We start from the raw sequence: 572,080 nt of genomic DNA, 5'->3' as shown, positions 1-572,080 counted from the left end.
AAATGAAACCTCTTGATTCAAATATGGAAAGAATATTTATTAACCAGAAAACCAACAGTAGGGTTTTCTATTTGTGGAAGACATTTCAAAGCTTTTTCTTTTTTTCTTTTTTATGAAGTACTATTATAGAAGTTCTCAAAGAGTAGAACTTACTGTAATACAAATGAAGGTAATGTATTTTCTCATTTATTATTAACACAGTTCTCTGCATTCCCCTATTGGAAATCTATATTTGTTCATATTCTAAAAGTAGATTTCATCAAGCAGATGTTTTTTCGTAGCAACAATAATGTCACCCCTTTCCTGAGAGTGATTTCAAGTATCCTTGGAAAACTACTTCATTATTTCTTAAATTACTAAACCTTTCTAAATCACAGAGAAAATGTTGTACAAAAAGTTTTAAAATCCCTTTTGTACAAACACAGGCTCAATCATGCTTTTCTGCTTCCATTTTCATTTAAAAGATGCACCAGTCATTCTATTTTAAGAGATCACATTGAGCCAGACACTGAACCAAGAACACATTTCCAAACAATATAATTTTTTTGCTCAAAAACATGTTTGCCCTCTGATGTCATCAAAAGTAGGTAATACTTCAGTATTAGCTATTTGCAAAGTCCTACAGAAAACATACTTAAAAACAAGGGAAAGTGCAATCCTAATTATGTTTGACCCAGTGACCAAAGATCCAGAGCCTGAAAAATGTTCTGCAGAACAGCTGAACGTAAAAGTTTGAAATATTTTATTGAAGCAGACCCATATTTTAGATGTACCCTTGCATTTATTTCTTGTGCAGTTGTTGCTTTCTTGTCAATATTACCTTGGGTTTTGTCAACACTCTGCCCAAACAATCCTTTGATGTAAATAGTTTGGTCAGTCCAATAATCCCATGAGTCAGAGCAACTTTCTGATCCTGCTGACAGATTGTACTGAAATGACCAGCTGCGCGTGAGAGCAGGATGCCAGGTAACTAAGCTCCAGTCTTTACTTAAGACTATGAGGATGTGAGGTCTTAAAAGCAAGCATCTGGGTGGGAGATACTTCCCTTTTTTCTTTCAACTAAGTATGGTATTTTGCCTAAATAAGACAGTGGGAGAGAAGAACATTCATGCTTTTCTTCCCAAGCAAATCCAAGCCCCTCCTATGTAAAGTTGGATAGGTGCTGAGAAGAGGATAATAGTGGTGTGCTAGAAACTGGCTGATGCTGACTCACAATAGTTGGCCATTAAATTCTGTAAGCCGGTTTTTAAAACACAACCATCATTAAATATTAAATTACAGAACAAACCTTGAATAAACCGTATTAAAAATGATGCTCAAAGCTTAATGCAGCCTAATTATTTTACTATATTATACTATTTGTGTCTGCTGCTGAGGTTATTTATGCCAATTGTATCTGTCCAGTGGAAACACAATATTTACAATGTGCTAACTGGGCCTCACTTCCTGACTCCACATTCAGTAACACCACATAGGTAGCTTGAAATTGACCATGGTGGGTGTTATACCCCAGGAACTGCCAAATGCTACCAGCCCATACTTTGAATTCCTGGAAAACCACTTGTTAAACATTTACCAGCATAAAACTGGATGCCACCATCACTTTTTCTCCAGGAAATAATCAATAATTGGAAGCAATATTAAATTATTAAAATAATACTAAATGTAGTCACCTTCAGACGGCTACAGTTTTGTCTTGGTTTATGCCCTCTTTAAACACTCCTGTTAGACTATAAGTAATATTTGCTGTTTATGTTTATTCATATTTAAAACAGTCATAACAATTCATTTAAAAATGTATCTCTTGGGGACTCCCCTGATGGCCCAGTTGCCCTACTCCACTGGACTCTATGCTTCCAATTCTCAGCACAGATTGGATCCTTGGTCAAGGAACTAAGATCCCACATGCCCCGCTGTGTGGCCAAAAAGTGAAGTTTAAAAAAATAAATAGATAAAAATGTATCTCTCTATGATGTTCTACAAAGGAAATCTTAGCAATGCAGCTTTCGTGTAAGCAATAACAACTTCAGGCAAAATTCAGGGAAATGTTAGCCTAATTAGAAAATCACTAAAAATGCTCTTCAGTATCAGTTTTTAAGTTTAAAATTTTAGCATTTGCTAAAAGCTGGAAAAGCAGTAACGTACTCCCAGGCCCAGATTCTAGTAAATATAGCTCAATTGGAAACCAAACTGTTAGATTAAACAAATTAAACTCTGGCAGTATGCTAAATCACACAAATGTTTAGGTGTTTGATTTCCAAACAGGATGGTCTATCAGTGGTTTAGTTCAACATAGAGGCCATCTTTTATAATCTTTTGAGAAATAAATCAACTTTCATCACAGGTTTAAGGAACTGGTCTGAGAAAAACTGTGATCAGCAGTTGCAGAGTGAAGCAAATATATTGAACACAAGGCATCTCTAATAGCTGGAGGCTTTTCAGATTATGTGCTACTGAAGAGAATAATTTGCTGAGAGTTATATAGTAGATTGACAATTTTAGGTAAATTCACAGAATCCACATTCATTTAGCCCAGCTGCAATCTGCAAGAGTTTTGCTTTTTTCCCTCCATATTTATGTTTCATTACTTTATAAAGAAACTACCAATGTATTAGATTTTTTGTTTCTTTGAAAGAAATTTAAGTTACAACTTTCCAAACAGATGTCATCTCTAGCAAAAACTTCAAGAACAGAAAAATACAGTTAATGTTTTAGGTAAAATATGGTGGGCCAATTAGCTATAAAGTTAAGGTATGGAAATTTGGGTTTTTTTCTTTCTGAGTTATAGTGCATATTAAATACTCTTTAATTTTATTTCTAAGCATGTAAGAGGAAATCTTGGAGAAGGAAATGGCAACCCACTCCAGTATTCTTGCCTGGAGAATCCCAGGGATGGCGGAGCCTGGTGGACTGCCGTCTATGGGGTCGCACAGAGTCGGACACGACTGAAGCGACTTAGCAGCAGCAGCAGCAGCAGCAAGAGGAAATCTAAAGCATTTCTGATGTCAAAGAAACAAATCATATCTGGCCATTAGTATCAAGGAGGTAGGAAAACATTGTAAGGTAGTATTAACTTAAAATATGTACATGCCATTGGCTCTCCTGAGCATTAACTTTTATAGATTGCATGAATAGTCAGATTTTTAAATTTAAAAAGGAAAACATGACTCACAGTTAAGTATAGTACCCAGAGAGACTAACATTAAAGGAGAGAAGACTAATACAAGTGTTGTTGCCTGATAAATCATATGTTCCTTATCTTTCATGCTGTGATCAGTTGCTCAGTCGTGTCCAACTTTTTGCAATCCCATTGGCTGTAGCCCACCAGGTTTCTCTGTCCATGGGATTTCCCAGGTAAGAATACTTGAGTGGGTTGCCATTTCCTCCTCCAGGGGATACCTGACCTAGGGATGTCTCCTGCAACTCCAGCATTGGCAGGTGGATTCTTTACCACTAAGCCACTTATCTTTTAGTCTTTAAGATGTTGCACTTTCTTACTCATGGTATGAAACATTCACAATCATCCTAAATTATCAGAATACTCTAAGGTCATACAAGGGCACAGCTCAACAGTACATCTTTAATGATGACTTGGGGCAATTTTATTGACTGGCAGGCAGTATTGACTCAAATATTAGCAAGATTGCTATATTATCTATATATTAGTAGCTCTTATGATGCTTTTATATCACTATAAATATTAAAAGCCATTTCATGTCAGAGAGCTTTCAAATTTTAAAAGGCAGATGCCACATTTCTATAACTGTATAGACACTCCCATTTCACCTCACATGTGCAATCCTTTGTACACATACACTCTTTTGGATATTTTATTATTTTATTTAACCTAATATGTGATTTTCAGATTCTTGTGGTACTTAGCTGAAACATTTGCATTTGTTTTCTTTTAATGTTAAATAAATATTCCAGATCAACCAATAATGTGTAGTCCTAGGAAATGAGGCACAAATAGGTTAGATCACTTTATATTGTCATTTGAAGAAATATCATTTTATTTTATTGTTCTGTGCAAACCATATTCATTGTACATTGTGTGTATATTTTTTTAATAAATGTGATTTTTATTTTTTATGTTTCTGTCTTTTTCATTTCAAATATCAAATTATACATTTTTTTCATTTTTTGTCAATGTAGAAATCTCTAAAACTTGATTAAAATAACAGAAGCGTAGCCTAAATAGTATTTCAAAGAAAATAGACTAATTTTCTGATGAAGTGTAATTGCAGTGCAAATTTTACATTGATACTAGGTTAGTAACTATTAATAGCAGAATGCATCTTTCAGGGCTGCCATTCTATGGGACTAAAATCAACTATAATTTTAAAAGATGCAAGAACCAGATGCTTCATCTTTGGGCAAATCACTGATCTTTGTAATCCTGATTATATTAGTCATTTGAGCACATAAGATAACTTATCCTTATTGGCTCTTTGGATCTGATCAATTATAATTCATTATAACAGTTGATAGTAGAAGGTAAATCCCAAAGAGTTTTAATTCCATGTTATAACAACAACAACAAAAAGAAATTAAACAGTGAGACTGTTGACTACATGTAAAGAAAGAAAGGAGTTTTACCATCTGGAGAATTCAAGAGTATATCTGATCCTGTAGCAAGAAACTCTTAGCAATGTCATCATCATCAGTACATGTTCATACTAATGTGTCTTTCTACATCTGATCAGGAATAATACTAGAGGTAGCTCCATGGTAAAACAATTCATAGCAAATTATAGCAAAATGCTACCTGCCATAAAACCAGTAGAGTAGTGTGAGTGAAGTAAGAATACTCTTCTGTCTTGAACAACCACGCAAAGGTTCCTTGAGTGTTGTAAATGACATACGCACACAAAGTCAGAGTACAAGGGACTCAGAAAATATGTTCCAGAGCTACCGAGAGGGAAGTTGGGAGGGTAGGTGGATATAGTTGGAGCGTGTTCAGCCAGCACCCATAAAATCCAAAGTAGCCACGTGGTCATGCTTCTGTGGCTCGCTATGACAACAAAAACTGAGTTCTCTGTTCTCTCAACGATCCTGATGAGTAAGAGTGACCCAAGAAGAGATTTTTAAATAAATTTTAACTGAGAAGTTAAAATGAGAGAGGAAAGCACACTGGGGTAGAATATGAAGAATCTGACACTGAGCTACCAAAAGCTCCCTTCTTTCCTAAGTCCTATGACTTTATTGCCTTAGCCCTTCATTTCAGAATTAAACAATAGCAGTGAGGCTGACGATCTGCTTCTTGCCTAGAGTGATAACTTCTCAATTTTCAAACAGATAGATCATAAGCCACCACATTCTTGGTGATAATTCACCTTTGAATTTACGTGATCTGTTTCCTCTGCTAGCTTCCTGCATTGAAGGATTGCCCAAAGGTCTGCAGTCAGTATTGTTCTTTTCTCTTTCAAAATGTGCTCCTTTGAGGTCTTCAATTGTTATTTCTAAGGAGAAAATTCTAGGACAGGGCTAAGGAATGTGGGCTTTTGAGTCTGAACACCTGGATGCAAATCTGATTCCCCTACTTTGTTAAATGCAGACATATAATGCAGACATATGTCAAGTTACTTAACGTTTCCCTGTCCTCACATTCTTATCTGTAAAATGAGAGTTGTAGTGTTAACTGACTAGGGTTCTTGGCCTCCTTAATCAATATATCGATCAGAGGCCAGACAAATTCAGGCAAGGCTTTACTGGGGCCCCTACTGCAACAAGGGGAAGCTGGAGCAAACAACATGTTCTCCTGCTTGCTTGTTCCTCAGGGAAGTTGAACTTGTTTCTTATATAGTGTGAGGATAGGGGTGTGTCCAGGGGGCTGGCTAGAGGGGTGGCTTAGGTGTTTTGCACCTCCCTGTGGTGGTGTTGAGGGCAGGGGTCATGCGCAATACCCTGCTTTTGATCCAGACTCTTGAAAATAGTAATAGGGTATTTTGGAATCTTTGTATATTTGTCCAGAATTTGTCCTAACTCTGCATGCAAAGTTATTTTTAGTCCCATACAGTTTCTTTGTATTTTGTTGCTCATGGAGAGGTGTGTCCAGGTCCAAGCATTGCACCACTGCAGCAAAGGGTCCCAGATCCCAGACCTGTCTCAACAGTATGGCTTAACACAGTATTTCTCAATGAAAAGTGAGTGAGAACACATATGTTTAGCCTATGCCCCATGCTCGCTGTGCTGGGTCTTCTCTGTTGGCCCTCAGCCTCCATTTGCACTGTGGTTTAGGCCCCTGAAATCCCACTTCCTGGAACATAAGGGCCAGAAGACTAAAAACTACATTTCTGGAAGGAAGATGGCAAGGGATGGGAAGTGTTGACCTCTTGTGAACCTAAGTGTGCACACAGACACATCTAAGTGGAGAGTAAGCACAGTTGGACTCCCACATCTGCTGTCAATTCTGCAACTTGCCAATGGCAATGACTGTAACGTCAGCATGGTGACGCCATAGCAACAGCATTTTCCTAACTTGTGGGCTGGTGTGGTTCCTGAAGGCTGGATCAAAGGGGCTTGATATCAGGAACCTGATAAGAATCCACTTCTGACATGAAGTTCCTCTAACCTTTCCAATGATAATATAAACATCACATTCCCCATATTACATATATTGTATTATTTTCTGCTAAAGATGACAGGATTCCATCTCAAGCATTGAACTCTGGTTGATGCCCTCAGCCTATAGAACTTATTCAATACATTTTTCTTTGTAGTAGTTGTTGCTCATTAACTTACTTATCTTTGATTTTTCAGGTGGAACTCAGCACCACCTTTTCCAAGTATCTGCTGCCTATTTCTGTATGTATATGTTTTATGATATATTTAATATCATTGCCATCTTCCCAATTTACACACAGCCCTCCCTGGATTCTTGTCTCTGCTAACAGAATCTGTATCCTTGTTACACAGGTTGACAAACTTGAATCAGCTTTCAGTCTCCTATCTCTGTTGACATATAATATTCCATTTGTCACTAAGGTCTGTCCATGTTACCACCATATCTCTCAAATCTTCTACTTCTCCCTTTCATAGCCACAGCTATTTTCTTCACATGCATTCTTCATCAACCTTCATGACTATAGTTCTGTTGGTATTCAGTGAAATCCACAATTTGGAATGTCTTTCTTATCTTCCCTTCCAAGGCTTATTTTCTATATCCTGTAGTTTATTCTCCATACATATATACACTAGGAGTTTGTGTGTCTTTCACACACACACACACACACACACACTCAGACACCCAGATTTTCTCCCGGGTTTTCTCTGAGGCTATTCCCTTTCTTCTCACCATTTCCAAAGCTATTGCTCAAAGTGGAATTTCCTATGTCTTGTATTCTAAAGCAATTTTCTCATATAACTCTAAATGGAATTAGTCTCCACCATTCAAATTCTTCTGTAATATACCATGTGCCATCCATTCATTCATTGGTACATTAATTTTTTCCATCTTTTCATTCATTCAAAAGATCCTTTGCAGGAACTTCCCTGGTAATCCAGTGGTGAGGACTTCACATTCCAATGTAGGGAGTGCAGATTTGATCCCTGGTGAGAGATCTAAGATCCCACATGCCTCATAGCCAAAAACATAAAACATAAAACAGAAGCAATATTATAACAAATTCAGTACAAGACTTTTTAAAAATGGCCCACATCAAAGAATTTTCAAACAAACAAAAGATACTTTGAGTGTCTGTGTAGCTGACAGACAAGGTGGATACCAGGTGTTTAGGGGTAGACAAGAGACATGGGACTAAAATTCATGAAGTTCACAGTCCAGGCTAGTGATGTAGGTAGACAAAAATAAAGCCAAACAATGACAATAAATGATTATGAGTAATCTGTATGATATGAAGTAAATGATCTAGGAGTTTTGACAGAGAATAACGGTGTAGGTGATTTATAAAAGGTGGTCAAGCTATAAAGGAGGAGAATTATCCAACCAAAGGAAGATAGGGACAAACAGTGTGGTAAAACCAGTGCCAGAACCACAGAGTATGGGGCGTGGAGAAAGCAAGATTAAAATTATGGAAAAAGGATTTAAGTTCTATTTTGTGTGCGGTTAGAAGAAATTACAAGGTTCCAAGCAAGAGATCAAAGTGACTTCAGTTTATGTTTTTAAAGGCTGACTCCTGGTGCTTGTGGAGGCTGGATTATAGGAAATCAAAACTGAAGGTGTGAGGTCACTGGAAGGATATTACAATACAATGAGTGGTGGTGTTGGACTGGGATGAGACAGTAAAAATTAGAAGTAGAGAGAGTGACTCATGTAATATTTAGGAAGTAAGAGTAGCTAGTCTTGTTGATGGTCGGGCAGTGGGGGAGAGTAGAGGGACCAAGTAATTAAGGTGAGTTTAATTTCTGACTTGAGTCACTGAAAAGTGGTGGTAATACTGAGATGAAAAAAAAAAAAAAAGGAGAACAAGAGTAGGTCTGAGGGGAAGCCAGTTGTTTGGCTTTGAACACGGCAAGTTCAGCTGCCTAACTCCTCCAATCCAAGCCGAAATTCAAATATGGAATTCATGGCAGTGGATCCAGGGAGAGTCTAAAGTGGGAATAGAAGAGCAGGGTAAGCTGTCATCGTGAGTAAATGAATAGAAACACTCAGAATAGTAGTCGGCACTTGCTGGCTGAAAGTGACAAAAAAATTTCACTAGCTTAAACGAAAAGGCAATTTCTTGACTCAAACTGAAAAAGAACAGGAGTTGAATTATAGGCACATCTGCTGTAGGATGTTTAAATCTTTAAGCGATGATTTGCATTATCTCAATCTCTCTCTCTTGCTCTCTCTACCCCCTCCCATCATGGAATTTTTTTTTTTTTTTTGGCTATTCTTTCAGAGGAGCCTGGTAGGCTGCAGTCCATGGGATCGTGAAGAGTTGGACGCGACTTCACTTTCACTTTTCACTTTCATGCATTGGAGAAGGAAATGGCAACCCACTCCAGTGTTCTTGCCTGGAGAATCCCAGGGACGGGGGAGCCTGGTGGGCTGCCGTCTATGGGGTCGCACAGAGTCAGACACGACTGAAGCGACTTAGCAGCAGCAGCAGTTCCTATGTCTTAGTGCAATTTTCCAGAAAGTCTCTGCCAGTACAGTATTTTCAGCATATATCTCACAAGAAGAAAGAAATCCTTTCTCTCTCAACAATAATATCAGTCCCCAAAAGCACTCTCTTCAGTCAGTGTGTCCTGGGTGGAGACTCTGAGGAACCCTTTGTGCCCCTCTCCACCTCTGTGGCAGGTGAAATGGACACATCTCCATCCCTTTATATGATATTTGTTGCTATTGTTTAGTCGCTAAGTCGTGTCTGACTCTGAGACTCCATGAACTGTAACCTGCCATGCTCCTCTGTCCGTGGGATTTCCCAAGCGAGAATACTGGAGTGTAGTGCCATTTCCTTCTCCAAGGGATCTTCCCAACCCAGGGATTGAGCATGACTCGCCTGCATTGCAGGTGAATTCTTTACCATCTGAGTCACCTAAGCAGCCCTTATATAGCACTGGAAAAGATCACTTCCCAAGAGGAAAAGCCAGAGGGGAAATGGACCTCCATTTCAACCGGGGAGTAAGTATAGTAAGAAAAAAGCCTAAGGCCAAGCCTTCAGGAACTTTAACATTAAAAGTTTGGGTTATAGTCAAAGCAGCCTGCTTTTGATAAGAATTACTTTACTGTAAAATTGTATTTTATCTTGGAGATCGATTCTAAAGTCACTAGTAAGATAAAAATGAAAAGCAATTTCACTGAAATAAATATAACTGAAGAAACAACTATAGCACCACAGTGAGAGACAAGAGGTCCAATGAGGTCTGGATTTGCCATTAACCCCGAGTGAATCAGTTCATTGTTATTTTCCATTTCCCCGCATGTTAACTGAAGATAGCATAACTCTATGCCTTTCACTTGTTAGCATCATGAACAAGGCGAGAATTCACTTGAAAGGAAGGTGAATGCATCACCTCTGGAATATTTTTTATTTCAGGGGTCCCTGACTTATGTCTAAAGAAAAGCACTCGGACTTGAATTGATTTGCCTTTAAAGAGAAAGAAAATGGAGGGCTAAACATCCTTTCACTTTTGTTTCATGTTTTTCAGTGAGCAATATCCTCTAGGAAAATATCTGTGGTCTCTCATTACACATTGTACAAATTGTTATTCATACACTGACAATACACATACAATTCGTACACTGTTTCGACTGGTGTGGGGATATCCATAGGTTAGCCTCTCTCTTCTTTTCTGATATTCATGTACCTACAGGTGTGACATTTTCTTTCGGAAATTGAAACAGGAAGGAGTATTCTCCAATTCATTTCATGAGGCCAGTATTATCCTGATATCAAAACCAGACTACAACATGACAAAGAAAATCAACTGCAGACCAGCATCTTTCATAAAGTGATGGAAAGTTTCTAAACAAAATTTTAGCAAATCAAGTGCAACGAGTGGTAAATAACCTAGTTTGATATTTGAAAATGAATCAGTATAATTCATCATATTAACAAACTTAGAGAAGAAAAGCTATATGATCATCTCATATATCATTTGACAGAATGCAAAATTCATTCCTAAAAAACAAAACTGTCGGAAAACTATCAGTACAAGGGAAAACTCTTCAACTGATAGACAGCATCTATACAAAATCTACAGTGAATACTTTACTTGATGGTAAAAGGCTGCATTCTTTCCCTCTGAGATCAGGAATAAGACAAGCACGTTTGCTCTCACTACTTCTGAAAATTTTTCTAAAGTTTTGAGCAGATCATCAAAGCAAGGAAAATAAACAAAAGGCACCCAGTTACGAAAGAAGGTGTTAAACCATCTTTATTTGCAAGCAACATGATCAATTATGTAGAAAAATCCAGTGGAATCTACACTGAAAACTAGAAGTAAAAGTGAATTTAACACGGTTACAGAACACAAAGTACAAAAATTAATTGTATTCTTAACAATCAATGTAAATGCAATAAAATTACCATTTACAAAGATATAAAGATTTTTTTCAATAAATGGTGTTGGAACAATTGGATGTTCATACAAAAAGACTTTCATGAATACCTTAAACTTTATACAACAATTCACTCAAAATGTAAATATAAAACATAATATTATAAAACTTCTAGATAAAACATAGGGGAAAATATTTGTGACTTTGGGTTAGGCAAAGAATTCTTATGTATTATATCATAAGAACAAATTGTAAAAAAGAATTGAAAAATTGAATTTTATTGATTAGAAACTTCTGCTCTGCATTTTACATTGTTAAAAGGAAAAGTCTAGTCACAGACTTGGGGAAAATATATATATATACATCATACATCAAACAAAGAATGTGTACTTAAAAAGTTATTTAGTAACTTAATACTCAACAATAGGTGGAAAAAACTACTCAATTTAAAAAATTACGAGCAAAATGTTTGAATAAACACCTTACTAAAGGAGATATATGATGGCTAAAATGACACAGAAAGATGCTTAACATTATTAATCACTAGGGAAATGCAAATTAAAACCACCATAAGATGCTCAAATATGTGGAACAACTGAAATTCTCTCATGTGGCTGCTGCTGGGAACACACAATCATTTAGCCTCTTTGAAAAACAGTTTGACAGTTTCCTATACGGTTAACATAGTATGAAAGTGAAAGTTGCTCAGTTGTGTCTGACTCTTTGCAACCCCATGGACTATAGCCTGCTAGGCTTCTCTATCCATGGAATTCTCCAGGCAAGAACACTGGAGTGAGTTGCCATTCCCTCCTCCAGGGGATCTTCCCAACCCAGGGATCAAACCCAGATCTCCTGCATTGCAGGCAGATTCTTTACTATCTGAACCACCAGGGAAGGTTAACATAAGTTTACTACATAATTCAACCATCTCATTCTTAGGCATTTACTCAAGAGAAATAAAAGTGCCTGTTCATAGAAACCTGTACACGTTTATGGGAAATTGATTATGGTCATAACCTAAAAACAAATCAGATGTCTTTCAGTCACTGAATGGATAGAAAAAAGCTGATACCTTCATACATTATATTGCTACTCAACAGCATAGAAGAACATACTACTTCCCTGTACAGTAATACTGATAAATCTTAAATTCATTGTGCTAATTAAAAAAGATTCAGATCCAAAAGACCACATACTGTATGCTTCAAGGCATTCTGGTGAGAAGAGGTTAGTGATTGCCAAGAACTGTATGTGAGAAGAGGGTCTGACTGCAAAAAGATAACATGAGGACATTTTTGGAGGTGATTGAACTATACTACAACTTGATTGTGGTAATATACAGAGAACTCTATGCATTTGTCGAAATCCATAATTGATATAAAATGAAGAAAACATTATAATTTTTTTAATAATTTATAGCATTAAAGAGAAATGAACTATCAAGAAAATACTTGGAATAATGTGTCTTACTAAGTGAAAGAAGCCAATCTGAAAAGAGTATATACTGTAAGATTCCAGCTATATGATATTCTGGAAAAGGCAAAATTATAGTAAAAAGATAAGTGGCTGTCAGGAGTTAGGGAGGAAGATGAGAGCACAGGTTTGGGGGTTAATGAAACTATGCTTGATAATCCAGTAATGGTGGACACATGCCACTGTACATTTGTCACAATCCAAGAAACTACAACACCCAGGGTGAACTCTAATGTAAAGCATGATCTTGGGTGATCATGATGTGTCAATGCAGGTTCATCGGGTGGATCACTGTGAAGAAGAATGTCTGTAACAGGAGAGGGTGTGCAGTCGGCGGGCAGGAGGTATCTGAGAAATCTCTATATCCGCCCCTCAACGTTGCTGGGAACCGAAAACCGCTCTGAAATAGAAAGTCTATTGAAAAGTAAAAAGAATTGTAAAACTAGAGCAATGTCTCAAACATCATTCTCAGAGAGAGGAGAAAGGATACAGTAGTAACTTTTTACATAGACGTAGTAATTTTATATTCAGATCTGGTTAACTACTCTTTAAAGGAAGAAAGCTTCTAATTGAGTTTAACTTCATAGATCATGAACTCCAGATGGGCATGCTGATTAGACTAAAATCTAGATTTTCACCATCTATCTTTTCGCCTTTAAATGCCATTTGAGTTTCTGTGTGGACAACAGTGAGTACTAAATGCTGACTTAGGGGCAGAGAGAAACTTGCATTTCAATCAAGGGCAGGTCACTGACAACTGTGTATGTATCCACTGTTAACTCTGGATGCTTTAAAACTGAGACTCTGAGGGATTTGGCATTAAACTAAAACAACTCTGAGGCTATGAAAGAAATATTCCTTGTCAAAATTGCTTAGATCATAGCTGCTGAAGAAACTGCAACTTTGCCCAGATGCAAAAAGCCCTTAGGCTAAAACTGAACATATAATGAATTGGTGAAGTCCTATATTTTCCTGGATTTGTAACTCATAAGGACAAGATGATTGGAATTTTCACTTTAATATTCTTTAGATTCTGACATCTTAGTATTGTAAGTTACAATAGGATTTCATTTGTAGATTTTAAATCTCCCTGGAATTTAGTAATGGAAATAAATGTGGACATATTTATTTGTTGTCATTTTATATTGGCTCACTTTTACATTGTTATTTATTCTTATCAAATAATCTTACGGAATTTTGTGCAATATGGATGGATATATCTTGGGAAGCAAAATTGAGAGTGAAATATAGAGAGCTTGGAGTTATTTAATATTCCATGCTGGCTCATTTAAAAACCCTCTGGTGGCAATAAAGTCATCCCAGAAGTATTCACAAAACTGTGGTTGAACAAATAAATAAATTGTAGATGATGAAATCTGTGTTTCTCCCTGAGAAGATAGTTACAAATAAGGAAAGAGGAAGGATAAAATAAACCCTGTAGTAGTAGACTGGAATCAGAGCCATCAGTATAAATTTATGTTTAATGTGTATATATATATATATATATATATATATATATATCTTTATAAGCATATATACATACACATAACCCCTGGTGGTTCAGTGATAAGAAGAAAATGCCTGAAATGCAGGAGATGCACGTTCAATCCCTAGGTCAGGAAGATTCCCTGGAGAAGGAAATGGCAACCCACTCCAATATTCTTGCCTGGGAAATCCCATGGATAAAGGAGCCTTGCAGGCTACAGTCTGTGGGTTCACAAGAGTCAGACATGACTTAATGACTAAACCACTACCACCACCACCACAGACACACGTACACATAAGCATACATGCACGTACATATATACACACACAGAGATAGATGGATATAAAAATACAGATTTGTGTATGTACCTGGAAAAGTATGCATATATACATTTCTTTACTCTATGTCCTAAGACAACCTAGAAGTCATACACCAGTAACAATGAACACACCTAGATATTGGTTTCTAAATTTCACTTTCTAATAAAAGGAAGCAAGTTTACTTGAATAAATGGTTTATTCCAGGATGGGGGCAGAGAAAGTGCAGATGAATCTGGACCATCTTGAGGTGCCAGAAAGTAAAGACAAACACCAATTAAAACAAAAGAACAAAAATCAAAACAAAACACAGTGGGAAGATATCAGGAGAACACAAAAGTCAACCTGAACAAGTCAGCCCACAGTTGGAAAAATTAGAAATACAAAGTAAATAATGATAGTATTAAACTATGAGCCTCAGAATAAAGTAAGCATAAGATAAAAATAAATGATTGCATCAATAAAGAAATGAAGGAAAAGAAGCAACTTAGCCTAACGAAAAAATGCCAATTGATGGATATAGGAGAAAAGACTGCAGAAAGTCACCATTAGCAATTACTCTCATGGTGGTGGTGGTGGTGGTTTAGTCGCTAAGCCGTCTCTGACTCTTGCGACCCCTTTGGACTGTAGCCCTCCAGGCTCCTCCGTCTATGGGATTTCCCAGGCAAGAATACTGAAGTAGGTTGCCATTTCCTTCAGGGGATCTTCCCCACTCAGGGATCAAATCCAAGTCTCCTGCATTGCAGGTGGATTCTTTACCAACTGAGCCACCAGGGAAGCCCAATTACTCTCATGGTCATTAGCGATAAAATATATCAGTATCATTTACAAACTGTTGTATGGGTATGTCACCGCTGTGGTTCTCCTCAAACCTATAAACTCAGTCCGATATAGAAAAACTATCAGATAATCACAAAATACCTAACCAGTACTTTTCAGATTGCCAAGTTCATGAGTTACAAAGAAACACAGAGAGCTGCGATAGAAGAGGTGACTAGACATGACACTGGATGCAGTGTGGGACCCTGGGTTGGGTCCTGGAACAGAAACTGGGAAATGTAAATAAAGTCTCTATTTCGGTGAATAGTGTTGTACCAATGTTTGTGTAAGATGTTAGTTTTAGGAAGGGTCAGGTGGAGGTTGTATGGGAACTCTGTACGACCTTAACAACTCTTCTGTAAGTCTAAAATTACCTCCGAATTTAGAAAAAAATCAGTACTTCGTTCTCTGACATCTGACTCAGTGTCTACCTCCTAATTTGTTCAGAACATGGACAGGAAATGGAGATACATATTAATTCCCTAAAATCTCCCTGAAAAATAACTTTTGTTCAAATTCTTAGTTTAAATATGATAATAGATAATAGATGAAGTGATTTTTTTTTCTAGCACAAACTTTATCACTCATCTTTTTTAAAACTGTCAGACCATCTAAGAAGATTTGTATGAGAATTTTATTTGAATTATTTCTCTGTTCGTAGATCTTTTTAGTAAATATATTTTCTAAATATTTTAGGAATAGACTGATTCAAGAGATCTGATACAAATACCTGAGAGAAAATTAATAATTTATGTATGATTTTAAAATTCTTAATGGAAAATATGGCTTATGAGAAAAACTTACCTTTCTCATAAAAAATAAGAAAATATTTTTGAGCCATTTCTTAAAATTATTTTCCCTAGAATATTCTTCTGAGGGAGAAAGCTGCAAGGATATTAAACACTTTGCTCTCTACCTGAGGGATGACAGTAGAAATTAGATTTTAACTTTGTATGTTTAAGAAAAACATACATTTGGTTTTTGTCTTTATATTGATTCTACACCAGTATCCTTTTTAGCATGGATTTTTTTTCCATTTAAAGTATATGAGCACTCAATGTTTACAAATGAGAGAACTGTAAAAAGCTTTTCTGTATAAATTAATTCAAATTTCCCCCATGTTGCATATATAATAGTTGAAAATCTTTAGATCAGCTTAGACCAAATGCTAAAAATGTTCTGGACAAGGGGGGAAAAGCACTTAGACAAAGCAAGTGAACACATTATCTGACTCTTAATACCTTAGAACCTAAAACCAATAAGAGACCACCAAAAAACTTTTTTAATATACTAAGATGTATAATGAATTCTCAAAAAGAGAAAAGAAGAAACCTGCCTGGAATATGCAATTGATTTTGCTCACAGATGCTGTACTAGAAAATAGATTCAAAGACGATGGAGTAAATCATCAAGAAAGCTAAAAAGCACCTGCTGCTCTTGCATTAAATCCAGTCATTAAGATTAGCAAAGAGAAGTTACTCACTTATATAATACAATTTTAACTACCTAGAAAGCTCCACATAGACTTCAATGCAAGTTTTAATACATTTTAGGCATTCAATAACTTCTTAATGAGTTGAATTGACCTTTGATCAGAGAAGGCTGCACTGGTGCTAAGGTGTCAAGTAAAATATATTTCTTCTTAAACAAGTTAAAGGCAACAAAAATATATTAAAAAACAAAATTCAATTGTGTCAGTTTTAAAGATCTTATTAGCTTTGTCCCATGATACATGAATAGGGCAGCATCCAACCCAATAGATAGAAAGAAGATTTGAGGAGCTGTACAAAATGAAAGACAGGAATGAGATCAAGGAAGTTATTCTAGGCAAAAAGTAGAGTGGTCATTGCAAGGTTACTTTCTCTTAAAAGGTAGCAGGAATCTATCAGGCAAATGATCTCACTAGAGCTGATCATACAGTTCCTGATTGATGGATGGATGTAAGATTTCATTTCTGGGTTAACCAAAACTGTGATTAAGTTAAATCTCGATGTTAGTGATGTGAGGCATAGCATAAGTGACTTCATTGGAAACGGTTGTATTGTTTTTTTTAACACTGCTACACCTTTTTCTGCTGAGGACTGCTTATTGTACTGAATCTCTCTGAAAAATTATTTTCAGTATAGGGATTGATAAAATATTTTTTCCTAGTTTTCCAGAGGTTTTGCTCTGTTTGTTTTGTCTTGGACAGAGAGTCATCTGGCCTAAAATGATGTGTGTATTGTTTTATCTGAAAACAATCGTACCAAAAATGAAATTCACTCTTGCTCTAACTCCTGTTTGTTCTGAGTGTAATTTTGAAATAAACACATTAGCAAAGTGACTCCCACATATGAAAGTAGTAAAACTATGAAATAGGTTAATTCTCCTATTGGTTTACTAGTGTTATTGTGTCAGAAATGATTCTGTCTCTTTTGCTTAGTTTCCTCCATTTTTAAATGGGATTGGTACAGTTGATCCAAAACACACAGAAAGGAGTGATTTGTTTTCTTGAAATAATACAGCTATTTAAAAGATCTAGAGTCCTTGAACATTGGGTATCTTTTATGAATAGGATATTTTGAGTTGCTTTGTGAATTCTTTCTGCATACTATTTTAAATGTACTTTCTTTTCTTTAAAGTCTTTATAGAATTTGTTACATACTACTTCTGTTTTATGTTTTTGTTTTTTGGCCTTGAGGCATGTGAAATCTTATCTCCCCAACCAGGGATCAAATCTACCCTCCCTGCATTGGAAGGTGAAATCTTAACCACTGAACCCCCAGGGCAGTCCTTGCATGGTATTTGTGATAGATGTGATCTATAACAATTTGAGCAACTAAAATTGCTTTTTAAAAATTTTTTTAGTCTTCTAGTAAAGAATAATAAAATACGTCCTCTGATTTTAGTTCTGTAAGATAACTACAAATGTCCGTAAGATGTCTGTTCCCAAATGAAAGAAATCTATTGCATATTGAACTTGTACTAACTAGGAATTGTATTTTTATATCTGCCAGCAATTGTATTTTTATATCTGCTAGCATCCTTCTTCCCTTTTAACCACCTTTTGTGCATGACCAAATCATAGTTCTAAAGTCATCTGTTATTTCTACCTTTGTTTTACAGATTTACCATTTTGATAAGTGGGACCATCAGGTAAGTAAATGACCCTCTCAGAGAAGATGAACTATAATCAATTTAGAAATCATCTTTTATTTGTCTGACTGGACAAGACACTTGTCCTGGTCCCTTCTGTAAGGAAAGGAGGTGTAATCATTATTTTTATTTTGCAAAGTAGAAAACCAAAAACTCTGAGTGGAATTTTTCACATACCTAAAGAACTCACATCCCTGAACTCAGCCCACTGGGAGTTGCATGTTACAACTTTCATGAGGTGAGTAGATGTTTCACTGTCACAGATATCAGAGTGAGAAGATGGAAACACACCACTTTCTTAATATCAATGCTTCCTTCAGGACGTTGTACCTGAAACATTCTTCTCAGACTAGTGGAAACTTGGCAATCACCTTGGAATAAGCTTAGTTACACAAAATAGCCCGTGAATTGATTCAGTTGAGTTCAACAAGTATTAAGCATTTCCTCTGTGCTAGGCATTGTGGCAGGGGATTGGATCGAATAAGCAAGGTTGCACAGAAAAGACGGACAAGAAAGCTACAATTTTTAAATTACAAAAAGTGATTTAAGAGTACAAGGAAAGGGTATTTTGCTGGTCCTGAACAGGAAGAAAGAATAAAGGAAAACTTGCTGGAGGATACGCAACCTGAATCCTGAAATATATGCAGGGTTAGCTAGGAGAACAGACTAAAACATTTTATACCAAATCACACAGGAAAGCTTTGGAGTGAAAAACTGATTTGATTACTAGAAACTCCATGTTATAAATCTAGCAGTGGCTACAACAAAATGATTTACAAGAACAGTAAACAACAAACAAGTTTAATCTAGAAGATGAGATAAGAGATACTGTATCTCTTTTACCAAGAAGAATATGACAACCATGACCTGTCTTTGGGCATGCCCCAATCTACCATGTTCTTTAAAGTCTGTCTCATCATATGCTCATTTATGCTTAGTTTTGAATTTCAGATAAAATGCTGATTTTTAAAAATGAAAACAACTTATTTATTTTCATTTATTCATGAGAATTCTAAATGGACAGCAGCGAGATGGACTCATACAGTTAAAAATGTGTGTGTGTGTGTACATGTGTGTATTCACACATTCCAAACAATACAACTCCATTTGCATTAAACTTATTAAGTCAAATCAGTTTTACAGACATATAGGCTGGAGCTTTTGTGCTCAATTCCTCTTGATCTTCCACCTGGTAAATTTCATTTCCCACTGTGCTTCCCTGCAATTTATTTTTAACAATGTGTTTGTTTGGACATCATTAACAAAGAAAATAGCATCCTCAGAGCCATAGGTGCAGAAAAGCATTTCAGACATTTCACTGAGAAAACAATCAAATTCACATACTCAGGTCTTTTGTCACATGGTGAAATAAAGTTGGAAATACATTTTACTCATGAAGTCTAGGAATAGTTAATTATTAAATAGATTTCAAGGATGTGCCAATCCACGGGCTACACAGGGACAAGGAGAAATCCATATCCTATTTCTTACTCCCCCAAAATATAAACCTTAGAGGGCGAGAATCAATTCTTATTTGTTGAGCATCTGTTACATGCTGGCTCAGTGATAGGCAGTTTGGTATACTTGACGTCATTTAATTTTCAGAACCAACACTGTAAGGTGAACAAATGAAGCTTAGAAAAGTGCAGAAGTCTGTTGCCAATCACATAGTTAGAATGCAAACCAGAGTTTCGGACTACAAGCCAATACATGTTGCATTCTATCTGACTCTCTGAGGCTTTCAAATTACACCCTATGGAGGGTTAGCGACCACAATGTGATTTAGCAGTGACCACATGAAGAAAAATTTGTGAAAATCCAAATTTATGATAGAAAAATTAGGAGATATTTGTTTTTAAAGGAATTTGAATAGGGAATCTGGATATTTGTTTATTGTAAACACATATAGGTCACCTACTACAAGCCAGGCATTGTGCTACTTGCTTTATGGTGATGAACTCATTCAATCCTCAAAACAATCGTATGAGGTAGATATTGTTACTATACTAGTGAGAGAAAAATATGAAAGTTGCCCCCAAGTCTGAGTTCAGAACTTGTTTTGTTCCCAACTATTGCAGCCTCCTCCCAAACTTCTTACATATTGGTAGTCACAAAGTCACGAACAACATTGTGAGTGAGATTGCCCTTTACAGACGATGTATGTGAGTGAAGAACTAACAAGCTACAGATATTTTTCATTTAACTTCTCTGTGCCCATCAATTGAGATTCATTGCTAAAAGCTGCTTAACTCGCTATGACCTGATACATTTTCCTGGGCACTGTACCACCAAGAAAATATCTGCCTTAGGAAGTCATTTGAATTTAGAGCTTTGAAAATAAAAATAATAAAAATGTATATTATTCCAAATAATGAATGGGCCCTAATTAGTTCTTTTGTCAAATGTTACCCAGATCAGAAATTTTAGGTAGGAATCCCACTTGTAAGACAGTGGTTTAAGTATACACTAACTAAATATTATTTTCTATAAAGTGAAATTTCATCTGCTTTATGCCTTGTGATAGTAAAACCGCTCACATTGTTTCTCTCCATGGAGCTCAGACTACACATCTCAATACCAGGTCTATCTATTAATCTAAATTTCCCACCACAAGAGTCAATGGTGCTTTTCTTCATTTCTCCACTACCATGAGGTAAGAAATGAAGAGGGTAATTTTTCTAGATTTAATGACCACATAATGTCTTAGAAAGTCAAGTTCAAGGATTGTTGAGAGAGAACATATCTGCCAATTTTTATGCGATATTGCCACCAACCTTGAACACTTTGAATGAGTAGCTCCTAAACCTAGGATATTTATTCACATTTATATGTATTTTGGTCTTTGGTTCTGGATTGAGCCCTTGCTTTAAGGGAATAAGCGCTTGTTGGAACATTTGGAGGCCTGGTTCCGTAAGTTGTATAGATGGAAGTGTCTTCAAGCCTATTAAACTTGCAATCTTTCCAGAGACCAAGTGCATCCAAAAACAAGTTTAGAAATGATATAAGAGCACCCCGCCTGACCTCTGGCTTTACATTTTGCTAGTAGAAAGGTGATGATGGTGACGGAAAAACAATTGATCCAGGTAGTGGGAGAAATGATGTTCAGATGCTACACAGAGATGAATAACATTTGTCTTGAAGCCCTTGATAAATATTAGCAATTTCTAATAGTTAGAGGTAGGTGAGAAAACACATCTTTCTTTCCCCTGCATCATTAAGATAAAAGCAAGTCTCAGACTGACTTTTGTCACACATAGAGTTGCTGGCAGGTATGAAATAAGGGCATGAGCCCTTCTGCATGCTTAAAGAGTCCCTTGTGTGTCCTGACAAAACTTGTCATGGGAAAGTTTTGTTCTTGTTTCGTCTCTAAGTCATGTCCAACCCTTTGTGAGTGATCCCATAGTCTATAACCTGCCAGGCTCCTCTTTCGATTTCCCAGGCAAGAATACTGGAGTGGGTTGCCATTTCTTTCTCCAGGGGATCTTCCCAACGCATGGATTGAATCGCATCTCCTGCACTGGCATGTGGATTCTTTACCACTGGGATACCAGGGAAAGTTTATCTCAAGGCAAATCTGACCCTATTCCAGCTAACCATGTTAATCTGTGTCACAAGGCCAAAAATTTGTTAGCTAAACACAGGACCATTAAGGAGTGAGGTCAAGATAGTCAATGATGTGGGTCAGGGATGAAGGACTAGATTCTTGTATCTTAGCCACACACCTTCCTCTGCGGTGGTTCAGCATATCCACAAATCTTCAAAACCACTCACCTCACCAAAGAAACATAATCTCTAACATCTGTTCCACAAATTAAGAAGATTGTGATATCGAACATTCATAAATAGAGCTGAACATTTGTGTTGGCCACATCTGGAATACGTTCTTTTGATGAAATACTAGCTAATTTTTCCTAGAGTGAGTACTGGTTAGAGCACTTGACTATACCTAGGGTATAGATTTAAGCTAATGTTACTATGATGGGAAAATATATTTTGGAGTGTAATTCAATGTCAAAGATCTGGGGAGTTTTTCATTTAAAATTCCATATAACCTGTTTATAAGCTCTTTCTCATTATATTTCAAATATGGTCTTAGGTATTAATTTATATAATGCTAATAACTTAGGGCTTCCCAGGTGGTGCTAGTGGTAAAGAATCTGCCTGCCAATGCTGAAGACACAAGAGATGCAGGTTCAATCCATGGATCAGGAAGATCTCCTGGAGACGGGCATGGCAACCCACTTCAGTATTCTTGCCTGGAGAATTCCATTGACAGAGGAGCCTGGTAGGCTATGGTCCATAGAGTTCCAAAGAGTCAGACATGATTGAAGCAACTTAGCATGCACAATAATGTAAAACTCGAAGTAAACAATATTGACATTTTTTAAGGGTTAAAATAGAGTAGAGTCTAGCCTGTTTGTTCACTATAAGTTCATCTAATTGCTTAAGGAAATAAGACCGTGGTATAGAGAAAATAACATAACTTTGAATCAGACAGACAGATCAAATCCCAGTTTTCTACTTTCCCACTATGTGAATCTTGCCAAAGCAAGGTCTCGAATTCTTCGTCTGTTAAACAGAGATAATTTCTATGTCATGGAGTAATCGTGAGGATTAAATGGAACAAGAAGCAACGTGTTCTTGGACATAAGGGATAGATATTAAATAGGAATTATTATATGTACGATCAGGATGACTTTGAAAATAAAAACAAAATGAGTTGCCAGTAATCTCACTTTAAATAAGTGGCAAATTTACAATTTACAATTCAAAAGGCTTAACCTCCAACACCGTTCTTCAAGTGTGGCGCATTAGTGAACTGGGTTTGTAAAGGGCAGCAGGGTAGAAAAGCTATTTAATCTCTTACTGTAGACTAGCCATGTTTTTGGCTTTCTTTTTTCTTTTTCTTTTTGCCCTTGTTAGAAAAATGTTATTGTTTAATAGCATTTCACCTACGGGGACTACATTCATAGTTATAGTACAGCATAAAATGAGAGATTATAGTTAATATCGAAAATAAATTTTTGTCTTGGTTGTGGTCTGTGGTTTTATTTAGCCTATTCTGTTCCATTTTGCTGGGTGCAGAAAATGAAATGTAGGCCTATACCCAAAGTTCTTAGGCTCCATTCCTTCTCTTAATAAACAGATCGATACCACATTCCTCTGCTCCATGAGCATAAGAACCACCTCTCTGAGAATCCTTTCTTGAAGACAGATCTTCAATACACTTGGAGTGAAAGAGAATAAAACTGTTGGGCCATTGATTTTCCAGCATGGTTTAAAAGGCCATGTCTAACAACAGTTTGCTTTAAAAGGCAATAATAATCTCGTGAGGAAACTCAGGACCTAATCTGTTAACACCATTTTTAACATTTTAAAACTACACATGGCACATTAGCCTGAGGAGGAATATGTTGACTTGGGGCCTTAGTTTTAACTCCATTTGGGAGTGAGAGCTACCCAGCATGCTTTAGTACAAAGCAGTTATGAAGGTCATTGCAGAAGCAAATACAATGATTTCTAATACCCACTTTGCAAGTTTCCAAAACAATCTTTCACCTGAACAGGATGAGTAGCTCCTGGGTTATAGACTGATTGCAAATATTTTGAATGTGATATTTCTTTTTCTTTATAAAAAAGTATAGCTGAAGTGATTACATAATTGAATTTAACGGCAGAATAGCATTTTTCTGTGTGAATATTATTAGAAAATAATGAAAAATAAGCAACAGTAATGCTTTCTGTATCCATTCCCAGGGGGCTAAAAGAAGTTCATCATTTTATGAAATGATCCAAGGTAGTCAGGTATTTTTAAAAATTACTCCTTATACAAAAGTTACTCCTAAGGATAAAAGAACACACGGGGGTTAAGACTCCTAAATTCATCCTCTAAACTCTGATAGATCCAGCTGTGAATTGCTCATAATGATATGCACTCTCAGAGAAGACCTTAAAGATGTTCTAATACAGACGATAGTTTGCTGCTTAATTTTCTCTGTAGCATCGTTTGCAAATTTTCCTCCAGCCTTCTCTGCAACATCTGTAGTCAGTGGTACCATGGTACTTGATGAGGTACCAACACGCCCCTGAAGAATTACATGAGGTCTTGCAAAGAGCACTAGGCCTAGAATCTGGGGCATTATACTAATGTTGGCTGGTTCTCACTGTCTTTGGTGACCTTTGAACTTAGTTTTTCTTATCTGTAAAATTGAGGAGCTAAGTTAAAATAGGTACTGAAGAAACTTTTTACTTCAGTTTAAATGGTTCTGCAATGTCAGTATAATCAAAACCTCAGTGATCTAAGTTTTCCAAAAGCAAAAATGAAAGCACTGCCATATCCTGCCCAGACTTTGACAGTGAGAGTTTTCCAAACTCTCTCATTGTCTAGCTTCTGTCTCCACCCCCTGTAATTCCCAGAAACCAAAAATTAGAATTATTTGGAGGTAAGTATACACAATAAGTAACTGAATACCACATTGCATTGCAGCAGAAAACTTATTTTCTGGTTGACCAGCCATGAGTGTTTCTAAGATTAAACATTGGGCTAAGGGACTGACAAATTGGTGTTTAATTTTTGTTTTTTTTTTAATAAAGTAATTTTCCCTTTGTGCAAGCCAGAGATATTCACAAAGAGGTTATGTGTGTTAGTCTCTCAGTCATGTCTGACTCTTTGCAATCCCATGGACTATAGGGTGCCAGGCTCTTCTGTCCATGGGATTCTCCAGGCAAGAATACTGGAGTGGATTGCCGTTCCCTATTTGCAATTTTTTCATGTTCCCCATCAACCTCATCGTTTCAGGTGATCATCCTTAGCTGGATCAGTAAATTCATTTGGGGTTGCAAAATGACAGTTATGTAATCCTGTTAATTTCTTCTACCTTATTAACTGGGCTTCTTCTGTGTTACTTCTTTCCCATGTCAAATACAAGCTGTATCCCTTGACATCCAGCCTATTGCTTTGTTTGCTTTTAAAATAGCACCATATAGCCTAAAGGTGTTGACTTTTGATCTATAGTGATTCCCAGATTTCTTTGTTGTACATGCTGCTGCTGCTAAGTCGCTTCAGTCGTGTCCGACTCTGTGCGACCCCATAGACGGCAGCCCACCAGGCTCTGCCGTCCCTAGGATTCTCCAGGCAAGAATACTGGAGTGGGTTGCCATTTCCTTCTCCAGTGCATGAAAGGGAAAAGTGAAAGTGAAGTCGCTCAGTCGTGTCCAACTCTTAGCGACCCCATGGACCGTAGCCTACCAGGCTCCTCCATCCATGGGATTTTCCAGGCAAGAGTACTGGAGTGGGGTGATATACTTGAATAATCACACCAGGATGTTTTGAGTTGCATTGATTAACCTGCAGCCTAGTTTAATCAATGCTCATGTTACGACAGATGTCAATTCCAACTCACTGATCGTTTTTATTAAGGAGCAATTATTGGGCTCACTATGGGGAACTTCACCCTTGTCCTCAGCACCTTAAGAGGGGTTGCTATTTAGTATGTGAGATAATTTATTTCCTAAAGTATATGCATGTGACTTATTTATAATAACAGCATCTTTAAAGTCAGAAACGCCTCTCCCCTGCTAATCTCTCAGGATTTGTGGGTTGGACATTCTTTTTTGAGCCACAGATTTCTGTGTTTGTTTTTTAGCCAACCAGCACACATTTGAAAATGTAAGTTTCCTACTTAGATTTTTTATTTCAATAGAAATGTCTTATACAGTAATGGACTTTAAAGACAGACTTCAGGACATATGTTAATGTAGAATTTTAAAGTCAATTTTATCATCTCTGTAATTCATTTGATTTGTCAACTAATCAAATAAAAAATAAGTTAAATAGTTTTACAGTGCATAGCTGATTTTATTAATTTCCAGCTAAATTTGTATCGTGACAGTGGCTTTCTTAGGCAGGCCTAATTATTTTCAATTATGTAAAAGGTTTAAAACACCAAAGCATTCAAAGGACCTTCTGTGTAGAGTGACTCTCACTTTTCTTGGCTTCCTGTGAACATAGGTGGTTTTTATTTCCACTGAAGTAGTTAATAGGGTTAACCAGAGTTAATAGGAAATGTTTAAGCATGACAAATGTTGACTTTTTGACAAATTGTCTCTCAATTTAAACTGCTTAAATTATATAATCATACAAAAGCAACCTTGACCTTTTCAATAATATAGATTTGCTTCTTTTCTTTTCAAATTATGCTTAATCATTATCATGAAAATATTTCAACAAAAACCACCTCTTCTACTAATTTGCTCTAACATATTGCTTAGAAGGCAAAATAATAAACCATAGAGACAAATTTAGGGTTGAAGACTGAATTGCTGTAGAGACTAAGAAACTATGTAGTTCTCTTTGATAGAAAATGCTCTCTTCCCTGAAGTCCACCATGGATTTAAATTGTAATTAGTGTTCCCATTTTTGTACAATTTCTAAAACAAGATGGCATGCTTTACCCGATAAGCTGACTTCCTTATTGGAAACAATTTAAATTTCCCACCTAAGTTAACAAGCATTTAAATCAAAAAAGTTGAGAAGGCAGCCTGTCACAATTTATGGACAATCAAAAGAAAAAGAGAGAGAGAAAGAAGGAGATTAATAAACAAATAATAATAATTTTGAAAATGCCTTCAGCATTGACATCGTTATAACTTATTTTGAAGACCAAGAGAATAGACTTTGGCAGAAATGATATCATATGCAAGCATTTCCATATTTCTAATTTAATGAAAGTAACAAAATGATGAAAATATAGTCCATCCTTACCACAATTTAAACAGTCTTTTTTTTTTCCTCAATGTTATGGCTATTCTCAGTTCCCATTGGCTAGAAGAAACAGATAATATGTTGGGATTCATAGTAAGCACTATGCAAGACTATAAGAACTGTAAAAATATAACTGTAGGGTAGATTATACTCAGGAATTTTGAAATATTCGAGGTGAAAATAAATTTCTTCAATAAACAACTGTGTTCATCTAAACTTCAATGATTGCAAATAACTAAGGGCAATTGTGATGAAGGTAAACTCATTGGCATTTGATAGAAAGTAGATGGCTTTGGAGTTAGCCAGATGTGGATTGAAATCCTAAAATACATGCCTACTATTTCAAGCAAGTTACTTATCTTTGTCTCAGCTTTGCATCAATAGCCATTATTCCACCCATCTCAGTCAATCATCTGAAAACTAACTGAACTGATATTTATAGAAGAAATGAAGGAAGTAACTATGTATATGTTGGCATAAATAGTTCAATTAAGGAAATACAAAGACTTAAATAAAGTTTTGGCTTTGGAATTAGAAAATGTGATAAAATTCTAAGAATACTGGAAGAAAAAAAAAAAAGCAGAAAAATATGTAGTTACCTTGATATAAAACAAAAGGTGACTAGTTCTCAGCTTTTTTTTTTTTTTGCTGCAATGAATGAGAGATGGAATTTTCCATTTCTGCCTTCTTTGTGCCCATACTAAAGTATGAAAGTGTTAGTCGCTCAGTTGTGTCTGACTCTATGACCACATGGACTGTAGCACATCAGGCTCCTCTGTCCACGTAATTCTCCAGGAAAGAATACTGGAGTGGGTAGCCATTCCCTTCTCCAGAGGATCTTTCTGACCCAGGGATAGAATCTGGGTTTCCTGCATTGCAGGCAGATTCTTTACCATCTGAGCCACCAGGAAATCTCCTCCTAACACCTGAGTAAATAAATTGAATTGATTTGTCTTTGCAAGAAAGGGCTGAGTTGTGGCAGACATAGACTCTTCTTAGATCAATCTTACCGAAAAATATCTGTACTCTGCCAAGTTTGCAAACATCTCCCAACATTACATCTGAAGAATACTGATGTTTGTACAACAAAAGAAACCAAAAAATATTTACTATTACATTTTCTTATAAAACTCGCTTGCATCCAATGTTTTGTTTCTTTGCATCATAATAAATGAGACTAAAGTTTTCTTCATTTTACGCTCTATGCTTACGACAGAAATATACTTTGTAAAAATTGTCAGTGCTATATATGGCAAGCTTATATATGAATACCTTTGGGATCAAAGTCAGGAAAGAAAGAGCTGGACTTTCTAATCTTTATCTTATGAAAATTTTAAAAAAGTATTTTGGCAAGTAACCAATGAATTCAATATATAAACACTTTGTCTTTCAACATTTCATAATGTAAAAATCCTAATCTAATTTTTTCTACTTTAGAAAAGAATCTTATTAGAGAAAACTTAAGTTCATTTCTTTATGTTTTATATGGTAAAGATAGTATTCTCAGGATTCATAAATTAATTTTATTCTGCCTTAAGATATTTGATTCCCTTAGGGCCATCACTTTATATGTCCACAATTTTGTTTCTTTATCGTATTATGGATTAATTAGAGATGTATTGACAATACATTCCTTTGAATTTCCTTCTCTGTGTTTCTTTGGCCTCCCTCTAGAGTGGCCTATTGGCTTGCCCCAACTGATAAAGTCCTTTCTGCTGTCTTGCTTGGTGACTCTCAACAGTTACCAAGTGACAATAGGAACAACAAATTTTTTCTTTCTATTATCTCTAATTAATGTGCCCCACAATCTGAAAAACAGTGGGTATCTTGTTTAATAATGAGTTCTAGGGTCTTACTAATTGGTCTAAATTTCTATTGCTGGGCTTCCCTGGTGGTTCAGACGGTAAGCGTCTGCCTGTAATGTGGGAGACCTGGGTTCGACCCCTGGGTTGGGAAAATCCCCTGGAGAAGGAAATGGCAACCCACTCCAGTACTCTCTTTCAACAAAGATGAATTAAGCAACTGATTTGATACTGAAATTAAAAACACTATAAATGAGGCCTACATTATGTCCTAGAAAGTACCACCAAAATATTCTTTATTTTAATGCTGTTTTATAGGCTTAAAAGTTTGCTATCTTATGAGCCCAGGTCCACATTGCTTCTCATTATTTAGCAGGCACCAGGTCATGTGACATAGCTACTTGATCTTTGGGTTATTATTTTGATGAATTCTGAATTTTCACAGATCCAGTTTCCCTTCCTTCCTTCTTTCTTCCCTTCTTCCCTTCTCTCCTTCCACCTTTTCCCCCTTCCTTGATTTTCCATGTAGTTCCTCAGATTAAGCAAATTTATCCATGCCTTCTTCAGAAAGCCCCAGATTGGGGCTATTTTCTGCCTTAGAACAAAAATGGTTAGATACAGAAATGTATCAGAAGACACAATATACTGACCAACTGACCTTTAGTCCAGACTATGCTGCAACTTTTACTGCAAATGTCTGGATTATTATCATTTCTGAATCAATTACATGGTTTTATAACTCTTACTTTGCTATCAAGCTCCAAACCAGAATTTTTTCATTCAGCAGGGAAAATAATAATCATATCTCTACTACTAGTAGATTATTAACATGATTCTTACTCAATGGTTTCAATAAAAGACCCCTGGCTGCAGGAAACAAGATTTAAGATAAATTCTAGTAGTTTCCCACAGCTGCTGTAACACATTGCCACAAACTTGCTTAAAATAAGACACATTTATTATCTTACAGTATCAGAATTGGAGGTCAGATACTTCAAAATAAATATCATTGGGTTAAAATCAAGGTGTTCATGGAACTGCGTTCCTTCTAGAGGCTCTAAGGCAATGTAGTAAGTTGAAAGATATCTCCAAAAAGAGATGTCCACATCCCAAAGGCTGTCTATCATGTTCACTAGTATGTTAGCCACCAGTCATGTGAACCTATTGAGCATTTGAAATATGGATAGTTCAAATTGAGGTGCACTGCTAGTGTGAAATACATATCAGATATCAAAGATTTGGTATGAAAAAAAGAGTGTAAACAATCTTATTAATAACCTTAGTATTAGTTACATGTTGAAATGGTAATATTTTGAAAAGATCAAGTTAAGATATATTATCAAAATTCATTTCACCTATTTCTCTTTACTTGTTTTAATGTGGCTACTAGAGCATTTAAAATTATACAGGTAGTTTGTTTTTTATTTCTATTGGACAGTTCTAGTTTATATGCTTGGTATAGTTCTTAGAAGAGGAAGGACTAAGTACATAGCAACAGCAAGGAACATTCACGTACTTCTGCTCTAATTTCCTGTACTGTTCCTAATTTTTCCAAATGAATTAGGTAATGGAGGTAGGACTGCTAGCATTGGGACAATGACTTTCTCTTCAGAATCTCAGCGTTACTGATTTGAAACTCAAAAAACACAACCAATAAATGAACAAATGAGGTGAATGGATGACCAGTTGAATGAATTTTTTGAATGACTATTGAGCAGCACCTACATCATACATGTAAACAATTGTTTTTATTACTGATGATCAATTCTTCTAGTATGTTTTGAGGATATATACATTCCACCATCTTGTGAATATAAAATTAGAGAAAAAGATCATTTTATTCAGTGAAGACACCACTCTAGCCTAGTGCAAAATGTTCTAACCTTACAGTATCAAAAATGACATATATCCTAAATTATTCTCTAAGATTGAACTTGTCATTTACAACTTTTTTCTTACTAGTTTATAAGCAACTCAACTGAAATAATACTATTTTTCAGCAACTTTGGATGAAAGCAAAATTCCCCACACCCTCTCACATTTAGTGGATACGTTTATCAAATAATTGTATGTGTGAAAAAGGAAAGTCTGTATGAGAAACAGCATAGCCTAATATTCATTGATTTAACAAATATTTATGAGAGTATTCCCTGTACCAACCACTATGCTAGTTCAGTTTTATGCATAATTTTGTCCAACGTTTAGAATATTCTAATAAATCTTAAAATTGTGTCCAATGTTCTAAAGAATATTCTAATAAATCTTACCATCATTTCCACATTTTACTAATGAGAAAACTTGCAGAATTTAACTAACTTGTCCATGGTGGCATATCCAGCAGGTATGATAGAAATTGTCAAAAGAAAACTTGGAGAATATTAGTTGATATGAATATTTTATTGAACAAGAAACAAACTGTTTGCAAACAGGGAAACATCAAAACCCAAACTGCCATACTCTCAGCAATTATAGCTCGGTTTATAAAGCATGAATGAGGAAGTGCATTGTTTTCCGTTGTGACTGCTTGCTAGAAACTTACATTCCTTTTAGTGTAGTAGTGCTGTATATGCTTGTTTGTAGCTGATTGGCTAGAAAGCCACAGGGGAAAAAGTTTGAGTTTTGTTTGAAAACAGAGTCAGCATTTCAGGGAAATCAGGGCAATTTACGTTTAGGTTACGTGGCTGTAGGGGTTGGCTGCTCAAACTGTGTCTTCATTTGGCGTTTTCTTTAATACCACAATTCAGTCTTCATGCTAAGACCGAATTCTACTACAAAAATTTTTTGAAACATACATTTAACGCTTTCCATAGTGTGAATACTTGTTTGATTACTATTTCCAAGAAAGCAAAGTTATATTTAAATACCACACGTATACTCTGACCACTGCGTATCTTAGCAAATGATTTCATCAGCAGCTGCAGAAGATGCTGTCAGCAGTGAGGAACAGCAGGAGGGGAGGTGAAAGTCCACCCCTCTGAAAGATGGCTCTAATTTTTGCCATCTCAGTTGCCCTTCTCCACTTTTTGTTTGTTTGTTTTTATTACAGTCCCTAGAATTTCCTTTGGAAACCATACACATTATGTTTGAACTTAAGATGTATGAATTTCTGCTTCAAGCCACTGAGTTGTGACAGATGAGAAAAATATGTGACAGAAAAAGAACCCAGCTAGAAAATGAGAATGACTCAGTATAATCCAGGCTCTGCCACTAACTGACTGTAAGATCTTGGGAAACTGACCTAATTATCTAGGTGTTTATGCCCATAAAATAAAGAGCTGGTTTCTACCTGACCTCTGGGAGAAATCCAGTTATTGCTTCTATGACCTTGCCTGTGAGAAGGTCTGAAAATTCAACCTTCAAGGAACTATTGAGAGTTTATTTCTCTAAGACTCAAAATGATTGAGAATCCAAATGGAACCAGTACCTCATTTTTAAATTTTTAATTGAATAACAAATAATCAATATTTATTTGATTGCTAGCAATTTAAATTGATAGGACCTAGAAAAGAGAAGCTTACATGAGGTTGGTACAAAAGTAATTGTGGTTTTTACATTGTTGAAATTTACCATTTAATACTGGAATACATTCTAAATAAATGTGGTCATGTAATACATCATCTTAATGTGCATTTCTTTATGCTTTTTTGCTAATGACTTCTTGCTGTTCGTTTTTAATTCATTTTAGACTATGGAAATGTTAGACAAATATCAAATTCAAGCGATTTTCTTATTTGAGTTCAAAATGGGTCATAAAGCAGAGGAGACAACTCGTAACATCAATAACACATTTGACCCAGGAACTGCTAACAAATGTACAGTGCAGTGGTGGTTCAAGAAGTTTTGCAAAGGAGACGAGAGCCTTGAAGATGGGGAGCTTAATGACCAGCCATTGGAAGTTGATAATGACCAATTGAGAGCCATCATCAAAACTGATCCTCTTATTACTACATGTCATTTGGCATTTGAAGCAAATTGGAAAGGTGAAAAAGTTCGATAAGTGGGTGCCTCATGAGTGAAAGTGAAATTGTTAGTCACTCACCCCCGAGTCTGACTCTTTGCAACCCCATGGACTGTAACCCATCAGCCTTCTCTCTCCATGGGATTTTCTAGGCAAGAATACTGAAGTGGGTTGTCATTCCCTTCTCCAGGTGATCTTCCTGACCCAGGGATCGAACCTAGGTCTCCTGCATTGTGGGCAGATTCTTTACTGTCTGAGCCACCAGGGAAGCCCAGGTACATCATGGGCTGATCACGAATCAAAAAGATCTCCGTTTTGAAGTGTCATCTTCTCTTATTCTATGCAACAACACTAAACCATTTCTCAAGCAGATTGTGATGTGTGACAAAAAGTGGATTTATATGACAAACAGCGGCAACCAGCTTGGAGGTTAGATCAAGAAGAAGCTCCAAAGCACTTCCGAAAGTCAAATTTGCAACAATAAAAGGTCATGGCCACTGTTTGGTGGTCTGCTGTTGGTCTGATCCACTACAGCTTTCTGAATCCTAGTGAAACAGTTATATCTGAGAAGTATGCTCAGCAAATCTCTGAGATGTGCTGAAAACTGCAATGCCTGTAGCCGGTATTGGTAAACAGAAAGGGCCCAATTCTTCTCCACCACAAAGCCTGACTGCATGTTGCACAATGCTTCAAAAGTTGAATGAATTCGGCTACGAAGTTTTGCCTCATCCACCATATCCACCTGACCTCTCACCAACCAACACCACTTCTTCAAGGATCTCGACGACTTTTCACAGAACAAATGTTCCCACAGCCAGTAGATGCAGAAAATGCTTTCTAAGAGTTCATCCAACCCCAAAACGTGGATTTTTATGCTATAGGAATAAACAAACTTATTTCTCATTGGCAAAAATGTGTTGATTGTAATGATTCCTATTGTGATTGGTAAAGACATGTTTAAGCCTAGTTATAAAGACCCTGATGCTGGAAAAGATTGAAGGAAGGAGGAGAAGGGGACAACAGAGGAAGAGATAGTTGGATGACATCACTGACTCAATGGACATGAGTTTGAGCAAGCTCCAGGAGATGGTGAAAGACAGGAAATCCTGGTGTGCTGAAGTCCATGGGGTCGCAAAGAGTTGGACACTACTGAGTGACTGAATAACAACTATAATGATTTAAAATTCATGATCTGAAACCATAATTATGTTTACACCAAACTAATAGAATATCAAAGAATCAATTCAAGTGAATTTGCCGGAGTCGAAGAACTGAAGTCTCCAGATTTAAACCACCTTCTGTATGCCAAACAAATGCATTAAGAAGTCCCTCTCTAGACAAGTATTGTGTGAATTTGGTACCAAAGTAATAAAGACAAGGTCCTAATAATTTCCAGAGAGAAAAAGATATGTCATCTACACGGGAGTGATCAAATTGGCACCATCCTTCTTATCAATAACACTGATGCTGGACAGCAGTGGAGCAAAGCTTTCAGAGATCTGAAAGAAGCAGATGTAGAATGAAAATTCTATATCTAGACAAATTGTCAGTCAAATGTTTGGAATAAGCACATTTTTAGACACACAAGTTTTCAGAAATATCGTACCACACACTCTTTGCTCTAGCAAAACAACTTGGTAATCCAAGAAAGGTAAAGATAAATACCAGGAAAAATCTCTTTCCCAAAAAGAACTCTCAGGATGACCACCTGGAAGCTATCCTACAAAGTGACTTGTCTAGATGACAGGTGAGGGACAGAGTGTCCCAGGGAAGGTCAGTAAAAAACAAGCAAACACTCCATAGAATGTGATAAGCTAAACAATTTACATATAATATTTGCATAAAAAGAAATAGTGAGTGGAAAAGGAAATTAGAAACTCTTGATAAATGAAAAACTTGCATGAGAATAAACTATTTGATTTTCAAGTAAACTACATTTACATAGCTTATTGATTTAATTAAATACAATGATTTAACTATACTAGAAGTTTGGTGGATTACTCTTACAAAAGAGTAAATAAATAATTTTTAAAATTAAGCAATTGAAAAATAGCTGTCCAAGACAGTATTCAGGGTATGGGGGGAAAAAAAGAATCAGCTAGAATCAAAAATTACAAACTTCAAGTTGTAAAATAAATAAGTCCTGCATATAATGTATAACATGGTGACTATAGTTAATAATACTGTATTGTATATTTTAAAGCTGCTAGGAGAATAGACCTTTAAAGCTTTTTATCATAAGAAAGCAAAAAATTGTAACTATGTGAGGTAACAGATGTTAACTAGACTTACTGTGGTAATTGTTTCACAATATGTATGAACATCCAATCATTACATCATACAACTAAAACAAATATAATATTATATATGAATTATATCTCAATAAAAAATAAATAAAAGGATTACCTGAAAGAATTAAACATGGTTCCCTGTAGATAGCCAAAGTGGAGATTGAGGAGAAGCCTGCATAAAGCTTTACTATATTATTTAGTGTTTCCACCAGGTTCATGGGGTACTATGATTTAAAATATCTTGATTTTTCATTGATTTTTCACTTTATAATTGATGATATTAGGAAATTTTTTTAAAGAACTTTTAATGTATGAACACAGAATACATAATTCTTTCTATAGTATGATCTCAATTTATAAACAGACTGGTTCCAAATAGGAAAAGGAGTACGTCAAGGCTGTATACTGTCACCCTGCTTATTTAACTTATATGCAGAGTACATCATGAGAAACGCTGGGCTGGAAGAAACACAACCTGGAATCAAGATTGTCAGGAGAAATATCAATAACTTCAGAAACACAGATGATACTGTCCTTATAGCAGCAAGAAAAGAACTAAAAGAGCCTCTTGAGGAAAGTGAAAGAGGGGAGTGAAAAAGCTGGCTTAAAACTCAACATTCAAAAAACAAAGATCATGACATCCGGTCCCATCACTTCGTGGCAAATAGATGGGGAAACAATAGAAACAGTGACAGACTTTATTTTCTTGGGCTCCAAAATCACTGCAGATGGTGAGTGCAGCCATGAAATTAAAAGACACTTGCTCCTTAGAAGAAAAGCTATGACTAACCTAGACAGCATATTAAAAAGCAGAGACGTTACTTTGCCAACAAAGGTCCGTCTAGTCAAGGCTAGGGTTTTTCCAGTGGTCATGTATGGATGTGAGAGTTGGACTATAAAGAAAGCTGAGTGCTGAAGAATTGATGCTTTTAAACTGTGGTGTTGGAGAAGACTCTTGAGAGTCCCTTGAACTACAAGGAGATCAAACCAGTCAATCCTGAAGAAAATCAGTCCTGAATACTCATTGGAAGGACCGATGCTGAAGCTGAAGCTCCAAAACACTTTGGCCACCTGATGGGAAGAACTGACTCACTGGAAAAGACCTTGATGCTGGGAAAGATTGAAGGCAGGAGGAGAAGGGGACAACAGAGGATAAGATGGTTGGATGGCATTACTGACTCCATGGACATGAGTTTGAGCAAGCTCCAAGAGTTGATGATGGACAGGGAAGCCTGGCATGCTGCAGTCCAGGGGGTCACAAAGAGTCAGACACAACTGAGCCACTGAACTGAACTGAAATGTATTTTAACTAAATTGAGTATTACATGGGCTTCTCTGGTGACTAAATCAGTAAAGAATCCCCCTGCACTGTAGGAGACTGCCTTGCAACGTGGGATCCCCATGTTCAATCCCTGGATCGGGAAGATCCTCTGAAGAAGAAAATGGCAATCTGTTCCAGTATTCTTACCTGGAGAATCCAAGGACAGAGGAGCCTGGTGGGCTACAGTCAACTTAATGAATTTCACTAAATAAAATAAATACTGGACATAGAAAAACATATATATCAGGTGTTTATTCTATTTTACTAAATTAAGATCATACCATGAGAAATATGTGTTCTGTGGCATATATAATACATATATAAGTTTAAACCCAATATTTAGTGACTGAGAACATTGAGAAAAGAGATAATTTGTAAAGCAAATTTCCTATGAAATGAACTTCTAATGGGACCTTAGGCAGGGAATTTTGACATTCCTGGTGGGGAGATTTTATACCAGGCCAGGTCAACTTTTTACCTTGCAAAATCTGCTTTGCTGACAGAAGCTGAGAGTCCTGAAGCATTCGTCATTAGGGTATTTTGGGCTTTGCCAGGTGGCTGCAACTTGTTGTGGCTCTGACCCTAAAAGACTTTCTGTGGAGATAGGGCCAAAGGCACAGGCCTTCAGCCAGCACAGATGGCCTCAGAGTGCAAACTGCTGCAGCTTGACCTTAAACTTGTAATGCAAGGCGAGGACCTCAGCAAAGCTATGCCTTTGGCAAGTGATAAGACCTCAGGCGGCAGAAGGCAATAGTTGATCACAATGCAGACACAGTCTGGCCTGCCATCGCTGGCCAGGCTAACATAGATTGTTACCTGCGTGTACAAGGCTGGGCAGCAAAATTACATGTGAGCCACAGAACACTAGGGAGGTTCTAGTTTGAAATCGTTGAAATGTCATATGACTGAGGCTTAAACGGCAGGAGGTGGTGCTCCATTCTGCCTTCGCAGTACAGGCTGAGACTCTGGAGCACTTGACCTTCAATTGTGTGCCTGGTCCAAACCCTCAGTATAGAAAATGAAAATAGAAAACGATGTTTGGGTGAGTTTCAAAACAATGATTGTCACTAAGCATGTAGGTATCACGGTAGCCAGGGGATTTACGGGATGGAAGAGAAGGAGATTGTCTGGACATTAGAGGAACACCGGGCTGGGGCATCTGCCCCCACAGGGACCTCAGGGCACCTGCCTCAAGCAGCTCGATAGCAGCTTCAGTTGAGAAATTCTAGGGTGTTTTGTCAGCTGAAACAAAAGTGGCTCTAAGATGAAATCCTTTTCTAAGGGCAGGGTATTTTTTAGGCTAAATTAATTCTATTCCAGGAGGCAAAGGTTACTCAATAAATGTTTGCTGAGTGAACAAATGATTCACATTTGTTATTAAAAAAGAGGCAAAAGAAATGTGCTGCTATATACACAGGCACTAAATACAATCACAGAATAGCGAGGATTCAGTACTAACGATAAAGCTCATCCTCAGGACTGACATGTATAAAGGGAAAAGGAAGTTAAGAGGGTTCGAATAGGTTGTGTGAGGAAAAAAGAAAGGATTCTCAAATAATACCTTGTGGGGAGTGCTGTTGCCATTTCAAACAAAGATGGCAGCAGCATCTCAAGACCACCCTCCTGAGGAGACATTATGCGGACTGTCCCCCATCCCACATATGGTAAATTCAGAGTGACAGAATTAATCATTTGCTGGGAGGTTCCTACCAATTGCATTCACAGGCTGTGATTCTAAAAAAGAGGACTGGCAAAGCAGCCAAGCTCAAACCAAGGTGGTCACCATCTACCATCTGTCTTTCTTCCTCAGATACCAGTGGGATGGTGTTTGACAACATACATACTGGGTTTAGGGAACAGAATTATTACCATGGATCACTGCTGTAGGAGTGAGGGTTCTGCTCATACTCTAAATTTGGTGGATGTGGGATCAGAGTTACTTTTTGAGTATTTTAAAGAGTCCTATTAGAGTGCAAACTACCCCATAATTGCACTCATCTCACACACTAGCAAAGTAATGCTCAAATCTCCAAGCCAGGCTTCAACAATACATGAACTAAGAACTTTCAGTTCTTCAAGGTGGATTTAGAAAAGACAGAGGAAACCAGAGATCAAATTGTCAACATCCATTGGACCATAGAAAAAACAAGAGAATTCTGGAAAAACATCTATGCCTACTTCATTAACTATGTTACACCCTTTGACTGTGTGGATCACAACAAACTATGGAAAACTCTTCAAGAGATGAGAATACCAGACCACCTTACCTGCCTCCTGAGAAATCAGTATGCAGGTCAAGAAGCAAGTTAGAACCGGCATGAAACAACAGACTGGTTCAAAACTGGTAAATGAGAGCATCAAGACTGTATATTGTCACTCTGCTTATTTAACTTGTGTGCAGAGTACATCAAGCAAAATGCTGGGCTAGATGAAGCATAACCTGGAATCAAGATTGCTGGGAGAAATATCAATAACCTCAGGTATGCAGATGACACCACCCTTATGGCAGAAAGTGAAGAGGAAGTAAAGAGCTTCACGATGAATGTGACAGAGGAGAGTGAAAAAAGCTGGCTTTAAACTCAGCATTCAAAAAATGAAGATCATGGCATCTGATCCCATCTGCTGCTGCTGCTAAGTCGCTTCAGTCATGTCCGACTCTGTGCGACCTCATAGATGGCAGCCCACCAGGCTCTGCCATCCCTGGGATTCTCCAGGCAAGAACACTGGAGTGGGTTGCCATTTCCTTCTCCAGTGCATGAAAGGGAAAAGTACAAGTGAAGTCGCTCAGTTGTGTCCGACTCTTAGCGACCCCATGGACTGCAGCCTACCAGACTCCTCCGTCCATGGGATTTTCCAGGTGAGAGTACTGGAGTGGGGTGCCGTCCATCACTTCATGGCAAATAGATGGGGAAACAATGGAAACAGTGACAGACTTTATTTTCTTGGGCTCCAAAATCACTGCAGATGGTGATTGCAGTCAAGAAATTAAAAGACACTTACTCCTTGCAAGAAAAGCTATGACCAATCTAGACAGGGTATTAAAAAACAGAGACATTACTTTGCCAACAAAGGTCTATCTAGTCAAAGCTATGGTTTTTTCAGTAGTTATATATGGATGTAAGAGTTGGACTATAAAGAAAGCTGAGCACTGAAGAATTGATGCTTTTGAATTGTGGTGTTGGAGAAGACTCTTGAGAGTCCCTTGGGCTACAAGGAGATCAAACCAGTCAATCCTAAAAGAAGTCAGTCCTGAATATTCATTGGAAGGACTGATGCTGAAACTGAAACTCCAATATTTTGACCACCTGATGCAAAGAAGTGACTCATTAGAAAAGACCCTGATGCTGGGAAAGATTGAAGGCAGGAGGAGAAGGGGACAACAGAGGATGAGATGGTTTGATGGCATTACAGACTCAGTGGACATGAGCTTGAGCAAGCTCCGGGAACTGGTGATTGACAGGGAAACTTAGCGTGCAGTAGTCCTTGGGGACAAAAAGAGTCAGACACGACTGAGCGACTGAACTGGACTGAGCTGTACTGAACTGATTAGAGCGCAAGAGCTTTCCAGTTGGTGCTAGTGGTAAGGAACCTGCCTGCCAATGCAAGAGACGTAAGAGATGTAGGGTAGATCCCTGGGTCAGGAAGATCCCCTGGAGGAGGGCATGGTAACTCATTCCAATATTCTTGCCTGGAGAATCCCACTGACCTAGGAGCCTTTCAGACTATGGGCCATAGAATCGCACAGAGTGAGGCATGACAGAAGCTACTTAGCACACACACACATTAGAGTGAAATTGATTTGTCTTGGCAGTGAACTAAAAATTTCTGAGGCCTTAAAGGATTCATATCCATCCCAGGCTGGAGTTGCTGAAAGAAAAACACCCAACTGTATACATTCCTATCCATTTGTGGTGAACTTCTCTGACTTAACTGAGCAGAATTACAAATTGGAAAGGAGGACTTTGGGACTTTATTTTTTTAAGTCAAGGGAATTTGATTTTGAGCCTTATTTCCCCTGGATTTAACATGCAAGAGTATTTAATCTTTGAGCTTTAATTTCTTCATAGAAATTTAATATTCACAGGGGGCTTAGAGGTAAAATTAAGGCATCTTTATTGTTGAAATTTTATGAATAGGAGGTCTTTATGTATTTTGTGATTAGAGTATCGTAGTGTTGCCATATAATCTCATTGCAAAACTTCTGATAACCTGTGTAGGCCAATATAGGTAAACATAATTTGGCTTGAGGATTAGATTAATAATGGCTAATTACTTGAGAATGTGTTTTGTACTAGATTGAATCGCTGCATCACATATATTTGTAATTACATTTTTGTTACAGAATATATACATAGTCATTACTTTATATTCCATAGTAATTACATACATCTGTACATTTGTAAGTACTAAATTTAGCTCATCCTTTTCTCCTTTTTGGGAACAAGCCTACTTACAAGAAACTTAAATTTTACTCTGCTCCCCCAGGGCCAAGGCAACTACTAATGGAATCTGGTCTCCCCAGGTCCAGAACTGCCTGTGGTTGAGTGGGTAAGTATATAATTTTGGACTTCAGTTAGCCGGCCGTTTGGTTTCTCACACAACTATGTTCTCAAAGTCAACAAAAGAGTCCGAGATACAGTTCTTTGGTGCTAACTCAAAACTGACCAAAGGAACTCTGTTCGTTTCCAAGTCAAGCCATTCAATATCACAGTAATCCAAGTCTATGTCCCAACCAGTAAGTCAAAAGAGGCTGAAGTTGAATGGTTCTATGAACACCTACAAGACCTTCTAGAACTAACACCCATAAAAGATGTCCTTTTCATCATAGGGGACTGGAATGCAAAAGGAGAAAGTTAACAGATACCTGAAGTAATGGGCGAATTTGGCCTTGGAGTACAGAATGAGACAGGGGAAAGGCTAAGAGAGTTTCGCCAAGAGAACGCACTGGTCATACCAAACATCCTTTTCCAAGAACACAAGAAAAGACTCTACACATGGACATCACCAGATGGTCAATAAAAATCAGACTGATTATATTCTTTGCAGCCAAAGATGGAGAAGCTCTATACAATCAGCAAAAATAAGACCAGGAGCTGACTGTGGCTCAGATCATGAACTCCTTATTGCCAAATTCAGACTTAAATTGAAGAAAGTAGGGAAAACCACTAGACCATTCAGATATTACCTAAATCAAATCCCTTATGACTAGTGGAAGTGACAAATAGATTCAAGGGATTAGATCTGATAGGCAGAATGCTTGAAGAATTATGGACAGAAGTTTGTGATATTGTACAGGAGGCAGTGATCAAGACCATCCCCTAGAAAAAGAAATGCAAAATGGTTGTCTGAGGAGGCCTTACAAATAGCTGAGAAAAGAAGAGAAGTTAAGGCAAAGGAGAAAAAAGAGATATACCCATTTGAATGCAGAGTTCCAAAGAATAGCAAGGAGAGAAAAGAAAGCCTTTTTCAGTGATCAACGCAAAGAAATAGAGGAAAGCAATGGAATGGGAAAAACTAGAAATTTCTTCAAGAAAATTAGAGAAACCAAGGGAACATTTCATGCAAAGATGGGCACAATAAAAAACAGAAATTGTAGGGACCTCACAGAAGCAGAAGATATTAGGAAGAGGTGACAAGAATACATAGAACAACTATACAAAAGAGATTTTAATGACCCAGATAACCACAATGGTGTCATCACTCACCTAGAGCCAGACATCCTAGAATGTGAATTCAGTAGGAAGCATCACTACGAACAAAGCTAGTGAAGGTGATAAAATTCCAGTTGAGCTATTTCAAATCCTAAAAGATGATGCTGTGAAAGCACTGCACTAAATATGTCAGAAAATTTGGAAAACTCGGGAGTGGCCACAGGACTGGAAAAGGTCAGTTTTCATTCCAATCCCAAAGAAAGGCAATGCTAAAGAATGTTCAAGTTCTGTTCAGTTCAGTTGCTCAGTCATGTCTGACTCTTTGCAACCTCATGAACCACAGCACGCCAGGCCTCCCTGTCCATCACCAACTCCCAAAGTTTACCCAAACTCATGCCCATTGAGTTGGTGATGCCATCCAACCATCTCATCCTCTGTCGTCCCCTTCTCCCTCTGCCCTCCATCTTTCCCAGCATCAAGGTCTTTTCAAATGAGTCAGCTTTTCGCATGAGGTGGCCAAAATATTGGAGTTTCAGCTTCAACATCAGTCCTTCCAATGAACATCCAGTACTGATCTTCTTTAGGATGGACTGGTTGGATCTCCTTGCAGTCCAAGGGACTCTCAAGCATCTTTTCCAACACCACAGTTCAAAAGCATCAATTCTTCGGTGCTCAGATTTCTTTATAGTCCAACTTTCACATCCATACATGACTACTGGAAAAACCATAGCCTTGATTAGATGGACCTTTGTTGACAAAATAATATCTCTGCTTTTTAATATGCTGTCTAGGTGGGTCATAACTTTCCTTCCAAGAAGTAAGAGTCTTTTAATTTCATGGCTGTAATCACCATCTGCAGTGATTTTGGAGCCAAAAAAAAAAAAAAAGTCAGACACTGTTTCCACTGTTTCCCCATCTATTTGCCATGAAGTGATGGGACTGGATGAAAACCAGCTTGAACATCTGGAATGTTCAAACTACCGTACAATTGCACTCATCTCACATGCTAGCAAAGTAATGCTGAAAATTCTCCAAGCCAGGCTTCAACAGTGCGTGAACTGTGAACTTCAAGATATTTAACCTGGATTTAGAAAAGGCAGAGGAACCAGAGATCAAATTGCTATCATCTGTTGGATCATAGAAAAAACAAGAGAATACCAGAAAAACATCTACCTCTGCTTTATTGATTACACCAAAGCCTTTGACTGTGTGGATCACAACAAACTGGAAAATTCTTCCAGAGATGGGATACAGTCCACGTGACCTGCCTCCTGAGAAATCTGTATGCAGTCAAGAAGCAACAGTTAGAACTGGACATGGAACAACAGACTGGTTCAAAACTGGGAAAGGAGTACCTCAAGGCTGTATACTGTCACCCTGCTTATTTAACTTATACGCAGAGTACATCATGTGAAATGCACAGCTGGATGAAGCACAAGCTGAAATCAAGATTGCTGGGAGAAATATCAATACCTTCTGATATGCAGATGACACCATCCTTATGGCAGAAAGCAAAGAAGAACTAAAGAGACTCTTCATGAAAGTGAAAGAGGGGAGTGAAAAAGCTGGCTTAAAACTTAACATTCAAAAAACAAAGATCATGGCATCCGGTTTCACCACTTCATGAAAAACAGATGGGGAAGCAATGGAAACAGTGACAGACTTTATTTTTTGGGGCTCCAAGATCACTGCAGATGTTGACTGCAGCCATGAAATTAAAAGATGCTTGCTCCTTGGAAGAAAATCTGTGACCAACCTAGACAGCATATTAAAAACCAGAGACATTACTTTGTCAACAGAGGTCAATCTTGTCAAAGCTATGGTTTTTTTCAGTAGTCATGTATGGATGTGAGAGTTGGACTCTAAAGAAAGCTGAGAGCCAAAGAATTGATGCTTTTGAACTGTGGTGTTGGAGAAGCCTCTTGAGAGTCCCTTGGACTGCAACGAGATCAAACCAATCAACCCTAAAGGAAATCAGTTCTGAATGTCCATTGGAAGGACTGATGCTGAGGTTGAAGCTCCAACATTTTGGCCCCCTGGTGCCAAGAACTGACTCCTTGAAAAAGACCTTAATGCTGGGAAAGATTGAAGGCAGGAGGACAAGGGGACAACAGAGGATGAGATGGTTGGATGGGATCACTGACTAGTTGGACATGAGTTTGAGCAAGCTCTGGCAGGTGGTGATGGACAGGGAAGCCTGGCATGCTGCAGTCCACGGGGTCACAAGAGTCAGACACAACTGAGCGGCTGAACTGAACTGATGTTCTCCAACTTAATTTTTACCAGCATTAGAATTACTACAGACTTCCCCTTCTATTCTTTATTTCTCAACTGATTAAGAACCTGGTCAGGAAAGAGGGCTGCTATTATTCTGTTCCTCTCAGATACCTCAGTAGTGTGTGTGAATATACAATGCATCAATATTTAGTACAAATATAAATGAAAGAGTATATATGTATACATAATACACAAAGAAGATGTGTTCAAATATACGATATGCACACATATATAAACATATATCATATACTCATGTATAATGTATATATACCTGAATATATGACTTGTAAACATGCATATAAAAATGCACACTCACACACATATATGTACACATATTCATACCTAAAAATAAAATAAACCTGCTTTTTCTGGATTGTGGGATTACTATTAATATTTTATTTCTCTTCTTTACACCTTCTATAGTTCTAGTTTTTTTCTGTATATATTCATTAATCAGAAAAAGTTACAATGTTTAAATGACTAAGTTGTCACCATAACTTGTGTTGGTTCTTCCTCCTTTCCTCAGAAGTTATCCTGTTCTTTCAAAATGTCTTTATGAAAAGAATAAGAACTTATTTCAATGTATTTTAATTGACTTATACATTTTGCTCTTTGGCCATCTTGATTACAGTGGGACTTCCTTAAGAAGACGAGTCATATCGTCTTAATTCAATGCATGTAACAGTATGCATTTTCTCCTGTGCATGTAACAGTACGCCTTGCAACAGTGAATACTCATTAAATACTTACTGAAATCTGATTCTACCACAATCTCCAGGCAATTGGATTGTACTCCAATGAAACAGTTGCTGAAAACTGGAGAAAAACAATGCTCCCAGACATATACAGAGAGATAATTCCACACAGTGGTCATGCAATAGTTCAGTGAGGTTGTTAGGGAAGGCTTAAAAATAAAACCATAGTCCACTTAGCGGCAGATTTAGATCAGGCTCTGAAGTGCTGTGTCTGATAAAGGTAAAAGGGAGCATATTTGAAATTAAGCCCAGGCAGAGCGATTGTGGAAACATAGTGAGATGTGCTCAATGTTGCCTGGGAGGCCATAACAACTTCTCTTGCCAGATCAACAAATCCTGTTATCCTGTCTCTTGAGAGACTGGATGATTGAGTAACAGGCTGCAGATGTGAAATCTTTAAGTTGGCTTCTGTTTGAGGAGACTGTCAGGCACCCATTAATGTGATTAGCTGAGGCGATCTCCCTAGGACCCTCAGAGCCACCAACGCCAGCCCTGGGAGCGCGCTGAACTCACTCAGAACCTGAAAATGCCTGACGCCTGGCTCTCTGTCCCCTCTCCACCCCCCACCTCTGGCTTCTTATGTTATTGACCTCATGTGCAGCCCGAGAGTCCAGTTTAAAAACTCCCCAGGTGATTCTAAGATGCAGCCAGGAGTGAGAATCAATACTTGAGAGCCTCTTGGAAATCATACTGCATTTTTTTTCTCTACCTACAAATTGTCCCAAATAGACACATCTCCTTCCTGCAGACTCCAGTGAAATCACATGAGTTGGTTCCTGGTTGGCTTGGAATCGCAAAGGTAACTTTTTCACCTTAATGGCTTCATTTCCAGCTTAATGGTGCTGTCAAGATTCTTCCTCTCAAGAAAAACATGGTTATTTTGCAGAGTCTTAACCTGTTCTATGGAGGTGAAAGAGTTAGGGATAAACAGTATTAAAAGTTAGGAAGAAAAAAAATGTTAATGCTTTTAAGTTGGTTTTTCCTGCCCCACGTGAGATGGTTTCCCAGGTTCTTATCTGTTGCAGCTGGATTTTAGAATCCCTTGACTGAGAAAAAGCATATAAAAGTATTGTGTGTGTGTGTGTGTGCTCACTCAGTTGTAGTGACTCTTTGTGACCCCATGGATGACAGCCCACCAGGTTCCTCCGTCCAAGGGATTTCCCGGGCCAGCATACTAGAGCGGGTTGCCATTTCCTATTCCATGGGATCTTCCTGACCCAGGGTTCGAACCCATGTCTCTTGTGTCTTCTGCATCAGCAGGTGGATTCTTTAGCACTGCACCACCTAGGAAGCCCCCAAAAGGTATTATACATTTTAAAACTATAAACAGATATAAATGTATTTTTTAACCAAGTAGGGAGCTACCTTGTGCATGCATGGCTGATTCCAGTTATTCAGTATGCAAAAAATGTTTAGTATCTGTGAGAATTCATGGACTTTTTACAAAAACTCTGTGTCTCCTCCAGGGTTTGTTGCCCAGACTAGGGTGTCTATTCAATGGTGTCTTCACATGGGAGATTTGGCCATTTCACCACTTCTAAAACATTTGTCACCATGTAATCTGGCCTGTGGTGGTACCAAGGTCTAGAAGGTCATTCACATCCCTGTTCCCAGATGACAGAGCTATTCAAGCATCACAACTCAGTCTTTTTTAATACCACTGAAGAAACTTTCACTGATCAGTTTTTATGCTTAGCCTGGGAGCAGTAAAAGTTACACTCAAGCTGTAAGTAGTTGGTCCTTAACTCTTCGTTCTAACTTCAAACAGTGTCTGTAATGTTACATTTCCTGTTCACCATAAGGGAATGTGAGAACTATCAGAGCAGTCATTTATGTGATGAAATATAACTATATTGTTGAGTAAAATACAGCTATGGGAAGTTAAATAAACCTATGGCTTGAAAGAAGTGTGCTTGTTAATGTGAAGAGCCTATCAAATCTATGATATGCATGAAAATTAAGGGCAAAATTGCCACAGGAAAGGTTTGAAAGCAGAGACAACACCTTTCCTTTAAATGCATATTAATCGTGGGCATATGTAAAATGGAAAGGGTCCCCATTCAATCTTTAAGGCTATGGATAACCTTGCAAATCTCTTATCATCCTTATCTTTCTTCCTCCATGAGGATGATGTTCCTTTTTTTTAAATTAGAGTATAGTTGCTTTACAGTGTTGTGTTAGTTTCTGTTGTACAACAACATGAATCAGTTGTATGTACACATATATCCCCTCCCTACTGTTGGGTAATGTTTAATTTGTATTTGGATCAGTGGTCAAAGACACAAAATTTTAATTTTCACATAATTTTTGAAGCCTACAATCGAGGAAATAAATATATACCGAATCTCAATTTCTTAAATGATTCTAGTAAATCATCCCTACACATACAGTTCTAGCAACCACCTAGTTAAATTTTACATTCTCATTAGCCCAAGGAAAATCTAATTTTCCAAGCAAAATTGTTCTTACTATCTTATCTTCAACTCACTTATGACCCCATCAAGATATATTCTCTGTCTAGCCTAAATGGAACCTTGAATTCTTTTTATTTTTCCCACTCACTCAGACTTTTTGAAGTTGTGTTTCTGATGTGGAGATTAAGTGCACTGGAGTTATAAAACTGATCTAAGATGATAAGAACTTTGTATTATTCAGAAGCAGCTGTAACTTATTTTCATTTATTATACCTTGTTTGCACTTGATGATGGGCAATGAAGAAATAAAAATTATGAGCACCAGATCTTGGGTGTTTCATTGGATAAAGTTACAAATAAAATCAGAGGCACAAGTTTCAAAGGTATTTAATTAGAAAATTTCAACAAAGAAATTGTCGCAAGCTATTTTGAGAGTGTAAAGCACTGACATAGCCATTATTCTGCTTTAAAGGGAAATAGAGACAATGAGGAAGCATTTACATACTTCATGTCATTTCAGTTATATATATACTCATTTAACTCAGTTTTGGTCAAATCTGTTTACTGATAGAAGAAATCTTTTTCCTCCCTCCTAGTTTATCTTTCCATGTGGAGGGAAGAAATTGGTGCAACTCTTGGTCTCTCTTTTACTGACCTCACCCCAGATGACATAAGTGACTTATCTGTAATTTAGGGAAAACAAATGCATTTTATTCTTGGAAACAAACCTACCTGCAAGTTAGTTTCTGTTTCTGTGCTGTGACTCTTACCCAGGAATTCCCCTCCAGGTGGAGATAGTTGCCTGGGTCCGGTCACCTGTAAAAGGGTAGGTAACTCTATTTAGACTTGTGTTAGTAGCTCAGTCGTGTCCAACAGTTTGTGAGCCTATGGAGTAACAGCCCACAAGTCTCCTCTGTCCATGGAATTTTCCAGGCAAGAATACTGGAGTGGGTTACCATTTCCTTCTCCAGGGGACCCAGTGATCAAAACCAGGTCTCCTGCATTGCAGGCAGATTCTTAACCATCTGAGCCACCAGGGAGGTCCTATTTAGCTCTTGAGTGTCATGAAATTTATTTGGCTCCTGCACAACCTCCATGTTAGCCTTTATGAATAATGAAGGTGATATCCTGACTTCCATTTACTGCTTTATTTTTCTTCCAGTTTATTCTGAACTCAGGTAGAGAGAAGGAATAAAAGTACACTAAAGTGAAAGTAAAGTCACTCAGTCATGTCCGATTCTTTGCGACCCCGTGGACTGTAGCCTTTCAGGCTCCTCCATCCATGGGGTTCTCCAGGCAAGAATACTGGAGTGAGTTGCCATTTCCTTCTCCAGGGGATCCTCCCTCCCAACCCAGGGATAGAACCCGAGTCTCCCGCATTGCAGGCAGATGCTTTACCCTCTTGAACCAAGTAGCATATACTGAAAAGGGTAAAGAACTACATTATGTTTGCAAGTTTGTATTTGTATTTTAAAATAACCATTGTCCTGTATTCCAGTTATTTACTTCTGTGTAACAAACCACCTCAAAACTCAGTGAATTAAAACAGTTTGTATTGTTCATCATGATTCTTTGCATTGACTGGGCTCAGTTAGGCAGGTCTAACCTTGCATTTCTCATAAGGTTGCAGAAAGGTGGCAGGGACTGGATTCAGTTAGTGTCTCGGGCTGGATGTCCACAATGACTCATAGGTCTGGTACCTCAGCTGAGATGAAAGATCATCTGTCTTTCTCCATGTGGCTCTCATACATGGCCAGATAGGCCTTCTTCACATAAGAAGAAAAGACGGTCTCCTGGTAGTTAGATTTCTTGCTTTGTGATTGGCCTCCCCAAACACGTATTTCAAGGCAGATGTTGTAAGGATTCTTATGACTTAGACTTGGAAGCATCATTTCTGCAGCATTCTATAGTTTATGGGGTCAGTCTACATTCAGTGCATATGGAGTAGCAAGGGCAATAGTTCCAGGGGCCTTGGTACATGGACAGGGGGACGTAGTTATGAGTTGTAATGTTGGGAACATAAGCGTTTGTTATAAGGAACTATTTATTAGGGTGTTTATTAGGGAGAATTGTGTTTGTTCACTTCAATTTTGTAATTGCTTGCCTTAGGAAGCTGGAAATCTCTAATCACTAATCTTATGGTGATTAATGCTGATTACTTAATGTATCAGATGGCTCAGACGGTAAAGAATCTGCCTGCAATGCAGGAGACACAGGTGATGCAGGTTTGATCCCTGGGTTGGGAAGATCCCCTGGAGAAGGGCATGGCAATCCACTCCAGTCTTTTTGCCTGGAGAATCCCATGGACAGAGGAGCCTGGCAGGTACAGTACATGGGGTAGAGTCAGACACGACTGAGTGACTAACGCATCTTTGCAATTAATGTATTATTAATTTCATTCAAGGTATCATAATTTATTCCATACATTTAAAAGAGTTTAGGTTTTCTTCCATTTTGAAAACTATATGAAAGATATGTATGTTATTTTTTAGCTATAGTAAATAATTCTGCCAGCTCAATTTTACAATTTTTTTAAATTTATTTTTGGCTGTGCCATATCTTTGTTGCTGCGCAGACTTTTCTCTAGTTGGGATGAGTGGGGGCTACTTTCTAGTTGTGGTGAGTGGGCTTCTTGTTCCTGTGGCTTCACTTGCTGTGGAGCACAGAGAACAAATCAGTTTCTCTGGAAGGACTGAGAAATAAGGTGGGGCCCCAAAGAGGAACTGAGGTTTAGGGCCTGTAAGCAGGGGCAAGGCAGGAACCATGCTATTAACACTGGAATTTATCGCAGGAATATGTATGTCAGTTTCCTATAAGGCAGTTATAGCCACTGTAATCTATAAAGCACTAAATATTAGTGGTTTTTCATTATGGGATTTTATTTTCCACTTAAGTTTTAAATGCATATTTCTGATTGATGGATGTCTTCCCCTCAAGCAATGATTCAGAAATAGATACTCTTTCCATCGTAAGACTCTTGTCAGTTTTATCATGAAGATTTCAAGGTTGTCATGCCCATCTGCACACAGCAGTCAAGGAAAGAAGAACTGAATGTAGGGATCATGAGTAAGAGAACTTCTTGGGCCAGGGATGAAAGTTGTTTTTTTTTTTTTTCAGGGGGAGGGGTGGGGAGGCCTCCATGCCATACATACTCAGTCATGTCTGACTCTTGGTGACCCCATGAACTGTAGCCCATCAGCCTTCTCTTTCCATGGGATTTCCCAGGCAAGAATATTGGAGTGAATTTCCATTTCCTTCTCCAGGGGATCTTCCCCACCCAGGGGTCGAATGCAGGTCTCTTATATCTCCTGCATCAGTAGTTAGGTTCTTTACCAAGTGAGCCACCAGGGAAGCCCTGGTGGGATGGAAAGGACATGCATATCTCCAATCACACTTGCCTCGGTGGCATGAAAGCCACCTGGGAAAGGGAACACCAGCCAGAGATAATGGAGAATGAGACCTACCTGTGTGGGTCCAGGAGGAAGAAAAAGGGGCTTTGCTGAGGGGTTAGTCAGTCTTTGCCACACTCAGGAACTAGAATTAGAGAAACAATAAGAAACAATACGGACCCTAAAGAGCTTTTGACATTGATATTCATATGTTTCCTCTTTCTCTGCAGTCAAGGAGAGTCTCAGAATCTTGGGAAGGACTAAATTAACACAGAGGCTTAGTGATCCAGGTGGCTTCCCAGATGGTGCAGCAGTAAAGAACCTGCATGCCAATGTAGGAGAAGCAAGAGATGCTGGTCCCATCCCTGGGTCAGGAAGATCCCCTGGAACTGGAAATGGCAACCCACTCCAGTATTCTTGCCTGGAAAATCCCATGGACAGGGGAGCCTAGCGGTCGGCAGTCCATGGGGTCACAAAGACACACAACTGAGCCTGCACACACTTGTAGCTTAACAAGACAAAAGAATGACAGAGAGATGCTGCATTTACAAAATAATTTTGACCAACTCTAATTCTACTAATTAAGGGGATATGATTGGCAGATGACCTAGAGAGCTCAGAGAGGGATCAAATAAGCATTGCTGAAGTACATAATAGAGAACATGGCTGAGAGATATTGTCAACAATAATGAAAGAAATAGCTACTCATAGACACAATGTCATCACATATGAAAATTGAAATTTGGTAAGTGCTCAAGGAAACAACCCTGTCTATGGGATTTTCCTGGCAAGAATACTGGAGTGAGTTGCCATGCCCACCTCTGGGGATTTCCCCATCCAGGGATTGAACCTGCGTCTGCTGCATCTCCTGCAACTCAGGAGACCTCGGTTTGACCTCTGGGTCAAGAAGATCCTCTGAGATCCCCTGGAGAAGGAAATGGCTACCTACTCCAATATTATTGCCTAGAGAATTCTGTGGACAGAGGAGCCTGACAAGCTACAGTCTATGGGGTCATAAAGAGTCAGACATGACTGACTGTGACTAACACACAAGCATTTCTCTATATAACTTTTCCCATTTTGTACTTTTTAATATATACACATTTTATTTATTTTTTTTCTGTTTTTTTAAAAAATTGTTTTAATTGAAATATAGTTGATTTACAGTATCATGTTAGTTTTGGGTGTACAACACAGTGATTCAGTTACATATGTATAATCTTTTTCAGGTTCTTTTCCCTTATAGGTTACTACAAAATAAAGCATATATGCATTTTAATTTTTGTCTTAAACTTACTTCATTTCTTGGCTTTAAGACGTTGAAATATTTCTACAGTCACTCACCATTTGCTTTGGAAAAATAAGCTTCTCATAACTTGGAGTGACCTCTGTATACAAAAAGCACAATGGGACCCCAGGCAGAGGGACAACAGGGGCATCAAGATTCCTACAGCCAGAGCGAGCAGTATTTTCATTTCAGAGCAAGGTGTGAACTGGCTTCTGCAATGCTGTGAATCTCAGAATGAAGTAACAAGATAGAGGAGGACATGTTCCTTGTGAGACATCCAGAATGCCGGCTGGTTATTTTCTTAACCAGTATTCATCTAATCTGTTTGCTAAGCATTGTGGCTTTGCAGCTACCCAAGAGGGAGGAAATGGTTGTTTAATTGCCCAGAAGAATTTCCTAGAGATGCTTCAGTAGTAATAGTCTTTCTCTACCCATGATCCATGAATAACAAAACAATTGAAAAGGAAAGTCAAACTGGAAATATGACAATGGCATCTCTAGTCAAAATAAAGCACAGCATTGAAATAATTATTTGAATAAATCACACCTCTCTCACTCCAAATACCCATAATTTCCATAGCTCAGTTTGAAGCTTTCTAGTACTTGAGAATAAAGCTTAATTTAATGATTTCTTTACTTCATTATTTGTGAGCATATTCAGCCAAAGGGATAGAATGTCAAGAAACATTCTTCTTACTCTACTCAACTATCTCCCACCTCAGCTTGTGTATCATTTTCCTCAGAGGTGTTGGGGAAAGGAAAATTTCTCCCTATGCTGTTTTTTTTGTTTTTTTGTTTTGGTTGATATAATAGTTACTTTGACATAAGAAGGGCATCCCTTATAGCTCAGTTGGTAAAGAATCCACCTGCAATGCAGGAGACCCTGGTTCAATCCCTGGGTTGAAAAGATCCCCTGGAGAAGGGAAAGGCTACTCACTCCAGTATTCTGGCCTGGAGAATTCCATGGGACACAACTGAGCAAATTTCACTTTCACTTGATATAAGAAAGGTTAACAGGAGAAAATAAAATTTAATTTTTTATGTAATGGAGGTCTCATAGATATAGGACCTAAGCAGTGACCAAGGCAGGCGGCTTTTACATTTTTTAGATGGAGAAACAATAGATTTGTAAGGAATTGACAAGACAAGGAAACTTCAGCTTGGGTGCTTAATTAGTGAAGAATCTAAGCAGAGTTTGTTTGCTCAAATTTCTTGGCCCTGAATTTGTGTCTCTAGCAATAAGAATGTCTCTGTATGTCCTGTGATGGAAGGGTGTTTTTCATGTGGGAAATTTATGTCCTGCTTTCTGGGGACAAAGTAGAGTCAGGGTGTTCTTCTTGCACTATTTCTTAAGCAACTTTAGTTCAAAATAATCAATATATGGGGCTTCCCCGCTAGTTCAGCAGCAAAGAATCTGCCTTCAGTGCAGGAGCCCCACAGGAGACAAGGGTCGATCCCTAGGTCAGGATGATCCCTGGAGGAGGGCATGACAACCCACTCCAGTATTCTTGCCTGGAAAATCCCCATGGATAGAGGAGCCTGGCAGGCTACAGTCCATGGGGTTGCTAAGAGCTGGACACGACTGAAGTGACTGAGCATGCACGCAATCAATATATGACTTTGGTGCATTTGAGGTCAACCTATCCTGAACTCTAACAGAAGTCCTAGATTGAGTCAAATTGCTCAGGTTCACTCTCTTTATCCTTAGCTATCACTTTGCTTATGGACCAGTCACTCCATTTCTCTGAATCTCACCTATAAATTGAATAAGATGGGATAGTTCAGACTTTCAACTATAGTTATGAATCTATTACAATTCTATCCCCTCCTAAGAGAAAACTCCTAAGTGTAAGCTTCAGTGCAGCATCCAGGATGTAATTCTCCTTTTTTTTTTTTTTTAAATAATTCTCCATTTTAAAACCCAGCTTTTTGATGCTAAATTCCCATAGACTGAGTCTGACCAAGATCTACATAAAAATCTGTTTTCTTTTGAATTATCATTTTATGGGAATGGTAGGATTTTCTAAAATCTGTTACCTGCTTTGTCATAGAAAAAACAAATACTTCCCTCTGTTTAGAGCTAGCTTTCTGGGTAAGGACATCCCTGGTGCCTCAGATGGTAAAGAATTCACCTGCCAATGCAGGAGATATTAGAGACTCAGGTTTGATCCCTGGGTCAGGAAGATCTCTTGGAGAAGGAAATGGCAACCCACTCCAGTATTCTTGCCAGGGAAGTCCCATGGACAAAGGAGCCTGGCAGGCTACAGTCCATGGTGTTGCAAAGAGTCTGGGTAAAGCAAACAAACAATCAAGTTTCACCATAATTCAGCTAGTGTTGATTCCTATATATTTTTTCATGATTAAGTAAAATTATTGGCATCAGAACACTTTGAGAGCTTTAAAAAGTAGCATAAAAAATTCACATTCATTGACTGTCAGCATTCTATAATGTAGACCAAGTCAACTGGTAAGTATGACTGAAAAGTGTGCTTTCTTTTCCCATTACATTTTCAAGCAAAATCTTCAGCCACTTTTTCACCAATCTTTTCTACCATTTCTAGAAATGTAAATCCAGTCTTTTCCCCAAAGAAAGTCATAATTGGTCTCTTTGAGAATATTCTTAAGAGTAATGGCCAGAAGAATCAGGCTTATCTAACTAGACTGAAGTAATTGAGGTATGGGAGAAATGAATTGAAACAAGAGGAAATGAATTTTCAGAGCATGTAGAAAAGTTTTCGTATATTCCAGAATGAAATGTACTATTTTACCAAGGCATTATGTGCCTTTTGATAATGATAGTAACCCACAAAATGAACATATCTCCTATCACTTTTCTTGTGATCTATAATGAAGAAGGTGAGCTTCTTTATGATAAATGCATATTTAACAGTAAGTGCCAACAGTATTATCTCTTGTATTGTGTGCTAATGAGGTCACCTTGCAGATGGTCCACAGTCAGATGGTCTATTGGTCTATTACATGTATCAGTGCAAAATTGGCTTCTTGGTAGAGAAAGTTAAACTAAGAGAATTTTTTTCTGCAATTTCAAAGGTGAAGAAGTGATGATGGTAATAGCAGCTTCATTTAATAAAATTATGTTTAAAGCACTGAAACTTCAGCTTCTTCAGGAAGTAATAGCTCCTGAGTTCCCAGCACTGTAGTAGATGTTTTATATATATTATTTCTAATCCTCACAAAAATATTCAAGCTATAAACGACTCCCCTTTTATAGTTGCTGGAACTGGCACTTGGAATGTTTAAATTTCTTCAATGACTAATAGTTAGTAAATGATTGAACCAGAATTTATATCCAGAGCTGTCAAACTCCAAAATCTTTCAGTCTCTTGACCTGTGCTGCCCATGATGGTCACTACCAGCTGTTTGTGGCTTCTGAGTACTTGAAATGTGACATATCTGAAGGGAGATTTTGAAGACTTAAAACTAAAAAAATGTAAGATATTTCATTAATAGTGCTATGGTCAGAATGTACCCCCAACATTCATATGTTGCCATCTTAAGGACCAATGTGATGTTATTTGGAGGGTGGAGTCCTCATGAATGGGATTAGTGCCCTTATTAAAGACTCTATGGAGCTTCCTCACACCTTCCACCATGTGAGAATACAAAAGCCTAGGAGAAAGCCCTCACTTAACCATGCTGGCAACCTGACATCCGACTTCAGCCTCCAGAATGGTTAGAAGTACATTTTTATTGTTTATAAGCCACCAGTATGTGGTATTTTGTTATAACTGCCTGGACAGACAAAGAGGAACAGTTTTTATATTGATTTCCTGTTTAACTAATAATATTTTAGATATTTGGGTTAAATAAAAAAAGTTATTGAAATTGATTTCATCTTTTGTTAATGTATTACCAGAAAATGTTAAATTGTGTAATGGTTTCTATAGCCCACATTCTAATATTTCCATGGGCAGCATTGCTTTATACAACATTACCTTTTATAAAGATCCATAATACAGGTCATGTTTTCATCATTACAATCTCAAAAGTTTTGGCCAAAACCAAAATTAGTGCTTAGAAACCTTTATTGAAATTAGAACTTTCTCCCTAATAATATCTATTAATAAGATTTCTAATTAACTCAAGGAATTCAAATTAGTTTAGTAAATCTAGTCATTACTTTTTAAATTATCTCAAGGCAAGGATCTAGAACTATTACTCATTAAAGTTAATTTCTGAATAATCTGATTCACATTGGTAAATTAAAGGCCGTTAAAAAATAAGATATATCTGTTCCTCAAGGACTTCCTTTAAAGAAAAATACAGAAAAGAAAAGAAAAAACTGGTCTAGTGGATAGGAAAATTGTCCAAATTTCAAGTCAATGAACCTGTAGCAAATATATTGTTGGTTTTGAGCCCAGTGTTATTCTTCTTAAAATAGTATCCATTAAAAATTTCAGCCCCAAATATAAGATGAGTCGTCTTGACTGGAGTAGGAATTATCTGAAAAATGTTCATAATTGAAGCAGGGTCATAGAAACCCTCCCTGAAATTTTTTATCTTCCCACATTCCCCTGACACTGTAAGAAACATTTCTCACAAGCTGTGTTTCTTAATCAGACTTGTTGGCCCTGAACAGTAAGTTCCATCCTCCTCACCCTGAGCTGCTGCCTGATCTGTGAACTTGGACTTCAAACATCAGAGCTATAGCCATGGTTTACATATACATAGCTCCTCTGCTTACAGGTTCCTGGAATTCATTTGGAATTATATTTTGAGAGCCCACACTGTACCTGGGACTGTTGTAGGAGCTTGACATGTGTCAGTAAGATATAAAATAGTCTTCCTATCCTCCTGAAATTTTAAGAGTTATATTGTAAGAGCTTCCTGGTCTGGATTGTAAATGCCATGAAAGATTCCAAAGTCTCACGACCATTGGAAGAGGAATCAGATTTATAAAATAAAAGCAAATTCTTTTCAATCAGCTGGATTTGTATCTGTCCAATAAGCCAAATTAAGCCCTTCTGTATGTATTATGTGTATATATACTAGGTCACTTTGGTTGTGTTTGACTCTTTGCACTCCATGGACTGTAGCCCACCAGGCTCCTCTGTCCATGGGAATCTCCAGGCAAAAATACTGGAGTGGGTTGCCATGCCTTCCTCCAGGGAATCGTCCCGACCCAGGGATCAAACCCACCTCCTGCACTGGAAGGTGCCACCTGGGAAACCCATATGTATTATAATAGGTGTTGAGTGATGTATGTTGAGAAAAAGTCACAGAAAGATTTGAGTTTATTTGAAATGCATTTTTCTTTTTGTTCTCATTCTGTGGAATTACGTGCAAGCTTCTATAAGAGATAAAGTTGCAATCAGTATTAGATTTTTCAAGTAACAGGCATCATGACATCAGTGATCTTAGGAAAGAGAATGAAAAGACCAGAGAGAAGCATATGGCCTGAAACACTATCCGTGCCCTTTAACCTCCCCTTCATTAGACCCATCCTGAAATTATGGGTAACATGTACATCGTTGCCTGACGATGTGAAAAATGAAAAGGAACACATTGTGCTTACAGAGTAAATATGCCTAGTTTAGTGATGCAACTGAATGAGTTACATTCACAATTTCTGGTCAGGTCTGCCCGCTCATTGGCCAGCTGCATAACCTCCCTATAGTGGCTTGTGACTCAGAGACCCTCTGAGCTCTCACAGGCGTAATAAAGGTGCTGACGTGATCTCCAGCATCCTGTGTACATACTATTTACGTATTGTACGTACTATTTATGTGCATAAATAGTAAAGAAATATTTCTCAAGTTTGACAATAAAATATTTTATCAGTCTCACTCTCTTCTTCAGTAAAATTCTACACTAGAGAAGCAAACATTTTAATGTTGTGTAGAAAAATATAGAACTGAAAATAAAATAAAATACTTCTTTATTTAAAGTAAAAGGAAGCTAGCTTTGGAACAAGAGTTCTCTTGGTCCTATTTTGCACAGCAGCTAAATGTACACTTCTTTTTGTAGGGCCCTTTTCATAAGTGTCACATAAGAGCCCAGGGAAAACATATTTTTGAATTTTAATTAATTTTAATTATTATATACATATATGATAAATGTATGGCAAGAGAGACAGCATGCTCAAGTTTTATGGAAAAATGTTAAAGGTATGAAGATAATACTTTTCTGACTCTGTTCAGTCCTTCTGAAGTCTTTATTCTTTATTTGTGTGAGGATAACTTTGTACCAATTCCCTGGTGAAAAAGACATCTCGGAACTGAAGAAAGAAGGGAGGTGTGTTTGCTTTTCTAAGATGTTAATGCGGTCCCTAAGAAGTCACCTGTCAGAGGAGACAGTGATTCACTTGGACATTTGTCATTTTAATCTGGGATTTTATCTTCATTTTGATAATTCCTCACGTCACTGCCATTGTTGGGTTCTTTTACAAAGTTGCTTCATGGACATTTATATGTGCCACACATTGCTGTACCTTTAAGGAAAAGGTCTTTTTGCTACCTTCATTTACTTGCTAACTTTACATTTTCTTTGAAAAATAATTTTACTATTCTTATTTTTAACTCATTGATTTGATTTGTTTTGTATTTGACTGTTACACATATATTTGAAATAAATTTATGTCACATTTTAGTTGAAGCAGAAAAATTAGAGCTACTTACGAATCCTAGCACAACGCCCCTGTCACTTTGGCGGCCTGTCATCGGTTACTGATATAAATGTCTGGTGGATGCAGATAAGGATGATATGAAATGCCAGGTGGAAGATTCACCAGCCCCACATAGGTAGCTATGGTAAACAGCAATTGATGCTAGGGAGAGTTACTTAGCTTTGTTTAAAAGCATATTTATTATCTTTTCTAATGATGAAAAGACACATGATCTAAGGAAATAATTTGGAGAATACAAAAACTTAGTGCTAAACTGTTTTGTGAAAATTATGAACAAATTATCATTGCCAACAGTATTACAATAAAAACACTTTCACAGACTTTCCTCCAGCATTGGGAACTCTTCCTTTTAATTGCAAATTTAATACAGTTTTATGCTTTTAAATGTGCACATCTTTGATTACTTGTGAGCTTAAATGTTATTTAATAGGTTTACTTCTTCCTTTGAGAATTTCTAGCTCAGCCTTTTCTGATTTTGGAAGGGATTATTATCAGTTGGCATGAGTTCTTTACTTCCATTTTTTAATGGAGATAATATTTAAAAGTCAAATTGTTTTCATTTTCAGAGATCCATTTTTTTTTAATCATACCCCACAGCTCCCAGTTAAATATATCTGGAGGATGTAGAACCAAGTGTTTATCCCATGGACTTTGGAGAGTATTCCTACCTTTGTCCTTTGTATGAGAGCTAATCCAGGAGGCTTGTTGACATAGGATAGGAGACTATGACAAAGAGAATGAAAGAATCTTCCTTCCTGGAGAGAAATATGAGGAAAAGAAGGGGGAAAACAGTAAAGAAGGTAATTCAAAGAGGTCTACCCCTCACTCCAAACCCTCAGTGATTCACTTTCCAAGAGAGAAATGATTTTATCTTTAGAAATGCTCAGATAGTCAGCACATGTAGTCAGCCCAGATAGGTGTTCATATGATAGAGACAGAAAGAGATCGTAAGCCCCTTATACCTACCTACAAGAACTCCAATCTTCACAAGTCATTTTCTCTTCTGTGTTCTTTTCCAACTCCACCTTCTATGGTCTCACAGCATCAGAAGCGATGGAGTCCTCAGAGCGGCCCTGACTCCCCAGCACCCTTCAGTCTCCCCTGGAAAATGCTGGGGCTGTTTCTTTCTGGGATCAGTGCCTGCTGGTCCCATTAGCAGTTTGAGCTTCACGCACTGGCACCCTTCACAGGAGTCCTTGATTTTGGCCATGCGCCTCCAATTTCCAAATCTGCCCACTGTGGCCTCTTCAACCAGATCCAAGTAATTCTCTGTCCCCTCAGGCACATGGGCACCCCTGGTCCCTTGCTTGACATGCTCAGGCTGGCAGAAACCAGAAGTGCTTCCTGAGGCTCTTTCTCACTGTGACATGGTCGTTCTGAGCCATTATTTCACTATCATGATGGAAGCAGCCAAGTATCACTCTCCTCCTGGCCTGTTGCAGTTACAAACCCCCTACTGGTATAGGCAAGGCTCTCTCCGGGGAGCCTACCCCTTAACTTTTTGAATGTTTTGAAATTAGCTCTCTGGCTTAGATGGTAAAGAATCTGCCTGCAACTTGGAGACTTGGGTTTGATCTCTGGGTCGCAAAGAGCCTCTGGAGAAGGGAGTGACAACCCACTCCAGTATTCTTGCCTGAAGAACCCCACGGACAGAGGAGCCTGGTGGGCTACAGTCTAAAGGGTCACAAAGAGATGGGCATGACTGAAGAGACTTAGCATGCATGCATGCACTCCAAGAAGTAGACTCACAAGGTTTGGGACCCCACCCTTATGGTCTCATTTATCCTTAATGACCTCTTAATATGCCTTTCTCCAAATATAGTAACACTGGGGATTAGGGTGTCAATATATGTCTTGGGGAGACAAAATTGAGTTCATAACACCCCATACTTCCTATAAATCAATTGTGATCTCTCTCCAGCAAACGCTGCTTTATTAAATAGCAACTGTTTTCCTTAATGGTGGAAAACAGGGATAAAATGTGAGTTAAAGAATAATTTTAATGTAAAACACTAGTTATCCACTTTGGGGGGGGTGACCTGGTCAATTTTTTTTAAAAGGCAAGGAGAGCAGAAGTTTATAGATGCTATATATACGTCAATAAACAAAAATAATGAAGTAAAATGTTTAAAAATTGGTGTTTGAATCAAAATTGCTGTTATCTAGTATTTTGTTTATTTTTGTAGTAAAATTAGATCGTCCTTTCAAAAATTCCTTTTAGTTTATCTTGTTGAATTCTGCCTCTTGTTGAGTGATTTTTGAGATTGCCTTGGTTCTCATGTAACTGTTATTGAAGACTATAATTTAGTCATTTGCAGATAGATTCTAAATTCTCTGTTGCCTTTTCCTTTTTATTTCTTTTTTTAAAAACTTTTTACTTTTTCTTGGAATATAGCTGATTAACAGTGTTGTGATAGTTTCAGGTGCACAGCAAAATGACTCAGTCTTACATATATGTGTACCCATTGGCCCTCAAACTACGAAGCCATAGTCAACAAAACAGTATGATACTGGCAAAAAAACAGAAATATTGATCAATGGAACAGGGTAGAAAGCCCAGAGATAAACCCACACACCTATGGTCAATTTATCTACGACCAAGGAGGCAAGATTATAAAATAGTAGAAAAAAAGTCTCTTTCCTTCTTTCTTTCTTTTAAATGTTATTTCCTTCTAGCCTTCTTCTTGTTGTAAAACCCAGTTTTAGTTACATAAATACATGCATCTAATTTTCTTATAAAAACCCAAATAATTACAGATCAGACTAAAATTCTCATTGAATTCCTACACAGAGTTTGGTTCTGGCTTCCTTTCCCCAAAGAAACTCACAGTGTTGTATTTTCTGAAATATATTGTTCTCTGATTCATCTAAAGGAAGCGGTAGTTATGTTTCTCCCTCTGTTTATTGCCTATACTTACTTATTTACTTATTCAACCATCATTTCCTGAGCACTGACTCCTATACCTGGACACCTCATACAGTAAAGTGAGATACTTGTTTGTAGATGAGGGGATTTTATATTATGGATTCCTGATTCTAATCCCTAACTCCTAGCTTCAGACAGAAAAGAATGTTTAGTGTAAACAACCATCTTAAGAATTTTAGCAGTACCCTTGGTATTGAAACTGTAAATATTTTTCTCTTAGATACAATTCTGTTTAAAAAATAAATAGAAAAAGAGAGAGAAAGCAAGCAAGAAAGCCAAATTGTGATTACCATATATTGGTTGCAAAACTCCAAAGGACAAACAGTTGTAAGAGCTATTTTAATCATATAAGCAAGGAAATGGAAGCTGGTTAAATGAAGTCATTAAGGCAAATGCCCACTCAAAGCAGACACAGTGAGCCCTGTAATAACTCCACTAAATGTTATCTCTGAAGAAAGTTGCATTCATTGTGTTTAATTTACCTCAATGCTTGTAAGAATAAATTCCCTTGTACTGAGTTTATGGAATGTGGAAAGTAAATAGTCCTTGGAGAGCATATTGGAGGTTGTTATACGATACACATATCATCTTAAACTAAACCTTTAGCATCTGTTTCAGGCTCCAATACAAATGATGAAACTGACAATAATTTACACTTACTCCATAAAAAGGAAAGGTGGTGATTAAGGACATTGTGTGATCTTTATTCAATACAAACTACATCTGCTGTGTTTTCCCTTCTACCTGGCTGTCTGGAAAACAGGTCGCTGTCCTTCCATAAAGGGGAAGGGGGCTCTCGTGCCCTTTGAGACACCTAACTCAACTTCTATGCTTTCCTGCTGCATCCTAAACCAGATCATTTTCTTTTTTCACCAGAGACCATATAGAATCTCTAATAGAAACAGTTTATGATTAATAAAGTTTGAAATGTAGCTCTTGCCATAACCCACACGTGAGAGATTTCAACCTTTTGAGGAAAGATGATCAAAGCCATTCTGTATGTTTCTCAATGTGTCTGCTCACCCCCACCATATGCTGTTCTCCAAATCCAGGGTTTTGCCATTTTTAGGTCAGTTTGAATAACAGTAGTGGCTGAAACCTTTGCTGTACCTTAGAATCATCTGGAGAGTGAAAAAAACTAATACCAGTGCCTACACTGCTGAGATTCTGATATAATTTTCTAGAATGCGGTGGGAATAGCAGGTCTTTTCAGAGTAGTTAAGCTTGAAAACCACTGCATGTATAGCAACTCCCTGACTTCATTCGTGTTGCTCATTTGAGATATTTCAAGATATTAATCATTCCACTAACATACTACAGTCTAATTTCAGCCCACTATTATCCTCCCCCTTCTTTGCACTCACTATTACTGTCTAAGTTATGTCTGTAGCAACAGTTGCCTTAATTTATCTGCTGATTGCCTGCACTAGACCTAGTCACCTGGATAGCATACATTTAGCTGATTTATTGATTGTATAGCATTTACTATTTACAAACGGTTTGGTAAAATTAAATTGTAATAAGATGTCAATTTCAGCTTTAGCTAGAGTTTTGGTTTACAAAACATATAATACTACAGATCTTAGGTAAATACAGTCAAAATTTTGGTTAAGAAGAAGCATATAAATTACTTTGCAAAGATCCCAATGGCTGGAAAGGAAGCCAAAGAAAGGAAAGAATGATGGCTCACTGATGAGTTGGTTCAATGAACCAGCCTATCAGTTGGTTCATTAAGTCTTCTGAAAATGTCTTCAGTATAAATCATCGCCTTGTGCCTTGATAATGACGAAGAGTCCAATGACACAGAATAGATGCTCACATTTTATTTCTAAAATGTACCCATTAAACGGATATTTATTGGTTGTCTTTTATATATAAGACCTGTTTCTAGCTTCTTGCTGTGCATGCATGAATAAGATATTTCCCAGGTGCTCAAAATTTGTCAGGAAATATGTGTGCATGTGTGTAAGTCTAGCAGGCATTCTAAAGTTGAATCAAAGATCTAACATAATAAGTATGTTGGGAGTAGTAACAGTTTGAAGAGGTTTCAAAAAGCATATGTAATATTATATCCCATTATATTTGTAAACTTTTATTAAGTTAAATAAACTCTTTATGACATTGATAGATTATAAGTATTAAAAGGCCAAGAAAGATTGTTGCAAGATAAGTCATAATTAACCCCATAAGTCAATGGGATTAAACACAGATAGAAATCAGAGTAGAAATAGAATGCATTATTTGGATTATACACAGAAGGGTCAAGGCAAGACAATGTTACAAACTCACCTCATCAATTTTGCCCATCAGTGAAGTTTGCTTCTTTGAGTAAATATCTAGTAGCTCTTGGCTGATTAGGGTTAAGCAGAGCCTATAACTTTCCCCACCCTTTATTACACTACCAGGTGGTATATTAGGATGAAAACAAATCTTAGACTACTGTTAACTATGGCATTTATTGACAAGTAAGGGGACGACAGAGGATGAGATGGTTGGATGGCATCACCAATTCAATGGACAGGAGTTTGAGCAAACTCCAAGAGATAAAGGACAGGGAAGCCTGGAATACTGCAGTTTATGGAGTTACAAAGAGTTGGACATGACTGAGCATCTGAACAACAACAACAAAGCACAAAAGAGTAATACATTTTATTCCTAGGACTTAAGCATTGGATGAAAGTTCCACTCTGAAGGAAGAAACATATCTCTTCTGTTAGTAGCACTTAATCAGCCCCTGAAAGGTAGACGGTCATAAGACCAACTGGGCGCTAGAACTTCAACGCTGCACCAATGTGCCAAATTTCTTATTTTATACTACTTTCATCCAAGTACAGTGTGGCCTTTAGAAACTGCCTTAATTCACCACCTCTCTTGAGATGCATTGATTTCATGGAAAAGAATTGTACTATCCTTTATGTGGCTTCCCTGGTGGCTCAGCAGTAAAGAATCTGCCTGCCAATGCAGGAGCCACAGGTTGGATCCCTGGGTCAGGAAGATCCCCTGGAGGAGGGCGTGGCAATCCACTCCAGGATTCTTGCCTCGAGAATCCCATGGACAGAAGAACCTAGCAGCTACAGTCCATGGGATCGCTAAAGAGTCAGACATGACTGAGCGACTGAACAGCAATGATCTTTCGTGCTGATTTACAAACTCTCTGGTATAGGTTCAAACAACAATATATGAAGTGCTAAATGTCTACCTCTGTTGTGTCCATTATTTATTAGGACACTTTAAGATGCTAACTAACCACCCCTATGGTATAGATTAAAGACAAACATATACATCTGTTAACCAAAATTTTAGAAATCAAGACCTGATAAAACTAAAAAAAAGATGTTTATCTGGGGTTTGTTGAGACTGCAACTCAGGAAACACAGATTCAAGAAACACCTGAATTGTGTTCCACCACACTAAAAAGGGAAGAAGACCAAAACTTAAGTAGACCAAAACTACCAAGTTAGTCACATGAGTTAATTATCAAGAATTATAATTGGATCTGGCAAGAAGTGAAGATGCTTGTTAAGTAAAAAGTGGTAGAGGTCTGAATTGGTTGCATAGTTACAGGAGGAGATCTTGAGACCATCAGGTTGCATGCATCCAGCATGTGTTGTTTTGAATATGTGTGAGTATCCTTGGGCTTCCCAGATGGCACTAATGGTAAAGAGCCTGCCTGCCAATGCAGGAGACATAAGTGATGCAGGTTCTATCTATGGGTGGGGAAGATCCCCTAGAGAAGGGCATGGCAACCCACTCCAGTATTCTTGCCTGGAGAATCCCATGGACAGAGGAGCCTGGTGAGCTACAATCACTGGGCTGCAAAGAGTCAGACAAAACTGAAGAGACATAGCACAGAATAGCACACACATTTATGTACTACATCTTGGAAAGAAACTGTGCCATTTGTAGAGACATGGATGGACATAGAGACTGTCTTACAGAATGAAGTCAGAAAGAGAAGAACAAATATCATATATTAACACATATATGTGGAATATAGAAAAATGGTATAGATGAACTTATTTACAAAGCATAAATAGAAACACAGACCTAGAGAACAAATGTATGGACATCAAAGGGAAGGGGAAAAGTGCTATGGGTTGGGAGATTGAGAATGACCTAATTTGCTTCAACAAATTCAAAAAATTTCCTTGTTGTTAGACTACTAATTTTCACAACAGAATGTCAAGCCTATCCTGGAATTTGAGGGTCACCAAACAACACTCAGGGCTTCCCTGGTGGCTCAGTGGTAAAGAACCCACCTGCCAATGCAGGAGACTGGGGCTCAATCCCTGGGTTGGGAATATCTCCTGGAGAAAGATGGCAATCCACTCCAGCATTCTTGCTGGGAAATCACATGGTCAGAGGAACTTGGAGGACTATAGTCCATGGAGCCTCAAGGAGTTTGACATGACTGAGCAACTAAATAACAAACAACACTCAGCAATATCCCACAAGGGTTGTACTCCAGATATTTTTCTGAGTACAACCTGGAATTTACAGCTGTTTAACACTTACCTAAGGGTCAGTGAAGGGCAATAATAGTTACAGCTGCTAGATTAGAATTTAATACATTTGTTTAACTTGACCCACTCCTAGTAAATTTTGTAGCTCTTTCCTCTAGGAACTTTAAAATATATCCTTTGATTAAGCCAACGGAGCAAACACTGGATCCCTTCAAGGTGTTTATAGAACTGTGCTTCCTGTCAGGCGTAATACCACTGATCAACACATAAGAACGTAACAAACAGCCCTAGGAAACCTATTGCTGTATTTATCTTATGGATATTTTTCATTGTTTTGCAAGGGAACTACTTGCTAAGGCCCTGTAAGGACAAATTCCCTCTGGTCTCAATATCAAGATGAGTCATAGTTCCCCTTATTAACTAGATATATTTTTCCCTTCCAGAAAACTGTGAGTTACTTAGCCAGTAATGTACATCCTTTTGCCTTTGCTGCTAGACCATTTAGAACCAAATTTGGGGCCCACTCATGGCAACTGTAGAGAGTTTCACTGGGTATATCTCAAATGGATGTTACTTTCACTCTTGGCTTTAGCTTATTTTTCCTACTTACATTTTTCTCCATAACGATTCCACATCTGTCATTTCTATGGTAGTAGTACATGTACTTTATGCATGCATGCTCAGCCACTAAGTCAAGTCTGACTCTTTGCAACCCCATGGACTGTAGCCCACCAGGGTCCTCTGTCCACTGGATTTCCCAGGCAAGAATACTGGAGTGAGTTGCCATTTCCTCCTCCAGGGGATCTTCCCGACCCAGAGATCGAACTTGCGTGTCTCCTGTGTCTCCTGCATTGGCAGGTGGATTCTTTTACCACTGAGCCACCTGGGAAGCCCTATTTACTTTATAATTGCTTTTAAATACTTTCTGGAAAAATATCAGGCAAATATATATATAAATATATGTACTATTGCTAATTAAGGGTCTGAAATTATTCTTTAAGGCATTGGGGCAGTATCGACTATATTTTTGGTGGACGTTGATGTTCTTAAGTTTGCACTATAGAATGAGTGCTCTGGCACAATAGGAAGAATGGACAGAGAGAGGTGGGGTTAGTAATTTTATAAAATATATAGTTTAAGATCTTGCATCAGCATTTCCTTGGTGTTTGCACTTTTGGGGGATAAAATACAGGACTCTGCTCTTGTAGTGACATTTTTCCCCATTTCAGTTTGAGAACCACTGGAAGAGTCTTATAGATTCATCAAGAGATCGTTTCACGATGCCATGCAAACAACAGATGATGGGAATCTAAATAAAGGAAGTAACTGTGAATTTGGAAAAACATCATTTTTGAGAGATGTTGAGTTCTAAACTAATTGTTTCCCCAAATTCCTAGCCGAGTCCCTTGTCGTTCAGTCACTAAGTTGTATCTGACTCTTTGCAACCCCATGGACTGCAGCACACCAGGCTTCCCTGTCCTTCACTATCTCCCAGTGTTTGCTCAAATTTATGTCACTGAATTGAGTCGGTGATGCTATCCAACCACCTCATCCTCTGCCACCCTTCTCTTCGCTTGCCTTCAATCTTTCCCAGCATTAGGCTCTTTTCCAATGAGTCATCTCCTTCCATCAGGTGGGCAAACTATTGGAGCTTCAGCTTCAGTATCAATCCTTCCAATGTATATTCAAGGTTGATTTCCTTTAGGATTGACGGGTTTGATCTCCTTGTTGTCCAAGGGACTCACAAGAATCTTCTCCAGCACCACAAGAGGTAAATATTTAGGTCTACAGATCTTGGTCACTCAGTTGTGTTCAAGTCTCTGAGATCCCTTAGACTGTAGCCCACCAGACTCCTGCAGGGCAGCTTGAAATTGTAATGGTGCATCTAAATAACAAACATGCTATCAGAAAGAAAATAATTCAACCCCAAAGTTACCCCTTTCCCCTTTGTTCCCATAGAATCCACTCACTGCCGGGTTTGGTCCTGTCTTTTATCTGAATTCTGTCAGAAGCAGTGGGCTAAGGAAAGCTGCTAAAATGAGCAAAATGAAACTCTCAGAACAAGCACTGAAGCCCAGAAGGTTTTCGTTTCTACCAGAAACAATTCACTGTTATCAGAGTAGAACTCAACTAAGTTTTTGCCTTGAAGCTATAGAGGATGCCTAAGGCAGTGGGTGAGCTGACTGTGTTGAACAGTCTCAGATTTTCGGTGAGATAAAGGCTAGCCACAGAAGGGGGAAATACAGACAGGTTTCTGAAAGATCCTGCCCATTTTAATCCTAAAAGATTCTTTTATAGGAATGACTCGAGTGATTGCTCTTCAAAACCAGTGAGAAAGTTAAGAAATCATTCTTACTCCTGCCCGGCCCACAGGGAGGTCCCTGCAGGATTTTCTTGCTAAGTAACAGGCTTTATCAGTCATGACATTTTCCTTCTTCCCTAGATGTTCTTTCACAACAAGAGATGACCAAGTCTGAATTATAGATACAGCAAGCTTCTGACACCCCTTCCCTTTTCCCCTCTTATTTTATATATATGCTGCCTACTCACCATGTTTGTGATGAAATAAGCCTCATTCTTGCACTTCTGTAGATTAAGTGAATGTTTGAATGGCATAAAGGATATAAATTTCTCTTTACTGTAAAAATCTTTAAGGCTCTGTTGGGAGGACTTCCCTGATGGTCGGGTGGCTAAGACTCTCTGCTCCCAAAGCAGGGGCCTGGGTTCAATCCCTGGTCAGGGAACTAGATCCCACATGCCACAACTAAGACCCAGCGCAGCTAACGATTAATAAATAAATGAATAGTTTTTAAAAACCTCATTGAAAAAACTGTCTGATGAAGAAGGAATCAAATTTTTTTTCTACTTAACCTTTGAGAACAATGATTTCTTTCTTCAGATGCCAAATTTTTAAGCTGTTTTCACTTATAAAGGGGTTCTCATTGACTAAAGGTTTTCTCTGTACATACATAACTGACCAAAAATATCTTTGAAGAATGTCATGTGCAATAGTATCACGTCAATAGGAAACACAAATTCTCTGTCACAAAGATGTATAAAACTGCATCTTACCTCCTGAGTAATGGAACAGTTCTCAGAGCTTCTGGGACCATTTCCTAGGTTATAATTCTCAATTGACTCAAATAAAAATCTCTTTTCTTTCTTCAAAAAACAAAAACAAATGAACTGTTTCAGGGACTCTCAGAGAAAGAAAATAGAGAGGGGATTAGGAGGGTGTTGGAAGAAGAACTGGTAAAACAAAAGTATTGGTAAAACAAACTATTTTCTTATGAATTGGAGGAAAAATTTGTAAAACAAAAGTACTGGTGTCTTATGAGGACTTGAAAAAACTTTAGGACTAGAACAACCATGTGTCCATCCATTTGTTTTTCTCTATACTTTCTTAAGGAAAAATATCCAGTTTGAAGATTATGAAAATTAAAAGCAGAGATGGAAAATAAGTGAAGTCTCTTAGTTTGCATTTTCTGTTGACTAAATCCAGTGTTAGAGGCTGCAGGGGTATGCATCCTCAAAACTGCCCAGGTGGAGCTAAATGACACCCTACAATCAGTGTCCAGTAAGTCAGGAAGGGCAGCATTCAAAGGACTAATTTCTGTACCCTCAACCCTGAATATTCATTGGAAGGACTGATGCTGAAGCTGAAGCTCCAGTACTTTGGCCATCTGACGCCAATAGCCAACTCACTGGAAAAGACAGTGATGCTGGGAAAGATTGAAGGCAAAAGGAGATGGGCAGCAGAAGATGAGATGGTTAGTTAACACCACTGAGTCAATGGACAGGACTTTGAGCAAACTCCGGGAGATAATGGAGGACAGAGAAGCCTGGCGTGCTGCAGTCCCTGGGCTCACAAAGTGTCGGACAGGACTTAGTGACCGAACAAGAACATCTGGCTCAGGAGACTTGAAGATAGGTTGAGGAGCCAAACCCCTAAGTGGCTGTTAGAGGGTAAATCACCAGTAGCACAGTGACAGAAAGCCATCTCCTGCTCATAGGCTGATGCTCTTCTAGTCCCTTCAGTAAATGGCTGCACCACCTAACAGAGTACTGCATTTATTTTTTCCAAGAAATAAACCTAAAATTGCCTGCTAATTACTTTCAACCTTTTCAGAATAAACAATAATTAGCCAAATAGTAAAGAGCTATTCCTTTGACAAAGAGAATTCTAGTTGATTTCCCAAATGGATGACTTCCTAGGTGGAGAGGCCAGTTAACTTTAATTCCAGAATCTGGGAACACAGTTCTACTAGTGGCTAGAATTCTTATCTCAGACTCTGTTCTTGTTCTCACAGGGATCCCTGAATTCTTGCAGTCTGTATGATTGGCATTTAATAAATAAACTAATTTGTGAAATGGTTAACATTTTCTGTCTTGTTGGCTTGAGTTGGTAATTCCCAACCTGGGGTGTATAAAAGGAGACATGGAGGATCTCTAAATGATTTTCAGTAACAAGACTCCTGTCTAACATTTTGGAGCACTTGCCGTGCACCATGCCGTATGTTTGTTGCTTTGCGTGCACTTTTCACTGATTGGAAAAGAAACTGTAGAAATGTGATGGTTTGTCTCTAATCTAATCAAACTTTCAGTTACATCCTGATCACCTGGAGGGGTTTTGAAAACACAAACTTTGGAATTTCTAACTCAGTAGGTCTCCAGTGGAGCCTGAAAATATGCATTGCTAAAAAATTCCGGGTGATGCTGATGATGCTTGTCTGGGGACCACTCTTTGAGGATGACTGAACTTACATGGGGTTATCCAAATTACATGCCCAGAACAAGCTCACATAAGCCAGCAATGGGAGGAGATGATTCTAATACAAGGTTGTGCCCTGAAGAGCTTTAAAAAAATAAAAAACCTTTGTATTCATCTAAATTGAAAGGACCTTGTGTGTGCACATACTAAGTTGCTTCAGTCGTGTCTGACTCTTTGCGACCCTGTGGACTGTAGCCTGCCAGGCTCCTCTGTCCATGGGATTCTCCAGGCAAGAATACTGGAGTGGGTTGCTATGCCCTTCTCCAGGGGATCTTCCCCACCCAGATATGGAACTCGAATACCTCTTTGGTAGGTGGGTTCATAAAGACCTTAAGGTTAACTAAAATACAGAGTCTCTTTCCTCTGTGTGGGAAAGAAGAGACTATTTCCATCAATAACATGTTAGGTGCAGCTAACCAAAGACCCTTTGATGAATTACATTTGAGAAATGCATGGATGCTAAGTTGCTTCAATCGTGTCTGACTCTTTGGGACAGCAAGAACAATAGCCCACTAGGCTCCTCTGTCCATGGAATTTTCCAGGCAAGAATACTGGAAAGGGTTGCCATTCCCTTCTCCAGGAGATCTTCTCAACCCAGTGACCGAACCCATGTCTCTTATGTCTCCTGCACTGGCAGGCGGGTTCTTTACCACTAGTGCCACTGGGGGAGCCCCTTTGAGAAATGAGCTTTTATTTAATATATGTCTGGAAAAAAAAAAAAAAATCCAAACCTGAGGTCCAAGAAAAAGGGGGAAAAAAATAGAGAAACTTAGGTAGTGATAATGTTCGAAATTTGTGCTTGGAGGCAGTTTGGGACCTGTTGCTCTACAAGAATCCTTTTGAGCTGAAAATTTACATATTTCCCAAGCTGACATGTTAGGCAATAAATTATTTCATAAGGAGGAGGTTAGCATTGCCTAGAGACACTCTAAGATATGAGATTCATTAAAATTTAATTTTAATTTTTTTCCGTTGATTATCTTGAGTTTTGTTTTACTTTGGAGCTGACTAGATCTTGGGTTCAAATCTAAAACTCTGGTGACTTATAAATATCTCTTCGTTGGAAGAGGTGAGCCAAAAAGTATCTGCATATCAAAGTCAAAAGAATATTTCTGCAAGACACAAACCTGCCAGTTCAGGGCACTTCAACTCTATATGTGTGTCAGGATAAAGACAGAAACTGCATACAAAAATGGAAAAAGACATGCTTGGCTGGAGGGGAGAGGTGTTATTTTTCATTTGCTCCTCTTCCCAGCAGGTGGGATGTGAGGTTTTAATTTCAAATCGTTTGACTGTCTTAAGGCACAGTTCTGAGGAAGGGAAACACGGACATCCAAATGTCATTGGAGTGCCTAATAATACCCACTTCAGAGCTGTGTGGTCTTCTCTGCTTTCAGAGCCACCCTGTGAGATGGTTATCATATTCCCTTTGCACAAATAGGAAACTGAAGCTCTGGAGGCTGGTGACTGCCAGATAGCACCCTGTTAAATGTGGCAGAGGAGTAATTTGAGGGTAAATCTAAGTGACTATAGATCCATGCTCCTGCTTTGATAGCCCATGGACAGAATCTATCAGAAACTCCATCCATTACCCCTGGAGAGGAAGGGTTGAAATGTATAAGCAGTGCAGTGCCTCCAGACAGCTACTGCAACCCACCCTACTATACCTTTGCACCTGTTCTAACTTCCTGCTCTGGTCTACATGGAGTCTGTGAATTCTTCAGGAAACACAGGCTTTTGACCAAACTCTACTGACTTCTCTGGCTTTTGCCTTTGCAAAAATTCAATAAAATATTCTTGCTTAAATACCACCAAAACAAAATTAAACATATAAATGGTTTAAAAAGGAATTCTTAAAGTAGATGTGAGAAAGTGAAAGAGAATGCTTTTAATAAGTAGGAACCACAAAGTACAAAGCTGGCTTAGTAGAACAGTGAAATTGGAGAGAAGTGAGGAGATAGAGCAGGAAGGAGAATGGGAAAGTTAAAGTGTCCTGTGTGGAATTATTAGTTTGTCTTTTTATGTCACACTAGATAAACTTCTATGAATATCAGAAAAGATGCAACATTTGATGGTATGGAAAGAATGAACAAGAAGGACAAAAGAGATAAATAAATTGATGGAATCATTAGAAATAAGGGAAAAAGAAAATAATTAAAATGAAATAAATATATACAAGTAAGGTGAAATAAATAAAATCAAGTAAATTCAATTCAGTTCAGTTCAGTTCAGTCGCTCAGTCGTGTCTGACTCTTTCCGGCCCCATGAGCTGCAACATGCCAGGCCTCTCTGTCCAACACCAACTCCTGGAGCCTACCCAAACCCATGTCCATTGAGTCTGTGATGCCATCCAACTATCTCATCCTCTGTCATCCCCTTCTCCTCCCACCTTCAATCTTTCCCAGCATCAGGGTCTTTTCCAATGAGTCAGGTCTTCACATCAGGTGGCCAAAGTATTGGACTTTCAGCTTCAACTTCAGACCTTCCAATGAACACCCAGGACCGATCTCCTCTAGGATGGACTGGTTGGATCTCCTTGCAGTCCAAGGGACTCTCAAGAGTCTTCTCCAACACCACAGTTCAAAAGCATCAATACTTCGCCACTCAGCTTTCTTTATAGTCCAACTCTCACATCCATACATGACTACTGGAAAAACCATAGCCTTGACTAGATGGACCTTTGTTGGCGAAGTAATGTCTCTGCTTTTTAATATGCTGTCTAGGTTGGTCATAACCTTCCTTCCAAGAAGTAAGCGTCTTTTAATTTCATGGCTGCAATCACCATCTGCAGTGATTTTGGAGCCCAAAAAAATAGTCTGTCACTGTTTCCACTGTTTGCCCATCTATTTGCCATGAAATGATGGTACCAGATGCCATGATATTAGTTTTCTGCATGTTGAGCTTTAAGCCAACTTTTTCACTCTCCTCTTTCACTTTCATCAAGAGGCTCTTTAGTTCTTCTTCACTTTCTGCCATAAGAGTAGTGTCATCTGCATATCTGAGGTTATTGATATTTCTCCCAGAAATCTTGATTCCAGTTTGTGCTTCATTCAGCCCAGCTTTTCTCATGATGTACTCTGCATATAAGTTGAATAAGCAGGGTCACAATATATAGCCTTGACGTACTCCTTTTCCTATCTGGAACCTGTCTGTTGTTCATGTCCAGTTCTAACTGTTGCTTCCTGACCTGCATTCATGTTTTTCAAGAGGCAGGTCAGGTGGTCTGGTATTCCCATCTCTTTCAGAATTTTCCACAGTTTATTGTGATCCACACAGTGAAAGGCTTTGGCATAGTCAAGAAAGCAGAAATCGATGTTTTTCTGGAACTCTCTTGCTTTTTCGGTGATCCAGCGGATGTTGGCAATTTGATTTCTGGTTCCTCTGCCTTTTCTAAAACCAGGTTGAACATCTGGAAGTTCATGGTTCACATACTGCTGAAGCCTGGCTTGGAGAATTTTGAGCATTACTTTACTAGCGTGTGAGATGAGTGCAATTGTGCAGTAGTTTGAGCTTTCTTTGACATTGCCTTTCTTTGGGATTGGAATGAAAACTGACGTTAAAGTTTCCTTAATGGGACAGACTGTAATATTTATACTTTTTTAAAAAATTATGCTGTTTATAGAAGGCAGAGTAGTATATCTGAGTTGAAATTAGAGATGTTAAAAGAAAGATTATTCAAATGTAGCTGAAACCACCAAAAAAAAGCAGAAGTGGCTGTATTAATATCATACAGGAGAGAGTTCAAGATTGCATTCACTTACCAGAATGTAAACTGCAGAAATGCTGGAAATTATGTAACTATGAAAAGCAATGTTCATTTTAAAAAGCATAAATCTGAATTAATCCTATAGAAATATAAAATTAAAGCTATTTAAAAAAACAAAGGGGACTTACTATAGCAGATGTTAATATATTTGTTTTAAAATAGAGCATATTTTGTAAATAAGGAATAATACTCAACTCTCAAATTTGCTAGCAATTTATGGAACTTTAGCTTGAGTTAACAGTATTTTGTGTATGTTCACTGAATGTCTAAAGATTTTATTTACTAACTTAAAAACAATAAACTTTAAATTTTAAAAAGTGTAGATCTTACAAATCAATTTTCTAATCCTGAAGATATAAAGTTTAGGGGGGAACTATTATTATACAAAAATTTGAAAATTAACCTTGAGATAGTGGTTGAAGCAAAGAAGCATTTAAACCTAAAAGGACAAATTGTCAAAAAAATAAAAGGAAGAATGGTTATTACAAAAATCTAGTAGACACATAAAAAGTTCTTCTCAGAGAAAAATACATAACATTACATGTAACTTGCATTGCTAAAGATGAAAGATTTAATATTAAAATAAAACTGGTACTTGCATCAGTCAAGATTTTAAGTGGGAATCATAAAAATTCACAGAATCTACTCTAGAAAATGGAAAATAAATCTATAAAAGCATTATGATTGTTAATTTTTATTTATTTCTTTATTAGCTGTACTGGGTCTTCATTTCTGCCTGGGCTTTTCTCTAATTGCAGCGAGCCAGGGCTACTGTCTAGCTTCAGTGCACAGGCTTTTCATTGCAGTGGCTTCTCTCATTGCAGAGCACAAGCTCCAGGGCCCGGGGGCTTCAGTAGTTGTGGCTCAAGGGCTCAGTAGTTGTGGGTCCTGGGCTGTAGAGCACAAGCTCAATAGTTGTGGCCCAAGGGCTTAGTTGCTCCTCAGCATGTGGTATCTTCGCGGATCAGGGATCAAACCTGTGTCTCCTGCATTGACAAGCAGATTCTTTACCACTGAGCCTCCAGGGAAGTCCTATGATGGTTAGTTTTATGTGTCAGCTTCACTGGGCCATGGGGTACCCAGATATCAGGTCAAACATTATTCTGGATATTTTGCTAAAGGTGTTCTTGGATGAGATTAACATTTAAATCAGTAGACTGGCTCAGGCAGATTGCCCTTTCCAATGTGAGTGAGCCTCATCCAATCAGCTGAAGGCCAGAATAGACTAAAAGGCTGGCTTTCCCAAGAGTGAGAATCCTTTTCTGCCTGACTGCCTTTGAACTGGAACACCAGTTTATTTCCTGCTTTCAGACTCCAACTGATACACTGGCCCTTTCTGGGTCTTGAGCCTGCTTGAATAACATCATTGAGGCTGGAATTACATCATTGACTCTTTTGGTTCTTGGACCTTTGCACTCAGATTAGAACAAAACCACTGGCTCTCCTGGGTCTCCAGCTTTCTGACTCATCTTACAGATATTGAAACTTGCCACCTTCTATAATCACATGAACTGATTCTTTATCATGAAACTCTTTGTATGTGGAGAACCCAGACTAATATTATTAGCCAGACTAATACTATTTCTAGGATAGCTTTGAGAATCTCTAGGAGGTCCAGAGAATCAGGTTTGGAAGACACAAAATCTCATCCTCAAATTACAGTAGTGGGCTCTTCCAGCAAAACCCTATTCCCTCTGTTAGGGGTGGTGATGGCTGAGTCACTTGGTCATGTCTGACTTGTGAACCCATGGACTATAGCCTGCCAGCCTTCTCTGTTCTCAGTCCATGAGATTTCTCAGGCAAGAATACTGGAGTGGGTTGCCATTTCCTTATCCAGGGGATCTTCCCCACCCAGGGATTGAACTGGGGTCTCCTGCGGTTCCTGCATGGCAGGTGGATTCCCTACCAACTGAGCCACCAGGGACTAGAAACTCCCAAGTTTAAGCCCAAACTCTTCCACATCTGCCTATGTCACTGCTCTATTGGAAAGCTGATGACTCTACTGTAATATTGCACAGGTGCTGTCTTGACCCAGTATTGAAGTTGTGGTTAAAAACTCTCAGTTCCCCTTTGTGGGCAGTTTATTAAGCTCCCAACTCCACTGCTTCCCTTCTTGGGCTTCCATCCTTTGGGACCACTAGGCACAATTTACCAATTGCCTCTGGACCAGGTAGCATCACTTCTATGCCCCAGAGCCTGTGTATTATTCGACTTAGTTGATCCCCAGGAAGTCCAGGAAACCAGGCTATTCTCTTCCCATTCTCTAATAAGTCTGCTCCTGCAGTTCCAGCACGCAGTTACTCTGTCCCCTTGTGTGGCAGCCTTTTCCCATTTAGCACTGTGAATAGCAGAGTGTTCTGCTTTTCATCTCTCCCAGGGTCATTGTCTTTTATCCTGCCATCAAAAGGACCTTTAAATCTTATAAAACAACTGTTCAGGTCATCCTCACCAGGAAGGAGTCCATGACATGGGTGCTTTTAGCATCAGTATCTGCTAATTGAATTCTCATTTAGGTAATTCTAGGAGGTAATGTCTAGCTCATCTGATTGCTCCCTTGCAGCAAGAGAGGCTGGATATGTTACAATTTTAACTCTAATTTGTCTTCTAATTCAGAAACTTCTCAAATATGGCAATGGTGCTAGGCAGATACATAGGTGATAAATACCTATCTGGATATCAACCTGAAATATTTTCATTAGGTAATAAGCAACACAGTAATGCAAAAAAGGAAGGAGGAAATGCAAATGATAAAACCTGAGATTACAAAGATAGCAAAAGCAGAAGTGTGTACATGCTAAGTTGATTCAATCCTGTCTGACTCTTTGCAACCCTATGAACTGTAGCCCACTAGGCTCCTCTGTCTTTCCAGGAAAGAATACTGGAGCAGATTGCCACTTCCTACTCCAGGGGATCTTTCCAGCCCAGAGATCGAACCCATGTCTCTTCCATCCCCTGCATTGGAAAGAGGATTCTTTACCCTTACTGTCACCTGAGAAGTTCCTTTATGTAACATATCTGCAGAAATTCTGGTGGCATGGACTTGGCATTTTAAAAGAGAAAAATGCTGAGTTGACCAAAAAGTTCATTCAGATTTTTCCTTAAGAGCATATGGGAAAACCCAACCAAACATTTTGGCTAATCCAGTACTTTTCAGAACCAGCCTAACATGAAACAGCACTGTAAAAACAGTGGAGAAGAAAACAGCTGCTTAACATTATTCTTTCCAGGTGTTTTATTTGCATAATTTTACTTATCTATCACAACCATTTTATATACAGTAATACTATTGTCCTAATTTTACAGATCAGAAAACAGGCTGAAATTGGTCAAGTAACTTATCCAAAGTCATGTAGCCAATATAACAGAGTAAATATTCAAACTCATTTCTGTGTGGCATCAAGCCACTTTTACTTTACCAAAGTTTGAATTATTTTGATAAGAAGAGGCTGTCTTTTAGTTTCATCTATAACTATATTCAGATGTTTCCACTGTCAGGGTTTTTTACAGCTTGCTGGGAAAGTTTGCAGTGGAGCCCTGAAATTTCACTTCCTGGGACTTGGACTGTGTTTTGTTTTAGAATGCTTCTACAATAAATGATTCAAGTGAAAAGCAGTTAAGAGACCAAGTTGAGATACAGCCTTAATTCAAAACAAATTGCTGAGGTCAGTGCAATCATATGAAAATGATTTTCTTCTTTTTGTTCGCACAGACAGCATGGATGGCTTGCCCTAAATCTTTCACTAAATTTATGTACCTTTAAGTAGCTTCCATAAATCTGATGGTCTTAAGATACGTATTAGTTGGAATCCTAGCAGGAATCCTGGCATAACAAATGAAGTGTTAAAAAGATCCAGAGTTTAAAAAGTTGGACAAAGGATCTGAATAGATATTTCTCCCCAAAAAAAACAGAGTCAATGATGTCCATGAAAAAATGCTCAGTATTATTACCCATCAGGAAAATGTAAACCAAAAAACATCATTGCTTTCTAATATCCTATTCCATATATTCATTTATAACATTTATTGTTTAGTATTTTCTTTGGGGAAGGGAATTTAATTTGTTTACTTATATGGCTCGAGTGCCTAGAACAGTGCACAAACAGAAGACATTCCAAGCATTTTTTTTGACAAATGAAGTTTAAAAAGACTGTAATTTTGTGCTGTGCTCAGTTGCATCTGACTCTTTGAGCCCTGCCTGACTGTTGGCCACCAGGCTCCTCTGTCTATGGAATTCTCCAGGCAAGAATATTGGAGCAGTTTTCCATTTTCTACTCCAGAGGATCTTCCCAACCCAGGGATTGAACTAGCATCTCTTGCGTCTCCTGCATTGTCAGGCGGATTCTTTACCACAGCACCACTTGGGAAGTCCAAAGTTAGGTGAGTTCAGTCTCTCGGTCGTGTCTGACTCTTTGTGACCCCATGGACTACAGCACACCAGCCTCCCTGTCCTTCACCAACTCCCGGAGCTTGCTCAAACTCAGGTCCATTGAGTTGGTGATGCCATCCAACCATCTCATCCTCTGTCATCCCTTTCTCCTTCTGCCTTCAATCTTTCCCAGCATCAGGGGCTTTTCCAATGAGTCAGTTCTTCACATCAGGTGACCAAAGTATTGGAGTTTCAGCTTCAGCACTAGTTCTTCCAATGAATATTCAGGACTGATTTCCTTTAGGATTGACTGGTTGGATCTCCTTGCAGTCCAAGTGTCTCTCAAGAGTCTTCTCCAACACCACAGTTCAAAACATCAATTCTTTGGCACTCAGCTTTCTTTATAGTCCAAATTTCACATCCCTACATGACTACTGGAGAAACCATATCTTTGACTAGATGGACCTTTGTTGGCAAAGTAACGTCTCTGCTTTTTAATATGCTGTCTATGTTGGTCATAGCTTTTCTTCCAAGGAGCAAGCGTCTTTTAATTTCATGGCTGCAATCACCATCTGCAGTGATTTTGGAGCCCCCCAAAATAAAGTTTCTCATTGTTTCCATTGTTTCCCCATCTATTTGCCATGAAATGATGGGACCGATGCCGTGATATTAGTTTTCTGCATGTTGAGCTTTAAGCCAACTTTTTCACTCTCCTCTTTCACTTTCATCAAGAGGCTCTTTAGTTCTTCTTCACTTTCTGCCATAAGAGTAGTGTCATCTGCATATCTGAGGTTATTGATATTTCTCCCGGCAATCTTGATTCCAGCCTGTGCTCCATCCAGCCCAGCGTTTCTCATGATGTACACTGCAGATAAGTTAAATAAGCAGGGTGACAATATATAGCCTTGACGTACTCCTTTCCCAGTTTTGAACCAGTCTGTTGTTCCATGTTCAGTTCTAACTGTTGCTTCTTGACCTGCATACAGATTTCTCAGGAGGTAGGTAAAGTGGTTTGGTATTCCCATCTCTTGAAGAGTTTTCCACAGTTTGTTGTGATCCACACAGTCAAAGGCTTTGGGGTAGTCAATAAAGCAGAAGTAGATGGTTTTCTGAAACTCTCTTGCCTTTTCAATGATTCACTGTTAGTCCAATTTTAATCTTACACATTCTTGTTTTGTAATTATATTTAGCTGCCTTTTATTCGTGCAAAACCATGGTTTCTGTTGTCAAGAGCAAGTATTGTGCCGTTTTTTTTTACCTGCTTCTCTAACATGCCTGTGTGTGCTAAGTCGCTTCAGTTCAGTTCAGTCACTCAGTCGTGTCCGACTCTTTGCGACCCCATGAATTGCAGCACGCCAGGCCTCTCTGTCCATCACCAACTCCCGGAGTCTAGCCAAACCCATGTCCATCGAGTCAGTGATGCCATCCAACCATCTCATCCTCTGTCGTCCCCTACTCCTCCTGCCCCCAATAAGTCGCTTCAGTCATGTCCAACTCTTTGTGACCCCATGGACCTTGTGAACCCAGGAAGCTATGGTCTGTAGCCTGCCAGGTTCTTCTGTTCACAGAATTCTCCAGGCAAGAATACTGGAGTGGGTTGTCATGCCATTCAGGGATTGAACCTGTGTGTCTTAAGTCTCCTGCATTGGCATATGGGTTCTTTACCACTAGCCTCATCTCTAATATGTTTCCTAACAATTGACGTATAGTAGATGTATCAGTTATCTATGCTTGTGTAACAAGTTATCCCCAAACTTAGTACCTTAAAGCAATCCCCACTTATTACTCCTCATGGGTCTTGGATCTTCTGAGTATTTATGCTTCTCTTAATTAGGCCCACTTACTTGCCTCCAAGTAGCTATAAGATGGGTAGCACCATACTGATCTTGACTGGGCTCCATTCATCTCTGGGGCCAGGGCTTAGATACCTGGCTGGCTGACTGGTCCATGTGGTCTCTCATAACCCAGCATCCTGGATTCAAGGGTAGGGGAAATGGGTTCCATCTCCTGGCAGGAGTTGCTGCAAAACCACAGTACACAGAGGCTTAGTACAAGGGAGGAAAATAATTGCAACATTTTTCTAAATAATCTATCACATTAGGCAAGCAAAAGATTGTCACTGGAAATAATAGTAACCTTAGCTAACAGTGCAGGATTGCTCTCCTCTGAGTCTTATGCTACTTGTTTTATAAGCATCAGTTTATTGCATTCTCTAAAAGTCTCTTGGAGGTGGATGTTATTATTAATAGTATCTCCACATTTCAGGTGAAAAAAACAAGGTTTAGAGAAGCTAAGAGATAAAGGTGTACTGAAAACCTGCCTGCCAGTGTAGGAGACATAAGAGACATGGGTTCAGTCCCTGGGTAGGGAAGATCCCTTGGATAAGGGAATGGCAACCCACTCCAGTATTCTTGCCTGGAGAATCCCACAGCAGAAGAGCCTGCTGGGTGACAGTCCATGGAGTTGCGAAGAGTCAGACATGACTGAAGAGACTTAGCGTGCATGCACAAATGAATAACATCTTCTGTTGGGGTGATTCCCCAAAGACAGTATATGCATATGATTTAAACATCTGTAGACCTTGGAACTAGGCAGAACAATGTGTCCTAAACTTGTTCAAACATAAAAGCACCCTGGGGGCACAAGTTCAAGAAACAGAACCTCAGCTGTACCCCAGATGTCCTGATTGAGAAGTTCTAGGGGAACTCCAGGAGTCCCTACTTTTAACTAGAACTTGGGTGACTCAGAGTGATTAGCAAGTTTGGGAACCACGGAGCCAGAACATTTTCTAAAATAAATAACCCCAGACTGTCAGGAGAAGAAAAGAATATTTCCTCTCTAATTTCTTAGTGTATGCAAAGAACAATTAATCCCTGGTTCTTTATCACCATTCTTCCTGGGTGAGAGTACATCATTTTATTTATGTATATATACATATGGTAGTGGTGGTGACTTAGTTACTAGTCGAGTCTGACTCTTGTGATCCCATGGACTGTAGACCTCCAGGCTCCTCTGTCTATGGAGTTTTCCAGGCAAGAATACTGGAGTGGGTTGCATTTCCTTCTCCAGGGGAGCTTTCTGACCCAGGAAGTGAACCCTCATCTCATGCATTGACAAGAGGATTCTTCACTCCTGAGCCACAAGGGAAGCCCATATATACATTTCAGTTCAGTTGAGTTCAGTCGCTCAGTTGTGTCCGACTCTTTGCGACTCCATGAATGCAGCACGCCAGGCCTCCCTGTCCATCACCAACTCCCGGAGTCTACCCAAACCCATGTCCATCGAGTTAGTGATGCCATCCAACCATCTCATCCTCTGTCGTCCCCTTCTCCTCCCGCCCCCAATCCTACCCAGCATTAGGGTCTTTTCCAATGAGTCAACCCTTCGCATGAGATGGCCAAAGTATTGGAGTTTCAGCTTCAACATTAGACCTTCCAATGAACACCCAGGATTGATCTCTTTTAAGATGGATTGATTGGATCTCCTTGCAGTCCAAGGGACTCTCAAGAGTCTTCTCCAACACCACAGTTCAAAAGCATCAATTCTTCGGCGCTCAGCTTTCTTCACCGTCCAACTCTCACATCCATACATGACCACTGGAAAAACCATAGCCTTGACTAGATGGACTTTTGTTGGCAAAGTAATGTCTCTGCTTTTAAATATGCTATCTAGGTTGGCCATAACCTTCCTTCCAAGGAGTAAGCGTCTTTTAATTTCATGGCTGCAGTCACCATCAGCAGTGATTCTGGAGCCCAAAAAAATAAAGTCTGACACTGTTTCTGCTGTTTCCCCATCTATTTCCCATGAAGTGATGGGACCAGGTGCCATGATATTAGTTTTCTGAATGTTGAGCTTTAAGCCAACTTTTTCACTCTCCTCTTTCACCTTCATCAAGAGGCTCTTTAGTTCTTCTTCACTTTCTGCCATAATGGTGGTGTCATCCGCATATCTGAGGTTATTGATATTTTTCCCAGCAATCTTGATTCCAGCTTGTGTGTCTTCCAGCCCAGCATTTCTCATGATGTAGTCTGCATATAAGTTAAATAAGCAGGGTGACAATATACAGCCTTGACATACTCCTTTTCCTATTTGGAACCAGTCTGTTGTTCCGTGTCCAGTTCTAACTGTTGCTTCCTGACCTGTATACAGGTTTCTCAAGAGACAGATCAGATGGTCTGGTATTCCCATCTCTTTCAGAATTTTCCACAGTTTATTGTGATCCACACAGTGAAAGGCTTTGGCATAGTCAAAAAAGCAGAAATCGATGTTTTTCTGGTACTCTCTTGCTTTTTCGATGATCCAGCGGATATTGGCAATTTGATCTCTGGTTCCTCTGCCTTTTCTAAAACCAGCTTGAACATCTGGAAGTTCACGGTTCACGTATTGCTGAAGCCTGGCTTGGAGAATTTTGAACATTACTTTACTAGCATGTGAGATGAGTGCAATTGTGCGGTAGTTTGAGCATTCTTTGGCATTGCCTTTCTTTGGGATTGGAACGAAAACTGACCTTTTCCAGTCCTGTGGCCACTGCTGAGTTTTCCAAATTTGCTGGCCTATTGAGTGCAGCACTTTCACAGCATCACCTTTGAGGATTTGAAATAGCTCAACTGGAATTCCATCACCTCGACTAGCTTTGTTCGTAGTGATGCTTTCTAAGGCCCACTTGACTTCACATTCCAGGATGTCTGGCTCTAGGTGAGTGATCACACCATCGTGATTATCTGGCTCAGCAGCAGTGGTGCCTAGCCTTTGGAGGGCCTGTGCTTAATGGCTTCCGATTTCTCCAAATTTCATTTTTCTCTGCAAAAATGAGATGGTGCATGGGCAAATTAAACCCTTAGGGGAGTGATTTCCACAGGAGTTCCATGGGTACCATGTGGGCAGGTGCCTCTGACCTCCCATAACTTCACTCTTTGTCACAGGGTGAAATGGCAGCAGACCCTGGAAGCAGAGGATAGAGCTAACCTTGAGGAAAAAGGGAAAAATGGAATCAATTTTCCTGAATAACAGAAAGATTGAGAGAAAAGCTCTTTTCTTCTTTTTGGTCATTGTCTCCTTGTATATGATATGTTTTCTTTATAATCACATTCTAGGTAAAATAGCACCTCTGTTTTCATTAATCACAACTCTTCTCTTTATCACCTTTTTCCTTTTCCATTTTCTTTGGTTGACTCTAGTACTCACTTTCTAAATTCTAAAATACATCTTAGATGTATTGATTCAAAATATTGATTGATTGAAAATATTTGATTCAAAATATTTGATTCAAAATATTTCTTCATTTCTAATAAATAGTTAAGGCCATACATCCCTCTCAAAGGATCACTTTGACCACAACCCATAGGTTCTGCTGTATAAGCTTCAATTCACTAGCCCTTGGAAAATTTGGAAGGGAACGTGCTGGAAAGTGACTATGTAAAAGTAGTTCTTTTTTTTAAATCTGAAGCTCATGGCACAAGTCTTCTCATCTGGCATGAATTTACATTTGATGACAGCTCAACTGGAGCTTTGAGTAGCAGCCGGTGCTGGGATGGGCACTGTTTGTCCCTAGGCAATTAGGCAATGTCAGGGGACAAACAAAAGCAGAACTCCAACAGTTCCTTTAAATTGTATCCTCCTGCTGCCTCACCTGGCGCATTCTTTACCCAGGTAAAAACTGGGAAAACTGGTCAACCACCTGTAAAAGAATGAAACTAGAACACTTGCTAACACCATACACAAAAATAAACTCAAAATGGATTAAAGATCTACATGTAAGACCAGAAACTATAAAACTCCTAGAGGAAAACATAGGCAAAACACTCTGATGTAAAGCATAGCAGGATCCTCTATGACCCACCTCCCAGAGTAATGGAAATAAAAGCAAAAATAAACAAATGGGACCTAATTAAAATTCAAAGCTTCTGCACAATGAAGGAAACTATAATCAAGGTGAAAAGACAGCCTTCAGAATGGGAGAAAATAATAGTAAATGAAGCAACTGACAAAGAATTAATCTCAAAAATACACAAGCAACTCCTGCAGCTCAATTCCAGAAAAATAAGCGACCCAATCAAAAAATGGGCCAAAGAACTAAACAGACATTTCTCCAAAGAAGACATACAGATGGCTAACAATCACATGAAAAGATGCTTAACATCACTCATTATCAGAGAAATACAAATCAACACCACAATGGGGTACCATCTCACACTGGTCAGAATGGCTGCTATCCAAAAATCTTCAAACAATAAATGCTGGAGAGCATGTGGAGAAAAGGGAACCCTCTTACACTGTTGGTGGGAATGCAAACTAGTACAGCCACTATGGAGAACAGTGTGGAGATTCCTTAAAAAACTGGGAATAGAGCTGCCATATGACCCAGCAAACCCACTGCTGGGCATACACACCGAGGAAACCAGAATTGAAAGAGACACGTGTACCCCAATGTTCATTGCAGCACTGTTTACAATAGCCAGGACATGGAAGCAACCTAGATGTCCATCAGCAGACGAATGGATAAGAAAGCTGTGGTACGTATACACAATGGACTATTCAGTTCAGTTCAGTTCAGTCGCTCAGTCGTATCCGACTCTTTGCGACCCCATGAATTGCAGCACGCCAGGCCTCCCTGTCCATCACCAACTCCCGGAGTCTACCCAAACCCATGTCCATCGAGTTAGTGATGCCATCCAACCATCTCATCCTCTGTCGTCCCCTTCTCCTCCCGCCCCCAATCCTACCCAGCATTAGGGTCTTTTCCAATGAGTCAACCCTTCGCATGAGGTGGCCAAAGTATTGGAGTTTCAGCTTCAACATCAGTCCTTCCAATGAACACCCAGGACTGATCTCCTTTAGGATGGATTGATTGGATCTCCTTGCAGTCCAAGGGACTCTCAAGAGTCTTCTCCAACACCACAGTTCAAAAGCATCAATTCTTCAGCGCTCAGCTTTCTTCGCCGTCCAACTCTCACATCCATATATGACCACTGGAAAAACCATAGCCTTGACTAGACGGACCTTTGTTGGCAAAGTAATGTCTCTGCTTTTAAATATGCAATGGACTATTACTCAGCCATTAAAAAGAATACATTTGAATCAGTTCTAATGAGGTGGATAAAACTGGAGCCTATTATACAGAGCGAAATAAGTCAGAAAGAAAAACACCAATACAGTATACTAACGCATATATATGGAATTTAGAAAGATGGTAACGATAGCCCTACATGTGAGACAGCAAAAGAGACACAGATGTGAAGAACAGAATTTTGGCTCTGTGAGAGAAGGCGAGGGTGGGATGATTTGAGAGAATAGCACTGAAACATGTATATTATCATATGTGAAATAGATCGCCAGTCCAGGTTCAGTGCATGAGACAGGGTGCTCAGGGCTGGTGCACTGGGATGACCCTGAGGGATGGGATGGGGAGGGAGGTGGGAGGGGGGTTCAGGATGGGAAACAGATGTACACCCATGGCTGATTCATGTCAATGTATGGCAAAAACCACCACAATATTGTAAAGTAATTAGCCTCCAATTATAATAAATTAAAAATAAAACACATCCCTCCACAAGGCTTCAAAACAATCCCTGTCACACCAGGAGGTTTTAAATTATTTTCTACATTTTTTTTCTTTGCCCCCCAACCCTGCCCCACATATTTGTTCAGGGATTGACCTTGCAGGAGAAAGCAAGCAGTCTTGCTGGTTAAACATTTTAATAGGAACATGGACTTTGGAAGAGATCTAAAAAATGGAATGTTGCACCATAGTTTTTAAAGTAAGCTTTTAATTTTGATATGATTGTGTATTTACCTGCAGTCATTAAGAAATAATACAGAGAGACCCCAAGGACCCTTTGTCCAGTTTCCCTTTATGCAAACATCCTGCAAACTACAGAACAATATCACAACCAGGAAATTGACATTAATACAATTAAGATCATTACAGTAGAGACATTTGCATCCCCACAAATATCCCTCAAATTGCAAGTTTGTGATGAAATGAATCTTCATGACTTTTGTTCTGTTTTTAACTAAATTATTTGATTTTTCACTGTTCTGTTGTTATATTCTAGATATTAATATCTTATTCTAGATACTAGCCTTTTGTTGGACATGTAATTTCCAAATATTTTCTACCAATCTGTGACTTGTCTTTTTATTAAAAAAATTCTTTGCGTAATAGTCATATACTAAAATGATCACTAAAACTCAGGAACAACTCTCTTTTTCCCTTTTCATCATAGAGACTTGAGCACCTATTTGTACAAAATATTCCACTGACTTTTAGAGATGGGTTTTCAAGATTAAAATTGGTGAAGCTGCAGAGGTTTCATATTAGGGGTCATAGATGATTTCAACACTTCAGTGATGAAATAAAAATTTACTCTTGGGAGGCCTTTTGTTTACATTGGAAGGAACCACACTGATAAAATATTTTCTTGGGAAAACTCTGTGCTGGCAAAATAACAAAAAAGACTGAGCATTAAAGATATTTAAAAGCTGTGAGCCAAACAAAACAACACAAACATTATGCTTCAAACTCAGTTGTTGAATATGATCTGCCTGGGACATGTCAGAATTGATTATTGAGGTCAATTTTAATATTTTTATGTCTTGGCCTAGGGCCAGATAAAGCTGTTTAGGGCTTTGGACAAAGAGCTATTCAAAAAGAGGCTTCATTGTTGTTGCTGTTATTTTCCTAGTTTTCAGTTGTGTGAGACATGACTTCCCTAATGGTTAGGAATCCATCTGCCAATTCAGGGGACACAGGTTTGATCCCTGGTCTGGTAGGATTCCACACGCCATGGGGCAGCTAAACCTGGGCCTGTAACTACTGAGCACACGTGCCACAACTACTGTAGTCCTTACTCCTAAAGCCTGCGTGTGTTCTGCACAAGGATAGACACTGCAATGAGAAGCCTGTGCATTGCAACTAGAATAGCCCTCACTCGCTGCACCTAGAGAAAGCCCCGTGCAGAGTAACAAAGATCCAGCACAGCCAAAAAAAAAAAAAAAAAAAAAAGATGAGTGAGACATAGAAACTATCAACAAGTTAAGGACTGAGAAAAAAGACTCATAGAAAGAAATACTCTAGGAACAAGTATAGGTATAAGATTACAGAAATATTACTGCCTCATACAGTTTTAAATTTTCCACGTAATCAGTCCATTATTATTATTATGCTCAGTTGCTTGGGCATGTCTGAGTCTTTGCAATCCCGTGGACTGTAGCCCACCAGGCTCCTCTGTCCATGGGATTCTCCAGGCAAGAATACTGGAGTGGGTCAACATTTCCAACTCCAGGGGATATTCCTGACCCAGAGAGCAAACTCCAGTCTCTTGCATCCCCTGCATTGTCATGCAGATTCTTTACCACTGAGCTATTAAGCCTTTAATACAGTTTCATTAAATACTCCAGCTGACATGAGTGATGTTTGGGGGAAATTAACGTGAGAGTTACTCCCCCAGTGAAGTAAAACTTTGCAGAAAGAAAATGACTGCCCAGAGTTTAGGTCTGGCTTCCTCAGGGTGATCACCAGAGAAGCTTACAGAAAGAGCCAGAACCAGAGAACCATGTAAAGAAGAGTTTATGTTATCCGTCTTGGCACACAGGTTGTCATTCTGTCCCTGGAATGGAGGGAGGGAAAGTCTCCTAAAAGAACAAGAAGGCTATTCAAGTTATACCTCCTTTTCTTTATAAGCTGATCTTAGCGTTTTAGCCATTTGGACCATATCTCACTTCTATTAACCACTCATATCAGCTCCCAGAAAACTACAAGCCTTTTTCAAAGGTCGCAGCATTGACATAACTGTTCTTTTCCCTATTGAATATTTAAGAGTGAAAAAAGAATTCTAATTGCAAATTACAAGCTCTTTTTAAAGATTAAAACTTTTCAACTTTTGAGATTAAAAAAACAAACAAAACATTGTTTGTCCCCGATTTTAGTTTTCTGCTCTACTCTTAACTTTGGGATTTCTGCCAAATGTTTCCTTCTTGTTATCTTTCTGTTAATCAGAACCTGGAATTGTGATTGTGCTACTCTTGGAAACATGCTGGCTTGATGATATGTATAAGAATTATGAGAAAAGTAGCCTCTACTCATTATCAACATAAGGGTTTCTTAAGAAATATTCAGTGCTCTTCTGTGAAATAAGTAAGGTAAGGCTAGTCCTTAAATAGGTATAGAAATTAACAAGAGTAATATCAATCTCCTGTAGCTAGCTCAATGTAATATAATGAACTCTTCATTTCACAAGCATGATTCTCTATCATCTGGTACAATGAATGGCAAAGAGTTCTTTTTTTTATTTTATTACACTTCAGTTTGTTGAGATGTTATGAAATAGTCAGGGTTCTAAATACTAGATGTGCGTTCATGCATGCTAAGTCATTCAGTCGTGCCCAACACTTTGCCACCCATGGACTGTGGCCTGCCAGGCTCCTACAGACTGTGGTCTGCCAGGCTCTTCTGTCCATGAGATTTTACAGGCAAGAATACTGGAAGGGATTGCCATACCCTCCTCCAGGGGATCTTCTTGACCCAGGGATAGAACCCGATTCTCCCTCATCTCCTGCATTACAGGCAGATTCTTTACCACTGAGCCACCACGAAAGCCCAAATATTAGATTAGCTATTAAATTTTATCAAGTTTCTTCCACAATGCATTAGTACTTGGCCTTGCTTTTTGTCAAACCTATTCATTAATCCTTCCTTCCTTCTGGGCCATCCAATTTGATCCTACCTGGCAACCCACTCCAGTACTCTTGCCTGGAAAATTCCATGGATGGAGGAGCCTGGTAGGCTGCAGTCCATGGGGTCACTAGGAGTCGGACACAACTGAGTGACTTCCCTTTCACTTTTCATTTTTGTGCATTGGAGAAGGAAGTGGCAACCCACTCCAGTGTTTTTGCCTGGAGAATCCCAGGGATGGGGGAGCCTGGTGGGCTGCCATCTATGGGGTCGCACAGAGTTGGACACGACTGAAGTGACTTAGCAGAAGCAGCAGCATCATGTACTCACTGAAGGTTAATTTCCTTTTTTGGAATCAGATGGTAGCATGGCATATGTGTTGCAGATTACAGTATCCATTATGAATAGTACATAGTAACTATCTCCATTAATTCATAGAAAGTTTTATAACGCTACAATTCTTAGCCTATGAAAGAACCCTTTTCCATTATACTTCTTACCTCAAAGAAGCACTAGTGTGTTCCACTGGTTTAATTAAAATGAATACAATATAATATATTCCCTCTGAAAAATATCTTGTAGGTATGTCCAGTCATGTCCAACTCTTTGCATCCCCATGGACTGTAGCCTGTCGGGCTTCTCTGTCCACGGGATTTTCCCAGCAAGAATATGGGAGTGGGTTTCCTCCTTCAGGATTAAACCTGCATCTCCTGTGTCTCCTGAGTTTACAGGCTGATTCTTTACCACTGAGCCACCTGGGAAGCCCAAAAAATATATTACCTGTTATTTTATTCTGTATAGCACAATCTTTTCATAATTATAGTTAATTCAGTAGGATGAGTCAAATGATCTTTTGTTATAAGTTCTCAATGTTAGAATTAAGATTACATAAATAAAGTTTATTTCTGATTCAAATATGTTTCCCAGTTATAACCATGTATACTCTGCAGGATACTGTATACAATTGCTTATTATAGAGTTTTTATCACTTTGATAAGTCAAACTAACTAAAATTTCAAAACAGAGCGAAAGGATGGCTGTGTTCCTTTGCAATGTCATGTCAGAGTGGTGCCTAACATATATCTAAGAATTATATCATTTTATAAGGATGCATCTTTGTTTGAGTCACTGATTAAGGCCCATATTTTGTAAAATTATACATTAATCTCTGTCTGGAAGAGATATAAATGATTTTTATCAATTAGAAAAAATAACTATAAAGGTTATGGTTCTATTACGCTGTAGAAAGTTGAAAGTGAAAGTCGCTCAGTCGTGTCTGACTTTTTTGTGACCCCATGGACTGTACAGTCCATGGAATTCTCCAGGCCAGAACACTGGAGTGGGTAGCTTTTCCCTTCTCCAGGGGATCTTCCCAACCCAGGGATCAAACCCAGGTCTCCCTCATTGCAGGCGGATTCTTTACCAGCTGAGTCACAAGGGAAGCCCTTTACCCTGTAGGGCATTAACCAATTTTGTTTTGCTCTTAGAACAAATATTTCAGCCTAGTTTTTTCTATGAATTATATGAACTAGTTCTTTAAGTGACCACTGAGGCAAACCTATCCATGTCTTAGACTGCTCCTCCAGAGTGAACCAGAAGTGGCGACAGAGACTCACTTTTGTTGTCTGATTTCTCCTGTTTTCCTCTGTGCTCTTTTCTTGTTTCTGGTTCATGGATATCTTTGGCTATGGTTCCGGTTGACAGAAAGTCAGTAATTCATTCCCTGTAAGTGATAACAATACACAAGAATCCAGTTTTGTGATGTTAACTGAAGTATTGAACATCTATTCTTTAAGAGTGAGAAACTACACAAAGTCTGGTTTGTAGTCCTCTGTGTCTATGTTTCCAGGGTCCCCCAGTCACCCACATGTTCAGTGATTCACTAGGATTCCAGGGACCCTGAGAGTCTTAATTGTATTCATGGCTCTGTTTTATTACGATGAAGTGATGCAGAGCAGAACCAGCGAGTAAAAAAAATGCACTCCATGGGGTCTAGAGGGCTCCCGGCACAACTTTCAAAGCTTTTCCTGGACACAGGACAAGCTTCTAACTTCAGCTATGAGCTGAGGCAGTGGGCCTGAAGTCTTTCTGGTTAGAGAAGTCTGCATAATAGACAGAGCTGAGAGTTTTCATTGAAAGCTGGTCATGCCTAGCCTCTCTACTTGCAGTACCAGCCACAATTAACAAAACCCCAGACACCCAGAAGGATTTTTACAAACAACCTAGGCAGACTTATACAGCAGAGTTCAGGCCCCAAGCATGCAAAACAACCTTGTGCTCCGTCGCTCAGTTTTGTCTGACTCCTTGTGAACCTGTGGACTATAGCCCGCCAGGCTCCTCTGTCCATGGGATTTTTCAGGCAAGAATACTGGAGTGGGTTGCCATTTCCTCCAGGGGATTTTGTCGACCCAGGGATTGAAACTGCATCTTCTCTGTCTCCTGAATTACAAGTGAATTCTTTACTCGCTGAACCATTGAGAAAGCCCAATTAGGAGGGTTTTCTTTTAGGGAAAAAATTCATATGTTGAAGCTCTAACTCCCACTGTAATTGTGTTTGGAAATAAAGCTTTGGGAGGTAATTAGAGTTAGATTAAGTCATAAGGGTGGGATCATTATGATGGAATTAGTGCCCTTACAGGAAGAGACAGTAGAGGGTTTGCTCTCCTCTGCCAGGTGGGGACACAGGAAGAAGGTGGTCATTGGCAAGCTAGGAAGAGAGCTCCCACCAGAACCTAACTCTGCTGAAGCCCTGAACTTGGACTTCCAGTCTCCAGAACTGTGGGAAACAAATGTCTTCTGTTTAAACCACCCAGCCTATGGTTTTTGTTATAACAGCTTAAGCTAAGACATCATCTCTGTGTCCATCTGACAATAATCAAGAAAATCCTTTCCCTTTTATTTCATGAGTTTGAAATATTGTCTCATTTTCAAAGTGTATTAATAAGCAGGATATACGCTGTGCTGTGGTAAATCCCTTCAACTGTGTCTGACTCTATAACCCTACGAACTGTGGCCCACCAGGCTCCTTTCTGTCCATGGGGATTCTCCAGGCAAGAATACTGGAGTGGGTTGCAATTTCCACCTCCAGGGGATCTTCCCAACCCAGTGATCAAACCTGTGTCTCTTATGTCTCCTACATTGTCAGGCAGGATCTTTACCACTAGCACTACCTGGAAAGCCCAAGCAGGATTATAAATGATATTAAAAATCTCTGGTTCTGATTGGATCACAGAAACAAATAAGGTATAATATCATTTGTTTTTATTTTTTAAATGCTACCTTATTTCAGTTTTGAGGCCCTGGCTAGAAGCCAGTCAGTTCCCACTCTTTGAGCAGCTGATTGTCTGCACAGCGACCACTTCCCTCGTGGGACTTGCAAACTCCAGGTCACTATACATCTCTCCTGATCACTCTGGGGCCAGGTGAAAACTAGGGACTAGAAAACTAGGGACAACTTCTATGTACTAAAGGCTGTCAAAATTATTCACATTAGCCAACCCACAAGGAGTCTGTGAAACCTATGCAACCCTACCGAGCTTGCTATATTCTTCCCCATATAGCACCAGCCTGCTGGCACATGTCCCCAGGAACAACCTCCTGTGTGGCCCTGCCTGGCAGTTCTCTTTTGTTTGGAATTATAAGTAACAAAGTACTCTATTTTTCATCTGAGTGTCATTGTGTTGTGCTGTCAAAAGAAAACATAAAGTTTATATGAATATTTTAAAGTACAAGAGTTCCCAAGAAAAAAGTATATGCTCTTATTGGGTCCTTCCTCTCCACCAGAGACTAAATCCTGATTCTCGTAGGCATCCTGTGCATGTAATTTATTAACTTTTTTCTGATGCATTCTACAGTGGTACTAGCTAAACACGGTCCTTGAGAGAACTGAGAAAATAGTTGTTCAAATAATCTTCTGTGTCCTGTGGTTCAAATGAGGAATCCCAGGCTTCTAAAGGGAAAAAATAAAACTTATCTCAGAAAAAAAAAACTTTACTTGAATATTTTATATAAAACTTTAAGTTCATATGCTCAAAATGAACCCTTGGGAAAATGAGATTGGTTGGATATTTGGGGGTTTAGAAACAGTTGTATGTATTTTTCTTGTATTTTGTCAGAGTAAAGTATAAGAAAAAAAGTTTTTTAGGTTTTGGTTTGTTTTCTCATGAAGAGACTGCTATTACGAATGTACTAAAATTTATACTGGTTTATTGCCCTGATTAACTAATATTCTTCCATATTAATTTTAAAAATATAAAATCATGTGTCAAATTATAATTTTAGCCAACTTTTAAATATAAATAATGATTGTTTATCCAATGCAAAGATATATTGTACCACACAAAGAATATAGCCAACATTTCTAATAACTATAAATGGAATATAACCTCTAAAAATTGTGAATCACTATGTTGTACACTAGAAACCAATTTAATAGGTTTAACTTATTAAACTAAGTTTAAATAACTTAGTTTTTTAAAAAGGGAAAATAAATAAATAAACACACGAAAAACAAAATTATTGTCAGTTTTTTTTTTTGGTCAACATAAACAGAATTTCCAAGAGCCTAGTTAAATTTAAGACTTTGACTAATATCAGAATTAGTTAACAGAACTTTTATTTGTAGGCATAGATTATAAGTAACAGAACACTAAAAATTTTATCATCAAGGGTAAGTTTTATTCTTAAATATTATAATGTCTATACCTTTGAGATGTTTTAGTTAACATCTTTATTCTTGCCACTATAAAAGTATAAAAGAATGTGATTTTAGAGATTGTATATGTGCGTTCACAAACTTCTCTGGTCTGCCAAAATGCTTATATAAGCAGTCCCCAATTACCTACCTCTCATATTTTGCTGTGAAGCAGAGCTTGGTACTTCGGTTTAAAGTGGTAATTAACAAGTATGGATGAGACTCTATGCAGAAAATTAACAGAAAATAAATACAACTTGTGTATACAAGGCAATGGAATGTGTTTTTATATTTTTAAAAGGAACTAGAGAATAGTTTTATCTTAAAATAAAGTGTCAGGTCATTTTAGAATACAAAAGAAAATAGTGGATGACAAAATTCAAATGACTATATCAAGTTAAGGAAAGTGAATTTTCTTTGACTTGGATCATAATACCCAAAAGAATGTGTCTAAAAAAGAAACAATGCAATGCGTCAAAGCAGTTTCAATGGATTTGTTCACAAGTGGAAAAGGCTTGTGAGTTCTTTACTGTCAAAGATTATATTAATGCAATGTCAGAATCTGGATTTTCTCTCTGCTAAAATTGATCTCAAAGTATTCAGCTCCTCTTAATAAGAAATAATAAAAAGATTACTCTTTATGTTCTGTGTAATTTTTTAGACAGCAGAGACTCTGTATGTCATCAGAATAATTTTTTGGTTTGTTCTGCTGTCTTTATAATGCCCTTGATTATTGAAAAAAAAAAAAAATCCAAAGAACAAGAGTTAGTTCTGAAAGAGGGAAGGGATCTTACAATTAGGTTACCTGTTGCTATATGATTTAAAATATTTTTTGACATTGTATTTGCTAGGTAATCAGGTTATAATCATTTTTTTAGGCACTTCTGTTCCTCTCTTAATTCAGTGTCTAATCTCCTCTGATGATTTATTTTTGCCCTTCTAAAATAAATTCCTAGATTCAGAAAAATTGTTTTCGGATGTCTTTAATATGTAAATAATGTGTGGAGTTTTTCAGAGGTCCTGGGTATCTACAGATTCTTCTTTCATCTTATTAAAGAAGGAATACCAGTAATAATTAGGTTGTTTGATGTTCTCACCATTTCCTAATTAGCGAAACATTATTATAAATAGAGCTGCTTGAGAAGAGATGTCAAATCCAGAGAAACTATACATTCCCTAAGTTAGCTTTGTACAGGAAACTATTATTAATACAAATATGTGTCAAGGGTTATCCACATTCCAGAGAGAATTGGAAGGCTCCAGGATTGAGGCAAGGCCCTTCTTGTTCACAGTATGTCTGACTCACAGGCGAAACCTGGATGAAATCCATCCTTAAGATATCACTTATGTATTGTGACCCAACAGAGACTGTTACTCCCATTGAATCTCATGGGATTCTACTTTAATAAACTAGGGCTTCAGTTGTGGCGCTGGTGGTAAAGAATCTGCCTGCCAATGCAAGGGACACAAGAGGCAGTTTGATCCCTGGGTAGATAAGATCCCCTGGAGTAGAAAATGGCAGCCCACTCCAGTGCTTTTGCCTGGACAACCCCATGGACAAAGGAGCTCGACGGGCTACTATCCATGGGATCACAGAGTCAGACACAGCCGAGCACATGCACGTGTGTATACGTGCACACACACACACACATCTAATAAATTAATCAACGTTATTTAGCCTTGTCATCAACAGATGATTTATACTTTTCTCTCATGTTTGTCCAAAGTCTCATTATAAGCTACGGTCTAGAAATGTGGTCTTCAAAAAATAAGCATGTTTTTAGTGCCTCAGAGAAAGACGGTACCAGTGACATTTCGAGGGAAAGGCTTTTGAGCAAAAGCTTCTAAGCCAACATCATTTAGACAGGTGACAGATTCATTCAAGATTTCAAGAGCTCTTTTTCATCAAGAAGCATACATTATGAAAGCAGGCTGCTGATAAAGATCCAATGGGAAAAGTTGATTAGGACTGAATGAACTGATGAGGAAAATTTAATTGTGGTTATTCATTTTAAAAAAATATGTTATATATATAGTATTATATATCTAATATTTTGTATATGTTATATTTTATATATAATATTGTTCAATGTACTGTTTTCTGATGGCTATGTGAGCAACCATTTCTATTTAATGTTTTTGCAAATTGAAATGGTATTTTTTTTTAAATGTTCTCTTTTTCTCACTAACCTTTCAGTGGACAGGAGCAGGTACTGAATCTCTATTGTTCATGGCAATATAATTATTTACATAGATCTATTGGGGCTTCCCTTGTAGCTCAGTCAATAAAGAATCTGCCTGTCTTACAGGAGACCTGGGTTTGATTCCTCAGTCAGCAAGAACCCCTGGAGAAGGAAATGGCAACCCACTCCAGTATTCTTGCCTGGAGAATCCCATGGACAGAGGAGGCTGGTAGGTTCCCAGTCCATGGGATCGCAAGAATCGGACACAACTTAGTGACTAAACCACCACCATTGAGGTTCTGTTCTCTCTTTTTTTAACCAAAGTATAGTTAAGCAAATCAGTTGTACAATCAAAGACACAACTAGAATGTCACGTTTCAGGCTAAATTTTATTTGTCCACACATTAAAAGACCCACAATTAAGTAAAAAGTGTCACAGCTTATATGTGACCAATGTCTGTATAACACTTCCAGGGACTAAAAAATAGGGTCTTTGCCTTACAGATATTAAGGAAGGTCATTTCCTATTAGTTCAGGAACCTCAATAGATTTTTTTAATTGCAGTATAATTGCTTTACTGTGTTGTGTTAAGTTTTTGCTGTACAACAATGTTAATCAGCTATACGTACACATATATACACATATCTCCTTCCTCCTGAGCCTCCCTCCAACCTCACATCCCACCCTTCCAGGTCATCGTAGAACACTGAGCCCTCAGCAGATTTTGAAAACCACAAGGAGAAAGGAATTAACCAACATTACATGTATTGCAAGCAAGATTTGGTGGAGATTAACCTTTTCTTTTTTGTGTCATATACTGAAAAAGAAGGGTAAATAACGGAAGCTTTTAAAAGTTCGTTCTTATATTCTACATGAAATCTCCATACAGTTGAATTCTGTGAGGTTAGTAGTTTTTGTATAACTTTGTATAACTCTAGATTAGAAGACCATTTAGAAAGAACAAGGGAAGTCTCTTTCTAAATCTGTATAGATGAAATATGAGACCAAGCTTTCATGATAAACAATGTAACTTCTGATGGTTATTTAGGATCATAAGGAAACTTTGTTTAAAAAAAACCAAAAACTACCCTTATATTTGTAAATAACAGAAAAGCATGCCTTTTCTATATCACACTGGAAATTGTCTAACAGACTTAACCCAAAATTCCTTCTCTATATGATATGCTTATGGAGAAGGAAATGGCAACCAATTCCAGTATTCTTGCCTGGAAAATCCCATGAACAGAGGAGCCTGGCAGGTTACAGTCCATGGGGTTGCAAGAGTCAGGCACGACTGAGCAACTAAACTACCACCACCACGGTGTACTTAAGTTGATTCACTACATAACTCAAAATCAGTCCTGTGCAATTATATGTTTAACAAGATTTTAGTCGGAAATTGTGTCTATGGTCAGAGAGCTTCTGTTAGGGATGCAAATGACTGCTAACTGTTAGAAAAGTTTACTATTTTATTGTCCTGTAAGACATTAACCAGTTTTGTGTCTAACTTCAATTTCAACATACCATTCTTAGTTGACCATATAAATATTTTTGATGCTTTTGCCTTTTAATTGGGGTATAATTGTTTTACAATGTCATGTTAGTTTCTGCTATACAACGAAGTGTATCAGCTATATGTTCACATACATCCCCTCCCTCTTGGGCCTGTCTCTCACAACCCCATTCTATCCCCCTAAGTCATCACAGAGCACCATGGGTCAACCATAGTCCAAAAATAAATGGAAAATTCCAGAGATAAACAGTTCCTAAATTTTAAACTGTTTACCATCTCAATTATCAGATCAACTATCAAACATATCCTGAACTTCCTGTGCTTTATAACAAGTTTTCACTAGCAATTTTATACTTTTTGATGTAGCTTAATTGTTCAAGGGGTTCTCTCAGTAATGACTTAAGTATATATGACGTGTTCTTACTATATTTTTAGGTGATTCATGATTTGAACTTTTTAAAAATTATACTTTGAGTAACATATTAGTTTGCAAATGCAACAATGCAGACATAGTTATTAGTTCCTAAATATATTTGTAATTTAAGTAAGATGTCATCTAGTATACAGGAAACAGCCCTTGATTGTTTTTAAATTTTTTCTATCTATGTAGATATCTTTATTGAAGTTGCCAAATGTATCACTCACCAATATATTTGGAATCTGTGCAATACTTGATTAAAGACAGATACTTACTGCTAATTTAATGCTCTAAATATCATCTCTCTGGTTTATTACTAACATCACTAACATAAAAAAACTCTACAACATTTATTTATCATATTCTTCCAATGAAGGATTATTCTCTACAAATTCTTTCTTTTGTGTAGAGTCTTTAAAAAGACTTGGGGCTATTTTTGTCTCTGTTCTTTTTTACATTCTCTGGTTTACCTTTCTAGATGTTATCTGTTTTTAAAAATTCAGTTCAAAACTCTGGGTCTATGAAACCAATCCTGAATCTTTTTAATGAAGTTACTTCCTATATAGCTCTAATCATTATACCTCTCTATGATCGGTTAGCAGTTCTATTGACATTTTTTCTTCATGTGTTTTCCCTAGTTAATGTTGAGTATCAAGAGGGTAACTGTGTTTAATAACAGAGCAAAATTTGACCTATTTCACAAAACCTACTAAATTGAGTCAACCACTGCCTTTTCAAAGTATTCTATAATAATGAAAGCCTCCTCAATTATATTGTTAACCATATCCTACCTTATGATAGCTATTAGATTTTTCTCTTTCCCTAATTTTTAAATCACATAGAGTCATTTAGCTTCCCCCCTTTTTCTTTTCAAATAAACTTTAAGTTCATTAAAGGCAAAATATGGGACTTGCCATTTGATTTTTGTATGCCAAGACCTAATCACATTGCTTTTCATAATAGCAAATACTTAGTAAATGTTAGTTAATTTGATTTTGTCTCTTGAACACTGCTAATTTTGATTTTTGCCAAATTTAAGTAGAACATAACTTAATAAATTGCTCATAAATATTTTTATGGAACATGTACATTGTCCTGACTATAAAGATGTTTTCTCTGTGTTTTATATTTATGTTTTCTAACTTTAAAACTTTTCATTTTGTATCGAGTTATAACCGATTAACAATATTGTGGTAATTTCAGGTGAACAGTGAAGGGACTCAGCCATACATATACATGTATCCATTCTTCCCCAAACTCCCCTCCCAGTGTTTTTCTCTGTGACTGTTTTATTTATTGCTTTTTAAAATTAATTTTTATTGGAGTATAGTTGACTTACAATGTTATGTATGTTTCTGCTGTACAGAAAAGTGAATCAGTTATACAAACACATATATCCACTCTTTCTCATATTCTTTTCCCATATAGGTTATCACAGAGTATTGAGTAGCATTCTCTGTGCTATATAGTAGATTCTTATTAGTTATCTATTTTATATATAATAGTGTTCTCAGTGTTTTTTAAAAGTATGCAAAGATGTCAATATAACGCTTTGCTGGCTATAATCTCAACTTTCAAACACAACTCAATCTGGGAAAAATTTAAAATGCTTCTTCAAGTCAATCTCAGTAGATTAATTTTCCTCCATGCCCCATGTTAATATTAGACTCTGCTTCATCCCAAAGAATATAAACAGAACTCTTTGAACAACATATGTCAACAGTGTGAATTCTAGTAGTTACAGTTTTGTCTTGTTTTCCCAGTCAGCAATTTCATATATACTTCATCTCTTCTCTCAGCATGTTCCTAGCTGGTGGATGACTATTAATTAATATTTATCACTTACAATGGTTGTTTATTTTCCCACTTACAATATTTTGTAGCCTACCTTCTGACACTTTTTAAATAATTTTGAGTTAGTAAATAGTAACCAGTCATGGAGTTTCAAATTTAAAACCTGTTTAAAATAGTTTCTAATTAGTCTTTCATCCTTACTATTCTACCAAAGCTGTTTTTAGCAAAGTCACCAATTTCCTACCATGTGCTAAATCCAATGATTAATTTGTCATCTTTGTCAAACTTGACCAAGGAGCAGCATTTGCTGTAGGCAATCACTTCTCCTCTTCACTTCTGGCAGACTTTAGCTTTTTGTCCTACCTCCCTGGCTCACACTTCATCATCATCTCTCTGATCTCTGAATGTATTAATGCCCCTAGGGAACTGGCTATTTTCTACTTACCATTTAGGTAATTTCACCTCATTTAATATCACAGTTTTAAATGTCATCCATGGACCAAAAATTCTGTTCCTCTCCCTGAACTGCTTTCATCCACGTGTAGGTATCTTCAGTTTAAAATGTCCAAAACTACCCTTGAGATTTTCCTTCTAATTGCATCCCCCTTACAGTCTTTCCCATCTCTGTTATTGGCAATGTTACACTTCCAGTTGCAATAGTTTCCCTTTTCTGTGGTTTCATTTTTTGTGATTTCAGTTACCATGGTCAACCACAGTCCAAAAGTAAATGGAAAATTCCATAAATAAACAATTCATAAATTTTAAACTGTGCACCATTCTGAGTAGCATGATAAAACCTCCTGCCCTCTTACTCTGCCCCTCCTGGAACATGAGTCACCCCATATTCAGAGAATTAATCACTTAGTCACCATCTCAACTTCCCTGGTGGCTCAGACAGTAAAGAATCTGCCTGAAATGCAGGAGACTTGGGTTCAATTCCTGGGTCAGGAAGATCCCCTAGAGAACGGAATGGCAACCCACTCCAGTATTTTTGCCTGGAGAATTGCATGGACAGAGGAGCCTGGTGGGCTACAGCCCATGGGGTCACATAGAGTCGGACATGACTGAGGCACTAATACTTTCAGGTGCCATCTTGATTATCAGACCAACTGTCAAAGTGTTAGTGTCACAGTGCTTCTGTTCAGGTGACCCTCAGTTTACTTAGTAATGCCCCACAGCGCATGAGTAGTGATGCCGGCAATTCAGACAATCCCAAGAGAAGCTATGTGCTTCCTTAAGTGAAAAAGAGAGAAAGTTCTCAGTTGAACAAGGAAAGGAAAAAAAAACTGTATGCTGAGACTACTGAGATCTACGATAAGAAGCCTTCTATCCGTGCAACTGTGAAGGACAAAGAAATCTGTGCTGGTCTTGCTGTTGCACCTCATACTGCCAATGTAACAGTCACAATGCTTGGTAAGTGCTTAGTTAAGATGAAAAAGGCATTACATTTGTACAATGACATTTTGAGATAGAGAGAGCCATAGTCACACAACTTTTATTACCATATATTGTTCTATTTTGATATTTATTGTTATTAATCTCTTTACTGTGCCTAATCTGTAAATTAAACTTTCTCGTAGGTATGTACATCTAGGAAAAAAACACTGCATACATAGAGTTTGTTAGCCTCATCCCTTCACTGAACCGTAAGCCCCTAAATGTAAGGCTATTACCCAGCGTACGGAGTGGATCGAGATGTGTTTATAGGATTGTGTGCTCAATCACTCAGTCATGCCGGATTCTTTGCAACCCCATGGACTGTAGCCCACCAGGCTCCTCTGTCCATGGAATTCTTCCAGGCAAGAATACTGGAGTAGGTTGCTACTTCTTACTCGAGGGAATCTTCCTGACCCAGGGATTTAACCTGTGTTGCTTGGATCTCCTGCACTGGCAAGTGGATTCTTTACTACTGTGTCACCTGGGAAGCCCTGTTTATGGATCACCTAGTTCAGTTCAGTTCAGTTCAGTTGCTCAGTCGTGTCCGACTCTTTGCGACCCCATGAATTGCAGCATGCCAGGCCTCCCTGTCGATAACCAACTCCCGGAGTTTACCCAAATTCATGTCCATCGAGTCAGTGATGCCATCCAACCATCTCATCCTCTGTCGTCCCCTTCTCCTTCTGCCCTCAATCCTTCCCAGCATTAGGGTCTTTTCCAATGAGTCAACTCTTCGCATGAGGTGACCAAAGTATTGGAGTTTCAGCTTCAACATCAGTCCTTCCAATGAACACCCAGGACTGATCCCCTTTAGGATGGACTGGTTAGATCTTCTTGCAGTCCAAGGGACTCTCAAGAGTCTTCTCCAACACCACAGTTCAAAAGCATCAATTCTTCGGGGCTCAGCTAAAAAAAAAAATCACATAGGACCAAATGACAGCAAGCTTTGATATAAATGTATCTGTGTTTTCAAAACTGATATGGTGACATTTGGAAATGGTAAGAAACCATCAAAAATTATGGCATATTTGTATGTGACATTATGTTTAACCTAAACTGTGTTTATCTTATTTCTATTATATATGCTTCAATTTGCAAAAGATTTGTAACAGTGGTTTCAATTTGGTAGTTGACAGGTATTTGAATAAATCTTAAATTGTGGAAAGAACTATGAGTCCATCCTCTAAATTGTCATCTGGTCATGCAGGAAGTATACAATCAGCAGGACGTCTATTTCAATTTCAAATGATCTCTGTGGAAAATTATCTTTATAATGGCCCTCACTTCAATGTCATTACATTTTCAGAAATTTCTCTTTCAGATACTAAATTGAAATCTCCAATAGTTTGTTAATATTCATTTCATCTTGCCCTGGACTCATTGAGGAACAACAATTAATCATCATTCTCATTTTAAGAGAGTTAATGACTACCAATAGATGTATTTTTGCTGTTGTTCTTCTTAAAGCTAGTATATATACACATAGAATGGCTACCCATTCCTGTACTCCTCCCTGGAGAATTCCATGGATAGAGGAGCCTGTTGGGCTACAGTCCATGGGGTCACAAAGAATCAGACATGACTGAGCAACTAACAATTTCACATACACACACATATACATTAATACATACATATCCAGTTGTACTTATATTTTGTGCTTAAATCCTCAAAATAAGCAACTGCTCTGCAAAAATATTTCTCCTCCAAGCATCAAATATTGCTCTAACATTTAGAAAAGGCATTAAAACAAAAAGAAAATGCTCAGTGATTCCTCAGAATATTAGACCTCATCATTAATGGATATAAGGATTTGTCTTCCTTTCAGATCTCTGAAACCTTTGCTCCATGACTCTCCAGCATCAGTGTTACTGATAAGAAGTGAGGTGAAGTGGAAGTCACTCAATCGTGTCCAACTTTTTGTGACCCCATGGACTATACAGTCCATGGGTAGCCTATCCCTTCTCCAGTGGGTCTTCCTGGCCCAGGAATTGAACCAGCATCTCCTGCATTGCAGGCAGATTCTTTACCAACTGGCTGTTTTCCTAGTTGTGACAGTAATTATAATTGTCTGTAAAATGACCCCAATTAGGATCGCCGGAACATAAAACTCAATAGACTTTTTCTCAACATTTCCTTTGTTGGCTGAAATCGTAGAATCTTAGAATTGGAAGACACCTTAAAGTTACCTAATTCAATGTGTGAGTGTTTGTATTGGATGGTTTAAGTGATTCTGTCAGCTTGTGCCAAGCTGATACAAAGGAAAGTGACAACTGGAAAGAGATGTCACACAAATAGCTTGTCTTTGGAGAACAGCTATCATGCCCTGGATAAAAGATGTCCTTTTAAGCTTTGTCCCTGTCTGAGAGCAGAGAGAGAAAATTCAAGCAAAAATTCACATCGCTTTGAATCACTGTCAGAAGGGTACTTTTGTCCCTTCACACTTTAACCCAATTTGAAGCTTATTTGAGGTGCACTCAGTTTTCTGCTTCCTCCTGGATATAACAGATCCCAAAGCAAAATCAGGGGGGAAAAAACCCCAACAAACGAACCAGAAACAAAAAACCGTAGTTGCAATTGCACAGAGGAACAAAGGAGATCCAACATTTCAAATAACCCCGTGTCTGCCCATGCCTTACAGGCTTATACACAGCTCTTGGCAATCAAAAGTGCTAACAAAAGCCCAAGGAGTTTAGGGACACCCTCCCACTTTCAGACACCAGGGAATGTTACACCTTTAACACTCATATGTTCACTTTCGTGTTTCACAATGAATTTAACGATGGTGATGGATTATCTCTGCCAGGCAAAGTTCTAAGTATTCTTCAGTATTAACTCACTAGTCCTCCCAACACTCATAAGAGAGCAGTGTTATTGTTAATTCCCATTTTTCAGATGAGGGAATTTAAACAGGGGGAGATTTGAAATTTGATAAGACCAGAAGCCAAAGCCTTTGACTGTGTGGATCACAACAAACTGTGGAAAATCCTAAAAGAGATGGGAATACCAGACCACCTGACCTGTCTCTTGAGAAAACTGTATGCAGGTCAGGAAGCAGCAGTTAGAACTGGACATGGAACAACAGACAGGTTCCAAATAGGAAAAGGAGTACGTCAAGGCTGTATATCGTCACTCTGCTTATTTAACTTATATGCAGAATACATCATGAGAAACGCTGGGCTGGAGGAAGCACAAGCTGGAATCAAGATTGCTGGGAGGAATATCAATAACCTCAGTTATGCAGATGACACCACCCTTATGGCAGAAAGTGAAGAAGAACTAAAGAGCCTCTTAATGAAAGTGAAAGAGGAGAGTGAAAAAGTTGATTTAAAGCCCAAAATTCAGAAAACTAAGATCGTGGCATCCGGTCCCATCACTTCATGGCAGATAAATGTGGAAACGGTGGAAACAGTGGCTTACTTTATTTTTGGTGGCTCCAAGATCACTGCAGATGGTGACTGCAGCCATGAAATTAAAAGATGCTTATTCCTTGGAAGGAAAGTTATGACCAACCTAGACAGCATATTAACAATAAGAGACATTACTTTGCCAACAAAGGTCCATCTAGTCAAGGCTATGGTTTTTCCAGTGGTCATGTATGGATGGGAGAGCGGGAGTATAAAGAAAGCTGAGCGCCAAAGAAGTGATGCTTTTGAACTGTGGTGTTGGAGAAGACTCTTGAGAGTCCCTTGGACTGCAAGGAGATCCAACCAGTCCATCCTAAAGGAGATCAGTCCTGGATGTTCATTGGAAGTACTGATGTTGAAGCTGAAAGTCCAATACTTTGGCCACCTGATGTGAAGAACTGACTCATTGGAAAAGACCCTGATGAAGGTGGGAGGAGAAGGGGACAACAGAGGATGAGATGGCTGGATGGCATCACCGACTCGATGGACATGGGTTTGGGTGGACTCAGGGAGTTGGTGATAGACAGGGAGGCCTGGCGTGCTGCGGTTCATGGGATCACAAAGAGTCGGATACGACTGAGCGACTGAACTGAACTGAGCTGAAGACCAGAAGATTCAGATGAATATTTACATAACTTTTTCCAACACGTGAGCGAACAGAATTCCTCTTTTTTGAACTTATAACACAGAAATACTATTCATTTGATTCACTGGCTACTTATTTCTCTCTTTTAATTCTTTAAACCTGTGTTTCGTAAATAGTGGGGTTGTTCTATGGATCAGAGGTTGTGACTGGAGTCTCTTCTGTTTCTAAGTAGATGTTACCCCAAAGCTAATTTTCTTTTTAAAATAAGCTTTCTTTTAAAAATTTCTGATCCATTGATCCATTTTTGTCTGCCAATAATAAACTGTTTTGATTACTTTGAAATCATGGAGTATCATACTTCAAACTTTGTCCTTCTTTCTCAAGATTGCTTTGGCTATTTGGGGTCTTTTGTGTTCCTATAAAAATTTTAGAATTACTTGCTCTAGCTCTGTGAAAAATACCATTAGTATTTTGATAGCATTTGCACTGAATCTGTACACTGCATTGGGTAATTCATTTTAACAGTATTAATCCTTCAGTGCGTAATCACTGTAAGTCTTTCCATTGGTTTGTGTCATCTTCAGTTGCTTTCATCAGTGCCTTCTAGTTTTCAGAGTACGAGTCTTTTACTTCCTTGCTTAGATTTATTCCTAGGTATATGTTTTTCTTTTTAATGCACATGTAAAGAGGATTTTTTTCTTAATTTATATTTCTAATAGATCATTATTAATGTATGAAACACAGCAGATTTCTGTATTCTGTGACTTTACTGAATTCCTGGCTGAGTGCTAATGCTATTTTGGTGGAGTCCACAAGGTTTTCTATATAGAATATCAAGTCTTCTGCAATCAGTGACAATTTCACTTCTTCCTTTTCAATCTGAATTACTTGTATTTATTTATTTATTTATTTTTGTCTTTGGCTAGGACATTCAGTACTATGTTGAATAAAAGTGGTAAAAGTAGATATTTTTGTTTTATTCCTAATATTAGAGGGAATGCTTTCAGCTTTTCACCATAGAGTATGGTGCTGGCTGTGACTTGGTCATATATGCTTTATTATCCTGATATGTTCTCTTTATACCCACTTTGTTGAGAGTTTTTATCATAAATTAATGTTGAATTTTATCAAATGTTTTTCTGCATCTATTGAGATAACTATATAATTTTTATTCCTTTCTATTCTTTATATTCATGTATATGGTGTATTACATTGATAAATTTGCAGATACTGAACAATCCTTGCAGCCCTGGAGTCAACCCCACTTGATCATAGTGTATAGTCTTTTAAATTTATTGTTGAATCCAGTTCACTAGCATTTTGTTAGAGATTACTGCGTCTAATTTCCTTGACGTTATTAGTCTGAAACTTTCTTTTTTGTGCGATACAATTTGTCTGATTTGGTGTCAGGATGAGACTTTATGGATGCTGGCTTTGTGGAATCACTTTGAATATTTTTGAAATAGCTTGAGAAGGATAGGTGTTAACTCTTGAAATGTTTGGTAGAATTCATCTGTGAAACTTTCTGGTACTGTATTTTCATTTGTTGGGAAATTTTTGTTACTTAATTAAGTTGATTACTGGAAAACCATCTGTTCATAGTTTCTGCTTGTTCCTGATTCAGTCTTGAAAAACCATATATCTCTAGTAATTTACCCATTTCTTCTAGTTTGTACGTTTTATTGATAATACGATTACTCATATTAATTTCTTATGACCCTTTGTATTTCTGTGGCATCACATGTAACTGCTCTTCTTTAATTTCTCATTTGATCTATTTGAGCTCTCTCTCTCTGAATCTGGTTAAAGGTTTATCAATTTCATTCTTTCAGAGAACCATCCCTCAGCTTCATGGATCACTTCTATTGTTTTTTTGGTCTCTGTTTTATTTATTTCCACTCTGATCTTTAATATTTCTTTACTCTACAAACTCTAGGCATTGTTTTTCTCTTTCTGGTTTCATTAGCTGTATGTTTTTTCTTGTTTCCTAGCTCAGGCTTGTATCACTATTGAATTCCCTCTTTGCATTGCTTTTGCTCTGTCCCATAGCTTCTGGATCACTGTGTTTCTGTCTTCATTGTTCCCAGGTATTTTTTCGGGTTTTGTTTTTGATTAGTCAGTGACCCATTTGTTGTTTAGTATCTTGTTGTTTAGCCTCTATGTGTTTTTTGCTTTCTTCCCTTATAGTTGATTATGCATGAAATAAAATCTTGAAATTATCTTTGATTCCTTTCTGATCCTCAATGTCTACATCCGATTTGACAAATATTAGATTCCTCTAGTAATTGTGTTTCCTGTCATGTAGGGAAATTATCTCCTTCCCAACTTTACTTTCATTAGGTTTTACCTTGACTTTTACAGTTGCCTTCTCACTCTCCAGTGATTCCAATTTAAAATTAATCTTTCTAAATGCAACTCTGATCATTTTATTACCTGTAATTAATTTTCTCAAAAATCATCCCCAAATGTCTTTTGGATACTAAAGTAAATGCACCTTCCTCTGCTTTGAACTTAGTGTTTTCAGTGTGAAGAAGCCCCTCTTTCCCAACTTTTTTTCCTTCAGTTCATGAATTCATATGGTTCATCCAAAGTGAGCTGTAGTGAGTTCCACCTCATAGTTCCCAGCCTCCGTGCTCTTTCTAGTCTATTTCTGAAAGTCTCTTTTGACTTTACAAATCTTCCTTTTCCCTCAGCTTTCATCTTACATTTTCCATTGACTATCCATCCTCTTTCCTTCATCTCCAAATTGATGAGAATTTCTGTTTCTTTGAACTCCTATGAAATTAGTTATAACTCTAAAGCTATAATTTCCTCTCTTGCTTTAGATATATGTTTCACCCTATGTTTCATTTTTGCGTTCCTCAGCCACTATCTGCATGTACTTGAGAACAGAAGCTGGCTAATATTCATTGTTATATCACTTTAAGTTCTCAGCACACTTTCTGACACTGAATATTTATTTATGTGGGTGTATTTGAGTGGAATATATGCACATTTCATCTCTATTTTCTAGTTAAGTTACATAGAATGTTCATTTGGAGTGGCAAATAGAGAGATAGTTTTAAATATCATATGATATCACTTATATGTGGAATCTTAAAGAAAAAAGATACAAATGAATTTATTTACAAAACTGAAATAGACCCACAGACATAGAAGGAAAACTTATGGTTATCAAGCTTATGGCAAACTTACAGACAAAACTGGATGAAGCACAAGCTGGAATCAAGATTGCCAGGAGAAATATCAACAACTTCAGATACACAGATGACACCACCCTTATGGCAGAAAGTGAAGAGGAACTGAAGAGCCTCTTCATGAAAGTGAAAGGAGAGTGAGAAAGCTGGCTTAAAACAGATCATAGCATCCAGTCCCATCACTGCATGGCAAATAGATGGGGAAACAATGCAAACAGTGACAGAGTTTCTTTTCTTGGGCTCCAAAATCACTGCAGATGGTGACTGCAGCCATGAAACTAAAAGACGCTTGCTCCTTCAAAGAAAAACTATGACCAGCTAGACAGCATATTAAAAAGCAGAGACATTACTTTGCCAACAAAGGTCAGTCTAGTCAAAGCTATGGTTTCTCTAGTAGTCATTTATGGATGAGAGAGTTGGACTATAAAAAAAGCTGAGAGCCGAAGAATTGATGCTTTTGAACTGTGGTGTTGGAGAAGACTCTTGAGAGTCCCTTGGACTGCAAGGAGATCCAACCAGTCCATCCTAAACAAAATCAGTCCTCAATATTCATTGGAAGGACTGATGTTGAAGCTGAAACTCCAATACTTTGGCCACCTGATGCAAAGAACTGACTCATTTGAAAAGACCCTGATGCTGGGAAAGATTGAAGGCAGAAGGAGAAGGGGATGACAGAGGATGAGATGATTGCGTGGCATCACTGATTTGATGGTCATTGAGTTTGAGCAAGCTCTGGGAGCTGGTGATGGACAGGAAAGCCTGGCATGCTACAGTCCATGGGATCGCAAATAGTCAGACGTGACTGAGCGACTGAACAGACAGAACTGACAGAACTGATGGTTATCAAAAGAGAAAGAGAAGGAGGGATAAAGTAGGAGTTTGGGATTACCATATACACAGTACTATATATAAAATAAACCCACAAGGACTTACTGTATAGCACAGGGAATTGTAGTCAATATTTTGTAATAACCTATGCAGGAAAGGAATATAAAATATATATATCTGAATCAACTAACACATTTTAAATCAACTATGTTTCAATTTTAAAAAGTTAAAGACAAAAATGAAAATTTATAGACCAACAACACCATTCATATGTTTTTATGCACAGTTTAAAATGTTGCTTTAATTAAATTATGATCCCACTATATCTAAAAAAAGAAAGGCAGTCTTTAAACTTTAAATGTTTGTTCTAGTTTTAATTCAGAAATAGAGTTTGACAGTTTCATAATGAATTAAACAACAAGTCTGATTTTGAGGACTCTCTAATAAAAGCAAGTAATGGCTGGATATTAAAATTTCTAAGGTCTCAGAGGTTAGCAAATCCATATGTTGAGGAATGCCCAATGGTAGGTCTTAATACTATAGCTTCAAAATGGATAATTACATATAACGAGGCTGCTGAAATTGTTTGTTTGCTTCAAAATTAAATGCCAGCTCTGGCTCAAATTCATTAAGAAGCATTTTCTCTTGGGTGTTTCATTATGAGAAAGGGTCTTGGTGCCAATAAACTTCTCATGTGATTGATGCTGAAATGCAGGGCTCTGATGGCCTTGGGAACCGTTATTGCCAAGCCTACACTTTAATATCTTGGAAAATCACTGATGCCTGAAATGTAACTTCAAAGTGAAAAAACAAACAAGTGAAAGAGTAGTGTATTCCAAGGTGACACTCCAGGGGCTAATTGTGGCCTTAAGGAAAGCAAAGTATCTTCTAACCTTCTGCCAAAATTTAGTGTATGTCTCCGTCAGATATTTGGACTTTTCAACTGAAAGGTCTAAGAGTTATCTTCAGTTTGAAAGTTTTTGTTATTAAAAAAATGTGAATGGGACTTCCTTGGCAGTCCAGTAGTTAAGATTTCATCTTCCAATGCAGTGGCTGTGGGTTCAATCCCTGGCTTGGGAGCTAAGATCCTACAGGCCATGCAGCCAAAAAAACCCAAAATATAAAATAGAAACAATATTGTGGCAAATTAAATAAAAGACTTTAAAAGTGGTCCATATTAAAAAAACTATTTGAAAATGTAAATATTTGTAAAATATTTGTAAAAAAAATTTGTAAATGTAAATGCTAGGATTTTGGTTTTACTTTTTTAGTAATTAACATTCATAGTGATTCTCAGGCCCCTGGATTACAATTTCTTTCTTAACATATTAGCGATATAAAAAAAATTCCTATTTTTTTTTGAATCTTTTTGTAATCATTCATCTGTGAACACTAGTCTGAAAGGAGAGACTTCTTTGGTTCCATTAAATAAACTTAAAAAAAGAAAAAAACAACAACACAGTTTTTCAATCATTTTATTAAATTTCTAAGCTCCCTTACATTCTTTTTTTTTTTTACTTCATTCCTTGTTTCACCCTTTCTCATTGTATATATTCATGCCACTGGCCATTAATCAAAAAATATATTTTTGTGTCAGGCACATACAAAGATGAATTAGGTCCTCAGCCCATAAGGAAATTACAGTCTACAAGAAGGAAAGAGACACTTGGAGAAATAAATGCAGTAGTATATTATGGGTTCTCTGATCCAAGTAAACATTTGAGTACAAAGGCGATTCAAAGAATTATTGAACAGTTTGACCTGGATTAAAATGAAAAAGCCTTTAGAGAGAATGTAACACACGAGTTGAGTCTTCAGTGCTGAGCACATGCTTCCTAAGCAGACAGATAGGGTTGAGGAAGCAATGTCAACAATAGCCTGGCAATCCAACATGGTCCTTCAAGGCACCATACATCATTCCATACAGTCAAGAAGACTGTAGCAAGGATAAGTCTGTGTTACTCAATGTCTGATCCCTCTTAAGAGCAAACTGGCATTTTCTCTTTGGTTTCAGGTACCTTCAGCTCTTCTCTTTCATATTCCCATGATGGTGCTTGGGAAGGTATACTCTGATGGTTTAGTCGCTAAGTCATGTCTGACTCTTGCAACCCATGGACTATAGCCTGCCAGGCTCCTCTGTCAATGGGATTCTCCAAGCAGGAATACTGGAGTGGGTTGCCATTCCATTCTCCAGGGGCTCTTCCAGACCCAAGAACTGAACTCAGGTCTCCTGCATTGCAGATTCTTTACTGACTGAGCTATGAAGGAACTCTGACCTTCAATAAACACAGCTTATCCACAGCACTTTTCCCTTTACTATTTAACTCTTACTTGCTCTAGTTAAATTATCTACAGCTTGTCCTCTTTTGAAAAGTTTCTATATAAGATGCATCTTTATAAGATGCATGAAATTTCAGAAGAAATTTTAAAATCCATACTCTGGACCACAATGTTCTTGGGTACCAATGACCCCAAGCACACAAAGTATTGTCAGTATGTTAGAGACAGGAAGAAGAGCAAGCACCGGTGTTGATCACTGTTACCTCCGGTGTAAATGACATGAAGTTTATATCTACCTACTAATCTGTTACTACCTTCCCAAAAAATGGCTAGATGGGCTTTGACCAATTTGGCCTGATCTGAAATACAGAACACAAGTTGTCCTGACATCACTCATAGAGTGGAAGAATAATAAAGAAATAGGCTTTCCTTTTCTCATGAAAATAGAGTGAGGGTTGATGTAGTTATTAATCAAGAGAAAAATGCCATGCTGTTAAAATAAAACATACAGGGGAAAGAAACAGTCTTCAAATCACAAGTGATGAGAGGAGATGCTTTGAATCCCACACCATGATTTTTCAACCAAACTATTTGTCATGTGGGAAACTCTAATTAACTGCTCTAGAGTGAGTTGAGTAGAAATGTATTTAGTTATTTATTTATGCTTTCTTGGCCATCTGTCTATCAAAAGCTATATCTCTCCCAAACAATGAGGGATAGGTCAGAATTTCTATCATTTATTTAAAAACTAATCACAATGTTTTAGGCATAGAATGCAGGTTCTATACTTACATATTGGTTTTTCATTTGAGTATTCCTATAGCCTTGTGCATTAGATAGTGTCATAAGCAATATGGCCTAAGTTACATCATATGGAGTGGATTGTCATGCTCTCCTCCAGGTTATCTTCCCAACCCTGGGATCAAACCCACATCTCTTGTAACTCCTGCATTGGCAGGCGGGCCCTTTACCACTAGCATCACCTGGGAAGCCCAAGCAGATTTGGTATCTGGCTCCAAATTTGATTCTAGTTAGTGAGCTGGATAATTCTGTTCAAAAGAGGGTTAAAACTTAATGTTGCTTACATGTAGCAGAGATAATCCACTCTGAATCTGGGGGAGTCAACCTTCTGAAAACAAAACTCTGATTCTGGCACTGAGTTAGCAAGATGTCCAAGATTTGCATTTATACACACAAGAGCCTTTGCTTCAATCCATTGATATTTCTGTGCCTATGAAATCAAGATTCTCATGAGTGCATAAAAAAAATTTTTTTAGACTATTCTTAGGATAAATACCATTTTCTCACTTTTGCCCCTCATTTGCTGTATAACTAACTTAATCTAAGATCCCCCCACTCATCCTAGGAATTTAACTTTCACCAAAATTTTAAGTAATATTGGTGGCCATCTGAAGAATTTATGAAGGATTTTGACACCATCTGATACAACCACCTAAAGCTTATAATTCTTCATATCAGACAACACACAAAAAAATTTCCTAGAAGTGTTATAGCTTCTGGTATTTAATATTTTCTCAGATAAAATATTTTTATTTATATTTTTCAGAAAATTCAACTTGCTCTTCTCCAGAAAAATAGTTAAGTCAAAACCCCAAGTCATTTTGTGTAGCACTCCAGAAACTAATGAGTTACTGAGAAAATAATTGTTTCATATGATAACTCTACAAATAAAAGCTGCCACAATATCTAATTTGAGTGGAGTGCAGTACACTATTATGGAATAACTAAATATAGAATCAATAGTGATGCCTTATATCCAAGTTTACATTGGAAGAATCAAAAAATCATAATATTGTATTTGAATTGTTTTAGAGGTTATCCTAAGTGATAACAAAAGATAACAAGATACATCTTAAGACTTTAAAGTCTAGGTGAAAAGGGTAGTGATCATCCTTTTTAAAAGATTTTTATCTGAGTATAGTTGCTTTATAATATTGTATTAGTTTCTTCTGTACAGCAAAAATAAATCAGTCATACTTATACATACACACATATATCCCCTGTTTTTGTGATTTCCCTCCCACCTAGGTCACCACAGAGCAGTGATTAGAGTTCCCTGAGCAGGTTCTCTTTAGTTGTCTATTTTCTACATATACGCTACAACCTTCATAGTAGTGTGTGTCAATCCCTATCTCCCAGTTCATCTCCCCCTCCCCCTCCACCTTGGTGTCCATAAGTTAGTTCTCTTTATCTCTGTCTCAATTTCTGCTTTGCAAATAGTTTCATCTGTAGCATTTTTCTAAATTCCACATATATGGGTTAATATGCAATATTTGTTCTTCTCTTTCTGACTTCACTCTGTATGAAAGCATCCTTTTGATGACACCTTGTGTGGTGAGGAATCCCCAAGATCACCCTGTTTTGATGATTCACCAGGAGAACTCATAGGTCTCAGGACTCAGCAAGCAGTTGTATTCATGGTTGTAATTTAGATGCGTGAGTACTAAGTCGTTTCAGTCTTGTCTGCCTCTTTGTGACTCTATGGACTGTAGCCCACCAGGCTCCTCTGTCCATGCTGTTCTCTGGGCAAGAATACTGGAATGGGTTGTCATGCCCTCCTCCAGGAGATCTGGATCCCACTGGTCAAACCTGCATCTCTTATGTCTCCTGCATTGACAGACAGGTTCTTTACCACTAGGGCCACCTGGGAAGCCCCTGTGATTACAATGAAGGGACACAAAGCCAAATCAGCAAAGGATAAGGTACATGGGACAACGTCTGGAGGAAAGCGGATGTAAGCTTCCAGGGGATTTCTCCTAGGAAACTCACATATGATTTAGAAGCGTGTGTGAAACGTTGTCTACCAATGAAACTCATTAGAGACTCAGTGCCCAAGGCTTTCACTGAGGGTTGGTCACATAGCACCCTCTGTCTGCTGCTAAGTCGCGTCAGTCGTGTCCGACTCTGTGTGATCCCATAGACAGCAGCCCACCAGGCTCCCCCGTCCCTGGGATTCTCCAGGCAAGGGTACTGGAGTGGGTTGCCATTTCCTTCTCCAGGGCATGAAAGTGAAAAGTGAAAGTGGAGTCGCTCAGTCGTGTCCGACTCAGTGATCCCATGGGCTGCAGCCTGCCAGGCCCCTCCATCCATGGGATTTTCCAGGCAAGAGTACTGGAGTGGGGTGCCATTGCCTTCTCCATCACATTAGCACATGCCAAAATTTCAGACTCCCAGATGCACAGAAGGTGTCCAGTATAATCCACATTATTTATACAAACACTTCTGGCACCGTTTGGGAAAGGGCGGGAAATCCTTCCGAATTCCAAAGTCTCAGATGTCAGCCCAGGGCCAACCTTTCAAGTCTGTCCAACTTGCCATCCTGTCTAAGGACAGTAGCAGTCTCAAACCTGCCGTGTTCACTGTTCCTGAACATGTTGCTTGCTTGAAAGTTTATACCTCTTCTGGCCCCTGGGACTCATCCACTGGCCCAAGCAGAATCTAGACAGAGAAACTGAAATTGGTAGGGAAAGAAGGGAGGAGATAAGCAGGCTCCTCAAAGGAACACCTGGAGGTGATCATTCCTGAGATGGTTCCGCGAGGAGAGGCTTGAGCCTCCAGTCAGCTACTGCCACCTCACAAGGTTTTTACATCTAGAGCAAAGGTAATGATAAGCCCTGAAAAGTGAGGGGTGCTGGCCTGTCTCAAGTGCATCTGAGCTTGAAAATAATAATTAATTATAAAAGATTCAGATCAGCGTGCTAATGTCATTTGGCATGAAATTACCCTTCTCTTGATCAGAACCTGAATGATAGTCATTTTTTCAGTTCTCAGGAGAAACACTAGGTACCTCTTGGTTCGCTGCCTGGCTTCACTGTTCCTGGGCAGCTCAAGCTCTAATATCAGCAAGGATAAATTCCAATTGGCCGACCTCAGACTCTCGGCTCAGAGATAATAGGAACTAATTTAGTTCTTCATGATGATATGATAATACTCCTTCTCTGGGGTATGAAATGGAAATCAGTTCCCGTGTGAAATACAGAGGGAGAAAACCATGGAACCAGAAAATAAGTTTGGCTCTTTGAGGCTAAATTTTGCTCTTTTTCTATAAACCCTAACACTGTATTTGCATGAGGCTGGGAGAAGAAGTCAGCAGGAAAAGGTAAAGGCAAAAGAATGCCCGCAATTACCACTGTGACAGTTCTCCTTTTTTCCCTGGGGGCCAGTGCAGAGGAAGAGGAAAACGGATGACAATTTGCTAATTGTTCTGAAGTGTTTCAGACGAGTCTGATTTTATGCTAAAGAACACAATTAAATTCTCAGAAATCCTCTCTCCAGCACAGGAGCTTCTCCCTGGGGAGCCTAGGAATAAAGGAGAAAGGATTTAAGTGTGAGTTTCTGCAAATTGTTCTTATAATCTCCATTCCTACCTTATAGGCTTTGACAAAAAAGCAGAGGATAATTTGGGGGAAAATGAAAACATGCATCAGTAGATAGTTTGTCAAGTACTTTATAGAGACTTTAACCTTGCTCTTTTGAATAAGATTCTGATTTACAAGCAATATTCCTTGCTTTCTTTGTCTTTCATCTCAAGCAATAAAAAATAAACACAATATTTTATAAAGATCTAACACAATTTCAAAGTTTTGTATGCTCATCTGTTCATCCAATCTAAAACATTAAAAGAGTGTTTGTTCATTAAACTATGTTAGAGGAATTGTATGTTGACATTATTTTTTTAAAGATGGAATTCCTGCAAAGGGTTGTTATCCATATGACTATGTAGGTGCTTCGCATTTCATAGCTGCAGTTATTTTTCTTCTGATGCTGATGCCATTGTCGATGCTTCCCTTAGACTTACTTTTATGGTGTCAACAACATCTCTCCTTCAAAAGAAATATTTCATAGCTGGTGATGGCACTAGGTACCCTTGATGTGTACCATCCTTCCACTGAAAACTCTAAGAAAGCTATTTTCACCGGTCTTAATTTTTAAAAAGACATAATAAAACACTGTTTTCAATTAGAATCAAGATTTATATTTATTCCTTTTATAACTGTTCCTGTCAATGGCAAAAACAAAGCCTGAAGTGAGGAGGAGCATGGATGCAGGTTATTTCAGGTTAATCTGTGGCATTGAAACCGGTGTATGAAACTAAGCAATTTAGACAGCACTTGTTTTAGAACAGCTAAACAAAGAATATTGAAAAATCAACAGAGACAGCTGGGTGATGGTGCAAACTAAAGTATTATGTACAGACTTTGACCAGACACAAACCAAGCCTGCTTCAGACTGTTACAGAAAGGGAGACCCTTCCAGGGCCCAAGAGTGGGCTCTTGTCTAATATTTGGAAATGAATCGTCTGAGGAGACACACATGCTGACAAAGCAAGAGACTTTATGGGGAAGGGGCTCCTGGGTGGAGAGCAGCAGGGCAGAGGAACTCAGGAGAAATGCTCTGCCACGTGGCTAAGAGTACAGGTTTTATGGTGACGGGGTTAGTTTCCAGGTTGTCTCTGGCCAATTATCCTGACTCAGGATCCTTCCTGGTGGTGCTCAGCCAAGATGGATTTCAGTGAGGAGGATTCTGGGAGGTTGGTAGGACATATGGACTGGCATCTTCTTTTGACCTTTCCTGAATTCTTCCAGTTGGTGATGGCTTGTTAGTACTCTGTTCCTCACTAGGATCTTCAGTCATAAAATTACTCATGCAAATGGTTACTATGGTGCCTGGCCAGGGTGGGCGGTTTTAGTCAGTGTTCCCCCTAACAAGATTATAGCTATAGCATCTAAATCTTCAGGTTCAAAATATTTCTGAGGTGCCAGCTCTCTAAATGTTCTTTTACCAGCCATGCATCCTACTGGGGATCTGAAGATGAGATTTCATTTCATACTTTGTCCAAATGTCTGCCCAATCTAGGATTCTCAAACCTACTTTCTTGCTCTGTATTGGCAGATTATTACATTTTTCTCCTCTTAGAAATGTAAGTCCAGAAGATAGTGACAGGTTTAGGCTTAGTATAAGGTAGAAAAAGTTCTTATGTCAGCAAGGGTTCTTGAGAAAATTGAATTGTGTTCCTTAATTTAAAATGAAAAGTGGTTCCTCTTGTACTGATCAATGCAATCTAGCCTGAAAATTGTTATTAGTTTTAATTATGTCATTTTACTTATGAAAGATCAAGAATGTAATCCGATAGTAATTCAATGACTTCTTCCTCCAACCCCTGAGCAATTATCCCTTTTCCATCTGGGTTTTAGAAAGAAAAAAGCCAGTGAGAATCTATCTTTAATCCTAACCCACCATACAGTATTTCCACAGGAGGAACTCATCAAATGAAGGCCTATTTCAAATAGATGGAAACGGGGGAAGGACCTAGAGTAAGGGTTGCCCTCAGAACTACTATATAATTTATGGGACTCAGTGCAAAATGAAAACACAGAGCATCTTGCTCCAAATTGCCAAGAATTTTAAGTCAGAGATAGCAGAGCCCTAAACCAAGTGTGGGTCTCTCCTGAGGGTGGGTCTTCACGTGTCTGCATTGACTGCACATCCCTGAAGGTGGCCCTGTTTATACGGCATCTGGACACATATCTGAAACTAATCTTCCTGCAGCTTAGGGTCTGCCATGGGGTGTGGCTCTGTGTGGAAAATTCCCTTTTCCTCTACTGGAGATCTCTTTCTCAGGGTCTTCTAAGACTCCTTCTGTAACCTGGTTGATGTTAAATAAAAAAACCACTTAACCAAACATTTGTCAGCTACAAATTGGCACTTGCTGAAAGCATTTGCCGGCAACTGAACAAGGACATTTGCCATCTGCCTCTGAGGAGATTGAACGCTGTGCCTTCTGCACCTGCTGACTTTCAACACCCCCAGAGGGGGATTCAGAGTGGAGAGTGAGGCACTCTGTGCTCCAGGGAAATTGGTGGAACAGATCTTTAGATAGTTGGATATTTTCAGGAACTGCTTTCATGATTCCAATCCTTTCATCTCTTCATATCTAGAAAAATCACTAAATCCCTTCATGGTGACATCAGCTCCTTGTGACTGGCAGAAAACCTTTATAAAGTAGGCACTTGATTGTACTGTACTCCCCTTTCTCAAAAATCTTGTATATTGACCTTCCCTCACTGGTTCTTTGGAGCAGTCTCTCAGAGCTGTCTGAGGTGCTGTCTCCCAGGATGCAGTCCTCTTTTTGCCCAAAATAAAACTCAACTTGCAACTCTTACATTGTGCATCTTTTAGTTGACACACTGAAAGTGCGTTTGTATGTTTCAAGCCTCCTCTAAAACAAAATCCAAATCTTCCTCCTTTTCCCATTGTAGGAGCCTCTCCACTTTCTATGTAATTCACAGATGTGAGTGGACAAAAAGGGAAAGGGGCAGAGGACAGAGCAAGATAATTGAAGATCTCAGACCCTAACTTCTCCAGTAGGCAATTCCAGCCCCCACACTCCCCTGTACTCCTAGACATGCCACACAAGAAGCCTTGACACAAATTTGGCATCTCTATAGCAAACTTACTGGTGAGACACAACAAGCCAATCTGTTTGGATGCAATGACTAAGGCAAATATTGCATTGATTCTGTCTTGTAGGTATCTTCAGGACAAAGAACTGTGCTTCTACCTAGCCTTTCCACTCCCTCCCGTCAAGGATATAAATCCTTTCCTACTCCCTCTTTTTTGCTTAATTATTCAGTCAAGTCTTAATTTGTTAAGAATTATTCACATAATCACATGTAAATTTTAAGTGCCTCTAACTGTGGTGACCAGGAGCCAAATTCACTTCTCAGACAACCCAATTGAATTCAGTGTTCAGCCCACATCCCTGGATCAGCTTGAACCTCAGCATGTTTCAGAATAACCCCACACTGAGTCATAAATGAGTAATTCAGTATTGCCAACTCCTCTTCCTTTCAAAAATCCAATCAAATCAGGTCACATAAATTCAAGTTGACACATTGATAAAGATTTTTGGGAAAAAGTATTGAGAAGGGCAGTGGGAGCTTTTCTCAGCTCAGGTTAAAGCAGCTTCATCTCATAAGAATAGTGGCAATCAAATTTGTTCTCGCCTTTCTTAAAAATGTAATTAGAATGCAGAAAGAAGTATATGAAAAGGGATGGGGATTATTTATAAAAGTTTTGGAATAAATCTTTCTGGGTCAGGAGATTTGCCCAGTGGCAAGAACTTAATACATAAGCATAACTCTTTAGAGAGTTGCTGCTCCAGGAAATTTTTTTTTCCCCCAACCAAGGGGAACTTGAGGAAATGAAAAATTTCAAAGAAATGTTAGAAGTGGATGGGCGAAACCCAATTTGATCTCCACTGTAATGGTATTATTCCATTTTGCATTAAAGAATAATATCCATAATGTGAAGATTATGCCAAGTATTCTACAAAAGCCTGCAAACCTTGAGGCAGTCATTGCAGACTTGCTTCCAATTGTGCTTGGAACGACACTCACAGATATGCTGAGAAGTGCAGTGTCAGCAGAGCTCTGGGGCTGGCAGTTTGGAAAAGTAGATAGCTGTGTCCCACCTCAAAAATAGAGAAACCACTTATGTATGTGAGAAAAAATGTGGTTTAGAAGTTGAAGACCTTGTCTACAAAAGGGTGTGGGTATAAGGAAAGTATGAAATGAACATTAATTTAGCTTCTTTGATTGAAAAAAAATGTATATTTCATATGTATATGTATATATATACACGTATATATTGTTCAGCATAGTATATAGAGAGAGAGTATGTATATATATAGAAAGAGAGAGAGAGAAGTCATATAGAGAGTTACTGAAAAAGTAAATAGACTCAGACATAGAAAACAAACTTAAGGTTACTAAAGGGGAGGGTGTGGGATAAATTAGTTCAGGATTAACATATGCACATCGTTGTATATAAGATAAATAACTAACAAGGACCTGCTATATAGCACAGAGAACTATATTCAGTATCTTGTAATAACCTATAATGGAAAAGAATATGGAAAAGACTATATACTGTGTGTATATCTTTATACATACATGTATAAATATCATCGAATCACTTTACTGTACAACTGAAACAAATACAATATTGCAATTCAACTATACTTTGGTAAAAAATTTTTTTAAAAAAAGAGTTACTGAAAATGTGTCAATGTCTCGCAGAGCATTCATATATAAAACCCAAATTTGACTTTTGTACCATTTCAAGCTGTTCCTATCCTTATACCCTTGCTTCCATCCACAGAGAAAGGTCAGAGACCTAACCAGAAATAGCAGTTAGGTTTCATCTCACAGCACATCCAACCTTTTGTCTGTGTCACGAGATCAGTAGGAGTGGTTACACTGACTGATTAGTGATGTCTATCATGGCATACAGGGAAAGATTTACTATAAATTTTTCATCTCTCTTCTGGACTTAACCAAGTTTGGGGAAAGAGAAAAGGGTGGATTTACAGTTTAATGATGATCAGGGGTGATGGAAGTACTGTGGTTGTTCTGGAGGTACATGATTTCCCTTCAAGAATGATCCAGTGGTCACACACCTTTGGGATCCACTGAAGTGCTCACACACACTCAGGCCATGAGCTACCTGGCTTCTCCCAGCTAATGAATGAGCACAGCTGGGGTGCTAAATGCAAATAGTTTCTACTTGACATGGGGGTCTTCTAAGCAACCTCTGCCCTGGGGTTCCTCACCACCCGGGTCTAGACTTTCTGCTAGATGCACTGCAGATTCTTCTTACCCAATCCTTCTTCATTTCCTTGCTCCTTTGACAGTATCATACCCGAACATCATCCAAGGGCTCTCTCTGCCTTCTGTTCTCGCCCTCTCTTTCTCCCCTACCTCTTTCACAGGCATTTTCCTAGTCAACATCTTGTACTTCTAATACTGTCTATGGCATTCTATTCTCAGAAAACAAGAAATGACGCAGTTAGGATAGAAATTAACCCTACACTTGGCCAAGTTGCTCAATAAAGTATAATTTATTCTCTTCCTCCTTTCCCCATTTCAATAGAACTTAAGTATTATTGATATCAATTGATGTATAGTTTAACATAGAAGCTCCTCTATATCAAACTTTCATGGAAACAAACAAAGATACATGTTCAAGGAACAGTGAATCATCAGTGTTCACCACTGATAATCCAATGATGTGGAATGACTTTGGGCTTGAGGACCATGGATTTCTGGACGCTTTACCCAACCTGACTGTTTGTGAGTGGTGAAGCTTCTCCAATAATTAGACTGAGTCCAGAAAAAGGAAATGGGATATATCCTTCACACCCAGTTGGTCCATGACGTTAAACTTTGAATTTTACCTGCATTTATTATGACAGAAACTATTTTCATATCTCTTATTGTTGGCTTAGAGGGCCTTAGTTTTGAATCTGATAAAGCATCTTCTTTTTTTTAGCAGGGTTTATATCTGAATATGGACTTCCCAGGTAGTTCAGCTAGTAAAGAATCCACCTGCAGTGCAGGAGACCCCTGTTCGATTCCTGGATTGGGAAGTTCCCCTGGAGAAGGGATACTCCAGTATTCTTGGGCTTTCCTGGTGTTTCAGACAGTAAAGAATCCATCTGCAATGCAGGAGACCTGAGTTTTATCCCTGGGTAGGGAAGATCCTCTGGAGGAGAGCAAGGCAACCCACTCTAGTATTCTTGGCTGGAGAATCCCCATGGACAGAATAGCCTGGCGGGCTACACTCCATGGGGTCTCAGAGTTGGACATGACTGAGTAACTAAGCACAGCACATCATACCTGAATATATATTGTGTGCATACAGACTCAGTCATGTCTGACTCTCTTCAACACCATGGACTGTAGCCCGCCAGGCTCCTCTGTGCATGGAATTTTCCAGGCTAGAATATTAGAGTGGGTTTCCATGCCCTCCTCCCAACCCAGGGATTGAACCCTTGTCTCCTGCATCTCCTGCACTGATAGGTGTGTTCCTTACCAGCTCAGCTACTGATGAAGCCTGAATATATATTATATAAACCTAGTTCTTGTAACCACTAAATATCAAGACATAGCGCTGACAAGACTAATCAACTCCAAATAGACAATTTAGCAATAAATAGCTCAGTGGACAGCACAGAGGCTGTGCTTTATTTTCCAAGCCCACATTTCACCAGTCATGGCCTTTTTGGGTTGGTTACAGACTTTTCCATAAGATGTTATGGCAAAATCCAAACAAACTTTTTGGCCAACCCAATATATTAGGCTGGCTGAAAATGGAAGAGAACTTCCTACTTAAATTATTAACATTTTCCCCACTGTGATATGCCTTCTTGTGGTTGGCCTGTAGTCAGCTTCATTCCCACCCTTCCTTCAGGAACCTTCAGGCTTTGCCAGTCACTCCAACAGTATAACCTTATGTGATCTGTTCTGACGACACCACCAGCTCTGTTTCTATATATATAAATGTACCTGTGAAATGACAAAGTCAAACCCATTATGTTCAGTCAGTTCAGATAACTGTGTTCAGGAAAAGCTCTTTTGCAGAACACATTGATTTTATAAAGGGACATTTGCCATGTATCCGCTTTAAATAGCAAAGACTTTTCACTGTATCTGATATAGGATATATATTGTAATTTAAATATTCATGAGTATTATGGATTCCTTTTCTTTACACTCTGTCCCTCAGTGTTTACAGTCTTGTAAAAACCTCAAGCAAGGAAACTGAAGGAGAGGCACTCTGAGAAAAAATGTAGCAAACAGTATCAAAAGAAAAAGCTTAGTCTCTTCTAAACTTGAACAGATTACATCAGATCTGCTAAAGAAAAAATACGTCTAACTTAGACATATGTGTTGTAGACAAAGGAATAACTTCACCATCTAGTGGGACACAGCTTAATGATCCATTTCTTAGGTAACAGCAGGATGTTTTCTTGTTATGATTTTAAAGCCTGTTCTTTCTTTTCCTAGTGAATGATTTTTTTTTTCATTCCTTCCCTATAATTTCAGTTCACTGCAGATGCTTCTGAAATGCTTTGCTTAGGATTGAATTTCAATCTACTTCTGGTGAATCCATCTCAGAGATCAGAAGAAAAATGAACACTATAAGCTTGGTTTCAGATCATATTTTTGGACTCATCACTAATGTAAAAATACTGGTTAAAAATATACTGGTTAGTGATTAAAAGGATCCAAACAGATTCCTGGGTAAGAGTTGATTTTGTTTGGCAATTAAAGTACAGACAATAGTTTCTATAGGGAAAAAAAAAAAAAAAAACTTGGGTAGTTCTGTTCTCTATGTACAATGCACTTCTAGAATTTTGATTTATCTTTCTATATTCATTTGATGAGGTCTCCATTTAGGGGTACATACATCATTTTTCAGGTCACATAATTTTTGAGCATTTTTACTTAATTTGACTGTGGCAATTTAATTTTTAAGCTGGTTGGGTTCAATTGTGAAAATCTATAGTTATTATTTAGTTCAATTTATTAGCAGAAGTTTAATTTTACATACATCCCCAGGATATCTATAATTACAAAAGTGAAAGAGAAAATCGCTCAGTCGTGTCCTACTCTTTGCAACCTAATGGACTATACAGTCCATGAAATTCTCTAGGCCAGAATACTGGAGTGGGTAGACTTTCCCTTCTCCAGGATATTTTTCCAACCCAGGGATCAAACCCAGGTCTCCCGCATGGCAGGTGGATTCTTTACCAGCTGAGCCACAAGGGAAGCCCAAGGGTATTGAAATGGGTAGCCTATCCCTTCTGCAGCAGATCTTCCCAACCCAGAAATTGAACCCAGGTTTCCTGTATTGCAGGCAGATTCTTTACCAACTGAGCTATCAGGGAAGCCCATATAATTACAAAGGATATCAGCAAATTAAATAAGTCTGAGATGCAGTCGTTAAAGTTTTGGGTTTGAAATATATGGAAATATATGATCATCTATTAAACCAATAATTAAAGCTACCTAAGGCTGTATATTGTCACCCTGCTTATTTAACTTATATGCAGAGTACATCATGAGAAACGCTGGGTTGGCAGAAACACAAGTTGGAATCAAGATTGCCGGGAGAAATATCAATAACCTCAGATATGCGGATGACACCACCCTATGGCAGAAAGTGAAGAAGAACTAAAGAGCCTCTTGATGAAGGTGAAAGAGGAGAGTGAAAAAGTTGGCTTAAAGCTCCATGTTCAGAAAACTAAGATCATGGCATCTGGTCCCATCACTTCATGGGAAATAGATGGGGAAACAGCGGAAACAGTGTCAGACTTTATTTTCTGGGGCTCCAGAATCACTGCTGATGGTGACTGCAGCCATGAAATTAAAAGATGCTTACTCCTTGGAAGGAAGGTTATGGCCAACCTAGATAGCATATTTAAAAGCAGGGACATTACTTTGCCAACAAAAGTCCGTCTAGTCAAGGCTATGGTTTTTCCAGTGGTCATGTATGGTTGTGAGAGTTGGACGGTGAAGAAAGCTGAGCACCGAAGAATTGATGCTTTTGAACTGTGGTGTTGGAGAAGACTCTTGAGAGTCCCTTGGACTGCAAGGAGATCCAATCAATCCATCCTAAAAGAGATCAATCCTGGGTGTTCATTGGAAGGTCTGATGTTGAAGCTGAAACTCCAATACTTTGGGCACCTCATGCGAAGGGTAGACTCATTAGAAAAGACCCTAATGCTGGGTAGGATTGGGGGTGGGAGGAGAAGGGGATGACAGAGGATGAGATGGTTGGATGGCATCACCGACTTGATGGACATGGGTTTGGGTAGACTCCGGAAGTTGGTTATGGACAGAGAGGCCTGGCGTGCTGGAATTCATGGGGTTGCAAAGAGTCGGACATGACTGAGCGACTGAACTGAACTGAAGGCAATGGCACCCCACTCCAGTACTTTTGCCTGGAAAATCCCGTGGATGGAGGAGCCTGGTAGGCTGCAGTCCATGGGGTTGCTAGGAGTTGGACACGACTGAGTGACTTCACTTTCACTTTTCACTTTCATACATTGGAGGAGGAAATGGCAACCCACTCCAGTGTTCTTGCCTGGAGAATCCCAGGGACAGAGGAGCCTGGTGGGCTGCCGTCTATGGGGTCGCACAGGGTCGGACAGGACTGAAGCGACTTAGCAGCAGCAAAGACATAAAGTGTCTATTTCAGCCGTCAACATCATGGCCAATCTTTTCTTTGTCTAAAGGGGTGAATGATAAAATTAATGCTTTGATATGACTCTTTTGTTGTTAGAGTCATATAGACCTATTAGGTTCCCTGCACAAAGGAGAATGACTCTAACATTGAAAAGCTGCTTTTTCCCTTTACAGAGCATTGAAACTGCAGTTCTCAAAAGCAAACTCCACATCCACCTTCTTTACTGGGTTGCAACTTGTACAAGGTTTTAGCTTCTCATTCCTGGCGCTCTGCTCTGGGTTCATAGCCAGTTTCATCCATCTGCCAGCTGTGTGATCTTGAGTAAGCTAATTTCCTTCTCTAGGTTAAGATTCCCAATCCATAAATGGCATTAAAATGATGGTCTCAGATATAGCAATAGTGATTATTAAAATAAAAAAAAACCTACCTAGAGTGTTTGGTAGAGTCAATAATAAGAATTTTTTAATGATATTTTGTTTACAGTAATTTGAGGTATTGCCCTAGAGAAACAACCCAACATATAGAAAAGTTTTATGTACAAAGCTATTCAGTAGTGATACTGTTGTTGTAGGTCACTCTGACTCTCTGCGACCCCATGGACTGTAGCCCACTAGGCTCCTCTGTCCAGGGGATTTTTCAGACAAGAATACTGAAATGAGTTGTCATTTCCTCCTCCAGAGGATCTTCCTGACCCAGGGATGGAACCTGTGTCTCCTGCTTCTCCTTCATTGGCAGGTGGATTCTTCACTGCTGAGCCACTTGGGAAGCCCTAACAGAAGTGAAAAAACCCATAGCAGTGTGCAATGCTAGAGAATTGGTACAGATTAGTAAATACAGGTAATTTTATGCAATCATGGAAAATGATAGCCATAAGTTAAAACATTAAGACCCAAGTACAAAATTAAATTTATTGTATGATCAAAATATTTGAGTATGAATATCCAGAAAAAATAATACCAAAATTACATCATTGATTCTCTTAAGATGGTAGATGATAGCTGAATCAGAGGTATTGTTTTCTCTCTTTTTCAGAATATCTACAATTTGGTTATACTGTTTTTATAAATAAAAATTTTACCCACTACCTCATCATCATTATTTGAGGCCTGGAACTCTGGGGTGGTGAAAAGAGAAAGTTCTCAGAATTGAGAGAGTAGCATTGACATATATTCACTACCATGTGAAAAACAGATAGCTAGCTGGAAGCTTCTGTATAGCAAGGAAGCTCAGCTCAATGCTCTGTGATGACCTGGAGAAGTGGGTAGAAGGGAGGTCCAAGAGGGAAGGGATATACATAAACTTATAGCTGATTTACTTTACTGTATAGCAGAAACTAACACATGGTAAAGCATTATCCTCCAATTAAAACTAAATGTTAAAAAAAAAGAAAAGAGAAAGTTCCCTGAACTGGTTTTACAGCACTGGAATTTATTGTCATGGAGGCAGCTTCAGTTTCAGAGGTGGCCTTAATTGAGAAGGTGAGGGTGAGGTTCAGTTTTAATCCTTAAACAGGCAGACCGCGTCAAAAGAGTTCTTCTATATTATTTCTAATTTTGATAAAAAACAAAACAAAACAAATCAAGTTTCTATCAGCTTGCTGCATCACCATTAACCATTACAAAAGCACAAGAAATCTTGAGTACTAAGAAGTCAGTGAAGTGAATGTCGCTCAGTCCTATCTGACTCTTTGCAACCCCGTGTACTGTTCAGTCCATGGAATTCTCCAGGCCAGAATACTGGAGTGGGTAGCCGTTCTCTTCTCCGAGGGGTCTTCCCAAATCAGGGATCGAACCCAGGTCTCCTGCATTGCAGGCGGTTTCTTTACCAGCTGAGCCACCAGAAAGTGAAAGTGAAGTCGTTCAGTCATGTCCAACTCTTTGCAACCCCATGAACTGTAGCATACCAGGCTCCTCCGACCATGGGATTTTCCAGACAAGAGTACTGGAGTGGGTTGCCATTTTCTTCTGGGTGGATTATAAATCTTTGAGTAGCAGTATTTCAAATTGGTACCCTGGAATTAGTTTATTTTACACATGTATCTTAAAAAATCTTCAACTACTCAGCAATTCTACCCCTCAGCTCCACCCAGTCTTTTATCTCTTCCACCTCATGATCTGCAATTATTAGCCCCAAGTAGCTAGTTTTTCCCCTTTGCTTTTACTTCTGATGAACTCATTCTTAACTATTAGCATTCCTTCTTTCCGGGTCAATTTATCCCTTGACCTTTTAAGTACACACTTGCCCTCTACTCTCTGGAACCCCTATATTACTGGAAATCATTTATTTGGAAAAGATTAAGGAAATTCTTTTCTCTTTAACTTCTAATAATTTTTGAAATGAACATTTTCCCCATGCTCACATCTGAAGTTTAAAAAATATTAAGGGAGATGACTGTTTCTCCCACCTGCTATTTCCAGTTGCTTGTTCTGCTTCTTTCGACTCACAATTTCTCTCTTTAACTTCAAAATACCCGTATCACTATTAAGGATTCTCCTTATGCAAAAGCCAGAAATAGGACAGTCAGTCCTTCTCAATATTTTGTGTTTATTTCATTCTTCTTCTTAGAATTTTTGGCAGCAAACTTAAAAGTTAGTATGAAATCCAAAAAAATGTAAAAGGAAACATACGTATTACAAAGCAAAACCACCACAGTACCACAGCATTTCTAATCTTTACAAAAGCATTCACTCCTAAAGGCCCATTTACTGGATCACTCTTCAGTTCAGTTCAGTTCAGTCACTCAGTTGTGTTTGACTCTTTGAGAACCCATGAACCTCAGCACGCCGGGCCTGCCTGTTCATCACCAACTCCCAGAGTCCACCCAAATTCATGTCCACTGAGTCAGTGATGCCACCCAACCATCCCATCCTCTGTCATGCCCTTCTCCTTCCGCCCTCAATCTTTCCCAGCATCAGGGTCTTTTCAAATGAGTCAGCTCTTTGCATCAGATGGCCAAAGTATTGGAGTTTCAGCTTCAGCATCAGTCCTTCCAATGAATGTCCAGGATTTATCTTCTTTAGGATGGACTGGTTGGATCTCCTTGCAGTCCAAGGGACTCTCTAGAGTCTTCTCCAACACCACAGTTCAAAAGCATCAATTCTTCGGTGCTCAGCTTTCTTTATGGTCCAATTCTCACATCCATACATGACTACTGGAAAAACCATAGCCTTGACTAGATGGACCTTTGTTGACAAAGTAATGTCTCTGTTTTTTAATATGTTGTCAAGGTTGGTCATAACTTTCCTTCTAAGGAGTAAGCGTCTTTTAATTTCTTGGCCTCAATCACCATCTGCAGTGATTTTGGAGCCCAAAAAAATAAAGTCAGCCACTGTTTCCCCATCTAGTTGCCATAAAGTAATGGGACTGGATGCGATGATCTTAGTTTTCTGAATGTTGAACTTTAAGCCAACTTTCTCACTCTCCTCTTTCACTTTCATTAAGAGGCTCTTTAGTTCTTCTTCACTTTCTGCCATAAGGGTGGTGTCATCTGCATATCTGAGGTTATTGATATTTTTCCCAGCAATCTTGATTCCAACTTGTGCTTCTTCCACCCCAGCATTTCTCATGATGTACTCTGCATATAAGTTAAATAAGCAGGGTAACAATACACAGCCTTGATGTACTCCTTTTCCTATTTGGAAACAGTCTGTTGTTCCATGTCCAGTTCTAACTGTTGCTTCCTGACCTGCATACAGGTTTCTCAAGAGGCGGGTCAGGTGGTCTGGTATTCCCATCTCTTTCAGAAGTTTCCACAGTTTATTGTGATCCACACAGTCAAAGGCTTTGGCATAGTCAATAAAGCAGAAATAGATGTTTTTCTGGAATTCTCTTGCTTTTTCGATGATCCAGCAGTTCAGTTCAGTCGCTCAGTTGTGTCCGACTCTTTGTGACCCCATGAATTGCAGCACGCCAGGCCTTTCTGTCCATCACCAACTCCCGGAGTCCACCCAAACCCATGTCCATCGAGTCGGTGATGCCATCCAACCATCTCATCCTCTGTTGTCCCCTTCTCCTCCCGCCCCCAATCCTACCCAGCATTAGGGTCTTTTCCAATGAGTCAACCCTTCGCATGAGGTGCCCAAAGTATTGGAGTTTCAGCTTCAACATAAGACCTTCCAATGAACACTCAGGATTGATCTCTTTTAGGATGGATTGATTGGATCTCCTTGCAGTCCAAGGGACTCTCAAGAGTCTTCTCCAACACCACAGTTCAAAAGCATCAATTCTTCGGTGCTCAGCTTTCTTCACCGTCCAACTCTCACATCCATACATGATCACTGGAAAAACCATAGCCTTGACTAGATGGACTTTTGTTGGCAAAGTAATGTCTCTGCTTTTAAATATGCTATCTAGGTTGACCATAACCTTCCTTCCAAGGAGTAAGCATCTTTTAATTTCATGGCTGCAGTCACCATCAGCAGTGATTCTGGAGCCCCCAAAAATAAAGTCTGACACTGTTTCCACTGTTTCCCCATCTATTTCCCATGAAGTGATGGGACCAGATGCCATGATCTTAATTTGCTGAACGTTGAGCCTTAAGTCAACTTTTTCACTCTCCTCTTTCACCTTCATCAAGAGGCTCTTTAGTTCTTCTTCACTTTCTGCCATAATGGTGGTGTCATCTGCATATCTGAGGTTACTGATATTTCTCCCGGCAATCTTGACTCCAGCTTGTGTTTCTTCCAGCCCAGCGTTTCTCATGATGTGCTCTGCATATAAGTTAAATAAGCAGGGTGACAATATACAGGCTTGACAGACTCCTTTTCCTATTTGGAACCAGTCTGTTGTTCCATGTCCAGTTCTAATTGTTGCTTCCTGACCTGCATACAGGTTTCTCAAGAGACGGGTCAGGTGGTCTGGTCTTCCCATCGCTTTCAGAAGTTTCCACAGTTTATTGTGATCCACACAGTCAAAGGCTTTGGCATAGTTAATAAAGCAGAAATGGATGTTTTTCTGTTTAACTCTCTTGCTTTTTCGATGATCCAGCGGATATTGGCAATTTGATCTCTGGTTCCTCTGCCTTTTCTAAAACCAGCTTGAACATCTGGAAGTTCATGGTTCACGTATTGCTGAAGCTTGGCTTGGAGAATTTTGAGCATTACTTTACTAGCATGTGAGATGAGTGCAATTGTGCAGTAGTTTGAGCATTCTTTGGCATTGCCTTTCTTTGGGATTGGAACGAAATCCCAAATGCCTTTTCCAGTCCTGTGGCCACTGCTGAGTTTTCCAAATTTGCTGGCCTATTGAGTGCAGCACTTTCACAGCATCACCTTTGAGGATTTGAAATAGCTCAACTGGAATTCCATCACCTCCACTAGCTTTGTTCATAGTGATGCTTTCTAAGGCCCACTTGACTTCACATTCCAGGATGTCTGGCTCTAGGTGAGTGATCACACCTTCGTGATTATCTGGGTCATGCAGATCTTTTTTGTACAGTTCTTCTGTGTATTCTTGCCACCTCTTCTTAACATCTTCTGCTTCTGTTAGATGATCCAGCAGATGTTGACAATTTGATCTCTGGTTCATCTGCCTTTTCTAAAACCAGCTTGGACATCTGGAAGTTCACGATTCATGTACTGTTGAAGCCTGGCTTTGAGAACTTTGAGCATTACTTTACTAGCATGTGAAGTAGTTTGATTATTCTTTGGTGCTGCCTTTCTTTGGGATTGGAATGAAAACTGACCTTTTCCAGTCCTGTGGCCACTGCTGAGTTTTCCAAATTTGCTGACATATTGAGTGCAGCACTTTCACAGCTTCATCTTTTAGGATTTGAAATAGCTCAACTGGAATTCCATCACCTCTAGTTTTGTTTGTAATGATGCTTCCAAAGGCCCACTTGACTTCACATTCCAGAATGTATGGCTCTAGATGAGTGATCATACCATCATGATTATCTGGGTCATGAAGATCTTTTTTGTACAGTTCTTCAGTGTATTCTTGCCACCTCTTCTTAATATCTTCTGCTTCTGTCAGGTCCATAGAATTTCTGTCCTTTATTGAACCCATCTTTGCATGAAATAGTCCCTTGGTATCTCTAATTTTCTTGAAGAGACCTCTAGTCTTTCCCATTCTATTGTTTTCCTCTGTTTCTTTGCACTGATCACTGAGGAAGGCTTTCTTATGTCTCCTTGCTATTCTTTGGACCTCTGCATTCAAATGGGTATATCTTTCCTTTTCTCCCTTGCTGTTCACTTTTCTTCTTTTCAGTTATTTGTAAGACCTCCTCAGACAGCCATTTTGCTTTTTTGCATTTCTTTTTTTGGGGGATGGTCTTGATCCCTGTTTCCTGTACAATGTCATGAACCTTCATGCATAGTTCATCCAGCACTCTGTCTATCAGATATAGTCCCTGAAATCTATTTCTCACTTCCACTGTATAATCATTAGGGATTTGATTTAGGTCATACCTGAATGGTCTAGAGGTTTTCCCCAGTTTCTTCAATTTCAGTCTGAGTTTGGCAGTAGGAGTTTATGATCTGAGCCACAGTCAGCTCCTGGTCGTGTTTTTGCTGACTGTATAGAGCTTCTCCATCCTTGGCTGCAAAGAATATAATCAATCTGATTTCGGTATTGACCATCTGGTGATGTCCATGTGTAGAGTCTTCTCTTGTGTTACTGGAAGAGGGTGTTTGCTATAACCAGTACATTCTCTTGGAATAACTCTATGAGCCTTTGCCCTGCTTCATTCTGTACTCCAAGGCCAAATTCTCCTGTTACTCCAGGTGTTTCTTGACTTCCTATCTTCACATTCCAGTCCCCTATAATGAAAAGAACATCTTTTTTTGGATGTTAGTTCTAAAAGGTCTTGTAGATCTTCATAGATCACTCTTCAGGACTGCATTATTGTTAGAATAGAAGGGTTTAGAAGGCTGAGTTTTCTTCCTTCTTATAAAATAAAAAGACAAAGCTGTAAGATTTTCCAGAAAATGAATCTTTCATTGGTGACCATCTAATGTCACATTGGGGCTTTTCCAAGCTTTTTTTTTTTTTGCAGTAGATTTCAAGGACAGAGCTGCTCCAAGTTCTATGTCACCCACATTTGGATATAGATTCATTTCAGCACAGCTTTTACCTATCAATCAAAATATGGAGCTATTTGGGGATGACATTAGCCAGATGGAAGAATAGAAGGGCCCATATCCTTCCACAGAGACATTGATTCAGTAACCATACACAGACAAATTCCCTTTGTGAGAAATCCAAAAAACAGGTAAGAGGCACTTGCCTCCCAGGTGAGTATGAAACAAGCTACATCAATTCCAGCAGGAAAGCCCGTGGCCGCCACTTGCTACAATCCTTCCCACAAGTTCAGCACAGCAAAGTTGAGAAAAAACTCCGAGCTCTTGGTTTCTCCATGGGGAAAGAGACTGAAGACTAATATACACATCCAAATGCAGAGTTTTCCGGGGGATGCCCAAGGAACTGGTTGCTGTCTTGCCTGAATCTAATTGCTGAAAGGAAAGAGTGTCAGAGGAGGCTAAGAACAAAGTGTCAGAGGAGGCTAAGAACAAAGATTTGGACTAACATGTACTCAGCCACCATAGCTCCTGCCCCTGGTTCACTATGGAATAGCAGGAGGAAATAAAGCAACTCCCAGCTCTCCCTGGAGACAGAAAGAGTTAGAAGACATGTCCAATGTTTAGACTTTTCCACGGACTGCCCAAGGGACTAATTTCTATCTCTCTCAATTCAAAGAACTGATGGAACCTGTCATACTCTAGAAGGCTGGAGATCGCTAAGAACAAAACAGAGCTGGACAGCTTGTAGCAACTCCAGAAGACCTGCATTAAAGGTAAGTGTATAGACAAATACAAGTTATTATACTGCTGTACCTATAATAGTACTATAGATAGACACCAGAGGGATCAAGAGAGTATGAGCTCCTGAAAGAGAAATCAGCAAACCCTTCTAATTGGAAATTTACATGCACAAGTCCAGAGAAACATCCATTACCATTGCAGCATTATTCATATTAGCCAAGATATGAAAATAGCCTAAATACTTATAGACAAATGAATGGACAAATAAAAAGTTGCATAGACAAACATTGGAATATTATTCAGCCTTTAAGAAAAGAGAAATCTTGTCATATAATACAACCTGGTGAAACTTGAGGACATTTTACCAAATGAACTAAGACCGTCACAAACAGCCAAATACTGCATGATTCCAATTATATGAGATATCTATAATAGTCAAATTCATAGAAGAAGAAAGCAGAATGGTGGTTGCCAGTGGCTAAGGGGAGAGGGAAATGGAGAGTTATTATTCAGTGGTGCTGTGGACTGAATTTTATCCCCCTCAAATACATATGGTGAAGCCCTAATCTCCTATGTGACTATATTGGCAATAGGGCTCAATCCCATGGACAGATGGGATCATGCAAAAAGTTGGACACGACTGAAGTGACTTAGCATGAAAGGTTAAATGAGGTCATTAGAGTAGAGTCCTAATCTGGTGGGATTGGTGCCTTATAAGAAGAGAGTCAGAGAGATCTCTGACTCTAGCTCTTCCCTCCCTGACCCCACCCAGGAGAAGTCATGTGAGCACATGGCAAGATGGCAGCCACCTATGAGCCAGGAATGAAGTCCTCAGCAGAAACCCACAGAAGTTGCTCCTTGGTCTTGAACTCCACAACTATGAAAAAATTAATGTCTGCCATTTAATTTTAGCCAATCATTCTAATAGATTTTTGTTACAGAAGCTTGAGCTGATAATACAAAGAGGGGTAGTTTCAGTTATTCAAAACAAACAAGTTTTAGAAATCTGTTGTACCAAAATGTGCAGATGGTCAGCAATATTATATAGTATACTTAAATTCTGTTAATAAGGAAGAGCTTATGTTATGTGTTTTTTTACCCAATTTTTAAAATGTAGTTGAATTTCTATAAAGTCTGATGTTGCCCTAACATGTTCCTTTTCTTTAAGCCAGTGGTCCCTAGCCTTTTTGACACCAGGGATCAATTTCATGGAAGACAATTTTTCTATGGACCAGAGGTAGGGGGAATGGTTTGGGGATGATTCAAGCACTTTACATTTATTGTGAACTTTATTTCTAATTTAATGCCACTGCTGATCTGACAGGAGGTACCAGTGCATAGCCTGGAGGTTGGGGACCCCTGCTTTAAGCCCTTGTCCTTTTCCTACACACAACCATTTAAACCTTTTTACCCCCTTCCAATCCAACTGTCCCCTACATTTTACCATTATTACCTATATTTTATTGTATTGTTTTGTATCATTTTTTTTTTACTTTTAAAAATTAATTAGAAAAAGTAATGGGCTTCCTTGATGGCTCAGCTGGTAAAGAATCCACTTGCAATGCAGGAGATCCGGTTTCATTCCCTGGGTTGGGAAGATCCCCTAGAGGAGGAGAAACACATAGCATAAAATCCAAAAGATGCATAAGAATATACTGTAAAAGCTGTCTTCTGCCTCTGTCCTCTTTCAGTCACCAACTCTCTTCTCAGAGACTGCCCCTTTTCTTAAATTCTTCTTCCAGAAGGGCTCTGGGCATAGACAAACATAAATATATATTTTTTCAGAAAAGTAATAGCATATTAAACACTGTTTTTTTTTAATTTGTATTGGAGTAGGGTTGCTTTACAATGTTGTATTAGTTTCTGCTGTAGAGCAAAGTGAATTAGCTTTTTGTGTATGTGTGCTGAGTACTCAGTTGCTTCAGTCGTGTCTGACTTGTGCTCCCCTATCCAACCAGTCCATCCTAAAGGAGATCAGTCCTGGGTGTTCATTGGAAGGACTGATATTGAAGCTGAAACTCCAATACTTTGGTCACCTCATGCGATGAGTTGACTCATTGGAAAAGACCCTGATGCTGGGAAGGATTGGGGGCAGGAGGAGAAGGGGACAACAGAGGATGAAATGGTTGGATGGCATCACCGACTCGATGGACATGGGTTTGGGTAAACTCTGGGAGTTGGTGATGGACAGGGAGGCCTGGTGTGCTGCGATTCATGGGGTCACAAAGAGTCGGACATGACTGAGCAACTGAACTGAACTGAACTGATTGACTGTAACCCTCCAGGCTTCTCTGTCCATGAGATTCTCCAGACAAGACTACTGGAGTGGGTGGCCATGCCCTCCTCCATGAGATCTTCCTAGCCTAGGGATTGAACCCGAGTCTCTTATGTCTCTTACATTAGCAGGGAGGTTCTTTACCTCTAGCGCCACCTGGGAAGCCTGCTATGTTTATATATCCCCTCTTTTTTATATCCTTCCCATTTAGGTCACCACAAAGCATTGAGTGGAATTCCCTGTGCTATGCACTAGGTTCTCATTAGTTATCTATTTTATGTATAGTATCAATAGTGAATACATGTCAATCTTCATCTCCCAATTCATCTCACCCCTCCCCCTCAGTGTCCATACACTTGTTCTCTATATCTGAAAATACAGTGTTTTACACCATCTTTTTTCACTTAAAACTTTGCCTCAGAGATTATTTTATATAAGTATATATAGATCTGAAACTGAAAGTGTTAGTTGCTCAGTTGTGTTCGACTCTTTGCAATTCCGTGGACTTGTAGCTGGGCTCCTCTGTCCGTGGAATTCTCCAGGCAAAAATACTGGAGTGGTTAGCCATTCCTTTCTCCAGGGGTTAGAACCCACGTCGTTTGCACTTGCAGGCAAATTCTTTACTGTCTGAGCCACCAGGGAAGCCCATATATAGGTCTACCTCAATTTTTAAAAAAGCAACAATAAAAGACCTCATTTTTTTTTGTTTTTAATAGACCAAGGTATGTCTACAACAGTGGTTATGAGACTAAACTCTGAGTTCAAATCCCAGCTCTACCATTTACTATCTGCGTACCCCTGGGCAAGTTACTTACTTCTCTGTGTCCCAGTTCCCTCATCTGTAAAAGGAGGATAATAGCCATCTGAGCTCTCAGTTTTATTGAGAGGAAATAAAAGAAACAACACAAATAAAACACTTAAAATAGTATCTGATACTTGGTAAGCAGTCAACTTTTTTTTTTATTATTTATCCAGTTCCCTATAAAAAGACATTAGGTTACTTCCAATATTTTGGTATTACAAAGAATTCTATAATAAATATCCCCATATAAACTCATTCTGCACTTATACAAGAATATCTGCAGGAAAATTTCTGAAAGTAGAAATCTCCAGGTCAAATGGAATATTCATTTATATATTCCTGCCTATTGCCAAGCCATCCTGCACTCAGACTAATTTATTCTCTACTCCTAGTATGTGCTTTTTCCCTCGTTCCACTGCCAATGTGACGGTTAAAAAATGACATTGCAGCATAATTCTAACTTCAATTACCTTTTTATGGTAAGCATTTTTTCATATGTTTCAGAGCCTTTTGCATTTCCGTTTCTCTTTTTTTAGGATCAATTCATTCCTATAATTGCCCCATTTTTTTATTCCTTTCCTTCGTTTAACTGTCACATTTTTCTAAAATGTAAGTGGCCAGCACAGATCTCTGACTCACTCCCCTTTCCACTGAAATTGCAACCTCTGCCTCTGCTTTGCTCTAAAGCCTCTGCCTGGAAGTCACCAGTGACCTCCTAATTGCTCCATTTAATTGCATCTTCTCAGTCAGAATTCTTTCTGCAGTTTCAACTGCACTTGTCCATAACCCTTCCTGGGACATTCAGGAGATTTCTGGACCACACACCTCTACTGCTTCTCAGAGTCCTCCACCTGCTTCCAGCTCGTTGAGGGTGACCATGTTGGGTCAGCTGCCAGTTAAGTTAAGAGCCACCATATAATTTACCATCCAATCCAGGATACTTTTGAGACTAAAAGAGGCGCTTTTATAATCATTCCAGGGCAACAGTTAAAAACAGAAGAATCTGTTTATAACTGGGACCTACGCTGACTCTACTCAGGCCTCTTAGAGCTTCCCACTCGGTGGCGCTAGTGGTAAAGAACCCACCTGCCAAGGCAGGAGACCTAAGAGATGTGGGTTCAGTGAAGATCCCCTGGAGGAGGGCATGGCTACCACTCCAGTATTCTTGCCTGGAGAATCTCTTGGACAGAGAAGCCTGGCAGGCTACAGTCCATGGGGTGGCAAGAAGTCGAACACAACTGAAGCTACTTTAGCACACAGGCACACACTCAAGCCTCTTAACCATCTTTCTGTCAACTGTTTTCTTCCTTCTCCAGTATCCAGAGCTTTCCTTTAAAGCTTTGGTGACTGAGCTTTGCCAGGTATTTCTGGGAAGTGCATTCTTCTAAGATGAGGTGAGGAGTAGCTTAATTTATCACAGTATCCTGCTTCCCTGCTGTACCTCCAATCAAGCATTGAATCTCCTAGGGTTTTAAGAATTGTTCTACTAAGAACTTTGGGGTCTCAGAGAAGGTATATTATCAGAGAATGGAGAGCATATCCATATCTGAAACAGATACCCAGTAGCTAAGTGAACAAGTTGCGATGAAGCATGTGGGTAGGGAAGATGAGCTGAGCTCTTAAACGTGGATGCTCAAGGGCCCTCTAGAAGCTCAAAGTGGTCACATCTTTTCAACAAATGATATATTTTATTTTAAGCCATTGGAATTTCCTGATATCATGATTGCTCATTTGTGAAAACCACTACAGCTGCTTTAAATTTTCTTGACCCAATGCTCTGGAAGGGATTCCCTCTCTGCCCAGACAAAGAGACACTGCTGAAACGGGTGGCAGAAGGTGAACCTCTGATGGGCACGCAGCACCGTGGGCATGAACTCCTCCTTCTGCTGGGGGACAGCCCATCCATCCCCCATCCCTCCATCCCCCGTGAGCCATGCAGCTGCTTGGGAGGTTTCACGCAGGCTGGACTGGAGCTGCGCCAGTCAGTCTCGGCCTCATCTCTGTCTACATCCATATATAAGTCTGGCTTATGGGGATAGCCTTGTATTCTTTGCGTAGCTCATAAAAGGGATTTTTGTGGCTAAAGGCAAGAAAGATGTGATATAAAGGCCATGTTTACGGACCAGGAATCCACAGGTGGATAGAGACTCTCCTTTATAAATAAATTTTATGTGGGGGCAGTATAGGGCCTCTGGCTACAAGCCAGTTTCCTCACCCTAATAAAATCTCTCATAGATACCTACCTAAGGGCAGGAGAAATCAGAAGAAATACATGGAGACAGAGGAAATAAACCTTCAAATGCAAAGTTGATTATCTCAAGATATAAGGCCATGTCTTTCTATCGTTTGGTGTAAATAAAAATTCTCATTTACTTATATGTAATGAGACTATTCCCGACATCAGTCATGTGGAGTTGTCAGCAGATCAGGAAAAAGGGGTCTGGAAATTGTAACAGAGAATAACAAGTGAAAGTGAAAGTTTCTCAGTTGTGTCCAGCTCTTTGCGACCCCATGGACAATACAATCCATGAAATTCTCCAGGCCAGAATACTGGAGCAAGTAGCCTTTCCCTTCTCCAGGGATCTTCCCAACCCAAGGATCAAACCCAGGTCTCCTGCATTGCAGGCAGATTCTTTACCAGCTGAGTCACAAGGGAAGCCCGAATCTGACCCCATATTGGATATATTCTTTCAGCTCTAACCCTTGCGCTCTGTTGCCTGTGCTTAGTCATCCAAGCTTTGCTGAACTGCCTTATATACCTTCCACCTTTGCTCATTTTAATCTGTATCCTTTCACTGTAACAAACCATAACCATGAGTATAACAACATCTGAGTTCTGTGAGTCCATCTGGCAAATCACTGAACCTGAGGGTTGTCTGAGACCCCCAGCACAATATTTCTTAGTGGCTTATTTAGAATTAGGGAGAAACCTAAGAGCACCCAGGTTACGCAAAGTGTGGTAAAGGGACAAGTAAAACAGTACAGTAATTAGCATTGTATTGACACTTTATACTTTACAGCGAGTTCTCCTTTAATCCTCCCAAAACTCTGTGAAGTGTGTATTATGCTTAGTTTTGTTTTGTTTTTTAGATAAAAGACTGTTTGTTGTTGTTGTTGTTGAGTTGCTAAGTCATGTCCAACTCTTTTCGACCCAATAGACTGTAGCCCACCAGGCTTCTCTGTCCATGGAATTTTTTAGGCAAGAATATTGGAGTGGGTTGCCATTTCCTTCTCCAAGGGGTCTTCCTGACCCAGGGATCAAACCCACGTCTCCTATGTCTCCTGCATTGGCAGGCTGGTTCTTTTCCACTAGCAATAAAAGCCCAATAAAAGACTGGGCTCAGAAGGTAAAGAATCCACCTGCAATGCATGAGACCTGGGTTCAATCCTGGTTTGGGAAGATCCCCTGGAGGAGAGTATGGCAACCTACTCCAGTATTCTTGCCTGGAGAACCCCATGGACAGAGGAGTCTGGTGGGCTACAGTCCATGGGGTCACAAAGAGTCGGACACGAGCGACTAAGCACACACAGTTAGTAGTTACTGTATAGATAAGTACCTAAAAACTTACTGGATTAAAGCAACAAACAAGTATTATCTCACAATTTCTGAGGCTCTGGAATCCCACAGTGGCTTAGTTGGATATTTCTGACTCACGATATTCGAGGGTTTGCACTATATTATAAAGCCTTGATTGGAATCCCAGGCTCTACTTCTGAGAAGACTCGTCCTAATGGCTATTGCCTGGAACCCTCAGATCCTTGCTGGCTATAGTCTGGAAGCCTGAAGTTTCTTGCATGTAGGCTTCTCCATAGAATTGCCTGAGCATCCTCAAGACGAGGAAGCAGGTTTCTCCAAAGACACATGCTACCTATGGCAGGAGCCACCATCTTTATAACCTAATCTCCAAAGTGATCTAACATTGTTACGGCCAAACATCATTGGTCACACAGCTGAAACCTGGTCCAGTGAGGAAGGGGATTATACAGAGCTCACTGAGGGTCATCTTGGAGCTGACTACCACAGGAACTGAGACGTTAGCATGTAAGCGTAAGATCTCATTGTGACAGGCAAAGGAAGAACCTGAACTCGTGTCTCTCGACTCTAAATCCTTGGAAGTTACCCCACAATTGACCTATAAACATTCCCTTTGGTTTTAAGAGAAGTAGATGAAAAACTACTCTAATTCTTACAGAAAGTGAAAGTCACTCAGTTGTGTCCGACTCTGTGACCCCGTGGACTATACAGTCTATGGAATTCTCCAGGCCAGAATTCTGGAGTGAGCAGCTGTTCCCTTCTCCAGGGGATCTTCCCAACTCAGGAATAGAACTAGGGTCTCCTGCATTGCAGGCAGATTCTTCACCAACTGAGCTACCAGCATTTTATAGATTAGAATGTTGTTTTAGTGCCTAAGTCATATCAGGCTCTTTCTGACCCCATGGACTTTAGCCCACCAGGCTCCTCTGTCCAAGGGATTCTTCAGGAAAGAATACTGGAGTGGGTTGCAATTTCCTTCTCCAGGGCATCTTCCCCACCCAGGGATCGAACCCATGTTTCCTGCTTGGTAGGCAGATTCTTTACTTCTGAGCCACTTGGGAAGCCCATAGATCAGAATAAACGTTCAGAAAACTTACCTTTCCTTTTCCATATTCTATTATTCAAAATTGCCTCTGTATCATGCTACAGGAGCAAAATATAAAATAAGCCACCCATTTTGTTCCTTCATTTTTCTACTTGCTATTTTTTACCTAGTCTGAAATATCAATGATTGTATTACTGGCAAAGAATAATGCTGCTGATAAAATTATGAAGCAATGATTTAATACACGTACTGCACAAGCCATGGATTAGTCACACTAGCCTCTCATTGCCCTGAAATTTCTTCCATCTCTTCTGAGACACTTGTCAATTTCTTCTACTTTCAGTTACAATGCTTAGAATATAATGAAACAATCCTTTATTTTTTCTTAATTTTTAAATTTTATACTAGAGTATAATTGATTTACAAGGTTGTGTAATTTCAGGTGTACAGTAAAGTGACTCAGTCATACATGTACATATATCTATTCTTTTTCAAACTCTTTTCCCATGTAGGTTATTACAGAGTATTGAGCAGAGTCCTCTGTGCTATATAGTAGCATCTTGTTGGTTATCTATTTTAAATATAATAGTGTGTGTATGTCAGTCCCAAACTCCCAATTTATTCCCTCCCTCATCTTTCAATCCTTTTGCACATATCTCATTAGAAAAACATAATATAGCTTCATTACTTATCAATATTTTATCTCTTAAGTCCTTGGTTTTTGCTCTGCTTAAAAAAAATGTAAAATTTTAGTTATTCCACCAGTAACGAATATTTGTGTCACTAAGAGCAAATTTATTCCCTGCTGTACTATTTCTGTGTCTTTTTGCTTCCATACCAACTTTACATTCAATACCAGTTAAACTTCATCGGCAGTAGGATACAATGTACATATCAGTAAATCAATGAAAGTGATGACAAAAAAGAACAGTTATCACCAAGTTGTCCACATCCACCTGGTGGAAATAATGCTAAGATACCCTTGACCCTATGATGACAGTTGATTTCTAATATGTTGACATACAAAAGCTGTCTTAGAATCAACGAAATTCTATTTTTCTCCAAGTTTTACTCTAACAATGATAGCTGGAACACAGCTGTTAATTTCAGGTTGCAATTCAATTTAATTGAAGGCAAATCAGGCTTCTTTTACCCCACTATCATATCCTCAAGCAAAGCTTTATGTTATGTTTCACATGTCTCAAAGATAAGTGAGAAATCAATTCAACATACCACATCTGATGTTTAAAAGAGAATTGGAGAGTCAGCCATCAAAGTAGTTTATTTCAGCATGCAGTGGACCTCCACTGACATAGCCTGACACATATTATTTGGATAAAATGAAAAACACAAACAATTGTCTTTGCAAAACAAGGGCTTGTGAATCTCTTCTAACCAGTGGTTTCAATAAATGAGAGAAACGCTCAGAAGGTCAGGAATGGTTTCTGAGAACTAATGGAGTGAGATGGATTGAGAGGCAAATGCCATGTGTAGTTATGTCACCCTGACAGAGTCACAGCACTTAGGAGACATCTTTCATTTACTCTACAAGCATTTGTTTGCAGTTCAGCTGTGTACATTTTAGACACGAGTTGTGTTAGTTTTTTATTTGCTGTCATAACTAATTACCATGAGGTAACTGGCTTAAAAATAGTACAAATTTCTATCTTAGAATTCTTAGAGGTCAGAATTCTGACACAGATGTCACTAGGCTTGTCAGCAGGGCTGTGTTCCTTTCGGGGGATCTGAGGAGCAAATGGATCTCCTTGCCTCTTCCAGTTCCTTGAAGTCTCCCATATTCCCTGCTCACAGCTTCATTTCTCCGTCTTTGAAACCAGCAGTGTTGCATCTGTTTGTGACTGTGAGACATGACTCATAGTCATGTCTGTCTCTGAATCCATTCATCTCCCTTTTCCACTATTAAGGACTCTTGTGATTACACTGGGTCCATCATATAATCCAGGACTTGTTTTAAGGTCCTATTTAAAGATAAGCTGATCAGCAACCTTAATTTCCCTTTTCAGTGTAACCTGACGTGCTCACGGGGCTTCCCCAGTGGCTTAGAAGTAAAGAAGCTGCCTGCCACGCAGGAGACGCAGGATTCTCGGGTTTGATCCCTAGGTCAGGAAGATCCCCTGGAGGAGGAAATGGCAACCCACTCCAATATTCTTGAGGGGAAAATCCTATGGACACAGAAGCCTAATGGGCTACAGTCGATGAGGTCACAAAGAGTTGGACTGGACTGAGCACGTACAACATGTTCACAGGTTAGGGGTTCCACATGGGTATCTCTGAGGGGCCATTATTCTGCCTAACATGCTACTTTTGCTCTTAAGATTGTCTATGATTTAACTGACAAAATCATCTCAAAATTTTCAAATCTATCTTTGCATGCTAGAGATTTTAGGCTCATTTATTTTGCAACGTATATTTTTAGCACTCACTACCATTTTCCTGAAAGACCACCAGGCTGTCTTAAAATAGGGCAGTTTCTTTCCTGTTATTGACTTTCTGAGGAAATAAATCACTTTTCTGAATCATAGCTTCCTGTGCTTAACATGTGAATAGTTGTACATTTCCTATTTATCTGGTGGAATTGTGATGGGATGAGCAAATATATGTAACATATTATATTGTCATTGTTATACAAATATAAGGCAGCCTATCTATTAGTAATAATGTTGGTTGTAATCATTTAAATTTTCTAATTGAACCACTAGTGTCTTATCACAGAGCTTCAAGGTACTACAGGGAGTTGAAGGCTCATGAGAAAACACCTGTGCTTTCAAAGAAAGAACTATTGTATAAGCACAGTATTTCCTTTACCAGCTGAATGTTTTTAGGGAGCCCTAAAACTCCTGGGATCCCCAGGGTGCTTCATCTTCAGAGGCTCTGGTTTGAAGTAGACTGTGTGTCAGTTATGACTGGCTACATCTTCCGCTTTCTGCAGGTGGTACTTCCGTCCCCTCACCCCTTTCCATACCTACAATTGTACCGCGAAAGGAGACCTGCTTGTTTAAGCAAGAAGATGCACACAGGTGGGCCAGGGCCCAGGTCGACAATTTAAGGGCACACTTTCATTTTCGATGCAATTAGCTATCTAATTGAGCATCCAAATTTAGCAGTGCATTTGCATGTGCAATTAATTATGATTTAAAAGCACCCTGAGTTAATGGTTTCTTTTCCATTATCTACAAATGTAATTACTGAAGGGTGGATTGAGTTTGGAAATCATTTGGGAAACTGTTTTTGCACCACTGAAGCCCAAGGCTGTAAGTGGTAACAGTGAAAATCAGAATACCACACCCAGAGGCTTAAGGCTGAAAAGGGAGTTATTTGGTGGGTGAGTGGGTGGGGTGGGGGCTGCAGGACAGGACCAGACTGCTGATTTTGTTGTATGGTAATCTTTTTCTCGCTTACAGGAATCAGCTCAAATTAGAGTTACCATATGATTTCACTCAGAACAATGATAAAGACTGGCTTTTCAAAAGTAGATTTTTAGAGGGAAAACACGTTAAAAACAAAGAAAACCTAAATGGAGACAATATCTAAGTCTTTTTTCATAAACCACAAAATTAATTTCTAGTTCAGCATAGGAACATTGGTATAGTTTTCTTGATTAAAGGAAGTATAAATATAACCTGAAAAAAAGAGATAAAATTCAAATTAAGAGCCAATAAAAATTAATAAAGAACAGATTGAAAGCCTACTCAATGGGGAGAATATAAACATTTTGAATAAGCAGATTGTGCACTTTCCACCGGTTGAACAATCAAAAAACTCTACTCTTGTTTCCTGAAGAAAAACACTAAGTGTTATTTAACCTGGGATTTCTGTAAATGTAACGATTGCAAGTTTGCAGTGAAAGAAGTTCAAGAATCGTTGCAGGCTCTGAGCTCTTATATTTCCGTCCCCAAGGAGCACATAGACCCTGAGGATGGAGTGACACTTGCTTGGGTTTGTCACCATAGGACTAATTAAGAGGGAGATTAGGGTTTTCATTGTTTTAAATAAGTTGTTTCACATAAATGAATTAGCTTTGTGTTTGAAATTATTAATTTAAAAATTAAATTTTAAGATGATTGTTTAAAATAAATGTTTTAATTACTTAAAATGAGATATACATATTAATACACACATATAATATTTTTTTAAAGAAGCAAAACAGTATAAACAATAAGTAAAAGTTTTCCTTCTCCCTCAAACTCCTGGTTCTTCTCCTCAGAGGTGATCACAGTTAACAGTTTTCATGTATTAGTCTAAAAAGTAGATATACTATCACTTAAAAATGTATACAATTTTTTGTATCACACTATAATTTACCTCTGTTTTGCTCCCTGCTTTTTTCATATTAAAAGTGCTTTGATTTTCTTGCATGTCAAGACATTCAAATCTATCTCATTCCTTCTTATGGCTACTTTAGAAAGCTAATGAACAGGAGTATGATGATAGATTTGACCATTCTCTTATAATGAATATCTGGGCAGTTCTAGTTTTGTCTTTTATATATAATAATGCAAAGAATGTTGATGTAATCACCTTGGTATATTTTGGTGTGAATATACACAAAAAAATTTAGAAATGAAATTACTGTGTCATATGTGAGTTTTAAATTCTGAGAGATCTTGGCAAACACACTTTTAGAATAACAATATTCAGCACCACCAATAGTGTCTGAGAATGCTAATTATTCCGACACTATTCTAATTTATTATCAATATTTTAAAACCTTCCCAAAGCTAATGAAGAAAAGAATATTGTGTTTCAATTTGCATTTTTTTCATAATTACTACTGATGAAGTACAAGCTGGAATCAAGACTATAGGGAGAAATATCAATAACCTCAGATACGCAGATGACACCACCCTTACTGCTGCTGCTGCTGCTGCTAAGTCGCTTCAGTCGTGTCCAAGTCTGTGCCACCCCACAGATGGAAGCCCATCAGGCTCCGCCATCCCTGGGATTCTCCAGGCAAGAATACTGGAGTGGGTTGCCATTTCCTTCTCCAATGCATGAAAGTGAAAAGTGAAAGTGAAGTCGCTCAGTCGTGTCCGACTCCTAGCGACCCCATGTACTGCAGCCTACCAGGCTCCTCCGTCCATGGGATTTTCCAGGCAAGAGTACTGGAGTGGGGTGCCATTGCCTTCTCCACACCACCCTTACAGCAGAAAGCAAAGAGAAACTAAAGAGCCTCTTGATGAGAGTGAAAAGAGAAGAGTGAAAAAGCTGGCTTAAAACTCAACATTCAAAAAACTAAGATCATGGTACCCAGTCCTATCACTTCACGGCAAATAGATGGGGAAACAATGGAAACAGTGACAGACTTTATTTTCTTGGGCTCCAAAATTACTCCAGATGGTAACTGCAGCCATGAAATTAAAAGACACTTGCTCCTTGGAAAATAAGCTATGACAAACCTAGACAGCAGAGACATTACTTTGCCGACAAGTGTCCGTGTAGTTAAAACTGTGGTTTTTCCAGTAGTCATGTATGGATGTGAGAGGTGGACCATATTTTTGAACTGCAGTGTTGGAGAAGACTCTTTCGAGTCCCTTGGAATGCAAGGAGATCCAACCAGTCAATGCTGAAGGAAATCAGTCCTGAATACTAACTGGAAGGACTGATGCTGAAGCTGAATCTCCAATACTTTGGCCACCTGTTGCGAAGAGCCGACTCATTTGAAAAGACCCTGATGCTGGAAAGATTGAAGGCAGGAGGAGAAGGGATGACAGAGGACAAGATGGTTGGATGGCATCACTGACTCAATGGACATGAGTTTGAGCAAGCTCCGGGAGATGGTGAAGCACAGGGAAGACTAGCTGCAGTCCATGGGGTCGCAAAGTGTCAGACACGACTGAGCGACTGAACAGCAACTGATGGTAAATATTTTTTTTCATGTGCTTACATTGGCAGTGAGGTATTTGTGTGTGTGAGTGAATGGCTTATTTGTATTTCTCTTCCTTTTTTAAAAAAATTATTTTTCTTCTTGATTTGTAAATTCTGGTATTCTGGAGCTTAATCTATTGTCCGTTCTGTATACTACAAATATTTTCCATTCAATTTTTGTCAGTTGATTCTTGCTCATAAAATCTTGTGTTCTGAAATACTTAGATATCTCTAACTTTCTGCGGCTCATTATTCTTAAAAATTATTTGGAGAAGTGATTTGAGGTCTAGGAAAAGAAAGCTGTGTCTGGAGAAGATTTACAAATGTTTTACAAGGTTTCCTAAAGGTTTTACTAGTCAGGACAGTTTTACACCAGTTTCAAGGCCTGAGTTTCTCATTGTCACCAGACTATGACCATTGGCTTACTTAAGAAGTCCATCTTGTTATTTATTATGGAGGAAGTCTATGCTAAAATATACATTATACTCCCCATCTTGTGCATGCCATGGATTTTTATGTCTATTTTGCCTCTTTAAATTTTATGGACCTAAACACAAATTTTAAATCTTTAGAAATGGTAAACATTCATAAATCAAAATAACTTCTGGCCTCCGCCTTTATTTCTGGAATCCTTGCTTTGTTTTCCCTTTTGCTTTTTCTGATAATTTCTCACTAGGTGTCAATTATTTTATACTTTTCAAGAAAATCCATAAAGTAATTTAGTCAACATTTTTAGCTATAAGCAGTATGAGGTTTTCTGAGTAATGATTTTCCAGTACCTTAACTGAAAGTCCTCTGCTTTTATCATTAGCAATTCTGCCAATCATCTTGGAAGAGGGTGGTGCTTTTTCTGCTCCTTTTCTAGGGTTTTAAGACTAAAAATAGTTGTACTTATCTCAAGGTTTTGTTTCCTAGTGAATGCATTTAGGTGTAGGATTCTTTCTCTGAGTGCTGCTTCGGCTGCATCCAGGTAAGAGACATGGGTTTGACCCCTGGGTAGGGAAGATCCCCTGGAGGAGAGCACGGCACCCCACTCCAGTATTCTTGTCTGAAAATCCCATAGAGGAGCTACAGTCCATAGGGTCTCAAAGAATCAGACATGACTGAAGCAATTTAGCACGCACTTACCAGTTTTGATATGCAGTTAATTTTAAATACTTGGTATGATCTATAATGACGTATACATGTCATTATATGTTTGTCCAAACCCACAGAATGTGCAATAACAAGATGAATCCTAGGGTAAATTATGAATTCCTTTGTGATTATGAAGTATCAGTGCAAGTTCATCAGTTGTAACAAATGTACTACTCTGGTGCTGCTGTTGCTAAGTCACTTCAGTCGTGTCTGACTCTGTGTGACTCCATGGACGGCAGCTCACCAGGCTCCTCCGTTCCTGGGATTCTCCAGGCAAGAATACTGGAGTGGGTTGCCATTTTCTTCTCCAATGCATGAAAGTGAAAAGTGAAAGTGAAGTCACTCAGTCGTGTCCGACTCCTAGCGACCCCATGGACTGCAGCCTACCAGGCTCCTCTGTCCATGGAATTTTCCAGGCAAGAGTACTGGAGTGGGGTGCCATTGCCTTCTCCACTACTCTCGTGGGATATATTAATAATAGAGAAGGTTATACATTTCTGGAGAGAGAAGGTATATGGGAAATCTCCATAGTTTCCTCTGATTTTTTGCTGGGACCATATAACCTCTCTCATAAAACATTTTGTAAAGCGAACAAACAAATACTATCCAGGGTCCACAGAACTGAGAGGTGGATCAGATATTTAGAGTCTTTTTGCCCCAAGGGCATTTGTTTTAGACAGTTACTTGAGTCTAGAGCAAGTATCTGCAAACTTTTTATGTAAAGGCCCGGGTAGTAAATATTTTAGACTTAGAGAGCAACATACAGTCTGTGGCATATTCTTTTTGTTTTCCTTTTTTATAACCCTTTAAAAATATTTAAAAATTTTGGAAATAGTGCTAATGATTTCACAACACTGTGAACATAATCAATGCCAATGAACTGCATGCCTAAATGGTTGGTTAAATGTGGAACAACTTTATAGAAGAGAAGTCACCTTGCCTGCTCTTTCTCCTCCTGCCATCTTGAAGCAGCTAGCAGGAAAATCTCAGAAGCCAAGTGCCGAGGATGGTAGAGCAGTAAAAGGGAAGATGCCTGACTGGGTTATCACTAGGAGGTGAGCTACCTGGCAATCAGGATTATTTGTTATGGATTTGACAGGAGAAATAATTTTCTATCATTTAGGGGAAATTATAAATTTAATATGTGTACTATTATAACTATATGGTATAATTATAACTGCACATACTATAATTTCAATTATATATATGTGTATATATATATATGTATATATGTGTGTATATATATATGTATAATGTGTGTACATGCATACAGATAAATGAGAGCTAAGGCTTCCCTTGTGGCTCAGATGGTACAGAGTCTTCTGACAATGCAGGAGACCTGGGTTCAATCCCTGGGTTCGGAAGATCCCCTGGAGGAGGACATGGCAACCTACTCCAGTATTCCTGCCTGGAAAATCCCATGGACAGAGAAGCCTGGTAGGCGATAGTCCATGGGGTTGCATAGAGTTGGACACAACTGAGCAACTAACACACACACACATACACACACAAAACAAATGGAAAGCCAAAGTCTCCATTTCAAGAGACTTAGTTTTGTCCTTGTTAAGACAAGTCTTCCCCAGTGGCTCAGCGGTAAACAATTCTCCTGCAATGCAGAAGACGCAGAAGACCAGGTTCACCCAGGTTCAATCCCTGGGTCAGGAAGACCCCCTGGAGGAGGGCATGACAACCCACTCCTGTATTTTTGCCTGGAGAATTCCATGACAGAAGAGCCTGGTGGACTACAATCCATGGGGTCACAAAGAGTCAGACATGACTGAAATGACTGAGCACATGAGCAATCTTGTCCTCGTCAAATTAGTGCCTAAACAGAAAGGTTTTGTTTGCAATGTTGATGTTTATATCTTTAAGTTTTGTTTCCTGGAATGAGTTATTTAGCCTTTCTGAGCATAATATTTAGAAGATTATAATGTCAACTTCTTAATGCTGTTTAAAGATTGTAGAAAAATGCCTCTTAAATTTTCATTTCAGTTCAGTCGCTCAGTTGTGTCCCACTCTTTGTGACCCCATGGACTGCAGCACACCAGGCTTCCCTGTGCATCGCCAACTCCAGAAGTTTACTCAGACTCATGTCCAACAAGTCGGTGATGCCATCCAACCATCTCATCCTCTGTCATCCCCTTCTCCTCCTGCCTTCTATCTTTCCCAGCATCAGGGTCTTTTCAAAAGAGTCAGTTCTTTGCATGAGGTGGCCAAAGTATTGAAGTTTCAGCTTTAACATCAGTCCTTCCAATGAATATTGAGGACTGACTTCTTTTAGGATTGACTGGTTGGATCTTGTTGCAGTCCAAGGGACTCTCAAGAGTCTTGTCCAACACCACAGTTCAAAAGCATCAGTTCTTTGGCACTCGGCTTTCTTTATAGTCCAACTCTCACATCTATACATGACTACTGGAAATGTAGCTTTCCAGTAGCTTTGACTAGAGAGACCTTTGTTGGCAAAGTAATGTCTCTGCTTTTTAGTATGCTGTCTAGGTTGGTCATAGCTTTTCTTCCAAGGAGAAAGTGTCTTTTAATTTCATGGCTGCAGTCACCATCTGCAGTGATTTTGGAGCCAAAAAAAATAAAGTCTCTCACTGTTTCCATTGTTTCCCCATCTACTTGCCATGAAGTGATGGGACTAGATGCCATGATCTTAGTTTTCTGAGTACTGAGTCCATGAAATTCTCCAGGCTATAAAGTCCATGGAATTCTCCAGGCCAGAATACTGAAGTAGGTAGCCTTTCCCTTCTCCAAGGGATCTTCCCAAGCCAGGGATTGAGCCCAGTCTCCCACATTGCAGCTGATCCACAAGAGAAACCCAAGAATACTGGAGTAGCCTAACCATTCTCTAGAGGATCTGCCTGACCCAGGGATTGAACCGGGTTCTCTTGCATTGCAGGCAGATTCTTTACCAACTGAGCTACGAGGGAAGCCCAAGAGTTTATTTTTGTTTTGTTTTCTATTTTTTGGCTATGTGACATGTAGGATCTTAGTTTCCCAACCAGGAATTGAACCTGTGCCTCCTGCAGTGTCTTAACCACTGGACCACCAGGGAAGTCCCTCTTAAATTTTACCTGGCACAAAATAGTCCCTCCATGGGTGTTCTCTCTCTTTCACAGCTTTGCATGCTATTATAATGTCACCCAAGACCAAAAATATTACAGCAAAATAAGGAGAGAAACATTTCTTCATTGATGATGTCCTGGTGTAGTTTAATATAGAATCAATACTTTTCCAAAATTAGAGGTGAATCAAAAATCTGTCTTTTTTTGTTCATTGCACTTCACCATCTCACCTAAATTAGGGTAAAACTTTAATTTTCTAAAACAAATGAACTGTAAACCTACAATTGGAAAAAATATCCATACCTTAATAAATACATTTCGTTAGAATATTCTTTCATTTCCTACTTACTCTCCAGGGCCTCTTAGAATACAGCCAAATTGGAATCTTTAATTTTAAGTAGCCATTTGGAATTGCTTAATCAATGCTAACTTACAATAGAATACATTGACAAACCTGATTCTCATAACTACATTCCAAATGAACTCCTAAGTATGTATCATGGAATCTTCCCTTTTATTTCTCTAGATAATATCAACTAAACTGGTTAGAAACAGATCTAAGTGCCTCAAGTACACACACACACTTTTTAATGAGGAGGGAGAATTAATTTCTAACACAATATTTACACTAGAGGTTTCCAAGCTCTTTAGAAACTCTTGTGAGCTTCATAAAGCCCTGGAATGAGGACCGCAAGGGTATAAATATGACAATATTATGGTGCCATGAATCTAAAGAATTATACATAGTTTTAAAAAGCTTTAAATGATTTTATACTGAAGAGATCTGAAGAATGGTCTTACTAAGCAACAGTGAAAAAAACTATATAGTTTGATGACAGTTTCTACCTCTTGTTAGGTTTATGGCCTCTACATAGTGTTATCTAGCAAGTGTTGAGAGGTACTGTCTTAGATGGGTAAGCTCCCATAGGGATGTTCACCTGAATGAAGAACTCCGTGATTTCCGCTCACAAATAAAACCTTTCGTTTAATACTATTTTCAATTAGGCCAGGCATGATTGTTAGAGCCTGCTTATTCATAATTAGGGAGCTGAAGTATTCAATTTATGTCCCTAGGCTTGAGAAAAACCACATAAATTAATAAATCTCTTAATTTATAATCAAAATCTTTTTAAGGCATAGGTATCTTACACATTTCCTTGATTCTTTACAGCTGTCTTAATACTGAATTCCTTTTAAGTAGTCTTTTTACATTTTTTCATAGACTATTCTTTAGAAAAAGAAAATGTGACTCAGGCCAAGATTAAAGGCTTTATTTATTCAGATGATAAGGATCAAGGAATACATGAAGATGGGTAACTCCCTGAGTGAAAGCAGGTAGGAGTTTTAGAAGGTGAGGACAAGACTGGGACACGATGTGTCCCTGTAGTTTGGCTCTGGTGTCAGTTTTGTCTTAACTGCTGCGAAACTTGGAGCCTTTCTAGGTTTTGTGCTTCTGCTCAGGACTGTTTGTGGAATTCCATCCCTGTACCTAACGGTATTTTCCCAAAACTGTTTTGGTCGTTTTTTTTTCTTTCAGTTTTGTTGATTGAGCAAAATATGAGAGGGAATGTATGGAGGTAACGAAAAACAAGAAAGAAAAAAGAGAGAAAGGAAAAACTGAGAACTTTCCATTATGTCTGTTTTAATCCTTGTATATAATACAGAAGAGGAACATGCCTCATTCTACATGTGTCTTTGTTCGTTCTTTCCCTTGTTTTTCTTATCTACAGAAACAGGAAAATATCTTTACCATATAGCATGTCTACTCTGTGAAAAATTAGATTAAATTTTCCAGTTACATTATCACAATTTCCTATTTTATCCTTCCTACAGACTAGCCATCATTTGGGTTGTTTCTGAAGTTTCTTTTCTATTTTCTACTTAGTGTTTCTGCCCTCGGATAAGGCAATGGCACCCCACTCCAGTCCTCTTGCCTGGAAAATCCCATGGACGGAGGAGCCTGGTAGGCTGCAGTCCATGGGGTCGCGAAGAGTCGGACACGACTGAGCGACTTCACTTTCACTTTTCACTTTCATGCATTGGAGAAGGAAATGGCAACCCACTCCAGTGTCCTTGCCTGGAGAATCCCAGGGATGGTGGAGCCTGGTGGGCTGCCGTCAATGGGGTCGCACAGAGTCGGACATGACTGAGGTGACTTAGCAGTAGCAGTTTCTGCCCTGGTTTTTATACCATGCTTAGCTTGACATATTAGTTCTTCCCATAAGAACATTGCTAGTACTTGGAAACTTTCATAGTCTTCCTTTTGACCTAGAATGCTTCCTAACATCCTTTGGAATTTAAAAATATCAGGATAAAAATATAGAGCTTGACTTTAAAATGGACATCTGAAGAGATACGTCGTTTTAAACAGAAACACTGCATTTCTTTTAGTAATACTCGCAGAATTTACATTGTTAGAGTATCACAAAATTCCCTTGAAGCTTTAAACAATGATTGGGCTATCTATATTTAGCAGCTAAGAAATATATATTTTTAGGGACTTCCCTGGTGGTCCAGTGGTTAAGACGCCACGTTTCCAGTGCAGGGTGCACTGGTTCAACCCTGGTCAAGGAGCTGAGCTCCCACGTGCTATATAGTGAGGCCCTCCCCTACTCCCCTACCCCGTTTTTTTTTTTAAACATAGCCTATTTTTTATATAAATGAAGCATTCATGGCTTTGTAGGAGTTCAAATACACAAAAGCTATCTTGGAGCTACTGATTAGCATATTGTCCTTCTTTATTTCAACCTCCTTTCTAGCAAAATATGACTTAAACACATGGGCCCAAATGTGAATGAAAATCAAGAATTATGAGCATTATTTATTTCTTGGGATTTATAATTTATTGAAATTTTCTGTACCTTTGAAAAACAAAAATCTCTGAGAGACGATGCTTTGACAATTTTTAAGTTTCTTATACTAACAGAGATGCACACATCAGCATTAAGGATTGATTTATGATTGTTTTTACTGTAAACAATAAAAGTACCTTATTATAACATTAGATATAAATCATTTTACTCTCCACTCTAGAGCACACGTGTCTGACTATCAAGCAGATGGACTTAGCATTTAGCCAAAGTCCAACAACTAACTATTCAGTCAATCAATTCCCTCTTGATGGTTAACCTGCCCGAGAAGGCTGTAAAATATTCATTTCACTCCCTTAAAGTCATTCACAAGAAACTGATGGTTTATATATCCTGTTTCAAGGGGGTGCCTAGGCATTTACCCACCTGTAGTGAAAAGAGAAGCAGGCTTTTGGTAATTGATATTTAAACCTCAGATGCATGAAGAAAATATTTGTTAGCCCACATTCTGCATCAGACACATGCCATGAAAGCCCATTATCTGCAGGGTTCTGTCCTATTCTTTCCATGGTTTATAGCTTGAACATCTTGTGCTGCCATACACTGAATTCTCATAAACAGAGCTGAACCATGTTGGTATTGCCATCAAGACTGGCATGGATGACCAAGAAATTGCAGGTGGTTGATGAGTGGGTAGAATAGGGGGGTATATACTTTCAGGAAAAATGAAACTATCTGCTATAAGTCAGTTCGTAAGGATTTGTGAGAGTTAAATAGTATTTTGTGATCATTTCCATTTTAGCCAACATTTTCCATACTCTAACTTAGAATTGCATGTTCTGACTAAATATGTTCCTGAGGTGCAATTGTTTGGAGTTCATTATTTTAAATTATGAATACTTAAGGAGGGAATAAATTATTCTGTTTCATTATAGGGCACCAATTATGTGACTGCTGCTGCTGCTGCTTCTAAGTTGCTTTAGTCGTGTCTGACTCTGTGCAAACCCATAAACGGCAGCCCACCAGTCTCCTCTGTCCTGGGATTCTCCAGGCAAGAATACTGGAGTGGGTTGCCATTTCCTTCTCCAATGCATGCATGCATGCTAAGTCGCTTCAGTCATGTCCGACTCTGTGCTACCCTACGGACAGCAGCCCTCTAGGCTCCTCTGTCCACAGAATTCTCCAAGCAAGAACACTGGGTTGCCATTTCCTTCTCCCGATTATGTGACTACTGACATGAAAATAAACTGCTTCTCAATGCTTAGAACTAGAACACACGAAATAATGCCATCAATGAGATTCATGTCTAGAATTTCAAAGATAGGGGATATGAACTAGAAGCCCTAAAGCTTTATTTTGATTTTAGTGACCAATGAAGGATTTAGACCATTGGGTTGGAACTGACTTAAAGGTCTCAATGATATGCCAATAGTATCAAGCAGCAGATGAACACCTTAGTCATCCTTAATCACTAAAAGAAGGATGGAAGGAAGAACAGACAAAAGGAGAAAGGGAAAGAAGGAGGGAGGAGGGGAGAAGAAGGGAGGGAAGAAGAAAGAGAGGAAGCAGGGAAAGGGGAAAGGAAGGAAGGAAGGAAGAGAAGGAGGGAAGGGGGAAAGGAGGGAGGGAGAGAGGTCAACATGTACAAATCAGCTCTATTCTCTAACCTAAGGGTTTAATATTGAGTCTGCATAAATTCACGGAGGATAAACTTCTGTAAGTTTACATCTATGAAGGAAAACGTATTCTTTCACTTCTCTGCACTTTCCTAAGTAGAAACAGTGTAGTTGATCATGCAACTCCTCAAATTCAGTTCCATGAACATGATGCCACCCATTCAGTTGTCCTTAGGGCACACACAGAACCTCTGGAATTTAAGAATCATCCCAGTTACAAAGCACTTACTCTCTGTTCTTGCATTTCTGTCCCCAAATCCAAATACAATTTAGTTCAGAGATACAATCAAATGGCCTCATTCACATCAGTTCAGTTCAGTTCAGTTGCTCATTCATGTCCGACTCTTTGCGACCCCATGAAACGTAGCACGCCAGGCCTCCCTGTCCATCACCAGCTCCCTGAGTCCACCCAAACCCATGGGCATCGAGTTGATGATGCCATCCAACCATCTCATCCTCTGTCATCCCCTTCTCCTCCTGCCCTCAATCTTTCCCAGCATCAGGGTCTTTTCAAATGAGTCAGCTCTTCGCATCAGGTGACCAAAGTATTGGAGTTTCAGCTTCAACATCAGTACTTCCAATGAACATCCAGGACTGATCTCCTTTAGGATGAACTGGTTGGATCTCCTTGCAGTCCAAGGGACTCTCAAGAGTCTTCTCCAACACCACAGTTCAAAAGCATCAATTCTTTGGCACTCAGCTTTTTTTATAGTCCAACTCTCACATCCATACATAAACCACTGGAAAAACCATAGCCTTGACTAATTCACATCAGACTGATACTGAAAGATTCAAATGAGAAGGTATATTCATTCTGGACTGTGTATATGTGTGTGTGTGGGGGGGTGGCTAAAATTTGGTAGTAAACTGGGCTTAGTCTTCAGAGAAATAAAGTGTGTACTGAACATGATTAATAAAATATTGTCTAAAGGAGCTTAATATTAAGCTGAAGAGATCATCTGGGCTTCAGGGGTCAATGAGGAATTAAGAATTTTAGAAATTTGGGGGTGGGGATGAATACTCCTGCTCCAAAATTCCATTTTGCTTGGAAGTTAACAACCTAAAACTGTTGCACATTTCAAGCTGCTTACTGAGTCTGAAAGCCTTGTGATTCAGATTAATCCCATGGTAACAGCCTCCACCTCCCATTGTTTTCTTTATTAGGAAGCAAAGATTCCCATATGTTTCCGTGTAAGACAGAATGACTCAGGCGTTCTATATTTAATGCACCCTTGGATGGCTGCTTTAGATTTTATATGCTGGTACAAGAGCACAGCAATCAACTGTGACACCGTCTGTTGATGAAATGTACAGAATGGCCCGGGAGACACAGTTTTATGTTCTAGTTGAAAATATGCAGAAAATCAGAATCTATTCAATGCTAGTATTTGCCAATATTTCTCAGATGGACTCTTGGTTCTGGCATTAAATCTAACCAAAAAGTAGCAGTGATGAGATTGATTTGCCAACAGAAGCATTACTTTGCCAACAAAGATCTGTCTAGTCAAAGTGATGGTTTTTCCAGTAGTCATGTATGGATGTGAGAGGTGGACTATAAAGAAAGCAGAGTGTCGAAGAATTGATGCTTTTGAATTGTGGTATTGGACAAGACTCCTGAGAGTCGCTTGGACTGCAAGGAGATCCATCCATCCATCCTAAAGGAAATCAGTCCTGAATATTCATTGGAAGGGCTGATGCTGAGGCTGAAACTCCAATACTTTGGCCACCTGATGGGAAGAACTGATTCATTGGAAAAGACCCTGATGCCAGGAAAGATTTAAGGCAGGAGGAGAAGGGGATGACAGAGGATGAGATGGTTGACTGGCATCACCAACTCGATGGACATGAGTTTGAGTAAACTCTGGGAGTTGATGGACAGGGAAGGCTGGCGTGCTGCAGTCCATGGGGTCGCAAAGAGTTGAACACTACTGAGTGACTGAACTGAACTGAACTGACCAGTGTAGAGGTCAAATGCAAGATGCTTATCCCCAACATGCTTCAACAGCTATAAACATACAGGAACTCATGGTTGGCACAGAAAGGAAGAACTATTAACAAAACTTCCAATTTCTTAAGATGAGGTCTGCCAAAGTTACCCATCACCATATTCATTTCCTTATGGTTTGTGCCTCCAATATATGTAGGGGTCCTTTGAGATATGAAGCTTGCACAGGCCTCCTGATATTAACCCAGGGAGTTGAAGTGGACAAATGCAGTTACCCATCTCCATTTTCATACATGGATTTTTAAAAATGTGCATCATTAGTGAGTTTTAACACAGTTCGCTAGGTCAAATAGTTTGATTCTTGTGAAAAATTTGAGAATAATTCTCCATTTCGTATCTTTAAGAACCCATGGTCACCAAGTCCTATGGACTCTGTCCTCTAAATATTTCTTACTTTGGTCTCTTCTTTGACTAATATCTTAATGAAGTCTCAGTAGCGCTGCCTGCTTTATGGACCTAAAACTGGAGCTCCTAAATGTTTTCAATGGTATCAAATTACCATCTTTTGTGGTTAAATTTTTTTTAATTGAAGTATAGTTGATTTACAAAGTCGTGGTAGTTTCAGATATACAGTAAAGTGATATCTACATATGTATAAATTCTTTTTCAGGTTCTTTTCTCATAGATTATTACAAAATTATTCATATTCTTTTGAGAATAGATTTTTAAAACATAGTAATCAAGTATAATCTGGAACTATATTTGAATAAAGAATATGACTAAGCCACTTTTTAAAATCTGTAGTGAGTATTTTTCATGTGATTTTTACCATTCGACTTCAAGGTTTTAATCAAAAAGCATATCATTTAAATGAGGATCTAGATCCAAGGACTTACAAGGACAACACTAAATTAGATAAATGAGATTGATATGTTTGTTAGCAAATTAGTCTCAGCCCTATATTAGTATTTGCAAAGCAGCTCTGGGTAGGGCTATGTCCTCTGTGTCTTAGTAAATATATGTTGACTAAATGTTTTAGAATAAACCGTTGTTTAAGGCATCCCGGCAAAATAGAAAGGAAGTCCCCTGGTTTAAAAACTTTTACCACCTTTGAAACACTGTAAAATCATGCTCTGTGTGACAATGAATCCATCAGTCAGGTTTCTTGCAACGCTCAGACGCTTGCCCACTCTACAGTTGCTTTACACCTGCTAGTGAATGATCTTCACACACTAAGTATACTTAGTTCAATTTAAAGTTGGGCGCATATCTGTGAACATGAATTATTTAAATCCCTAAAGTCTTTGGGGGAAAAAGACATTTTAAAACTTTTAAAAATAATAATTTAAATCCAGCCACATTAACTCCACAGAGGGGGAAATGTATCAGGTCCTGCCTCTTGGATCAAAAATATGACTGAAAAAAAAATTTTTAATATATTTTTGTTGAATATAATTTGCATCGAGGAAAATACCAAAATGTTAATTGTGTCTGTCAAGGTTTTGACAAATGCATACTAATGTGTGCAAGGCACGGAACTCTTTCATCACCACAGAAATTTTCCTCTGTCCCTTCCTGGTTAAAACCCTGCTGAAGAAATAGCATAATCTGTTTTGCCTGCTCTAGGGCATTATGTAAATAGAATCTTACAATAAGGACTTTGTTGGGACTCTCTTCTTTCACTCAGCATAGTTTTGGTGAATTTTAGAGGAGCAAATCTCAAGATTCACCCATGTTGTTGGATGTTTCGGCCATTTGTTCCTTTTTATTACTGAGTAGTAGTTAACTGTATGACAATACCACATTTTGTTACTCTGCTTTTTTGTTGCTGTACTGCTCCATATCTGGTTTGGGGTTATTGCAAATAAAAGTTATTGTACCTAGGAATGCAGTTGCTGAGTTGAGAAGTATGATAAGTATATGCTTAACTTCATAAAAAGTTGCCAAACTGTTTTCCAGAAGTTTTATACTATTTAAAACACCTAGCACTATATTATTTAACACAATGGACTCAGCCATAAAAAAAGAATGAAATAATGCCATTTGCAGTAAGATGAATGGGTCTAGAGATGATAATGCTCAGTGAAGTAAGTCAGACAGAAAAAGACAAATGTATGATATCACTTATACATGGAATCTTTAAAAATGATACAAATGAATTTATTGACAAAACAGATATAGACTCACAGGCATGGAAAAAAACTTATGGTTATCAAAGGGGGAAAGCGAAGAGGGATAAACTAGGAATTTGGGATTAATAGATAGACACTGCGGCTGCTGCTGCTGCTACTGCTAAGTTGATTCAGTCGTGTCCGACTTTGTGCAGCCCCACAGACGGCAGCCCACCAGGCTCCTCTGTCCCTGGGATTCTCCAGGCAAGAACACTGGAGTGGGTTGCCATTTCCTTCTCCAATGAGATACACACTACTATGTATAAAATAAAAGAAAGGACCTACTATATAGCACAGGGAACTATATTCAATATCTTGCAATAAACTATAATGTAAAAGAAACTGAAATATATATATATAACTGAATTATTCTATTGTATATCTGAAACTAACACAAAGTTGTAAATCAACTATATTTTATTAAAAATTTAAAGAAAAAGTCCTTTTAAGATGACATTTCTTCTTGATCTTGTATGGGACCACAACGACCCACTAATTTGTACTTACAGATTTGGAGTGTGCAAATTGTCACTAACATGTCACTTAATGTACAGCCCTCTGTCTGAAAAAATCTATATAACTGTGCTTTGAATTCTAATGGACTTAACTGTTCTCAGAGCTTCCTGAGAATCTGTTGCCTGGTTATGATTCTCAATTTGGCTTGAATACAATTTTTCATTTCTTTCTTAGATCAACCGATTAATTTTTCATTGACAGCTTTTTATATATTCTGGCAGGAAAAAAAAATCTTTTTATAACCACATCCTGCATCTTGCACACTCAAGGCCCCTGAAGTAGAAACAAAAATGAAACAACATGATTAACTGAGAGCCCCCAAGCTCAAAAGCTCAAAAGCTAGAACCATAGGGAAACCACAGAAACAGTTTGCTGACAGCCCACTGAGCTTGCTCAGGTGTATTGAGAGACTTAGAGTGACCATAGTGGACTTTAGATGTCATAGGCTGAAAGCTCACAGCATGCAACACAACACACACAAATTTCTGAATCTGTACATGTGATCAATAAAAAGTACGATGGACAGTCTCACCTGCACAAAGAACTCCTGAAATTTAGAATTACTTTCCACCAATCCCTCCCAAGCCTCCTCTCCCTCCTACTCTCTCCTTCCACAATTAATACTGCACTCAGAAAGATGATGGGGAGATATCTGAGCATTGCTGTCTGTCTCCTTGCTTGGCTGGAGAAACAGCAGTATAGCCATTTCCCTTCCTGCAAAAGACTCTTGCCTCTGTATTTATTCTTTCTGTTGTGCAAAGACAAGGTGTCCACTTGCTGAGTTACTCTTTGTCATGTATTTTTGTTGCGAATACTTTCTGAAGCCTGAGTCTTGCGTGTTTGTTTTCTTAATGGGGAATTTTTATGGCCAGAAGATTTAATTTAGTTTTTTTTAAAGTCTTTATTGAATTTGTTACAATATCGTTTCTGCTTCTTATGTTTTGATTTTTTAGCGGTGAGCTACATGGGATCTTAACTCCCTGACCAGGGATCTCGAACCCAAACCCCACTCCCTGCAGTAGAAGGCGAAGTCTTAACCACTGGAATGCCAGTGAGGTCCCAAGATTTAGTTTTGATGATGTGTGGTTTGTCAATATTTTTCTTGGAAGGGTAATGCTTTCTGAGTATTAACCCCAAATTTCAATATCGCTATACTGGTGTGAGCAGAAGTGTGTGGTTGAACGGGTTAAGTGAAAGTACACAATTTTCATTTACCAGAGAAAAGAGTCAAACAACAATCTAGGGTTAAAACTTCTGTTCTATTTAGAAATAAAACATAATGTAGCATTTAGAAATATGAAGAGAAACATGAAAATGTTAAAATTAATTGATAGTGAATGTCACCTTGGAATAGGACTCAGACACAAGCATATGTGGCTGCTTTTGTTGTAATCATGAATCTTTGTATATTATTTGGCTTGTGAAAAATTATGTACACAGATTATTTGTATCAAAAAAGAGACAAACTTAATAGAATAGAACCCTCTTTTGTGTGGGTCTCATAGAAAGATCTGTAATGCAACTTTTCTTCTTGATAATTTTTATGCTGAAACATAATTTCTCAATTTTGAATATTAGTGAGATTTTAATCCTTTTATTTTTAAGTAAGGAGAGGAAAACCATTTGTAGGGGGAAAAAATCACACAAATAGGTTGAACTGTGCTTTATTTTGTAAAAGCAACTCTTAAGGTTAGATCATCATGACAGGCCCCTCTTTCTAATATCTTGTACAGGTAACAACACCATTAAGGCAACAACTAGAAAAGAAAAGAGGTCACAATGATAGCTGAAAAAGCATACTTACAAGCAGGAACCTCAATCCTTTTTGCAAGACTTCCTGAGGAAAGAAATTAAATGGGTTGGAAATAATGAGAAAAGAAAGAAGGTGGGATAGTATATGATCTAGTTAGAAACTTTTCAGCATCTTCTGGTACTACCAACCTGCTACAAAGCACCATCCCTCATCTCAAGAGTTTAACGGAGAGTTTAACCTCAGAGGAAAACTCTTTTAGAGTTATTGTGTTGCTTCTGTAGGTGCAGACCCAAACCTCGGTGATACCAACATCAACGAGCTCACAAGAGGATGCCAGTTTAAAGTTTTGCAAGGAGACTTGTGTCTGCCATGGGACCAGACTCATGCATCCTCAGGCCAGCATCTTCTCTCTCTTTAGGCGAGATAGCAGGAAGCCAGCTTTTATTCAGAGATTTGCTAGCAAGTCAGAGCAAAGGGAGTAAATAAAATCTAGTGAAGTTCAGGATCTGAGAAGTTGGTACATGTGTCACAGAAAAAGGAATATAGCCATCTCTGGAAATGAATAATTCAAACCTCAGTCAAGGAAGACTTTATGTAGGGAGCAAATACATGAGCCTCTCCAACACCTATTTGCTCCTGGATTCTTCTTCATCTTTTCTCCATTTATGACCAAACCTTCTTATCATGAGCACACTCCTTTTTCAGTTATAGTAGCTCTATCCATTCAGTTATATTCTATTCATTGCTTTTTTTGTTTGTTTTTAAGCCTTTGAAAAACTCTGAATTCACCATTCTCTGCAGGGTAAAACTTTTCCCTTATATTTTCTTCCAAATCTAATGTTTAAAGTCATTTTTCCACATATAGATTTGTTAATTTCACTAATACTAGCAGAATGTTCTTGGTCTGCTCAAATAACAAGAATAACGGATAGATGAAGAATAAAGAAAAGAGAGAGTCAAGAAACAGTTGTCAGTATATATGTGGAAGAATAATCATTTAATAAAAAGCAATTGGTTAATTTGAGAGGGGATAATTAACAGAGACTCCATCCATCTTACTTTGAGTTATTTCAAAATTGTTTCAAAAAACTAGAATATAACCAGAAACCTACCTGTAGTAAAGTTACTTTACTTGAATTAGAGCTGAGGAAATCCTTTCCAAGCAAGATACAATGACTTGAACCATGTATAAAATATTTGCTCTATTTGACCACAACTATATTGACATAAAAAATGTCCTGTCAAAAACAGGACAAATGTACTTGATAATATGCTCAATATGCTCTGAGTTCTTTTTATGCTTACAGCCCTTTTGAAGGAAGTAGGCACAGATTTTTAAATTTCAGTGCTCATCCACTCTCTACTCTAGGTTTCACTAATGAGAGAGGATGCACAAAAGAAATGATAAAAAAAAGTAAAGTTGTTGGTCTAGTTAATATTTTCCAGTGATTTATACCAACATGCCTTCATCCCCATCACACAAACACTGACACACTTGAACAAGCTGACAGTATGGCTTAGACAGGAGTATTAGGTGTGACATTTTATTTCTTGACCTCTAACCTTTGAACCCGAGTCTACTTACCCACCAGTCACAAGAACCTGGAACCAAGACAAAGAATTGCGGTTTCAGCTCACCCACCTACTCAGTCACAATCAGAACAAAGAGAACAAGAGTGTGACTGGTTCAAAAACCATCTAGACAGATGGCCAGGCCCAGACTTAAACGCAAGGTGCTGGAAGAATGAGACAAGCCAGAGTTTTCCATTTGCACATCCAAGCTACTAGTGGAGAGAGCCTTCTGATCAATCAGCTACTAGTGGAAAGAGCCTTCTGATCAATCAGCCATTCTCCCTCTTAAGAGACAGTGGAGAATGAAGTGGAGAAGGGTCAGCTGTATTTCCTCCAACATTTCCCTAAATGAGGAAGCTGGGGCATACTCAGTCTTTCTTATGGGAATGGGCAGAACCGGGAAAAGAGGAGGGTCCCATTCAACAATATTGCTTCTTTAAACTCATGCATTTAAAAAAAAAATCTTAAAAGAATCATTAAATGTATGCAAAAAGATTTGCCTCAAAGATACTCATTGAAGAGAATTTGTAGCAACGAGAGAATATAACGTTACTAATATCCAACAGTAAAATTTTTTAAAAACAGTAGAATATTTTTAAAAGGGCTTTAAGCAAGAAAATATGTTACATTAATACAATAGATTGCTTTATGGCCATTAAAATAAGTTTACAACAAATTAGGTAGCAATAATTCATAAAATATTATAGATAATATAATTTTATTTTTATATTTAAGAAGTATACATACACAAGAATGGAACCTTCTAAAAATAGTTGTTCATAGTGATCATCTCTAAGTGGTAGTAGTATGTGTGATTTTAATTTTTCTTCACTAAAATCTGAATTGTCTAACCGTCCCATAACAAATATATAGAACTTAACACAATATAAGAAAACATTAATGAAAGAACAGGTGATTGGGTCAATTACAATGAAAGGTGCAATTGTGTTCCTCAATTCCTGGAGGAACAAGGGAAATATTTGACTTATGCAGGAGCCACTTCCAAACAATTCAATAATTGATTCAAAAAGCTTGGTTTGGACCATCTATTAGGAATTGCTATGGGCATCTCACTTATGTGTGTCTTTTCTTAGGTAAATATTGTCTGGTTTTACCTTTTCCTTTTTGACCTTACGTTATTCACTCTCACCTTCAAATGAACCCTATTGGAGATCTACAGATTCATTCATCTATCCAACTAGTCACACATACTTGCAAGTGGAAAGAATGCATAATTTACTAGTGCCCTGGGGATGCAAAAAAGAGAAAGACTTCTCCCGAGAGACACTTGCTGCAAACTTCATGCTTATTTTGGGAAACAAATCATACTTGCTTAGAATAACTTGATTACACTCTCAAGATAATATGATAATGTGGCACAATGCATAGGTTTTTACTGAGCACCATGAAGAGTGAGATAGATTTAGATGTCCTAGAGTATTATAGTAAAATATTCTTGGAGGAGAAGTGGCTTACCCTGAGCATGCAGAGTACATAGAATTTGGATTTGCATAAAGGAAGGACTTAGTGATTCCATGATGGTGCAACTGATGAAGTTAGGAGAGGGCAAAAGTTTAGGGAAATAGAGGGGAAAGTTTTTGGAAAATTAAAGTGGGTCCATTGGATCAAAAGTTGCAGAATTCAAATTGAGGAATTTCTATTTTATTGAAAAATTAAGAAAAAATTTGAACTGGCCCCATCATTCAAGTTTCCATAGTTGTCCCACAACTGTTCTATGGAACCCATTTTTGGGGGACTCTAGAGGGGTTCAAGGCTGCTGCTTTTCTATTTTACCACTTCTAGGTAATATCAATGTCAACCAGTGAGACCACTATACAATATGAACACTAAACAATCTCCAACCACACAGAAACACCCTATAAATCCAAGACATAGCAGGGCTAGACTCAAAGATGTTTGTTCTAGACCACTGTGTTAAGGAGGATTTAAAGTTCTGAGTCATCAAGTATGTATTGTGTGTGTATGGCTGGGGGTTGGGAGGATGTCTTTTTGACTCTCCTTTTCTCTAGAGATTCTCCTCTTCTCATGAAGCTGGTAATGTAAGCCTCCTTAACAATTCTTGGCCTAGATAGCCAAGCTAACTCTTCTCTAACTAAGGATCAAGGAAATGTTCCATCCTTTATTTGATTTTTCTGATAGTTTCTTTCACTCTCTCAGCCTTGGTAGTGAGCACTGAGATTCAGGGGATGGGCTTACAGTGTCAGGCTTACTATGTAAGTGAGACCATAGTTCCATCATCCAGCATAGCACACAAAACTTCCATAGTGGGACTTGGAGGTGGCAAACCCCAATCCAGTGATAGCTGCTAATATAAGTTACTGTCTGCCTTTTTTTGTACTTTCTTTCTCAGATACTTCTCTGAAAGGGTTGGCACCAGCAGTCAGGATTTGAGCTCTGAGTCCAGGGTTTCTATTGATGACCCTTCAGTATAAAATATGTGTCCAATGTATATATCCTGGGTGTTCATTGGAAGGACTGATGTTGAAGCTGAAACTCCAATACTTTGGCCACCTCATGCGAAGAGTTGACTCATTGGAAAAGACCCTGATGCTGGGTAGGATTGGGGGCAGGAGGAGAAGGGGACGACAGAGGATGAGATGGTTGGATGGCATCACCGACTCGATGGACATGGGTTTGGGTAGACTCCGGGAGTTGGTGATGGACAGAGAGGCCTGGCGTGCTGCAATTCATGGGGTCGCAAAGAGTCGGACACGACTGAGCGACTGAACTGAACTGAATGTATATAAACAGCTCATACAACTCAACATCAAGAAACCAAACAACTCGATCAAAAAATGGGCAGAAAAATGTAATAGCTATTTTTCCAAAGAGGAAATGCAGATGTGCCATGGGCACATGAAAAAATGCTCAATATTGCTAATTATCCAGAGAAATGCAAATCAAAACCACAATGAGATATCACTTCACATCTGTCAGAATGGCTGTCATCAAAAAGAATACAAATAACAAATGCTGGCAAGGATGTGGAGAAAAAGCAACCCTCATACAACTGTTGGTAGAAATGTAAACTGGTGTAGCCACCATGGAAAACAGTATTGAGGTTTTTCAAAAAACTAAAAATAGAATTACTGTATGATCCAGCAATTCTACTCCTTGGCATATATCCTAAAAAAACCAAAAACACTAAGTTGAAAAGATATATGCACCCCAATGTTCACAGCAGCACAATTTACAGTAGTTAGGACATGCAAGCAATCTAGGTGTCCATCAAGAGATGAATGAGTAGGAAGATGTTGTACATATATACAATGGAATACTACTTGGCCATAAAAAAGAATGAAATGTTGCCATTTGCAGCCACATGGATGGACTTGGAGGGTAGTATGTTAAGTGAAATAAGTCAGAGAAAGACAAGTACTATACGATCTCAGTTACATGTGGAATCTAAAAAGTACAATGAACTAGTGAATTACAGCAAAAAAAGAATCAGACATAGATACAGAGAATAAACTACTGGTTACTACTGGGGAGAAAAAGGGGGAGGGGCAATGGAGGGAAAGGGGTTATTACAAGATTATATGAAATCATGAGTGTGAAGCTTCTGAAAATTGTAAAGCGTTAGAGAATTAAAAGAATTTTACATTCAATAGAAAAATCAGTAAAATAAAAGTGTCATGACCTTTCAGTGGTTGTATAATCAAATGGCTGCAGAGAGTAGGGAGTTACACAGATGTGAAAACCAGGAATGTGATGGGGTCTATGACTGCAGAGAGCCTATCCTATTGATGTTGGATTAAGTTGAGTGTTTTATAGAACCACAAGTGGCCTCAAAAAGTCAACAGCATTTTTTGGAAACGTCTGAAATGTCAAGGACACAAAAGAATTTAAGCTACTCTCAAAGACTACCAGAAAAGCCATAGGTCTTGCACTCGTGATCACTTTTCCCAGAATATAGCAGCTGGGTGCTGGAAAAGCCATCCAAATTCCCTGGCAGATTGTTTAGGATCAGCCTCTCTGTGGACCCTGCCTTCCTTTTCAAACACCAATCATCATTTGGGTTTGATTAATTTTCCTGTGTGTGATTGCTGGTCATTAAAACCAAATCATCTGGAGTAATGATTTTGTCCTTAAGTTATTTGGGGAACAGCTGTACAGAAAAGGGCAAATTATTAGTCCTTGGGGAAAACAATGGTGAGGAAAAAAAGAAAAATAATTTTCTATTTGTTCTATCAGAGAACAATCTGTGCAGCTCTTTTAAGGTCAAAAGATCAGAAAAATTTTACTCCAGTATGAGCTTAGAATGACAGATGTATACACGGAAAAGGATGCTTGCCTTTTTCCACTCTTCCGTAAGAGTAAGAGAGCCTGAAACAATAATAGGAACAGAGGGAAAGTATCCAAGAGAAAGTGATGAGGGCAAAGAGATGACAGATAAAAAAACCCCTGAGGTCAGGGTAAAGGACATTTGAATGTCCTTCTTCACCAAGCTTTTTGGTCAGCGTCTACTCATCCTTTACATTTTTGATGTTACCTTCTTCAGGAGATGCTTTACCCTCCATCAGGGTCCTTTCAAGACACCTGAGTTCCTGGGACTTCCCTAGTGGTCCATGGTTTAAGACTCTCTGCTTCCAGTGCAAGGGGTGTGGGTTTGATTCCTGACCAGGGAACTAAGATTCCAGATTCCACGGGATGTGCCCAAAATTCTTCAAAAATGAAAAAAAAAAATCTTTTGAGTTCCTCTAACATTTCCAAGAATAAATCAATCTTACAGCGCACTTCCATTTAGGACTCTACTGAATTAGAGATAGGCGGAAGTATGACTCTGCGTCCTTTTTCCCCATCTTGTCCTCTTTGAAGTCTGGGGAGTTTTGAAAGATGGAAAACTCAGAGTTATGACACTCAAAGTTCTATAGCATACATGATAGAGAGGAAGGGAAAATGCTGTTGTGATTTTGTATTTGCAAAGTATGTCTAATAGTAGGGTACCTATCAGATGGTAAATTTGCCATGGGAATTCACTGGCCATGAAATAAATTCTATTAGCCATTCTAGCAATGATTTCCATAAACTTCAATTATTTCTAGAATCAAAGAATATACTGCTGCCCAATTTATGGCTAAGACGAATTGCTGGGTTTGTTCTTGTTCTCAGAGGGCATAGTCGGCAATTTATATCCTTGCTTTATCAAGGTGATAATTGAATTAGTGAAAAAAACAATATGATACTTGTGTAAGGGTTTTCATTTTTAGAGATTTGTTCCTCAAATTGTTTCTTTGAGGTCCTATCGACAAATTTTACTGTTATATTCTCTTTTCTCTAATTACCAAGATCCGACTATATGCATGGCCACATGTGTTCTAAGTCACTTCAGTCGTGTCCGACTCTTGGCAACCCCATGGACTGTAGCCCACCAGGGTCCTCTGTCCATGAGATTTCCCAGGCAAGAATACTGGAGTGGGTTGCCTTGCCCTCCTCCAGGGGATCTTCCCAACCCAGGGATCCAACCCGCATCTCTTAGGTCTCCTGCCTTGGCAGGCAGGTTCTTTACTACTTACACCACCTCAGAAACTCATACATGGCCATACATATACACACATATATGACCAGTGCAGTATTAAAGAAGGTAGTACAGATTTCTTTAATTATATCTAGGCAGTCAATTATTTTGAAAATTCCTCCCATTGGATCACACTACTCACTGAAAATAGCCAAAGTCCCTTGGGAACATCAAAACACCCCACACCACAGAACTAACACCCAGGAACTGCATAATAAGTCATATCCTCTCTTTTTAGACAGAGACTCAAATTAAACAACAGTGCTAGAAACCACAGCTTTTTCCCAGATGAATACCCAGAACCTCCTTCAGAAAGGAGGAAGAGAACACGCTGACTCATGTCACAGAAAAAAGACCCGACCTTTCTGTGTGGGGTGGGATCCATCAAGTTAATGGCTATGGCTTCAAGGGAGGTCTCAGAGGCAACATGCATTGTCATTTATGTACTTGCTAGCTGAGGGGTCCCTGTGGAAAGGGCATTCATTCTGTAGCTAATGTAAATTACAGTGCTTGTCTTTGTATTTCAGTGATTTGAAGTGACATTCTATTAAAGGTGTTCTTGACATAAACAGGATTAGGTGTTAATGGAAGAATTAAACAAGAATTATGCTTGGCTGGTAACCTTGAGCCTAATAGTCTTCAAGAATAATACAACAGTCTTTCTTTTTCTCCATTTTTTTAAGCTGTGATTTCTTTTTTCACGAGTGGCAACTTAAAGAGTTGAAAAATTATGGATCAGGATCTCTGTTTTCTACCCCATTTGTTTACTACTACCCTCTCAGAGACTTTATCAATGGTAAGAATTTGATAGTAAATTTCATGTTAATCATGACTTTGTTACTTAGCTAATAAAAAAGTAGTGACCAAATTATCCTGCTCTTGTAGCTTAAAGATGAGAGCATGAAATCATTTATTAGCAAGGGCAGTGAACTGAACTACAAAAAAGAATAACCTTGACCGAAAGCATTTAATGCCCCAGCTTCACCTGACTCATGGGAGCTGTGATGCAGTGTGTCTTAGATGTATTTGGTTATTGACAATCTGAGATGGACAAAAAAATAAGATGGGTAACCAAGGCTGTACATTAAATCAGTAATTAATATAAATAGTATAAGCAATTGCATTCAGTAGCAGTGAGACAGGTGAAATCTAACAAGTAGAATAGCTTGAAAATGAGTCGGGAGAAAAGATAAGAATTTGAGAATGTTGCAGTGTTTGTTATAATAGGTGACAATTATCTAATATAACTGGTGCAAATAGCATCAAAGTAGAAATAGCAGTAAGAGAAGTGGTCACACTGGCTTAAAGGCAGCATTCCCCAGGCAACCAGTTGCTAAGCCAAAACCACAACAAATAAACATTTGCTTTGGCATTTTATTGTTGAAATTTGATAGGCAGAAAAAACTAGAATTCTAATTTTGCTTGAGACCAGGGGGTATTGAAATAGAATGCTTTCAAGGAGATTCTGGTCATATGTAATACTGTACTTATTTTCAACCCGAGGTTATCCTCAGATTTGTTGATTATATAACTCCTAAGTAATTGCCTCCCTAGAGTAAAAAGAAACTATAAAGTACTCAGGGGAAGAGGGATGGAAGAAAGTTATTTCCTATCTATTCTGTACCAAGAACTAGAGTCAGCATCTAATTTAATTAACAACCATTCTGGTAGTCAAATAATATCGTTATTGCTTTTCAGAAACAATGAAAGAATCCCAAAGCAGCTAGCTAGGCAGCTTGCCAGGGCTCCAGTGACTGAGGCCACACCTGGTTCCATGTTTCTCTAGGTGGCGGCCATTCAGTAATGGTGATGGCATTCTGGAAAAGCTCAGAGGCAAGAACTCTGATGTCAAACCCTTGTTTCTCAAGGGACCACCCGTGAACCAACAGAATTGCATCTCCTGGGAGCTAATGAGTCAGAATTTGCATTTTAACAAGATCCTGAGATGTACATTAAAGTATGAAGGCAAGTTTTACAAGATATAAAACTGCCTGACCCTTTGACTTGATAGGGAGAAAAAGGGATTCTTAGAAGGGCAGCTTGAAAACTTTGATTCATGGAACACTCTATGAACCTGATGAAAGCTAAGGACCTGCTCTTAAAAACAAAATATGTACATGGATACACACTTAGATTTGGGCTTTCTTGGCAGTTAAGAGGCAAAGAATCTGTCTGCAATGCAGGAGACTTGGGTTCAATCCCTAGGTTGGGAAAACCGCCTGGAGAAGGAAACTGCAACCCACTCCAGTATTCTTGCCTAGGAAATACCATGGGCAGAAGAGCCTGGCGAGCTATAGTCCCTGGGGTCGAAAAGAGTTGGACACAATTTAGCAACTAAACTACATTACCGCACTTAGATTTATTTCCTGAGTGTTAGAAACCTCTGAAAACACACTCATGGGCAACCCAATTATCTGTAGTCTATCTCAAGACGCTTTTGAGAGGCAGTTAAGATAATGGAGAAATCAAAGCCATATAAGGAATACAAAAAGTGAAAAACCAAGACAAAAGAAAAAGTCTACTCTTTCAATCATCAACACTATATACAAACTGAACCACTTACATCGTCCTAGAAATTGGCAGAACATTTTCTTTAACTCATTTTAATGTGGACACAATGGATTTTCCTAGATATTTTGTCTCCACTTATTTCTCTCATTACTCACTTCTTCTCAATGAATTTTATCCATAATTATTTGGAGTTTCAGTCCCAGGGTCAAGATCTTTCATATTGATAAACATTTTTTTCTACAGTGATGTTCAGATACCACATTCTTAGACTTTTGGATATAATTTCAATTATGTTTTCAAAAATTAAATTCCAATTACCTTATAAATATCTAGCTAGTTATAAAGCTGGATATTTTGGCTATTGTCTTAACAATGGAATTCTGCAGCAAAAACAAATACTTTTCTTATTTTGAATATGCTGTCAAAGTGCTCAACCCCTTTCACCAATTTTTAAATATTTCTAAAGCCATAAAGTCATCGAATGTTGACTCCCTCCTTTGCCCTTTTGCCTTTTCCTTGGACTTCAAAAAAAGTTAGTTTTTATTCTGAAGAAATTCATTTCCCTCCTAACCAGAATAACTCTCAAGGAATTTGAAGCCCGTTCTGGATAGATAAAGACATAACAATAGATTATAATCTATCCTCTCTTCTTTAATAAAGTTTTGATCTTGCCCAAGGCCTTCCCTAGTGCCTTTGTCTAGACTTATTTGTCCTTTACGGGTGCTTCTCTTCCCTATAAAAAAATATTCTTGTTGGTCTTGAATTTTGCTAATGTTTCTTTTCTCTTCCTTACCATCAGTGCCCCTGGAAAAGGATTCACTGTCAATGTAATTTCATGGTTGGTTATGGATCCTTCACATAAATTTCTTTACAAAACTCAGAATAACTATGAATCAGTTGCTACTTTCACACACAAAAAAATACTATAAATAATTATAAGTACCTCTAAATGTCTGGAGAAAAAAAATCTACAGCTATTAAGTTGATTTAAATCTACATAACTGTTTAGAATTTGATTCTTTATTAACAATCTCATAAAATCACATTTTATGTAAATGCTGACCTTAAAATACAAAAGAGCCAGTTATTTTTCCAGCAAAATACAGGTTTATTTAGGAATTGTGGTGGTAGTGGTTTAGTCACTAAGTCATGTCTGATTCTTTCGACCTCATGGACTGTAGCCTACCAGACTCCTCTGTCCATGGCATTCTCCAGGCCAGAATACTGGAGTGGGTTGTCATTTCCGTCTCCAGGGGATCTGCCCAACACAGAAATTGAACCAGGGTCTCCTGCATTGCAGGCAGATCTTTTACCAACTGAGCTACGAGAGAAGCCCTTATTTGGGAATAGAGTAATTATGATTTGGGCCAAGCCAAGTATAGCGAACCATAGGTAAGACTAGGGAGCAGAAGGCAAGTAGTTGCTTTTATAGTGGCAAAGGAGGAAGCTGGGAGAGGCTGTTTCAAACAGTTCAGTGATCATCATTTTTCATTGGCTAAGTGTGGCAGTTTCTCATTAGCAGGCCCGTTGATGGGCAAGGAGAAATTCTTTCTTTATCCTGCAGAGACTCATAAAGTAAGCTTCCTCCTGTTTGGGATCTGAATGAGTGACCCCTCATCAGGGATCCCTGACTCCATTTATTTTTTATTTTGTAAATTTTTTTGGTTGTGCAGTGAGGCACGTGTGATCTTAGTTCCCCAACAAAGAATTGAACCCATGTCCCTGCTGTGGAAGTACAGCGTTAACCACTGGACTGCCAGGGAAGTCCCTCCCCGACTCCATTAAAATGATGTTTCCTTTATTTATTTTCACATAATTAACTACTATGCTAATTAACTAATATGCTTCACACAACTAACTAATAATTAAATTTTAATAAAACAAAAGTTTGCAAAAGATACAACTAATGAATCAAACCACAGATGGGACATTTTCTTTTCTTCGTTTTTTTAAAAAATGTTAAATGGAATAATTAACAACTCAAAAATAGGATATTTCAAAGTTAAAGATATTGGTCACATTTAGTAAACTATTTCATGAATGAACTTGGTGAACTATTATGCTGCATGGCTTGCTCTCTTTTTCAGTTTTAAGTGTTAAACACAAATCAAAATTGAGGTAAAATTTTTCTTCTTAATCTTTGCAATCACTATGTTATCACTGTCTATTTCAAACTATTTAAAAAATATGCAAGAGCAGAGTGGTGAAAACATCAACTGTATGAACAAGCCTGAACTCTTTGGAAGTCACGGTCAACTGAATCCACTGGGGTTGATGGCCAGCCATGTAACTGAGGTCTCCAAGCTAACTTCCATGTGAAATACAAGGCTTATTAAGAGCTAAGAGGTAAAGTTAAGCTAATTTTCAGGTTTTGTTGTTGTTGTTTAGTCGCTTAGTCATATCCAACTCTTTGCAACCTCATGGACTGTAGCCCACCAGGCTCCTCTGTCCATAGAATTCTCCAGGCAAGATTACTGGAGTAGGTAGCCATTCACTTCTCTAGGGAATCTTTCTAACCCAGGGATCAAACCCAGGTCTCTTGCATTGCAGGTAAATTCTTTACCATCTGAGCCACAAGGCAAGCCCAATTTGCAGGTTTCATGTATACTGTTACAATTATAACCTAAGCAAGTCTTTGGGCTTTCCTGGTAGCTCAGCTGGTGAAGAATCCACCTGTAATGCAGGAGACCCCGGTTTGATTCCTGGGTAGGGAAGATCCCCTGGAGAAGAGATAGGCTACCTTTCCAATATTCTTAGGCTTCTCTGGTGGCTCAGATGGTAAAGAATCCGCCTTCAGTGTGGGAGACCGGGGTTCGATTCCTGGGTTGGGAAGATCCTCTGGATGAGGGCATGGCAACCCACTCTAGTATTCTTGCCTGGAGAATCCCCATGGACTGAGGAGTCTGGCGGACTCCAATCCATGGGATCACAAAGAGTTGGACAAGACTGAGCGACTAAGTACAGAACAGCACACACAATTCTTTAAGACTTAGATTTCCCCAATTATTTTTCAGGGAAGGGCATCACTGACTCCATGGACATGAGTTTGAGCAAACTCTGAGAGATAGTGAAGGACGGGGAAGCCTGGCGTGCTGCAGTCCATGGGGTCACATATAGTCAGACAAGACTGAACAACAACAACAATTCTTCCACTGGCATTCCTTAGAATCACTGGCTCATCGTGATCCTAAAGGCAGACAGACTTTCAGTCAGTTTTATTATTGTTTTTAGTTCTCTAAAGACAATGTTCCCACTTCAAGTCTACGCCTGGAACTTCTATACCTGGCCCTTGGTATAACACTGCTTGCAAATATTCATTCTCTTGAACAGTTTATGTTTGTTGTTGAAGACAAAATAAAGGTGACTAAGAAATGAAATGAATCCTTAGACAAGTTGGCTTTATTGAGAAAAAAACTGGCTTTATGGCCTCCTGGAAAGGCATACTCCTTCAAACAGGAAAATTCCAAAGTCCAATCAGGTGCCTTGGAGAATTATGATCTCATTGTGGTGATAAAGTGTTATACTTTGTCTTACTTTTCCTGGCTCAGAGTTCAGAAGACCTTTCTGAGGGAGTCAAGTTTTCTCTGCTTTGTAAAACTACGCACTCTTAACCAAAGGAAAAATCCCTTCTACTATGGCCATATCAAATGCCATTCAGGTGAGAAATTAAGAAATAGCATCATTGTGGTCATTTAGATGAAGCGTGTGGCTTCTGTTAACTTTCTGTTTCCAGGGAGAGCAGCTTTAGCTATCCACACTCTTAACCTGAGAAACCCTGAAAAATCAGGGCCCAGCGACCAGCAAAGACAAGAACCACTTAAGAGCACTGCTTTATGCCTGCAATTTGAATTCAGTGCCTCTTCTATAGAACGCATGTTATTTTTCTTATTATACTGTAATGTGGATAAGAGGTCTGTGGTTTTTCATCCTTTAATAAACTCTGGGACACTAAGAGCTTACATTATATTGAAGACTGGATTTCTTTTCAGATAAGATGTTTAAAGCAATGCTATTAATAATGCTGTGTATAACAGCTGCCTCTATTTATTCATAAATAGAGCATAAACATCTTACTTGTCAAAAGGAGAGGATTTTCTTTTACTATAAAAAGATAATTAATTCAGGCTGAATAAACTTAATGGCACATTTGCCATCTGGGCAAAGCAAACAAAACACCAGAATAGAATTGTGTGAAGAAAAAATAATCAAAATATGGAATAAAAATACATGCTTAAACTCTGTTTTGATTTCCTTAACAACAAATAATTTTCCACCCCAAGTATTATGCTCATGCCTCTTTGAAAAGAAATATAAAAGACAATAAGGCATAGAAAAATACAGAGCTGAATGTGGACAATAATTTCAGGTTGATTTCTTTCCTTCTTTTTGGTCTTTAATATATTACAAACATATGAAAAATCTCTCATAGGTTCTGCCTCTCTTCACCTATAGCTATGAGGGACAAAATCTCTTATCAAATAAGATAGTAAGATAAAAGTGCTTTGTGAATGTTTAAGCACCATTATGGATGTGAGAGTTGGACTATAAAGAAAGCTGAGTGCCGAAGAATTGATGCTTTTGAACTATGGTGTTGGAGAAGACTCTTGAGAGTCTCTTGAACTGCAAGGAGATCCAACCAGTCCATCCTAAAGGAGATCAGTCCTGAATATTCATTGGAAGGACTGATGTTGAAGCTGAAACTCCAATACTTTGGCCACCTGATGAGAAGAGCTGACTCATTTGAAAAGACCCTGGTGCTGGGAAAGATTGAAGGTGGGAGGAGAAGGGGATGACAGAGGATGAGATGGTTGGATGGCATCACCGACTCAATGGACGTGTGTTTGAGTAAGCTCCGGGAGTTGGTGATGGACAGGGAGGCCTGGTGTGCTGTGGTCCATGGGGTCGCAAAGAGTCGGACACGACTGAGCAACTGAACTGAACTAAACTGAAAGCACCACGAAAGTGTAAGAGGATCATATTATTTCCAGCAGCATCCGGGTGTCCTTAAGGGAACAGAATCCATAGACCACTCGGGTGAGGGGTTTTTGACTTTATTAAATCAACTCAGAAAACTGAACCTGGCTGATGACCATGATCTTTAAAACCCTTGAAAAGATGATACTTGTCATGTGGAACCATCACCGTACTGACATTCTTGGCTTACTTTAGGCGCTTAGCTATCGCTAAGATTCAGAGATGTTGCTTCTTTCATATCATCTCCTTTAAAAAAAATCAGCTTTTGTCTCTTCCAAGACACTGTACAGCCTGATCCCACAAGTCCCTTATTGTGTTGGTGAAATTGTGTGTTCAGAGATTCCTCTCTTTCCACCTGGTCCTGCTGGTTTTGCCTCTTTCCTTTTCTCATTTTAACTGTGCCCTATTGAGCGCTCTCTTTATATCCTGGTGCCTTCCTCTACCCTATTTTTCTTAATGAGAATGAATGGCCTCCAGTCCCTCAAATAGTTTTCATTAAAACATGATGTAGAAAGTCCTTCTTTAGAGAAGCCTTCCAAGTGTTCATATTTGGACCACACATCAATACTGACTGTCCTGGGATCCCAGTGCTAGACTTAGTGCTAATCCTCATGACACTGGCCTCCCAGCTCAGAGGTACTGCAAACAGCTTTGTTGTTTTTGGCAGTGAACAAACAGTTACTTGCTAAAGTTGATTTCTATCAGGTGTTGCGAAGAATTCGTTAAATGACTGCAGTCATGAGGCCCATGTAAGATGATGATATTAGAAATAATTTTATTATGCTGGAATTTAGCGGTAAGGCGATTTTGACTCTGACTCTTCTTTCAAAGGCAGAAACAATGCCTCGTATATTTTTCACATGTGTCAGAATAAGAATCACCCTTTTTGGAGTATAATGAAAAACTCAATCAGAGCCTATGAGACCAGTTGATACCTATCTTATCAGCTTCTTTCAGTGCTTTCTCTGACCCTAAGCCATCTGGCCTTCTTTCTGCTCTTTGAACATGCCATCATCCTTCCTGAATGAAGGTTTGTCAGACTGTTTCTCTGATTGATTCTTTATAATTCATAGCAGAGCTCAGATATCACTGTTTCAAAGAAGCTATCTGACATCTTAGAAAAGCTAACTGCTTTTCTCTTCATATGCCCAACTGGTGCCCTTCCTAGAACTCAAAATACCTGAATAAACAGTTGAGTGATTAATTTGATAATATGACTTTCCTGTTGGAATGTAAACTCTATGAGAATAGAGATAACGGCTGTCTTATTCACAGATGTAACTGCAGGACCCAGCATAAAGTTCACACACAGCAGGTTTTCAATAAATGGAGTTACAACATGATTGATGGAATGAACTCCTTAATGATAACGATGATGAGGACAAACTACCTGGAGACTGACACTGGATTCTCTGATGATCACTTTCTGGGAGTGTTGATACAATTTGTAAAAATTAAAGCTACAAGTTGTAAAAATTAAAGGTACAATTTTCAAATCTGCTCTGTGTAACAATTTTCTTTTTAATTTCTCCAACAGTTAACTTACTTTGAAATCTAGGATTAAAGTAAAATATAGGACAAAATTGTGACTCCTTATTAATGATTCATTAATTTTTCTTCTATGTTGCATCAGAGAGATTATACAATTAGAGGAATTTTCAATAAAACTAAAGTTTACCTTGCATAATAAATTCCTCAGAGAAGATGAAATTTAGTCATCAGATATTCAGAAGCATTGAACCAAATCTCTATGGAAATGGGATTTCTTCTGGGCAAAATATTTATACATGACATGCATATGTTAATCGTGACTCACATATGAATACAGAGAGCTTACACTAAGCCTGATACAATGCAGATGAAGGGGAAAATGCATTTTCAGTATATTTGTGTGGGTGGGAAGAGGAGAGGGATCAATCACATGCCTTGATTTTTCTATCGTATGTCAGTTTGAATATAGGAGCCATTGACTTTGATGGACAGAAACAGTTACACATCAAAACATAAAAGTCTTTCTCATAACATAACAATAGCAACAGCAGCAAAATAAAATACTCACACAGATTCTCTGTTCTAAGATAAAGAATAAGAGCTTATAAAACTAAACTTGTGACCGGGCTTTAAAATCTCTGGGCTCACAAATTATGTATTGGTTCTATTTGTATTCCTTGTCCTCTGCCTTCTAGTCCTTTTTGCTTATTGCCAGGAAGAGTGTACAAATAATATTCTCTCATGTATCTTTTTCTTTATCTGAAATTAAGAAAAGGCAAGAATGTAATTTATCAATATGACTTTGGGCTGTAAACCTGATTTTTCTTAGACTTGCCTTTACTATTTGAGATCTTAGGTCTATGAATTTGTGTTTTCTTTATTTTATGTAACATAAGACAAATACCTTCGGCATTTAAGGCAGGCAAAACATAAACATTGCATTCCCATCTAGGCAAATAACATTGGGGTGGTTAATTAAGGAGAACGGCTCAAGAAAGGAAATTTTTGAAACACAAATGAAAGACTGATTTGGTAAGAATACTAGCATGAAAAATAAAATTTAGATTGTTTTACGTGATTGCTTTCTCTCTTAAGTTAGCTAAGAATGTTTCGAGAAGTTGCACATATATGGTTTGAGTTTCTTAACATTAACCGAAGTGATCCGTATTAAGTAACTAATGTGGGAGGAATTCTAATCTTGAGTGCTGGAAAATGCCAAATTTTAAACCCACTCTGTGCTTATATAACTAGAATAGATTACTGGTCACTGTAAATTGCTATTGGTAATGTGACCACCATTATGGTTTTCCTTCCTCCATCCCAACAAGCAGTGAAGGGAGGCTAACTTTGTGTAAGGACTGGACTGGAAACTTGCCGTTCAAGATGGCACATTTTTCTATTTTCCATCAATAAAAAGGCCAGGGAAAAAAACAAAACCTTAAAAATGTTTCATTTATTGAGAGTAGACTGGAGCAGGCCCTCCCCTTTCATTCAGGCCAGGGAGCTGAGCTACAGCTCCACCCACCGTGGAGAGTGTCCTCTGATCCCGCCCAACCAGAAGGGCTGGACACAACTGGTTGTGCAGACCAGTGGCACTTGAGCCAAGAGGCAGGTGGACAGAGCTGACTTTGCCAAATAAAGCTGGTGCCCCTACTCTGTGGAGAAACCTGGGGGTGTGGGTTAGCTTGAGTTAAGACAACAGAAAAGAGCTTTACTGACTTTAGTGCTGCTTCTCCCACTGCATCCTGGCAAGGATTCTAATTCATGGCTCCACTTATTGCCGAATACAGCCTTCAGCTTTCCTACCAAGAAGCCCTAACCAGAGCACACAGGGAAGTGCAGAGCCCATTCAACAGCCTATGGACAGTGGCACTTGAACAGAGAGCACAGCCCTTGGCTTCCCAGGTCTGCAGAGCAAAACTAGGGGCCTCACCTGATTAGGGAATTCAGTGCACACTTTGGCCTGATTTCGGTCCTCAAACAATGAGCTCTGCAGGCCCTGGGTCCCATTCTGCTGCCAGGGTAGGGAAACTAATGTATAACCTCATGTACTACTGACAATAGTACCCATTCTGGACCATCTAGAAGTCTGACCAGAGAATGTAGGCAACTGCAGAGCCCATTCTACAGCCTAAACTTGGTAGGAAACCAAGTGAGTAGTCCTGTCCAACTGTTCTCAGCCAGCGGCCTGTCCCATCAGGCCCCATACTCAAAGTTGCCTTTCTCCAAAATAGACCATAAAAGCAGCTCCTACCTGCTTAAGGACATTAGCAGACACATCCAGAAACCCAATCCGAGCTGATTGTTGAAGAACTATCTCTGCCAAAGCAACCTGTGCAATCTGGAAAAGGAGCCGGATTGCTCAATGCACAGATACTAAATTAAAGAATCAAAGACCATGAAAAATCAGGTAAATATGACACTTCCAAAGGAAACTATTAAAGCTTCAATAAACCCTAAAGAAATGAAGATCTATGAATTATCAAAGAATTCAGAATAATCCTCTTATGGAAGTTTAGAGACAGGCAAATAAATGAAATTAGGAAAACGGTGCAGGAATACAACATTTCTTGTTTAGACAAGGAAATAGTAGCCTTCAAAACATAAACCGAAATCCTAAGTTGAAAAATGCAAAAACTAAGCTGAAGAATTCAATTGAGTTTCAAAAGTAGACTCAACCATGCAGAAAAAAGAATCACAACCCAGAGGATAGGACATTTGCTATTCTCCAGTCAGAGAAGCAAAAATAGAAAAGAATGAGAAAGCATGAAGAAATCTTACAGAAATTATGGGATATCATGAAAAGAAACAATATTTGCATTATGGAAATTCCAGAATGAGATGAGAAAGAGAAAAGAATAGAAAATATATTTAAAGCAATAATGGGTGAAAATTTCCTGAACCTGGGAAGAGAAATGGGCATCCAAATATATGAGGTGCAAAAGATCCCAAATAGGTTGAGCCTGAAGAGGGCTGCACCAAGATAAACTGTAATTAAATTGTCAAAAGTCAAAGACAAAGAAAGAATTTCAATAGAAGCAGAAGAGAAGTTATATACAAGAGAACTCCCATAAGACTAGAAGATTTCTCAACAGAAACTTTCAGGCCAGGAGAGGATGGAATGACACATTCAAAATATTTAAAGTAAATATCTGTCAACCAAGATTTCTACACCTGGCAAAGCTGTCCTTCAGATACAAAGGAAGAATAACTAATTTCCCAAACAAACAAAAGCTGAGGGACCTGCTCTATAAGAAATACTAAAAGGAGTTTTTTGAGTGGAAGAAGAAGAATGTTAATTAACATCATAGAAATATAAAAATGTAGTACAGGTCTCACGGATAACAGTAAATACATAGGCATAGTGAAATTTTGTAATATGGTAATAGTGGTGCATAATTCATTTACAACTCTGGTTTAAATGTTAAAAAGAAGCCAACATAGTAAAAATAACCATAATTACAATCATCTGTTATTAGTTATATAATAGAAAAACCATACAAATTGTAACAACAATATCTAAAATACTCAAGGGAGAGGAAAATTGTAAAGTTTATGAGTTTTTGAAGCTAGGTTGTCATTGGTTTAAAATAGAATATTGTAAGTTTAACAGATATAAGCCACATAGTAATAACAAGAGAAAGTCCTGTAGTAATTACAAAAAGAACAAGATAAAGAAGTCAAAGCATTCTGATACCAAAACATACACATACACAGATAGAAAGATAAGAAACAAGGAAATATGAATCTACAATGCAATCAGTAAATTATGAACAAAATGGCAATATTAAGTCCTTACCAATCAATAATTACCTTAAACATAAACAGGTCAAATTTTCTAATTAAAGGACACAGAATGACTGAAAGGATCTTTTTTTTTAAGATGCAAAAATATGCTGCCTACCAAAAACTCACTTTAAAGTTACACATAAATTGACAGTGAAAAGATGGAAAAATACATTTCAAGCAAATAGTAGTAAAAACAAAAAACAGGGCAGAAACCAACACAATATTGTAAAACAATTATCCTCCAATTAAAAATAAATATTTTTTTTTAAAAAGCAGGCATAGCTATAATTGAAAGACAAAATGGACTTTAAAATCAAAAGTTTCTTAAGACAAAAAAGGGAACACAACATACCAGAACTTGTGGGATGTGGTAAAAGCAGTTCTAAGAAGGAAGTCCAGGGCAATAAACACCTACACTAAGAAGCAAGAATGATTCCAAATAAAAACCTGATTCTATGTCCTAAGGACTTAGAAAAAGAAGAAGCTAAGTCCAAAGTTCACCATCTAGTGATGTCCATGTGTAGAGTCTTCTCTTGTGTTGTTGGAAGAGGGTGTTTGCTATGATCAGTGTATTCTCTTGGCAAAACTCTATTAGTCTTTGTCCTGCTTCATTCTGTACTCCAAGGCCAAATTTGTCTGTTACTCCAGATATCTCCTGACTTCCTACTTTTGCATTCCAGTCCCCCATAAAGAAAAGGACATCTTTTTTGGGGTGTTAGTTCTAGAAGGTCTTGTCAGTTCAGTTCAATTCAGTTCATTCGCTCAGTAGTGTCCAATTCTTTGCGACCCCATGAACCGCAGCACGCCAGGCCTCCCTTTCCAACACTAACTCCCTAAGTCCACCCAAACCCACGTCCATCGAGTCGGTGATGCCATCCAGCCATCTCATCCTCAGTTGTCCCCTTCTCCTCCTGCCCTCAATCTTTCCCAGCATCAGGGTCTTTTCAAATGAGTCAGCTCTTTGCATCAGGTGGCCAAAGTATTGGAGTTTCAGCTTCAGCATCAGTCCTTCCAATGAACAACCAGGACTGATCTCCTTTAGGATGGATGGGTTGGATCTCCTTGCAGTCCAAGGGACTCTCAAGAGTCTTCTCCAACACCACAGTTCAAAAGCATCAATTCTCCGGTGCTCAGCTTTCTTTATAGTCCAACTCTCACATCCATACATGACCACTGGAAAAACCATAGCCTTGACTAGACGGACTTTTGTTGGCAAAGTAATGTCTCTGCTTTTTAATATGATATCTAGGTTGATCATAACTTTCCTTCCAAGGAGTAAGTGTCTTTTAATTTCATGGCTGCAGTCACCATCTGCAGTGATATTGGAGCCCAGAAAAATAAAGTCAGCCACAGTTTCCACTGTTTCCCCATCTATCTGCCATGAAGTGATGGGACCGGATGCCATGATCTTAGTTTTCTGAATGTTGAGGTTTAAGCCAACTTTTTCACTCTCCTCTTTCACTTTCATCAAGAGGCTCTTTAGTTCTTCTTCACTTTCTGCCATAAGGGTGGTGTCATCTGCATATCTGAGGTTATTGATATTTCTCCTGGCAATTTGGATTCTATCTTGTGCTTCCTCCAGCCCAGTGATTCTCATGATGTACTCTGCATATAAGTTAAATAAGCAGGGTGACAATATACAGCCTGACGTACTCCTTTTCCTATTTGGAACCAGTCTGTTGTTCCATGTTCAGTTCTAACTGTTGCTTCCTGACCTGCATAGAGGTTTCTCAAGAGGCAGGTCAGGTGGTCAGGTATTCCCATCTCTTTCAGAATTTTCCAGTTTATTGTGATCCACACAGTCAAAGGCTTTGGCATAGTCAATGAAGCAGAAATAGATGGTTTTCTGGTACTCTCTTGCTTTTTCAATGACCCATCAGATGTTGGCAATTTGATCTCTGGTTCCTCTGCCTTTTCTAAAACTGGCTTGAACATCTGGAAGTACACGGTTCACGTACTGGTGAAGCCTGGCTTGGAGAATTTTAAGCATTACTTGACTAGCGTATGAGATGAGTGCAATTGTGTGGTGGTTTGAGCATTCTTTGGCATTGCCTTTCTTTGGGATTGGAATGAAAACTGACCTTTTCCAGTCCTGTCGCCACTGCTGAGTTTTCCAAATTTGCTGGCATATTGAGTGCAGCACTTTCACAGCATCATCTTTTAGGATTTGAAATAGCTCAATTGGAACTCCATCACCTTCACTAGCTTTGTTCATAGTGATGCTTCCTAAGGCCCACTTGACTTCACATTCCAGGATTTCTGGCTCTAGGGGAGTGATCACACCATTGTGATTGTCTGGGTCATGATGAACTTTTTTGTACAATCTTTTGTGTATTCTTGCCACATCTTCTTAATATCTTCTGCTTCTGTTAGGTCCATATCACTTCTGTCTTTTATTGAGCCCATCTTTGCATGAAATGTTCCCTTGATAGCTCTAATTTTCTTGCAGAGATCTCTAGTCTTTCCCATTCTATTGTTTTCCTCTATTTTTTTGCACTGATCACTGAGGAAGGCTCTCTTATCTCTCCTTGCTATTCTTTGGAACTCTGCATTCAAATGGGTGTAGCTTTCCTTTCCTCTTTGATTTTTGCTTCTCTTCTTCTCACAGCTATTTATAAGGCCTCCTCAGACAGCCATTTTGCTCTTTTGCATTTCTTTTTCTTGGAGATGGTCTTGATTCTTGTCTCCAGTACAATGTCATGAACCTCCATCCATAGTTCATCAGGTATTCTGCCTATCAGATCTAGTCCTTTAAATCTATTTCTCACTTCTACTGTATAGTCATAAGGGATTTGATTTAGGTCATACCTGAATGGTCAAGTGGTTTTCTCCACTTTCTTCAATTTCAGTCTGAATTTGGCAGTAAGGAGTTCAAGATCTGATCCACAGTCAGCTCCCGGTCTCGTTTTTGCTGACTGTATAGAGCTTCTCCACCTTTGGCTGCAAAAAATATAATCAATCTGATCTCAGTGTTGACCATCTGGTGATGTCCATGTGTAGAGTCTTCTCTTGTGTTGTTGGAAGAGGGTGTTTGCTATGACCAGTGCATTCTCTTGGCAAAACTCTATTAGGCTTTGCCCTGCTTCATTCTGTACTCCAAGGCCAAATTTGCCTGTTATTCCAGGTGTTTCTTGACTTCCTACTTTTGCATTCCAGTCCCCTATAATGAAAAGGACATCTTTTTTGGTTGTTAGTTCTAGAAGGTCTTGTAGGTCTTCATAAAACTGTTCAACTTCAGCTTCTTCAGTGTTACTGGTCGGGGCATAGACTTGAATTACCATGATATTGAGTGGTTTGCCTTGAAAACGAACAGAGATCATTCTGTCATTTTTGAGATTGCATCCAAGTACTGTATTTCAGACTCTTTTGTTGACTATGAGGGCTACTGCATTTCTTCTAAGGGATTCTTGCCCACAGTAGTAGATATAATGGTCATCTGAGTTAAATTCACCCATTCTAGTTAATTTTAGTTCACTGATTCCTAAAATGTCGATGTTCAGTCTTCCCATCTCCTGCTTGGCCATTTCCAATTTGCCTTGATTCATGGACCTGACATTCCAGGTTCCTGTGCAATATTGTTCTTTACAGCATCAGACTTTATTTCCTTCCCAGTCACATCCACAGCTGGGTGTTGTTTTTGCTTTGGCTCTGTCTCTTCATTCTTTCTGGAGTTGTTTCTCTACTGATCTTCAGTAGCATATTGGGCACTTACTGGCCTGGGAAGTTCAGCTTTCAGTGTCCTATCTTTTTGCCTCTTCATACTGTTCATGGGGTTCTCAAGGCAAGAATACTGAAGTGGTTTGCCATTTCCTTTTACAGTGGACCACGTGTTGTCAGAACCCTCCACCATGACCCGTCCATCTTGGGTGGCCCTACACAGCATGGCTCATAGTTTCATTGAGATAGACAAGGCTGTGGTTCATGTGATCAGACTGGTTGGTTTTCTGTGATTATGATTTTCACTCTGTCTGTCCTCTGATGGAGAAGGGTAAGAGGCTTATGGAAGCTTCCTGATGGAAGAGACTGGCTGAAGAGGAAATTGGGTCTTCTTCTGATGGGCAGGGCCTTGTTCAGTAAATCTTTAATCCAATTTTCCATTGATGGGTGTGGCTGTGTTCTCTCCCTGTTATTTACCTGGGGCCAAACTACCATGGAAGTAATGAAGATAATGGTGACCTCCTTCAAAAGGTCCCATGCACTGCTACACTCAGTGCCTCCAGCGCTGGAGCAGGCCACTGCTGACCAATGCCTCCGCCAGAGACTCCTGGACACTTACGGGCAAGTCTGGGTCAGTCTCTTGTGGCGTCGTTGCTCCTTTCTACTGGGTCCTGGTGCATACAAGATTCATTATATTCTCTGCAGCCAAAGATGAAGACGTTCTATACAGTTAGCAAAACAAGACCAGGAGCTGACTGTGGCACAGACCATGAACTTGTTATTACAAAATTCACACTTAAATTGAAGAAAGCAGGGAAAACCACTAGACCATTCAGGTATGACCTAAATCAAATCCCTTTTGATTATACAGTGGAAGTGAGAAATAGAGTCAAGGGATTAGATTTGATAGAGTGCCTGAAGAACTATGGACAGAGGTTCACGATATTGTACAGGAGGAAAGGATCAAGACCATCCCCAAGGAAAAGAAATGTAAAAAGGCAAAATGGTTGTCTGAGGCCTTACAAATAGCTGTGAATAGAAAAGAAGTGAAAGGCAAAGGAAAAAAGTAAAGATAAACCCAATTGAATGCAGAGTTCCAAAAAATAGCAAGGAGAGATAAGAAAGCCTTCCTCAGCAATCAATGCAAATAAATAGAGGAGATCAATGGAATGGGAAAGTCTAGAGATCTCTTCAAGAAAATTAAGAGATATCAAGGGAATATTTCATGCAAAAATGGTCACAATAAAGGTCGGAAATGATATGGACCTAAAAGAAGCAGAAGATATTAAGAAGAGGTGGTAAGAATACACAGAAGAACTATACAAAAAAGATCTTCACAACCCACATAATCAGGATGGTGTGATCACCAACCTAGAGCCAGACATTCTAGAATGTGAAGTCAAGTGGGCCTTAGGAAACATCACTATGAACAAAGCTAGTGGAGGTGATGGAATTCCAGTTGAATATTTCAAATCCTAAAAGACAATGCTGTGAAAGTGCTACACTCAATATGCCAGCAAATTTGGAAAACTCAGCAGTGGCCACAGGACTGGAAAAGTTCAGTTTTCATTCCAATCCCAAAGAAAGGCAATACCAAAGAGTATTCAAACTACTGCACAATTGCACTCCTGTCACACACTAGTAAAGTAATGCTTAAAATTCTCCAAGCCAGGCTTCAACAGTACGTGAGTCGTGAACTTCCAGATGTTCAAGGTGCATTTAGAAAAGGCAGAGGAACCACAGAGAGATCAAATTGCCAAAATATGTTGGATCACGGAAAAAGCAAGAGAGTTCTAAAATCATCTACTTCTACTTAATTGACTACGCCAAAGCCTTTGATTGTGTGGACCACAGCAAACTCTAAAATTTTTAAAGATGGGAATACCAGCCCACCTGACCTGCCTCCTGAGAAATCTGTATGCAGGTCAGGAAGCAACAGTTAGAACTGGACATGGAGCAACAGACTGGTTCAAAATCGGGAAAGGAGTAGGTCAAGGCTGTATGTTGTCACCCTGCTTATTTAACTTATATGCAGAGTACATCATGAGAAATGCTGGGCTGGAAGAAGCACAAGCTGGAATCAAGATTGCCGGGAGAAATATCAATAACCTCAGATATGCAGATGACACCACCCTTATGGCAGAAAGTGAAGAAGAACTAAAGAGCCTCTTGATGAAAGTGAAAGAGGAGCGTTAAAAAGTTGGCTTAAAATTCGACATTCAGAAAACTAAGATCATGGGATCTGGTCCCATCACTTCAAGGCAAATAGATGGGGAAGCAATAGAAATAGTGACAGACTTTATTTTTTGGGGCTCCAAAATCACTGCCGATGGTAACTGCAGATGTGAAATTAAAAGACACTTGCTCCTTGGAAGAAAAGCTCTGACCAACCTTGACAGCATATTCAAAAGCAGAGACATTACTTTGCCAACAAAAGTCTGTCTAGTCAAAGCGATGGTTTTTCCAGTAATCAGGTATGGATGTGAGAGTTGGACTATAAAAGAAAGCTGAGAAGCATTGATGTTTTTGAACTGTGCTGATGGAGAAGACTCTTGAGAATCCCTTGGACAGCAAGAAGATCCAACCAGTCCATTCTAAAAGAAATCAGTCCTGAATATTCATTGGAAGGACTGATGCTGAAGCTGAAACTCCAATACTTTGGTTAGTTGATGGGAAGAATGAACTGACTCATTTGAAAAGACCCTGATGCTGGGAAAGATTGAAGTTGGGAGTCGAAGGGGACGACAGAGGATGAGATGGTTGGATGGCATCACCGACTCAATCAACATGAGTTTGAGTAAACTCCGGGAGTTGGTGATGGACAGGGAGGCCTGGCATGCTAAAGTCCATGGGGGTCACAAAGAGTTGTACACGACTGAGCGACTGAACTGAACTGAACTGAATTGAAAACCAGAAAAGGACACTCATCAGTGTTATTCACTCAGTCATGTCCAGCTCTTTGTGACCTCAGGGACTGTAGCTCACCAGGCTCCTCCGTCCATGGAATTTCCCAGGCAAGAATACTGAAGTGGGTTGCCATTTCTTTCCCAGGGGATCTTCCCAACCCAGGGATCGATCCCAGGTGTCCTGCGTTGCAGGCAGATTATTTAGTGTCTGAGACACTATGGAAACCCCAGAAATGTACACTACTATATAAGAAAACAACAGACCAATATCCATGATGAGTATAGGTACAAACATTCTCAATAAAATACTGTTAAATAGAATTCAGTATCACATTTAAAGGCTCATATAACACAATCAAGTGAAATTTTTCCCTGAGATGAAAGAATGATTTAACATACACATACACAAATCAATCAATGTGATATAGCACATTAATAGAATGAAAGAAAAGAACCATATGGTAATTTTAATAAATGCAGGAAATTGGTTTCAAAATTTAACATTCATTCATTCATGATTAAAAAAAAAAACTCTTAACAAATTATGCATAGAAGGAACATAATAAAGGCTATATGTGACAAGTCCCCAGTTAACATCAGTGGTAATACTCAATGGTAAAAGGTTGAAAGCTTTTCCTCTAAAATCAGGAATAAGACAGGGTGCCCACATTGCCACTCTTATTCAACAGAGAACTAGAAGCCCTCACTAGAGCAATCAGACAAGAAAGAAAAATCTATCAGAATTGTAAAAGTGAAGTTGCTCAGTTGTGTCCAACTCTTTGTGACCCTATGGACTGTAGCCTACCAGGCTCTTCCATCCACAGGTTTTTCCAAGCAAGAATACTGAAGTGGGTTGTCATTTTCTTCTCCAGGGGATCTTCCTGACCTAGGTATTGAATTCGGGTCTCCTACATTGCAGGAAGACTCTTTACCATCTGAGCCATGGGGAAGCCCCTCAGAATTGTAAAGGAAGAAGTAAAACTGTCTATGTTTGAAGATGACATGATTCTATATATACAGAAAATCCCAAAAACTCAACCATAAAAGTTGTTAGATCTAATCAATGAATTCAGTAAAGTTCCAGGATACAAAATTAAAATACAAAAATAGCACTCTTGTGCTTTAAGAAGTTCTTCATTCTCAGAAGTAAATAATTAATGGCTAAGAGAAATAAAACTATAATCTTTAGTTTGGTGGAAACAGAAAAGCACATTTGGAAAACATTTACTGGAATTCAAAGAGGATGGATAAAAATCAATTTTGCCTGTTGTGTAGATAGCTGTTTCATTTTTCAATTGCCAACTTGAGCATAAATTGGTACTGAAATTAGAAGTTTGACATATCATTAATCAGAGAAATAAATACGACACATCTTGATGAAGTCTGGTATAAGAAACAAAAATTCAAATAAAAAATCATCCTATATGTGTCATTTTTTTGTGGGAGCTTAATATAACTTAGTAAATCATATAATAAATTTCTACAAAGGACACAAGCTCACACATCCTTATTTTTAATGGAAATTTTTTGAAGAGAAAACATTAGTTTAATGTCACTAACATGTATTCCCATACCACTGGTAACACTTCTCATGATTCTGTGTTGTTGTTTATTGACTAAGTCATGTTCTGCTCTTTTGAGACCCTGTGAACTCTAGCCTTGCCAGGCTCCTCTATCTATGGGATTTTCCAGGCAAGACTATTGGAGTGGGTAGCCATTTCCTTCTCCAGGAGATCTTTCCAATCCAGGGATCAAATTCGTGTCTCCTGCTTGGTAAGTGGATTCCTTACCACTGAGCCATCTGGGAACCCCACTTTTCATAATATTCACATCTAAATTTAACTTAATCTTAATTTTAGGATAGCAGTTTACATCTGAATTGTAAAATTTTCCTTTTATGCATGTAGAAAACTTTTATTAAACTGTTTAGGGAACTAGAACCACTCCAGTTAATTAAGCTATACTACATCCACTGAAATTTTAATATATCAATAAAGGATTTGTTGTTAATAGTTCGATGACTAAGTCGTGTCCGGCTCTTTGTGACCCCATGAACTGTAGCACGCCAGGCTTCCCTGTCCTTCACTGTCTCCTGGAGTTTGCTCAAACTCATGGCCAATGAGTTGGTGACACCATCCAACTGTCTCATCCTCCGTTGCCCCCTTCTCCTCCTGCCCTCAATCTTTCCTGACATTAGAGTCTTTGCAATGAGTTGGCTCTTTGCATCAGGTGGCCAAAGTATTGGAGCTTCAGCTTCAGCATCATTCCTTTCAGTGAATATTCAGGGTTGATTTCCTATAGGATTGACTGGTTTGATCTTGCTGTCCAAGGGACTCTCAAGAGTCTTTCACAGTGCCACAGTTTGAAAGCACCAATTCTTTGGCACTCAGCTTTCTTTATGGCCCAGCTCTCACATCTGTACATGACTACTGGAAAAATCATAGCTTTGACTATATGGACCTTTGTTGGTAAAGTGATGTCTCTGTTTTTTAATACACTGTCTAGGTTTGTCATAGCTTTTCTTCCAAGGAGCAAGTGTCTTTTGATTTCATGGCTGCAGTCACTGTCTACAGTGATTTTGGAGCCCAAGGAAATAAAATATATCACTGTTTCCACTTATCCCCCATCTACTTGCCATGAAGTGATCGGACCAGATGCCATGATCTTGGTTTTTTGAATGCTGAATTTTAAGCCAACTTTTTCACTCTCCTCTTTTACTCTCACCAAGAGGGTCTTTAGTTCCTCTTCACTTTCTGCAATTAGACTGGTATTATGTGCGTATCTGAGGCTGTTGATATTTCTCCTTACAATCTTTTTTTTTAATTTTAAATTTATTTTTTAATTGAAGGATAATTACTTTACAGAATTGTATTGTTTGCCAAATATCACCATGAATCAACCATATCAGTCTCCTGGTAATCTTGATTCCAGCTTGTGATTCATCCAACCCAGAATTTTGCATTATGTACACTGCAAATGAGTTACATAAGCAGAGTGACAATATATAGCTTTGACATAGTCTTTTCCCAATTTTGAACCAGTTTGTCGTTCCATATTTGATTCTAACTGTTGCTTCTCGACCAGCATATAGGTTTCTCAGGAGGCAGGGAAGGTGGTCTTGTGTTCCCATCTCTTTAGGAATCTTCCACAGTTGGTTGTGATCCACACAGTGAAAGGTTTTACCGTGGTCAATGAAGCAGATGTATATGTTTTTTCTGGAATTCCCTTGCTTTTTCTATGATCCAACTGATGTTGGCAATTTCCTCTGCCTTTTCTAAATCCAGGTTGTACGTCTAGAAGTTCTCAGTTCATGTACTGCTGAAGCCTAGCTTGAGGGATTTTGAGTATTACCTTGCAAGGATGTGAAATGAGTATAATTGTAAGGTAGTTTGAACATTCTTTGGCAGTGCTCTTCTTTGAGATTGGAATGAAAACTGACCTTTTCCAGTCCTCAGGCCATTTCTAAGTTTTCCAAATTTGCTGGCATTTTAGAATTTTAAATAGCTCAGCTGGAATTCCATCACCTTCACTATGTTGTAAAGAACAATATTGCATAGGAACCTGGAATGTTAGGTCCATGAATCAAGGTAAATTGGACATGGTCAAGCAGGATGTGGCAAGAGTGAACATTGCCATTTTAGGTATCAGTGAACTAAAATGGACAGAAATGGGCAAATTCAATTCAGATGATTGTATATCTATATATCTACTACTGTGAGCAAGAATCCCTTAGAAGAAATGGAGTAGCCCTTATAGTCAATAAAGATTCTGAAATGCAATACTTGGGTGTGGTCTCAAAAATGACAGAATGATAGACTATGAAAAAAATCAGTAGTATTTCTGCACACTAACAACAGATTTTCTGAAAAATAAAGAAATCAATCTCATTCACAATAGAAGCAAAATACTTAGTGATAAATTTAACTGAAGAAGTGAAAGTACTCTGTAAACTATAAGACACTGCTGAAAGAAACTGAAGAAAAAACAAATTAATGGAAAGTTATCTTATATTCATGAACTAGAATAGTTTTAAAATGGCAATACTACCAAAAGCTATCTATAGACTCAATACAATCCTTATCAAGTTTCCAATGGCCTTTTTTTTTTTAACAGAAATAGAAAAAGCACTCCTAAAATTTATATGGAATCACAGAATTTCCCATATAGTCAAAGAAATTCAGAGAAAGAACAAAGCAAAAGGCATCACACTTCCTGATTTCAAGTTGTACTATAAAACTATAGAAATCAAAATAAAAGAATACTGGCATAAAAACAATAGGCCAAAGAAACAGAATTGAGAACCCAGAAATAAAACCAGGCATACATAGTCAACTAATATCTGATAAGGGAGCCGAGAATACTCAATGGAGAAAAGAGGCTCTTTTCAGTAAATGGTGTTGGGATAGCTGGATATTCACGTGTAAAAGAACAAAACTGGACCCCTATCTTAACCACTCACAAAAACTAAATAGAATGTATTTAAAACCTCTATGTAAGATATGAAATAATAAAACTTTCAGAAGGAAACATACTAACAAAAGCTACCTTACATGGGTCCTGGTAATGATTCTTTGGATACGACACCTAATGGACAAGCAACAAAAAATTAAAAAATAAAAAGTTGGGACTATGTCAAAGTAAAAAGCATCTGCACACCAAAAGAAACTATCAAGAAACTGAAAAAGTGACCTATAACTGGGGAAAATATTTGCAAACTATATATCTGATAGAGTGTTCATATCCAAAATACATAAAGAACTCATCCAACTCAATAAAAAACAAACACAATTAATAAATGGGAAAAGGACCTGAATTCACATTTCTCCAAAGAAGATGTACAAAACCAACAGAGATGTTGTATAAAACCAACAAGGATGTGTACAAAACCAACAAAGATGCTCAAATCACTAATCATCAGGGACACCAATTAAAACCATAAGAAATTATATACACACCTATTAGAATGATTTCTATAAAAAAGACAACAAATATCAAGTGTTGGGAAGGATGTAGTGAAAAGGGAAACCTATGCACTGTTAGTGGGATTCTAAGCTGGTGCAACCACTATGGAGAAGAGTATGGAGGTTTCTCAAAACGTAAAAAATAGAAGAACTGCCATATGATCCAGCAACTCTACTTCTAGAAACATATCTAAAGGAAACAAAAAGACTAACTTGAAAATATATATGTGCCCCTATGTTCATACTAGCATTATTTACAATAACCAAGATATGGAAATGACCTAAGGTATGGATGGAGAAAGAGAGAGGAATATTACTTAGCCATAAAAATGAGGAAATTCCACCATTTCTGACAACGTGAGTAGAACCTGAAGACATTATGCTTTGTGAAATAAGCCACACAGAGAAAGACAAATACTGTATAATCTCACTTATTTGAGAAATCTTAAAAGCAAAACAAAATTTTTAAAAAAGAGAGAGATCAGACTCATGGTTACCAGAGGCAGAGTGCAAGGAGGGGAAATAGGAGGAAAGTGGTCAAAAGATACAAACTTCCAGTTACAAGATGAATAATTACTAGGGATGTAATGGACAATATAGTTACGATAGCTGACATTGCTATATGTTATACAGGACAGTTGTTGAGAGTAAATCCTGTAAGCTCTCATCTCAGGGAGAAAAATTTTTCCCTGTTTTTTCCTTTCTTTCTCTTTATTGTATCTATAGGAGAAGGTAATGTTAGCTAAACCTATCATGTTAATCATTTTACAATACATGTAAATCAAAATTCCAGCTTAAACTTCTATAGTGATGTATGCCAATTTATTTCTCAATAAAACTGTTAAAAAAAGAAACCAAAACAAACAAAAACACAAACAAAAACCTTCCAGGTGGTTTTGATGTCATCGGGCACGCTTCAAAAATATTGCCCTAGGTAATATATTTAAAGTAGCTAACAATTGCAATTACCTTTTTGATAGTCATATCAAACTGTCAACTTACACTGAGTTATTAGTGCATAAAAACCTTAAAATCTTTTTTGCTGAATCCAGCTGCATCCTCTTTATTCTTTACTCTTGCAATTCATTATTGTGGCCCAAGTACAGAACTCTTTGTATATCCTTATTAATTTTCATCTTGTTATACTGGTACTCCCTTCTAGCCCGAGGGAATTGTAAATCTTCATTGCATATTCCACAGATTTGATAAACACACCTTCTGTCTTTATCCAAGTCACAGACCAAAATGTACCACAAGACCCAAAATAAAAATCTTAAAACTTGTATGGAGATACAAAAGACCCAAAATAAAACAGTGGAGGCATGATCATGGCTCTGTTTGACAAAATGTCATCATTCCATCTAGAATACTTTCATCTCAGAGAAATACACTATCATGTTTTAGACATTAATATTCACTTCTACAAAGACTCAACAAAAAACAGAATTGCTATAATAATGTATTGGGTTTAATGAACATGGTAAAATTTTCTTAACATATTAAACAATTTGATCTTTAATGAATATCCAAACATCTGTATTTCAACTTTTAAAATTTTTGCTTAATATCTTTGACACAATAAATAAAACAATTTCCCTGTCAAAAAAATTCCTTTTCAGATGGAACAACAAAAAAAATGCCACAAGCTCAATGGCTGCCAAATATTATTTGTCTGGAATGAGGTCAAGGGACAGACTGAGAGCCAATACATGGCTCTTTGAAGGTCAAATGGAATACAGATTTCTCCAAAACTATCTTGAAAGAAAATATTAAGCATACATTGACTGAAAGAATGAGATACATGAGCATAGATGGGGCACTGGACTACTAAAGAATGATTCAATAGAGGAATGGTTTGCACTATGACATGGAAAGAAATCAAATTCTTAAGATAAATTCCTACTCTTTGATCTCTCAGTAAAGTCTGCCAGAAGTGAACTAGGGGAAAGAAATCCGTGATGAGACGAGCATGTTTCATTTCAGTCAGTTCCATTTCAAGAGAGTTTGAAAATTTTAGACAGTATATTAAAAAATAATATAAACAATTATTTCATGGCACATCATGTTAGCTCTCATCAGCAGTTTTTTATTATACAAACATGACAAAAACAATGTAGAAAAGTAAAATACTTGTACATGGGGGAAGAATGAAATATAAACATTGTTGCAACCATTAGCTTTTGATACACAATTTCACCTATCAGTAAAGGTTTATTATAGATGGACTGATGCATATTCTATGCAAGGCACTTGCAAACTCTCTCATAATAAGAGCTTTACTGGTGGCTCAGTGGTAAAGAATCAACCTGCAGTGCAGCAGATGCAGGTTCAATCCCTGGGTCAGGAAGATCCCCTGGAGAAGGAATTGGCAGCCCACTACAGAATTCTTGCCTGGAAAATCCCCTAGACAGAGGAAACTGGCAGGCTATAGTCTGTTGTTGTTCAGTCGCTAAGTCACATCTGACTTTTTGCAACCCCATGAATTGCAGCACGCCAGGCTTCCTTGTCCCTCACCATCTCCTGAAGTTTGCTCAAATTCATGTCCATTGAGTTGGTGATGGTATCTGACCATCTCGTCCCCCGCTGCCTCTTCTCTTGCCTTCAGTCCTTCCCAGCGTCAATGTCTTTTCCAATGAGTTAGCTCTTCGCATCGGGTGGCCAAAGTATTGGAGCTTCAGCTTCAGCATCAGTCCTTCCAATGAATATTCAGGGTTGATTTCCTGTAGGATTGACTGGTTTGATCTCCTTGCTGTCGAAAGCACTCTCAAGAGTCTTCTCTATCACAACAGTACGAAAGCATCAATTTTTTTGGCACTCAGCCTTCTTTATGGTCCAACTCTCACATCCATACATGACTACTGGAAAAACCATAGCTTTGACTCTATGGATTTTTATTGGCAAAGTGATATCTCTGCTTTTTAATATGCTGTCTAGGTTTGTCATAGCTTTTCTTCCAAGGAGCAAGTGTCTTTTAATTTCATGGCTGCAGTCACTGTCTGCAGTGATTTTGGAGTCCAAGAATATAAAATCTGTCACTGCTTCTACTTTTTCCCGTTCTATTTGCCGTGAAGTGATGGGACTAGATGCCATGATCTAGAGCTAAAGACTATGGGGTTGCAAAAAATGTTGGACACGACTTCGCAACTAAACAACAACAATAGCAAGAAGAAGGGCTTTATAGATCAATAATGAAATTATTGGTTTCCACCTAGTTCCTCCTTTCTCGTTGGTAGTCAATTCTCCCTTCAAGTGTTACACCTAAAGAAGAAGTAAATGAAGGCTGGTAGTCAATTTCCACGTTGGTTGGGGCATCCTCTATGCCTATAGCCATAGTACCAAGTGGTACAAGTTGTTTAATAATTTGACTGTCACCCTTGAACCAAACACCCTCTATTTTCTTATAAGATGTAAAATATCAGTGCAATTTCGAAGGATAAAATATGTACACAATTTTATTCAACATTTTACATTATGCTACAAATATGTACAATTTCAATAATAAATTAAAAATAAATGAACAAAATAAATCCATCCTTGGCAGACAACATGGTCTCAGTGCCGTGTCTCAACTTTTTCCTTTATGAATCCATCCCAACCAAGATCCTGAGCATCCTCCTGCCGGAGAATTTGCTTTGGCAGCACATTTGAAATGCTGTGTTTTGTTGCCTCTAAGCCATGGAAAGATGTTTGTTAATAATAGAAATGCGGAAAAGGATCAGCTGCAATCAAGAAGTGTTGATGAACATTTGCACAATATGTACAAAACTCTTCAAAAATTCTTTGATACTTTTTTCCTCCAGTTCCTCACATTCTTTGCATCCCAATTCTGTTTTATTCTGCAAATAAAAAGAAAGGATTCGATTGGAAAATCTAAAATATGCCTTTCCTGTGAATATCATATCATTTGAACCACATGGTGAGGTGTCCAGACATAAAATCTTTGGCAGATTAATTACCATATTAGGAAGAACTAAGGGAAAAGAGAACTGGGAGATTTGATAAGGACTGATTTTTTCCTAGAGTGAATTAAGGACAACGAAAAATATAACTGAAAAAAAAGATCTATTGAACCACAGACTTCTTGCTTAGAGGCCTTTGGTAGTTTCTAGTCATCTACCCTAGCATGAAGTCCTTGCCCCCCTGAATGGCATGCAGGCTCTCCTTGAGCTGTTCCTTACCTATTTCTTTCACTTTTTCTGCAGCTCAAATATTCAGCCCTAGGAACACTGGGCTCATGCCTTTTGGTCCCATACATACATCAAGCTATTAGGTGTCTTGCTTTTCTCTCTTCCTTCCACACTTCTATTTTAGCTACAACCACTCACATTTAAGATCACTCAGGTGCTGTCTCCACTGGGAACGCTTTTCTGAACCTGGGAGCTCCCAAGGCTGGACTAAACGTCCCATCTCTTCATTCTCAGAACTCCATATTTAGGCTCTCTCTCGTATCACGCCATGTGTTAGGCTGATATTAAGGAGCTTTATGCTTCTCAGACCACTGTTTGCTCTAGGCTCTTCCACGAAGTCAAGGCTATGTATTGTTGCTTCGCATAGGGTCTGGCACATGATATTCACCCAATTATTATTGGTTAAATTGAACTATTCCAATGAATACCATAAATTATTGTACTTTAAACACAGTTTCTATAAATGTAGCAATCCAAAAAACAAACTTTCCAGGGATCATCTGAGCTGTGAAAGCTGTTTCAGAAAAAATCAAAATGAGATCTTCCATTCATTAAGCATTTAAAATTCAAATTCACCAACGTTTATCAAGCACATACCCTCTGCCAGGTGCTGTCATATTCCATATAATGCTGTCCTATTTGATTCTGAAAATAATCATGTCAGATAGGAAGGCAGAGATATTAAATGACTCGTTTAGTTGACATAATCAGTGAAATTCTCCACGTTCAGGTCTTCTGACTGTACATTTGGGCTACACTATGTCATGATGAGGGTGACTATAAAAATGCACATTAAGGAGCTCCCCATTGACATTGCTATGAATTATCTGTTGCATGGCTCAGCCTTTCCACCAATAACAGAGAGATAACACATCACAAGAGTATTTTAAACATTAATATATTCATTTCAGAAATAGATCAGAATTCTAGTACATGTCAAGCATTGTTCTAGGAGTTGGGATACAGCACTAAAGACAAACAAAAAAACAGAAACAAAAAACCTGCCCCCTCTGAAGCTGAAATTCTAGTAGGAAAAACCAGACAATATCCAGCAAGGAAAATATGTAGTATTTAAGATGGTGCGACATATAGAGAAGGGGGTGAGGCATGCTGAGGTGGGGGCGGGACTGCAGTTGTGAAGAAGCGACATTGCTGTGAGAAGGTGACATTGAAATAAAGACCTAAAGCAGCTTGGTGCTTTAGGGACAATCAACGGTGTCCAGCCACACTAGCTCAGGGTCTTTGCTCTTTCAGCTGCCTCTGACTGAATGTACTTCCCCATGGCATCCTTGAAGCTCATTCTCTCTCATGCTTCTGCCAATTGTCAGCTTTGTAAGTACACCTTTTCTAGACTCTCAGTCCCCTTACCTGCCTCTTTTGTGGCCACTACAGTTAATAAACATCTGACCTACTATTCAATGCTTACTGATTACTACGTGCTTCCTCCCTCTGTAAGAGCAGGAACCATATGTGTGTTTTAACTTCTGTTATCCTGAGGGCCTACAATGGGTCCCAAAGAGTATTTGTTAAATGAACAAATTATGATGATGGCTTTGTTTATGAAACTTTTTCTGTCCACTCCTTTGGCCGCTAGTGTTTTGCCACGCTAGCCATAATCTTCTGTGCTTCACGGCCTTGCACAACTGATGCTCCAGCCTAGCATAGGGGTCCCTGGCATTTGCTCTCCAGGAGCCCTATACTGCTCTTGCTACCTAGGAGTATACCTTATACTCCAAGTATTCAGATTCTTATTATTATCTTTTTGCAACATTTATCCTTTGAGTAGATAAGAAGGCAGACTCTGGAGAGAAACCGCTCGGGGATTCCTGGCTCCTCATTTTACTAACTGCATGAATTGGAGAGAGAGATGCAAGCTCCCAGAGCCCCAATTTCTTAAACCTCAAAACAGAAACAATGATAACCGTATCTCACAGATTGACTGTGAGAATTCAATGAGTTACCATCCAACTCTGGAAGAACAGTATCTGGCACAGAGTAATAATCCAAGTTATTACTCTATGGATGCTCAACAATTGGGCTTCCCTGGTGGCTCAGACATAAAGAATCTGCCTGCAGTGCAGGAGATCCAGGTTCGCTCCCTGGGTTGGGAAGATCCCCTGGAGAAGGAAATGGCAATCCACTCCAGTATTCTTGCCTGGAGAATTCCATGGACGGAGGAGCCTGGTGGGTTATAGTCCACAGGATCGCAAACAGTTGGACAGGACGGAGTGACTAACACACACACACACACACACACACACACACACACACACACGCTCAACAATTATGTAACTATACCTGGTGATCAACACCTTGAGGTCAGTGACCTGTTTGTCTAGTTCGCCTTTGTCATTTCAACACATTTCAGCACAACCCTGTGTGCATGAAGCACACGCTGTGGAGCATGCAGTAAATGTTTGTTGAATGAATAAATCAATGGAAAGTTTAGGATTGTGTGCACATGAGTGATGGTGCAGCTTCTGGCAGCCATTCTGCTGGAATTAACTCCTTTTCCCAAGTGCTCCCTCCAAAGGTCTCCTTGTCCATTCCCATCCAGCTAATGATTTCCCCCAGTCAATCCAAGAGCATCTGATGTAACTCTGGACAACTCCTGGATAACTCACCTCAATGGAAGATAAATTGCTGTTTGCAAGCATGGTAAGATTTTCTATTATTTCATAAATGGTGGTATTGTTGGACTCGTGTAAAATAACACGTAACTCCAGGAGAAAGCACTGTATCGCTGTTACTTTGCAATTGGGCTAAAACAGAATTACAAAGAATCATTTTTGAAAACAATATTTTCCCATTATTTCAGTTTCACACAGATGCAATTCTGATTTTGTAAAAAGTCAATCCAACTATTTTATAAAGAAACACAATACTCCTAAGACATTTTACATAGGAAGCAGCTTGACTTATTTTCCTCTTTTGGCTTTGAAATCAAAACCAAAAAAAACTGAGAACAAAACAGTCAGGAAAGATGGGGATACTGTGCAGAAGAAAGAACATAAAACTAGAAAACGTAGAAATAATACATCACTTTTTCCCACTAAGCACTTTTCCTCTGTATAAAGGGGTAAAAATATTGACCTGGAACTCTCAAAACATGAATGCAGATGGTGCATATAGAATAATTTTTTAGAATCAGACTGTACTGTTAACATTTTAAATATTGGTAGCTGCTAATCATACTATTCCTGCAAGTTCCAGTGGCAGACATGATTCCAAGAAATTTCTTAGAAAAATCAAAGCAGGAGTTTGGCCTATGCACAGGCTGGCCAAATCAGAAAGGTACTTTTCAGGTCCCATAAAAATACATTTCCCAAATGATTACTTTAACAAAAACCTAAACTTCAAACCGAAGTATTTAATGAGCGTGTGGGGCTCTGACAGAGACTGTCTGATTTCTTGTTGTCAGTGCCGTGCACAGCGCCTGGAACTCTGCGGACACTCGCAGGTGCTTCCTGAATGAATGAAGGAGGGCGGGAAAGAAAGGGGGAGAGGACACAGCTACCTGGCTGGCACTGCAGATACTCCTTATCCTCCCACAGCAGCTGCTCGGCATTGAAAGGGTAAATACTGTCACCATGTCAATAAAAGAAATAACAACTAAAATATAAATAAGAAAACTGAGGTTCAGAAGTATTTAGTGTCTTCCAAGGCAACAAAGCTAGGAAGTGGCTGAGTCAGGGTTTAAATCTAAGTTTCGGTCTCAGCTTCTGGCTAGCTACAACAACCCCAGGAGCGGCAAGGTTCTCTTCTTACAAAAACAGCCATCTCAGGATTCTGAGTGTTGGCAGTTAATTAACTGCTTTCTACTCTGAAGAAAATGCAAAAAATGGAAAACATGTTGAAGCCAAAAGAGGAGACTCTTTCTAGTACAGCAGCACTATATCCAAGTGATTGATAGAAACCTGTTTTTCCCCCCTAGTTCCTAGCTGCGGCTTCTTTCCAATGCTTAAAAAGTCTCGGTAGGGTAAACCTTCTATTTCAGAGAAGTTCTAATTAAGGAATAATAGAAGACTCACTGTTGTGAATACACACAACACAGAGTTTGTTTTCCACGAAGAGAAGATGTCAGGGATTTGTGTCTTGGTTTTAGGAGCCAATTCAGAGAGAATGGACCAGCAACTCAACTGAAATTCTATATGCCTTAAGCAATGTCAGCATATTAATGAAGCAATTTAAGATCATTTTGGAATTCTGATGGATTTTATGGGTTGTGTTTGTTTCTTTTGTCACATAAAGAATAACCAGTCAGAATCCTTTTCTGACAACTGTAGAGATTCAGGCAAAATGTAGAACAGGACTATACTTAAACAATTTGTACAAAATATGATTAAAAGTGATAGCACTGGATAAAATTGATATGTTGGATATTTTTAAATTGACTAACTTGATTCGTGCATTAATTGCATTATATTTTACTTGCATCACAGAAATATACACTATGTTTTGTTTGACATTGATAGAAAAAGGCTTTTTTATGTCTTGATTTGACAAAGATGCTACAATGTAAATAGCATCTATGTAGCTCTTTCTCCCTCAAGTGCTATAATCTCAACAATTGCATATAAAATTCATTGATCATATGAACACGCCAAACATTAGATTTTAAAACTATACATGTTTCAGTAAATTTATAAAAATATATTTCCAAGCCTTTGAACACTGGAAAAGACAGCAATGTTGAAAACAAAATATACTCACATGAGCATCACTTTCAGTATATAAAGTGGCATCCATATGTATAGACTGAAAAGAAACAAAATGAAGCAATATGAGAAACTATTCCCTGCGTTAGATATAATGGGAACAACCTACTGAAAACATTAAATTAAACTTCCTAAATTAAAGTCTTTACTCTGAGATAATTTTATTCATGTGAAGTTATAGGAAAACTACTGCAAGATCCTGTGTGCCCCTTCACCACTTCCCCCAGTGATGATGCTGTGCATCAGCAGTTCAGTTCAGTCACTCAGTCGTGTCCGACTTTTTGCAACCCCATGGGCTGCAGCACGCCAGGCTTCCCTGTCTATAACCAACTCCCAGAGCTTGCTCAAACTCATGTCCATCAAGTCAGTGATGCCATCCAACCATCTCATCCTCTGTCATCCCCTTCTCCTCCTGCCTTCAAACTTTCCCAGCATCAGGGTCTTTTCAAATGAGTCAGTTCTTCCCATCAGGTGGCCGAAGTATTGGAGTTTCAGCTTCAGCATCAGTGAACATTCAGGACTGATTTGTTTAGGATGGACTGGTTGGATCTCCCTGCAGTCCAAGGGACTCTCAAGAGTCTTGTCCAACACCACAGTTCAAATGCATCAATTCTTCAGTGCACAGTTTTCTTTATAATCCAACTCTCACATCCATACATGACTACTGGAAAAACCAAGCTTTGACTAGACGGACTTCTGTTGGCAAAGTAATGTCTGCTTTTTAATATGCTGTCTAGGTTGGTCATAGTTTTTCTTCCAAGGAACAACTGTCTTTTGATTTCATGGCTGCAGTCACCATCTGCAGTGATTTTGGAGCCCCCAAAAATAAAGTCTGTCACTGTTTCCATTATTTCCCGACCTATTTGCCATGAAGTGATGGGACCAGATGCCATGATCTTACTTTTCTGAACTCGATTTTTAAGCCAACTTTTTCACTCTCCTCTTTTACTTTCATCAAGAGGCTCTTTAGTTCTTCACTTTCTGCCATAAGGGTGGTGTCATCTGCATACTTGAGGTTACTGACATTTCCCCAGCAATCCTGATTCCAGCTTGTGCTTCATCCAGCCTGGCATTCCACGTGATTTACTCTGCATATATATTAAATAAGCAGGGTGACAATATACAGCCTTGATGTACTCCTTTCCCGATTTGGAACCGGTTGTTCCATGTGCAGTTCTAACTGGTGCTTCCTGACCTGCATACAGATTTCTCAGGAGTTAGGTAAGGTGGTCTGGTTTTCCCATCTGTTGAAGAATTTCCCATAGTTTGTTGTGATCCACACAGTCAAAGGCTTGGGCGTAGTCAATAAAGCAGAAATAGATGTTTTTCTGGAACTCTCTTGCTTCTTCAATGATCCAGTGGACGTTGGCAATTTGATCTCTGGTTCCTCTGCCTTTTCTAAAACCAGCTTGAACATCTGGAAGTTCACAGTACACATACTGCTGAAGCCTGGCTTGGAGAATTTTGAGCATTACTTTACTAGAGTGTGAGATGAGTGCAATTGTGGGATAGTTTGAACATTCTTTGACATTACCTTTCTTTGGGATTGGAATGAAAACTGACCTTTGACCTGTGGCCCCTGCTGAGTATTCCAAATTTGCTGGCTTACTGAGTGCAGCCCTTTCACAGCATCATCTTATAGGATTTGAAATAGCTCAACTGGAATTCCATCACCTCCACTAGCTTTGTTCATAGCGATGCTTCCTAAGGCCCACTTGACTTCACATTCCAGGATGTCTGGCTCTAGGTGAGTGATCACACCATCGTGGTTATCTGGGTCATGAAGATCTTTTTTGTATAGTTCTTCTGTGTATTCTTGCCCCTCTTCTTAATATCTTCTGCTTCTGTTAGGCCCATACCCTTTCTGTCCTTTACTGTGCACATCTTTGCATGAAATGTTCCCTTGGTATCTCTAATTTTCTTGAAGACATCTCTAGTCTTTCCCATTCTACTGTTTTCCTCTATTTCTTTGCAATGACCACTGAGGAGGGCTTTCTTATCTCTCCCTGCTATTCTTTGGAACTCTGCATTCAAATGGATATATCTTTCCTTTTCTCCTTTGCTTTTTGCTTCTCTTCTTTTCACAGCTACTTTTAAGGCCTCCTCAGACAGCCATTTTTTTCCTTTTTGCATTTCTTTTTCTCGGGGATGGTCTTGATCCCTGTCTCCTGTACAGTGTCACGAACCTCGGTCCATAGTTCTTCAGGCATTCTGTCTATCAGATCTAATTCCTTGAATCTATTTGTCACTTCCACTGTAAAGTTGTAAGGGATTTGGTTTAGGTCATACCTGAATGGTCTAGTGGTTTTCCCTACTTTCTTCAATTTCAGTCTGTATTTGGCAATAAGGAGTTCATAAGTTGAACCACAGTCACCTCCTGGTCTTGTTTTTCCTGACTGTATAGAGCTTCTCCATCTTTGGCTGCAAAGAATATAATCAATCTGATTTCGGTGTTGACCATCTGGTGATGTCCATGTGTAGTCTTCTCTTGTGTTCTTGGAAGAGGCTATTTGCTATGACCAGTGAGTTCTCTTGGCAAAACTCTGTTAGCTTTTGCTCTGCTTCATTCTGTACTCCAAGGCCAAATTTGCCTGTTACCCCAGGTATCTCTTGACTTCCTACTTTTGCATTTCAGTCCCCTATAATGAAAAGGACATCTTTTTTGGGTGCTAGTTCTAGAAGGTCTTGTAGGTCTTCATAGAACCGTTCAACTTTAGCTTCTTCAGCATTACTGGTGAGGACATAGACTTGGATTACTGTAATACTGAATGGTTTGCCTTGGAAACGAACAGAGATCATTCTGTCATTTTTGAGACTGCATCCAAGTACTGCAGTACTTGGAATCTTTTGTTGACTATGAGGGCTACTTTATTTCTTCTAAGGGGCTCTTGCCCACAGTAGTAGATATAATGGTTATCTGAGTTAAATTCACCCATTCCAGTTCATTTTAGTTCACTGATTCCTAAAATGTCAATGTTCACTCTTGCCATCTCCTGTTTGACCATTTCCAATTTGCCTTGATTCATGGACCTAACATACCAGGTTTCTATGCATATTGTTCTTTACAGCACTGGACTTTACTCTCATCACCAGTCACATCCACAACTGGGTATTGTTTTTGCTTTGGCTCCGTGTCTTCATTCTTTCTGGAGTTATTTCTCCACTGATTTCCAGTAACATATTGGGCACCTACCAACCTGGGGAGTTCACCTTTCAGTGTCCTATCTTTTTGCCTTTTCATACCATTCATGGGGTTCTCAAAGCAAGAACAGTGAAGTGGTTTGCCATTTCCTTCTCCAGTGGACCACATTTTGCCTTGCATAACAGTACAATATCATAATGAGGAGACTGACATGGATACATCCACCCACTTTGTTCAGATTTCACCAGTTTTTGTGTATATGTGTATAGTTCTTTACAATTTTATCAGATGTGCAAATTCATGTAACCACTACCATATTTAAGATACAGAACAATCCATTACCATAAAAAAACTTCTGTTACTCTTTTGTAGCTAAAATCACCTTCCTCCTGAAACATTCATATTTCCCCCACCATCCTTCTATATCGTGTCAACCAATTATCTGCTCTTCATTCCTATGATATCATTTCAAGAATATTATATAAATGGAATCATTCAGTAGGTAACCTTTTGAAACTGGCTTATTGAAAAAGCTAATAGACTTTATTTTTTAAGAGGTTGTAGGTTTGCAGGACATGACCAGAACAGTTCCCATATGGCCCCTGGCCCCTTCCCAAGTTTCCCCTATTATTAATATCTTATATTAGGATGGTGCATCTATTACACCTGATGAGTCAATATTCATACATTTTCAACAAAAGTCCATAGATTACATTAAGGTTCACTGTTGGTATTGTACACCTATGGTTATTGAAAATATGTAATGACATGCATTGATCATTATAGTTACATACAAAATAATTCCACTGCCCTAAAAATCACCTGTGCTCCACTCTTTCATCTGTCCTTTTTTCCTAACCACTGGTAATCACTGATGATTTTATTGTATCCAACCTTTTCCAGAATGTCATATTGTTGGAATCATATAGAGTATGTAGCCTATTTTGATTGGCTTCTTCCACTTAGCAAATGGGTTTTAAGGATCTTGTTTACCTTTTCATGGCTAAGTAGCTCATTTCTTTTTATCCACTGAGTAACATTCCATTGTATGGATGAACTACAGTTTGTTTGCCCCATTGACTTTTTTTACACAGTTGTGTGTGGATCTCCACTGAAACCAGCTGATTTGGAGATTCTTTTTGGGGAGCTTGTATATGGTGAATTCAAAGTATTTAGTAGTTATAGGAGAGTTCACATTATCTATTTCATCTTAACTACATTTTGATAGGTTGTGGTTTGTGAAAAAATTGTCCTTTTCCTCTAAATTATCAAATTTATGAGAATCAAGTTGTTCATGGTTTTTCTTTAGTATCTTTTTAATGTTTGTAGGTTCTGTAGTAAGAGCCCAATTTCAGTCCTGATACTAATGGTATCTGTCATCTCTTATCTTTGTCAGGATTTCTAAAGGTTTATCAATTTTATTGATTTTTTTCCACAAGTAATGAACTTTATATTTAGTTGATTTTTCTCTATTGCTTTCCTAACTTGAATTTCATTACTTTTTGTTTTTGTCTTTCTTACTTCCTTACTGTAATCTCACCTTAACTGAGTATATTTGCAAAGACTTCTGAGGTCTAGGTGAATGTGAATTTAGGGGTGGACACTATCCAATCTATTACAACATGACATATTCTTTCCTCTTTCTTAATTTCAATCTACCCTTTTGAAGTCAATTTCTTGTAGACAGCACAAAGTCAGTTTGTATTTTGTCATCAATTTGGCTGATCATGTCTTTTTGTCAGTATTCTTTTTCTCCTCTCCTTCTACAGTGATAATGCCAGGAAGGCTGGATCTTTTATTGTCCCCCAAATCCCTGAGGCTTTATTTACTTTTTCAATCTGTTTTCTTTCTATTCTGCCCTTGAGTTGACTGTCTTTCCTCTGTCATATTCATTTTGTTAATGAGCCTCGTCAGTCTGTTTTATATCTCAGCTATTGCATTTTTTAGTTCTGTAATTTCCATTTGATGTGTTTTTACATATTGTATTTCTTCGCTAAGACTTTCTGGGTTGTTTTTTGTTTTATTTTCAGTTATTTCAAGGATATCCACAGTTACTTGCTGGCACATCTTCACAATGGCTGCTTTGAAATTGTTGTCAAATCATTCCAACATCTAATCCATCTCAGTTTCAGAGTCTGTTTCAGACTCTCTTCTCATTCAAGTTGTGATTTTCCTGCTTTTTGGTTAGAAAACTGATTTTTCAATATATCTGGTATTTAGGATATTACATAAGGAGACCGTGGTCCTAGTTAAGTCTTGTAGTTTAGCATGCAGCCACTCTGTGTAGGCTTAGCACAGAGGTGCTGACCTATGTTTGTATGCTGTGATTCCAATGATGGTTTAGTTTTCAGAATCTTTGTGGTGCAAATTTGGAAGGTTTGGTACACCTGCTGCCCGAGATGCTCACTGGTCCCTCTTGTGTTGCCCACACAATAATACAGCCCCTATTTCTCTCCTCTACAAGTTCTGCCAGAACAACCAGGGTCTCCAGAGGGGTTTTCTAGCCCATGGAACAGAGAGTCCTTCTCTGGGTCAGCCTATTTCCCCTACAAGGGTCACCAAGTCACCTGGTTTTTCTACTAACAAGCCTCTCCAGTCTGTTTTATATCTGGAGGATATATCTGTTATATATATGACAGGAAAAGGGAGTCTCACTGGCCTGTGGTCACAGAGAGTTCTTTATGCTAGGCCACTCGTAAATTGAGGTTTAAAGGTAATTGCTATCTGAAAATTCTAAATAAAAGATTTCATCGGAGGTTCTATGAGGCATACCAATTCTACAGAAACAGTATTAAGTGAGATTTCATTAAGACTGACAGCAAAACACAGGGAGTAACAGACTCCATAGCAATTACACGAAATATTTTATGGAAAAATGAGTACTTACTTGAATAAGATGTTCAATTGTTTTCAAATCATTTATTACATACTGCCAGTTTGCTTCTGTTTTGGGAAGACCTGCACTGATACAACTGAAAGCAAAACCAAAGGGCAGAGCGTTTGAATGAATGTAATACTCTCTTGATGAATACTACAGGCAAAAGAGCAATCAAGACCTTTTTATTCCAACAAGTGAAAAAATGAGTGCTATCTTTGCCTTTGTGCATTCCACAGCCTTGTAGACGAATATAAACACTGAACATACAGTACAATTTTGGTGCTTTAACTCTAGCTTGATGACAAACCAGGATTACAGAAAAATCTAATTCGGAGGGATAACTTATAGATAAGCTGGTGCAATTTATCACATCGAAATAAAAACATTGCTTGATGTGTGGCAGTGCCCAGAAAATGTTTTTGAATGAATTATTACTTTCCTTTAAGCAGAGGTCCCATCAGACTTTTAAGTCTAATAAATGGGTAAAATTATCAAATAAGCACTCATCTTTCTCATGTAAGGATTTTGACAGTAAATATATGCCCCTTACATGCATCTTATAACAGCTTTCTCCATAAACATTATGAACTTGGGCCTAGTCACAAAACTAGATCATACAGCTTATATAATTGTGTAAAATAGAAATTTAATATAAGGATAAAAGATACATACACTGACCAAGTAACTGCAGAATAATTCTTAGGGTTTCAGGAAAAATAGTTGCTCCCTGATGGATCCAGGACAGAAGCACGCAAGCCACAACTATTCTTTTTTTGAGAGGAGGAGTTACCTGCACAAACCTATGGTTCCCTATAAATGAAGGCATTAGCAGAATAAAACTGAACTGCGAGTCAGACTGCAAAACTACAAGTTGGGTGAGTGCAGTGTATTAGTTGCATCTAACAGAGAAGGAAAAAGTTAACAGGCATGGGAAAATATGAATGTTTATTCGGAGAAAAATCAAAAGGCCTAAATGAAGAAATAAATGTTTCAAACTGAACCAAGATAGGGCTTAAAGGATAGGAGGAGTCAATGCCAGGGGTAGATAAAACAAAAAAGTAACATGGGTAAGCCCTCAATATCTATTCTCTTACTGGTGTCAAAATCACACAGGATGTTAATAAAGAGTTTCCTTCCAAGTTTAGTCAGATACCAAGAAGTCCAATTTATTTGCAGGATGTAATACTCATTTGGAATTTTATAAGAATATAGAAATTCTCTGTAGGATGTTTACGAAACCTCCTCTGAATCTCCATAATCTGCTATCATACCCCACATACTGAGAACCTAAAGATTTAAGCAAACTGAACATGAAGCAATTTAACAGAGAAGATATTAAAGAACAATGATCCTTGTTATTAACATGATGATTCTATGCTGAAAGATAAAATTACCCCAAAATGAAGACATGAATGCCAGCCTCTGTTAAAAAATGACTGTTCAGAAGTAAACACAAGTAGCATTGGATGGAAGTACTTCTCAAATATGGTTTCTGAAAAATAAAATCATAGACAAAGTGGTTAAACTTCTCAGTGAAAAAATGAGATTCAAAATGATACCTTATCATATTTTTAGGTTCCAAAATGTAAATATATCAAAACTTCAGAATTCCTTATTGGAATTAAGGAAATTAGAATGTATCTTTTTTGCTTTCTTTCCTACCTTCAACTCTGTCTCCTACATGCAAAGTTCTTTAATACCTATTTCTCCAGACACATTTCAATGATAATAATGCATAGAAAATATGTATATTTACTAATTTACCTATATGGTAATATAACTTGTTTCTATTATCCTTAACTTCCTTCTCATCCTTATTTCCTTTTTTCTTCTTTTTTCCTTATGTTCTTGTTAATTGTCCAACATATTTCATGTTAGTTATATGAATTATTAATATAGGTATGCTAGTTATATACTAATTTCACATAACAATATGAAAATAAATTACATATTAATATCATTTGGAGACAAACTGAATAGAAATGGAACCAACCGAAGACACCCTATGCTGTCTTAAGAGCCAATATATAATACATTTTCTGGGTGACTTAGGAAGATTACTTATCTCAGAACTTCCTGGAGTTTTGATATTTCTGCCTGCCTCTTTCACGTGGTCAAAATCTTTATAGTTTCCGAGAGCAATGCTTTTTCTATTTTTTGGCCATGCAGCATCATGGGATCTCAGTTCCCTAGCCAGGGATTGAACCCCCCCTGCATTGGAAGGCAGAGTCTTAACCACTGAACTGCCAGGGAAGTCCCAAAAGATCAGTGTTGACTTAACTGCTAAGAATCTGTGCTCCATGTTATTCACACTGAAAGAATGAATAACAGCTAGACCTTGTTTTCAGAGACTACACAACTTATTGATTAGACATTTAAAGAACAAAACAGAGTGAGATAAGTGAAAAACAACATGAAGAGCACATCACGGTGTTAATGGACTTTAAAAACCTAGTTTGTTTATTTTCAAAATAAGAATAACCCATATGTCAACAGACATCTGTGACATCCCAAAATCTTCAGAGAAGAGCCATATAAATTATTACGAAGTATCTGAGACACACAAGTGACCTTTTAAGAAAAGTCCATGTACTATCTTCATCTAATTTTTCTTACCAAAATTCTCATTACTCAATGCCAGAGTAAATCCTTCAGTATTGAAGAAGAGCTGGCTATGGCAATGGGTTTCCAGCAGCCATCCATCCAGAATACTTCCTAGAATACGACCCAGAGCAAAGACGATCCATTAAAAACACAAGTGGACTAGTAGGGGGAAAGAAGGGAAGAGCATTAACAGTTATTGAGCACCTACTTTTTCACAGTCACTCCATTAGTCACTTAGAAATGTGTATCTCATTTAATCATCAGAACAATCCTATGACAGAGGGTTAGCAACTTTTGGGTGAGCTGCCCAGGCACCACAGGAAGTGCAAGACAGCCATGATTTGAGACCAGGTTTGTCTGATTACAAAGCCCAAGTCCTTTCCAGTACATTAGGTTCTTGAATTGATTGAATTCCAAAGACATATTAATAAAAAGCTGAAGCAGCCAAATACCTTAATGCATACAAACTACTGACTATTAATATAACTTACAACCAAAGTAGCTACTTCTATAGACATCTATTCAATGTCTTCAGTCTTTATATCACTGTTAATTGAAACATCACCTGAGAATTTCATAAGTAACAAAATCCTCTTTTCTTTAGTTCAAAGTGATGAAGTATATGAAGATTACACATTCCCATATCCAATTCCACTTTATTAAAAAAATTTAAAACCAAAATATATAAAATTTAAATAACTATTTTGGCCATCATTCTAAAATGGTATGTATTTCTTGATTTCCCCTTTAAAAACCAAAATCTTCCATGTCTCTCAACATAAGTATTCACTGCAATTAAGTTTTGTAGACTGAAATAATTATTTTATTTTCAGATGTTTTTGAAATCTAAAAATGATTACTATATGATGTATAACTCTTTAAAAGAAAAACTAGAATTTAACTAGGTATTAAACAAGATAGTGTAAGTGTATATCCAATAAAAATGCCATCTATTCCACAACAAAATATTAAGTCTAATCTTCCTATTACACATAATCTAAACCACCCATTAATCAGTTTAATTAAAGCAACCTCTATTACTCTCAAGTTAATCATTCTCTGTCTATGTTATCTCACTGCTCCAAATTATTTGTAAAACTTTAAAATTATCTTCCCCATTTCACTCAAACTCTCTTAAATTCCCTACTTCCTTTTTAGTTGTAGGATCCCCCACTCCACGTTGTTCAACAAACAGGATTTACTGAACTGGGACCAAGCAGTACAAAGGGTGATACAATTGTTAATGAGGCCTCATGAAGCCGCTTGAGTAAGCCATGAGTATTTCAATCCTGGGCTTTTGCATCAGTGAGGCACACAGGCAGGATGTTAAAATCTTACCAATGGGACTTTCACTGTCCTGCCCAACCACCAGCAGCTGGTGTAAGTCATGGACAACTAACAGCTTTAATCAGAATGCACCATGCCAAGTCTGATAGAATAAGTAGGAAACGACCTCAAAGACTTCTAACAAATAATGATAATAAAAACCAGTGTTAACTGAGGATATTTTTACAGCTTTGTTAATTTGGAAAAAGAACTGACACAGTTTTCTAGTTGACAGAAAGACAGATTTTCATAACAGCTTTGGAAGTTTCAACATTCCATACTTCTGTGGATCAATAACTTTACTAAGAATGTGAGTGTGTGTAATCCATGAGTAAAGAAGACCCAAAAAGGTAAAATACTCTGTAACTTTCTCTTTGAGTAAGACTCAGTGTTAACATTTAATATAATTATTACTAGAGTAAGAACTGTTTACCAAGTGCTTTTAAGTCTACAAAATTATTTCACATACATTATCATATTCAATCCTGACAGTATCTTTATATGAGAGATATTACTCTTATTTTACAGTGAAGAAATTGAGGTTCTGAGAGGTCAAGTGACTTCCTTCAGGTAAATGTCATACATGTGGCTATCAAAATTGTACCTCACAATCCAGGTTGCACAGGTAGAAGAGAGATGCAAGAAATAATAAACTCTGGTTGAGAAGTGGAGGTCCTTACTATAAAAAGCATCTGATCCATGCCATGTGAATCATAAAAAGTCATTGCTCTCTGATAGTTTATAAACAGGTGTTTCATTTGTGGTTGCCAAGGGGGAAGGAGGTGGGAGAGGGATGGACGGGGAGTTTGGAAATAATAGATGCAAAATAGTATACACAGAATGGGTAAACAACAAGGCCCTACTGTATAGCACAGGGAACTATAGTCAATATCTTCAGGTAAACCATAATGGAAAAGAATATAAAAAAGAACATATGTGTTTATTTATATACGTGTGTGTGAGTGTGTGTGTGTGTGTGTGTGAGTGTGTGTGTGTGTAACTGAATCACTTTGCTGTACAGCAGAAATTAACAAGATGTTGTAAATTAACTATACTTCAATAAAAAAAAGCAAAAAACAAATGTGTTTCAAACTGTTCTGACGTGAAATGGAACTCGAGTCCTTTCACAAACATCATCTCATTTGACCCCCACAAAGTACCTGTTAGATACAAGTGGCTGAAACCAGGTTAATTACTTTCTGAGAATACAAGTGGAGTGATGAAATACATTGTCCACTTCCTTATAATGTCATATTTTTGGAGAACTATGGAAGCAGTGTTTAAGCCTGGCACACAGTTTGCATATGGTCATGAAAGGCCCTAACAATCAGCATCTTTGATGTGTCCTTCATTCACCTGTGTGCCTAGATCCAGGAATAAAAAAGACTATATCCAAGCCCTACTCTCAAAGAGCTATCAGAGTTTAAGCTGATTTTTTTGGACTCCTGTGACTGGGTCTCACTGCAGGGTACTCCCTGAACTTATGGCAGCAAGACTATCTGATGCCATTGCCTAAGAGTTAGACAGCGTGAAAAGCGGACAATCCACACAACGGGGTGGCCCCAGTAGCTTTAATTCTGGAGTGACTTGTGAAAACAATTGTAAACATTCTGCGTGCTAAGTTGCTTCAGTTGTGTCTGACTCTTAGTGACCCTACAGGCTATAGCTCGCCAGGCTCCTCTGTCCATGGGATTCTCCAGGTAAGAATACTGGAGTGGGTTGCCATCCCTCCAGAGGGTCTTCCCAACCCAGGGACTGAACCCATGTTTCTGAAGTCTCCTGCTTTCCCAAGTGGTTTCTCTACCCCTAGCGCCACCTGGGAAGCCCCTATTCTATACCAACAGTAGTTTTTCCCAGGGAGGAAAAACAATCTAGCATACCGCTGTTTTCTTTTGCTTTATTCTGTTTAATTATTTACCTGCCTAGTCACACATTTAAAATAAACTTAAATAGACTCTGCAGGAAAAGAAGGGTTATAAGTATTGGTTTATTTGGTACACATATTCAACTAGTCACTCAAAAAAACTAAAACCAAGGGCAGACCAAGGTTGAATGCTTATGTGGAATATAAAAAATGTAAGACTACATGGCTGTCCTTAATCCATTTAGTATGCATTTATTAAGTACTTACTACCTGCTGGACGTTTCGGTATGACCTAGGCATTCCTGTTCACAAAGCAAATCAGTGAACACAGAAGAACCTTGGTTTCAGGAAGAAAGATGGACTATATATACTATACATAAGTAAATGGATTATATATTTCGTTAAAGAGTGGTTAAATGATACAGGAAAAAGAAAACAGGTAAGAAGGACAAGTTTGCAACTTTAAGAAGGGTGATGTTCTAGAAGTCAAGTGAGAAAAGTACGTTCAGGAACAGGAAATGAAGACCATGTCAGATGTGCTGACAGGTCAAGGAAGACACAGACTGAGTGCTTACCCATGTGCTTAGCAACATGCAGGTCATGGATGACGTGGAAAAGATCACTTAGAGGGGAGTAACGGAGCCAGAAGCCTGCATGAGATGGGCAGCGGAGAAAGGGATAGGACTGTAAATTGCTAGTGCAGACAATGTTTTGAAGAACATTGCTCCAAAAGGTGATAATAGATGGGAGAAAGTGAGGGAAATAAGAGCACATTTGTATGCTGAGGTAAAAACTGATTATGGAAGAGAGGGGAACAATTGCCAGAGGGATACTCTTCAATAAGGCTTCCCTGGTGGCTCAAATGGTAAAGAATCTGCCTGCAATGCAGGAGACCCGGGTTCAATTCCTGGGTCGGGAAGATCCCCTGGAGGAGGGAATGGGTACCCACTCCAGTATTCTTGCCTGGAGAATTCCATGGACAGAGGAGCCTGGGAGGCTACAGTACATGGAGTCCCAAAGACTTGGATACAACTGAGTGATTAACACACACACAAGAGAGGGGAACGATTGTCAGAGTTATATTCTTGAATAGGCAAGTGAGGATATCTGGGATATTGTGATTTATAATATGTATTTGGTCTTCATTCTCATTTTTGGCCCACAGCTCCTAAAAGCTTAGGAATTTCTAGTGATGAGGGTGATAAGGAGAGTGATGAGATCTTTTATTATGATAATGAGGTGACTTTTGGACTCCACCCAAGGATGTGGGCTGGTTGCAAGAAGAACCAACTATGTGATTAGAGGGTTGAAACTTTCAGTCTTATTTCTGCCCCCTCCTCAGGAGAGGAGAGAGGAACTGGAGGTTGAGTTCAATCACCAAAGATCAGCAATTTAATCAGTCATGTCTATGTAATGAAACATACATAAAGAACCAAAAGTGTGGGTCTGGAGAGCTTCAGGGTTTGGGAGCCACAGGGAGATGCTAGGAGAGGGCATAGAGCTCCGTGCCCTTGCTTCACAGCTTGTCCTGTGCAGCTCTTCCATCTACCTATTCCTGAGTTATATTCATTTATTAAAAACCAATAAACTGGGGTGTTGGGAACCTCTGATTTATAGCCAGTTGGTTAGAAGCATGGATAACAACTTAGACTTTCAACAGGCAACTGAAAGCACATGATGGAAGGCTGGGAGGGGGCCAGTCTGGACGACTGAACCATCAACCTGTGGGATCTGACTCCTAATTTGGGTAAAAAGTATCTGAATCGAGTTGAATTCTTGGACATAACCCTACTGGTGACTGAGGATTGCCTGTTAGTCGTAGGGCAAATCCACCCTCCTCACGTTGAAACTGAGTGCTCAGAACATCGAAAGAGTATTTTATACACAAAGGGGTCCAAAACTGGTCACCTTTTCAATGTGATCTTGAGAAGGAAGGCTGAGTAGCAGGAAACCTAGATGTACAGGCTGAGAGGCAGGTAGATGTGGTGGTGAAAGTTCTTGACATTGCTTTGAATTTCTGTTAACTAGGACTAAAGTCATCAGCAGACAGCCTGGGAAGAAGGTGTTATGGGTTGAGGATAGGAGAATACGTGAAATAGCTATCAAGGTATAGAGGACAGTGAATAGATGTTAAGTATTTTACAAGAGCCTAGCCTAATGAAAGTTCATGGTCATGAATGGCCAGAAAGGAAGATTAGTCAGCATGCTTGTGTTTCCGACAGCCACATTACCACGTAGAAAGAATAGCTAGGCTTGGAGTAGGTAGAGATACGGATTTAGTCATGGCTGCATATGTCAAGCAAGTACAACCAAGAGAAAGGCAAGGGATTTTAGAGTATACATAAGGGAGTATAAGGGACATGTGTCTACGTAATATAGCTTTTTTTATCGTAATTATGGAGCTTCATAAAGGAAGGGTTAATGGAATCATGGGGCTTCCCTGATGGCTCAGTGGTGAAGAATCTGCTTGCCAAGCAGGAGATGTGGGTTTGATCCCTGGGTGGGGACAATCCCCTGGAGAAGAAAATGGCAACCCACTCCAGCATTCTTGCCCAGGAAATCCCATGGACAGAGGAGCCTAGCGGGTTACAGTCCACGGGGTCACAAAGAGTTGGACAAGACTTCGGAACTAAACACTTCAGTTGAATCATATCTTGAAGAACAGATAGATTTTAGATATGAGCAAAAGGAAACAACACTTTAGGTGGAGAAAAGAGCCTGACAAGGACTTGTGTACTCAGAGAAAAGTGAGTCATTTGGTAACGGTGTGAAAGTAATGGTAGGAAACTGTAAACAAAACTGTCACCATTGTATGAAGCAGGAGTCAGTAAACATTCTCTGTAAGGGGTCAGATAGTAAACGTCACACTTTCTAAATCTTGTAGTCTCTGTTTCAGCTAAGGCTGACATAATGTGAAAACAGCCATAGACAATGCATGAATGAATGGATGTATCCAATACAACTTTACTTATCAAAATAGACTGTTGATAGATTTGACCCACAGGCCAGCCTCTGACACTTACGGATTTCATAATCGGTCCCAATTTCAGTGAAGTTGAGAAAGTGATATCTTTAACATCTTAAATTGTCCTGTCATGAAGCGTACTTTTTTTCAGTAACTTCTTTCAAGCTGTTTTCAATTGACACCAATATTATGAAATTTTCAAATAAGAAATTTCTTAAACACACAATCTGTGTTCAATATTAAGGCTAAAAAAAATCCAGTGTGAACTATGTTACCGTGAGTTACTACTGTGACTTTTAAAAATTACTTCCATTTAGAAACAAGATTTGGTGCACTGGGATGACCCTGAGGGGTGGGATGGGGAGGGAGGTGGGAGGGAGGGTCAGGATGGGGAACACATGTACACCCATGGCTGATTCGTGTGAATATATGGCAAAAACCACCACAATACTATAAAGTAATTAGCCTCCAATTAAAGTAAATAAATAAAAATAAAAACAAGATTTGAAGTTGGCATTTAATTTTCATGACTCCACACAATATGTTATTAAGGCCTATGAATCACAACAGTTTACCAAAACAACAAAAATAAATGATTAAGTAAGATTTCTTTAGTATTTAAAAAATGCTATTTCATATAAGACCTATAAAATAATATATATTTTAAATAAAACAACATGAAGTTCTTGGAATACTTAAGACAAATTGCTTAACTATACTGAAATGCTTCTAAACAAATCACAGCCATTTAAATATCACACTGCCAAGGACAAAGGTAGTTATAAAGATTGGACATCTTAGTTACCATGACAACTCAAAAGGCCTTAACTAATGGTATTACAGAAAATGAATGTAGAAACACCTAAGGTAGTTTATCATCAAAGACAACAATGACGCACATGTGTGTGTATGCATGTTAGTTGTTCAGTCGTGTCTGACTCCTCGCAACCCCATGGGCTGTAGCCCACCAGGCTCCGCTGCCCATGGAATTCTCCAGGCAAGAATACTGGAGTGGGTAGTCATTTCCTTCTCCAGACAATAAAGCGTATATGTAGCTAAAGGGCATATACAAGTGATGCTCTTACCACTCTTTGATAATAGTTCTACATAGCAATATGTTCATGCGTGTTTTTTTTATCATTTGGTATAAGTGTTGTTGAAAAACGTTTTGGGTAAATGTTTTTAAGAAAGGCTAACTCTAGGGTGGGTATAAGTAGACGCTTCTGCAGAGCAGCACAACTGTAATACTTGTCCAGAAATGGTCCATACGAGCTATTCCTCTAGCTTAGTTTCCAAAAGCACCTTGTTCCAAAAACTGGTGAAGATGAAACCATAGTACAGGAGGACATTAGTATTTGAGAAAGAGGATAAAGAACATTCTTCCTACCAGACCTCAGAATATTTAAAATCCACTGAATGTCTGTGAAATAACAATGTGAAAATACATTCTAGGAAAAAAAAAAAAAAGTCATCCAAGAAAAAGGAAAATATGGGATATAAGAAATTATGGAGCACAACACATGTAATATTCACACTTGGGTATAATATATAACAGCCACACTTTTTAAAAGTTTTTTTTATAAATCTCATTCATTCACTTAATTTTGCAAAAATGTGAGATTCTTACAGTTAGAAACCTTGTTTATCTTGTTCATTACTATACTCCAAAACAAAAAAGCATACTAGGTACATAACGAGCACATATTACATGTTTGTTGGATTTTATTTTTCACTTCTTTACAATTACACTGCCCCTATAACACACACACACACACACACACACACACACACACACACACACACACACACTCTTCAAACTATCAGACTCTTACCTGCACTTGCTTCCCTATCCAGCAGGTGTCCCAGTCGGCCACTGTAATACTATCCTAAAGAGAACGTAAATCTTCCTCCACTTTCTCCACATTTCACCTTTCTGATACTTTTATTTTGCCAGTGTCCAATTCCAAGCTACATAATATTGTTGGAAAAAATGTTCCCTTACAGTTTTTTTTTTTTAATGGCTGAGTAATAGTCCATTGTGTATATGTGTATATGTACCACAGCTTCCTTATCCATTCGTCTTAGAGTTTTTGAGATTCAATCTTTAATGGGCCTTCTCTACATCTTGCTAATGATTTCTGCTTCTTTCTGACATTCCCCACTATACTTTTAAAATCAATTTTATTGATATAATTTCAAGGTGATAAAACACACCCATTTTAGGTATATGATATGCAGAGTTTTGACAACTGTATACACCCATGAAATTGCTCTGACAACAATAGAAAACATAGCTCTAATCATCAAAGTTTATCCCCTGCCCCTTTACAGTCATACCAGTCCCAACCTCAACACCAGGCAACTCCTGACCTAATATGTACTTTTCCAGATAGCAGTGTGGAAGGAAAATCACAGATAAATTCCATGTGGTAAATATTGTGAGAAAAGAGGAAAACTCATGCTAAGATTACTTTATTTGGTGAACAGGCAACACATTCATGATGATTAATTGCAGAAATCAAAAGTTCAACACAGAAAAAAAAATTCCTGGATATATCGTAATTTTCAAGCTTAAAAATAAAATAAAGTAAAATGAGGCAAAGAAAACCTAAGCAAACTAACAGAAGGTAATGGTAAGCATAAAAGGAGAAACTTAAACAAAGAAATCACAATAAGAAGTTCACATATAAAAAGTAATGTAGCAGTAGTAAATCTAAATATACAAGTACATTCACCCAGACATGAAAAGATGTGATTAAAAACTACATTTGATTACTAAAAGACACTTGGATTGGGTTTTAAAATAGGCAGAAAGATAACAGATAATGTTTTTTTAATATGGTATTTGTAAAAAATGAAACAAAAATAAAATGCTACAAAAAGCTTGAAAATGACAGTACAAGAAAAGATATGCTAAGCAAATATGAGTATAGTAATAGTAATACCATAAAATTAGAATTCAAGGCAGAAATTCAATTAGAATTCTAAGCAATACAAAGATAATGGATATGGATGAAAGTTACAATCCGTAAGAGGATATAATAACCATGAAGCTTTATGCTTCTAAGAATATAGTTTCAAATATATAACAATGTAGCTTCAAATTATATAAAGGAAAATCTAATAGAAAAACAAGGAGTTATTTAAAAATCTTAAACTCTGCTCAGAAATTTAAACATTAAAATGAGTAGGGCTGTGGTTTGGCTATGCGAGTTAGCTAATTCTCACAACACCACCACCACCATCACCTTGCAGGATTTGCCAATTTCTGTTATGTAAGTACCTCACTATACTGATTTCAAGTCACAGTGTTTTAACAACTGGTTCACAAAATTTCTGCATATTCAACCATTGGCTCTCACAAGCCAATTAGAGCTGGCTCTAGTACACCACTGCCTGTGGTAAATTTTAAAACACAATGAACAATGTTTTACGTAGTGTATATGTATATTAGATTAACTATAGATAGATGAAACATTCTACCTCATAGACATAGCACATAGAAAATAAACACATAGGACATTCCTAAGAGGTTGTTTATGACATATGCCTAAAGCATCAATGTGCGAAACCTAATGTCTCAAAAAACATTACACAAAAATCTGAAATCAGATTCTATAATGCCACATGCAATAGTCACAAATCAATAATATCAATAATATTGGATGATTGAGTTGAATACTATTGAATTAAAATATCAATACTGTTGAATTAAAAATCAATAAAAAATAGAAAATAAAAAATTATACACTTGAAAATGTAAATTACCCTTTTAAATAGAGCTGGTATAAAAGAAAATCAATTTGAAAATTACATGTCATTAAAAAAACATTATGGCAAAAGCATAACATAGAATTTTATAGAATCTCACAGAAAATAATTAGATTGAAATACTTTACTATTTATTAATCTCAAGAATCTATAAAATAATTTTAAAAGGAGAATTAAGTGTTACTAAAGATAAGAAGAGTGATAAAGTAGAAAAAGGTAATTAGTATAACTAGAAGATGCATCTTTGAAAAACAAATCTGATCAAAACTAAAAAGCAAAATGTCAGATTATATATATATGTATTAAAATACAAAAAGGCCATCGGTAGTATAATTTTTGTAAATTATATGTTAAGGCAAATCTATTTGAACACTGACTTTCCAAGAAAATTATCAAAATGGACTCATGAAAATAAGGAAAATCTAATTAAAGATTAGTCAAAATATATGTAATAAAAGGGGCTTCCTGGTGGCTCAGATGGTAAGGAATCTACCTGCAATGCAGGAGACCCGGGTTCTCTCTGGGTTGGAGAGATCCCCTTGAGGAGGAAATGGCAACCCACTCCAGTGTTCTTGCCTGCAGAATCCAATTGACAGAGGAGCCTGGCGGGCTACAGTCAACAGGATTGCAGAGTTGGACACTACTGAGCGACTAACACAGACATGTAATAAAAGACTCTGAATTCTTTATGAAGGTTTTTACCAAAAATTCAGGAAATTTACAAATCCTTATGGTAATTATAGTATTATTCTAATTCATGGGCACTAAAATCTAACATCAAAACTATGTAATGATAACCCAGGAAAGAAAATCATATAGCAACCTTTTATAGGAACACAGATACTAATTTCCAAAATATTAAATTTTACTAAGTAGAATGTTAATAGAATAAAATTAGATAAGTTTGTTCTTGCAAAGATGGTCAGCGTCAGGAAGTTTACTTGTGTGCATGTAGGAGTGCTAAGTTGCTTCAGTCATGTCTGACTTTTTGCACCCCTGTGGACTGTTGCCAGCCTGGCTCCTCTCTGTGGGATTCTCCAGGCAAGAACACTTGAATGGGTTGCCATGCCCTCCTCCAGTGTATCCTCCCGACCCAGGGATTGAACCTGCGTCTCTTATGTCTCCTGCGTTGGCAGATGGGTTCTTGACCACAGGTTCTTTCCCAGGGCACCATTGTGTATTCACTACATTAACAGATAAAAAGAAAAAAGTCATATGGTTGCCTTTGTAGATGGAAAAAATAATTTGACAAAATTCAGCACAAAATCTTTAAAATATCAAAATAAGGTCCAACTGAAAAATAGTGTCTAATACAAACCTGTAAGATTCCTAGCTGGGGTCATTTTCACAAAGTACAGGCACTGAATGAGGAGACACACACTCAGGGCTGCTGGTCAGCACTGACGTGGTCACAACTATATGGGTTTGAATCCTCTCATTTACTCTCCAGGTGACTTCAAGACATGCATATGCCTTAGTTCTTTTTTTTTTCCCTCCAAATCGTCAAAATGGAGATGATCATAGAACATATCTCTTATGATCATTGTGAAGATTACTGTGAAAATTAAAATTTATATTGTGCACAAGGCATGGTAAGGACTCACAACATCATCTATGAATATTACGTTGGCATCTCATCAACAACCTTTGAGAAAAATATGGCAGGCACCATTATTATCAGCCTCACTTCACAAAGGGAGGGAGTAAAATTCAGAGAAGTTAAATAATTTGCCCAACATTACACATGGTAAGCAGAAGCATAATTGGAGTTTATTCCCGGTTCCTTCATTCACTCACACATTCATCGAAAATATATTAAGCCCCTACTATGTGTCAGTCATTATTCTAAGGACATAGCACTGAAAAAAGAAAAAAAAAAAAAAAAACCCAGGAAGTCAGGAAACAGTTAAAGGAGCAATTATAAAGTATGACTGACAAAACACAATTGCCAAGGAGGCTCTATTTTTAATTCTTTTGACCTTGCTGAATGGCATGTGGGATTTTAATTCCCAGACCAGGGATTGAACCTATCCCCCTACCCCCGTGCAGTGGGAGCATGCAGTCTTAACCACTGGACCACCAAGGAAGTCCCAAAGAGGCTCTAATTCAGCCAGAAATTCAGGAGGTGAGGTGAGATGAGAGTAGGGCACAGTGGCAAGAGGTATGGACTTGAGCTTTCATTGGAAAATCCTTTTGAAACATATTGAGCACAAGAAGGATGTAAACTGGTTTAGATTTTTAAAGCTACACTCTGGCTACCATGTTGAGAAAGACCTTGCTTGGGCAAGCACAGGCTTGGGGAAACAATTAGAATACTGCTACAGTAATCCAAGATAACAGTAATGGAGAGAGAGAATGTATATTTTGAAGATATAGGATTATCTGCTGAATTGGATGTTAGGTATAAAAGAAAGAGAAGTGTCAAGAACGACGTCGAAGGTTTGGGCTGAAATGGCAAGAACCAGTCTACTGTTTATTAAACTGAGGGAGACGAGGAGAGATGATCTAAGAGAAAAGTCAGGAGTTCAGTTTTGAAAAGATTAAGTTTCACAACTGTTAAGTATCCAATTTTATCAACATGTTAGGAAGAGAGCGACAGCTGGATTTCAGGACAAAGACCACAAAAAGAATAATGGGAATGTTGATAACATACTAAATAAGCAATAAAGTGTGTGTTAGTCGCTCAGTCGTGTCTGACTTTTTGCGACTCCAAGGACTGTAGCCTGCCCGGCTACTCTGCCCATGGGATCTCCCAGGCAAGAATACTGGAGCGGGTTGCCATTCCCTTCTTCAGGGGATCTTCCCAACCCAGGGATAGAACCCAGGCCTCCTGCATTGCAGGCAGATTCTTTAAATAAGTAAATACAAAGGGAACCAGACAGCTGCTGTTTTCACTCTCCAGTTCTGTTCACCAGACATTTATTGAGCATTCTCTGTGTGCTTGGCACTAGGGTTATAAAGGTGAATAACCATAGTCCCTGTCTGTGAAGAAATTACAGAAAGCAAACATCCTTTCCTTGTTGTTGTTTAGTCACTAAGTCATGTCTGACTCTTTCACAACCCCATGAACTGTAGCCCATCAGGCTCCTCTGTCCATGGGATTCTCCAGGCAAGAATACTGAAGTGGGTTGCCATTTCCTTCTCCAGGGGATCTTCCTGACCCAGGTGACAAAATCATGTCTTTTGCATTGGCAAGCAGATTCTTTACCACTGAGTCACTAGGGAAGCCCAATACTGTAAATGCTAAACCAGTTTGGATATCACAGGTCTGTAGGTAGAGAAAGCATCCTAGTGAAGATGACAAAAATTGATTACCTTAAAGGGTGATTAAAGTTAGCCAAAGTTAGCCAAAATAATGGGGGAAGGCATGGAGGCAAGAAATACTATGAAGCATTCAGGTAAACTCCAAGCACTTCAATTTTACCAGCACATCAAGTTGGAGAAAGGGAGTAAAAGTGGTATAATTGAAAGTCGCCCAGTCGACATTTTGAGTCCCCACAGACTACACAGTCCATGGAATTCTCCAGGCCAGAATACTGGAGTGGGTAGCCTTTCCCTTCTCCAGGGGATCTTCCCAACCCAGGGATCGAACCCAGGTCTCCCTATTGCAGGTGGATTCTTAACCAGCTGAGCCACAAAGGAAGCCCAAAAGTGGTATGAAAGTGGTATGATCAATGATAAATGAGTTGTCATGGAAAACTTTGCTTGATAGAATTTGCTGTTCACTGTGTTCAGAAGTGCAAGGCACAATCAAAATTTTCATTTGATTTAGATATCTTGACCACCCTGAAGAGAATATATTTAAAGGAAGCAAGACTGAAGGTAGCAAAACAAACCAAACATTATTACAGTACATAGTTTATGTACTACAGTACACAGTTCATATTTGAAGAAGTAGTAATAGGAATTCCAAAGTAGTAACAGTGTTACTTATTGGAGTAACATTTCCCAGTAAAACTGGCAGGTCACATTGACTGTCTGGTATGCAGAGGGAAAAAGCAGAAAGAGGCTAGAATGACTCACAGGTTTTGGGTTTGGAACGTCAGAGTAGTGGGGCTATTAGTTGAGACTGGACATAAGACAGGGTTGGCTGGAGGGGAAGATGATTCACTCAGTGTTGAAGTTTGGGTGGGTGGCGGGATAGCAAAGATAATGGTTTGGCAGACAGATGAATATGCAAATTAGAATCTTAAGACATGGGAGGGCTGAAGATACAATGCATGGGCTTAAAACCATGAGTTCAGATCAAGCTAGGAGAGCATATAGAGAGAAAACTGCAGTGAGAAATGGGAAGAATAATCTTTAAACTTTCTTCAGATAATAGCTTTGGTGAAAGGCTTCTAATTGCTTGGGGTTATTGGTCACAGCTAACATGATCATGGGACAATGGAAACAGTGACAGATTTTATTTACCCGGGCTCCAGAATCACTGCAGATGGTGACTGTAGCCATGAAATTAAAAGACACTTTCTCCTTGGAAGAAAACCTATGACCAACCTAGACAGACTATTAAAAAAAAAAAGCAGAGACATTACTTTGCAAACAAAGATCCATATAGTCAAGGCTATGGTTTTTCCAGTAGTCATGTATGGATGTGAGAGTTGGACCACAAAGAAGGTTGAGTGCTAAAGAACTGATGACTCTTGAGAGTCCCTTGGCCTGCAAGGAGATTCAACAAGTCAATCCTACAGGAAATCAATCCTGAATATTCATTGGAAGAACTGATGCTGAAGCTGAAACTCCAATACTTTGGCCACCTGATGCGAAGAGCCGACTCATTAGAAAAGACCCTGATGCTGGGAAAGATGGAAGGCAGGAGGAGAAGGGGAGGAGAAGTGGATGGCATCACTGACTCAATGGACATGAATTTGAGCAAGCTCCGGGAGGTGGTGATGGACAGGGAAGCCTGACGTGCTGCGGTCCATGGGGTCGCAAAGAGTCGGACATGACTGAGCAACTACACAACAACCACAACATGATCCTGGGCTTCCCCGGTGGCTCAGTGGTAAAGAATTCACCTGCTAATGCAGGAGATGCATGTCCAGTCTCTGGGTAGAGAAGATCCCCTAGAGGAGGGAATGGCAACCCACTCCAGTATTCTTACCTGAGAAATTCCATGGACAGAGGAGGCTTGCAGGCTAGTCCATGAGGTCACAATAGAGTTGGACCCAACTTAGCAACCGAACAACAAAAACATGATCATACAGCTAGCAATTACAGCTCTCCTGTGGACTCAGCACAGTTTCTTTGAATGCACAAAGCACATTTTTTCAATTCAAACATTTCTGAAATAGAATTCCATCTTATAAATGATCTCTAATCTCATCTCTAGAAAAGCTGATAGTAAAAAGATGGTGCTTCTTAAAGAAAATGACGGCATCTCAAGGCAAGTTCTCTGGGAAGGAGATTCTGAAACAGATTTATGTGCAGGATGTATATTGAGAAGTGTCTTTGGGATCACTCCCTATGGGGCAGGGAAGGAGAAATAAAGCCCAGTAAGGCCCAGTCTCTCTCTGGGCTCTGTGGAGCACTGAAGCTGGGATGGCCCTTGATATTGTTGAACTTGGAGAAAACAGGGCTTTTGTAACACTTCCCTCTCTGCAAAGAACACTGGGTGCACAATGCCCTGGGAGTGGCTGTGACCTGGGCAGAGAGGTTCTCCCAGAGAGGACTATCCAGCAAGTGGCACTTCCCCACCATCGGGACAGCAAAATCATCAATCCTTAAGGAAAACAAGCCACAGCATGGCATCCACCGCAGATGATTCTTAAGAACGAAGGAAATATAGCACTTTTATCTCCATGTGATTTGATCTTAATATGATCATGAAGTTCTAAACATAAATATTCCTTGGAACAAGCCATTTTAAAATCTGTTTTAGTAAAAGGTTAGGTCATCTGGAATCCCACCCTGACTGGCATAAAGTGGATAAAGAGAATTAAACTCTGGAAAATTTAAAGTAATATATAAGATCTTAAAAAGACATTCACTGCCAAGTTACCAGAGACTGGCTGAAACATTATTTGGGACAAAAGACTAAATAATAATGGTTAAGTTCTAACTTCCTGAGCACTCAGAATGAGGTAGATTTATCATGTAATTAGTAGCTCGGAAGTTCCAATGCTTCTGTCTTACACGGCAAGGAAGGAACAGCCCCAGCCCTGTAGTGGAGGCATGGAGGGTGACCCCAGCCTTGTGTCACATCCTACCTCTTAGTTGTCATCTCAGGTTAACAGCAGGTCCTATCAGCAGGCAGGCTGCCAGCACTCCCCTCAATCTACCTTGACTCCAATGACAACCTACCCCCAGCCGAACTCATGGGGAATCCAAACCTTATCCATGACTCTCAAGGACCTGAATACCAACCCTGGTGCCTTGATTTCTCAGGGCTTTCGGCTACTTTATATAGATATTCTATTAGTGTATATGCATGCTAAGTTCCTTCAGTCATGTCTGACTCTCTGCTACCCTAAGGACTGTAGTCTGCCAGGCTGCTCTGTCCTTGGGATTCTCCAGGTAAGAATATTGAAGTGTATTGCCATGCCCTCCTCCAGGGGATCTTCCAGATCCAGGAATCAAACCCATGTCTCTTATGTCTCCTGCACTGGCAGGCGAGTTCTTTACCACTAGTGCCACCTAGGAAACCCAGATACTCTATTTAGATATGTGCTAATGAAGCAACAGTTAGAACTGGACATGGAACAACAGATTGGTTCCAAATTGGGAAAGGAGTACATTAAGGCTGTATATTGTCACCCTGCTTATTTAACTTATATGCAGAGTACATCATGAGAAACGCTGGGCTGGATGAAGCATAAGCTGGAATCAAGATTGTCAGGAGAAATATCAATAACCTCAGATATGCAGACGACACCACCCTTATGGCAGAAAGCGAAGAACTAAAGAGCCTCTTGATGAAAGTGAAAGAGCAGAGTGAAAAAGCTGGCTTAAAACTCAACAATCAGAAAACTAAGATCACGGCATCTGGTCTCATCACTTCATGGCAGATAGATGGGAAAACAGTGGAAACAGTGACAGACTTTATTATTTTGGGAGACTCCAATATCACTGCAGATGGTGACTGCAGCCATGAAATTAAAAGACACTTGCTCCTTGGAAGGAAGGTTATGACCAACCTAGATAGCATATTTAAAAGTAGAGACATTACTTTGCCAACAAAGCTCCGTCTAGTCAAAGGGATGGTTTTTCCAGAGTCATGTATGGATGTGAGAGCTGGACTATAAAGAAAGCTGAGCACTGAAGAACTGATGCTTTTGAACTGTAGTGTTGGAGATGACTCTTGAGAATCCCTTGGACTGCAAGGAGATCCAACCAGTCCATCCTAAAGATCAGTCCTGAATATTCATTGGAAGGACTGATGCTGAAGCTGAAACTCCAATACTTTGGCCACCTGATGTGAAGAACTGACTCACTGGAAAAGACCCTGATGCTAGGAAGGCGGGAGGAGAAGGAGATGACAGACAATGAGATGGTTGGATGGCATCACCGACTCAATGGACATGACTCTGAGTAAGCTCCAGGAGTTGGTGACAGACAGGGAGGACTGGTGTGCTACAGTCCATGGGGTCACAAAGAGTCAGACACAACTGAGTGACTGAACTGAACTAATGAGTTTTTCCCCTCTTCTCACAGTTGAACCTGCCCACAAGGGTGGGGATGCGGAGTCAAGAGGAGCAGTGAGGATGTGGCCAGGCTGGACCCACTGGAGAGGCACTGGCCGTCTGAGATCAGGCCAAGTGAAACCCAAAAACTGAACTTCACTGAGCCTTACCTCCAAACAAGAGGGACTGCCTGAGCACGAAGCCCTGGAGGAGGTTAAAAATGCACTACTTCTGGTAATGCATTCTGAAGGTAAAGGAATACTTCTGAAACCATCGACCAAAAAAAATTTTGTTTCAATCTACTCTGCCAGAGGAAAGAATAACTTTTCCTTCTATTATCTCTATAGAAAACATTAAGAATCATTATCACATGAAAGAGGAAATCTGAGTGTATGCAGATAAAAACCTAGCTTAGAGTATTGTTGTTCTTCCAAGGCTTCTGTTCTTTAGTTGGGTGCTTGTTTTATACAAATTGAAAACATGAACTCTTTAATCTTTTTTTTTTTAAATGATCAATGACACCTTTAATATCTAAAAGCTATGCACTCTCTCCTCAGAAAAATGCATATAAACACACATCCAAAAACTTGGATGAAATCATCTGAAGCTAAAACATTAAATCCTCTAGAGGCTTCAGAATACCTTTCTTCTAGATTGTTGGCTTTGCAAAGTGACTTTTTTTAAATGCATATACATAATACATACATAAAACACATTCGTTTATCTCCTACAGTGCCTAACATTGCAGTTAACATGATGGAAGTTTAATAAATGTCCACTGATTTCAATTACCCAAGAACTAAATAGCCAACAGAAGACACAGAACCATCCTTGTAATTCTTTGCCTGGTCGTGTCTTACACTATTTCATGATTTCCTTTTTTAAAAAAGACATAATTATTGTTATTGTGGGTTCAGGTTTAGAGTGGAAGTAAAATAAACATTAAACTACAAACTCAGTATAACTACTTGGATATAACTACACATGCAATAAAAATTCACGTTTAGGTGAGGAGAGTACCCATAACACAGGCAGTACTCAATAAGTATTTGTGGATTGTGAATACATGAATAAATGAATAATAAATAAGACAGGATAAACGCTGCTGCAAATGGAGGTTTTTGGATGGGAGGGAGGCAATTGAGGTTAGCACTGGAAAGTGAATACAATTTGAATAGGAAGAAGAAGGCTATTCCAGTTAATATAGACCCAGCATAAATTATACCATCCAAGGATGAGAAAACTTAAGAGGAGTCACCAACTGGAAAGTAATGAAGGAAGTCAAAGGAAATACATCTGAATAGGTGAACTGGAGTGAGACTGCATGCGACCCTCCAAGTCAAGGTGAAGAATCAGATATTTGTTCTGGACAACAAAATACAACTTCAGATTCTTAGACAGTGAAGTTACCTAACAATTATACTTTACACGAATTAGTCAGTAATTAAATCCATAACTGAAGAGAAAAAAAATCATTCATCATTTTTTAACATCAGCTAGTATGATACTCAACCAAGCATTTACTCATTGGACAAACTATTACCTTAATCTGAATGATAGCTCTTCTACTTTAAAAAAATTAGCTTCCATTTCCTGGTCATCAACAATCATCCTTTTCTCCAGGAAAAGAGAGACTGTTGATTATTTAAGAGTGAAATTTGTAGTTGATGGCATGCTGAACCCACATGTTAATTATTAGACAGGTAAATAGAGGACTGGGTTGTAACTAGTTGAGATCCCAGCATAAAAATTTCCAGCCTCCCCAGCACATATGCCCAATAGGAACTTCCATCTGGGTTGTGACTGTTGTCTCCTGTAATATACGTAATACATTATACATACATCATTAGATTTATCAAGTATTCATGGTGTTTCTGCATTTTGACTGGTCTACTAAAGCCGGCCTTCATTCAATCTCTCTACAAATCCCTTCAGAGTACATTTGGTTACAGCCCTCTTTAGAACTCTTAACTATCGATAAAAGTGAAAAGTAAACAATGTTTTTTCTTTCCCAGAAAATTTGTATCACCCCCTCTCCAGCCAAAAACTTTATTCTTCCCCTTCAGCACCACCTTCTCCACTGGCAAACAATTATTATTTCAATGACTGAAAGTGGAAGTAAACTTGAGAATGCTATCCTAATAAATAGATAGGATAAAAGTGATCCATAAGTTGTTAAATAATTTATACCAGGTTCCTACACTTTATCTATGACATCACGGTGTCTCTCACTATTCCTTAAATGTCCAGGGAACTTCCCAGTGTTGGCTTGCCATTGTGTGTCTATCTATGTGCATTGTGTGTGTGTGTGTGTGTGTGTGTGTGTGTGTGTATGCATGCCATGTGCACACACAGATATCTTTCCCATTTCATAGACTCTGATAAAAGTCTCCACTTCTATAAAGCTTATATATTTTTTGATGTGACTGTTTATTATGTAAGTGTGCTGTAGCTATGGGGAGCTATATAGCACTGACTTTCTGATGGAAAATTCTAGCTAGTACCTTATACCTTAAATGGTTTTGATCAAAAGTTTGATGGGGGAAAACTTGTTATTAGAGAAAATCAAAATTTTTGTGGAATTCAATTACAATATTTTCCAAGGTTAGACTGAGAGAAAATTCAGATTTCACTGAGTCAAGTTCACTTAGTTGTTAACATTTCTTATGGATCTGAATTGAAGAAGAAAGTATAGAGAAGGAGAACAAAGCTGGATATTATTGTTGTAGTCACCTATATAGAAAGATAATAGTTGAACCTGTCTTTATTGTTAACATTAATAAGTGTTCAGAAAAAACTCACAGTGGACTTCCTGGTTAGCCCAGTGGATAAGAACCCACCTGCCAATGCAGGGGGCACAGGTACAATCCCTGGTTCAGGAGGATTCTATATGCCATGGAGCAAATAAGCCCCTGTGCCACAATTACTGAGCCTGTGCTCTAGAGCCCACAAGCCGCAACTACCGAGCCCAAGTGCCCAGAGACCGTGTTATCCACAACAAGAGAAGCCACGGCAGTGAGAAGCCCACGCACCTAAATGAAGAGTAGCCTCTGATCACCACAACGACAGAAAGCCCACAGAAAGCAAAGAAGACCCAGCACAGCCAAAACATAAAACTAAAGAAATAAATAGAGAAAAAAGAAAACACTCACAGTATGTCACAAACTATCCCTGAAGGAAGAAAGTACATTAAAAGAACAAAGTATTAACATTAATAATCTCTGTAGTAGAACATACCATTCGAATATAGCTAACGTATCTAACGCTGAGTCGTAATAAAAAAAAAATGTGGGGACTTCCCTGGTGGTCTGGTGGTTCAGATTCTGTGCTTCCACTTCAGGGTGCATTGGTTCTATCCCTGGTTGGGGAACAAAGATCCTGCATTCTGGAGGCATGTCCCAAAAAAATTAAGAGGAGTTCGGAACAAAAATTCAGAAAGCAGCGGTGGAAAAAATTGTTTAAAAAAATTTCTCTGTATAGAGAAATTAGTCTTGCGCATAAATTAATTCAACATGAGCTGTAAATTTGTGAATCCTATTGAAATACACAATCTGTATGATGCCAAGAGAAAATAGTAATTCTTGGCCTCAGAAACAATAAAATGAATCACTTAATGTCAGGGAGTTTCATACAACCAATGGAGATTAAGCTCTGCACTAATGATCTCTTATCAAGCAACTAATGACTTAACTTGAGCTCCTGAAGAGTCTGGATTATTATCTGAAAAGAAAGAAAGCCCCATAACAGGGTAAAAGCCCATGCAGAGTAATTGCCCTTGAAAAAAAAAAAGCTTTCTCAGTTTCCAACAGAAATACATAAAACATAAATTATACAGGAATGAAAAATATGTTAAAAATCTTGTTTTTTCACTTTGATTCCTTCGGGCACCCATTATCATGCTTGAACGGAATATTTACATCAAATAAACACCATTAGCAGAAAAGATGATGAAAGAAAATTCTTTCCCCACTTAAAGCATTTGAACGTCTGGGCTACCATGGGTCATTAAGGCACAAGGAAATAGACCCTCTAGGCTGCCACTTACCCTTTGATTTTTTTTTAAAGGAAAATGTGAAGAAATACCTGTATTGTTAGATTCCATTGGGATGCTGGGCAACCTGTTTCCAGGCAAAGAAAAGATTACTATGACTTCTATTAACCCTTTAAAAAAAAGTCTTCTTCTTTTTACTCGGGTTAATTAGACATGCCGACTCTTAAAACAGAAGAAGGAAAGGCACCGTGTTTAACAGTGCATCTCCTGCAAGAGTTCTGAGCAAGAATCAAGTGGTGTTCTGGGGAAAGAAGGAAAATGTACAGTGAGAGAAACAGGCATTATCTCAGGTTTGGCTTAATTAAGGTAAAACAAGACCACTTAGAGTCACAGAATTATTGGGAGGGTGTTAAGGCTGAGCTGAGTACCAGAAATGTCAGCCAGTATGGATACATAGCCAGGTGACATAACCACAAAGGGTAAGTGGAGAAAGAGAAATTTTAATAACGAAAAACTGGCATTAAAGTATGCTCATTTCAATGGAAAAAAATAAAATAAAATAACCTCTCCAAGATGTTTAAATTAATGTTCAGCGAGGATTCCCTGGTCTGAAGCACTTCTTAGGAGTTACTCCTAGAGTAATAAAAGAGGTGAATTACTGAACATAAATGATGTTCAATCCTTGACAGTGCAAATAGCCAAGGAAAGCACTCCAAAAGCTTGATTCTAATGTACAGCAAGGATGAGCTGAACAAGCCTATTGAGCCCCCAAAGAAAGGCTGGTGGGACAGATGTTCTGTCAGAAGAAGGTGGTCAGGTGAAGGATGTGTCCAAATACACTGGGCAAACACAGCGCTGACTTATGAACTTTTTAATAACACAGAGAGCAGAACTCATAAAGACAATTTCCAATCAACTTTTATGAGATTTCCTTTATAGCCAAGTTGTAAAGCCATCTCCATGCAGGAAGCTTTACTTTCCATCAAGTATTTGACAGAAACAGAACCATCTGACAAGTCTCTGATACTCAAAGAAGAAAAAAATAAAAGCAGTGATACAACATTCATTCAGTAGAGTGAAGCACATAAAACACAGGAGATAGCTCACTCTGGACATGATATTGGTGGCATTAGGCTTCCTGCCTCTAACGATTGTAGTCACAGCTCCCTCTAGCTATAATAAAATATTGTTATCCAGCTAGAAAATCACACATTGGCTTCCAAAGCACATGGACTCACTAGTTTTCCTATCAGAATCCTACAGCTTTATGAAGCCACGTGCTGACAGAATGGCAGAGTAAAAAGAAAATAAAACCAGAAGAAAAACAGATAAACAGCTGTTTCGCCTTGCACGAAGGCATCACTGCAAACTTATAGTAGTAAAGGTTCTTGCATTGGGAAAAGTCTTTTGTTCCCTACATACTGAACGGCAGCATGAATGGTTTTGTTCTGTTTGGGCTGCTATTTTCCAAACTTTATTACGAGAAAAATCATTCCCTAGATACATGTTGCTCATAATATTCTCCCCTCTAGGGAGAGAAGTTATAGCTCAGACCCCATTTCTAATTTAACCGTTCACTTAATTTTCTTTAACAGTTTAAAACATCCTGTGGATGCTATCAATTTTGGGGGCGAGCCCATCAGAATGACATTAGTATTTCATACAACATATTTCACAAAGAAAGGCAAAAACAACTTTGCTAAGACAATGTGTGATAACTATTCTGGCTCTGGTCTGCTATTATGATGCCTGTGTCTCAATATTTTGGTAATTTATCCTAGATAGCAGGAATATGAATGTCTCATCAAAGTAAGACTAATCATGCCTAGCTTGTGACCAAATAATCAAATAATCAGTATAAAAGATATGTCTGGTGAAATGGAGAAAAGGCAAGAAAAAAGAAAAGAAAGAGAAAATGAAACACTTGAGAAGAGTGGAGCATGCAAAACTGGAAGCTGAGAAAGAGTTTCATTGTGTGAAGAAAGAAAAACAATCCTATAACTTGATTAAGTATGGCAGGCCCCATGCACACTCCAATCAATTTTATTATTATAATAGTCACACACCCACCTCCTACAGAAATGGATATAAAAATAAACAAATGGGACCTAATTAAATTAAAAAAAAATAGTCACACACATTCATCTGTAAATTTTCTTCGTATGTTTTGTTGAGATCCAACAAACTCTAGGTAGTCAAACCAAAATAAATTAAAAATCTCTAGCAACTTGGAAACTAGCCAAAGTAGGTTGTTCATTTTATAGTTGGGACAATGAGGTTCAGAGATGTCTACTGACTTGTCCCAAATTACTTAATTATTGAGTAAATAATAATTATTAAAATAATAATTATTATGGAAATCCAGAATGCACAGTTTCACACATAAACTACACTGTTCCTAATACAACTGAGCTGGTTCCCACAACTGTGAGGCTGGGTCCAACCTCTAAATCATACGGGAAAAATAGATTCTCTTATTGTCTTAATGGGGAGAAAAAACAAGATTCAAAAGCAATCAACAAAGAAATCAACAGTACTCTCAGAAAAAGTTACACTCAACAGCCTAAGTAGTATATATCACATGTTCAATATAACACTATGTGCTGTGTATGTGTGTGTGTGCACCAGATCAAATATTCTACTCCATGTGGTCTCTGGTTAATGGTAGCTTGGTATCATTAAGAGTGGGAATTTTCTTCATCGACTTTATATTTTTTTGCAGTTCCCTTAGCACACTCCTAAAGGAATTATAGTTATTCAATTACCTCTGAAAAGAATATGAATAAAAAAGAAAAACTACAATTGCACTCTGATTTCCAAAAGAAACTGAAATGAGGTTGAGTCAGTTAATCAAGTCTTTAAAGTTCATTTATAAGATAAGCAGAGGGGAGACAGTGTGCAAGCAGAAACCACAGCTTGAAATACAATAGGGTGGATTAAACTGATGTTCAGTGCAAATCTCGGAAATATGCAGAGCATAACAAAACCTAATTTGTGTTACTCTTGACCATCTGGATATACTATTTTATAGGACCAGTGCTCATGTAAAGCTTGTGCTGACACCTTCTAATGTAGTACTTTTCATAGCAGTATGTAGACCCAACACAGTCTGGCTATGTAGGAATAATGTTGGTTCCCATAATGCCCGTGTATAAAATCAGGCCCTCTGATGAATGTGCTATGGGGACAAAGTTCTGTAGTTCAACTAAATCCGGGCTTGCACTCCAACTCAGTCAATTACTATTTTGAGGAACAGGGCATGGCAAGCAAAATTATACACCTCACCCTGCCCCCCTACCAAATCCTACCTTAAAATGTGCATATGATGAGGTATTACCCCTGTTATATGGAGATGTTATGTGATGTTATATGGCACAGTTGACCTTAACAGGGAGATGATATGAGGGGAGGTGGGCAAGGAGGACAACTAATTTAATCACATGAGCTCAGAACTTTTTCTGGATGGTGGCACAAAGGGAAGCCAGAGAGACTCAAGTCATGAGAAGGACTACACATGCCTTTGCTGGTCTCACGATGAAGGGAGTCATGTAAGAAGGAATACTGGTGGCTTCTAGGACTAGTATGTAGCCCCGGCTGACAGCCAGCAAGGAGACAAGGACCTCACTCGTACAACCACAGGAACTGAATTATGCTCACAGTGAATTACGCTGAGTTATGCTTGGCAATGGATGTTTTTGGAGTTTCAAATCCTCCACATAAAAGCCCAGCCTGGAAAACACCTTGATTTCTACCTTGTGAGACCCTGAGTAAAATACCCAGTCAAGCTTGTCTGGACTTCTGATCCACATAACTGTGGTATAATTAATGGATGTTATTTTAAGCCACTAAGTTTGTAACAATTTGTTACCCAGCATAGAAAACTACTACATAGGGTGATTTACTTACCTCCCAAAGCTTGTAAAAAACAAAGATGACAATATAAATCATAAGAAGTTGTAATGAGGAGTAAAGAGATGATGCATACAATAAACCTAGAAAAGTAATTAGCATGCAATAAGAATATAAGAAGCAATTACTGTACTTTTCAATATTTTATTTTATGAAACTTCAAAGATATCTGTCACATTTTGGAAGTCAACCATTCTGAAATCCCCCGCAAAATTGTTTGGCTATTATTTCTGCCAAGGTTCCCAATACCTTAAACAGACTTAACTTTAATTACTTTGTGTAATTAAAATGAAATGTCATGTGAGATGGCACATTAAATTAATCAGATGATTCACAAAGTACATTTGAAAATCATTTTGGCTAATTTGTATTTTCATTTTATACATGCTCCAATTCAATTGAGCATAAAAAAAATAATAATTTTTTTTAAAAAGATATCTTTAAACAAGATTAGAATCCTGATAAATAAAGTCACAAGTGCTCTAAGTTCTGGTTCACTATTACAATAAAGAACAACTGAAGAATTACCTGAAACCTGTGTAAGGCTAATATCCACTTTAGCAAAACTCTCTCAATTTTAAGACCCAAACAGAAAAGATTAAGTGCCTTGTGAATGCTCAATTTGCTTACATGGCTTGACTAGTCAAAATAATGCATAGTTATGAAAGTGGAAATGTGGCTTGAGAAAAAAGAGCAGAAAATTAATTATGTTGGAATATTAGGAATAGGATAAGAAATGAGAGTACTCTGAAGGAAGATAAACCATGTAATAAAGTTAGAAAGAAACTAGAATATTTTGAAAGAGGATAAACCATATAATAAGATTAAAAAGAAAGTGAATCTATGAGACTGCTGTTAGGATGACAGCAAAATATTATATATATATGACACAAATGGACATGAGTTAAGGAAAAGACATTACACAGTGACAAAGGGTCAATCCAACAAGAAGATAAAACATTTGTAAATATTTGTGCACCAACATAGGAGCAACTAAATATATAAAGCAAATATTAATATACCTAAGGGGAGAAAAGGAAAAAAATACAGTAATAGCAAAGGAATTAACATCCCAATGATATCGATGGATAGATCATCCAGACAAAAAATCAGTAAGGAAACCCTTGATTTAAACTACATACAAAACATTCTATCCAAAGGTAGCAGAATATTTAAAAGTCTGTTCATCTTCAAGAAAAATAAAAGACATTCCCTATCAAGAGAGACTATAATCAATATATATAATTTGTTTTCACTGCCAATAGGAACATATATATCAATAATTACTTTAAGTGTAAATGGATTAAATGCTCCAACCAAAAGACACACACTACCTGAATGGATACAAAAATAAGACTTATATATATACTGTCTGCAAGAGACCCACTTCAGACCTAGAGACACATACAAACTGAAAGTGAGAGGATGGAAAGAGATACTCCATACAAATGAAAATCAAGAGAAAGCTGAAGTAGCAATTCTCATATTAGACAAAATATACCTTAAAATAAAGAATATTATAAGAGATAAGGAAGGATATTACATAATGATCAAGGGATCAGTAGAAGAAGAAGACATAGCAATTGTAAACATTTATGAACCAAACATACAAGCACCTCAATACATAAGGCAAACTCTAACAGACATAAAAGGGGAAATAGACAGTAACACAGTAATAGTAGGGAACTTTAACACCCCACTTATACCAATGGGCAGATCATCAAAACAGACAATAAAGAAACACAAGCCTTAAATGACATATTACACCTAATTAGATCTAATTGATATCTTCAGGACATTCCATCCAAACACAGAAAAACACATTTTCTTCTCAGGTGCACACAGAACATTCTCTAGGATAGAGCACATCTTGGGTCACAGATCAAGTCTTGGTAAATTTAAGAAAAACTGAAGTAAAATCAAGCATCTTTTCTGACCACAACACTATGAGACTAGATATCAATTATAGGGAAAAAAAAAATATATATATATATATAAAATACAAACACATTGAGATTAAACAATGCATTTCTAATTAGCCAACAGGTTACTGAAAAAATAAGATGGGAAATAAAAAAATTTCTAGAATCAAATGATAATGAAAACACAATGATTCAAAACATACGGGATGCAGCAAAATCAGTTCTATGAAGGAAGTTTATAGCAATACAATCCAACCTCAAGAAACAAGAAAAACATCAGATAGATAATCTAACCTTACACCTAAAGCAACTGGAAAAAAGAAGAACAAAAGAACTCCAAAGTTAGTAGAAGGAAAGAAATCATAAAGGTAAGAGCAGAAATAACTGAAAAAGAAATGAAAGAAACAATAGCAAAGATCAATAAAACTAAAAGCTGGGTCCTTGAGAAGACAAACAAAATTGACAAACCACTAGCCTGACTCAAAAAAAAAAAAAAACCCAAAGGGAGAAGACTCTAATCAACAAAATTAGGAATGAAAAAGGAGAGATTACAAAAGACAATGCAGAAATACACAGGATCATAAGAGGGGTAGGATGGGATGGGAGGTGGGAGGGAGGTTCAACAGAGAGGGAAATATGCACGCTTATGGCTGATTCATGTTGATGTATGGCAGAAACCAACACAACATTGCAAAGCAATTATTCCTCAATCAAAAATTTTAAAAAGTAAGGAGACTAAACAGCTAGAAATGACGTTAAAACAGAAATGACATTAAAACGACTCGGCTCTGCTCAGTTGCCCAGTCACGTCTGACTCTTTGTGATCCTTCAGGCTATAGCCCACTAGATTCCTCTGTCCAAGGGGTTTTTCAGGCAAGACTAAAAGAGTGGGTTACCATTCCCATCTCCAGGTAGTCTTCCCAACACAGGGATCAAACCCTGTCTCCTTCATTGCAGGAAGATTCTTTTACCCACTGAGTCATTGGGGAAGCCATTAAAACTACTACATTGAAAAATAAAACAAAATTACTCCCCATCTCCACTCTATCATCTCTAAGCCTTGAAATAAAAGGAAAATTGACTTAAAATATATTTATCTTTTTGTTATGAAGGAATAAAAATGACAGCTAGTAATAGGTAGGATTTATTTCTATTGTTAAACCACTGAAGATCAACTAATGGGATGTAAAATTCAAATTAGTAGATTTTACTCATATACAGATAGAACCTTTACTCATAATGAATGCATAAGTCAGAAGAAGCTGCAATATTTCTTTTATCTTATTTCATATAATTATTTACTAGTAATGATTACCAAAATAAAAAAATACAACTGTCAGTCTCTGTATATAGAAAGATTTTATCAAGGGTGAAATGAAAACTCACCATATTGCAAAGACGGCCACAACAATCCCTTCATCCCTATGCCTTTGTGCAATGTGATGTCACTTCTCCTTCCATAGAGGGATGGACTCTCTTTTCTGTCCCATTAACCTGGGCTGGCCCTATCTCTATAACTTGCTCAGACTGAGAATATTGGCAAAAATAAAAAGGAATTTCCAGGACTAGGTTGTAGGAAGCCATGCCTCTCTGTTTTCTCCATCTTTGAATGCTTCCACTGTCATGAAAGAAAATCCAGCTAGACTGCTAGATGAAATAAACATATAAAGAGAAAAACTCAGATCATAGCCAGCCCCAAGGGCCTAGACATGTGAGTGAGGAATCTTGAATAAGTCCAGACAAGACCAACAGAGAAACTGACCAATCAACAAGAAGAATTGTAAGAAATAATAAAGCACTGTGGCTTTAAGTCTACCAATTTTGGATAATTTGTTACCTAGCAATAGATAACTGATTCTCCATATACAAATTTCTAAATTATAAGATTTAGAAAATATGAGTTAGTAATCTCTAGCCAATAAATCTCAGCCTATAAGGTTAAGTCATCTAACTTTCTATAGCACTTTTCAGTACTTTTCACAACCTAATTTTTCCCCTAACCATAACCTTATGAGCTAGTTATTATTGATATCCAGACTTAAAGAAGAGAAAACAAAGGCTGATTAGTTTACTTAGCTAAAATTATGCCCACAAAACTGAATATCCTCACTAATCTGTGATCTTCTTTAGGTGGGGGATGTCTTACACATCTTTGAATCTTAAGCACACGCAAGATGACAAATATGAAGAAGGAAATTTTTAAAAGGTTGGATGGATGGATGGTTGGGTGGATGGAGGGATAAATGGATGGATGAATCAACCTGTTACTTCCTCTACTCTTATAAATATTTTTAAAAATTTATATACATGGAGCCACCTCCAGGCACAGCCCATCCAAAGTCTTTCTTTGCTAGGTGTTTTGGCTATTTTTCACTTGAGTTAGTAATAGATAGTTTATATTCCTGATGGTCTCCTTGTAAGTAAAACCTAATATATCAATGTTTTTCTCAAAACTTAGCACCTAAAACTAAACACAATATTGAATTTACCTAAAACTACTTTCTGTAATCTGAATTCTGCATCTATAAGAAAGCAATACTCTTTGTAAATTTCAAAAGTTTATCTGAAATAAGGTATCATGTTAAAGAAAACAAAATAATGTCTTGGTTCTAATGGGATGAGATTGAATCTCTCTAGAAATCTGTTGTAAGAAGCAAAATGCCTTGGTTAAACTTAAAATCAATAAAATCCAGTCAGGAAAATATAATTATTCTCTTGGGATCTACTTGAATTGAGGGAATAAATGGACTCATTAATTTTAGCTAGTTTAAGAGGCTTCTTTAAATTGTGCCATTGATTTTGGTTAATTTAGACGAATTAAAGAACTCAAGTTGTTTTATTAAATGCTTTTTATAATACATTTATTTTGGTCAGTTTTAAAAGATTATAACACCCTTTAATCCCATGGTTAAAACATAAATAATCCCCAATCCTTGATACCAAGTGCAGCTAGCTGCAATTATGTGCTGTTTTGTTCTATCATTTACCATGATGCTCTTACAAACCAAACGTAAGCCAAACTTTACATTAATTTCCTTAGAATTATGAACTTAAGAATTTTCAGAAACTATTATGTTAAATTCTAACCAATTTTTTTTTAAAGTCTATATTAATTTTGGGCTTCCCAGGTGGCACTAGGGGTAAAGAACCAGCCTGCCAATGCAGGAGACGTAAGACATGTGGGTTTGATCTCTGGATTGGGAAAATCTCCTGGAGGAGGGCATGGCAACTCACTTCAGTAATGACTTTTCAAAACATATATATGCTAAAGATTAGGAAATCTAGATTTCTAGCCCGGACATGTCTGCCATCGTTCTGTTCTCTGACAATAAATTATAGCAGGGGTTTGCAAAATATGGCTTTTGGGGAAAATCAGGTTGAAGCTTCTGTTCTACATTTTAAAATTAGTAAAAGAAGAAATTTAAAAAAGAAGAATATGTAACAGACACAATAGTTGTCCCACAACAGTTAAAATATTTACTATTTGACCCTTCACACAAAAACGTTTGATCACTATCAATGGTATTTCCACCCAAATAGGCTATCACTTTCTCAAACTTCATTAATCTAAAAGCGAAGTTTTTCTGCCGAGACAACACCCTCTGCTAACTTTTCATTCAACTTGCTTAAACCATGACCCCTGGCTCAGAAACAACTATTGCCAGAGCCTGTCTCTGAGCCGTAATAACAATTTCTATGCTTTTGTGTGTCACCACTGCTATTTTCAACAACTTAGTCTAAACTTGCATCACCTTAAGGCTGAATTCCCATAACTATAATCTCTGTTTCACTCTTTAATTCTACTGTCTGTGCTTCTAATGGGTTAATTCAAAACAATAACTTTATTATCATCATAAATCACTTAAACTGTTATCAAGTTTTCCATTGCTTACTATTGTATGTATAAATTATATGGCATCGTTCTAGTTTATCGTTGCCGAGGGGCAGGGATAGGTCGGGAGCTTGGGATCGTCATGTACACGCTGCTATATTTAAAATAAATAACCAACAAAGGACCTATTGTACAGCACATGGATCTCTGCTCAATGTTCTGTGGCAGCCTGGATGGGAAGTGGGTTTGTGGGGAGAATGGATACCTGTATATGTATGGTTGAGTCCCTTTACCATTCACTTGAAACTATTACAACATTGTTAACTGGCTATACACCAATATAAAATAAAAAGCTAAAAAAAGAAAAAGGAAAATAAACCCCAGGTAAAAGTATCTATTTAGGAGTCGAGATCTTATAGGACAGAGATACAGTATAGGAAGAGTTTACAAAGAAGCCTGAATGATTTAAAGAGTTTCTTTAATAAAAGGAAAAGTTTCTTTAAAAATAATAAATAAATTATATGGCAGTTTCAAAGTCCTACATAATCAGCCACCCGCATTTCCAACTTTACTTTTCAATTAAATGGTGGCCAATAAGAAGTTGCAGGGGGTGTAGCTCAGTGGTATATTGCATGTTTTGCATGTACGAGGCCCCAGGTTCAATCCCTACCTCCTCCATCTGTGCATTTTGGGCTTCTCTTATGGTTCAGTGGTCAAGAATATGCCTGTAATGCAGGCGACACAGGAGATGGGGTTCAATCACTGGTTGGGAAGATCCCCTGGAGGAGGAAATGGCAACCCATTCCAGTATTCTTGTCTGAAAAATCCCATGGACAGAGGAGCCTGATGGGTTACAGTACAATGGGTCACAAAGAGACGGACAAGACTGAGCAACTTAGCACGCACAAACAAGAAGTTACTTACCTCCCTTCTATTCTACATATGCTCTCCATCTTCAAATATATAAAAGAAGGATTTTTAAACTATTATTTAAAATCATAATAAAATAATTACTAACAAATATCAAGTACTGACTACTTAGTTACCGTTCTAAGCTATTACATTTACATAGTATGAATCAATTTTTTTTGTTACAACAACTTTGTAAGGAAAGGATTGTTATTATCATCATTCTAAAGATAAGAAATCTGAGGAACAGGGATGCCTGGTCCAAAGTTACACAGCTAGTAAGCGCCAGCACCAGGGCAGAAAAGCAGGAAGGCTGGCTTACTTCCTTGCACCATGCCCTTCTCAGAACTAAACTAATGTCACCTCCTGTTTGGAAAATTCCTACCACTTGGCTTTCCTGAGGCTCCTTGAAAATGAAAGTGGGTCTAAATAGAGTTTCTTTTACGGTAGAAGTAGAAAGAGACAGGTAGAAAATTCTCAAGATCAGAAGATCCAAGTGAATGTTTCAGCCAGGAGGGAGAGAAAGCTAAAACAGGTAGGAGATGACAGATGAGAGATAAACTCTCCACTGAGGGATCAGCACCCCGGGTGGAGTGGGTTGAGAGTACATTTGGTGGCAAGGCTTAGTCCTGGCCCATGCTTTGGAATTCCTGATGGATATCAACAAAAAAGGATACCCCCACTAAACAGGCAGCCAAATGTGATAGGAAAATAAAGGTGAGGATTAACTAGGCAGAGAGAGGGACTGAATTAACACACCCAAGCCTCCTCCCTGGAAGGGATCCAGAAGTTTCTGCCAAAATCCACAAAAGAATGGTGAGGATGGCTAAGGAGAGAGCCATACTTGCATGTGAGAGGCAGTGGTGAGGTGAGATAAAGGAAGGTAAGCCAATTAAAGCAGAGATAGTTTAAAAGCATGGCCTGAATAGGTAGACGGAGGCTCAGAGGATCTGCAGGATCTGTCTTTCAAAAGGGCCTCCACTGGACTTCCCTGGTGTCGAGTGGTAGAGAATCCACCGGTCAAGGCAGGGGACATGGGTTCAATTGCTGGACCGGGAAGATCCCACATGCTGTGGAGCAACTAAGCCCCTGAGCCACAATGACTGAGCCAGCACACTACAGCCGGTGCTCCACAGCAAGAGAAGCCACCACAGCTTGAGAGTAGCCCCTGCTCACTGCGACTAGCTCTCGCCCAAGACCCAGGGTAGCCAAAAGTAAATGAACAAACAAACACATTTTCTAAAATGTTTTAAATTAAAAAAAGGACCCTTCATTCCAAAGAAAATAACTTCTTAACAAGGATGTGCTTGTATTTGCTGGCATATGTAGTGCTAAGTATTATCTCTATCACAAAATCAATAATTTAACAAGTTTTAATAAAACCACAAAGTGTTTTAACGACAATTATACAATATGTATAAATAAAAGGTATACCTCCTTTCTGTACATTTTAATGTACAAATTATAGTTCTGTAACGTAAGTTTACTACTACTCACAGTAGACAAATCTCAACTGCCTCATAAAAAATGTTAAGATTTCAGGTGAGGTTTCCACAGAATATTAGAATAATCACCTATATAAGAAAATCAGAATTAAGATAAGATAGAAGATAAAATGGGGCTTCCAGGCGGCACTAGTTAGTGGTAAAGAACCTGCCTGCCAATGCAGGAGACATAAGAGACGCAAGTTCCATCCCTGGGTCAGGAGGATCCCCTGGAGAAGGGGACGGCAACCCACTCCAGTATTCTTGTCGGAAGAAACCCATGGAGAGAGGAGCCTGGCGGGCTACAGTCCACAGGGTAGTAAAGAGTCAGGTAGGACTGAAGCACACATGCAGAAGATGAATAAGTAAGCTTACTAATAGATAGTATTAGTATTGGTATCTATTAGTAATAGATTGGCAGTGAGGTTCATGCTTATATATATGGTGACTAGCCCTCCATATATATGGGCAGATGACTAACCAGTCAGAGTATTTTGACAACTTTTTGAATATTATGCACATTAGGACACCAAGACAAAAATAAACACACTTTACCTTATCACCTACTTATGAGAACTTAAACATCTCAAAACTTAGTATCTAACTCAACTCCACCCTTCCTTCCTGAATAAACAGAGCCTTGAAAAGCAGAAGACAGACTTATTTCTTAATCTTGCTGACTAGAAGAAGCAAATGGATTTTTTTTTGAAGGTGAGTGACTTACTAAGAATGGTGTTCTGAAAAAAATAGGGTGTGATTTAAACCACAGGTGCTCCAACACCTGCTATGTCCATTTTACAAAAGACAAAGCTGAGAGCAGCAGTAGCTAGCCTGCGTTTGATGGAGTGCTCCTAAGTGCTAGGGCAGGGCTTCAAATTCTAATAGTGTGCCACAATGCATTTCACAAAATTCAGCATCCATTCTCCTAAAAAAATCAATTCTTAATAAAAGGAATAGAATAGTTACTTCTTAACATAATCAAGTCTTCTTGAAACTAATACCAACTTCTAACCTACTAACAAATCAGTGTGTCCCCACTGTATTCAGGAGTAAGAATAAGACACCTTGGTGGCTATACTTTGGAACTTTTTTGAAATTTCTGATTAATAAAGTAGAAAAAATAAGAAATTCTAGCTAAAACTACTCAAAAAAATAAGACCATCACTTTCATAAATTCAACAAGTATTTAACACAACAAAGCTAAATACAGTACCTGAGATATCACAAAGACTGAAATGGCAAGTTCTTTAAGATGGTTTGGAGCAAAACAAATGATAAATAAAAACTGAATAACCATAATTTTCATATTCATCATTGTATATTTTAGAAATATGTAGAAGAAATTATATAACTCACATTATTGACAAAAGTGTACAATTAGAATAAATATGATAAAGACTATATTAGAACTACATAAAAATCAATAAAGCTAAACTAAAAAGCAAAAAAGACAAATAATTTGAGAAGTATACTTTATTCCTGGATAGAAACACTATGTATTACAGAGATATTTTTCCAAATTATTTCATAGGAGATGAAATCGACATTACAATCTTTATGTTCATCTCGGAAAAATCTACTAGTGAAAACAGTGAGAATAATTTTGAAGTAGAACAGTAATAAAGAGGAACCAGATCTAATAGATGTGAAACAAATATATAAAAGCCTGATTTGGGGATAGGATTTAAAACAATTTTTAAAAATTCAACATAATAAAATTGACAGAGTTGACAAAATAAAAATTAATTCTATAAGTTAATATACAATAAACCAAATGATAGGGTAAACAGTAAGAAAAGTGAAAAAAAATACTAAAATGTACTGTTCCTTATATTTTTAAAGGATTATAAAATTTGGTAAGAAAAAATATCTCTAAATATAAATAACAAAGATCATTGCAGTAAAAATACAAACAACAAATGAACACTTTATGAAATCTAATATCTACAGTAATTAAGAAAGCAAATTAGACTCAAATGCATTTCTTACTTTTCAAATCTGGGAAAAAAGTTATATTTTATTGACTTGAGGAAGTGATCACTACATATACAGATGTCAAATTATAAGGTTTTACAGCTGAAACTTATGTAATTAAAAAATTAAAGTTTGTTATTTTTTTATAAAAGTAATGTACATAGTTGAAAAACAGAACAAAAAGAAAAGACATTCATTTTAGAAACTGTACCCTGATTCCTCTCCCTGTTTACCTGTTTTTCTTCCACCTTCCTGTCTTGATTTAGGCAAACATTTTTAGTTCTTGCAAATACTTAAAAGTTTCCTTATGAAATGGAAGCAAATATACTTATATTTCCACATTCCTCAAATAAAATTAAATAACAAGCAGCACTTCACATGAGGTTGAACATATTTTTTATGAATCAAAATGCTATTTGTATTATTTATTTATTTGACTGTAATGAGTCTGTTGTTGAACGGGCTTTTCTCTAGTTGCAGAGAGTGGGGGCTACTCTAGTTGGTTATATGGGCCCCTCATTGCAGCAGCTTCTATTGTTGCAGAGCACAATCTCTAGAGTGTTCGGGCTTCAGTAGCTGCGGCACGTAGGCTTTAGAGCACAGGCTCAATATTTGTGGCACATGGGCTTAGCTGTCCTGTGGCATGTGGGATCTTCTTGAACCAGGAATCGAACCCGTGTCTCTTGTACTGGCAGGCACACTCTTTACCATGGAGCCACCAGGGAAGCCCACCATTTGTATTTTATAATGTTCATTTATCTTTGCCTACTTGGTTCAGTTAGTAAAGAATCTGCCTGCAATGTGGGAGACCTGGGTTTGATCCCTAGGTCAGGAAGATTCCCTGGAGGAGGGCATGGCAACCCACTTCAGTATTCTTGCCTGGAGAATCCCATGGACAGAGGAGCCTGGCGGGCTACAGTCCATGGGATCACAAAGAGTTGGACACAACTTAGTGACTAACACACACTATTCTATTGCTTTGTATGTCTTTACACTCCCACGATTCCTAAAATATGTTTAGAGAGAAAACTCCTGGTCATTTGAGAGGCAGATATATTTTCCCAGCTTATCATTCTCCTTTAGAATTTCTCCAGAGTTTTTCTTTTGCTTTGGCTTGTTTTTTTGCCAACCAAAGGATTTCTTTTAATGAGTCAGAGTTACCTTTTTTCTCTCTCTCTTTTAGATGCTGGAATTGAGCAATAGAAAATGTTCAGCTAGATTCCATTTTTTTAAGTATTAAGTCATTTACAAATAACAGTTTTACTTACACTTTTCTAAATTTCATACCTCAAATTCCTTTGCCTTGTTTGGTTTTGTTAACTAATATCTCTGGTACAACATTCACTAACAGGGGTGAGAGGTAAACACAATTATCTTGTTTGTTCTTTGAGCAGAAATAACAGAGGTACCTCTAGCATTTAGCCATTATTGACAATGTCACTGGACTAAGTTTGTGTATGTGTATGTGTGAACATACAGTTTATTGTTTTGTCATGGTTATAAAATGTTTGACTCTTTCTTTATTGAGCTGTCTCTCTTTTTTAAAACATCCAGAATGGTTGCTAAATTTTATCAAATGAGTAGAAATTAACATATGATTTTTCCCTTAGATCAACTATTACAATGAAATATTTTAATAGACTTCATAATCTTTCATCCCTGGAATGAACTTTACTTCATCATGAATACATAATTCCTTTAATGAGCTGTGAATAATTTTCTGAAGAGTTTTTCATTGATATTCATAAATAAAATTGAAAATAGTTTTCTTCTTATGAAATTTTGAGCATGTTTAAGTGTCAATGATAATCTCCCTTCATTAAAACAAGCTGAGTTTATATTCCTCTGGAAGGGTTTAAATCACACTGAAATACTCTCTTCTTTTAAAAAATCATTAGATAGGGTGTAATATACAAATGATGCATACTGTAATATCTAGGTAACAATTAATATCTTGAGCTACAATTTTAAAAGATATATTTAATATTTAAGGGAAAATAAAGGTGAAATAATATTAATAAATTAGTAGAGGAAATAAGGATAGCAAAAAATTCATTAATCCATATAAAGTCAAGAAAGAAAGGATAAAACTACATAAAGAGATGAGTCAAGTGGAAACAAATAGCAGGCTGGTAGATATGAATCCAACTATATCAGTAATTATATTAAATGAAAATGGACTAAATATGTAAAAGATTACGATTGCCAGATTAAGTTGAAAACAAAAATGTAAAACACAGCTACCTCTTGTTACAGGACAATGTCAGGGTGAAATGGAGGGGAAAATATATATCATGCAAACACTGAAAAAAAAAAGCTGGAGGAGCTCTACTAATTTTGGATAAAGCAGACTTGAAGGCCAGTCACTTACTAGAAAGATAGGTGGGCATTTCATACCCAGTAAAAGGTCCATCCACTAGGGGGATATCATCATAAAAAATGCAGCCTCCTAAAAATTATAGCTTTAAAGTTTATAAAGCAAAGCTAGTAGAACTAGAGAAAAGAGAAAAAGGCAAATTCACCATCATTTGGGTGACTTTAAAATATCTCTCTCAAAAGCTAAGAGAACAACAGAGAAAGAAAATTCATCAAGGATAGAGCAGGCCTGCCTGAAAAAAAAAATACTTGATCTACCTGACATGTATGATGCATTGTACCTCAAAATGGAAAAATCCACTCTTCTACTTCTGGAATATTTGCCAAAGGTGACCATGTGCTGGACCACAAAGCACGTCATTACATTTAAAGAACTAAAATTATTCAATGTTTATGATAGAATTCTGGCTGTGAAATCAATAATAAACTCTTAGTTTATTTTCTCAATTCTCAGTTGTGTGAAAAATAAACAATAGACTTCTTAAAGAACTCATGAATCTGAAGAAATTCGAATGGAATTCAAGCAAATAAAAAAGATATGACATCATCATTAGGCACAGAAAAAGGATTCTAGTAAACAGTGCACTTCCAAGAAAGCAAGAGAAGGTAAAAATGGGAAAGCCGCAGGACGGGGTGAAAGTCTTAGAAGGAAGGGCCCAGGCAGCCTGGCCATTCTTAAGTGCACGGAGCTACAGAAACGGCACCTTTGCAGTCCCCCCCAGGCAGAGGAAGGGGCAAGATTTGCAAGAATGTGTTACTAACTTCTACATTTCACTGGGCAAAGATTAGCCTGTTAACTTGCCCACATTTCCATCAGGAGGAAACCCCAGGCAGGAAATCCAGGATATGATCTGGTACACGACCCCACCTGTCAGGATGCACCTCCTGAAGTCCATCAGAGTTTATAAGAGGAGGTTTCGTATCAGTTCTGACCTCCTCTAGTCTTGTGAAGCTATCACTGAGGGACACAGCCACTTTCGTACCAATGCATTTCCCTCCTTTTTGAAAAACGTGCTTTCTGAGATCTGCCACTCATGGGGACAAAGAACCTTTCTCCGTTTCTCCTGGCAACAACTCCCTGCTCAAGCTCAGTCCCCACGCAGAACTGGGCTCTTTCCTTCCTGTTGGTGATTGCTGACAAATGTCATCACAGGGCCCCCTGCATACTTCCATTTCTCTCAGTCCCTCAACGGAACTTCCTGTGCAAATGCCTCCTCAGGTGCTTTAGTCTACAGCCCACAGGTTTGGATTTTACAGCTTTTCACTTCAGATTTTACAGCTTTTTCACTATCTCTGAGTTTTGCTTTAGACTTAGTTTGTGAGTCTTTCCCCAGTCCCATTCTATTAATACGTGATTTCCAAGATGAGAATTACCTTTGGTCCAATCCACTGCTCATCATGGAACCAGGAAAGATTGCTTTAAAATTGTTAAATGTCAGCATTGAAGAGACTGTAGTGTCACCAAGACTCACAATGGGATGCTGCTGCTAAGTCGCTTCAGTCGTGCCCGACTCTGTGCGGCCCCATAGACGGCAGCCCACCAGGCTCTGCCGTCCCTGGGATTCTCCAGGCAAGAACACTGGAGTGGGTTGCCATTTCCTTCTCCAATGCATCAAAGTGAAAAGTGAAAGTGAAGTCGCCCAGTCACGTTCAACTCTTCGCGACCCCATGGACTGCAGCCCACCAGGCTCCTCCGTCCATGGGATTTTCCACGCAACAGTACTGGAGTGGGTTGCCATTGCCTTCTCCGTACAATGGGATGATGAAGATGTAAATCTGTACATATTTTCTGGAATATGTCTTGAGTACCATTTATAACTTTAAACATTTGAATTCTCCTAGAAAATTTTCCTAATAAAAATTTCAAAAATCTGGACAGAGATTTATAAAAAAAAAATACTGAAGTTTTTTTTTAATAACCACAAATTAATGACATTATAATAGCTTATGATATATTTAAATTGTATTATATACACATGAAAAATAATATCAACTTATGTAATATCACAAGGAAATGTCACAGTTTGCTGTTAGACAGACAAAAGTACAAGGCAAATCTTCAATATTTTTTATATCAACCATGTAGAAAAAATAGCCCTGGAAAGAATCATGTGATAATCTGCCTCTTAGTTATTGCATTACTGGTAATGTTTCTCTCACTTTACACTTTTCTGTAGTCTTCACTCTTATGATAGTGAGCACATGGTACTTTGATAATCAGAAAGATAATAAATAAAACAAAAATCTTGAGACGTTCCCCCACAGATAAGAACAGCTATTGCAGGTCTCCACAAACCATCAAAAGGGTTGTTTTTAAGGACCCCAAAGGAAGCTGCTCTGCATTTTTATTGAGAATCCCTAAACTCAAGAAACCACCTGCTCAAAAACTAGGAATAAAGAATTCCAATAAACAGAAAGTACTTTTGTTATGACTTCAAAACCACTGAGGGGACATTCCTGCTTAATTTCTTGCATATTTCAAGTATGATTTCACTTAATGAAAATTCCCCTGGTTTTTGCCCCAGAATTGATCATAATGGGATTTTTTAGATAATATGTTTATTCATTTTCATAAACAGTGACAGTTTAGAGCTATGTTGCTGTGACAAAAGTCTCCCAAGTTCTATTCCTCAACATTCAACTTCTTCTTTGAGCCTTCAGTGGTAGCAACACATAAAATGTGTTTATCTCTAAGACTGTCAGTAAGTTGTTTCTCAAGTTTAGGGAATTCTTAATAAAAATTCTAGGAAACAGAGCAGTTTCAAAGAAACACATGAAGTTAGAAGATATGTCTGACTTTGTAGGTAATTATAAACAAAGGACATTTTCTTCATTCTTTTTCTTTCAATTTATATTGACTTTATTATTTTATTATGCCAGAAATGATTGCATAAGCAAGGAATTATTTTTTTCCTCTTAGGATTCTTGTAAAGGGTTTCACTTTTCATAAACCCCTGTATTTACTCTACTGCATATTCTGATCTAAACACATGGTACAGAAATTTTTCTAACAGTTATATATTATAACTGAAAGTAAAATTAAACACATGTGTTCACTTTATCAAAAAGAAGCTAGGTCTCTGGATTTCCATTTCTGTGACTTTATTTTGTTTAGTTCTTGAGACTACTTGATTTTACATTGCTCTCTCTTTTCAAAAGTTTCAAATAGTCATTCTAGAACTCTGATCTATATTATTCTCTGATCTCCTGACCTTTGTAAAATCATTCAGAGATTGGATCGCTGCATTACCTTTATTATCTGATTCTAAGTCTATATCTATATCTAAATCTATATCTAATTCTAATTCTAATTGACTTAATAACAGCAAAAGGTGAGAGGTAGAATTTCTTCAACTAATACACCAAGGGTTGGCAAACTGACCCACAGGCTGAATTTCACTTGCCATTTGTTTTTGTAAATAAAGTCTTGTTAGGATAAAGCCATGCCCATCTATGTCTATACTTTCCCAATACTTTCAGTATATAGGGGCAGAGTTGAGTAGTTGCAATAGACATCATTTGGCTGGAAAAGCCTAAAATATTTACCGTCTGGCTTTTTTCAGAAGAAAATCTGCCCACCTCTGTTATGTACAATGTTCTCTGTCCTCAGAAAATGCTTTCAACCTTCTATGACAAATGGCATTTTAGTTTTTACTAAGATGCTCACTTCTTAAAAATCTCAGGTACATATATAATATCCCCCAGTTTGCACATCTTCATTATTGTTAATTACATTATTACATAAATGGGTCTATACTGCATGATGTGATTCTTAAAACCTTACTTACATGACCTCCTATATGCTGGCTATCTGCTAACATTGACTTCTTGATTTCCTGTGACATCACCAACATGGCACATGATGAGACATTATTTTGAACAGCCACGTGACCATATGTAGGAATGGATTCTGTAGGAGTCAAAGGCAGGATAAAGAGATTAAAAATTATGTACTGAATAATCTTCCCTTCCTTGAATTTATAATTACTTCTGTATCTGATGATACTGGAAAAGAAAGGAAGACTCATATGGAGAAAGCTCCAGAAGTCAATAGGAACTTTTTCAAATTAACTGTCCCTAAAATCTTTAGTCTTCCTCATAATTTAACTCATATCTATGCTGACTATAGCTGCTTCCTTTGGGAAAAGAAATAATCATACCTTATTTAAAAGGAGGACTTTTTTACTCTTGCCCTGGAACTGGTGATAAGAACCAAATATTGGGGATAAAGAAGCATTAAGCTGCCCTACATTCTAAAAAAAGTTTTGGAGCTATGTCTAGACACCTACTCCAGGGAGAATTCAGACCCAGGCAAACCCTTACTCCACTTCTCCTACCTCAAAACCATCAACTCCACCCCAAGACCCCATGACTGGTCCATATACAGAAGACTAAAATACTGTCATGGGAAGTGAGGGGCAATGATTGGAAGCACCAGTCAGCAACATGACAGGAAGTACTATGGGACTATATACAAGAGACACTGTGTTATAAACTGAGCTGTGTCTCACCAAAATTCTTCTGTTGAGGTCCTAGCCCCCACTGTAATGGTATTTGAATATGGGGTTTGGAAGGTGACTAGGGTTAAATGAGGTTATAAGGGTGGGACCGTCATGATGGGATTAATGTGAAGTCATGAGAAGTGGTATTAGAGCACTTGTTTCCTTCCTCTCTCTCTAAACCTCATGAGGACACAGCAAGAAGGCATCCATCTGCAAGCCAGGAAGGGAGGCCTCCCCCAGAGAACTCAATCGGCTGGCATCTTGATCTTGCACTTCTCAGCCTCCAAAAGTCCAGATATGCTACTTTGCTATGCCAGCCTGAGCTAAGATCGTGGCATCTGGTCCCATCACTTCATGGCAAATAGATGGGGAAAAGAATGAAAACAGTGACAGACTTTATTTTCTTGGGCTTCAAAATCACTGTGGACAATGACTGCAGCTGTTAAATTAAAAGGTGCTTGCTCCTTGGAAGAAAAGCTATGACAAACCTAGACAGCATATTAAAAAGCAGAGACATCACTTTGTCAACAAATGCCCATACAATCAAAGCTATGGTTTTTCCAGTAGTCATGTAAGGATGTGAGAGCTGGACTATAAAGAAGGCTGAGCACCAAAGAACTGATGCTTTTCAACTGTAGCGCTGGAGAAGACTCTTGAGAATCCCTTGGAGGACTGTAAAGAGATCCAACCAGTCCATCCTACAGGAAATCAACCCTGCATATTCATTGGAAGGACTGATGCTGAAGCGGAAACTCGTTACCAGGCTCCTCCGTGCATGGGATTTGCCAGGCAAGAGTACTGGCGGCTCCTCCGTCCATGGGATTTGCCAGGCAAGAGTACTGGAGTGGGGTGCCATTGCCTTCTCCTCTCACAGTCTAGGTCGGTGCTATTCAAATACCAGTTTATAATGAAGTAAGCAAGACTCTTGGGAGTCCCTTGGACTGCAAGGAGATCCAACCAGTCCATCCTAAAGGAGATCAGTCCTGGGTGTTCATTGGAAGGACTGATGTTGAAGCTGAAACTCCAGTACTTTGGCCACCTCATGCGAAGAGCTGACTCTTTTGAAAAGACCCTGATGCTGGGAAAGATTGAGGGCAGGAGGAGAAGGGGACGACAGAAGATGAGATGGTTGGATGGCATCACCGACTCAATGGACATGCGTTTGGATAAGCTCCGGGAGTTAGTGATGGACAGGGAGGCCTGGCGTGCTGTGGTTCATGGGGTCACAAAGAGTTGGACACAACTGAGTGACTGAACTGAAATGAACTGAAGTATGCACTAAATCTTTCTTCAGAAAAGCCTTGTTAGAGAAAAAAAAGTCAGATGAACGAAATACGTGTTAGTGGTGTGGTGCATTTACATTCTGGGGCAAGCTCTTCACTGGGTCAAATCCTGGGAGCAAACATTTTGATACTTTGGTCTGCAGTGGTCTAGTTAGAAACACATACACCCCTCGATATGATTTTAAAATTCTCACAAAGAAGTCTATTAAACTTTTCCATGAGTAGAGCAAGGTCTAAGACAACAGAATTAAAGGATAAAAGAAAGCTGGGTCAGTCCACATGAAGTTTTCATAGTGGGCAGCTTTGAGCTCAGTTTTGAAGAACGTAAGAATTGTGATGAGGGAAGAGAGAGAAGTAAGAAAAATAACACAGGAATAATACCCAGAGAAAGGAAACAGAAAGATGGGAGAGAAGACTTTAGCTTTAGCCCTTCAAGAACAAAGCAGTATTTTCCTTTTATCCTTTAAGCCCAGACATTCCCTTGTTAACTTGTGGCTTTCCAAAGAGAAAATCAGTTAGACTTGATTTGGGGCATCCTTAGTCTTATATGCAGTATCTATCTACCTAGAATAAAAATATGAAATACATATAATTTTAAACTCTATAAAGTTATATATGGAAAGCTATTTTGGTGACTTTCTGATCCTTCAAATATTTGCAGTTAAAGATAAATGAGCTCCAAACCAGAAAGCTCCTAAGTTCACATTTCAAATGAGTGTTCTTCTCTTGCCTTCTTCAGGTATTTATAGAAAAAGATCCATATCAAAATTATTCTTCATCATAAAAGTCAGCCAATCATTACTAAACAATTTTCCAGTACTGCCACTACAGATAATTGTTTAACTATTAAAGTGTACGTTGTGATTTATAACTGCTATAATGGCACCAATCTCTACATGATTGCTTGGTGCTGCCGTGGAAGACATACCTCATCTGTTGTGGTATGAAATGCCGTGTGACAATTTATAATGATGTGCATTTCTTATTACCTGCTGATAATAACCTATCAGTGAAAACGACAGCTTAATTATACAGCATATCTCCCGCTGGCAAATAACTGGATTCACACATTTCTCTTGCTTCTCACCAATCCCTAACAGAAGCAAAAAGGACAATTACCACAATCCTCAGAAACGACATTTAAAATTAAGGAAAAAAAAAAATCTAAGTCAAAGTTGACCTTTTATTAACCACATATGTACTTCAACCTGATAATTCCTCAGCAACCCATTTCCAGTTCACGAGAGATGGTTACCATTCTCCTATGGTTTTATATTTCTTGCTGATTAGACCTCTGATATTTCCCACTCCAAATATTGGGCTTTTTATGAAATGGGTCAAATGATTTATCCTAAGCATTGAATCTCTGAATCAACACCATGGCCATAGATCTGCTGTAGTAATCCCAAAGGTCTTGTTTCTAAGGCATTGCTTGTAGGTTCCTTCCTGATAAGTAGATTAAACTTCTCAAGTCTACAGAACAAAGCAGTAGTGCTTACAAAACTAGGTGGCTGGATGTTTCTATCAATCAAGTTTATTTAACTGGCAGTGTGCTTACATTGCCAAGTTCCATGTGGTCCGTGGGGCTGCGGGCCTTCTCTTCCCTGGACTGGATGGTGGAACTTTCCGACCTTTTCAGCACTGGTGGGTTCCTTCTTCTCCATTAGAGCTGTGTGTCATTATCTGGGAACAGCCAACAGAATGGCTGCCCCTCAGTTAGGAGACTTAAAAAAGTTTTAGCTCTCTACCTCTTCTTTCATTGGTCTCATTAAATATTCTTTTTTTGAATGAATTTTTATTGGAGTATAGTTCCTTTACACTGCTGTATTAGTTTCTACTGTAAACAAAGCGAATCAGCTATACATATACATATATCTTCTCTTGTTTGGATTTCCTTCCCATGTAGGTCACCACAAAGGATTGAGTAGAGTTCCCTGAGCTATACAGTAGGTTCTTATTAGTTATCTATCTTATACATGGTATAAATAGTGTATATACATCATTCTCAACCTCCTAATTCATCCTGCCTTCCCCTTTTCCCCCGATACATATATACAATGGAATATTACTCAGCCATGAAAAAGAACAAAACTGGATCATTTGCAGGGATGTGGACGGACCTAGAGACTACCATACACAGTGAAGTAAATCAGAAAGAGAAAAACAAATATTGTATATTATTAATACTTATATATGAAATCTAGAAAAATCTTATAGACGATTTTATTAGAGACACAGACATGAGATCATTAAATATTCTTATTTAATAGTTACTAAAACTACTACTATGAATAGACTGCTATTCCTTTATTCTTTCTAAACTTTGCTTTCCATTTTTCTCTGCTTTTTAGTTTTTCCAAGCTCCTCAGCTTTTCTTCCAAGAAAATAGGCTATCAGTTCAGTTCAGTCGCTCAGTCATGTCCAACTCTTTGCAACCCCATGGACTGCAGCATGCCAGGCTTCCCTGTCCATCACCAACTCCTGGAGCTATAGACATCATTAAATATTCAGTGTGCCTCCATGGGATTGAAATACTCAATTCCTTCTATGGGATTACATATTTGTTAGAGTCTGTAAGATTTTGACCCTTTCTTCTGGATGTACTTGTACAAGATGCCCAAGACGGCTGCATTTTTGTAGTTTAAAATGTTAGATTTTTTTGAGAGCTTTTTTGTTTGTTATCATAGAGGATTACAGAAAGGTAAATGTAGGAGGCTGCTTCTTGCACCAGAGCTATCCCTAAATAACAGAGGCTGCACTATTAACTTCAGTGAACAAAGGAAACTAAAAAGTTTTCTAGAATATAGCTATGAGATAGAAAATTATCTTCATTCAGCTATAGGACATAGCCTTCTAAGCAAATAGCATTAAAAGTATCACAACCATATGCTGGGATCACAAACATTCATCTCTGTAGAAATAAAACCTCTCTCTTTGGACTCAAGTAAATAATGGTGATGGTCACTATCTTTTCTCTTACTGGACTCCGTGTAGATTAGCATCCTTCTATTCTATTCATCATTAGAACATTATGAACATTGCTCTTATCATTAGAACACTGATCTTTCCATCATAACTACCAGACAGCAGGGCACCAACAGCAAAAGACTGGGAAGGATACTTGGGAAACAAGGTATCGGAAGAGTACAGAGCCATGGAATTGTTAAATCCAGTAAAAAGTCTTCAGAAGAATTGATGCTTCTGAACTGTGGTGCTGGAGATAACTCTTGAGAGTTCCCTGGGCAGCAAGGAGATTAAACCAGTTCACCTGAAAGAAATCAACCCTGAATATTCATTGGAAGGGCTGATACTGAAGCTGAAGCTCCAATACTTTGGCCACTTGATGCAAAGAGTGACTCATTGGAAAAGACCCTGATGCTAGGAAAGATTTAAGGCAAAAGGGGAAAGGGGCAGCAGAGGATGAGATGGTTAGATAGCATCACTGATTCAATGGGCATGAAACTGAGTAAACTCCAGGAGACAGTGAAGGACAGGGAAGCCTGGCATGCTGCAGTCCATAGTGTTGCAAAGAGTTGGACATGACTTAGCAATTGAACAACAATGACAACAAAGTGTCTTCAACCTGAAGGGTGCCCCACCCAACACATTTGGAGAACTGTATCAAGAGACAAGGGCTTTGTCTTTCAGCTAATAATACTAGGCTAACAAAGATATCCATTTAAGAAATATGATCTTACATGGAACAATATATAGGGAATTCCATAAAAGAGTGACAAAAGCTGGAAAAATATATGCCAGGTGGAGAAAGTCTAATGGAAGAACTAAGAATTTAAACAAGAATTTTAAAAAATAATAAACACCTAATAAACACCTTGCAGTGTGTACCCGTCAATCTCAATCTCCCAATTTATCCCTCACCTTCCCCCAGAATGCATCTTTTTTTTTTAATTGGGATATAGTTGCTTTGTACACACTACTATATATAAAATAGATAACTATTAGAACCTACGGTATTGCACAAGGAACTCTATGTAATACTCTATAAAGACCTAAATGGGAAAAGAATATAAAAAGACTGAATATGTATATATGTACAACTGATTCATTTGGCTATACAGCTGAAACTAACACAACATTATAAATCAACTATACTCCAACAATTTTTTGAAATAATAAATACTGGAGCAGTTAAGAAGGATTTTGGAAACATGAGTCAAGAGGAAGAAAAAAGAGGAAGAAATGGTGAAGAAATAAATGGGTATAATAAATATTTTAAAAATAACTGATAAAGTAAGGAATTAGCCAAATAGCTTGCATGCAGGATGAAAACCACTGCAGAGTAAATGAATGAGCTACACAGTTAGATCAGGCATTGTCCTCAGAGGCATTAGGGCCTAACAATTAGATAAGGAAAATGAAGGAAGAGTCAAATGACATGGAAGATGAAAGCAGAAATTTCAACTTCTGTCCACTTGTGGTCTGTAAACAAAATAAAAGGACAGAAATGAGAATATAATAATCAAGATGTTTCTAAAATTGCAAATATAAGACCTCAAAATAAAGATAATAGAGTGGCAAAGAAGATAAATTAAAAACTCAGAGTCGAGAATATTTTAGTGCATTCAAGAATATTCAGGCCAAGGAGAAACCTTGGAAATATTCATTACCGTGAAAGCAGACAAAAGTCATACAGACATCAGGCTTCTTGAAAGAAACACCTGACACAAGAAGATAATAGAGTCTGCACAGTGTTGAAGAAAAATAGCCTTGCACCTAGAATTAAATATCCAGGAAAACCATTATTTAAATGTGCAACAAAATGACTATATCCATAGGCATATGGACCTCTGAAAATTCACCCTTCATTTACCCTGTTTGAAATAATTTTGGGAGGAAGCAAAAAGATACAGGAAACAAAGATAAGTAAAGAAGTGTCTGCGTGTGTGTGTGTGCGTCCAAAGTTGATCAGCTGTGTCCGACTCTTTGAGACCATATAGCCCTCCAGGCTCCTCTGTCCTTTGGACTCCCCAAGAAAGAATATTGAAGTTGATTGCCATGTCCTTCTCCAAGGGATCTTCCCGACCCAGGGATCAAGTCTGTATCTTTTATGTCTCCTGTATTGGCAGGTGCATTCTTTACCACTAGCACCACCTGGGAAGCCCCTTAAGAGTCTATCAATATTTAAATAAATAAGCAAAACATATAAAGCACTTAAAATATTGCTTAGCACATAGTGAGTACTCCGTGAAAATGCGTTGTTACTATTATTTTGGTCTTCAGTTTCTGATTAAATAGTTGCATTGAAATCTCTAAAAAGTAAAGAAAATGCTTTTTAAAGTTCTATATAATACGTGTGATGTTTACTAGAAATGTATTAGTGGATATCATTAATCCATATATGTATTTATTTGGATGACTCTATCGAATTTTATCAAACTCTTATTTAAGATAACTAATGAAAATCTACTGCATAGCTCAGTTCAGTTCAGTTCAGTTCAGTAGCTCAGTCGTGTCCAACTCTTTGTAAACGCATGGACTGTAGCACGCCAGGCCTCCCTGTCCATCACCAACTCCCGGAGTTTACTCGAATTCATGTCCATTGAGTCAATGATGCCATCCAACCATCTCATCCTCTGTCATCGCCTTTGTCTCCTGCCTTCAATCTTTCCCAGCATCAGGGTCTTTACCAATGAGTCAGTTCTTTGCATCAGGTGGCCAAAGTATTGGAGTTTTACCTTCAGCATCAGTCTTTCCAATGAATATTCAGGACTGATTTCCTTTAAGATGGACTGGTTGGATCTCCTTGTAGTCCAAGGGACTCTCAAGACTTCAACACCACAGTTCAAAAGCGTCAGTTCTTCAGCACTCAGCTTTCTTTATAATCCAACTCTCACATCCATACATGACTATTGGAAAAACCATAGCTTTGACTAGACGGATATTTGTGGGCAAAGTAACGTCTCTGCTTTTTAATATGCTGTCTAGGTTGGCCACAACTTTCCTTCCAAGGAGTAAGCATCTTTTGATTTCATGGCTGCATTCACCATCTGCAGTGATTCTGGAGCCCAAAGTAATAAAGTCTGTCACTGTTGCCCCATCAATTTGCCATGAAGTGATGGGATCAGATGCCATGATCTTAGTTTTCTGAATGTCGAGTTTTAAGCTAAGTTTTTAACGCTCCTCTTTCACTTTCATCAAGAGGCTCTTTAGTTCTTCACTTTCTGCCATAAGGATGGTGTCATCTGCATATCTGAGGTTATTGATATTTCTCCCGGCAATCTTTATTCCAGCTTGTGCTTCATCCAGCCCACCGTTTCTCATGATGTACTCTGCATAGAAGTTAAATAAGCAGGGTGACAATATACAGCCTTTACATACTTCTTTCCCGATTTGGAACCAGTCTGTTGTTCCATGTCCAGTTTTAACTGGTGCTTCCTGACCTGCATACAGATTTCTCAAGAGGCAGGTCAGGTGGTATGGTATTCCCATCTCTTTCAGAATTTTTCACAGTTTGTTGCGATCCACACAGTCAAAGGCTTTGGCGTAGTCAATAAAGCAGAACTAGATGTTTTTCTGGAACTCTCTTGCTTTTTTGATGATTCAACAGATGTTGGCAAGTTGATCTCTGGTTCCTCCGCCTTTTCTAAATCTAGCTTGAACATCTGGAAGTTCACAGTTCACGTACTGTTGAAGCTGGGCTTGGAGAATTTTGAGCATTACTTTGCTAGCATGTGAGATAAGTGCAATTGTGTGGTAGTTTGAGCATTTTTTGGAATGGCCTTTCTTTGGGATTGGAATGAAAACTGAGCTTTTCCAGTCCTGTGGCCACTGCTGCATTTTCCAAATTTGCTGGCATATCAAGTGCAGCACTTTCACAGCACCATCTTTTAGGATTTGAAATAGCTCAACTGGAATTCCATCACCTCCACTAGCTTTGTTCATAGTGATGCTTCCCTAAGGCCCACTTGACTTCACATTCCAGGATGTCTGGCTCTAGGTGAGTGATCACACCATTGTGGTTACCTGGGTCATGAAGATCTTTTTTGTATAGTTCTGTGTATTCTTGCCACCTCATCTTAGTATCTTCTGCTTCTGTTAGGTCCATACCATTTATCTCTTTTATGGTGCCCATCTTTCCATGAAATGTTCCCTTGATATCTCTAATTTTTTTGAAGAGATCTCTAGTCTTTCCCATTCTGTTGTTTTCCTCTATTTCTTTGCATTGATCACTGAGGAAGGCTTTCTTATTTCTCCTTGCTGTTCTTTGGAACTCTGCATTCTAATGGATATATCTTTCCTTTTCCCCTTTGCCTTTAGCTTCTCCTTTCACAGCTATTTATTTGTAAGGCTTCCTCAGACAACCATTTTGCCTTTTTGCATTTCTTTTTCTTGGGGATGGTCTTGATCCTTGCCTCCTGTACAATGTCACGAACCTCCATCTATAGTTGTTCAGGCACTCCGTCTCTCAGATCTAATCCCTTGAATCTATTTCTCACTTCCACTGTATAATCGTAAGGGATTTGATTTAGGTCATACCTGAATGGTCTAGTGGTTTTCCTTACTTTCTTCAATTTAAGTCTGAATTTATCAATAAGTTCATGATCTGAGCCACAGTCAGCTCCTGGTCTTGTTTTTGCTGACTGTATAGAGCTTCTCCACCTTTGGCTGCAAGGAATATAATCAATCTGATTTTGGTGTTGACCATCTGGTGATGTCCATGTGTAGTCTTCTCTTGTGTTCTTGGAAGAGCATGTTTGCTATGACCAGTGCGTTCTCTTGGCAAAACTCTATTAGCCTTTGCTCTGCTTCATTCTGTATTCCAAGGCCAAATTTGACAGGTATTTCTTGATTTCCTCCTTTTGCATTCCAGTCCCCTATAATGAAAAGGACATCTTTTTTGGGTGTTAATTCTAGAAGGTCTTGTAGGTCTTCATAGAGCTGTTCAACTTCAGCTTCTTCAGCATTACTGGTGGGGAGACAGACTTGGATTACTGTGATATTGAATGGTTTGCCTTGGAAACGAACAGAGATCAATCTGTCATTTTGAGATTGCATCCAAGTACTGCATTTCAGACTTTTGTTGACTATGATGGCTACTCCATTTCTTCTACGGGATTCTTGCCCACAGTAGTAGATATAATGGTCATCTGCATTAAATTCATTCATTCCAGTCCATTTTAGTTCACAAACTCCTAAAATGTCGATGTTCACTCTTGCCATCTCCTGTTTGACCACTTCCAATTTGCCTTGATTCATGGACCTAACGTTCCAGGTTCCTATGCAATATTGCTCTTTACAGCATCGGACTTTATTTCCATCACCAGTCACATCCACAAGTGAGTGTTGTTGTTGCTTTGGCTCCATCTCTTTATTCTTTCTGCAGGTATTTCTCCACTGATCTCCAGTAGCATATTGGGCGCCTACCGACCTGGGGAGTTCCTGTTTCAGTGTCCTATCTTTTTTCCTTTTCATACTATTCATAGGGTTCTCAAGGGAAGACTACTGAAGAGGTTTGCCATTCCCTTCTCCAGTGGACCACATTCTGTCAGAACTCTCCTCCCCGACCCGTCCGTCTTGAGTGGCCCTACACGGCATGGCTCATAGTTTCATTGAGTTGGACAAGGCTGTGGTCCATGTGATCAGATTGGTTAGTTTCCTGTGACTGTGGTTTTCAGCCCATCTGCCCTCTGATGGAGAAGGATTAAAGGCTGTATAGCTAAGGGAACCCTACTCAGTGCTCTATGGTAACATATATGGGAAAGAAATCCAAAAAAGAAGGTATATATGTATTCGTATAGCTGAATCACTTTGCTATACAGCAGACATAAACAGAACATTGTAAAGCAACTATACTTCAATAAAAATTAATTAAAAAGAAAAAGAAAAAATAAGAGTTTGATAAGAACTTTCTCTGCATCCCTTAATATCATATTGATTGATTTTCTAATATTGGGCCATCCATACAATCATCAAGTAAATTCTGTTTGATTTTAATAAAAGTGTCTTCCTGGTGTGTTGAGTACTCTATTGTTTGTTATGTTAGCTAACATCTTATTTAGTGTTGAAAAGTGCTATTGATTTTCCATTATTCTTCTGCCTGGTAATCTTGCTGAACTTACCTACTACTTTTAGTAGTTTGTTAATATTCACAACTTTCATTTGTAAACAATGATAATTTTATCTCCTCCCGTTTAATCTTTATATCTCATATTAGTTTTTACACTGAGGCAACACCCACTAGGTGAAGAGTGCAGGCTCTGGAGAGAGATCTGGGTTAAAACTCTAATTCTATCTCACCGTGAAGCCTGGCCAAATCACCTAAACTCTTGCGGTTTCAGTTGCATCACCGGAAAAGTGGTGAGGATGTAAACGCCTTAAAGAGCTTGGGAGGGTTACAGAAGTGGAAGTGCTTTGCACGTGGCTGACAGTAAATGCTAACCACAGCCCTGTTTCTGTATACACCAGGGACTAGTCCAAGGAACCCCATGGATACTAGTCTTATAAAATGATGACATATTGGCCTATAACCTATACATATCTTCTTGTATACTTTGAAGTGTGTTAGTCGCTCAGTCATGCCTCTTTGCAATCCCATGGACTGCAGCCCACCAGGCTCCTCTGTCCATGGGATTCTCCAGGCAAGAACACCAGAGTGGGTTGCCATTTCCTTCTCCTTTGAACCATGTATAAATTACTTATAATACCTAACTAAATATGAATGTTATGCAAATAGTTGCCAATGAGCTACAAATTCAAGTTGCTTTATGGAAACTTCTAGAATTTTTTTTTTTGAGTATTTTTGATCTGCAGTTGGTTTATCCTGAGGTTATGGCCAACAGATAGAGAGGGCCAACTGTTCTGAAATATTTATTACATGAAATTAAGAATGGGAGATACCTAACCCAATCTTGGAGTCTTAGGGGAAATATTCCCAGAGAAAACAACATCAAAATGAGACACCTGGACCAGGTAAGTGAGTCAGGGCAAGGAGGTGAGGAAGAGACGTTGGATGAAGTATTCTCAACGAGGGATGTGCATGTCTGTACATTAAGCAATGGAAGAAAATATGGATTGTTCAGAGAACAGACAGTGTGTCCTGAGTAACTTGGCTCTTCATATACAAATATTCATTGCTCCACTAGATAGTAAGTTCCTAAAAGTCATCATGTTTGGTTCATGTGTTTATCTCTCACAGCACTTGGTAGACAGCCAAGCACAGAGAAAGTATTCAATAAATCATAAATATCTTCTATTGTTTGGGAGAGTTTCTGGTCTGTTGTTATCTTACCTGATTCAAAACCATCCCTACAAGCCAATGCTTTATGAACTACAGAGGCTGAGGAATGTGTCTTGAATTAAGAGAGGTCAAAGTATAGAAGAGAACTATATCAATATTAAATCTAATATGCCAACATAAAACCACATGTCTGAAGTTTTAGAGGTCCTTCATAAAACAATGAATATGAGGCTCTTTATTTCTAGAAGTAGAGTTAAAACTATGAAATATAAATTTTTTGAAAATCACAGATTTAGAATTACTGCAAATTTTAAAGTGACAAATAATATTGCTATGACTGCATATTTGTTCTCTTGGCCTCCCAGGGAAAGAGGCATCAAATAAATTAAACATTAATGCTGCTACTATTTTTACAAAAGCTTTCTCATCTTTTTTGTTCTATTGAATTTTTTTTTTTCCAAAATACTTAGCAACTACTGTTGAATTAAGAAAACAAAAGGATTTTTACTTGAAGGAATTTAGAAAATAGGGTGTGGCTTGCTTCTACTTCCTTTCATTTACTGAAGCATTTACTTTGCAATTGATAAAATTATCCTCTCAAATAATAAAACTGGAAAAAGAAATATTAAACAACCCTATTTTTTCAGTCAGTTCTAAAAACCTTCATACTCATCTAAGAAGCTCATCTGTATTATCTAAAAATGAATGTAAAGATTCTATCTGTAGTCTGGCCCAAATTAGACTCTCAGAAAATTCTATCTCCCTTCCTGATCCTGACATAAAAGCATGTGCTGGGACATTCTAACAGCTATGTGATCACTCATGATTTATTTCCAGTCAAACTCCTTCTCTCAGAACCTAGTATTACCTGACCCCTCAGCAATATGTGATAGATTATTGACAATAAAAAATAACATTATTAGAGTTTTACCATGTACCAGGCAAGTGTCTGGCATATAAGGACACAGTGTTTTCCAAACTTTAGCCCTTCCTACTCCATCATGATTCTTGCCATCCTTTGCACCACCGGTATAATTTATCTGAGGAGAGGGGCAATAAGAATGTGAGTCAATATAGAAAATACTGCAGGTACTTAGAGAAGCATCCATCAGTGGAGAGAGCACAAAACAGGATGTGATCAATACTTCCAGCTGGCTAGAGAGGAGGTAAGCCAATGCAGGAGAAATAAAAGCTGCAGGTTTAATCCCTGGGTCGGGAAGATCCCCTGAGGCAACCCATTCTTGCCTGGAGAATCTTACAGACAGAGGAGCCTGGCGGGCTGCAGTTCACAGGGTCACACAGAGTTGGACATGACTGAAGCGACTTAGAACGCATGCACAGAGAGGAGGTAACCTTGAGGTTTTGTCGAGAGAGCTACATTAGAGGAAGTAACTCATAGAACACATGGGTGGTTGCAGAGGTGGAGGCAAAATGTGCACAGAGAGTCAAAAGGTAAATATTTGTAGTTAGAATATAAGTAAGTCACGGGGATGTAATGGACAGAATGGTGACTATGAGACAATTGTGCTGTGCTCGGCTGTTTCAGTCGTGTTCAACTTTTTGCAACTCTATGCGACTGTAGCCCGCCAGGCTTCTCCGTCCATGGCATTCTCCAGGCAGGAGTACTGGAGTGGGTTTGCCATGCCCATCTCCAAGAGATCTTCCTTACCCAGGGATTGAACTCCTGTGTCTTCTGCACTGCAGGCAGATTCTTTACCACTGAACCACTGGGGAAGTCCCTGGGTAACAATACTATAGTGCATAAGTGAAAGTTGATAAGAGAATAAATCTTAAAAGTTCTCATGATAAAAAAAGTGATAACTCTCTATGGTGACATACATTAACTAAACTTATGGTGGTGATCATTTTGCCATATAAACAAAAGTCAAATCATTATGTCATACACCTGAAAATCCTAGAATTTACATGTCAATTATACTTCAATTAAAAAAAGAAAAGATTTGTGGAAGAATAGGCCTATGGGGGATATGGAATCCATCACAACAGAAGCAGACAGTGTGGGTATGACACACAAGCCAGGGTTAGAAGAGGTGAAATACTAACATTCTCTTTTGAAGACCTAGAAATTGGCCAATCCTTTCTTGAAGATCCTTTCTGAATACTTCCTTTTCTGGAGTGGCCAGCTCACTAGTGGGCCTCTGGTCTTCTCTACATACATTTGCCTCCTGGAGAAATATTCCCACAACTGGCTTCAGTCAGTAACTCCTGACAATGAACTCATAAAGCAACATCTCTTGGACTAATAGCCCACCCAATCTTTAGTGCAGTACTTCTAATGACTCACAGGGCATTTTCGGCTTTCTGTTCCACTTTTTTCTCAATCTTGAGCTTTCCAAAATGCAACTCATCCATTTCCCTGACTCCCCCTCACATTTTAGCCACAAGCCATATCAGTTCCTACAGTGTTTACTTTTTCTGACTCCGAAGATTCAAATCTGAAAGTTGTCAGGATTTTCCCTGCACTTTGAACCTCCGACTGAATCAAAGCCAATCAAGGGCTTCAAAGAGTGCCTGGCCCATAGTTGGCACTCAAAATTATTACAAATAAATTCTATGAACAAATAAAACATATGAATAAATTAGATCTTCCTTGACATAGCTCTTGTTTTATTCTCCATTACTCTGAATATATCGTATTTTTTAGCATTCATTCAGCAAATATTTATGAGGCACTACCATTTGCCAGGCACTAACAGATGATGGGGACATGCCAATGAACAAAATAACAAAAATGCTCTCCTGTAGCTTATGTACAAATGGGGAAAGGTGGGAATTAACAAACACAGCTGAATAAAACATGTAAAAGTCCATCATCCCTTATCTGAAAATCTTAAATTGAAAAGACTCTAAGAACTGAAGGTTTTGCTTAATTTATTGGTTAACAAAACATGAACTGGCATAAAACTATTTAGAATTTGTATCTGTTTCACTTTTGAGTAGCTTCCTGAATAAGCTTACTGTATACCATAGTTGTTGCATGATATATAGCAACGGCATTATGTCACCACATTAGTCTGTTCTTCTAGGGTTGCCATTACAGAATACCATAGATTGGGTGGGTCACACAACAGAAATTTATTTTCTCATAGTTCTGGAGGCTGGAAGTACAAGATCAAGTGGTGCAAGGGTTGGTTTCCAGTGAGGTCTTTCTTCCTGGCTTGCAGGCAGCCACCTTCCCACTAGGTCTGCACAAAGCCTTTCCCCTGTACATGTGGACTCCTAGGGTCTCTTCCTCATCTTACAAAGACAGCAGTTCTAGTCCATTAGGGCTCTGCCCTTTTGACCTCACTTACCCTGAATTACTCCTGAAAGTACTGTCTCCAAATGTCATCACACTGGAGGTTGAACTTCTATACATGGATTTGGTGGGGAGAGGGAGAGACACAACTCCGGTCTATCACAATTACCTTTCCAAAAGCTGAAAAAAATCTGAATTCCAAAGACATCTGATCCTAAGTGTTTTGGATAAGGTAGCAGAAACCTGGTGGTATGACAGGTAGTTATGGGTGTCTGGAGAAGAGTTTGAGCTGAGAGAGAGTGCGGGTGGAAATGCAACAGGAAGTACACCTGTCAGGGAAAGCCTCCTAGCAAGGCGGGTATTTGAGCCAAGCCCCACATGAGGGAAGGGAGTGGGCCACATCTGAGAGGAAGCATTCTAGGCAGAAGAATAGCAAGTTCAAAGACCCGGAGACAAGAACAGAGCAGTACACGTGATGAATAGAAACAAATACTATATATTAATGCATATATATGGACTCAAGAAAGATGGGAAAGATGGGACTGATGAACCTATTTCTAGGGCAGCAACGGAGACATGGACACAGAAAACAGACTTGTGGACACAGGAGGGGAAAGAGAGGGTGGGACGAATGCAGAGAGTAGCAGGGAAACATATACATTACCATATTTGCTGACAAACTAGAGGGGTGGGATGGGGTGAGAGACGGGAATGAGGTTCAAGAGGGAGGGGATATATGTATACCTATGGCTGATTCGTGTTGAGAGACGGCAGAAACCAATACAATATTGGGAAGTAATTATCCTTCCCCTGAAAATAAATACATAATTTTTAAAAAGAAAGGTTGTCAGAGTTACCAAAGCCCTGAGCTAAAAGAGGAGGAGAAGATGAGGTAACAGAGGGACAAGTCACTGAGGGCCTTACTGACTCCTATAATGGAATTTGGCTTTTCCTGAAGTAAACTGAGAAGGCAATGGAGAGTTCTGAACAGAGCAGTGGCATGACCGGATCAAGGCTTTAACAGGATCACAACGCGTGACAGATGATCTCCAAGATGGCGGCCACTAATCAACATCTTCCTTCTATGAACAAGCGTAACACACAGCCCAGCAAGAGGCTGAGTCTACGTCCTCTCCTCTCGAATCAAAATGGCCTCCGGACTTGGTTTTCCTGATAAAATTAGACAAATGGGACAGTCTGGGAATTTCAGACCTAGGCTTTCCAAGCTTTGGCAGTTTCTAGTTCTTCTTTTATAGAAGCTGGATGCTGCATGAGGAGTCTGACAACCCTGAGACCACCATGAGAATGGTGGACCACTAGAATGAGTCCAATCTAGTCACATAGAAAAAGTCAGGTGGAGAAGAACAAAGGAGCCCAGGCAACAGGCAGAACTGAGGCCCCACATACGACCCAATTTCTTGTACAATCTCAGACAATCCTGGACCTTTGGAGTCATAACAACTGAGATCACAGATATTCTGACATAGGGACAAGCCATTGCCATGGGGTCCTGTCCAAATTTCTATACTTGGAACTTCAAAAATATAAAATAATTCTTATCTTACACTACTAAATTTAGGAGTAGTTAAATACATAGTAATTAATAACTGACTGAAATTGATATGAGGTCAGGTGATGAGTAGACACCTGAGGAGTATGTAGCAAGGATACTCACTGTTAGTGAGCCTAGAAAGTGTGTGATGAAATCATTATTAGAGGCTGGAGAGAAGGTAACCCATGTTGCATAACTGCCTGCAATAATATGGACAAAAGAAAGTGTATCTAATAAAAACTTGTGGACCTGGCTAAGAAAATTTCTGAATGTGATAATCAGCTGTACTCTGTGACCTAGGATTAATTACAGGAAGAGAAAGAGGAACTAAAATGTTCAAGTTGTGTTTAGAGGAAATCATTCAAACTAGGACTTGTTACGTTGGAAAACAAAAATTACTGTCCTTCTTGCCTCTCGAGGCAACACAAGATTCTCAAAGAAGCAGTCTTAGGGCAAAGATCAAATCCAGGGTCTATTAGTACAGTGTCCTCTGAGGTTAAAGATTAAATCACGCATGTGGCTGGAAGATGTCTCATTAAGACCTAGAAGAGATTTAAGGTGGCACCTATAGACCCTGTCTGTGAGAAAAAGCAGTTTCTAAAGACCTTGACGGTTTTTCCTACAGCATTCTGACTTACAGTCAAGGTCAACTGCAGCCTGTCTCAGGAGTTTTCTGGGTACGTCTTTTCCAATGGACTGATCCTTAATAGACAGATGGGAAGCCTCCAAAGTTTATAAGAAAATTGCACCCCTCAAAAAAGCACCAGCAGCTAAACAAAAAGAAGGACACAGAAAGTCTCTAGATCCCTAACTCTCTAAAGAAATGGCGTGCTCAACCGCTAATAAGAACGATTTCTTATGGGAAAGGAAGAATTGAAGGAGGTGCCTTTAATTTCGTAGCCAGTCCAGTGCTAGACTATAGACACCAGGTGCTAGATCCACCTGGGTGTGTGGCAGGAAGATGAGGAAATCTTTCTGGATGTGTCACTTCCAGTAGCCTTAGAGGAGCTGCATGTAGCCCAAGTTGCGGAATCATGACAAATAACACGTTACTGTTTTTTTAAGCCACGGCATACTGGAGTGGTTTTCATTTGTTTGTAGATAAGTAAGACGTAAGTAAAAAGAGATAACTGAACTCTTCGGGGGTGGAGGGGAGGGACAAGGGTTGCAAAAGACAGACCCACTGCTGCCACTATACCATGAGACAGGATAATAGTGACCTAGACCCGGGAGGCAGCAGTGAAGGTGCTAAGCAGGTCAGATGTGGGATCTATTTTGAAGGCACAGCTAAGTGATTCAGCAGATTAAATGGTGGGGTGTGAGAAAAGGGGAAGAAAGGAATACTCCACGGTTAATAGGTTGATTGGTGATCTGTGCAGTTACAAGAATGGACTTGTCATGGGTGTAGCAATTTTCTGGGTAAAGTCAGGAATCCAGGTCTTTACCATCTGGTGGCTCAAACAGCAAAGAACCTGCCTGCAATGCAGGAGATTCGGGTTCGATCCCTGGGTCGGGAAGATCCCCTGGAGAAGGGCATGGCAACCTACTCCACTATTCTTGCCTGGGAAATCCCATGGACAGAGGAGCTTGGCAGGGTACAGTCCACGGGGTCCCAAATAGTTGGACACAATTGGGTGACTTTCATTTCACAAGAATCCAATGAGCACTAGATATCCGATCGGGGGTGGTGAAGGGACTTTTATGTATAACTCTGGAATTTAGAGAGGGGTCATGACTAACACATACACTGATGAATCATCATTTAGGAAGGTATTGAAAGCCAAGAGACTAAGATCACCAAGGGAGAGAGCATAGACAGAGAGAAGGCCATGAACTGAGCCCTCAGATGCCTATATTCAGAGGTTAAGAAAGTGAGGTAGCAAAGGAGACTAAATCTGGTGCTGGTGAGGAAAAAGGACAATGAGGAGCAAGGATTCCCTGAAAGCCTTACAAAGAACTTTCCGGCTCTGCTAATGTGGCACCTAGGAAGAGAACCAAGCACTAGTTACTGGATTTCTCATGGGTTCCTGGTACCTTTGACAAGTGCATTTTTCACGGGGTGGTGAGGATGATAGTCTGGCTGGGTCAAGGGAGGATGAGAAAGACACGCTGGACACAGACCAGAGTTGCTCTACCAAGGTTGTCCTATAAAATGGGGACAGAAAAACCAGGTGGCAGCTGGAGAGAAATATGAGATCAAGAGTTTCTGGTTTCCCTTTTCAATGGGAAAAATTAGAGCAAAGCTGCATGGTGAAGGAAAGACTCATTAGAGACAGAAGAAAAACTGATGATGAATTTTAAAAAAAGAATTACTAGCATTAGCTCAGTTTCCCAGGTGGTACTAGTAATAATGAACCTGCCTGCAAATGCAGGAGATGCGGGAGACCTGGGTTCAATCCCTGGGTTGGGAAGATCCCATGGAGGAGGACATGGCAACTCACTCCAGTATTCTTGTCTAGAGAATCCCATGGACAGAGGAACCTGGAGAGCTACAGTCTAAAGTATCCCAAAGAGTCGGAAATGACTGAAGCGACTTAGCAGGCAAAATGACACATGCAGGTCCTAGAGTAGATAACAGGAACAAGACTATATCCCTGAATGGATTTCTGGCTGGTTTCCTTAGCTCCAATTCTTTCTTTTCTTCAATAAATCCTATCCTACACTAATTTCCCTAAAATATTGCCTATATTATAATGTTCCAACAATGTGTTTTGCTATGTTACTTAAGTTTCCTACCTGTTTTGCACGCCTCTGCTTAGCTGTTAAACTGTTCAATGATCACTGAGGTCAATACAAGCCAACTATGTGTCCAACCCCTGGCTGGGGACATGGGACACACTGTCCTGTCTTTACTCAGAATGTAAGGGTAGAGACACACACATAATAAGGTGAATTCACAGAGAGAAAAGCTATTACAGGGGAGTGTTCGTGTGCATGTTAAGTCGCTTCAATCAGGTTCAACTCTTTGCGACCCTATGGCCTGTAGCCCACCAGGCTCCTCTGTCCATGGGAATCTCCAGGCAAGAACACTGGAGCAGGTTGCCATGCCCTCCTTAAGGGGATCTTCTTGACCCAGGGAGTGAACCTGCATCTCTTATGTCTCCTGCATTGGCAGGCAGGTTCTTTTACACCAGTGCCACCTGGGAAGCTCATAGACGAATGTAGATAGCACCAAATAAATTCATAGAAGGGAGAGAATAATTTTTTCTGGGCAGTAGAAAGGGGCAGCCAAAGTTAGAGAGGGTGGGCTTTGTGAGCAGGACACTAGAAGGCTGACAAGGAGTAACGAGAAATACCTATGTCAAGTGTGTCTGGAGCACAGAAGAGGTGACTGGAAATGAAGCTATAAATGCTGTCTTAGCCTGACTAGAACCTACTCTTCAACTCTATCATTGGGAAGACTCTATCGCAGCCAGATTCTCTCTTTTATTGCCTGCCCCACAAGGCACACTCAAGCGTGTGTGTGGACACCACACACACACACACACTTGCTTTGAAGCACAGTGAGTCCTGGCAGTCCAGAAACCATGGGAAGGGGCTGTTGGGGATAAGGATGAACTAGATCAGAGCTTGTCAGGGAACCTCCATGACTTTCCAAGGTCTGAACGACCACAGAGAGTTCTAAAGAAATGAATTTCCAGATCCACTACTTCCATAGGAACCCCTTTTTATGAATGATATGCCTGAAATGAGCCTGAAGCAAGCAGATTTCTAGCAAGTTCTCTTTTCCCACTTCCTCTTTCATAATGATGCTTCTCCCATTTTACAAAAGAAAGGTGGACCTCGCCCCCACTCAGAATCCTACTTTGTGCCTTGCCTGTCCAGGGTGTCAAACATAGGGGAAAGGGGGAAAATTGCTATTAGAGACACTTTCTGTAGTCAAAGCAGTGATATCCACACTGTCCACACCTACTCTGATATATATTTCTAATACAGTTTAGTTCTATGCTAATAACTAGAGAGAGAAGGCAATGGCAACCCACTCCAGTACTCTTGCCTGGAAAATCCCATGGACAGAGGAGCCTGGTAGGCTGCAGTCATGGGGTCGCTAAGAGTCGGACACGACTAAGCGACTTCACTTTCACTTTTCACTTTCATCCCTTGGAGAAGGACATGGCAACCCACTCCAGTGTTCTTGCCTGGAGAATCCCAGGGACGGGGGAGCCTGGTGAGCTGCCGTCTATGGGGTCGCACGGGGTCGGACCCGACTGAAGCGACTTAGCAGCAGCAGCAGCAGCAATAACTACTTATCAAAAGTGAATGGGTTATTTTGGTTAGTCGTGTACTAATAACTATGCTTAAAATAACATAAATAATAATTTTCACAATATAAATATTAATATTTATTTTAAAAATGAAATCTCAAAGTATATGCTTCTTTTTGGTGCTGAGGTGTATTTGTGTGTGTGCTTAGTTGCATCTGACTCTTTGTAGCTCCATGAACTGTAGCGTACGAGGCTCCTCTGTCCATGGAATTTTCCAGGGAAAAGTACTGGAATGGGTTGCCATTTCCTACTCTAGAGCATCTTCCTGACCCAGGGATTGAAACTGTGTCTCCTGCATTGGCAGGCGACTTCTTTACCACTGCACCATCTGGGAAGCCCGCCAAGGGGTAAGGAGAGCAAACAGGTTGGAAAAGTATATGGCTAAATATCAAACTAAAACATTCAATTAGAAAATAATTTGAAAATGTTAGCAATCAGTGCTAAAAGTGTGCAGACGATACAGGTGACACTTGAATAACACACAGTTAGGGATGCCAACACTCCGCTCTATGGAAAACCTGCTATAACTTACAGCAAGCCCTGGGTACCGCAGTTCCTCAGTGTCCATGGTTTTGCATCACAGAGTCAACCAACCACGGATTCTGTAGCACTGTGGTCCTTACTGTCAAAAAGAAGTCTCATATAAGTTGATCTCACAGTTTCAACTTCTGTCATTCAAGGGCCAACGTATTTCCTCTCCCAAAGTTTTGTCAGAAGGCATGTGAGCAAAAGAGCCAGTAAGGAGACTTCAGTGGTGCAGTTTTCATTGACTATATCACTGGGCTGGTGTGTCACGAAGATCATTAGCATCCCCACCCCCAACCTTACAGTCATCATATTTTCCTCTTCTGGGATCATTTTCAGTTTCAGTTCCTTTACTTAACCAAACACTTTCTGTCACTCTCCTTCAGCATTTGGAAAAGACACGACTTAGAACATAGCCACCTAATAGGCATTCTGACTTTTTAAAATTCATTTTCATGTGGTCCATATACAGTCCTCTGCTCTTCCAAAAATGACCTGCCATGCACCATAAGATTTTCAGTGGGAAAAAAACAAAAATAAAAAACAAAAAATAAAAAAAAAGATTTTCAGTGGGATAAAACACTGGAAAATACATGTGTATACATACTCTGTCTCCAGATATAGAATATGTACAAATACTATCATTGGATTGAGCTGAGGTCAAAGAGCATTTTATTTCCTATTCCTATTTCTGATTCTAGCACTGAATAACTTAAAAAAGGGTAAAATTCCATGACATACAGAAAGTTAGTAAGTAATAACATATATGAAGTTGACTGTAGCTATTTTAGTAAAATCCACCGTTAATTAGGAGTAAATACTACTGGCAAAACTCACAAGCGTTCTCTCAACTTTCCTATGGGATGTTTCCACCCAATCCATAAAATAGGATACCAGCCAGCATATAAACAATGCTCAACTCAACAGTCCCACACAAAAATCTGTAATCACTGGATCAATAAATATAAAAGCTAATATTGAGCTAAACAAACAAGCTGGCTTCTTGCCAACCCTCAGACCATAAATATCTTCTGAAAAGGAGACTTCCCACACAGTTGACTACACTCACCTCCCTTGTGTTATGTGAGTGTCTTCTGAAGACGCCCTCAATCCCAGCATTCTACTTGGATGAATGGATATATAGCTATATAGCTAGATACAGACATACATCAATCCACATTTGCTTACTATTTGTCAAGCTCTATCAGCAAAAACTAGGTGAAATGGACAAATGTTTTCATTCAGGAACCATAAAAAGATTTTCTTCAAGGACCAAACTCATACAGACATCCATGTGATACTACTATTCGCTCCTAAAGATAATCTTTAAATATATAATTAATAATGTCAGTATGAAAGTACCATATAAGCATTACTATAAAACCAGTGTTCCATCATTATCTCACTCTACATTGCAGTGAAATCATGGCTGATTGTCACTGTCAAATTGTGAGAAATATTTTTATGGAAATAATAGCCTTCATAAATACTGATATTCTTAAACCTCTACCACTTTCTCACTCCGTGACTGTGGGCAAGTTATTTAATTACTCTATGGTTCAATTTCTCCAGTTATAAAATATAGTCCCTACCACCACAAAAGTTTATTATGATATTTGTTTAAAAATACACACATATTTAGAATAACACCTGGGACATAATAAGAAGTCAACAAGTGTTAGCTATGATTCATATTATTTCCCATAGTTCAAGTTGTGGACCTGAAACAGTACTCTGCATTATCACTAACTAACCTGCAAAGGAACTGCTACATAATGAATAAAACTTAGTATACTCAATGGGAGACAGGAAGAAAGGACAGTTTTCTAAGTTTTAAAATGTTTTTCAGACTGTTTTGTGTTTGAGATCCATTTAAAAAGATCATTAGAGTTATGGCTATTTTCCTCAGAAAAAGTCCCTTTATTCACAGCCTTCCTGAAGTCCAGGTTTGATAGCAAACCTGAGATGGCGATCCTTCTAGGATTTAAATTCTTCAATTATCAAACTTTAGACCACTGCTTTCCCCCATCCTCCAAAGAAATTTATAAACATGTATTTCACTGACAAACATTTTGTCCTGAGATACAGCTGTTGACATTTACATATTAATTTCATGTATTAAAACAAAAAGCATCAAGTTGGTTTTCTTAAACCCACCAGTAAGCTGTAGGAAAATTCCTAATTCCAGAAACTGTAGCTTCAAATCAGGTTCTGGAGTTCCCATTCCAAGTCAGCAGAAAACAGTGAACATTCTGCCTAGCAGAAGTCCAGGCCAGCACCCAACCTAACCCCTCTGTCACCCTGTCCTAGAGCAGACAATCCTGCTGGAAAGGCCATTCTGAGTATGATCAAAACTCTGAGAGGAGAAAACAGGATGAAATACAAGGATGTGCCTTTTCTGCCTACCAGAAAAAGCTGCACAATCTTCTAGCCTTCTTAACATTATTAAGTACAAGTTTAATTTTTTCATCACTTTTAAACTCTAAAATGGCTATTGCTTTGTCATCAGTCCTTTCCTTTCTGTATCTTTATGTTCTTCTCTTTGTATCTGCTCCCTCTTGTCTATCATGCCACCGCACTGCTTTCCAATAAAATGACAGGAGTTTAATGTATATCGAACCTTGATGCATTTCATAGAACATCCACCTCTGCAGAGTAGGATGCTGTAACCACCTAGATCTCATCTGTTTATTCAATCAAGTCAACTAAGCCACTTGAAACACACTGACAAAATGAGAATGCCTATCAGTTACAAGGAGATGCCATCACCGATGTCATAACATCAGACAGCAGTTTTTAAAAACATAATGGAAATCGCTAGTGACAACCACTTTACTTCCAGTTTTGAAACTTCTGATTCACCCTATTTAAGACTCTATTATAAGCGTCATTTAAAAATTAACTTTGCTTTACGTATACTTTGACGTTAACAAACTTTTAAATGCATAGAAAATCAAGTTAAATTCAATACATTATAAGCTAAATTCAAATACATTTTGTATATGCTTGCAACATCTCAACAACACTTGGAAAAATTAACTGGATTTTCATTTAAAGCCCCTTTGAGTAAGGAGTTCACGGCCGTACAAGTCTCCTGCATTTCGTTGAAGTTTCTAGCACTGATTTTCTGGAAATAATATAAAGCCAGGCCTGACTGTCAAAAGGTAACCATTCTTTAAAGTCCTCTTCCAAGGCAGATAAGTGTCCTGATCAAAAAAGAGGAGGGCAATTTGACTGACAAACATAGAGTCAGACGTGCAAGCTCACACTCGAGTTGGCACCGGTCGGCGGGGAGTTTGGGAGGGGTGAGGGAAGAAGCAGGGGACTGCAGTACCTTACTTGAACTTTCTGAGCTGGATGAGGTGCAGGACTCAGCGCTCTGTGCGGCGAGACTTCCCTTTCTCCGAACCCCGCGGCTCGGCGCGGGCAGCCGGGCGCGCTTCCCTAGCTCTCCACCTCCCGCGCCGAGTAGGTGGAGCGCAGGGCACCCGGCGACGCGGAAAGAGCGGAGCGCACCGCGGGGCCGCGCTCAAGCCGCGCGGGACCCGCAAGTGGACTAGCAGTCTGTGCTCGGCTGGAAGCGGAGGATGGCGAGGAGAGTCCGCGCCGGGAATAAAGGGTCAGAAGGGGAAAAACCTCTGCGCCTAGCGCCACGGAAAACCGAAGTCGCGGTCAAGTGTTTCCCCCGTAAGAGGGCGGGGCGGCCCGGCTGGCAGCTGGTCGGTGGGGAGACGGGTGGGTCCGGCCAGTGCTGGGAGTGGACCGAGACGAAGGCTTTCGGGGAAAGCTCCCTTGCCCTTTCCAGCCACCAGCACCTCCCCTCCCGAAGCGGAGAAGCCAAGCTCTGTACCTCCATCGACTCCGGGCTGCAGGGTCAGGGGCGGCAGGCAGTGCCGCGGGGTGGGCGCGGTCACCCGGCTCCCTTCCCGGGCGTCGGGCCTCTGCGGCCACAAACAAATCGGCTGGGGTTTCCCTGGGCGCCTGGAACCCAGGGAGTCCCAACCCCCAACGAAAAGAAAAGTGAAAGAGAAAAGAGCGAGGAGGAAAGGCGAAGATAAACACCCCCAGCGGAGGCTGGGGGAGGGGCGGGTGGCAGCAGCTCTTGGCCGGGCGCCCCAGGTGTCTTGGTTCCGCGCCCCCTGGGAGGTGTCCGTCAGTGCCAAGCCCGGGGGCGCAGAACCTGGAGGGCCCGGGGGAGGAAGGAAGGCTAGGCACTCCAGCCCCGCCGCCTGGGACGCTGGCTGGCCTTGGCCTATCCCTCTCTCGTGGGACACATGCAGGGAAGGAGCGAGAAGGTGACCCGAAGTCCATCTGCCGCATCCACGGGCCCCGTGGCATGCGAGGCTGTCCGAGCTGCGACTGAGACGTGGGCGCGGCGCAGGTCCCAGGCGTCCGCCAGAGAGGGAAAATGTGTTGGGTCGGAATGGGCGGCCACTCCAGACCTTGACCCTCCCTGTAGGCTGGAAGAAGGAAGGCTCTGAAGTCCTATTAAAGAAACCATGGAAGGAAGACAACCTGGGAGACTATATTCTCCAAGGCAGTTGGCACAGAGGGTGAATGAACTTGAAGGGAGCCTGTGTGCGGGCCACTTTCCTAGTCGAGTGCATAGTCCATTGTGACACATTACAATAGGACCGTGTGAAATGTTGTTATTGTAGGGTGTTATTGCTGAAGGAACCAAGTTCCTTGAGGCTAAGGGATTCTAATGCCTCAAAGTCTGCAGAAAAGGTTTCAGTTTTTTGGAGTCACTTTGGAGAACCTTGCACACATTGTGAATCACTGAAAATCCCTAAGGGAAGGGTGCTTCCCCAAATTTTTCAGAGTTATGTCATAGGGAAAAAAAAGGCTCCCCGGAGCTTGGCAAAACGTTTAACTTTCTTTTGCATTACATACATGTTAAAAATAAAATAGAAACATGTTAGAAGTGATTTAGATATTAAATGTACCTAAAGTTCCATATAAAATCACTTCATTTTTATGAAAAGTTTGAGCTCTAGGTAGTCACTGTCAACTAAATGAGATAAAAATGTAGATAGTCTTTTACAACCATTCAAAATTTTACCATAGTTGGAAATTATATTTAAAGAAATAAAGCAATTATTCTTTTATGTTCAAGACAATGTAATACTGATTTTTTTTGTGATAATGCCAGTGATTTAAAATCCAATCAGACTTGTCCATGGCAAATTTAAGTCCCCTACATACAAACTTTCAAGTTGCAAACTTTCAAAGATGCAAATGTGCATTCACATGTCCAGTCATATGAGTTAGTCCATTGGTCTGGCATACATTGTCATGTATGTGCATTGTCTACAAGTGTCTGTGCTTTTGTGCACTTTACTGTACAGTCCTGTATAGAGTATAGTAGCTCAGTATATCTCAAGCCCAGAATCTCCAGAAGCAAGGTAAAAGTAACAGTGATGTAGTTGGTACTGATACATGCTACTGTACTTTTCAAGGTGCTGTACTGTAAGATTTTAAATGTTTATTTTTTGCATTTGTTATGTATTATTCGAGTGAAAAGTGTTATAAACCTATTATGGTACAGTAGTATATAACTGACTGTGTTAGTTGGGCACCTGGGCTAACTTTGTTGGACTTAAGGAATGTGCTCTTGGAATGGAACTCATTTGTCTGCAGGGGACTAACTATACACTGAAGCTCTGATTTGCAGAATGAACATGCATCCTGAGGTCAAGCTTGCACAGGATTGGATTCTGTTACAATAGACATAGCAGCCCCAAAGGCAAAGTGTGTGTATATGTGAATGTGGAAATTCATGACGGAGAAGTGGATCTGTGTCTGCTCATCGACTTGAACTGCTCCAGTCTTTCTTGGCTCCTTCAGCGCCCCTACAGATGCTGTGCGATCTGCAGCTGATGGCTGAAGCAGTTGTCCAGATGGTAAGGCCCCTCTTCGGCCTCACTCAGCAACAACTAGCAGAAGGAAATATCACTGCCACCAGAGGTCAGGTCATCACATGCTGCACTTGGCTGCCTAAGAGCACTTTAAAAAAGTTACTCTTAGCTGGAGCTCACTAGCCTGGTGGCTCTGGCTGACCCCAGGGCTGACAGACATCAGTGTCTGATAGCACACTTTTAATACATGGCCATCATGAATTTTCTGAGCTACTAGAGAAGTTTTCACGGTGCTGTGAAACTGATGGGAATTTTCTTCATATAGCCAAACTGTAAAATACAATTAGTATAAATGGTCTCTGGATATTGATTGGGCTTCTAATACATGGAAGCTCTACAACAAGATGGACTGAATGAAATATAAAGCATTTAGTCAGGAGATAAAATCACACAAATGACAAGAAAGTTGAGAAATGGAATATTTCCTGCCCTATGGCTCAGTGGTAAAGAATCTGCCTGCCAATGCAGGAGACACATGGTAAGCAGGTTGATCCCTGGGTCAGGAAGACCCCCTGGAGTAGAATACTCCAGTATTTTTGCCTGGAAAATTCCAGAGACAGAGAAGCCTGGCAACTACAGTCAATGGGGTTGTAAAGCGTCAGACACAATTGAGCACACACACATGTCACGTCATCAGTGATCAAGGATGTCACAATCATCAGCGATTGCAACCCTCCAGTGCGAGCTGGTGAACCCTAAGGGCACTCAGGCAGGAGAAGAATACCTGCTAGCTAGCAGCCTGGGACTACAGCCACTCCCTATGGAGAGCCCTGAGGAAAGGAAGCTCAGGATGTGAAAAACACAGGAAACTGGCCCCAGATAGCTGAGATGCATAAGAAAGGAATGATTTCAGTGAGCTCAGACTCTTGCATCTTCCTATACACAGAAAGCTCTAAGTTCCTCAACTTGGGATATCTGGTTTTCTTTAATTAACAGCAATTATATGACGTTCAGACTACCTGCCCTTTGTTGCAAAACTTGTATATAATCTGGCTCCTCCCCTTGTCTCTCAGCACAGTTCTCTCAGCATCACTTGAGATGCTGTCTCCCAGGCTCAAAGGTCTAAAAATTCCCATTGGAAAAAACGTAACTCTCAACTTTTGAGTTGTGAATATTTTTTAAGTTGACAAATTGAAATTGAAACTGATGATGGCCATAGGAGAGACTTTGCTCAACTACATACTTGCCTCCTGAGCATGTAGGTCAAATTTGTTTTCTCAATTACACACAAAAATATATATTTGAACTGGTTATATAAATGCATGCAATTCAATGAGATTGGGTTTTCAGCCTGTTTTTGTTGCAGTGCCTCAAAAAGAGAAATCTAATGTATGCAACTTGTATTTTCAGTTGCCACAGGCTGTTTGGCAGGGTATTAAAAATTGCTCACACCAATGAACAAGTAAATCCCACTGTATAAATTAAAAGCAAAGGCCAAGATTGATGAAATTGCCTAAAGGTAACTAATAAAAGTACCATGTGGAAAGAAGTAAAAATTAGCTAAATCTCACAGAAGTGACGCTAATAATCTTTCTTTTAATTAAAAAAATAATAAAATCATAATGGAATAAATTTTAATATTGGATTTTTCATTCAAAAGACAATATTACCTAATTGGCTAGTTTTCTTTAAAATAAATGGCTAGCGAATGTTTTCTGTAGCTTTGGTGACTACGTGGAAGCAGTTGAAAGTTAGCTCATCTGACTTAGTGTTCAAAGTCCATGACTGTGACCTTATTTATGGCTCTCCTAAGGAGCAGATCACAGAACAAGAAGAAGCTGACCTTCTGGTCTTTGTAAAACACAGACTGGGACCCCTCAAGGTGCCATTTTGGTTAAAACCTTACCTCGAGGTTGCTTCCCATCTCAGTATTTTTGGTGGTCCTGACAACCAAGAGCAACATTCTTCCTCTTAAAGAAAGTTTTTAAGAGCTTCTTAAATTACTGCTTTCTCAGAGGTGGAGCAATACTAGCTACTATTTCTGTAGTTCCTAGAAGTGTGCCTACTTCTAGACAAATATTAGCTCATTAAATCCTCATGATAATGCTATGAAATATGAACAACTATTACCTCCATTTTACTGATGGAGAAACCAAGGCCACAAGAAATTTCACAAGTGGCCTGCAGTTCATATGCAATTGGGTGGTCCCCTGCAAGGATCTGATCTCGGGTGGTCTAGCTTGAGTCTACCCCTAACCCCTGCCACCTCTAAACTGACCCGCCCTCCACAGCTTCTGAGAAAAGAAGCCTTTGCTTTCAGGCAGTATCTGACTGTTATATTTTGTTTGTTCTAGAGTAATTTTAGCTGCCACCAGGGAGGAAACTCATCAGTTCCCTTGAATTTCTGCTTCCTGATCTCGTTGTATTTCTGTAATGAAACTGCCATGAAGTTTGCAACTCCTTTATAAAATAGATTATTTGAATAAAATCACTGAAAACAGGCTGGCAGAGCTCTGCTGCAGGTCATAAACAGAACTAGTGGCTGATACCTTCAGGCAGATGCCCATTAAAGATGGTGATTTTGTTTGGACTGCAGAGTCAAAGGGTACCCATGGCAAAGAAGGAGAAATGGCACCTAGTGTCAAGCTGTAAATGAATTTAAAATAATTAAATAATGACATAATATTTAATATGAGTAAAAGTATATAGTATCTTAAATGTTTTGTTATTTAGTAAGAAGAAGAAGGGGTTTAACTAGAACCAAGAGATAATTTAATGTGCTAATAATACTACTCTGAACAGTCTTTTAAGACTGATCTTATCAATCACAATCTAGTTCAAAATACATTAATTACCTTACTTAGATTCATGAGAGTGTATTATAAATGTACGCAATATGACTGGGTCTTCTTGGCATTTATTTCAATGATTAATTATAAAAAGGGATTTCATTTTCATCACATATACTTGCTGAGGATGGAAAATACACATTACTTGAGTTAGTCCTCTAATTTATTTATTTATTTTTTATTTTATTTATTTATTTATTTAATAAATTTATTTATTTTAGTTGGGGGCTAATTACTTTACAATATTGTAATAGTTTTTGCCATACATTGACATGAATCAGCCATGAGTTTACATGTATTCCCCTTCCTGGACCCCTCACCCACCTCCCTCCCCATCCCATCCCTCTGGGTCATCCCATTGCCCCGGCCCTGAGCCTTTGTCTCATGCATCGAACATGGAATGGTGTTCTGTTTCACATATAATAATATACATGTTTCAATGCTATTCTCCCAGAACGTCCCACCCTCACCTTCTCCCTCAGAGTCCATAAAGTCCTCTAATTTAAATGGAGCACTTTTTACAATATGTCATAACTTTAATAAAGGGTGTGAACCAAAGTCAACACCAATAGTATCAGCCAGTTAAAACTGACATTGATTTTGATCATATGGCTAGCAAATAGGCCCTACATAAATATTTGAGTTTATTTTTGTTCAAAAATAGTTTCATCTGTCATTTATTGGTGTTAAATTCTTGCTAAAATCAAAACTTTGAAAACATATAGATATGTATGTATGTATGTATATAAATACATATGTACACATACACATATGTATTGTACATATATATGTGTATGTATGCATTTAATACATACACAAAGAAGAGAAGTTAAAAGCAAGAGAGAAAAGACAGATATATCTAACGGAACGCAGAGTTCCAGAGAACAGCAAAGAGAGATAAGAAGGTCTGCTTAAGTGAACAATGTAAAGAAATAGAGGAAAACAATAGAATGGGAAAGACTAGAGATCTCTCCAAGAAAATTGGAAATCAAGGGACCATTTCATGCAAGGATGGGCACAATAAAGGTCAGAAACAGGAAAGACCTAACAGAAGCAGAAGAGATTAAGAAGAGGTGGCAAGAATACCCAGAACTATAAAAAAAAAAACACAACGGAGTCTTAATGACCTGGAAAACTCTGATGGTGTGGTCACTCACTGAGAGCCCGATATCCTGGAGTTTGAAGTCAAGTGGACCTTAGGAAGCATCACTATGAACAAAGCTAGTGAAGGTGATGGAATTCCAGCTGAGCTATTTCAAATCCGAAAACATGATGCTGTTAAAGTGCTGCACTCAATATGCCAACAGATTTGGAAAACTCAGCAGAGGCCACAGAAATGGAAAAGGTCAGTTTTTATACCAATACCAAAGAAGTGCAATGCCAAAGAATGTTCAAACTACTGTATGATTGCACTCACTTCACATGCGAGCAAAGTAATGCTCAAAATCCTTCAAGCTAGGCTTCAGCAGTACATGCACCAGAAACTTCCATATGTACAACCTGGATTTAGAAAAGGCAGAGGAACCAGAGATCAAATTGCCAACATTCATTGGATAATAGAGAAAGCAAGAGAATTCCAGAAAAAAACATTTGCTTCATTGACTACGCTAAAGACTTTTACTTTGTGGATCACAAAAAACTATGGAAAATTCTTAATGAGATGGGAATACCAGACCAGCTTACATGCCTCCTGAGAAACTTGTATGCAGGTCAAGATGCCACAGTTAGATCCAGAAATGGAACAATGGACTGGTTTCAAATTGGGAAAGAAGTATGTCAAGGCTGTATATTTTCACCTTGGTTATTTAACTTATATGCAGAGAACATCATGGGAAATGCCAGGCTGGATGAATCACAAGCTGAAATCAAGATTCCTAGGAGAAGTATCAACAACCTCAGAAATAGCAGAAAGTGAAGAGGAACTAACAGCCTCTTGATGAAGGTGAAAAAGGAGAGTGAAAAAGCTGGCTTAAAACTCAACATTCATAAAACTAAGATCATGGCATCTGGTCCCATCACTTCATAGCAAATAGAAGGGGAAAAAATGGAAACAGTGACAGACTTCTTTTCTTGGCTCTATAATCACTGCAGACAGTACTGGAATCATGAAATTAAAAGATGCTTGCTCCTTGGAAGAAAAGCTATGGTAAACTTAGACACCATATTAAAAAGCAGAGACATCACTCTGCCAACAAAGGTCCATCTAGTCAAAATCAGGGTTTTTCCAGTTGTCACGTAAAGATATGAGAGTTGGACTATAAAGAAAGATGAGTGTTGAAGAATCAATGCTTTCAAACTATGGTGCTGGAGAAAATGCCTGCGAGTCTCTTGGGCAGCAAGGAGATCAATCCAGTCAATCCTACAGGAAATCAACTCTGAATATTCATTGGAAGGACTGTTGCTGAAGCTGAAGCTCCAATACTTTGGCCACCTGATTCGAAGAGCCAACTCACTGGAAAAGACCCTGATGCTGAGAAAGATTGAAGGCAGGAAAAGGGCGTGAAAGAGGATGAGATGCTTGAATGGCATCATCAACTTAACGGGCATGAGTTTGAGCAAACTCCAGGAGATAGTGAAGGGCGGGAAGCCTGGCATGCCGAAGTCCATGGAGTCGCAAATGTCAGACACAACTGCAATAACAACAACATCATTTGTGAAAATTAACACAAATGGCTCATAGCCCGAAATGGAAAAGTTAAAAATATATAAACTTTCCAGAAGAAAGCATAGAAGAAAATGCTTTACAATCTAGATGTAGGTAAAGATTTCTTTGCAGACCAAAAGTACAATGAATGAAACAAAGTAAAATAATTGGATGTCATCAAATTATTAACTTTTTCTCCTGTTAAGGTCCACAATGACTACCAGTATACTAAAGGTTCTAGAGAATCTTGCAATAAAGTAGTCTGTTTAATACTGTTTAGCTTATTTCTCAAATTTATTGGTTAAAAAAACCATTTTGCAGTAGAACCCCAGTTAATGAGCAGAACTTGTATTCCAGAAAATGCACTTGCAAAGTGCTATTGAAGAGACATCACTTTCTCCTGGAATAAACTCCATTATCAATGCTAATTGAGAAAGAGGAGCCATAACAGCCAAATAACTATTTTCACCACCAGATATGCTCTGCATTTGATTCACTTACACTTTAGTGTAATGCTTTAAATGTTTAGGCGTTATAAACATGCCTCTATGGCAATAAACATCCAGTATTTGTAATAATTGTACAACTTAATTGACTATTCACCTACTAATAGCCATTTACAACTTGATTTATTTTTGTTAAAATTTAAAAGTCCTCCTATACAATTTGACTGGAGAATCTGAAATTTAAACTGAAGTCTAACTCACTCTGGTTAAAGGAGTCTAAGAAACATTATTGCCAGGAATGGCTTTAGTTGTACAAAATCTTAAAAAGAGAATTCCCTGGCAGTCCAGTGGTTAGGACTCAGCACTTTAGCTGAGGGGGCCTGGGTTTGACCCCTGAACCAGGATCTAAGATCCCAGACACTGCCACCACCCCCCACAAGAAAAAAGCAGAAAGAAACTAGAAAGATGATTCACACTTTGTAAAACATGCAAGCAATGGCAGAGCTCAGAACAGATCCCTGAAGGTCATTAGAATTTGTCACCCCTAAATATGCCTCAGGCATAGGGATTATCTTGAGCTGGTTATTTATAAGAAACAGCAGACACAAAGAAAGCTCTGAAAACCAAGTAGCTATCCTTTTCTAAGAGAACTATACATTTATAAGAGAAAGCTTGATTTTAAGAGTGTCTTCATCTCTGTACCAAGAAGCAGATGAGAAAGAATTCTCTGGAAACACTTGTGACTGGAGAAGGCAGGAACTTAAATCTGTTAAGCATCATACCCTTGTTTATTGTGCTTTTCCTGGTAACCTCCCATAACTGGCCCCCCCACTGACCACACCACAACATCATTCTTTTGTCTTTAACTAGAGATGATATTTAAGATGGTGGCTGGGCAATTTCAGAGAGTTACCCGGTTTTCTTGAGTATCTCCCATGTATACAGGAGGTGTACATTTTATTAAACTACTCCTTGTTATGGGTCTCAGTCAAGAACCTGGAGGGTTGAGGGAAAATTATCTTTCCTCCTCTACATGCCTTAAGAAGCGACAAGGCTATCACTAAAATTCCTCACCTATAGATCTTAAATTAAAAGAGACAATAATGATGATTACATTCTGTAATGTCCCTAAGAAGAACTCATCAAAAACCAGCACCGGTTCAGTGTAAAAAAGTGTTGTCGATAAACACTGTGTTAATTAAATCATGGAAGTAACACCTCTTATGTAGTTGAAACAGCAAAATAAAATTTAGGTAGATGTAATATAATACCTGGGCTTCCCAGGTATTTCAGTGGTAAAGAATCTGCCTGCCATTGCAGGAGACACAAAGAGACGCAGGTTTGATCACCCGGTCTGGAAGATCTGCTAGAGAATGAAATGGAAACCCCACTCCTGTATTCTTGCCTGGAAAATCCCATGGACAGAGGAGCCTGGAGGGTTCCTGTCCACGGGATCGCACAATCGGACATGACTTAGCGACTAAGCAGCAGCAGCAGCAATATAATACCTATTTGAATTCTTGTCCAATATAGCACACAGAAAATAAGGTGTATTCCAAGAAACCATGTCATAGTTTACTATTTGATTGCAGAAACTCACAAAAACATTGAATGAGCATTTCCTCGAAAAATGACTTTCAAAAAGGGAGGTTTGGTATATTTTGTTCTTTTTGAAACATGAATAAGAAATGAGGTTCTAGTGCAGGCAAAGGAAAATCTTATGTTTGTAAAATCAACTTTTATGCTCAAACACAGTGAACATAGAAGTGTTGGAAATAATTATGCATAGTATTTGAAGGTACTTTCATCTCTACATGAATAAATAATTATGGTATGTACTGCTACATTTGCTGGTCTCACCCGTCAGATACAAATCTTCCCTTTAAAATCTACATTGGTTTGCATTTATACCTAAGTGCTTCCCTGGTGGCTCAGTGGTAAAGAATCTGCCTACAATATAGGAAACCTGGGTTTGATCCCTGGGTGAGGCGGATCCTCTGGAGAAGGAAATGGAAACCCACTCCAGTATTCTTGCCTGGAAAATCCTATGAACAGAAGAGCCTCAAGGGCTACAGTCCAAGGGGTCACAAAAAGTCAGACACAGCTGAGCGACTAACATACCTAAGTTTACTGTGCCAAATCTAAGATGTGAATATTCAAAACCAGCTTTGACAGACCTAATGCTAATGTTATCAAACCAGTATTTCATGAGCATTTATTTATTGCTAACTCTGCACTCAGAATCAACTACATGCCACAGATTATACAGAAGTAATATAAGGTACAGTTCTTCCTTTCCAAAAGGAAAATACATAAACTAATTGCTACCATTGAGAAGTTTACAATATGTTGTGGTTGATTTTTGTAGGTTGGTATAATCACAAATAATGGCTTCCAGATAACCCTATCTGTTCAAATCTTCTATCATAATTACTTTGAAGTAATATCACAATGTCATTTCAATTGACTAGCTTTCTCCCCCCATGATAGTTTAATGAGAATTTTGATGTCAGGTGTATGCTAATTCTTGTGCACTCAAAAGGGGAGAGAAAAGCAAACCTGTAATTGAAGGCTTAAGGTATGATCTATTTAAGCAAGTATCATTAGTCATACAAATTTATCTCCCAGATGTCCATTCACTGAGATTAGATGTTGTGATGTCAGCATGATATAATATGGAAAATATTGAATTGTTAAGCAGTATAATGTGAGCCTAGTTTTAAATCTGTCTGGCCAAGTGGACACTATTCATTTAGAAACTGAAAATCTAAGATAAAGTTGTCTAGGATCACACAGAAATTAAGTGGTAAATCCAATATTTGAGCCAATCTCTATTAGCAAAGCTTCATTTTCTCTGATAGAAGAAGCACCTTCTGGGGCTTCCCTGATAGCTTAGTTGGTAAAGAATCCACCTGCAATGCAGGTGACCCAGGTTTGATTCCTGGGTCAGGAAGAACCTCTGGAGAAGGGATAGGCTACCCATTCCAGTATTCTTGGGCTTCCCTTATGGCTTAGGTGGAAAAGAATCTGCCTGCAATGTGGGAGACCTGGGTTTGATCCCTAGGTTGGGAAGATCCCCTGGAGAAGGGAAAGGCTACCCACTCCAGTATTCTGGCCTGGAGAAGTCCAACAACTGTATAGTCCATGGGGTCTCAAAGAGTTGGGAATGACTCAGCAACTTTCACTTTCACCTCTAACATACTGCATGCTAGTTAAGTATTGGCCCATAAATGATTAACAATTGCTATGTTACTCACTACCTACCCTATGTTAGCTATACCCTTGCAGCTTAATATGCATCATTAAAAAAAATATATTTGTTTATGTATTTGGCTCTGCCGAGTCTTAGTTGAAGCACTCGGAATCTTTGGTTGTGGCATGTGGGATCTAGTTCTCTGACCAGGGGTTGAATCCCAGCCACCCGCCGTGGGAGCTCAGGGTCTTAGGCACTGGACCATCATGCATCATTTTTAATCCTAAAACTAAAGTCAACAAGATAGACACTATTATCTCCAGTTTACATATGGTAAAACTGGGTTTCAAAGAGATTAATATGCCAAAGGACATATAGCTGGAGAAATATATAAAGTTCCATTTCCTTAATTCCAACTGTGTTTCAATAAAACACACACAGATTTACATACACTTGGAGATTGAATCCAAAACCACCACAGGGAAAAGAAAACTAGCCAATTAAAATAATCTTGTGATATTACTTCAAATTAATTGTGAAAACAGCATTGTTTTCTGGGAACCTATGGCGCTTTTAGCTTTGTCACTGAGCCATCTGATCTTGTTGTATAGTCTGAATTAAATACTCTTCTATATGTGGAGGAAAAAAATCACATCTACAACAGAGTTGCAACACAATGTCTCAAAATAAGCGATAAAATTTTCATTTTTATTGGGTATCTTTTTGAGTTAACAGAGAGACAAGAGGATAAAGTGTTATTTTGATGTGCAAAGTTAAAAAAAAATGTCAAACACCATTTTTACAATACAAGACAGCAATCAGAGCTGAACCGTAAGGTAATTGCCTATAAAAATCAGATACTAACTTCTCAGGCCAGTATTTTTAAAAGTCTCCCGTTAACTGATCTACTGAGTTCCATCTGTCTGTACAGTTTTGTACAATTATATTTACCCTAAAGAACACACCAGTTTTGTTGCCTCCTACTCCTATCCCTTCAGGTGTGTGCTTCTGTAGCTCCTTTTCTGGTTAACATTTGACACACTGAGCCAAATCTTTTCTCACAGGCTGCCTCAAGACAGTTCTCCGTCAAGGAGCTTCCCATATTAATGTCAATCCACATTAAATACTCCTTTGCACTTGAGCAAACTTGTTTGTGGATTTCCCATGTTTGCTCTCATATTGTTTCCTCACTGAGATGGTTGGTGGTCAGCTTCGTAATGATTAGCCTCTCAAAAATCAGATCAATAAGTGTCTTAGAGTTGGGACAGACTGAAGAGCACATGGCTGTTTTTTGTTTAAGAATCCCTGCCTTACGCTGCTAGTTTGGGGATTAGAGATGTGTGTCTTCCACATGCCAGACAGTAAGTATATACTAGGGAGCATGGGCAGAGGGAGAGAGAGAGAGACCTACTTGGGTTCAAATACCAGATTCACCATGTCATTTCTCTATGATCCTGGACAAGTCCATTTTTATCTACAGTTTCATTTACAAAATGATGTCAAGCATATCATACTTTCCAAGCCATATGAAAATTAACTCCAGATAATTTACATGACAAAGTTTTCATTTGCATCAACAAGTTGAGGTCAGGCTGTCCCAAGGAGAGGCCAGCTGTTGGGTTGTCAGGAGCCCCATCATAATAAAATCAGCAAATTTAATATGGTCCGGACTTTTTGTTGTGGCTCAGACGGTAAGAATTTGCCTGCAATGTGGGAGACCTGGGTTCAGTCCCTGGGTTGGGAAGATCCTCAGGAGGAGGGCGTGGCAACTCACTCCAGTGTTCTTGCCTGGAGAATCCCCATGGGCAGAGGAGCCTGCTGAGCTATAGTCAGTCCACGGAGTCACAGAGTCAGACACAACCAAGTGACTAAGCACAGACTTTCGTTACATAATTTGATGCTTAATAACCTTCGGATCTTCAGTTCAGTCGCTCAGTCGTGTCCGACTCTGCGACCCCATGAATCGCAGCACTCCAGGCTTCCCTGTCCATCACCAGCTCCCGGAGTTTACCCAAACCCATGTCCATCGAGTCGGTGATGCCATCCAGCCATCTCATCCTCTGCCATCCCCTTCTCCTCTTGCCCCCAATCCTTCCCAGCATTAGGGTCTTTTCCAATGAGTCAACTCTTTGCATGAGGTGGCCAAAGTATTGGAGTTTCAGCTTCAACATCACTCCTTCCAATGAACACCCAGGAATGATCTCCTTTAGGATGGACTGGTTGGATCTCCTTGCAGTCCAAGGGACTCTCAAGAGTCTTCTCCAACACCACAGTTCAAAAGCATCAATTCTTTGGTGCTCAGCTTTCTTCACCATCCAACTCTCACATCCATACATGACTACTGGAAAAACCACAGCCTTGACTAGATGGACCTTTGTTAGCAAAGTAATGTCTCTGCTTTTAAATATGCTACGTAGGTTGGTCATAACCTTCCTTCCAAGGAGTAAGCGTCTTTTAATTTCATGGCTGCAATCACCATCAGCGGTGATTTTGGAGCCCCCCAAAATAAAGTCTGACACTGTTTCCACTGTTTCTCCATCTATTTCCCATGAAGTGATGGGACCAGATGCCATGATCTTAGTTTTCCGAACGTTGAGCTTTGGATCTTAGGATTTTATAATATCACGCACATCGATTCTCAATAGCCCAATGAAATAACCATGCTATCTTATCGAGACACTTTTCCCTAGAGAGTGCCTGAACCGACAGCACCAACAGGTCCTCCCTTTTGTCTGCTTCTAGCACCCAGCAACCTTCCCTCATTAACACTTTATTCCTTTCTGATGGTATGATGGAATCAAATATATCCAGGTCTGGGAAGTGATTCATTTTTCTCTCCTCTTCTCCCTTCTCCTCCCATCCCCACTCTCCTCCCTTCTCCTCTCTACCCGCATCCTACCTCCTATTTGACTTGAATATAGAAACACATAATACATACATAATACCTAAAGAAAGGCATAAAAATCACCTGGAATCTTACCATTAAAAGCTAAGTAATGTTAAGCATAGCACCAGTCTTTTCCTTTAATGTGATCATACTGTATATAGAGGGTCTTTTAAAATTTTATTTTCAAATTATATTCTTCAGAGTATAAAAATAATGATACTTTTTGCACCTAACATGTTTACATCCCATGTCATTTGACATCTTTCAAAACCCAAGTTTAATGAATGTGTAGTACAATGCTTTAATCATTCTTTAGTTGGACATAGAAACATTGCAATTTTGCAATGTTAATAATTAACGTCATACTGCACTCGTGTATGCTAAGTCGCTTCAGTCGTGTCCGACTCTTTGGAACCCTACGGACTGTAGCCTGTCAGGCTCCTCTCTCCGAGGGATTCTCTAGTCGAGAACACTGGAGTTGGTTGCCATGCCATCCTCCAGGGGATCTTACCAACCCAGGGATCAAACCTACATCTTTTATGTCTCCTGCATTGGCAGGCAGGTTCTTTACCACTAGTGCCACCTGGGAAGCCCTAACATTTTAGTAATCAGCTTTAAACATACATATTTTGCATGCTTCTGGTTATGTTTAGCACAGAATTCTAGCTCTAACTCTGAAGTTAAAGTCTCTAGCTTTAAAACACTAATTTTTTTTTCAGATATTTACCTATCATGAGCACAGAAGGCACCCGTTTCTCTGCACAGATATTCAGATATACAAAAATACTAAATTCAGAAATACAAAACATTCTAATTAGTTGAATTAGAAGGTTTTTCTGCAATTAATAATCTGCATATAATCATAAATCTGTACCCTTTTCAGAACTATATTTCTTAACACTTATTCAATATTTACTGAATTGGTGACAATTCCAGAATCATTTTAAATAAATATGGGTGACTTGCTTCATTATTTTGTTGGAATAATTTTAGTATCTCAACTTTAAGTATAATTTTCCTGATAGTTTAAAAAAATTCTTTGTTATACAAATGAAGTAAGTATATTCTTATTTAATAAGTTGTTTTATTATAGATAAAAGTGAAGTGAAAGTCGCTGTTGTGTCCGACTCTTTGTGACCCCATGGACTTTACAGTCTATGGAATTCTCCAGACCAGAATACTGGATTGGGTTGCCATGCCCTCCTCCATAGGTTCTTAGCAACCCAGGGATCGAACCCAGGTCTCCCACATTGCTGGTGGATTCTTTACTGTCTGAGCCACCAGGGAAACCTTTCACTATAGATAGAGTCATTTTAAGGTTATTAAATGTCTTTAGGGTACAACTGATATTACCTTGTAATTGAACTTTGGTTTATGTGAATGATAAGTTACAATACATTTTCTCCTTTGACATATTTAAATGATATGTAAAATGTATCCTAAGATTAAACTGTACTTGCAACTTTTATTTCTTTGCAATTCTGCTAAGTTCAATAGTTATTCATTTGATTTTAGAGATATGCATTCACACTCATAGATTATACTGGTGTCCTTACTCATTTTCTCTTTTAATCTATAGGATATATTTATGCATGTGTATATTTAATTTTTCTGTACTATATTATTTGGAATGTTAATTTTTAATATTGTTTTAGCCTCATTGATTTTTAAAAACTTTTCATTGAAGTATGTTGATTTTTGCTGTATAGCAAAGTGATTCACTTATATATATATTCATTTTTATATGCTTTTCCATTAGAGGTTATTACAAGATATTTAATATAGTTGCCTGTGCTATACAGTAGGACCTTGTTTATCCATTCTATATAAAATAGTTTGTATCTGCTAATCCCAAACTGCCTCTCCATCCCACCCCCATCCCCTCTCTCCTTTGGCAACCACGAGTCTGTTTTCTGTGTCTTAGCCTCACTGATGTTTTATCTGTCATGAGTAAAAAAATAACTCTTCTCAAAGTAAGTTAACTTGAATTTTAAGTGTTTTGATAACATTGAAAAAAAAAATAAAGATTCAAACATTTGAATGAGAAAAACCCAGGTTCAAATTCCAAGTCTGTGACTTTTAGCACAGGGCTCCTTTGAAGCCCAGTCTCCTCTTCTGGGGGCTTCCCTGGTGACTCAGACAGTAAAGAATCCGCCTGCAATGTGGGAGACCTGGGTTTGATCCCTGGATTGGGAAGACCCCCCTGGAGGAGGGCATGGCAACCCACTCCAGTATTCTTGCCTGGAGAATCCCATGGACGGAGGAGCCTGGCGGGCTACAGTCCATTGGGTTGCAAAGAGTCAGACACGACCGAGCGACTAAGCACACACTCCTTTTGTGAAGAGGGAGATCACGCTAAGCTCAGACGTTAGCATTCAGGAAGGGTTCTGACATGTACCTGTGATCCCACGGCCTAGGATAGGAGGTGCCCAGCAAGCCTGGTGTCAATGTTCCTACCATCTGCTTTCCTCCTCATCACCATCTATACTTTCTTCAGTTGTCTACTTCTATTCTTCATCATCTCCTTCACCTTTTTTATTCCTTATTCTAAGACAACTTTGAAACTTGCCTTCAGTGCACCGATGAAAATTTTCTGCATCAGTGTTTTAACAGGGCCCGTTCTGCTCTTGCTTTTGTCTTGTCAGTCATCTTTCCATCCACCTCCCTTTTATTCCCAGCTTATTTTTGCACAGCATCCAGTTGTCTCCTCAGCGTGTTCCTTATATATGCCAGGTATTCATATTTCTTAGGAATGAGAACTTCTTGAATCCTGTTTAGACAAGCTAAACAGTTGTCTAAAAGTTTCTTTTGCTTCCTCTCATAAATCACTTTTCCCAGAACTTTAATTTTGCTGAATTTTCAGGATAATACATTCCTCTTTCTCTTATGCTACTGTTTTCTTTTTTTTCCCTAGAGGGACCATATGATGTTTTTCATCAATTTTTAACACTATTGAACACTTGGTATATAAAAGAACATGTGCAGCATAATAATAGAGGTAGCAACATAACACAATAATAGAGTAAATAAAAATATAACAAAGCAGTAATATTACCAGGACTGCTGAAGTGTCCTGGAAACCCTCTCCAATTACCTCCCTTTGAACCCCAGTTTTTAATACATCTCAGACCTTTTACCTAGCATCTTTTTCCTTCTTCCTGAAGTATATCCTTCAGATGTTCTTTCAGTGAGAATTTGTTGTGGTTGAGTGCTTAGTACATAAAAATGTCTAATTTGGCTTTCTTTGAAAGGTGTCTTTGCTGCATATGATTCCAGGTTGAAAGAAACTTCCAGCATTTTGAAAATGTTATTCTAGTACCTTCTGGCTCCTGTTGAGAAGTCAAGTGTTAATCTAGTCGCCATTCCTTTGTTCATAATCCATATCTTCTCTCTGCTTTTCTAAAACTTTGCTATATTATTTGGTGCTCTGCAATTTTTCTGATTTTGTACCTACAAGTGATAATATATTCTATTTGGGATTTGTTGGTATTCCTCAGAATGAATTCATTAGGACTCATGAAATTCTTATTATCCATTACCTATCTAAATATCTCTTCTGTTTAATATAGTATTTTTTCTGAGCTTTGATTAGATACATTGTTGGACTCATTCATTCTCTCTTCCATGTGTCTTAATCTCTCTTTTGTACTTTTCTATCATTTTGTGGGTACCAATTATATGATTTCATAATATCTTCTGGCTTCATTAATTCTCTCTTAAGGTATTATTCTGTAAATTTAGCTTTCATTTCACTGACTGTATTTTTTATTTCTAAAAGTTCAATTTTGCTTTTTCTCAGCTCTGCTTGCTGGTTTTGATAGATGCAGACTTATACAGTTATTTTTGCTTCTGTGTTGTCCCATGGTAGATGTGGGGAGAAAGGGAAGGAAAAATCTCCCTTTAGAAGACCATTGAGAAAGCAGAGGTAGGGGGAAATGCACATAAAAAACATAGATAAATTCTTCAAGATTTTAGAAAGAGAGTCTTAGATTTCTCTTGGGATACTGTTGTTTTTCCTTTGGGTGTCTAGTTGCTTTCTTTTTCTGGGCTCTCATGCCAATGACTTCATGCCAAGAACACGTGTTTATTCTGGTCCGTTACTATCGTTTATTGATTTCCAGGTTTGTGTGATTATGTGCTTTCACACAGTCCTACAAGCGTCTCCTGTCTTCTCTATTTGGGGTGATCCCCTCACTATAATTTCACAGTTCGTGCCCTCCAGGATCAACAGAAGCTGCTACTGAACTGCTGACTGGCTCTGGTCCAGCACTTTGCGGTCACCCTTTAGAGTCTACGAAGTCAGAGCTTATAGGAACAGTTCTTTTGGTAAATGTATGTCTCACAGCTGCAAAGATTGTCAAACATGATTAATAACCTACTCTTTCAGTCAGATCTGAAACTTACCTAGTAATTATGATTTGACTGAAACTCTTAAACTCTCAACTCTTCAACCAGAGCACAACTATCACAAATGATTTGCAAACCGATAAAAATGCGAAAAGCCAGTATAACAAGTTTTCTCTTTTACTCCTGAATGTGTATCTGTAATATTGGTGTAGGTTGATTCTCTCTCTCTCTCTCTCTCATTCCCTCCCTCTCCACATTCTGCTCTGCTTTCAGAAAGGAAAATTTTGTTATAAAATGCCTTAGTTTTCAAGACTTTTTCAGAATTTCCTTGATCTTGTAGGGTTGCTTGAAACCACTGACCTCATAAGAAGATCTTAACATTGTCAGTGCGTTCTCCATTGCTCAGGCTGAAAGAGAAATGCCAGGCTGGTTCTGTTCAGTTCCACTGTAGTCAGGAGGAGAGATTTCTTTTCATACCTTCATCCCCACATAAGACATTTCTACACCTAGGTGGACATACAAGAGTCTAGGATTGCTACAAAGCAAGTGGGGCACAGTCAGTTTTTCTAATTTTTATTATTTTTAAAAATGGATATTAAGTTGTGAGATTATAACTATTTATTAGGTTTTTTTTAAATAAATTTATTTATTTGAGTTGGGGGCTAATTACTTTACAGTATTGTAGTGGTTTTTGCCATACATTGACATGAATCAGCCATGAGTTTACATGTGTTTCCCATCCTGAACCCCCCTCCCACCTCCCTCCCCATCCCATCCCTCTGGGTCATCCCATTGCCCCAGCCCTGAGCATTTGTCTCATGCATCGGACCTGGAATGGTGTTCTGTTTCACATATGATTATTTATTAAGTTTTTTTTTTTTGGACCTAGTAACTTACAAAGGGATCTGTAAGTTACTTCTCTTGGTCCAGGGGTGACACAAAAAAATTACTGAAACACTAAGACCACCATGACTGAAAAAAATTGGGGAACCTCTGATCTAGCCCAATATTCCATCTAATACATGAGGCAGATTCTGAACATATTCACAGACTTACAGATGAGATATACCTATAATAAAGACAGAAATAAACTATAACATATAAAAAAGAAAATGCTGTAGTGACTGAACTACTCCCAAATCATGCTTTAGTTTAAAAACTACCCTGCACAGCATGTATCAGAGACTCCATGGCTTCTTAGATTCACCCCACCTAGATCTACTCAGTTCAGGACTAGGCCATTCTACTTTTCGGCTCACATCAAGAAAAATCTCCCATTTGTTTTGATCTCCTCAGTTTAGTTCAGTTGCTCAGTCGTGTCCGACTCTTTGCAACCCCATGAACCGCAGCATGCCAGGCCTCTCTGTCCATCACTAACTCCCGGAGTCTACCCAAACCCATGTCCATCGAGTCAGTGATGCCATCCAGCCATCTCATCCGCTGTCGTCCCCTTATCCTCCTGCCCCCAATCCTTCCTAGCATCAGGGTCTTTTCCAATGAGTCAGCTCTTCGCATGCGGTGGCCAAAGTATTGGAGTTTCAGCTTCAACATCACTCCTTCCAATGAACACCTGGGACTGATCTCCTTTAGGATGGAATGGTTGGATCTCCTTGCAGTCCAAGGGACTCTCAAGAGTCTTCTCCAACACCACAGTTCAAAAGCATCAATTCTTTGGCGCTCAGCTTTCTTCACAGTCCAACTCTCACATCCATACATGACCACTGGAAAAACCAGAGCCTTGACTAGACTGATCTTTGTTGACAAAGTAATGTCTCTGCTTTTAAATATGCTATCTAGGTTGGCCATAACCTTCCTTCAAGGAGTAAGCGTCTTTTAATTTCATGACTGCAATCACCATCTGCAGTGATTTTGGAGCCCAGAAAAAGAAAGTCAGCCACTGTTTCCACTCTTTCCCCATCTATTTGCCATGAAGTGATGGGATCGGATGCCATGATCTTAGTTTTCTGAATGTTGAGCTTTAAGCTAACTTTTTACTATCCTCTTTCACTTTCATCAAGAGACTCTTTAGTTCTTCTTCACTTTCTGCCATAAGGGTGGTGTCATCTGCATATCTGAGGTTATTGATATTTCTCCCAGCAATCTTGATCCCAGCTTGTGCTTCCTCCAGCCCAGCGTTTCTCATGATGTACTCTGCATGATCTCCTATTTGTTCCAAAGTCCGTAACAAACAAGTTTTGGGAAATCCATGGAAAAGAGAAACACATATAAAAAATATTGTAGATTTCCTTTTATATGCAAGTTAGTAACAGTATACATTGTTATCATTCTTGTTGTGCGTGTAGTCTTTAAGTGCTTATTAATCCATTCAACAAGTTTTTCTTGAGTGCACACCAGATAATCATTATATTAAGCTATTGTTAAATATTCCATAATGACAGACATTTTATTTAGCATAGATATTAATCATATTGAATCTTGTTCTTTAAAAAAAGCATATTTTAAATGAATTAACAAATAAAATTTTATTTTTCTTAACTCATGGGTCAAGTTATCTTTAAAAATTAGATGACTGGTAGTTTACAGATCAAATTAGAATTATATTTTGTTGAATATTTAATAAATGAATATTTGGCTATAAAAATACTCCAAGTGAAAGTGAAATCACTTAGTCGTGTTCGACTCTTTGTGACCCCATGGACTATAGCCTACCGGGTTCTTCCATCCAAGGGATTCTCCAGGCAAGAATACTGGAGTGGGTTGCCATTTCCTTCTCCAGGCAATCTTCCCAACCCAGGGATTGAACCCGGGTCTTCTGGATTGTAGGCAGATGCTTTACTGTCTGAGCAACCAGGGATGGTGGTAAATATAGAAGAAAATGTATAAGTCCCATTTAGTAAAATTCCTCACCTTTTAATATCCAAATTCCATATTCTGCCTCAGAAGTCACCCTTGCCTACATTGTGGGGTGTAACTTTCCATTATTCTAGGCATTTAAAGACACACAGAGTGAGATCATATTATAATACACACACACACACACACACACATATATATATATGTATGTATATATATGGGGCTCCTCTGGTGGCTCAGCAGTAAAGAATCTGTCTGCAATGTATGAGATGAGGATTTGATCCCTAGGTTGGGAAGATCCCCTGGAGGAGGGCATGGCAACCCACTCTAGTATTCTTGCCTGGAAAATTCCATAGACAGAGGAGCCTGGCGGGCTACTGTCCCTAAGTTCGCAAGGAGTTGGACACGAGAAGCGACTGAGCACAGACATGCACATATATACACATATATGTGTGTATATATATATATATAATTCTACTCTCTACTGTCATTTGCTTATTTCTGCTCATTTATAACTTCTGAGGCATTTAATGTATTTTTACATATGTATAACTTACTTATTTTCCCAAATTTTATTGAGTTATATTGACATAAACACTGTATTAATTGAAGATGCACAATATAATTATTTGATATATTATATGAGATATGTATTGTTAAATGATCACCGTTATAAATTAACATTCATCACCTCACAGTTATAAATACATATATATATATACACATATGTATGAATATACACATACACACATCTTTTTAATGAATTCAGTTTTCCATGGTTGGGTTTACCATAATTTAGCCAATTTCCTAATTGTGATTTTTATTATATCACTATATTGATATAACAATGATGTCTTATAGAGTATCTTCATTCATATATCCTTGTGCACATATGTGAGTGATTTTGTTGAATATATTCCTAAAAGCAAGGTTCTTTGGGACAAAATATGCATATTTTAAATCTTGATCGATATAGCCAAATTGCCTTACAAAGTGGCTATAACCATTTGCATTAATATTATCAATGGTACAGCAGAATGCTACTTTCCCTGTAAAGATTTATGGAGAAATGTTTACAATTTTATTTGTGGTCCAAACATTGTGACTGTTCAATCAATAATAGAAAACTATTTTTTAGATTTAATGTCCAATATTATTAACAGACTTAGCCAGATTACACATATTTATACATTTTTTTCTCAGTTAACAGCCAATTTTTCAGCGTGCTGTGTTAAAGGATGCAACTAGGATTACGCCTTTGTCAGGTACTTAAATTTCTAACAGTTTTTTCTTTATTTTAAAGTTATGATGTTAGGTGCATAAAAGATTCATGAGATATACTGGTAGGTTGTACCTTTATAACAATATATAAGGCTGTCACATTAAACTTCTTTTGTCTGACTGGGAGTATTTGTTTCCTGATAGACCATAAAAAATTTATTTCACTTAGTTGTGTGTATCCATTCTTTAGCCTTGAGACTATTGATTTCATATTGTTTTATAGGTGCCTCTTTGCAAATCCCTAATGACTAGAATTTGAATTCTTTTTTTTAAAATTTATTTTATGTCACTTAATCTGGAAATTTCTATCTTTTGAAAGGAATTAGATGCAATTATTGATATATTTTGATTTATCTATTTTATGCTTTCTATTTTATTTTATTTGCTCCTTTTTGTTATATTGTTGACTTGATGAATTAGTTTTCTTTGGTTTTGGAATTCCATATCACATTTTTATTCATCGAGTGTCTATATTTTTGTTATATATTAAAGTATAATTTACATGTAAATGAGGTACAAAGACCTTGCTTGTACAGTTTGATCAGTTTTGAAAATGCACTTTTTCGCAAATGACAATTTGTCCCTTTTAAAATATTACATTAGAAAAGGCAAATCCAGGACAAGGAAATGTATGAATGACACAAACCTTGACTGTTGAAGATACACTCCTGTCAAGATGGCCATCACCTAAGAAATCTCCCTCTTGTATTATCCCAATCAATCTCAGTCTTTCAAAAACAAGTATGGTTCTCATTTCTATAACCATTAGTTAGTTATGCTAATCCAGAATGTCATGTAAATAGAAGTGTACAGAATGTGCTGTTTCATGTCTGCCTTATTTTAGCCAGCATATGCCAAAAATTTTTGTCCATGTTATTGTGAGCATCAGCAATTCATTTCTTTATTTTGCTAAGTAGTACTCCATTGTATGGGGCTTCCCTGATAGCTCAGTTGGTAAAGAATCCACCTGCAATGTAGGTGACCTCGGTTCGATTCCTGAGTCAGGAAGAACTGCTGGAGAAGGGATAGGCTACCCACTCCAGTATGGAATACCAGAAATTCTTTATTCATTGATCTATTGTTGGATGATTTGTTCATTTCCAAATGTCTGTTATTATGAATTAAACTACAATAAACATTCTTGTATAAGTTTTTCTTTGTGGATGTAACAAAAGAATTACAAAGAGTCTGGGATTTTACCCTTTTGAAACCTGAAAAGTTTGCTTGGCATAGTTTCATGAAATCTGGCATACATCAGAGACTAGTGAATCAAAGACAAACGACTCTGTACCTTCGGGCACAATAAGCAGCTTGAGTATCTATATATTTGCATCAGTTCCCCTTGCCTCTGAGTCTTATGAGATGATATGGTGGGACTGAAGTGGGTGTTATACATGCAGTAGGTTTGTGACAGGACCAAGTGCTGACAACACCAAATGCTGGTAAAGACATGGAGTAACACGAGCTCTCACTCATTGCTGGTGGGGCTGCTGAATGGTCCAACCACTTTGCAAGACGACCTGACCATTTCTTACAAAACTAAACATATGATCCAACAATTGCACTCCTAGGTATTTATCCAAATGAATCGAAAATTTGTTGTTGTTGTTTTTCAGTTGCTAAGTCATGTTCGACTCTACAACCCCACGGACTGCAGCACAACAGTCTTCCTTGTCCTTCACTATGTCCCAGGGTTTGCTCAAACTCACGTCCATTGAGTCAGTGATGCTCTCTAACCATCTCACCCTCTGCAGCCCTCTTCTCCTTTTGCCTTCAGTTTTTCCCAGCAACAGAGTCTTTTCCAATGAGTTGGCTCTTCGCATCAGGTGGCCAAAGCTTTACATCCACACAAAAGCCAACACATGAATGTTTATATCAGTTGTATTCAAAACTGCCAACATTTGGAAGCAACCAAGATGTCCTGCAATAGGTGAATGATTAAATAAGTCACAGGACATTCATATAATGGAATATTATTCAATGATGAAAAGAAATGTGCTACTAAGATTTGTAAGACATGTGGAACATCAAATGTGTACTGCTAAAGAAATCAATCTGAAAAGGTTATATGCTGTATGAATCCAGATATATGACCTTCTGGAAAAGGCAAAAGTATACAGAAAGCAAAAGGAAGAGAGGTTGCCAGAGGTTTAGTGGACAGGGGAAAGGAATGAATAGGTGGAGCACAGGACATTTTTAAGGCAATGAAATCATTCTCTATGATACTGTAATGATGGATATGTGACATTAGACAGTTGTCTAAACCCACAGAACTGTATAATAGCAAACTCAGGGACTTCCCTGGTCCAGTGGTTAAGACTCTGCTTTACAATGCTGAGTGTGCAGGTTCAGTCCCTGGTCAGCGAGCTAAGATCGCACATGCCCCAGGGCCAAAAAACCCAAAAAACACATAAAACAGAAGCAATACTGTAACAAATTCAATGAACACTTAGAAAAAAAGTCCTCATAAAAGAATCTTTCAAAAAAAAAAGTGAACTCTAATGTAGACTGAGGGCTTTAATTAGTTAATAGTAACTCATCAATATTGGTTCATCAATTGTAACAAGTAATAAGTGTAACCACACTAATGTAAACTGTCAATAAAAGGGGAAATTATGTGTGGTAGGCTAGTAATGGAAGATGGTAGGCAATACACGGAACTTTCTATACTTGCTGTGTAATTTTTCCATACCCCTAAAACTGTTCAAAATATAAAGTGTACTTAAAACGAAACAATATACACATACCTACTATGACAAAGGAGGCAAGAATATAAAATGAAGAAAAGACAATCTCTTCAGCAAGTGTGCTCGGAAGGCTGGGTAGCCACATGTAAATCAATGATGTTAGAACACATCCTCAAAGCACACACAAAAATAAACTCAAAATGGCTTAAAGACCTAAATATAAGACATGCCACCATAAAACTCCTAGAAGAGAACATAGACAAAACATTTCTCTGGCGTAAATTGTACCAATATTTTCCTAGATCAGTCTCCCAAGACAAGAGAAACAAAAGCAAAAATAAACAAATGGGGCCTAATCAAGCTTAGAAGCTTTTGCAAAGCAAAGGAAACCATAAAGAAAACAACAAGACAGCCTACGAACTGGGAGAAAATATTTGCAAATGATGTGACTGACAAGAACTTAATTTCCAAAATATATCAAGAGCTCATATAACTCAATAACAAAAACCCAAACAACCCAATCAAAAAATGGGCCGAAGACCTTAATAGACATTTCTCCAAGAAGACACACAGATAGCCAACAGGCACTTGAAAAAGATACTCATCATCACTGGTTATGAGAGAAACGCAAATTAAACCTACAATGAGGTACTGCCTGACACCCATCAGGATGGCCATCATAAAATGTCTACAAGTAACAAATGCTGAAGAGGGTGTGGAGAAAAGGGAACCTGCCTACACTGTTGGTGGGAATGCAAATTGGTGCAGCCACTATGGAGGTTCCTCAAAAAATTAAAATTAAATGGAACAGAATATGAAAAAGAATGTGTGTGTGTATATATATATATATATAATATATATACACACACATATATGTGTGTGTGTGAGAGAATCACTTTGCTGTATAGTAGAAACAAGCAACATTGTAAATCAATTATTCTTCGATAAAATAAATTTAAAAAAAAAGCAAAATAGAAGAGAACAAATAAACACATCCCTTGAAAAGATGGTTTGGAACTAAGATTGTTAGTGTCTCTGGTCACACAGCACACACTCAACCTACAGGGAATTATCCACAACTATATGCTGCTGCTGCTGCTGCTGCTGCTGCGTCGCTTCAGTCGTGTCCCTCTGTGCAACCCCATAGATGGCAGCCCACCAGGCTCCCTGTCCCTGGGATTCTCCAGGCAAGAACACTGGAGTGGGCTGCCATTTCCTTCTCCAATGCATGAAAGTGAAAAGTGAAAGTGAAGTCGCTCAGTCGTGTCCGACCCCCTGCTTTTTATGCCATATTGATTTCTGGTAAATTTTCCTATGAGTATGACACCCTGTTTGTTACTCTGATTAATCTGACTAGAAGAAGGTTAGAACAAAATATATTTATTTGTCTTGTATGACATTTAATAAGGTTACTGTCAACAGAACTCCAAACCCCAGGATAAGGTCAGCCTACAGTACTGACCTCCACTATGCTCTCCCTCCCATGGTTTGAGCCAAGCCAACTGAACAAATGCCATAAACCATCAGGGCAGACCTTGGAAATCCAGTGTTTATTTACATTTCTGTATTGATATTTCTACTTGGCCCAGATATGGCTTGATGTATTAGCAATTACATAGCTTCTGTCTTAGCCTGCAAGGAAGAGGTGTAAGGTAATTCTACCCATCCATCATAACCCTGGCCAGTGAGTTGAGGCAAACTTGAATCCCTTCCAGATCCAAAGTGGTGCCATTGATTACTTCAGTTAAAATCAAGGACAGATATCACATAAGTTGGAATTGAATGACTCTCGCCATAGAGATAAATAACTAGACAGCTTTCCCTTGGAGAAACTCTCCCAAATAACCAAAGATAGGCTCATTTTGGAGAGGTCTCTGCAGCCATCTGAGACATACGTGATCTACTTGTCATGCTTCCTTAATTGCATGCATCCTGAGGCACAAATTTTCAAGTTTTTAAGAAGGAGGCAAGCTAATGTCTGGCTTCCACACACAAAATATCATTTCAGGGGCACATATATTACCTAGAGAGACAAGGTTGTTTTCAAATTTGAGGGCCGTCCAAATGGGACCTCTACAAGTCAAGACGGTTGATGGGTGCCACCCCATGTGGTGTTCTAGTTGACTGGTGGCTCCTAGGGTTCCCACTTCAGCTTAAATAGTTGACTCACTTCCTCATTTTGCTTTTTTTTTTTTGAAAGGACTCAAGACACACAGTTCAATCTGTGCTGTTTGTCCACACCACCTGCTGGGAAACATCTGTCTGCTCCACAGAAGTGACTGAGAAGGCTAGTGGAAAGGTATCTTGATGTGATGACAAGTGTTTTTCTTGGGAAGTAGAGGGCTTGGGATCATTCCCTGCTATTCCTAATATACTTTATAATACAGTTAAGGGAAATAGCAATCAAATTACGGCCAGAACTATCTGGTAACGGTTGGCAGACTCTGCAGTTGGTTAAATTCAAGGCATTTGCAACAAGTTTGGTAGAGCTGGAGCAGGGCATTTTCCTTCATGAAGAAAGTTCCAAGAGTAGTTCTTAAAAAGAAGCATTATTAATATCCTGATTTCCTCCATACCACCCTGCATCTATCTAACATTCCTTCTCCAGGTGCTGAGAATGTTACTCTCCCTCAGTCATTACCAAATTGGTATGTCCCATTCTGGTAGCTATAATTTCACTTTTTTCCCCTCCCCAATCATCTCTTACTCTCAGCCGTATTTTCCATAGAGAAGGTCGGGTGCTAAAGGAACAAGGGTATTTTAATAAACCTTATAGAAACCCACTATGCACCCCATGTGGCCTGCATGGGCCATGGTAGGGGGCTCAGCAAGCAGTACTCTCAACCAAGTGGTTATTTATCTTTAGGATCTAAAACACTGCGAGTTCAACAAGTGAATCCAGGTGTCTGAAGCAGAATCAAGTTTGAATCTCTTAGATTCCTTTTTCATTGATTTACCACCACAATGATAGACTGTGTGTGTGTGTGTGTGTGTGTGTATGTATGTATATATCAAGTATATATATATATACATACACACACACACACACACACACTTGATTTACTCTAAGGAAGAAAAAGCAGCATCATATTCAGGAATGTTCAGAGCAGAATCCCAAATATTCAAAATCAGTTTCCACGAACTCCCACCTCTTTGGTGGGACCTATACAAGACAAGAAGAGTGGACAGTGCCTCCTGTGTGGCCTTCTAGTTGGCTAGGTAGGTCTTAGGGTTCCCATTTCACCTCAAAAGGTGACTGAGAGAGAACTACCTCTTTCTGGGGACCAAACTACCCACTAAGGTTTGTGAACAAGGAAGAGATGATAAAGGTAGAGTTAGAAATATTTTTGAGACTATTTTTGAGGAGCCATTCCAATACTTGGACATACTAGATGTCTCTGGATGGTGGGAAGTATGGAAAGCCCATTGACTATCTTGATCATTACCCTTGTTGAGTGGCCATTGTGATAAAAAACATGTTATCTCCCAACTGCAAATGATCCAGAAATACAAAAACTTGACATAGATTAGATTGAAAGGAGAAAATAATGTGGCTAGAATTGAATGATCCAACTGGAAGAATAACACTATCATCTGAAAAGTGTCAAGAGCAGGGAGGTACTACCAATAGCCCTAAAAGGATTCAAAGATCTACTATAATCTTCTGGGAAGAGAGGGGGCAATGCCCTGTGTGATGTAGTCTTCTCCACTGCAAGACAAACAGATCAACTTATGGTAGGAGACACAGGTCTGGTAGTGGTGCCCTCTGAATCAAAACCCAAGAGTCCTTTGCTTTGTGCCAAGTCTCTGATGGCACATATGTTGTTCTGTCTGGTACAATGGTGAATTCAGCAAAAATGGGGGCATCTAAGTAGAGAAGTCGCAACTGGTACCTTAATTTCATGCAGTCTCATCAGAAAACAGGCCCTTACTATGGGCATCTACATGTGTGACTCAGTAGCACCATTAACCATGATTTTATTCCTATAGTTTATGGCTCTGAAGAATCTGTCTTAATCTGCCACCTGTGGTTCTCTAAATGGCAGATCAAACAGCTAAACCACTGACAAAAGTCAAAGAGTCAATAAAATACAATAAGGTTTATAGAGTGGCATATTGGACAAAGATATGTGAAATGCCCTATCCTCAGCTGAGCAAAGTAACTGTCTATTTTTGTCATGCATAGCTGGGACTAAGGCTGGACTGTGGCTGTAATCCAGTAGACTATCAGATTTCAGCTTGGGCAATCATAAGTGAACAAGGCCCTGACATTTAAGTGAATCTCCTTGAATCAAGAAAATACAGTGGCTTTGCTTCAGGCAATACAGTAGGGGCAGAATGTTTCTCCCAATGAGATAGCTGCCACTTTTTCTTGTAGAAATGTTATTGCTTTTAATTCCTAATTTAATATTATATCAGTGAACATATTGTGTATCATTTTAATACTTTTAAATTTATTGATATATGCTTTATGATTCAGCATATAATCTGTTGTTTGTCTGCCAATAAGCTCACCCAAAGATATCTTACTCTTTTTATTATAGTTTTTCAGCATTTCCACATGACTTTTGTAATCCATCTCTCTGATAAAATTCTCTATCTATAGTGGGGAGAATAATGTCCCTCCAAAGATGTCTGTGTCCTAATTCCTAATACCTGTAAATGGTATGTGATATGACAAAGGAGAATTAACGTTTCGTTTAGGATTAAGATTGCCAAACATCTGACTTTGAGATGATGAGATTATCCTGGGTTATCCAGGTAGTCTCACTGTAACCACAAAGTTCTAAGAAGTGAAAGAAGGAGGCAGGGGAATTAGTGTTGGAATTAAAAAGAGCCTTGAAAATGCTGTCATGCTGGTTTGGATGATGTGGGAAGGGGCCATAAGCCAAGGGATGCAGGCAGCCTTTAGCAGCTGGAAAAAGCAAGGAAACTTATTCTCCCCTAGATCAAAGGCAGCCCTGCTGATATCCAATTTTAGCCCATAAACCTCATTTCAATGTTCTGACCTTCAGAACGTGAAGATAATGAATTTCTATTTTTTAAGCCCTTAAATTTGTGGTAATTTGTTACAGCAACAAATACACCATCAGTCCACCACAGGTTAGCCATCTCTCTCCACTACTATTTTTCACTTATATTTTAACATCCCTGTCTGATAACTTCAATATTTGATCACCTCTGGTCCTGGTTCCAGTGACTATTACTTTTTGATAATTGGTCACTAATTGTTGCTTCTTTGCATGTCTCAATTTTTTTTTCTCAGTAGAATGCTGGACATTGTGAGTAAATAAACAGTAGAGACTGAGTAAACAGTATTTATTCCTAGAAAAGGGGACCTCATCTCTTTCAGGCTGCTAAGGTGGATTTGGACTGATCCTAAGTTTTGTTGTTGTTTTCATTAGACTCTATTTGCAACAGGCTTCAAATTTGATGCTGGATCAGAGCCCTCTTTTTAGCAGAGATGGGGGATCTGAGTGCCTGAAAGGTTTATCTCAGTTCTCTTGTGCCCACTCTTAACCTTTGAAAGTCCCATAAAACTACATCCAGAGATGGGTCTCTATCAGCTTTCCAGACCTCCTTAGAATCATAGAAGACACTACCTGAATTTAGCATGGGACTTCCCTGATGTCTCAGACAGTAAAGAATCTGCATGCACTGCAAGAGACCTGGGTTCGAACCCTGGGTTGGGAAGATCCCTGGAGAAGGGAATGGCAACTCACTTCAGCATTCTTGCCTAGAGAATTCCATGGACAGAGGAGCCTGGAAGGCTATTATCCATGGGGTTGCAAAGAGTCAGACAAGACTGAGTGATGAACACTAGAGTAACTATAGGGTTTCTTTCTGTGTCCATGTCTTGCACCTCACTTCAGCAGGCTCCACATATTTGGTCCTCAGGAAGAGGTAAGGGATGTCCCTTTGTTTTGCTGTAAGTTTATTTTTGTTTTAGGTTTAAATGATTCAACAACAAAAGAAATCATTAGTTATACACACTTAGACAATTTCAATTTTTATAGAATGCTATTTGACCTAATTTCAGTATACAGTCATTAAAAGGAAAGGAATGGAAACAATAGAGTGCAGTAACAGCACATACATCACCAAATTGGGCTGATCAACATCCAGACTTAAATAGCATGAGGAAGTCCCTCATTAATAGCAATCTGGAGTCCCAGCTGGGATAGGGTCACTGATGGTGAGTCTACCCAACAGGTGCAACTTCAAATTGCCGTTTGGGGGCTCCTTTTTATCAATCCCAGGCCACAAACTGAAATCACCATCAGTAATTCGTATGCAAAAATGCAGATCTGGTTTTCTTTAACCTTTTTACAATGCTGTTTGCTTCGCCTGAGTCATAGGAGTTTGTTAGACCTGGGAGCGGGGTGTGGGAAGGTTGGCCAGATCTCCAGGGGCTCAAAAATTACAAGACTCACTCCCTTTCTTATCTAAAGTGCCTCCTGACTCGCTGTGCTTGCAGGCAGGCATGGAATTCAGGCAGTATCCAGGCAGGTCAGAGGCCTGCTCTCGTGTTTCTGAAGTCTGAACAAGACTTCCTCTATTTTAATTTCCCTAACACCTTCCCATCTCTCTTACTATTCCCCTACACTAGACAGCTTCTGTCTCCTACTATGTCTGATGACCAGGATACCTGTAAAGGACCTCAGCCCTCTTGCTTTGTCTTTAATCCAGCAGTCCCCTTCTTTTTAGCACCAGGGACTGGTTTTGTGGAAGACAATTTTTCCACAGACTGGTGCAGCTGGAGGGTGGTTTCAGGATGATTCAAGCATATTATATTTATTGTACACTTTATTTCTATTATTATTACATTATGATATATAATGAAATAATTACACAACTCACTATAATGCGGAACCAGTGAGCTCCCTGAGCTTGTTTTCCTGCAACTAGACGGTCACATCTGGGGGTGATGGGAAAGCGATGGAGAACAGCTGTAAATATAGATGAGGCTTTGCTCGTTGGCTCACCACTCACCTCCTCCCATGCGACCTGGTTGTTAACAGGCTACAAAACTGTACTGGCTCATGGCCTGGGTGATGGGGATGCCTGCTTTAATCTTTTCACAAACATTCAGCGAAAGCCCATGGAAAAGAGCTGACAAGTGAGTACCAACTCCCTTTGTGACTGGGTTCCAGTCATTGAGATTGCCACGCAGCCCACATTTAGACTTTTAAATATTCAGTAAAAGTTTCTTTTCTTCTTACCTATGTTTAGGGGAGCTCCTTCCTCCTCTCTCTCCCCTGCAAAAGATGGAGTTAACCATTCTTGTTGCTGTTGTTCAGTCGCCAAGTTGTGAGTTAACCATACACCTTTTCTTTCCTAGGAGGAGGATGTGTTTCTTTCACATCGTTAGATTGCCTTGTGATCTTAGCTCTCAGATGGGCTCAAACAGCAAAGCTACAACTTTTGTTGGTTATCCAGCTTCTTCTCATCCTCATGGTGGGAATGATGGTCCCATATAGCTTTCTACATCCTATATAAAAGCAGAAAAATTATACTTAAAATTTAACTCATGCATTTTAAGCATCACATTTTCTATCAGTCACTATCAAAGGTCCACCGGAATACCCACAAGATTCTGAGAATATTTAACTTCTTCCCTCCCTCTTCATCATTGCCAAGTTCCAAGGTTTCCTGAAATTACTGGAAAACGCTGTGCCTCTCCTTTGTTCTTTTGGGCATCAATACTTAACAATTTCCTGAAACTTTGTACTTGTGCCGTTAGCTATTATTTAGGTTTCACTATAAATTTCACTGACTTCTTTATTCTGCTTTCTTATATATTTTACTGCCCTTTGGCCTAGATCCAACTTTACTTAAGCCCTACTTTCAAAACTATTTTTTTCAAGATAGTAAAATTTCTTTGTATATTCCCTTTTTTCAATATCATTTTGACTATGTAGTTTAAGATTTATAATTATTTTCCCTAGAAGATCTTAAAATAGAATTAAAGACAAAAAAAGCATACAATGTTAAATCATATTCAAAGAATGTGCTTATACTAGAGTATGTTTCTAAGAAAGTACAAATAAATACTGAATTCTCATGCCATTTCTAACATCTCTACACCACGTAACAAAACGTTTTGTCAATAAACATCTATTGAAATCTTTCTGTATGCCAGAGATATTGCATAGTACTAGAGAGCCCAAGATGAACAGATAATTCCTGCCCTCAAATTGTTTGAAAGTAAATGGATGATTACAATATAAAGTGTTTTTGTTAGAGATAAATTCAGGATGCAGAACTTACAAGTAGAAGCTATGGCAAAACCAAAATGGTTGAACTTTCTAGGTGAGTGGTTCCTTAGCTGAGTCTTGGTATAAATAATACGCGGTTTAGAATAAGAAAAGATGGGAATGTTTGTCCCAAGAAATGGGAGCTGTAAGTTCAAAGACCCAGAAGCTAAACAGAACTTAATGGGATCTAGAAACTTCAAGTACTGCATTTCATGTAGTATATGGCACATATACAATGTGTGTTTTATATGTATATATATACACAATACATATCCATATATGTTTAAAGAAGGCATGCCCTTGCCAAAAGTAATTCCAAGAAATTATTTTGAAATACTGATATTGCTAAAAATAATAACATTAAGACATACCGTGAGCCAAATTTAGCAACAGGCTGTGAATTTGCAGTCCCTGGTTTAGAGGTTTAGACAGTAAACATTACGAAACATTGTGTCAGAATCTTGTGGCTGAATGGTGACCAGAGACAAAGAACTAGACTTCTCTGAGAGAGTTACTTCCAGCTGTAAAACTCTAACAATGAAGTTATGACAATACTAAACACCTCAATCTGATTTCACTGTCATGCTTTTGAGGTTAAAGGCACACCCAAAACCAGTCAACAGGAAGATCAAAACTCAAGACACACTCCCCTCATTTTCCATAACATTTTGACGGCATTTATTTTACCAGGTATTGTATTATTTTTGTACCACAGTCTCTTCTACTAGAATATAAGCCTCAAGAGACCAGAAATGAATTTTCTCCATCTTAAGAGATCCTATAGCATTTTATCAATGTCTCACAACAAGTAGGTAATCACAAATAAAAGGTCAAAGAAAACTTTAAAATTTAAAAGGAGAAACATTTAACTTTTGAAGACAAAATTGCATGCATTTTTAATCTTGAAAAGATGGAAAATGGAGCTTTAGGAAGCAATCTTTCATTATCAAAACCAAACCATAACAAAGAAAAGGAACAAACAAACAAGAAACAAAAATGGCCAAAAATGGTTGGTTTTTTCTCCCTTGACCCTAAGTCAAATGTCTTGAATTGGCAAGAAATGATTTTCCTCTCTTGTAAAGGATGTTGACAGTTTCTGTCCCTCGGTTACAATATACGTGAATCACAATACTTTCTCTCAATTACATTATCTTTCACCAATGAAATAGCTCTATTTTAGCAGGAGTGCAATCATGTTGCGTAAGATATAACTATTCCTGAGTACTTACAGTTGAGCTTTCTTCATAATCCCATAATGCCTTGCTCATACCATTATTATAGAACAATTATGTAAAATCCTGGTTAGGTCTTTATAGAGCTCTCTCTGCCTTGAGGCTAGGAACTCCTCTAGGGCAGAAATATTATCTCATTAATCTTCAAAGCTAAGATTGTAACAAATGCATGGCATATATTTCATGTAATAGTAGTAATAAAAAGTAGGTGTGAAATTTTCATATCAGGTTAAATTATAGATTGCAATGCTCTGTGGATTCCAACCTACTGAAGCAACAGTGGGCATTTTTTCTAAGGGAGAGGCAGTAGAAACTGGAACAATAAAGTCATTTCTCAACTTTGACATCAAATAGGATTTCTGAGCCCCAAGCAAGAAAATAGCCTTTAAAGACTGGTCAGATTTAAAAAAAAAAAATTGAATTCTTTTGATTCCTCATGACCAAGTTAAAGTTCACACCCTTGAACTATTAGGCAAAGGAAAAGACTGCAGTCTTAGCCAACATCAAACTGCAATCAAAGGAGGCCCTGAGCATGAGCTGCTTTACTCAGTCCTCCCCAAACTTCTTATCCCCAAAGTCCAGAGAGAAATATAATAGCTTTTTTTTTAACTAGTTATTTTGGAGGTGATTTATTATGCCTTAAAAAATCACTGTAGTTGATCATGATTTGAAAAAAAAAAAATATGGGCAAGATGAATCAGCTAAGTATTTTATTTTAGAGCTTTTAAACTATGTTTGTTAGTGAAATAAAACTATACTTTTCTGTTTTAATTTGTCCTAATCTTGAAGTATTTCCTGGATATTTCTTATTTGAAAACTCTAGTTGTTTTCAATCTAGTAATTATATGGCAAGACTCCCTTGTTAGTTTTTTTGTTTTTGTTTTTTGGCCACACCTCAGGGCATGTTGGAGAAGGCAATGGCACGCCACTCCAGTACTCTTGCCTGGAAACTCCGATGGACGGAGGAGCCTGGTAGGCTACAGTCCATGGGGTCGCTAAGAGTCGGACACGACTGAGCGACTTCACTTTCACTTTTCCCTTTCATGCATTGGAGAAGGAAATGGCAACCCACTCCAGTGTTCTTGCCTCGAGAATCCCAGGGACGGGGGAACCTGGTGGGCTGCCGTCTATGGGGTCGCACAGAGTCAGACACGACTGAGGCAACCTAGCAGCAGTAGCAGCAGGGCATGTAGGACCTTAGCTCCCCAACCAAGGATTGAACTTGTGCCTCCTGCAGTGGAAGCATGGAGTCTTAACCACTGGGCCCCCAGGCAAGTCCCCTGAATTAGTTTTTATTGCTGTATAACAAGGTACTATAAAGTTAGACGCTAAAAACAACCCCAATTTGTTATCTCATAATTTCAATGGGTTAGATATTTGCAACAGCATCTGGGTCCATCTGGCTGAAAGCATGATGTTGGCTGGGCTGAGTTCTTGTCTGGAGTTCTCTGGTGAAAAATCCACTTCAAGTTCATTCAGGTTGTTGGCTAGTTCTAGAATCAAGAATCTAGTTCTTGCTGATGCTGACCAAAGGGTCATTCTCAGCTCCTAGAGGCAGCTTACTACTTCCTGCCATGTCATTCTTTTCCGAACTTGGCAGTTACTTCTTCAAGAACAGTGGGAGAATACTTCTGCTATTTCAAATCTCTGACTCTCCTGGTCTCTGACTGCTAGATCTAGACTTATAGCGCTCCTGTGTTTAGAAAAGGCCCACAAAAACAATTTCTTTCTCCACATCAACTGTGTCATCTAATGTAGCTTCATCACAGGAGTAAAATTCATCATATTTATAGTCAGGGGATTCTGTGGGTGTGTACACACAGGGCAGGGATCCTAGGGGCGAGTTGCGGGCGGCATGTAGAATTCTGCTTACCACAACTGCTAAGGCTAATTCATCTTTACATTTATTTGGATCACTTCCTTTTTATTTGTATAATTTCAAAGGAAGCTAAGAAAGCAATTATCTAAAATATTCAGTGTTATAGTCTAGGCTCTTCTAGCCAAGGAATTGAGGGCAGGGGATCCTAGTGGTCTAATAGTGTTTGCTAAGCAAACTACTAGCAAGGTGATGTAGGCATTGAAGAAGTATTATCTTCATTTTAGAAGCAGGAAACTAAGAGTTACTATGTGTTATACTGAATAGTATAACCATTAAAAAATAAAATTTCATGCAGCCTCTGAGCAAGAAATAAGTCTGGAAAGATCTCAAAAGACCCATTGGGCTTTGGTGAAACTATGTCGAGATTTAGAGCTCTCTCTCTCAGTGTGAGGCTCCTATGAATGGAACACTCAAGACTGATACAGCAACAGAAGAGCTACTTATTCAATTATTAAGTGAAATTTAATTTTCACATGCACTGAAACAGTTGTACTTATAGAACCAGTGTATTCTTTTTCTAGAAGTAGTCCTAAAATGGAAAAACAAATCTGAATCAGAAGATGGCTTTTTGAGTACAGAATCGAGAAAGGGGATCAACCTACCAATCAGATGATTGGGGCTGACTTAACACTGGGGCCAAGGAACTTACAGGCTGTTAACTAAGATTTCTTTTTGTGGATAGTGAATCAACAGGCACTAACCATGTTCTTCTAGCCCCCAATCCCAGGCTTTCAGGTCTACAGACACCATTTTGAGGCATCTTATCAGGAAACACTCAAGTCCTCCTATCTGGAAAGTCCTGTGATTTTAGGTAATGTCCAGACCTTTGAGTTTATCCTACAGTCGAATCACCAGGAGAGGATCATGTTTTTCTATCATTTCCATGTTCTTGGTGGTGAGTTGGCCACTCAGTGTTCTCCAAGTTCTGAAAACTGGTATAGATATTTTATAATCACTTGTTTTTCTTCTACTGAAATTCCTGTAAGTAACGTGTCTTAAAATTGTGCCTTTCCTCTCTAATTATTGTTGCTCACTTCATTATGAGCACACAGTAAGCTTAGCAAAATTAAAATAACTATTAAACCTCAATCATTTTTTTCCAGTAAAAAGAGTAAAATTAAAACTTCACAACAATACTTAATCTTTTCTAGAAGCTCCCCTACCCCAAAAAAGCCCTCTTTATTTCAAATACATTGTCTCACTTTAGAAAAAAATTATTAGATAAGAAAAGCTTATAGTGTTGTACTTATGGTTACATTCAACCAGATAGTCTCAGGTGTTTCTTCGGGAAGATGAAAAAAGACTATTATTTGTAACATACTTTACTACTTCAATACTACTTTAAACCTGTAACTATAATTCTTCAAAAAGATAAGATGTTATGGCAAACAAACTCTCAAAGTCTTTATTTAAAGAAATTGACATTTGTATGAAACATAAACATACTCATTTTAAAAAAGAATAGTTTTCCGCTTAGGAAACATTTAAGTGATAGTTTTAGCAAAAATAACAAAGTTTAACAAAGATAATGTGGAGAAAATATGCTTTGTTGGTATGATTCGTAGAAATCAACACTTTACTGGAATTATCTAAAAATTGTTTCAATGCACCATTCAACTTCACATGTGGGGCACAGTCTTGCTGTTCCAAAATTTCATCAATTAATATTATCATGACAGTTTAATGAGAAAATGCTATACCTAGAATACACTGGCAACAGAAATGCAGTGATGTGTCTCCTACCTGTCAGCCTAGAATTCCTTCATTCATCAGTTTTGAAGAATACATACTGTGACCTAATGGGGGAAAAAAGACATAATATTTATAACATTGTTATATTAACAATTTTTTACATTTGTATATGAAATGATCTTAAGAATTCTTTTACTTGTCAATGAGCCTATGTAACAATGAAAAAAAAATCACAGTGACTTTTATGGTAAGATTGGGAATTCCTTCACACTCATATGTAAAGAGGAATTGGGATTTATTTTTCTTTCAACTCATCTGTTGTTTTTCACTAGGCTCCATGAAAATGGGTGGAAAGTTGCTGTATGGGTACAGATACAAAATTCAGTGCCACCTCATAGATTTTATCCAGTGGCAACATATAAATAGTCAAGTTGAGTTATGGCTCACTTTTACGCCACCCCCAGGCGTTTGACTGTGCTTTCCTTGTGGCTCAGCTGGAAAACAATCCGCCTGCAATGTGGGAGACATGGGTTCGATCCCTGGGTTGGGAAGATCCCCTGAAGAAGGGAAAGGCTACCACTCCAGTATTCTGGTCTGGAGAATTCTATGAACTGTATAGTCCCTGGGGTCACAAAGAGTCGGACACGACCGAGCGACTTTCACTTTCCGTCCTATGATTGCATCTGGGAGTTGGCTGTGCCCTCATGAGACTGTGCCCTAGATTGGATGCGGGAAATGAGAAAGTTTTCCTCCTTTACTCCTATCTCTTATCTTCCCATTTTCTTTGAGTACAGAGAAATTGCTTTCTCTTTTGTTACCTCTCTATCCGCATTTTTCAAATTGCTGATCCTTACCCCATACTCACCAGGACAAGACATTAATTTGATAGGTAGTTGCTATTTTTTTTTAACGAAAAAGAATGAAAAATATCAAAATATATTGCAAAGTGGAAAGGTGCATGTGTATTGTTTGGGGTACTTAGTGTGTGTGTGTGTGTGTGTCAGTCACTCAGTCTTTTTTCAACTTTTTCACACACTGTAACTGACCCCTTTTTAAGGACAGAATATAGGGCACACCCAGATAGCACTAGTGCTCTCAGACGGGTGGCTATTAACTCTTTCTCAAGACAGCTGGCAATGGGAGAGGTTGAGGAAAGAGTGCTGTATACCATGTTGCTGCCCCAGAGAGCCACCTGGTGCCCCACCTAGTTGTTGGCTATGTACAGAAGCCTGCAGGATTCATAAAGCCTTCAGCTACCATGCCCCCAGTACATGTGTGCCTTGGATAGATGTTTTTCATAGTTTTGGAAGCTCGGATAATTATCTTGCAGAGTATTTGTGAAGATCCATGAAGAAATGAAGTTACAGTACTAAACCACTGAAGTATTGGGTTGGCCAAAACACTCAGTTGGGTTTTTCCAGAAGAACGGTACGGAAAATCCAGAATGAACTTTTTGGTCAACCCAACACAATAAATGACAGCAATTACTGATAAATAAATTTTGTATTTGCTGCCTTCATTGCTATTTTATACACTCTCAGTCGAGTGTCTCCTCTACCTAAATGGCCTCTCAGTTTTCTTTTAATCACTTGGTGCATTAGGTGCAAATAGATTAGATATTCCTTGACTTGCTTTCTCAGAAAGTCAATATTCTTCCAGTATCTTTCTTTTTATACAGGCAATATCCCAGTCTCTAGCTGAACTGACCTTCGAAGGTGTATTACGGTCCCCCTGTCTGATTTGAACTGAACTAGATAGAGTTCTTTGTCTCCAAAGAGCTCTCTTCCCATTTGTATAATATTAAAACTATTCCACTGTTACAACTGGAATCTTAAGTTTAGGTCTTAAGGTATTTAGAATTTTAACAATAATATTGGGTTGTGCGGGCTTTCCAACAGACTATTAAACAGGTGAGGAAACAAAACCCCAAAAAAGTTAGGTAACTTTCCCAAGCTTATACATTTCAACTCCTATACCATTACTTTTATAGATCAGGAAATGGAAACTAAGAGAGGTGAAATAGCAGAGGTCTTGTATCAAAATGTAAATATACTCAGAACAAACTATGAATCAAGCAATAAAATCCACAGCCTGAAGTAAAATCTGTACCTGAAGTTGGAAGTAAAACCTAATGGGAGTATATTTTGTAAATATTAAGCTGATGCATTTTTATTTCTCCATTAAATCATGTTTACTGGCAGCCTTAAATTTCCAAAGTGAGGCTCAAAACTTATTTCTCAAGGGAAGAAGAGCAAGGATACAGACCAAAGCAAAGAGCCCAGTAGTCACCTGTGAGATTCAAATCTGAATTTCTTAGTCTCTCCAGCAATACCTTAGTCATGCAAGCCAGGTGTCAGAAAAGAAAAGAATTTTCTAAGTTATTTTATTTCACTCTTTCATAACTAAAGAGGCTTGTTTGATGGATTTGATTATACACTACTGTGTAAGGGAGAACATAGCCAGATCAAAAGAGGAAGTGGAGGAAGCCAGATCCTTAGGGTCCTGGTGAACAGTATAAAATTGAGGCATTGGAAGCAAAGCAGGAAAGTCAAGCACCAAGGCCCTGGTTTGCCCTCACTTAACTCCAAATATGTCTGGTACCAAGAAGGGGGAAATTGCATCATTTGACTGCATCACCTCATCTCTTCCTGAATCTGTACCTTTCGCTGTGTAATACTGCAGTGGCTGCCCCTGTGGACAGTATGCTTCTTTTTCAAAAAATTAATTTTTATTGGAGTATAGTTGCTTTATAACGTTATGTTAGTTTCTACTGTACAACAAAATGAATCAGTCATACATATAAACATAACCTTCCTCCCCCTTTTTGGATTTCCTTTCCATTCAGGTCAGTACAGTGCACTAAGCCGAGTTCCTTGTTGTTATACAATATGTTCTCATCAGTAATCTATTTTATATATTGTATCAATAGTGTTTATGTGTCAATCCCAATCCGAACTCAACCACTGACTTGCTTTGGCCAGTAGACTGAGGCAAACACAGCAGCAAGCCAGTTCAGAGCCTAAACTTTAAGGAGCCTTCCTGCCCCTGCTTGTTCTCTTGAGCCTCTCTGATTGCCATGAGCACATGCTCAGGCCATGAGAAACACGTGGAATAAAGCTGAGTTGCCTTGCACCAGTCAAAACAGCTTAGAGCGGTGACCACCAGGTATCTGCCACCCAGGCAAGTGTGGTCAGCCAAGATCAGTAGAGCTGCCTGACTGATCTCCAGCTGACTCTAGACATGTGAACAGTAAATATCTAACTCATGTGCCTCTAAAAGTGCAAGTGTTAGTCTCTCAGTCATATCCATGGACTGTAGCCCACCAGGTTCCTCTGCCCATGGGATTTCCAGGCAAGAATACTGGAGTGAGTTGCCATTCCCTTCTCCAGGGCATCTTTTCAACCCAGGGATCCAACCTGGGTCTCCTGCATTGCAGGCAGATTCTTTACTGTCTGAGTCACCAGGGGAGCCCATGTGCCTCTAAGCCTTTTTGATTATTTGTTACGCAGCTTTATTTTAGAAAAAGCTAACTGGTATATGGTTTTAAAACATAAAAATAGGTACAAAAGAAGTGGCATGCTTTCTCAGGAGTAATAGGGAGAGGTGGTTAACCTAGAGAAGTTATCCAACATGGTTTGTGGCAATGGGAGCAGCTGGACAAGTAATGTAGACAAGTCTGATTCAGATCTCATGGTTCCTTATTGCTTGCATGTGACAGGCAAAGACTGGGATGTGCCCAAACGACATGGTGAGGAGAAGCAGAAGAGATGAGAGGGCCAATGGACCAGAGAAATCTTCAGGTGCCACACAGGGAAACCAACATATTGTTTAGCAAGTCAGACTCATTCGGGTGCATGTAGCATCATGGCACCAGTCTAGGGAGGACTTTGGAGATCCATGGGGAGTTTTTCAAACTAGTTTGAACTTTCCAGGATCTTTACCTGCAGCATAAAGTGATTATCAGATTGTTAATGAAAAGACCTGTTTACTTTCTCATCTACAATTTCAGTTGGCAAAACCAGTCTTAACCCAATATGCTGTCTGAAGTCTTTCCAGGTCCCCCCGAGGGATAACGATGGTACTGCTGAGGGCATCTCTACATTCCCCATCTCAATTGTCCCTTCCTTAAAGATCCATCACTAGAGAAAGACTTTCATTCTATAATTTGAAATAAGACAACAAAAAACTTCTGAAACTGGGGTTACACAAAGGTATGATATAACATAGCCAGAAACAGGAAATGAGGTACAGAAAACAAACTTTTAGCTTATTCACTAAGTCAAGAAATCTTCTGAATATCTTCAGTGAGACCCTCCACATTTTGAGAAAAGCAACTGAGGAGAATCCTGGTATTTCTATTCTACTGATAAAAAGTTGACTAAATGGCTGCTGAGGAGGATTAATTTAAAAATGTGGGTTAGTCTGCACTTAATAGGGCTGCAGAGACCCTTCCTGAAGTGGGAAAAAATTCACAGCATGGGGATAATCCCTATGAGAACAGAAATCACTCCATACACCATCCTCAAGTATATGGCCTGAATCTGGGCACAGGAAATTTGAGAAATCTCAGGCGAGCAGAGCTTGGGTGTCAAGGTATGACGTGTCCATTATCCCTTGAGCTGAGCTCTTTTCACCCTTATTCTCTCAAGCTTTAGGAAAGTAGCGAGAAGATGAAAGAAGTAGATTTTAAACTACAATTTGGAAGGGACCCAAAAAAGCCTGGTCTCAGTTACAGAGGGAAGAGAACCTAGCAGGACCCCTCTAAGGCATACTTACATCAATCAGATAACAGAGCTCCATGAAGAGATGCAGCACCATGAATTGTGGTGATCATCCATCATAAACCTGGTCCTGACCAATCATGAACAAATAACATTAACACTAATAATAAAAATCAACCTCAGTTGCCTCTTGGACCAGATGCCCTGTGCAATAACCAAGCTGTACACAAGATATCTGGTAGCTCTGGAGTCAAAAGGAAAGCTACATTATATCAGAGCTAATATGATGACTTAGTGCAGAAAAACCACCTAACTATGAGCTGGATAAATAGCAAATTTGCGGCACCAATGTATGCATACTGTAACAAAGATGAAAGACGAGAACAGTTTGCAAGATTCAGACTGATAATTCAACCTAGAAGAAAACCACAAGTAGAAGAACATTTGACAAAATTGCCTTACATCATGGGGCTTCCCTGGGGGCTCAGATGGTGAAGAATCTGCCTGCAATGCAGAAGACCCAGGTTCAACCCCTGGGTTGAGAAGAAAACCAAAAACAGAAGAAAATTTCACAAAGTTGCTTTACACTACACAAATATGTAACAAAACCATGAATTCAATAAAATAAGAATTCAAACACAAGATTATAATACAACAGAATAAATGATAAGAGAAACTGCATACTGAAGGAGATGAATTGAGGACAAAAATGACATCATTATGGAACTAATATATAAATTAGAATCAGAGAGGGAATGGAGCAGACTGACAAAAAATCATAGAGATGGTCTATAAAACCTGGGGAATCACTGATAGAGGAAAGAACGGGACCAAGGACTGTTTACCTGTAGCACTTCAAACATAGAAGTGAGAAAGAGACAAAACTAAGAAAAGAGGCTGAGAAGAAGTGATGTGTGATTTAGCAGAAAAAATCTGAAGGTGTGTTGAGCTAGTCAGGAGCAGGGAGGGAACAACTTGGTTAGTTCCTACTGAAAGGCCCCCAAAGAAGAAACCTGAGAATTGATCATTCAGTTCAGTGATGGGGTCACTGGGGGTGGCGTTCGTTTTGGTTTCCTCAGCAGCAGATTCTACACAAAAACTGGAGGGGATGAGTCCATTTGAGAGGTGCAGGAATGCCAATAGTGGAGCAGGGACATGACGTAAAGAGAGAAGAGAAAGCAGCCAATCAGTGTGCATTATTGAGCAATATGTGACCACTGGAGCTCTGTTCCACAAGAAAACTCTGGGGAAGAGTATAAAACAGAGCTCAGAATTATTCCATCCAAGAGGCAGGAGGTTATGGTATTTTATACCCACCATGGTCTTCCCTGGTGGCTCAGTGGTAAAGAATCTACCTGCAATGCTGGAGACGTGGGTTCAATCCCTGGGTCGGGAAGATTCCCTGGAGGAGGAAATGGCAATCCACTCCAGCATTCTTGCCTGGGAAATCCCACGAACAAATGAGCCTAGTGGGCTACAGTCCATGGTGTTGCAAAGAGTCTGACTGGATTTGGCGACTAAACCACCAAACCACCACCAAGAATTAGTTAATACTGTGGGGGGGGGGGGAGTATGGATGGTGTTAATTTCCTGATGTTTCTCACCTCCTTCGCACATAAATGTGACTTTCTGAGTATCTGGAAAGACTCTCAGGCAGAGATGCTGATCCTGGGAGTTTGGGGGCTGCCCTTCAGCACAGAGAAACGATTAAGATCTAAAGGGAGTAAGTGGGGCACCACGGTGGCTGTGATAAGCGTACTCTTGGTAGAGCGGTGATGATGGTAAACGCCTGACAGGAGTGGTTTGAGAGTCAGAGGCAGGAGGAGAAACTGATGACATGAGTATAGGCAACTCTTTCAAGAGTAATTCTGCTGAAAAGGGAGCAAAAAAATGGTGGGGCTGAGAGAGGCTTTAACAAAATAATACCAATATTAACACTTCAACAGATAGTATTGATCTAGCAGAAAGAAAGAAACTGATGCTGTAGAAGAGAGTGGGGAGAATTATAGGAGTGATGACGAGTAAATAAAACAGAGGATGGACTCTGGCCCGCAAAGGCAGGCGTTGGTTGTAGACAGGAGCAGACAGAAAGGTGGAGGAAGAGAATTCAGATGCTTGGAGGTGGGTCTTAGGATGGAGGAAGTCTGTAGCACTTCTTATCTGATTGCCTTACTTTTCATTTTTTAATGAAACAGAGGAAGGCCATCAGCTGAGAGTGACAATGGGAAAGGTATAGTTTGGGGTTTGGGAGAAAGGAAAGGTGACCTGAGTAGGAATGTATAGTATGTCTGCCTGGCAAATTAGGGACCTATTTGTGATTCATGGTCATGAAGTAAGATGAATGGACAAATATATATACATACATATACATTTTCTAGCATGATCAGTTATCAGAATGAAAAAACAGGAATACAAGAGCTAAACGTACTAATGTGCTGGAACTGACTTATGCTTGAGCTAATGTCGAAAGCTTGAAATTGACCTTGGTAAGACTATTTACAACAGAGACATTGGCAAATGTTCCATATCAGTGTTTTTTGTTTTATTTTTCTTTGCTTTTGCTTTTCCCTGGATATCTGGTTATTAAATATTTATCAGCACACTTTGCTTAGAGGTTATATATAAGACCCATTCTGTGCTTTCTTTTGTTTACCCTTAAGATAAATTTTCTGAAGAATTAATACCAAGAGGTAGAGACAGTTTGTACTCAGTTAACTCCTATTTAGTGATACACAATCAGAATCAAGAAAATTTTGTTAAAAATTTCAATGCCCTAAAATTTCATATATCAGGTCTTACTCCTTCAATTCTTTGTGGCAGACACAGAATCACAGGAATATTCATGCAAGTATGTCTAGCAAGAAATGGTGTTCTGCACTAGAAACCAAAAAGAAGGGGACATTCCAAGGAACGCTTTGTCTTTGTTGTTGTTGTTTAGTTGCTAAGTCCTGTCTGACTCTCTTATAACCCTCTGGACTGTAGCCTGCCAGGCTCCTCTGTCTATGGGATTTCCCAAGGCAAGAATACTGGAGTGGGTTGCATTTCCTTCTCCAGGGGATCTTCCCAACCCAGGGATAGAACCTGCGTCTCTTATGTCTCCTACATTGGCAGACAATTCTTTGCCACGGAGCCATTGTCTTACCTTACTTTTTCTTAATCTTCTCAGTCTCCTAGCTGTTCAACAGTCCTTGGAGTGGGTCCTGGGCAGGGAATCTTTGATGATCATAGTTAGATACTCCAGTTCAGTTCAGTTCAGTTCAGTTCACTTCAGTCGCTCAGTCGTGTCCGACTCTTTGTGACCCCATGAATTGCAGCACGCCAGTCCTCCCTGTCCATCACCAACCCAGACTTTACCCAAACTCATATCCATCGAGTTGATGATGCCATCCAACCATCTCATCCTCTGTCGTCCCCTTCTCCTCCTGCCCTCAATCTGTCCCAGCATCAGGGTCTTTTCCAATGAGTCAGCTCTTCTCGCATTAAGTGGCCAAAGTATTGGAGTTTCAGCTTCAACATCAGCCCTTCCAATGAATATTCAGGACTGATCTCTTTTAGGATGGACTAGTTGGATCTCCTTGCAGTCCAAGGGACTCTCAAGAGTCTTCGCCAAAACCACAGTGCAAAAGCATCAGTTCTTCGGCGTTCAGCTTTCTTTATAGTCCAACTCTCACATCCATACATGATTACTGGAAAAACCATAGCCTTGACTATATGGACCTTTTTTGGCAAAGTAATGTCTCTGCCTTTTAATATGCTGTCTAGGTTGGTCATAACTTTCCTTACAAGGAGCAAGTATCTTTTAATTTAATGGCTGCAGTCACCATCTGCAGTGATTTTGGACCCCCAAAAAACAGTCAGCCACTGTATCCACTCTTTTCCCATCTATCTGCCATGAAGTGATGGGACCGGATGCCATAATATAAGTTTTCTGAATGTTGAGCTTTAAGCCATCTTTCTCACTCTTCTCTTTCACTTTCATCAAGAGGCTCTTTTAGTTCTTCACTTTTTGCCATAAGGCTGGTGTCATCTGCATATCTGAGGTTATTGATATTTCTCCCGGCAATCTTGATTCTAGCTTGTGCTTCATCCAGCCCAGCATTTCTCATGATGTACTCTACATATAAGTTAAATAAGCAGGGTGACAATATACAGCCTTGAAATACTCCTTTCCCTATTTGGAACCAATCTGTTGTTCCATGTCCAGTTCTAACTGGTGCTTCCTGACCTGCATACAGATTTCTCAAGAGGCAGGTCAGGTGGTCTGGTATTCCCATCTCTTTCAGAATTTCCCACAGTTTATTGTGATCCACACAGTCAAAGGCTTTGGCATAGTCAATAAAGCAGAACTAGATGTCTTTCTGGAACTCTCTTGCTTTTTTGATGATCCAGCAGATGTTGGCAATTTGATCACTGGTTCCTCTGCCTTTCTAAATCCAGCTTGAACATCTGGAAGTTCACAGTTCACGTATGGTTGAAACCTGGCTTGGAGAATTTTGAGCATTACTTTACTAGCATGTGAGATAAGTGCAATTGTGCGGTAGTTTGAGCATTCTTTGGCATTGCCTTTCTTTGGGATGGGAAAGAAAACTGACCTTTTCCAGTCCTGTGGCTGCTGCTGAGTTTTCCAAATTTGCTGGCATATTGAGTGCAGCACTTTCACAACACCATCTTTTAGGATTTGAAATAGCTCAACTGGAATTCCATCACCTCCACTAGCTTTTTTGTACTGATGCTTCCTAAGGCCCACTTGACTTCACATTCCAGGATGTCTGGCTCTAAGTGAGTGATCATACCATCGTAATTATCTGGGTCATGAAGAGCTTTTTTGTATAGTTCTTCTGTGTATTCTTGCCACCTCTTCTTAATATCTTCTGCTTCTGTTAGGTCCATACCATTTCTGTCCTTTATCGAGCCCATCTTCGCATGAAATGTTCCCTTGGTATCTCTAATTTTCTTGAAGAGATCTCTAGTCTTTGCCATTCTATTGTTTTCCTCTATTTCTTTGCACTGATCACTGAGGAAGGCTTTCTCTCTCTCCTTGCTATTCTTTGGAACTCTGCATTCAAATGGGTATATTTTTCCTTTTCTCCTTTGCTTTTCGCTTCTCTTCTTTTCATAGCTATTTGTAAGACCTCCTCAGACAGCCATTTTGCTTTTTTGCATTTATTTTTCTTGGGGATGGTCCTGATCGCTGCCTCCTGTACAATGTCATGAACCTCTGTCCATAGTTCATCAGGCTCTGTCTATCAGATCCAGTCCCTTGAATCTATTCATCTCTTCCACTGTATAATTGTAAGGGATTTGATTTAGGTCCTACCTGAATGCTCTAGTTGTTTTCCCCACTTCCTTCAATTTAAGTCTGAATTTGGCAATAAGGAGTTCATGATCTGAGCCACAGTCTGCTCCCGGTCTTGTTTTTGCTGACTCTATAGAGCTTTTCCATCTTTGGCTGCAAAGAATATAGTCAATCTGATTTCGGTGTTGGCCATCTGGTGATGTCCATGTGTAGAGTCTTCTCTTGTGTTGTTAGAAGAGGGTGTTTGCTATGACCAGTGCATTCTCTTGGCAAAACTCTATTAGCCTTTGCCCTGCTTCATTCTGTACTCCAAGGCCAAATTTGCCTGTTACTCCAGGTGTTTCTTGACTTCCTACTTTTGCATTCCAGTCCCCTCTAATGAAAAGGACATCTTTTTTGGGTATTAGTTCTAAAAGGTCTTGTAGGTCTTCATAGTACCATTCAACTTCAGCTTCTTCAGCGTACTGGTTGGGGCATAGACTTGGATTACCATGATATTGAATGATTTGCCTTGAACATGAACAGAGATCATTCTGTCGTTTTTGAGATTGCATCCAAGTACTGCATTTCGGACTCTTTTGTTGACTATGATGGCTACCTCATTTCTTCTAAGGGATTCCTGCCCACAGTAGTAGATATAATGGTCATCTGAGTTAAATTCACCCATTCTGGTCCATTTTAGTTCGCTGATTCCTAGAATGTCGACGTTCACTCTTGCCTTGTCCTGTTTGACCACTTCCAATTTGCTTTGATTCATGGACCTAACATTCCAGGTTCCTATGCAATATTGCTCTTAATAGCATCAGACCTTGCTTCTATCACCAGTCACATCCACAACTGGTGTTGTTTTTGCTTAGGCTCTGTCCCTTCATTCTTTCTGTATTTATTTCTCCACTGAGCTCCAGTAGCATATTGGGCACCTACGCACCTGGGTACGTTCATCTTTCGGTGTCCTATCTTTTTGCCTTTTCATACTATTCATGAGGTTCTCAAGGCAAGAATACTGAAGTGGTTTACCATTCCCTTCTCCAGTGGACCACATTTTGTCAGATCTCTCCACTATGACGCATCCGTCTTGGGTGGCCCTACAGGGCATGGCTTAGTTTCATTGAGTTAGACAAGGCTGTGGTCCATGTGATTAGATTGACTAGTTTTCTGTGATTGTGGTTTCAGTTTGTCTGCCCTCTGATGTCCTCTCTCAGCACCTACTGTTTTAGTGAGTTTTTTCTTACCTTGGACATGGGGTATCTCTTCACAACTGCTCCAGCAAAGCACAATGCACTGTAAGTCACAAATATTCCCACTGAAGAAAGTATGCAGTAAAATAAGGAAGCAGGTGGGTATTACTACAAGGATAACCAAGAATCCACTCTATTCTGTAATGCAAGTGATTTGAGTAACTTTGTTATTGACAGTTTACTTGACCCGAAACCAAAAGTGTATCCACTGGAGCTGAGAATCATTGTTTTAGTGTCATTTTCATGTCAAGATCATCAGTGTGAATTCTTTTTTTTTTAAATCTATTTTATTCAAGTATACTTGATTTACTGGTCTGAGTTTTTAAATGTCTTGAAGGGGCCTTTGTGCATAGCGAAAACTATGTTCAATTACTTAGCTTTCTAATTAATTGAACTTTTATTAAAATTGTAATTAAAAAAGAAACTAGCTTCTTTTAGGCTTTTAATTTAACCACCAAGTATTATTCTACTAGTTATAAAACTAATAAGTAAAGAGCAATTATTTTCTTTTTCTTTGATGAATGTTCAGTTAATTTAAATTGAATAGACTAAATTACTTTAAATAATTAATTACATTGAAAAATTTAATAAATTACATTTTCTAGAATATTTCAGACTGTGTTTAGAAATTTAATATATTTATTTTTAAGTATTTTATATACTTCCTAATAGCTCAATATCAAAACTGTCACTAAGAAAATTTTCCTATATATTTAAGACAGTGTTGTGAATATAATAAGATAGGATTGAAAATAAAGTGCATCTCCAGATTTTGGATTTTTTACAAAATTAGTCAACTTCTCAGATATAGTTTTAGCTTAAAAGCACAATTTCAAAATTGTACATTTTAATTTCTACTCAAATCCTTTCACTTACCAGGTTCAGTTAAACATAAATCCTTTAGACATCAAATCTGAGATTTGAAGTTAACCCCATAGTGGAAAAAAAAGTTATTACAGATGTTGAACTCACTATATAGATGATGTTGGGTTAATATACTTATTTATCTCTTTATTTAACTTACAACTTCTTGTGGTTGATAAACTTCATAATTATTAAAAGAAGCATACTTACCATTTCAGATGAGTGAGGGTGATAATTCATGATAATAATATGATTACTCAAGGGTCAGAAAGCAGGAAAAAAAGGTGAGGACATCACACAGGGTGACCATGTGAACCTCAAATCAACATGTTTAGTTCCTTTTCAGAGTCACTACATAATCAGGGGATTTAAATCCATACTCCAATCTAATTCTTTCACCAGATTTGCATGGTCTAAAATCTGTATACATAACCTCCATCTCATTACTGCTAGATCAAATTCTGTTTTCAAATTTGGGGGACGCATGAGGCTTGAGATATGAAGTTGTATTGCTGTGTTTATCTCATCTTTCTCTGTTCAGACATTTTCTTCTTATTCCATAAAGCTCTCAGAATTTCCCACAACATAATCTAATGTTTTGAATATGTTACTTTCATGAGCTCAATATCCACTGGAGAGATGGCTTCATAAACCCTAATTTGCAAAATTTTTAACAATTATGTTTTTATTGTGGTAAAATATACAATATTTTGCATGTGAGAGTTGGACTATAAAGAAAGCTGGGTGCCAAAGAATTGATGCTTTTGAACTGTGGTGTTGGAGAAGACTCTTGAGAGTCCCTTGGACTGCAAGGAGATCCAACCAGTCCATCCTAAAGGAAATCAGTCCTGAAGGTTCATTGGAAGGACTGATGTTGAAGCTGAAACTCCAATACTTTGGCCACCTGATGCGAACAGCTGACTCATTTGAAAAGACCCTAATGCTGGGAAAGATTGAAGGCAGGAGGAGAAGGGGATGACAGAGGATGAGATGGTTGGAAGAACATGAGTTTGAGTAAACTCTGGGAGTTGGTGATGGACAGGGAGGCCTGGCGCGCTGCAGTCCATGGGATCACAAAGAGTCGGACACGACTGAGCAACTGAACTAAACTGATACACTATTTTAACCATTTTAAAATATACAATTCTGTTGCGTTGACTATGTTCACAATACTGTGCAACCAACCACCACTATTCATTTCCAGAATATTTTCATTTTCCCAAAGAGAAACTCTACCCCTTAAACAAGTAGTCACTGTTTTCTTTACCACCATCCCCAGCATACAGTAACTCTATTCTACTGTCTATCTCTACTCCTATTCTAAGTATTTTCTTATGTGGAATCATATGATATTTATAATTTTGTGTCTGCTTTATTTCACTTAGTTTAATGTCTCCAATATTCACCTATATTGTAGCAGGCATCATAACTTCATTAATTTCTAAGGTTGAATAATTTTCCATTGTATGCATATAGCACATTTTGTTTAAGCTTTTATCTATTGATGGATGTGGGATTGTTTTTACCTTTGCTTATAGTGCTTCTATGGACATTAGTATAAAGTCCCTGCTTTCAACTGAGTCCTTGCTTTCAGTTCTTCACAGGGTATATCCAGAAGTGGAATTATTGGATCTTGCAATAATTCTGGGATTTGACTTTTTGAGTAACTGCTATTCTGTTTTTCCACAATGGCTGTATCATTTTACATTTCCACCAGCAATGCATAGGAGTCCTAACTTTTCACATTTTTGGCAACAATGGTTATTTTCTGTTTTGTGTTTGTTTTTATAATAGCCATTCTAACGGGTGTGAAGTGGTGTATCACTGCGGTTTGAATTTGCATTCCCATAATGACTAGTGATGAACATATTTTCATGTGCTTCAACAATTACATTTGACATAAAAGTGAGTATGATGATAGTGAAAGATAATAATGCATGGAATCTGTACTTCGAAAGACTCAGGTTAGAATCTGAAGTCAAATAATTACCACCATAGGGCTTCCCCGGAGTGGCTCAGTGGTAGAGAATCTTCCTGCCAATGTAGGAGATGCAGGAGACAGAGGTTGGATCCCTGGGTTGGGAAGATCCCCTACAGAAGGAAATGGCAACCCACTCCAGTATTTTTGCCTGGAAAATCCCATGGATGGAGTAACTTGGTGGGCTACAGTCCATGGAGTCATAGAGAGTCAGACACAACTTAGTGACTGAACACAAGCACAGAGTAATTACCAGTATACAACTTGGAATAATGTATTTAAACTCTTTGAGCCAGAGTGTCTTCACTTAGAACATGAGGGAAATCATACTTATTTTTCAGATCTTAAGGCATGCACTCAAATAATGTCATTATGGTTAGGGTTATATAAGAAAATAAGTTAAATGTTTCATATCAGGATGCTAGATAGACCGAAAAATTCCATATGAAATTTTGATTTTTCTGATAGTGAAGAAAATCTATTTCCCAAGTCATTTACCATCACATTAAGGTAGAAGTAAAAAGAAGATAGTACTTAAAATAATAAGACTAATTAATGATCATAAAATTGAATTTTAACGTATAAAAGCTAAAGTGAAATAAAATATTTAATGTCATTTTTCTTAAATAAAACACATCCTATATTTTTTCCCCTCTTTACTACTCCCAAGAACTTTTGCTTGGTTAAAGTTCTGAGTTAAACAACAAAAATTCTAGGCTTCCTGCAATGGCGGCTTGAACAAACTCATAAATCTCTAGCTACTGGCATTTTTCAGTAGCAGACACAAGGGAGAGCTTTTATTTGTTTAATAGAGGGGGAGATTAGGTCTGGTTGTGCCCTCTGGGCATAGTGATAGGTCTAACTCCCAGGGCTATCTAAATGAGGACCATTATTTTCAATAAATTCTTCTCCCATGTCAGAGAAAATGGAGCCCAACCCCCTGTAATACAGACAAAGGACAGGAAGGACATGGGACTGTCCACTCCTTTTCGACCAGAGATCTGTCACAGGTGAATGGAGGACTGATTAAAACACCCATTTTCTGACTTTATGCCAAGTTATATCACTTGTAGATAAGGAGAACTGGCCAGAAAAATAATTCAGCTGCAGCCATTAATCATGCATTGCTGCCTCCCCTTTGGTGTTTAAGAACTCCCCTTCAGCAGAAGAGATTGATGGCTATGTAGATTCATGGTACATCTCTTAAAGCAATCAAGTATCAGAAACATAAAAATTCTGTACTCATAACACACTGAGCATATAAGACAGTCACTGAACTAGTCCTTGAAGGAATTAAAAAATCCTCTGCAGCATTCCTGGTTGAGGACAGTCCCTAGGTCTCTCAAGAAAAAAATGAGTGAGCATTCATGGATTCCATTGAAATGCTGAGGTTAATGTTAATGGTCACCTGTTCTTCTGTCTTCCTAATGGAAGAGCACACAAGGTAGAAAAGATCTTTTTTTTTTACAAAAATGACTCAAGCCTGGAGTTGAATCTTTGAACTACCGCTTCATATCTGTGGGTGACCTGGGAAAATATACTTAATTTCAGTGACTTGCGATTTCCTTATGGCTAAAATGGAGATAATACTACCAGTCTCACAGGACTGTTGGTACCCAGAAATGTGATAAAGTTAGGGAATGCGCCCAGCACAGTGCCAGACTAGCAGGTATTCAAAATGAGTGTGTTTCCCATTTTTTCTAATCTTTGTATTTATTATTATTGTTCATAAACTTCCCATATGCATGCGTGCTCAGTTGCTCAGTAGCGTCTGACTCTGCGACCCTAAAGACTGTAGCCCACCTCTCTCCATGGGATTTCCCAGGCCAGAATACATGAGTGGGTTACGAATTTCTCCTCCAAGGGATCTTCCTGACCCAGCGATCCAACCCACTTCTTCTGTAATGGCAGGCGGATTAGTTACCACTGAGCCACCTGGGAAGCCCAATTTCCTATACATGTATCACTCATTTCTCTAACTTTATATATAAGCTACTCAAGGAGAGAAAAATCATGTCTCCTTTTCTTCCATACTAATATAGGGCACTGCATGTAGTAAACCAATATAGCATGTCTTTTTCTCTAATAATAAAAATAATGCATGTTCATTATAAATAACTTAGAAAGTACTGAGACTGTAAAGAAAAAATTAAAATTTCTCATAATACAACAGCACAGAGAGAGCCTTTCATAGCTAATTTTGGCATATTTCTTGCTTATCTTTTCCCTCATGTATGTTTTTAAAAATTAGGATCATTTTGTATAGTTCTGTCATCTGATTTTCATCTGCTTTTCATTTAACTTTATACAATGAACATTTTTCATATCAGTATTTTTCAAAAATGTGAATTCTTAAAACTTCATAGTTGTCCACCAACTGAATGATCACACTTTATTCTACTTTTCTTTTGCACATTTGTTTCCAAATTTCCACTATTATAAATAACAATTCACGGAAACATGTATGCAAATCCTTGTGTGGATTTCCTTAAAAAATTTTACGAGTGGAATTAAAAGATCAAAAATAAAGCATATTTTTAAGACTCACCTTTCTCCTCTCTGGGCTTCCTTGATAGCTCAGTTGGTAAAGAATCTGCCTGCAATGCAGGAGACCCCAGTTTGAATCCTGGGTCTGGAAGATTCACTGGAGAAGGGATAGGCTATCCACTCCAGTATTCTTGGGCTTCCCTTGTGGCTCAGCTAGTAAAGAATCCTCCTGCAATGTGGGAGCCCTGGGTTTGATCCCTGGGTTGGGAAGATCCCCTGGAGAAGGGGACAGCTACCCACTCCAGTGTTCTGGCCTGGAGAATTCCACGGAATGTATAGTCCATGGGGTCACAAAGAGTTGGACACAACTGAGCAACTTTCACTCTTCTCCTCTCTTTAATTAATAGTACTGAATGATTTTTCTAATTTATAAAAGACTCATTTATAAGAGTCAAGTATTACAAATATCATTATTTCTTTCCCTAGGTTAGGGAAGCTTTCCAGCTATTACTTTTTCAAACAAGATTTCTGCCCCTTTCTCCCTCTCTTCTCCTCTAGGACCTCTATAATGGAGATGTTAGTCTATTTGATGTTGTCCCATAAGCTCCTTTATACTCTCTTCACTTTTTTCATTCTTTTTTCCTCTTGCTACTCTGATTGTGTTCAGGGCGAAACACTGATTATAACAGCCCCATGGGACCCGGAAGGCCGTCACCCCTAGCCTCTGGAGTCAGACTGTCAACAAGTTCTCCCAGGCTGCAACCACAAAGATGTCTGGAGAGGACACAGTTCATCTCCCTTCTGGGAGATACTGGTGCCCTAGTGCAGGGGAAAGGGAAAGCCCGATGGTGGTGCCCGCCAGTCTCCACTCTGAGAGAGTGTTCCAGCACGTTCCTAGATGTGTGTGCTAAATTAAATTGACTGCCCATCAGAAAGTGAAAGTGAAAGTCGCTCAGTCGCGTGCAACTCTTTGTGACCCCATGGGCTGTAGTCCATGGAATTCTCCAGGCCAGAATACTGGAGTGGGTAGCCTTTCTCTTCTCCAGGGGATCTTCCCAACCCAGGGATCAAACCCACGTCTCCTGCATTGCAGGTGGATTCTTTACCAGCTGAGCCACAAGGGAAGACCAAGTATACTGGAGTAGGTAGCCTATCCCCTCTCCAGGGGATCTTCCTGATCCAGGAATCGAACTGGGGTCTCCTGTATTGCAGGCAGATTCTTTACCAACTGAGCTATCAGGGAAGCCAAATCAGGCCAACACCTTAACATAAGCAAGTAAGCCTTCTTCACTTTAAGACTGGGCACAAAATTTCCTTATGGGTTTCAATGACCCATTCAGTCAGCAAACTGTATACTGACTCCATTTTATGCCCTGAACTAAGGGATGGAATGCCAAGATGAACTGGACATGAATACATTTTCTCAAGGTATTCATGCTCTAATGGACTTAGAAAAATTACAATTATAGCATGGTATCAATAATAATAGCGCTGACAAAAGCCTGAGAGGAACTATAAAGTCAAACATGGTAAAAGAAGTGAAGTATGTTTTCCATACGTAAAGAGAAATTTTTAAAATTATTGTTTAAAAAAATATTTATTTACCTTTTACATTGTAGTTGAACAGATGATACAGTGGGGGAAAAAAAAATTCCCTACATGAGTCTTATGGAGTAGAGAAGGCCATTAACAACAGAATCACACCTATTAATACATGATTACAAGTAGTGCTAAGTGTTCCGAAAGAAAACTATTTTTCTACACATTATGGTAGGCTGTACAGAAGGATACAATGGGCACTGGAGGACCAGGAGAAAGACAGTTAAGCCAAGACATTAAGGATAAGTAGAGTAGGCAGGAAAAGAGTACAGCTGGGGCATTCCCAGCAGAAAGAACAGTTTAAATAAAAACACAATGTGGAAAAGAAGTTGACATATTTATGTGGCTACCAAGGAGATGTCCGATGAGATAATATACACTAAAGCACTTTGGAAGCTATAAATCCCTAAATTATTCAAAATGTTAATCACAATTGGCAAAACAATTCACAAGGATAGTTATATATTTATATGCTGTTCTGCAACTTATATATTGATCTCATAAATAACATGTTACTTGATTCCCAGCATGACTCAAGAAGCCTTAAGATATGACTATGGTGTCCAATTATTTTTTCCTCTGAAATTTCTACAAGAGAAAATTTATCATCTATGTCATGTATCTATCATTTTTTGTTCATTCCAGAAAAGTGGAAGCAAAAGCGACTTCTCTTTCTCATTAAACATGTGCCATCATTTACCAAGTTCTACTGATTATAGCATAAAAACAATATTCAAATCTGTCCATGCTTCTCTATTTTCACCTATATTAATACAAACTTTGAGCTGATAATCTCATCCCTAGGCTTCAGGAGCCCCTTCTCATACCCTTTAAATCCCTGCCACTATCCTTAGTCTATGTGGTCAAAGTTATAGTTATGAAACAAATTATAGTACTTTCTCATTTAAAAATCTACAGATTAAGGAGCACAACTGAATTTGTCAATGCTCTTTATCCATAGGACATCAGAGAAGCACTCTAGGTATTTATTGTACAAGTAAGTAAGATGAGGGGAAAGGAGCTGAGGCTCTAGATTAGAGATGGATGAGGACCCGTATATAGTGAATTAGCCAGAGGCTAAGTTACTCAGCAGGTTTGCCTTTTGGGTGTTCAAATCTGATCTATTTTCAAAAAAATCAAACTGAATATTTAGTTTTCACATTTTCTCTCTTTAAATGGCAAAACAACATCTTCTGTAAAACATCTGCATAATGATAATCAAGAGGTATTTTCCTCATAGTATCACCCAATTTGTACATGTTACCTTTGTTTACAAAACACATTTTCTTTCCCTGTGCTCATCTCAGGAACACAGAAGATAATTTTCCAAACACTTTCCTAGGCTTTCTTGAACATCTCAATCCCATTCAGGATTCATGTGACTAAATGTAGCATCCATTAGCTTTTGCAAAGATCTTCCAAGCACTTTAAACCAGTAGCTATCTGCCTTGATGTTGAAATTGTTTCCAGAATATGACATGGATTTGGCTATGGCTGGGGACAGACACCTGCCTACTCCATGTTGGTACATTTGTTTGATTTCCTAGAAAGAAGCACAGGGACAAAAGGACCTAATTCCATATATTCTGTTCTTCATTGTTCATGGAAACATGGGCCGATAGCCACTAATGCCGAAGAGATATCGAATACCATCACCAATTTTCTTTTGAAAAGGTTTAGTGAGGAGGCAAGAAAGACTGAAATAGAAAGAGTGGAACTTCTCACCAGGACTAGAGATATTTTTTTCTATCTTTACCAATGAGCATTAGGAAACGCTGCTCCTCGAGTGAGATGAAGCAGATATCTAAAAGTTTTCAAAGTCATTGTCACTGCTTAAATCCAAGAAACAGATGATGATAGTAGAAGCTTTCCTAACTTAAAACTCTTTTGAAATCCTCATTTAACTTGCACACAGACCAGATAAACTTCTTCCATATTTGGGGCATGCAAAGTTAAGACTCCTGCCAATAACAGAAATAGTCATGCCATAAAATCCACATCATCTAATAGCTTGGCCTTTAGGTAGTTATATTTTTTTGTCAATGGACTGAAAGAAAGACTGTTATTCTTTGCTTTTAAAGCTTTGTCAAGCAATAATGGATCCAGCAATGTCTTTTGAAACTCTTGATAGCCCAAGATGGACAGTTAAAATAGTGTCTTACTGTCATGTATTCCCTATCAATATCTTTCATATCATTTTACCTCTCCTTACAAATCTAACTATGATTTGCCATAAACTTAACTGTAACCTGGGAATCCAGCTGTATTCTGTAGACTCATAAATCATCAACTATCTCAAATAACAGCATGTCTGAACTCAGGGGGCAATTTTGTAGATATGTGAGACAGAATGGAACACAGCTTATTCTTTTGCTGTTATATTGAGTTTGCTGTATTACAGTAGCAAGAACACAATTTTTTTTCCTTAAACAGCCAGGTCTTGGAAAGTACAAAGAGAGGGAAAATGTAATTTTCATGACTATATTGACACTTTAATATGCCAAGAGGAAGAGAGTATAATTATGGAAATAGTTCTATTATTGGACTTATAAAGATTATATTTTAAATAATCATTCATTTATTACACAGTTACAAAATTATTAAGTTGAGAGTGATGATTATAAGAAAGCAGCTACTAGAGATTTAAGAAAATTAGTATAATGTACAGTCTTACTAATTTTCTGATTATTGAATTATGACTGTTTGCAAAGATGATTCTAGGATAGTCTATTACTCAAGAAAGATCAGAACAGCCATGGACCTGCTGGAGATGTACCAGCAGTAAGGGGAAGTTTGCTGCTACTTAATAAAGTTTGAAGGAACGGTGAAAGATAAAAATAATGTTTTGATTATAAAAAAGAATTAGTGTGTAAAGCTTCATAATCAGTCTGAGGTTGAGGGACAGACACATTGAATACGGGGTATATTGTAAATGTTTGATATGTGTTGCTTCATTCAATTTTGCCAGTAACCCTATGAAATAAGGTCTGTTGCTGTCCCTCTCATATTCCCTTCTACTTACTGCTTCAGTGCACACTGTCCAGCTTCTGATCTCCAGCAACTGTGTTTCTTCAACCAGTACCCAAGGGCTTTCTCTGACTTCGGAAACCCACAGTACTAGCTTGTGTGATAGGCTAGTAGGCTGGCAGGGAATTAACTCCCTGTGGAGCAGCCTTCTTCCAAACACTGACACGAGTTGGTATCTTGCCTCCCACAACCACCACCCCCAACCTTGTAGGGTAAGTGCACTGATCCCCAAAATTTCCCGTGAGCTTCAGCTCCAAGTCTCACATGTTAACCACCCCCAAACACACATTTTGTTGGCTACCTTCTCCTCCCTGTCTCACTTTTACTCATTCCTCCCTCTACATTTTTTTTTTCCTTTCTCTACTTTTCAAATAAAGTTCTTGCACTCAAATTCCTATTTCAAAGTCAGCTCCTAGGAAAACTCAAGGTAAGACATTTCCATCTTACAGAAGGGGAAACCGAGGTTTATAAAAGTTACTTCCCTACATTCACACAGTTACTCCCAGGATGTAGGCCCAGGAGATTGTCTTCAAGTTTCAGCACTTACTCATTAGATATAGAGTGTGCATTTGGTAAAGTAAAAAGTTTTCAACTTCACCTTCAACAATGCACTCCTAAGCACTCGCTTTTTAATTATTAGAGTTGTATTAAACTCTGTCCACTCAAGCATCTCATTTTTGAGTAAAGCTGAGAAACATCTTTAGGAAAACAAAATATAGTCAAAATAATCCAAGATCTAAATTTATTTCAAAAATAAAATTTAAAAAGGCCAAACGTGTGGGGGTAGGCATAGGAGGAATTGGGTGAAGGCAGTCGAAAGGAGAGACTTACAGCTATAAGAAATATCAGTACTGGGGATGCAATGTACAACATGATAAATATAATTAACACTGTTGTATGGTCAGGAAGATCCTCTGGAGAAGGCAATGGCAGCTTGGTTAATACCAGGGACAGAGGAGCCTGGCAGGGGTCCATCGGTCACAAAAGAGTTCAACACCACTTGACTAAATAACAATAACAACAGCAATAGTTTCCATATAGAAAGTTGTTTAGAAAGTTAAGAGTGCTTATCACAAGAAAAATTTTCTTTTTCTTTTCTTATGTACCTATGAGATAATTAATGTTCACAAAATTTATTGTGATAATCATTTTATGATGTAAGTCAAATCATCACGCTGTATACTTTAAACTTATACAGTGATGTGTGTCAGCTATATATCAATAAAACTAAAAGACCTTAAATTCTCACTGCTCAAACATAAAAAGACTGGACAAAACAAGCTACTTGAACTTGAAATGTAGGTGATTTATTTTAAGAATTAAAACACAAGTCTCAATGACTATTCTATCATAGCCAACTTCTATTTTAGAAATAGAAATGCCCAGTATAGTTAAGTACCCAGCTCATAGCAAGCTGTCAACAAATTTGCTAAGGATTCCTTATCCTTCTTCTCCTCCAGCTTTGGTGCCTCCATTGTAAAGGGAGTGGTTCTCTCCTATGCATCAGAATCACCAGGAGCTTTTGAACTCCTCTCCATGAAATCTGAACTCCTCTCCATGAAATCTGGATTCAATATATTTAGAAAGGTGTATTTTTAAAAGCTCCAGATGAGTTTCTGGAATAAAGATACAGGGTCATCACCAGTACATGTGTCATAGCCAGGGTTGAAAGAAACTTGGTGCTCCAACCTGCCTGATCAGTTCTGGTTTCAGGGAGTAAAGGAGTTAAAGAAAACAGATACTGTTGAAAGCCAACCTGCTCATCTCAGATTTTTCTTAAGAAATCAGCCCTTGAAAATACTCAGACATTTTAATATGCTTGTCAGGAATCTCTGGGCATTCTTGAATTTTCCCACAAAATTTAAATATCCCAGCTGTAATTTTGAGATGTCATCTTTTCTCTGTATGTAAGCAAATTTTAAGTGTGACTTTATTAGTAGGATTTTATTCAACATCATGGATTTGGGTTAGCAGGATTTGGGTTAATAGATTTTATGCTGAGAATGGTTTATTTCCCAAAAGCTGCTCTAGCATCAAAATAATTGTGTTTCTTAAGTTCCAGACTAACTTGTAGTATGATTAAATCATGTGACATTTAGAGAAAAGCAAAAATATTTCATAATTAAATAAAATTCAAGAATTTTTAAACTATGATTTCTAAAGCAAAAGAGCAAATTTGAGTACTGTCTCATGACTAATTCAAGAATGATTTATTAAAATTTCATGTTTAGCTATAGCTCAGCTAGAGATATATGATCTGGTTTTTGAAATATTTGTTTTTCCTGGTCAGGAGGTACCCTAAAGAGATGACCCTGTACTGGTTCAGCTTTAGAATTCAGAAACGCTTAGAATCTAGGAACCTGATTGCTTCTGATTTCCATCTATTATTCTATTTCTACTGTCTCAAATTGACTATTAATGAAACAAGTTCATAATACCAGGGATATAGCATGCTAAAAAAAAAAATCATACTGATTATAGGCTATCAAAATTTCAGTGTAGAGCCTCCCTGGTGGCTCAGTGGTAAAGAATCCACCCACCAATGCAGGAGACACAGGTCTGATCCCTGGTCTGGGAAGATCCCACATGCCTCAGAGCAACTAAGCTCATGGGTGGCAACTACTAAGCCTGTGCTCTAGAGACCTCCTGCTGCAACTTCTGAAGTCCAAGCACTGTGCTCTTTAACAAGAGAAGACACCACAGTGAAGCCCATACACCGCAACTAGAGAGTGGCTCCTGCTCACCTCAACTAAGAAAAGCCTGTGTAGCAACAAGACCCAGCACAGCAAAAAATAAATAAATGAATTATTTTTAAAAATGTCAGTGTAGATTTGGATAGAGGAAAATTAAAATCATTTTTAAAAGGAAAATCCTGCTGTAATATTAAGGAAAGAGTGTTAAGGTTCCAAGTTTAGAGATGCCAATCTGACAAAGTTTCTGTTATGAGCTTCAAGGAAGCTTACAGTCAGTGAGAAGGGCATTAGTTGGATTCCCTAACCTTTGAGAAGGGCCACCACAGGAATTCACACTGCACACCTGAATGGCTATAAAAACAAGAATTGACTAAAAAGTGCTTAGATGTTCAGTGTGTCTGTCTCTTTGTGACCCTATGGACTGTAGCCTGCCAGGTTCCTCTGTCCATGAGATTTCTCAGGCAAGAATACTGGTGTGGGTTGCCATTTCCTTCTCTAAAGAATATTTGAAGCTAAATTCTATAGCAGAAAAAAAAAAGGTAGGTGGTTATGGTTTATAGCCAGGTATAATAATGAAAATAGCAACCACTCTAGCACAAAAACCAAATAGTACTGAAACCAGAAATTAGACTGTACTGGTACACAGGAGGTGAAACTTATAATTTCATATTAACTGGCTAAAAAATCAAAATGATTGAAAAAATAGGCTGAAAGACATTGCAAGGGAAAGATTTTAGAGTATAGTTAATAAATTTCAGCATGTGAAGTATAAAGGGAGATATTTCTGATTAAACATGGAAGGCTAAATACAGTACCTTCCTAAATCAACTGTAATGATAATGTTAGGTAATTAGAATAGGAAAACGAGTCCAAAATGGTGGTGGCTAAAAGACAAAGAAAGGGAAAAGCCCGCAGAAGAAAATGGAACAAAAGAAAATCCATGGACTTGAGTGAGAACTTCAGGTGAAACAAACATGCCCCCTTCTTGGCTAGCCCAATCTGCATAGGGCAGGCTCAGGGGGGAGGAGACAAAAACGCATAAAAAGAGGAAGCCAAGAGGAAGCCTCTCCTTTTTGGGTCAGCCCACCCTCACACCTCAAGGGTGTATTATCGTTTGCTTGCCAAAATAAAACTGAGCTGTAACTAAGCTGTAACACCGGTCCACCATTTCAAATCTTTGCTGCAGCGAGACAGAACTGAGGAAATTACACACTCCAACGATAATAATGCATTAGTTTCCATTGCTGTTGGAATAAATTACCATAAATTTAGTGGCTTAAGAAGCACAGATTTCTTCCTTTCTGAAGGCTTTAGGGAATAGTCTATTTTCTTATCTCTTTCAGCTTCTAGAGGATCTAGAGCCAGGGGTCCCCAACTCCCAGGGCTACAGACCAGTACCAGTCCATGGCCTGTGAGGAACTGGGCCGCAAAGCAGGAGGTGAGTGGCAAGTGGGCAAGTGAAGCTTCATCTGTATTTACAGGCTCTCCTGTCTCTCTCATTAGCACCTGAGTTCCACCTCTTGTCAGATCAGTGGCAGCAGTATATTCTTATAGGAGTAGGAATCCTACTGAGAATTGTGCATGAGAAGGATCTAGGTTGCAGGCTCCTCATGAGAATCATCCCAAAACCATCCCTCCCCGCCACCACCACCCCGCCCACCTAGGTCCATGGAAATTTTGTCTTTCACAAAACCAATACCTGGTGCCAAAAAGATGGAGGTTGCTGATCTAGAGGTCACTCGCCTTCCTTGACTCATGGCCCCCTTCTTGTACCTTCCAAGCCAGCATCATTGCATCTCTCTGATCATTCTTGCATAGTTCCCTCTGACTCTTTTCTGCTGCCTCCCTCTTCCACTTTAAGGATCCTTTGATTATATTTGTCATCATATAATCCAGAATACCTCTCTACCTTAAATTCAGCTGGTTTGCAAGCTTGATTCCTTTTGCTGTATAATCTAGCATATTCACATACTCCAAGGATTAGATTATAGAATTCTTAATGGTGGACCATTATTCTGTCTGCCCCAGACAATCAAAAGATGAAAGAAGGGAGAGGGTGTGAATCAATTAACAAATCCAAAGTGGAAGAGGACTTCCCTGTAACTCAAGTGGTAAAGAATCTGCCTGCGATGCAGGAGACCTGGGCTCAATCCCTGGGTCAGGAAGATCCTCTGGAAAAGGGAATGCAATCCACTCCAGTATTGTTGCCTGGAGAATTCCATGGACAGAGAAGCCTGGCAGGCTACAGTTTATGGTGTTGCAAAGAGTCAGACACGACTGAGTAACTAACATACAAAGTGAAAGGGTGGAGAGATGATAGCAGCACAAATAAGTAAACTGAGAATTGTGGGTACTGACTCAGCAGACCAGAGAATGCTACCATCTTCATCAACAAGTGGGAAAGCACAGAAGCAGGATGATTCCTATCCTATAACTATAACGTGTAGGAGAGTAAGTGGGGGGGGGATGTGTATATGACATATAAGACTTGCTAAACCTCTAGCTCCTCTCCTCAACTTTCAGCTTCCTTGAAACTGTCTCTTCAGAATGCCTTCAGAAACTAAATTCATCTCTTGAGAGGATGAATCAGGAAGACTTACAACTCAGGGACTCTGAGCACAGCTAGACAATGAAATATCACACTGAGGCTGGTGGATGAAATACAAGTCTAAGTGTTGAATACTGAAAACCCCAGACTCCTTTCCTTTCCCTACTAGTCCTGAGAATACTGGTAGATTATAAATACATTTCTGGGGAAATAAGCCAAGCCCCAAATAAAGAACCACAGCATTTGTTGGAAGCCAAACTATTAATAAAATTGTCTATTTTCTTCACTTCATCATCCTACAGTGAAGCCCAATAGTTACCACTAGTCAAAGTTTAGCACGTACTCAGAGAACTTCCAGTTAACTGCTTTTATTGCAATATGATTCATCCTTTACAATGTACAATTCAGTTGTTTTTAGTATAGTCACAGCACTGTGCAACCACCATCATCTAATTTCAAGTATTTTCATCACCCCTAAAAGAAGCCCCTTACTCAGCAGTTATTCCCCATTCTTCCCTAACCCCAACCCCTGGCAAATGTTAGTCTATTTTCTGTCTCTATGCATTTGACTACTCTGATCATTTCATATACATGGCTATCTATGTCTGGCTCCTTTCATCTATCATAATGTTTTCTAGGTTTATTCCTTATGTAGTGTGTATCAGTACTTCATTCCTTTTTGGGGTTGGCCAATTTTCTACTTTTATGGATACACCACATTTTGTTTATCTGTTTTTCATTTGATGGACATTTGGGTTGTTTCCATTGTTTGGTTGAATAATACCACTATTAACAGTCATATACAGGTTTTTATGTAAAATAATACAATTGGCTCACTATTTTTACATTCCCATCAGCCATAAATGAAAATTTCATTTCTCCACAACCTGACATTTTTTATCTGGACTCCTAATACATAAGTGATTTCTCACTGTAGTTTTTCCTCATCAATTTTGTAATAGCTAAGGATGTAGAGCATTTTTTCAGGTGCTTACCTCCAAATCTTCATTCCTTCCTTTCTTCATTTAAAAATATTTATTAAGAACTTACAGAATTATTATTTAGTCTGGCTGTTCTATTTTTGGAGGGTAAAGTCTATGCCTAACTCATTTTTTAGTTGCATAATTCCATAGCACCATGTAAACTATAAAAGAATTAGTGCATCTAAGTCTATTGAATTGTTGTAACTAAGTAAGGTGGATAGAACTATAATCATCCCAACAATTCACTCACTGATCGAACATTTGTCCATTTATCAAACAATTACTATTTGCCAGTCACTGCTAAGTGGTAAGTGATATGGAAATGGTCCTTGGTGGAGGGCTCAATTTACTGGAATATGGAAACTGTAGATAATTTTTTAAAAAAAGAATTTATGGAATGCCAAGAACTCTTTCTATGCAGAGGGTAAGAGCATGTGCTAAGTATCTGAGGTGGGAATAACCCTGGCATGCTTGAGAAATGATGGCTAATGTAGTTTGAATGCAAAAGGTAGGGGAGAGGGCCATATAGGGAGGTGAGTGATAAGCAGATCAGTTCTAATGTTTTAAGCCATTGTTAGGAGATTGGATTTTATGCCAGGTAGCAAAATGAGTCATACAAAGCTTTCACAGAAGGGAATGACTAAAATAAAGTTTGTTTAAAAAAAAAAAGTCAAAAAGTTTGATTGTGAGGGAGAAAACAGAAATAGAATGGAACCTGGAGGGAAATATAAGATTAAGTAAGGTATTTTTATGATGATGCTAAAAATGCAATAGTGAGGAATACATTGAAGGTCAAGAAGATAGAGGTGGTGACTAATGGGACGAAGTCCTTGAGTTGGTGACAGAGAGGTTACTAAGATCTTGAGCACCTATGGAGGATTGAGTCTTCAAAAGGAGGCAGAACAAGTTCTCAGATGTATCAGAAGTAGGAAAGAAGATGGACAAGGTATTGGATTGAATATCTACCTGGTTGGTGCAGTTACCAGTAGTAATGGCAGGAATTGGGCAAAAGGAAAGACTGAGAGTTAGAAACTACTGATTTCAGCAAGTAGAGTTCCAGGAATGACAGAAATTAAAAGAATAGGGAGACACATCTGGAAGTGTGCTCATTAAGAGAGAAGGGGTTTGGTAAGGGAGAAGAGAGCAAAGCTCTAGAAGCAGAAATAGAGCATAATATCTTGCCTCCAAACCCATGTTCACAAGGCATGAGAAAAACCATGCTTCCTTCTGAAAGGCCATCAAGGTAAGCCCTCAGAGTATAGTCAGGTTATAGGTAAATCCAGGATAACAGATGAAGATAGGTAAAGTTGTATCCAAGTGCTATTTTTGGTTTAAAAAAATTTTTTTAAAATAAACTTCATTTTCTTAGAGCTTTGGGTTCACATCAAAATTGAGCAGAAAGTACAGACAGTTCAAAAGTACTTCCAGTCCCCACAAGCGCACACTCTTGCTCAATATCAACAGCTCCCACCAGAGGTACATTCATTGCCATTTGTAAACTACCTTGACAGATCATGATCACCCAAAGTTCCCAGTGTATATTAGGGTTCACTCTCTGTGTCATACATTCTATGAGTTTTGGATAAATATATAATGATATATCCACCATTATAGTAGCCTATAGAATAATATCACTATCCTAAAAACCCTCTGTGCTCTACCTATTCATCCAGAGTAACCCCTAACCCCTGACAACTACTAATCTTTTAACTGTCTCCATAATTTTGGGGCTGACTTCAATGCTGTGGGGAACTACAATAGTCCCCTAGGAGGAGAAGTGACTATTTTTGAGCAATCTAATACAGATATCAGCTTAAAAATACATGGATACATGCATTTCCAAAATTATTTCAGCTTCTATGAGAGCAAAATATTTGAAGACTGTTCAGCAAATAACACTGTCCCTTCAGGACATACATTTAATAAATGCAAGTTCCCTCTGCCTTGGTGGCTGGTACATGTTTGACAAAGAGATCTTAAAAAATATCCCTGATTTGCAGCATTTGCTGATTTTATGATTGTTACTGCCATCATGGATGATGTACATCAGGAGAGTCACTGAATTTCGAGTTGGGAAGCACCATACACCATTGGTTCTTGGGAGCAGCTGGCAGCTGGCTCCAGCTCACCACTGGCCTTGTGTCTATTTCCCAGTTCTACTTTACAGACTGAGGAGATGACCAAAGAACTTATAGAAGGAATGATTACTATTAACCATATATTTTGCCCCATTGATTTACTTTATTTTTTAAAATTAATTTTTAAAAAGGAAGATAATTGCTTTACAATGTTCTGGTTTCTAACATACAACACTATGAATGAGTCATAATTATATATATAAACCATGTATTTTTGAATGAGGATTTTGGCAACAGTTAAAAAGATGGAATGCAGAGGATTTGTATGTGGGGAAATACAACAGTAATTTGGGTACTAGATAAAAGATGATGATCTGATCCAGGACTGGAAGAGTGGGAGCACCATAGATGTAAACATCTAAGGAATATTGTAAAGATAAATCCTTGAGACTCTGTGACAGATTAGACTGGGCTCGGTCGGGGAAGGCAGAAAAAGTAGGAGTAAAACTCAACCTGAGGTCTTCCAGTTGAAGAGTAGATGGAGGTCCTTATTGGTCATATCATTTGCAAATATTTTCTGCCAATCCATAGGTTGTCTTTTTGTTTTGTCAGTAGTTTGCTTTGTTGTGCAAAAGTTTTTAAGTTTAATTAGGTCCCATCTGTTTTATTTTTGCTTTTATTTCCTTTGCTTTAGGAGACAGATCCAAAGTAATATTGTTATGATGTATGTCAAAGAGTATTCTGCCTATGTTTTCTCTAGGAATTGTATGGTGTCTGATCCTATATTTAGGTCTAAAATCCAATTTTAGCTTATTTTTGTCTATGGTGTTAGAGAAAGTTTTCATTTCATTCTTTTACATGTAGCTGTAGTTTCCTGGCACAGCTTGTTGAAGAGACTGTGTTTTCTCCATTCTATATTCTTAGCTCTTTTGTCATAGATTAGTTAACCATCAATGTGTGGGTTTATTTCTGGACTCTATTCTGTTACACTGAACTATGTATCTGTATTTGTGCCAATACCATACTGTTTTGATAACTGTAACTTTGCGCTACAGTCTGAAGTTAGTAGGTATGATTTCTCCAGCTATGTTCTTCCTCAGGGGCTTCCCTGGTGGCTCAGATGGGAAAGAGTCTGTTCTTCCTCAAGATTGCTTTGATTATTCAGGGTCTTTTGTGTTTCCATACAACTTTTAAAATTCTCTGTTCTAGTTTTGTGAAAAAATGACATTGCCATTTTGATAAAGATTGCATTGAACCTATAGATTGTCTTGGGAAGTATGGTCGTTTTAACAATATCCAACATATATAAACAGCTCATACAACTCATTATCAAAAAAAAAAAAAACCTGATTAAAAAATGGACAGAAGAACTGAATAGACTTTTTTTCTGAAAGGGGAATGCAGATGTGCCAATGGGCACATGAAAATATGCTTGACACTGCTAATCATTAGGGAAATACAAATGAAAACAACAATGAGATATCACCTCACACTTGTTGTAATAATTATCATCAAAAGGAACACAAATAACAAATGTTGACAAGAATGTGAAGAAAAGGGAACCCTCATACACTGTTGGTGGGAATGTAAATTGGTGCAGCCACTGTGGAAAACAGAATGGAGGTTCCTCAAAAACTAAAAAGAGAACTACCATATGACTCAGCAATTTCACTCCTGGGTATATATTCAATAAAAACAAAAAGTTGAAAAGATAACTAAACTGAAAAGATACATTCACCCCAACGTTCATAGCAGCATTATTTACAATTGCCAAGATATGGAAACAACCTAAGTATCCATCAACAGATTAAGAGATAAGGAATATGTGGTATATACGTACAAAGGAATACTACTCAGGAATGACATTTCACCATTTGCTGCAACAAGGATGGATTTGGAGGGTATCATGCTAAATGAAATAAGTCAGGCAGAGAAAGACAAATATTGTATGATAACACTTTTGTGGAATTGAAAAATACAAAAAACTAATGAAAATAACAAAAAAGAGGCAGACTCAACAGATAGAGAAAACAAATTAGTGGTTACCGGTGGAGAAGAAAGGGGAAGGGACAATATAGGGGTAACAGATTCAGTTCAGTTCAGTTCATTTCAGTCGCTCAGTCGTGTCTGACTCTTTGCGACCCCATGAATTGCAGCACACCAGGCCTCTCTGTCCATCACCAACTCCCGGAGTCTACCCAAACCCATGTCCATCGAGTCAGTGATGCCATCCAACCATCTCATCCTCTGTCATCCCCTTCCGCTCCTGCCCCCAATCCTACCCAGCATTAGGGTCTTTTCCAGTGAGTCAACTCTTTGCATGAGGTGGCCAAAGTATTGGAGTTTCAGCTTCAACATCAGTCCTTCCAATGAACACCCAGGATTGATCTCCTTTAGGATGGATTGATTGGATCTCCTTGCAGTCCAAGGGACTCTCAAGAGTCTTCTCCAACACCACAGTTCAAAAGCATCAATTCTGCGGCACTCAGCTTTCTTCACCGTCCAGCTCTCACATCCATACATGACCACTGGAAAAACCATAGCCTTGACTAGATGAAGGCAATGCCAAAGAATGCTCAAACTACCGCACAATTGCACTCATCTCACATGCTAGTAAAGTAGGTAACAGATTAAGTAGTACCAATTATTATGTGTAAAATAAGCTACATGATATATTGTACAACGTGGAAAATATAGCCAATATTTTATAATAATTATAAACGGAGTATCACCTTTAAAAATTGTGAATCACTATATTGTACACCTATAACTTATTGTTCAACAACTGTACTTCAATTTTTAAAATGTATAAAAAAAATTGGTGGAGACCATGAATAAAATTGGTAATATCTAATGAGGAAAAACAAGATTGTAAGAGAAGAGTATATACTTTGGGGCTTATTAATCTTGAGAGATCTACAGAACATCTAAGTGGACACTTTCAGGATTCTTTAGAAACAGGAATCTGTATTTCAGTACAACCCTGAGATATTGCCTTCATCTCTGACGGCTATCACTGATAAAGACGCTCCATTTGCAGGTGAAGATGGAGAAGCTCTAAACCGTCAGCAAAAACAAGACCTGGAGCTGACTGTGGCTCAGATCATGAGTTCCTTATTGCAAAATTCAGGCTTGAAGAAAGTAGGGAAAACCACTAAGCCATTCAGGTATGACCTAAATCAAATCCCTTATGATTATATCATGGAGGTGATCAATAGATTCAAGGGATTAGATCTGGTAGACAGAGTGCCTGAAGAACTATGGACAGAGGTTCATAACATTGTATAGGAGGCAGTGACCAATAACATCCCAAACCAAAGAAATGCAAGAGGCAAAGTGGTTGTCTGAGGAGGCTTTACAAATAGCTGAGGAAAGAAGAGAAGTAAAAAGCAAGGAGAAAGGGAAATATATACCCAACTGAATGCAGAGCTCCAGAGAACAGCAAAGAGAGATAACAAAGCCTTTTTCAATGAACAATGCAAAGAAATAGAGGGAAATCAACAGAATGGGAAAGACTAGACACCTCTTCAAGAAAATTGGAGATATCAAGGGAACATTTCATGCAAGGATGGGCACAATAAAGAACAGAAATGGTAAGGACTTAACAGAAGCAAAAGAGATTAAGAAGAGGTGGCAAGAATATACAGAACTGTACAAAAAAGTTTTAATGACCCAGAAAACCACAATGGTGTGGTCACTCACCTAGAGCCAGAAATCCTAGAGTGTGAAGTCAAGTGGGCCTTAGGAAGCATTACTAAGAACAAAAGCTAGTGGAGGTAATATAATTCTAGCTGAGCTATTTAAAATCCTAAAAGATGATTCTGCTCAAGTGCTGCACTCAACATGTCCGCAAATTTGGAAAACTCAGCAGTGTTTGCAGGACTGGAAAAGGTCAGTTTTCATTCCAATCCCAAAGAAAGGCAATGCCAAAGAATGTTCAAACTACCATACAATCATGCTTATTTCATGTGCTAGCATGGTAATGCTCAAAATCCTTCAAGCTAGGCTTCAGCAGTACATGAACCAAGAATTTCCAAATGTACAAGCTGGGTTTAGAAAAGGCAGAGGAGCCAGAGATCAAATTGCCAAAATTCAGTGGATCATAGAAAAAGTAAGAGAATTCCAGAAAAACATCTACTTTTGCCTCATTGACTACACTAAATCCTTTGACTGTGTTGTTCACAACAAACTGTCGGAAATTGTTAAAGAGATGGGAATACCAGACTACCTTATCTGTCTTCTGAGAAACCTGTATGCAGGTCAAGAAGCAATAGTTAGACTAGACATGGAACAACAGACTGGTTCAAATTTGGGAAAGGAGTACGAGTATATTGTCACCCTGCTTATTTAACTTATATGCAGTGAACACCATGAGAAATGCCTTGCGGATGAATCACAGGCTGGAATCAAGATGGGAGAAATATCAACAACCTCAGATATGCAGATGATACCACTCTAATGGCAGAAAGTTAAGAGGAACTAAGGAACCTCTTGATGAGGGTGAAAGAGGAGAATGAAAAAGCTGGCTTAAAACTTAGCGTTCAAAAAGCTAAGATCGCAGCATCTGATCCCTTCACTTCATAGGAAATAGAGGGGGAAAAGTGGAAACAATTACAGATTTTATTTTCTTGGGCTCAAAAATTACTGAGGACAGTGACTGCATCCATGAAATTAAAAGACACTTGCTATTTGGAAGGTAAGCTATGACAAATCTAGACAGCATATTAAAAAGCAGAGATGTCATTTTACTGACAAAGGTCCAGATATTTAAAGGTATGTTTTTTCTAGTAGTCATATACTGATGTGAGAGAAAGCTGAACACTGAATAATTGATGCTTTCAAACTGTGGTGCTGGAAAAGAATCTTCAAAGTCACTTGGACTGCAAGGAGATCAAACCAGTCAATCCTAAAGGAAATCAACCCTGATTATTCATTAGAAGAACTGATGCTAAAGCTGAAGCTCCAATACTTTGGCCACCTGATGCTAAGAGCTGACTCAACGGGAAAGACCCTGATACTGGGAAAGATTGAAGGCAGAAGGAAAAGGGGCGGCAGAGGATGAGAGGGTTAGATTGTATCATCAACTCAATGGACATGAATTTGAGCAAACTCTGAAAGATACTGAAGAACAGGGAGGGCTGGCATGCTGCAGTCCATGCGGTCACAAGGAGTCAGATACTACTTGGTGACTGAACAATAACAATAGCTGATTCATGTTATTGTACAGTTGAAACCAACACAAAGTTCTAAAGGAATTATATTTATACTCCAATTAAAAAGAAAGAGGCTTCCCTGGTGGCTCAGAGGGTAAAGTGTTTGCCTGCAATGCGGGAGACCCGGGTTCAATCCCTGGGTTGGGAAGATCCCCTGGAGGAGGAAATGGCAACCCACTCTAGTACTCTTGCCTGGAAAATCCCATGGATGGAGAAGCCTGGTAGGCTACAGTCCATGGGGTCGCAAAGAGTCAGACACGACTGAGCGACTTCACTCTTTCACTTAAAAAGAAAAAAATTTTAAAGATTGAAAATTGTAGTAAAGTGAAATTATAAAGAGTGATCAGATATAGGAGAAGAACCATGGAAGAAACATAGGAGTAATCAGTTTCATAGAAGAAGAGAGAGTTTCAAGAACTAGAAAGTGGCTAACAGTTCCAAGTGATGCGGAAAGGTCAAGGAGAATGGCTGAGAAGAGTGTTTGGGACTTAGGACCTCGTCTGTGACCCTTGAGGGAAGAATTTTGTTTGAACCAAGTTAAAGTAGGATCAGAGGCAGAGATTACATAGAAAATGGATAGATAAATGGAAATATTATTAACAGAAGAACACAAGCTATGTGTGATAAGACAGCAACACATAGTCAAAGGTGACATTTGGTTGAATTGATACTAATCATGTCTTGCAGCCTTAAGCATAAAACAGAAAAAATATGAATACACAAAATTTACAACATACACTATTACCAATTTCATGAATGCAATTTACTAGGAAGTCCTCCCCAAGATATTGTATATTAACACAGGGCACGGGTTTAGGAGTTTAGGTCAACTGAGAGTTACTATTAAAATGAGAATCAGACAGATATACTTGGCCATTTAATGTGCCAGAGAAGATCCAAATTTCATAGTCATTCAGTTCTAAGACAGATGCCTTAAATTTTCTAGGCTTTCACACATTAATTTAATAGTACTCTGGGGAGAGGTGGATAGTAAAACTTTGGGGATTTTATTATTCTGCTGGTTTAAAATAATCGAAATTGTTCTCCTAAAAAATTGAAAGGGAAGGAAAACTCACTAGAACAAATTCTGCTTATATCAATGTCAAGGTACTGAAAGCCTCCCCCGCTTCCCCCCAGTATCTGCTGCTAGAGAGGTGAGTACTTGAAAACAAGATATGGTCTATCTGGTTACTTTCACTTTGCTTTCAATCTAAATGGAATTTTTCTGTTGTAATTCATTGAAGCTGATGTATGAAGCAGGTTGACAAATGGTTTTGGAAGTTAGAAAAAGAATGTCTGCTTCGGATTTGCTTTTATTCTGAACTCTAAAATGTGACCTCCCTTCAAAATGTGGAGCTATATAATTACTGTTTCCAGTTTTATTTTGGCATGAATTTTTACTAACTGATCTAAATATCAGGTCGTCTTTAACTTTATATATTCGCAATACAAATGTGTCTGTATTTTTTCATCATTGAGGGAGAAAAGGTTTTTTAATGGGAACTGTGAGAATTTGTTCAATCTTGCAGGCCTTATGTTTTAACTATATGTTCACATATTGGGAATATAAATAAATATGCTTCATTTCCATTTTATATTTCCCTTTCACTTAAAGGAATACTTTCCTATTGTTTCTAACTGAGAATCATTTGACATATTGCTTTGCTTTGACTCATTTATTTCTGGCGTTAAAGTGACTAATTGAAAATTTGTAATGTGGGTAAGTAATCAACTAGTCCGATACTTGTTAGATCAAAGGCAGAAAGCTGGGCCATTATTTTTTTCTAAAAACAAAACCAGAGAGAACTCACTGCTTTTGAGAATTTCCTTCTTTGTCCCTCACTTATCTCTTAAGAGCCTCAGGTGCAATTAAGCATAAGAGGAAAGAATCTCATAAATGAGAATCAACTGCTTTTAATCCCAAAGATACATAGCATAATATCAGTCAGCAGCTACTCCATCAAATGCATTCTAAGGCATTTTAAAATTAATGTCTTCTGGATCCTGCTCTCATGGAGCTTATGATTTTGTAAAGAAGTGATGGCAGATATGAACATAATTATAATTTAGGATAGAAAGTATTTATATGGGCAGAGGTTTGGAAGAAGCATTTTGTATGGAAAGAAGATTCATGACAAATTTAGCATTTGATTGATCCCTAAAAGTTATCTAGGGTTTTAACATGCAAAAGACTTGGTAGGAAAAAGTTATCTAGAATGTGAACATGTAAAGATGGGAAAGAAATTGTTAGCAGAGAGAACAGTGTAGACAAAGGCACAGAAGGGGGTGTTAAGGGAATAATGAAGTCAGTTTGGAGCATAAGGTGACAGAACTATACATCAAAACTTCTTTAGGCAAATGGAAAATCATTAAGATTTCTTAGCAAAGGAATGGTGTGATCAAAGCCAGCTTTTGGAGGAAGGATAATTTTGCAGCGCTGTGTAGGATTGCCTGGCATGCATTTATACCACATTATCTTCCTTTAACCATCTTCACTCTAGAATCAAGGCAGAATATCTCTGCAGAACTGAAATGTATCATCACCAACTAATGCTGAAAATCTTTAAAGGGGAATAAAAATAACGTTGATGGGCTCTATTTCACATGAAGCACTTAGCGTTAATTAAAGTCTTCAATGACATTTTACATTTTACCCACAAATTGTGGTTTCTTTTTTGTATTCTTTTCTATGAGTATTTATGTTTACTTTCAAGGCAAAATAGCAGACAATGTGATTTATGTTTACCACCTCTTTGGTTTATGGTGCCCTGTCAGTAGAATGATCTATGACATATTATATCTTGATGGCATATGTTACAGTATGTTGATGAAATGATTTATTGTGCTTGATTAAAGATTTGAAGGAACACATCTTTCACATAAAGAATAAAATATTTTAAAAATTCTTCTCATGGAGAATTTGTGATTAGATGAATTAACTCTGTAAACATGCTTCTTATTCGATTTAACTCAATATCAAAGGATGACATTATTCCACCTACACACTATTTTTTCCCCACTGTGAAGAAAAAAATGTATCACTTTTAGTGGATTGTTGGAGATTCTATGTGTTTACTCTTCCCTGAATACCTTGACTTTGTATGACTTTCTATGACCTCATCTTTGTCTGTGGGAATAATTTTACTTATTCTTAATTGTCCTCTGATGTGTTCTTCATGCTTGTTGATAAAAACGGTGACAATCTCAGCATGTTATGGAATCGTTCAGAATTTTAAAATTTATGATAGGTTATAAACTATATTTCAATTTCTCCAAAGGGAGAAAAGCTCAAAACTTTAAGAATACAGCGCTTCCTTTGATATCTCTCTTTGGGGAAGGAGATGCTCCTCCTGCAAATGGCAAGTTAACTCTAGAGAAGCACGCTATTATTGACCATAAAATAGTGAAACACTTAATACTCTGAGCATTGCAGGCTGGAGCATGTGTATAATACAGTCACATTACGTGCATCTTGGCACCCACACTTCTATCCAAAAAGGGCCTGCAGTTTGCTTCAGCTTAACTCTCAGTTGGGAAGCCCCTTTCCAGCAAAGGACTGGGCCATTGTCTTCCTGATCAGCCCAGCACACATCAAGCCCACTGTCTTCAGGTTAGTGAGAAGGGCCATAGCCTGGAGCAGCCCTGGGAACTCAATTTATTACACAAACTATATCCAGATGCTTAGTTGACAAGAACTTCATACATAAAGAACTTTTTGGACAATTATACACAAATAACCTAAGAATTTTCCACTACTGGAAATAAGAACCTTGATATGAGGAATTAGTGTTTCAGAACATGTCACTATAGGACATGGCTGATGGAGGACCAACATAAGAAAAGTAGAAAAACTTGTTACTGTATATTCCATAATGAGGGCTCTGTCAGTGGCAATCAGTGTTTCCTGTTTGAGTAAAGTTCCTCTCCTAGGATTCTTTGGAGAGATATATGGGTCGAGTCATCTCTCCCTAACAACTGTAGTCATTGTATAACATACATGAACAGCTTGTAGGAATCAAGAAACTTCATCTCCTTTTTCAGAATATTGTTTTACCAATATCTACTTTGGCTTGATCAATTAAACATTACAATGGATTATGAGAACTTAACTATAAACTTCTACTATTTTTTTTGATAAAGGCAGGAGGAAAGTGATTCTAAAAAGTACAGGTAATCACCGAGTAATTTCATTAAAGTTCTTTATACTGATAAACTTCAAATATATACCTTTGTATAAATGTATACATTGTATCTATGAACCCACTTAATCTTTACATGTAATTTCAATTAAACTACGGTCTTGACATCCATAGTCATGACCCTAGGACCCATGTTATAGTAACTGCAAACACACACAGTGCTTTTTAAGTGCCAGCCACTTAATTCTAAGCACCTGTAAGCACTTCTCACAATGATATAACCCTACGATGCAGACATTGATATTAAGATCATTTTATAGACCATTAGGAAAGTAAGTAACTTGCCCAAGGTAACTTATATGAGAAATGTCAGGCCTGGACTTTCAAGCGAGATAACCTGGCTTCGGAGTCCATTCTCTGAACAGCGATCTACACTGCATCTACTTAGGCGGTGGATTTGCCAGAGAGAGCTTATCAAAGTCAAAGCAGGCTAGCAGGCCCTCTTGTATCTGCCAGGCACTGTTTTAGGTACAAAGGATATCAAGGAAAATCAACCCTGGCTTTTGACCACAAAGAATAGGCACTCAATACTCCAAGATACAAATTGTTTTTAGCACTCTGCAACTAACATTCAGTGTGTGTTTCAGTTACTTCTGTAAGAGTGAATCATCAAGTCTGTGTCTCAGAATGGAGCTGCACAGGGTTTGTATTTCAACTCCCCTGAACTTTTATAGATAATTCAAGAGCTCAAGGGGCAAGATTTCTAATAGTTGGAAAGCCCCAAGGAAATTCTTAATCCTGAGGTGATTTCCATTCTTCAGTCTCAAATTTCATGTTTACTGAAATCTATGTGAAGTGACAGAGAGTAAGGGTATTTTAGTCTGGAAGCATCTTGCTGAGGGTGGAAGGACCCGGGGACTGACATCTGAAAGCTGGTCCTTCGCCTCACTAACTTCTAGACCTTGGTTAACGCCTCGATACGCTGCAGTTTCCTCTTCTGTTAGACGAACACATAAGGGCAAAAAGTATCTTAAAAGACTGTATCACTAACTAGGGTGTATGTATGTGTGCTTGTGGCAGTTCTGATTACATGAGGGAATTCTTATTTAAAACATAATAAAGTGTTTCTGGAGGAAACTCCTGTAATTGTATCTTTCCGTAGGGAACATCTGAAGGTTTTTCAGGGACAATTAAACTCAATAAACAGGGATATTCAGTCTTGCTTTCATCAGTCCTGGTTGAATGACATTCTGGCTGCTACCATCAAGCCTTCAGAGAGTCTCCTGTTGTAGCTCTCAATCACAGGTGTCCAGAGGAAAAAAAAATAGATATATTTCTTTGGGAGAGGGTTGTGGTGGGTGGAATATGGATGGGAAGGTGATATATAGATATAATATTGCAAAAGTCCTTTTCAAAGTTAGCCAGAAGGCATCTGTAAACCTTACGAGCACTTCCACATTCAGAGAGGTAAATTTCTTTAAGAAAGTACTACATCTTTAAAAAAATAAAAGATCATTGGCAACCAGTGGAAACCTTTACTTTATATAGCAACAGATTTAGCTGTAAACCATGTAGATATTTCTAAATGAATACAAGGTGTATTAAATCAATACTTATTAGGTTACCATTTTGTCAGGCACTGGAGAGACTGCTGTTAATACATGTCAATTTTCTGGTATCAAAGCTTACAGTGTGCTAGGTACATAAACAAGAAAGAGAATAATGGAGCAGGATGAGTGATAAGAAAGGGGAGAAAGAGAATTATAAGGGAAATAGGAAGGACAACTAAACCAGGGAAGGCTTCCCAGCAGAAGTAATATTTAAACTGCAAGGGGGAAGATGAATATAAAATTCTCTAAGTATAAATATTAGCATCCTCCTTTTACAGGTAAAGTAGTGAAGGCACCAAAAGGTTAAATGGTTAGGTGGTAGCCTTGGAATCAAAGCAGCTGTTTGTATGTGTGTGTCTGTGTGTGTGTGTGTGTATGTGTACATGTAGCAGAGAGAGGTGAAGATTGGGGTTGGGATTATTTTTTATCTTAAAGAAAGTGTTAGCTGCTCAGTCATGCCTGACTCTTTGCGACCTTATGGACTGTAGACTGCCAGCCTCCTCTGTCTATGGAATTATCCAGGCAAGAATACTGGAGTGGGTTGCCATTCCCTTCTCCAAGAGATTCCCAACCCAGGGATTGAACCCAGGTCTCCTGCATTGCAGGCAGATTCTTTACCATCTAAGCCACCAGGGAAGCTCTATTTTCAAGAAGGGATAGATTTAAATATATGGAAAGCTAATAGGAGAGAATCAACTCCTGTTTGGCTGGAAGGGAAGGGCACCATTTCTCCTGGGAGGGACTGGCCTGGGTATTACCCTGTCAGAACAATGTGTTTAATGCGTGTGTATACAAGTGAATTTTAACCTATACTCTTGGGCTGGTTGAGTAGCTTTCAAAGTGTCCTAATCATAAATTCACACTCCAGATGCTGTTGCTTTCAATATATTGTTCTCAAAATCTATAGCAGAAGGTTTTTAAATTAGCCTAAAATATGTGATGTGATTTAACCTAAAATAGTTTTCATCAGCATAATGAGTAGTGTTTAAGACACGTAACTGGCTGGAGAGCCTGTCCAGGCACCACCATACATGTCTGATTTCACTGTAAGATTTTAGCAAGCCCAATGACACTGTATCTTTGTAATATTGCTTCTGTTTTCTTGCACTTTTTGAAGGATTCTGTCACCTAATTTGACTATCTTTCAGTTGGTCCAGTCATACAATAGTTTTTAATGCTTAACTAAAATTTTCATCGCAGGGCTGCTTAACATAATATGCAAACTCCAATACAACATTAAATGCAGGGCTACCTGACAAAAAGTAGAAATAAAATGCCATTGTAGATACTAAAATAGAAAGTTTTTTTTTTCTTTCTTCTGAGGTCTTAACTCTTGACTTGTTATAATTGGGTTTTTGGCCAATTTTTTAAAATTGTGGTTCAGTTCAGTCACTCAGTCATGTCTGATTCTTTGTGACCCCATGGACTGCAGCACACCAGTCTTGCCTGTCCATCACCAACTCCCGGAGCTTGCTCAAACTCATGTCCATTGAGTCAGTGATGCCATCCAACCATCTCATCTTCTGTCAACCCCTTATCCTCCTGCCTTCAATCTTTCCCAGCATCAGGTTCTTCTCCAATGAGTTAGTTCTTTGCATCAGGTGGCCAGAGTACTGGAGTTTCAGCTTCAGCATCAGTCCTTCCAATGAATATTCACGGTTGATTTCCTGTAGGATTGACTGGTTTGATCTCTTTGCATTCCAAGGGACTCTCAAGAGTCTTCTCAGTTGGAGAAGATCTAAAGCTTCACCACAGATCTAAAGCATCAATTCTTTGGTGCTCAGCTTTCTTTATGGTCCAACTTTCACATCCATACATGACTACTGGAAAAACCACAGCTTTGACTAGATGAACCTTTGTTGGCAAAGTGAAGCCTCTGCATTTTAACATGCTGTCTAGGTTGGTCATAGCTTTTCTCCCAAGGAGCAGGCATCTTTGAATTTCATGGCAGCAGTCACCATCTGCAGTGATTTTGGAGCCCAAGAAAAGAAAGTCTCTCACTGTTTCCATTGTTTCCCCACCTATTTGCCATGAGGTGATGAGACCGGATGGCATTATCTTCGTTTTTTGAATGTTGAGTTTTAAGCCAGCTTCTTCACTCTCTTCTTTCACTTTCATCAAAAGGCTCTTTAGTTTCTCTTCACTTTCTGCCAAAGGGTGGTGTCATCTGCATATCTGAGGCTATTGATATTTCTCCCTACAATCTTGATTCCAGCTTGTGCTTCATTCAGCCTGGCATTTTGCATGATGTACTCTGCATATAAGTTAAAGAAGCAAGGTGACAATATACAGCCTTGATGTACTCCTTTTCCTATTTGGAACCAGTCTATTGTTCCATGTCCAGTTCTAACTGTTGCTTCCTGACCTGCATACAGATTTCTCGGGAGGCAGGTCAGGTGGTCTGGTAGTCCCATCTCTTTCAGAATTTTCCACAGTTTGCTGTGATCCACACAGTCAAAGGCTTTAGCATAGCCAATGAAGTAGAAATAGATGTTTTTCTGGAACTCTCTTGCTTTTTCTATGATCCAACAGATGTTGGCAATTTGATCTCTGGTTCCTCTGCTATTTCTAAAACCAGCTTGAACATCTGGAAGTTCACAGTTCATGTACCGCTGAAGCCTGGCTTGGAGAATTTTGAGCATTACTTTACTAGCGTGTGAGATGAGTGCAACTGTGAGGTAGTTTGAACATTCTTGCATTGCCTTTCTTTGGGATTGGGATGAAAACTGACCTTTTCCAGTCCTGTGGCCACTGCTGAGTTTTCCAAATTTGCTGACATATTGAGTGCAGCACTTGAGCAGAATCATCTTTGAGGATTGGAAATAGCTCAGCTGGAATTCCATCACCTCTGCTAGCTTTGTTCATACTGATGCTTCCTAAGGCCCACTTGACTTCACAATGCAGGATATCTGGCTCTAGGTGAGTTTTCACAGCATTGTGGTTATCTGGGTCATTAAGATCTTTTTTGTATAGCTCTTCTGTGTATTCTTGCCACCTCTTCTTAATATTGATATTAAGAATCAATATTCTTTTAGGTCCATACCATTTGTGTCCTTTATTGCGCCCATTTGTACATGAAATGTTCCCTTGGTATCTCTAATTTTCTTGAGATCTCTAGTCTTTGCCATTCTATTGTTTTCCTCTATTTATTTGCATTGATCACACAGGAAGCCTTTCTTATCTCTCTGCTATTCTTTGGAACTCTGCATTCAGATGGATATATCTTTCCTTTTCTCCTTTGCCTTTCTCTTTTCTTCTTTTCTCAGCTATTTGTAAGGCCTCCTCAGACAACTATTTTGCATTTTTGCATTTCTTTTTCTTGAGGGTGGTTTTGATCACCACCTCCTGTACAATGTTACAAATCTCTGTTCATAGTTCTTCAGGCACTCTATCAGATCTAACCCCTAGAATCTATGTTTCACTTCCACTGTATAATTGTAAGAGATTTGATTTAGGTCGTGCCTGAATGGTCTAGGGTTTCCCCAACTTTCTTCAATTTAAGTCTGAATTTTGCAATAAGGAGTTCATGAGCTGAGCTACAGTCAGCTCCTGGTCTTGTGGTAAAACACATATAACCTGCATCTGCCATTAGGGTGGTGTCATGCAGAAAATGAATAGGAACTAAAGAGCTTCTTAATGAAAGTGAAAGAAGAGAGTGAAAAAGCTGACTTAAAACTCAATATTCAAAACATTAACATCATGGCATCCAATACCATCACTTCACGGCAAATATATGGGGATTCAATGGAAACAGTGAGAGACTTTCTTTTCTTGGGCTCCAAAATCACTGTAGATGGTGACTGTAGCCATGAAATTAAAAGACACTTGCTCCTTGGAAGAAAAGCTATGGCAAACCTGGCAGCATTTTAACAAGCAGAGATATCACTTTACTTGCAAAGGTCCATATAGTCAAAGCTATGGTTTTTCCAATAGTCATGTATGGATGTGAGAATTGGACCCTCAAGAAGGCTGAGGGCTGAAGAATTGATGCTTTCAAACTGTGGTGCTGGAGAAGACTCTTGAGAGTCCCTTGGACTGCAAGGGGTTCAAACCAGTCAGTCCTAAAAGAAATCAACCCTGACTATTCATTGGAAAGACTGATGCTGAATTTGAAGTTTCAATACTTTGGCCACCTGATGCTAAGAGCCAAGTTATTGGAAAAGACCCTGATGCTGGGAAAGATTGAAGGTAGGAGGATAAGGGGAGAACAGAAGATGAGATGGTTGGATGACATCACTGACTCAATAGACATGAGTTTGAGCAAGCTCTGGGAGAATGGATAGGGAAGCCTGGCGTGCTGTAGTCCATGGGGGTGCAAAGAATCGGACACGAATGAGCGACTGAACAACAAGTACCTCATATTAATAGGGTCATGTAGTATTTGTCTTTTCTAACTGGCTGATTTCACTTGGAATAATATCCTCAAGGTCCACCCACTTTATAGCATCTGTCAGAATCTCCTTCCTCTTTAAGGCTGACTAATATTTTATTGTATGTATATACCACATTCTGCTTATCCATTCATCTGTTGATGGACACTTGGGTTAATTCCAGGTTTTAGTCATTGTGACTAATTCTTTCACGAATGTGGGTGTACATATTCACATTTTTTCAAGACCCTGCTTTCAATTATTTTGGGTATGTACCCAGAAGTGGAATTGCTAGGCTGTGTGGCAATCCTCTATTTTTCATTTTTGAGGAACCGGTGTACTGTTTTCCTTTGTGGCTATACCATTTAACATTCTCACTAACAGTACACAAGGCTTCCAATTTCTTCACATCTTTGCCAACATATATTATTTTCTGTTTTGTTTTGGTTTTTCTTTTGAGTAGCTATCCTAACAGGGGTGTGAAGTGGTATCTCACTGTGGTTTTGACTTGCATTTCTCTAATGATTAGTGATATTGAGCATTTTATGATGTGCTTATTGGCCATTTACATATCTTCTTTGAAGAAATATCTATTCAAGACCTTTGTTCATTTTTGAATTAGGTTGTTTCTTTCTGTTGTTGCTGAGTTTTAAGAGTTCTCTATACATTCTGGATATTAATCTATCAGATATGTGACTTGCGTATTTTCTCCCATTCTGTGGTTTGCCTTTTATTCTATTTATATTTTTTGATAAACAATCTTTAAAATATTTTCATGAAGTCCAACTGATCTATTTTTTCTTTCCTTGCCTGTGTCATATCCAAGAAATTATTGCCAAATCCGATGTCATGATGTTTTCTTCTAAGAGTTTTATATTTTATATTTAGAGCTTTGATCCATTTAGAATTAATTTTTTGATGTATATGATGTTAGATAAGGGTCCAACTTCATTCTTGTACATGTGGATATTCGATTTTCCCAGCATCGTTTGTTGAAAAGACTGTCCTCTCTCCATTGAACTGTCTTGGCATCCTTGTCAAAAATCATTTTCTAACAAACGTTGAGTGTTTCTTTCTGGAATTTCTATTCTATTACATTGGTCTATATGTCTATTTTTATGCCAGTACTACACTGTTCTGATTACTGTAGCTTCATCGTAAGCTTTGAAATAAGGTAGTGTGAGTGTTTCGGCTTTGTTGTTCCTTTTCCGATCAATTTGGTTACTCAGGGTCCCTTGAGAGTCCATGTGAATTTAAGGTTTTTCTGTTGCTCTCTTCTTCTAAGACTGTCATGATCCATATGTTGGTTATCTTGATGGTGTCCCACAGATCTATTTTACCTATTTCAATCTTTTTTCTTTCTCTTCATCAGATTCAATAATCTCCATTGTCCTGTCTTCAAGTCCACTGATTCCTTCTTTTTGCCTGCTCAAATCTACCTTTGTATTCTTCTAATAATTTTTTCATTTCAGTTATTATATTTTTCAGATCCAGAAATTTTTTTCAATTTCTTTTAAATTTTCTATCCCTTTGTTGATATATCTATTTTGTTCATCCATCATTTTCTTGACATCTTCCTTGACACCTTCCTTCATTTTCTTGACACTTTTCTTGACATGTTCTCTGAGCACCTTTAAGACATTTGTTTTAAAGTCTTTGTCTAGTGGATTTGCCATTAAGTCTTTTTCAAACATAGTTTCTGTTAATGTAGTTCTCCCTTTGAATCATACTTTATTGTTCTTTGTATGCTTTGTGGTTTTTTTTCTTGAAAGCAAGACATTTTAATATAATAATGTGATAACTTCAGAAATCAAATTCTCCCCCTTCCCCAGTGTTTGTTGTATTTTATTATTTTTGTTTATTTATTTATTTTTTGCTATTACATGCTGTGTCTATGTAGAGGACAAGCCTGAGGTGTAAACTTAAGCCTTCTTAGGTATTTCCTGAGCCTTTCTCTATACATTCCCAGTCACTTACTAATTTTCGCCATTCACCCAGTTGTTTTTGAATGTTCCAGTCTTTAACATATGGCTCTCAAAAAAGAAAAAAAAAAACGAAAATGAAAAACGGGAAAAAAGGCACTGACCCTTTAAATCTCCTGGAATTGATTTCAACCAGAGGGGGAAGACTTGCAACAATGGGAGGAGGTGTAATCAACAATGACCCCCAGCTTCTTTGTCTGTACCTCTGGAATCAGAAGTAGTGGTCAGTGATCAGATCCTCAGTATTTGGAGAACAAGGTCCCTTTGCCCACCCTGGCACCTGCAGGCTCTATGTAACTGCTCCAGGAACATGTATACAGATGCTGGCATGTGGCTAAGGGATAAGGGATGGGTAGCTAAGAGTTGAAATTGTTGAAAGAGTTGAAATTGACTGAAATTAATCACAGTTCACTGTCCATGGTTCCCTTGAAATTTACAAACCTTCAATGGACTCTAGAGGTCCAAATATTTAGATCAGACAGATTCTGGTGGTGCAATTGTTATCTAGATAGGAAAACAGATTTTTGGTGGTTCCCAATCTACCATCTTCCCAGAATCCTCCATAATGCATTTTTAATTTGTTTTTAACTGCCTTTTTAAGAATATAAAAATCATTTAAATAATTAGCCTCTATATTACACAATGCTAGTTTTAAATATAAATATAAAAGTATATGACTTATATGCAGAATCACTAAAATTACCCAATTTGTATTTTGTAGCAAATTATTATGTATGTATTTCATTATTAACAGAGCAACAGAAATACTGCACAAAAGTAATACATATGTTTTTATTTTACTTCTTGACATATACCCATTCTATTAGTACTATCTTCAACTTCCTGATGAGTAAGACAGAACTAAAGAGCAAAGAAATATGAATTGCTCTGTCTTGCCTTTCCTTTCTATGTCATCATTTTCAGCACAAGAGGTTGACTAACACAGGGGAGTAACATTAGTAAGGAAGGAAATGACAGGGTTCCTTTGCTGTTTGTGTTTCTCAGAATGCTACCGCTGCAAGTTTTGGCTCTAAGAGAAAGTGTGGCTTCTTAAGGCTGTCAGAGTACTGCTCATCCAGCCATAGATGGAATATGCTTACCTAGTACTCATTAAATCTCACTGAACTCCAAAGCATAGTGGTTCCACCAGAATTCTGTGCTCACTGCGCATCACAAACACTATTTGTGAACAGGGGCACAAGGAATGATGGTAGACACACACACTGCATGCGTCTCTTCTACTCAACATGGGCTCCATTATCCAATTAGCTTTTATTTTCTTTCCAACACCTTGTACCTTGGCCATGCTCTCTCTTCTCTCCCTATTATAGGCTGGTTTATATAAAAAAAAAAAAATCCCAAGACTCTCATAAGGAGAAGTCCTAGATCTAAATCTTCTCCTCAAATTTATGGTGGGTTAGTATGCATCAAGTGACACTGATTGAGTTTGCCTCCAGATTTCTTGAACCATTCACCAGGTCAGAGATGGAAATACTGGTAAGGAAGATCTCAAAAGAGAGACTGTATATTTATTGCTAATAAAGTTTGGTGGAGATTAAAGTAATTAATTGGAAAAATTGAAAGAGTTCAGTTACACTGTTGGCCTCAAATAATACTAGTTTTATAATTCAAAACCCATTCTGTTCAACACCAGCAGGTGTCTCAGGTTTGAAATGATAATAAATATCGTGAAAAACAATAGATTTTCCATAGTACCAAGTGCACTTAACTAGAAGAAAGGATATGGGATAGGAAAACTAGAGTCTGATTGGCCACAGCATAGGGGAGGTCTCACTGTTCCATCTAGATATAGTTTCCAAATATCCCCAAACTCTCCTCATTTGGGAGAGCTGGGAATGTGGTCACAAGACCATAGACTGATTAAACATGGACCACTTCAGCCTAGAAAAGCCATCAGCTCTGGGATCTCTTGAGTTTTTATATCAGGCTCCAGAGCAATTGATTCCATTAGTAGCAGCTATAATTATTGGACACACAATCTCAGCATTAACAACTTCAACCAATTCTGACTTTTCTTGGATATAGTGCAGATAGTCTCAATATAATAAAGATAGAATTATACATATATATGTAAAGATTAACCTTGCCTTTTCCCCCCAGCTCTTAGGAGACAACTTCTGAGCCCCTGGAAACTTGGAATGTCCTGCCTGTTTAACTGGAGGCCTTAGGCCATCATTGGTGATCTATGCCAACAATATGATTTATGCAGGGGCCTTGGGCCACATGGTATCAGCCTGAACTATGAGGGGGCAGAGTCATGCCTATGTGATCAATTTTATATGAGTATAAAAATTTCTGAACCCCTTACCAAATATCAATTATACAATGCAATGCTATCAGTGATAGTCACTACATTATACATTAGATCCTCAGACATTATTTATCTTATAAGTTCATATCCTCTTATCAACCTCTGCCTATAACAGTATATATAACTGAAATTTTTTGAGAGTAGAACTTAAGTGTTCTCACCAAAACAAACAAACAAACATGAAACAAAACTGTGAGGGCTTCCCAGGTGGCTCAGTGGTAAAGAATCCACCTGCCAATGTGGGAGTCATGGGTTAGATCCCTGATCCAGGAAGATCCCACTTGCTGAGCAGCTACTAAGCCCATGTGCCACAACTATTGAGCCTGCGCTCAAGAGCCTGGGAGCTGCAACTACCGAGTCCATGTGCCACAACTACTGAAATCCGCAAGCCCTAGAGCCCATGCTCCACAACAAGAGAAGCCACTGCAATGATAAGCCCATGCACCACAAGTACAGAGTAGCCCCCCGCTCGTCCCAAGCAGAGAAAAGCCAGCACAGCAACCAAGACCCAGCACAGCCATAAGTAAACACATAAAATTATATTAAAAATGTGAGGCACTGGATGTGTTAATTAACTAGATGGGAAGAATTCTTTCAATAATCACAATGTATGCTTTAAATTTCTTATAGTTTTGTCAACTGTATCTCAGTAAAGCTGAAAAAGCAGCAAACAAACCCAAGACTTGGGAAGCTCCCCTGCTTGGCAGTATTCTGTATGTACTCTCACACATCATTGCTAGGATAAGTAGGCACCGTCCACAGACTCCACCAGGGGAGGAGACCTGGAAGCTCATGTTTGGAACTGTCCACCCTGGAACCTGCTCTCTGTGCCCCTTTCTTTGGCTGATTCTACTATAACAAACTGTAGCCTTGAGAATAACAGCCTTTCTGAGTTCTGTGAGTCCTTCTAGCAGATCCTTGCGTGTGAGGGTGGTCTTGGGGAAACTCCAGAATTCACAATATACTCTTGTGAATCTCCTAAGTTAATGTTTCCAGGAATCGCGGCGGTTAGAGGAAAGATCACAGATGGGCTGTTAGCCATTTCCTTCCTTACACGTGTTAGCCGCTGCTGCTGCTGCTGCTGCTGCTAAGAGGCTTCAGTTGTGTCCGACTCTGTAGGAGTGTAGCTCTGAGGCTGCACACTGAGTAACTATACCCAAGGCTGTGTTGGTGTATGCTGGTTAAGACATAGAACTCTAGGCATAATTAATTTACTAAGAAGAAAAGACATGAAAGATGAACACAAAGTGTCAAAAGATAAGGACATTGATATTCAGTTTCTCTTTAGCTTAGTTTTCCTATTTGCAAAGTAAAAGGGAAAGTCGTATTACATAGAGAATGAAGACAGGTTTACAGACTTAAAGAGCTTTTGTCATATTCCAACAAAGGACCTTGCTTTTTTCAAAATGTCTTGCTTTTTTGCTCTGCCATGAAGGCTGGCCATTTCATACACTTGCAACTAGGACTAAAACCCTAGTTTTTATTATGCTCTCCTCTTAGGGGAGTGCATTATATACCGATTTAAAAATAAAATATGTAGTTGATGTATGCTTTATTTCTATGTGCCTAGAACTGCCATATTCCAAACTAGTTTCTTCTCATATGTTTGCTAATTTTCGTGTTAATAATAAGACTTCAGTGGCATTTATGAACCTGTAAATTACAACTCTATTTAGAAAGCCTTGCCTTCAATTAGCCTTAAAGACAATTAAAGACCCATCTCTCATTGCTTCCTTTTCTAAACAATACTTTCTGATGTTAATTGTCTACATTTTTGTTCTAATTTAATAACAGTAAAGTTTATCTGTGATGCTGGTCTCATTTGGTCTACCCTTATGCAGCTAAGAGGTAGTATATTTACAGTCTGAAAATTCACATGATCTTATGGATAGGCTTCCCTCATAGCTCAGTTGGTAAAGAATCTGCCTGCAATGAGGGAGACCGTGGTTCAATTCCGGGGGCAGGTAGATCCTTTGGAGAAGGGATAGGCTACCCACTCCAGTATTCTTGGGCTTCCCTTGCAGCTCAGCTAGTAAAGAATCCGCCTTCAATGTGAGCGACCAGGGCTCGATCCTTGGGTTGGGAAGACCCCCTGGAGAAGGGAAAATCTACCCACTCCAGTATTCTGGCCTGGAGAATTCCATGGACCGTATAGTCCATGGGGTTGCAAAGAGTTGGATGCGACTGATCAACTTTCACTTTCACTTATGGATAATAAGGAAGAAAATATGAAAGAAATCTTCTATTTATGGAACCCTAGGAAGTGGTAGGCAAAATTCATGTAAATTTAACAACTTGGCAAAAAGCGATCCGTTTTTTTCTGTTTCTTTAATGGCAAAGGCTAGAGCATTCACAATTACCATTTATTTCTTATGTCTAAAACCTATATTCATTAATGGCTAAGACTCATAAATTAATATTAATGAATCGCTTCTATGACCTGTTAGCTCAGTTAGCTCAGCTGCTTCAAGGTGCCACTGATGGGGCCAAGGTTATGGGAGTGACAGCAATAATCAGGTCTAGAGAGGTAATGGCTACAAAGGGCTTTTACAAATGTTAACCCATTTGGTCCTCACAACACCCTGTGAGATCCTTAGGACAAGCATTATTTATATTGCTGCTTTATGAAAAAAGTAAACAGATTCAAAAAGGTTAAGTGACTTATTTAAGGTCACACAATTAATAAGTGGTGGTAAAAACATGACTGTCAAGTTTCTGACACTGATGTTCTTACCACCCGGGAACACTGCTTCAACTCCGTTTTGTTAATTGTTTCCCTGTAAGTAATAAAATGGCTGTGACATTCATTAGCCTGTTAATCACACCTGCATTTAGAACACCCTGACTTCTGGGCTGAGATCATGACAGGACATCTCCTAACTTGCAAATAAATTACAGGCAGAATTATAATGAAAGGCAAGAATTAATAATAGCTTAAAAATCAAGCACAGGACTCAAATGCGGATGACAGACATGGATAGATATTTTCAACAACTTTAAAATCTTGCAGCAATTGGAGGAAGAAGCTTACTCAGTGGCCTACATGCAATCTCTTCTCTGAACTAGAATGACAGCTGGAAATGAAAAGGGGAGAAAGAAGTTTTGATTCATTTTTTTACAACTTGTTTTTTAAAAGCAACAGATATTACATTAATTAGAAAGCTGAGCAACCATCCTCTACCATCTTTTGAGACAGCTGAGATTGCTCTCATCCAGCACTGCGCCTCCTATGTAACAAGGCCAGAGGTAGGAAGCAATGCAGAGTGATATCTGTATCCTAGGGAGATGACATTTCAGGTACATGCGTGCAAGTTCAGTCACTTCAGTCATGTCCAACTCTGTGACCCCATGGACTGTCGGCTGCCAGGCTCCTCTGCCCCTAGGATTCTCCAGGTAAGAATACTAGAGTGGGTTGCTGTTCCCTCCTCCAAGGGCTCTTCCCCACCCAAGGATCGAACCAGGGTATTCCTTAAAGGCTGAGCCACCAGGGAAGCCCTGACCTTTCAGGTAAAGTTATATAAATTGAAGCAGGGAGGGTGTAGGAATGGTGCTTGCAGGGAAAATACAATTTTTCACGGACTCACCTAATCAAAGGGTGGAGGGCTGCCTTAGGAAGTATGTTATCTCTCTTATAGTCTTTACTATAAGAAGGAAGAGCAAAATGTCCCATTTCAGTGTCAGATGAATGTTTCTGAGGTATCAGAAATTGAGCTGGGGTTGTGCTCAGTTGAGAGGATAGTTTTTACCAGTACACAAGTGACAACAAGGTTAGCCATGGGCAATCTATGCCAGCAGTATGTCTGCCAACCCTAGGCCTAGCTAGAGCTCACTTCACATTAGAATGAAAACACTGAAAAGAGTGAGATAAGAATAGGATGAGATAAAAGCAAACACATAAACAAAAAAACACTTTAAAAAGCTTTAAAACGGAATAACAGGGTTAAAATTCTCACTGAAGTCATTAGAAAAGAACTGAACCAAACAAACTATATCAGCGAAGTAAGCAAAAAATTTCAAAATTTCTTCCGGAGAAGGAAGAGAAATAATTTAAAATGATAAGTGTAATAATACACAAAGAAGAGAGAGAAAAGACCCCTTATGTTGATAAAAAGATGTTCTATAAAAAGAAACAAAGCAAATATACGAGACACTATAATCAAAGATACAATAGAAGAAACTTTTCTATGCAGGAAAGACTAGAATCTCTTGTGTTCCAGGAAAAATGAATAAAATATTTTGTGTGTTTAGTGTTCAGTCACTCAGCTGTGTCCGACTCTTTTGCGACCCCATGGGCTATAACCCGCCAGGCTCCTCTGTCCATGGGATTCTCCAGGCAAGAATACTGGAGTGGGTTGCCATTCCCTCCTCCAGGGGATCTTCCCAACCCAGGGATTGAACCCAGGTCTCCTGTGTCTCCTGCATTGGCAGGCAGGTTCTTTATCACTGGCACACCCTGGGACTATAAAGTGTAGGATGCTCTTTCAAATATTAAATTCCAGTAGAGAACAGAATGATATCTATTGAGATCTGAGAAGAAAAGATTGGGAACACAGAATCCCAAACCAAGCCATGGTATCATCCATAAGTCACAGTAACAGGAAACATTTTGGTACGTGCCAAAGCACCAAAAAATACGGCACTCATGCTTCTCTCATGAATGAAAGAAACAAAACCAAACCTCAGTGATGTACAAGATTTTAATCATGATCAATGTCTCTAAAATGGTGAAGTACTTGCAAATTAGTTAGTATTAAGCAATGAAACCAGTTACAAATATGGAAAGAACATTTTAAAGTGTCTTCAGAAAATTCCCAAATTTAACGTGAAAACTGAAAAATATCCCTGTAGTTAAAACTTAATGTTGTTGAAAATTCATAATCAAGGTGTATAATCTTGGACATAAGTAACAAAAAAATAGAAAATAGAAACAGGAGATGGGTGTGTAATAAGGAAAATGAATGCACGTTAAACTCCTGATTTTAAAACGATGACACAAAATTTATTGCTTTACTCAACTCTCATAGTTAAATATAGGGCCAAATGGGTTCTTTCCTGTTTGAAATATTTAAAATAATTATTTATCTTATGAAAAATAGGCTAGCTACCTTTTGAATCTTTAAAGAAAATGAAAGCAAATTAAACTTGAAATGCCAAAGTTTTCCTAGATTGTTGAATATGAAAAAATAATTTTTTTTTCTTAGAACTTCAAACTGTGTTTCCTGGAGGCCTCAGTGCTCCCAGGACTACGGGTAGTGTTGGAGGGAGCTGAAGAGGACCTGCAGCTTGATCTCCTGCCATTGTCTGATTAAGCATCTAAGGCTTACGTGGCTTATACATGGAGATTCTGAGTTAGATATCCGTCGTTCTAGGGGTGAAAATGCTTGAGAAACATGCTCAACATGCTGAGTTCCCACTGGCCAGGTGAACAGACAACACGTTCATTTATAGACAAGGTGGGCTTCCTGCAGGTTAGACCTGTGTGGTGGTGACACAGGGCCTCAGGCTCAGCAGGGCCTTGTGTTTGGGGTTTAATGCTCTCTGGTCACCATCTTAAAATTCATAATCATTTTATCTTTGGATGCCATAGGTGAAGTCAATAGAACAATGAAGCATGTATTGGGGGCTGGGAGCCTCAGCTCACAGGTGGTCCCGCTCACAGGCAGCCCTGATTCCCACCCCTCCTGCCTTCCCTGGATTCCTGCCCCACAGCACCCATCTCCCCATTTCTCTTATTCCCTTTTTCTGCCCAGGAATGGCTGCTGCCCTCTGCCTTCTCTGGGGGCCTGAATGTGGATGTGGGGAGGACCCTGATGGGACAGGTGCCCTGCAGCATCTCAGGGTAGATTTGAAAGTGGCTAGTCCCTGCCATGGGCAGTAGTGCTTCCATATGTTCTTTCAGTTGGTCACTAGGCAAAGGTGAGCTTTCCACCTCTCCGGGGACTGAGGTTATTTTTAGCTATCTCCTCACCATGGGGTCCAGAGGGTTGCAAAGAGTCAGACACAACTGAGCAGCTGAAGAACAGCAACAACAAAGTTCACCATAAGTTGGGGTGTCGGGTCACAGGAAGGGAGGATCGATCTCCCTGCCTTCAGCTGGGACGTGGTGCTGTGCAGTGGTGGATACAGGGAGGGGAAATCCTGCTGCTGGTGGGCTGTGCACCCGCCAGATCACAAGGCATTTATAAGTGTCTGTACCCAATGAGTATCCCCAGGGACTTCCCTGGCGGTCCAGTTTTTAAGACTCAGGGCTTCCAATTCAGGGTCTGCAGGTTCGACTGGGGGTGGGAGAACTAAGATCTCATGTGTCATGAAGCACGGTCAATGAAAAAGAAAACAACAACAAAAAGCAATGAGTATTCCCATGCCAAGAGTTCAACATTAAACAACAAATAAAAATGGGGCTTCTCAGGTGGCACGAGTGGTAAAGAACCGGCCTGCCAATGCAGGAGACATGAGAGACACGGGTTCAATCCTTGGGTTGAGAAGATCCCCTGGAGAAGGAAATAGCAACCCACTCCCGTATTCTTGCCTGGAGAATCCCATGGACAGAGGAGCCTGGAGGGTTACAGTCCATGGGGTTGCAAAGAGTCAGACACAACTGAAGCAACTTAACACGCACACATGCATATATACATAGCAAATAAAATATATAGCCATGACCTGTTGAGACAAACCTAGAAAGAGAGAAAAAAGCTCTGTATTTAGTACCTTTAATGACATTATTTTCCTGTCTTTTGAACAATGACCACACGTTTTCATTTCACACTGGACACTTGAAAATCATGTAACTGGTCCTGTGTAGAGGTTTTCCTTTCAGGCTTACTGTGTTGATCATTTCATAGTGTTCAGTTCAGTTCAGTCGCTCAGTCGTGTCCAACTCTTTGCGACCCCCATGAACTGCAGCACGCCAGGCCTCTCTGTCCATCACCAACTCCCGGAGTCTACCCAAACCCATGTCCATCGAGTCAGTGATGCCATCCAACCATCTCATCCTCTGTCTTTCCCTTCTCCTCCCGCCCCCAATCCTACCCAGCATTAGGGTCTTTTTCAATGAGTCAACTCTTCGCATGAGGTGGCCAAAGTATTGGAGTTTCAGCTTCAACATCAGTCCTTCCAATGAACACCCAGGATTGATCTCCTTTAGGATGGATTATACAGTGTCAATTCATTATGCTCTACATCTGAAACTAATATGATGTTGAAAGTTAATTATACTTTTAAAAAGTAATAACTCATTGCAAGGTGAAGACTTTAAAAAAAGCAAGAAAAGATGACCCAGCACTGCTGCTCAGTGCTACTAAGAATTCTATTGTAGTGCTAATAAACATCACTCTCAGTCATATGTTCTCAGAACTGAACTGTGGTTCAAATCATAGAAGAGTACAGTGGAAGGAAAAAACGTTAAAATATTTACTTCAAAGATCACACAGTATGTAAGTGAAAGAGCCAGTGTTTGAATTTTCATCTAACTGATGGCAAAGCTCATGCTTTCCCAACAGTTTTCCACATGCTTAATCGCTTAGTCATGTGCGACTCTTTGCAACCCCATGGGCTGTAACTCACCAGGCTCCTCTGTCCATGGAATTCTCCAGGCAAGAATACTGTAGTGGGTGCCCATTCCCTTCTCCAGGGGATCTTCCTGACCCAGGGATTGAACCTGGGTCTCCCGCACTGCAGGCGGATTCTTTATGGTGTCACTAAAGCCAAGGTATAAGAAGTCTCTGAAATGAGAAAGAGACTCACAGACTTACATAACAAACTTATGGCGGCCAGGCGAAAGGGACAGTTAGGGAGTCTGGGATGGACATGTACACACTGCTATATTTAAAATGGATAAGCAACAAGGAACTACTAGTTCCCTAGGTATAGCATAGGGAACTCTGCTAATACTATGTGGCAAACTGGATGGGAGGGGAATTTGAGGGAGAATGGATACATGTATCAGAGAAGGCGATGGCACCCCACTCCAGTACTCTTGCCTGGAGAATCTCATGGACCAAGGGGCCTGGTAGGCTACAGGCCACAGGGTTGTGAAGAGTCGGACATGACTGAGCGACCTCACTTTCACTTTTCACTTTCATGTATTGGAGAAGGAAATGGCAACCCACTCCAGTGTTCTTGCCTGGAGAATCCCAGGGATGGGGGAGCCTGGTGGGCTGCTGTCTATGGGGTCGCACAGAGTCAGACATGACTGAAGCGATAGCAGCAGCAGCAGCAGCAGCAGGATACATGTATTTGTATGGCTGAGTTCCTTCACTGTTCACCTGAAACTATCATGACATCATTAACTGGCTGTACTCCAATACAAAATGAAAAGTTAAAAAAAAAATGGTCAAAAAATGCTAGGAGAATGGCATGGAAGCATGTAAATTATCATATGTGAAACGAATCACCAGTCCAGGTTCAATGCATGATATAGGGTGCTCAGCGCTGGTGCACCGGGATGACCCGGAGGGATGGGATGGGGAGAGAGGTGGAAGGGGGGTTCTGGAAGGGGAAAACATGCACACCCATGGTGGATTCATGTCAATGTATGGTTAAATTTTAAAAATTAAAAAAAAAAGCTAGGATAACAACAACAAAAAAGTGGCTGAAATGAGAAATTCAATGTCACATTCAATGTTTCAAGGAATCAGTGAAATAAGAATTGAAAGGGGATCATACTATTTGAAGAGTAAGGAATTCCAGCAACATGGTGAACTCAGCTAATGTCATCAAGCCCCTCATACTTTAGAAACAAGTAGAGATGATGGAAAATCAAAACTATTTTTAATACAAAGCTGAGCTCAAAAGAAAAAAAGGGAAAAAATCCGAAATACCAAAAAGAAGATTGACTTCAAATTCTTTATGGGATGTAGAAATTAATATTGCACTGGGAGTTTGAGTGTTCAGACCCATATCGGCTCTGGGGTTGAAACCTTAGTTTTTAATATCTGTGCATCCAGGAGACAGAGTTTTAGGCAGGAAGGGCCTCAAAGGGCTGCCCTAAAAGCTGTATGAGCTTCCCTGGAGGCACAGGGGTACAAAATCTGCCTGCCAATGCAGGAGACACTGATTTGATTCCTGTGTCAGGAAGATCCCCCGGAGAAGGAAATGGCAACCCACTCCAGCATTCTTTCCTGGGAAAACCCATGGACAAAGAAGCCTGGAGGCCTACAGTGCATGGACTTGCAAAGAGTCAGAGATGATCTAGCAACTAAACAACAAACAGAAAGACTGTATACACAGGATGGGAAGGCAATAAGGAAGTTTGTTCCTTAGAGCAATGAAGGTTGTCAGTCCTGAGAACATCTGGACATATACTTCCTGCATGGGTGAGAATTAACAACAACAACAAAAAAAACATGTGATCCAGAAATATTAGGATCTCCCAGTCAGACACAACCCCAACAGTTAAAACAACTTTTAAAGAAGAGCTGACAATGAAAAACTGCACATTTTACATTGAAGCGCATCATTAGAATGGAGAGTCTATAGGTCAGTCATCAACTGAATTATCACTGTAAGAAACAGGACAAATAAAATAGATTATCAAGAAAACTTATTAAAAATGCTTAAAGAGGTTAAAAGAAAGGAAAAAAACTAAGGAAAAAAGGAAAGGGCAGATAAGTATGAAATATTTAAATAGAACCAAATAAAACTTCTAAAAAGGAAATAGATATAGTCATTAAATTTTTATGACAATGTTAATAGCTTTACTAGGTATAATTTACATATTAGGAAATTCATCCATTGTAAGGACACAGTGCAATAATTTTTACAACTATTACTTCAATTTTGTTTTAGATCATGCTCATTACCTCAAATAGTCTTCAAATTTTAAAATTGACAGGAAGATAAATGAAACTCCAGAAAAAAACACAATGTATATAAGTGGTCGTAGGCAAATGAGTGTTGCCTGTGGTCAAGGGTTGGGAGGATTAATGAGGTAAGGATAGAAGAACTTTCTAGAATGATGAAATGTTCTATATCTCGGTTGCAGTGAAAGTTATGACATATATAAGATGGCATATATAAGCTCATGGAAATGTACACTTAACTAAGAAGCTGTCTTAGTTTTTTCAGGGTGCTATAATAAAATACCACAGATCGGGTGGCTGATAAACACCAGAAACTTGTTTCTCACAATTCTGAAGCCTGGAAATCCAAGATCGGGGTGCCAGCGCGGCTAGGTGAGGGTAATTTGGGGACTGCAGAATTCTTGCTGTGTGTGTACCTGGCTGAAGGGGCCCGAGAGCTCTCTGAGGTCTCTTTTATAAAGACTGATTCCATCACAAGGGCTGCACCTAATGTCCTAATTAATCACCTTTCAAAGGCCCCACCTTTACCTGCCCTTGGATTAGGGACTAGATTTCAATATTATGAATTCAGTCTACCTAGCAAGTGTTTTCCAGAATAAAAGAAAAACAAATGTTCTCAGCTTAAAGAAATGCTCAGTCTCTAAGTTGTGTCCAGCTCTTTGTGACTGCATGGACTGTAGCCTGCCAGACTCCTCTGTCCATAGGATTTTCAAGGAAAGAATACTGGTGTGGGTTGCCATTTCCTTCTCCAGGGGATCTTCCTCACCCAGGGATTGAACCTGCATCTCCTGTATTGGCAGGCAGATTCTTTACCACTGAACCAGCTGATAAAGAAATGAAATAAGTACTAAAATGAATAAAGAGAAATAAATCCACAATTGTGGTATGATGAAAGGGCAGAACACCAAATAGCAAGACTTAAAAGCAAGATTAAAAGAAGAAAGATTACCTTGAAAGGAGTTACAACTTGACTGATAGTGAACTTGTCTTCAGCAACAACAGGAACCAGAAGAAATAAAATAATATCTTCAAAATAATAAATAGTATCTGTCAACCTAGATTTCTACATTTAGCTAAACCATCAATCAGGAGTAAGGAACAGAAAGTCACTTTCAGATGAAAACAGAAAGGCTCTGATGCTGGGAAAGCTTGAAGGCAGGAGGAGAAGGGGACAACAGAGGATGAGGTGATTGGATGGCACCACCGACTCAATGGACAAGAGTTTATTTTCCATAAACTGAAGAATGACCTTTGGAAATTGAAGCCTTTGCATACTTAAAAGGAACTGATGACTCTTCCCAGGGCTGATTCAATAGAGGTGATGGTTGGAAATGTATAGCAATGGTTTCAAAGTGAGCAAGAGAAAGAAAGTCAGGAGAATTCAGAAAACTGAGGCTTGTGCCTTTTCTGTGTCTTTAGTAGTACATTGGGTAAAGATGTTATTGAGGGAGAGAAGTGTGTCATTGTGGACAAGGCAGTGAAGATCAGGATACTTGTGATCTAATTAACACAAGAGAAAGAATTATTGAAGAAATGTTGATTGTCCAGCTGAGAATAGAAACAACATAGTTACTACCATGAATCCATAACAAATTTTTGGGGGAGAAATTATTGCTCCTGTGGTTTGACGGAGAGTAAAATTTTAGAAAGATGTTAGTAGCTGCTTGGGGATAGCATTTTTTAACTCCATCTTTTAAGAGATCATTTAAAATGATCATCCATCATGGCAAGCAAGATTTTCAACAGGTATATGTGTCAGAATGAAGGAGATAAGGAAAAGGGCAAAAGGGAGTTGTCAGACACATTCATTTTCTTGCCATTCCATAAAGGGTGTTTCTTCTCAAAACACTTGAATATATTCTGGGTAAAAGAATTTTAAAGAAATATCTTTTAATATATAGAAAAATGAGATTTTGTTGTGTAAGAGGACAGTGTTTTAGGGACAGCAGTGAGCACAAATTTTAAAACAAAAGGTTTGCTATCTAACATGAAAAGTTATGTCCCAGGATTTTAACATAAAAATGCTGAACGTGCATTTTCCAAAGTCTACACTTGCGGCCTTCTCTATCTCTTGGCAGGACCATACTCATACTCTTTCTTACAGCAACTGACATTTCTTTATTTTTTAAGTTAATTTTATTGGAGTATTTGTTGTTGTTGCTCAGTTGCTCAGCTGCGTCTGACTCTTTGCGCCCCCATGGATTGCAGCACACCAGGCTTCCCTGTCCTTCATCATCTCCTGGAGCTTACTCAAACTCCTGTCCATTGAGTCAGTGATGCCATCCAATCACCTCATCCACTGTTTTCCCCTTCTCTTCCTGCCTTCAATCTTTCCCAGCATCAGGGTCTTTTCTAATCAGTCAACTCTTCGCATCAAGTGGCCGAAGTATTGGAGCTTCAGCTTCAGCATCAGTCCTTCCAATGAATATTCAGGACTGATTTCCTTTATGACTGACTGGTTTGATCTCCTTGCAGTCCAAGGGACTCTCAAGAGTCTTCTCCAACACCACAGTTCAAAGCATCAATTCTTCAGCATTTAGCCTTCTTTGTGGTCCAACTCTCACAACCATACGTGACTACTGTAAAAACCATAGCTTTGACTAGATGGATCTTGGTTGGCAAAGTAATGTCTCTGCTTTTTAATATGCTGTCTAGGTTGGTCATAGCTTTACTTCCTAGGAGCAAGCATCTTTTAATTTCATGGCTGCAGTCGCCATCTGCAGTGATTTTGGAGCCCAAGAAAATAAAGTCTGTCTGTCACTTACAATTATACAGTAGAAGTGACAAATAAATTCAAGGGATTAGATCTGATAGAGTGCCTGAAGAACTATGGATGGAGGTTCATATCATTGCACAAGAGGAGATGATCAAAACCATCTCCAAGAAAAAGAAATGCAAAAAGCAAAATGGTTGTCTGAGGCCTTACAAATAGCTGAGAAAAGAAGAGATGCAAAAGGCCAAGGGGAAAAGAAAAGATATACCCACCTGAATGCAGAGTTCCAAAGAATAGCAAGGAGAGATAAGAAAGCTTTCCTAAGTGATCAATGCAAAGTAATAGAGGAAAACAATAGAATGGAAAAGACTAGAGCTCTCTTCAAGAAATTAGAGACACCAAGGGAACATTTCATGCAAAGATGGGCTCAATAAAGGACAGAAACAGTATGGACCTAACAGAAGCAGACAATATTAAAAAGAGGTAGCAAGAGTACACAGAAGATCTATACAAAAAAGATCTTAATGACCCAGATAACCACAATGGTGTGATCACTCACCTAGAGTCAGACATCCTGGAGTCCAAAGTCAAGTGGGCTTTAGGAAGGATCACTACAAACAAAGCTAGTGGAGGTGATGGAATTCCAGCTTAGCTATTTCAAATCCTAAAAGACGATGCTGTGAAAGTGCTGCACTCAATATGCCAGCAAATTGGGAAAACTCAGCAGTGGCCACAAGACTGGAAAAGGTCAGTTACTGGAGTATAGTTGCTTTATAATATTGTGTTAGTTTCTGTTGTATAGCAAAGTGAGTCAGATACATATATATATACACACACACTCTCTTTTTTTGGATTTCCTTCCCATTTAGATCACCTTAGAGCAATGAGTAGAGTTCCTTGTGTTATATCCTAGGTTTTCATTACTTACCTATTTTATACATAGTATCAATAGTATACGTAAATCAATCTCAATCTCTCAATTGCAACTGACAGTTTTTGACACCAAGACATACAGACTAGTTAAAGGATCTCACCAGCTTCCAGGGTCTGTATTCTGAACCGCTCTTCCTAAAATGGGAAGCTTTGGGTGCCTGACTCTTGCAGGGCCCCTGAGCTGACTTTGCCCCTTAGTGAGAAAGGGGTGGCCCTCACCCTCACTGTATAGTTAAGATTCTGCAGGATAAGCCGGTTTCAGCAAATGTAAGAACGTGCTCTTCTGCTTTTTGACTCTCTCTCAAACAGAGGTTGTGGGTCCACAGCAAAATCCAACTGTCATTTCATTTTGTTTTATTTGGGATACAAAAGTAAAAATTTCTCCTTCACTTCTTTTCAGAGGAAGCATGTGGGTTTCCTAAGCAAGAGAGTGGTCAACCAAGGAATTAGTGGATCTGCTCATTTTACCTCAATGTAAACAGTCTATCTTTAGAAAACTATTCAGTGGGTTTAGTCTGTGTTGTTTAAAAATACTGTCTAGCACAGGAAACTCTACTCAATACTCTGTAATGACCTACAAGGGTTAAGAATCTAAAAAAGATTGGATATATGTATATGTATACCTGGTTTACTTTGTTGTATAGCAGAAACTAACACAACATTGTAAATCAACTATAATCTAATAAAAAAAAAAAAAGAATACTAATCATAATATATTACTCTTCTATGATCCCTTAAAAAGTAAAAGTATCACAGTCATACACACGAGCAATGTCCCACTCCAGGGCTATTTCCCCAGGGTTCTCCACAGAGGGTAAAAGGAAATAACACAGAGGAATGAAAAAGCAGCTAACACGAACCTTTAGTGACTTCTGAAAGTGATCAAGTGTTTGCTTATCTGAGCAATATATAACATATTAAGAGGTGTGACTTCTTTTCAAAAGTTTGGAGAGGGAGGTGGTTGCCAAGTTAAGACATATACTAGACAAAAAACCTGGTTGGATTTAAGAATCAATTGATCTGAACACTTAGATTTTATTAGTTTGTAAAGAAACCATGGATCTTATACTACTCATGTTTTATTTGGAAATACCTGTCATTCACTTGAAGGCTTGTTCTGTTCTGCCTGGCCATGTTGTGGTTACACACATAGGTGCTGAGAAATAAGAAATGGAACTGGATAGAGAGCTACAGTCAAAGAATAGGGATATCATTTAGGAACAAGGCAGGGATGTCTATTCCACAAACAAGGTCCAGAAGCATGAAACGTGGTATAAACTTGAATAAAAACTCAAATCGAAATGTAAATCCCAGCAAAGACTAAGTCAAAAAGATAAGTCAGGACAATACAATGGTTGCTATATAGTAAGCTCATTTTGAAGGAGTAACAAGTTAAGTGAGTCACTCAAGTAGCCAGAGTCAGAATCCAAAATCTCAAGTCTATCTGACACAAATGGGCTTTCTGGTCTCCCTCCCTGCCGCCACATGCTGGACATGACAAAGCCAGACATAGATGGAGGTACCCAGTCAGTGGTCTGGGTAGGGAGAGGCCCCTCGGAGCCAAGTGCAGGATGAGAGCTTATTCTGTCCTTCTCCAGACAGCATTAGGCTGTCTGGAACATTCTGGGAGAGAAAACCATAATGATACATCTACACCTCCATGCCAATGTAAATTTAGCTTCTTTAATCAACTCAGTACCTACACAGCTGGAACTCAGCTCTTTATTCTCACAGAAAGTCAAATATTGCAACTCAGAATCATCCATAAGTGTTTGCATTCACCCCTGGACCTCTCTTGCATTACTCACAGTATTCAATTAAATTCTGTTGAGCTGTTAATAGGTTTTATTCTTGTGTCTCTGAATGTACTAAGTCAATTTTGATTTAATAGTTGTTTTCATTCCACAGCCACTGTAAATTTCCAGCAAGTACATTTTATTGTCAGAGAAAGCCCTCTGCCACTAATATAAGACTTTCTGTTCTTTTGCTTCGATTTTTAGTAACTTTAATTCAAAAAACAGATTAGGCAATCTGTTTTTGCAGAAAATGCCATACTACTCCACAAACATTTGTTCTCTTTATGATTACTATAGCTGAGATTTGTCTGTATCTTAGAATTAGAAAGGAATTTAGAAACCATCCGTCCCTGTCTGCACTTTACAAGAAAAGGAGTATGAAAACAGTTAAAGAATGTAGCCAAGGTCACACTATAGTAGCCAGAACAAGCATCTAGGGCTTGTACCTACAGACTAGTGCTCCAACCTGCCATGCCCCTTATGCTGCCAAAGATCAAACTGATTACATGAGAGAAGCTGCCAAAACCGTATTAAGGCACTTAAATTTTTCAGCCACACTCAGAATACACTCAAAACTATTTTTTTTTTTAATTAGGGGAAAGACATGACAAATATGACAATTCATAGTGCAAAATAAACTCAATTCTAGTCTGATCAATCAGATCCATTAGCAAAAACTGTTCATGACATGAAAATGTGAGAAATTCTGAAAGGCCTTCTCTGACCCAGGCTCTCTGCTTCAGAGGCAGTGAACATGGTTGATCCCTTCTACAGGATGAGAAATGAATATAGGGAATATGTGAGGCAGCGTATTACTCAGTGGACATCCAAAGCTATTTTCTATTTACGACAGTGCTGCAAAGTATCTGTCATTTCTACTTCACACATGGGGAAGATGAGTCTTTGGCTCTGTGACAGGTGGAGTCACCAAGAAGTTGAGAGAAGCTCCCTATAGAGTTAGGAGTGCTGGAGGGAGGCTAGGAGAGCTTCCTCTGAGATCACCCAGCTTGCTGCTCTTGGGTAAGCCACTCTTCTCTCATGTCTTCCTTTCATATGCTGTAAAGTGAGGGTGTTGGCTGAGATGAATTTTATGTTTCATTCCAAAGGTAACACACCAGAATCTAAGTCTCTTATGCCTAATTTCTGTAACCACATAACGCTGAATATAATCAATATCAAATGAGAGGTGCTATATTCAAAATAAGGCTTTCCTGGTGGCTCAGCAGTAGAGTCCATCTGCCAATGCAGGAAATGTGGGTTCGATCCCTGGGTTGGAAAGATCTCCTGGAGAAAGAAATGGTGACTCAACTCTAGAATTCCTGGCTGGAGAATCCCATGGACAGAGGAGCCTGGAGGGCGACAGGCCATGGGCTCGCAAAAGCTGAACATAACCTAGCAACAAAGCAACAAAATAACAAGCAATATTCAAAATATATAACCAACAAAGACTTACTGTAAAGAAAATTTTTAATTAAAAAAATGAGAAGCCTCTTCTTCAATAAATCTAAAGGCTTTGAATGTGGACCAAACAGTGAAGAAAAGAAGGAAACCAACACGATGCTAAATTTGAAGGTTCTGCAGGATACCAACTCTTGCCCTGGAGAATTAAGACAATGTGATCTGGATTTACATGTTTTTAGATGTTACTGAGTACAGAATGAAGTACAGGCCTTGGAGTACAGAATGAAGGAGGGCAAAGGCTAATCGAGTTCTGCCAAGAGAATGCACTGGTCATAGCAAACACCCTCTTCCAACAACATAAGAGAAGACTCTACACATGGACATCACCAGATGGTCGACACCAAAATCAGATTGATTATATTCTTTGCCGCCAAAGATGGAGAAGCTCTATATAGTCAGCAAAAACAAGACTGGGAGCTGACTGTGGCTCAGATCATGAAATCCTTATTACCAAATTCAGACTGAAATTGAAGAAAGTGGAGAAAACCACTAGACCATTCAGGTATGACCTAAAAAAAATCCCTTATAACTATACAGTGGAAGTGACAAATAGATTTAAGGAACTAGATCTGATAGAAGAGGGCCTGATGAACTATGGACAAGGTTCGTGACATTGTACAGGAGACAGGGATCAAGACCATCCCCATGGAAAAGAAATGCAAAAAAGCAAAATGGCTGTCTGAGGAGGCCTTAAAAATAGCTGTGAAAAGAAGGGAAGCAAAAAGCAAAGGAGAAAACAAAAGATATACCCATCTGAATGCAGAGTTCCAAAGAATAGCAAGTAGAGTTAAGAAAGCCTTCCTCAGCGATCAATGCAAAGAAATATAGGAAAACAATAGAATGGGAAAGACTAGAGATCTCTTCAAGAAAATTAGAGATACCAAGGAAACATTTTATGCAAAGATGGGCTCAAAAAGGACAGAAATGGTATGGACCTAACAGAAGCAGAGGATATTAAGAAGAGGTGGCAAGAATACACAGAAGAACTGTACAAAAAAGATCTTCCCAACCCAGATAATCACGATGGTGTGATCACTTACCTAGAGCCAGACGCCCTGGAATATGAAGTTAAGTGGGCCTTAGAAAGCATTACTATGAACAAAGCTAGTGGAGCTGATGGAATTCCAGTTGAGTTATTTCAAATCCTGAAAGATGACGCTGTGAAAGTGCTACACTCAATATGCCAGCAAATTTGGAAAACTCAGCAGTGGCCACAGGACTGGAAAAGGTCAGTTTTCATTCCAATCCCAAAGAAAGGCAATGCCAAAGAATGCTCAAACTACCACACAATTGCACTCATCTCACACGCTAGTAAAGTAATGCTCAAAATTCTCCAAGCAAGGCTTCAACAGTATGTGAACCATGAACTTCCAGATGTTCAAGCTTGTTTTAGAAAAGGCAGAGGAACCAGAGGTCAAATTGCCAACATCCGTGGGATCATCGAAAAAGCAAGAGAGTTCCAGAAAAACATCTATTTCTGCTTTATTGACTATGCCAAAGCCTTTCACTGTGTGGATCACAATAAACTGTGGAAAATTCTGAAAGAGGTGGGAATACCAGACCACCTGACCTGCCTCCTGAGAAATCTGTATGCAGGTCAAGAAGCAACAGTTAGAACTGGACATGGAACAATAGACTGGTTCCAAATAGGAAAAGGAGTACGTCAAGGCTGTATATTGTCACCCTGCTTATTTAACTTATATGCAGAGTACATCATAAGAAACGCTGGGTTGAAGGAAGCACAAGCTGGAATCAAGATTGCCGGGAGAAATATCAGTAACCTCAGATATGCAGATGACACCACCCTTATGGCAGAAAGTGAAGAAGAACTAAAGAGTCTCATGATGAAAGTGAAAGAGGAGAGTGGCAAAGTTGGATTAAAGCTTAACATTCAGAAAACTAAGATCATGGCATCTGGTCCCATCACTTCATGGCAAATAGATGGGGAAAGAGTGGAAATAGTGGCTGACTTTATTTTTCTGGGCTCCAAAATCACTGCAGATGGTGACTGCAGCCATGAAATTAAAAGATGCTTACTCCTTGGAAGGAATGTTATTACCAACCTAGATAGCATATTAAAAAGCAGAGACGTTACTTTGCCAACAAAGGCCCCTCTAGTCAAGGCTACGGTTTTTCCAATGGTCATGTGTGGATGTGAGAGTTGGAATATAAATAAGCTGAGCGCTGAAGAATTGATGCTTTTGAACTGTGGTGCTGGAGAAGACTCTTGAGAGTCCCTTGGACTGCAAGGAGATCCAACCAGTCCATCCTAAAGGAGATCAGTCCTGGGTGTTCAATGGAAGGACTGATGTTGAAGCTGAAACTCCAATACTTTGGCCACCTGATGCGAAGAGCTGACTCATTGGAAAAGACCCTGATGCTGGGAAAGATTGAGGGCAGGAGGAGAAGGGGGCGACAGAGGATGAGATGGTTAGATGGCATCACCGACTCCATGGACATGGGTTTGGGTGGACTCTGGGAGTTGGTGATGGACAGGGAGGCCTGGCGTGCTGCAGTTCATGGGGTCGCAAAGAGTCGGACACGATTGAGCGACTGAACTAAACTGAGATTATTAGCAGTCACAACTAGAATGAGAGCAGTGACAGGCACAATATAACTTAATATATGTTAGATCATTACTGTGCTACTCTTGAAATTTTTTCCCCAATCCTTGCTAAAGGTACTATCTTCCTTAAATTTGTTATGCTAATTCAAGTTTCTTAAAATGGAATCACTGCACGTCTATCCTAACTACCAAATAAGCAGTGAACATTAGCTGTGTTCACTGCTTATTTGGTAAGTAGGTGCGACTGCATCTGGATATGGTTCTCAGAGCTTTCACTGGGGGCCCATGGAGGTAAGAAGGCAACCAGCCATTAATGTGAAGAGGTACCCTGCACCTATCACTTTTAATTGAACCAATTTCCAAGGCTTCCACTTGCCTCCTCCTTCTCACTGCCAAGCTCCTGTCAAGGAGTATTGGCTGGATTTGGTGTGGGAAATAAAGGGAGAAGGTCCAAGCCCAAAACAATTCATTTCTTTTCTCATTTTTTCCCATTGTTAGCATCAACAAGCCATGAAGAGGCACAGATTTTTATTTATATCCCTTTATTGGACAAGGAAATGGCAACCCACTCCAGTGTTCTTGCCTGGAGTATCCCAGGGATGGAGGAGCCTGGTGGGCTTCCGTCTGTGGGGTCGCACAGAGTCGGCCATGACTGAAGTGACTTAGCAGCAGCAGCAGGGTCAACATGCTTTCATTTATTTATGTTCTATTTAAAGAAAACAGAACATAGAGAGAATGTGAGTATGTGTGTGTGTATGGTCTGCATTTCTTATCAAAATCTTGTTTCCTAATGGCAGAATTTAAAAATCCAAATAGGAAAATCAAAGGAGTTTTAATTCAGTATGTATTCTAATGTCCTATACAAAGACTTCTAAGAAATGCTTACTGTTTGAGGAAATATATAGTCATAGTGTACAAATTTATGCCCTGAAAAGTTTACCTCATTAACTTTTAAGGAAGTTGATAAAAATGGGAGGGAAAAATGGACATCTTTCCATTTGAAAATGGTAATATCTTTTATTTTTTTATTTTTTTTTCCTAGTCTCATTTGTTGATATAAACTAAGAGTAACTGGGTTAGGGGTCAGGAGGTCAAATGTGAGGAACAGGAAGGTGACTTGATCACATGGGGAATGAGGATGACAGTTCATGAAGGAAGAACACTCAGAAGACCTCTGTTTCAGGGAGCACAGAGCAGTAAAGTAGGCTGCCAGTGAGTCTGGGCAGACAGAGGGGTGCACAGCTGCCAGATGTCTAAACTTGGCTTCATTTCAACAACATTTGGGTAATTCCATCTTAGTTTGGTCAGTGTTTGTTTCTCATTTTTAAATATTCGAGAAATTTGGTCTGAATATAATTTCACTGAATTGACATACCAATCTCCCCTCTTTGACTATTATTTGCAGTTCCTGTTCCAGTAAACTGAACTCAGCAAAATTTGTCACAGATGTGAACAGTCTTTGAAAAAATTAGTTTCTTTAAAAAAGAAATTTGTCTATTTGTATTTCTTTGGTCGCACTAAGTCTTAGTTGCATCATGTGGGATCTAGTTCCTTGACCAGGAATCAAACCCAGGCCCCCTGCATCGGGAGCATGCAGTCTTAGCCACTGGACCACCAAGGAAGTCCCAAAAAGCTTCATTTCTAACATCCATGAGTAAGATAAGCAGCCCTTCTTTTTCTTTCCATTCATGACACTTTATTTTTTATGTAATTTTTAAAGGTTACAGTCCATTTACAGTTATTATAAAACATCAGTCATATTATCTGTGTGTACAATACATCCTTGTGGTCTGTCTTATACCCAATAGCTTGTACCTCTGAATCCCTTACCCTTATGTTGTTCCTCCTTCCTTCTTCCCACTGTTAACCACTCGTTTGTTCTCTACTCTGTGAGACTGCTCCTTTTTTGTTATATTCCCTAGCTTGCTATATTTCTTAGATTCCACATATAAGTGATATCATACAATATTTGTCTTTGTCTGACTTATTTCACTTAGATAATGCCTTCCAAATCCATCCAAGGTGCTTCAAAATTTTGCTCTTTTTTATGGTTGAGTAATATTCCATTGTATGTATAACCACACATTTTTTATCCATTCATCTGCTAATGGATACTTAGGTGGCTTGCACATCCTGGCAATTTTAAATAATGCTGCTATAACATAAGCAGCTTGAAAACAGATTTTCAAAGAGGATTTATGAACAACAGACTGGTTACAAACCAGGAAAGGAGTACATCAAGGCTGTATATTGTCACCCTGCTTATTTAACTTATATGCAGAGTACATCATGAGAAATGCCAGACTGGATGAAGCACAAGCTGGAATCAAGATTGCTGGGAGAAGTATCAATAACCTCAGATACGCAGGTGACACCACCCTTATGGCAGAAAGCAAAGAAGAACTAAAGAGCCTCTTGATGAAAGTGAGAGGAGAGTGAAAAAGTTGGCTTAAAACTCAACATTCAGAAAACTAAGATCATGGCACCCCTCCCATCACTTCATGGCAAATAGATGGGGAAACAATAGAAACAGGGAGAGACTTTATTTTCTTGGGCTCCAGAATCACTGCAGATGGTGACTGCAGCCATGAAATTCAAAGATGCTTGCTCCTTGGGAGAAAAGCTATGACCAATCTAGACAGCATACTAAAAAGCAGAGACATTACTTTACCAACAAAGGTCTGTCTAGTCAAAGCTATGGTTTTTCCAGTGGTCATGTATGGATGCGAGAGTTGGACTATAAAGAAAGCTAAGCGCCGAAGAATTGATGTTTTGAACTGTGGTGTTGAAGAATACTCTTGAGAGTCTCTTGGACTGCCAGGAGATCCAACCAGTCCATCTTAAAGGAAACCAGTCCTGAATATTCATTGGAAGGACTGATGCTGAAGCTGAAACTTCAATACTTTGGCCACCTGATGCGAAGAACTGACTCATTTGAAAAGACCCTGATGCTGGGAAAGATTGAAGGCGGGAGGAGAAGGGGACGACAGAGGATGAGATGGCTGGATGGCATCACCGACACGATGGACATGAGTTTCAGTAGGCTCTGAGAGTTGGTGATGGACAGGAAAGCCTGGCATGCTGCAGTTTGTGGGGTTGCAAAGAGTCAGATGCGAAACTGAGCTGAACTCAGTTGAATACAGACCGTTTTTATTATTCTGATCAGCATGAGTTAGAAACTCAGATCTCATCTCTGCAGTGTAAAACACAGCCTTGAAAGTTTTCAGACTGAGGATTCTCAACACCTTTCCAGCCAAATGATATTAACAAAAGGACTGATCAGTAAAGAATGCATCAGCAATGTGGGAGCCACAGGAGACATGGGTTTGATCCCTGGGTCTGGAAGATCACCTGGGGGAGGGCATGGAAACCCACTTCAGAATTCTTGCTTGGAGAATCCCCATGGACAGAGGAGCCTGGCAGGCTACAGGCTACAGAGTTGGACATGATGAAGTGACTTAGCATGTACACAGGCAAAGAACCACTGTTACTGACTGTAAACAAGCAAGTCTTTCAGAGACTAAGAGGAGAATAGTATAGTATAAAAGGGTATAGTATCTGTTGGCCCTTTTTGCTGCACAACCTACGGGTACAGCAACCCTTGAGACTGATTTTGAAGTTAAATATAATCGTTATTTACCCCCGTCCTCTCTGGAATCCTCTACTGCATAGGAGAGAGTACAAAGGGAGAGAGGAAAGAAATAACAGTCAATACCATTTTTCTAGATTCCGTATATAAATGTTTGAGTATGGTACTGAAGAATTTATTTACAGGGCAACAATGGAAAAACAGACATAGAGAATAGACTTATGGACATGGGGGGAGGGGAGGAGAGGGTGAGAGGTATGGAAAGAGTAACATGGAAACTTACATTACCATATGTAAAATAGATAACCCACGGGAAATTACTGTATGGCTCAGGAAACTCAAACAGGGGCTCTGTATCAACCTAGAGGGGTGGGATGGGGAGGGAGATGGGAGGGAGTTTCAAAAGGGAGGGGATATATGTATACCTATGGCTGATTCATGTTGAGGTTTGACCAAAAAAACAGCAAAATTCTGTAAAGCAATTATCCCTTAATAAAAAATAAATTAATTTAAAAAATAACAGTCAAGAATTTACTGCATGCCAAGAGCTGTAATAACCTGAAGAAAATCCAAATGTTTTTACTCTCTTAGTAGTTCCAGCACGGATTTTATGTCAAAGTTTGAGTGTCAAACTATGTGATAGATATCCATACATGCAAATAGTTTCGGGTTTACAGTCACTGGGGCTACTGAAGTTCTCTATAGATACATGCTGCCTTTCAGTAACACATTTGTGCTCCCATGGAATTCTCCAGGCAAGAATTCTGGAGTGGGTTGCCATTTCCTTCTCCAGGGGATCTTCCCGATACAGGTATAGTACCCCGGTCTCCTGCATTGCAGGCAGATTCTTTACCGTCTGAGCCACAAGGGAAACCCTCTTGTATTCCCAAGCTCCATTCAATTAAAAGTATGTTGCTTACATCTCAAGGAGCAACACAGATGTTTCAGCACTTTTCTGCTTCCATTTTTTACTCTATTCCAAGAACATCTTTTTAAAGAAGGATCCCCTACATTTTAATGATGCAGACAAAACTGTTCCTATGTTAGTTATTCTACTGCACATTTCTATGCTAAGGCTTTGGGGATGTACAGTTCACACCAATCGTTTTTATTTCTTTTTACTGATAACTTCCTCTTTTCTAAGAATTGAAAGGAGACTGAGGATTTTAGTGATTCGTTATATCCGGCAGTGAACATTCTGTGGATGGGTTCCAATGTGGCTCTGAGCCAGTTTGATTGCTCCGTGTCCCAGGACAGAGGATAGATTTTGGAGTTTGCTGTCTTTGTTTGTTTTGGGGAGGGGGTAACTTTACCTTGCTTTTCTGTTTTAGCCTCTATTTGAAATATAGAGGATAGCAAAACTTACAATCCTTGTTGTTGTTGTTCAGTCTCTCAGTCTCGCCCAACTCTGAGACCCTATGGACTCTGCATGCCAGGCTTCCCTGTCCTTCCATTTCCCGGAGCTTGCTCAAACCCATGTCCATTGAGTCGATGATGCCATCCATCCATCTCGTCCTCTGTTGTCCCCTTCTCCTCCTGCCTTCTGTCTTTCCCAGCAGCAGGGTCTTTTCCAGTGAATCTTGTCACAGGCTATTAATAAAAATTCCCTCTGATTTTAACTCCAATCCAATGCTACTCATCCCTTTGAGATCATACATCATGTAAATAATAATAATCATAACCAGGAACTCTGCTAACCACTTTATATTTAATTCTTATGTCATCTTTATAAATAACCTGATAAGGCAGGTGGGTTGTCCCATCTGATGCACTTTCTTTGGTTCACTGCTGTGTCCCCAGTACCTTGTACAGTACCTGCCTGGTATTGTTTTATGACTGAATGAATGGTGAAACTAAGGTATGGAGAGTATAGTTTTCCCAAAGATTGTACACATAGTAAGTCCAGATAGGAATTCAAGCCCAGCTTTGTCTGAGTCTAGAGCCTGAGGCAGAACAGCTTCAAGTGAATGGGATCAAGTAACAAGATGCTTCAATATACCTCTGCTAGCCATTCCAAAATATCCAGAATACTCCAAGGCGGTATTTACTTTCTCATGCTGCAGTTGAGGCACTATTTCTTTTGTTCCATTTGTAGTAGAAATGTAGAAAGTCCATCTTCCAGTAGTCTTTTCTCATGGTAGATCTGGGTACCAGAATAACTGTATTTAAGTTTTACAAATTCTGTCATTGCTCTACAGGAATTTGCTTCCTAAAGTAATTTTATAGTGAATGATCCCTGCACCTTAGAATCACATGAATTTTTTTTCATAAACTTGATGCCTAAGTCATAGCCCAGACCAATTAATTCAGAAGCTCTGAGGATGGGTCCCTGATGATTGTAATACAGGGCCAAGTTGGAGAGCTACCATGTTAGAACAAGCTAGCCACTGCTGTCTCTTCCCAGATGAGTGCTGTCTTTTCTTCAGTCACCTCTTCCCTCAAATAATTCTTTGTTTCCTTAACCTTTTCCCCTGACTGGTAATTTTTCACTTCAATTATTTTACTACCTTTTTGTAGTTCTCTGCTAAATTCTTAATATGTACAAATGAATTAAGAGCAGAACTATGAGGGTCAGACATGTTCCACATGTTACCAATAGTACTCTACACATATTTCATATATGTGTGTGTGTGTGTATGTATATCTGAAGAAGAACATGGCAACCCACTCCAATATTCTTGCCTGGAGAATCTCATGGACAGAGGAGCCTGGCAGGCTACGGTCCATAGGACTGCGCAGTCAGACACGACTGAGGCGACTCAGCACACACACTTGCGTGTGTATGTGTGTGTATATATATACACATGAATACACATAAATGAAATTATGATTTTAACTAAATTATCCATCTCGCAGAAAAAGGACTGAATAAGACAGATTTCCATGTAACAGTCATTTAACGTAGACTTTCCTACTCTGAGTTCATGGAAAATAGTCCTTCCATCAGAGTGGCAGAGCTCACTAGCCACTTAAATTTAAATTTCAAACCTATATATTCAGAGTTCCCTGGTGGTCTAGTGGTTAGGATCCCAGGATTTTACGGACAGAACCTGGATTCCTGGGTTAAATCTCTGGTTGGGGAGATCCCACAAGATGTACCACATCACCAAGAAGGAGAAAAAAGAAAAAGTTACTCAAACCTATATATTCAGTATTAGAAAAAGTGGACAGTGACTTCTGGTTCTAAAGAGCTATTTGCACTCTCTTTATTAATTCAATGCCATACTAGAATATATTTAAAATGGTTGATTTTATTTTACTTCTAGCCTTATCTTGGATTTTTCAGACTCGCTTCCTTTTCACTATGGTCATAATTAAAAATGTTCCCCCAAAAAGCCATTTTAAGGGAACATAGCCAGAAATGCATCACAAGTTTATAATGTAGAATAAAAGCTTAGGAGCATGTGATTGTCAACCCTCACTGCTGCATGAAAAATTTCATCTTTTCCTGAACCCAATTTAGCATGCTAAAAAGGAGACGAGATTTCCACTGTTTAGCCATGGCCGTCTAGACTATTTTCATAACACCCCTCACACTAAAAACAAGGAAAAACACTGGAGAAAACAGTTTCTTAATATTGAAGAGCTTACAATATAGTAAAGAATTATCAGCTCAAACATGTGAGAAAGCAAGAATCCACAGAACGCATTAAGCAGGGCACTCAAAGCTTGTTTTGGCCCAGAAGCCCTTTATCCATCCAGGATGAAATAAACTATATAACTGAGCTATGACCTTGATGAACTTGTGGAGCAAGAAGGCAGGAACTTAGCTAAGGAACTGCTAAAGTCAGAGGATCCAATAGGAGTTGCCCACCTCAAAGTCTATACCCCAAGGACTATACATATTCTTAGAGCAAGGTGGAGCCTTGAAGTAGCTATACCTTCAAGGTGGAGCCCCTAGTGGCTATATCTAGCTTCTCCCACAAACCCTGGGACATCTACAATGCTGGAGATGTGGGTTCTATACCTGGGTTGGGAAGATCCCCTGGAGAAGGAAATGGCAACCCACTCCAGTATTCTTGCCTGGAAAATTCCATGTACAGGGGAGCCTAGCAGGCTACAGTCCATGGGGTTGCAAAGAGTCAAACATGGCTGAACGACTAACACACTTTTTCTCATGTTAAGAAAACTATCTTAAGGAAAGGGCAAGAGAGAGGAAAGATATTATGAGGTATAAATTATAAGGTATAAAATAAATAAGATACAAGGATGTAATATATAGCACAAGGAATATAACCAATATTTTATAATAACTTTAAATAGAGTGTAAGCTATAAAAGTACTGAATCACTATGTTGTACATTTGAAACTAATATATAACATTGCAAATCAAATATACTTCAATTTAAAAAAAGAAAAATACCCTGAAATATTATAATCATGGCTGGTATATCTCCAATGTGTTCCAAGAAATTGTGAGCTATAAATTTAAGCAGTATTGAACTAACAATACTCCTAAAAATTGAAAGGAACAAACGCAAATCATTTCTAGAGGAAAGCATGTATATCCTAAGCCTCAGGAAATCCTCATAATATAATTTTTTTCAATGAGCAGCATACAATTAAAGATAACTAAGTGACTTAGCATGCATGCACAAGCATATAAGGAAATAAATTAGCATGAGCAATAAATAACAAGAACAACAAGCAATAAATCACAGAAATAATAGAAGAAAAGGAAGATTAAAAGTATTGCCATCAGATAACTTATAAAAAATGATGTTCACTATTCAAGAAAGAAACAAAGAGAAACTTGAAGCTACATGCATGAAATGTGTGCTAAGTCACTTCAGTTGTGACTGAAGACTCTATGTGACCCTGTAGACTGTCACCTGCCAGGCTCCTCTGTCCATGGGGATTCTCCAGGCAATAATACTGGAGTGGGTAGTCATTCCCTTCTCCAGGGGATCTTCCCAACCCAGGGATAGAACTCAGGTTTCCTGCATTGCAAGCAGTTTCTTTACCATCTGAGAAAGAAGCTGATTGGTATTCAAAGGTCATCCTAACCCATTTGGTTACAAAAATCCTCTCTGCTGAGTTCATGCTTTGGTGAACACTCACACTGGATGTAAATATTCTCATGTGTCTCAGCCATTCTGACACGTCTAGCCACACATCTTTTCCCCAGATCTCTTTGTTACCAACTTTTCAATCATTTTCCTTCCAACTATTTTCCTTCCTGACTATCCAGACAAACTATTTGCCACAGCCCATGAATTAGTATACATGAACACATCTGACCATTTCACCTTTCAAACAAAATGACTAACCAGATGTATTGCTTGAGGAGGATTTCCCTTCACTGCCCTTCATTGATGTCTTAAGAAAGGGTATAATACTGCAGCTATCTGCTTCTGAGTGCTGCCTGGTCCAAGTGTTCGCTTCCTTAGTCAACTAATTGTAGGCGGCGTCCCATGAGGCTATCAATGAGACTGGATAAGAGAAGGTAATATGGCAGAAGTTGGTACCATAAGCATTTGGACCACTTCCTTAGGTAACTTACTTGTGCCTTCAGGGCCTGCTTGAGAATAATCTCATAAATACTACTTCCACTTGAAGAAGGAGTATTGGTGTGCATGCCCAGCCTTATGGCTTGATGGGTCCCACATCATTCAGTTCATCATGGCCAGTTCAGGTTACCTGGTAACTTGGTGGCCAGTGGTACAACATTCAACTGCTAAGTCCAGTACAAAACCAAAAGTTTTTTTTTCTCAAAAGAAGAGCATGTACCTAAATAGGATGACAAGGCTTTGCTCCAAAATTATACTATGGCTCACCTATAGGATTCTGCCAAAGGCTCCATACAGCATCTCTATCTGCCTATAACACTTTGGGTACCACTAAATCTGTTGGATCAAGTAGCCTAGGAGATAGAGCAACTTGATAAATGGCTTCGTATTCTTCTCTTCATTTGGTCAATGAGTAGATGCCACACCCAAATGAGGAATATATTGCATCCAAAATCCAAATAGACACCTAAGCATTATACCTCTCTCACTTTGATTGTAAGAGCAGCCTGATGCAACAACTTGTACTTCATCTTATCTTCACCAAGAAAGGATACCTTGGTATGGTCCAAACTACTGGGCACATATCGTCCAGATTTACACATATATAAATTGGGAAAATCAAGTAGTCATTTTGAAGTATAATTCTGGGTCACATGGTGTGTTAACTCTTTTGGGAGCTGCTGGGACTTGAGTTTACTTATAGGTCTAGATGCAAAGACAGTGGTGGGAGATGGGTCTGGAGGTGGATCAACAGTATCTTACAGGGCAACTGCTTCAGGAGAGGTTCCTCTGGCAAAGCGTAGTAAACCTTCTTAGATGGGGATAAAATGGCTGCTTCCAGTAGCAAAGAAGATCCATCAGAATTTAAATGTTCAATGTTCCTCAGTTTCATCAGAATCTGCCCATATGTTCTCATTCCAGTTTTCATAATCCCATCTCTCCATTTCTTCATAATCAATACCCTCAGTTTAACAGCAAACATCTTTTAAGCTTGGGAATTCAATGTATCTTACAGTTCTGCTACTCACAGGATGAGACTGTGGGTTTCCTTCAGGGCAGAATTTGAAACTTTTAGGTCATTTATTAGGCTTACGCTTAGTTGCTAAGTTGTGCCTGATTCTTGCAACCACATGGACTGTAGCCTGCCAAGCTCCTCTGTCCATGGGATTTTCTAGGCAAGAATACTGGAGTGGGTTGCCATTTCCTTCTCCAAGGGATTTTCCTGACCCAGGAATTGAACCTAGGTCTCCTGCACTGCAGGCAGATTCTTTATCAACTGAGCTACCAGAGAATTTATGAAGCACTTCAATTGGGAATATATGAGTTCTTGAACTCATCTTGTTCCTTTCCCCATTTTGTTGAGTATATTTAGGAACAAACAGGTTCCATAGGATATGCTAGAGACTGGAAACACAAGGAAGATTTTTATGTTACAGGCTTGAGACAGAATTCCTTCTTCTCTGGGAAACTTCAATTTTTTCTTTAAAGGCCTTCAACTGACTGAATGAGACCTATCCACATTATTGAGAGTAATACCCTTTACTTAAAGCCAACTGACTGTAAAGGTTAATTACTTTTGCAAAATATTTTCACAGAAGTATCTAGACTAGTGTTACCAAACATCTGGGCATTATAGCCTAGCCAAATTGACTCATAAAATTAATTATTAACAATACCATATACAAATATGAATTTGTGATATATTAAAATTCTCAGCAAAAGATTAAATGCATGGAGAATGGTATGGGCAATAATATAGGATAATCTATAGATGCACCCTTTGATAGGTACAATTTATAATATAGAACACAAGAAGCAAAACCATAGAAGAGATACAATTTATGTATATAAATTGTATACATTTAATTACATAAAAATTGAAGACTTATGTTCATTAAGAATACCAATTAAGAGAGTGAAAATGCAAGTCTCCAAGTAGAAAAACATTTAATTTACATATATATATGCATATACACACATACACATACATACCTGCCTATATCCAGGATACAGAAAGAAAAAGTCAAGTATCCAATAGAAACTTGGGCATGAGAGACCTAAACCTAGAATCCTCAAAAGAGAATATCCAAATGCTCAGCAAAAATTCCAAAAGCTGCTCAATCTTATTTACACTGAGGATAATGCAAATTAAAATCACCATTAAAAACTCCATTACAGACCCACTAGGTTGGCAAAAATTATAAACATATGAAAATAATAACATGAGAGGAGAAAGAGGCATCACAGCAGAATGATTAAGAATCTAATCTCTTGTGACTTCCCTGGTGGTCCAGTGGCTAAGACTCCATGCTCCTAATGCAGGGGCCCAGGTTCTATCCCCGGCCAGGGAACTAGATATCACATGCCACCACTAAGAAGTCCGCACGCCACAAGGAAGATCCCATGAACCGCAACTAAGACCCAGCACAGACTAAATAAATACATACATACATTTTAAAAAGAATCTAATCTCTTAGCTGAACTCTGCCACTTTCACATGTGTAAATCGGGGCAAGTCACTTCACCTCTCTATGCCTCAGTGTCATTATCTGAAAAGGGGAAGAGCAATACTACTTAATCTTCATTGTATTATACAGTTTAAATCAATGTGTTTAGAATACTGCCTGGCACATCATAAATATTATTAAGTGTTTATTATTTAATATAATAAAATGTGGCAAAACAGAAAACCTAATACTCTGTTGATGGGTGTGAAGATCGAAACAACCGCTTTGTAAAACATTTGGCATGATCTATTATCATTAAAGATGCATAGGCCCTGTAACACATCAATTCCACTTCTAGATATATAACCTAGAGTACATACAGTAGAATACATTTATAAAAATGTTTATAGCAACACATTGCTTATTATTACAGAAATAGAAACAATCGCCTACAAAAGAATAGGTAAATAAATTGTAGAAGACACATACAATAAAATACTATAAAGAATGAAAAGGAACAACCTACAGCAATAAACTTCAGATACCAAGCATATTGATAAATCTCACAAGCATTATGATGAGTGAAAGAAGCAAACACAATACAATTAAATTCTATTTTCAATAAAATTGGAAAACCAGGAAACACTAAGGAATATTAGCAAAATCCAGACAATAGTAACAAGATTATTATCTTGTAATCAAGGATAACAGATATTTATAGGGCATAGAGTGAGTTTTTCTGGGTAGGATTATAAAGGAGTATAATGGGCTTACCTATTCTGAAGATGGCTATTTGACTTCTCTAAGATTAACTAATGTTGCTATAAACTTTTCTGTACATGTGTCTTAGTTTATGAACTCTAGGTTACATAGCCAGGACCAGAGTTACTGGTTCACAGAGATATCAATATTGTTCTGTCTCGAAACTTGCGTCAAAGTTACATGAGAACTCACCGAACTGTACATGCATGATTTGTGCATTCTTCTGCATTTATATTGCATTTCAAAATTAAAAAAATAATAGATAGTATGTGAGTAAAAGAAGCAAACATAAAACCTATTAATAAATCAGGAGTATACAATAGTGACTAGAGGAAGATAAGAAGTAGGGTAAGGTGGATTAGTTTGCTTTTTTCCTTTTTTATTCACCTTTATTGAGAAATAATGACACACAATGTAGAATAAATTTAAGATGCACAAGACGATTATTTGATATATTTATGTACTGTGCAATGATTTCCACAATAATGCATCAATTAACACGTCTGTCACCTCACAGAATTACCATTTTTGTTTTGTTTTTCTGGTAAGAACATTTAAGATTTACTCTCTTACCAACCCTCCAGCATACAATACAGTATTGTACACCATAATTACCATGCTATAGTTACACCCCCAGAACTTACTAGTTTTATAACTAGAAGTTTGTACCCTTTGGCCAACATCTCCCGGTTTCCTCCACCCTCTAGTCTCTGGTAATCGTCAATCTACTCTCAGTGTCCATGAGTGTGGCTTTTTCAGATTTCACATATAACTGAGATCATACAGTATTTGTCTTTGTCTGATTTGTTTCACTTAGCATAATGCCCTCAAGGTTCATTCACATTCTCACAAATGGCAGGACTACCTTTCTTTTTGTGACTGAATAATATTTCATTATATATATGTATATATGTGTGTGTATTAATATATGTATGTGTGTTGGGGTGGGGGGTGTCCCAGATGGTGCTAATAGTAAAGAATCTGTCTGCCAATGCAGGAGTACAAGAGATGTGGTTCAGTCCCTGGATAGGGAAGATCCCTTGTAGGAGGGCATAGCAACCCACTCCAGTATTCCTGCCCGGAGAATTCCACAGACAGAGGAGCCTGGAGGGCTATAGTCCACAGGGTCACAAAGAGTCAGACACGACTGAAGTGACTGAGCCTGCATGCACATGTCTGTCTATCTATATAGATATAATAAACATGATAGAACACATTCATTGAATGAAAGATAAAAATTGTACAAAATTCTCAATAACATGCAAAAAATTGACAAAATTCAACATCCTTTTATGATTAAAAACTCTCAAAAAAAATAGGTATAGAAAGAATGTATCTAAGCATAATAAAGGCCACATATGACAAGTTCACAGCTGACATAATATGGTGAAATCTTGAAAGTGTTTCTTCTAAGATCAGGAAGAAGAAAAGAGTGACCACTCTCACCACTTCTATTCAACAAGTACCAGAAGTCTTAGCCAGAGCAACTAAAAGAAACAAAAGGCATCCAAATAAGAGAGGAAGAAGTAAAATTCCCTTTGCTTGCAGATGACACAATCTTATACATAGAACAACATAATGACTTCACAAAAAAATCTTTTAGAACTAATAAATTCAGTAAAATTTCTGGACATAAAAGCAATATACAAAAGTCAGTTTCATGTCTATACACTAATGACAAATTACCTGAAAAAGAATTAAGAAACCAATTTCACTTACAGTTGCATCAAAAGGAATAAAATGCCTAGAAACAAATTTAACTGAGAAAGTGAAAGACCTATACTCTGAGAACTGTAAGTCACTGATGAAAGAAAATGAAGAAGACACAGATAAATGGAAAGATACTCTGTGCTCATGGATTGGAAAAGTTAATATTGTTAAAATCTCCATACTATGCAAAACAATCTAAGAATTCAATGCAACCCTTATCAAAGTTTCAATGGCATTTTTCATAGAAATAGGACAAACAAACCTAAAATTTGTATAGAATCACAAAAAAGACCTGAATAGCCACAGCAATCTTGAGAAAGAACAAAACTAGAAGTATCACATGTCCTATTTTCAAACTATATTACAAAGCTATAGTAACCAAAATAGTATGGTACTGACATAAAAACCAATTCATAGATCAGTTGCTGCTGCTGCTGCTGCTAAGTTGCTTCAGTCATGTCCAACTCTGTGCGACCCCATGGACCACAGCCTACCAGGCTCCTCCGTCCATGGGATTTTCCAGGCAAGAGTACCGGAGTGGGTTGCCATTGCCTTCTCCATCATAGATCATTGAGAGCCCAAAAATAAACCTGTACATATACATTCAACTAACAGTTGACCAAGAATACTCACTGGGGGAAAGAATAGTCTCTCCAATAAATAATGCTTAGAAAATTGGATATCCACCTGCCTATTTCCTTTTCAGAAAGGTAGATATTTAAGAATTTCTAAATGTTTATAGGAAATATCTAGTTAAGAGAAGAATTCAAATGTACAGAAGAGGACCAATCAACTGATCACAGTTTCTGAAAATTGGGTGTGTTACTCTATGCAATCCTATAATGGTAGACACGTCATTATACATTTGTCCAAACCCACAGGATGTATAAAACCAAGAGTGAACTCTAAGGTAAAATATGGGCTTCAGATGATTAAGATGTGTCATTGTAGGTTCATTAACTGTAATGGGTTTATTACTCTAGGAATATTACTAATATACTAGGGTATACTAGTATAGTAGAGTAGAGTATATTCTAGAATTATTACTCTAGTAGGAGATGCTGATAATGTGGAGGCTATTCATGTATCAAAGTAGGGGATATATAAGAAATCTCTGAACCTTCCTCTCAATTTTTCTGTGAACCCAAGCCTGCTGTAAAAGAAAGTCTTAGAAGAAATTCGAAAAATCGTTCAAAGTAGAGAGTGTTGGAAGACCACTCTCCATGGACCTCTAGTGTACCTTCTCTAGGGACAGAGGCACTGACTGCCTTTTGCTCTGGACTAGCTTTTTGAAATGTTTGTATAGGAAATAACCTTGAAACGTAGAGACAGAGTCACCCTCTAGCAAAGGACAAGTTTGTTTACTGCCTAATGGAATAAAGAGAATATCTCCCTCCAGAGCAAATGTCAGGCAGTCTGACTGCCCATTAGAAAAGATTCTAATTCCTTAAAGTCAGTGTTCCTCTCTTGAATGCAGCCCACTGTGTTTTTCAAGAGTCTCCTGGCTCTTATAGCACCACTCTGTGCGAATTTGGGCTCAAGAACTGTCACAAATGCTCCTATGGTTACTGCTGTTGCTGTAATTAACTGTCCTTTGTGTCTGATTCAAGAGTCTCAGGTCTTCTGCCAGAATCTACGAAAGGGCAACAAATTGATTTGTAAACTTGGAAGTAAAGTAAACTCCCAGACTTCAGGTTTTGATGGAAGGACACAGAATCCAAAGCATGGGCGCTTGGATCATCTGACACTATTTTGGTATGTCACCATAAAAATGGGTGTTGCCTTGGAGTCACTTGTAAGGCACTGAAATTTTTTATATGGGTTATATAACTTAATCCTCACAAATTCCTTTAAAATGCCTATTTTACAGCCAAGCACCATGAAAACGATTCGGCCAAGAATGGACATCAATACATACCTAAGACTAGGTTCTGATTTGGGACTCTTGGCTGACAACAGTTCTTGCATTTTCTGCCAGTGTGTTCCAAATCATGCCAGTGCTTAAGCAGTGTTTATAGAGTAAAATAAGACCAGCGTTCATGAAGAGAACTAAGAACAAAAGAAAACAAAGTAATTTTTTGATTGCACTAAATATATTCAATTTAAATGGCTAACTTTGTTCTGAAAACTAGTTTTTCCCTTTGTTTTTTTATGGAGGAGGGGTTATATTCTTTTGTGAAACAAAAGTGACAATAAATTATATTTTTATTTGGAGATATGTTTAATATCCTTCCTTGACAACATAAATGGCTAGTGACCCTATATTGGTTCTTTTATGTTTTCTTTCCTTCCTCATCTTAAAATCCTAAATTCTTAGAACCACAAGCTATGGTTTATCTTCTAGGCAAGTACCATTGTGGAGCACTTACTGCTTCCTAAGTGGGCTCATCACCTAGTCCCATTTCTGGTGTGATTAAGTTGTGTCAGTGTGCTGGTCTGTAAATGTGCTTGTGTTTGTGGAGTGCAGGCATATTTGTACTGAACTGCCCTTGAAGTCTGAACAAAGAACTTTCATTATAATCTCTCCTTGTTGGCTTGTACAGTATTTGAGATCTTAACACCCAACTCAGGGCCTGAATAAATATTTGTCAAGTGAATGAATACGTAAATAAATACATGAATGAATGTACCAGTGTACTGTGAGTTTCCTGAGGGTTTTGGAAATCCAATAGTACATGTTGTTGGACAGCCTTTCATAGCCTCAGGTTTGTTTGATCCAAGACATCATTTCACTCTTCAAAGAGAAAATAAGAAATAAGTGGCCTTCATTACCTGACATGGAGCTTGATCACACGGATATTTTCAAACATGTGATAATCTGCTCAGAGTAGCAAACAACACTTCAATCATCTGAAAGATTTCCAAACAGAGAGAGATATCTGCCTTGTGAACCAATAATCTAGTACCTGAATTATGCTTTCCCCATTCAAGGAAGCAGTGGCTGCATGTTAACCTTTAAGAAAGGACAGAGACTTTTGAGGGTGTTTCGTGGTTGTTGCTGTTGATAATTTACATTTTCTTCTTGTATGGCTTGTAACCTCTGTATGCTATTTTCCACTAAGTCACTTAACAATAGGGCTTCTCAGGTGGCACAGTAGTAAAGAATCTGCCTGCCAAAGCAGGAGATGCAAGAGACGCAGGTGTGATCCTGGGTTGGGAAGATCCCCTGGAGAAGGAAATGGCAACCCACTTCAGTATTTTTGCTTGAAGAAGTCCATGGACAGAGGAACATGGCAGCTACAGCCCATGGAGTTGCCAAGAATCAGACACAACTTAGCAACTGAGCCCATAACACTGAATTCTCTCTCAGATTTTTCAAGTGAATTGAAAAGATGATGTTCAGTGAGTTGAGAATCAATTGTAAAATTTACTGAATTTGAGAACTGACCTGTTTATTGTGTCTAAGACCTAAATGATTAGTACTTCTTTGTGTTTAAATTAGATGTAGTCATTAGATGCCTTTTTACAGTGTCCTTTCTTTTTTTTTTTTAATTGTTTCAGATTTGGTGATTAACAGATTATTTTTGTTCCCTGCCCTTCTTCTTCCTACAGACCAATTTGGTTAGTGTTTCCAATATCATAATTCATCACCATGGAAATACTGTAATGTGACAAATATTGGAGCAAATAAAACAGGAATGGGCTGATTAGAAAGGAAGAAGGCTTGTGGCTGACTCCCAGTTTCTCATCTTCTACTCCATCTTCCAGGGAGTTCTCTCTGGAACAGATGTTTCACTCCTATACTGTAAAGATACTTAAGTAGTCCTTTTACTTTATATACCTTCATTATTTCCTCGCTTTGTCATAGACAATTCCTCTTTCTCACGTTTCATGACCTTGCTCAACTACTTTTCTCATATAATTGTTATGTAATTTAAATTCTAAGGTGCCACTATTGGTAAAGAACACGCCTGCCAATACAGGAGATGCACGAGCCGAGGGTTCGATCCCTGGGTGAGGAAGAACCTCTGGAGGAAGAAATGGCAACCCACTCTAGTATTCTTGCCTGGAGAATCCCATGGACAGAGGAGCCTGGTGGGCTACAGTCCATGGGATCACAGAGAGTCAGATGCAACTGAGCACATGAGCTCAAGCAGCAATGAGGTAAATGTGAAAACGGACAGATGAGAAGATAGATGACTTGAATTTTCGTCTTGGCTCCACCACTTATAACTCTCAATTTCTTTATCTGTGAAAGGGATGTAAAAAACAACTGCTTTGCCTATCTTACAGGGATGCAGTAAGAACCAACTGAGATGATCCCCTACAAAAAAATAAAACAAAATGCAACCTTGGTAAACAAAATCCAATACAAAATGCTCTATATCAACCTTAATAGAGAACAAAAATAATTAATCTGTATTGTTCTACTTCACACTGGTCCTTTTTTTGGCATGAAGTTTCAGTTTGGGAAGATGCAAAAGTTCCAAAGTTCTAGAGATCAATAATGGCAATGGTTGTACAACCGTGTGCATATACTTAAAGCCACCAAATGTATGCTTAAAAATGGTTGAAATGGTAAGTTTGATGTATATTTTGCCACAGTAGGTTATGAACATTTATAAATATACATTTGCTATTTTCTCATTGTGGATGCAAAATCCTTGCACCAGGTTAGTTAAGTTTAATTTCTCAATTGGCTATTTCAAGTATTGTGCTGATATCTGAAAGCAGGAGGAGAAAGGAAAGAAAAAGAGACGAATCAGATCCTACTCTTAAAGATCTTACAGTGTACTCAGAGACACACTTTTATATCATCCATGTGAACTATGAGAGACCAACATATTTAAACTCTGGCATGGAAGTGACCTGGGAAAAGATTTTTATTTCTTTACCTTTTTCTTAATACAATTTGTAAAGGTTACACTCCATTTACAATTATTACAAATATATTGGCTATATTCTACATGTTGTACAAAACATCCTTAGCCTATCTTACACCTAACAGTTTTTACCTCCCACTCCCCTACCCATATATTGGTCCTTGGTGAGTGGTAATGAACTCTCCTTTAACCACATAACCATTAAGTGTACTGACAGACCTAGTATTTCAGAGATTGTATGACCTTGATGCTTTAAAACAGGAAATATTCAAAGTCTTGGTTGGGGGGGAATGTGTTAAAATTAATTGACCTTGGCAGAAAGATATGCCAAACAAATGAACAGAGATTTTTCGTCTCTAATTTCCAAGGCAGTAGAAACAACAGTAGCCCAGCACCCAGCTATCATTTGTCCCAAAGGTCCAACTGAGCTCATTCACCTCAGGAGTAAGCACACTGACTTCTGCTGTGGGTTCCTTGTATGAACAGAAGACCAATTCTCGTTACTAGGAAATAAATGGCCCAAATTAAAAGCTCCTGTAGATTTGAAACTGCAGAAGCAATCTAATTTTAAAAAGACTCCAAAGACACATTTCTCTTCAGTGAGTGGACATAAGATGTGAGTAATTACTACACTCATAAACTAGCCCTAATTACAAAGACAGTTCTGTAGATTAGAGCTCTGTAGTCAGCCTCAGTCCAGATCTACTGTTAGAATCAAGAGAACGAGAGCCAGTCTACAAAAGCAAGCACTGGCTACTGTGATCTTTCTCCTGGCCCCCTCTTCCCTTGTCCTCACTGACCCCTTTCTCCTCCTACCCTCTTTATTTTTCTTGTCTCCTTTTTTCCCTCTCCCTTACACACACGTCCTTTATCTATTCCCTTTCTCTTCCTCACTCTGCATCACCCACATTAATCATCTAGACACTTGCAATCCCAATTATGCGGACAAGCATGCTGTTTGTTTTATTCTAAATAATCAGTGTTTTCTTTTTAGCATGACCTAAATTCATCAGGCAGTTTAGCCTCACCATTTCACTTTCACTTTTTAGATTCTCATTATGGGATGAATTATGTCCCATAAAAAAAAATATTCTGGAGGTTAGAGTCTTAACCTAATATTAGATTAACTTAATATTAGTCTTAACCTAATATTAAGGAGGTTAGAGTCTTAATTAACCTCCAGTACCTCAGAATGTGACTAAATTTCAGACTAGGTTCATTGCAAAAGTAATTAGTTTTAAAAAGAACACCATGTGAAGAGACATGAGCACACACAGATAGAGGGCTATGTGGAAGACACACGGAGAAGCTGGAATTATGTTGCCACAAACCAAGGGAAGAAAAGATTGCCAGCAAACCACCAGAAGCTAGGGAAAAGGCACGAGCCAGATTCTCTCCGCCCTCAAAGGAACCACTCTATCAAAACCTCAGTTTTCCAGCTTCTAGCCTCCAGAGCTGAGACAATAAATTCCTGTCACTTGTGGCAACTTGTTACCACAGACCTAGCAAATACAGACCTGACCCAGAACATTATTTATTTTGTATTCATACCATCACATTTCCTCCTTCAGGATGTGAATGTTTATAGCTCAATCCATTAGTGATTGGAACTTCCTCAGCCCATTCCGACCAAGCCCCATTCCAGCAGCTTTATTCTTCCAACTTTTGGGCAATTAGCAACTCAAACGGACATATCTGAAAACCTAATTTTTCTTTAGAACAAGAGCAACGAATTTACACTGACACACTCATAAGCCAAGCGTAATGAAAAGCAATTAATATTGCCATTTTAATTCTAACTATACCATGACTTTTTCATTCTGATTCTAGAATATTTCAGATTGAATGATGAACTTGTATTTCGCAAAGGGAGCCTCCAAAGGGGTTGATCTGGAAACTTAACTGGCAAAGAGAAATGAGCGTTGGTTTGTGAGTCAGACGTTAATGCTTTTTTAATCTTAGCTTAGCCTTATACCTGGTGTAGGACTTTAGTCATATAATTTAATCCTCTGAAAGTCAATTTTCTTTAGCAGAGTACTGGCACATAGGCAGTGTTCCTTAAAGTTGGCCTATTATTTAATTAGAAAGCTTCCTTTCTCCTGGATACTTCAGTACCTGTGTTTAGCAAGATTTTGCTATATCCTCTGCCCATCCTGGTAGCTATTTACAAGAAAAACTTTTAACTTTTGACTGCTCTGAAAAAAATCTCTATTTTCTTAATAACAAAAACCACAACCATGGCACTTTAGAAAACCTTCTTCATTTATTTCATCTTGGTGATTCCAAGACTTTCACATAATTCACAGCCAAAGAGTAAATAATAGCACTTGGGACTTTTAAACTAGATTGTGAGGAGTATGTTATCACCTCAAATAATTTAAACTTCAGTTCCAGGTCTAAAATTAAGCTCTTGGAAGTCACCGCAAGGTTGTATTTTAGAGTTTGATGTAGATAAATCCCACTCAACACAAGTGGTAAAAATATGATTTACATTGCTTGGTAAAAGATCAAATTCTCAAAGTTCTGGTGTTTAGAGAGACCAATAAATTTACAGCTAGAAATCCTATCTCCTAAAAGATTAACCAGTGGGAAGTGAAAGAAGAGCTGAGGGGAAAAGTTGCTTCTCAGTGTTATTCTATGAAAACCCTTAGAAAGTAGGGAAGTCAGGCTTGCTGAGTATTCCAGGTAAGGTTCAGTTCAGTTCAGTTCAGTTGCTCAGTCGTGTCTGACTCTTTGTGACCCCATGGACTGCAGCACGCCAAGCCTCCCTGTCCGTCACCAACTCCTAGAATTTACTCAAACGCATGTCCATTGGGAGAAGGCAATGGCACCCCACTCCAGTACTCTTGCCTGGAAAATCCCATGGACAGAGGAGCCTGGTAGGCTGCAGTCCATGGGGTCGCTAAGAGTCGGACATGACTGAGCGACTTTACTTTCACTTTTCCCTTTCATGCATTGGAGAAGGAAATGGCAACCCACTCCAGTGTTCTTGCCTGGAGAATCCCAGGGATGGGAGAGCCTGGTGGGCTGCCGTCTATGGGGTCGCACAGAGTCGGACACAACTGAAGCGACTTAGCAGCAGCAGCAGCAGCATGTCCATTGAGTCGGTGATGCCATCCAACCATCTCATCCTCTGTCGTCCCCTTCTCCTCCTGCCTCCTCCAGTAAGGTACTGGCTGCTTACTGTATACCATCTCATTAGCTCAATCTAATGGGTGCCCTATATATCATTTATCCCCACTTCTTCATGGATGAAGAAATGAAGTAATTCTAGGTCAGCTGTTAAAATCAGAAATCAAATCTGAGTTGGCTAACCCAATAGCTCATGAACCCTCTAACCAGAGTTAGAGGTTTGGTTCTGACTCTATGTCTGCCAAGCTAGTGATCTTGAATAATCTGCTGAATCTGTCTGGTTCTTAGTATCCCTCTGTGTAAAGCTGACGTTTTAAGAGCAGACAATTTCACAGGCTTCTTTTGGCTAGAGAATTTCTATTTGGGGAAAAAAAAAATCTGTGCAAGTCAGAATAGTAAGGGCCATTACAATAGCCTATTATAATCCCATCATGATCAGTTGGATTTGTTCGGGTATTCAGTAGAACCTATCGTACTCTTACACCTTTAAACAGAAGTTTTAGCTATACAATTCAAAATATGATATGTGCATGCTAAGTCACTTCAGTTGTGTCCAACTCTGTGACCCTATGAACTATAGCCTGCCAGGCTCCTCTGCCTATGGGATTCTCCAGGTAAGAATACTGGAGTGGGTTGCCATGCCCTCCTCCAGGGGATCTTTCCAACCCAGGGATCCAACCCATGTCTCTTACATCTCCTGCATTGGCAGGTGGGTTCTTTATCACTAGCACCACCTGGGAAGCCCCAAGCACACATTGATGAAGGTGGCCTTAACCACTTAGTCAACTCATCCTCAATTCAAAATACTGTATGCATCACTTAAATTAATTTTTGTTGATTAAAAATTATAAATGAGCAAACCATTTAACATACTGTGTAAAGAATGTAGAAGTGCAGTAGCAAAGACCATCAATTTTTATTTTGCAACCATTTAATATCTTAAATATCTCATTTAAGATATTATTTCTTCAGCCAATCCAGGAACAGTCTGTACAAACTAGTCCCTAGAAATTTATATGCTTTTATTCTAGAAAGATCTGAAAGATACATAAGATGAGCAAGTGATTTGTCCAAAAGTCTCCTACAAAGTACATAAAATATTGCTCTAAGACAATGTAGGGAAAAAGAAAGCTTGTGCTGTTTTGAGTAAGTAAAGCAAGTTATTGCCACAATACTTATTTGATGCAACTATTAAAGGAAAACTTGCTCAATGAAACATTTATATAATATACCTAGGAAAACAATTTGGATGTACAGAACACCCTTTTGCTAGATAACTATAGTGTTTACCTCTTTGGCTACTGTTCATTTAACCAAGAGGCAAAAATATGTTGTTAAGCCTACAAACAAGCAATTTGCTGTCCAGTGTTGACTGATACAAGAATTAACACAGGACTGTGAGGGTGAATCTTGATGAAATGGGCCCTACCAAGATGTACTGAAGTTGTGCCATAATCATGGGCCAAGAAGCCCTGGCATCTAGCATCTAAACACTCTGCAGAGCCTGCCATCTCACTCAGTAAAAGAGCTGCAAAAACCTGCCCAAGACAAAAAAACATGCATGGGGCCCTTGCAGAGGATCCAAAGCAAATGTAGAGATTGAGATTCATTAATGAGAGCCAACTGTCATAGAAACTGGGTGGGTTTCGCATAAACCAGTTGGACACATTGTCTAACGCGATATTTATCATGCTCTGCAATATGTAAAACTGAACAGAATGGCATGAATTCATTTGCATCGATTTCTAATTGTTCTCTCCTTTACCCTGGACCCTTATGGTACTGCTTGACCCATGTCTATAATCTCTTAGACGTTTTGTTTCAGGTAAGAGGCAGCAACTCACAAAACCACTTCATATTAAGTGCTTAATATTTGGGTTCTGCACTTGGAAAAGTTGTTTCAACCTGCAGTTGTGTCAGTTTTGAACTGACTACCAGCCCACCCATGTTAATTATGACTCAATCTCTCATTTGGAGGTTATTGATAATACAAATATTAATGGCAATGATTAAAATACATATGTAGTCAATATGGTAAACTGAATAAATCATTTTTTTTTTGAACTGAACCAAAATATAAGAGAATTCTTTTCTGACCTCCATTGGAAAGTTTTTTATTTATTCTGATTAGATTTGAACTTCTTTGTAATGCAATTTTATAATTACACTCAGAAAAAGATGCCATAAAACACTACACACTGAGCTTGTTTGCTTAAGTGACTGTAAGCCTCTCTTCCTTTTTTTAATAATGTAATTGGATGCCAAAGAATGATAACTTGGTCTTAGAAAGGTATGGTACATACAACTGCATAATGGAAATAACTCATTTTAATTATCTTAATTATTATCATGATAATTTCTTAAACATGTCATGTCTTCAGAGTCTTAACTATCATAAATGAAGAGGGTATAAAATCATCCATATGAAAAGAACTGTTCTCTAAAACATAGTTGTATGTTTTAGAGCCTACACAGATACTTTGTGTAGGTATTCTAAATCAAACTAAGGTTGTGAAATTAAGACTAGATTCCCTCCACCACTCTGCCAAGCAATGAGGTTAATTTCTTTATCACGTGCACTGCCTTTCTTGGGAGATGGTGTGACGAAAACAATTTGAGGAATTTATAATCTAAGATATCTGATTAAAAAAAACCACAGATCAGACAACCTCAAAGCTCAGGGAAAGTTTTACTTGATGAATTAACCAAAGATGAAGTTTTCAATCAAATATATGAACCCTTCAGAAAGCAATCAAAACAAGAATTTTTTTTCCTCGAGTAGTTCAGACTGACAAGTGAAAGAGCATTTGAGTTGTGCTAGTACTCTTGCCTGGACAATCCCATGGATGGAGGAGCCTGGTAGGCTGCAGTCCATGGGGTCGCTAAGAGTCGGACACGACTGAGCGACTTCACTTTCACTTTTCACTTTCATGCATTGGAGAAGGAAATGGCAACCCACTCCAGTGTTCTTGCCTGGAGAATCCCAGGGACGGGGGAGCCTGGTGGGCTGCCATCTATGGGGTCGCACAGAGTCGGACACGACTGAAGCAACTTAGCAGCAGCAGCAGCAGCAGTCTGAGTTCAGATTCTGGTGTTTATTTATTTGGTCAACACTGACCAAAGTTTCTTTGAAATTCACAATTTGTAGAAGAGAACTGTACAAACCATAGGTACAAACTAGACCATCAGCCTAGATGTGACTAGCCCTCTGTCTCTGTCTCTGTATTTCTGTCTGCCTCTTTACCTTTAGTTTTATAAGTAACAATATTTTTTATTGTTACAGAATATTGTTATAGAAATTACAGGATATAAAGCCCCTTTTACGAAGAAAAAAAATAAAGAAACTTTTTTCTCTTTGCTGCTTATTTTCCTCCTTCCTAGAATCTAGATAACAACTGGAAAAGAAAAAGTGGGAATTCCCTGGTGGTTCAAGGGTTAGGACTCAGCACTTTCACTGCTGGGGCCCAGGTTCACTCCTTCAGTTCAGTTCAGTTCAGTCACTCAGTCATGTCTGACTCTTTTCGACCCATGGACTGCAGCACAACAGCCTTCCCAGCCCATCACTAACTCCCGGAGCTTGCTGAAACTCATGTCAAGCAAATCGGTGATGCCATCCAACTATCTCATCCTCTGTCATCCCCTTCTCCTTCTGCCTTCAATCTTTCCCAGCATCAGGGTCTTTTCAAATGAGTCAGTTCTTTGCATTAGGTGACCAAAATATTGGGAGTTTCAGCTTCAACATCAGTCCTTCCAATGAATATTCAGGACCAATCTCCTTTAGGATGGACTGGTTGGATCTCCTTGCAGTCCAAGGGACCCTCAAGAGACTTCTCCAACACCACAGTACAAAAGCATCAATTCTTCGGTGCTCAGCTTTCTTTATGGTCCAAATCTCGCATCCATACACGACTACTGGAAAAAACCATAGCCTTGACTAGACGGACCTTTGTTGGCAGAGTAATGTCTCTGCTTTTTAATATGCTGTCTAGATTGGACTTAGCTTTTCTTCCAAGGAACAAGCATCTTTTAATTTCATGCTGCAGTCACCATCTGCAGTGATTTTGGAGCCCCCCCCCAAAAAAGTCTGCCACTGTTTCCACTGTTTCCCCATCTATTTGCCATGAAGTGATAGGACTGGATACTTGGTCAGGAAAATAAGATCTAGGATCCCATAAGCTATAAAGTGCAGACAAAACAAAAAATGGGCCATAGTTTACTCTTCATAGAAGATATTTAAGAATTAGGGAGAAATTTTAAGGAATAAACTTACTATATTTTTGTTTTGTAAAAAAAAACTGTCAAGGTTTTATTTTCCAAATTTCAATCATGTACTTGCCACCTTTAAAATATTGGGCGTTTCCATGTATCACTTCTATGCATATAATAATAACAATTTTTACCTACTTCCTAAATTTGACCCCTAAAATTCTTTCTCTTTTCTAATTGTGTTAACTATTATCTTAGAAACTGTGTAAAGTAACAATGGCAATTATGCATAGTATAATTTCATTTATATAACATTACTGAAATGACAAAATTGTAGAAATGGAAAACAGATAAGTGGCGATCAGAGGCTAGGTGAAGAGGCAGGGGAAAGGAAGGTAGCTGTGGCTATTAAAAAGGTGACCTGATCCTAACAGCAATAGAAATGGTATATATCTGAACTGTATCATTGTCAGTATCCTGATTGTGACTGTGTACTATAGGTTTGCCATTGGGAAAAGGTACATGGAATCTCCATATTCTTTCTTAAAATTGCATGTAAATATACCATTATTTCAAAATAAAGAGTTTTTAAAAAATATTTTATCTTAATTGTTTTGGTCATGCCCTGCACAGATTATGGGATTTTAGTTTCTGGACCAGGGTTGGAACATGAGCCCTTGGCAGTGAGACCACAGAGTCCTAACCACTGGACTGCCAGGGAATTCCTTCTATTTTATTTTTTTATGTAAGAATATATTTACATTCACAAGCACATGTAATAAAGATGGAAACAGGTCACTAGCTCACATGAAAAACCAGTATCAGTTGTCAGAAATTGTAGAACAGAATCACAAAAAGAAAAATATGATTTGAAAGTAACACACTTGGAGACAAAGTTGCTATAGTCTGGATCTGTACAACAGAGGCAATGGAAAGTTGAGTCTATCCCAAGAGAAAATCCACCTAGATAATGCACAGGCATGTACAGATGCATATACACACACACACACACACACACACATACCCCACTGGACTGGAACTGCTGCCTTCGTCCAGAGACTGGGTAGCTGCAAGCCACATTTAACTGCTCCATCCCCTAGCCCTCTGCCTCCACCCATTTATCCACTTTATTTACTCAATAAATCAGTAGACAGCAGTTCCCCACCTACCAGAGAACAAATCTCTCTGCTGGGCATGAAAGCCTTCAAAGGCTTTCAGAAAACTGCCTGATTGTCTCCCTAGTGTCTTAGACACCTGACTCTCTTCCTACCTCTCAACAAATATGAAATATGCACTATGTATTTGCCATATGCAAATCGCTGGACTCTGTGTTGGGAATTCAGTGGAAACATGAAACACTCCCTCCTTTCAAGAAGTTTGTGGCTGGTGAGAAAGTTTTTTTGAAAAAAAAGGGGAAACAGAAAAGATAGAATAATAGAAGGTACAAAAGATCTTACATTGCAGTATTTCAGTGTCCTGATAAGAACAAGCCCAGGTCACGTGATAGCACATTGACATGTGAGAGGAGGGGGGAGGGAGAGAGCTTCTTAGACTTGATGACGTACAAACTGTATATGGATCCCAAGCTTCAGGCTTATACTTGCTGCTGCACAGAAAAAAATAAAAAGTCAAAAAGGGAAACTCAAATATGACAAGAGCCAGGCAAAGTAGAACAAGCTAAGATGACTTTATGACAACATAGAGTTTAAAAGAAGAAGATATGTATGTAGGATCATTTCTGTTTATCGTGAAATCCCACCTCTCTGTAGCATTACAAATAATTACAGTTTACTAATCATTATTAGCTAAGCTACATGCACAACCATCTCCTCCTTTTCCTCAGATACAGACACAGACAAGCATGTTTGCACCCCACAGTCTTTGCACTTTTTCTTTTCTCTTCAAGCTCTTTTCAGATATCTACATGGATCCTTGCAGATCTTGCAGAGGCTTTCACGTCACCCAATCTAAACCAGCATTTCATGCCCCTCTTCATCCCTTGGCCCTTGCTCGTTTTTATATATAGAACCTTAATGCTATCCAAGAATTTGGCTTCTGTATTTATTTGTTTGTTTATTGCCTGTCTCCCTAGATAATGTGAGAGCTCCCTCTCACAGGAGAGACATGTTTTTGTTGTTGATTCAGCTCTTGTGTCCCAGGACCTGGTCACTGCTTATCACATCACATCCAAGGTTCTCAATAAATATTACTGACTGAAAAAATATATATCATTTAATTCTTAAAACAAAGAAGTTGAGAAAACTGAGGATTAGAGAGGATAAGCAATTGGTCATATGGTTCACAGATAGTATCAATAAATGGAAGAGTTAGAATTTGAATCTGAGCGAGCCTGGGGATTTAAACAGCTACACATATGTATTGCCTTTGAGATGAGTGTGAGTAATTCCAAGAGAAGTATTCAGGTTGAAGAAAGCAAGAATATACAATGAATTCTAAAAAGTCTATGTGCACATGGACTATGACAAGAACGGGCTCACTTTCAGTGAGAGAAAATAAATAGGAAAAATGAAGGATGATTGTGAGGTGAGAGGGTAAACATGAGTCTCTAAACGCATCAACATTAGTGAAAAACAATAAACAACAACAACAAACACTAAAGCTATCAATCCTCTAACTTATAAACCCCAGAATCCCGTGAGTATCTTCCGGAAACCATGGGGAATGATGGAGAAAAAGTCATCGAGTCAGCTCACACATACTGTCCTGGAATGGTCACCTGCTCCCACTTGGGGTCACCATCATCCAATCAGAATGCAGGCCTGCTTTGTCACCCTGAAGACAACCTTCTCCTGGCCCTTACCTGGTCAGCATCACCCTCAACTGTCTGTGCCATGATCACATTATGTGCTTCCTCTTCACCATGATAAAATGAACCCCTTTCTCCTGATCTTTAAGCATACTTTAAGTTACTGGAAGCAAATTCTCCAAGGACGTTTTCCAATCAAGTTTTAAATTCTACAAATTATTTGACTTTCATCCTTTAGTGGAAGAACTATTTTCACATTTTGGTAAGTCACCATGAGCATGTTTTTCTCATACTTGGAAAAAAAGAGCATTTGCAATCTACCTCAAAGACACAGAGTAAAATCTCTTTCCTATTAAACACACAGAGACATTCCTACAGGCTTGAGGCCCCTGTCCCCTCATGCATCGGCGCAAGGAGGCAGCATGCCTTTCCTCAAATTCCTAATGACAGTCAGAGAGAGACTTAGACTCCAGGGAGAAATGAAGGCCATTAGGTGCCTCCAAGCACAGACCAGATACTTAATCATGTTAAATGAAGGCCGTTAAAACCAGGCAGTCAGAAAGGAATAGAGATTTTACTCCTCTTCTCCACTAGCATGCTGCCAAGAACATTGTTATCCAAATAAATCACTGAGGTAACATTCTATTTAAAATTCTCTCTGTCTTGGCTTCCATCCCCTTTTTCAAAGCCTCATCGAATCCTGTTTCAATTTATATTTTTCAAGAGGACATCACCGCACCATACAATACAAATGAGATATTACTGGTGACTGCATCTCAAGCTGTATTGGAAGCAGACTCCTAAAATGCGGGTGGGCATTTTATAGAAGGATACACCATTTTTCCTGGAGATGAGTCACACCTCCTTCAATTTCTCACTCTCTCTAGTTAAGAAAAAGTTTCATCCTAGACTCTTAAAAGTAGTGGTCCTAGACCTGAGTCCCAGACCTAAGGGAGCACTGTGAGAGATGAACTGCTGTGATCTCACTGTGAGAGATCATTGCACAATGTGAAATGATGGTCGGGTTATCTGATGGGCAGGACTACAAAGCAACCTGGCCTTAGCAGATTTCATTTAATTTCACTTGAACCAACATTTATTGAGTCTGACCACATCTTTACTAGCATGTGAGATGAGTGCAATTGTGCGGTAGTTTGAGCATTCTTTGGTATTGCCTTTCTTTGGGATTAGAACGAAAACTGACCTTTTCCAGTCCTGTGGCCACTGCTGAGTTTTCCAAATTTGCTGGCATATCGAGGAGAAGGGGATGACAGAGGATGAGATGGTTGGATGGCATCACCGACTAGATGGACATGGGTTTGGGTAGACTCAGAGAGTTGGTGATGGACAGAGAGGCCTGGCGTGCTGCAATTCATGGGGTCGCAAAGAGTCAGACACGAATGAGCGACTGAACTGAACTGAACTGAACTGACCACATCAGACACACTGCTAGGCACTTCCTCATATCTTATCATTTTTCAGTCCCAAAGTAGCACTGTGAAGGAGACATAATTTATCCCATTATTATGGAATAAATCCAAGGTTCAGAAATGTTAAATCACATTCTCAAGAGAAAAACTAAACTTTAAGCTCACAACTTCTGACGTCATATATGAAAATTTTGCCACAGAGTGGATTCCAATATCTTGGCACATGTGAAAGAAGACACAAATATTTTTCTTGGAATTTTCAAGTTTCATAACAACTCCAAAGGATTCTTTTGAATGTGGAACTTGACACATCCCAACATATATCTACATCCCAAACCGGTCTTTCTTATCTATTATAAGTAGTTATTTCAGCTTTAACACATTTTTCTAGTCTTTAAGTATAGACACCTTGAAGAAGTCTTTGATTTAGTCTCTGTTCTATCTTTTTCAATCTACTATCAAACCTTATTTTTTTCCTCAAAATGTTTTTCAGTTCACCCTGTTTCTCTTCATCTTATATCCCTCACCCTAGTCTAGTCTATCCTGAATCACTGCAATCACCTTCAACCTACCCTCCTTTCCATTGTTTTTTATGCTTTCCAATAACCACAGCATTTAAGGTCACTCCATAGTATGCAGAATCCTGGGCAAAATACTTTCTGCAGGGTCCCTGTCTGTACAAACCAGTTGATTTAAAAATCTATTCTAGAATTCACGGCCCCATGTGAGGTATGATGGTTTATCAGTAGTGATTTAGAGTAATGTACAGAGAATGGACTCTTACATATTTTTTAGTTTTATGATCAGTGCATGTAAAGATTCTTCACAGTGTCCAGGAAACTTCTCTTCCTGTTCAAGTCCAGGAAATATCTTTTCAGGTTCTTTATTTTCCTGGTTAATTTTATATCTCCCACCACAAGAAAAAGGTAGTAATGCTGTTACTATCCAAAATACCACTCGTTCTTCAGAATTTGTTTATTTGATCAATTTGTTAATTTGACCAATACAAACCTTCTTTTCTCTGACTTTCCCTAAAAATACCCTTTATATAGCTGGTTACACTATTACTCAAGATGCCTGTAAACACCAGCTACCAACGACTTTCATAAGTTATTACTGTGCATCATTGACGATATTCATGAATGTAAGTCTTATCCAGAGCATGCAGGAAAATAGAAATGCTAATTATTTCCTGGTGATGTTGATTTACTACTTAGCATTTGATAGCATTAACATAAAATAACACCTCTTCCTACCATGTATTCCTTTGATTTGGGGAGATTATGATCAATATATTGCTAGAATATGATTACTTTCAATTGTTTTCAGTTTTATGGAGGTACACTTAATATGCAAAAACTGCACATATTTAATGCATACCTTTTGATGAGTTTGGACATATGCATACACCCATGATATCATGACCACAAGCAAAGAAGTACACACATCCATTACCACCAAAAGATTGCTGCATCCTCTTGCTTTGTGTGTGTGTGCGTGTGTGCATGTGTGCGTGTGTATATTAAGAACACTTGGCACGAGAGCTACTCTCTTCATTTTTCAAGTATACAATACATCTTGTTAACTACAGGTACTATGTTGCATGGCAGATCTCTAGATTTATTCATTTTGTCTAACTGTAACTTCATGCCTGCTGAACCACAATGCCCATTTTCCACTTCCCTTACCCTATGGCAACCACCATTCTATGTTTTACTGCTATGGGTTTGATTATTTTATACTTAGACTTTATAGAAGTACCAGACTTGTGGCATCTTGGTCTGGACTCAGTGAAACCTGCTTGAGAGCACTGCTAACTCCAGCTGCTTCTGGTTATCTGATAGGAAATAAGAAAATTTTGTGGAAGTCACTTCCAAGTATGGAGATTCTCTGAAACTCAGGCAGAGTGCCACTTGCCTGAGTCTAAAAAGTGGTAATACCTTCCTACCCAACATCATTTCCAGATCTTTCTAAAACGCTGCTTGTCTGAGAACTCATAAGTCTTATTATTGCCAACCATATCCATTATACCCTCATATGCTTTTCCTGACCCAGCATAATCTGACTTCTACAGTCTCTGCAGCCCAGTTTCTCTCTCTTCTCCAGTTCTCATCCATCCCAGTTAAACAAGCTTTGACCATGTCTTCCATATTCATTTCAACTCAGGTGTCTTGGCTCACATTTTTTCCCCTACTTTTCCCAGCTCAGTCACATAAATCCTGTTCATTTAAAAAAAATTCAGCTCGAGTCCTAAATCTTCTCTGAGTACACAAATTAACATTGTTTTCTCCATTTTTGTCAGTATGCTGTGTATAAAAGTCACTATTAGTCACTTTAGGATAAAACTGATTGCTTTTTCTTTTCTTTATGCATGTGAGACTATTTAGTTATCTCTCTTCAATTAAACTATAAATTTCTTGATAGCTGGGAAGTATGAAATACACTATCTGGGATCCCCACAGCACTTTGAACAATAGACATTGGTTGAGAAATTCAGTAAAGCAAAGTATCATCAATACGAAGCTAAACTTGGTCACTTTGTTAGAATAAGGCATTTCTTCTTTGGGAATTTTGGTAAAAACAAGTGATTAAGAAAACGAAAAGGATAGGGTGAAATTTAGAGAATGATAAAGAGAACAGGAAAAGATGGTTTTTGTGCCCACCTTGTCAAAATATATTTCATCTAAGAAGTCGGATGGGTCTTTATTTTTCTCTGGGGAGGCCAGATGATATGTGCAGTGAAAACACTTAACCATGGTTTCCTGAAGACATGTAATGCCACACAGAGTACTTTAAAGTGAAGAAAATAAGATCAGGTCCTTATTAAATGTGTGAAAAAAAGAGCAGTAGATCTGCAGGTTGTTGAAGGGAGAGCGGAAAGCAAACACAGAAATCTCCAAATTTTCTCTATTCATCTTTACTCTACTAGTTGCATTTTAAAGCAAAGGCCAAAAGATAAATTAGGATCTTTTATTTTAAAAATTGCTATTCGATTTCTTCTGTATTTGTAACCTCTTGCTATGGAATATTTCAAACACATATAAAAAATAAAAAGGGTAATAAAACAAGTCACTCAGAACCCTGGCTCACGTTGTAGTTCACTCATGGACATTCTTACATCATCTCTACCTCCTACCTGTCCACCCAGATCATTTCTAAGCAAATTTCTAACATCATATAGGTTAAAATTAATATTTAAGTATATATCTCTATTGTGTATTTGAGAGCTTCCCTAGTCGCTCAGTTGGTGAAGAATCTGCCTGCACTGCAGGGGACCCAGGTTCGATCCCTGGGTCGGGAAGATCCCCTGGAGAAGGAAGTGGCAACCCACTCCAGTACTCTTGCTGGAGAATTCCATGGACAGAAGAGCCTGGCAGGCTACAATCCAAGGGATCGCAAAGAGTCAGTCACGACTGTGCAGCTAACTTTCTTTCCTTTCTTTCTTATATATCTCTAAATGACAAACACTTCCTTCACAAAAACTCATAATATTTTCATCAAACATACACACACAAAAACATTTCCTTAATATCATCAAATAGCCAATTTCCACATTTTCCAAATCATATTGTGATCTTTTAACATTGTGTATTTGAATTAAAATCAAAACAAAGCCCATACAGCTTCCCAGGTGGCGCTAGTGGTAAAGAACCCACCTGCCAATGCTGGAGATGTAAGAGAGGCGAGTTGCATCCCTGGGACAGGAAGATGCCCTGGAGGAGGGCATGGCAACCCACTCTAGTATTCTTGCCTGAGAATCCCCATGGACAGAGGAGCCTGGTGGGTTACAATCCTTGGGGTCACAAACAGTCAGACAGGGCTAAAGCGACTTAGCACACACAGCACTGATTTTTTCCTGATCAAGTTCTCTGCCTAATTCAGATGAAGCATTGGAGCCTTAAAAGAAGCCCATACATTGGACTGGTTAATGTTTTAATGTTTTCTGCTTTCGTTTAATATTGTATCTTTTTCTTTCCTTGTAATTTTTCCTTGCAATAACTTAACATATGCCCTATGTTTCCAACAGTGTGTTTCACTGATTTCATTTCCTGTGGTATCATTTAATATGTTCTCCTGGTTCTAGCTCTTCTGCTTCTTCTAATTTGACAGATTTAGGCACTTGTAGAAGGCAATGGAGCACCCCACTCCAGTGCTCTTGCCTGGAAAATCCCATGGACAGAGGAGCTTGGTAGGCTGCAGTCCATGGGGTCGCTAAGAGTCAGGAATGACTGAGAGACTTCACTTTCGCTTTTCACTTCCATGCATTGGAGAAGGAAATAGCAACCGACTCCAGTATTCTTGCCTGGAGAATCCCAGGGATGGCGGAGCCTGGTGGGCTGCAGTCTATGGGGTCGCACAGAGTCAGACACGACTGAAGTGACTTAGCAGCAGCAGCAGCAGCAGGCACTTGGATGTTTCAGAGGTTGTTTTGCTTTTTTGTTTCTTACTTGGCAAAACTGCTTCATAGGTGGTGTTGTTATTTCCAGAAGTAGATACTTACTGATTTAATTTTAATACTTACTGACCTAAGTTCTGAAAATTCTGAAAGAGATGGGACTACCAGACCACCTGACCTGCCTCTTGAGAAACCTGTATGCAGGTCAGGAAGCAACAGTTAGAATTGGACATGGAACAACAGACTGGTTCCAAATAGGAAAAGGAGTACGTCAAGGCTGTATATTGTCACCCTGCTTATTTAACTTATATGCAGAGTACATCATGAGAAACGCTGGGCTGCATGAAGCACAAGCAGAATCAAGATTGCCAGGATAAATATCAATAACCTCAGATATGCAGATGGCACCACCCTTATGGCAGAAAGTGAAGAACTAAAGAGCCTCTTGATGAAAGTGAAAGAGGAGAGTGAAAAAGTTGGCTTAAAGCTCAACATTCAGAAAACTAAGTTCAGGGCATCTGGTCCCATCACTTCATGGCAAACAGATGGGGAAACAGTAGAAACAGTGGCTGACTTTATTTTGGGGGGCTCTAAAATCACCACAGATGGTGACCGCAACCATGAAATTAAAAGACACTTACTCCTTGGAAGAAAAGTTATGACCAACCTAGACAGCATATTAAAAAGCAGAGATGTTACTTTGCCAACAAAGGTTCATCTAGTCAAGGCTATGGTTTTTCCAGTAGTCATGTATGGATGTGAGAGTTGGACTATAAAGAAAGCTGAGCACCAAAGAATTGATGCTTTTGAACTGTGGTGTTGGAGAAGACTCTTGAGAGTCCCTTGGACTGCAAGGAGATCCAATAAGTCCATCCTAAAGGAAGTCAGTCCTGAATATTCATTGGAAGGACTGATGTTGAAGCTGAAACTCCAATACTTTGGCCACCTGATGTGAAGAACTGACTCATTTGAAAAGACCCTATGCTGGGAAAGATTGAAGGCGGGAGGAGAAGGGGACGACAGAGGATGAGATGGTTGGATGACATCACTGACTCAATGGATAGGAGTTTCAGTAAACTCCGGGAGTTGGTGATAGACAGGGAGGCCTGGTGTGCTGCAGTCCATGGGGTCACAAAGAGTCGGACACAACTGAGCGACTGAACTAAACTGAACTGAACTGACCTAAGTTTAATTCTCTTTGTGTCATCTTAGCAGCCATTGAGGAATATTGCCTGAATCAACTAAACCCTTAAGGGTTGCAAAATGATGATTTGCCAATTTAATTGTTCTGTACTTGTTAGTTGTAATATTTTTAGAAATAGAAATTTCCCTTCATCAGCTATACCAAGGAATAGTTTTATTAGCAAAGGTTAGGTACATTCTGGATTCCGTCCATGTATTCCTCCATTTTCTAAATAAAAAAAAATTTTCCCCCTCTTCAATGACAGGGCTTCCCTGGTAGCTCAGCTGGTAAAGAATCTGCTTGCAAAGCAGGAGACCTGGGTTTGATCCCTGGGTTGGGAAGATCCATCCCAGGATGAGGATGGCATGGCAACCCACTCCAGTATTCTTGCCTGGAAAATCCCCAGGGACAGAGGAGCCTGGCTGGCTACTGACCATGGGTTGCAAAGAGTCAGACACGCCTGAGCGACAAAGCAGCAGCTTCCAAGATAATCAGGTGGCACTGTTGGTAAACAACTCACCGCCCAATGAAGGGACGTAAGAGACATGGGTTCAATCCCTGGTTCAGAAAGATCCCCTGGAGGAGGGCATGGAAATCCTCTCCAGTATTGTTGCCTGTAGAATCCCATGGACAAAGAAGCCTGGCAGGCTACAGTCCATAGTATCTCAAAGAGTTGAAAATGACTGAAGCAACTTAGTTGCTTCAATGATAACACTAGCAATTATTATCCCAATGATAAGCAAAGGGATTTTTAAAGTATCACTATGAACTCATGAATTTAAATATATTTAATGTACTTCAATCTCTTCTATTCATAACCCTTGTTATCTCAATTTTGGTAAGTAGGAGCCTTCCAGTTGGCCTTTGCGTCTTTTTTTTGACAGAACTGTAGTGGTCTTTGATAATATCCATTTTTGACAGCATAAGATATTTTAGACACATCTTGTATATTCATACCCTAAACCTGGAAGCAGCCATTTCTCCAGGGAGGACATATACACACACACACACATATATATAATACACAGGTATAATATAAAATATGTGTAACATATAATCACACATGTATATATTATGTATTACATATTATAGTGTATAAAATATTAATAGTATATGTATAGTTATATTATTAGTATTTAATATTATAAATTTATATTATCATGTATTATATGTTATAATATAGATATGCATCTTTCCAGAGACAGAAAATATCATGAAATCATACTGATACATCTCATTCAAATTTCAGAATACAGTTGGGGCTTATCTTCATCAGTTTTATATGCATGTCTTTTTTCTTTCATCTCAGACACCCTACTGAGTCTGTTTTTATCAAATTTACCTATCATACATTATAGACACATAGTTGAGATGTACTGATAGTGATGACAAATGGCAGCAAGGCCGGTGCCAACACCAAAACTGTGAAGACTGAAAACATAGTTGTATAATCAAATTACTGTGACTCATAGTAGTCTGGAAAAGTTCTCACCTCTGTGGCTGTTGTATCACCTGGGAATACATCTATGTTTGTCTTATACTGCATTCCATTTTTTAAGACTTACTTCCTAAATTTTAATTATAATTATTTTAAACATTATATGTTTACAAAGTCCAACTTATAAAACAAAGCACATCCAAAACGTATTAATTCTATCCCTGATCCCCTTCCGACCTAGTTTCTCCCTCCTTTTAGAGGAAGCTTTTTATTTTAACATTAAGGTTTACTGTCCTAGTTAATGGTAGCATACATAAAAGCATACCTATATCCATCTTGCTATTTTTGCCTATACTAACGCCTACTCCAGAGTATGACATAGGATTGTGCTATCCAGTACAGTAGCCCTCACATATAACCAATTAAATTTAAATGGGTTAAATTTAAATAAAATTAAAAATTCAGTTTTTCAATCTACTTTCATCACATGTGATCAAACTACTGCTACTGCAGAATGTCCCACTTGCCAAAAAAGTATAATGCTGAAGTCTTCTGGTATGGTATCATTCCTTGAAGAAATAAAGCAATTAATTCCAACCACCTGATGGCAAGTCAATTAGATTCAACTCCTTCCTTCCCAGAAATACAAAATTCATTCTGGCCAAGACTGACAGGTGCTCTAGGTACGGTTTTGCCTTTCTTTCCCTTAGTTTCTCACTCATTTGAAGACTCAGAGTGTTTGAGCTATTGACATGGGATCCAACTAAATAATTCCTTGAACCAGAACACCATTTTCCATTTAAAGATGGGCAGCTGTGGACAACAGCTATGGGTTCTAGGGGTGGCAGCCAAGAGGAGCTAGGCCGGGCCGGGGGCTGGGGGTGGCGGCGAGAGGAGTTACCCCAGGCCCAAGGAGCAGCGGCTGTGTGGGCACAGGAGGGCCGAGAAGAGTTACTCCACATTCAAGGTCAGGAGGGGCCGTCGTGAGTAGATATCCCTTGTCCAAGGTAAGGAGCAACGGCTGCACTTTGCTGGAGCAGCCGTGAAGAGATACCCCACGTCCAAGGTAAGAGAAACCCAAGTAAGACGGTAAGTGTTGCGAGAGGGCATCAGAGGGCAGACATACTGAAACTAAAGTTACAGAAAACTAGCTAATCTGATCATACGGACCACAGCCTTGTCTATCTCAATGAAACGAAGCCATGCCGTGTGGGGCCACCCAAGACGGATGGGTCATGGTGGAGAGGTCTGACAGAATATGGTCCACTGGAGAAGGGCACGGCAAACCACTTCAGTATTCTTGCCTTGAGAGCCCCATGAACAGTATGAAAAGGCAAAAAGATAGGACACTGAAAGATGAACTTTCCAGGTTGGTAGATGCCCAATATGCTACTGGAGATCAGTGGAGAAATAACTCCAGAAAGAATGATGGGATGGAGCCAAAGCAAAAACGATACCCAGCTGTGGATGTGACTGGTGAGAGAAGCAAAGTTCGATGCTGTAAAGAGCAATATTGCATAGGAACCTGGAATGTTAGGTCCATGAATCAAGGCAAATTGGAAGTGGTCAAACAGGAGATGGCAAGAGTGAACGTCGACATTCTAGGAATCAGCGAACTAAGATGGACTGGAATGGGTGAATTTAACTCAGATGACCATTATATCTACTACCGTGGGCAAGAATCCCTTAGAAGAGTGGCCACAGGACTGGAAAAGGTCAGTTTTCGTTCCAATCCCAAAGAAAGGCAATGCCAAAGAATGCTCAAACTACCGCACAATTGCACTCATCTCACATGCTAGTAAAGTAATGCTCAAAATTCTCCAAGCCAGGCTTCAGCAATACATGAACCGTGAACTTCCAGATGTTCAAGCTGGTTTTAGAAAAGGCAGAGGAACCAGAGATCAAATTGCCAACATCTGTTGGATCATCGAAAAAGCAAGAGAGTTCCAGAAAAACATCTATTTCTGCTTTATTGACTATGCCAAAGCCTTTGACTGTGTGGATCACAATAAACTGTGGAAAATTCTGAAAGAGATGGGAATACCAGATCATCTGACCTGTCTCTTGAGAAACCTGTATACAGGTCAGGAAGCAACAGTTAGTATTGGACATGGAACAATAGACTGGTTCCAAATAGGAAAAGGAGTATGTCAAGGCTGTATATTGTAACCCTGCTTATTTAACTTATATGCAGAGTACATCATGAGAAACGCTGGGCTGGAAGAAACACAAGCTGGAATCAAGACTGCCAGGAGAAATATCAATAACCTCAGATATGCAGATGACACCACCCTTACGGCAGAAAGTGAAGAAGAACTAAAGAGCCTCTTGATGAAAGTGAAAGAGGAGAGTGAAAAAGTTGGCTTAAAGCTCAACGTTCAGAAAACTAAGATCATGGCATCCGGTCCCATCGCTTCATGGCAAACAGATGGGCAAACAGTGGAAACAGTGGCTGACTTTATTTTTCTGGGCTCCAAAATCACTGCAGATGGTGATTGCAGCCATGAAATTAAAAGACGCTTACTCCTTGGAAGGAAAGTTGTGACCCACCTAGACAGCATATTAAAAAGCAGAGACATTACTTTGCCAACAAAATTCCGTCTAGTCAAGGCTATGGTTTTTCCAGTGGTCATGTATGGATGTGAGAGTTGGATGGTGAAGAAAGCTGAGCGCCAAAGAATTGATGCTTTTTAACTGTGGTGTTGGAGAAGACTCTTGAGGGTCCCTTGGACCGCAAGGAGATCCATCAATCCATCCAAAGGAGATCAATCCTGGGTGTTCATTGGAAGGACTGATGTTGAAGCTGAAACTCCAATACTTGGCCACCTCATGCGAAGAGTTACTCATTGGAAAAGACCCTAATGTTGGGTAGGATTGGGGGCAGGAGGAGAAGGGGATGACAGAGGATGAGATGGCTGGATGGCATCACTGACTAGATGGTCATGGGTTTGGGTAGACTCCGGGAGTTGGTGATGGACAGGGAGGCCTGGCGTGCTGCAATTCATGGGGTCACAAAGAGTCGGACACAACTGAGCAACTGAACTGAATCGAACTGATGGCTTACCACACACTGCACTGTCCAGAAGCTACTTGCTGACAGACCAATGGAATGACTTTTTGAAGATATGGTTGAGGCACCAGCTTAGAGATAAATCCCTATGTGAACAGAGTCCAGTCCTTCAAGATGAGTTTCAGCTTCAATTAATGGCCATTTTATGGCACTGTGCATGCTAGAGTTGGAATAGTTAAGCGCAGGATCAAGGGGGTAGAAATAGGAATGACTGAGCTCATCATCATTCATGATGATATGCTTCACATTGCTAGAGTTCTTGGTTGTGTGTCTAGCATTCCAACTGTTACCTTGCCACCTTGTATTCCTCATGCCAGGGAATCAACTGTCAAAAGTGTTTCCAAAGTGGCAGGATTAAGTGACTGAAATCGTCATGAGTATACTGGCTTACTACTGAATAAACGTGTGGGCAGAGGGGTACAGAGAGGAACGTGCTTGGCACCCAAGTAATGTACTAGGTATCACTTTGTACATGCAAGCCCAGTTTTCATTGGAAATTGATTAAGTACAGTAACCACAGGCTGATAAGAGCATGAGAGCCAGAAGCTCCAGTGTGAGAGCCTGAGTTATCAGGCAAGCCACCTACACCATCAGAAGGGCTAGATGAGGATAATGAGGGTGTAGCATATGTGGCAGAGGAAAAGAGATGACCCATGTCAACAACCTCCTTGGAAACAACTGCAGCAGTGGTGTTAGATGAGGTCACTGAGAGGGCAGGATCTCTAGTTGACCCATGAGCTGGACTCAGGTACTTGGAAGCTCCTTCCTGCCTCCCCTAATCTTGGAATGTTTGTTCCTCCCATTGTTACCACACATGAGCTGCTTCAAGGACACACCCTTGAGAGAGCAATTATTGTTGACACCATGTGAACTAACTACATGACTGGGCCCCATTAAGGTCCCTATGTAAACTCTTAAAACTTTGGCAGGCAGGTGCAGAGATCTACCCATCTTTCAGCTACCCGAGACAAGCCTTCTATGTAAGTTCCTTTGCTTACCAAAACTGCCACCTATCAACCCAGAGCCATCTGCCTCTTTGTCTGGGCTCTCCTTGCCCTCCATAAACAGGCTGCTGCTGCTAAGTCACTTCAGTCATGCCTGACTCTGTGAGACCCCATAGACAGCAGCCCACCAGGCTCCATCGTCCCTGGGATTCTCCAGGCAAGACAACTGGAGTGGGTTGTCATTTCCTTCTCCAATGCATGAAAGTGAAAAGTGAAAGGGAAGTTGCTCAGTCATGTCTGACTCCTAGCAACCCCATGGACTGAAGCCTACCAGGCTCCTCCGTCCATGGGATTTTCCAGGCAAGAGTACTGGAGTGGGTTGCCATTGCCTTCTCTGCCATAAACAGGAGCCAGTTCCAAATTTCATTTGGGAAACTCCCAAGGTTGTGAACCAACAAGTAAACACTACATTTGTCACCCTAATTTTCCTCATGTAAAGTTCCCCAGAAATTGGAATGAACCAAAATCACAGGGAAGTTGTCGGTGAACTTATTGGGAAAGGTGAGTAGATTTGAGTAGTGTAAGAGGTAGACTCAGCAGATGCTGTGGGTATGCCACAGAAACCCCCTTTTCTAGGCACTGTAACAGTCTCCCAACTGCTTGAGTGTTGGCTTTTAATGGCTCACACCTCTGGCTCTCTGCAGGGGATTGCCTTAGGCTGATGGGCACCAACTAACCCAGAAATGCCTGGGAATTTATGCACTCACTCCCATTAGGGTTGGCCTATAGCCAATGTCTATGGTGTAATAGCATGCTTCCCCTGGCAGCCCAGCAGGAAAGAATCCTCCTGCAAAGCAGGAGCCACAGAAGATGCGGATTCAATCCCTGCGTTGGGAAGATCCCCTGAAGAAGGGCATGGCAACCCACTCCAGTATTTTTTTTTCCCCCAGTATTCTTGAGTGGAGAGCCCCATGGACAGAGGAGCCTGGCAAACTACAGTCCATAGGGTCTCAAAGACTCATAAGTGACTGAAAAGAATTAGCATTCACACGTGGTATAATAGCTTAACTCCCTGCCCCTATCTTGAAGAAGAAGACTTCTATGGTGCAATTCATGCTCCAAAGTATTCCACAGACTCCGGCTAAGGCATGACTTCCCATGAAACAGTGTATTTGGCTCATCTTCCCTGCTCTTCTGTTTTCCTTTGCCTTTTTCCTGGATAAATCCTGTCACTTGTAAAAAAAGATAAGTCCTCATCGGTTCAGTTCAGTTCAGTTGCTCAGTTGTGTCCAACTCTTTGCAACCCAATGGACTGACGCACACCAGGCTTCCCTGTCCATCACCAACTCCCAATGATGCCATCCAACCATCCTATCCTTTGTCGTCCCCTTCTCCTTCTGCCGTCAATCTTTCCCAGCATCAGGGTCTTTTCCAACAAGTCAGTTCTTCACATCAAGTGGCCAAAGTATTAGAGTTTCAGCTTCAGCATCAGTCCTTCCAATGAATATTCAGGACTGATTTCCTTTAGGATGGCCTGGTTGGATCTCCTTGCAGTCCAAGGGACTCTCTAGAGTCTTCTCCAACACCACAGTTCAAAAACATTGATTCTTCGGTGCTTCAGCTTTGTTTACAGTCCAACTCTCACACCCATACATGACTACTGGAAAAATCATAGCTTTGACTAGATGGACCTTTGTCAGCAGAGTAGTGTCTCTGCTTTTTAATCTGCTGTCTAGGTTGGTCATAGCTTTTCTTCTGTGGAGCAAGTGTCTTCTAATTTAATGGCTACAGTCACCATCTGCAGTGATTTTGGAGCCCCCCAAAATAAAGTCTGTCACTGTTTCCATTGTTTCCCCATCTATTTGCCATGAAGTGATTTTCTTGAAAGTGAAAGAGGAGAGTGAAAAAGTTGGCTTAAAACTCAACATTCAAAAAACTAAGATCATGGTACCCGGTCCCATCACTTCATGGCAAACAGAAGTCGTCATCTCAGAAATTCAACTTAAAACTATATTTGCAGTGGTCTTGGTGTTACAACTCTGAGTCATTTGTGTTTCTATGTGTCCACATATGTGTGTGGTTGTGTAGGTAGAAGGTGAAGTCACTGAATGATTTTGTGATATTCAAATTCAACCATTCCCAACGTCACTGAAAATGAGATTCTTTTTTTAAAAATTAATTTATTTATTTTAATTGGAGGGTAATTACTTTATAATATCATGATGGTTTTTACCACACATCAGCATGAATCAGCCACGGGTATACATGTGTCCTCCCCACCCTGAACCCCTTTCCCACCTCCCTCCCCACTCCATCCCTCTGGGTTGTCCCAGAGCACCAGCTTTGGGTGCCCTGCTTCATGCCTTAAACTTGCACTGGTCATCTATTTTATATATGGTAATATACATGTTTCAAAGCTATTCTCTCAAATCATCCCACCCTCACCTTCACCCACTGAATTCAAAAGTCTGTTCTTTACATCTTTATCTCCTTTGCTGACCTGGATATAGAATCGACAGTACCGTCTTCCTAGATTCCATATATATGCGTTAATATACAGCATTTGTCTTTCTCTTTCTGACTTACTTCACTCTGTATAATAGGCTCCAGGTTCATTCACCTCATTAGAACTGACTCAAATGTGTTCCCTTTTATAGCTGAGTAATCTTCCATTGTGTATACAATATGCACCACAACTTCCTTATCCATTCAACTGCCAAAGGACATCTAGGTGACTTCCATGTCCTAGCTATCGTAAATAGTGTTGCAATGAATACTGGGGTACGTGTGTCTCTTTCAATTCTCATTTTCTTGGGGTATATGCCCAGCAGGGGATTGCTAGGTTGTACGGCAGTTCTATTCCCAGTTTTAAAATGAGATTCTTGAGAAAGAAGAAAGTAAATACAGATGTAAGGCAGTAGAGATTTAAAAATAAAACTTGTACTTAAATTTTGATTGGAAACTCATCTTCATGAGATTTTTTTTCCTTAAAACATTTTTCAAAAAAGTATGTGCTAGTTCTATCTATTGAAAAGACCTAGAAATTGTGACAGTGGCCAAGTGCTCATACTGTCTTGAAAATACTGTTTTCCAACTGAAAGTAACCAGGGTTCCTTAAGGTGGTGGCTGATTCTAAGTCCACAGCAGGAAATACACAAGCTGAGCCTGAAATATCCTGTCGCAACAGACAGTGAGGTGATTAATAAACACCACTAAAAGCCAACTTATAGAGGCCTACACTAGCCAACAATGAGGTAATTTTGTAAGTATAACAAATGCAATTAAATTAAAATACACCAAATATGCTTAAATCCAAGCATCAATAATAATACTAAAAGAATAATAACAAAGAAAGCTAACTGTTTACTAGTAGATGATGCTACAGAATTCAATTCAATCAAAGAAGCAGAAATTCTCTTGAATAGATCACAAATTTTGCAAGGCTAGAAATGGCTTATCACAAATTACTGCCTCATCTACTTGACTAATTTCTTAGCCAGTTTTCAGGATCAGTTTCTTTTTTAGTGTCTAAGATAACCTAATTCAACTAGGTAAAAGAAAACAAAATCAAATTGCAAGCATACTGTTCATTTTTAATTACAAGACATCTAATAAAATGCATTTTGTTGATTAATCATATTTCTAATATTTAAGGCTATGAAATACAATTTTTTAATAATAGAATATCAGAGTAAACTTGGAGATCACAAGCCATAACCCCATTTCACAGATCAAATATTTGAGGACTTTCTCCCTATTTCTAAGACACCATCCACACAACTATGGCAGGAAGATGTCTCAGTCAGAGTTGAATGTTCATTCTAAAGGGCATTACATGTAGAAAGTCTGTTCCTCCCTTTTTCCAACATGTCAGAAGGTCTCTTTTTATTATCACTGCTACATACCGAGTTCTTATCCTAGCCTTGGGGTATGCTGGAAAAACACTTTATTTTCCTTCTGCTGTATGAACTGACAGTCTTTTCTTCAGCAATTATTTGCATGGGTCATATTCCTTACAATGAGGAAGTTAACGTGATGAGATGCGAATGTATATACTCTTGCCCAAACCTGTTTGAGGCTGTGTGGAGGAAGAAAAGGACTCTGCTAAATAAGAAAAAAGTAACTGGGGCAGGAAGGCTTGCTTAGGAAAGAAACTCTGCAGAGAGCTGTAGAATATTCTGGAGACTGTAGTGTCTAGGAGAGGCTATGGGTAAGGGACTGATCCTTGGTTAAAAGTTCACAGGTGATTCACATGAGGTTATAAACATATCTGTTGGATGAATGAATACAGGAACATTCCAGGCAGGACAGAACAGGGATGGGAAGGTGAAACATAAAAAATTTTCTCACCCGGAAAAGGCAAAAACCCTTATGGAATTTAGCTGATAGAAGGCTCTTAAACTCATAAGTGAAATTAAGTACGATACTGATGACAAATCCTTCATAATCTCAAATACGTTAGGCAAATCTTAGATTATTCACAATTACAAAGAAATCAAGCCATTAGCTTGCTTCCAAGAACACAGTGTTTTGTACGAGAAAGCTATTGTTTGCCAGACCCCAACAGTATTCGAGTGTGGGGTACAATTCTTCATCTCAAAATAAATGTGGAAACATATTTACCAAAGAAAATAGTTAATTAAGTCAGATCCAGCTTCAGCGAGCTCCATAGGAGTGTTTAAATATTTGGATTGCCCCGGCGCTTCCTGTCCCTCAGTTTCCTCATATATAAAACAATATAGCATTATATAGACCTCCTAAGATTGCTGTCAGCATCAAAACAAATAACATATGCACAGCAGAATTCTCTGTTGTCCCAAACACCCTCCTTCTACTAAAATGACAGAGTTAAATAGCTGCAACAGAGACTTTAAGACCCTGAAGCCTAAAATATCTGACCCCTTATTAAAAAAAAAAAGTTTGATGACCCCAATCTAAGTCAATAATAATAAGTGCTCACACTTTAGGGATTCCCAGGTGGCTCAGTCAGTGGGAGATGCAAGTTCAATCCCTGCGTCAGGAAGATCCCCCAGAGAAGGAAATGGCAACCCACTCCAGTTTTAAACAGAGGAGCCGGGGGACCTCAGTCCTCTGAGTCACAAAGAGTAGGACACGACTGAGCACACACACACACACACGGTCACACTTTAAGAACTTACTGAGTACCTAAAATTCTGAATTGCCTCCTATTTAATCTTAGCAATAATATAGGGCTAATCACTGAATAAAGTTTATTGAATTAATCTAGAGTTTGCATTAGTTTACAGTTTGTATTTGAGAGAAGTAATCCCAAGGATGCCGTAACTCTGAGGTTGTCCAGGTTCTCGTACAGAAGAAGTTAGAGATCAGATAACTCTTTCCTTTGATTGTCTTATTTCTTCGTGGCAATTCTTTACAGAACTATGGTTTGAAAGGTTGACCTCAGCCCTACAAGGAACAGTTTTGCATCTTAAATAGAACCCAGGCTCAAGTGCTTGTCCATTATGTTCTGAATTATTCTTTGCGAGATCTATGCTAAAAGGGCACTTTAATTGTCTCCCTACAAGTGACAATAAAGACTACATCAGAATTGTATGGATTGCATTTCTACTTGTAATAAAGTGGTCTTGAACTCACGATTACAGACAATTTCATTTTTCCTGGTAAATCCTATACTTTTTAGTGTGATGAGAGCTGTACAATTCTTCACACTTCCCTGTTTATTTCAGACCTATAGAAAGACAGAAGGATAAATGACTGGAAACGGTGAGCTAGCTGGAACTGAGGCTTCCCCTTCTCTTTGTTGTTGCTGTTCAATCGCTCAGTCATGTCCGACTCTTTGCAACCCCATGGACTGCAGCACACCAGGCTTCCCTGTCCTTCACTAGCTCCTGGAGTTTACTCAAACTCAGGTCCATTGAGTCAGTGATGCCATCCGACCACCTCATTTTCTGTTGCCCCCTTTTACTTCTGTCCTCGGTCTTTCCCAGCATCAGGGTCTTTTCCAATCAGTCAGCTCATCGAATCAGATGGCAAAAATATTGGAGCTTCAGCTTCAGCATCAGTTCTTCCAATGAATATTCAAGGTTGATTTCCTGTAGGATTGACAGGTTTGATCTCTTTGCAATTCAAGGGACTCTCAAGAGTCTTCTCTAGCACCACAGTTCCAGAGCATCATTTCTTCGGTGCTCAGCCTAGTTTATGGTCCAACTCTTACATCCATACATGACTACTGGAAAAACCATAGCTTTGACTATACAGGCCTTTGTCAGCAAAGTGATGTCTCTGCTTTTTAATACACTGTCGAGGTTTGTCATAGCTTTGCTGCCAAGGAGCATACATCTTTCAAGATGCCAGTAGCCTGTCAAGCACTAGTTACTGGCAAACTGATTTTTCTCCACCTACAAAGCTCCTCTTATGTTCATCTCATAACAAGAGTGAACAGTAATGAGGCAAGTCCCTTATCTGGAGCAAAGCTCCATGAGATATCCAGGCAGACTCAGCCCAAGGCTACCATTGCACAGGATTCAGAGACCACAGGAGATCTGCTGGCACTTCTGCCTGTATTACAATCAGCATCTAGTGACACTGCCTGCTCCCTTGAGTCCTTTTACTAGGAGACTCATCACTAAATTCCATGGCAAGATGCCCAAGGGCTTACGGGCTTAGATGTAAACATTTCAATACATATTATCTTTCTTATTTTGCTTTTTTAAAATTATGACTTTAATAGTCCTATTATGTCTATATGATAAGCTAGCTCAAATCCTTTTGGGAAGTGAACAGAGTATAAATAATAAATAAGTGAAATAAATAAATTCCTTTCCTTTGCCCAGCGTGTGCTGTATGCTGCGGAAGACATGAAAAACATAATCACTGCTCTCTAGGCGATTTCAATATCAACTGGGGGGATGAGAAATACACTTGTTAAACAACTGGAAAATATCTTAAGACTACTTATTATTTTTACTGCCAGTTTTCTGATACAGACTGACTATTCTAGAGGTTCAGAAAAAAGTAGGGTCAATACAAACAGAATTAGTCAGAGAAAGCTTCATATACAGGACAAGATACGCTCCATGGAATGTCACGTCTCTAGCTTGGAGCTCCCCATCAGTGTGCCAAGTAGCTATTGATCAATTCTGCCTCCAGGCTGGCCGAAAAGGCGTGAAGCAGCAAGAGTAGCATCTGGCTTGGAGCACCCTCTCTGAGCTTGGAACTGACCTTGATTTTACCCTAGTGGGTCACAACAACATCATCATTCTTCTCATTTGAAAAGCAGTCTCATGAATGGGTCAAGGAAAAATGGAACTATTTTACTGTATTAATGTCAGCTTCTTATATCTGATTACATTCAGTAAAATTTCCCTTAAAATTCAGCTAATCTGAATCTTTCTGGCTGAACTGGCTGGCTTTGCAAACAGTTTCCAAAATTTTTCAGTCTCATAAAATCAGTCACTGTGCATATTCACTAAAAGCAATTTTGGCCAAATAAATAGTTCATTAGTTTGTTCCCTGTGGGTATTCGATAGTTACTCATTATTTGACTGTTGCTTCTGTAAAAGTAATCTCTTTGCTTCCCACTACTATGCAGGCAAGCTTACTTTCCATGATGGTTAACATACATGTATGTGTGTGTGTATACATATATATATATACAATATTCACAATATACACACAATACAATACAATATTCTCAGAATGACACTTTATATCACTAACAGAGAGGGAACTACACTTTGCTTTATTATCATCAGGCTTCCACCTTCACATCGGCCAGTTCAGCCAAAAGTTTAAGGTCTTTCAGTGAATGGATCCTTAATCATTTCTCTTGCCCAAACAACACTTTTGTATCAGAACTAAGTCAGAGAGAACCAAAATAAACAGAAAAATTTCAAATGTTCTTGGTTAACCATGTTCAGAATCCACAAACATGAGAAAATAATTTACAATTCAGAAAAAGAAACAATTGGACTTCCCTGGTGGTACTGTGGATAAGAATATACGTGCCAATGCAAGGGACATGGGTTCGATCCCTGGTCTGGGAAGATTCCATATGCCTCGGAGCAACGGAGACTGTGCCCCATAACTATTGAGCCCATGCTCTGGAGCCCAGGAATTAAAATTACTGAAAGCCCATGTGCCTACCGCCTGTGCTCTACAAGAGAAGCCACTGCAGCGAGAAGCCTGCGCACCACAAACAAAGCGCAGCACCTGCTCACGCACTAGAGAAAGTCCAAGCCCAGCAAGAAAGACCAGAGCAATTCCCCACCAAAATAATACATTAATTAATTTTTACAAAGGATCATCTATTTTAAAACTGTTAAAAAAAATAGATAAATAAGGAAAAGAAAATGAAAATACATTGCAACAATGTTCTGAGTACCAAAGCCTTCAATGGTAAGGAAGAGACTCTAGACATAGGCTTTCTACACTATTATCCAGCCCTTCAGGCATGTGCCAAAGACCCTTGAAAGGAAAACCCAGTAATAGCTTTCAGCTGAAGGTGCCAGTTAGGGCAGCCTGAATGAACCTTGTATGAACGTCCTACACAAAGTAGAAGCACTTTTCTTTCTGTCCTTATTTCCATATGAATTTTCCATGTTAAAAAAAAAACAAAAAAACCTACACACAAAAAAGAGAGAAAACAGTAACAGTGTCCTGGAAAAGATTTTCTCAGGGAGGGAAAAAAAGGAATGAGATTGTAAGGTGGGGGTGTGGGGAGATGTGGACAAGGCATGGTTCATTAACCAAACCTGCAATGTTTTATATCTTTCAAGACAAAGTATCTGAAGAAAATAAAGTATTCACATGTATGGGCTTTCCACGTGGCACCAGCAGTGAAGAACCTGCCGACCAATACAGCAGACACAAAAGACAGAGGTTCAGTGACTGGGTCAGGAAGATCCTCTGCAGTAGGAAACAGCAGCCCACTCCAGTATTCTTGCCTGGGAAATCCCAAGGACAGAAGAGCCTGGTGGGCTACAGTCCATGGGGCCACAGAGAGTCGGCAGAGAACACTCATTTTGCTTCCCCGGTGGCTCAGTCAGTAAAGAATCTGCCTGCCACACAGGAGACCTAGGTTCGATCCTTGGGTCAGGAGGTTCCTCTGGAGAAGGAAAGGCAACCCACTCCAGTATTCTTGCCGGGAGAATCCCATGGACAGAGGAGCCTGGCGGGCTACAGTCCATGGGGTCACAGGGAGTCGGACGCGAGTGAGCAACTAAACCACCACACGCGAGTATTCAGATGCTATGGGGTTTTATGGCTACAATGAAGCCTAAATGAGAGGTTGGCAAACTTTCTCTGAAAGGACCAGATAGTACATATTTAGGCTTTGTGGAAAACACTTCTGTATCGCAACTATTCAACTTTGCTTTTATAGCGGGAAAGCATACACAGACACTACATTAAAAATGGCTGTGTTGCAATACAACTTGATTTATGGACTCTGACATTTGAATTTCACATAGTTTTTACATGTCACAAAATTGTATTCTTCTTTTGATTTTTTTCAACTGTTTTAAAATATACAACCTTTTTATCTGTGCGCTGCACAAAAACAAGCTGTTTGGGGCCTGATAGCTATGGTTTACTGACCCCTGGCTGGATCACTGGTTTGTAATTTGTGGCTCATAAATCATGTTAGTAAGTGAGAGAGAGGAATTTCCAGCACAGAATTATTACAAGGAATCTTCAAATGAACCAGCATCTCTAAAGAAATGATCTGTCTCATGCACATGCTATCCATTTTTCAAATGTTATGTAGATACAGTTGGAATTAGTAAAATAAAAATTGCGGTAACTTCAAGTGGGTTAACGAGGTAGTACCAGGGAGTCAAAAAGACTTTAACCCACCTGTTCCTAAGAGTTGCTTTGCTTTATGTTTGTTCACTGAGAACATAGTAGTTTCAATTTTTAAAACAAAATTAGGCACAAATGAAAGAATAAAGATGAATGGAAGGAGAAAGGAAGAAAAGAAGGAATGAGGAGATGGAATGAGGAAGGAAACGATGGAGGGGGAACAAAAAGATCAAGACAAGACAAAGCAAGAAAAGAACAAAGCAAGACATGAAGAGCATAATTTTATTGGCAAAAGATACCAGACAACTACAAGAGAGATAGAGAGTGATGGCCATTTTTTTAAATTAAGATCTCATGTTGCAAGTGATGATTCCTACTCTTTTCGAGACAGATAAAATCATAACCCTAAAGAAACTAGACAGAGTCACAAATACTATTAATTTCACAAATATACTTTTTAACTACAGATCATTCCTTTACTTACATGTAAAATCTCCAAAGCTGTCAGGAATGCCAGTCTTTATGTCAAATACAGACTTTTAAGTTTGGGGAGAAAAAAAGTAATGTAGTAAAAGGACTTGAGGTGCTACAAAGATTACAATTATGTTATTAATATGATAATAAATCAATAGCAGTCACAGGAGTAAGAACTAGCATTGACAGAAATCCACTTTTGTAGTTTATTGAAAAGATGCAATTAATTGGGTAAGTTCAGAGACAAGAGAGCATATCTGGATACTTGAGAAAATAAAAACATGTTATTTACAGAGAAACCAAGTTACAGATGTGTTTGATTTGGCCACTGCAATTTATTATGTAACTAAATTGCTAGCCAAAAAATCTAAAATCCAGCTGTGAACAAATATGGTAAAATTTAAATATGTATCCAAAAACAATAGCATATGAATTCATGCCTGAGTGCTTCAGTCATGTCCAACTCTTTGTGACCCTATGAACTGTAGCCCACTAGGCTCCTCTGCCCATGGGATTCTCCAGGCAAGAATACTGGAGTGGGGTGCCATTCCCTTCTCCAGGGGATCTTCCCAACCCAGGGATCAAACCTGTGTCTCTTACGTCTTCTGCACTGGCAGGCAGATTCTTTACCACTAGCACCACCTGGGAAGCTCTGATGAATTTATAACATCATATAGGTTAATACAAACTACTACATAATCTGATCCTAACAATTTAATTCAAATCTTTAAAATATTTCTAAATATAATTTACACTAATTGTATGGCTTCTAAATATTGAAAGAATGTGTATGTATATGTGTATATATATATCTTTATTGTTCTCTATTGCACAACCTAATATTATAAAAATGAAAAGCAATATTCTTAAGAGTAAAAATTCTGAGAGAACAAAAAGATTAGAATGTCAAATAGATAAAAGATAAACAAGAGGTGAAGAAGGCAAAAGAAAAAAGAGTACGACCAGTAGGAGAAGAAAGGAAAAATGAAGAGTCTGGATGTTTGGGGCCATGGGAGAAGTAATGCTATTTTACACTTTCAAATAAATATTTCTGCAGAAAAGGCATGACAAGCATAATTATCTATGAAGAATTAAACAGAGTTTGAACATGAACTTTTTTTTTTTAGGGTTTTAAGACAGTTAGCTCCACAAACTTAGTTCTGAAGCTTCTACTAAGATTCCTTTGAGTATAAGGCTCTGGTACACACAGTGTAGAAGAAAAATTCATGATTGAAGAGATTTACCTTAAGACATGATGGAGGGACTTCCCTGGTGGTGCCATGGATAAGAAATCTGCCTTCCAATGCAGGGGACACATGTTTGATCCCTGGTCCGGGAAGATTCCACATGCTGCAGAGCAACTAAGCCCATGCACCCACCATAACTACTGAGCCACGCACTCTAGGGCCTCTACTACTGAAGCCTGCATGACTATAGCCTGTGCTCCAAAACAAGAGAAGCCACTGCAAGGAGCAGCCTTCGCACCACAAGGGAGAGTAGCCCCCTTGCTCGCTGCAACTAGAGAATGCCCTTGTATAGCAGAGCAAAGACACAGTACACCCCAAAAATATAATTAATTTTTTTAAAAAAGACATGATGGAGAGGTGGCAAGGATGTTGTGATGTTATTTACAAATGATGATCGCAGGCCTCTGGTGTGGAGCTAACAAGTAAACAATGTGGATTTTACTTCCCTCTTTAGAACACCCTGTTGAGAACATCCAAATAAACCACTAAACATATTCTGAAGAACCAATCAGCTTAATATACTGAGCCATCAACTGTTTAGATCCGTCCGTTTTCAATTTATGCAGTGACCTTGAAGGGGTAAAAATAAAACAAGATTGTGCAAATTCAGCAGCTCTAGAGAAAGGCTTCCCTGCCTGCTCATTTCTCAGGGTATGACCAGGGCCTGTTTTTGTCCGTATTACTTTCTCTTAATCTTCATGGAAATGGCTAATATCTATTGAGCATTTATTATATACCTGGTATTGTTCTAAGACTTAACATAAATTAGCTCACTGGATTATCACAATAATTATGATTAATCCCATGTTAAATGTGGCAATTGCAGCCAGCAAGGTTAAGCAGCATCGCCCTGGTCTCCCAATGCGGTGGGCAGAGTGTAGCTGAAAGCATGACTGCAGGGACCTCTGAGCCATCATGCCACGCTCCCTCCCACCTACGTGTAGAAGATTATTCATTGACACTCTTGCAGACTATAGCACACCATCATTTCTGGTCTCATAATGTCCAGTTCAACTTCATCCTTCAACTTTCAGATTCTTTGATAGGGTCCTTCCACCTTGACTCTAACAGGATGTCATTCAATTTCTCTCGTTTTTTCAACCATAATAAATTCACTTCCAAGAAAACATATTAAAAATCAGCATGTTCCTGACAAGGAGTTATAGACCTTGAAGGAGCTGTATCTTCCTGTGTGTGATTACATCTAATCTGAACTGGCAACAGAACTGATAGAGCACAACCAATCTCTCTTTCCTCAGTGGCCTATCCAATAAAGACAAAGATGTAAATCATTTGCTATGTGTGAATATACGCAGAAATAGAATTCTTCAACTTGACATTTCCACTCCAGTCTCCTCCCTTCTGCCATAATAACAGCTGCTAAGCTTTGCCCATCATGTGTGATATTTATTTTCATCAGGCCTATTTCTCTCTGAACTCGTCTTTCATGGATGAGGACCTAATTACCCTTAGATCCTGTTATTCTCTTGCCTTGTCTATGCCGGCTCCTCTAATGACCCCATGGAGACAGGAAGAGGATAATGAAGATCACTAGGGAGAAGGGCAAATAAATAGGAAGAGCAGAAAATCTACAGTGGCGCATAGGAAGCTGAAAGTCACATGTTTGAAGGGAATTCATTGTTGGTTATCAGGCCCTGCTTTCTAGAGAATTCATAATTTTATTTCACTGTGTGCTTCTTTTCAGTCCTCACGTACATTGTTTGGCTTGGTGAAAGGAATATGGCCTGGTGAAACAGAAAGACTTTTTCTGTTTTTATTTATTTTATTGGGGTATAGTTGCTTTACAATGTTGTATTAGTTTCTACTGTACAACGAGGTGAATCAGCTATATGTATACATATATCCCCTCCCTCTTGGGCCTCCCTCCCAGCCCCCATTCCGCTCATTTTTTAAATAAGAGGTCCTTTCACAACTTAGATGTGTGATCACAAGCAACTTATTTAACTTCTCTTAGCTTACCTTCTACATCTATAAAATGGAGATAACCATATATACACAAAAGGTTTTTGCAAAGAGTTACTTATATTAAACAACACAGGACAGAGAATGGAACACAGTGTGCATAAATGCAAACACATACATGCTTTGTAGGCATAGATGATGGCTTCCATGTCTATGCCTATTCACCTATATTTAATATGGTTTATAATTATCATAACATACATATATATAAACATGGACATGTTTTCTAGAGAAAAATAACATTTACTAGTAGTGAGTACATACCCAGAGATAGAAATTATTTGAAGGATTAGTTAACTTTTTGTTTAATAAAGAGAAATTAAAAAATAAAGCAAGACTGAAAATGCCGTAATTCAAACTGAGAAGTTCTAATATGATTTCAGAAGAATTTCATTAAGTTCTAATAATTAACAAATATAAATTAATACACATGGATGTCAAATCTAAGTCTAGGCAAGTTGAAGAGATACTCTAATAAAGTTTTTGCATTTGGAACTGATTTTCAATAAAGCTAATTTATAGCAAATCTAATAAATAGCAAAGCACATCTTTTATTTGGTTTCTCAGTATTCACTCAGCAGTACTTCCCCTTGGTAGGAGATACTGCAAGAAAGATCACCAGCAAATGTTAACATGAAGTAAAGGCTCTCCTTTGCTTCAGTTATAAGCCTTTTCATGCTAATACCTACTCTATTTCCTATTAAAGTTCCTAGAGGCATGTGAATGTTGAATAAGTGCACCACACAACAGTGAGAGGTCTCCTGTTTATTGTGACCAAAGCTACCACTCTTTCCTTTCAGAAATGAAGTGCGTTCTTCACTAAAGCTTCTAGGACTAACCATGAGATGGTGCACAAATTGTAAACAGCCAACCAGTTATGTTCCTCCTCTACAAAACCTGATCAGAGTTTTCTCTGTGATCCTCCCAACTTTCTTTCACACTTTCAAACAGATATTGCACAATTATTTACTCTGTACCGAGTGCTGAGCTAGAGTCAGAAGAGGGAGAGAGAGAAAAAGGTGAATATACATGGCCGCTGCCCACAGGACTTCTAACTTGTGAGGTGGATCATCAAGGCAGCTAGGCTAACTCAATGGGTCCGTTCTCTTCCTGTACAAGAATGAAGTTGTGTCTTGGAGCCTCAGTGCTCTCACTGACCACGTGTGACCAACCCATAAATTGGCAGCAGGTGACAATGTGGGTGTGTTAGATATAACCAAGAAAGAAAAACAATGCTCTTACTTCACTAATCAATATCGTTGGTTTCTTTACGAAATGGAGATTACAATACTTTTGACATATAGCTATTGTTTCAGATGACTTTTGATCACAGTTCAAATAACCACCTTTAGGTTGCTCGAGTCCCATATTGGACCATCTTCCCCAAACGATATCCTATTTCTGTTTGCAACTCTCTGATTTCAGCAGTTTTGAATAGAGGAACATTGACTTCCAGGTGGCAGTCTGCCTTCTCAGTTCCATTATTCCCTTGCAGGTTTCGCCTGCAGTTTTTGTTTCACCTTCCTTATTTCTGAAGTTTATGATAATTTTGCTTTTCTTTTTAATTCTCTAGGATTCACTTCTTCACACATTTTTAAATAATGAAAAGGGGAAGCTGTCCTTTCATTTCTGAATCTTGAACTTCTCCAAGCTTCAAACTTGCGTTTTAAAATTAAAATGAATTATTTTTCTACCCCATAATGTAGAGTGAGTGCTCTTTATTCACAGCTTTACAGAAGTTACCAATATTTTGATTTTCTTACTTCTGTCTTTGAAATCTTTTAAGTGTCCTTGCCACTCCATATGGAGACAAGAATTAAGTAAAAATGAAAACATAAGCATCCTCTTTGCTGATCTCGAATATCCAGAGGGAGTTTCCATTCTGTGGCAGAAAAATCTTAATGAGAAAATACCAATTCCAATAACAGAACATGGAAATATTTAATATTTAACATTGTAAATATTTTGGAGGGGAAGGTTATATCATGAACATTTCTCTAATACATTTTACTCTGTAGGTTGATTTATTTAAAACTGGAATTAACGCAACTATAACAAAAATATGGAGCTTCAAAGGCAGGAATGTCTGGTTACCTACTAATGTCATGAAACCTGACTGTAACCTCTTATGGAACCTAACAGAAAAAGAAATTATCCTACAAATTTAAGGGTGCCTAATATCTTCATTGCATTTCTATAATTTCCTCTTTGAAAATGGCTGCTTTATCATTCTCTCCCTTTCATTTATAAATGTTCTTTTTACATTCACTGCCAGCTTTTCCTCATCAGTGCCTAACCCCCCATGTCTTGGTTCTCCATAAGATCCAATCAAGATCTTGGAGATAAATTGAGCTCTAAAATGATTTGTGTCTTACAGAAAGCAAACTCCTAGTTACCAAAGGGGAAGAAAGGGAGAGGATAAATTAGGAGTTTGGGATTAACTGATACACACTTCTATATATAAAATAGGTACACAACAAGGTCCTATACTCAATCAAAATCTTATAATAAACCATAATGGAAAAGAACCTGAAAATGTATATATATATATACATGCTGTGCTTAGTTGCTTAGTCATGTCTGACTCTGCGACCCCATGGACTGTAGCCCGCCAGGCTCCTCTGTCCATGGGGATTCTCCAGGCAAGACTACTGGAGTGGGTTGCCATGCCCTCCTCCAGGGGATCTTCCCAACCCAGGGATCTAACCCAGGTCTCCTGCACTGCAGAAGGATTCTTTACAGTCTAAGCCACTAGGGAAGCCCAAGAATACTAGAGTGGGTAGCCTATCCCTTCTCCAGGGGATCTTCCTGACCCAGGAATAGAACTGGGGTCTCCTGCATTGCAGGCAGATTCTTCACCAGCTGAGCTACCAGGGAAGCCCTATATTGTGTTAGTTTGAAGTATATAAAAAAAAAAAATATATATATATATATATATATATTAGTCACTTTGCTGTACACTTGAAACTAACACAGTATTTTAAATCAACTATATTTCAATTAAAAAAATGAAGGAAAAGGTAAAATGGCTTGCCTCTTGTCTAAGATAATCTGTGGGCAACATACAGACACACTTGACATCAGCATTTAATATCATATGTTAACCAGGCTATGAAACATATTACTGACCTATTTGTAAGAAAACAACACACAGCTTTCATTATTCTGATAGTTCCACTGCCACCAAACATTCCACTACAGAAGACTGTAGGCCAGAGGTGGCATACCTCATAAGCCAGACCTCACCACCCATGGAGGCCTTGAAATAGCCCTACATGGGAGCACAGCTGCCACTCTTTTGATTTTCTGCTCCTTCTGCTGAATCCATACCTCCCCCAAACTGCATGGTGGGGGTGCTAATGGAGGTGCAGGCCGCAGAGATAGGGGTCTTCTCTAATGGTCAGCATAGACTCCAGGGCTTCCTTTCAGCTTTGAAAAAGCTTTCTTATATTTAATACATATTTTAAAAATACCTTAAATGCTTTAAGGCAGGATGTAAATTAATATAGTAATTAATTCATCTTCTCACAGGCTTAATATAAGCATCAGGATGATCTTCGTAATGAGATTTTGAGATTTTCAAGCAGGAGTGGTGCATCCTTGACTAGAGTTCCTTACTAGGTATATAGTTCGAATTCATTGTAGACATGTCTAAAAAATTCCAGTAAAAAGAAACAAGTTCCAGGGCACTCTCAAAGTTTCCTTAGTCAACCCCACAAAATACAAATTATTATCTTCCTTCCTTCCATTTTCTTCTTTTCTTTATTTCTTTGTTCTTTATTTCTACCGACTTATTCCAAAAACAATTAAGGAAGGTCTAGCCTAGAACAAATGAAGACTGAGATGCTGTCTCTTGAAGTCCCCATCTGCTAATTTTCCCAGGTTCATAGAACTCTGATCTCAGGATTAATTATACCTTGAAGACAAGGCCCCAGGAGCTCATGCTTTCTAGTCCTCCTGCTTTGCTAGACATCTTGGGAAGGCTTCTAAGCAGCCACAATGACACACCAGAGCTAAGTCTAGTTCTCTATCCAAGACTCGGAGTCTTGGATAGAGAGCTTACGCTATGCTAAGTACAACGACAAGAAATGTAACACATGATACCTTCCACTCAAGTGGGTAAAATAAAACAAAAAATAACAACAAATGAATCCCAATGTAAGATGATTTATATTTGCATGACAAAATTTCTCAGACAGGAGGGAAATCAAGATGGCACAAATTTGGGCAATCAATCCATGTGAAGGAAGCTGGGAATTTTGAAATGTGTATAATAGTGTATATAAAGACGGGGGGGCACGGGCATGGCTGGAGAAACAGTTTAACATTTGGGATTGTGCGAGAGAAAGTTGGACAGAACTGGTCAGATCGGATTTGAGTTTATTTTACAGGCAAAAAGTAGTTACTGGGAGTTTGTCATACTGGGATTACACATATTAGATATTGGGATTACACACATATTGGGATTTGCAGAAAGGATTGGAGATAGATAAAACATTGATTTCTTGTGGTCCCAGATAGAAGTTATGGGACTTCCCTGGTGGACTAGTGGTTAAGACTCTGTGTTTCCACTGCAGGGGGCACAGGTTCAGTCCCTGGTCAGGGAACTAAGACCTCTGCAGGCAGGCCATGAGGTGCAGCAAAAAAATATTAAAAAATAAATAAACCCAGATAGAAGCAGTAAGCAACTGAGCTTGGACAGAAAACAACGATTTTGGAGATAAAGAGACAGATGGAAGGAAAATTGCAAAATATGAGTTGGCATAATTTTCCTCTCCATTTTGTTTTGTTTTCTTTGCCACTTACTTCTTCTTTCTGATCTTTTACCCTGTAATCTTCAGGTCAACTGTCTTCCCCTATCAGTTTTCTGTCCTCCCTGCACAGGAAGAAATAAATTAGTTTCACATTCTTTTTCTTATAAATGTGCCTGCTAAAATCAATTGAATCAGAACTGGAGTTCAGATTTCTTTTAAAATATAGAACAGAAATATTATTTGAAATTTGATTATAAAATAATGTTGCAGATTGAAATTTTGTTTAACTGAGTTTGAACAATACAATTGATTCTTTTCTCCAAATTATTTAAATTTTAGAAGTGATAAAACAGAGTTAGCTCTAATTTTTAAAAAAAATAGTGCATCTTTTGTTTTTATAAGGTTCAAATGTCAAATTTCTGCCAAAACATTCTATAATGAGACTAATTTCTGCATAAATCACAGAGTTAATAGTCATGCTTAGTAATGGTAATTAAACTGTTGTACGAATTTTCAACATCAATCAGCTTACTGATGTGATACCAATGACATCAAAAAGATGTGACATTTTTATTTTCGGAATCTCCCAGAGGCAAAGTTATATTACACTCAAAACCATCAAGGGGCCAGAACACAGTGACTGGGGCGCTTTATCACTGATATACCACAAAGGCAGATGGAACACATAACCTTCCTTCAAGTTTATCTCAAAATTATGTGGCTTTGAGGCTCTAAAACCTGGAGACCTCCCCTCACTCAACAAATTAATGCCCAGCCTAATTAACCAAAGAATGATTCTAAAGCACCTTACATAAGTAAAGTATTAAGTCAAGTAAAGAGAATAAAGGACATATACATGAGATATGGCTTCTCTGGTGGCTCAGTCAGTAAAGAATACACCTTAATGAAGGTGACTGCCAGCAATGCAAGAGACCCAGGTTTGTTCCCTGGGTTGGGAAGATCTACTGGAGAAGGAAATAGCAACCCACTCAAATATGCTGGCCTGGGAAATTCCATCAACAGGGGAGCCCGGCAGGCTGCAGTTCACGAGGTCGCAAGAGTCTGACACGACTTAGTGACTAAACAACCATCACCACCATACATTAGAGAACCTGTTTCCTTCAGAGCATCAGAAAATCTTTATGAACAAAAAACATTATTTAAGTTCACCAATTTCTTTTGTCTTCTGTCACTTGGAGAAAGAGAGAGCAGAGTTGGGAAACTTGAAGAAATACACAAGAGATTTTCCTTACTAAGTCTTAAAAAGAAGTAGTTGGTTTTGTGAAAACTGGGGTAATGGTAAATATGCAACAGAAGAAAGGGATGGCTGTTATCAACAAAAATAGTTAGAAATAGAGAAACTAACAGAAAAACTTCAGATGGGAGCATACCACTAAATATTAAAATAGTATGATAAATAGGATGATCCTGCCTGTTTGGAGAGAATGCCTCTTCATTCTTTTCCACTTCTGATGTTTTCTTCCATGTAGAGAAAACCTCCATTAAATAACATCATTGGCCTTTGTCTTCCTTATCACTTACTATTCCAAAGGAAGATGGAATGATTTTTCTGATTACTGAGCTGGCAGCTAGAAATGGTTATGTGTAACTCTTTCCCTTTGTGCTTTTTTTCCTACTTATGAGCTTCCCACAGGGATCACATTTCTGATCTGTTTCTCCATGCTATAACTGTTACAGCATGTTTTTCATGGGAAAAAAAAAATCTGAGATTGTCCATACTGACTTATTCTGATGGGGAAGAATGAAGAAGCGTCCTCTCCAAATGGGCAGGATTTGTATAATTCTCAACCTTTCCCCAAAGCTACCACAATGCCTGGAATCCAAGTGCTTAATAAAGTTTAAGTGAATTAATAGATAGATGCTCCATGGTACATCTGTTCTTTAAATGTTGTTCTAAATTGAAAATAGTAAAATTTAATGATTGTAATAGCCAGAGTGGGCTTCCCGGCCAGCTCGGCAGTAAAGAATCCACCTGCAGTGTAAGAGATGCAGGTTTGATCCCTAATCTGAGAAGATTTCCCTGGAGAAGGAAATGGCAACCCACTCCAGTGTTCTTGTCTGAGAAATTGCATGGACAGAGGAGCCTGGAAGGCCATAGTTTATGAAGTCACTAAAGAGTCAGACATGATTTAGCGACTAAACAACAACAACAGACAGAGTAGTAATTATTTGATCTCAATACTTACAGGAAATAACAATTGATGCAGTCTATCTCTTACAACTAAACTATACAACTTATTTGAGCAAAACGTACACTCAATGTCTTATTCATCTAGGGGCTGACTAGCCAGATTAAAAACATAGAACCCAAAAAGATACATAAAGCCATTGCTTGGAGGAAACAGGTGAGGTCAGACTTATCTTAGAAGACTTTGAACAAGTTCTAATATCTTGTCAAACCAAACAGACAGCAAGATAACTAACATAAATTGCCATGCATGTGGGGCTTCTATTCATTTACCACTACCACCTTCATGTGGGGTACACTACAAGGTTCCTGGGATACCAGTGTGAACAGGACAGAAGTGACCCTGCCCTGAGGCCTCCCTGATTCCGGCCACCTTGTATTCAGGGCTTTGTGCAATCCTTGCTTTTCACAAGTAGGCATGAAATGTATTTTATTCTGTGTATGTAAGGTTGGCATCTGAAAAGCCACTGATGTCATATACCATATTCATAGAATTAAAGGGGGGAAAAAAACACATGGTCATCTCAATGGATGCAGAAAATACTTGGTAAATCTAATACTCATTCATAATAAAAACTCTCAATAATCTAGAAATAGAAGGGGAGCTTCCTCAAGCTGAAAAAGGGCATCTGTGAAAAAATCAGAGCTAACATCATACCTACAGGTGAAAAACTGAATGTTTTCCCCTATGATCAGGATTAAGACAAACTTTATTACTAACAGTCCCAAACTGGAAACAACCCTAATGTCCATCAAGACATGAAGGGCTAAACAAACAGTAGTGTATTCATACAAGGTAGGACTATACAACAACGAACAAAAGCAAGCAGACTGTTACATGCGACACGATGAAAGAATCTCAAAAACGTTAGCTTCTATGTTAACAATGGTGGAATGAGCCTTTTAAAACCTCTCTCACCCAAAGAATACAGGTAAACATTTTAGAATACAAACAGCAACTATGAAGGACTCTTAAGACGCAAAGAACAACAGACAGCTTGGAGATGGAAGTAAAAGTCTGAAGAAAGAAAAGCACAGTAATAAGTGTTCTGATCACTTTCCTTTTACTTTCTCTCTTACAGTGAATGGTTCAAAAGTCTTAAAACTGTACAATGGACACAGACACCAAAAGGCTCCTGAAAAACTCTGCTTTTGCTGGTCGGAAGTTTGGGGAACGGGACACCTGTGGAGCCAATATGTAGGGAAAATAAGACAGTGCCTATTTTTTTTTTCTTTTCTTCTTCAAATCTGTTTTCTTTCCGGTATTTTACAGAGGCCAACCCTAGTCATAGAGTTGCAATGTAGCAGCAGCAACAACAGAAGAACCTAAAACTCCATGAGAAAACCTACGTAGTTGGGCAGGAAGATCAAGAAAAAGGACCCCTGTGAATTGGAGAATGTGGGGGGAACTTGTGGAATTGAAAAAATTCTGATGAATGAGTCAAAGGCAATTCAGGTCTCGCTAGTCAATCTGTGCACGTGCAGAAGAGATCCAAAAGAGCAGAGCAAAAGATCTGAAAACTGAACTGCAACATAAGGCACACTCGGAGTCCTAGACTAATGCTTGACAGATGCCTGTGCAGACCAGACCAAGAACAGTGTAACAGGAACTTGGACAGCTAAACAGCTCTATGAAACATTTCCTGAGTTCCAGACTAAGCTCTGAGCACTCGGCATGGGACAGACTCAAACAATATAACAAAAGGCTTGAAAACAGCACACACGTTGAGACCATGGTCCACAAACAAAGAGAAAGAACTTGAGATCAGAACCTAAAGGGTCTGGTTGCCTCCTAATGTGAAAGATCAACAGTCTCCAGAGAATGTTAGCCAACCAAGATCTCACAACATAGTATCCAAAATGCCCAGGGTACAATCTAAAATCATCTGTCATTCAAAGAACCATGAAACCATGACCAACTCTCCAGGGAAAAGAAATTTAACAGACGCCAACACCAAGATAATGAATACAATGTGTTAGAATGACCGCACGAGCGCTACAACAGCTATGACAACCAAGCTCACTGTGGGAATGGTAAATACTATTGAAATGAATGGGGAGATAGAGGCTTTCTTCAGAGAAATACAAATGAAAATAGCAAACAGAAATCTAAGAGAACAAAAACCACAATATCTGAAATAAAGTTTTACTGGATGGGCTCAATAGTCAAAAGAATAACAGAAAGCAAAAAAAAAAAAAAAAGATTGAAGATAAAAGAAACCAAGAGGATTAACGGCCAGCAGGCCTGCTCTAAAGAAAGGCTAAAGGATCGTCTGCAAGTTGAAGGAAAGTGATGCCACAGAGAAACATGGAACTTTGGGAATGAAAGAAGAGCAACAAGGCATGGAAAATATCTGAGTAAATATATGTTTTTATCCTCCTAATATTTTAAATATGTATGAGTGTTAAAAACAAAATCCATAACACTGGTTGGGCTTTTTAATGTTCAAATATTGCAATGTATATAAATACAACATAAGTAGGCAGGGATAAAGAACCTAAATGATTTTTTTAAATTCTACATTTTACTATAAGTGGTGAAATGTTATTCTTACTCGACTGCGAAATGTTAGATGTGATTAATATAAACCATAAAGCAACTCAATAAATAGGATATTTAGCCAGAAATCTAAAAGGTTAAAGAAGATAGAATACAGAAAATATTCAAATAAGCCAAGAGAATGCAAGAGAGGGAGAACAAAGAAACATAAAACAATGCAGGAACACAGAACACAAATAGTAAATGTTAACCCTAAATTTGAATTTAGCAATAATTACACAAGATGTAAAAGGTAGAAACATACCATTTAAAAGACAGACATTATCAGATTAGATAAAAAAATATAAGATCCAATTATACTTTGACTACAAAAAGTATAACTGTAATTATATTTAGAGGCTAAAATATAGAAAAAATAGATATCATACAAACTAATTCATGTATTAATATCAGACCACATTCACTTCAGAGCAAAGACATTTACCAAGAATAAAGGAATAAAGAGAGATACCATAACGATAAAATTGTCAACTCATCTTGAGACAATACAATTTTATACATGTATGCACAAAACAATAGAGCTCCTAAATGCATGAAGTAAAAACTGACCAACATGGTAAAAGAAAAAACAAAAACCCACAATTATAGCTGGAATTGCTTTTTAGTCTCTTGGCTAAGATCAAGCGTAGTACAATTAAAGAATTTCAGCTAAGTCACTTCGGTTGTACCCAACTCTTTGAGACCCCCATGGACTATAGCCCACTAGGCTCCTCTGTCCATGGGATTCTCCAGGCAAGAATAATGGAGTGGGTTGCCATGCCCTCCTCCAGGGGATCTTCCCAATGCAGGGATCAAACCCCAGTCCCTCAGGTCTTCTGCATGTGCAAGCAGGTTTTTTACCACTAGTGCCACCTGGGAAGCCCAGTTTGAGACATTAATGCTCTATATAATTGTTAGAACAAGCAGACCCAAAGTCAGCAAGGATAAAAAACACCTGAACAACTCTCTCAATCAACTTGACCTATTTGATAATTATAGAATTCCATCCAATGACAGCACAATTCACCTTGGTTTCTATTGCAATTGGATACTCAACAACATTAATTACATTCTGGCACTACAGAAAAAGCAAACAACAAAAACTAAAACCTTAACAAATTTGGAAAAGTTGAAATGATACAAAATATGTTTTCTGAATGATGACAATTAAACTAAATATCAAAAATAGATGTTTATAAAATGCCCCACATATCTTGAAATTTTAAAACACATCTTAAATAACTAATGTATAAAAGCAGAAACCTCAAAAGAGTTAGAAAGCTTTTGAAGTGAATAAAAGTGAAAATAAAATACGTCACAATTTGTGGGATACAGCTAAAACAATGCTCTGAAAAAACATTTAGAGTGTTAAATACTCACATGAGAGATATCAGGTCTCAAAAAATAATCTCACTTTACAACCAAACTAGCAAAATAAGAAAAAAATAAACACAATAAGCAGAATCCAATACTTTGGCTACCTGCTGCTGCTGCTGCTGCTAAGTCGCGCCAGTCGTGTCCGACTCTGTGCGACCCCACAGACGGCAGCCCACCAGGCTCCTCTGTCCCTGGGATTCTCCAGGCAAGAATACTGGAGTGGGTTGCCATTTCCTCCTCCAGTGCATGAAAGTGAAAAGTGAAAGTGAAGTCGTTCAGTCGTGTCCGACTCTTCGCGACCCCATGGGCTGCAGCCTACCAGGCTCCTCCGTCCATGGGGTTTCCCAGGCAAGAGTACTGGAGTGGGGTGCCATTGCCTTCTCCATTTGGCTACCTAATGCTGGGAAAGATTGAGGGCAGGAGGAGAAGGAGGTGACAGAGGATGAGATGGTTGATGGCATCACTGACTCAATGGACATGAGTTTGAGCAAACCCCAGGAGACAGTGAAAGACAGAGAAGCCTGTCGTGCTGAAGTCCATAGCGACTGAACAACAATTATACTAACTCTTTCTGTTGAAACATGAGTCTTCCTGTATTAAGTATATTAATAGTTTTTACCTCATAGACTTATTGGTACTATCCTGTGGTCATTATTGACTCATATACAGAAAATAGTGTAAGTTCATTGTAAGGATAACAGTTTACTTTGAAACAGGAAAACTGACTGTGCCAGGGTAAGAAGTTTTCAAGATAATCAAGCATCCACAAAGGTGAGAGTCCCAGTATCTTAAAACTTGTAACTTAATAAGCCTTCAAGTACTCAGAACAAAACTGTAAACCTAATAAAATATTTTAGCTGTTTTATACTTTCCATGATCCAAATTAAAAAAAAAAAAAAAACTGAGTCTAAAACTTTATTTTATCCAGGCCCAAGAAGGTAGAAAAGAAATATAGATTTCATTATGAAATGCTGCTTTTGTAGTTTTTTATACATTGATGATTTTCCAAACCACAATCTCTCAGGATGACCTGTTTTAACCTCATGGCCATCCAGGGGCATAAGAATCTATAAGATTTTTAAAATCTGCCTTCATTAAAATATACCCTATTTAAAACAAATCCCACTCTCCCTAAGAAATTACAATTCTGAGTTTTAATCTTCACAGTTGAGACTCCTATTTAACTATACAGCAAAAACATTCCATAACCAGACTGTTTTTAAGAAATGATTAAAAATTGCAAATCCATTATTAAATTTCAACTCAGTCTTCTATATTTCTTTTTGTTATATGTTTTAATTTCTTTTTCATTGAAATATGGTTGGCATACAATACTGTGTTAGCTTCACATGCGCTAGTGCTTTGACATTTGCATACATTATGCAATGATCACTATGAAAAATCTAATAATTATCTGTCCCCATACAAAGTTATTATAATATTATCGACAGCATTCCTTATGCTATATATTACATCCTTGGGGGCTTCCCAGGTGGCTCAGTAGTAAAGAATTCTGCCACAAAGGAGACCTAAGTTCGATCCCTGGGTCGGGAAGATCCCCTGGAGAAGAAAATGGCAAACCACTCCAGTATTCTTGCCTGGGAAATCCTATGGATAGAAGAACCTGGCGGGCTTCAGTCCATGGGGTCACAAAAGAGTTGGACATGACTGAGAGACTAAACAGCAAGTAAAATCTACCCCTGGTATATTACATCCCTGTGACATTTATTACATAACTAGAGATTGGCACCCTCTTAACTCCCTTCACCGATCTCACCTGCTCACCTTCCTTCTGGCTGTCACTCGTCTGTTCTCTGTAATCATGAGTCTGTTTTTGTTTTGTTTGTTTTGTTTTGTTACATTCTACATGTGACATCATGCTTATCTGTCTTTGACTTACTTCACTCATCGCAGTGCCCTCTAGATTCACCTTCTAGATTCATGTTTCACTTTGTCTGACTTATTTCACTTAGCATAATGCCCTCTAGATTCATTTTCTAGATTCATATTTCATTTTATTTATTATTCATTCATGTGGTGAATCTGATTTTAACAACTGTAATAGACCAGGCACTGTTTCTGATATTAGAAATATAGTAAAGAAGAAGATAACAGTTTAGTGAAGCAGATCGATACAGAAATACTTAGAATGAAGTATGGTGAGTGCTCTGCCATATACAGGCATGAGGGCACTCGGAAGCAGATGAAGATAAGTTTTATCCCAGAGTGGGTGGATTGAGGAAGAATTCTTAGTAGAGATATTTAAGTTGCGCTTTTAAGGATTTGGTCAGGTAAAGAAGCTCATGCAGGGCATTCTAGGATGATACAGAAGTATATGCAAAAGGCACTAACTTTAAGAAAATCTTTGGAAGAAGTACCTAGACATAGTTCAGCAAAGCTAGAACACTGTGTGTATTAGGAAACAGTAAGAGACCAGGCAGCAGAGACAAGCAAAGGCCAGATCAAGACTTGGATTTTATCCTGAAGGTTATGGGAGGCAATGGAAAACTATTACCAGGGAGACGATCTAATCAGATTTACATTATAGGAAGATTACTTAAGTGGTAATAGACAAAAGACTAATAAAAAGAATTTTTCACTGTTTCAACTGAGAAATGATTTAATTCTAAAGCAAGACAAAGGTAGGGAAGATGGAGATGAGGATCACTACTAGAGTTATATAAGGTCTGTAACTAATAGGACTTAAGGGCGGGCTGCATGTGATTTGCAGGTAAGGTGAGAAAAACAAAAAGGTAGAGAAATGATTCAAGGATGATCCTAGGTTTCTGACCTGAGTATCTTGCTGATGTCCATCCTACTAACAGAGTAAATACATTCTGAAGTGGATTTGATGGAAAGCATAAGTTCAGTTTTGTCCGGATTTAGTTGTGTTACCTGTGCAGCATCACAGGGAGATGTCTAAGAGGCATTTGGGTATTTGGGTACATGGAAGCCTAAGAAAGAGGTCTGGAATCAACTAATTCATATTAGTTGTACTGTTCTGAGTTGCTGCGATATTGGATTTCTAATAAAAAATAACACATTTTGTCTCCATCCCCCTTTCTGCCACAGAGCTCCTAAAACCCTTAGAATTTTCCAAGTGTTGAGTGATAAATGTGTCTCGTGTTATGTTAATGATGTGACTTTAGCCATGCTGCTGAGGTTGGGGGATGGTTGTTAGGAGAATCAAAAATGTGATTAGAAGGTTGGAAAGGGTAGAGTAAAGGGACTGGAATTTGGATCAGTCGCCAATGACCAATGATTAAAACAATTATATCTATGTAAGTGTGCATGCTCAGTTGGGTCCAACTTTATGAGACCCCACGGACTGTAGCCCACCAGGCTCCTCTGGCCATGAAATTCTCCAGTTAAGAACACCAGGGTAGGTAACCATTCCCTTCTCCCAAGCATCTTCTCGACCCAGGGATCAAACCCAGGTCTCCCACATTGCAGGTAGGCTCTTTACCATCTGAATGACTCCATAAAAAGCCAAGAGGATAGGGTTTGGAGAGCTTCCAGGTTGGTAAGCACATGGAGACTGAGGGAGAATAACGCCCTCAAAGAGAGCCGAGAAGTCCCATGCCCTTTCCCTCTGCCTTGCCGAATACATCTGTCCCATCTGGCTGTTCCTGAGACAACCAGTCATCTACTAAGTAAAATGTTTCCCTGAGTTCTGTGAGCCACTCTAGCAATTAATAAAAGGAAGGTTCTCTGACTTATAGCCATTTTGTCAGAAGTACAGAAACAACGTGGACTTACCACTGGCATCTGAAGTCCAAAGAGGAAGTTGTGGAGATTGTCATACTGTGTGAAGTCAGTCACACAGAGAAAGACAAACATCATACGGTATCACTCATAGGTGGAATCTAAAACAATGATACAAATGAACTTATTTACAAAAAGAAACAGGATCACAGACATAGAAAACAAACTTATGGTTACCAAGGATGAATTGGGGGAAGAGATAAATGAGGAGGAATTGACATATATGAACTTCTACATATAAAATGGGTAACTACAAAAGACCTACTGTACAGCAGAGGGACTCTACTCAATACCCTGTAATGGTCTATATGGGAAAAGAATCTAAAAAGGAGTGGATATGTGTATATGTACAACTGAGTCACTTTGCTGTACCCCTGAAACTAATACAACATTGTGAATCAACTGTACTCCAATAAAAATTTAAAAATAAACAAATACATTGTTTAAAGTTTAAAAAAAATGGAAAAGCAAGTATAATGCATATAAGATTAATAAAAATCCCCCAACTACTTTTTAAACCTAAAAAATCCATTGTATGCTAATAAGAAAAATTAAAAATACAGTAATAAAACAAAAGGGATCGTTGGAACTCCCAATTTGTAATTGGTTGGTAAGAAGTAGAAGTGATTATGTGCATTTGCAACTGATGCTGGAAGTGGGAGTGGGGGACTGAAGCCCTTCACTTGTGGCATCTGATGCTAACTCCCAGTAGATAGTGTCAGAGTTCCTTGATGGTGTAGGGGGAAGACTCTGGGACTAGGTCCAGAACCCAAATAGTTGGTGAGATTCCCCAGGGAAAAAAGTACAGAATGAGAGAAGAATGTGGTCAAGAATTGAATCAAAGAAAACAGAACAACAGATAAAGAATGGATAGATAAGAGCTGATGAAGTTTATTAACAACAATGCCTAGAGAGGTGGGAGAAATGGAACTCTGGAAATGAAAGGGGAGAGATTTTAAGAAAGTCATCAACAGTATCAAGTACTGCAAAGTCCAGAAGAAAAGATTAAGAAGGTGTCCATTTAAGTTTAGCAACTAAGCAATCATTCCCAAGAGCAGATTTAATGGGATATTGAAAAAGGGAGACTTACAGAAACAAAGAAATGAAAGTAGGATCATGAAACAGAGATTGAGTTAAAGTTACTCTTCCAAAAACTGGATTGAGAAAGTAAAGACATAGATATAGTTAGAGGATGATAAAGAGTTAGAAATATTTTTCAGACATTTATGCAGCTTTATTAATAACTGCCCAAAACAGGAAGTGACCAAGATGTCCCTCAAGGTGTGGAAAACCCATACAATGTAATTTTTTTAAATATACTTGATTTACAAAATTATATTGGTTTCAGGTTTACAAAATGGTGATTCAATGTTTTTTATAAAATATACCCCATTTAAAGTTACAAAACATTGAGCATGTTCTCTGTGCTGTACAATATAGCCTTGTAGCTTCTTTATTTTATATACAGTAGTTTGTACCTCTTAACTCTCACACCTGTTTTGCTCCTTTTCCCTTTCCTCTATCAGTTCATTTCAGTTCAGTCACTCAGTCATGTCCAACTCTGCAACCCCATGAACTGCAGGACTCCAGGCCTCCCTGTCCATCACCAACTCCTGGAGCTTGCTCAAACTCATGCCCATTGAGTCAGTGATCCCATCCAACCATCTCATCCTCTGCCATCCCCTTCTCCTCCTGCCTTCAATCTTTCCCAGCATCAGGGTCTTTTCAAATGAGTCAGTTCTTCTCATCAGATGGCCAAAGTATTGGAGCTTCAGCTTTAGCATCAGTCCTTCCAATGAATATTCAAGACTGATTTCCTTTAGGATTCACTGGTTTGGTCTCCTTGCTGTCCAAGGGACTCTCAAGAGTGTTCTCCAACACCACAGTGCCCTCTATACACAAAATTCTAGTTTGTTCTTTATATCTGTGAGTCTGTTTTTGTTTGCTCATATGCATCCATTTCTTAGATCCCACACATAAGTGATAACATAGAGTATTTGTCTTTCTCTGTCTGGCTCATTTCACCAAGCATAATACCTTCCAGGTCCATCCATGTTGTTGCAAATGGTATTACTTCATTCTGTTTATGGCTGAATAGTATTCCACTGTATATATGCATACCTCCTCATCTCTATCCATTCATCTATTGATGAACACTTAGGTTGCATCCATATATTGGCTATTATAAATAGCACTGCTATGAACATTGAGTGCATATATCTTTTCTACTTAAATGTTTTCATTTTCCCCTGACATATACTCAGGAGTGGAATTGCTGGATCCTATGGTAGTTCTATTTTTAAATTTTTGAGGAACCTCCATACTGCCTTCCACAGTGGCTGTACCAGTTTACAAAACCGTCAACAGTTCACTTGGATTGCCCTTCCTCCACATCTCTTGTCTTTCTGATGATAACCATTCTGACACAGGATTTCCCTAGTGGCTCAGAGGGTAAAGAATCTGCCTGCAGTGCAGGAGACCCGGGTTTGATCCCTTGGTTAGGAAGATCCCCTGGAGAAAGGAATGGCAACCCACCCTGTATTCTTGCCTGGAGAATTCCATGGACAGAAGAGCCTGGAGAGCTACAGTCCATGGGGTCACAAAGAGTTGGACACGACTGAGCAACTAACACACACAGACACACACACATTCTGACAGATGTGAAGTGGAATCTCACTGTGGGTTTTTTTAATTTATTTATTTTTTAATTGAAGGATAATTGCTTTACAGAATTTTGTTGTTTTCAGCAAAACATCAACATGAATCAGCCATAGGTGTACACACATGGTTTTGATTTCAGGTATCTGCCTGATAATTAGCAATGTTGAGCACCTTTTCATATGCCTACTGATCATCTGCAATGTCTTCTGGAAAGTCAGGAATTTTTTTTTATTTTTTTTAATGGAACATATTTATGAGTACAAAGAGGAAACCATTTGCTAGGGAACATTTTCCTGACAATTTCTGTCCACGTAACAGACTGCAACTCATGAACATTTATTCACTTTAACACCGAAAAGACACACAGATGCTGTGATGCAAACTCAGCATCTTCCCGGAACCCACAGTGTACACTCACTGGGCAAATGTCACCCAGCACCTCCCCTCCCTGAAGGGGTCTCATACACGAAAACCTGAAGATAAACCTTAACACTCCTGGGGGAAAATGGGAATCTAAAGGAACAATTGTCATTCAGAATCCTTTTGAAAACTTCATTAGATGAGCCATTTCCCAGCCACAAGGTGTATCTATCAGGAAGGAGTGTCTGTCTTGACTTAGAATGGCTTCTCACAGGTACCCCCAAAGTCCCTTCCTGAGCCATGGTACCTACAAGCATGCTGCTGAGCAGCAGGTTGTCCAGATGACCCCACACAGCCCTGCAAGCTTCTTCCCATCACAGTTCAGTTTCCATCACTGACTTTCCATCTATCAAATGTCCAAATCCCAGTTTTCCCCAGGATTCTTATGCCATCAACTGCCTTTTTATCCTGCACTTAAATAATCTTTTGATTCATTTCTGTGCAAAGCAGTTTCAAAATTGTTTTCCCGGAGACACTTCATGAATTTCTCTCTGAAGATTTTACATTCACCAAAGTGATCAAGCAGGAAGTGGCCCTTATCTAGGGGCCATGGCTGGAAGCTCCTGGATCCAAAGTTCATGGCCATTGACATGAGAGCCATGCCTGGAGTCCAAGAATTTATTTCTAAATAGGAGAGACTGAGTGTGTTGGCTAAAGACCATCAGGGATGTGTTGAGAGACTGCTGAGAGAAGAGATAAATGGTGGAATGCGATCTCTGAGAAAGTTGGAGGCAGGAGGTACAAGTGAGGACCAGAACAGCGGTATACTGTATAGGAATATTTGCCCACTGAGATGTTAGAATGGAGGAGGGAGACGAGAGAAGATCAAAACAGTGATGATGAGTTCCCTGACTACCTCTAATTTTTCTGTGAGTAGGAGATGAAATTAGAATAGTTGAGGATAGAGGGTAGTCAGGGGTCTTAGTCTGAATGTGAGTTGACAACGATAATATGGTGAATGGAAACAGAAACACATGGAAAGATTGACTGACAACTTTGAAAATCAAGCTGTGATCAGAGACCGGGAATTTGTAGTTGTCTTAATTCACATTATTTCTTTTTCTTTTTTTTTTTTTTTTATAAATTTATTTATTTTAGTTGGGGGCTAATTACTTTACAATATTGTAAATCAGATTGATTCTATTGGTTCTATTCTTTGCAGCCAAAGATGGAGAAACTCTAAACAGTCAGCAAAAACAAGACTAGGAGCTGACTGTGGATCAGATCATGAACTCCTTATTGCCAAATTCAGTCTTAAATTGAAGAAAGTGGAGAAAACCACTAGACCATTCAAGTATGACCCAAATCAAATCCCTTATGATAATACAGTGCAAGTGACAAATAGATTTAAGGGACTAGATCTGATAGACAGAGTGCCTGACGAACTATGGACAGAGGTTCATGACACTGTACAGGAGACAGGGATCAAGACCATCCCCATGGAAAAGAAATGCAAAAAAGCAAATGGCTGTCTGAGGAGGCCTAACAAATAGCGGTGAAAAGATGGGAAGTGAAAAGCAAAGGAGAAAAGAAAAGATATACCCATTTGAATGCAGAGTTCCAAAGAATAGCAAGGAGAGATAAGAAAGCCTTCCTCAGTGATCAGTGCAAAGAAATAGAGAAAAACAATAGAATGGGAAAGACTAGAGATCTTTTCAAGCAAATTAGAGATACCAAGGGAACATTTCATGCAAAGATGGGCTCGCTAAAGGACAGAAATGGTAGGGATCTAACAGAAGCAGAAGATATTAAGAAGAGGTAGCAAGAATACCCAGAAGAATTGTACAAAAAAGATCTTCACAACCCAGATAATCACGATGGTGTGATCACTCACCTAGAGCCAGACAGCCTGGAATGTGAAGTCAAGTGGGCCTTAGGAAGCATCACTGCAAACAAAGCTGGTGGAGCTGATGAAATTCCAGTTGAGCTATTTCAAATCCTGAAAGATGACACTGTGAAAGTGCTGCACTCAATATGTCAGCAAATTTGGAAAACTCAGCAGTGGCCATAGGACTGGAAAAGCTCAGTTTTCATTCCAATCCCAAAGAAAAGCAATGCCAACGAATGCTCAAACTACCGCACAATTGCACTTATCTCACGTGCTAGTAAAGTTATGCTCAAAATTCTCCAAGCCAGGCTTCAGCAATATGTGAACCATGAACTTCCAGATGTTCAAGCTGGTTTTAGAAAAGGCAGAGGAACCAGAGATCAAATTGCCAACATCTGATGGAGCATCGGAAAAGCAAGAGAGTACCAGAGAAACATCTATTTCTGCTTTATTGACTATGCCAAAGCCTTTGACTGTGTGGATCACAATGAACTGTGGAAAATCCTGAAAGAGATGGGAATACCAGACCACCTGACCTGTCTCTTGAGAAACCTGTATGCAGGTCAGGAAGCAACAGTTAGAACTGGACGTGGAACAAAAGACTGGTTCCAAATAGGAAAAGGAGTATGTCAAGGCTGTATATTGTCACCCTGCTAATTTAACTTATATGCAGAGTACATCATGAGAAATGCTGAGCTGGATGAAGCACAAGCTGGAATCAAGATTGCCAGGAGAAATATCAATAACCTCAGATATGTAGATGACACCACCCTTATGGCAGATAGTGAAGAAGAACTAAAGAGCCTCTTGATGAAAGTGAAAGAGGAGAGTGAAAAAGTTGGCTTAAAGCTCAACATTCAGAAAACTAAGATCATGGCATCTGGTCCCATCACTTCATGGTAGATAGATGGGGAAATAGTGGAAACAGTGGCTGACTTTATTTTTCTGGGCTCCAAAATCACTGCAGATGGTGATTGCAGCCATGAAATTAAAAGACGCTTACTCCTTGGAAGGAAAGTTATGACCAACCTAGATAGCATATTAAAAAGCAGAGACATTACTTTGCCAACAAAGGTCCTTCTAACGAAGGCTATGATTTTTCCAGTAGTCATGTATGGATGTGAGAGTTGGACTATAAAGAAAGCTGAGCAATGAAGAATTGATGCTTTTGAACTGTGGTGTTCGAGAAGACTCTTGAGAGTCCCTTGGACTGAAAGGAGATCCAACCAGTCAATCCTAAAGGAGGTCAGTCCTGGGTGTTCATTGGAAGGACTGATGTTGATGCTGAAACTCCAATACTTTGGCCACCTGATGTGAAGAGCTGACTCATTGGAAAAGACCCTGATGCTGGGAATGATTGAGGGCAGGAGGAGAAGGGGATGACAGAGGATGAGATTGCTGGATGGCATAATCGACTAGATGGACATGGGTTTGGATGGACTCAGGGAGTTGGTGATAGACAGCGAGGCCTGGCATGCTGTGTTTCATGGGGTCGCAAAAAGTCAGACACGACTGAGCGACTGAACTGACTGATTCCCTACCCGGTTTTTCAGCATACCTGAAATGCCAGATAAGCTTTCTAACCAAGAACTGCATTAGGAAATGTAATTGACACAACTGAAAAATTTAACATTAACTCTGAGCAGGCACACCCAGTGAACAGACCCCCTTCCCCATTCCATATAAAAATACATAGACAGTTCATTCAGAGGGTTCAGGTGGTGTGTGAGTCTTGATGATAGCCATCCATGGTCTTTGAAAAGGTTCCAAAAAGAGAGAGAATGTGTTTGATGCCTTTGCAGAAACGTTAAGTCTAGGATGAAAAGGAACTGATTCTCAAGGCCACCCCTCATGACAGAAGAGCAGCATGTTGATGGATTGGACGTCCAAAGCCCTTCTAAGGATGCCAGCCCTGGGCTTAATGACCCCAGGCTCACTATAAGCAATAGGACCAATTGACTCCAAAACCTCTACCCTCATTTCTCTATGTATCCTCAATCAAAGTGACAGATGATAATATCTGTTGACCTGAAACAAATAGATTGCCAGGTATTTTTCTAGCAAAGATGGGTTTATTCAAGATTAGCAGAAAATTGCTCTTTGGAATCGGTGACCAAGAAGACTCACATGAAAGTTACTGAACAGCTAGGGAAAGCGAACTCATATACAGGGGGAAAGGAAGTTGGGAGGGTTGCAGTAAGCAGAGTCCATGGCTTTTCACTGGCTGAGTCCTTGCCAGGAAAGAAGAGGATTCTTTCTTCTCCCTGTTGGGTTCTGTTATGGTTCCAGAGCATGACAGCTCCCTCTTCCAGGTTCCTGGACTGTATTTAATTGAGGTTTCTGTGTATGAATGTTTAAAACATCCTACTCTAAAAAGGTCTAAGCAGAGGAATAGAAATTAAATTATTTCTTTCAAGACCTCTCACTCTCTGAACCACTTAGGACCCCAGTATTTAGTCTGTCCCTTGTGGAGACAGAGCAGCTTCATTGGGTCTGTTCTGCCACTTCTTTTCTGTCTCACAGGTAGCAGTGGCCTTCCTTAGGGATCTCACTGTTGGGATAATTTATGATTGCCATGAAGTTCCACTTTCCATTCAGTTAGAATGTTGAGCCCATCTTTCAGGCATTAGACACACCCAGGACAATGTGATCTAAAGAGATCTCTATTGATGTATGTCTGTCGCCAACTCTGTGTGGGTAAAGGCTTTTTGCTATGAGATTTAGAATTCAGAAGACTTTGACTGATACTCAAAGTACAGTTTCTTCTTTAATAAAAATAATAGGGGATGAATCACATTAATCTTAAGAGTCCTATGTTCATTCCATTCATTTTACTCGTTCTTACCCACTTTTTCTTTCTAAATAATCAGAACAGAAAAAAAGATCTACTGAGCTTGAATGAATTTTTACTCTCTCCCAAATGCTGGATGATCTATTTTTGGCTTTGTCAACTTCTCTGTGCCAACAGACTTGAATCCTAGGCTATAAAAAATTGCTCATCTAAATAAAATGCCACAGGAGGCACCACTGATTCACGACTTTATACCTCAGAAAATTCACTTATAATTCAGTATCACCTCAGTGATCCCGGTTGTTTAGAGAGGATGGACAACAAGAAAAAAGTAGTGAGAAATCAGACTGTGAGAATTTTGTTAAGAAATGCAATTGTTTGCTTTTGAGGGCATAGAATAATTTAGAACACATAACAAGCATTTGCATTCTGAATAAGCAACCCACGTTACTTTCATAGACATTAAAGTGTTTGAAAATCACTGATAGAAATCCTGAGACAAGACTGTATCTGTCCATATCTACACATTTAAGGTAAAGACCTTTGAAAGGCCTCTGTCTCATCCTCTGGAAGACTTTCAGGTATAACAGCTTAGGTATATTAGCGAACAACTAATAGTTCTTCCATCTTTTATCACATATTTGATAAAGAAAAGAGGACAGAATGATGGCCCCAGAGAAAGGGCAGGGACTTTCATATGCAAGTAGAAAGGAGCTGAGTCGAGTTATTTGTCTTTCATGGTTTCCCTGAGAGCTTTGCTGATCCATATTCCTCTGGTATGGTGTTGAATAGGAACAGTGACAGCATATACCCTTGATTTGCTCTGCACTTATAGGAAGAGAAAACTGTAATGTCCTTTATTGGCAGAGGTCATTTCTTCCTGTTGCTAGGTTAATGAGGGGTTGTTGTTTTTTTTTAATGTGGACTACTTTTTAAGTCTTTATTGAATTTGTTACAATGTTACTTTTGTTTTCTGTTTTGGTTTTTGGCCCCAAGACATGTGGGATCTTAGCTTTCCTACCAGGGATTGAACTGATACCCCCTGAATTAGAAGGTGAAATCCTAAAAAGTGAACAGCCAGGGAAGTCCCTGAGGGTTTTTTAAATGCATGCATGTTGAATTTTATCAAATACTTACTTGACATTTACTGAGATGATCACATGGGTTTTCTTCCTTAGTCTGTGTGGTGACTTTGTAATGTGTCAACACGGCCAGGTTGAACTATGTTTCCCAAAGGTATATTCTCTGTTTCTAGTTAGGGTGAGACACAAAGAAAATATTTTTGCATGACCTTAGGAAGGTGGAAGTGGAACAGCAGTCATTTTGTTTCTTTGCTTGAGAGGTTAGGATGGACGCTTTGTCCTCATGCACTTTGCTTGTCTATAGGTGCACTTCATTGGCATGACATAACAGCCAGGCCCTGCACTCTGCATTCTCACCTGACTCCTCCTTCAGCTTCTCTGACTCCAGAGCCAGATGTGTGTTTAACTCCATGACAAAAAATGCCAGCTGCTGCTCCTGCAGGACACCCACATCCTAAGGCCCACATGGGCTCCAGGTCATCCTCTCAAGTTCCAGCTCCTGCTGTGGGGTTCCAGGTTCTCCTGGCTCCTCTCTGCTTCGTAAACACCTCTCCTTACTGATGTTTATCTGTGGCCTGCCCTGAAGATTTCAAATTCCAGCACCAAACAAAAGCAAAAATCTTATATCTATGATTTAACTAGCTCCCACAAGTATGTAAAGTCAAACTTATATATAATGTGTTTCTTTGATGTAACTCTAACTGATACAGAATTTGGTACCAAGAGCGGTATGAAAGGAACAGAATCTTAAGGATGAGCTAGATGGACTGGTTCACTTTTCCTAGACTTTCTGGAATTGGTTGCCTAACCTGGCCACATGTAAAACTATTGAAGACCCTATCTCCAATGTTGAAGAGGACACTGATAGTCTGTGGCATGCTACAGCAAAACATTCACTCAAATGAATCTGCTGACACCTGTCAGTAAGAGCCTGTAGAAGGCAAGACTCTGAATGACCAGTTATTTGCTATTATACACTTTAGCGAAAATAAGGAGTATAGTTAAGGAATGAAAATGAGGACCTCAGGGCTTTAAATTTCTAGTTTACCTTAGGGAGCTAAAAACATCTATGTTTGCCCTAAAAGAAGCTCCTATATCCTAAAGTCTAACCCCTGTAAGAATCTTAGTCTAGGGTCAAGTTTTCTAAAAAGTGAAACCCAATGTGTAATTTGTACCTGGATAACATAACACAAGCTGAATTATTGATGTCACATGGCCTCTTTTGTTAAAATTAGGGTATTAACTGGAAGGAATGGGACACTGAAAATTGGGATGGGAACTTAGATTGCGATAAAGTTGCACACCTTGAACCATGAAACCTTAAAATCTGAGGATCCTTCTTCGCCATTAGACTTTCCATTCCTGCCTGAAAATCTCTTCTTGACTGAGGAAACTGTACTACCCTCTTCTGAGATAGCTGTCTTACACAGCACTGCTGATCCTTCTCACAACCTACTCCCGCTACTTTTCTTGGCTTCTAGATTCACACACCAGGAGGTCCCAAAGAAGAAGATTCAAAGTATGAGTCATGTAGAGATGAAACACATACCAAAAAATACTGCATGATTTTTCCAATTTATATTGATAGAAGACTGAGGAATATGTTTGATAATATATCTGAAGAGTGTGGGTCAGAGTGTACAGAATACAAAGGTGGATGAGCTGAATTGACTGATGTAAGCTCACTAAGCAAAGATTCTATAGGCACTTAGTTGGCCAGTGCAGAAGACAGATGGATCTTAGACAATAACAGTAGATTATCATAAACATTATCAAGCAATCGCAGCTGCTGTTACAAATGTGGTTTCATTGCTGGAGCAAATCAACACATTCCCTAGTACCTGCTATACAACTATTGATCTGGTAAATGTTATATCTTTTTTGGTGTACCTATTAGTAAAGACCATCCAAAGTAGTTTGTTTTCAGTTGGCATAGCCAGCAATATATTTTCACTGTTCTATCTCAGGGCTAAATGATCTCTTAGCACTGTCATAATTCAGTCTGCAGGAACCTTGATTGCTTTTTCATTCCAACGGAATCATGCTGGTCCATTACACTGATGAAACTGTGCTGATTGCACCCACTTAGCAGGAGGTAGTGACCACTCTACACACATTAGTAAAATACTTGCATGCCAGAAAGTAAAAAACAAAACCCCAAAGAACTCAGGAGTCAGCCACAGGAGTAAAATCCCTTTCAAGATGAAAAACAAGTGGTGGCATCTTTCGCTGTCTAACACTAAAAATGTCTAGTGGACCTTTTTGAATTTTGGAGGCCATGTATAATTCCTTTGGACATGTTACTCAGACCCACCTACTGAGGGACCTGAAAGCTGACACTTTTGAACAGGACCCTAAATAAAAGAAGGCTCTATTACAAGTCCCCACTTCCATAAAAGCTATTCCACCACATGAGTTATAGAACCCATCAGATTGGATGATGCTTCAAGTATTATTGAGCTTCCCTAGTGGCTCAAACAGTAAAGAATCTGCCTGCAATGCAGGAGACCTGGGTTCAATCCCTGGGTAGGGAAGATCCCCTGGAGAAGGGAATGACAACCCACTCAAGTAGTCTCACTTGGAGAACTCCATGGAGAGAGGAGCCTGGAGGGCTACAGTCCATGGGGTCGCAGAGAGTAGGACATGACTGAGTGACTAACACACAAGTATTACTAGCAGATAAAGATGTCATATGGAGTCTTTGGCAGACTCTTATAAGTAAATAAAGAGAGCCCTAGTGATTAAAGCAAAGCCAAACCATTTTTTTGCATATACTATTCTCTTTTTGAGAGGTAAATTTGGAGCTTTTAACTGGGGCTTTAATAGAGACTGATCACATGACCATGGGCCACCAAGTTTGTGATCTGAACTGCCAACCATGAACTGGATGTTGTCTAACCCAGTGGTCCCAACCTTTTGGGCACCAAGGACCAGTTTCATGCAAGAAAATTTTGCCATAGACGGGATCATGATAGAGGGATGGTTTCAGGATGATTCAAGCATATATCTATTGTGCACTTTATTTCTAGTATTATTACACCAGCTCTACCTCAGATCATCAGCCATTAGATCCAAGAGATTGGAGACCCCTGGTCTAACTCACCAAAACAGAAAGTCGAGCACGCACTCCATCATAAAATGGAAGTGGTATAGATGAAATTGGGCCTCCTTGGTGGCTTAGACAGTAAAGAATCAGCCTGCCATGCAGGGTATCTGGGTTCAATACCTGGGTTGGGAAGATCCCCTGGAGGAGGGCCTGGCAACTCACTCCAGTATTCCTGCCTGGAGAATCCCCATGGACAGAGGAGCCTGGCGGGCTATAGTCCATGGTGTCACAAAGAGTCGGACACAACTGAGCAACTAAGCATACAGCACACAGATGAAATTGAACTAGAACAGGCCCAGAGGCATAAGTTGCATAGTCCCTATTATTTGCGTTCTTTATCTCAACCCACACCCATGGTTCATATGAAGTTTCCTAAGCTTTCCTATGAAAAAAAAAAACTAGACTTGGTTTATAGATGGATGGTTCTGCACAATATACAGGCAATCACCTGAAAGAGGAGAGCTGTGGCTCCCCTACAGCCCCATTTCTGACAACTTTGCAGGATTGTGGTGAACAGAAAACCCAGCAGGCAGAATTGTGAGTACTGAACCAGATCACTCATTTTGCCTGAAAGCAAGCAAACCATGGGCTATCTGGCTAATGGTTTGGCTGGAGGAAATACAATTGGGAAATTGGCATCAATGAGGTCTGGGTAAGAGGGAAGTGGATAGATCTCCATGAATGAGCATAGAATGTGAAGATATTTGTGTCTTGTATAATGCTCACCAAAGAATGACCCCAACAAAGGAGGATTTCAATAGCCAGGTGGACTGGAAGACCACTTTCTCTGGACATCACTAAGTTTCCTTCCCCAGCCCCTCTGCTATTACCCAATGGGCATATGCACAGAGTAGCCATGGCAGCAGGAATGGAGGTTATGGGTGGGGTTAGCAACATGGATTCCACTCCATCCAAAAGTTGTCCACACTGGAAATTTACCATGTAAGAGAATATAATTTGGCAAACTAGCTTCTGGAAACTTGCTTTTGGCAAAATGATGTTGAGAAAATGGACCTGCAGCCAATAGTATGTGATTCACAAAAACCACAAGAGACTCTCAAATGTTTCATTCATCATCATCTCAAGGTCAAAAAATTATTAATTTACTTGATGTAAGAGTTCTACTCTTCAAAACTAAGGTTTGCTAAAACAACAATTTCTAAAGCTTATTCTAAATCTCTTTGCCTATTATTTTACCACAGGGGGAAAACATGTAGTATTTAGTTGTTAAAACAACTGGAAAGCCAAGTTTTAAACTGTGATAACATATGTATTTAGAATTTTGTGGGGGCACATTTCTGATTTGGAGGTCAAGAAAAGCTTGGGTTCACAGTTTATAATCCCTTTTTATGGTTTCCCATAGACATATATGTAGAAACACATTCATACTTCAAATCACCTGTATATTCAGTATGGGATTTTATTTTTATTTCGTATCATAAAGTATCTCCTGTTGACAAGGATTAATTGCTAGGCAGTTCATTACCCTCAAAGGAATGACTTCTGGCCAAGAAAACCAAAGCAGAGAGATAAGAAAGCTTGTACTTCAAATTTTCTGGCCATTATGTGAATGGATCCTTAGTTCCCTAGTCAAGATGAAACAATGCAATGGACATGAATTTGAACAAACTCTGGGAGATAGTGAAGGACAGGAAAGCCTGGCATGCTGCAGTCCACGGGGTTGCAAAGAGTCGGACATGACTTAGCAACTAAACAGCAGAAAGAGAGAAACAGATCTAATCACAAACACAATGAAGAAATGGAAAATTGCACTGAAAATATTTCTGCCATGTAACCAACCAACAAATGTCAGAGGTGCAAAATCTTGATGGAAGTCCCTTTTTGTTCATTTGATGGACAATACCTCTCTTCTTGTGGTAGTAATTTGTTTACCCTATGGCATTTGATGGTAACTTTTCTTCCTAAAGGGACAGTTCTTCATTATTTCCTTTAAAAAGTTGGCTTCTCCAAACTTTTCTAAATTACATAATCACCCACTTTTTCATCTTTGTGGGGAAAATCCAAAGCTCAAATAAGACTTACTTGGGTTTCAAAGTATGTTGAAACAAAGGCTATTTTTTTTTTCTGAGTACCTTTACGAGAGTCATTTGTGAAAATTCATACATGACTTATAAGCAATTTTTTAAATTTTACAGTGTTGTGTTAGTTTCTGCTGTCCAACAAAGTGAATTAGCTATATGTATACATATATTCCCTTCCTCTTGGGCCCCCCTCCCACCCACACCCCTCCCATCCACCTAGGTCATCACAGAGCAGCAAGCGGAGCTCCCTGTGCCATAAAGGAGCTTCCCACAGGCTATCAATTTCACACAGAGTCAGTCAGTTCAGTCACTCAGTCATGTCTGACTCTGTGACCCCATGGACTGCAGCACCCCAGGCTTCTCCGTTCATCACCAACTCCCGGAGCTTGCTCAAACTCATATGCATGGGGTGGGTGATACCATCTAACCATCTCCTCCTCTGTCATCCCCTTCTCCTCAGTGGATGAGAAGTGATAAGCAATTATCATACTAGTGATGAGCAAAACACATAGTAATGATAAGCAAAACACAGTAGTAATAAGCAATTTTTAGAATCCCCCTTATAATTAAAAGAGGCAGTTTGTAAAGAAACATGAGTAGTGACTATGTCAATCGAGCTTTTTTTCATTTGCTTCAGTAAATAATGAGTAACTTTTCACTCCTTGACCAACCAGCCACAGGGCTTCATATTTGTGAGTCTATATCCAATAATGATGAATGTATTCTATTACATAACCCCAATTTTTGTCTGGTTTTCCTTCATAGGAAGTACCAAGAATTTCTAAAATAACTGGAAAGAATTAGGTAGCAATGAGGTAGTTTTTTTAACTAATCACAGATTCTCCCCATCCCTGCACTCATCACATCACAGTGTGATAACTTTACAAAAAGATGTTGCAGATTCTTCTAGATAGCAAACTCTATTTCTCCATTCTTTAAATTAAGGTTGGCTGTGTGACTAGCTTTGACCAATGGGGCATTAGTGAAGGTGACACAAAGAGAGACTTAAAAAGTGCTGACACCTCCAAGCTTCTCTTTCCTGGTGCTCTTAACAGCCCTCTGCCGCTGTGTGACAAGCTCAGGTGAACTTCTAAAGAAATCACAAGCCTGGGGAATAAGGTCACCCTTGTGGTTGAAGCTGAGCTCCCAAACAGAGAGTCCTGCCGAGAAGATCACATAGCCTTCCCTGATCACGTAGACTGCCCCAAAAGCCCAAACAGACTGCCAACACACAGAATTATGAACTAAAGTTATGTTTTTAAGCCGCTAGTTTTGGAGGTGGTTTCAGTTCAGTTCAGTTCAGTCGCTCAGTCGTGTCCGACTCTCTGCGACCCCATGAATTGCAGCACGCCAGGCCTCTCTGTCCATCACCAACTCCCGGAGTCTACCCAAACCCATGTTCATCGAGTCGGTGATGCCATCCAACCATCTCATCCTCTGTCGTCCCCTTCTCCTCCCGCCCCCAATCCTACCCAGCATTAGGGTCTTTTCCAATGAGTCAACCCTTCGCATGAGGTGGCCAAAGTATTGGAGCTTCAGCTTCAACATCAGACCTTCCAATGAACACCCAGGATTGATCTCTTTTAGGATGGATTGATTGGATCTCCTTGCAGTCCAAGAAACTCTCAAGAGTCTTCTCCAACACCACAGTTCAAAAGCATCAATTCTGCGGCGCTCAGCTTTCTTCACCATCCAACTCTCACATCCATACATGACCACTGGAAAAACCATAGTCTTGACTAGACGGACTTTTGTTGGCAAAGTAATGTCTCTGCTTTTAAGGTGGTTTACTACATAGCAAAAGTTAACTGACATAGCAAGCCACTGGTCACCCCAGTTAGTTAGAATGTAGTGCTTATAAGGATAGGGTCAGAGTCTAGAATTTTTAAAGAGACAAAATCCTCAATAACCATGACCTATGACCTTAAAAAAGTGGAAGGGCCATAGTGGGAGGCAACATTGAGCTCTAATTCTTTGTAATAAAGTATGACCTTTGAAATCACACAGATCTGGGTCAAATCTTGGTTCTACTATGCTAATTTGAGCTTTAAATTTCATTTCACTTTCTAAGATCTGATTCTTCATGTATAAAATGTGGATACGTGGGTGATAAAACCTACCTCACAGGAATGTTACATGGAATCAATGAGAGAGTATCATCTGTTGGTATTTAGAAAGTCATTTCCTAGGCAGGTTGATAAGAAGTCTAGGGGTCCCCAAGGAGAGAGGGTTCTGGAATTCTGAAGGAGGAAGAAAGGACAAACTTTTTCTCTTGCCTGGAGAGTCCCAGGGACAGGGGAGCCTGTTGGGCTGCCGTCTGTGGGGTCGCACAGAATCGGACACGACTGAAGCGACTTAGCAGCAGCAGCAGCAGCAGCAGCAGCAAGGAATGTAGCTGCTGCTGCTGCTGCTGCTGCTAAGTCGCTTCAGTCGTGTCCGACTCTTAGCGACCCCATGGACTGTAGCCTACCAGGCTCCTCCATCCATGGGATTTTCCAGGCAAGAGTACTGGAGTGGGGTGCCATTGCCTTCTCCGGCTACATTCCTTAGGATTATATAATAACAATGTATCCCACCCGAGGACAGTCTCTGGATTAAACTTTCTGACTAATTCTGTTATCTTAAAATGTAAATTATGGGAGTAGGTCTGTCTTTACAAGGATTATAACAATAATGTATCCTGCCTGAAAGACAGACTGGATTAAACCTTCTGGCTAATCCTGTTATCTTAGAATATATAACTCCACTGCTAACACTAGCAAGACGGTACTCTTTCTGCTCCCTTCTGATGCCTATGTCAGAAGCTTTCTCTATCCCTTTTATACTTTAATAAACTCTATTGCACAAAAGCTCTGAGCGATCAAGCCTCATCTCTGGCCCTGGATTGAATTCCTCTCCTCCGGAGGCCATGAATCCCGGCCGTCTTTTCGTGATTCAGCAAATAACCTTTCAGTACGGTGCCTGATAAAAAGAGCAATTATTTAAATTGCAGTTACACCATCACAAATATAACAAAACTGAACAACCTCAGAGAAAGACTACAAATATTATAAGGTTCCTTTGCAAGTGACACAATAGCAAGGTGTATGCTGAGTTCCCTGGAAACTGCTCACATCCTTGGCTCTTCAAGAGAATATCAGACTTTATTTGACGGCCATGTTCAAGTGATCTCTCTACCAGGCTGTGAAGTCTTTAACCCTGTACCAAATCAAATCCCTTCCTCTTCTCTCTCCACAGATGCTCAGTGACTTTATACTATGCAGACTCCCCCACTCAGGCATCTAGCAAATATATCTTCATGTAAGCAGGTCACCCACTCTATGGAACTGATTTCCTGCTCTATTCCTGTCTACTAACACATTCACCCTGACCCCTCATTCACCAAATCCTAGTTCTATCACAGAAATGAAGAAAATGAATCTATCATAATACTGATAATAAAACATAAGTTTGACGTTATAGAATAGGGTTGGCCACAAAGTTTGTTCAGGTTTCCATACGCCCTTTTGGCCAGCCCAATATCATTCCAGTTCCTGTTCCAGGGGACATATCTTTACAACTTTTAAGTGGTTTTAGAAATCCACGTCTTTGGGCTAGAAAGCTGGAGCCCTCAGGTAGTCCTGGGAAGGCAAGGCTCGGACCCTCCATCTTCAAATGTCTCATATTTTGTTTTAGAATCCCTTTACCATGGCCCCCGTCATTCTGAACTCTGAGATCTCAGTCAGCAAGGAAATCCATATGAGGAAGAGTTGCACTGTGAAAATACCCATAACAATCCTGCCAGATACAATGTTTTTTTGGTGTGACTTCCACTTGAATATAATAAATACAATTTACTAAGGAAGTCTCCAGTGAATTTGGAGATTGCTTACACTGTTAAAAGCCCCCACACCAAAAAGCTTTCATGTGGTTGTCCCTGATTTCTTAAACCATATTGACATATATATATTTATATAAATAAAAACAAAGAGAATATACATATATATTATGAATGGCAGTAAATTCTTAACTAGTTAGTTAGAGTTTTTGACACCCTCTCCCTGTCTAAAAGTGTTTCTACTATATTTAACACAATATATATTATAGCAAGCAACAAGGCTGATGAAGAGGGAATTCTGAAGAAAACCTGTATGGAAGAGAACCAAAGCAAAAAAAAATGATATCCAACCTCTTCCCACCATCTCAAGGGTAGTTCACGCTGGATTCCAAATGAATATCTAATTGGAAACAGCCATGAGCAAAGTGGAAACTAGACTCGGATGCTTTTTAATTCCGCTGGCATGGTACCTGTGTTCCCAAGCCTGCCCTTTTGTTCTCACTCAGTGGGGAAAGCCAAGGCCAGCCCCACACCCAGCGGGCTGGGCTGCTCAGCCCCCAAGCACAGCGTGAGGCCAGGAGGGCCCCGAGGCTCACGTACCTGCCAGCTGGCCACACAAGTGCACTATCTAGAGCTCCAGCCAAAATTCACAGTTCCAACACAGAGCCCCAGGAGAGGTCCTGTGAGGATAAAAACTGACCTGGAAAAGTAAGCATATTGCTAAAGCATATCAAGGCATTCACTGGGTTCATGAGGACTTCTGTTCATATTAATTTGGAGGATAGAAGTGAGAACCCTGTGGGAATGAGATGGATTTTCAAGTCTGGGGCAAAAAGCCCCTAGGCAAGAAGTGAATTCCAGGGAAACAATAAAAGCTCTATTGTCCAGAGTTCTCAACAGCTGAGGGGATTAGTCACTGGGTTCCAGACCTGGGACAGTGTAAGGGCCTGTATCTTAGGCCCTTTGGGTGGCCGTAATGAAATGCCTTAGGCTGGGTGGCTTAAACATAGAAATTTGATTTCTCATAGTTCCAGAAGCTGGAAAGTCCCTTGACCTGAGTGCCAGGCAATTTAGCTTCATGTTCTGGTCGGAGAACTTTCTGGCTTGCAGACAGTTATCTTTTTGCAATGTCTTCACATGGCAGAGAGAGGGAGAGCTCTCTGGTCTCTTTATAAAGCCGCTAATGCTACCATGCCAACAAAGGTCCATCTAGTCAAAGCTATAGTTTTTCCAGTACTCATGTATGAATGTAGAGTTGGACTATAAAGAAAGTTGAGCACCAAAGAATTGATGCTTTTGAATCAGACTCTTGAGAGTCCCTTGGACTGCAAGGAGATCCAACCAGTCAATCCTAAAGAAAACCAGTCCTGAATATTCATTGGAAGGACTGATGCTGAAGCCAAAACTCCAATACTTTGGCCACCTGATGCGAAGAGCTGACTCATTGGAAAAGACCCTGATGCTGGGAAAGATTGAAGGCGGGAGGAGAAGGGGATGACAGAGGATGAGATGGTTGGATGGCATCACTGACTCAATGGACATGAGTTTGAGTAAACTCCAGGAGTTGGTGATGGACAGGGAGGCCTGGCGTGCTGCAGTCCATGGGGTCCCAAAGAGTGGGAGATGACTGAACTGAACTAATCCTATCATGAGGACCCACCCTTATGATCTCATTTAAATTTAATTATCTTCCCAAGACCCCCCCTTCAAATACCAACGTAATGAGGACTAGAACTTTAACATATGAATTCTTGGGGGGACATAAATCAGTCCAAAGAAGCCTGGAACATCTTATGCCAGAAAATAAGGAAAGGCTTAAAGAAGGATATGTTAAAAGAATACAAAAGATAACAAGACTGGGTGCTCACTGGCCAATCAGGGATGAGTAGAGAATAAAAATGAATAATGATAATAACAAATTATAACCCACTGAGTAAAATAATATTCCGTAAGTCCACATAGAAATATATAAAGGAATAAACTGAAAGTCTGACAATGGGATGGGCTTCCCTGGTGGCTCAGATGGTAAAAAAAATCTGCCTGCAATGCAGGAGACCCAGGTTCGATCTCTGGGTTGGGAAGATCCCCTGGAGAAGTGAATAGATACCCACTCCAGTATTCCTGCCTGGAGAATTCCATGGACAAAGGAGCTTGATGGGCTGCAATCCATGGGGTCGCAAAGAGTTGAACACAGCTGAGTGACAAACACACACATACTTTCAAAGTACTTTCCTACAAAATATTTATGTTGGGTGAAGGCATCACCTTTACCAAGTGATCAAAGCACTTGAAGGCATCACCTTTATCAAGTCATCAAAGCAAACACCATCAGAGTTGGGACAAATGAAAACCAGGCACCACCTGAAATGATGCCAGGAAAGTAAACACAGCATGACTCTAATCTCATCATAAAGAAACAGCAAACAAACCCAGACTGAGAGACATTCTAAAAAATGAACCAACCTGTAATCTTCAGAAGTGCCAAGTTATAAGATCAAGATAAGACTGAGGAATGCCTGAGACTGAAAGAGACTAAAGAGACATGACAATTAAATGAAACAGGTGATTCTGACCCAGATCTTTTTGCCATAATTGGCAAAATTTGTATAAAGTCTCTGAACTACAGTTGTAATGTACTGATGTTAATTTCCTGATCTGCATCACTGCAGTGTGGCTATGTAAGAGAAAGTCCTTGTTTTTAGGACCTATCAAAGTACTTGAGCTTGATGGGGCATTAGGTAGGCAACATACTCTCATATGGTTTCAACGTGTCTATGGACATTGTCAAATGTGTCTAAGGATTGGGATCCAGGGGGGAAAACTGTCTCAAGCTTAGAACCATTGGACTAACCCAACTGGAATACCTGGGCTCCATTTAAATGTCTTCAGATTTCTGCCGTAAAACTACCAGGAAACTATCAACTTTGCAGGAAGTTATATAATAAGAAATATAAAGACAGATAGAGCAGAAAATTCTCTTAATTACCCAACATGTTAACTGCTTCTCCTTAATATATATAATATCAGTTTTAGGGGGATGTATTGTTCAACTTCTTCATTCTACATAAGAAAAAGAATCAGACTCTTTTCCTACTTTTTGATAGCATCTATGAAACAGCACTGGGCTCAGTCAAATTTCCTCCAGGACATTACAAAGGCCTCCTTCTGGTGTATTGGCATAGGATAGCCTACTAGTGTTAGCTTTCAGTTCAGTTCAGTTCAGTCAGTTCAGTCGCTCAGTCGTGTCCAACTCTTTGCGACCCCACAGACTGCAGCACGCCAGGCTTCCCTGTCCATCACCAGCTCCCGGAGTTTACTCACTCATGTCCATTGAGACGGTGATGCCATCCAACCATCTCATTCTCTGTCATCCCCTTCTCCTCCCGCCTTCAACCTTTCCCAGCATCAGGGTCTTTTCCAATGAGTCAGTTCTTCATATCAGGTGGCCAAAGTATTGGAGTTTCAGCTTCAGCATCAGTCCTTCCAATGCATATTCAGGACTGATTTCTGTCTGAGCCACCAGAGATATTTACTCAATAATATATCTATTTGCCCGACATTACGCTGTTAGGTGCAGTGAAGATGTCTGAGTCAGAGTTCATATTTTAGTGGGTAAACCATACCAGAAAGGCTAAGCTAGATCACAAAAACCCCAGTGCTGACAGCAAGTATCCAAGAATGTAAAGCAAAATAAATAAATAAAAATCTGGACATAATTTGGGTAAGAGAAAGAGATGGTAAAAGAGTAAAGTCCTGAACAAAAGCTTAAGTGTCATAAGAATAGACTCTCTGTTATGGACTGAATGTCTTTTTCACCCCCAAATTCATCCACTGAAGTCCTAACCTTCAACGTGGATTATATTTGGAGGTAGAACCTTTGGGAGGGGCTTCCCTAGTGGCTCAGATGGTAAAGAATCTGCCTGCAATGCAGGAGACACGGGTTTGATCCCTGAGTCAGGAAGATCCCCTGGAGAAGGGAATGGCTACCCACTCCAGTATTCTTGTCTAGAGAATTCCATGGAAAGAGGAGCCTGGTGGGCTATAGTCCATGAGGTCTCAAAGAGTTAGACTGAGTGACTAACACTTTCACTTCACCTTTGGGAGATAATTAGGTTTAAATGAAGTCATGAGGGTGGAACACCATGATGTGATTAGTGCCCTCCTAAGAAGAGGAAGCTCTATCTCTCTTATCTCTATTTCTCAATCTTTCTCTTATTTTTATCTCTGTCTATCTCAGTCTCTGTCCCTCCCAGGAAAGAGCATTTGATCACACTGCCAGGATGCGGGAAAGGCCATCTGAGCACACAGCAAGAATGAAGCTGTCTGTATGCCAGGACATAGGTCTTCACCAGGAACCAAATGTACTGGTACTTTGACCTTGGACATCTGGTCTCCACAGCTGTGAGAAATAAATGTTTAAGCTACCCAGTCTATGGTATTCTGTTACAGCTGCTGGAGCTGGCAAAGACACTCTCCTTCCACAGTCTCTAAACTTTGTGTACCTTCTGTCCTTATCACTGTGACTCTGTAGCATTGTGTATGTCTCCTGCACTCTTATAGAATGAGAAAGGCCATATGGCTACCTTTATTCTTATAATAACATTACTGGCTTTTATATCAAGTGAACTTTTCTTGGATCACAGTGTGGAATGATCACAATGTGGTACAAGCAGCTTATAATCCCCTGTTAACAAAGCTAATGAAGTGAACATTGGTCTCTTAATTTTATTTGCCTTTTCATTTTCTCAACATCAAGGAAAAGAAAATTAGATCAAAATTAATGTTTAGGCTCAAGAGACACTGGACTTCATGCCTACTCTTTTTATTACTCCAAATGTAATTAAGCATGTTGACTTCAGTAAATGTACCTTCTGTTATGCATGCATTGATTTCAACAGTAATGAGTTTGCATTTATTATAATTTATTTTAGCCAGATAATTAATACCACTCTTGTTTATTTCTTTGATCATGAAAAAGAATGAGTGTTTGCTTATTTGTTTGCACATGCTGATGAGTCAATGGTCTTTTATATGCTGTTAAATTGCAGTTAAAAAATAAGGTGCAGGCTAAATGGGAGCTTCAAATCTTTCATCAAGATCTATAGCTCAGGTCCTAGAGCACAGAAACTATTCCTTACAAAGACCCTGGTACAGCCATTTTTATTCTAAACAAGGTAATGGGATTCTTCAAACACTAAGTCACTAGCCAGGCATCTTGAGAGTAATCAATCATATTTTTAAATGCCTAAGATTCTCCTTAAATTATGATTTTCAGTTTCTTCTTTTATTATTATATTTCTTTTGCTATTTGGGAATTTCCTTTTTACCAAACTTGTCATTTATTACATAACTCCCATATCTTCCTTCCCTTGTATATTTGCACAATCTTCTCACTTTGGGTATCTATGACCCTTTCAGTTTTCCCTGCTTTACAGATAAACACCTGCCTCCCTAACTGGATTACTTTCCTCCTTGAGCTTCACAAGTTAAGATGCAAAAGAAAGGAAATCCAAGGGGTAAATATTACCTTTCTATTATTTACCAAGAATGTTTTCCCTTTCTTTGTTGGTACATTAGTCAACATTCTCCAGAGAAAATTTATAAATACATATAAATATATAAATACACGTATGAAACTGTGTAACTCAGACTGGGACTTGAATCCATGGTCTTTTAACTGAGATCACACACCTGGTCTCAGGACTTACTGAAGCTCAGGTTCTTGATGTCTCATCACAGAAAGAATTCAGTGAGAGACAAAGTGATAGGTAAGAATGGATTTATATAGAGAGAAAAACATTCCACAGAGTATGAGTCATCTCAGAAGGTGAGAGTGGCAACAGGGTATGGGGTGTCAGTTTGTATAAGGGTGGATAATTTCATATTGACTAATGAGTGGGAGGAACAGTCCAGCTATTTTGGGGGAGGGGATTCCTGGGGATTTATGATTAGCCTCAGAACTGTCACAGGTGTGGGTATGTCACTTAGCTTGTTGATGTGTTACCAAGAACTATACTGATGCTCAACGTCTGGTGGAAGTCAATTTATCTACCATCTTGTACCTATTTGGTTCTGTTAGGGGAAACACACTGAAACCACTCACCCTGGCCAGGCTCCCTAGTAACATTTGCATGAGCTGTTTTACGACAGGAGGTCCTGGTAAGGAACACGGAACTAATAAGCCACCACCAGAGTTTGGGAAAGGTCAGAAAGAAACACCACGTGTCTTACCACCTCCCAGAATCCTTCTCGCACCAGTTGGCAGAGCTGTTCTCCTGGGCTCCCTTATCCTACTGCTCTCCATCAGGGTGCCCTTTTCCAGTAAAATCTCTTGCTTTGTCAGCACATGTGTCTCCTTGGACAACTCATTTCCAAGGATTAGACAAGAGCCCAGTTTCAGGCCCTGGAAGGGGTCCCCCTTCCTGCAACAGTTCTAATCAGTTTATGTCATGGCTATGTTACTCTTTTAAAGGTTGTGCCCTGCCTGCTACCTTCCTGTTTCACATACATATTTATATATGTAATAGATCTATGATATTACTCAGCAATAAACCTATTTGCCAACATTGTGCTAGGTGCTACAATTTTCTTGGTGCAGACAATTTCTGAATGTCTACATTTCCGTGACTTTTGCCAACAATTGCTTGTTTTAAATCAACACCATCCAATAGAAATTTCTGCAATGAGAAAAATGTTCTATATACCCAGTTCCATATATGAAATGAAATATTTCTTGTCACATAAGTAAACAAGGAAGTCACAGCCATCACAGATTCCAGCCTTTCAAATGTAAATTTCTGGGTCCAGGAAAACAATACTGGAGTGATCAGCCACTTCTATAAGTATCCCGGAGCTAGGGTGGGGGGAGAGAGGCAGAATGCAAGAAAGCACAGGAGGCAGCCATCCGATACATCCACCACTCCTTACAGTGAACAAGGAATTAAGAGGGTGAACAATCAAAAAGGAGGATTTGCAATGGAGAAATAGACATAGAGAATACACTTATGGACATGGAGAGAGGGGAGGAGAGGGTGAGATGTATGGAATGAGTAACATGGAAAATTACATTACCATATGTAAAATAGATAGCCAATGGGAATTTGCTGTAAGGCTCAGGAAACTCAAACAGGGGCTCTGTATCAACCTAGAGGGGTGGGATGGGGAGGGAGGTGGGAGGGAGGTTCAAAAGAGAGGGGATATATGTACACCTATGGCTGATTCATGTTGAGGTTTGATAGAAAACAACAAAATTCTGTAAAGCAATTATCCTTCAATAGAAAAAATTAATAAATTAAAAAAAAAAGCAGGATTTGGCCCCAAGTAGATGAGATGTATATGAAAGAAATGATTTCAGTAAGCCCAGACGCTTGCATCTTTCCATATACAGAAGAATGCTAAATTCCTTAATGTGAGATATCTGGTTTTCCTTAATTAACAATAGTCTTGATATTCAGATTTCCTGCCCCTTGCTGCAAACTTCTGTACAGCCTGGCTACCCTCCCCACTTAGTAACAATTCTCTTGGGGACACCTCAGATGCTGTATCCTGGGCTTGAAGTCCTCATGATTCTCACCAAATAAAATAACTCTACTTTCAGGTTTTGACTATTTTTTTAGTTGACACATAGCACAGCCACTAGTCACATGAGACTAATAAGCCCTTGAAATGTGGCTAGTGCAGCTGAGAAAGTGATGTTTTATTTTACTTAATATAATTAATTTAAACATAAATAGCCACTTTTGGTTAGGGACTACCATAGTGATATGGAAAGATATGCAGATGACACCACCCTTATGGCAGAAAGCAAAGAGGAACTAAAGATCCTCTTGATGAAAGTGAAGGAGGAGAGTGAAAAAGGTGGCTTAAAACTCAACATTCAAAAAATGAAGATCATAGTATCCAGTCCCATCACTTCATGGTAAATAGATGGGGAAACAATGGAAACAGTGAGATAATTTATTTTGGGGGGCTCCAAAATCACTGCAGATGGTGACTGCAGCCATGAAATTCAAAGATGCTTGCTCCTTGGAAGAAAAGCTATGACCAACCTAGACAGCATATTAAGAAGCAGAGACATCACGTTGCCAACAAAGGTTCATGTAGTAAAGGTATGGTTTTTCCAGTGGTCATGTATGGATGTGAGAGTTGGACCATCAAGAAGGCTGAGTGCCAAAGAATTAATGCTTTTGAACTGTGGTGTTGGAGAAGACTCTTGAGAGTCCTTTGGACTGCGAGGAGATCCAACCAGTCAGTCCTAAAGGAAACCAATCCTGAATATTCATTGGAAGGACTAATGCTGAAGCTTAAGCTCCAAAACTTCGGCCACCTGATGCAAAGAGTTGACTCACAGGAAAAGACCCTGATGCAGGGAAAGATTGAAGGTGGTAGGAGAAGGGAATGACAGAGGACAAGATGGTTGGCATCACTGACCCAAGGGACATGTGTTTGAGCAAGCTCTGGGAGATGGTGAAGGACAGGGAAGCCTGGCATGCTGTAGTCCATGGAGTTGCAGAGTCAGACTGAAGGAGGAAACAGACAGAACAGGCTCCATCTTGAAAGCAGGACTCCATCTTGGGCTGGAATGTGGATTTTGAGCTATATGCCCAGTATCTATGGAAACGACATACCAACTGGAAAACCAGGCCCCTGGAAGGAAGAGCTGCAGGGCTCATACCTAAACTCTCCATTGACTAAAAAGAATACCCTAATTATCTGTGTAACTGAATAGAATCATACATTCTATTATGATTATTGGGGTATGACCACAGGCCTATTGATAATTGTCCAGTGTTAACTACCTAGGCCTAAGGCATATGAATCACGGGTTAACTTTGTATCTTTCTTTTCCTTTGTTCAGACTAGTTTCAGGGAATTTGGAGAAGTGGTTTGGGGCACACATACTTAGGGTATATAAGGTTTTCACAAAAACTGGTCGGGGTCCTTGGCTAAGAGGAGACTGCCTTGGGCCCGCAGGTGTAATAAACTGCACTCCACTATCTATATTGTCCTGAGTGAGTTTGTTTCCCGGAATGCGTGGCTACAACAAGACATGACTGAGCAGCTGAAAAACAACAACAACAACCATAGTGACAATTCTATTATCAATCATATCATTGTTCTAGATGATACAATATTATTTTATAAGGGGGGTTAGATTCTCAAATATTCGATATTCAGATGTGTAAACATTTCCTTCTGACCTAAATGCAAATGATGAATATCTTGATGATTTATATCTTGAGCTTAGGTGTGTGGTTCTGAGTACTGACTTTAAAGGACCACCAAAATGTTAATTAAAGATACTTAATTCCTTTCCTGCTTCATGTATGTTACTCTTAAATTGTTTGAATGGACTAACTTGCTTTAAGTCAAAGAAAAGTTAGACATTTGGTTGTAAATGCCAAAATGCACTTTCCTAAGCTTCAGTGCATGAGACTAACATTTGCATCTTAATTGTAGTATGTTAAAAGGAATACCTATATAATGAGCCTCCTACAGGTTTGAAGAGGGTACTTAGAGAACTGATTGCTACCATTGTGCTAGGACACCCTTCATGGATGTTCACTATTCTTTCACAAGCTCAGGGATCTTCCTGCCATATTACAAATATGCCATCTTCCACACCCACTGCATTCCTTCAGAGATGAGGGATGAGCTGCAACACAGTGCATAATCGTAGCATTATGATTTGCAAGTCAACAGGGAACACAAAGATCACAGGAAATGGGGTGATTACTGTGCCATAAAGTTACAAATCAGTAATCCATGGCAGGTAAGGTCAGCGAGTGCATTGAAGGAGAGTGAATTCCTAGTATGTTTTTAAATATTCTGAATGCCACAGAAGCTATTTTTCATTCTAATGGCAGTGCATAAATGCTAAATAAGCCAACACTGCTTCCTGTCAAACACACTAGTCATTTCTTGATCAGATTTTTCTACTCTGGAATACAACATTTTCACATGTAAGGTCCAAATCTCGAGTTTTTCTACAAAAATGCAGATAATCCTTGAAACGCTGATGAAAGCCTTAACAAATTTTCCATAGAACAGAAACACACTGACTGCAATGCACAAAGGTCAAAGAATAATTCTGCTGCCAACAGACCTTTAATTCAAATATTCTCATTTTAGTAACTCAAAGTAGACAATGGCAGTTGTATTCTTTTTCCACCACATGGAGAATATCAATGATCCTCCCGTCTGCTATAAACTATTGTCATTATCAGCTAGAAATTTAGCCTCTCACATCCTAGTTTCAGGAAATACCAACTTCATCCCAGGAACAAAATTCTCTTTTATATCATAATGTATTTTTCCATATAATTCATTTTACTATGTTTTCAAAAGTCTAAACAACTTTTCTTCTGAAAATTTTCCAAGTGATGCTGATTGTCCTCTGTCTATTTAAACCATTTTCTAAATACTCTTTTGTAATTTTTCACTCCAAGTCATATCAAAATATAAAAGTTCCGCTATTAGTCCAAGCCAAAGTCAACTGTCAGATGTAGAGACTGAAATGCCCATTTTAGTCACATTCTGATGCTTCACAAGAACAATAAGATATGCACATAGAATAAAATGTTTCTTTTCCTCCATCAAAAAGCTGACCTTTTGCCTGAAAATCAGAAGTATGACTACGACTGAAGTTTTTGTAGGAGCACAATATATGCTAGGACTTAAGATTTAAGTTATGGAGCCAACGTGTGTACACATGCAATATTGATAGGAACTGTCTTTTCTGTATACTTCACATTTTCATTATGGTGGTAGCTGTAGCCCATTCTTGAAAACCATCCTTTATTACTGTCTACTTCATACCTATTTCTCATTAGTTTCAGTATTAAGTTTGGGTCTGGGCCAAAGTTTCTCAATCTCTGTGCTAATCACTTTCTGGACTGGTTGTTCTTCATTCTAAGGGTCTATCCTGGTACACTGCAGGGTATTTAGCACCATCCCTTCTTCTCCCTGCTAGACGTATTAATAACTAGCACTCTCCATCCTCAGGTAGACATCTAAAATGGTCCAGATTATTTTTACCAAATGTCCCCTGGGGAGAAAGACCTCTCAGGTTGAGAATTCCGGTCTAGGCTTACTAGACAAACCCCAGCCACTTATACCTCCCCAAGCAAACCTCGGACAGCTCTTAGCAGAGAACCTAGCTTGGGTCAGCTGAGATCTCTGTTGTATACTTAAATGGATATGCATTACAATAGGAAATTTAGATAATAGGAACTTGAGGCATCATTTTAGGAAGAAGATCTATAATATTTAGGAAAAGTTTTATCATTCTTCAACCTCTTTTGGCCCACACAGTATTTTACACATTTCTGAGTGTCTTCAGTTTCATTTCAAATGCAAAAGCCTCTCTAGTGGGCCCTGCCATTTCCTTTCGAAAGGAGTTTTGCGGAATCATTTTCTTTTTAATGACTTGAGCAAAATATCCTATCAATGTGGTCTGAAAAATCCTTTTATTATTCACACGAGAACAAAAATCTTCATTAATTGACTTTGACTTTCATTTGCTGTTAAGTAATTTAGATGATCATGCCCATTCTTCAAAAGTTTGAATCATTTTATGAGTCAAGCTGTTCAAAGAATTTGTGGTCAGAATGCACGTTTTACCTGATCTGGATGGGATGCTGAAGGAAGCATGCTCAGTCACTTCAGTTGTGTCCGACTCTTTGGTGACCCTATGGACTGTAGCCCGCCAGGCTTCTCTGTCCATGGCAATCTCCAAGTGAGAATCCTGGAGTGGGTTGCCATTTCCTACTCCAGAGGATCTTCCCAACCAAGGGATGGAACTCAAGTCTCGTTTCCTGCATTGCGAGTGGATTCTTTACCCGCTGAGCCACCTGGGAAGTCATTGAAGGAAACCAATAACTAATTAATTGTCAATGTTTATGCATCTTGAATTTCTTGATTATGACATCTTCAGATTGTAACAGAATACAAACATCCCAAGGCAGACTTCCCTGGAAGTCCAGCGGTTAAGACTCTATACTTCCACCACAAGGGGCAGAGGTTCTGCTCCTGGCCGAAGAACCAAGATCCCAAATGCCATACGGTGTGGTCAAGAAAATTTTTAAAAATAAAATGCTATAAAGAGCTTGTTTGTTTTAAAAAATCAAATCACAAAGAGTTTTGGAAAACTTGTCTCAAAAGTTACTGCAGTAACTACTGCAACCTCTAGTGTAAAACAAGAAAAGCCATAAAACAGCTTCCTCCTGCCTTTCTGCCTTCTCTTCCTCCCTTCTCTAATGGCCACTGGAGCAGATGGGAGAGAGTCAGTGGTCAGTAACTTCCCACAGCATCTTCCCTATAGACCAATAATTAATTGCATTCCATGCTGAAAAAGTTTTCAGATGACTGCCCCTCTCTGCTAGAGGTTATGACATTTAGAAGTTCACCCATGTTGGGAGAAATTCAAAAAACTTAAACAAAAGCTAGATGCACATCAAAACACTGAATTTTAAACATTATTTTTGTTACTTTCTTTCAAGTACATAAATGGACAATCCAAATTGGCATTTTTCTGGTGGTGTTTGTGCATTGTTAGAGATTCCTTTGAAATTCCTTTGGTCTAACTGGATTCCATTAACAGCCTCTATTTGACAGTCCATAGCCATAAAGCAATTGGTAGTTAGAAAAATAATTTCATTTAAAAAACAAACACCTTGTAATCCCCCATTGCAATTTGTAAAGCAACAGACAAATATTTAATCTTGATTATTTTAAATCAGCAATTGGCCTTCTCGTCTAAGCTGACTTCTTTCTCCTTTTTCCATACAAATCATATTTATCTAAATTTTAGTCTTTTATTAAAACTATTCAATATCTTATTTTGAATTACTTTATGGTATCTTGCAAAATGTTTTGTTTCATCCTTCCTCAGTATTAAGTGTGATGGGACAATCCGCTTTCTTTTTTATTTTTTTTAAGTTAGTAGTTGACTTGGAGAAATGAACAGAATTTTTATAACATGATATATGAGTCTTCTATTTAGATAATTCAAACAGCTTTTAAAACATGCGTATAGGTTCAGTATTTGCACTGATAAGTCTCCTTCTTTCTAATGCTACTTGCTCTTTCAACTCTGCGTGTTCCTGCTGTTGACTATTTTATAAGACTAAAGTAAATAAAACTAAGTAAATATAAACTCCTATGATCAAATGTACAGAAAATTCTCCCTATAACAAAATGTGCTTGGGAATTGGCTCATATTCAATTAAAAAGATAAATCCAAATTCTATAAATAAATTTTAAGTTCTCTTGCTTTTATTTAAACTTGACATTATTTCTCTCTAATTTTGAACTTGTGGCAAATGTTAATTTTTATTTATTTATTTATGGCTGTGCTGGATCTTCGTTACTGTAGTGAACAGGGGGCTACTCTTTGTTGCATTGTGCAGAATTCTGATTGCAGTGGCTTCTCTTGTTGCAGCTGCCAGTCTCTAGGGCATAGGCTCAATAGTTTTGGCACACAAGCTTAGTTTCTCCATGGCATGTGGGATCTTCCCAGACCAGGGATCGAACCCTCCTGCCTTGGCAGGCAGATTCTTTACCACTGAGCTACCAGGGAAGCCCATGGCAAATGTTAATATGTGGCAATTTCTAAAAGTTCACATTAATCAAAATTATACAGAGAGATGTGTTGTCAAAAAGAAATTGAGTGTTGGACCTATGAAAAAATTTTCCAAATGTTGCACTGGCTACAGATCTAGAAAGCCTTAGAACAGCAATTCCCAACCTTTTTGGCACCAGGGACCAATTCCGTGTAAGACAATTTTTCCACGCATTGGGGGTTGGGAAGGTGGTTTGGGGATGATTCAAAAGTATTACATTTATTGTGCATTTTATTTCTATTATTTTTATATCAGCTCCATCTCAGATCATCAGGCATTAGACACTTGAGGTTGAGGACCCCTGGCTTAGAACATGGGTAGCTGGATGGTAGAGGGCTACGGGCACAGCAGACTCTGATAACAGTGTAATAGACTCTAGCAGGAAAGCTAAAAGCCAGTCTTAAAAGGCTAGCAAGTATTCAAGGACAAAGTATGGTCGGTAGTCAATTACGATATACCTCAAGAATGAGAATGAGGATTAAAATAGAGCATCAGGATGTAAGTACACAGAAAAGATTCTGGAAGACCAAGTATCAGAAGGGAAAGCAACAATCCAGACATGATATTTTGGGAAGATCACCAAAGTTCAAGTCAACAGATCTGGATTCAAATGGGCACCTCCATTTACAAGCTATAAGACCTCTGGCTGGACCTCAGTCTCCTCACCAGCATGCTAAAGAAATCAACATCACAGGACAAAGCAAGCAGGAGATCAGAATCATGATCACTAGCTTTGTGAGTCAGACCCAGTCATTTTACATGGTTCCTGTGACGCAGAGGCCAATACTCGCATCATTCACAATGTCTCACAGGCATGAAGAAGATATTGAGAACACTGGCACAAAGGCAGGAGGGCCTGGCTGATGGAATATCAATCTTGCAAAAGGAATGAACTCTGCCACTGAATAGCTTAAACCATTTGAGACCCTTTTTTTCCTACCCTCTTAGACTTTTACAAAGCCATGGGCCCTTTAAGACTTCAATCATACTCTAGCGGAACAATGAACTTGTTAGAGGTTCTCATAGTATGAAGCCAGTGTCCACTGGCCCAGGACTTCTGCAGAGAATAACTTCCCTGGAGTCATCTGTTAAGACTTACACCAGCTCTCTGCTCAGATCACACAAGCCACAGCACACCAAAAAAAAAACCAAACAAAAAACCTTTATTTCTAAAAACCCAATCATCATAGAGTACAATCTAGTATCATATAAACTTAAATTACTGTAGGCCAAGTTCACAGTGTCCCATTAGAAAGATCTTTTCTCAAGTATTCCCACATTGACCTTGCAAACATACTGTATTATCAGCAGTAAGGAGAAGGTACTGAAACAAGTAGATTACATCATGTGTCCAAGGCCACATCAATCATAAACAGTAGAGACAGTCTTCCCACCCTGTTATGCTTAGTTTATTCCCTCAAAAAAAAGGAGAGAGAAGGAGCGGAGGAGGGATAGCAGGAAGGAGATGGAATTTCTGTTGTACTTGTTCAATTCTCAAAGGTGCCACTACATTTTCCCAAGATGAGAGCTGCTATTAGCTATGCCTTCTGCTAGCATAAACCCTTTCCTTGGATCCTCGGTCTATAATCTTAGGCTAATCAAGGCATGAGAGAAACCTGCTTTCCTTATATCTAAGCTGACTTACAGTGTCCACAGCTCTCCAAATGATGTTTCTTGGCACAACGCAACAATTTGGGAGTCTCCTGATTCCAACCAGTAATCATTCTGGCAGTGGAGGCCCTTCCCTCAGCACCAAGCTGCCAAAATAACTGGTCCATGTCTTGAATCACCCTCCCTGGCTATAACAAGCTCTGGGCATTCTAAAATTAAAGAGGAAAGGCATTTAGATGCATGCGTGCTCTTGAGAAATAAGTCACTAACTTAATTTGACTGAGTTTAAGCTTCATGACCACTAGAATGTATATTTTTGCAGATGAAGACCTATAAAAAAAAAAAAACTATGCATCTAAATGCATTTTATAGGTCTTCACCTGGAAAAACATACATTTAGTGGTCACAAAGCTTAAACCCAATCAAATTAAATTAGTGACATTTCTCACGGGAATGAGAAATTCCCATCCTCAAGAATCGGGTGGTATGACCCATTATATATTATACCTTACTATACAGAGATTACCAGACACCCCCAATATTCTGTAATTTATTTGCAATAATCCCAGGATGTTCAAAAGTTGATACTTGATAACATGGATTGCATGTCACACAAATTCTCTCCGTTGCCCATCACATGAGAAGAGAAGCAATATTTCAGGTTCATTGCTAGCCACACGTTTCCATCCAAGGGCCAATGTCGTTTGATTACCCTATGATGGGCACACTAGAACAATCAGGTTTCAAAGTCCTTATTCCTTCAGAGTACAGGACAACACATTACAGCCTAAGGTGGGTTAGGAACAGGGCATGAATTCTCTTCACATTTTCTTTGTACATCAGTTCCACCTGTACCAATAGTACTATGTACCATGATTTTCAACTCTCTACAGAGTCTAGCAGCCCCAGGCAGCCCCTTAGAAACCCAGACTCATGTGAATCAGCAAAGCACAACTTATATCTTGGTTTACATCTTGACTTTTCCCAAGACCTTTTATGGGAAGACCAAGATTCTGTGCCTTAACCCAGTGGTTAAGCTGGGTTAACCAAAAGCTACCAATCTGTGTCAGGCGGTGCCCTCTGAGAAACCTGCCTCATGACACGATTATAAGCACAAGAAATATATTTATGGAAAAACCTGTGGAGGATAAAGATGGTGAGATCAGGAGGAGTCAGGGAGGATAATCAGAGGTCAATGGCGGCAGAGGGGAGGAGGGGGGTTCACACCTGATAAAAGAGAGAGAGAAGGAAGGATTAGGTGGGAAGACCTTCTGGCTGCCGCACAGTTGTAAGAGGGTCTCAATCGGGCTAATGGGGACTCTCCAAGCCAAAGCTGACTGATGGAGGACTCTGCTATTGCAGGAATCTCTTGTTCTAGAACCTCCAGTTTGCTTAGTCATTAGCTGGGAGCAGCCTCAGGGAAGCTTGACCTGGCATGAATGTGCAGACCCAAAGATGTGGCAGGAAGGACTGTCCAGCAAGGCCCCATGAAGCAGGTGCTTTACAAGGATGATTCGACTCAGGTCCTCTATAGCTGACACACCTTCCTGAAACGTCTGGTTACGTAGTCTAAATATTTCAACAGTGAGAAACAGGAAATTACTGCTAAAGGTGGATTTCCATGTAACTATAACATCTTTAAGGCTGTATGTTTTCTCATGTAGTGGGGCCATTTTTGTAACATTAACCAAAGTTTCTCACCACTCCCCATTCAAGTGACTCCAATGCTTTGGCCGAGAGCCAACACAGCTGAATACAAAGAAACAGAGGGAAAGTCTTGGATTCAGGACACTTGAAGTTACAGCGAGGAAAAGGCTGTTTCAAAGAGGAGGTCTACGGGGGTAAAATAAAAGATGTTTTTGTATGTCTTTTAGTTTCGCAAAATTAAGTCTTAAAAAAGTAAAGGTATAAAATATATTCTATAAATTGAAGACTAAAAATAAAAGTGATGAAACATGAATTTATTCTTACCTCCACTCTCAATAGTAGATAGGGGTTGCCTAATCTAAGATAGGAAAGAATTTAAGAAAAGGGGAGATAAAGAAACATTAAGTGCTGGTAAGTCCCTGATAAGGGTCAGGTGTCCCCAGCCTTCCCAGAATTCAAACTAGGGGGGTATTAGCCTAAAGTTGGACCTCCAAGAGCAGAGGAGTTGGGGGGTGGTGACCCTATGTTTTCCTTTCTGATGAAACCTACAGCAGAGACAAGGCTCCAGGGGAGAATCTCCATGCCCACCACCACATGGATGGTGAGTGGTCATGCACAGAGCACTTGAGAAGGAACACCACGTCTCTTACAGGAATGATACAGGAGAGTATCCTAAAGCTGCCTATGCTCTCAAGAGGAGCACAGAAGGTACCTGAGTGAGCTGATGGCTTTAGCGTATCTCAAGGTTCCAACAATGGGACCCACAGAAAAGAACCATCTCCACCACTGCTACTTACAGCGTGGTCCACAGATGGATGGTGATCCTGTCAACAAGGTTAATCAATGGTCTACCTATGAATGAAGTGGAAAATTTTACTCGAATCAAATTTGAGGATTATAACCCAGGAAGAGCATCTCAGAAACTCCAAGAACTGTTCTGCCCAGTAGAAGCCAAAACATGGTTATGTAAATTTTTGAGACAGAAGGCTATATATTAAGTGATGTATTATGGACAGTTGATACAATCCAGATTGAAGTACCGCTGTGATCCCTTATGAGATCAAGAAGGAACGTTATCTTTAAGGGGTTGTCTTATCAATGCTAGGAGAATGTTGCTGTTCATGGTTGAGCAGGTGTTTCTGCCCACGCGGATGGTTTGGTGGATGCAGAATGTTGATGCACAATGCACAGCAGAGGGAAGACCAAAAGGGAGAGAAAATTTTGTGTGTTTAAATTCTTCTTGTCTTGCCATAAAATATGAATTTTATTTCACAGTCCACGAACTGGTTATTAAGTGTCCATGATGAAATATCAATACGTAACAAAAATTAGGAGTAAGCCCTTAGAAATTTCCATAGCAATCTAATGTTATTACAACATCCAAATGCGTGATCAGTGGACTCCTTTGTGAAAACGGTATAGACTAATTTGTAGTTTTAAATCGTGTACTGAGATACACATTATGTAAACTGTATATTGGGATTAGTTAACAAAAAATTAGGGAGAAAAATTACCCTTCACTATAAGCAGTTTGAGAAGCACTCAGCTAAACATAAGGAGACTAAAATAGGTGCAGAGACCTCTCGGTGGGTATGAGAATGAACATCAGTGGCAAAAGTCCACTCAAGACATGTTACATAGGAAAGAATACACACAGTAGCAGCAGCCCGGTGCCCCACAAGCCATAAATACCCGCAGGCATGCGATACCTGATATGACAGAGAACACTGAAGTGAGTGAGTTTACATCACTGACCAGATTCTGTTTTCTGACATTAGGTATAGTGAGAGTCCAGATTAAATTCAATTATAGAAAAATTTTGAAAATGAATTTTCATTTTTTAAAAAATGCCACACTACATTTTATGGCCAAAAGAAATATGACAGGTGCTTTGCTGTAACAGCCTCTGACAGCATGTTCCAACCTAAATTTCCTTCATAGTCTGAATCAACAAAGAGATTTCTATTTTTGAAATATCAAAAAATTGGTGTCGAATAAGAGCATCATTGTTGTGGTCTTGCTCATGTATGCATAAAAGGAAGCACTCATTTTGCCATTAAAGCTAAACTGGGGGAGTCTGTGGGGAAATTTAACAATAAACATGTGTTATTTCATTTTGTATTGAAAATACAATTTGGTGGTTTTGGATTCAGGGAACAGAGACCCACTCAACTAAGTTCAAAAAAATTAGGATTTATTGAAAGGAGACAACAGACAGGAATGAGCACATTACTAACATGCCATCAGTGACCTAGCTGATTGTAAGACCTGGACACTCCATTGGCATCCTCTCCCATTCCTCCCTCTTCTCAAGGTGTCAGAAGCAGGTATCTTTTTCCTGCTTTTGTTTGTGCATCCATTCCACCTCTATCAATATGTTTCTTTTGAGTATTCACAGTATCTGCCCATTATAGCTACATGTCCCAATTTCCAACCTCAAACACTGCCAACTAAAACTTAGTCCAAATTCCTGAAATAGAGAGATAGATTGCATTTTTTCCCCTTAAAATAGACCACACACATAGCAGTACTCTGGCTGGTCTTAGACAGACTGCCCTTGGGTCAGTTACTTTCCCTAAATCTAACCATCTTTATCCCACTAGAATGGAGGTGAGAATCATTAGAGTCACACAGTTGTCCTTCCATCAGGGTTGATAAGAAGGAGAATTTTGCTCAAGGATACACAGCGGGCTTGCCAGGGATTCTGAGTCTTGGCATATCCATTACATCCGGCAGCAAGAGCTTCCCAGAGCTCCAACTACTTTCTCTTTGGCAAGAATCTCTAGATGATGCTAGTGGGAAGACTTCACCAGACAGGGTCTGGATGGTAAACATGTGCTTTTTCATAGTCTACAGAATGTCTGAACTTGCTTTCCAAATGTTTTCACATTTTCTGCTCTCTATCTCCATTTTAAAAGTGGGGGAGGGCTTCCCTGGTGGTTCAGTGGTAAAGAATCCACCTGCCAATGCAAGAGACACAGGCTCGATCCCTGATGCAGGAATATCCCACATGCCACAGAGAAACTCAGCCTAGGTGCCACAACTATTGAGCCTGTGCTCTAAAGGCCATGAAACACAATGACTGAGCTCGTGTGCCACAACTACTGAAGCCCGCCCCCAACAAGAGAAACCACTGCAGTGAGAGGCTCACGCACCGCGACTAGAGAGTAGCCCCCACTCTCTGTCCATGCAGCAACAAAGACTCAGCACAGTCAAAAATAAATAAATATTTTTAAAAAAAGACATGAGATTGATTCCCATGTTTTTTTAAAAAAAAGTAAGGGATAGTTATAGCAATGCATTATTTACCCTTTCTAATACTGACCACTAAATCAAAACAATGTTGTGACACTGATTTGATTCATTTGGTTCCTTTATACACACAATTCTGTTTTGAGCCCAAAGCACCTCACATAATGACCTTGCAAGGGCAATACAATAAAAATAGGGGAAAAAAACTCAATGTCAACTGTATCCCTTCATTCCAATGTACTTTATAGAGTGACAGGCACAGGCTCTTCACCTCCAAAATATTTCAACATTTAGAGCAACAAAGTACATACAAGGATGTTACAACATTTCTCCCTCCATCACCTCTAAACAACTAGCTTCAGGTACTCATGATTCCATGAGTTAGCCCATCAGACTCCACTGTTTCTACTCTGGCTTTCATCAATGCAAACTTACCACCTTCTCAGCAGGATTCAAGTACACTCTGCTCATAAAATGACTTCCTTCTATTCTCTAATGACTTGACAGTCAGTATTACTAGCTCCTTTCCCTTAGGACGAAAGGAGGAGCTATAAGATGATTGTATCCAGGACCCAGCTCTCCTGGTCTACAAAAACTGTGCATTCCCAGATACATCTTTGCACAGAGAATGGGGGAGAAGTTTAAAAATGAGATTTGACTATACATTACTGCCATTGTGTCACAGATGTTTGTTTTTGTTGTTTTCAGTATTACCTTAAACCATACAAAATATGTCAGGAAGAGATGTTTATTTCCTTTAAAAGATCCTAGAGCATATAAGGACATTCTTAGTGAGATCAGAGTCTGTCACACAGAGTAAAGGAAGTCAGAAAGAAAGACAAATATCATATATTAACACATGTATGTGGAATCTAGAAAAAATGGTACATATGAACCTATTTCTAGGGCAGGAATAGAGACACAGACATCGATAATGGACATGTGGACACAGGGGATGGGGGAGGGATGGGGGTGGGGCATGGAAGGGAGGTTCAAGAGGAAGGGGATACATGTATTCAGATAGCTGAGTCACTTCCCTGTACAGTAGAAACTAACACAACACTGTAAAGCAATTATATTCTAATCAAAAAATTTATATAAAAAAAGATACAGTTTTAAGTAGTTTGAGGAATAAAATAGCCATCTGAGGCTTATAAAGAGAGGTTAACAGTGACAGGCAGAATTAAAGCAAGACTGAGCTCCTTAGGGAGTAGTGACTTTACCGTTAGCATCCTACGTGGCTAAGATAATAAAGAGCACGTGATTCCTGGAGGAACTGGACCAAGGGGAAGGGCAGAGAAAAAGGACAAGGGTGTGCCCCTTCCACATCCCACACTCACCATCAGATGAATCCTATGGGCTGGAGGGAAGGCAGGAGGAGAGGCCAGGGCTGGCACAGCAGTGGATCTCTCTCCACCTGGAGGAAACCATCAGGGACATGAATAAAGGTCCCCTCCTAACACTGACATTTCCAGGCTCTTTGATCTAAAGAACCAAATAAGATAACTTCTCTTTCCTGTTGTTAGCATCCTGAAGTGTGATCATTACCTCAATCATTGACTCTAGTTGAGAATTAGCACAAACATTCAAAAAAGTAAACAAACAACCTTTTTAAATGATGGCAAAGATTTCACACAGGGTTCAGAGGTTCATGGGATAATGAAAACTGCAATTGTCCTAGAGACGTTTTTTAATATTCTTAGAGCAAATGTTTCCATGTTAACATGCGGCTAAAACAGAGCTCTAAACAATACCAATAATTCAGACTAACAGTTCCTTTTTCTGTATAAAGTGCAGAATTTAACAACACCAGACAAAAAGAAGTGAAGTTGCTCAGTCGTGTCCGACTCTTTGTGACCCCATGGACTGTAGGCTACCAGGTTCCTCCGTCTATGGGATCTTCCAGGCAAAAGTACCGGAGTGGGTTGCCATTTCCTTCTCCAGGGGAACTTCCCAACCCAGGGATCGAACCCGGGTCTCCTGCACTGCAGGCAGATGCTTTACCCTCAAAGAGTTGGACAAAACTGAGCAACTTCACTGTCTCAGACAGAAAGAAGATATCATGAGGAAGAAATGATTCGATTTAGAGCTTACATGTTCTCAAACAAATGATAGTTTGAAAAAAAAAAATTACATATGAGGGAAGGAGGGGAACCAAAAGTTCAATGATTTGAGTCGGCTCCAATTATTATTAAAAACAGAAATGGCATTTGATTTTCTAGTGGCCTGAATTAAAAATTGTTCTAGCTGTCAGCATAAAATTTCTAGTTAGCTTTCACACAAAAGAAACGCTAGTGTTAGGATTTAACTCTCAATAGATTCAAGGTTAATCTTGGGTTTGCTGAAATTCACAGGATTAAGGGATCTTATCCTAATATGTGTGTTGCATTCCAGTGCCTGAGGATCATAAATTTAATAAAATCCAATTAAACCTTGGTGGGTAAAGAACACAAAGATTCTGGATACGAATGGAATAAATCCAAGTCAAACGGACTTAAGCCAAATAGGAGAGTTACTGGTTCATAATGAGAATGTTCAAGGCGAAGAGTGATTAGGTCCCGATGACTCTGCACAGTTTTGGTCAACCGTTGCTTTATGTTGCATCTTTCTCAGGCAGGCTTTTCCCTATGAACAGACTTGCACATGTAGTATCTTTCATTTTGTTGTTGTTGTTTAGTTGCTCAGTCACGTCCGACTCTCTTGCAACCCCATGGACTGTAACCCACCAGGCTCCTCTGTCCGAGGAATTCTCCAGGCAAGGATAGTGGAGTGGGTTACCGTTTCTTTCTCCAGAGGATGCTCCCGACCTAGGGATTGAACCCATGTCTCCGGCATTGCAGGCAGATTCTTTACCACTGAGTCACTAGGGAAGCCCATCTTTCATTTTAGCAAGGGGAAGTGGGCAACGGAGGGTGAGATGGTTGGACGTCATCACTGACTCAATGGACATGAGTTTGAGCAAACTCCAGGAGATGGTGAAGGATAGGGAAGCCTGGTGTGCTTCAGTTCATGGGTTTGCAAAGAGTGGGACTCGACTGAATGACTGAACAACAGTTTTGTATTAAGTCTAAGTTTCCTAGTTGTTTTCTGTCTTGGAGCCATCCTCTAATACCTTGTTCTAACATCCCCAGAAGCAAAAGTCCTTCAGATAATTTGATGTTAAGAAAAAAAAATTCCTTCCATTGTACTGATCTTCAAAAGTTAAAAGACAGATTTTTTTTTTAAAGGTAGAATTTAATAGTTTTTCCTGAGAAGAATGAAATATCCATAAATCTTCATTCTTACATCTTAAAGAATGGATAATGGAAATCAGAGAGAGAAGCTTTTAGTATTTTTTAAAATATTTATTTCATGCCTGTCGACACAGTGAAAAACACTTTCTTACCTCATTTATTTTTCCCACTAACTCACTTTCAGATGTATTATTCTTTGTGTAACACTTCAGGAAGCTGAGGTTAGAAAGTTCAATGAAATAGCAGGACTGAGCTTTGGCTTTTGAGTCCAAGTCCACTTCTACTAAGCCATGGTTTCCTAAGTTATATGATGTATACCTTTAAATAATTTTTATCAGAACTTCAGCAGACAAAAATGTTTAACAAGAACATTAATTACAAACTCGAACCTTAAAAATGTTGTCACTGATGGCTTCAATTATTCAAGTATTTGATGAGGACCAAATTTATTTCAGACACTTTGTGAGTAATGAAGATGAATAACTGTTCCATGTCCTAGAAAGAATATACAACGTAATGAAAGATGCACATATAATCATCTCATAAGATATTTACTGTCATTAAATTCATACTCTCATAAGAAAGTTTGCTTCACAATAGAAAGAAGAACAAAATACATAGTAAATTGCTTATTTTACTAGTTATTCTAAAGTGAAAGGAATACATATTTGTTTTGTCAAACAGATGACAAATGTCCATCTGAACATTATTAGCACTGGGCTCATGATTTATTTTGTCTAGGTTTTTCATGAAATGGTAAGATTATAAAATGTACATGGAGACCTCCCTCAAGACTCTGTGCTTCCAAGGCAGGGGGCACAGGTTCAACCCCTGGTTGGAAACTAAGGTTCCATACACCATGAGGTGCAGCCAGACAAACAAACAAAAAAATGTATATGAAGAATCTCAACTACCAAAGATGCAACAGCAGAGAGAATGGTTTTCTAAATATATGGGAAAGAAACAATGCCGAACATATCCTTTGTAGAAGATGGAATGTAAAGGTCAGGCGTGCCTAGAATCTATCATTTTCCCAAATCAACTAACGTGGCATTTTGAGGCAGCGAAAATGTCCACTAATGAATTCTTAAGAAGCTAGACAGAAAAAGAGAGGCTCTAAAATGACAGAGCTAGTAAACTATAACGGAGAAGAGAGGCAGACAGGAGGGACTTAAAAATGAGTTTTGTTAGAATTCAAACTATGTTTATTTAAAATGTCAGAACTGGGGCAAATTCTACTAAAAGGCACTGAGATCAGAACAAATCAACCTAGGACATCTTGATCCAGAGTTCTTCAGGCTTTTAAATTATCTGTGAGAACAATAGCTTGAAGGAAAATTGGAAGGGAGAAAAACAAAAGAATCAGTCAGAAACTAGACAACTTCAGCAAGGATGATGAAGAAAGGGTCAAGAAAAGAAAAAAATCTGAAAGGAAAGAAAAAGCTCTCAATCAAAAGTCATAGGCGGGATAAACCTAGAATTTAAAACAGAAAGAATAAAGATTTTCCATAAACCAAAACTAGACCAAAGGCAATGGCTCAACCTGAGGCCAGAACAGTGGAAAATGGGTGGCCCATTCAAAGTACCACTGAGACCTTTGTGCTTTGAAGACATCAAACAAAGGGTCTGGGGAGAAATGGCAAGAGCTAGAGTGATGATGGAAGTATTTAGAAAGGACTGTTTCATGACTCAAATCTGTGTAAAAGAACCAAGCAATGTAGAGTTCAACTCCTTTTAGCTGGTCCCAAGTTCTCTGCAGTATTAAAGCATAAATGAAACATGCTAGGAATGGGCGAGAAAGAAATAGCAGATACAGAAGATGATTCAACAGGTATTTTTCAACTTTATTGATGGTGTGAGAGTGATATGCATTCAGTAGGAAACCATACTTAAAATTATGAATGTTGAGCTTTCCCTGGTCTAGTGTCACACGGTACAATACTACAATACTTTCTCATGATGCTGGCAGAGGCAGTCTTAGCTGCCAGTCAAACACACGATCACAAGGGGAAATTACCGAAATACTTATCCCCATTCTGCACCCAGACTACCATTTTGTTACTCGCTCTCAGTACTGTATTCAATAAATTACATGAGGCATTCAACATTTTATAGTAAAATTGGGGTTTTTAGAGGATTTTGTCCCATTGTAGGCTAATGTAAGTGTTCTGAGCCCATTTAAGGAGGGTAAGGCTAAGCTCCTATGCTAAATTAGGTGCTATTAAATGCACTTGATGATATTTTCGACTTACGATGGGTTTATTGGGACATAACCCCACGTTAAGTCAAGGAAGATCTGTAGCTGGTATTAGAGACAAGAGAAGGGAAGCTCAGTGATTAGGTGAAGATAGTCCTCTGTATCATCTCAGAATTAATAAGAGAGAAATCCCACAATGCAGAGAGCTATGAGGTGAGCCAGGGTATGGCAGCCCAGACAACATGATGCTTTGTGGCCGATTTAAAAATCAATATAAAAACACTTACTGTATTTAAGATAGATAACCTATAAGGATGGACTGTATAGCTCAGCAAACTCTATATTCTGTGACAACCTATATGAGAAAAGAATGAATATATGTATATGTATAACAGAATCATTTTGCTGTATACCTGAAACTAACACCACATTGTAAATCAACTATAATAAAATCAAAAAAATTTTTCAGTGTAAAAAAAAAAAACAAGAAAAAAATTCAAAGGACGGGAGAGAAGATGGAGAAAGGAAAGATAGGAAAAGAGAGAGAAGAATGTATTGGGGCAGGGAGAGTGCCAGGGCATTTGCTTCAGACATGCAGCACCTCAATCTTTACTTCTGCCCACTTCCTCCTCGAGGTCCTAGATCGGCTATGGTAAATTGTTCAATTTGGTGAGATAGTCCATGTCTGAGAGAGGTAAGGACAGTCCAAACAAAATTCTGGAAAAAAGCAAGATGCAAAGAACTTGCCTTCAATTCATTCGTATCACCTTCCCTCCTCCCAATAGTAGTATTTTATTCTTAGAGTGAGTTAGCAAGTGACCAGCAAGAAGAACATTAATTAGAAGTTAATTTTTCCTAAACACAAAACAAGTAGCTTTGGACAGGAGCATGCATTGAAATGGGCTTTCCTAGTGGCTCAGGGGTAAAGAATAACCCACCTGCCAATGAAGGAGATGCAGCTTTTAATCCCTGGGTTGGGAAGATCCCCTGGAGAAAGAAATGGCAACCCACTCCAGTATTCTTGCCTGGGAAATCCAATGGACAGGGGAGCCTGGAGGGCTATGGTCCATTGAGTTGCCAAAGAGTCAGATATGACTTACAATTAAACAACAACAGTGCACTGAAACGAGAACCAGGCACTATTTCTGTGGGCCACATGGAAGAGCATGAGTATAATTTTGCATTAAATCTGATTAAACAAATACATCAAACGGCCCATATCCCATAACTGCTATTGTCTCAAAAGAGTCACCTTAGGAAAATATAAACTAAGAAGTACTAGATAGATTTTGCTGCCTGTCCCACACATTTTGGTAAATTCTTCCCATGATAGACAGAGTAATTGTACTCAAGACCCTCCAGCCTTCACTAGCCATGCTTCACTAGCCAGGAATAAACTTCTGGCAGAAGGATCCAGTCAACTGGTCGAGCCATTTGACTTTCTGCCATGAGGATTTTACCTCATTTCAGAGTACTTAAAATTCCAGCTAATTTCAACTAATTTTAGATATTAGCAGAGTCTCTAGTCCAGGGTCCAGAAATACACAGGATTTCTGTCACCACTTTCTTTTACAAAACCATTACAGACAAGACTAATTATTGCAGAATCCTTTTGCCCTAAACACTGATTTAGCTTCCTGTTTTTCTTAACAAGAATGAATCCTCTTGGCAGCTGGCATCAAGTCATGTGAGCCAGTTCTTGAGCCCTCATAGCCCTTCATCATGAGTGAATTCTGTGGTAGGTGTTGAAAGGGAAGAGACTCATCCAATAGGACCAAGAAAACAGGATTGGACAGAGGAACCAAGTGGCCCAAGATCATAGTCTATGGAGTTCATACCCAAGTCAGGTCTTTGGCTGGGTTCCACAGCCTCTTCTTTTTTTGTTGTTTCTTTAGATTTTTTAACGTGGACCATTTTTAAAGTCTGCATTGAATTTGTTACAATATTGGTTCTGTTTTATGTTTTTTGGCCATGAGGTGTGTGGGGTCTTACCTTCCCAACCAGGGATCAAATCCACACTGCCTGTGTTGGAAGGCAAAGTCTTAACCACTGGACATCCAGGGAAGTCGCATAGGTCCCAACAGTCTCTGCTCCTTCCACTCCCCTCCTCTGCACTCCCCACTTCCCATGGAAATACAGAAAATTACACAGTGCTCTGAAAATCCTTCCACACAAAGTAACATGGTGAGAATTCCCTGGCAGTTCAGTGGTTAGGACTCTGAGTCCTAACCAAGATCGTAGTCTCCCTGCCAAGGACCTGGGTTCAACCCCTGGTCTGGTTAACTAAGATCCCATAAGCCCTGGGCCAAAAACACACAAGTGACTTTATGCTTAGCTCGACTGTATCTGCTGGATAATGTAATGGAATAGATAAGATAAAATAGATTTGTTGGAAAACAAGGCCAGAAGAGGAAAGGACAAATGCCAGGAGTCTGTTTGGAAACAAGACAAGCTTTTTTTTTTTTGGAGTTAACAGAGTAAATCAGGTTGATCACTATACTGAGTAAGATTCTTACACACAAAAAGTACCCAAAAGTTCCAACAAGGTGAACAAGCCAATTACTGAGCCACAATTCATCAGTTTCTACTACAAAGCATCTCCTAGCTTTAGAATTTCTCAAGTAAAGCACTGGTCCATGCCTGAATAGTCAGGAATCTGCCAGTTCCTATGGGAATAAAAATCCATAGGACACAGACATTTGTACATGCTTCAAACTTGAGTTTGAATAACCCTCCCCAGCAAATAAAACACATAAAACAGAATTCTGAGGATAAACTGCTTCTCCTTATTTTTTAATGTATGAATATATATATGTATATATATATACTATGTATATATGCCTATTATACCTAATTATATCTGATATATTACTAAAATTTGTGTTTTCCCACAAAGTATAGAATTCTATACTTTGTATTTGTACTGCTTGGTTAATACAGGCAGTCCTTATTTTACAGTAATGATATACACAAATTTTAAATTACTATGGTTTAGTTAAACAACAGTCTTCCAACCCCACAGTTCAAATGTTAGTTACCATGATGTATTAAATGTGAATAATTGCATAAAGTAAACTCTGGTGCTAGTTCTTTCAGTCATGTGTGTGTTCAGTTGCTCAGCTGTGTCTGACTCTTTGCAACTCCATGAACTCTAGCTCACCAGGCTCCTCTGTCCATGGGATTTTCCAGCATCACTAAATAGATGCACATCTTGGTCAGTGACAAATCTCTTTATTCTTTTCCAGGCCTGTCAGTGATTGGCTCCTGCACACCTGTTACCCAGTCACGCAAAGTCAGGAAACTGTGGCTGAGTTGCCTCCTTGTCTCTCCTGTCCGACACAAACGGACAATCAAAAGAGGAAAGTGACCAGCAGATGAAAGCACATAAAGTGCTGAGACTGAAAATGAATTTGGGTGTGATTAGAAGATGGGGATGTTGACATGGTAATGTTGAAACCTCTGTTGTTTAAGAGACTCCAGCCATGCAACAAAGGAACTTAGGGGAGGTCACCTTAGTGATGCTCAAAGGGAAAGTGGCTGTGACAAAGAGATGTGACACCCGCAGAAAAATTCCCATGACGGGAATTCTAGGGGATATTTTATGACATGGAAAGAACTGAAGAGAACATCTTGGAAGCTGATCCATACTTAGAAAGGACACGACGAGTCACCAAGTTGCTCTCTCCGTATCATAAGTTATGAGAAGTTGGAATTGGCATATACACACCACTATAAACAAAACAGATAACCAAAAAGGGTCTACCATATACCACAGGGAACTCTACTCAGTATTCTGTAATAACTTATATGGGGAAAGAATCTGAGAAAGAATATATATGTATAACTGAATCACTGTACTGTACACCTGAAAGTAACACAACACTGTAAATCAACTATACATCATTAAAAAAAAAAATTAAGTTCTAGGATGAGAAGGAAAAAGCAAGTACTATTCAAAATACTCTGGATAAGTCTTTGCAAAGAAATGTAACACTTAATTCTCAATGTCATAGTGTTTCAATTTTCAGTGTACTAAATAAATATTAGTATTACTGTTTTCTTCCATTTCCCGATACTGTTTTTTCCCATTTCCCATTTTCCATTTCCCGATATGTTGCTTTATACAAGCAACATAAGGGAGTCCTTCATTTTTGACAAAAATGCTCAAAGTTCATGGAGCAATCATAATTTTTCCTTTTGATTATTAAGATCATTTTCACAATTTCCACATGCATTGCCATTTTCCACAATGCATTGCCACATGCATTGTCCACACCTCTGGATAACAAAAACCAGTATATACAAATCTGATGGTTGTGCCACATTTACCATAAGTTGCACTCATTTCTCAGAAAGAAGTGAAAAACATTTACGTGTATTCCTGGACTAAAGAAAAAGTTGTAATAGTCTTCAATAAGTTTTCTTGATATGGAAACTCAATAAGCCATTTAAGTTCATTAATTTGCCCCTACTGTCTCTCTTCCACTGTCTGTAACATCTCCCTAAGCACCCAGAAAAAATCTGCAAAAAAGTTGAGTGTACCTATATGTCTAGAAATATGTGTTTATTATGTTTTAGCTGATAATGTAAAACTTTCTGATGTCTACCATTTAGGGATAGACAGTAAGAATAGCAAGGAGAGATAAAAAAGCCTTCCTCAGCGATCAATGAAAAGAAATAGAGGAAAACAACAGAATGGGAAAGATTAGAGATCTCTTCAAGAAAATTAGAGATACCAAGGGAACATTTCATGCAAAGATGGGCTCGATAAAGGACAGAAATGGTATGGACCTAACAGAAGCAGAAGCTATTAAGAAGAGGTGGCAAGAATACACAGAACTGTACAAAAAAGATCTTCACGACCCAGATAATCGTGATGGTGTGATCACTCACCTAGAGCCAGATATCCTGCGATGTGAATTCAAGTGGGCCTTAGAAAGCATCACTATGAACAAACCTAGTGGAGGTGATGGAATTCCAGTTGAGCTATTTCAAATCCTGAAAGATGACGCTGTAAAAGTGCTGCACTCAATATGCCAGCAAATATGGAAAACTCAGCAGTGGCCACAGGACTAGAAAAGGTCAGTTTTCATTCCAATCTCAAAGAAAGGCAATGCCAAAGAATGCTAAAATTACCACACAATTGCATTCATCTCACACACTAGTAAAGTAATGCTCAAAATTCTCCAAGCCAGCCTTCAGCAATACATGAACCGTGAACTTCCAGATGTTCAAGCTGGTTTTAGAAAAGGCAGAGGAACCCGAGATCAAATTGCCAACATTTTCTGGATCATCAAAAAAGCAAGAGAGTTCCAGAAAAACATCTATTTCTGCTTTATTGACTATGCCAAAGCCTTTCACTGTGTGGATCACAATAAACTGTGGAAAATTCTGAAAGAGATGGGAATACCAGACCATCTGACCTGTCTCTTGAGAAACCTGTATGCAGGTCAGGAAGCACCAGTTAGAACTGGACATGGAACAACAGACTTTCCAAATAGGAAAAGGAGTATGTCAAGGTTGTATATTGTCACCCTGCTTATTTAACTTACATGCAGAGTACATCTTGAGAAATGTTGGGCTGGAAGAAGCACAAGCTGGAATCAAGATTGCCGGGAGAAATATCAATAACCTCAGATATGCAGATGACACCACCCTTATGGCAGAAAGTGAAGAAGAACTAAAGAGCCTCTTGATGAAGGTGAAAGAGGAGAGTGAAAAAGTTGGCTTAAAGCTCAACATTCAGAAAACTAAGATCATGGCAACCGGTCCCATCACTTCATGGCAAATAGATGGGGAAGCAGTGGAAACAGTGTCAGACTTTATTTTTTTGGGCTCCAAAATCACTGCTGATGGTGATTGCAGCCATGAAATTAAAAGATGCTTACTCCTTGGAAGGAAAGTTATAACCAACCTAGATAGCATATTAAAAAGCAGAGACATTATTAGTTTGCCAACAAAGGGCCATCTAGTCAAGGCTATGGTTTGTCCAGTATTCATGTATGGATGTGAGAGTTGGACTGTGAAGAAAGCTGAGTGCTGGAGAATTGATGCTTTTGAACTGTGGTGTTGGAGAAGACTCTTGAGAGTCCCTTGGACTGCAAGGAGATCCAACCAGTCCATCCTAAAGGAGATCAGCCCTGGGTGTTCATTGGAAGGACTGATGTTGAAGCTGAAACTCCAATACTTTGGCCACCTGATGTGAAGAGCTGACTCATTGGAAAAGACCCTGATACTGGGAAGGATTGGGGGCAGGAGGAGAAGGGGACGACAGAGGATTGAGATGGCTGGATGGCATCACCGACCTGATGGACATGAGTTTGGGTAAACTCTGGGAGTTGGTTATGGACAGGGTGGCCTGGCGTGCTGTGATTCATAGGGTCACAAAGAATCGGACACAACTGAGTGACTGAACTGAACTGAACTGAAGATATATAATTTTATTACTTTTTTATATGTAAAGTAATCTGAAAATATTGGAAACAGTGCCTAAGTAGAGTTCCTTTCTGAAAATATTTTGATAACATTTGATTATTAACATACAACTGGAATATCTGGAGTTATAGCTCCTTTAAGAGAGTTAAAACATCTGCTCCAATCAGATTTTAAAATGCTAATTAGCTTAATTATACTCTTGATTTTCAGTAAAATGACAAAATCAGAGTTCTATAAAAACAAAAATTCCCCAAATTTTTGAGTCTGAAATTTAGGTTCGTAATTTCTACTTAATCATTAGCACTTGTCCTTGATTCATATCTATTTTCAACAGAATTAGAAACAAAAATTCTAATTTTCCAAACAAAATATAGGAAAGCATTGCTTATTTCTGGGTTGGCATTGTTATGGGTAAAGTATACTGCAGCAGGCTTCATAAACCCCTACAGAATTTCGTGAGTCGTTGTGTTTGCATTGCTCCTTAAAGCCAAAATAAAGAACCTTTTGTTAGTTATTAAGGATTCTTTGAAGTATCAGAAACAAACAGGTTTAGACACGTCAATCTCAGAGCCATGTGCTGGCCACACCCAACCATGTCAATCCTGAAAAAGGAATGGGCGAGCTGTTTCTATAAACTGTTAACTTTTCTAACTGCTGGGGAAAATCCAAACCTTCTCTAAACAAGTCCCCTTACTTTAATTGTAATAGACAGGAATTTCCAGAGTTGTGGGAAAAGACACAGGACTTGATGATGGAGCTGGGAGCTCAACCTCTGTTGCTTTCACTTCCTCCTTTGTGACCTTTTCTCAGTCAGGGAGCTGACTTCCTGCTCTCCCTTCCTCATCGTTTATCTTAAACCCTCATCTTTTCCAACTCCTTTTCTCCTACTCCTGCACCTCACATATACACAAAACTATCTCACAAAACATACACTCTGGTTTAGCTTCCTTATTTGTAAAATGGCAGAAAAGGGAAATGGGGACTATTCCCCTGATTATCCAAATTTTAATATATATTTCATTGCATTTTGTATATTATCTTGTTTTTATATAATAAAAATTATATTAAAATTGGTTTTAAGAGTAACAGTTTGGAATTATATGTCCGAGAAGAAAAGAAAATTCAAAATAATGTAATGATGTTTATATGAAATGTTGTAAGTAGAAGGTGGATAGTATGTTTTAGGCTATTGGAAAGATCAAACTCTACCTACATAGATTTAAAAAAAAAAGGCACGATTTGAAATGAACAATAAATGAAAACAAGTGGGTAGGATGTTGGCTAGAAATGAAGAGCATTCACAAGCACGTCATACCATGATTCCAAAAAGAAGTGTCAAAAGTATACGAGCTAAAACCATAGCATGCTAAAAACAATGGCGTTCCTTCAGTGGGAAAAAAACAGGATATAGGATGGAAAAGAGGAAAAGGGTTTGTTGGTCTGAGTAGGAGATGTTGAAGTAACATCCTTAGAAGCAGAGGCTGATGGGTAAAAAATGGAAGATAAGATAAAGATAGTATTGAGCGAAAACAACTCCTAACCGAAAACTTAAAAGACAGAGAAAGGAACTTTATAAGAAACATAACGAGATAAAATATTTCTCTAAGTTTCCATCTTTAACATGCATTTTATGTATACATCCTTAAATGAAACCTAATCCAACAAGAAACAAAGTACCAAAGCTTCTGGTGAATTAGTGGCAATTGTTGGCATTCTTTGACTTGTCAAAACATCACCCCCGACCTCAGCCTTCATTTTCACATGGTGTTCTCCCTGTGAATGTGTCTGTGGGAAAATTCCCCATTTTTCTAAGGACGCCAGTCATGTTGGATTAGAGCCCAACCTAATGACCTCGTCTGAACTAATTACATCTGCAATGACCCTATTTCCAAATAAGGTGACATTGTGAGGTGCTGGGGGGTTAGAACTTCAACATGTGAGTCTGGAGAATTCAACTCAAGACCAAACACAGTGAGAGAATCCATCACTCCCTAGCCATCACTAGAGGTTCTCAAAGCAGCTGCTCAACTCAATTATTCTGAGGAGGAAAACAAAGCGAGGTAACAAGCACAAATCTTCTGTGACTGTGGCTGTATATGTACAGTATTTACCAACTACCTGTGGATCAGCTTGGAGGCAGTGAGCTGATACCCTCATTCTAAAGCAGCACCATTGAGAGTTTGGGCAGATAGTTCTCTTTGCAGGGCCTGTCCTGTGTACTGTAGGACACTTAACAACATCCCTGTCTTTATCTCCTGGATGCCAGTAGCACTGCCTCTCTCCCAGTGGGACGGCCAAAAATGTCACCAGACATCTCCAGTATTCCCTGGGAGGCAAAATATTAAGCTTTTGAGAATCATGTCCAAAGGGAAGATGACGTGGTTCTCAAAAATATATACACTATCATGTGTAAAATAGTAGGAAGTTACTAAATAACACAGGGAGCCCAGCCAGACTATCTGTGATGACCTAGAGTGGTTGGGAGGAGGGGACTGAGGCTCAAGAGGGAAGGGAGATATATATATATATATATATATGAATTTACATATATAAATATATATAAATAATATATATATATATAAAATTGACTGATTCATGTTGTTGTATGATAGGAACCAACACAAAAATGTAAAACATTTTTCCACCAATTAAAAAACAAGAAAAACCAGTTGACTGTGGTTTTAAAGAGCTTTGGTTTGGGAACCAAATTAAACATGAGGCTAAAGCTAAATGTTAGAGTTACATGTCCAGTTAAGGTTTATAAAGGAAGAAGGATAAGGATTATAATACTTTGTAATGGAAAAACTTGAGAGAGTTTATGAAGTCAGACATTTTGCCTGAACCTTTGCATGGTTAACTTTCACATAAGATGTATTTGTCTAAAAATTTTGTCTCTTCACACTTGTGCATCAGTCAACGTATTTTAATCATTGCAGAAAATAGATTTCTTGGGTTGAGATTTTTTTGGATTAGTTAATACCTATGTTGAAACTATTGAATATTAAGATATTATTAAATATCTTAATACTGTATATTTGTGTGTACACATCTGTGTGTATTTTTAACAGTATGTCTTAATCTAGAATTCAGTGAGGAAATTCCATTACTGAAACTAAGTGTCCTTTTATAACAGAAAATTAGTAAATATATTTAGAAGGGGAAAGAGCAATTCAAATGAATTCCAGTAAAGAATAATTAAACAAACCCACACCCTCTCAAGGAGTAACAAACATTATAATTTTGTATATATTCTATAGGACCACAATGTGTGTGATGGAGAATTCAAGTAACAAAAGAGAATATATAACAGAATCCCTTTCAAAGTCGATCCACAGTGGGAGAAAATCTACAATAACATACATTAAACTTCTCGAGTGATGGAATAATGGATGACTTTCCACTTTCATATCCCATATTTCATAGTGTTTTAGCAGTTAATTTTTTAAGTCTACATTGCTTTTGAAATCAGAAAAAAAAAGTTAACAAAAAAAAACTTCATGGCTGTACCGTCCTTATGCAAACAGAAGTCATCACTAGCTTTGGGAAGGTCCCAGGAGATCCAGTGTTTAGGAAGAAAGGTCAGGGGAAGTGGGGAAAATTCTCACGTGATATGGCTTTAATTTAGTGGTCGGATGAAACAGTAGTAGCTCTGGAAAAGAGGAAAAAGATGTATTGATAAAGCTGTCAGTGTAGCATGCCTGAAAAGAACTGAGGAAAGAAAGTAGCTCAGATGCTTGGCTGGGAATGAAGTCAGGAAAACCTTGTCAGGAGGCAACCAAAACAATCAAATCAACTTTCCTCTGCACCAGCAACCTGGGTCACACCATAAATCAAATTGAGTCTGGCCTGTCAAATTAAAGTCAACCGCCTGCCTTATCAACTGTCAACTGAAGTCACAGGAGTTAAATCTGAGTTTACAATCAGCAGATTTTATCTGTGGGGCTAGGTAGAAATGTGACAGATATTTCTCTGAATAACGTGCCAAAGTGTTCCTGTAACTCTACAACTAACAAATGAGATTTAATCTAGTTCTCTTTTTGCTCAGAAAAGAAAAATGCGTACTTAAAGACTCTTACCCAAGCCCTCTGAGATTCTTGGCAGATAGAATTCTATCACTTGCTAGAGAAATGCTTCCAAAACATATGTTTTAAACCTTCAATGTATGCTTGAAACATGCAAATATATTTTTAATTCCTTGAGGGTCATCACCATCCTGAATCTGCAAGGAGAAAGCAACAAAAGAAATTGTCAAGTTTACAGCATATTTAAGCTTTCTGTGAAATTCTAAGTAAGTTGGATTCTTAATAATTGAGTTTAAGGGCTATCCAACAATGCATGATGAGGCCAGTCTTAAGCTCTTTAATTCACTTGTTTATCTGATAATTTGCACATGAAATAGAACCCAACATGTTAATTTTTTCACCAGCAAGCAAAAAAAATAATAAAATAGTATGTAGATTTATTTTAGTTAGTACATGTATCAAGTTATTTCTAATAAAAATCTCCCGGTTCAAGAAAGCTATTAACTGTAATATAACCAGAAAACATCACTTCTTAAATTTTGTTTTAAAAAAAAGTTTTAAATATTTTGTTGCTGCAAAGAAAAAGAAAACTTTAAATATTATTTTAACAGATAAATTTTTTAAGATTCTACATATAAGTGAGATCAAACGGTATTTGTCTTTCTCTGTCTGACTTACTTCACTTAGTATAATGCCTTCAAGATCTATCCATGGTCTCATTTTTTATGGCTGAAAAATATTCATATATATATATACACACACATACACCCCAGGAGAAGGGAATGACAACCTGCTCTAGTATTCTTGCCTGGAGAATCGCATCCCATGGACAGAGGCTACAGTCCATGGGTCGCAGAGTCAGACACAACTGAGTGACTAACACTTTCACTGTTATATATATATATCACAATTTTTTATCCATTCATCTACCAATGGATACTTAAACTGTGTCCAAGTCTTGACTGTTGTAAATAATAGCTCTCCAAATGGAGGATGCAGGTATCTTCTCAAGTGAGTATTTTCATTTCCCTTGGATATATCTCCAGAAGTGGAATTGCAGGATCATATGGGCTTCCCTGGCAGCTCAGATGGTAAAGAATCTGTCTGCAATGCAGGAGACCTGGCTTCAATCCCTGGGTCAGGAAGATCCCCTGGAGAAGGCAACGGCTACCCACTCCAGTATTCTTGCCTGTAAAACTCCAGGGACAGAGGAGCCTGGCGGGCTACATTCTATGGGGTTGTTAAGAGTCAGACATGACTATCTAACACTTTCACTTTTTCATGGCAGTTCTATTTGATTTTGTAGGAACCTCCAAACTGTTTTCTATAGTAATGATACCAATTTATAAACCTGCCAACAATGCGCAAAGATTCCTTTTTTTTTACATCCTTACCAGCACTTATTATCTCTTGTCCTTTTTATGATGGCCATTCTAACAATTGTGAAGTGTATCTCATTGTGATTTTAATTTGATTCTACAAAAAGCCCCCATGCATAGAAATGCAGATACTAACAGCTAGAAGGGCACTAGAATGTATTGAAATGGTTCAAATCCAAAGGCTATGCATGGGGCACTGACAACGCCTCCAACAATGCTTCCCTTGTATTATAGGTCTATCCATGCCCACATTTATTCTTGTTAGTTAGTGTTAGTGTTAGTTAGTTAGTGTTGTTAGTTAGTGTTCTTCAATGTGGTGATCATTCAGAATGTCTAGACATTTTATCTAGACAAAAGAGTTCAGCAAAACCAGAAAGTTCAGGGGAATAAGTTACCATCCCATGCTTCAATTTTCCATGCTATTACCATCTCTCTCCCCTCTACTTTGATTGGCATTTCTGATGATGTAGATCGTTACTTAAGAAACAGCAAACCTGTCTCCTCTTGATAATAAAGTCAATCACCCCAGCAATTACTGGCATGAGAAACACCAATGACTAGGTGATAGCCATATTTTAATTTACTGTAACTTTTACCATACACTCTGGTAAAAATATCCTTCCCCTTGACATCAGTATCTCTAGACCAACAGAACCTGATGTTGCAGTGATGGGAGGCTGAATCAATCAAGTGCATTACTTACTACAAGTAATGGCAAGCAGGGCCACTCTTACTTCTATGCTTTGATAACCACCCTTGTTGCTGCTGTTGTTTAGTAGCTAAGTCATGTCTGACTCTTTTGCTACCCCATGAACTATAGCCTGCTAGGCTCCTCTGTCCTTGGGATTTCCCAGGCAAGAATACTGGAATGGGTTACCATTTCCTTCTCCAGGGGATCTTCCCGGCCCAGGGATCAAACCCACATATCTTGTGTCTCCTGCACTGGCAAGCAGATTCTTTACCACTGAGCCACCAGGGGAACCCAATTCCCTCCTATAGGATGCAGGAATTAGAATGTTCACATTGACATGCTCAAGAGTCATTGGCTGAGGTCTACTCCTGGAGCTGGGAGGTGTTAATTCTCTAGCAATGGTACTACTGATCTGTCATACATATCATGGAATTGGCTTCTGTGAGTCAGAGAAAACCCTCAGGTGTGTATAAGTGTTGATACTGGCAGATGGAAGTGAGCTGAGTACACTCAAATAGTAATACCTAGGATGTGGTGGGCACTGACAGTGTATATTACAGTTATACACAAAGACCAAAAGTAAATCAAACCCATATATACACCCCAATGTTAAAAGCAGCATTATATACAAAAACCAAGATATGGAAACAACCTAAGTGTCCATCAACAGAAGAATGGACAAGGAGGGTGATGTGTGCATGTGTGTGTGCATACAATGGAATACTTACTCAGTCAAAAAATAATGAAATTTTGCCATTTGCATGGATGGATCTGAAGGATATTATGTTAAGGCAGATAGCAACCCTGTCTGACTTATTTACAAATACTGTATGATATCACTTACATGTTGGGTCTAAAAAATAGAACAAACCAGTGAATATAATAAAAAAAGAAGCAGACTCACAGATAGAGAGCAAATTAGTGGTTAACAGTAGGGAGATAGAAGGGGAAAGGGTCAAAATAAGGGTATGGGATTAAGAGATACAAACTATTAAGTATAAGATAAAAACAAGAGATATAGCCAGTATTTTGTAGTAACAGTAAATGGAATATAACCTTTAAAACTTATGAATTACTGTATTGTACACCTGTAGCTTATGTAATATTTTATGCCAATTATGCTATTAAAAAAACAAAATAAGTAAATCAAACCACTTTTTATTTTTGATTTAGCTTTGACTTTTTCATTATAAATGTATTATCTTTGAAGGCATAGATAAATTAATATTTATCAAAGTTAACAATAAACATTTATAAAATTGCTGATTGATTCCAGATCCTCTCATGAACACTTAAGAGGCTGATTAAAAATTAGCTTTAATTAAACAAAGTTATTTTAAATGAGCTAGGCATAGTTGGGATTTTGAAATGGATACAAACTTAAAATAAAATATTGATTATCTGTGGTAATTAATGAGACTACAACTGCATTCTAGGACTTTTACTGAAGAGGGACAATTTTCCTTGAACATTTTTTCCTTTAGTTTTAGTTGACCAGATTTCATTTTGTCTTTATAAAAGCATCTCAAGTAATACGCAATTCATCTCTGTCAAACTTCTGGAAATTGGGCATGGAGAAGGCAGGTAATTTCCATTAGGGATTTCACACAAAGTAATGACTATGAGAGGATACTTTCTTCAAGCCACGTAATCAAAATTTTCCAAAGCTACAGTTTTAGGGCTTTTCTGTTCTAACTTCCTTATTAGGAAAGTGAGTACTTGATGTCAACTTGTCCCTAAGATGCAAGTTACAATGCTTTCTAGTTAGTGGATGTTGGGACAGAGACTTGAGTATAGGAGAACCTGAGAGGGAGACAGTCTAGCAGATGGGGCGAGCAGGCATCCTCCCCGTTCGCGCAGGGTTAAGTTGAGGTATTGATGCAACATGAATGGCAGCAGTTTCTTTTTTTGTGGAGACTGGCTGATAATACATGGGGATCTTTTAGACTCTTCTGGCTACTTTGTTTGAAATTTCCTCTGAAAATGTTTTAAAAAAGAAATTCTTTTCAGCACTTTGAATATAACACATGGGTCAGCAAATTATAGCCCACCTGCCAAATCTGACCCTCCTTCCTTTTTTATCAGTTAAGTTTTATTGGAACACAGACATGTCCATTTAATTATATATTGTCTATTGATGCTTTTAAACAACAGCAAAGTTGAATAGCTGTAAACAAGACCATATGGTCTGCAAACCTAAAATATTTACTATCTGGCCCTTTACGGAAAAATGTTTGCTGATCCCTAGTCTGGATTTTTTTTAATACTTTTGATTTATGCTTTGGTTGAATCCACAGAACAGAATCTCAGATATGAAGGGTAAGCAGTATGCAAATTCGTGAATACTCTTTGAAGAAATTAGACTTAAATTAAGATGAGTGTGTCAAAAGCAAAGAAGTAAGAAATATTAATAATCTCAAAGAAGTAAGAAATATTAATAATCTCAAAAAAGGTTTTCTGGTAAACAGCGTCACAGAACGCACCTAGTCTAACACACATGTGTTTGTCTACCTTGTTCTTAAATATCTATAAAGAAAATGTGACTGCAATGTCATTCCAGTAATATAAGACCTTTAGATCTAGAAATGTGTAATCCTTTTCAATTTATTTCTTCTGAAAACAGAATATTGCTGAGTTCAGAAGGGTAAGCAAATTGTAACTCAAGAATCTGAAACACTTCTTACAGTTAGCCAGTCCCCTCAACCACACAGTCACTTTCCTTCTCTTCTTCATTTTCCATCACTAAGGGTTCTGGTGATGTCCAAGGGAACAGCAGTCAAGAAGTTCTAATTGGCTCTTTTCCTGTGACAATACCCAAAGGTACACAGCAATCGACTTTTTGAGAGGTTATTGGTATGATGCTGAAAGTTCTGAGCTGCAGGATGAGAAAGTGTAAGATTCATTGATTTCAACCTACAGCTAGCATTTACTAAGTTCTGTAAAATACAGCAGGCAGCCCTCTCTGCCTTGGGAGTCGACAGGAGTCTAAATCAAACAGAGAAGTGAGGTCTAGAAATCTAATAAGACCAAGTGACAAATGCAGAACAAGAAGCTGAAATGAAGCTTAGTGTCCATTACTGACTTGGAAAACAAAAAAAGTAACCCAGAAAAGCCTTCCCTGAAGACCCAGGAAAGCATCTGAAGTTTTCAGTAAGAGCTTAGTTTCCAAAGGCATCTCCTTTACCAGAGAAAGCATACATGCATTCACATCACTTCTGCAGACAGGACCTGACCTCCAAACGGCTCAGGCCTACATCCTTGGAGTGACTGCCCAGGCAAGTCTTGAGCACCACGGAGATCCCCACAATGAGTGTCTTTGTGTGTGCTGGTGGGAAAAGGGAAAAAAGGGAGAGCAAGAATTGTTTATTGGCCTCTTTCCTACATCCTTCTTCCTCTTGTTCCTTTTAAAACAATTTATTGAAGGTAGAATCATATAGTTAAAAGACGTATTTCCCCCTTACCACTATACACATACTCCTTTTATCGGCTTTATTACATTATATTCTAAACGGGGCTTGCCTGTCTGTCTCCGTGCGGTAGGTCAAACGCATGGGAGCCTAAATGGCCTCTCTGAACCCATGTGTTTTTCATGTGATTTTGCAGTTCATCCCTTAAAAAGATAGCATTTATTCTCCATCCATTCCACCCTGACCTTGAATCTGAGCTTTCCCGTGAACCCTCTTTTGGCTAATAGAGCATGACAGAAGGGACTTAGAGCCATTTCTAAGGTTATGCCTCAAGAGGTCTTGTTCATTCCCATTATACTTGGATCCTCACCATCATGGAATCAAGGCCAGGTTATCCTGCTGAAGGATGAGAGGCCACATGAAAGAAATCCAAGCTGTCTCACCACTCCTAGCCAAGGTCCTCCTAGATCAGCCTGTCCAACTGCCAGGAAATGACAGATACATAAGCGAGTCCAACTGCCAGCTAATGACAGATAAATAAGTGAGTTCAGCTGAGATCAGCAAAGCCTGGCTCAGACATGAAAAACCACCTCTTTGGCCAGCAGAGTTATGAATTAAACAAATGTTTATATTGTTGTGTGCTACTAGCTTTTCTGCTGAAAAGTGCAATGCAGCACTATTATGCCGACAGATAACTGCTACACCTTCTTTCTAAATGTATTCACAGAGACTAGATCTCAATATGCAATAGATGAGTTAATGAGTAAATAATGGAGTGAATGAATGCATACATGAAAATGATACCATAAACTGGATGATAGGATGTTTAAATGGATTCTGTTGCATTAAATACAGAAGAATGGTAAGTTACCATCTTACGTTTTTCTAACTGGAAATTCTTCCTCTGCCCCAGCCCATCTTAGCATGGCACTGTTTGAGTATGCAGGCCATTCTGCTGAGGTTCTGCAAACACAGGAGCGGCACAGAGGATGAATGAGGCAAGTCTGGAGGGCGTCTGTCCATTACAGCCCCTGATACGGCAACAGGGTTAGCAGTGAGGGTTCCCTGATGTTTCTGCCAAGAGTGTGGCGAAGGGTGAATCAAGCAGTGTGTTTTGGCATGAGAAAAAGGAAACCTCTCTCACACTCAAACACACACGCACATACAACAGTGCAGATGTCACCGTACAGCACATAAAAATTCCAGAAAAACAAATAAAACTCTGTGATGGCTACAACAGAATCTGCAACCAAGGAGACCAGAAGATCCTCGAGGAAACATCCATCTGTGGTGACCAGAATGGAAAGGAAATCCAAAAAAGAGGGGATATATGTAGACATGTAGCTGATTCACTTTGCTGTACAGCAGAAACTAATACAACATTGGAAAGCAATTATACTCCAATAAAAGTTAACTAAAAAAAAAAAAAAAAGAAAATGTCCAGTAACAGGAGAATGCAGTTACAGCAGCCTCAGAGAGCTGGGTGGAGGCTACAGATTTAGAGAAGAGGTCATTCGTGTGAGTCAGAAGAAGGGTAATTGACCCAAACTGTAAAAGCCCAGCTGGCTCAGTCTTTGGTTACCATTGGAAATCCAGAGGAAAATCCATTCAGAAGCAAGGCTTGGAGATGAGACAACCGTGGCAAATTTTCCAAGGAACTAACTGGCCACAAGAGAAAACTTCCGTAACAGAGGAGGGTGCTATCGTACAAGTACGAAGTGTTGAGGCTTTACTCTGAGGCCAAGGCATGTGGTAAACTTTAACATGACCTTAAGCCAGTCACAAATAGAAGTATCTGGTCAAATTAAATTGGTCATCGTGTACCGGACTCAACAAGTACTCAATAAACAGGGACTCATAAAAATATATTTCCCCCTGAGATCTTGGCTTTCTAGTTTGTTTTGTTGGGTTTTTAACTCTCTCTAGTTGGTTAGATCTTCAAAACAATATTTACAAGGAATGATACTTCACACACCATAACTTTTCAGGCCAGCAGAGGTGAGGGGGAAGGACGCATTTTTTCCTTTTCATCCCAACCCAAAACAACAACTGATGTAATGCTCCTGGAGACTTGGAGCTACAAGTGCATTTCTCACTCCTGTCTCTGCTTGAAATCATCTTCCAGGAGCTCCCTGGCCCTGCCCCCATCCCTTTTGATTTTCCCATGGAACTGCTCAGCCATCTTACAAGGAGATTCTTCTTGGTTTTACTCCATTCATGGGTTGGAAGCAAGACTTCCTCTAATGGCGGGCAAATGTTGTTTCGGGGGCCCCCTTCCCAAGAAACTGTGCTGCTTGGAGAGTTTGCTTCCCTACCTTTCCTTTTAAGCCTCTAAAAAAGCTCCTTCATCAGATTCAAGGTATCATATGTCACTCGGTGCTGGAGTCTCAAAGAGTCGGACACGTCTTAGCAACTGAACAACAACAACAAATGTCACTCAGTGAGCCAAACGGAAAACAGAATACAACTCACAATGACACTGATGGTATTTTGTACTTAATGACTCTTATACAACACTTCCTAAATTACTCTCATAAAAAACGGAATTTAAAAAGCCATTTTTCTCAACTGCCACTAATACGCTCATCTCATTTTGCTCTGTTGCACAATTGAGCGTGAAAGATTTAGCCAGTTTTGATATGTTAAAATTTTTCCTTGACTCTGGTTTTTATAGGATAATTTTTTTTCCCCAGCTGGGAGAAAACTAAATTTTCAAATATCCTGTAAGAGTCTGACCTTAAAAATTCGTCCTCCTAGGACTTTTTTGTCTTTTGGGCAGAGAAGCAAACTGTAGGCCTGCAACTGGTTTCAGAAATTGCAATACAAAGCTAATCTCTATATACAAACATACTAGATCTTTCCTGTGAACAGGGAAGAGCAATTTGTTCTTTTTTGCCCCCAAATGGGGATTGAGTGTACTTGTAATGTCAAGCAGTATTAAGCCAGGGTTAAAACAAGAGCAGCGCATTTGTGTTAATATAAGATTAGGGCCTTGAAAATGCTAATATGATATCTATTTTTACTTAAGGCCAGGGACATTCTACAATAAGTCTTATTCAGGAAGGAAACCCATGTAACAACCTTGCTCTTTAGTCCTTTTATCTGTATGCCTCGGGCATTTTCATTAACTCATCCAACACAAATAGCATTAACTGGACAAAGAAGAGGATGCTTATAAACCAAAGTATCACTTCTATAAAAGACTTATCCTGACACCACTTGTTAACATGGTCTTCATTCAAGATCTGAGTTAAAGAAGAGATAAGATAAAAAGAGGAAAGAAGAAAAAACAAACATAATCTTAAAAAAAATTGATATTTTAGAAGGTGATAGTAGAGAAGGTACTCCCATGGGTCATTTTCTAGGACTTCAGCTACAGATTTGTCTTAAAAAATGAGGACGAGAGTTGGCATAACAAAAGCATGAGACACCAACTATACAGGTGCTTATCTTGCACATCTCATAAATTAATGCATTCATTTTTTCATTTCACAAACATTCACTGAGCAACTATACATTTTGGGCCCCGGATACAATGTTAAATGCTGAAGCTAATGGAATCAGCAAAAAAATATTAATACTCTTTAACACTCACAATAAAAAGGAGGAGACAGACACGTACAACCATTATAGTAAGATTTAAAATGTTGACAAAAGTAAATCATATTTGATTTTATCCTAGTTTTCATTTTTTCATTCAATTATTTATTCATTCATTCAGTATTTATTGAGTCCTTTGTCCTAGCCATTGTTCTTAGTCATGGGGACATGAAAGTGAGTAAGATCCTTACCATAAGGAGTTCTTACAGTGTGAAAGATGCCACTTAGCACACCAATTACAATATAGAATGTGTTATTAACAGCAGCATAATCGCAGAAAATGGAACAAATAATTCCACCTATGTGAACTGAGAAAACCAGTAATAGTAATCCTTCATTCCGACTGATAGAAAACCTTAACCTGCAAAATAAGTATTTTCTGCAGATGAAAAAGATGGGGAACGTTTATCAACATAGTTTTTCTTTTTCTATTGGAGTATAATTGATTTATCCCTGGTAGCTCAGCTGGTAAAGATTCTGCCTGCAAAGCAAGCAGAATTGATTTGATTCCAGGGTCGGGAAGATCTCCTGGAGAAGGGAGAGGATACCCACTTCAGTATTCTTGGGCTTTCCTGGTGGCTCAGACAGTAAAGAATGCACCTGCAGTGTGGGACACCTGAGTTTGATCCCTGGGTTGGGAAGATCCCCTGGAGGAGGGCATGGCAACCCACTCCAGTATTCTTGCCTGGAGAATGCCCATGGACATAGGTGCCTGGCAGTCCATGTGCTCGCAAAGAGTTGGACATGGACACGATTAAGCAACAAAGTGAAGTGAAGTGAAGTGAAAGTCACTTAGTCATGTCCAATTCTTTGCTACCCCGTGGACTATGCAGTCCAAGGAATTCTCCAGGCCAGAATACTGGAGTGGGTAGCCGTTCCCTTCTCCAGGGGATCTTCCCAACTCAGGGATCGCACCCAGGTCTCCCGCATTGCAGGCACAAGCTCAATAGTTCATGTACAATGTTGTGTTTGGTTCTGCTATATAGCAAAGTGACTCAGTTTTACATATATATGTATATGTATATACATTCTTTTCATTCTTTTCCATTACAGATTATTATAAGATATTGAATATAGTTTCCTATGCTATATAGTAGGACTTTATTGTTTATCTATTTTATATATAGTAGTTTGTATCTACATATATAGTAGTTTGTTTCTACTAATCCCAAACTCTTAATTTATCCTTCCCTCCTTTCCACTTTGGTAATCATAAATTTGTTTTCTATGTCTGTGAGTCTGTTTCTATTTGGTAAATAAGTTTATTCGTATCATCCTTTGGATTTCACATATTGTTGTTGTTGTTTAGTTGCTAAGCTGTGCCCAACTCTTTGCAACTCCGTGGACTGTAGCAAAGCTCCTCTGTCCCTGGGATTTCCTAGGCAAGAATACTGTAGTGGGTTGCCATTTCCTTCTCCAGGGGGTTTTCCCAACCCAGGTGTCAAAATCACGTCTCCTGATTTGCAGGCAAATTCTTTTACCACTGAGCCACCGGGGAAGCCCAGATTTCACATATAAGTGATATCATATGATATTTCCCTTTCTACTTACTTCACTTAGTATGATATTCTCTAGGACCATCCATGTTGCTGCAAATGGCATTGTTTCATTCTTTTTATGGCTGAATAAAGGGCTTCCCTGATAGCCCAGTTGGTAAACAATCCACCTGCAATGCAGGAGACCCCACCCGGTTCGATTCCTGGGTCGGGAAGATTTGATGGAGAGGGGATAGGCTACCCACTCCAGTATTCTTGGGCTTCCCTTGTGGCTCAGCTAGTAAAGAATCCACCTGCAATGTGGGAGACCTGGATTTAATCCCTGGGTTGGGAAGATCCCCTGGAGAAGGGAAATGGCTGAATAATACTCCATTATATATATATACCACATCTTCCTTATCCATTGATCTGTCCATAGACCTTTAGGTTGCTTCCGTGTCTTGGCTATTGTAAATAGTGCTGCCATGAATGGAGGGGTGCCTGTATCTTTTTGAATTAGTCTCATCTCCAGATATATGCCCATGAGTGATATTGCTGGATCATATGGTTAACTCTGTTTCTAGTTTTTTAATGAACCTCCATACTGTTCTCCATAGTGGCTGTACCAACTTACATTCTCTCAGTGTAGGAGGATTCCCTTCTCCACACCTTGTCCAGCATTTATTTGTAGACTTCTTGATGACGGCAATTCTGACTGGTGAGAGGTGATACCTCACTGTAGTTTTCACTTGCAACTCTCTGATAATTACCAATGATAAGCAGTTTTTCATGTGGCTAATGGCTGTCTATATGTCATCTTTGGCGAAGTCTATTGGGTCTTCTGCCCATTTTTCAACTGAGTGCTTTTTGGTATTGAGTTGTATGAGCTGTTTGTATATTTTGGGATGTTAGCCCTTGTCAATCACATCTTTTGAAAATGTTTTATCCCAGTTAGATGTAGACTTTCTTACTTGTGCTTATTATTTTCTCATGTTTTCTTTATGAGATAGTTCAGAATTAGGGTAACAATCTGGCCACATCACTCCTAATGTTCTAGTGTCCTAGGATGTCAGCCATTGAACCAACATAGAATTGAATATACTTAGTGAATGATGAGATGTCAGGAAGAATGACCCAGAGAAAAGGGCTGAAGTGGAGAGTTCTAACTTCAGAAATGGAATGGACAAAGAGTCCATTAACCATGACTAAACTTTTAAGGAAAAGATACCAGTTACACAAAAGAATGCATTTTGTTCAGCTGTTTTTAGTATTTTAGAGTGGGCAATCTGATGTGGAAAAAGGCACCTCTGGCAACCATCACCTTCATGCTTCTATAGAGAGGAAGTTGATTTGCCAAGAATACTTAAGACTGAGATGTTCCATCCCCACTGCTTGTGTTCACTGAATGGTGAGGAGTAGCTTGCCATAGTGAGAACGGTAGGTTGGGTGGAGAAATGGCAGATAGTTTCTTTTCTTATAAAACTTTTGGCTTTGTGTGTAATTTAAAACTGATTAATTTTCAATATCCCTACTGCATATTTGTTTCCTGTGTACGTGCGTGCCTATAACTAATTCTTTCCCACAATCTTCCAACAGAAGTACAGAAGTTTTTTTTTTTTAATACAGTCTAACAGTCTAAAATGGACATTCCAGCTAAATCACAGCAATATGTTAATAGTATATATGAAATTTCAAAGGGAAGTGTTAAACAAAAATGCAGGTTTTTTAAAGGGGTATCAAAGAACCAGTCAGGCCATACCCAAAGGAGAATATAAAAAGGGGCAAGAGATTGGAGATGATATGATTTGCAAAGAAGGGTGTGTATGTGTGTGTGTATGTGTTTGTGTGTCTGTGTCTGTCTGTGCACATACATGCACACTCAAGATGTTAGGCTGTGAGTTTCACTTTTTCCAAGGGGAAAGGGTGGGATATTAACCTTTGCAAAAAGGGCTTCACTAGGACAACTTAGAGAGCTCAAGCTTTGTTCCACGGAGTGGGAGAGATGGGTACAGGGATCTGAAAGATTTCAGTTCAGTTCAGTTGCTAAGTCATGTCTGACTCTTTGTGACCCCGTGGACTGTGGCATGTCAGGCTTTCCTGTCCTTCACCATCTCCCGGAGTTTGCTCAAACTTGTGTCCATTGAGTCAGTGATGCCATCCAACTATCTCATCCTCTGTTGTCCCCTTCTCCTCCTGCCCTCAATCTTTCCCAGCATCAGGGTCTTTCCCAACGAGTCAGCTCTTCTCATCAGGTGGCCAAAGTAATGGAGCTTCAGCATCAGTTCTTCCAATGAATATTCCGGGTTGATTTCCTTTAGGATTGACTGGTTTGATCTCCTTGCTGTCCAATGGACTCTTATGAGTCTTCTCTAGCACCACAGTTCAAAAGCATTCTTCGGTGCTCAGCCTTTCTTATGGTCCAACTCTCACATCCATCCACGAGGAATGGAAAAACCATGGTTTTGACTCTCTGGATCTTTGTTGACAAAGTGATGTCTCTACTTTTTAATATGCTACCTAGGTTTGTCATAGCTTTTTTCCCAAGGAGCAAGCTTTAACGAAAGGCAAGAGGGGTAGTTGATGCGGCAATGGAGTAAATTAAAAGTATTTTTGGTGGAGGAGATGTAGATCTCACAGAAAGAGCTGGCCTTGAGCCATTTGTAGCCCTGACCAAGAGGACTATTGGTAAGGGGTAGTTTACTTCTAACAGGAAGAGACAGTAGAAAGTGGCTCCCTAAACTCAGGGCTGAGTAGACAAGCTCAAGAGGCATGCCTACACTGCAGAACCACCAAAGCAGCTAAAAGGGGAAAACTGGCTCCAAATATCTGCCAGTCTTACAACAAACCAGGGCAGGTATGGAATTCTCTGCCCCCTATTCCCTTCCTCCCACTGAACTCCATTCCCATAAGCCACAGCATCAGTAATAATAGCTCAAAAATGGCAGATAGGTGGCAGAAAGGGTAGTAAAAACACTGGCTCTTTTCCCCCTGAAAGCAGCAGATCCTCCCCAGGTGGGAAATGGAGACTGAACGTTAAACCAAAGGCAGAGTCTTAGTTACAGTCTGGGAACAAATACTCCAAAATTTACATATTGAGAGCATATTTAAAATCGAAAGTCTAAAATTCAAGAGCTCAAACTTGTGGTCTTTTACCTGAAACTATCACGACATTGCTAATTGGTTATACCCCAATACAAATGTTTTTGGTGTTAAAATTAAAAACTAAAAAATTTCTGGTCTTTCTCTAATCGCTTTCATTTCTGCTCTCAAATTACCAATTCTTTCCTGAGATCGTTTGTTTCTAATAAGACTTTGCTGAAAGCACATGAGGAAGCCCACCACTCTGACATTTTCCAAACCTTCCCTAAAACTATGAGCTGAGTAGATATATGGTCACTTACAAGTCTCCAAAGGATAGTTTTGCTAATTTTTTTGGCTATAGCATGACAACGGAAGTTTATTTTTTGACCACATGAGTTGTCTGTTCTTGATTGGCAGGGAGCTCTGCTCCAAGCAACAAGCAATGGTTCAGAGATCCAATTTCTTTCCACTTTCTGGCTCCACTATCACTAACATGTGGCTTCCTGGGCCACCAAGTTTTTCTCCATGAGTCTGCTGGAAAGGGAAAGAATGCAAAGCTTCTTACATTGGAAATGTTTAGGACCCAGTCCCCAGAGTATCATAAATCATTTCTTCTTACATTCTTTTGGGCAGAACCCACTCATATGACTTCTGTGCAAGACAGGCTGGGAAATGTAATCTATCTTTATGCAAAAAGAGAAGGAGAAAAAAGTGATTTACAAACTTGGGGAACTTGTAAAAAATTTAAAAATAAAAAAATTTATGGTCTTTCTCTAATTGCTTTCATTTCTGCTTTCAAATTACCAATTCTTTCCTGAGATCACTTCTTTCTAATAAGGCTTTGCTGAAAGCACATGGTGATGCCCATCATTCTGACATTTTCCAAATTTGTTACTGCCTCTAGAACTTTTTATCTTCTAAGAGTGAGCCAGTTAGCAATGTGGACTTCTGGGAATTTATCCAGAAGACCCTGAAAAAAACTGTAAAGGGACAACGGAAGACAAAAATATTGTTTTGATTACATCCCTGACTTGCAGTTGGTCAAAGCATAATTTTCAACTGTCAAAGCCACAGCTGGTAATATATCAGTTCTGTTTTTAAATACTTCAGAAGCCAACCTCTTGAAGGCCTCTGGGCTAATTTTCTTTTTCTGACTTAGTTTTCCCATGCTGGGACTTCCCTTCACCATCACCTAGACAAGTCTTTCACCTCACTTTTGTTTTGTAGTCCTTTGCTCCAGATCCATGGACTTCCTTCCTTTCTGTCTGACCCCTTGTTTTTTTCTTCCACATTTACTGAGATATAATTAACAAAGACCATTGTACAAGTTTAAGGTGTATGGCATGATGATTTGACTTACATGTATCATGAAATGATGGCCACAAGTTTAGTGAACATCCATCATCTTACATCAGCTTGGAAGAAAAGCTGTGACAAACCTAGACAGCATGTTATAAGGCAGAGACATCATTTTGCCAACAAAGGTCCATATAGTCAAAGCTATGGTTTTTCTAGTAGTCATGTACAGATGTGAGAGTTGCACCACAAAGAAGGCTGAGTGCCGAAGAATGGATGCTTTTGAATTGTGGTGCTAGAGAAGACTCTTAAGAGTCCCGTGGACAGCAAAGAGATCGAACCAGTCAATCCTAAAGGAAATCAACCCAGAATATTCATTGGAAGGACTAATGCTGAAACTGAAGCTTCAATACTCTGGCCACCTGACTCGAAGAGCCAACTAGCTGGAAAGACCCTGATGCTGGGAAAGATTGAGGGCAGAAGGAGAAGGAGGGCAACAGGGTATCACATGGTTGGACAGCATCATCGATTCAATGGACATGAGTTTGAGCAAACTCCAGGAGATGGTGAAGGACAGGGAAGACTGGCCTGCTAGAGTTCTTGGGGTTGCAAAAAGTCAGACACAACTGAGCCACTGAACAGCAACAACAAATCAAAAAATCATCTACACAGACAGAAAATAAAAGAAATAGAAATATAAAAAAAATTGTTTTTCTTGTGAAGAATTTAATTCCTTAACAAGTTTCATATAGGACATACTACTGATTCCTCTTTTTAGTGGAGCCCACTCTCTTGGTAATGTCCTGAAAGACAGTACACAGAAGAGCCATTTTTTGAGATCCCACACATCTAAAAATAATACTCTGCACTCACAGTTGATTGACAACTTGGCTAAGCATGGAATTCTAGATGGTAATTCATCTTGCCTCAGGATTTTGAAGAAACTGCCCATTGTCTGATGACCAACTTTCAAGCGTGACCTGTAATTTCTTTCTGACTGCTTTTAGGATCCTCTTGGCTCAGATGGTAAAGAATCTGCCTGCAATGCAGGAGACCCAGATTCAATCCTTGGGTTGGGAAGATCCTCTGGAGAAGGGAATGGCTACTGACTCCAGTATTCTTGCCTGGAAAATTCCATGGACAGAGGAGCCTGGTGGTCTACAGTCCATGGAGTCACACAGGGTTGGACACGATAGAGCCCTACACTACTATCTACACTACACAACTAACACTTCCACTTTGGATGCTTAAGGTTCTGAAAAATCATGATATTGTTTGTTGATGTTCATTTTATTATTACCCATTTCTGAAGATTCACAAGACTCTTTGGGCCTAGTAATTCTTTGCTTTAAATACTTAGAAATCTTCTCATAGTTTTTCTTTAAGTTTTTTCCTCCCTATCTTTGTTTCTTGTTTTTGTTCTTTTTCTCAAAGGCCTAGTAGTTGAACGTTCTGTCTTTGCTTGTTCCACTAATTAAAATTTTTCTATTTGTTTTATCTTTCACTTTTTGTTCTAATTTTTGCAAATATCCTCACTTTATCTTTTAAATTTATCTATTAAATTTAAATCCTCACTTTATCTATTATATTTTTTACTTCTGCTTAAAATATTTTTACTTCTTATGACTTTCTTATTCTCTGAATTTTTTATAACTTCCTATTATTGCTTCAAAGATAAAATATATTCCCTGAGTCCCTAAGAATATTAATGATTCCTTATCATTTTTTTATCTGCTTCTACATTGACTTTATTTCTTCTGAGTTCCTTTCATCTTGCTCTCATGTTTAACTTTCATATGAGATGCTTTCTTCATATTTCCAGTGGTCCTTGGTTATACAGTCACATTTTGAGTGGCAGACCATCCCAGTTGGTGGGCTTCATTGCTTTTCTGAAACAGAAATGTCAGAAAAATGTAGATTTTTTTTCCTCTTTAGCCAATCAAATTCTTTGGAAGGAAATCTGCCAGTATCTGCGTATAAACCACCACTGCCCACATTCTGCATGCTGAAGGAGGGGAGAAGACCAAAGCCTTTATCATTACATAATATTTGGATGTTCACTTATGTCCTCTATCCCTGTATTACCACATCTTTTATTCTACTGTTTCTGATGTCCCCAAATTCAAACTTTCTTAGGTTCAGTTTTCTAAGAGACAAATCTCCTATCTTTTACAAAGGCTTGGGGAAGGAGCAGTTGATTGGGTCACCGGCATTGTGGGCAGTGTCGCGAGGAAGAAAATGCTCTTTATACACAACTTTCATCAAGGCTTTTAATTTTGTCTCCCCCACAACTTTTTCCTTCAAAGGTCCTTAGAGCCTTCTGGAGCTCTGTGACCTGCTTCTTGTTGCCCTCCATCTGTAGGTATCGGCCTTTTAGCTGTCTTCACTTCGTTCTTCCATCTACCAATATTTTGGTGACTGTTTTAAAAATTTCATGTTCTCCTTGTTTTTTGAATCAAGCATCTCTTTATTGCTTTAATATCATTTTAGTTGGGATTTGGTAAGGAAAGAAGGTAAAGTAAGTGTACTTAATCCACATTTAACTATAAGTCTAACAACATTTTCAGAGGCCTTTTTCCCTTCCCAAACACATCACTATTTCCTAGAATGTTTAAATTTATAATTTTGCACACATGTGTAATAAAGCAGAGTCATTTCAATATTTTATATCCTTTAAAAAGATAAGTCATAGGATAAAGAGCTCTGTAGATCTATTTTTTTGTTATTTCAGCTTGAATGGCTATCCTCTAATAAAAATGCAGGTTGTATTATAAAACCAAAAATTATTAAAATTGCATTATGCAGCAGAAATGCCTGCAAGCTAAGTAAAAAAGGCCATCTTCGCAATAAAGATGATTTTTTGGCTTATAAATGTTATGAAGTAGTAATGATGTATCTATCTGCATGTCATCATCCATATTTTTCTTTCATTAACTTTGTTAAATTGTTTTCAATGAGCCATGTTTGTCCTTAAAGGACAAATTCAACTTGTTAGAAAGCCAGCTTCAGGCAATGTCTTTCCCAGTGGCCTGCAGTATTGATTCTGATGAGACACAAAACAGAGACATCTAAAGGAATTTTTAGGAACTGAAACATGAATATATACTTTCCTTTTTGATTGAGTCCCTTGGAAATAAAATGTTTATTATGAAGCTAGGAAACATTACTTCATAAAATTAAATCCAAAGCCAAGATAACATGCCTTTCGGAGCAAGTTAAGAGACAGTTAGATTCATCAACACTTTGGAATGAAGAGTTACTGTTACCAAAAAAAAATCAAAATTCACTTATCTGTCCTAAAATTATTGAAAGGAAATTGACTTACATTAAGCTATTTCTAATCACATTATATTTTGCTTTTTGTTGCATTTGTCTATACTGTTATATATAATATAGATGCTTAAAAATAAAAGTCAATAAGTAAATCATTGAGCGAGCAATTATTTCTTGAATTATATTCTGAAGAAATATAAATTCACATATTTTTCTGATTGATTCTTCTTGAAGGAATAATTCCCAGTTCTCAAACTTTGTCTTGATGAGGGAGCTTACAGAAGGTCTGACAGAATTTTTGTGTAAATTTAAAATAAGACACACAATAATGGCATTTCTTCCATGAACTTTATTTTCCCACATGGACAGGGATAGTAAAATTAAAATCTTTTCAAAAACATTTAGATGATGTCTTTAGTTTGACAGGCTCTAAATTGTTAAAAGCCTTTCTCTAAGTCATTTAATTGCCATAAGTAGCCAGATCTGAGTTACTTTTCCTGGAAAGCTAAAGCCTAGTTCAAAGGCCACAGAAATGTCAGTTTCATTAATGTTTAAAAATAAATTTAAGAAACCATTAGAAGTCATACAACAGATTTTTTAAAGCATGCGTGCTTCATCTTTGTGTGTGTGTGATGGTTGCTTAGTCGTGTCCGACTCTCTGCAACCCCATAGACTGTAGCCCACCAGGCCCCTCTGTCCATGGGATTCTCCAGGCAAGAACACTGGAGTGGGCTGCCATTTCCTTCTCCAAAAGGAACTATAGAAAGAAAGAAGTGAAGTCGCTCAGTCGTGTCCAACTCTTTGCGACCCCATGGACTGTAGCCTACCAGGCTCCTTCCTCCATGGAATTTTCCAGGCAAGAGTACTGGAGTGGGTTACCATTGTCTTCTCCTCATCTATTGATATTTCTGTAAATATATTTTTCTTAGTCCTTTTAAGTCAATAAGTAGATTTTCTCTTATTTTAATAAAGAGAAAAAAAATAAGAGTAACAAGAAATGGAGGAAGAATGTTCAAGCTCTCTGTGCTGCCCACCATTTTGGGTGACAAATCTTAATTATTGGAACACAAGTGATAAAAGAATGCATTAGAAGTCAGAAGTGCCTTGAAAAATCAACTAGAGTTGTATCATTCTTTTAGATTAATTTTAATTAACTCATGAAGCCATGATATAAATACAACTATCACCTGGAAAAAGTTAAGGGGAAAAACCCCAAATGACTGCCAACGTCTCTTTCACAGCATCTTTGTTTGTCTATGTACATTCATGCACCTGACTTTTCAGCTGATTTTAAGAATAAAAAATTGATTTGTCTTTATATTTTGAAGACCACTGCTGAATTTTCTTAAATGTTTCAAATTAAAGTTAGGAGGAAAAATACAGGATGCCCTATGATCAAAATGTTGCCTTAAAAAATCAAAATATAGAGAAAAAGAAAGAGAATCAATCAAATCAGCTAACTTATGCAGCAATAACAAATGAACCCATAGTCTTAGGAACATATAAAAAGAAAAGTCTAATTCTTGATTGTTATATATCCTTCCTACCTCATGACCCAATCTATTGCAGATCATTTTGTCCTGGGACATAAGCTGATGAAGAAACTATTTCCTGAGAGGAGGAAATAGCTTCCTGTTTCTACTCATATTTCCTTGTTCAAACCAAGTAACATGACCAAGCCTGATATAGATGGAATGGGGAGGCATAATCCTCCCCGCAAAAAGCAATAATATTTGAGGACAATAATACAGTCAACCACAATCTTCCCTTTTGATCCCAAATGTGTATTTCTCTCCTTCTACATACAAAATATATTCATCTCCTCTCTCAAGAGAGACAAACCAATATGACATTAGGGTCAAAGTCTAAATCTTGTGACTCTCTCCACATGTGTACAGATGTAGCTCCTCTTGATCCAGAAGCCTAGGAACTAAGTTATATGTTAATTGACCCACACCTAGTCAATATACAGTGGGTCGAATTCAGACAGAATAATGACCGTAAACAGTACCATGGGGAAAAGAGACTAATAGGAAGAAGGCAGCAGACTCTGGTCCATAGCAACTTTGAAATCCTTCTCAGTATGTATCGAGAGGGCTCCATACTCTGGAGCTGGTGACTTCTCCTTAGTTGGGTGTCAGTCTAAGCTCTAAGAACTGTGCCTAAATCCACTGTCCATTGTGTTCCATGACTCTTTTTCAGGTTTTTTTTTCCCCTGCTCAGGTCATAATTTTGAAAGAATTGTAATTATATACAGTATGGAAGATTTAGAAAATTATAGGCACAGGAAATCTGTAACATCTAAGCTCCACCTTGTCATCTTTAGTGTAAATCTAAACTGAGGTAGATTAGATACTAGTTGCACCTGAAAATCAGGAAGGCTTGACACTTTGATAAGTAAAATAACTGCTATCAAATGTGCAAATTATGAAGTTGACTACATGCTTAGGGAGACTATTTTGCCCATGCAAGGCATTTTTTTTCTCCTTTCAGCGTGTTCCTATCTCTTTTCAAGGTAAGCATTCCACTTCACTTCCCTACAAATAAAAACAAAGCACCTAATATGATTCACAAACAACTGATTGAGAGTTTAGTGTTACCATACACCTACTTCTATTAGCCTTGGAAAGTAAGAAATTTAAAGAAATTCCCTTTCATTTTGGAATGGCAAATAGCAACACTTTTGAGGATGGATGAAAAAGGAAATGGCAACCTACTCCAGTATCAGTTCAGTTGCTCAGTTGTGTCCGATTCTTTGTGAGCCAATGAACCACAGCACACCAGGCCTCCCTGTCCATCACAACTCCCAGAGTCCACTCAAACCCATGTCCATTGAGTCAGTGATGCCATCCAACCATCTTGTCCTCTGTAATCCGCTTCTCCTCCTGCCCTCAATCTTTCCCAGCATCAGGGTCTTTTCCAATGAGTCAGCTCTTCGCATGAGGTGGCCAAAGTATTGCAGTTTCAGCTTCAACATCAGTCCTTCCAATGAACACCCAGGACTGATCTCCTTTAGGATGGACCAGCTGGATCTCCTTGCAGTCCAAGGGACTCTCAAGAGTCTTCTCCAACACCACAGTTCAAAAGCATCAATTCTTCGGCACTCAACTTTCTCTATAGTCCAACTCTCGCATCCATACGTGACTACTGGAAAAACCATAGCCCTGGCTAGACAGACCTTTGTTGGCAAAGTAATGTCTCTGCTTTTTAATATGCTATCTAGGTTGGTCATAACTTTCCTTCCAAGGAGTAAGCGTCTTTTAATTTCATGGCTTCAATTACCATCTGCAGTGATTTTGGATCCCGGAAGAATAAAGTCTGACACTGTTTCCACTGTTTCCCCATCTATTTCCCATGAAGTGATGGGACCAGATGCCATGATCTTAGTTTTCTGAATGTTGAGCTTTAAGCCAACTTTTTCACTCTCCTCTTCACTTTCATCAAGAGGCTCTTTAGTTCTTCTTCACTTTCTGCCATAAGGGTGGTGTCATCTGCATATCTGAGGTTATTGATATTTCTCCCGGCAATCTTGATTCCAGTTTCTGCTTCCTCCAGCCCAGCGTTTCTCATGATGTACTCTGCATAGAAGTTAAATAAGCAGGGTGACAATATACAGCCTTGACGTACTCCTTTTCCTATTTGGAACCAATCTGTTGTTCCATGTCCAGTTCTAACTGTTGCTTCCTGACCTGCATACAGGTTTCTCAAGAGGCAGGTCAGGTGGTCTGGTATACTCCAGTTTACTTACCTGGGAAATCCCATCAACAGAGGAGGCTGGTGGACTACAGTCCATGTGGTCACACTAACTCTTTTGAAGATGGAAGAAGTTCTAAAAAGCATTCTTCCAATTATCCTTAAAAGTATACCTTAGAGGATTTCCACATCTGCCCTTCTTTCAGAGAGACCTCAAATACCTGATTCAACTTTCAGATTTAATGTCCTGCTTTATCAAAGCCACCATAAAGCCATGTACACCACTATACGGGAGCCAAGAGCTCAAACCTATAATATTTTACTTCTCCCACTATGGAAATAACTGCTTGAATTTCTCCTTGTCCAGCATCTCTGCCCAAATAGTTTGATAGGCTATCAAAATGCTGATATTCTATTGTCACATTCTATCTTATTCTCTGTATTCCTAAGTTACCTTACTCTTGCATAAAATATAATTACTTATTTCTTAAGATTCTTTTAAATTAAGATCAAGTTTATCCAAAATTGTTTTTAATTGTCTAGACAAGGGTTTACAAAATTATGATTTTAAAATATTACTTAGAGGAAATTGCATATTAAGATTAATATTCATCATAAAAAATTTAGCTGTTAATTAAAATAAAACCTCTTTGGTTAATATTAACCTAAGACACCTATATCTATATATTTAAGTTTGAAGGCAATAAGACTACATTTCTTTTAAAACATTTTATAACTCAGAATGTCTACTATTTTAATCTGACTTTTCCCAATGAATTATTTTTTTCAATGAGATTTTACAGCCTTTACAACATATGTTTATGTGATTGCAGGCTTATATTAAGAACTCTTGAAGGATATGTTGAGATCTATTTAACTCACTCTTTATATTGACTAACTGAATTGTAGCTTAATATATATTTGCAAATAACAATCAGACTATGCACAAGAGATTAAAGTGATTAAGTTATTCACACAGATATGTAACAAATCCTCTATCTTATCAATATCTGGTTTCTTAATGTCTCTCACATCCATTCCCTAGCTTTTTCTCTTTCATGCTCCTGATTAAGGCTCCCATTTGTTTTACAAGACTTTATACCATATCCCCTCTGTATAAACCTTCCCACACACTGCTCTAGGATCAACCTAAATCTGTATTATATAATTGCCCTTCCACTAATTATTCTACTTTTTTGTAATCTTCAGTGGCTTCTCTATCCTATAGGATAAATTCAGGCTGCTGAGTCTGGCATCTGTGATTCTCAATTATTGATGCCCCATTCTACCTTCCTAACTTTATCCTCACACCCACAGCTAAGACTTCCCTAACTCCCTTCTTTCTGGCTGAGTCGGTATATTCTACTGTCCCCCAAACGAAATCACCAATATAATACAGCTGGTTCCTAAGTTACAACATTCTATGGATACAACAGATCAAGAGTACTGCCTGAAAAACAACAGGATGTCAGCCCTTTCTCCTACTTGAGTCTTTATGAATGTCTCCGAATTTTTGGTTCAAAGAGTAAGAAGATGTGTAGAATTGCCTCACTTACAATTTGAGCTCCTACCTGCATCTCTGTCATCCCCATGCTTTAGATGTTGCATTCACTGTCTTTCTAGATTGTAGTCCACAATCACTCACCTCCTCCATGGAAAGGTGAACCCTACAAATAATGCTGTGGTATCAGGTCTCCCTTACAGTTTCCTGGAGCTCAGTGTCCCCTGCATTCATGTCTCTGATAATGAGGAAAAACCCCTAGCCTTCCATGGACCCCATCCTTTTTTTGGCAAGCCTTTGCTTGCCTCTTTAGGAAGGAACTCTTTTTTTTGGAAGAACCCTTTTTTTAGGAAAGAACTTTTTTGGGAAGTCTTTGCTTGCCTCTTTAGGAAGGAACTCCCAGCAGAATTATTTGATGATAACTTTGTTCAGATTTGCAATATCATCCAGAGGACATAGATTCCCCAGGGGTCAGTGTCAGGGTAAGATCAACTACAAACTCATGTTATACCCTGAATGACTGTGCTGGGCCCATATAGTTCCTACCTGCTGTCCAGCTGACTTCCTCTGGAGTCACCAGTCCATACAACACTTCCATCATTAAATCAATAAATTGGCAAATTTTGCATTTCTAATCTAAAATGGTTGGAGAAGGCAATGGCACCCCACTCCAGTACTCTTGCCTAGAAAATCCCATGGACAGAGGAGCCTGGTAGGCTACAGTCCATGGGGTTGCCAAGAGTCAGACATGACTGAGCGACTTCACTTTCACCTTTCACTTTCATGCATTGGAGAAGGAAATGGAAACCCACTCCAGTGTTCTTGCCTGGAGAATCCCAGGTACGGGGGAGCCTGGTGGGCTGCCATCTATGGGGTCACACAGAGTCGGACATAACTGAAGTGACTTAGCAGCAGCAGCAATCTAAAATGGTATGTCAACTCAAAACACAAAAAGAAAAAATCAAAAGATATTTCTCAGTCCTCTTATATAATAAATTAGAACACCCAACACAATTCAAAGATATTTTCTTTGTTTGCTTTTTAAAAATGTTCTTCTGTTCTCTAGTTGCAAGGAACAGAAATTCACCCAAATGTTAGAAAGCCCATCAATAAAGCAGACCCTAAGAAGAACAGGATAGGACAGTGGGATGATCCAGGTAAAGCATTTCAGCAATGCTACTTATATGAATCTTCATTAAAACTCAACCCCAAGGACCTACTTAAACTCAAAAGCTTTTGCATAGCAAAAGAAAAAATAAACAAACGAAAAGATAATCCACAGATAGGAAGAAATATTTGTAAATGATGTGACCAACAAGAGATTAGTCTCAAAATTTACAAACAGCTTATGATGTTTAACAGCATCAAAACAACCAAATCAACAAATTGGCAGAAGACCTAAAGAGACACTTCTCCAAAGGAGACATACAAATGGCCAGGAAGCACATGAAAATATGTTCGACATTGCTGATTATGAGGGAAATGCAAAGTCAAAACTACATTGAGATACCACCTCACACAGGTCAGAATGACTATCATCAAAAAATCCACAAATAAATGCTGGAGAGGTTTGGAAAGAAGGAAACCACACTACACTACTGGTAGGAATGTAAATTCGTATGGCCACTATGGAGAACAATATGGAGCTTCCTTAAAAAACTAAAAATAGAACTGCCATATGACTCTGCAATCCCAATCCTGGGCATATATCCAAAGAAAAACACAATCCAAAAGGATTCATGCACCCCAATGTTCATCATGTCAGTGTTTACAACAACCAAGACATGGAAGCACCCTAAATGTCCATTGACAGAGGAAAGGAAAAAGAAGACGTGGTACATTTATGCAATGGAATATTACTCAACCATTAAAAAGAATGAGATAAGGCCATTTGCAGCAACATGAATGGACCTAGAGATTGTCATACTGAGTGAAGTAAGTCAGACAGAGAAGGAGAAATATCGTATGACATCCCTTATATGCAGAATCTAAAAGGAAATTATGCAAATGAACTTACAAAACAGAAAGAGACTCACAGACAGACAGAATGAACTTCTGGTTGCCGGGGGGAAAGAGATAGTTATAGGGTTTGAGATAGACATGTATGCACTGATATATTTAAAACTGGTAACCAACAAGGACCTACTGTGTAACACAGAGAACTCTGCTCAATGTTAGGTGGCAGCCTGATGGGAAGGGAGTTTAGGAAGAATGGATACATGTATATGTATGGCTGAGTCCCTTTGCTGTTCACCTGAAACTATCACAACATTGTTAATTAGTTATTCCTCAATACAAAATAAAAAATTTAAAAAAAATTCAGTCCCATGAATATGACTCTGTGCTTCTGCAGTGGTTCTTTCTTCCTATACCGCAACCCACTGCTTCTAATCCAGGGCTGGTCAAACTCTTATATGGTTAGGGAACGCCTCCCACCCACCACTTCCTAGTCTATCATTGATCAATATTTTGATAAACACAAAATCATATGTTTGGAAGTCGCAGTAATGTTGAATTGCTTCACAGTCTAAAGTTTAGCTTCCTCCCTTTCTCTTTGCTTATCCCAGAGTGGTAAATAACAGCACGCAGACCAGTATTGGTGCTCAGCAGCATATATCTGCTTTCTCTTAGTTCCTGATCCACACATATCCTTGGGTTGCAAAAGGCCAATCATAATCTCTCCACTCTTTCTTACATTCCAACCTTCAAATTCTGCTCTTCCCCACTCCCCCGCCCCCTGCCCTTAGGAGAAATTCTAGAGAAAAGAAACTATATTGGCTCATGTCATTTTTTCCTGCTGTGCCTATGGCTGCTCTGGGTTCCCATGCCAACCCTTATCTTATAACCTCTGAGTGGATAAGTGACATCACATTGTATGACACATGGATGACTAAGGAGCATCCCTTCTGAGACCACAGGTATGGTGTGGGTAACTCTGACCACCACATGATTTGCAGAACTTTTCAAATTAGTTCAGTTTTTTATAAGAAGGCAATAAAAAGTGATATACAAGACCTATGTCACCAGATTGACTCCTAGTTAAGTAATAAATGGGATTTTCTCTCATTTGAAAGAGCTGACGGTTAGGTGCCATCCCTGGTCAAACCAGAGCTGCTAGGATGCTGAGGTTAGTGACCAGCTGAGCAATTTTCACACACAAATTGTAGTGCTCACTTTAATTGGATGTGCTGTTAATCGCTGTTCACTAATACAACCTGAATTCAGGAATGAATTAATGAGTTCTTCCCAGAGGGCACAATCATTTTTCAATCTGCTTTCTCTGTGGTAGGTCATGGTTTCAGAGAGACTGCTTGAGAATTGATTCTCTTAAGAGAAAAATAAGCAAAACCTGACTCAAGATTTTTCCTTCTGATCAGTAGAGACTTCTTCATCATTCAGCGATTAAGATGCCACACTTTCAATGCACAGGGTGCCATTTCTATGGCATTTCCCTGGCCTTTGGAGCCAAGATCCTACATGTGGCACATGGCCAAAAAAACAGATTTTTCCTTCTGATTTGTAGAGTCACAGGAAGGAAAGAGGAAGGGTGGCAAGAGGGCTCAGAAGAAGCAGTGGATAACACCAACTACGGACGAAACACAAATATCCAGAATTTAGATGCTTACCCACCGTCAACCATCAACTACTGGTTTCAGGGTATAATATACATGAGGCTAAACTGAACATAGTGCAAAAGACTTCAAGAAGATGCTAGTTAGTGATTTTACAAGCAAGTGCTCATGGGAATCTCGTGCCAAGCTTTGGAAGCCCCACTCCAGACCAATCAAGTTAGAATTTCTAGGAATATCTAGGGAGAAAGTACAAGATGGTATGGAAAAAGTCAAACGAACTTTTGGGCCAATCCAATACATGCCAGTTTCCTCGGGGAAAGTCCCATTTGATACCTCTTATGGAAAATGAGTGCCTGTTGATTATTTTTAGCTTCCCCTTTTGTACTTTAAGTATCCTAGTTTGGATAATAAAAGGTACAATGTGTTAGAATTCACGCAGAACAATCCTTGCTGATCTTGGTAACTAAGATGATGATGGTGCTTGGCCTGTTGTTCTTGATGAATTTGTTGAGTACCAAGAAGTCCACCTAACACTACAGAAAGGACTCTTGTGAAGAAAATGCAAATCTTTAATTGATGCGAGACAGATAAACAGGAGAAAATCAAACAAAAGTTTAGTAACATGTCAATGTGGGAGAAACCCAGGAAAATCAAGTGACTCACTAAAAGGGCCAAAACCTTTCCCTTATATACCATCTCCAGATAAAAATAAAAGAGGATATTGGAGGCAGTGGTTTGAGACTTCAAAGAGAGGAAAGACAAATATTTGGTAAGTTGACATTTGCAGGATCCCACAGAGACAACTGGAGGCAGGCGGAATCTGATGGCTAGGCCCTGACCAGTTTCCTGCACCACACTCAGAACTTATTTTCTGCAGATGTGAAGGTTCTATTTCAGAACAGATCCTCTATGTAAGTTATCAATATTTTAGGCAGTTAAGAGGAAGTTCAAAATTTCTTCCTAAGTCATTTAGGCCTTGATTGTTTTTAGCCTAAAATAATCACCATGCCCAAGAGACATTGTGGGGTGGTGATTTATTCCCTTACAAAGATGTCAGTCAGGACCATCACAATCCATTATTCGGGCTTCAATTATGTGAAAACTCCAATAACAGGCACTGGAGAATCTTAATTCTTTTCCTCTCAGAGACTCCCGCTGCTGCTGCTGCTAAGTCGTTTCAGTCGTGTCCAACTGTGTGTGACCCCATGGACAGCAGCCCACCAGGCTCCTCTGTCCACAGGATTCTCCAGGCAAGAATACTGGAGTGGGTTGCCATTTCCTTCTCCATCAGAGACTCCTAGGTCAACGCAACCACACCCACTTCCGACTCTGCCACCTTCTCACCATATCAAGGAGTTCTTAAAAAGAGTAACAAGCCATCAAAAAGCTGCTGTAAAACTCTGAGCCCAGGATACTGGGTGCCTACTCCCTTTTCCTTTGCATCTCATTATCTAAAGGGGGCCAATCGAATATCACTGTGCAAAACAACAGTCTCAACAAATATCTAGAGAGAAACTGGTAACCTTTCAAGAAACTAAGAACCTTAGCTTCTTCCACTAAAGTTCTAACTAAATAAGGGCTATCAGGTAAGTACATAGGTCCCAGTTAAACTTGCAAGTCAGATAAGCAACAATTTTTTTTAAGTACATGTACATCCCATACAATATTTGGGACATACTTATACTAAAACACAGTATTCACTGTTTCTCTGAAATTCACATTGAGCCAGTTGTGTTGCATTTTTGCTTGCTAAGTCTAACCATAAACTAACTGATATCTCTACAACCACACATACTTCTCAGCCCCACCCCTTCATTCTGTAAGTCACACCCCAAAGGAGGCGCAGAACCCGAATCCGAACGCGATCAAGGTCAGATAGCAGCAAAGTTATACTCTGATTTCTGGATTAGTGGATGAAAACTTTTCTCATGACTAAGAGGATATTGGGCTGCACCCCACAGACCTACAAGGCCTGTACTTGCCAGTCCTCAAGACCGCAGACAGGGCCCGGAGTCAGCCCCAGACATCATGGTTTAGTAGATAGGGGAGCTTACATGCCTGGACCAAGGTCCTGGAGTGACACCCCGCCGTGTGCAGAACACTTGGCAGCAGATTCTTTCCCAGGAGGAGAGAGATGTTACCAGTCAGGGGGGGAATTGACATCAGGTTGGCTCACCAGTTACAGAGAAACCAGAAGAGGGGCACACCCCTTCCCACCCTGCTGTTAAGCTATCATGGCAGAGCTGTTCTGATCCAAAGTTAGAGCATTTATACATATACCTGAAACTACCACAACACTGTTCATCAGCTATAACCCCATCAAAAGTAGAAAGTTTAAAGTTTGAAATAAGTAAATAAATATAACTTGCATGCATGCATGCTAAGTCGCTTCAGTCATGTCCGACTCTTTATGACCCTATGGACTGTAGCCCACAGGCTCCTCTGTCCATCGGATTCTCCTGGCAAGAATACTAGAATGGGTTACCATGCCCTCCTGCACGGGATCTTCCTGACCCAGGGAACGAACCCGCATCTCCTGAGACTTCTGTGTTGCAGGCAGATTCTTTACCACTGGGGAAGCCCAAATATAACCTACACCTTCTCAAAATAAATAAATAAAGTTAGAACCTTTAGCTGGGGTTCTTTAGCTGGGGTTCCTTAGCTGGGGCCTGAGGCAAGCATGTAGGAAAGTCAGTCATGTGAGTAGGGTGTAGCTGAAGCAGGCACCAGTCAAGCAGGGTTGCACAGAGAGCAAGAGAACAACGTTGCTGGGTGACCAGACCACACACAAGAACAGGACCATGTGTGGGTAAAAATGTGGTATCACTTTGAGAGTTTTTGCCTGGACAAGTCAGAACTCTCCAAATTCATGGGACTTCTACCCTTGGATTCCCCACACCAGATTCCCATTAAAATCCTCCCGTCTGTGGGATGTCCTCCACTAAAGAATTGTTGTAGACAGTAGTCTACTGCCAGTCTCTATACAGGCAAAACAGCAAGAAGAAAAATCAAGCTCAATGAATCTGGTCTTATACTTCATAATACTTCAATTATAAATTTTTTAAGAATGTTGCTTTGAGAGATATAAAACCTCCTGAAGAACATCTGAGATAAATCATTAATAGTTATGGTACTAGAAAATTTAAGTTAAACCATGCAGCTTTATGTTATTCTTTGCTCTTGAATGAAGACACAGGTGAGCACACCCACATAAACACATAATTATTGCTATCGACATTTGTAGCCCTGAAGTCAAATCTTCAGGTGTCACCTAAATGGAGGATCTCACCAAGCCTTGCTCAGTGAGGATCTTTACAAAGTGGCAAAACCAGGACTTGATTTCATTTAGTGTGTGTGTACAGAGAGCATACGAGGAGCATAGACTTACTGCCTGCCATTACTCAAGAATATTCTGGCTCATGTCCCTGACTCCAGCCTTCCCCTTGATGGATGCTCTGGTTCTGATTGCACAGTATCATCAGTCTCTGATCCATTTCACAAACTCATCACATCCGTGTGCTCTTAGTGAAGTGAAATTTGCTCAGTCATGTCTGACTCTTTGTGACTCCATGGACTATACAGCCCATGGAATTCTCCAGACAAGAATACTGGAGTGGGTAGCCTTTCCCTTCTCCAGGGGATATTCCCAACTCAGGGATAGAACCCAAGTCTCCCGCATTGCAGGCGGATTCTTTACCAGCTGAGCCACCAGGGACCTGTCAAATATTGGGTAATGCACTCAGGCTTCTGTTCCTGGAATTTGTTATTACCCAGATCCTTCTTGTTAGAGACATAGGACTTATTAATAAGCAGTTCTATATTACATTTATCATTATTTAAAAAATAATAAACTATTTTATAATCTTTGTGAGAAGAAGCAATACACTGAGCAGAAAATTGCTCACCTTTACTAATTTACCAATTCTTCTATGCCATAATAAAAATATATACACAGATGTGCACATATACAGAAATATAATATTTCTATTATATATGTATACTATAATATTCTATAATGGAGTAATATTCTATTGTACTATGTATACATATTATAGATGTGTATATATATATTTTTTTTTTCTATTATTAAATAACATGGAAGTAGCACTTACCACCTGTGCTAAGCTTTTCAGTTCACCACAGAATACTTGCTGAAAATCTGGACAAAATGATGTGCAGAAACTCCCAGGATTAGAGTGGCTGAGGACAGAGAACCAGTGGCTGGCCAGCCATACCTAAATCTACTGTCTTCTCCTCCTTGCATAGGTTTGTTTTGCCACAAGTGCTTCCCTTCCTACAGCACATACTCCTTCTATAATCTTGACATTCTCACTGCCAGGCAGAAGGAGCTGGGCATGTAACATCATAATTTTCATCAGCTGAGCATCAACTGCACATCCCCAAAGCATCCAAACAATTTCCGGCAATTTCCTGTGTCTGCAAATGTTTAACTGTGACCTAAATGACAACTATCTTCCTTTCATCCTCTTTTAAGCTCTTTTTGATCGAAGAAACTATTCAATTTCCATGAAATCAATATCTTAAGCAGAACTAAGAGTACCAGAGTCTCTGAACGCTCGATAAGGGCAAAACGGTGATTATTTTGTTGCCGTTCTTTTTTTAAAATTAATTTGTATTGCTTTACAATATCATGTTACCTTCTACTATACAGCACAGTGAATCAGTTACATGTGTACACATATCCTCGCTTCTTTAGATCTCCTCCCCAGTCAGGTCACCACAGAGCACGGAGCAGAGCTCCCTGTGCTCTACAGTAGGTTCTCTTTTATTTATTCATTTATTTATTTTTACTTTACAATATTGTATTAATTCTCATTCCTTACCTGTTTTAGGCTCATGCCATGCCCAGGTGCATCTGTCATGTCTGACTCTATGCGACCTCATAGACTGTAGCCCGCCAGGCTCCTCTGTCCATGGGATTCTCCTGGCAAGAATACTGGAGTGGGTTTACACTCCCTCCTCCAGGGGAGCTTTCTGACCTAGGGATCAAACCCACATCTCCTGTGTCTCCTGTATTTTTGGCAGATTCTTTACTACTGAGCCACCAGAAAAAAAAAACCCTATCGCTTCTATAAATAGGATCAATAGTTGTATTTATGTCAATCCCAGTCTCCCAATTTATCCCACCCTCCTCTCCCCTCATCCCATGTTCATATGTTAGATCTCTACATCTGGGTCTCTATTCCTGTTTTGCAGTGTAGCATCTAGAAGAATTAGTAGCACTTAGGTGTTCCGAACACACTCAAGAGAGAAAGAAGAAATATACATTTGGATCCTAAATACATACATTCAAGTAAACCAATTATCTCATTTATTCAAACAACTATTACTATACTCCAGATAATCTTCAGTAATTCAGCAGTCTAGACAGCCATTCTAATATCAGTAATTCTGCAAAGTTTATGGTACGAGTTTTCTTTTTTTAATCTCTCATTCTCCGTCCTTTACTTTCTATATTCTGTTATATATTTCATAGTTATTGAGTATTTACTATGTATAAGAAAAGTTGTACTAGGTGCTTTATTTTGCCTAAAGTTACTAAACTTCCTGAACAATCCAGTAAAGGTTCTTTCTTGTTTTTGAGCAAACATATTTAACTACCCTTAAGAAGTAAATCAATAATGTTTACACAGTTTTAAACTTTTCAATTACCAAATGCAAAATATTTCTAAGATATGAAATTCTTTCTCTATACTAGAAGATAATTTTTCCCAATTAAAAAAAATTTAAAGAGATTTTAGGGGAGAAACTGGAGATATACTTTATATCAAGGAAAGTTATTTTTCCATTTTGGTTGATGTTCTATGTTTTGGCCACATTCCTGGGTGGAACAGAAAAGAAATATGATACGTTTCTAGGACATATTCCCCGAACAGTCTTACACAGAAGTTCATCTGGTCCTAACTACAACCCTATCAAGTAGGTGGGTGGTATTAACAGATCTTTAGGGGCATAGAAACCATGACACATACATTTCAAGCGTTTTCCTCTCCATCAACAGAGAAGTAATGACACAGCTTCTTTGGAAGGCAGCCCAGCACAGGGAATAAAAATGGATTTGAGAGTCATAACACTTGGTTAGAACTGTAAAATTACTTTATGTCTTTACACATCTCTTTCCTCCATCAAAAGAATATATTAGAGGCATCCTTGGTGGCTCAGTGGTAAAGAACACTTTTTAGATTTTAGGCAATGTAAAATACATTATCTGACTGTATTTTATAATACATCAGCTAAAATGTTAACATATTTTGAAACTTCAAAAGGTGAGATTGTAATCATCACTGATTTTCATCACTGCAACCATCACTGATTTTACAAACAGGACTGTAATCATCACTGATTTTCCAATTCAGTTCGACCACATAAAGGTTTCCCTTTCTGCTTTCAAGAAGATGTTTTATGTTCTCCAAGATGAACACCTATCTAGGCAGGGCTACAACTGTTGTGAACTCCCATGTTCACCCCTGTCAATAACACCATATAAATCAGCAGATCCTAGGTTTGCCTTGGATTACAATTTAATACTGTTGTAGACTGAGTGCCAAACATTCGTTTGAAACATTCAATAAGAAAGAGGCAATATTGATATGGTTTCTGGTCATCTCATAAACAATTTTAGAAAAGGAGCTAGGTGGGGTGGGGAATAAGACAATATAATGAAGAAGGTATAAAATCAAGCTGATGCAGACATGGACAAACCCAACACTCCTGTTTCTCCCTATCTGCACCTTTAGAGTCTTAAGAGAGATGCTCACTAAACGATCCAAACATAGAAGGATCCTGGAACAAGGAATGTTCTTCTCTGTCTGATAAGGACACATTTTCATCTGTGAGTTCAGCTTTCAGAGAGTATTAAATCAATGAAGAAAAAAAAGGACTATTGAGGAAAATCAACTAAATCAATCATAATGATCGATAAGATGACAAACATTGTAGCCACTCATATCCATGAGAGTAATTAGGAGTCCTGAGAACTCAAATATATCACAGTGTTTTTTAAGGAATGTGTGTATGTGTGTGTGTGTGTGTGTGTGTGTGGTAATAGCTCAGTCGTGTCTGACTCTTTGGGATCCCATGGACTGTACCTCTCCAGGCTCCTCTGTCCATGAAATTCTCCAAGGAAGAATACTGGAGTGGGTTGCTATGCCCTTCTCCAGGGGATCGTCCCAACCCAGGGATCAAACCCGGGTCTCCTGCATTGCAGGCAGATTCTTTACCATCTGAGCCACCAGGGAAACCCCAAGGAATGTATAAGAATTTCCACATCAATTCATCAAAAGCAAAGACCTCGTTTTTTGAATTATTCTCAGTCTTCTTTTAATTTTTATCTCCTTTCTCAATGACCACTCATTTCTAATGACTTTCTACAGTGTAATAATCTCAGAGCCACTCAATCATTGAAGTTTTTATTGCATGTTTAACATATACTCAGCACTATATCAGAGGCCAGATGAACACTAGAGAAAGCTTTTCTAATACTTCCTGAAGTCTTTTTATTTCATTATTTAAAGACAGATCTCAATGCTTAATAAGCTTGCCATGTTCTCTAATAACGCTTGCATAATTTGTTGCTAAATCAAAGCTTGATGAAAATACAGTCAGGATGTAATCATCTTTCCCTCACCAGAGGCTTCATACTATTTCATATTTGAAGAGGAAATAGTATCATTTTATAGGAAGTCCCAGAGAAGGCAATGGCACCCCACTCCAGTACTCTTGCCTGGGAAACCCCATGGACGGAGGAGCCTGGTAGGCTGCAGCCCATGAGGTCGCGAAGAGTCGGACACGACTGCGCGACTTCACTTCCACTTTTCGCTTTCATGCACTGGAGGAGGAAATGGCAACCCACTCCAGTATTCTTGCCTGGAGAATCCCAGGGACGGAGGAGCCTGGTGGGCTGCCATCTATGGGGTCGCACAGAGTCAGACACGACTGACGCGATTTAGCAGCAGCAGCAGCAGCATAGGAAGTCCATGACCAATTCAAGCTTTGGTCCTGATGCTTAGAATAACTGATCTTCAAGGTTGAAAAGAAGCTCTTCTTGCTTTCTCCCACGGTTCACATGGCCAAGGGATATCTTCTGACTACAGAAGAATAACAAGCAGAGTTATCTTTGGAGACTGTGTAAAGTCAATTAATTAAGAAAAACTCATCTATAGGGAACCGTAGTTTTTCAGCCTGTCTCTAAATTATTAGCTGTTCAAGAGCTAGAAAAATAAAACTCAAAGTGTATATTTTTGAATTGCACTAATCTGAGCTGACCCTGTAGCCACACATGTTCTGTCCTCTAAGGTGTTCGCTTAAGCAGTGGGGAGGGGAGAGCAGAGGACAGATAGAGGGTAAAGCCACCTACTTAGGCAGAGGAGATACTTTCAATGAAATCATCTGTTAGTACTGGATTTGTTTCTCCATGTACAGTTCCCATCCATGGAAAGGACAGCAGGGCCCTATTGTTTAACAAACTACTTACTCAGGATCATTGGCACCAACCTGCAATGAGCCAAAAAGTTGGGAGAACTCACATGTTTCCCCCTCCTTTCAAAAGAAGATATTGTTTCCTTGGCAACTGAAAGTGTTTGGTTGGGCTTTTTTTTCCACTTATAAAGTATAAACAAGGAGGGAGTCCTGCCACATGGAACTTGGTTTAGAAGCAGATTTCTCTGCCTCAAGCAGCTGAAATAACCAATTTGGTGGCAGAACATCACTCTGTGCCAGATCTATATTTTGTCTTTATGGTCAAGTCTCAGACAAATAATAAAGGGTAAGTGAAATAGGGAATGCATGGTTTTATAAAAATTTTTAATTGAAGTACAGTTGACTTGCAATGCTGTGTTAGTTTCTACTATAATACTAAAGTGATGTATATATATATATATACACACATATGTACACAAAACTTTTTATATTCCTTTCCATTATAGTTTATAGTAAGATATTGACTACAGTTCCCGGTTCTGCACAGTAGGACCTTATTGTTTATCTGTTTTATATATAAATAGTAGTTTGTATCTGTTAATCCCAAACTCCTAACTTATTCCTCCCCCAACATTTCTCCTTTGGTAACCATAAGTTTGTTTTCTATGTCTGGGAGTCTATTTCTGTTTTATATATACATTCATTTCTATTACTTTTTAGATTTCACATATAAGTGCTAACATATAATATTCGTCCCTGTCTGACTACTTCACTTGGTATGATAATCTCTAGGTCCATCCATGTTGCTGCAAGTGGCATTATTCTGCAAATGTAGTTTTTAATGCCATTATTATTATTTCCTGATCAGGAGGTTTCTGAAATTCAAGCGACTAAAAAATTCTTACTCTTAACCAACCAACAGTATACTTCATTTTTCAAATAGAATCAACTTTTTAATGTAAGTGAGACAACTTAGTCAATACTTTTTCCCTACTAGGTAGAATGTTCTCAGCAGCTCTGGAGCTTTGAAAAAACTCTAAGCTCAAGCAAGAAGTCACAGTATTCAATCACCTTTTCTACACTGGCAGGGGCAATCAGAGGAGGGTGGGATTAGAGGATAGTGGCTAAGGTGCCAATCATGAATGTCTACTTTTTGGAGACAGAATGCTAAGCGCTAGTTTCCACACTCTCCCAACCACTGTGCTCGCTCTCACTCCATTACTCTACCCACTCCCAAGTCTGGTCCATGGAAAAGCTGAAGACGAAGCTAACTCTCCCAGAAGAAAGGCAAATACAGTTCTTGACCTGAGCTATGAATGGAGAGATACTGCTTCAACCAGAGGTACTTGGAAAGGAATCATTCAAACCGATATCCAACCATTTCAGTTTCCTCATGCATTTGCTACAGAGAAGTTCCCACTTTGTAGATCCTCTCTTGAATTAGGATCTAACCTCTCACTTTTACACTCCAAGAAATAAATGGACTTGTTGTCAAATGGAAAGTCCTTTCTTTTATAGCACCTTTCTTGATCTTTCCATCATTGACCCCTAATTACAACCCAGATCTGAAGATATCTGAGTCAAGCCTTGGAGATACATTCGGTAGTTGGTTGCACAGAAAGGATAAACCGTGGTTTATAATCTTCTTTCACTGGTACCCTTAAATATACCAACTTATTAATATATGATCCTTATTCCTGACGGGTTCACTCTCTACACACTAACTGCTGCAATTCCTGCTGTATTAGGTTGAATAATGTCCCCCCAACTCACGTCTACCCAGAACCTCCGAATGTGACCTTATTTGGAAATAAGGTCTTTGAAGGTGCAGTTGGTAAAGATGAGGTTACACTGGGTTAGGGCTGACTAACAAGGACTTTACAAGAGGAGAGGACACAGAGACACAGATACACGGAAGAAGACCATGTGGAGACAGGGACTGAGGGACCGGACACAAGCCAAGGAGAGTCAAGACGACGAGACATATAGAGACACAGATACACGGAAGAAGACCATGTGGAGACAGGGACTGAGGGATCGGACGCAAGCCAAGGAGAGTCAAGACGACGACATCCAGAAGCTAGGAAGAGGCAAGAACAGACTCTTCCTCAGAGTCTTCAGAGACAACATGCCTTCCTGACACCCTGATTTTGAACTTATACTCTCCATAAGTATGAGAATAAACCTCTGTTGTTTCAAGATACTTGGCTTATAACCATTTGTTACAGCAGCCCTAGGATGTATACCTCAGGACACCATTTTCTAGACACCCACAATCAGGCTCCTTGTTTTTTACTTCAGCTAGAAAAAATAAGATTTTGAAATTGAAAGAATTCAGCAAGAGAGAAATTGAATTATCAAGTTATTTTTCAACATATTTTGGGGTCAAAGATGAAGAAATAAGTTTAAGAGAAATGATACAAGCTGCCTGAAGTATCCCATTTACTGAGGAACCTTAACTAATGTTGACTGTACATAGGTACACTTCCTCTGATGCATATGATAGCTGTCACATGGTTAGGATAGCCATCATGGAGCCTCAAATAGTGATGAGATTTTAAACTGGCCACAAAAGAAAATTTTATTAAGAGCTTTGCAAGGAAATTGAAGTGAAGTGAAGTCGCTCAGTCCTGTCTGACTCTTTGCGACCCCATGGACTGTAGCCCACCAGGCTCCTCCGTCCATGGGATTCTCCAGGCAAGAATACTGGAGTGGGTTGCCATTTCCTTCTCCAGGAGATCTTCCTGACCCAGGGATTGAACCCGGGTCTCCTGCATTGGAGGCAGATGCTTTAACCTCTGAGCCACCAGGGAAATTAAACACATGCAAACAACATGCAGAAAGGTGGAAGAAAAGTATAGACTCATATGTTATCCTCCAAAAAATTTTTTTAAAAAAGAAGAAGAAAGTACAAACATATGATAAATGGTGAAATAAGTAAAGGAAGCTTAATTCAAACAATCGTTTAAAAGTCTCTCTCATACTCAGTGCGCTGTGGTGACTTATATGGGTAGGATATCTACAAAAGAGAGGATATATGTACATATACGTATAACTGATTTACTTTACTATATAACAGAAATCAACATAACATTGTAAAGCAGCTATACTCTAGTAAAAATTAACTTTAAAAAAAGTCTCACCCAGCAATAGAACAAGTGGAACAGAAAATGCACTAGCAGAGGTAACATAGTGATGACTTCTTATTCCTCACAGGGAATAAAAGAAGAAAACAAATTCAGAGAATCTTCACTGATACCCCCAACGTGAGACCAACTTAACTCGGTGATATAGGAACTATAGAGGTAGAAAATATGGAATGTTCTTCAAGACACTCTTCTCCAATGCACAGAACAGTGACTCCTAGAAGCCAGAAGAACCACCAAACCCACTCACTATGCCAGCAATATACCAATATACCTAAGGTGGGAAACCCAGTCCACCTTCCACTGGAGCAGAAATGCCCCCAGAAATTTCCTTAATAGAACTATGGAGAAAGAAGCGAAACAGCATTGAGATCCCTGCTGGTAAGTCTTCTTCCCAGAAACTATACCCCTACTCGCAGACACAGAAGGAGAGAACATTACACCATCAGTGCCTTGCCTCAAGCTCACATTATGAGATGAGGGTGCAAAAAGGGCCCAGATAAAAACAGAAGGGACTAAAAGATAATGCACACAGACTGTCTGGGGCATGAGAAGACCTGGAAAGTGCCATCCCCTTTCAAAAGTGAAAAGCCTGAAAACAAATGGCTTATCAACAATGCAAAAATACTAAAGCGAAACTAGCTTTATATACATATATATAAATATATATAGCATATATAAATATATATATAACATATATAAATATATGTATAATGTATATAAATATATATAGCATATATATATATGACATATATATAAATATATGACATATATATTTATATATATAGGTTTTTAGTATTCTATATTCCTTTAAAACTATACATAATAGTATTCCAGGATAAGGCACATTCCAAGAAATAACAGGGTCTTTTACACTTGCACTATGATAGAAAATGACCTGTGAAATAAGATGTCAGAGAAGAGATAATATAATAAGAAATTTAAAGAAATCATTTACATATTCATTTTGTTTATTGCCTATGATGCTGCTGATGCTGTGTGCATGCTCAGTCATGTCTGACTCTTTGCAATCCCATGGACTATGTAGCTGTCCCCCAGACTCCTCTGTCCATGGCAATTTTCCAGGAAAGAATACTGAAGTGGGCTGCCATCTCCTACTCCAGGTGATCTTCCCAATCCACAGATTGAACCTTTGTCTCCTGCTTCTCCTGCATTGGCAGGTAGATTGTTCACTACTAGCGCCACCAGGGAAGCCCCATTATACGTGGCCTCCCTAAAATTTAAGTTCCAGGAGAACAGAGATATTTGTGTGTGTGTGTGTGTGTGTGTGTTTTATTTCTGTTTTCTCAGTATCTGGAGTAGTGCTTGCCACATGGTAGAAGCTCAATAAATATGTGTTAAATGAATGAATGAGGAAAAAATAATGTCTATCTTAAAGTTCTCTATAGGAATATTCAATTCCAGAAGGTAGTAGATAAATAAGGGGGAAAATGTGACCCAATAATTTATCCTTGGCTTATTCATGCATAAAAGCAAAAAAAGGGATTGTTAGATGTGAATGACCTTAGAAAATATAAAGCTCATGACCATGTTTTACAAACCTGCCTAATAAAATTTCATCCAACTAAGATATAGTTCAAAATTGCATGCTCAGGAATAAGAAAATTGCTTTATGAAAAAACTAACAGCAAGCATTAATTCCCTTTTAATCATACCTAAGGCAAAAAAGTACTAAAGTTGTTTTAATTAAGGTTATAAAAAGAATGTAAATGTTATAAATCTTAAAAAGAACATTATACAGTTAAAAAAAAAAAACACAGTAACCATAATGAATCTGGTTGATGGTCCTAGAACATAACAGCAGAAATCAAAAGGAAGGAGAAAAGGTCATGGAAATAAAATTGTGCTATGTTCCTAATCTTTCAATATGGGAGACTGAACTTTGTTGCCAAAATTGTCTTATACATCATTCATAGTGGTAAAAATTAGTTAAATCCTGTGGGAGGGCAATTTGGCAGTATCTGTAAACATTTTTAATGTGTGAAAATTGCTTGCAAAAATGATCCTAAATTTTCATACCTTGTCCAGTGTTCTACCACACATACTCTTGGACTCAGCCATGTAGCTTGCTTTGGCCAATGGGGTAGTAGAAAATTTGACACAAAAGACTCCAAGATATGTTTGCATGATTCCTCTTCTCATTGATCTCTGTCTTGCCATGAGAACTAGACTAGGCTTCTAGGAGAAATGCTAAATTATCTAGACCAGCCAAGAGCTAGTCATCCACGAGACATGTGGGAGAACCCCACCAGTATCAACAGGACCGCTCACCAACCCACAGCTGACTGCAGATACATAACTCAATCTAGCCAAGGAAGAACTGCTAAACCAATATGTCATCTTGTGAATGAACGATAGTCTCAAACTGCTAGACAAAAATAGCTAAATGATGCATGGAGTTACCCATTTGAAAATAAATTTTCCTTTAGGAATTTTTATTAAAGAAACACAAACCTTCTCCAAGAAGAACTGTAACAATTCTTCTCTTATTGCAAACAATACCACAAGAATATTTATTGTAGCCTTTCAGTTCAGAGGAATATTGTAGCATCGTTTGCAGTATGAAAGAGATTGGGAACTGCATAGATGAACATCAGTTATTGGAGGAGAGTGAAAATCTTTTAGGCTGAAAATAAGTATGTGGCAACTAAAAAGCATAGCTTGATTTATATATTTTAAAATATCACAACATGGATTACTAAGTAATAAAAACGAGTTGCAAAATAATATTTATAACTTTATATCTTATAAAAATACATATTTATATATGTAGGGGGAAATGTCTGCAACTATACACAAATCAATGTGTTATTACTAGCAGGGAGTCAAGGAAAAGGTGATGATGAGAGTGACTTTCATATTTTCTTTTATCTGCTTGTGTGTGTCTTAAATTTACAATTATATGTTGGACTTTTGTTCTTTACAAAATAAAAAAGACTTTTTAAACATGAGGAAGGAATTGTCTGTGGAACCATAAATTACCCATATGCATTCAATGTGTATGAGTCACCAGATATCAGAAGGATCCATTGACAAGCCTGTATTTGCATACAATCGTCTACTTAGTGAATGCTTGCTCCAAAGTAACTCATTTCACTGACTTTGCCAGGACTGAGGAAACATCATGGTCTCTATAAAATCGGGCTTATCAAGTGCATCCACATTGTTTATGAGTCATAGAAAACATGTTCATTTTCCTATCTGTGTTAAAAGCTGCTTGGGGAATTGATGAAGCATTGCTTAGAAAATCTTCTGGAATTCAGATGAAGATGTATTTGGATAAATCATTACTAGTTATCATATACTTATACATACAGAGAGGATAAAGATCAGAAACTGATTAAATGCACAGTCTTTTATTTGATCTTTCAGTAGCAACACCTAGCTTCAAATCTCCTGAGGGCTTGGCAGGGAAGCTAGGACAAGATTTGTTCTTCTCTGGTTGATGTAACCTTGTGATACAGCAGAGGCTGGCCATGAAAGTAAATCTATTAGCAGCAATGCTTACAGAGGGACTATGAGGCACGAAGAGGTACAGACCTTTGTGTTAGGTTCTGTGGCAAAGAAGAAAAGACCTAGGTCATAAGAGATCTTTGACTCAGGGAATGGCTACTGGCACTTAGGCTGCCTCTGTTACAGCCTGTGCTGCCCCAGGTTTACTGTATGGCGCATCTTTGCCTTCTTTGCCACACCTTTCATGAGACTTCCACTCACCACAGGACATCTCCCCCCTTTGGTAAATATAAACTCTAAGACAGACAGGGGAGCTATGATTGGGCATGCAGCATTTCAGATCTCCATGCTTCTAGCTGAGCTTTGAACAAGGAAATAGAAAAGTTGAGGGGAATTAGTCTGTCTACCCTGCAGTACAAAATATTGCAAATTTTATGTCTCTCTGTAATTGACAGAGCACTTGTAACATCTGAAATACCACAGTTTCTGGATTGGCATCCAGAACAAATCTGAACTTTTCATTAAAAACTGTTTCCCTTCTTGTTTCAAAATTTGTCGTTACAACACCAAACTTATCATCTGGAAAGTTGTTCCCCACACTAGCATTCTGAGGTACATCAGTTTTATTACTTTTCAAGTCACTTATTTCTTGGAGCCTCAACTTCGTTGTTTGAAAAATGAATTCTAGAATCATGGAGCTGGCAGTAACGTGAAGGGACAGGTTGTTCTATTGTCTTTCCAAAGGTTTTATTCGTGATCGCAAATGTTTCTCTAAACAACTCTATTTTTAAATTCCATTTTTCTTAGAAGGAACACAGAAATGGGTGCAGAAAGTGGAAGTGACTGAATTTACTCCCCACCTAAAAACCTGGCACTGATAACATCGTTTAGGGACTGCTTCGAGCTTCAAGCCATCCTCAGAGATCAGGAAGGTGCTGTCAAGATCAGTGGTATGTGTCCGTCTCTCCCTCCGTGCCAAGTTTTGACATGAGAGAAGAGAGAGTTGCCAAGCAGAGGACTTACCAACATCAGGGGTTACCATACTTCTGTACACATGAGATTTCACTGTTAGATCTTCCTTTCTCCATCTTGGCTTAAGCTCTTCTCTAGCTTCCCAAATCCTGCTCTTTTCATATCAATGGTAGGAAAAAATCGACCAGGACCAACCTTCAAACACCCTTATAAGGCTGTGAATTGAATTCACCAAGGAAGGTGCCTAAGGAACCATCAACCAATTAAGAGACAAACACAATTAAAAGTAAAAAGATTAAGATGATTGATGAGTGAACAAAAAGTGAACAAAAAGAATGCAGGAAAAAGGAGAAAAGCACCTTTAGATAATGAAAACAAACAAAAATGAAATTAGACTTTGCCTATGTACTACATCCTCCTATCACTTCTGCAAGGTAATATAATATAATCAGACAAGTGTTCAAAATTCTCTTTTATTGAGAACTTACACTGCTGATTAAAATACAAAGTAATGTGAAAGACCTTCAAACTCATGTTAATATACAGGCATATATATTTACCAATATGCATCAAATTATATATTTAGGACATGTATATTTTACCACATGAAAAGTACATTTCAATAAAAAAAAAACAGTAGGCATGAACAAATTTTCTTTAATTTTGCCTTCATCTAAAGTTTCAATTTAAAGAGCAGATTATCTAGTAAAAGGAATCGTAATGGCATGCATGCATGCAATGGTCTTCTCCAGGGCCAGTTAACAAGTCTCTTCAAACAGACATATCTTTAGATAATACTAATGCAAATCCCAATTTAAAATCATTCTATAAGGCTTAGTTAGACATGCCCCCCCTTCATGGACCACAGCCTTGTCGTGGCAAAGGGGCTTGTGTAACTCAATGAAGCTATGAGCCATGCCATGCAGGGCCACCCAAGATGGAGAGGTCTGACAAAGCATGGTCATTTCTGACCAACTGGAAAAGACCTTGATACTGAGAAAGACTGAAGGCAGAAAGGGAGGGCGGTGGAGGATGAGATGGTTAGATAGCATAGCCTCACCGACTAAATGGACATGAATTTGAGCAAACTCTGGGAGATAGTGAAGGACAAGGAAGTCTGGCGTGTTGCAGTCCATGGGGTCACAAAGAGTTGGACACGACTCAACAACTAAATGACAATAAGACATGCCCACAGTTGCTTCAGAATAGAAGACAGTAAGACATTTCAATCATATACAACCCTAGCAATCATTACTTGTATTATAATTCAGACTTCCTGCATCTGGGCTTCCCTTTTTGAGAGGCAATATAGCAAGGACTCTGCCAATACCACTTAGTTTTTCTGTGATGATGAGCAACTTAGCGGAATTCTCTGTGCTTCAGTTTCTTCATCTTTAAAATGGGTACTATTATGGGTTGAACAGATGCTGTAGTCTATCCAAATAGATGCTGAAGTCCCAGTATCTGGGAATGTGACATCTGGAAACAAGGTCTCTGTAGATGGTCTACTAAGATGAGATGAGCGCTAATCCAGTATGACTAGTGTCCTTATAAAAGTGAGAAATTTGAACATGGAGCTCGATGTATACAGAGAGAAGATAGTATGACACACTGAGAAAGGCATCTACAAGTCAGGGAACGTCTAAGGCTACCAGAAGCTAGGGGAGAGTCCCAGAACAGATTCTCATCCATAGCTCTAAGAAGGAACCAACCCTCCTAACATCTTGATTTTGAACTGCTAGCTGTCATATTGTGAGACAATACATTCTGCTCTTTAAGCCACCCAGTTGGCAGAACTTAGTTATGACAGCCCTAGGAAACTAATACAAGGACCAATAACAGTGTCTTCTTCGTGGAATTGTTATGAGGATCAAATTAGTGAATCCATGTAAAACACTTAGAATACTGCCTATGCGTGCTCAGTCATGTCCAACTTTTTGCAACCCCATGGACTGTAGCCTGACAGGTTCCTCTGTCCACGGAATTTTCCAGGCAAGAATACTGGAGTGGGTTCCTACTCCAGGGGATCTTGCCAACCCAGGCATCAAACCCATGTCTCTTGTGTCTCCTGAATTGACAGGCAGATTCTTTACCACTGCACCATCTGGGAAGCCCAATACTAGTATCAGTTCTTCACCGGATCCTATTCACTAGAACTGCAATACATATTCGTGTCTAATACCAAAAGCCAGACCGATAAAATGAAACTGTTCACTCAAAGAGCTTTTCAATGTTTTCCCAGTTGGCATCCCTTGAACCTGATTTTGTAACTGAGAAAGAGTTTTCTGAAGTTTTTTTTAAACCACATCTTATTCCCAAATCTGGAAAGTTGATAACATATACTTACTTCACATGAAAGTGTCTCCTCTGTTCCCACCACCCTCCCGTCTCACTTACAGACCGAATCTAGGATCCAAACTCTTCAGATCTCTCTCTCTGTTCCCAAATCAAAACTTCCTCAGAAAGATCTAAAACACTTCTGCCTCAGGTCTCTTTTTATCACCAGTACTTTAAAGCATTACTACTTTCAAGGAGAGTACAATCTGAACAAGAATCAAAGTCTTAGGCTTAAGAATGAGCTCTACTATTGGAGAATTTTAACCATGAGTCTGTGGTTAATAAAATTTTGGAGGACTGAGGTAGGGAGGGCAGACATGAAGGTTTCCTCAGACCTTTGAAGGCACCCCTTACTTCACAGGTCTAGACCAACCCTGTCTCAATGGTGCTGTTTTGTCAATCAAAAGTGGTAACAATCTGGTCAAAACATGATTTGCCTTTACTGTAACTTTTCTTTTTTCTATTGGAGGATAATTGCTTTACAATGTTGTGTCAGCTTCTGCTGTACAATGAAGTTAATCAGCTATACGTATACATATATCCCCTCCCTCTTGAGCCTGCCTCCCACCCCCTCATCCCACCCTTCTAGGTCATCACAGAGCACTGAGCTGAGCTCCCTGTGCTGCACAGCAGCTTCCACTAGCTCTCTGTTTTACACATGGTAGTGTATATACACCAATGCTACTGCCAATTTGTTCCATCCTCTCTTTAGCCCACTGTGTCCACAAGTCAGTTCTGTACTCTACTATAACTTTCAGAGAGGAGAGGCACAACAGGTATCTGTCACCATACAGAAATCCACTTGATAGAATTCAAAATCAAAGAATGTCATTGAGTCAAAAAACTATTTAAATACCAGCTTGAGCAAACCAAATGTAAATTTCCAGGGCCACCATTATTGATTCTGCCATCTTGTTCCTACTGCAATTTCCTCATTTATCAATGGGTTAAAAATGGCTAAGTTCAGTCAACAATCAGGACTTTATGAAACTTAAATAAAAATTGGCTTACAAACATCTCAAGGAACATTTCAAATCAGGAAAGCTGAGAATCATTCTATAGGTTATGTATCCTTCACGATTCCGAGAGAAAACAGATGGTATGCTAAAACTGGGCCACTTAAGGAGAGTTGAATTAAAGAACTATTTACAAAGATGTGGGCATAGGAAAACCACAAGGGATGATGTAGAATCAGGGGTTAGAAACTGTGAAGTGCCTCTACCACCCATAGTCTGGGGAACAAAGAGAGGGAACAGTTATCAGAACCCAGAAAGGGAGAACTGTGTGCAGAGGGGTCCTTGACAGTTCAAGGATGCTACAAGCTCATGGCAAATTCTCAGGGAAAAAAAATGGTAGGTAAATACCCTCACCCTCCTCCAGGTTTTCTGATCTCTAGGCAGTGTTCCCCATAGTCTAATCTCAACCAGAAATCAGAAAGCTAGACATCTTATTGATACAACGTCCCTACAGGTCAGTATCCAAGGATACAGAGCCGAGTGAAGGATATGGAGAGCAGATTAAGGAGAAGGTTATCGAGCATAACACTTGACCTTGGATACATCACTGGATCTCCTTGAGCCTACATTTTTTTGTGTCTGAATCCCAGCAGCCAGCCCAGTGCTGACACAGAGCCATTAGGTTCTAATTGATTGGAATTGAGTCTGTAAAATAATATATATAAGATAAATGAGCTCCATAACTCCTTCCAACTCTAACATTCTCTAATTACTAATTTGTTCATTGTCCTCATATGTTATTCAATAATTGTGACCTGGCCATAGTGAAGAAGTCACCATTGCTAAAGATGAATTCCACATCCCAATCTGTAACTCTATATTCTATTATCTCTTTCATATAAAAATACGAAAATGAATTGGTCAGGTGTTACTCACTGAGACAGCTAAAGAGAAGAAAGACCAAAATACTTGGGTGGAGATATGAATGCATGATAATATAGGAGGGAAATCACTTTGATTGAAAAATTAGGTCCAAGGAGGATCTTAAGCTTATAAAAGAATAACGTGTGATTTACCATAATAATGGGAGATGGTGGGACTTCATTGGCAGTCCAGTGGTTAATGCTCCACACTTCCAATGCAGGGGGCATGGGTTCAATCCCTGGTCAGGGAACTAAGAACCCACATGGCCTGCAGCCAAATAAATAGGGAGATGGGGTATATTTCTGAAAACAATCCTCCAATTTTCAGTGTGTTATTTCAGTAAATATTTGGAGTACTGCTCTTGGTACTCAAATTAATACTCATGGTTGATGCTCACAAGTGTTTATCATATGCCAATATTTCATCAGAAATAAGTGATTTTTGCATTCAGTATATAATTTGAAAAAGTTTGCTACTTATTTTATTTTCCACCAATATTAAACTTAAAATTTTGCCGTACCTCCTTTAATAGGGATTTTATTTTTACAGCAGTAATTTTATTATTCAGTAATCGTTACACATACAGTACAAACTGAATTGCCTCGAGTTGTTAGCAAAAATTAAGCCAAGAAGAGCCCTTCCAGATATTTATTTTAAAATTACCTTCTATTTCTAAATCTCCTTCATTGATAGAAAAAAGCATCACAGCAATATTTTTTGACTCATCCACCTCATTTTGCAATAAGCTCTTTCAATCCCATAAATCTTAAGTAAGAACCTGCTAATTTATCCCTAAGGACTTATCCTTGGGATTTTTGCTTCTAAATTAGCCCTTTATAATCTTTTCTTTTCCTCAGTGAGTCCAATCCACCTGTTCTCTTCAGTTATTGTACATGTGTTGAGTGTTTATCCTTGGAGGAAAAAATCCTCCCAAAAAATCCCACCAGTTATATGTGTAATTATATATGCTTTTCTTCTGTCTTATACTTCTTTCCTACTTCTCATTCCATTCATTTCTTTACTTTTTATACAAACTTTTTCTCTGCAGGTATTCAATGATATACTTGATAATAAAGGGTCATAGAATTAACTGGTAAAGCTGTCAGGATTTAACAAATTTCTTTCAACTCTTCCACTGAGCACTCTTCTCTTCCTCAGTGTTTAAATTCTCTTTCCCAAGGACTCTTTTCCAGTAGGAAAACAATGTGCCAAGAGACGTAAAGTGACTACCTGGCTCTCACTGCTATTTCAATGGCACAGGTGGGACTAGATCCATGGAGCACTAATTTGCACTTAGTAATTTAACCTCCATCCCATTGCTTGTAATAAATAGCAAACAAAACCTGTATTTCAGTTAAATGTTCTAATTTGAAGAGAACGATATACCTGATATGCTTTTCTTACAACACTTGGTTTATAAAGACATGGAAAGAATGTTCTATTCTGAATGAGTGTGTCAGCTGCTCAGAGATGAGAGCTGATAAACTGTCCTCTGAAATCATTAAAAATGCTGTTTAAAAAATATGTTTGACATCTTAATAGGAAGATGACAAAATAAAATGTCAGTATCCCTGTCTCTCTGAGGCTCTATTAGACATACTCTAAATGATGGTGACTAACACCTGATGTCAGGAACTGCCTTCACGAGCTATAAAAATAACTCCCTTAAACATGTTAAAGAAAGCTGCAAGTGTGTATGCCGACCATCTGTCTGCCTTAATTGGCTTTTCATTAGCATCCAACCATTTCTTGAGCTATATTCCAGTTTTGTCTCTCTCTTTCCTTCACCTTACATCTAGGTAGGTGGGGAGGACGAGCCACTTAAGCACAAGTAGACCACTGGTAGTACTTACGGCGAGGCGCCCCCAAGTCCAAGGTTAGCGCTCCTTCCATGCGCAGGCGTGAAACCGCCATGTGCAGCCTCGCACATGCTGTCTGTGTTTTCCCAGAGTTCTACGCAAGACCTGGGGAGAGTTAGATTCAACGAGCCTCTTCTGGGCTCTGACCAAGCATCAGGTCTTTCCACTGCACAGTGTTTCTCATGGGACTGCTGTCACCCCATCATAAATGGAAAGTAGGAGTTCAGCAGCAGAGTCCTGAGCCACTGTAGCCAGGGGACCATGGAGGCAACTTATAATTAGCATTACGTGGCTATGCAAATGTGACCTCAATTTTTCATTTTTATCCCTGGCTTGCCAAACATGCTTTCAAAACTCTCCCATCCTTAGAGTGCAAAAAAAATTGAAAGATACTCTAGATCAAAAGATCCCTGGAAAGTAAAAACAGATGCAAGAGAAAGGATGCAGTGAACAATCAGAAACTTAAAACTATCTACATTCAGTCACAAGGTCCCTAAAGTAAAATCATATAGCATATGACAAAAACTGTGAAACACTGTCAGAGTTCACACCACCTAAAAAATATTGGGTTGACTAAAATGCTCATTCGGGTTCTTCTATAATATGTTACAGAAAAACCTGAACATACTTTTTGGCCAACCTAACTGGTCCTAGGCCACACTTTTGAAGGAGGTATTATCTCCCGCTAAGACCAGAGGAGGAAGCAGAAGCCAATATCTAAACTCACTGTGTTTCCTTTGCCATTTGTATGTATAAGTGCTCGTAAATATCCCTAGTTCTCTTAAAAGAGTGTGATTCTAATATCCTTAATAAATCCTTTAGTGGTCCTTGTAAAGTCCATTATGAAATAGCCCTCTAGTGTCACTGTATATAGATTCTTGGTATTAGTATATCTTACTGACTCTCTGATCTGAGTAGAAGACATAAGATTCAGGTAACCAGCCTGGACCACATCAGAGCAGCAGACTACAAACTATCTAGGCATGCCTCATGCTATGGCCCTCTACTCTAGGAGAAAAGGGTAGAACCAGGCTGTTCTGTGTGGACCGTGAGGTCTGTCTAGTTCCTAAGGGAAGAAACCATCATCACGTCTGTAATTGCCTGTCCACTTCACCACATTATGTACCTCTCACCCTTTGGCCAAGACCTTCTGGTGAGATGGGGCAATGAGGAAGGGAGAAGAAGGAAAGAGAAAGCTGAAGGGGTCTAAAGGTAAGTAGTCTAGTCAATGAACCATAACTAAGACAGTGGTAACATTTTATTTATGAAAAGGGAGATGAGAAGCATTATAAACTTTCTAGTGTTTGAACTGAAAGGAAATGTGTTTGACATGCACCCCAAAGTTCACAGCAGCATGATTTATAATAGCCAGGACATGGAAGCAACCTAAATGTCCATCAACAGAGGAATGGATAAAGAAGATGTGGTACAGATATACAATGGAATATTACTCAGCCACAAGAAGGAATGAAATTGGGTCATTTCCTGGATGAACCTAGAGACTGTCATACAGAGTGAAGTAAGTCAGAAGAGAAAAACAAATATGGTATATTAATGTATATACGTGATATCTAGAAAAACAGTAGAGATGATCTTACTTGCAAAACAGAAATAGAGACACGGACACAGAGAACAAATGTATGGATACTAAGGGGGTTAAGGGGAGGGGTGGGCTGAACTGGGAGATTGGGACTGACGTATATATATGCTGTTGATACTATGTGTAAAATAGAAACTGAGAACCCACTGTAGAGTTCAGAGGACGCTACTCGGTGCTTTGTGCGTGCGTGTGCTAAGTCACTTCAGTCATGTCTGACTCTGCGACCCTGTGAACTGCAGCCCACCAGGCTCCTCTGTCCATGGGATTCTCCAGGCAAGAATACTGGAGTGGACTGCCGTGCTCTCCTCCAGGGATCTGCCCAACCCAGGGATCAAACCCACATCTCTTAGGTCTCCCGCTTTGTCAGGAAGGTTCTTTACCACTAGCGCCACCTAGGAAGCCCTTTGGTGCTCTGTGGTGACTTAAATGGGTAAGAAATCCAAAAAACAGGGGATATATGTATATGCATAGCTAATTCACTTTGCTGTATAGTAGAAACTAACACATTATAAAGCAACTCTACTCCAATAAAAGTTAATTTTAAAAGATTTTAAAAAAGGAAAAAATGTTTGAGTGACACCACAGGTGGGGATCCTCCAAGTATATCCCAAACCTAAAAATCTGTGATGCTCTGGGAGAAATTTCAGACTGGCTAGGAAGACAGAACTCACCATCATAAAAGAATTTTTGAAATACAATATATTTTGAAGCATCCTAACAAAGTCTACAAACTAATATATTACAACTAAACATGAAATCAGTATAAGTAGAAAAATAGTCAGATGTAAGGGAAATGAATTTTGATTTGTGTTTTAATAACAATGAGGGGATTTGAAAATAACTTATGCAACTACATCAAATATACTTTTCTCTTGCATCATACAAAGAACAGGCGACACTCATCTATTGAAGTGCAGCGGAGGTGTAAAGAGCCAGACAGGGCTGGATTCAAAAATGATTTCATCACCATTTAGTCATAAGATATCAGACAGATGGCATGAGTGCATGCTAAGTCACTTCATGTCTAACTCTTTTGACCACATGGACTGTAGCCCACCAGGCTCCTCTGTCCATGGAATTCTCTAGGCAAGAATACTGGAGTGGATTGCCATGCCCTCCTCCAGGGGATCTTCCCAACCTAGGGATCAAACCTGTGTCTCTTACATCTCCTGCATTGGTGGGTGGGTTCTTTACCACTACTACCACCTGGGAAGCCACTGGACAAGTCATTTACCACCTATAAAAAAAGACATTTGTCTAGTGAGGATGAAAACAAATAATATAGATGATGGCCCATAGTACCATGCCCAGACATGGTATAAATACATGTTTTTCCCTTTCCTTTTAATTTCAGAAATTCTTTAAAAAAAAAAAAATTGACCAAGGGATGGGCAGTGGCTTACATTTCCATAAATTTCAAATACTCTAAGTACTAACTGAGCTTTCAAGAGATGCCACACTAGGAGACTCTGGGACATAAGAGACATAAGCACACCAGGTATGACTCTCTTTACCATCTTGGGTTACAAATAAGGTTGTATTGACCCTATGTAACCAATATTGATAGGAAGTCTAGTTACTCCCTCTGGAGAATTTTCTCTCCCTCTAGAGAATCCCATCCCCAAATTGTACAAATATGCTATAGACTCACTGATTTCAAAAGGGGTTAGTCCATCTCCCAACACCCAGCAGAAAGAGACACTGAGATGTCTGGTTAGACCACTGCCTTATGATCCCTGGCCCCACACAACCCAGCAGGTAGGTTTCTAATGATGTGATCACACCATTGCTGGAAAAGCCCTGCAGAGCCCCTAAGGTTGGTTACACCACATCTAGACCCCAGGCTGTGGTTCTCATACATGAATACCGGCCAGTGTTTCTCAAAGCACAACACTGCTTCCTATGTGCTATAGTAAGTCCCTCCCTCCATCAATGGAACCCTTGGAGTATCATCTATCTTGGGAATCAAGGATGGAGCAATGGTTGACAAGTGACAGGTACGCCCATTCTGGCCCACTGTCTATATCCACATGATCTGCAAGCTAAAATGTCTTTACATTTTTAAGCAGTTAAAACATATATTAGAAGAGAATATTTTGTGACCTGAGAAAATTATATGAATTTCAGGTCCCTAAATAAAGTCAAACTAGATTAGAGCAGAGTGTATTCACTTAAGTATTGCTTATAGCTGCTTTGGCATTACAACAGCAAGGTCATTTCTTGAGTTACTGTGACAGAGACCATATGGCCTGCAAATCTTACATACTATTTGGCCCTTTACAGAAAATGCTTGCTAACCTCTACGTTAAAGACTCAGACCTTTCCCTTTCAAAAGGCTCTGAGTCCCTTATTCAAATTAGTCCATTACTCCCTTATGAGAATTCTGCAAACATAGAGAAGACAGAGATTTTGCTAGGCATAAACACAGCCAAGGGAACATTACACTTTTTGCCTAAGGCAACAGTACCAACCCAACTCATGTGTGCATGGCAAAGAGGGTCAGTGGACCAGTTTGGGCTATAGAAGTGCTTCAAGGGGGCTTTATTGTCTCTGTTTACTTAGAGAAGGAGATCAGTTTCTTAAAAGAAAATTTCCTTTACATTAGGTCTTTGTCACTTCTCGTGTTAAAAACATGTAGATTAATGATGCTAGAAAGAGCTCTGAGTCTGCCCAAAAGAGAAAAGTTGAGCTAACCAGCAGAACCCTTGAAGGTTATTTCATTTAACATAATCCTCAGTAGAAAAATAAAAGGTGTGTAAGAAAATATATCAGTTATTAAGTTTGTCACTAAATCCTGCTAGTGAAGCCTTGCTTCACTTCTCTGTTGATATTAATAGGACTCAGTCATCATTTCAGTCATTTCTCCATTCTTTTGTTCATTTCTTCAGCAAATATACTTGAGGAACTACTATATGTCAGCTAACTGTTAGCAGTTATGCAAACAGATTGAAAAGAAGAAAAAAAATCCCTGTCCTCAGAGCTTGCATTCAAGTTAAGGAACATAATTTTTATAAAAAGATAAAATAAGTAATATATAGAATATATCGAATAGTGATCAGTGCTGAGAGGAACAGTACTGCAAGGAAAGGAATGAGAAGTGATGCAGTTAATACAGAAGTGATACAGAGAATGAGAATGGATACAGTTGGAGGTGAGGTCAGGGCTTCACCAAGAGCGGAGCCATTTGGCTAAGGACATGAAGGAGGGGAGGGAAATGAGCCAAGCAGATATTTCAAAGAAAAGCATTCCAGAGAGAGGAAAAAGCAAGGGCCAGGACCAAGGTGGAAAACCTGCCTGGTGGGAGTCAGATGCTGGAGGTGTGTGTTCCTGTTCTGTCAATAGAGGGAGGCCACTGGAGCCAGAGCAGAACCAGGAACAACTAGAATCCCTGGGCTGATGATTTGCAGAGGTGGGATGGCGAGGAAGGGATGGAGAATGGGTCATATCGAGTCTTCGAGGTGGTTGTAAGGACCCTGACTTTTACACTGAGTGAACTGTGAAACCATTGGGGGATTTTGAGAAAAAAATAGTAATAAGATCTGAGTTATATTTAACAGGATCACTCTGCCTGCAATCAACTATAAAGGGACCAAGAGTGGGGGAGGGAAAAAAAACCCAACACCTTTTCCTCTAAAGTGAAAGAAGAAAGTCTCAACTGGGAGACTACTGAAATAGATAAAAGAGGAGGCTGGCTAAGACCAAAGTAATTGCAGTGGAGAGGACACGAAGCAGCTGAATTTAGACATCTTTTGAAGGTAGAACAGAGGATTTGCTGATGGAGTAAATGTCCTAAGAGTGAGAGAGAAGTGGAAGCTGACTAAGACTTCTTTCCTGCCCAAATGAAAGAACAGAACTTCTAGGGAAGGAGGTGGAGAAATCTTTAGGAAGAACATATCTGGAAGGACATTAAGAGTTTGATTTTGGCCATATTAGGTTTGAAAGGTCTGTTAGATACCTACGAAGAAACGTCAAACTTGTAAATCTATGCACAAGTCTAGAAAATTTCTGTGGATGATCTTATTTGCCAAGCAGAAATAAGAGACATAGAGGTAGAGAGCAAACATATGTATACCCAGGGGGAAAGGAGGAGATAGTGGGAGGAACTGGGAGATGGGGATAGACACATACACACTATTGATCACTATTGATATGGTGTATAAAGGAGATAACGAATGAGAGCCTACTCTAGAGCAATGGGAACTCTACTCAGAGCTCTACGGTGACCTGAATGGGAAGGAAATCCAAAACAGAGCAGATATATGTATTTGCATGGTTGATACACTTTGCTGCACAGCAGAAACTAATACAACATTGTAAAGCAACGATACTCCAATAAAAATTAATTTTAAAAAATATATATGTACACACAAGTCTGGAGGTTGACATACTGCAGGTCCATACTGAGAATCTAAGTTTGGGAGTCATCCATATGAGATGACACGAAATCCATCCATGAGACCAAAACAGATCATCAAGGGGGTGAGCATCAATAGAAAAGGGAGAGAACGCGTGTCTATGTCCCTGGTTCTTGGTCAGAACATAGCGCAACTTTTAGCCTCTTACCAACACAGCTGCAACCACACCTACATAGCAGCCTCGAGTACTGAGGACGTGCTTAAAATAAGGAAAGGAGAGCAACTAGAAGCAGAGTAGCTAGAAGGTGTCTGAAGATGTATTCACTACAACTCACAAGAGAGACTCCTGGGTCATCACTCAGGACTTAGCTTTTATTTTAAACTTGATTACCAAATTTGGTGACCTCATTTCCGGCAAATAGCTAATCAGAAGTTAGGAGGAGTCTCTGAAAGGCATTAACAAGGACAACATCTAAAAGGGACTAAGAAAAATGAGTCAGATAGAGGTAAAACAGTGATGAAGACTAAAGTCTGGACTTCCTGTCTTAGCTCATCTCTCTTCCAGGGAGATGACCCTCTCACCTTATGGCTGAAGTAGTAAGAATGTGTCGTCCCACCTGGCCTAGCCTGAGCCATGGGTCTGTTAGGGCTTTGTCAAACTACTAATTTTGATCAACACTTATTAAGAGGAAGGACTGAGTACTAAGTGGGGAAGGTGCTGGTATAATATTCAGCCTCTCCTTGAGAATCAAAGAAGTTCTGCTCTGGCCCCAGGCTTGCCCACTCTGCTCAGGACCACTGGAGCTCGCAGTAAACCCCCAAGAGGTGGTTCAGTGACCACTGAAAGTCACTAGAGCACAACTGTTAAACAGGATGACAGTATGATTCAGTTTCCAGCCTGGGATGCTTCTGAGAGTGAACGACTACATCAAGCATCAACTGAGACTATCTCAGGCAAAGAAAGGTCGATGGTCTTACCCATCAACAGCCACACTTCACTCCCTTCCCATTCTAGGCAGCTTATGAAAGAATTTCTCCCCACCACATAGGATACTCCTGAGGTGACTTACTGTAACCCACAATTTTCTCTGTCTTAGAACATTTCTAAGAAATATTTTAGCAGTGCTTATAGATTTGAGATCCCATGAAACTCACTGATTTGACCATTCTTTAATCTCTGGCTATGGCTCAGTGAGCACCTGCTATATCCCAGGAGCCGGGGACACTGGTTTGTAGAAGGTCCTCAAGTACTGGTTGAACGCACACTTAAATGTCTTAATTCACTCAGTCCTCACAAACCCAGCATTGGAGATGACCTGACGTGACAAATGAATTCACTGATGTTCAGAGAGGTTATGGAACTTGGTTAAATTCACACAGCAAGCAGGTGGCAGCACTAGGATTTTATTTCATAATGGCCTGGCCTCTAAATCTATTCCTTTTTCCCTGGGCTGCATGGAGGAGAAAGATAATGAAAGAAAAATGATTACAGATTCATGAAAGACAGGAAGGGAGTTCACACTCCATAAGACATCAGAGCCCACTAAAGAGACTAAGATTTTTCCTCTTCCTTATTTCCCTAACTAATCATTTCCATGTTCAGCCAGATGAAAAAAACTTCTATGAAAATTTTCCATGTGACCCCCCACGCTACCCCATGGAAAATACACAAAACACTCCTAAAAACCTCCTAAAATGGCTTAAAATATTCACTGAGGAATCTTTCAGATGGCTCCACAGGCAGCAAACTCTGCAAAAACAGCCCACAGTCACTAATACTTCTTTAAACAGCCAACAGCTTGTTCCCTAATTGAGGACTTCTCTCTTCCCACTGCAAGTTTTACACTTAGTTTAAGGTCTTGTTATCAGCTGGCATTTGCCAGTGCTGCCCAAATTGGGCCGGACATCAGAACCACCCAGAAAGTTAAAATATTGGTGTCCTCAGAAAGGCTAGTTCAAGAGGGCCAGGGTTGAGCCAAGGAACTGATATTGTTAACAGGCTCCCAAAGTGACTGTTATATAGTCAGTTCAAATGCTCAGCTTTTGGGAATCAATAAACACCATAGTCGAGGCTATGGTTTTTCCAGTGGTCATGTATGGATGTGAGAGTTGGACTATAAAGAAAGCTGAGCACCGAAGAATTGATGCTTTTGAACTGTGGTGTTGGAGAAGACTCTTGAAAGTCCCTTGGACTGCAAGGAGATCCAACCAGTCCATCCTAAAGGAAATCAGTCCTGGGTATTCACTGGAAGGATTGATGCTGAAACTGAAACTCCAATACTTTGGCCACCTGATGCGAAGAGCTGACTCATTGGAAAAGACCCTGATGCTGGGAAAGATTGAAGCAGGAGGAGAAGGGGACGACAGAGGATGAGATGGTTGGATGGCATCACCGCCTCAGTGGACATGGGTTTGGGTAGACTCCGGGAGATGGTGATGGACAGGGAGGCCTGGTGTGCTGCAGTTCATGGGGTTGCAACGAGTCGGACATGACTGAGCGACTGAACTGAACTGACTGAAACACCATAAGGGAGAAGAAAGTGAGGCTCTTGCCTCTTCCACTAAGGTTCAATTTTCTCCAAGTTTCTTCCTCTCCGTTTTGAAGCAAGGCAGCCAAACCCAACCAAAACTTTCTGCTGTGCTCCTGAATGCCAGTGGTATTCAAATCATCTGGATCTATGTAAGTAAAGAATATGCCTCATCATAAATGTAACCGAGAACTCATCACCTTACAGCATTATTTATAAAATCCTCAGGCATTTTTCAACTTTAACAACCTGAGATCTTTCTCACAACTCATGTTGGGCATAGTTCACATTCTTGTCTGTAGTAAGCCCTTAACTATCGATCCGTTGATCAATTTATAAAGTATTTTTTGCCAAGTTAGGAAACAGAACACATGAAAGAGTTATAAAGTTAAAAATTTACTTGTAAATCTGTAATCTGTAAATCAGCTCTTCAAGAAGTTCAAGGATGATAAAGACCCTGAAATTAACACATAAAGAGAAGCATGTCTAGCATAGGGGATGGTCTCTTGATTATGATCAAAATGCAAATTCTCTCTCACCGTTTGGTTTGATCTCACATGAGGAACTTTCAAGATTCTGATGCCTGGACCTCACCCTGAAATATTCTACGTTATTTGGCCTGAGCCTTGGGATTTTTGAAAGCTCCTCTGGTGACCCAACTGTGCCACCAAGGTTGACAGCCATGCTTCCCACACTCTGCACTGGGAGTCTTCTGTGTCTGAATTTCCAGCAACTCTCAGATGGTAGAGTCTTTTGCTCACTATTATAGAAACAGTCTCAGTTTGGTAATTTGACTTTCTAATCTCATAGATACAAAGCATCTGAATTTCTCTAATAATCTTCTCCCTTCTTGCAGCTCACGGTAGTGGGGATGGTAGAGGAGGGGCTGGTGGGTCCTTCCCTCCTGCCCTCTACTCCCTCTGCCTGATGCTAGCGGTGGAATGGCTAGAAAAAGGACCTTGGTCCTTGTCTTCTTTGCAGAAAGAATTCAGCAAAGAGACCAAGATTGTAAAACAGAGACAGCGCTTATTGTGAGCAAACTCAGAGTGAGTTGCATACAATAGGAGCAGCTTAGAACACTTATATGGAGGCAGTTTTCTGGGTTGCCTCTGGCCAATCATCTCACTCATGCCCATATTTGGTCTGATTCAGGGTCCTTCCTGTTGTGTATGCACATCTCTCAGCTAAGATGAATTTCAGCACTAAGTTTTTCGGAGATTGGTGGGACATATTATGGGCTGGCATCTCCTTGGCAGCAGAAAACCAGCTGCAGCTGCCTAGCCTGGGGCTTATCTATCTCCTACCTCATGCCCACCTTCTTCCAAAACTTTATTCTGCTTGCACAAAGGCTGGGGTGAAAGATGAACAAATAGGTGAGGTGAGGGCAGATGAGGAGCTAACACAGTTCCGATGTGACTGGGAGGTTTCCTTGGACTTCAGGGGCCTGGTAGGTGGTTAAAGTGAAGTTCCTTCTGGGTCCGCAGATGTCAGGCTGTCTCTTTCCTAAATAAGCCTCTTTCATTGTCTCAGAGATTCCCATGTTGAGACACCTCTTCCCCGAAGTCTTCCCGGTTCTGAACTCCTTCCACAGTTACTCTGCATCCTGCACTCCACACCAGCCTCTTTCACCAAGTGTCGCCTTGCCTTGGTGTAAATACCAAAATGAAATCTCTTTCCTCTGGCCCACATTAGGTACAGGGCAATGCCAGCACACCGCTGCAGCATGCTCTCCAGGTATGACCACAACGGCACTTACTGCCCTTTTATTTTTCTTTCAAATTCCTGGCCCCAGTCAGACCAGTGCAGAGGCTCTTAACTTTGTCAGAACTACCCAAGGCAGAAAGCACATTTCAGGGCGTCTACTCCAGGGCATCTACTCAAAGCTCCCCTCACCTTGGTCTGTTTAGGGCCAGGATGAGGCCACCGTTGAGTGGAGCACAGACGACCAAGAGGTAGAGTAGGGTCAGAGGGTCAGAAGTCAGAGTACAGAAGGGCTTAATAAACAGGGAGGATCCAGTGGAAATCTTTCAACATGATGAAATCTCTGGCTTAATAGCGTGGATGGTAGAGGAACAAGAGTAGAAATAGACTGAATCAGTTAAAAAGCATCTCTGGGAAAACATGCTCTTCTGTCTTCTCCTTCCCCATGGTCCACCTGAGTGGATAAAGCATCTCCTCTACCTCTCCTACAAGAGGACACTTGGCTTCTTCCTTTATACTAATCCTTTGCCCAGACCTGAGAAAAGGACAACAGGGGACATTCACAGTGTATAAAGTCTTCATGCCAGCCTCAAGAACCTCACTTGGGAAAGAGTTTATAATGATCCAATTGGAGTGAAGCAAATACAACTGTGCAAATAGAAGCATCTATCAGCCCACTGAAGTTTTGGCCTACAAAATTCTATTTTCTGTTTAGTTCTCTCAAACAGTCTGAAAACCACACAGATCAATAGCTTTATGTTAGATTTTTCCTCTTGGAAGGCAATTTGACCACATATACTAAAATTTCAAATGCACTTAGAATTTGACCTGGCAATTTTTACAGCTAGCATTCACTCTACAGAAACACTGAACTCTGTGCACAAAGTTATGGACAAAAGAACATTCACTCTGCATTATTTGTAATAGTGAAAACTGAAAACATCATAAATGTCTCTCATTAGTATAATGGCTAATTAATTCATGATAATTTGTATTACAGGTTGTTATGCAGAATAAGGAAGACCTATCTGAACTCTTAGACAAACAGTGATAAGTCTTACACTCAAGTGGGAAAAAAAAGTAGTTTCAGAATAACACTTATGGTAAGAACCCAGTTTGTGAGAAAAAAGATAGCTGTGTGATGAATCTATACATTTAATGCCCACAAAAATCATCAAAAAGTTATCAGTGATGGTCTCTGAGGAAGGGAGTGAGCAGAATGAGGAGGCAGAAGAGAACTTTAAGGATTGCTGTGTTCTCTACGTTATGATTTAAGCTTTTGCAATAATAATGCATTTGTATATTTCCTATGTGACTTCTTTAAAGAGGAAAAAAAGAAATGCAGAGATAAGACTGGCCTGAAAATCTCTGATAGTGCTTCCTACTTTTCACAAAAATGTTCCTTACGGTCCCAGTCTGGTTGCTATTCCAGCCTCTAAATTCCTGACTTTCACTGTCCATCAAGCTTTAATTAACCTTTTGGCTTCCAGGAGCCTTGCAGTGGGGCAGGCTGGTGCTTTAAACTGACACTTCATCGGGCACAGGCACCTGCTTGGGTGCCAAAATCCTAGGTGTCAGCTGTGTTAAGTGCCTGAGTGGTCTCCATCCAGGCAGCTGGAACTGTACACAGTTCAGTGAATAACAGCAAATCAAATGCTTAACAGATTTGGTTAGGCATGGATGGGCTTGTGCCCTCATCACACACATCATCAGACCCCCACGTGAAGGGTTTCTCTCCCTAAGTCCCTAAGGGGGCCAGACAGGTTAGTCTGACTTGCTACAAGCAAACAGCGCCCTCTTCTGCCTAGAAACTGAACTTCTCTACCAAGCAACAGCCTCCTGAAGTCCCTGAAACTTTGCTTCCGTAAGGATGTCTTGCAAAATGGGCCAACAAGACTGAAAAATATCACTGATGAGCCAGGGAGCCATTTGTAGGAAAGCTGTCACTCTGACTCTGCCCTAAATCCATGTCCCAATTTTATAAGTACCCTATTTTAGCTGCAGGAAAGACGATGAAAAGGTTTAAATAACAGGGTAAGTCCCATCCATTAAAATGGCACGCACAAAATTAAAGTGCTTAAATTTTACATTGCTATGATGAAGAGGAAATGTTATTCTTGGCACAGCATAGAATACAAGTTCAAGTTTTCTGAGAAACCAGCTGGCAATAAGCTACAATTTTTTTTTAATCTCTTATTATGTTAGTCCAGTAATCATTGTAATCATTACATTTGGGAACGTTTACTAAGAAAATAGCCCCAAAGAAAATATTATATAAAGATGTTTAGAACAGTGTTATATTTCATTATTATATAGTGTAAAACTGGAAAAACTTACATACAAATGGCAAGCCATAAAAAATGGTTATATGATACAGCATAGTGTAGCAAAGCTTTACTATAAAATCGTTGATAATTGTACTTTCAGGGAGTAACATAATACATATACACTGTGGAAAAAACATAAGATACAGAATGATATCCACACTCTGACTTCAATGCAAGTGTGTACAATGGCGAAAGATTTCAGAGCAAATACTGAGAGTTTAGTATTTGTAGTCCTATCTACAAAAATGATTAACTATGGAGCAGTAAAGAAAGGTAGGAGAAAGGAGGAAGCAAGACGGGAAAAACTATTAGCTCTAATTTCATGCCTCATTCCTCACGGCCTCATCTGAAAGCACTGTTTTCTGTTTTGGAAGCCAAGGAAATCTATTTTACTACAGTAATAGGTTGTTAATAGAGATATTCACTAATGGATAAACAAGAAGGCAAAATAGCATTAGAAAGTTATGTCAAATCTCTTTTTTCATCTCTTAAACACACTTTCACACTTCTGGCTCATATAGACACAAGTTTAAGAAAATTCTAGGTCCAACTGTTAGCATTCATAATCTCTAAGTTTAAGAATCAGGTTTACCCAGAAGTTTCAGTAATATGAAAATCAATCTAAAAATAACAAAGTTTCATGAAACCCCTGATTAGGCTGAAATATGACAGCTTGCTGGAGGCATCCCATATTGAGAGTTCAGTCAAAAAGAATGAGCTTTTACAATTCTTACTATCAAGCTCATGATGTATTCTCAGAACTGGCCTGCAGGGATTTAAAATGTGAGCTTGAAATATCTAACGACACAAGTCTTTGCAAAGGCTCTACACTATTTTGTACAAACCAGGCTGTGGCTCAAAATCTAAGACTGTTAGTCACTCAGCTGTGTCTGACTCTTTGCAACCCCCACAGACTGTAGTCCACCACGTTCGTCTGTCCATGGAATTCTCCAAGCAAGAATACTGGAGTGGGTAGTCATTCCCTTCTCCAGCGGGTCTTTCCAACCCAGGGATCGATCCCAGGTCTCTTGCATTGCATGCGGATTCTTTACCATCTGAGCCATCAGGGAAGCCCATAAATCACATAAGGAGTTGTTAAAATCTCATATTCCTTGGCCTTCTCTGCCAGAGACTCCATGGATATCTGGGACAAGGCAGGGAAATTTTCTGTTTAACAAAAGCGACGGGGTTCTGATGTAGCTGGCCCACATTGCACTTGGATAAATACCAGGGAAACAGACAGCAGGGTTCCTTCAATTAACCTTGTTGAAAATGTATAAGTCTCCTTAAAGCTGGGATTACATACCCTATGTTAGAGAGCACAGAATCCAACCAATTCTCTTTTTCAGAGGTATGGAGTATAATTGTTTTACAAAATGTTGCGTTAGTTTCTGCTACACAACAAAGTGAATCAGCTACATGTATACATATATCCCCTCCTTCTTGCACCTCCCTCCCACCCTACCCTCACGCCCCAGCCCATCCACCTAGGTCATCACAGATCACTGAGCTGAGCTCCTGTGCTATATACCAGGTTCCCTCTAGCTACCTATTTTACACATGGTAGTGTATATAAGTCAGTCCTAATCTTCCAATTTATCCCTTCCCCTGCTGTGCTCACATGTCTGTTCTCTATGTCTGCATCTGTATCCTGCCCTAAAAATAGGTTCACTTGTACCATTTTTCTAGATTCTATATATGTGTTTATCACCCACCCCCCAATTACCCAAACCCTACTGGAAGCTTCTGCTATCTGTCACCTAGATTCTG

The 572,080-nt window shown here is 38.9% G+C and overlaps 1 protein-coding gene, 3 long non-coding RNA genes, 1 other non-coding gene and 1 pseudogene across 17 annotated transcripts; 1 reads left to right on the top strand and 5 right to left on the bottom strand.

Annotated features, from left to right (window-relative positions):
* Positions 1 to 43,135: 43,135 nt before the first annotated feature.
* Positions 43,136 to 60,046, bottom strand: LOC145526868 (uncharacterized). The gene is made up of 5 exons (XR_014069258.1): positions 59,704 to 60,046; positions 59,406 to 59,492; positions 50,879 to 50,948; positions 48,147 to 48,230; positions 43,136 to 46,284 (listed from the first exon to the last, which is right to left on the bottom strand). It is a non-coding gene; the product is annotated as an uncharacterized LOC145526868 (long non-coding RNA).
* A 135,887-nt stretch (positions 60,047 to 195,933) lies between these two features.
* IL15 (interleukin 15) lies at positions 195,934 to 514,715 on the bottom strand. 13 transcript variants are annotated; one of them, XM_081543549.1, is made up of 18 exons: positions 513,510 to 514,715; positions 508,779 to 508,921; positions 508,308 to 508,351; positions 496,460 to 496,565; positions 494,178 to 494,254; positions 484,328 to 484,557; positions 463,796 to 463,909; positions 454,953 to 455,059; positions 317,045 to 317,097; positions 311,156 to 311,424; positions 256,117 to 256,220; positions 253,131 to 253,252; positions 211,410 to 211,508; positions 210,188 to 210,285; positions 208,803 to 208,887; positions 202,769 to 202,813; positions 200,680 to 200,817; positions 195,934 to 197,704 (listed from the first exon to the last, which is right to left on the bottom strand). In XM_081543549.1, the coding sequence occupies exons 13-18, from the start codon at positions 211,419 to 211,421 to the stop codon at positions 197,594 to 197,596; spliced, it is 489 nt and encodes a 162-aa protein (XP_081399675.1). In that variant the 5' UTR covers positions 211,422 to 211,508; positions 253,131 to 253,252; positions 256,117 to 256,220; positions 311,156 to 311,424; positions 317,045 to 317,097; positions 454,953 to 455,059; positions 463,796 to 463,909; positions 484,328 to 484,557; positions 494,178 to 494,254; positions 496,460 to 496,565; positions 508,308 to 508,351; positions 508,779 to 508,921; positions 513,510 to 514,715; the 3' UTR covers positions 195,934 to 197,593. The 13 variants fall into 13 exon arrangements, with proteins under 13 accessions (XP_081399675.1, XP_081399674.1, XP_081399677.1 ...); XM_081543548.1 differs by lacking the exons at positions 256,117 to 256,220; positions 311,156 to 311,424; positions 317,045 to 317,097; ... (6 more) ...; positions 508,779 to 508,921; positions 513,510 to 514,715 and adding exons at positions 274,934 to 275,023; positions 278,261 to 278,916; XM_081543551.1 differs by lacking the exons at positions 256,117 to 256,220; positions 311,156 to 311,424; positions 317,045 to 317,097; ... (6 more) ...; positions 508,779 to 508,921; positions 513,510 to 514,715 and adding exons at positions 274,934 to 275,023; positions 278,777 to 278,916.
* LOC145526867 (uncharacterized) lies at positions 226,525 to 229,366 on the top strand. The gene is made up of 3 exons (XR_014069257.1): positions 226,525 to 226,709; positions 228,104 to 228,853; positions 228,977 to 229,366. It is a non-coding gene; the product is annotated as an uncharacterized LOC145526867 (long non-coding RNA).
* Positions 458,354 to 458,631, bottom strand: LOC145525212 (cytochrome c oxidase assembly protein COX19 pseudogene; annotated as a pseudogene).
* Positions 514,716 to 526,776: 12,061 nt separating the features above from the next.
* On the bottom strand, positions 526,777 to 528,749 carry LOC145527314 (uncharacterized). The gene is made up of 2 exons (XR_014069659.1): positions 527,961 to 528,749; positions 526,777 to 527,619 (listed from the first exon to the last, which is right to left on the bottom strand). It is a non-coding gene; the product is annotated as an uncharacterized LOC145527314 (long non-coding RNA).
* Positions 528,750 to 546,871: 18,122 nt separating this feature from the next.
* On the bottom strand, positions 546,872 to 546,944 carry TRNAW-CCA (transfer RNA tryptophan (anticodon CCA)). Its single transcript has one exon. It is a non-coding gene; the product is annotated as a tRNA-Trp (tRNA).
* Positions 546,945 to 572,080: the final 25,136 nt, after the last annotated feature.

The sequence above is a fragment of the Giraffa tippelskirchi genome, chromosome 11 (assembly GCF_054371585.1).
Source record: "Giraffa tippelskirchi isolate mGirTip1 chromosome 11, T2T-mGirTip1v1.2.pri, whole genome shotgun sequence".
Classification (NCBI taxonomy): Eukaryota; Metazoa; Chordata; class Mammalia; order Artiodactyla; family Giraffidae; genus Giraffa; species Giraffa tippelskirchi.
The sequence above is the reverse complement of the archived record's forward strand: the minus strand, read 5'-3'. Positions and strand labels throughout refer to the sequence as shown.

What these genes read in the sequence shown, in the direction of transcription:
- IL15 (XM_081543549.1), bottom strand. An exon ending in ATTCATGTCTTCATTTTGGG is followed by an intron (nt 208,888 to 210,187) that starts GTAATTTTATCT and finishes TTTTGCTTTCAG; the next exon opens with TTGTATCAGTGCAGGTCTTC. An exon ending in GCAATTTATCTTCCATTGAG is followed by an intron (nt 197,705 to 200,679) that starts GTGAGTTATCCA and finishes TTTTATTTGCAG; the next exon opens with AATAAAACAGAATTGGGATG.